The 461655-nt window shown below is 41.7% G+C and overlaps 13 protein-coding genes and 1 non-coding gene across 30 annotated transcripts; 8 read left to right on the top strand and 6 right to left on the bottom strand.

Moving 5' to 3' along the window:
- The first annotated feature begins 20668 nt into the window (after positions 1-20668).
- cica (capicua transcriptional repressor a) lies at positions 20669-72338 on the top strand. Of its 5 annotated transcripts, XM_084918649.1 has the most exons (22): positions 20671-20876; positions 25228-28793; positions 30604-30880; positions 41952-42083; positions 44462-44615; positions 53554-53653; positions 53782-53964; positions 54274-54400; positions 55298-55470; positions 57925-58057; positions 59823-59905; positions 60208-61039; positions 61446-61588; positions 62644-62804; positions 64033-64276; positions 65466-65754; positions 65917-66083; positions 66948-67093; positions 67835-67986; positions 68136-68270; positions 68355-68480; positions 69161-72338. In XM_084918649.1, exons 2-22 carry the CDS (start codon positions 25434-25436, stop codon positions 69421-69423), a joined length of 7380 nt encoding a protein of 2459 aa, XP_084774775.1. In that variant the 5' UTR covers positions 20671-20876; positions 25228-25433; the 3' UTR covers positions 69424-72338. The 5 variants fall into 5 exon arrangements, with proteins under 5 accessions (XP_084774774.1, XP_084774772.1, XP_084774775.1 ...); XM_084918648.1 differs by having other exon boundaries at positions 20669-20876; positions 59826-59905; positions 68136-68480; XM_084918646.1 differs by having other exon boundaries at positions 20669-20876; positions 68136-68480.
- An 838-nt stretch (positions 72339-73176) lies between these two features.
- On the top strand, positions 73177-95518 carry LOC146363386 (glycogen synthase kinase-3 beta-like). The gene is made up of 11 exons (XM_084919296.1): positions 73177-73540; positions 82452-82537; positions 84789-84890; positions 85018-85101; positions 85536-85646; positions 85886-86016; positions 87234-87438; positions 87570-87665; positions 89216-89402; positions 89638-89715; positions 90618-95518. The coding sequence occupies exons 1-11, from the start codon at positions 73366-73368 to the stop codon at positions 90677-90679; spliced, it is 1317 nt and encodes a 438-aa protein (XP_084775422.1). The 5' UTR covers positions 73177-73365; the 3' UTR covers positions 90680-95518.
- A 91-nt stretch (positions 95519-95609) lies between these two features.
- On the top strand, positions 95610-99607 carry LOC146363385 (ladderlectin-like). Its single transcript, XM_084919297.1, has 7 exons — positions 95610-97054; positions 97186-97212; positions 97492-97536; positions 98767-98861; positions 99022-99153; positions 99319-99418; positions 99508-99607. The coding sequence occupies exons 1-7, from the start codon at positions 97003-97005 to the stop codon at positions 99582-99584; spliced, it is 528 nt and encodes a 175-aa protein (XP_084775423.1). The 5' UTR covers positions 95610-97002; the 3' UTR covers positions 99585-99607.
- A 1532-nt stretch (positions 99608-101139) lies between these two features.
- On the top strand, positions 101140-105634 carry LOC146363384 (zinc finger protein 706). Its single transcript, XM_084919253.1, has 4 exons — positions 101140-101239; positions 102774-102924; positions 104184-104312; positions 104638-105634. Exons 2-3 carry the CDS (start codon positions 102790-102792, stop codon positions 104277-104279), a joined length of 231 nt encoding a protein of 76 aa, XP_084775379.1. The 5' UTR covers positions 101140-101239; positions 102774-102789; the 3' UTR covers positions 104280-104312; positions 104638-105634.
- bmp8a (bone morphogenetic protein 8a) lies at positions 104828-124122 on the bottom strand. Of its 3 annotated transcripts, XM_084919252.1 has the most exons (9): positions 123282-124122; positions 121128-121130; positions 120355-120779; positions 111808-112000; positions 110632-110780; positions 109979-110158; positions 109782-109858; positions 109493-109603; positions 104828-107665 (listed from the first exon to the last, which is right to left on the bottom strand). In XM_084919252.1, exons 1-9 carry the CDS (start codon positions 123338-123340, stop codon positions 107516-107518), a joined length of 1347 nt encoding a protein of 448 aa, XP_084775378.1. In that variant the 5' UTR covers positions 123341-124122; the 3' UTR covers positions 104828-107515. The 3 variants fall into 3 exon arrangements, with proteins under 3 accessions (XP_084775378.1, XP_084775376.1, XP_084775377.1); XM_084919250.1 differs by having other exon boundaries at positions 120355-122528; positions 123923-124120; XM_084919251.1 differs by lacking the exon at positions 123282-124122 and having other exon boundaries at positions 120355-122539.
- Positions 124123-125779: 1657 nt separating this feature from the next.
- LOC146363381 (microtubule-actin cross-linking factor 1-like) lies at positions 125780-242983 on the bottom strand. 9 transcript variants are annotated; one of them, XM_084919772.1, is made up of 103 exons: positions 239266-242982; positions 231780-231946; positions 231319-231431; positions 230128-230234; positions 229602-229721; positions 228472-228567; positions 227699-227826; positions 227505-227598; positions 226859-227013; positions 225766-226060; positions 225317-225445; positions 225154-225231; positions 224203-224364; positions 223898-224002; positions 223330-223425; positions 223085-223210; positions 218437-218589; positions 217486-217497; positions 215772-215926; positions 215265-215391; positions 214945-215128; positions 214615-214781; positions 213624-213802; positions 213392-213530; positions 213120-213313; positions 212804-212963; positions 212623-212706; positions 212438-212545; positions 212197-212295; positions 211372-211494; positions 211164-211255; positions 210756-210891; positions 202225-208389; positions 201961-202116; positions 201573-201788; positions 201343-201486; positions 200863-201150; positions 199839-199988; positions 199466-199699; positions 199089-199268; positions 198828-199001; positions 198487-198654; positions 197152-197343; positions 196873-197046; positions 196506-196629; positions 196200-196399; positions 195743-196060; positions 195484-195650; positions 193904-194060; positions 193690-193801; positions 192761-192823; positions 192010-192248; positions 191739-191868; positions 190456-190655; positions 189795-190022; positions 189431-189707; positions 188621-189213; positions 188316-188504; positions 188030-188236; positions 186442-186759; positions 186159-186341; positions 157916-158077; positions 156718-156888; positions 155435-155601; positions 154063-154222; positions 153282-153608; positions 152292-152376; positions 151489-151715; positions 150372-150578; positions 150055-150282; positions 149718-149936; positions 149425-149628; positions 147514-147739; positions 146133-146359; positions 145877-145999; positions 145640-145741; positions 145402-145503; positions 145085-145258; positions 144782-144937; positions 144454-144651; positions 144053-144181; positions 143117-143299; positions 142875-143030; positions 142544-142750; positions 142251-142370; positions 141981-142150; positions 141706-141865; positions 141424-141618; positions 141045-141317; positions 140769-140957; positions 140509-140620; positions 140222-140379; positions 139837-139999; positions 139592-139746; positions 139428-139502; positions 137078-137095; positions 136217-136334; positions 134464-134526; positions 133904-133936; positions 131719-131936; positions 129838-129960; positions 129076-129184; positions 125780-128012 (listed from the first exon to the last, which is right to left on the bottom strand). In XM_084919772.1, the coding sequence occupies exons 1-103, from the start codon at positions 240463-240465 to the stop codon at positions 127765-127767; spliced, it is 24069 nt and encodes an 8022-aa protein (XP_084775898.1). In that variant the 5' UTR covers positions 240466-242982; the 3' UTR covers positions 125780-127764. The 9 variants fall into 9 exon arrangements, with proteins under 9 accessions (XP_084775898.1, XP_084775902.1, XP_084775904.1 ...); XM_084919776.1 differs by lacking the exon at positions 134464-134526 and having other exon boundaries at positions 239266-242983; XM_084919778.1 differs by lacking the exon at positions 129838-129960.
- On the top strand, positions 220677-220748 carry trnah-gug (transfer RNA histidin (anticodon GUG)). Its single transcript has one exon. It is a non-coding gene; the product is annotated as a tRNA-His (tRNA).
- Positions 242984-249694: 6711 nt separating the features above from the next.
- Positions 249695-358769, bottom strand: LOC146363380 (microtubule-actin cross-linking factor 1-like). The gene is made up of 5 exons (XM_084919782.1): positions 358118-358769; positions 348168-348402; positions 259064-259125; positions 252993-253082; positions 249695-251491 (listed from the first exon to the last, which is right to left on the bottom strand). Exons 2-5 carry the CDS (start codon positions 348388-348390, stop codon positions 251321-251323), a joined length of 546 nt encoding a protein of 181 aa, XP_084775908.1. The 5' UTR covers positions 348391-348402; positions 358118-358769; the 3' UTR covers positions 249695-251320.
- Positions 358770-361825: 3056 nt separating this feature from the next.
- On the bottom strand, positions 361826-365718 carry ndufs5 (NADH:ubiquinone oxidoreductase subunit S5). Its single transcript, XM_084919783.1, has 3 exons — positions 365608-365718; positions 363784-364003; positions 361826-362034 (listed from the first exon to the last, which is right to left on the bottom strand). The coding sequence occupies exons 2-3, from the start codon at positions 363997-363999 to the stop codon at positions 361930-361932; spliced, it is 321 nt and encodes a 106-aa protein (XP_084775909.1). The 5' UTR covers positions 364000-364003; positions 365608-365718; the 3' UTR covers positions 361826-361929.
- A 1513-nt stretch (positions 365719-367231) lies between these two features.
- On the bottom strand, positions 367232-409823 carry rnf19b (ring finger protein 19B). The gene is made up of 10 exons (XM_084918704.1): positions 409551-409823; positions 388411-389689; positions 378008-378207; positions 374927-375071; positions 374666-374828; positions 372162-372276; positions 371538-371678; positions 371255-371444; positions 370973-371107; positions 367232-370114 (listed from the first exon to the last, which is right to left on the bottom strand). Exons 2-10 carry the CDS (start codon positions 389082-389084, stop codon positions 369667-369669), a joined length of 2211 nt encoding a protein of 736 aa, XP_084774830.1. The 5' UTR covers positions 389085-389689; positions 409551-409823; the 3' UTR covers positions 367232-369666.
- Positions 409824-416351: 6528 nt separating this feature from the next.
- ak2 (adenylate kinase 2) lies at positions 416352-433947 on the bottom strand. Of its 2 annotated transcripts, XM_084919394.1 has the most exons (7): positions 433747-433946; positions 431442-431567; positions 429570-429680; positions 428551-428645; positions 425530-425602; positions 421115-421334; positions 416352-416613 (listed from the first exon to the last, which is right to left on the bottom strand). In XM_084919394.1, the coding sequence occupies exons 1-7, from the start codon at positions 433843-433845 to the stop codon at positions 416606-416608; spliced, it is 732 nt and encodes a 243-aa protein (XP_084775520.1). In that variant the 5' UTR covers positions 433846-433946; the 3' UTR covers positions 416352-416605. The 2 variants fall into 2 exon arrangements, with proteins under 2 accessions (XP_084775520.1, XP_084775519.1); XM_084919393.1 differs by having other exon boundaries at positions 416352-421334; positions 433747-433947.
- A 1944-nt stretch (positions 433948-435891) lies between these two features.
- LOC146363376 (C-type lectin domain family 4 member E-like) lies at positions 435892-439994 on the top strand. Its single transcript, XM_084920273.1, has 8 exons — positions 435892-435975; positions 436163-436243; positions 438378-438491; positions 438693-438770; positions 438856-438921; positions 439031-439182; positions 439298-439422; positions 439516-439994. Exons 1-8 carry the CDS (start codon positions 435912-435914, stop codon positions 439718-439720), a joined length of 885 nt encoding a protein of 294 aa, XP_084776399.1. The 5' UTR covers positions 435892-435911; the 3' UTR covers positions 439721-439994.
- A 6109-nt stretch (positions 439995-446103) lies between these two features.
- LOC146363375 (uncharacterized) lies at positions 446104-446997 on the top strand. Its single transcript, XM_084919707.1, has 3 exons — positions 446104-446481; positions 446568-446685; positions 446817-446997. The coding sequence occupies exons 1-3, from the start codon at positions 446380-446382 to the stop codon at positions 446972-446974; spliced, it is 378 nt and encodes a 125-aa protein (XP_084775833.1). The 5' UTR covers positions 446104-446379; the 3' UTR covers positions 446975-446997.
- Positions 446998-447352: 355 nt separating this feature from the next.
- LOC146363374 (perforin-1-like) lies at positions 447353-453867 on the top strand. Of its 2 annotated transcripts, XM_084919705.1 has the most exons (3): positions 447353-447901; positions 448957-449047; positions 453146-453867. In XM_084919705.1, the coding sequence occupies exon 3, from the start codon at positions 453160-453162 to the stop codon at positions 453547-453549; it is 390 nt and encodes a 129-aa protein (XP_084775831.1). In that variant the 5' UTR covers positions 447353-447901; positions 448957-449047; positions 453146-453159; the 3' UTR covers positions 453550-453867. The 2 variants fall into 2 exon arrangements, with proteins under 2 accessions (XP_084775831.1, XP_084775832.1); XM_084919706.1 differs by lacking the exons at positions 447353-447901; positions 448957-449047 and adding an exon at positions 449135-451775.
- Positions 453868-461655: the final 7788 nt, after the last annotated feature.

Genomic DNA, 461655 nt, shown 5'->3' with positions numbered 1-461655 from the left:
TGTGATCAGTAAGGTCTCTGAAGCACTAGGATTCAGCATAAGAAATCACTGTGCTTATCATCTATGGAGTGCAGGGTTAGTAGAGAGAACTAACGGCACCATAAAACAGAGACTCAGAAAATGTCTGAAATAGATAAAAATGCAAAGAGTTTAGTTTATTTAAAAGGCAGTGTGTGTGAGAGGATTATGAAATTATTGTGTGAATGACGTTACATTTTAGATTAGAAGTTAGTAGAATTACAGAGGGTTTGTAGACTGTAAATACAAAATGAGTTTGATTAGCCTGTAGAAACACAAAAGAGAGTAACAGGAAGTGTGTGTGTGACAGGAACTTTGCATGCCCATATAAGGAGTGAGCACCCAGAGAGAAAAACAGAAGAGACAGACTCTAGCCAGATGAAGCAAATGGAGGCTTTAAGAAAAGAAATGAAAATGATATTAATGGTATGGTTTAGTGTGTGAATATAGGTCACAAATAAATAAAGGTGGACTTTTCTCAACCTAGAATTTTGAGCATAGCAGCAAAACCATAGATTAACATAATTGGGAGAAAACAAGCCAAAGTTTGGCTTAAAATTTTATAGCTTGACCTCCCACTTGTCCCGATCCTGAAAAGAAGCTCAAAGGACAGTCAATCTCCTGATGAAGACCAACAGAATATCGTGGAATTGAAGAATTAACAGCAGGCTGGTAAGAACAGTGTGACATGACTGTTTAAAGGCACTGAATGTGATATTTTGCCTGGCTGGGACTTAATCTAAAAGGAAGAAACAGAGAAGAAACAGATTGTGTTTGCTGGAGATTTAAGACAACAAAGGACACTTTGAGAAGGGTACAGGGGCCAGTGGGAAGGTGAAGCCCAGAGGAGTATAATTGGGTTGAAATTGAAGCCTGAACTTATGATGGTGTTTAGAGATGTCCACCAGATCACAATAAAGAGGTAAACAAAAATAGAAAACACACATATATAAATTGTTACATGTGAAATTATTTTTGGAAAGAATTAGAAGTAAGATAGTTTGAATCAGACCTCAGTGAAAAGATGCATGAATTGATGAAAGTGAACCAATAGATAAATATGTTAGAAAGACAACTTTAGTAGAAAGAATGGCAAAACTAGTAGAAAATAGGGATATTGTTTTGAACTGCCGTGCGACGCTTCTCAAGTCTCTTGCAGATTAAAACCAGGCGATTGGGTCCTTATACGAGTACTCCAGAGAAAGAATTGGAACCCATCCCGGTGGGAAGGTCCATACCAAGTACTCCTAACGACGCCAACAGCTTGCAAAAACGCTGAGAGGCCCTCTTGGACCCACCAGAGCCATTGCAAAAATGGAAGTGAGTGACAGCACAACCTAAAGACACCACCATCCCGACTCTTTGGTGATCTACAAGTGAAGGGAGGGCTGATTGGGTATATCCCGCCTTCTACTTCTTGCCTGTAGTCTACTCACCAGAGTAAATCGGTGTGTCTGGTCATCATGAAGATTATTCTGCTTACCACCTTGGCCCTGCTGCTTACAGCATGGACCCTGATGCACTTAAAGGATCAAGAAGCCAACATGCATAGAAGAGCATGGACATATGACAACTCACACCTGGCTGAAGTGACACAGGACCACATCCATCCCTGGATGAACAACGCCTGGTATAGATACATATATAATCGCAAAGAAGACAAAGATTGTTATATATGCTCACACATGCCTGCTACAACACAGCATGCTACATTATATGGCAGACTTATGAACATGATTCAAGTGACATGCGCAGCAAGCTTTGCCAGTCTAGGTTATCAATATTTAGGAATTGTCCTAAACCACAGCGACTTCCTGACTATTGGACTATAGTTTTGAACTGTTTTTAAATGCATCAACAAAGAACAAAATCAGGAAATTGATGCCATAAGAATAACTGTTATGCAACACAGAGTTGCCCTGGATATGATCTTGGCAGAAAAGCGCGGACTGTGTGTTTTGTTTAATATAACTTGTTGTACATATATTCCAGACAATGTGCATTCTGATAATATGACAAATGCTCTACAATTACTTAGAAACGTTAAACAGGCACAGGTAACCGATTGGGCAAATTCACAAAGTAATTGGTGGAATTGGTTTATGAGCGGCTCATGGAGAACACTGATGTTTAAGGTTTTAATGTTTATTGGCCTAATACTTATTATGTTTTGTATCTTTACTACATGCATTATCCCCTGTGTAAGAGGAATGGTATCAAGAATGATATCTCAATCTCTTGTTGCATATGTCACTATGCCAGACGAGGAAGAAGGAGAAGACGATGAGTATGAAACTAATGTGATGAATGATTATGTTTGAATGATACACATTTTATGACGACCAGACCGAAAGCACTCACAATGTAGGGTCTGTGTCTGAAACAAATTGATGTATTTGCTTAAAATCGCTACAAACAGGAGGGAATGATAAGAGATTTTTTAGTTTTGTGATTATTGTTTAGTTGTAGCTTCATTTAAGATAGGAGAGCTCGTGAGTTGGAACCAGATGTGTAGAGGAATGCGGTGACATACATACTACATCCTGAGTTAACGGTCACCCCCCTCTCTCACTCTCCTTTTAAGGAAATGTTTAAGTTTCTATACATACCAAGCTATCTCCTATTTCAACAGACAAGCTAAAGGTTTCTCCTATTATGGAAACGTTTTTGTATACTGAACATACCACTCCTACTTCCTTTAAAGCTCACTTGGAGTATAAATAAAGAATGCGCTGAGAGCCCTGCGCGGTTTTTCTGTCACATCTGTTGTGCGCACTTTGACAGCAGAGCAGATCGGACTGACCGCCCATGCGCATGTAAAAATTAGATATCTGAGTGTGACTTCATTTGCCTTTCTAATAACTTTTCTCTTCACAATAGTGTTTTCCAAAGCAATTACAGTAAAATAAACATACACGTGTCGATTGATTCGAAATGGTTCTCATGTTTCCTCATTTTTCCGAACAAGTAACATAGGGACATGTTGGGTGGCCAAAAGCGTAACATACTGACGATTTGTCACCTAGTGTAACATTTTACACTTTGAGAGTGAGAACGTGTTGATGTGGATTCTTAATATGAAATTATAGTTTACATACAAATATCCTTATAGTCTGAAAATTACAGTACAAATATCCTGTCACATTTGATCTCTGTGAGGTCAGAGGTCAAATTTACAAATTAATACCTCTTATCTGTGACCTACTCCTACATAAGGTTTGTGTAATCAGAGTAAAACGTCTGTGCAATGTTTTAATACAATAGTTGCTACTAAAATCTTTGATTTGAAAAGAATGACAAACAAACATGTTCAGTCTAAGCTGAAAATGTATACATTTGTGTGACAATGAAAACACGCAGAATTCACAATATAATCTTTTTTGGATCTTTTTATTGATTAAAAATAAATTTAGAGTGCCCAATACGATAAGTTGTGTATTAGATGGCACAAAACAAAACCCCAATAATTTGACAATTCCCTCTGAGCAAGCACTAGGCGACGGTGGGGAGTAAAAACTTCCTTTTAACAGGGAGAAAACTCCGGCAGAACCAGGCTCAGTGAGGAACGGCCATCTGCCTCGACCGGTCAAGGGTTTTTAAAATGACTCGATTAGATGTTAAATAAATTGAAACTGAAAATGTTACGTCCAGATGAACAAAATCTACTTTTAGGGACTTACACAACAGTAACCAAGTATTTTCTGCCTGCGATCCATACAGCATGACCCGCAGAGAGAAAGAAGCTTGTCATGAAATGTTCACTTTCCAATACAGTGATGGCATGCTCCTTGAAAACCTTTACAATGATATCATCTGCATATTCATGGTCTAATTCCATGAATGTCAGTATGACATCTGGCTCTTTCCATTTCTGTATTAAAGAGCTGTAAACCATATCACTGATGAACATCACATTATCAACTTTGATTTTTTTAAGTCTAGGCCAGATTTTTATGAACAGCCGTTGGGTGATGGCATCAACTTTTTCAGTAGAGGAAGGTGAACTGGCATTTTTAATGACACGTGTCACCACCTTCTTGATACAGGTTTCCACAGATAACCTGTAATTTTCAGCCTCTTCAGCATCACACAGGGCTGGATTCTGCATAGTGTCGATCAGGTGATTTTTAATGATATCGACCGTCAGTTTTCTCAACACTGGGTCCTCGTCGTTCAGTAACATCAGTAAATGTTTTTCTTTACAGAATGTTTTCTGACGTAGCTCTTTGTAAATGGCCCGGTCGAGATCTTTCAGTTTTTTTTCATGTATATGCAGATCTTTGATCCTGCTGTCAGACAACACGTGTTTTAACAGATACCTGTGGAGTTTTTTAGAAGGTTTGTAGTGCGAATTCTTTGCAGCCTGTGTGAGCACAGCATCAATGAGTGCGCTCACACGTTCTTCTTCATCATCATCATAATCGCTGACACTAATGCCAGATGATGATTTTTTCTCCAGTATCCGAAATATATTCGTTTTAAATTCTTCTAAACGTGTTTCAGACATGGCTTTAGTTTGTTCGTCCTCGTCATCCTCGGCTCTAACGCACCACGAGAAGAACCTTGCCAGTAGGCTTTTTTTACGGAAGAGGTGATCTTCAAATATGGAAATGATCACCTCTAGGTACGGCTGACCTACGCCTAGTGCAATGATCACGAGATCAGGGTTAATGTCCAGCCGCTTTGTGATGTCTTTAAAAATCACCTTTTCAAGTTTTTTAATCCCCCTGTGTGTGATTTTGAGAGGTTTTTGCTCAACTTGTGCCCACAGAGCTGTGAAGAGGCGCTGCTGAATCATTTCCGATGGCGACACCTTTGCCTCTTTGGAGGCACGTGTAATAACAGCATTTATTAGCTCTTTAACGAGCAGCTGTTCTTTTGACACCGGAGGTTCCTGGAGATCAACTGACTCTGGATCCCCCGGATTCTGTTGCTGGTTGCATGACGGAGGGCAGCACACACAGTGCTTCGATTTCCCCTCGTCGCTCTGTAAAATGTTTACGCCAGGGACGACACTACATTCAGAGTCGTCTTCAGTGGCGCAGCTTTGAATCGCATCGGTTGTTTCAATGGCAGAATTCATATTTTCAAATGATATAATTTTTTTACAATCTGGACTTGATTCTGTATTTTGTGTAAATTGCTGAGTTTGTGTCTTAGACATTAACGCCTCTTACTAAACTTACCTTGTAACTAACCCTGTGTAAATGATTCTATTTATAGGCTTTTACCAAGGTGATGTCACGCAAGACATGAAAGGATCAAAGGGATTCTAGCGCTAAGCCCCGCCCACATTCGATATAACGGCGACGTGACGTTACCCTAGCGACCGTTATACAATGACGATCCTCAGTTGTTGGGATTGAGTGAAACTTCTTTGGATTCAATCATGTAGCCTGCTGGTCCACTGCTTTAACCCACAGCAAATACTGTTAAAATCCTTCCTTTAAAGTTAGAATGTCAAGCGACCCCCCCTCCGACCCTCACCCACTGTGTTGTTGTTGGGTTTACCGTGACGGCTGGTAAGCTATGCTAATTTAACTGTTTATGTAGCTTCACTCATTCACCTGCAGACACAGACGGCTATCAGAATGGTCACACGTCTTCTTAGAGGACGTTACAGGTGAACACGCGCGGTGAGTTACAGCCAGCGAGGAGTCACGCAGTTTTTGCGTGCATGTCTGTGCTCGTGGACATTTGTGAGCAGAAACACTTATTATTAAATTATGCACTTACTCTCAGAGTTAGAAATGAAATATTTCTATTAGAGGGAAGGAGTATAACAAACTATAAATTAAGCTAATTTGCACATTTTATTCTGCTTTTCTAATCAAAAAATTGTTAATGCAAGAAAAATATCCAAATATTAACAGGAAAATCTCAAACCAAACTCTTACCACCCCTCTGTAAAATCAATATTTAATATCAGTGACTTACATGAAATACAGTTAAGTAATAAAATGAAAGAACACAAGTGAGCACTACTGCATATAAATCCGACTAGATACATACACATATACACTTGTGCTAACAATTCAAGAAACATTTGGTATATTTTATATCCCCCCTCTGTCCTTTTTTCCGGATCCTTGTAGTACTTTGGTAGTAGTATTGTGGTCTTAGGAGCTGATGTGTCAGTGGAAATGAAAACAGCTAAACTGTGACAGCAAAATGTTAAGAATACATATTCTTACCCAAGGTGGCATGCTGTGGCTTTTACAGAAATGCAAGCGGAGATGACCACCTCAATTTTTAGAAGCACTCCTTTAATAAAAGTAGCAATGAAACCACCTTACTACACATGAATCTGTATTATTGGCAAATTGCTCTTAAAGTATCAAGAGTATTCTGCAGAACACATTGTTCCCCATCGGTGTTATACAGTTATAAGGTTGGTCTGAATTTAAATGCTTCATATGCTGTTTGAGCTACAGCAGGGGTCCCCAATCCCAGTCCAAGAGGGATGGTTTCCTGCAGGTTTTAGATGTGTCCTTGATCCACCACAGCTGATTTAAATGGATAAATTACCTTCTCAACACGTCTTGAAGTTCTCCAGAGGCCTGGTAACGAACTAATCATGTGATTCAGGTGTGTTGACCCAGGGTGAGATCTAAAACCTGCAGGGACACCGGCCCTCGCGGACTGGGATTGGGGACCCCTGATCTACAGTAATGTATTATATTCTAAAATGATGATAAATGATAAAAAATGAAGGTGTTGGCAAAACAGCTGGTTAAACTATCTTCAGCTAAAAAACTTCTGCTAAAGTAGACAGTGAATAATTTTTTTTTTGTAAATGTGTTTTTATATTTATATATATTAATTATTATATTGATGAATTAATTCATTACTGCCATTGTTTGTATTGGCAAAATTTAGTAGATTACATACCAATATATGTGGACAGCCCGTTCTCATTCCCGACGTGTAACGTACCGACGATTAGTCGCGCTCCAAGGTGTCCCATAGACACGTGAAAGGTAACCTTCCGCATCCATTTGATACGCGCCGGATTGTGGATGATATCCAATAGAATGACGCTCCCGGTGTAATACACGTTCCAGCTGTGTATTCCAGCCATAACCCTAACCTTAATCCTAACCCGCATCATAACCTAATCGTGTTAGATAGTGTTTTCCAAAGCAATTACAGTAAAATAAACATACACGTGTCGATTGATTCGAAATGGTTCTCATGTTTCCTCATTTTTCCGAACAAGTAACATAGGGACATGTTGGGTGGCCAAAAGCGTAACATACTGACGATTTGTCACCTAGTGTAACATTTTACACTTTGAGAGTGAGAACGTGTTGATGTGGATTCTTAATATGAAATTATAGTTTACATACAAATATCCTTATAGTCTGAAAATTACAGTACAAATATCCTGTCACATTTGATCTCTGTGAGGTCAGAGGTCAAATTTACAAATTAATACCTCTTATCTGTGACCTACTCCTACATAAGGTTTGTGTAATCAGAGTAAAACGTCTGTGCAATGTTTTAATACAATAGTTGCTACTAAAATCTTTGATTTGAAAAGAATGACAAACAAACATGTTCAGTCTAAGCTGAAAATGTATACATTTGTGTGACAATGAAAACACGCAGAATTCACAATATAATCTTTTTTGGATCTTTTTATTGATTAAAAATAAATTTAGAGTGCCCAATACGATAAGTTGTGTATTAGATGGCACAAAACAAAACCCCAATAATTTGACAATTCCCTCTGAGCAAGCACTAGGCGACGGTGGGGAGTAAAAACTTCCTTTTAACAGGGAGAAAACTCCGGCAGAACCAGGCTCAGTGAGGAACGGCCATCTGCCTCGACCGGTCAAGGGTTTTTAAAATGACTCGATTAGATGTTAAATAAATTGAAACTGAAAATGTTACGTCCAGATGAACAAAATCTACTTTTAGGGACTTACACAACAGTAACCAAGTATTTTCTGCCTGCGATCCATACAGCATGACCCGCAGAGAGAAAGAAGCTTGTCATGAAATGTTCACTTTCCAATACAGTGATGGCATGCTCCTTGAAAACCTTTACAATGATATCATCTGCATATTCATGGTCTAATTCCATGAATGTCAGTATGACATCTGGCTCTTTCCATTTCTGTATTAAAGAGCTGTAAACCATATCACTGATGAACATCACATTATCAACTTTGATTTTTTTAAGTCTAGGCCAGATTTTTATGAACAGCCGTTGGGTGATGGCATCAACTTTTTCAGTAGAGGAAGGTGAACTGGCATTTTTAATGACACGTGTCACCACCTTCTTGATACAGGTTTCCACAGATAACCTGTAATTTTCAGCCTCTTCAGCATCACACAGGGCTGGATTCTGCATAGTGTCGATCAGGTGATTTTTAATGATATCGACCGTCAGTTTTCTCAACACTGGGTCCTCGTCGTTCAGTAACATCAGTAAATGTTTTTCTTTACAGAATGTTTTCTGACGTAGCTCTTTGTAAATGGCCCGGTCGAGATCTTTCAGTTTTTTTTCATGTATATGCAGATCTTTGATCCTGCTGTCAGACAACACGTGTTTTAACAGATACCTGTGGAGTTTTTTAGAAGGTTTGTAGTGCGAATTCTTTGCAGCCTGTGTGAGCACAGCATCAATGAGTGCGCTCACACGTTCTTCTTCATCATCATCATAATCGCTGACACTAATGCCAGATGATGATTTTTTCTCCAGTATCCGAAATATATTCGTTTTAAATTCTTCTAAACGTGTTTCAGACATGGCTTTAGTTTGTTCGTCCTCGTCATCCTCGGCTCTAACGCACCACGAGAAGAACCTTGCCAGTAGGCTTTTTTTACGGAAGAGGTGATCTTCAAATATGGAAATGATCACCTCTAGGTACGGCTGACCTACGCCTAGCGCAATGATCACGAGATCAGGGTTAATGTCCAGCCGCTTTGTGATGTCTTTAAAAATCACCTTTTCAAGTTTTTTAATCCCCCTGTGTGTGATTTTGAGAGGTTTTTGCTCAACTTGTGCCCACAGAGCTGTGAAGAGGCGCTGCTGAATCATTTCCGATGGCGACACCTTTGCCTCTTTGGAGGCACGTGTAATAACAGCATTTATTAGCTCTTTAACGAGCAGCTGTTCTTTTGACACCGGAGGTTCCTGGAGATCAACTGACTCTGGATCCCCCGGATTCTGTTGCTGGTTGCATGACGGAGGGCAGCACACACAGTGCTTCGATTTCCCCTCGTCGCTCTGTAAAATGTTTACGCCAGGGACGACACTACATCCAGAGTCGTCTTCAGTGGCGCAGCTTTGAATCGCATCGGTTGTTTCAATGGCAGAATTCATATTTTCAAATGATATAATTTTTTTACAATCTGGACTTGATTCTGTATTTTGTGTAAATTGCTGAGTTTGTGTCTTAGACATTAACGCCTCTTACTAAACTTACCTTGTAACTAACCCTGTGTAAATGATTCTATTTATAGGCTTTTACCAAGGTGATGTCACGCAAGACATGAAAGGATCAAAGGGATTCTAGCGCTAAGCCCCGCCCACATTCGATATAACGGCGACGTGACGTTACCCTAGCGACCGTTATACAATGACGATCCTCAGTTGTTGGGATTGAGTGAAACTTCTTTGGATTCAATCATGTAGCCTGCTGGTCCACTGCTTTAACCCACAGCAAATACTGTTAAAATCCTTCCTTTAAAGTTAGAATGTCAAGCGACCCCCCCTCCGACCCTCACCCACTGTGTTGTTGTTGGGTTTACCGTGACGGCTGGTAAGCTATGCTAATTTAACTGTTTATGTAGCTTCACTCATTCACCTGCAGACACAGACGGCTATCAGAATGGTCGCACGTCTTCTTAGAGGACGTTACAGGTGAACACGCGCGGTGAGTTACAGCCAGCGAGGAGTCACGCAGTTTTTGCGTGCATGTCTGTGCTCGTGGACATTTGTGAGCAGAAACACTTATTATTAAATTATGCACTTACTCTCAGAGTTAGAAATGAAATATTTCTATTAGAGGGAATGAGTATAACAAACTATAAATTAAGCTAATTTGCACATTTTATTCTGCTTTTCTCATCAAAAAATGATAATGCAAGAAAAATATCCAAATATTAACAGAAAAAAGTGAAACTAAACTGTCTCACCACCCCTCTCTAAAATCAATATTTAATGTCATACATACACACATACACTTGTGCTAACAATTCAAGAAACATTTGGAATATTTTATATCCCTCCCCTCTTTTTCCTTTTAACCAGATCCTACACATGTGACACACGGGCAGCATGGTGGCACGGTTAGCACTGTTGCCTCACAGTAAGAAGGTCCTGAGTTCTATTCAAACCATCAGGCCAGGGTCTTTCTATGTGGAGTTTGCATGTTCTGCCTGGTTTCCTCCCACGGGCCAAAAGACATGCAGTTAGTGGGGACAGGTTAATTGAAAATTCCGAATTGAATATTTTATATCCCTCCCCTCTTTTTCATTTTTTCCAGGTCCTTGTAGTACTTCGTGGTCTTAGGAGCTTGAAAGAGGATGACTGGACTTCTTTAAGTTGTTTGAATACACAGGAAACAGACATTAGCAATAGAAAAACAGGATGACAAACATAACAGCCTTTACTTATGTAGCAGGTTTGTCAGAGAAACCCGAGAGAATTTTCTCCAAGAACAACATCCCAGTGCACTTCAGACTCAGCCACACCCTCAGACAACAACTGGTTCATCCCAAGGACAAAACTCCCAAACACGAGCTAAACGACACGGGGTATGCCGTGCAGTGAGGAATGCTTGGACTTCTACATTGAGTGTAGAAACCAGAGAGCCACTCCCTATAAACGCGTGGCACAACATAGAAGAGCCTCCTCGACAGGGCAAGACTCAGACTTGCATCTGCATCTACAGGACAAAAGTCAGACCTTCAGATGGTTTGAAAATCAGCCCAAATAATCACCCCTCCACCCCTGTGCTTTATGGTTAGCATGACGTGTTTGGTCTCGCCTGTGCAAAGGACATTTTACCAGAAGTCTTGTGGTTTGCTCAGATGTGGCTTTGCATACATACGATGTGCTGCTGTATTCTTTATAGACAGAAGAGGCTTTTAACATGCTGACTGAGGCCTGTAGAGTCTGAGATGTGGCTCCTGGGGTGAATTTTGTTTCAGGAAGATTATGGCTTTGTGTTAACACACCTGAATGCTCCCCTTCAGAGGTGACAGTCTGCTTTAAAGTAGATGCTCACACTTACTAACGCTCAACTAACCAAATGCATTTGATTAGCAGCACCTGGAAGCAACTGACCAGGGGAGCCACCATAGGGGTGGGGAGGCACTGGCCTCCTCTGACAAGACTGCCTTATGTTGGTAATAACTTTAATAAATGTAAGCACATGAGAGAGGAAGACACCCTACAATGAACTTGTCATAGGGTTAGTGTTTCACAGGACTGCAGAGAGCCCTGTGAAAACGTTCTCTTTGCTGTTCATCATCTGCTTTTTAAATGAATAGTTTATTTAATGTGAATGTTCACTTGTTCTCTTTTAAATTTAAAGACAGGTGGGTTAGGAAGCAATTGTTTTGGGCTGTAATTTGTGACCCACCAACAGAAATGAGTTTAACAGCCCTGCCTTAATCCAGAGTGAAATGCAAAATGAGCTATTAGTATGTATCTAGGGGTGATTTAAAGAGCGTTGCCCTCTCAGAATCAATCCAGACTGATTTAAACAGATGTCAGTGAAGTTGGCTTAGTGCAGGTCAGCGTGTGTAGAAGATCACATGCTGCCTGATGCGTACCTGAACCGCAGAACGTATTTGAGTGTATTACTGGTGACAAATTGTCCTCATGGTTCATGTGAGTAATGAGGACTCATTATTTGCGAGAGTCACAAGATGAGAGCGTCCACTACCGGCTGCTCGGGTCTGCTGCTGGATCAACATGTTCCCATCCAACAGTTCAGCTCGACAGATTAGCCAGAGAGGGGTTGCTGTCGAGTTACTACCCTGGACCTAAATGAGAAGAAGATACTCAAGTATTACAGTGTTTTTGTGAACTGCAAAAGCCCCAAATCACTTTGTGTGAACCAAAATCTCGGTGATTTAAGCTAATGTAGTGAATCAACCCCTCTTCTGACAAGACTTTAAATGGTTTTCAGCTCATTAGACACAAATTGCAGACCCCCTTTAATCTTTTGTTGAATGCATACACCTTTGATTTTCATGCATTTCCTCTGAATTATTGCTTCATGGTTATGAGGGCAAAGGAGCTTTTATTTTGAGTGTGTGTTTGAAACACTGAGAGATGTTAGTGTTTTTGAGATTCTTAGTTTGTCAACTTTGTGTAGACACCTCAGGACTTTGTAGGTGTTTGGATATAAAGCTCACTCTGATCTGCTGATGTCTCTGTGTCTCTCCAGCAAAAGGTGATCTGATAGGGCTTCAGGATGTAAAACAATGCATCTCAAAGGTCGTGGCTCGAGAAGCAAAGAGAGCAGTATTTCCCAATGTTTCCAACATAAATAGGTCCTCATCTGAGTGGACAGAGGCTCTTCTTGGATTTTAATTATCTCTTTAATTCTGAAAAGCTGAGCAGATTTTAGTAAACTTCTGTATGTGTAACTCAACACTTGAAACCTCATGTGTGTCACAGTCCTCTTGTCCTCCTGTGGCAATCTGCATCTCATTCCTCTCTCTGTGTGAGTGTGAGTGTGGGTTTGTCCCTTAACCTGCTTGTGTGTTTCAGAGATGGTGTTTGTTCCCATGGTTACTCTGGCTACACACCTAGAAGCTGTTTACGTATCATCCACAATCATCCAACTGTCTGCAATCCAGTGATTACCCGCCTGCTCTTTAAGGCTGAAGAGTCCCCTCGGTTGATGCCAGGTCGATGTGTAGTTCGGCTCTGCTGTGGACGTTTCCTCATCTCTGCCAGCCCGTGTGGTGAAACGAGAAAAGAAAAGCTGCGGAGGAAATACCTCTCAAGATGACTCTATCTTCAATAAGCCTGTTAAACCTTTATTCTGGTGTCCTGCATTTGAGTCCAGAGCCTTCAAAAAGTGATTGTCTTGCAATTCTACAAAAAATGCAAACTAGAAATGGGAATGGACCCAACACTTGTACTTTCAAAGAAAATAATACACCATCAGACTTCTTTGTCTTAAACTGTGGTTTACCGGCTCCACATTTCCTTCATTCAACCTTGTGTGCACTTGATTCATACTTGTATAACATATAGTTATGTTGGATGACCCATCTGCTTTCATACGTAAATTACAGCGTGACACATAAAAGAATTTAAAATAAGCCACCATGATCTTGAACTTCTGTTGTACTGTGATGTTACATGATACTGGAGGAGGAGGGGAAAAAAAGGGAAACAGGGAGGTGGCAGTGGAGGACTGCCACCTCCCTGTTTCTGGATTTCTGTTTTTATTTCATACTTTATCATTTTTGTAGAATTATAAAACAACCACGAGTCTGGAAAGACCAGAGTTACGTGTCAAGAACACTGTTTTTAATTTTTTTTTATGCAGCGTGTCATGAATGCTGAATGGTGTTTATATTTTTATGGTCGTGCATGTGATCTGATGTGTAGTTCTGAACTGTGAGGATTTGCCTCACAGGAGGTTAAAGTATTTTGAAAACAAGGTTTTGTGTTTAAAGCTTTGAGAAGACTGAGAAAAGTTCTAAGAAATGTTTCATAGCAACTGAGAAAAACTGTAAGAAAATACAAATCTCAAATGATGAAACGGAGTAAGCGGTGAAATTAAATCTTCTCTCTGCTGCTCCCTTTAGGGCTTGCCACAGCAGGTCGTCTGTCTCCATCCCACTCCGTCCTCAGTATCCTGTCACGCCAACCCTCTGCATGTCCTTCACTACATCCATGAATCTTCTCTTTGGTCTTCCTTTCTTCCTCCTGCCTGGCAGCTCCATCTCCATCCCATTATCCCTCCCTGTGCTAAATTAAATAGTAAAATATCACCATGTGGGGTAAGTGGCTGGTCAAAACAAGTTATATCACACAAAAGGTCTCAGCTTTACCAACATTTTGATCCAACGCTCATCTTCTAGCTATGAGCCAAAGAATCGGGAGCATCAAAGATGACTTGCACCGAAGCCTCCGGGTTTATTCACAGGAGAGATGGCACCATCTACTGAGCAGAGACGGCTGCTGCAGATGCTGTGTACGTCCACCAGCTTTATCACTCTGTCAGATTTCCATTCATTGTTTTATGTCCAATCACACCCAACTAATCTGTCAGCGTAGATGTGTGTGGGCAACACTGATTCACAGCCTTTACAGTTAAAAATAGTTTTCTTTTGCTTCATTTCTGATGATTATTGCAACATCGAGAGTAAGAGACTGTGGTCATTGTGTGGTCACTGTGGTGGGTTCGTGTTATTTAAATATGCAAACCAATACTTGTAATGCACTTACATAAGAGAAATATGCGAAATGAAGTGAAGTGGGAGTCGTTGTATTATACAAGCCAAGTCGCAGTGATGTTTAATGTTTCAGCTGCTGGCACAAAAAGCGTGTGGTATCAATTGTATGACAGAAGTGAGGCAAGCATACAACATGTGAGGCCTTTTAAATGAAGTTTTACATTTTTTGTAAATAGCAGGCCTGGAGTCATCCGGCGTCTCTGCCTGTTAGAGAGTATGAGTCAAGCCCTGAAGCAACATTAACAGACAGGGAGGAACAAAACCCTCATATTCATGATGTGTCAGTGGAAATGAAAACAGCTAAACTGTGACAGCAAATTCAGAAACAAACTAAGCCTGCTCAGTAAAAACATTTATCACACAGGGTGTGCACGAGAGTTAAACTTAGTACCTGAACTCAGAAACAGCAGATTAGAAAACAGCTTTTCACGATTTTCCTTATGGAAGTAATGAACACGATGTATTGAGATAAACAATTTGACTATTATTATGCTGTTTGATGATTAAACTCAGTTGACCCATCATAGCAGGCTGGAGCCCAACAATGATAGGAATTAGGAACCCCAGAGTCTAGATGGTGGTAATGAAGATGAAGGGGGGATGATAGAAAAGCAGTGAGATTTACAGTAGACAGAATAGCGGCTGATTGGCTCACAGACGGTGGGCAAGAAAAAGACTGGAGTAGAGTAATGATTGAGTTTGCAAGCGTGGGAAAGTGGAAGTGATGAAGAGAACAGACTAGCAGCTCGAAAACCCAGGAAAGCAGGCGGATGACTGATTACAGCTCTTCCTTATTGAACTTACGCATAAGCTTCATTTAGATTCATGCTTGTATATGTTTATGTTAAGAATACATATTCTTACCCAAGGTGGCATGCTGTGACTTTTACAGAAACGCAAACAGAGACGACTTCAACCCCCTCCAAAAAGAGAACATCTTATAGAGTTGAGAAATACTATTACTTATATAGATGTCATCTAAATATTTGTTATTAGGTGACAATGAAGAATGATGGAGGAATTTTTAGAAGCACTCCTTTAATAAAAGTAGCAATGAAACCACCTTACTACACATAAATCTGCATTATGTGCATATTGCACTTAAAGTATCAAGAGTATTCTGCAGAACATTGTTCCCCATCAGTGTTATATGGATTACTGCTGTAGGTGTTGAAGGTTGAGCTGAATTTAAATGCTTCATATGCTGTTTAATAATGCATTATATTCTATAAAATCATACGTTTGCCCGGGCTGCTTTGTGAAGACCACTTATCTTTAAAAACAGGTTTTAATGAGCTCAGAAAAATAGACCTACACCTTGTTTAATGACAAAAGAATTACTGATGAATTAAAAAGTTTGTCCACTATCTAACACTGACTGTCAATACGTACAGGAGGATTAAAATCTTAATTAAAAATGAAGGTGCTGTGTTGGCAAAACAGCTGGTTAAACTGTCTGTCAATCAAATGATTTCTCATAAATACTAACCTGAAAGTGCGGAGCCTACATCTCTGACTTTTCTAAATCACACGTTGGTCAAGGTGGTTCATATGAGGAAACTTATCTGTGAAGTTGATAAGTCACAGTCATTTACTTCTGTTCCCACACGGCCACTGATGGAAACTGATCTCAGAGCAGTGAAACCAGAGCAGTAGTTTGTCTAGCACATTGGTCCCCCATCGGTTTCACATCAAACCTGCTGGGTTCTTAGCTTGACAGGGTCCAGCTGTTGTTTACAGGACACACACATGTCCATGAAATCAAAGGAAGCTAAAGATTCCAGTGGCACCATAAAGCAGAGTTAAGCCTGCTTCCAGAAACAATAGCCAACTGCTGCCACAAGATTCAGTAATTTTAAGGATGGATGCAAAATGACAGAATGTTTTATAACAACACAGTTTGAAATGAAAGCAGAAAGACTGATTTGACCTTGGAAAACTTTCTTTAATATCTATTTTTAGATTTCACCAGACAGGCAGTGCTTATTTTGAAAAAATGTCAATAGTTCTAGTTTATCTGTTATATTTAGCCAGCAGTTTACTTTCTTTATCCATACTAAGAACTGTAAGTGTTAGCTTCAACATTAGTTAATGATTTTGGATTTTTCAGCCAGCTATGTAGCTACTTTTCTGCAAGCTGTCAGGTCTGTTTAGCTAACAGTATTATCTGTTAGCTAAACAGGTTATCTGTTTAACCTGATTTTAGCTAATGATTACAGCAAAGGTTTAATCTATAATTGTATCCAATTGTTACAACTGCTCACCCCAATAACTGTATAGCATAATATTTTAGCTATTAACATCTATCCTTTTGTTAGATATTGTAACTGCAAACTATTCAGCTAATGCTGCACTAATTTATGACTTTTTTCTTGTTTGGCTAACTGTTTTGCCTATTTGATGTCAACTGCTAACCATAGTTTTACTTAAAAATGATCAACTTTCTTTGTTCAGTTCAATCAGTATGTTTAACTAACAATTTATTGTGTATACATACTGTAGGCTAACACCGTCAGCGGTCAGCTATACTCGAGGTATAACTTCAGTTGTTTTTTGTTAATTTTATCAAGCTATTTTACTTTTTTATCCATACTGTAAGCTAACAGTTTCAGCTGTTTATGCATACTACAGAGACTTTCTGACTTTCTGTAATCATTAGTATTAGCTATTGATTTCAGTTGTTGGTCATCATTTTAATGATTTATTTCAACTTTTTATTTATTTATTTTTTATTTTTGGTCAATTAATCACATTTAAGTCATTTATGTATTTGCTTTAAACTGTTCTAAAAAAGACAAACAAAAAACATCAAAGGTGACGGTACAGTCAGCTTATTTTAGCTTGTGTGCAGGCAAGAAAAAATGGTGTTGTAGTCCACACCTGTTGTGGAGTGAAAATGTGGTCATTAAATTTATTTTTATTACAAAAACAAACCAAAAAAGGCACAAGGAGGCTGAATTGAGGACAAAAATATCTTCATTATACTGCTAATACAGCTGTTTGCAAACATCTGCACATGAAGCGTGATCATGCAGAGCTAGCAGAGAACCAGGAGCGAGTGTATGCTGACCCTAGGCCTGCAGCCAGATCCTGATCTTCAGCAGATAACAAAGACAGGTTTACAGCACTGTAACCTCCATTTCTACCTGTGCATGTTTCTACTCAAGAAACACATTGCATGAACACTTTGAAGTCTCTTTGAGCTGGTTTGCAACATTACTTTGTGTTGTCAGCTCTAAGTTCAAACGCTAAAAGAAAGGTCAGAGGTGTGTCATCAGCATATTCATTTGCGTCAGTGTGTGGGACGCTAGTCTGAGGTTTATACTGGCAACTGTTAAATATGTGACAATAAATTTTAGGACATGTCACAATGTACCAGAAAATAATGCAGTGAGCTGTGTAACAAATTACTTTCTTCAGGGAGTAATTAAGTAATGTGTGATACATTGCTTTTTTTTTTTAAATAATAGCCCCAACACTGCTTTTAATTCAATGATAACTTTTCTGCTGAAAGACATTAATCTCCTTTTAAGTCTGCCTGAGATGATTATCCTGCAGTGCAATGAGTATTGCAGTACTCGGTATACAGAAGTAATACATCATTAACTACTATGATATTTTCTACTTATGTTCAACCAAGCCTTAAAGTCGGGTTTAGGGTTATCCAGGTTAGGCAGTTTACAAAAAGGAGGGTTAGCGTCATGTTAACCCATGAAATTCAAATGAAATGGTAGTTGATAAGCTGCAGGCTGAGGTAATATCACTCGGCGCATAGCTGAAATGTCTTTTTGTTTATTTAAAAGGTTATTGTACTGTGTGATGTGGAGTATTTCCACATATTTGGGGACAACCTTATTCATCTTAGACTGGAGAGTTATTTCAAGTTTTGCAGGCTTTTGTAGATAATTATACATGCATTATCTATGAGTGACTCCACACTCGTGTCAGATTGTATTACTCACACCCCAAGTGCAGGCTGTTAAATCTACTGTACACCTATTCAACTTCAAAATGCTGGGCAGGGTTGGAGAAGAGAAGTGCTGGACTCATCTCACTGGCGAATTGTTTCTTTTTTTAAAACACACACACACTTGAATTAGAGCATGTTAGAGTGTTGGGTCAGGCACAGTGCAGGGTCCCTGGAGCTGTTTAGCAGCTAAGTGGCCATAATGCATTTAGTGTAAAGTGACTGGGATTGGGGGGGCTTAGCCACAGCTCTCCGTCTCATTCTTAGAAAGTGCTCAGAGGTGCTAATACCGTCCGGATTTATGCCGCTCATTCACAAGCAGCTCGACTTCTGCGGCAAACAGCCACTCTCAGTCTGAGAAGCTGTCCAACAATTTCTTTTTTTTTCTTACATGATTTATACCTGTCTCTTTGTCTCCCTTCCCCCCTCTCTTTGCAGTCTCCCGTCCTTCTTTATTCACTCCACCTGTCTCACTTCCACCTTTCCTTCACATTTTGATTTCCAGCCTCACTCTAAGCATTGCAGAGACTTAAATCTCGGGTTTCCGTCTCACTCTAATGTCTCTCGACGGCGCCTTACGAAACCAGCCACCCCTCAAAGTTGCTACTCGCCCTACATTTCTTGAATACACACTTGTCTACAGTGAATGAGCAGAGGAAGAGACTGCAGTGCTTCACTATACAGGGTGTGGATGTCTGGAGATCCCACTCACTCTTAAGTGTGTGTGTGTGTATCTGATTTGCGAGTCACAGGTTCTTCATATGTGTACAGTTAATACATGAAAGCTAAGCCCGAGGATGCGTGTGCAACCTAACACTTAGAATAAACCTGTGTTCTGTTTGTTGTATGTGCAACAGTGCCTGTTTGCATGCTCGAAGAGGCTGTACACACACAAAAGTCGGTGCGTATATATGTGTGTGTGCTACAATCACGCACAGCTTATGTAACGCCCAGGCATGTTATAACTTCACTGCGCCTGCTGTGTGTGTGTAGGTGCCTGTGTTTATGTGTGTGCCCAGTTGTGTGTAGCTATGGAAGCGTGCCCGCTCGCCTGTGTGTACATGTGCGTGTGAGTGCGCCAGACAGACTGCAATGCCGCAACCAGCCAGCCAGCCAGCTCTGTATCATCACTGACCATGCTCGCCATCTGTGCTTGTAAGCTATAGAAACGGCGTGCCGCACTGCTACACAGCAACGCCATTAGTGTCTTAGGAAACTATGCCTCTGTGCTTCCATCACGTTCCGTGTTGTGCTGTATTCCTCAGGGTATATGCTCCTGCAAACATCTCCCACAGTGTATGTGTGTGTTTGTGCAGGGAGGCCCACAGTGTATATGGGTCACTCTCTCAGGAGCCATAATCCCATGTTTGGACCAACTTACTCACTGGGGTTTCACTCCTTCTGTTTGGCCAAGCTGATGGCAACAAGCATAATGACCTCACCACACCACTCGGTCATTGGCCTGCAGACCTCGGGCCTCTCAGCCAATAACAGATGGCTCTGGTGACGTATAGCCTCCAGTGGCTGCCCTGATTGGCTGGGGAGGCGGGACAAAGGGGCACTGTGCTTTTTAGAGCGCTTCTGATTTGCTTAGAGGGTGAAAGAAGAATGGAAGAAGGGAAGGGAGAGAAAGCATGAGAATTTGGGAGTTGGTGTTTTTTTCTGTGTGGCTCCTGTTGAAACTACACTCAACCTGTGGCTTACATGGATCACAGTGCAGCTGTGCAACACATGGGAACACATGCATATACATAAATAGCACACATGCAGCTAACGAAGCATACTAAATCTGCTTTAGAAACTGTGAGCTGAAGCTGGTGACCTAACATTTTGATCTTTATTAAATCTGATAATGTCATGGCAGTGATTTTTTTTCTTCTCTGTCCACTAAAAGGAAGTCTAACCTTTAGTTTGACAAGCCACAGCCCATTTTTCTGCATTAATGTTTATAGCCAAATCTAAACGATAATAAAATCAATAAATAAATAAAGGCAGGAGGAGAGAAAGGTTTCAGTCCCGTCCTGCGTGCCTGTATAGAGTCGCAGACGTACCCACATAGCAGCTCTATTGGACGCAGCAGCCTTGCTCTCCGAACAGCTGTTCTGTGTTTTCCCACACTGTGATTGGCCACGACGCGCCGTCAATCAAATTTACTTTGACGTGCGGCCTCGCCCCTACTCGCCTTACGCGGCATCCTATTGGCTACTGTACGCGTTCGTGTTCCGCGATTGGTCGGACGGGCTGGTTGTCAAGGCTTTGGGGCTTCATTCACCATTTTGCGACTGTAGTGTAGAATGTACAGGGCAGTAGTTTTTCCTCCTTTTAAGTTGCTTTGCCGGAGAAACATGAACGGCTGCTAACTGGCAGCTGCGGACGACTGGACACCCTGCCCCATTTTACCCAGCAAACTCATCAGAGAAACACACCGGGGTACTATACATGAGCTCTGGTGAGTACAGGCTGCCTACAAATCTTCTCCTGCAGCACTGCAGTGGGGCTTGTTGTGCGTTTGCTAACGTTGTTCATGTTTACCACAAACAGTATTAGCAGAGGAGCTGATCAGCACAGTTTGCGATATCTGGGTGGCCTGCGAACAGACCGGAATGGGTGTCTTCTGCGAGAAAAAAAAACAGGGAGCGGTGCGGCTTAGGCATAGTGAGCCTGAAACTTTTCCACGAGAAAATAGAACGCCATAACAGCCGTTGGACTTTCCAGAAACAGCGCCTATTTACGAAAAACCTCGAAAACTCCTCGCTTGTCATCCTTTCTTCCTGTTTTTTATTAGATCAGCGTGGCCATTTAGATTGATATGTGGTTTTAAAGCGCTTGTAGAGGCCTTTTTTTCTCCCCTTGGACTAGTTTGTGGCAACACACTGACACTAACCCCCCTCAAACCACCCCATGTAACAAGGCTGCAATTATGCTAATAACGACGAGGGTGAATACTAAATTATCCTGGCAGCTTTAGCTATATTTTCACACGGTTGTCACTTTCGGATGGGCCAAACAAGCGACTTTGTGTAGCTGTTTGTCGCTTTAAGGTCGTGTAAGCTGGCAGATATGGGCCATATATGGTGGCATTAAGGGTCAGTATGCCCGTTAAACCGGTTATTTCCCGGTTACGGTGAGTAGAGGATTTCCAAGAGGCCTTGTGTGTTTAGTTGAGGCCTGGTCGGTGCACGCCACGGCCTGCAGTGTTTGGAGTAAAACTGGTAGTAATCGCGGTACTACGAGGGCTTGACACGGCACTATCCAGCTAAAGCAGAGGTGACATCACCGCTTGTTGTTTGCATTTTGTGCTCTGGGGCCTTGTCTTGGTAAAGTTAACAGCTGTTATCTGCTCGGGTTTATGATTATGCATATATTGACCTGCCCTATCGTCATTACAGCTCTGTAGTAAGCCTGTTATGAACTTGAAAAAAACTTTTAGATATCTGTCCACTAAATGTGGATTAGAAACGCACTTAGAAGGGACTGAAAGTTCACTCTGTCTATATTGTCATAGATATTACAGTTTTGTATGCACACTTACTAGGAGTGTACTTGAGGTGTCACAATAACCTCACTATTTAAGAAAATGAACATGTCAGTAATGCATGCATTGTAATATGGTAAATAATAGGTGAATTATTCTATTTTATATTATTTTTAGTATTACAGACTCTCATGCCCATCTCCATTCATAGGTATTTTGGTTTTCATTAATTTGCGAGAAAAGTCAATGTATAGTAAACAAAATTATAGATGCATTTGTCTGATAGCATTGCTTCTTATTTTAGTATTGGCCTACTCTGCCCAAATAACTTTGTAGACGTGCTGTGCAATGTAAGAACACTTTCGGATATCATTTATTACAATGCGGGTTAATTAAATCTGGTTACGAGAGCCAAAATATCTGTAAGAGTTCACCTCTTGACACTATAATCTCTCACAGCTTCTAATAGTAAACAATAAGTGTGACCATAAACATCCTGTAGGGCATACAGTTTTGTATGTATGGGGAATATATGTCCTAGAAGGGTCACAAAAACCATGATTTTGAAAATTAAATATCAATAATGTGTAGTTCTTTTTTAACCAGTATAATCCAAAGCTGCAGGTGTCTTCTATCATATTATGCTTATACATATGACTTGCCCTGTTGTTATTGTAGTTTTGTAGTGATCCTAATATGAACTTTAATCATAGCCTCTGCATATAAGAAAACTAAAAGATATTACACATTGAAGACATCATAAGGGACTGGTGTCTCTAAAAGGTCACAGCTTGACATTAGAGATCCTTGCCACATATTGTAGCGAGGTTTATGGCAGTGTTGGCATAAATGTTATTGAGGACATAACGTTTTGTGTGCGCAAGGAATATATGTACTAGACAAGTCATGATAACCATGATTGTATTGTAAACACCTGCATTTTCAAACTCTCTCATAACCTCCATGCACTTCTAGTTTCATTACAATATATTTTAACTACTTTACTTGCAGGATATCTATTTCAGTGTATAAAATGCCTAGAAAAAAATGAAAAATGGTTCAGTGTGTGTCAAATAAGGTAACACAGACTAATTTCCTTTCCTATACTTGGACCCATGGTGCTTTTACATGCACTGGCATGCATACACCCCTCCTCAAGACTCTTTCCAAGCTAGGAAAACCTTGTTCGAGTTAATTTCTGATAAGACTGGGAATGTTTTATATCGATTAAAGTAAAGTAAAAATCACCCTATGATTCAGTTCATGCGTGATTTCATGATGATTTTGGCACAGTTATGGTAGAAAAGTGGCTTACACTTGAACAGACGCCTATTCAGACTAAATGATCCGTCAGTCATGTTTTTCTCTTTCTCTCATATGACTTATATCAGCTCCATGGGGCCTACAGTCGGTATTCACAACAGCTCAAATGCTATTCTGCAAGTAAATTACGACTGAACTTGTTACCCCGCTCTTTATGTGCGCCTGATGATTACATGAATGTGAAACATTAAAGCCACAGACCTACTTTACCTCCCATATGGACTCCCTTGCACCATATTTCACTGAGGTTACTGTGTGTTGTGTCAGTTTGCCTTTAAGCTCTTATCGTACGGCCCATGACTCTGACACCAGCTGTTGTACACAGTGCACTACTGAGTAAACACATGTAGCATACCTCTATCGTGACCAAGTAAGGCCAGCTGCCAAATTATTTTATGGTGTCTGCTCTACAGTTGTCTGTCCTAAATAGGGATTTACATAGAGGCCAGTGATGGCTATGAGCTCCCAACCTCTCCGTGTGCACTATCAGCTATCAGCACATAGATGTTTGCTTTGTGTGATGTGTGTGTATGTGCGTGTGGCCTTGAGACAGGCGGCACTCATCTCTGAAAATGGATTTCTCTCCAGCCGATATGATGTGTCAGATATTAAAAGGACCTGAATGAATGCAAGCCTTCACAGACAAACAGGAAGGCAGCAAAAGGGAACAGAGACGAGCAGACAGAGAGACCGAGACTAGTGGGAGGACGAATGTAGAAACAGGGACAGGCAGGCAGACATGTAAGTTAACAGCCAAACTGTCACTGACAAGTAGACATGCCTAGTGGTTGGTTGATAGACATCATAACAGAACATTTTGACAGTGACCATCACAGCTGGAGTGAGGAATTACATGACAGAGTATATAAGGGCTGTGATGACACTCCCTCTTATATACATGTTTCTGTATCTATGGAGACTTCACTTCCCAAAGAGATAAGCTAGAGACCACAGCAGCTACAGCCTGAGGCTAGTCCAGTGCTCACCAGCCACACAGCAAACAAACCAGCTAAGTGATCACAGCTAAATCAATCTGTTTTACTTTCTAAACGTGAGTCTGAGCTGTGAATGAGGCTGGTGCAGAATAAGAGATAATCTGAATGACTCTGGCACGGCTAAGAGCGCTGCTGAATGACTCTGGTGTGGAATAGCAATTATTGTGAACAACTCTGTGTTTCTGGATGACTGCGGCACAAAAACGAGTATAGAGACTAAGTGGAAGGAGAGGAAGGAAAACGGGGGAGATGAGAGGTAAAAAAAAACCAAACAAACAAAAATCGATATTGTGGAAAGAGCGAATGCAGGCAAGGAGGATAAGAAAGAAAGCATAGCAAAGAAAGAGGGAGGAATAAAGTAACGGGAAGTTAGGTAATGGTCTTCCACAGGAAATGGAGTTAGTTGTAGGGGCGGATTGCTCTGCTTTGAAATACATAGATAAAGGTCGCCACTGAGAAAGAGAGAGAGAGAGAGAGAGAAAGGGAGGGTTTCAGTATGTGAGCAAAGAAGGAATTCCCCCGCCTCTACTGCCCGGGCCAAGAAGTAGTGTGTGCGTGAGTGTGTGAGAGAGGATTGCATGCAGAAAGGCTTGTCTGGGCAAATTGCAGAGTGCTCCTCACTATTTCCATGCTGCGCTGTAAGCCTACATTGTGTTTATCCTACAATATGGCCTCCTGTTTTCAGTATGTACCTGGTATGGCTGTAGGTCTTGTGTAATGTGAGTAGAAACTGTTATGTAATGAATTAATGTGTAATGAATTTGTAGATGAGTCATGTTCATTACTACTCTAATACGATGGTGCATCATTTAGCAGGGAATACATTTCTTTGAATTATAATTTAACTGTTTGTTACAATTATTTTTTTTAATATCGTTGCTGTGTTTTTGTTTTTGACTACTTGCCGTTTTTAGAATGTTTTCAGAAATTACTTTGAGTTGTGTTTCTGTCTGAGTGTCTTTGCTGCACACGAAACCCACACTCACCTGTTCTTCTCCTCTTTTCAGAGTCTCTGGAATAAGGTGGGCAAGTGCCGAAGTCGCGCAACGAACACGAGACAGGATGAGAGTGAGAGGGCCTGGCAGAGAAAGAAAATAGAGTGAAAGGAAAGGAGGAGGAAATAACGCAGCAGCGCAAGAGAGGAACGTCAAGGAGAATCTCTGGGATAAATAAATAAAAGAGTTGTTTTGAGAAAAAGGAACTAGATGAAAAGATGAAGCCAATAAAAAAGCGCTCCCCTCCCTCCACTCGGGCTAAAGGAGGAAAGCGGCGAGGAGCGGGGGATACCTTGGAAGGAGGAGAGAAGAGAGACTCAGATGAGAACAGAGACAGAAGCAGATCTCCGCAAAACCGAACTCCCTCCTCCTCGTTATCTTCTAACTCACATTCAGAGTCTCCACAGGCGGACGCATCCAGAGCGCGGGACTCTTCAGATGGGGAGGGGAGGTCTGCTGCCAGCAGCGGTGGTGGCAGCAGCCACTGTGACAGCAGCGGCAGCAGTTGTAGTAACAGTAGTACACCAAGCGCCAACAACAGTCCAAACCCCGCCTCCAGCCGGAAAACAGCCACCTTCAAGGCCCGCGTCCCCAAAAAGAAGTACACCTCCGAACACTGCTCATCTAATACTGCTGGTAACCATAGCAACCCTGCATCCAGCACGCCCCCTCCTTTTTCTCTGAGCCAAGAGTCAGCGGGTCCAGGAATCGACATCAGCGTCTCGCATTCGGACGGAAACGGTCAGAGTAGGAGCTTGATGGATGACTTCCACAGTCGTACCACCAGCAGGGAGGGGTCTCAGGACTCCCCGGGACCGCCAACCCTGTCGCTTGGAGGGGAAAAACCCAGAGGAGGTGAAGGAGTGACAGATGCAGAGCAGGTGTCCCCAAGCCCGCTGCCCCGCTGCTCCTCAACAGACACAGCCAGCGAGCACTCGGCTGACCTGGAGGTAGTTGGTGACACACCCCCTCAGATGTCGACACACAGAACGTCTAGTCTCCCTGACGCACTGTCCGATGCTCTGGCCAAAGGCCTGAAGAATCAGCGGATCCTCGCCCGCCAGCTCAGGAGAAGAAGTGATGAGGAGGGAGGAAGTGACAGGAGGCACGACTTGGTATTCCGGGCTGGCGTGGTCCGTAACGTCAGTGGTGAATATGGAAGCCTGGAGGTTCAGCTGAACGGGGAGAAGACGTTATGCCGCTATCCATACCGACATGAGAGCCCCCCAGGGGTGGTGGACATTATCCTAGATGCCCCACCTCCTGGTGTGCATCCAGTACCTATAGGCACCCGTGTCTGTGTACCATTTGGGAACGAGGAGGGCAGCGAGATCCAATGGCAATGGTACAGAGAAGGTGTGGTGACACAGGTAGACCCACACCCTGCGGTGGCTAACCGCTACCGTGTCCTGCTGTCTGAAGAAAGGCCTCACTCTCTAGATGATGAAGAAAACGACAGGGGTGCTACCCAGGCAGTATGGGTCTCCAGACAAACACTCCGGCTTCTGGTGCCACCCTGGGACTTGGATTTGCCTTCTGCTGGTGGACATGAAGTAGAAGAGGGGGTAAGAGACAAGGAGAGAGATCGGGAGGAAAGGGAAGAGATGGATGTGGAGGTGAGCCGTTTGAGTCGAGGAATGGCCCCGAGCATGGGATCAATGTTAGGGAGAGGAATGCCCTACCCAGGAATGGTTCCCGTTTCCTCCACATCGGGCCACAGCATCACCTCGCCCGTTACTCCGACTTCAGTCCTCAGCCTGGCTCCTGGGCGAGAGAGGGAAATCGAGAAGGACTTGGAGTGGGAGTCACAGAGAAACCATGGAAGAGAGAGGGAAAGAGAGCGAGAAAGGGAAAACAGTGTAAAGCAGCAGCAACAGCAGCAGCATCACCCATATATGCCCCTCACCCCTGAAGAAGACATGGAAGTGTCCGGCTTCAACATGGTCCAAGTGGGGCAGATTATATCTGGGGGCAAGCCTATGGCAGTTCCCCAACATCGTCACATTGTTTCTAAGACCCCGTCTGGCTACCTCAACCCCCATCCCCACTTGTCTGTGGTGCGAGGCATCGGGATTCCCCCTGCTCACATGACCTTGAATCCCCACCCCTCTCCTTCACCTGTCCTGTTAGGCCTTGACCCAGCAGCTGCAGCAGCCGCAGCAGCTGGAGCTGTCATTACCACCCCTCAGCTCCATCCTCTCCCTCCCATCACCTCTTCCACTACATCCTCCTCCAGAGTGGATAAGACATCAGGGGGAGGTTCTGCCAGCAGTGGAGCAGGTGGTGGATCCGGATCAGGTTCGACATCCTCCTCCTCGTCACGTTCCCGGACTCCGCTGACAGCTGCCCAGCAAAAATACAAGAAGGGAGACGTGGTGTGCACGCCGACAGGTATCCGAAAGAAGTTCAACGGGAAGCAGTGGAGGAGACTGTGCTCTCGGGAGGGCTGCTCCAAAGAGTCCCAGCGGCGAGGGTACTGCTCCAGACACCTCTCCATGAGGACCAAGGAGATGGAAGCCAGTGGAGGGGGCCGGGATCGGGGCGGCGCCAGCAGCACAGGGACCCTAACACCATCTGACCTCCGACTCAGCGGTGGGAGAGCCAGTTCAGAGTTTGACTGGGATGAGACATCACGGGAGAGCAGTGAGGCCAGCAGCCGTGGAGGAGACTCTCGCCCCCGCCTCGTCCTTCCCTCGCTGCTCCCCCAGGACCTTTCTCGCTTCGACTTCGATGAATGTGAGGCGGCAACTATGCTCGTCTCTCTCGGGGGCTCTCGTTCTGGCACGCCTTCATTCTCCCCCATCTCCAACCAGTCACCCTTCTCACCCACGCCATCCCCATCACCCTCTCCGCTCTTCGGTTTCCGCCCTGCCAATTTCAGCCCCATCAATGCTACTGCCTCACTTACCCCACGCCGCCCCCGACAGCTAAGCGGCACTAAGATGGGTACGCCAGGCGCAGAGAGAGAGCGCCATCTGTCAGGGATTGTGCCCACTTTTCAGACCAACCTGACTTTTACAGTCCCGATGAGCCCCAGCAAGAGGAAGTTCGACTCCCACCCGCCCCCACCGCTACCTGCTGTCCAGGACTACCAGACCAAACCTGAACAACAGCAGCTGGTGGGTGTTGGGGGTGGGGTGGTGGGAGACCCACCCATGGGCCATAGCCCTGCTGCCTTCAGAGTGCTCTCCCCCCAGAGTCAGCCCACAACACCTTCCTCACTTTCCTTCTCTCGTCCTCGTAGCGCCACCAGCAGGCCACCATCCTCTGCCGCCTCCACGCCTCCACCCATGTTAGTCTCTCCAACTCCTCCTTCACCACTTCCCCAGGAGCCGTCCCCACGCCGCATCGTGCCCCTCCGGGACTCCCCAGTCATTGTACGCAACCCAGATGTCCCCTTGGCCAAATTCTCCGATGGCCCGTCGGGAAAGAGAGAGAGAAGCAGGTCGAGGGAGCACAGCCAGCACACAGCTCCCCCAGGCCTGCAGGCCCCCGTCCCCATCAACGGGGCAGCCACCAACGGGGCAGTTCTCCTCCGCAATCCCACATCCACGCTCGTCCTGGTCACATCCAGCTCGGTAAGGACGTCATTCTTTTTTTTGTAATATATGACTATGTACTGCATAGGGTCATCGGTTTGTATTTTATATCTCTAATATTTTAATTATGTCTTTATTAGCTCATATTATAGAGCATTTATAGGTGTTAGGGCAACAGAAATAAAGTGAGAAAGCTTTCTTAAATAACATACAACTGGTGTGACCACCATTTTCCTTCCAAAGAGTGATTGTCAAGCTAAAAAGAGCTCACATCCCCAAACCCCACAGTTTTTATCAGTTTACAATGAAAAGGATCCCAGCTGTATTTTAGTAAAATAAATATAAGAAACCTTTGTTTGAGTGTTTTACTTATAATGATTCATTCAGCCTCTTCTTATACCAGTTTGGCCCCAGTGGGGGTTAGTCTAGTCCTTCCTTCTCTTGAATTAATAAAATGTTACTTGCCTTGTGGTTTTCAAATTGCTGAAAACAAAAGATCAAACAAAACACATTTAAAAGTGAGCAACAATACCTCTTTCCATGACAGTGACTCAAGAAAATCCTGAAACCTTGAACACTTTAATGTAGTGACTTGTCATTTACTTTCTGCCAAATTTTGAACCACATCACTGTGTAGAAGGAAGGAAACATCCAACCACAAGCATTAATGGTGACCACTCTGCTAAGCTGCCATGTTTGCCATCTGAGCACTTCTTCTGACTGGCCGGTGTGCTTCAGTTGGAAGAAAACATCAATGTTTGTGATTTTTTTTGAGTAACTGCGTCACAGGGCTGTAGACTTAATTGAATTTTAATTTAGAGTAAAATTTTGGTTTCTCGAAGTAATAAAAACAAGACAATCGCGACAAAACACTTATTGTCCCACAATCTATTTTGCTGCAATGTTCTCCAGCCCATTGTTTTCCTTTACTTTTTCCTCTCCGTGACAGTCCAGAGTCACTCTCCATTAGACTGCAGGAGGTTTAGTTCATATGTATTTATTATTTAGTTAGTTTTTAGTTAGTTTTTTGGTAAGTGAGGATCCCTAATGGCTTATGATTTCCAGAAAGAGATTTTCTCATGTATTTGTGCCATTTTGCCTCTGTCAGTGCGCCCCAGGGTGGCTGTGGCTACAATGTAGCTTGCCATCACCAGTGTGTGAATGTGTGTGTGAATGGGTGGATGACTGGTTGTGTAAAGCGCTTTGGGGTCCTTAGGGACTAGTAAAAAGCGCTATACAAATACAGGCCATTTACCATTTACTTTGTTACCACAAACGTTTAATGTCATTATATTGAATAAAAGGCGTGTGACTTCTTGACAACTCATACCAAAGCAATCTAGATGGACAAGTGAAACTATAGGCCAAAGACAAAATAAGTAATTTCGAGGTGAACTGTCTCTTTAAAACAGCAACAATTTATGCAGGTCGATGTTTTTTTTTTAAAGATATGACTGGTAGACTGGTTTGCGTGCATTCCCAGACTGACTTCATGACGTTGACGTCAAGTCTCTGTTGGGGCGTGCTTGTTCCAAAGGTTGTTCTAACTAAAGAATAAATTTGGGACCAATCAGGTGCCTCTGATGATATTCGTGATGAATAAGAATCTCACCCTCTAAAATAGCCCACAATTGTGCATGGGACTGCACATCATTATCACCTAAACCTTGTACATTTTGTATTTTGAGCTGTGACACCCAGAGTTGGGGTAAGGAATCCATTAAAATGAGATTAAACAGTTTTGAAACCATTTCACACCTGGAAATGGCGTTACCAGCTGCAGGATGTTTTGAATAATCCGAGTTTCCTTAAAATACTATAAATATTTTTTTTGATGTCTCTTCCCCAGTCCTTGACTCCAGCCACAGGGGGCCACGCTTCCCTCTCCAGCCCCTCCACTCCTGGGTCCATGTCTTCTTCATCAAGCTCTGTGTTCTCCTCGTCTGGTTCCGGAGGCAGGGAGAGGGAGAGGAAACCCGAAGGGCATCAGGACGCCAGTGGAGGGGCGCTGCCACAGCCGGTAGCCTGTCATCCCACACCAACAGCCCTGCTGCCCCTCATACTACCAGCAGAGTCGCCTCACCCTGCTCCACGCAAGCAAATCATCATGGGACGCCCAGGGACCGGTAAGAAACGAGGGGGAGGGGAAATGGGAGATCATTTCTTTGTGGTCTGAACCTCTGTTCTGTCAGATTTAGAGTCAGCTGAGCTACACAGCCTAAAGTGTGAAGAGATGTGCAGCTTGTATCTTATGCACTCTGGCCCAGTACCTCTCACTTTCAGTATCTCTCTAGGGTTACAGCTGTGTCATCAATGCTTTGCCTATGACTCACGTACACTTTACTATTGTTCCCTTGCTTTCAGATGGCTTTTTGTTTGTTTGTTTTTTTCTCTTTGTTTCTGTTTTCAGAAAGTTTATAAGAATTTTTCCACTGCTTTGGGCTTCGCAGAGGACTGGTATTTTCTTAGAAATGCTAGAATTTCACTTTTAAAATATTACACAGGCTACAACACGGAAAAGCTATTCCATTAATGTGAAATTTACTCTTAGCAAAGAAGTAGAAGAGTCACAGATGAATAAAATACAGATGAAGTGGTTGTTTGTGTTTATTCAGAGGCATTTTCGACCCAAACTTTAGTTCATTTTAGGTCACACATGCAGTTTTTGTTGTAGACTAAGAATACCGTACAGTACAGGGCTTGAAATTTGAATTTTAAAAAAGAATGCCTCCTTTAATTACTTCCCACAGGGGGAATTTATACATTTGGGGACAGGATACTACATTGTTCTGTTCTTACCTCAGTCTGTGCCATTCATCATTTCTGCTGTCCGTGTGTTTTATGGCTTTCTTTTCTCTTGCCTCCATGGCTACGCTGGTAGTTTTCTTACTTAGCTCGCTCTTAATGGCCATGCATTCATTACTGGTTCTGCTCAACATTATTATATCTCTGCAACTATGTGTTAGAATGTCCCACTTTATATGTGCAGGAATTGATTAAGTCATATGCAACACCCACAATCCCACCCTGACATTCCAGCAGTGATATATTTATTTTCCTTTTGGTTATCAATGTTGTCTTAAATTGTACCATCAGGAGAGCCTTTAAAATACCAGCTGTGCTGTAGTTGTGTGAAGATGCCGTTTTGCATGAGGGAGAAAGGAAAGAGAGATTGAGTGCTTGTCCATAATTGGTAAACATAATGAGGTCTGTAAGCTGATACTTATAAGAAAGAAGAATAGCTTAGAAAACTGCTTTCTAATGAGGCTTCTATATCAAGCAGGGTTCAGAAGTAGTGAACTCCATGGTTCTCTAAAGGTTGTAGGCCTGTTATAAATCACTCTTACTAAAGTCTAATAAGACGTGGATAACTCCGGTTCTCAATTGAGACAGATTGTGCCACTAATTATATTCCATTTAAGAGTGTTTGCAGTCAACAGTACCTCACAGATTATCCATTATAGGGCAGATTTACTAATGACAGAGAAAGTGCAAAACCCCCAATGACTGTTGGGATTTACAAAAGAGGTGCAGTGAAAAGTTAGCAATATTTGGAGGGGTAATTTTATACTCAATGAGGTGTTCACTGCTCGAAATGGTTGCAGTAGTTGCCACTATGAGTGTTTTTGCAATTTCAGGAGAATCAGGGATATTTTCCATCCTTGTCCTTCCTCACATGGAGTGAATAGTCTGTTTCAAACACATTTGCATTACTGGAACTACGCCTTGTGGTTTAGGTGAAGGAGCTGCCTGCAGAGAGCACGCAGGAGGGAGTGCACATGACACCCACTCTTTAGTAATGAATGCGCTGGACAATTATCTGCTCTATTCTCACATCAGCACAATCTGACATCGCACAGATGTTGTATTGGGGAGCTGGCAGGTTGAAGACTGGCAAATGCCTGATCTGCATGTGTCAGACTTTTGCATTCTCACGTGGATTTCTGTTGGGTGATGTGAAGAATTCAGGGCTGCACTGCATGTGTGAAAACAGCTAATTTATTTGGAATAAATGCGTAATCGCTGATCAAGTCTGAGTGTGTGCCTTGGCTATCCACTGGCAGTAAATTTAGTCTTTAAAGTAAGGGCGCAGTTGAAAGTACCAAGTAGAAAGCTTCACTTGAGTTGTTAGCAGATTACTCGAACCTTCATCAAGCGTGCTCTTGGTGGATTATGCTGGTGATTACTGAAATGAATCAGCTCTTCCTGTGTTCATAAATCGCCCGCCTCAACTTTCCCCTTCCTCTGGACCTTATTTGTGATTTTAGCTGCACACTAATGTGCACTCTGTAAGCTGGATTTATAGTACTATGTTAAATCTGTGGTTTAAAATCTATGCTACAGCCTACAGTGTAGCTTGATCTCCACAGAAATGTAACTACAGGTTACAGCGACATGGATCTCACAAACTGTAACAGGTCTGTTCAGTAATAATTTGCAGCGCAAATGCATTTTATTTTCTTAGGGTTTTAGTTTTAGCTATCTTGCTCAGTAGGCTGTAGATGTTAGTTTTTTGCCAGTGTAGACATATACACAGAATATGTGTAGACTCCGTTTGTTCTGAATCCTTTTCTCCTTCCTGTGATTCAGTAATAGTAACTGTTGTTAAAGATTTATTAGCTCCAAGCCCATCATGAACGGCTCGGTTTCACTCCTGATGGCAGAGCAATGCAGACACACCAGGGTGCACCAACTATAAATGCAAACAGTACTGCACTACTACTACAAATTAGTATTGCAATATTCTAACTGTTGTTATCCATGTGCACTAAAGATGAGGACGTAACAATTCTGAAGCTAAGACCAAAACCTCAGTAAAATATTTTGCACTATCCATTGTTCCCTGACCCAAAGCAGAGCTGCTCGCCTGACGAAAGCTGTAATGTTCATGCAGTGAGGGAAATATAAACACATCAGAATGACTGAGTTTATTCTTTGTTTAAGAGCTAATTATGATCAAGTGATGTGGACTGTGGTAAAAAATGATTCTCTGTTTTTTGTTGTTGCTTGTGTAATAACCAGAGTTGCTTACAGTTTTGTATATTTTTATTAGTTACATTGTTTAAAAATGTTTTGTTTCAATTTAGTTTTATTTCGTTTTTGCTAGTTTCAGTTTTGGTGATTATTATAATTAGGGGCAGATTTAAAGAGTCCAGAATAGCTGGGTGATAGGTTACAGTCATGCAGTGATCCCGGTCTGAGATGACTCTAGTTGTGTTGGCAAATGTAACCGTGCTGACAAAGACTAAAACTGGGGAAAATTTGAGAATTTTATTTTATTTTCAGTAGTTTTGTTTTCTTTCTTTTCTTTCTTTCTTTTTCAAAATCTAATTCTTATCTTTATTTCAGTTAAGTAAAAGGGTTTTTTTCACAGCAACTTTTAGATTACTGTGTTTAGTTCACTATTACAACCTTGGTTTGAACTAAGTTGTAGTTTTTGCAACACAACTACTAGGCAGCTAGGAAGAAACCAGAGCACCAGCACTGATCCAACAGAAATTGTTTATAACACATGAGACAGAAAGTAAAATTAATATTATTTTCTGCTTTAATTTCACTCGACTGTGACTCTTCTACCAGAAGCTGAGACCAGTTTAAATGAATCTTCTCACCCAGTCAGGTGGTGGGATGTAAGAAAATTGGCTAGCGAGAAATGTAGGTGCTTGGGTTCATCATCTACTTTGTGCTTGTTTCCATGCCAACTTTGTGATATTACAGCCTGGGCAAGCTCAGAAATGTTACTTTGAATATATGAATGACGAAGATTGTTTCCATTTAAAATGCCTGATTTCTCATTTTGTGTCATTTTGATGCAGCACTTTGTAAATCTGAAAACTGAAAGTGGAGGATATTGGCAATTTATAGGTTGGTTGGTTTCATGGTTGATAGTGAGATGATGTAGAAGCAGAATATTTTGCACAGGCAGTCACGTAGACGAGGATAAACATAGACATAGCTGCAGATTAGTTTAAGACAGGGGTTCTTTAAGTTTTAACAACTGAATGAAGGGAGCCATGATACGAATGAAGGCTACAGAGGATAAATGCACACATCAGACAAAATAACGCTAAAAGCTGACATTTATTTATTAAACATGAAGATAACAGAAAGCTTCATGAGAACCTGCTGACAGAGAGAGTAAGAGATTGCCTGTATACCACATGAACACGTTATTTTTATCATTAGTTTTACTGGGATTAGTATTAGTATGCTTAAATGATTGGAGAAGTTCAGCACATCAACATAGCGTCTCTTACCTGTGGCCATTTCCTCCTGGCCAGAGTTTTCTTGATGCCCGTCTCCATCTCCGTCTCTGACATGTCAAGGGTGGATTGCATGCGATCTTAGCTTGGACTTGTTGATGGTGGAGAAGGTTTTGTTTTATTTATATGACAAACAGAGAGGCCACTCTCTTTGTATGCTAGTTTAAGTGCAGAGTGTCGACACTCGGAGTCCGTCTGTGCTACGTAGAGCTTTGTTCAAGGGGCAGTGTCAAAAATATGTGCATTAGCTGGTAATGTTGGGTGCTTTTATTCATGTCTTTGTTCCTAAGTAAACAGCAGTTCTGATATATGTATAAAGAACATCTTTGTCGTAAAGTAAAAGTGTATTAACAGCAAAAATTGTGCAGTAGAGCCACTGTCTGTGGTTCTTTCTCTTCATCGTGAACTTTGCTTACATTTCCTTTCCTCTTTAAACAATTAATTAGCATTTGATCCACGTGTGATGTCATCCCCATCAGGCTATGTGTTTTTGGCTTTTTGGTATCTGTAGCCTTTGCATTAATTGTACTGGTTGTATCGTGTGTGCAAACAAAATGAAACCTTGAATCCTGCACAAGCCTGAAGGAGTCATTGAAACTCACTGAGGTCGATGAGTAATGGCCTTTACGGCCTATCATGACTTCACTTCTTGGTCAGTCGCTCTAGGGTTAAGGTTGCTGGTTTATGTTTCAAAATGCATTTGTTGCTTTTAGATTGTTTGTAATGCAGTACAGATCTTGGTTTTTGTTAGTATTTGTATTTTTCGGTGCTGTTTTTCAAAGGGGAGATAAAATCGCTTTCAATATTTGGTGCACCCACAGGTCAGTAAAATGTTACTGAGGGCCACCAAAAAAAATTTGTTCTTCTAGTGGGCACTTGAAAGTGGCTACAGAAGCAAGTTAGTCCCCACAGATAAAATGTTAAAATGTTGAACTCTACATCAGAAATAAACATGTTTACACCCTGGCACTGCAAACTATTTTGGTCTTTATTGATAGTTACCACATATATATAAACTGTATGGGGGTGATTGTTTTTTAACTCATTCTCTTGGATGCTGGTGAGGCTGAAAGTTAGGTTCAATTTCAATTCAGTTCAATTTTATTTAGACAGCGCCAAATCACAACAACAGTCAAGATGCTTAGTATTATAAGGTAGACCCTACAATAATATATGCCGAGAAAAACCCAGCAATCATATGATCCCCTATGAGCAAGCACTTTGGCAACAGTGGGAAGGAAAAACTCCCTTTTAACAGGAAGAAACCTCCAGCTGACCCAGGCTCGGGGAGGGGTGGGGCCATCTGCTATGACAGGACAAAAGAAATGCTGTGGAAGAGAGCCAGATATTAATAACAAGTGATTCAGTGCAGAGAGGTCTGTTAACAAATCGTGAGTAAGAACGGTGACTGAAGAAGAAATACTCAATGCATCATGGGAATCCCCCAGCAGCCTACATCTAATGCAGCATAACTAAGGGAGGATTCAGGGTCACCTGATCCAATCCTAACTACGTGTATGCTTAGAGGCTTGGCTGCTTACATTGACAGCTCTCCTCATTAACTGGATGCACTGAAAACTGGTCCGATCCGCTGTGATTGGGGCATTGGTGCCTTTATAGCATTTTTAATCCAGTTGTCTGACAAATAATATGGTTTTGCTGTGTAGTTATTTGTCTAGTTTGTGCTCCAGTCTGGATGAGTGAAATTGTGCAGCTTAATTAGTATATTACTATTACCAGGTAACAGTTTATGAATGCAGCTCAACAGAGTTTCCCCTCATCCAAATATGGTAACTTCCCGAACCAAGATGCCATTTTCCCAGATGCAAAAATGCAGGATTCAAAAGGTGGAGTCAAGAAAATGATGGATGGATACAACTGTGTCTTTGTCCATGTTTTATGTTTAGTCTACACTTTAAAGCCATGAACACAAGTGGCAAAACTATCAGCTTTGCTTCTCGAGGATCTTTGAGTTCCTTAAGTTAGGATTTCATATCCTCCTTTGTGATTAAATGATAATATCTTGTCTTGAGTCAAATGTTAAAAATGACTTTAAAGTGAAACAGTTTCTTCTGAGGTATGAATATTGAAAGCTTTGATACATCAGTCGCTCTGGCAACCACTCAGACCCGCTGCTCGCTGTGTGTAATCTGTGACTCAGTGTGTGTAGTGTCACAGTTATCGAGTGTGCAGCGGGTGTCACCCTTTTTATATGTGTACGCATGTGTGTGACCACGCATGTGTGTAAGGGAGTGATAAGGGGTGTTTCACTTTAAACTTAAAAAGGGCGAGAATATCGACATGTCTAGACATGCAAGACTGAGAGCGGGAGTGCAGAGAGCAACAAGGACATTCACACCTCCTACACACAACACACACACAGACACACACACACAAACAAACATGTAAGCACGGACACTCGTTCCAGACAATCAACAACCTCAGACAGGGCATTAAGGGCAGGTCCAGCGTGATATGAATGTGTTTCATTGCTCTCAGCAGAAAAAGGAGCAATCGTATTGCTGGCGTGTTGTCATGGATACACTGTTTCCACTGGTAGAATTAGTGCAGTAAAGCGTTCAGGCCTGAGCTGATTACTGGTGTGCACTTTTCTCTCCCCCCTCTCTCCTTCTCTCTCCCTCTCTCTCCCTATCACATCCCTCGCACTGCTGCTAACAGCCACCTGCCTCTGCAGCGTAACGTTTCCTCCGCCATACATTTTTTAAAACACCTAGAGCCATCGCGGGCCCAGAAACAAACACAGAAGAAGGCAGAGCAGGCCCCACGGCTGAGATCTCTCCTAAATATAGCCCAGCTCAAGTGCAGCTGCATTAGCATCACAAGTTTCATTACTGCTCTCTTTGAGTGCATCTGCAGTCTTCAGTGACGGAGAAGAAGGAGGAATAAGAGCTCAGAAGTAGCTCGGGAGCTGTTTTATTGCTATACTTTCCACCCACGGGAGTGATTATTAGGAAAGGTCTAGTGGTAGTAACGTGCAGTCATGGGTCAGATGCATAGTTTTCCCCACTTTAAATCGTGTGCAAGTCTTTATCAGTTCAGCCTTTTGCTTGTCACTAAACCAATAAAAACATCTGATGTAGATATCCGAGCAGTGCTTCTCTGTGATAGTTTCACAACTCACTACTGTCATTAGTTGATCAGTGCACTTCACCTCTTCCGGGTGTTAGCATTTCCCTAAAATGTTCAAAGTATCTCTAGCCAGGTTTTTCATAGCTAAAATAACCTAAACCGAAAAATAAAACTACCCACCGTTGCATTTGGCCATATTCTGGTATGTCACAACTACAGAGAGTATAAAACGTGGACATAATCACCATGACATCACCCACTGGTTTGTGAAGGCAGTTATGAAGCCTTGCGCCGAGCATTTTCACTGTCGCCATCTTAGTGTTTTGAAACTGGATGTGATGAGTGAGGGTTAGATCTCGCTAATGGCTTGTAATTCACAAGAGACAAGAAACCCCCTCCCTGCTCTCACCAATGAGCTTCAGACTTTGCTTTTTTGACAAAGCTAATGGTTAAGACCTCCAAGTATGCCTTCGCCTTAGTTATCCCGCTATAGGCTCATGCTGCTGGGGACTTCCCCTCTTTTTACTAACCATGTTTTATATACCACAGCTGCATGTCTGTCTTTGTGTCTCTCTTTTTTCTCTCCCTTCAACCCCAAACTGGTCACAGCAGGTTACTGCCACTCCCTGAGCATGGTTGTGTTGGAGGTCTCTTCCTGTTAAAACAATGTCCTTCTCCCCGCTCTTGCCAAATAGTTGCTTATGTGTCTGTTACAATACCATGTTTGCAGTGTAAAGTGCCTTGTGTGTACGATATGTTTAAATTTAGAGATTTTAGCCTTTACACACATGTACTACACAGATGAGCAGGTCGTAGTAGTAATTATTTTAATTGACCACATCTGTGGTTGGAAACAGCAAAATGTGTTGCATGTCGACAGTTTGAAATTCACCCTTCTTTCTATTGTTACAATAATTCGTGACATTATAACTGTATCCTATTGAGCTGCTCATTTAAACTAGCAGACTGTCATTAGTTACACTTTATTTGAAAGGGTCTTAATTCTCTTAATTTGGTCTTATAGCCAATTCAAGAAATGTCTTCACTGAATATTCTACAGTAACAAATGTCTGCATCAGGACTTATTTGATTATTAGGATCCCCATTAGCTGTAACACAAAGCACAGCTATTCCTTCTGGGGTGGGCGTGTATATTAACACATTTTAAAACAGTGATGTAAAACAGTGTGACTTCTTTTAACTTGTGGATGAGGTGTAACCAGTTGCCCAGAAATCATGTGACGTGTCATATAGCTGTGACAGAAGTCTGTATGAATCGGTTTATCACAAATGAAGTGTGTCATGTGTTTCAGTCAAGCAGTATACATAAATAGCCATAGACCTGCCTGTAATTTGCCACACACAGAAATCAAGTGTAATTTTGTTTGGGATTGTTTGTTTATGTCTCGTGTTTATGTAATGAACGGTTGCTATGGTTGCTATCAAATGTTGTCTCTGCTCTTCCTTAAAATGTCTGTATCAGCTGATTTGTCCTTGATTGAGACCTTCAACCTTGCGGGTTTAAGAGCAGTGCAGCTGGATTTTACCTTCAACCGACTAATGAGGAAAACAACAATAACGTGTGTGAATTGTTTTGCATTTAAGGACTTTCCTGGGCATCTTAGCAAAGCGTCTTGTGGTGTGTAAAGAATTTGAATAAGCCTCACTTCCTCAACTCAAGTTCCCTTTACAAACAGTAGTATAAACTTGGAGAAAGAAGTACGGAGTCCAGAAGTCTCAGTGTTGTGATCCTAGTCATGTGATCTGAGAATCTGCATCTAAAGGATTTCTTAAACACAGTGAAACTAACAGCAGCTACAGTACATCCAAGATGCACTTCTTTTTCTTACTTGTCTAGCTCAGCAGTATCTAGATCTTCATTTAGAAGAGCAATAGCTGGCAAATGGTTAGCTATATTTAGACCATTTTAATACTTAATTATATAATTATATAATTATAAATGGAAATGGAAACTGGACATGTCAGTGCTGCAGCGAAGAGTTCACCACCAGTTCGTTTCCACCAGGCTGGACTTGAATCTGGACTAATGGAGGCAGGGGAGGAACAGGGAGCTGGGAGGAACTGAAGCTGAAAGCTTTATCAAATAAACTCAGTAAAGATGTCTAAAATACCATGCCTCTGTAATTAATATAACTAGAAAGGTTAGTGGTGTATAATTCAACAGTTTAACAAGTTTATGTAGCTTAGTTTCCATTAACCTTGTGAGTCTCTTCTTTTACATGCTAACATGCTGGTGTTTAGCAGGTTTCGTTTCTGCTGAGTTTACCACCTTGGTTAAGGATATCAGCATGTTCACGTTCACTAAGTAGCCTGAAACACAAAAAAACAGCTGTGGTGAATGGGAATGTTTTTGGTTTTACAGGGTCAGTCATTAACAGACAACTGTGCAGGGTTTTTCTCCATGCAGGAATCTTTTGTGCACCCCAAAAATGCTTTAACCCAGAAGGATATTGTAATAAATATATTGAAATCAAATTATGCTTGAGCTTTTCATTCGCTCAGCAGTAAAACACTGTAGAATTTGGTCTATAAAATGTTCAGAAGGAGCATAAGAAAGCATTAATTTATGTCATGTAAGGCCAAAGAATCACTTACTTTATGTGAATTAAACGTGCCTACTGGGATCCCCATAGACCCATTTCAGCCAGCTCAGAATGAGCGGTGGCAAACCAGTGTTTACCAGCATCCAGACTCATCCTCTGTGAACTATGAACATTGAGTAAAAAATTAATGTTAGTCCAATGTTGTTGAGATGTTTTAGTCTTTAACAATATCCTGGTTCAACACAGTCGTTGCCATTCCAGGGAAATATTGGAAATACATAATTATTAGGGCAATTCATTGGACTAGGGCAGTTCTTTAAATTATTTTATTTGTATGTTCAAACATATTGTGAAATATTTGTATTAGGGAAAAAAATCTCTAGTAAACGAAACTACTCCAGGAAAAAATATGTACCCAGTGAAGGCTTGACTATAAAATTTACAGTAAATGTATGTACGTATGAACATTATGGCATTCTGTTTCTTTTTTAAAATATTAATTGTAACTTCTTTTCAACATCTCCTTTTATTTTACTTAATACTGAAGCAACCTTGCAAACAGGTGTTGTAAAATTACTGTTAAAAGAAAGACTGAGGAACGAGTTTTAGTTTTGAAATGTCATCAAACTGCCTCTCGTGCCAAGCTCCTCTTTCAACCTGATATCAGCAGTATTTACCTGGAATATATATCACGTATGGTCAAACAACAACTTCTCTGTGATTTTACAGTATGATTTAGGGGAAAAATACTGTTGGGTCCTTATTTTGGACCCATGATGCATTGTGACTCTGTAAGATGGCAGCAGGAGAAGTTGCTCTAAACTCTTTGAATTTATTGCATTTTGTTTTACGGTGTCGTTTGTGTCAGCTTGAAATAGATCCCACTACAGAGAGAGTTCAGCTGAGAGTCTGAAGTTCAGCAGGGGTCTAGACAGCGAGTAGACTGGAGTCTGGAATCTGTGTGGATAAAATAACAGGTTCCCTCATCACATCGCACACCACATGACCCCTCAACTCTCATTATCCTGAGGGCTCATCTGCATGTGTGTGTGCTGGAGACAGGTGCTGACTAGGTGACTGAGTACACAACTCCATTCATGGTCTCCAGACACATTTTGTCAAAGTGTGTATCGCTTTAACAGCAGTGATGGTCACACAAGACTTCACATGCTGCCAGCGGGCAGAGTGATACTTTCTGTTTACAGGCAGTGATACTGAGGCAGATAAACATGATGACATTTCACTTTTTCTCTCTCCCTCTTTCCCTTCTCTTCCCACAGTTTGGACCAACGTGGAGCCTCGGTCGGTGCCAGTGTTCCCTTGGCATTCGCTGGTCCCTTTCCTGGAGCCCAGCCAATCGGGAGCAGCTGCCCAGCCCGTTGATGGCCAACAGCTTGTCAATCAGAGCAAAGGTACCAAATGACCATATTCCTTTTCTGTACACACGACCTCGTAAGGTTTTACCCAGGAGAGGTGTGTCGAAGATGGATTCGTGCCCTAAAAACAGTTTTATAAACAGTTTTCCCACAATAAAATATTCATAACAGGAAACGGCATGCAGGGATATGTTCTCAAATAACGCCTGCCAAAACAATCAAGTACAAATCAACAGCCAAGTCAGTGTTTCCCAAAACAGTTGCGACAGGATTGCAAATCACCACAGTTGGTGTTCACACCATTATTATTCTCGTAACATTGTTGATAACACTATTTATTGAGTCAAGTACTGAAATCTATTCAAAGACTGATTTGAGCAGGTGGGGATTGTCAGTAAGCTACAAGCTAATTTGGAAACAGAAATCTCTTTTGTACACATCTTAATGGGATTTTATTTTAGGCCCTTTAAGTCATATTTTTAAGAGCTGTAGGCTGTTTAAAGAGGTTCTGCTTACCACCTCTCTATTTATATCTGCTACTGGAGTAGCTTTGCATGATTCACAGTTCAAAATAAACAAGTAGCTTTAGCTCCTCCCTCTTTAAGCCAGCTTTCATCTGATTGGCTGCTCCTTACAAATAGAGGTTTGAACAGCAGGCGGAAACCAAAAGTACTAAAAACTGTCTCACACCCAGCATTTTGAGCTGTCTGAAGCCTGAGCCTTTCAGCCACAGGGATTTTACATGTTAACCTCATTATTTGAGACTTCATCCATGTTTAATATGATCTCTACCACTTTAACAGTGCATACCACATATGAGAGAAAATAAGGAAAACTAGAGTGGGTCCACTTTAAGACCTGCTTAGAAGGTCACAACTTAAAATGTCTTGTTTTATCTGCTCAGAAAATCAGAGTAGCTGGTGATAATTTCCCAATGAGCTGACCTGCTCATGAGTATTTAGCAGCATTTGCTGCACACACCAGCATTTTCAGCCAAAGTTAGTGTTTTTATAAATACTTAGCCACCTAGACATCACTCATTAGTTTTTGGATTACCAGTTTGAAGGTTAGAGTTTGGCGTTTGGCCCAGTGCCATCTCGGCTCTGTGAAACCGAATATGACTATATTTAGATGAGAGAATAGAGCTGATCAGCTAATGCCTAGCTAATTTGGTTAGCAAAGTGTATCTGTTATATACACAGACTGTATAAGTGAAGACAGTGCAGTTTTGGTCACTAGTTTCTACTTCTACTGAAATGCAGCACAACGTTTATTGTGCAAATTAGAGTTTGAAAGCAGTATGAAGCATGGCGTGCTTTAGGGTGGGCCTACTAAGAGTTGCTGTGTAAGCTGTGTAGTTTCTCTGTGAAATCCACCACTCACTTATCATGTGTGGTTTCAAAACATCAAGATGACAATGCAGAAATACTGAGCTTGAGGCTTCACAGTGGCACTGAACTGCCCATTTGGTGACAGTCGGTGGTTATTTACAGTAAGTGGCTTTATTATCTTAGAAGTCAGCAGGGTTAAAAACAAAATTTTCCTTACTGGAGAAAGTGAACAGCCAACTCTTTCAAGCGTGTTGATGAGACTGAGAAATACTTTTGATAGAAAATTAGAGAAATAACATCGAGAAAACAAAAGTAATATTAAGAGAGTGAGCAGAGAAAGAAAACCCCACTCTGTTTCGCATCTGTGAAAGTGGAATAGATAACTTCGTTGGACCCAGATCACCATGATCAGACTGCACCAAGTTACAAAATCAACATCATGCTGTATTAAATAAAAAATAAAATTAGCTTCGGAGACTATAAACTCATGAGGACATTATTTGCTGAGGCCTTAAATCATGTCATTTTCTCATAAACTTCTGCATCATAAGACTTCTGTTTTTGCCACTACTGGATCCACTTTTTAGACCCAAAAGCTATGTCTTACCTTAAGACCCATTTTATTTTGTTAGATTTGTTCACCGCACAGCCTGACTGACTAAATGCTGCAGAGAGTGTTAGCTAAATAAGTAATGGTGAATTCAGAAGTTCAAGCCAGTCTCTGTAAACCCGTCAAACCTTGAAAACAGAATAAATACAAGGAATACTCGGCTAAATCTTTCAGTCTGTGGATTTAATGGCCACATACTTATTTGATGTACAGATTTAGATTTTAACTTTTCAGTGAACAGTTTCTTTATGTTTGCCTCCATCTTACACAAGTATTTTTGTTACTACAGCAATAGATTATAACATAGATTGAGTCAGAGCTTGTCACACCTCCCACAGACAGTTGGCCAGAATACCTGCCATCAGCAAGCTGCATGCAGAGTAGCCCCGTGTTTACACATACGCCACTGTTACTTTCATAAAGCTTCTCCACTAACTGGCACATAAATCGCTTTTTTTGGGTAATATTTTCAGAGCCTCGCTGTGCTGTAGCTCTGGTGAGTGACGGGCGGTCAGGTCCTCCAGACCTGGAGAGAGGATCGCCATCATGTCCACCCCCAACGAATGACAATCCTCCTACAGACAGGGGTGGGGTGGACAGCGAGATGGAGAGTGACACAGATGACCCGTAAGTACAAAATGTTTGTTTGTTTGTTTTTCCATTTTATGCAGAGTTTCTTTCTGGCGCATGATGTTTCGACGTGCACAGGGTCTTTTTATATGTTTTATTTGCTTGGATATTGAGGATTAAAGCCATAAAACGCACTACAGTCAGCTGACTTCAGTTCCTGTGGGCATCAAAGTACAAGCGCATGATTTGAAAGTGCATTAAGAGCAGGAAGTACCCACTGCTGTTAAAATGACCTGGAATTTCTTAATTGTTTTTTCTTTCTTATTGTTTTAAAGAGTTTTTATTCCTGTGAAGCACTTTGAACCTTTATATATGATTCAAGACTATAGAAGTGGTTGTGCGTGTACATGAGTCCAGGAGTGCCATGGGATTTTAAGTCAACCAAGCTTTATTATTTTAACTGCACAAATGGAATTTACATACATTCAGTGCCCTGAATGACACATCAAAGGTCCTGATTGACAGAGAGGAGGACAACATTTGTGAGGGGGAAGATTTCTTGTGTGGAGAAAACAAATAAAACCCCCTAAAGATGAAACAAAAGCTATCAGGAGAAATTACTCCAAAAGTTTCCTGTTTATGACTTCAGCTGGACTGGGGGTGTCAACGGCTTTCAGCATGAGCGTGTCATTTGTTTTTGAGGAGGTAACGACTAATGCCATTGTGCCAAATGAGTTAGAAAGGCACTTGAAGACCAAGGGTCCCCTTTCAGAGAAAGTTTGGCTACTGTAAAAGAGCACAGGATGTTAACTAGAGACGGCAAGAATGTGTGCTGGATTGTGTGGAACTGTCAGATGATGAGGAGTGGGGTTTTAGTTTTAGTGGGGCTTATTGCAAAAGCGTCTTCATCTGACAATAAAATCAAAATTGTCATTCATGTCATTCTGGATAGCATAAAGGGCTTTTTCTCTGCAGATGAATGCTTGATTTCTCTTTGAAGAAAAGCTAGAAAACCACTGAGCTATACAAATAAAAATGGCCTGACTCTTTGCAAACAACTGCAAAGAAGGCATGCGAACAAAACACTAATAATGATGTGCCTGCTGACCTCAAACAAGCAGCCAAAGCCTGATTTTTAACATGTAACAAAAGTAGAGCTGAGGCTTGTAGCCTCCATTACAGCACAATCTGCATGGCCTCAACATTTTCCTGTGAAGTGCACTTTGTTCTGTTTGCCCTGTGTTGATACTTAAACACTAAAAAAAGCTCTTGTGTGTAACCTCATTAGGATAGAGACTTGAGCCTGTGTGTGGGACTGTAGCCTAGGGTTCATGTGGTTCACTGGTAATGATGGGATAAGTCGTCTCAGGCCGTGCACACAAAATAAGGAACCAAAAGGATAACGTTGTGTCTTTAAAGTCTAAGCTCTTATCGATGATGACCCCAGCCCATATTCTGTGCTATCAGAGTGTGTAAATATTGCTTTTGTTAAGCCGTTCTTCCAAGTGTTGGCAATGAGGAGGGGGAAAAAAGTCATTCTAACTGATACGCTTAAAAAACAAGTTGTTTTTTGCTTTTCTCCAAAATATAGAGTTAGAGTTTAAAAAAAATAGCAGGTTATATGTAAGATATTGCTTTTTTGAGTACCGAGGCCAACATTTATGAGTGCTGTTGGAGAAGAAGTGGAATAATCACAAAAAACAATAGATTGAATTTAAATTCAAGTGTAGAGGGTAGCGTGGTCCCCTGACCAATCAGAAGCCAGTCGACTGCCGAAGCGGTTTAGGTCTTATTTACATGCAAGTGCAGTCTTTATATCTGTCTGCTACTCACATATGAACTCAGTCACTTCTTAGAGCGAGATAGCAAACAGTCTGGAAATCTGTTTATCAGTAGCTGCTTGCTGGTCCCCTCACTTGCTGCTGAGGATATTTTATTTTAAAGTTTTTGTGTGTTTTTTTCAGAGTCTCGCTGAAACAACAGAGTGTTGTTAACCAGGGACCTTCTGTCCCTTCGTGCTCCATTTAAATGGTGTCAACTCATTTTGAGCAAACACTTCATACATAGTGTTTGTTTCCTTTCTGCGACTCTCGGTATGACTCATGAAAGCGGGTAGTAACTGTGGATTATATTAGATGCAGTTTGTCGGTATAGTTTGAATCTCCAGCTTTAAAACTCTCAAGGACTCTACACTTGGAACAGGTGTATTGAAATCCACCTTTGCCAGCAGAATTCAAAAGAAACAAACAACTTTTCTATCAGCTGCATCGGTGTGTGTGTGTGTTTAAGTGTGTGTGTGTGTGTGTGTGTGTGTGTGTGTGTGTCTGGCAGGAGTTGTATAGTCTGTGCTTGTTCATTCCTCTCAGTCTCAGGCTGTGTCTTTGCATCTGGCGGGGTTATTGCTCTTTCAGAGTGACTCAGACGAGCTGCGCGGCTGTCTGGCTGGTAGTGTGGTTATGAATGTTTCAGGGTCACTAGGCTCACAAAGGCTGCTGTCGCCAAAAGAAATAGATCAGCAATATCTTAACGTTACACTGCTTACACCTGTTATCTGCCTACATCTCAATGGAGAGGACAGCGGCATTAATAAAAACAAAAAGTCTGCACATTTAAAAAGAGCCGGTATATTAGCTACCCTGTTTTTATGTTATTCGTTATCAGCCTCTTGTTATCGGTCCATTCCCAGTCTCTTGCTTTCTTTTTCTGCTTTTGTTCACTGCCACACAAAAGTGAAACATCCCCCTACACAAGCACATTCACACATACGCCTATAAACAGTACTGACTTTACCCAAAGTCCTTCTAGAAGAGAGTGTCTCCACTTGGCAGTTGTTCCTGTTAGCAAACACTAAGGCCCTGTCTGAGCGAGTGGGGAGAGGACCATAACTTTTGCTGCATGTAAAGAAGCACTAATTAAATGATTAAAAACTGGCTTAAAAGTCAAAAAACTCCAGACGTTGTTTCCATGAAATCTGCCAAACTCCCCAACGGAAGCTTGTGTGCCATGTTAAACGTGTGGTTTAAACATGACCATGCCATAAGAAAAACACTATTTAAATTATTTAACCCTCAAGTCGCCGAGCTATTTTAGTTTTAGTAACTGTGACCTCCTTACCTTACCGTTAGTTGCAGGCTTATATTTAAGATTTTTGTTTGTACGTGTGCAGAAACATCTTCTGCAACAGCAAATGTTGCTACGCTAAATCTGTTAGCGTAGGTTTGCTTGAACACACAGACGTGGGAAATTCCAATCAAATCAGTAGCTGTGATGTCAAAAAGCACATATATATTACCGTTGTCCTTCCCACACCAATGGACCAATTCTCATTAAAAACGATGAACAGTTGGAGTAGAGGTGAAAATATTTCCTCACATAAATTTATGTCGGGAAACTTTTTTACAGTCAAAACTACCACATCAGCATATTTACATATGTGTCTGGGGCAGTGTTGTAGTACATGTACCGCCGTTACGTATTTAAAATAAAAAATATGAGTAACTGTATTCCGTTACAGTTACTGTTAAAAAGGTGGTATTCAGAATACAGTTACTTTGCTGAAATAAAGGGATTACACGGCGGTCTTTTCCTGTTTCATATGTTATGCTATGCCCTCTCTATCTTTGGTAATTCCACGCCGGTGGAAACCCCAAACAAGACACGCATTAAGAGGCTCTAATGCCTGTCTCAATCTCGCGGCCTATGTCACCTCTACTTGCGGCCCGCATAATGACGTGACGAAATATTTTTAAAAGTTATTGTTCAAAAAATTATTTAATATGAAGGCAATAGGCAGAGTGTTACAGGCATAGCCTCATGGGCTACATTTAGTGTAGTCCAGTTTCAAGTAAGCTATTAAGACTCGACTGTACACTGTGTTCGTGTTTTCCCCGAAACAATAAGTTCCGTTGGAGCAGCCTTTCAACGCCTCTCTCTGTCTCTCACTAGCAAAGTTGACCCAGACAACAAAGTAAAGCCAGCCCGACACAGAACCCGGCGTATTAGCCAGAGGTCCCTTTACTACGGTTCGGAGCCGCGGACTTGTTTTATATACGCGCGGAATAGTTTTCTATATGAGATCGCTGCAAAAAGTGCAGCCTTACATAATGTCCACCCTACTGTTACTCATGTATATTAAGATTTAAAAATCTAGTTGGTACATTTTAAAAGTAACCTTCCCAACACTGGTCTGGGGTCATGAATTGTATATTTGGCTACTTGAGGGTTAAGAGCGAGTATCTAATTTTGAAGACTTTGTACACTGTATGGACAAAAGTACCGGGACACTTATACATTTCACCTGTAGGAGCTGCTCAGCCTTCACAACATGGGTTCCATGCTGTGTAGCTCCCAGTGCACAGTTTTCATGCTGATGTTAATACCAGAGGAGTTTTGAAACTCTGCAGACTGTTGAGTCAGCAGAACGGCGGTGATTTTAACACCCTTTGCGCCTCAACACTCGGCGCTCTGTAGCTCTGCGTGGTTTGTCACTTTGTGGCTCAGTTGCTGTGGTTCCTGCAGTAATACTACCTTCATTTGAGAGTGGAGAGAGGAAATCTCACAACGCATCTTATTACAGCACCACGCTCAAACTCTGCAGTGTGACCCATACTTTCACAGATGTTCGTAAAGGCAGACCTCATGGCTCTGTGTTTGTGATTTTATACACCAGCGGCAATGAAAACACCTGAATTCAAACATTAAGAGATGTTTTACATTACTTGTTGTCCATATAGTTACTCCTTCATTAGCAGCTTAGTCCAAGTCTCAGCAGAAAACCTGAATAATTCCACACTAATCCACGTTATGGGCCACAAACACTGAAGATACAGCGAAGATACCTACACCTGCACTATAATATCAAGTTACTGTCATGAATATGAGTAGCCCACGTGTTTCCTGAATCAGCCATCGATCGGCTCTATGAGGACAACCACTGTTCCAAACTGCGTGATTGAGAGTCTCAGAGTACCATGTCTCTGAGTCAAAACTAACTTTATGTTCTTCAGCATCAGAAACAGAGACAGTACTAAACCAAATAAGTTACATTTAGATTTCATAATGCCGTGGTGTCAGTTATATATAACATTCCTGTTTTGGGGGGCTTTGGCATTTAATATAATTCAGCAACACCATCAAAGAGGTTTTTAACCTTTCACAAAATGACTGTGTTATCGGAGCTTAAAATGTGTTTTTCTTCATCAGATCTTCAAAAGTAACAGGAACACAAGTCTCTTTGTTTGGATCAATCATGCTTATGTATGTAACCTTCCCCAAAGGCTCAACCCTGATATTCTAATCAGTTAATAAAGTAAAAGTCTTAATTATTATTTTCCATACGATGGTGCTGTGTTGTTTAAAATGTGCTATAAACTTGGCTTTGTTAATGGCTGTTTTGGGGGGTTTTCTGTGTAATATCTTGGCAGACATTTCTTAAGCTTGTTATTCCGATAATATCTTTTTACCCCATCCTAACTCTCTGACTCATTATTGTGTTGTGTTTTTTTAAATTCCTTGTTTCCCATAGCTTAATCATTATCTCCATGGACACTGTAAATATTACTCTTGTGCCTTCATCTGCTTTTGTTTATTTATTCTTTCTTTTTCTTGTGTTTGCCATATTTGCCAAAAATGTTGAGTAGAAAAGAAAAGGAGAAGAAAAGAACCCACCATATTCATGTAGTCACAGCTTGACACCGAGTTCACTGTCTAACAGACTTTCTGTCTGCCTGCTCACAAAAGCTTTTCTTCTAAACAGATTTTTTTATTATTATTTCCTTTTATCTGACACCAAGTGTAGCAACAAGATTTCCTGTGTTTCCTGTCGCTCTCAGGAAAAAGTCTGAGAGTCAACACTAAACTATTATCCTTCTGCAGACGCCCTCAGATAATCTTTTCTAATACTGATAACTGGTATGTTCACATTTTAATTCTTAGTATTTCTACATTCCTGTAAGTTTCATTACTTTTCCCCCTACGTCAAGTTTAATATCATAATTAAAGGTTTAATTTTCCAATTAATCGACACTAAATCCGTCTTTTGTTTTTTCTCATAAAATGACCAGTCATGTCTTTTGAGGATAAGGTTAGCGTTTCGTTTACTTGTCATTATGAAACTGCTCATTCATACATAACAAAAAACTGTCATCAGCTGCAGCAACAGCTGTAAAATCATGTTTTTCTATGGTTGTGTTGATAAAAATAATCTAATATTGTACAGTTTTGTACAAAATTGTATTTTTAATACTAAAATGTACATTTTCAAATGTACTGCTTGACGAAAAACTCAAAATATAGTAATGTCCATGATTATTTTTTGATTCACATGCCGAATTACAGTTATTTACACGCATTTATGAGCAGAAAAATTTGTTTTAGAAGTTAAATGTCACACTTGATTAATGTCTGACTTTTTTCTGAAACTCAGTTAGTTTTTTCTGGGGTTTTTTTCCTAATCAATACCGATATAATTTTTAGTTTTACACAAAGCTTTGACAGATTTTTAAAAATATTTCTGTTTTCTTGGTGGTCTATAAAAAATCGTGTCAAGCAATGAATGCATATGGCTTATTAACACTTTCTCATCCCTGTACCGATACCCATGCAGTTTCTGCTGATCCAATACAGTCTTTTTCACTTTCGTGAGCAACTAAAATACTAATACAAAGAAACAAAAACTAGATAGAATCAACACTCAGTCTAACAACTATCTAAATTCACAGATTAGTTAAGCATTTGTGCATGCTATCAGATTTCTTTTTTCTTTTTATTATCTGATGCTTGTTTTCCTCTGACATCACTGCTCAAAACAGCAAGCAAACAGTTTGATTCAGCAATACTTGGAATTAAAAAAAATGCATTCAAACCATTTTTTTAACTTGTGAAAGAGTTTATTTTTGGATGTTTCTTCCTTTGGTGATGGTTAATACTTCCAGTATTGTATTCACAACAACAATCTCTGTTTTCTGCAATCACGATCACCTTATACTCATGGATGATTATTCCATGTAAGGTTAAACAAACCTGATCCCACCTGATCCCCTCATAATCAGCTAATTTATTTATAATTTTAGTTAATTTGAGTTATATAATAATTACAAAATTTGAACTTCATATTATGACAATGTTCTGAGTTTCAGGCCCTCAGAGTACATAGAGGTGGGTAGTGATTTGGTCCCATATCTGCCATGTGTAACTGAAAAACACATTTAAGCTCTGTTAAAAACTGTAACCAAATCTAAAGCCAAAATCATGTTTTAGCCAAGCACGATTTTTCTGCTAGAGACTCAAAGCAGCCTAATATAAACAAGAGTAATGTTGAAATAATATTAAAAAAATAAAGCACATCACTGCATTTACCATTTATTTTAACTGCTGTTTACAGCAGCAGGTCAAACTAATTCCAGGTTTATGTATGTTTGGTTGCCTTTTCCCAGAACCAGTTCAGTGTCTCGGGGGGAAAATGCAGTTTCGTAGCAGAAAAAGCCGTTTCAGTGGAATTCACTGAATACATTCTCAGTAGTTAGCAGGCTTAATGATAGCGACGGTCGCTTTGAGGTGGCTGCACAGAGCTGAAACGCTACTAAAAGACAATATCAGCCACAGTCTGATCACCCTGCTGCCCTGTGGCAAGGGATACAAAAGTGTTTGCTGCTGAACCACAAGACTTTGAAGCCGTTTGTTTCATCAGTCTGAGACGACTCATCCACCACATTCCACCACAAACCTTTATTTCTATGACTTAATTATTTATTCATTAATTTATATCTTTTGTTTGGTTTTTTTGTGAGTAGCAAAGGGGATTTTTTAAAAAACCCAGCCTTGTTTTGATAATTAGAAATTACCACCGAGTCTCGAAGAGGTGAGAAACGTCGTGCCAACTAAATTTACAGCAGATGAAAGATACACGAAGTGGAAAAAGCAACACAAATGGAAAGAACTGCTCCATTATTTCATGATTGCATAAAAAACTGCAGGTAACCACTAAAAAGGAAACATTTTTTGTGGTTTCTGCAGCACGACATTTCATACTGGTTAAGTGGTTACTTCATATGAAACGCCACAGTGAGCTGAACCTTCCCTTCCTGCAGCAAATTTGTGAAACAAATTTAAAACATATGAGGTGGAGGAGTGAGATATCTGAATAAGCAGGCACTACTGCATCAGAGACCCTTCTGCTGCATTGCTTTCCTGAGAGTCACTTGGAGTATGTAACCACACTAGTATGCTTTTATATTTAAAAGGTGTAAATGTTACTCCAGAAAACCCTAAAACACAGACACAGTGATATCAGTGCTGACCTAGTTTTAGTTTCCATACTCTGGGATTGTGTTATAGTTAGACTGGAGACAGATTCGCTCCCTGACTGGGGCTTATCGCTCTCAGAAAATAAACATTAAAGCCAGGCTCACATATGCCTGGCGATGTAAGTCTTCTCACGTCTGTATTCATTTTACATTTTTGTGTCATCGCTTGATGATGGATACTCATCCCAGTAGGACTCTAATGTGTTGCTATATTCGCTTTGTAATGACGAATGTATTTCAAGTGTCACAATTTATAGCCAAAATCACATTTTGTTAGAATGACTTTTGCCAACTTTGAGGATCAGTATCATAAGCTATGTTGAAATTTAAATAGCAAAACTGAACTGCATTTTAAATGTTCCTGTGGGGTAGGGGGCTGTTCATGAAAGGTCTCCCTTTACATTTATGATACCAGGATCATCTTCTATCTAAAGTTATTGTAGGGAAAAATGGGAATGTCAAGGGTGGTCCTCACAAAGGAATCTCTGGTCTTTCTTTTGAGTTCTTCTCCTGTAATATTTTCTGTGTCACTCTGCTTCCTGTCAATGCAATCATTCGTGGATGGATATTATTTTTTGGGAAACTGTGGTAAAACGTCTGGACAGAGGATAGAGCCTCAGACTGAGGAATCTCCCTTGAATTCCCGTCTCAGTCAGAGTCTCAGTTTCACTTTTCTTTTTGTGTGGATGCAGGTTTTCCCCGGGTTTGGCCAACGATCCATCGCCTTCCACTGGAACCATTAAGAGACGCACACAGTCCCTCAGTGCACTGCCTAAGGACGGAGACAGAAAGGTCAGTCCGGAGTGCACCCAGTCAACCAGCAGACAAGATGTAAAAAATAAAAGTAGAACACCAGATGGTGATTGCTTGTTAAATGTCACTACAAAAAACACTCGTGTCCTCTGCCAAACTTTAATCAGAGGGAAAAGGACCACATCCGCCGTCCCATGAATGCCTTCATGATCTTCAGTAAACGCCACCGGGCCCTGGTGCACCAGCGACATCCCAACCAGGACAACCGCACAGTCAGCAAGATCCTGGGCGAGTGGTGGTACGCTTTAGGGCCCAATGAAAAGCAGCAGTACCATGATCTGGCCTTTCAGGTAAACAAACACCCTTAAATTCTTCTTCTTTCCTCCTATTTTATTACTTCTGTGCTTTTTCTTGTAATGAATTGGTTAGATGTTTTGAATTGAGTTTACTGCTAACAAGTCTAACACATTAGCCGCTGTAAACATCCAGTTTCAAGTGGCTTCTCTGTAATTATCAGATAAAAAAAAAACTGGGGGAAATTTCATGAGCTGTGAAATCTGCACAGCTGGTATTCAGAAACTGAAACTGCATCAACAGAAAGTTGAAGACCTTTTCTCCTCCTCCTCATCCTCCTCCTCCTCATCTTTCTCCTCATCCAGGTGAAAGAGGCCCACTTCAGAGCCCACCCAGACTGGAAGTGGTGTAACAAGGACCGCAGAAAGTCTTTGTCAGAGGGCCGGGGTACCCCAAAGGAGCCACGGGAGAGGAGCATGTCAGAGAGCATAGGTGTGTGATGATCACCTCTAATCTGCATTTTTAAGCTAAAGGGAAAAAAAACATCTGTGAATCGCTTCAAACCTTCATAAGTTCTGCAGTGAATTTTAATACCAACTGTTGCTATGAAGCATTGTTTTTTTTAGATCTTCACATAATTTATATGTATAAAACGTATCAAGTTTGCTAGCTGTAATATAGTAATATTACGAAATTTAACAATTTTTCCAAGCAAGTTAAAAAAATACTGGTGAACTGTACAAATCCATTTCTTACTCAGGTGATTTTACATTTTCATACCCACAAAAAAAAATCACCACATCAAAACGCAAAGCAGCATGAACAGATTATAAAATGACCCCAGTCAGCTGGCAAGTTCAGATCAGGGACCATCAGCACTCTTACGCTCACCTTTTTTGTCTTGGTGTGACATAAACACACCACTTTAGGTTACACCTGTGCTCTTTTGCCCCTCCCTAAAAGCTCAAACTCACTCTGTTTTCAGGAAAGACGAGTCAAAGAGAGCTGTTGTTTAAAAAGCTCCATCTAGAGGAAATAAAACTCATAATGTTTCTCTAGATGAGCCAGGGGAAGGCTGAATATCAGTATTAAATTATCACAAAGTCATTGTGATTAGGATTATTTGCTATAATGGAGGAGCCTCGTCTTCAGTATTAAAGGGATTTGCTTGTATTTTATTATAAAATGCGCAAAGCGTTACACACATTTGTATCAAGTGTCAGGCTTTTGTTCAGTATGGACAACAATAACTAAACCCCTCGACTGTCAGAATATAAAGGAGCGTTTCTGAGTATAAACGTATTGATTTGAAGCTTTATTGATCCGCTCCTTGATGATTCAATGTGATATTTGATCTTTGTTCTGAGTCTGCTCTTCTCTCTTCCCCAGATGCCCACTCAGAGTCCCAGGTGCTGGAAGGGAAGGGGGGAGGCTCGGGATGGCCGGGGGCATCGGAGCGTCGAGGAGGGATGTTTGGGGGGCCGTCTCACCGTCCCCGAGCCTTTTCCCAGAGTGCAGTGCACACCCTGGAGCAGAGGGAGTGGGAGAGAGACCTGGAGAAGGTGCGAGGTTGTTAATCTGTAGCTGCCAGGCAGCAAACAGACTCAGGAGATTTAAGACTGTGAAGAAAGCTGTTTCAGATCACTGGATACCACCAACTGGTTACTTACCAAACAGTGTAATTTCTCAGAAAAACACCCACGTAAATCTATTTAATGTGTCAAGTTGAGTGTATTTAACAAGTTTCTTAGAGCAAAATGCATCCCAGAGTGAAATGAAGAAGCAACAGAGTGAAGTAACTTAAAAAACCCACATGAACTCAGCGGTTGCAGTGTTTGTGTGTGCCTCTGCACGCACACCGCAGACGTGTGTCCCTCAGACCGCAGAGCGTTTTGGCCGAATGCTGTTCAAAAGCAGTTCAAATGGACTCGCTCGGTGCTTTGTGTGAGGGCTCAGTTGTTGCTGCTGAAAACCCAGTGGAAGCTCTGGGGGAGAGCAGCCTCCAACTTCAAAGGTTTCACTTTCTACTTTTTTTGTGCCTTTGAAGGTATGAGACTGGTGTTTGCTGCTTCGCTCCTAATCACAGAGGAGTAGGCCTACATGCGAGCGCTTTTGTCTGAAGGCGTTCATCTGATGCCACGGGCATAAAGAATGTATGCATGCTTTAATAATAGCTGCATTACTTCTGTCTGATTTCTTTACAGTTTATAAACAGCACATCTTCCAACACTAACACTTTTTTCACGGGTTTCTCCCATATTTTAAGACAATCCTGTTTTCCTCCATCTCTCGGGGAAACTCCTGGGAATTTGTGTGAGTCTCAGACTTTATTGTAAATAATTGGAATACATGCATCTGTTACCAAGGTTACCTCGTCTGCCAGATTGTTTGTGAAATGCTGTCTACATACAGAATTCACATACCACATGTAATTTTAATGAGATTTTAATCCATCTGTAACCCACAACATGCATTAAGAGGTGTCTGTTTCACAGCAACATGCATCAGAAAGGTGACTTTAAAACACAGCAAAATAAATAATAATGCCTCGAGCAATGTGTGCGAGTTGCTGACTTCAGTGAAGTTGGAAAGAGGAACCTAGACCAGGATATGTGCACACATTAAACTAATGTCTAGGTCTGCTTTCTTTCATCTGTGCCAAATCTCTAAAATTAGAAGCATCCTATCTCAGACGGATGTGAAAAATTAGCTCTTGCATTTGTTACTTCGAGGCTGGACTGTTGTAATTTCTTACTATCATTAGGTTGTTCTAAAAGCTCCTTGAAAAGCTTGAGCGAGGCTCAGTTGCCGCAGCGAGAGTACTGGAAAGAGAGATCATATTTCTCCCGTACTGACTTCTCTTCTTTACCTCCCTGTTGAATCCAGAACTGACTTAAAATCCCTTTTCTCACATACAAAGTCCTAAATGATCAGGTCTTGCTGTAGATTGAGAAGCCTCATAGTATGATATTATCCCAACCGAGCACTTTGTTCTCAGACTGCTGGCTTAATTGCGGTTCCTCGAGTTTCTAAAAGTAGAATGGGAGGCAGAGTCTTCAGCTATCAGGCCTCTCAGCTCGCAGTTTGGATTCAGGAGAGAGACATCGGCTCTACTTTTAAGATTCAGCTTCAAACTTTCCTTTTTGATAAAGCATATAGTTAGGGCTGGATCACATATTCCTGAACCATCCCTTAGGTATGCTGCTATAGCCTCAAGCTGCTGGGGGACTTCCCATGATGCACTGAGCATTTTGTTCCCCCCTGACCTTTTTACACACTTTTCACTGCATCTCAGTAATGTTTGTCTTCTCTCTCCCATAGTCTGTGGTATTTATTTGTCTTCTATGCTTTCCCTTTTTTACTTTTCTCTCCCCCGACCATCCCAGGAGATGGCTGCCCTTCCCTGACCCTGATTATGTTGCAGGTCTCTTCCTGTCAGAAGGGACTTCTTCCATCCTACTGTCATCAAGTGCCGCTTATTTGTCTGATTATCTGATATTGTCGGGTCTTTATCTTACAGTATAAAGCACCTTAAGGCAGCTGTTGTGAATTAATGCTAGAGAAATAAAACTTTCTAAAAAAATTGAACAGTCACAACTTGAGGTTCACAAATCAATTACTCATACATGAAATATTGTAAAACCACCAAAGATACCCCTCCCCACTCATATTAAATTACACAACTAGTTGCAACCAAATTAGGACAAATAGTGATATCTCTGTGCCGTGAGAAGAATGTGCAGGGACCAAAAACACAGAGTAGTTCCAGATCACTGGTTATACTGCAGGACATAACTTAAAAATGATTTATTTTACATTTTTCAGGGCAAACTTTATTTAAACATTCAGTAACTTTAGCGGCACTCTGTGTCATAATCACTATAAAATACTCTTGTCGTCCTAAAAAAAATAAATCTCCCATATTTTGGACATAAATGTTGGCTGGTGTCATTCAGTGTCGGTGATATATTTTAGAGAAATCACTTCATGTGCCGTCTTTCTTTCTCCACTTTCAGGAGGACGGCACAAGTTTGTTTCGCGGCCGTCCACCGCCTCAGTCGCTGTACCAGGGTGGGGCCAGCGAGGACGTGACTAGCGATGAGGAACGCATGGTCATCTGTGAGGAAGAGGGAGACGATGATGTCATGGGTGAGTGAGATTATCTGCAGAGTGATTTTAGCGAGGTTACAGTTTCATAACCAGAGAGTAATAGTTTCAGTTCCCATGATGGCCAGTAAACTTCTGTTTTCTTACTCAGTGTGACTCTGTCAGCAAATACCTAATGCTTGAAAAAAAAGTGTCTCTGTCATGCAGCCCTAACACTTCAGCTGCTAATTGCTAGTCTTAAAATATCACGACCACAACAGCACATAATTCCCAGTGTAGCTGTGAAAGTCTGCAGGCAGCCTTAACAACCTTTGTCTCATTTGCTCTACAGAAGAAATCAATTCATAGTCATAGGTGTAGATTTTCCAGTCAACCTACAGGATACTTCCTTTTCACTATTATAAACATGTGTGTTTCACTACACCCAGTAGGAAGCTGAAGACTCTTGTTGTTAAAAAAAATAATAATAATGACGTGACTCATAAGTATAACAATGTCTCTGACAGGGCAGGTCTCTTTCTTCGTCATTAATCTTCCTCTGTGAGCTCACGCAGCTACTAGATCTTTTGTGACACAAGTAAATATCCCTGTCACGCACACAAACACGTGGTATTAAGGATCTGCAGGAGAGAGCATGCAAATGCAGGAAACTGAGGCAAGATTAATAAACAAAAGGCAAGGTTTAAATGGCTGATAAATACTTAGAAGAGTCCAGTTAGGTCCAGTATTTCACAATAAAAGCAGAAATTTAAAGCAGACACATAGAAGGAAAAACCATAAATAGCATTAAAAAATGGATGTAGCCACCATGATGTCACCCACTGGTTGGTGAAATCCCACCGTTTTGGTGTGATGAGTGTGGGAACGAAAGTGTTTACAGCAAAGGCCGTTTTCACACGGACTTCTATATAACTGGAACCAGAGGCGTCACCCCCTGCTGGTCATTAGAAAGAATGCAGGGTTGAAGCTTCACTTCTGAAGTGACGTTAGCGCCATCTTTTTTACAGTGTATGGATAATACTGAGAAAAACTGAAAGCTGAGAGTGGAGAGACAAGAATACAGTGGGTATATACACAGGACTGAGTGGACACAACTGAATACAGATGAAACTAATGAGGGCGGGGCAGCAATCACAAAGGAACAATATGCAAAGAGAACGTCATCACCAAAATAAAACAGGAAATAAGAAGAAAGAAGGAGATTGACACATGGACAAAACAGGAGACAAAGACAAGGAAATATGACACACTTTGAAATAGAAGAAAGAGTATCAGTTAAATCGAAACAGGGAACATAAAGGAAAGGAAAAGGAAAAAAGACCTGACTTAGAATAGAAAGAATTCATTCATCACTGAGGTGAATACGTGACATAAGCACAATTAACAAAAGACCCAAAAGAAGGCAGAGTAGTGAATCGTGCCTGCGTGTGTGGATTCAGCAGGTGTATGTGAAATAAAACAGGAATAAAGAAATCAGAAATCCTCAGAGCCTCTGTTCTATTTTCAACTGTTATAAACTGTAATAAAGACATTTCAGCCAAAAATTCATGAAAAAGCCTTAAATCGCTGGATGCTCTAAATGTTCTGACACATGAGACTCAATGTGTCTACCACTCGCAAACATCCAAACAAAATCTAAACCCATGAAAGGTTTGAAGTATGCTGTGTGTGTTTTGTGCACTTGTGCCGATATTTTTTGAAGAGAGTAAATAAGAAAGAGATCAATGAAATTGATAAAATGTTTTGTAGGTGAATAAAGAATAATTATTCTAATAATAAAAGGGGTTGTGTGATATTTCACCCTCAGAAGATTCATGTCCTGAAGGCTCCATCGACCTCAAGTGTAAAGAGAGGGTGACAGACAGCGATGAGGATGAACCAGATGGACAGGTACGTGCAGGGTTTAAAGAGATGTTCATTCAACATGTGTTTGTCTTATTTGACTTGTTCTTGGAGTCTGTAAAGTTTGAAATTTAGCACAAAGCTCTTTCTGTTTGATCGAAAGTGATTCTGAGTCATCAGCGTTAAATTAGCATCATATTGTTGGTGCTTTATTTTAAGCCTTTTTCTGCATTTCTTTATTCCCATCGAGCATTAAAAACCCACAGACTTTTCAAAGTTACTGTAAGTTGAGAAGAACTTCACATATTAACTTTCCCCCTTTGATCTCTGTGCTTCTCTCTTCCCTCCAGCATGGCTTCCAGCCTGTGGCTCGCTCCTCTCTCCCCTCCTCCTCTCCCTCCATCATTCACTCCGACTCCTCCTCGGCTAAAGGGAACGGTGGCGGTAACGGAGGAGGTCCTGAAGACGGGTCAGAGAAGAAGAGAAAGAGAGGTGCAGATGGAGGAGAGGATGAGAGCGAGGGAGCCCTAAAGACAGAGCAAGCGGCAGCGGGTGGAGGAGAAGGAAATGGAGGAGGTGGGCAGGGTGTCTCCTCTCTCTCCATCGCCCAGCCTCCTCCACCGCTGGCCCAGCAGAGTTTGACCCCGGCCGGCGTCCGCATGGCCCCCACGGTGGTGACTAACGTTGTGCGCCCCATCGCCAGCACGCCCATCCCCATCGCCAGCAAGCCGGTGGAAGGAGCCATCACCCTCAGCACCCTGCCACAGGACAAGAAGGCCACTCTCCTGATTGGGGGTGGAGGTGCTCAGCAGCTGCCGATCACAGCAGGGGGTGGGTACCTGTCGTCCTCCTCCCCTGGTCCAGTCAGTGTAACCCCTGTAGGAGGCAGCAGCCTGCTCACTAGCCTAGGTCTGGGACCCGCTCAAGCAGTGGAGCTCCTCTCCCTACACATCCAAAGCCCCCTACCTGTCCTCCAGCTCCACCCCACTGCTGCCACCACCTCTTCTCTCACACCTCCCGCCTGCCCCACGACCCCGGGACAGGCGCAGTACATCCTGCCCACCGAGAGCCCCTCCTCCCCTCAACTCACTCACCAGCAAATCCTCTCCCTGCCCGCAAATGCCGCCCTGGCCAATGGCGTGCACTCGGGGGCGGGAATCAGAGTCAGCCCCGGGACTAGAGGTGAGACAGAGAGCAACGATTGGCTGAGAGAGAAAAAAAATGGCAAAAAAAAGTAAAAATGTCTTTCTTTGATTTTTCTTTCTGCTGCTCTTCCCTTCACTACAGTAGATTTGATTGGCTTACATAAACGGGAGATACATGATTGACATGAGTTATGAGTGCCCGCCGCCCGCCCACGTCCTAATCACTCTCTGTTCATAAGAAGCAACAGGACGTCATTCCACCTTGTTATCAGCAAGGAATTTCAGTAGCATCTGTAGCTGAAATGTTCCCTCCGTCTCAGCGTGTCTCCACCCACCGCCGCTCCTCTGATGTCTTCACCTCCCCTCTTTTGACTCGATTCATCTGTTCCTCACGCTGAGTGATTTAATTCTTTCTCTCTCTCTCCCTGCTTCTCACTAATCAGTCCAAACCCAGTCGCCAGTCTTGCAGAGCAAGATGTTGGTTCCCATGGCAACAGTGAGAACCGGGTCTACTCCTCCTCATCCTTCCATTTCCCTGGTGGCTCCGCCTCTTCCCGTGCAGAACGGCCCTGCGACAGGAAACAAGGTAAGAACACGGTGTCAGAGATAAATACCTGCCAGCCCGGTGGCTCAGAGCAGCAGCGACGTTAAAACCCGAGTGAGGCAACAACAAAGCAGATGACACGAGGACGTTCACACGTGTTTTACTCATCTGATTTGGAGCAAAATTTTCTTTCTAAGTAAGAAAATTAGATTCACACATTACAAGCAGCCTTTTACTCTTATTTGTGAAGTTGTGTTGAGCGTTATTTAAATTAAAAGATCAGAAAAACTCCACGTGTAGAATCATCAGTCATATCTGATGTCAGAGTGCTAAATTTGCTACAAAATGAGGTTTTAAAAAGCTTTCTTTCCTCTGAAAGTGAAACTTCTACCTCTTACTTCAGCCCTCTTTGTGTTGCAGACTTCTCACATAGGGTATTTTTCAAATCAGAATCATTTGAATGCCATGTCTCCTTTTTATAATATCTCTTTCGGTGCTCAAGGACACCCAATTTGTATCATTAATCAGGGGACCTATTATGCTGATTTCCATCTCCATGTTTCTTTCTTGGACTTTATTTACAAGACAACTTTTATCTTATACTGAGTCAGTTCATGCACCGTCTGAAAGAAGCTATTTTATCTCTATGATGAGCATATAAAGATATCGACTCTTTTGACAGATCTCTATAAGCTTTTTAATTAGATGATGGTCGTTAACATTAGTGAGGGGGCTGTCACATTTGTGGACTCCAGCTTTGTTTCTAATTCTTAGGAAGGAATTAAACTTTCTCACAAGAACAGAAAAGTTTAGTAATTGTGCTTTCACACCGTGACCCGAACTGAGGGCGAATTACATGTACGCCATTGCTTTCTTTGTTTTTCGAGCTCAAAGGTCTGCTTGAGATGTTATTATAGGCTGTAGGCTCAGAAACCCAGCTTTAATTCTTTTGATTTCTCACAACCATGAAAATAGATTGTATGTTTATAGCTTTTAAATACTGGATACATGACAGATGATAAAATATGAAACCTGTTCTCTAAAAAACTGAAACCTGGTGAGGAATTAGTGGTGTTTTTCTGATTCCCCCACTCCAGATCATCCAGATCGCTTCCATGCCTGTTGTGCAGACCAACGTCCACCCTAGCGGTGCAGCAACAGTACATCCTGGGAGCCCCTATCCTGTTTCCATGGCAACGGTGATGACTCCCGGTGCTGCGCCCCCACAGACCGTTCTCCTGACCTCTCCACCCACTAGGTCAGTAACACAGGCCTAACACCTGAAAGACAAGCAAAACGTGCCCTGACTAAACTTTACTGGACTAATGAGCGAGCTGGTCAGAAAGGACTCAGAGACACTGGAGTTCAACAACTTTAAAAGATGCTGTCAGATATTGATTTTAGCTGGGTCATGCCATCGCTTAATGTGCAGCAAATGCAGATAAAGAAAGTCAACACTTTGAGCACGATTTAATTCTCCATTATCCCTTGCAGCCATGTGAACTATGACACCAACTATAAAAAGCCTTACACTTTGCAAAAGACAACTGCTACATACGGAGAAGTTTCTGAAAGTTTCTTTAAAGCTGGAATCATGACTGAGTATTTTATAGACAGTAAACAAATTTACACCCAACATTTAAACCATATTTGCTAAAACAAACCCAATATTTATCTGATCCAGCTGCAAATAAATATTGTCTTCATACAGACTGTACAGGGGATGAATTTTGACATACGTTTTAAGTACTGTTAGTGTCTTAAGTTATGTAACTACACAACTAACGATACAACTAATGAGACAGCAAGCAGCTAACTGATCCAATTTTAGAGCCTTCTGGAGAATTTTAATGCATTTATGCAACACATCACATGGTTTGCTGTGCAATTAATTATACTAACAGACTGTGTGAGTTAGCTTTGGTGAGTTAAATTCTAGTATGCTGTTAGTCTGTTAGCAAATATGTGTCTGTGCATTGCAACCATACAGTTCATGGATGCAACTGTCTATTCAGGCTTGCTAGCGTTATCTAATTACTTAGCTCTCCACTCGCTTGTCTTGTAAAACAATAACAGGGCTAAAAAACAGCATGGGAGAGGCAGGATAAGAGGGCATGAACACAGTCTGACAAAAAACAGACACATTAAATATACACGGAGGGCTGACTGGGTAACAAAGCAAAGGTGAAAGCAGTTAAGAAAGGCAAGTCAGACAATCAGGAAAGGAGGGAAAAGTAACAAAGGCAGGAAGTTAGATTGCATTAAAACACATGACTAACCTAACTTTCAGAGTAAAATAGGCCGATTACTCACTGGCAAACATGAAGTCAAAGTCAGATAACGCAGAAGGAACTAGAAAACACAAAACCGACAAATTAGGACCATGATGCCGGTGGCTACGACCATCTTTTACGTACACTAATCATTTTATTATTATTTTATGTATTTTTTCTGGTCACTACTGATATGGCTTTTTTCTCGTCCAGGATCACGTATGTTCAGTCAGGTCCAGGTGTCACCACGGCAACGCACCAGCAGGGTCCACAACCCCCTGGTCCTGCATATCTCCAGTCTTCTCTGGCAACCCTGGGCTTCACTGCCATCGCCCCAGCTCCACAAACCCTGGTTCAGCCAGTCGTTGGTCAGCCTCCGCTACTCGCCCCAGCTCAGCCTCTAAGCTGTCAATCACAGAGCTCTCCGGGACAGACAGCGGGCACCACCGGTCGTCAGGTAAAAAGAGATTTGCACAGTATCAAATATCACTGCAGTGTAGAGGTGTGTGAGAGAAAGTAATAATAAAGATGTGAAAACAATTACAAAAGCAGTCTTCATGTACATGTTTAAGTACCAGACTTCTAAAACAGACCCCAGACAGTTCAAAGTGACTGTCTCGCCTGCTGAAGGAGTTCAGGGTGGTAACGCCCTCCTGTTTGTACTCTATATCCATGACTGCATTCTCAGACATGTCGTCATCATTGAATGCAATAATTAGAATTCATATTAGAGAGGAAAATCAATAATTACTCAGTGTGGTGCATAGAGAACAAGATGCACACTGTAGGCTTTGTAGCCCCTGTTTTGGATGAATTGCCACCATCTCTCTCGGCAAAGTCTAAGTTACCACAATCATTAATCCCACATTTGGACGTGGCTGTTGATTTTAGAGAAAGAGAGGCCTTATTCTAACTGGAAACATCACGAACCAGTATGAGATGTGGATTTCCAAAGACCAAAAGGCTCAGCGGGTGAATAAACCCACCCAAAACATCACAACATCACTGGGATCAGTGAACCAAAAAAAGAAACTGTCCAACCTGCTGCCATCTGGCAAGCAACACAGAAATAAAGTAAAAATAACTATATTAACCCAACTTAAGTAATTACTAATTTATTTTATTAAAATGCTAATAAAAAAAAGTACTTCTGTAACTCGAGGCTGTAGCTTACTTATACCACTTTGTGTTGCAGTCGAAGTCACTGCTATGTTTTGGTTTTCCTTTTTAAAGCACACACTACAGACTAGTTTTCCTCACTCGCCAGTGGAATATGAAATAGTTAAATGTCATCCGAGCACAAAACAAAACAAACACACAGGAATCAGCCTCAACACTAAGCCCACTGACAAGTGAAGTGAATTAGATCATCTGGTTACAATGTGATGGTCTGCTGGGAAATCTCGTGTTCTGGCACAGTCCACAAAATCTTCCCGATCAAGCATCAAAACAAGCTGGACATACAGATCCCAAAAGTATCGTTGCCAATGTCCAGGAGTTCACGGGACTCCAGCAAAGACCCGGTGCAGGGAGGGGTCAGACCTGTTTTTGGAAGTATCGGGTGGAGTGTCTTTTCAAACACTGTTGTTGTTCACTTCAGTCTATTTCACCCGCTGACATGCCTGGTTTCCTGTTTCCTTCTTCAGGTACTAACTGCCATCTACCCTGCACCACCCGTTGCTCTGCCCACTGGTGTGGTCTCAGTGACGCCTGTGCCGCCTGCAGGGGCGGCTCCAGCTCTGGATGTGGCGAACCCTCCCTCTCCGCTCGCTGTAGGGCTGCAGGGTTCAGCGGTGGCGACCCCTCACCCTGGCATGGGAACAGAGGTGGAGGTGAAGCACGAGAGCCAGCTGGATGCTCAGAGTGACGCTCAGGGGTTGTCGAGCTGTGTCACCAGCTCCTCGATGGGCACCTGTACAAGCAGCATCATCGCAGGTAACGGTCCACTGATTTAGAACACTGGTGGATTTATTTGTACTTATCTTATAGTGTAGTGTGGGCTTCATCAGACGTCCACTTCTAAAGGAAAATTACAGCAATGTGCAACTTTTTTTTTGGATAAGTAATTTGGTAAAAATGATCTATTTTGTGTTTTAGTGAAAAAAGAGGAGGACACCACTTTGTGCATCAAAGAAGAAAATTTGAGGGATGGATATGAGAGAGAGAGACAAAGTGAGATGGACGATGAGCGAGAGAGCTGTGAAAAGAAGCGAGGCAGAGAGACGGAGAGAGAGGAGCTCAGCGCGGGCAACAGCAGCAAAGAGGTGAACAAAGCCGCATGGGGCCTTCACTCATACTATAATAATACTTTTTATATCTGAAGTTTTTATCTGTTTACCATATGTTTCTCCGAGTGAATCAGAATCAAATCAAAAAATATCTGTGAACGATATTTTTTCACAGAACTTGTGTGAAGTGATTTTGGAGGTTTTCACAACAAATCACAATTTTGAAATACAATTAAGAGATTTTTGAACAACCACAGATCAAATCATGGTAGTCGAGATAAAGTGATCATTTTTTACATTTCACTTTTCTCCCATGAACCGAGTTCCCCGTCCTAAAAGGTAATGCCAGCTCCAGATGTTGCCTTCATCTACCACTATAAAATTAAAAGGAGGACTGGTGATATTTCAAACAACATATAGACAGATGCGCCTTGAGATTTTGGCTCACCCTTCAGTGTGCATTGGGAGTGTCTGTAAGCCATTCACTTAGAGGAAGTAAAATGTTTCGACATTTGAGCCTGAGAGAGAATCAAAACTGTTGCAGCTGCTTTTGTCTCTGAATTGCATCAAGTGTCCGTCATGCAGTCTAATTCCAGCAGCTCTCCTCTGTCATCCTGCCCCCCGTCCTCCACCACAGACATCCTGCAGTGGAGGTGTGAGCCAACAGAGACCTCTGCTTGCCCACACAAGGCATCCACACATCAAACCTTTTTATTTTTTTATTCGAGTTACGTTTAAAGTTCCTTGAACTTTAAACCTTAAGTTATTCCAATTATTACAATTATTGGCCAAAATAATTCTGCGTTCACAGGAGAGTTTAAAAAGCTCCTCATGTCCTCAGAAACAACCACACAAACAGTGCAACCTTTAACAGATGAAAACCTCGCACTCTGTTCCCAGGCTGGACCTCGTTCCCCACCTCCACCACTACCCTCAGGTTTGGACCCCCCTCCTCCTCCACCTGCAGAAAGAGATCCTCCCTCTTCCTCAAAGAAGACCAAGTTTCGGCCCCCGCCACTCAAAAAGACGCCTGACTCTCATGACAAGTAAGTGGGCTGATAAACCTTTATGTCAGAGGACTCCTGAGATTCTAACGTTACTTCTTATATTTTCTACAACTGTGTGGGTTTGTTGGTTTAAGCAACCTCAGATTCGGACTGTATAAACTGATGTGAAACAGGTAAGTATGCATTATAATGAAGCCAGATTCCATCTTTGGCTGCAAGAAAAGCTTTTATTAAAGTCCAGATCTGCTCTCGCCGTGGTCAGACTGAAGTTTCATAGAATCGTTGCCAAATCAGAGAAAAATAAGCCAAGTCTGCCAGCTCTTTCTGGCTTTCTGGTCTTGGTAAAAATAAAAAAATAAAAAGACTTCCTTTCATTTTAACAGTTTACATATTTTCAAGCTGAGAGAGCGCATACAACAGGAATGAATCTTATGTAATTTTGGCAGCTTGAAGGGAAAATAGCAGCACCCTGGACAGGACTCCATTTGTTGACTTTATTAATGAGCACTCGTTTTAAAGCGTAGTGGCATCCAGGTCTGTTTTTAGTGCACGGCCAAACCTCCAACTTTCTAAGATTATGGTGGAAACTCTGTTTACTGAATGTGAGTGGGCAGAGTGCTTACTCTTGATGTTCTTTATTTAGATGGTAGGAAAGTAGCATGGAAGCCGCAGAGGCGAGAAAGTCACGGCAGAACTCGGCCTTAAGGAATGCGAATACATTCAGAAGTCGTCCCTTGATACTTGAACCACCGCACAACTGGACTGTGTTTGTGTGTGCAGGCTCCTCTCAGAGATGTACTTTGAGGAACGCTTTGCTGAGCTGCCAGAGTTTAACCCAGAGGAGGTCCTTCCCTCGCCCACTCTGCAGAGTCTGGCCACCTCACCGAGAGCAATCCTGACCAGCTACCGCAAGAAGAGACGCAACTCCACGGGTACGAGTCAGAAATTCAGAGATGACTCCAAACTTTAGATCTGAACAACTGATATCCTGTGGAACAAAATCTCCACATTCAAAGTCTCTGTTCTTCCTCTTTTCCTTTGCTTGCCTTTCATTATTCCTCACACGTCCGTCTCCCTCCAGACCTTGAGCTGACTGGGGAAGACCCGAGCTCCCCGAGGAGAAAGACTCGTCGCCTGTCCAGCTGCAGCTCAGAGCCCAACACCCCCAAGAGCGCCGCCAAGTGTGAGGGAGACATCTTTACCTTTGACAGAGCAGGTATGACGTGTACGGCACCTACACCCTATCGAGAGATGCCGAGATGGCCTGACGCTGGTCTGATGGACCTTTCTGTGAAACCAGGTCCAGAAGGCGAGGTTCCCCCAGGAGAATTGGACAGGGTTTCGTACTCGTCTCTGCGCAGAACACTGGATCAGCGTCGGGCCCTCGTCATGCAGCTGTTTCATGACCATGGCTTCTTCCCCTCAGGTAAGCTGACAGTAGATAACACATGACGTCACAGGAGAAGCAACAAACTAAAGCTAGAATCATTATGTAGTGCAAACCTGTTAATAACAAAAGCAGTAATGATGAAAATATGTCACAGCTGTGTGCTTCCACCAACAACTTAAAAAGAAAAATCACTGTCAGACTGAGGCAAGGAAAGAAGAATTTGCATTTTTCAAATTATTATTTAATTATTTATTTAAGTGGGAGTTTCCATTGCTATTTTTTCAAGAAAGATGTTTACAAAAACACAGACAACACAGTACAGACACTTAATACAAAGAAATACACCGAATACACCAGACTTCAGAATAATCAGATAAATTACAGTCCAAATAAATATAATCCTTTAAAACGCTGTAATGAAATAAGAAAATGTAGCTTCATACATTTTCTTATTTCTTAGCTCGTCCCATTCGCAGGCAGCAGAGCATTTTAATGTGTGTATCAGAGGTCTAGCTAATGTTAAAATGTCCTGTGAATGGACTTTGGTATAGTATTTAAATGTCACAACAAGGTTGTGGAGGTAGACCTTCCCACTTTTTTATAAAAGATACAATGATGAGTGAGAAAAGCAGCAGTCTGTGACGAAGAGAATTGAGGGGCTTTCAAAGTGCAAAAATGACATAAACATAATTTCCTTCTCACTCTCCTCTCTCCAGCTCAGGCCACAGCTGCCTTCCAGGCACGCTACTCAGACACGTTTCCCAACAAGGTGTGCCTGCAGCTGAAAATCCGTGAAGTCCGTCAAAAGATCATGCAGACGGCCACGCCAGGAGCCCTCGAGCCCGGAGCGTTGGCCGAAGCCAGCCCCGCCTCTTCCCACAGCTCCTCTTTTACTCAATCAACCCGGGAGGATGCAGGGTTGGAGCAGCAGGGAGACAAAGGGCGGAGCCCCGAGGAGCCGAAAAGCGAGGGATCGTAAGCTAGAGAGGGCGACGGAGCAGAAGAATGGAGGAAAGACAAAGAGGGAGAGAGAGGAGTGCGTTAACCAGTGAGGTCCTATCTACTGGCGCTAATCTCCATCAGACCTGGGCAGAAATGTGGAATGTGGTCACAAATAATTCAAACTACTCAAGGCGCGCTTGGATCATCTAATCAGACCTTTAAAAAAAAAAATCAAAAAGCCTCAAATATGGTCAAATCACATGCAAGTCACGATGAGTCAAGTGCTTCTTGTATTGTTTTCGCTGTTTATTTTCCAAGTATCCAGAATGTCTTTAGTTAACCCTTTTGCCCGGGTCTGCTCTCAGCACATTTGTACAGTAGTTTGTAGTTTGACACACAAACTCTATCTCTCTGGCAAACACACACATGCATACAGACACACACACCAGCCCTGGTGCATATGTAATCTCCAGCATGCACATGATCCCACAGAAACACACATACACGCTTAACAATCAGACTGTTACTCTTGGTTGGCAGCCCCCAGGAGTTGCTACCAAGGACCACGACACACAAAGGCACTTTGTCACTTATTGTGCAGATGCAGTTTGCTGTTGCCAGCCAGCCAGCCCTCAGATGCCATTGACTTGACCTCTTTCTCGTCCTCCCACTCCTCAGCACAGTGGTCAGGACATAAAAACACAACCCCAACGACCTCCACTGATATTCCACAGCCCCTCGATGCTGCAAGACAGACAGCACACACACATACACAGTACACACACACACACGAACACGCGTCCGTACAGCGTGAGTACACAAACACAGTCAAACACCACCACCCCCGCCCCTTGGTCTGACCAAGCCATCGGCCTGCACAGTTTTTACTGATTGTAGTGAGAAGAGAAACTGAAAGCATGAAATTTTATTCGCTCCTGAAAAGAAAAACAAAACAAACAAATAAAAACAAGAAGGCAGGAGTCGTGATGTAGTGTGACCAATCTTTGCACCTTCAGTTTATTGCCATTATGAAAGACTTGAGTCCTTACTGGCGGGAGCTGATGATCTATATGTCTGTATGTCTGCCGGGGGTCATGACCCCCAAAACCTGTGCGAACAGGCACCATAAAGAGATTATGTAAAGAGACTTTTAGGTTGTGAGGCTTTGAAGAATCAACGTTAAACTCGACACCGACCAGCTCCCAACAGAGCACGGAGAAAAAGGGCAGAAGAAGGAGAAACTGGATGCAAGATTCATATTCCAACGATGGGAAGACGTGATAGCGGTGAATACGGACAACATGACGAGAACCAAACTTCTCTGAATCCCCCCCCCCCCCCCCCCCCCCATGGATATGATGTTGCTTTCTCTCATTATCGTGGAAATAACCAGTTTTACCGTGGCCTGTTTTTCTCTCTCGTGGCTCTATTGTGTTTCTTCTCCAGCATAAAAAAATAATAACAACAACAACAACAAAACTCTGGACAAATAAGGGGACAAAAATCAGCGTGTGCCCCGTCTCTCCCCTCCCTCCCCTTCCTCTACGATTTCTCACCAGACACAGAAGCGGGGGAGCAGGGGCGTTTGTCGTTTTGTAAAACGTTGAAATCAGGTGTTTGCACAATTTGTGCGGCCCTCTCCGTCTGGGGGCCGCCACAAGTTAAATCAGGAAAGTATTGTTTTTAGAGATTGTTTTAGTAGTTAAAAAATAATAACTTGTTCCTTATGTTATCAATCACCCTTTTCCTCCTTCCCTGCTTTCCTCCTCAGCCCTCTCTCTCTCCTTCTCCCCCCTTTACTGCTCTCCTCCCTCCGACCCTCAAGTGTTGTCTGAAAGTGCCCTTAAGCACTGGTCCCGGGTCAAGCGCTATGTAGCTCAGGATGGTTCTGGTTAGGGTTAGTTCAGGGAAAGCGGATCCTAGACCAGCACTGGAGGGCAGTCTCCGGAGCCCTCCCCTTGTCCCTCTCTTCTCGACACTTTATCCTTTCCCATCAAATGGTGCAATAGGACTTTTTTTTTTAAATGGGTGGGTTATTTTTTTTTTTTCGGGGCAAGGCTCTGTGCCATAGATATTAAACCCAGTCAGACAGTGAGAGGGATGAGCTGTTGTCTATAAGTATGGTATAAAAGAAAACAAAAAAGAATCACGCAATTATTGTTCTTGTTGAAGCGATAGAAAGTATAACTTACTAAAAGTCAAAGACAATTTTTAAATAGCACTTTTTGGCTCTTTGCTTCTCGAGTGAAGAGTGGGGGTAGTTATTATTATTATGGGTATCTCTATAATTTCTCTGTATACAGTTGGATGTGTGAAAAACAAATATATATACCGGTATTTCCATATATGTGCATTTAGGTCTGTGTTTGGGTGTTGTGTGTATGTTTTCGCACATGCAGGTAGCGTGTTATCACGACCAACCTCTCGTTCTTTCACCACACAGCAACATTATCAATAGTATATTTTTCATTGTATCTACATTCTATATTCTACTCTAGAGACAGTATTTTTATAGTCACCATGACTATTTTGTCTGCCATCTTGACTGTTATCAAACCCAGTTGATTCAGGATATATGTGAAATATATATATATATATCTATATATATAGATATGTAGATATATATCTATATATATATATATAAATACATGCAGGTAAGAAGAAGACTATCAATTCACATTACTTTGGGGTTAGGGCTGTAAAGTGTCTGTCTGCATGCATGTGCAATCACATGCACGTGTGCACACACCCACACAGACATATGTGCATACACACACGTATGCGTGTACACTGTATGATTGTGCTTAAAAATAAACTGTCCTTACTTTGGAGAAGGAAATTTTAGGATGAGCGATGTGAGTGTTATCTCATAAGCAGGCATGTTGACCATGTGCAATATTTCTAAACAACAAAAAAAGACTAAATATTGAAAATATTAAAGTTCTAACACAACCTCTTATGTGCTTGCATTTATTTCATGTCCCTGCATTTCTTGAGTCTTTTATAATGTCGTGTGTCTTATTTGTGAATCTGTGTCGGTGGGAGATGAATCTCTGCAAAAATCATAATGGCAGCAAAATCCCAAAATCCCTGGAACATACAGTGTGTGCTTCTCCGGCTGGCCTTTATCGAGCATATCAGTGTTGAAAGTGCTTATTGGATTAGAGCAGCCTTTGAGATTCAGGTCATATTGGGCAAGAAGCTGGGTTAAATTAAGGAGACCTGGTCAAAGAGCTTTCAGTACAGTAAAACGGATGCTCTGTGGGAAGCTGGAGATAACACCTTGCTGCCCACTTCTGAACCCTAAATAAAACCATTGGCCTTCATGAATTGTTTTTTTTGTTTACCCAAGCAAGACATAACACCAAAGGCATGAAATAAAATGGAAAAAATACATTTAATTTAAAGGATATGCTGTTAAAGATTTAAACGGCACCGCAGTGTTGAACCTCACAGTGATCGGTCATTGAGTTTTATTTGTATTTCCAATATTTATGTTACTTTTATTACATTTTTACAAAGAGAAAAATTAAGAGTCCAGGCTGTAATATGAACTAAAGTAAAAGGGTGTGACTTATTTCCGAGAAAAAAGCTCAATTCTGTGATGTATCTTGAATTTTTTTTTTTTTGCTTTTCTACAAATGTTATAGTTTTAAATTTAAATTTAACTGTAGCTGCGGCTCTTTCTGGCCTACATCCCTCCTGTTAATTCAGCTGAAATTTGTAGTTGTTTTGATTTGTAAAATTCAGAGCGGCAAACCTAAGTAGCGGTTGGCTCTAACTCCATCTCCCAGGTGTCATTGCGTGCGGTCTGTTTCTAGGTGTCTAGCAACAGCTATAAGCCCAGACAGCCGGCGGCAACGGGAGCGGTGTTTCTTGGTGTGTCTTTGGTGTGATTGTTCGTTGCCGGTTGTTCATAAGTAATAGTGGTTTAACTGAAAAAACGGTGAAACAACAACCCTGACCCCTGCACAGAGATATGAGCGGCAGCGGGCGGCCCAGGACCAGCTCGTTTGCTGAGCCGCCAGGTGTTCCAGGAGCCGCTGCTGCGTCCGCCGGATCAGCCGCTGCCGTGGGGAGCAGCACAGGAAAGACCGGGGTCTCGCAGGCCTCCGGTAGCAGCTCGTCAGGATGCTCCAACCTTAAGCTTGCCAGTAAGTTGTAATTATCTACTAACTCCTTATCAGAATGTGCTGAATCAATATATCATATTACAAGTAGCAAACTAAAAACTACACACCGTCGTTATGTGTCACAGCGCAGAGGAAAGTCGTTATTTCTCCGCGAACTGGCTAGCAAGGTTACTAGCCTGCTAACGTTAGCCACTTGTTTTGTACATTACTAGTTCCCTGTCCGGCCGATGGCTCTTTTCACCCCGTCTGGTGTCAAGACTGTTTCACATGCCATCATTTTAACCGAGCAAAACTAAAGCACATTAAAGATTTGAAGTAACTAACTAATATGTGTTTAAAAGCTGCAAGTGGGTTGGATTTTTTATTGTGGTCATTGTGGCTGCTGAGCTGTTAAATCAGCTCCGTTGTTCTTTGTGACCAAGCTAGACTGTAATACCCCAAGTTGAGTGCTCCATTGAAGGGTCTTTTGTAGGTGTAGCTGAGAGTGCCATTAGCTAACAGTCTGAATCCACTGGTGGAGGGTCAGGGCGGAAAAGTTGCATATTCACCAAGGTCACCTGCGGGGTAGTGTTAAAAAAAAGAAGCTTAGCAGCAGGTGGCCGACGCCTGGAGGATGCAAGTGATCCATGTCCAACAGCAGAGCCCAAGGAGTGGGTTTCCTCTGTCTGAGGAGAAATAATAGTATGCCCTTTTATCACTGTAGTAGCGGGTGTAAGCAGAGATCTATGTGTGTGTGTTAATCCAAACCTTATCATCCATTTGCAGCCACTGCCGCGTCTCTTGATATTAGAGCCCAAAAGGGAGGTCATCTCCAGTTCAAAGCCGTGTGACCCCTAGTTTCTCTGCAGCAGAACAACACAGACTGATGTCCTACCAAATGTTGCCTTTGGCAGTTTAAAGATATTCTTTTGAATGGTTGATCAGGTGGTTTTTGTCATGTTTGAGCAACCTGCAAGCTATACCTGGAGGCAGAATTTATGTCAGTAGGATTTTCCTGAATATATCACCAGGACTGTGATTTTTTTTTTTTTTTTTTTTTTAACAAGTTCTTTTTGTAAGTTGGGTAAAAATACTCCAGCTTTCATTTTTGTTCATCAGAAATAATAATAATAATAAAAAAAACCACCTAAACCTCTGTTATGCTTAATTGTATAGTCAGCCTCACTCCCAGCAGACCACAGTGAACCAGGAGCAACGTTGACACGTGAGGGAATGAAGTGATTTGGGGGATTAAAATTAAACTTGGACATGGAGCTTAGTCAATGCAAAGTTGAATTGTAGTGCTTCACAGATGACTGACAAGCCTATAAAAAAATAAAACAAATGAAATAAAAAGTAGAGAGTAAATTATAAAACCAAACAGAATAAAATACAATAACTTATTTTATTTATTTTAAACCATGCATGCCTTTTCAAAAGGAGAAGGGAACACAGGAAGGTAACGCCGGATAAATATTTGAAAGGGATTTAACATTAATTACATTTTGAAAACTAGATACAGCAAAGCCAATTTAAAAAGTGGTAAGCTATGTCTATAAATCATACTTAATCACAAGCCAGGCTGAAGAGGACGGTTTTAGATTTTCTATTTCAGTGATTGTTCCTGTGATTTGAAGCATAAAAAGTAAAAAGCTGCCCCACCTGGTATAATGGCGTATACTCTGAGCGCATATAAGACACATTAGGGCTTTTTCCTGGCTAAAAATGGACCTTTGGGGCAGTGATGACTGCAAATATAATCACAATTTCTTCCAGTATATGTAAGGCACAGAATCTGTGTTGCCTTACTAAAGTCTAAACATTTTCATCTCTTTTTGTGGATTTTAGGATTGGGTACATTAAACACCACTAACAAGAATTAAAAAAAAACCCAACAACTTTGAAATCATAATCCTGCTGATCTTTCTTTAGGTAGAAAGCCAACACTTTTTTTGTTTTTTGCTGGAAAACTCCTGGATTTGTGCAGCAAAGGACCGTGTAGGGCCTTAATGCGTACCATCCATCTTGTCCAGATAAGCACTCAGGCTGCTGTTTTTTCAAAGACTAGATAGCTGAGCATTTTTCAAGCCTGCTTTAAAAGCTTGGTCACTCGGAGAGATAAAGAAATGGTTTCACTTTTGTGGCATTTTTAAGGAGATAAATGGCAGATCTGGAGATAAATCTCACATGAGAAAAGTTCAGATCTGAGGCTACGTCCACACTAATGCGTTTTGAAAACACATCGTTTTCTCTTTGTTTTGGCCTCCCATCCACACCGGGATGGCGCTTTCCCCAAGGAAAAACACAGCGTTTTGAAAACGCTGTCGAAAACGAATACATTTGAAGACGGTGCGTTTGTGCCGCAGTGTGGACAGTGAAAACGCAGACTTTCGAAAACAATGACGCATTTTAGTTATGTGATGCACTCATGTGACTAATTAAACAAAGATAGCGGAGGGTATTATACAGCAGTTGTTTTATTTGCTCTCAATTTTGACAGCCCTATTAAACATTAATATTAGTTTGTACATGCTCCAGATAGCTATTCAAATTCTTTAATTATCACTCGCTTTTGCAACTTTGTACTTTTGTGTTACTTGCAGCAACATCTCCACCTCATTGTTAGTCCATTTGAAAAACTCTGCTTTTCCTCGACATTTTGCCGTGACGTTTCAACGAGCCGGAAAGTAAATAAACGGCTGACAGAAATGAGGCAGGCCGAATCTTCTTGCGCTTCACGCATGCGCAGTACTGGAACGTAGGCGTTTTCTGCCGTTTCAATGTGGACGCACAACTCTGAAAACGACTGAAAACGCTAGTGTGGACTCGGAGCGTTTTTCAGATGAAAACGCTGTTTTCAAATCTATCCGGGCTAGTGTGAACGTAGCCTGAGTCAAAGTCCACACCTAAATCTCTAACGCGTTGGCTTGTTTTTCAATGGATCTGTCTGTATAAAGACTGGAAGACATGTAATGTTGAGGCATTTCCTTGATCTTATAAAATACCGGTAATGGTCTAATTTCAGTCCTTTGCTCTGAATATGGTACTTGTTGTTGGTAACTCTTAAAGATTACATTTTTACTTCACTGTGTATTAAACAATGAAGAAAAATGCACCTCCTTATAGCTTACATAGATTAAATAACAGGTTGCTTACCCACCTGGTTACCTGCCAAAATAGTTTTAATTGGTGTGGAGATGCCCTGAAAACCTTAGTTTTCTGCATTAAGGCCCTGTGTGAATGTACCTCCTGAGCTGACAAGCCCTGACATGTCTTTGAAGTGAAGGAGGAGGACTAAAGACGTGCTGTGTACAGTAATCCTCTATGATTACATTTTTGCTGAAATACGCTGTTATTAATACTTATATAATCACTAAAATATTTCTCTCTTGGAAATTAGAGTACCAGCATCAGAATTGATGCTAATATTATGGGATGCTTGACAGTGAATTGAATTTTTTTGTGTGTGTATGTGTATTGTAGAGTTTTTCTATTCAAAAGAGGAAACAGGTCCTGCTTCCATGAAGCAGAACATTTCTTCATATCGTTGTATAATTACCTTGTTGGCTGCTGCCACCGCTGCATCCACGAAGATGTTCTTTTTTTTTTTTTGTATGGTCTGTGTGCAGCACCAGGATTTATCTCATGTCTGCTTCATGCATAAAGTGTAATTCCTTTGCAGTGTTTGACGTTTTATAATGCAAAATACAGTTGAGGATCTAACTTCTAGTTTCGTGCTCATGAAAATCCGATGTCAATGCTGGATGAATGATATGAGGACTTGACCTGTCACTTTTGCAATGCAATATATAAAATTCAGAGCATCATACCTGTACAGTGGAGGTTGAACATGTAGGACACAAGTCAGGGGCAAGAAGAGACTGTTCGCCTTCCAAGTAAAAGTTGTGATGTTTGAAATGTGTTTATTCATCGGTAAAACTGAGAAAGAGTTATCTATTTTCATTTATGCTTACTGCTTATTCTTAGCAAGCAAGTTGGGGGAAAAATGCAATTAAATTAAATCCCGGATGTTTGTCCTTCACACGAATGATGCCACACCTGTAACTGTGAAGCTTTTGTGTAGGTTAACAATATCAGTATTTCAGGCTGTCTTTTAACAGTAGCAGGTTTTTCCTGGCTTAGAATAGGCCTTGCTGTTGAATAAGTCTGTTAACTTATTCAACAGCATTCATGCGTGTTCCTACCCTTTGAAACATTGTTAAATACTAATGTTTTTAATAAACGAGTGCATAATTCCCAGTAACACAAATTTAAAACATTTTTTTTAATCTGCTCCACACAAATATTTATTTTGTTAGGATTAGGTCACTCTACCTGTGACCTGGACAAGCTTTAGAAAACGGACAGCTCAGTGTCAGACTGTCAGTTTGATAAAGTAGGAAATGTGTGTTGAGTCACTATCTCTTCTGTGAAACACTGCAGAGGTGTTTCTGATACAATCATGTGATCACCTCAGGCTTGAGGGTATCACAAGGTTGGTAACAGCTATATTGATTTTATGTAAAGTTGATGTAAATCATCTTACAGTTTACTCACAGATGTAACCTCAGTGTACCGGGAAGTGGACATGTTTGTTTTTTGGTTTTTTTTTTTTTTTAATGTACATGTTAAACATAACATGAGTGCTATACTCTAAAACAATAGAAGCCTCTTTCTTCCACCAGCAGTTCTCCCCATAGAGCAGATGCCCTGGTTAGATTTTTTGGAAGATGCTGCTGCATTAAACTGCATATTAATAAGGTAAACTTAATTCTCTTGAACTACTTTGCTTTAAAGTGTGGAGTTCATCTAAGTGCAGTTTGTTTCTTGTGTGTAAAGATATTAACACAGAAACCTGCTGCTTAAGTGTGGCAATTCAGACTTTTTCTTGCATAGTGTAACCCTCAGCTGACTAAATTATTTGGCTTATAAATTACCATGTACGCTTATTTATGCTGCCCATTTTACTCTGTATGGGACTTCAATGTATTTACATTTTGTTTTCAAAGTTTAAAAGGTGTGAAATTATCTTCCATTCAATTAAACTGTGTCCACACCAGAAGTGATTTGCTGCACTGTAGTGACCAGAGATCACAGAATGTACATATTTGGCAACGCAAAAGTGGGCGGGACCTGAGATAAACTTTTCTCAACTTACAGCAAATGACTGAAGGGGCTACCAGTGAAAGTGTCAAATGTCATATTTGTCATAAGACCTAGTGGTAAATAAGGTAGAGGCTTACTAGACAAGATGGACCTCGTGATTTCCACAAGTGATCATCACCAGTTTCAAAGCGATGCACAGTGAGTGAATGGTTTTCTGTGTGCATATGAATCCTTGTTTACTCAAGTTCTGTTTCAACTGTGGTGTAAAATTTTCAAAAAGGAACGAGGGGCAAGCTTATTGATGGCATTTAAAAGCAGCTGGAGATGAATGGTTCACGTTGGGTTTTCAGACAGACAGGAAAAAAAAGGAGAGAACTGAATAGAAGCTTAACACTCGGTGGTTAATGCTGACAATATGTTTTGATTCCAGCTTACTTTTCCACTGGCTGCAAATATTTGTAGGTTTCTAGCACAACTCTATTTCCGCAAGTAACATGAGGGGAAACTTGTTGTGATGCACCATTACCAACTACATTACTAAATCTATTTGCGTCAGTAATACTAGAAAAGGAACACTTAAGGTGGCTACAGTGTGCCCTTATTATTTTAACACCAGCCTTTTATCCTCTGTTGTGCTTCTGTTTCAGAGCAAGTCTAAACAAACACATGGTTTTTAGATGTGTCGTATTTAAAATATTTGCAGAGAAACATTCAAAATCAAGAGTTCTGCAGCAGTAAATCTTGTTCTAGGTCTGTTCTAGGTCTATTATCATATATAACGATTATGGGTGGGAAATTACAATAAAATCAGAGTGTTTATTGTCGGGACTTGCATACAAGTGTTCATTTTCCTTGCCACAACAATGAGCCACTTGCAGTAAAATACAACGTATAAATATACAACCAAATTCCTGTTAAGAAACATTTTTTGATTAGAAATATCCCAGTGGGAGATAAATGTTCAGCTGAGGTCATTATTAATTTGACTTGGAGGTTAGGAGGAGTAGATGCAACACGCATTTTTTGATCTGGCTACAATGTATCAGCCTTTTAAAAAAACTGGAGCTGAATTGGTGTTGGTGTGACAGAGTTTGAATAATGGCATGCATGCAGGGATTATTTCCTCCTGGAGACGCGTGTTTCCCGTCTGTGAATGTCAGGTGAAAGACAGGAAGCCAAGCGGTGACACACAATGCAGCGCTGGTATGAATACACTGAACCGTGAAGCGGTGATAAATCAGGAACTCTGACGAAGACGGAGAAAAGGCTTCATCTTTATCGTGATAGATTATCAGCTTCAAGCAAGTTACAAGCCCGTGGAAATAATTTTTCATGCTATAAAAAATAAACAGCAGCAAAAGGGGAAAAAAAGCATCTAAGACAGTTGCCCTACTTTTAACCTGGACAAGTGAGTGTGTTCATCAGGGTTCAGAGCTTGAACCCAGTCAATGAGGTAGAGAACCCACTGACACGGTCACGCTGCAGGCCTCACGGTTTCAGCTGTAACAAATACCGCCATCGTGTCGTTTGGATAACCAGGACAGTTTGCTGTGTGGACACAGACATGCAGGAACACTAGGGTATGCAGTTCTGTGTGAACGAGAACAATATCAATAAGTGCATTGTCTTGTTTGGTAAACAGAGCATTAAGTGTGTGGACATAGAGTGGTAGTGACACAGAACCATCATAGCTACATGACAGTGTTGCCCCATTATTTAGACTGCACAAATAACACAGGAAAATTAAAGTTAAAGCAGGGTTGTCATATTAAGTTTAACCAATGGCCACACAGAGAAATGGGAATCGGATCAAGGTTCAGACATAGATTAAGCCTAATCGCAGACCATCAACACAGGTTTTCATTGAGTTTTTCGTTTAGACTGGGCCTAGGCCTAATCCATGTCTGGGAAACCTGCTGATGCAGTTTATTCGAGGTTTTTCCAGGCTCAAATGAGTCTTTAAGGGTATTGCATAAAGGCATGATTGATCCACATATACTCAAAACTAAGACCCGTCAATTTGCCAAACAAAAATGACATTTTTAATCTTGAGTTTAGTAAACCCCACTGAAAACACAGTAATAGTGATTTTCATTTGGTGGAAACCCAAAACTACTTTGGTCTATGCTGGAAATTTCAGAACTAGTTGACAGGAACAACGGATGATGCCCAAATTTTCATATACAGGACAGAGTGACTTTTCTGCACGAGGCATATCTTCCTATGAGAATTAGTACTTCTAAACTATGATTCTACTTGGACTGTTGAGGAAATGTTTTGTGTGTGTATCCCGCCCCACTTTTTTTTTTTTTTAATACTTTTATCTGTTTGTTTGTTTGTTTGTTTGTTTGTTTGTTTGTTGTTGATTGAAGTGTACATACTAATTTATCAGGGCAAACATTTTGACACTTAGAAACCTTGTTGGTGAAAAATAGATGTGAAAGGAAATTGGGCCGATGTTGGAGATGCTTTACACTTTTTTTCAACTCCAAGGCATGCCTTATCTGATAGAGAACAACCCATGCATTTAATTTCTTTTTTGCAGTATTCTGATTGATATTTCTTTCTTTGTAAGAGACTGGGGCTCATCGGAAGAATATCACCGTCCTTCGGTCTGTGATTCAGTTTTTGCTTTCACACCTCAACCAGCTTTGACCTGAGAGAGAGTCACTGTTTCAGCCACGTATGCAGGATTTCTGTTCTCAGGATCATTTTTACATGCAAAAAATAGCCTCTTTTCCACCAGCACCTACTCAACGTGACTCGACTGAGTTTCGATTGTTTTCCATTATAATTAATTACTACCTCAATGTGGGTGGTGGTATTATAGCAAGGTCCTGTGACATTTTTATGCAAAACAAACAGAAAAATGGAGGGCACTTGTGTGTAGCCATTTTCATCATTTCCAGGTTTCCACAAATGACTGGTTTTATTCCTGAAAGTTGCCCTCATGACTCAATGACTGACGTCACTCCCTGGCCAATCAGTGGCGTGCAGTCTGTTGATGGCACATTTTCGGCTCGACTCAGCTCACTTGGAAATCCGTTTGAGTAGGTACTAAAAAAGTACCTGGTACCAGGTTGTACTACCACCTAATGGAAAAACCTAAAAACAGTCGAGTGAAGTAGGTGATAGTGAAAAAAACGGGCTTTAGTGAGCGAACAGCTAGCTGACAGGAAACGAGGTGATGGGAAAAACATGAAATCATGTGTGCAAACCAAAGTCACCACCTTAATGATTGAACCATTCGGGTAGGTTAGATGTCTGGGTAATTGAACCTCAATCTGAGGCTCACATGTGAAAATGTTAATGGCAGAAAAGTATATTTCCTCCATTTCAGTTAAACAATAATTGAGTGAAATGCTACAGTCTTCCCATTATACTGGAGGCTAATATATGGCTGATGATGCTACAAAAATAATCCTTTTATGTTAGGCTGTTATGACTTAATTTTTTTATGAAGACAAAGAAAGTGGCTGGCCTATTTTTGGGTCCATTCCCACTTTAATTAGTCACAGCGTCTTGAATATGAACTCCGTCTTTCGCTCCTTCTTCCTTGGAGGGTTTTGTAAAGTTGACAATCATTCACAGGCTGTCATTAACCTAAATAATCACCGGGCCAGTGGAGAGACAGCCCAGATGTAAAGGCTGTTGGCAATCAGTTGAATGTCAGGAGTGCTGTTTAGTTTGTATCCTAAAACTCTTTCATGTCTTTAAGTCTCATAGAAACGAGCCAGAGGGACGACAGGACATTTAAAACCTCCTTATAACTGTTCTGTGGTCTGCAGCACAGTTAACCGCACTATAGCTACAATTTTTAACATGCCTCTTCCTGCTTGTTTCCTAGGAGACAGCGGGAAGGTGACAACGGTCGTGGCCACACCGGGTCAGGGACCGGACCGCCCGCAGGAAGTCTCCTACACTGACATCAAGGTGAGAAAGAAAGCAAAACTGAAGCTCTATGAAATTACAACTTTCTTTTTCCAAGTCTTCTCCTCATTTTTGTTTTGTCTGTTGAGGATGGTTTTACTTAGTTGCTGCATATTACACACACAGTTGTGAACAGCACATGTAAAGCCCCCAGTCTATGTAGCAAGTAGAGACCAAACACACTTGTGCAGAACCAAATGCTTATACGTCTTCTTTGGTTTCTTTTTGATTTTTAAAAAATCAGAACAACACAATTTCAGTTTTCTTCAAACTAAAAGAAAATGTATCAAAATCAAACCACTTTTAAGGACTTCTGACTGCTTCTTAGTAGCATCCAGGCTTTTTCCCCCCTTTTCTCCAAGAGCAAAATGAATTTATAGTTTATGTAGTTTGTAACAATGAGAAACTGAAGTTGAATCAAACAGTTGGCGAGTACAGTGCGCTTGTCCTCCATTTGTCATTGTTGGTGACGCCACCAAAACATCCAGTCTGTGGGAGAGTTTCAGCTGATGGGTCATCATGATACAGCATCAAGCAGATTTTTCCACTGAAGCTGAAATATTTTCAACCCACACAGACGCATTATTGCCACTTTTCTTATTGTCTAACAGAAATTTTTGGCAAACCAAATCGTGCATAAACTTTGTATGTAATCTCAGCAAAAACTGCCCTCGTTTGGTATGACAAGGGCGTTAAAGACGTTAAATGGGATCTGTCATTCTTATTTCCAACTTTATGTTTTTATTGGATTCTCGTGATTAGTTTTTGATGAGTTAGTTTTCATGAGTTTTTAAACATCACAGTTTTTAGTCCTTGAGAGCCAGTGTCCTGAAACTTTTAAACGTGTCCCTGCTGCAACACAACGGAATAAAATAAGTAGGTCATTAGCAAGACTATAGAACTTGACTGCATGCTGAGGTGGCAACCCCTAACCTAACTCAAGTAAATTAAAATACATGTGTTTGGAAAAATGTACTCCTAAAAGTACTTTAATTGCACCATGTTCATTCACTCATGAGCTACTGTAACATCACCACCTCAGCATGAAGTTTCAGAACACCGGCCCTCAAGGACTGGAGTTTGACACCCATCCTATAGAGCTACCAGTGGAATAATCTGAATCCTGAGCTTTTGGCTCACAGGGATAACTCAAACGTTATTTGAAACTTTAATCACTGCATGTGGAATTAATAAGGGTATTGATCAATGCTGATATTTCCATAATTATTCTGCCAAGCCATAAAAATGCATGATTTTAAAGGCGCACATTCTTTTGCTTGTGTCTTTGGAAAAAATGACATAACTGTGTCAACTGTAGCCTGAAACTACATAAAGAAGAGTGTTGCACTGAGCCAGGCTGTTATCACTTTTAAGATTACTTAATGGCTCTGTAGGTGTGTGTAAATTCAGATTTATCACACTTTTATCACAAAGCCAATAAAATTGTCGTTTAGGCTTATCAGAAATACTTAACTTGTCTGATGCCTGCAGCAGTGGAACGTTATTATATTTGTATAATTTGGCAAGAGTCTTAAGCAGAAACAAAATCTGACTACAAACATCTCACTGTGCTTAATCGCCATTTTTAATACCTGTAATTTTAATACCAAAGGATTTAAATGGAAAATTGCCAAAGAATTTTGATTTATTCATGAACTGTTTCTATGCTCATGTCTGACTATCCATCTATCTTTTGTGAAACAGTCACAAGATTTAATCTATTAATACATTTTCTTGATCATTAATTTCCCCTCTTATTTATTTTTATAAACAAATTTTCTACATATGTCCACATAGTTATCATTTCACAGAAGTCCCGCATGAGACCCTTAACACTTCACATGGGTAACTTCTGTTAGATTACTAATGGAATTTGGTTGGACACCATAAATCGCTAGGTTTAGGCATGAGAAACTACTTCATTAGTTTTATAAGAATAGGCTGAGTTAGGATTAACAAAAAAAGGAAGATTGTTTGGATTTAAATACATAAGTTGCCATTTTATAATTTAAATTTCGTGGTTGTTAGAGTGACAGAACTCCACTGAAGAGTCATCATATGCGCTGTAGGCTTGAAAAACACTTTCAGAAAAAATCAGACTATCAGTCAAAGATGGATAGAGACAATTTATTACTATTAAAAGAATGGAAACACCAGCAACTGCAGCTTTCAGGAAATTAAATAAACGTTTGTGGTTGATCACCTGATGGGCTGTCCTTCAGTCTGACTCTCCTGTTCTGTTAAAACCTTGCAGGTCATTGGCAATGGGTCGTTTGGCGTGGTGTACCAAGCTCGCCTCATCGACACACAGGAGATGGTGGCCATCAAAAAGGTTCTGCAGGATAAGAGGTTCAAGGTAGGCGTGTAATTTAGTTTCTGTAATAATCTTATCAATGGCACCCCCCTCACCCTCCTTGTTAATAGTTTTGTGATCACTTTGTTTACTTGGTTTCCCTCATTGACTCATGTGTCTGTTTGTACAGAATCGGGAACTACAGATCATGAGGAAGTTGGACCACTGCAACATTGTCCGATTACGTTATTTCTTCTACTCTAGTGGCGAGAAGGTAAAGAAAACAAAAGGGTCATTGTACAGACTACTCTAAAGAGAGCTGAAAGAAGAGATGGTAAAACAAAACTAACATAAGTTAAGCTATGGTTTATAAAAAAAAAGACATAAAATAATTAAACCTCTCTAAACTCCCAGTAGTTTCAGTATGTCGAAACTATAAATAAAAGGAAATGGTACATGTCCATAATACATATACAGATGCTCAGATATAGCATTAAAAAATAACCCAACCCTAAAATGGGGAAGCAATTAGTTTCTTTTACTGATAAATATAGAATCTGATTTAATGTTGCAGAAGTAACTTACTGGAAATGTTTTGTATCAGCGTGCGAGGTTATGCCAGGCTTGTCTGTCTGTTTGCTTAGCTGTCTTAAACCATAAATGCTTTAACTACAGTTACCTTTGTGTCAATCCCTCCATCCTTTGCAGAAGGATGAAGTGTACCTCAACCTCGTGCTGGACTTTGTCCCTGAGACGGTCTACAGGGTTGCCAGGCATTTTAACAAGGCCAAGAGCATTATTCCTATCATATATGTGAAGGTAATTCTGCCCCTAATTTCCTTCCAAAACATTTCCATGTTGTCCAAGTCACAGTATTTTTCTGTTGAAGTTTTTATTCTCCAAAAACTTCAAACATTGTAAAGTTCAGAATTTCCTTCGTTTTCAAGAATTTCCTCAGAAGGTCTCCAGTACAAATACCAAGCTTTATGCTATTTATGCCTCTTAATAAATTATTTATATGTTGTCTGATTTTTGTATTTTGTGTTGACCTCCAACAGGTGTACATGTACCAGTTGTTTCGCAGTCTGGCTTATATCCATTCCCAAGGTGTGTGTCACAGAGACATCAAGCCCCAAAACCTGCTCGTCGACCCAGAAACTGCCGTCCTAAAGCTGTGTGACTTTGGCAGGTGAGCTAAACCCAAAAAATTTCCACACAAATCAGAACTTAATTTAGCAGTAGTAGCAGGATTACGTTTATCTGCCTTTTAAGTATATATATTTTTTCTGAAATCTAATATGGGAAGAATAACAGCATTTCTAATGCTTAACACTTAGATTCTGTTCTATGAATGAAGTTCAACATGCATAGCACTGCAAACAGTCTGAACAGGGTAATGAAGGTGGTTGTCACCTCAATTCAACTCATCTAATCTAGCTATGAGCGCATTCATGTGAAAGACTTGGAGTTTGCTGCATGTGATTAATTGGAAACGAGGACACGTCAAGGGCTATTAGAGCATTATACTTCACAAAGGAAAAGCAAAGAGTAATGTTGTAAAAATACAAAGAAGTTAACCATAAAACAAGCAGAAAGTAACACAGCTGCTGTAAACGTGTGCTGAGAAAAGCCCTGTACAGAGTGTGAAGTATTAAACAGTGATGTATGATTGCATGCGTCTTATATTAGATCCAGAAATGACAGCTGGCAAAAACTCAAGTTTAGCGTCAGGAACACGGCTCTGTTTTTATTTTTGGTAGTATTTTATTTTTTTATTCAAATGCTTATTTTTCTGTTTCACAAGCACAACTGTCTCTCCCAATAGCCTTTCTCCTGCACTCAAGCTGCATTACTGATCTCTTCTTCAGTATCTGCAGATGATGATCAGGCATTTGATTGAAGATCAGACTTTAATTACAATGTTTAATTAGTTAAATTAAGACGTTGTCAAATGAAAGGACTCATATGGTGTGCAATAAAGTGTTAATCTTGCTCTGCCCAGTTGTGTTAATCTGTCTGATAGAAATAAAAACTATAATTCAAAACGGCAAATGGCCTGATTGCAAATTTTATAAAAGTCATCAAATACTCTTTTAAGATTATATTGCTTTATGAATGTTTGTATATCATAAAAATTGTTTTCAAATTTTGCTTGCTGACAGAAGGGGAAGGTAAAGGAAAGAAGTTAGTCCTCAGAGTCTATATTTCTCTTTGATGCCCAGGGAAATATAAAAACTTCCGAACCTCTTACTATCTGCACACAGAGGCATCTTCCAGGAATAGTGTCGCTATTTTCCAGACAACTGAGTGCTCAGTAGGGAGTCGTTTGGTATATATTGATCTCCTATCTTTTTTTTTTTCTGCCGTCTTTGTTACCATTTAACGTGATTCTTGTGCTTCCTTCAGCGCAAAGCAGCTTGTCCGGGGTGAACCAAATGTGTCGTATATCTGCTCACGGTACTACCGCGCCCCGGAGCTGATTTTTGGCGCCACAGACTACACAGCAAACATCGACATCTGGTCAGCTGGCTGCGTACTGGCAGAGCTGCTGCTCGGACAGCCCATATTCCCCGGTGACAGTGGAGTGGATCAGCTAGTGGAGATTATCAAAGTGAGTTGTTTGTTTGTTTGTTTTTGTTTTTTCATTTAAGTCTTTCTGCACCATTCATTTATACTATTAAAAGGTAGTCTTGCAAACACTCTGTTTGAAGTAAATGTCTTATCCTCCTCTTCTGTTCTCAGGTGTTAGGAACACCAACAAGGGAACAAATTCGAGAGATGAATCCAAACTACACAGAATTCAAGTTCCCTCAGATCAAAGCGCATCCTTGGACCAAGGTAAATGACACCTGAGGACAAATAACAGCAGCACAGTCAGTTTTCTCCAGGTCTATGCTCTCTGGAAGCAGGTGCACTGTGAATAAGACCGATCTTTTGTCTGAAGTGAGAAATGAAAGTTACCATTTTTCATTTACTTGATGAAACTGTGATATGTTGGTAGTTTCTTGTTAATTATATTGATGGCACTGACTTAGACATCAAGTAACAGTCCCAAAAAATGAAATATTGTTTTTCATAATGTTAAAAAGAAAATGGCAAAACCAGCAGCTTTTATACTTTTTCAGACAAAATGAATCATTTCTGCAAAAGTAAGTTTTAGGAAATTATTTAAAAGTAGATGCAGAATTTGCTAACCTCGGTTCTTTTGCAAAACAGTTCCTCAACTGCAGGGTGTCTAAATTTCCTTTAGTCTGACCTGAGGAACCTGGGCAATGACTCAGTTTTTGAAGGGGAGTTGATGTGTAATATAGTCGGCGAGCCCATGAAAGGCTTTACATTTAAAAGTTTAAAGTCAGTTCTGTATCTTAACTGGTAGCTACTGTAGTGTAGCAGGGATAGGAGTCATTTGGTCTTTGGTGTCATTAAGTGTATTTTTCAATTGAAGTCTCGTTCAGTTTGGGTGCCCAACGTCCTCTGTAAGCCTCGTTTATGGTTACTGCAATGGTATGCATGACATCATCGCAGCCCTGTGAATATTTACATTGGTGTTTGTGGCACTCTGGACTTGCTACAGTTTTCTCCAAAACAGTAGGTGTTGCAACCTTTTCACCAGCGCTGGTGCAGAAGAAGTCAAAACAGGAAATGAAGCAGTCACAGAGGTTTTCTCCAGCATGTCTCATATTTTCCAGCTGTTGCAGCTTCTCTCTGTGTGCATTGCTATATATTGCTGTCGAGCTGTAACACACTCGTAGACATGGCACCAGGTTAGAAAAACTGAGATACCAAAGCACGGGGCACCTACAGCTAGGACATCATTTTTGTTGATGTACCGACTGCTGCTTCCAGTGCAACCATAAAGTGCTGCCACTCAGAAGCAATCATTAGGCTCATCTTTATTGGTAGGTTTATTGAATTTTAAAGCCCTATAATTTATCTTTTCCCTTAAAAAAGGACCTGAGGAGGAGGAGAGTGGAAAACCTCTGTTAGGTGCACAAGTTTATTAGAGTAAAAAAGAGAAATCCTGTGGTTGTGAGGATGAGGCCACATGGACTTGAGGTGTTTTTAATGTTTGATTAACTGAGATATACAAAAAGTATATACTCAGCATGCAGTCAAGAGAAGAATCCCTTGTAAATTTACTACAAAGCAGCTGGCTCTACTTCAAAAGCTGCCTGCTGTTGCCTTTGTAGATGCAGAACTCCTGCATAGAAATGACTGTCTGTCATTTTGGGTTAACTTCCAGAATGGAAGAAACCCTGCATTGCATGACACTGGTTAAACATACTGGCATATGGAGCTTGCCAGTATGTTTAACCAATGTCTTGCCAGTATCAAAACATGTTGCTTGATGTCGGAACTTTTGAAGAAAAGCTCTCGTATTTCCTCAGGTGTTTAAACCTCGCACCCCTCCAGAGGCCATTGCGCTTTGCTCTCGGCTGCTGGAGTACACGCCAGCCTCACGCCTCTCCCCGCTAGAGGCCTGTGCACATGCCTTCTTCGACGAACTGCGCCAGCCAAACACGAGGCTGCCCAGTGGACGAGAACTGCCGATGCTCTTCAACTTTAGCACCACAGGTAGCAGAGTTAAAGTCTCGTTTCCTTCCCTTTTTTCTTTGCTAATTGTTCAGCTAAGTTGTAGCTGCTCTGCATGATGATTCTATGTCTGTAACACGACTTTAAAGTCAGTTTGTTCTGCGACTGCTGAGGTGTTCCGGTTAATTCAGTATACCTCTCTTTTGTTCTGTTGAATGACACTGCGCTCTCCTTATGACTCAGCGCTAAATAAAAACTCTCCTTTTATTCTCTGCAGAGCTGTCGATCCAGCCTCAGCTGAACTCAATCCTCATTCCTCCTCACGCTCGCTCTCACACAGCTGCTTCTGCACACGGTGGGAAACTCTTATTGTAATTTTACTGACACTGTCAATAGCAGGCTTTTCTGCCAGTTGAGAGGGAAAAAAATGAAATATATTTTTATATTTTACCTTTTTGATTTTATTTTTTTAAATCCAGACACTGAAGAACTAAAACTCTTAAAATTGTCTTTATATTTTTGAAAACCATCTTTATATTTCATGGAAACATTTTAATAAGCACACCTTATTTAAGTCCCATTCTTGATGTCCCCATCAACATCGTATATTTGTATAAATTTGAAAACCTCTGTTATTTTTAGTTCATACAAATCCTTAAAATGCCTTGTAGGGAGTTAAACTCATTCACCTGAAAAGTTTATGATGGCCATTTGGTAAAATTGAGACAGGCTGCACAAAATTCTCTAAGTTTAAATGCCTTAAATTAGTTCTTCAAAAGTCTTTCAAAAAATATTATGTTGTTTGTACCTCTCAGCAGTAAAAATCTTATGGTTTTGTTGTCACCCTGCCGGGTGGGAGGGCGGTCAGCATGGACACCAAAGTTTGTAAATCCGATTACTCGAGAAGGAAGTCGCCTAGGACTCTCAAATTGAAACTTGAAACTGTTTTGTGCAGATTTAAAAGTTGATTTTAAGGCCTTAAGAAGTTTCTGAAGATCTTAAGAGTTACCTTGTGTATTTAAAAAAAACAAACATAAATCTGACATAAATAGTTTGAAATAGAAAGTTTGGGGGAGCGGGTGTTTTTGTTTTGTTTTTTCTCTCCTGACACAAGATGGCAGCACTACGCATAAAAGATGGCAAATTTCAGACTGATTATTTTCTATTACTCTGTCTGACGTTTACTGCTCTGTAAAGCTGTAAAGCTTCAATTTAAAGCTCACTGTACCTTTTGTCTCTTCTTCCTCTCCCCTTCAGATGGTACCGGTTCAGATTCATCTCAACACAGTTCAGTACCAGGATCTCTCAACAGCATCTGAAGCAGCTTCTCACCCATCTGCCTGCAAAGCATCACCCCGTTTTCTCAGACACACACACACTCTGTGTCCACAGCTGTCCACCATGCTGCTTTGCTATCTTCTTCCATGGTCTGTTTCTGTACAGTAAATCCACTGAGCAAACCCTTCGTTGTTTAGCTGTCAGGGTCGAAACTACGGCAGGAGATTGTTACACACACACACCGAATCGTCCCTCTGCTGCTCGGGTGGTTTTAGAAGGTTCAATAGTCGGGGCTGGTCCTCTGTATTATAAGCTTTTGTTAACCATTTTTTTTATTTATTTGGCTAGGTAAAATCATTATATACTTGTTTTTCCCCCTCACTTTTAAGATTATTTTTTTATTCAGTGTTTTTAAATGAGTGCACGCTGCCTGAACAAGACTAGAACTGGGCCCCTCATCACATACAGGTCATCACAGTAGGACTTTAATTTAACTCAGGATGGGAGAACAGTTGCAGGGACATTGACATTATTTTAGTCCAATCCTCTACCTAAGTTACAAATCAAACCTTCAGCTGTTGTTGTTTTAGCTGCAGATGGAAGAAAAAAACAGGCCAGTGCCAGATAAACGTCAGAGTTTGCCTCGTGTTGGAAACGAGCGTCCTTACAGGTGTGTCTGGTAAAGGAACTAAACGCTTCTCTGACTAAACTATATATACCCAACAAGGAAGGAGTCTTAATTTTTTTGTGGCTCGAGACCCTTTCTCAGTTTTTAACCATGTTTTTACTTTTAAAATTAGGTCCCACATTGTCGGCCACAGAGGCATATTTGTAGGAAAGAGCACTTAAGTGCAACTCGAAAAGAAGGCATCACTTTGCAGGAAATTGTTTTAGACCTATTAGGGTTGGGAAAAAGAAATGGCGTCCTCAGAAATGTTTCTAGATGGCTGGACAGAAGCGTGGCTGCTCGTTCTCCTTCTTCACAGGTAATTTGGCTGCGTTCGCCTGATCATGAAATATCAGAAAAGGTTCAGACAGTACTTTTAGTCTTAGATCAGTGTTGTGAAAGAAGATTGCAAAGGTTCCCGATAATGTGCAAGTGGAGTTGGAGACTTTATATTGAAAAAAATGTCTTTTCTTTAAGCAAGCAGAAAAGGAAAACTTTCAACCTTCCCCCAAAGACATGTTTGAATTTCAGCCTTCTCTGGAAACGGCTCTGTGTTCTGCTGTTTTAACTAAACCAAAAACGTAGTTATTTCTTTACTATATTTCCATATTTGCTTCCTTTTTAAGATTAAATTCTGTGATATGAAGTCAGTGATATGAACATATAAATTGGTGTTACAGCCTGAAATTATTCAGACTTTTAATGGCTTAAAAACAAGAAGCAGAGAATTATCTGATTGGTCCCTCATCCAGTTTTTGTAGTTGTGTGGATATGAAAGCCTCGAAACTTCAGTTAAAACTTAGCAGAAAAATTGATTTAGATGCAAATCATGTCCAGATATCAGAAAGCTGTGTTTTGTTTTTTGTTTTGTTTTTAAATCCTCCTTGGTTTGGAAATGTGGCGCTTGAGTATTTGTCTCACTGTTGATTAAAGGCAGCAGAGAAACAAATGAGAGCTCCGGCGAGTTCGTGTTTATTTATTAGGTTGTCTTTGGATGAGAGTTGGAGTTACTCTAAAGTCGTGGTGATGGTGCGAGGATAAATGGAGCTGGGCTATCAGCTCATCAGTGCTGACGTAAGAGGAAGCATATCTGTAGGCAAGCAGGGAAATCCCTTTAAGCTGAGTGTGTGCGTGTGTTGTACTCCTGTGTTCTTGAGGACCAACTCTGATTTAACCCCCGTGATGGTGAGGATGTTCTTCCTGTCCTCACTGTATTGTTTTGGGTTTTTTTCTTTAAATGGTTGGAGCCCAGAGAGAGAGAGTGTGTGTGTGTGTGTGTGTGTGTGTGTGTGTGTGTGTGTGTGTGTGTGTGTGTGTGTGTGTGTGTGTGTGTGTCTGAGAATACTCCCACCTACAGTCTGAACAGCCAGTGTTTTAGGAATAGAGCAGCCAACAATACTGATTTTTAGTACGCAGTACAGACCACTTGAAAGTTTGTAGTATAGTATATTTGATACTATTGTACCATTGCCTCCACCTGCTCTTTTCCTCCACCCCACTTTTTTTTTTTTTTTTTTAATTGCTCCACACGTTCACATTAATTTTACACGAGGAGAATCACTCTCCCCCACCAGCCGCTTCATTTGTTTGTGGCGCGTTAAAGCCGGCTGCATCCCCCTTTCTCTGCTGTAAGAGTCCAACCAGCACGTTTGATCGACTCTGCGGGTCGACGGCGTTCACACGCAGAGCTGTCAGTCTTTTCTGAGGCAATGAAAAGCTGTGACCAAGCCCGAGGAGAGGACTCAAATGTGGCTGGTTTCAGAAGCCATTTTACTTCCTAACTCTCCACCTCCTCTTATCGCACGTGTAAATATCACTGATTTTTATTTGTTCCTCTTTTTACTTTTATTACAGAGTTGTTTATATCTTATTCCCCCTCATTAAGCTGTCTTAGTTCCTGCATTTTTGTAAATAATTTTTTTCACTATCCAAAATGTAAATACTGCAAAAGTGAAAAGGAAAAAAAAAAAACAGCCACTCCTCATGTTTGTTGACGATCTTTCTCTCTCCTTCTCTTTCTTGTGTACCAGTGAAACTGTTTAGTAGCTCGTCCTGTCTCTCCTTTAGTCCTCTGTGGACTGACTGCTGAATGAGCTTCTTATAAGGGTTCTGTTCCATAATGCTCTCTCTCAGCTCACCGAGTGTGAATATAATCAGCTAATCTGACGCCTGTAAAGGACTGAGCCATTTAAAAGCAGCATCCTGGGTTTGAGTCTATCCCGAGAAGCCAGCCAGTGACGTCAATAAATGTGAAATGTCCAGAACATTAAACCATTAAAGTGAGACTTAAGGGGTTTATTTTTGATTTAAGTGTGATTATATCTAAAAGAGCTGTTTATGTACAGGATGTTCCACTTACTCCCACCTGCACTAATTCAATCCTCCAACAGGTCCTTTTCCTGCAGCTTGTCCCAGAAAGAGGAAAAACATGGACTGTAAATTTAATTGGAAAAACATAAAAAAGCAAAAGAAAATCTCTTTGCAGGTTGTGCAGGTCATATTTACAGTAGTCATTACCTTTTGACTGTAGATGGCGAACACCAGCAAGCCTAATCCTTATAGCACAGATAAAGTAATGCACTCATTTTCATTATTAAGATAAGTAATTGCTCCTGTTACTGCTTTACAGGGGGTAGAGTACAAAGTACAAGGAGCCCATAACAATACAGTGAAGGTCAGTGCACAGTGTAGTTATTCTATTCCTCACACTCAAACGCACCACTCCCACTCATTTCAGTCATAGAGTTTGGTTTGTTAAGCACAGACTGTATATAAAAGATGGACGTAGCCCCTGATTCTGAAAAGCAAAGCCAAGGTTCTGGTTGCTTAGATGACCCATCAGTGTATTTATCACCTCTTCATACGTCAGTCATTGGTATCCTTCGTTTCAGTCGCTTCAATCACTCGTCTTGAAGTGTAGTTTGTTTTTGGGCACGTCCACTTGTCTGTTGTTACTGCAAGTCTCTGAACATGGATGGAGAATAAATCAGGGCGTGCTTATTGGTTAACAAGTTGCGATCTTGCTTTTCTTTCATTTCACAGTCGGGTCTACTCCCTCACTATGATGTCTCGTTACAGAAAGCTAAGATGGCGACAGTGAAAATATCTGCTCAGGGGCTTTATAACATGACCTCACTAACCAATGGGTGACCTGACAGGAGTTATGTCCATCATTTATTTACAGTCTGTGGCATAAAGTTGAAAGTTAACTCTTAGCTTCTCCAGCTCCAGTTAAGAACTTTTATCAGAGTTCATAAAGCTCTTTAGTGTTTTTTGTTTATTTTTATGTGTGGTTGTACTTCCTGTATTTCTTGCCTTGTAAGTGGAGCAGGTTTAAAAAGCACCTGAGATTTACATGTCCTACTGAGTTATATGATGGTGCTTTATTAGGTGCCTCTGTGTCTCCCCCATTATACGAAATGTGTCCTTCAGTGTTCGCACTCTGAGGCTTAACCACAGCTCCAGTTGTCATCGTCATAAGGAGCTTGGAGGAGTGTTGGTGACTTTCCAGGATTAACAGCTTTTCACTTTTGACTTCCACTTGCCTCAATCTATGCGTTTATATTATAAACTGCTTGGTTATGGTTTCGGAAAATTTTCGTGCTTTTTACCCAGAGCATCACAACACAGATGCCATCAGGTTTGACAATGCAGTCTTAACTGACGCCTCGGGATCAGAGCGAGCTTCTCATTAATTCTCATTTTGGAACAGAACTCTTTTTGCTTGTGACAGTTTGCAAAATATGATTACTGTGCAGTATCGAGAGGAAAAGTGTCGAGCGATCTCACAGGTGTTTAGTTGGGTTAGAGTCCAGCTAGTACTCAACATGTGGGCATTTTTGTGTTTATGCGCTGTGTGGCATTCAGAATCGCTGCTAATGATCACAACAGGGTGGACATGGGGCGCCTGTGTTACGACAGACCTATCAGGTGTGTGTGGATGTACATTACTGACAGTTTCATGAAGTCTGAATCTCAGAAATTGTTCTTAAATTCTCTGAAAACTCAGATGTTAATATTACCTCCTTAAAAAAAAAAAACAAATCACATCTGTTAATTTTTTATTTAATCTGTTTACTTTAGTGTCACTCTGGCCCGTACACCACTGAGCCTGAGTGCTGGAGGGAGAGGGAGAGAGAAACAAACAGGTCTGTCTCTGTTCTGTGTGCGTACGATATGGACTCATTTACTGTAATAAAGTGATGAAACTGTGTCACAGCGTGGGTTGTCTTGTTTGTGACTTGGATTAAAAGTTTAAAAAAATTTTATCCACAGCTCGAGCTCTTTGTGGGCCAAACCTGCAGAAACAAGATTGTCCTCAGACTGAGATGTCTCACTTCTGCTTACTTTGGCAGACCGTCACCTAATTTTAAATCTTTAAATCACATCCCTGATTAAAGGGTGAACAATTATATTGGACTCTGTCTGCGAGTAAATTTCAGGGTTTTTTTTTTTTTTTTTTTTAGTTTCTTGCTTAAAGACCTACTGTGGCCTGTAGGGCCACAAACACACAGTTGGGGGGCCCCACCCAAGAGGGAAAATGAAAAGGACACTTTCTAGTCACAGTTCAGCATCAAGTCTGTTAAGCTTCACGAATATTGATCTTGTCAGTTAAGTAGCAGAGAGGGTTTTAATCACTTTAAGCTTCTTTGCTGTTAATTAAATTAACTGGTCCACTAGAGGTTCAACAATCGGACAACCCCCAAAATGAATGGTTTTACAGGTGGAATCCACTGACATTTTTTTTCCCTCCTCATCTTCTCTGGGGGGTTCTTTTCACCAGTTTTGCATGGTCTACTTTCACTACTGGTATCTGTACCCTACAGAGGTTGCGCAAGTAGTCCAATTTCTGGATTCACAGAAGTACGTCCCATTGCTAGGTTTGCTATGTCACCCAGCACAGCACATGGAGGAGAGTCCAGGAGACGGACAGTTACTCGACAGCGTGTTAGGTCCTTATCAGTGTGACCAGTATCTGGTTTTACAAGTAGAGACAGAATGAACACAAAACCCCTTTTTCCCTTTGATAATTTTCATTTGTATCACATGATGTTGCATCCTTTTGTTCCTAACACATCTATCTAGAAGTATAGATATCCAGGATCCTGCATTTGGTGATGTCCCTGAGTTCTAGACTTCAGGCAGTCATTGACTGCAAACTTTAATCCAAGTATTAAAAACAATCATTATAAAAATACTGAATTATGCCGGTTTGTTCAATCAAATCTGCATTGTTGGGTTTAAAATCCCCTGTAGTGATGTACGCAGGCGAAACTACAAGACTTCTGTGTTTAGGGCCATAATTTGTTGGACAGTGGCGTACCTATTGAAGTGGTCAAGAAGTGAAGACTTTGCAGACGCTACAGAATTTTCATGAATTTGCTTGGTCATCGGTGCAGGTGTGCACTTTTTGGAACACAACACCTGTTTTGGAGTCTTCAGAATAGTTATTGATTTATTTTTTATGAAGTCATTTTTTAACCGTGCATAATTCAATCAGTAACCATAAGTAAAAAATTGTTTCCTTGTTTCTTCTTGTATATAAGAGTTTGTTATTTCACAGGACTCCAGAATTCAGCCGAGAGGTTAAACTTCACTGAAGCAGGTGCCTGAACTTTCTGTTGTTCTTTCCTTTGGGTTTGTTTGAATTTGTATTTATTACTTTTCTTTGCAGCAGTCCATCACCCAAAACAAGCTATGAGGGTATTTTTCCTTCTTTGTGCCGGCGTTGCTTTGTGCATCACAACAGGTGAGACTCATCACAACAAAGAAAACCAATGAACAGAAAAAAAATCATAGCGACATATATGATGCACGTCTTTGTCAACAACAAAGTAGTTTCTGAAAATGCTTAACTTCAGTCTAAATACTCTTTCACAGCAAATCCAGCGCCTGACATGAAGCAAGGTAAAAGTCCTTGTGATGCATCTTTAACATTAAGTAGGTCAAAGTTAGTTACTGCCAGCACAGAGGCTACATAGAGGTGACTTTTTCTCCAGATAAGTATTTTCTATGTTTTGTGGCTTTGTTCGTGCAATAACAATTAACTGGAAGAAAATGGTACAAATGTGTAAGTAACTGTGTTCCCTGAGGTCAGTGCCACTTCTACTGTCCTGCTGCACATGCAAAGCTGACAATGTACATTAAAACCTACATTTGATCCATTCTTGTTATGTTCTGTACTAGAGTCACCACAGGAGCTGATTCCTGCTCAGCAAAACAGGACTGATGGTAAGGGAGAATATTTCTTTACTTGTCTGTCCTTCAATCACGGGTCCTCTACCGGAGGCCTGGGAACTTCAGGGTACTGTACAGTATCCATGCTGCTCCTAAGACTTTCCTCTTCTAGACAGAAATCTCAGATATCATTCTGAGTTTGGGGGTCACTGCACCAAATGCTCTGATTACTACGAGGAGCAGATCATCTGCACCAGCTCTCTCAGGTATTTCTCAAGCTTCTCATGTTCCTTCTTCCTAATGTTGCTATCACATCTATCACTATGGCCTTCTTGCTCTGCTTGTCCACCACTACAATGTCCATTTAATTAGCCATAACCAGTTTGTCCCACAGGATCATTCTCAACCACCTTAGGGGGTGTATCTCTTTGGGACATTTAGGCCATACTCAGCACAGATGTTCCTGTATATTGTTATGTAGTAGGATTCCAACTTTTCCCTATTCTCATCCCCTGTGCACTTATGCCATAGCCTTGTACCAGTAGCCTCAACACCTGACGTGAGTCTTGCTAGTCCAGGCAACTTCAGTTATATATTTCCCACTCATGTACCGAGGTAGGCTTTGGGGGGCCTAACCTACAGCAAGCTGGACTGAAAGGTTTGGTAGCACAGGAACAAGCTCTGAGCACAAGCTCCAGCTGTGTAAAGAAGCCCCTGAGCAACCCAGCACATAATAGCAGGGTGCAAGAAGCTAGCAAGATTACATGGGTCTTCCAGATACAGGCGGACAAACTCTGATGATGGCTAACCAACTGGGCTTAGTAGTGGTGAACAACCAGAGGAAGATGGCTGTGGTAGATGTAGATGTAGCTATACAAAGTGCTAGCAATATCAAGAGGAAGGAGCACGAGAACCTTGAGAAATACCAAGAGCTGAGAAAGTAGCTGGAGAAGATGTGAAGGCAACAGTGGTCACCGTGGTAATCCAAGCCCTCGGTCAGTGACCCCCAAACTGAGCGAGCGACTCCAGCAGATCACAGGAATGTCATCCAAGATCTCTAACAGGAACAGCAAACAGTGCGACACTAGGAACAGCAAAAATACTGCGCAGGACCCTCAAGCTCCTAGGCCTCTGGTAGAGGACGTGAGCGTGGAGGATAAAGACTCGCCTCCATGGCAATTGTGTAATTTTTTTCATTATATATAAAAAAGAAATTATAACTTATATAAATTATAAAATGTAGAGAAACTCTCTGAATTAAGTCTATTGTCTATGGAATACCAGCACTTTTCCCAGGGAACTGTCCCCCTGAGTTTCATGAGCACTGGGAGCGATGCTTCGGCTTCTTTAGTATCCCCCGGGCTTGGATAGATGCTGAGGTAACCATGTTACATCATAATTCTACTGAAGACCTTTAGAAATTACTCAGAAATCCATTATATTTTTCATATTTTTCATAGTTAAAAAAGTAATTTAAGCGTGCAGTTACCATTGAAGTCTGAGGCACTGTGTTTGCCTGTGATGTGTCTGCTTTTACAGGAATATTGTCGGTCGTTTGGTGCCAACCTCGCCTCCATCCATGAATGGGATGAGTATTATTTCGTAATAAATCTCATGAATGAAATGGAATACGATGGTCCGGCCTGGATTGGCGCCTTTGATGCTGTCAGGGTAATGTAAAATGCAATTAATTGTTATTATAGCAGAACATTTATGCTAAAGAATGAATGTCTCCCTGCTTGTTGTAAATACGTGCCTTGACTGTTGTTATTTTATTTTTACAGCTGAATTCTTCTTACATTGCTTGACGCTGCTTGTCTCATTTGTTTTTTACAGTTTGGAGATTGGCTATGGAGTGATGGTTCAGTAACTGATTTACTCATGGCCCCTGACTTGCTAAAGGGCTGGAATAAATGGGGACGTTGCCTTGCAATAGGTATATTGTAACGTGACTAAATCAAGTGACTGCAGAAATGCATTTTGAAATATAAAGCAGAATGGTCACTCCTCTTGTTTTCTTATCAGATTACGCCACACCGAAACGTCATCCTTGTGGAGAGAGTCTTCCTTTCATTTGTGCATTTAGACCAGGGCTGTGTTAAGCACTTACCTGCAATCAATCACATGAAACCAAAATCTAAAATTCCTTTCCTTTTTTGCAAAATAAAAGTGGTTTCTCTTAAATCATAGCTGAGTTCTGTTTTATTTATTTATTTATTTATTTCTCTTCGTGCATTGGGGTACATCAGCATAATATGTATATGAATGTCATGGTACAAAGGAGGGTTGATACAGTCTCATATATGAATCGGGTCTGCTTTTTATTTTCATAAAATGTCGACTGTTTGATGAGGTCTTCTCTCATGGTACCCCCGGTATAGATCAGTGTCATCAGCATACAGCAGGGTCTTTACATCAGGATAAACAGAAGGGCATGATATGATCTAAACAACACACCCAATAACACTTTGCCTTGTGGCTTCCCTCATGGTTAATGTACTCCTAGACCCAGTGCCAAGCCTGGTTAAATGGTGAAGGCTGCATCAGGAAGGGCATCCAGTATACAATCTTTCCCAAATCAAACATCCAAAATCACAGTATTTCTCTACCAGACCAGATGGAGCCCTGATTAACAACAACTGCCTCCTGTGCTATTGGCTAATAGTGTGCCAATGGAAACGGTGATATTGTTGACACTTAAATGTAGAGACTTTGACTGGTTAAGAGAGAGAGCAGGATGATATGACATGGAGAAGGAAGGTAGATGTGTGAAAAAAGACCAAGTGGAAGGGAAACAAGGCTGGGAGCGTTAGAAGTAGATTTAAGGTGTGTCATGCTGTAGAGAGGAAGCAAAATGGGGTAGAGTTAATCTTGAAGGAAGAGCATGTTAGTAATGTTCTGGAGGTACAGAGAGAGTCAGACAGGAGTTTGAAACTAAAAATTGAAGGGCTGATGTTGAATCACGTCAGTGTATATGCCCCACAGATTGGATATCAATTAAGAGAAAGAAAAATTCTGGAGTAAGTTGGATAAAGTGATAGAGATTGTAAAATGTAGCTAGGCAGCATCAGATGATAGTCTGTCGGACAACTTTAGAAATCCAAAAGAAGAAGTGTCTGAAGACAGAGTCAAGGATTAAATGGTGGAAGTACAAGAAGGAAGAATGTTGAGAACTCTTTTAAACCACTCTCTGAGGTGTTTGAAACATCCTCTGGACAGAGGAAAGAAAATAAGGAGACTTGGTGATGTAATGAGGAAGTGCAGGAAAGTTTTCAAAGGAAAACAGCAAAGAAAAAGTAGGATAGTCAGGAAGATGAATAAAGTTGACAGGAGTACTGAGAGGCGCCATGTACAACAAAGAGAGAGGAGGAAAAACAAAGGCTTATAAATTAGAATTCCTTTATAATCCCTAAGGAAATTATGTGAAAATTAGAGTAAGTTGTATCGGAGGCAGGACATTAAGGAAAGAGAAAAGGACTTCCATTAATTAGGTGGGCTTTTGTTTTACAGATTGAAACCAAGCATAAAATGAAATAAAAAATCACAACTATAATAACTCAGGTGTATCACAACGTCACTCGTTCGGGGCTAGATAGTTATCTCTGGATGAACGTGAAGCTCCGCCCCGGTCCTGCAGGGGGCGCTGCTGGTCTCGTTGTCGCATTTCAAAGCTTAGATAAAAGCCTCTGCAGCTTCCTTTAGCACATTAAAAAAAGAGATAACGACAAAGGAGCGAAGGCAGAGCCGCATCTCGAAGGTAAAACCGCAGAAAAATCTCCCTGTTAGGGACCTGTTATTTATTCTGGCGTTTTTTAATCCGGATTTGTACTCAACACTGCTTCGTCTTTAGTATAAAAACACCGCACAGCTCTGTAACTCGCGATCACGTGTAATATCAGCTTCCCTAGCTAGCTCAGCTAACAGGGTTAGCAAGGCGGCCCCGGCTGAGGAGAGGCCCGCTGGCGGTGATGACGGTTTTCAGCTGTTTATTTAACATTTTGGCAGGAAAACAATACAAAGTCAGTGGCATCGGTTAGTTATTAGTAACCTGTTAGAGGCTTTCTCCTCGGTCGTCGAGGGTAGCTGCTGTTAACGATCTTTAAAGGACTGAAAGTTGTGATGATTTTGACCCCTTTACTTTTTTTATGAGAATATACACAGGGTCATAAGTGGTGCTTGATTAATGTGTGTTGTTCCCCTTAAGATCATTTATTGGTCGGCGCCGTCCGGATTTCCAATTGTATTGATATCAAAGTCCTTCTAGAAGCTAAACTCGCCACTCGGCAGCCATCTTAGTAACGCCCCCCAGGCAGTTATATTTGAAGTGTTAAGTAAATCAAGTTTGGTTGTTGGTCCCCGGGACCATAAAATCTGTGTTGATGCGTTTGGAATCACTGTATAATCCAAATCGTTTAAAATGCGTGAAACGTTGTATCTGTAGTCGCATCCAGACACTGCTACAACAAGTCACTTTAGAGATTATTTTTAGTAGATATATAATGTATTTATAAATATGTTAAAACGACTAACCTGCCTACATTTTCGATGATTATATCAGTAACTCTTCTTACTACTGACCCCGTAGTACTGCAGTCACATCATCTAGTTGATCTTCTGAGGGTACGTGAGGTCACATAGTCCGGTTTCAAGCTTCGGTCAGTTCCACTCGCATTCAGTGATCCTTCTTCTATCGCACTTGGGGTGATGATATCTCTCCCTTGCCGTAGCACGTGTGTTGTACCTTGTCAATCTCTAGCTGTGAGAGCATAGGGGGGGGGGGGGGGGGGGGGTCTAGCCTTAGGACTGGATACAGACGCCCTAGGTGGGAATCAAACGTGCAACTCCCGCTCCAAAGGCGTGAAGACCATCCGACTCTGCTAGATCAAACACACCGTGGTGACCCCACAATAATAAAGGTCCGCTCAAGAAGAGATTGTGGCTGCTGGATCACTTTGACAAAGAAGTCCGTAATCATATAATACAAATGTTTAATACTGAAAGGTAAAATCTGGCACTTATACAGAACTTTATGAAAAAGTTGACAAAGTAAATTTTTACAAATGTATTACAGCTATGCCACAAACATTTCAGTCAAGCTCCCTTCACCAGAGAGTAATTCAGTGTGCCAATAATCCAAATCAGTTTGATTTTAAGCCTTTATTGTCTGAAGAAAAAAACTCTTAACATGTGGTTATCAGATCCCTGAAGATACTTAGTTTAATGCAAAAGAAATGCACGACTATAAGGTAGGTTCTTGTGCTGTTATAACTTGTTGCCTGTTGTTCCTGCAGGTTGAAGCTGAGGGCCATGGCTCGTGGGCAGCAGAAGATTCAGTCCCAGCAGAAGAACGCCAAGAAGGCAGCAGAGAAGAAGAAATCTCAGGGCGCTGACCAGAAGACTGCAGCCAAGGCCGCTCTGGTCCACACCTGCCCTGTCTGCCGGGTAAGAAACAGCCACAGCTTCTGCTGAAACTTGCAGAAGCCTTTCACCTTTGTTTTTAAAATGTTGATGCTTCATATTTTAAGATGTTAAAACAACCAGTCAGCAGCTGCATACGTCATGTGGCTGGGTTTGTGCATGTGAGAGACGAGGGAAACTCTTTAGAGCAGTGATTCTCACCAGCACTGTAGAGATGTAAGACAGGTTTGTCTGTATGCACTAATTTCAGTAATTGTCATAGGTTCAAGTTAATTGCAGGGAGTTTATCGTAATGGTCACATAAATATCTCGGTTAAGTGCAACCAGGGCCAGAGATGGAAAAGGTCAGAGGTCATTTAGCTGGGTTTTTAAAATGTAGCCGTTCTGCTTACGGAGTCTGAAGTGATTGAAAGTGGAAAGTAGTTTGCATCCACTTTGGTAATTATTCAGCTGATGGCCACAGATTAGGTACGTTTGAACTTTCTTACCTCTTCAGGTTCATGTGCACATGTGGATTATTAAAGAGCAGGTGGATCAGTCCAGATGTTACACCGTTTGTTTAAAGGATGTCATTTGACATCTTCCACTGTTAGGCTCACGTTCAGGTTGTAGCTACAAGCTGCGACAGTCTCAGACGTTAATGTGGAATAACCTGTTAGCAGGATTGATTTTACATGAATTTTAGACAAGATTTTTTTTGTACTGGAAGCTTTTTGGTTTCTGTTTGTTGTCTAATGTTAACCAATCATGGGAAGGCTTTACCTGCAGGTAAATGGTCTATGTTGGAAAGCAAGAGAAACACAGTGGCTGAAATTAACTGTAGAAATTTGTCAGCTTAGCTTTTTAAAATCTGCATCCTAGTTTGAACTGTAAACACTGAAACACAAGACAGGAAACCAGGCTTGAATATCTTTCTGCCATCAGCACCGGAAACCCCAAAACTTTGAATTTCCCCAGAGGCTCAGTCAGATGATAGCTGATAGTTTCAAACATTGTTAAACTCACAGTGCTAGTTGGTGCATTTTCGGTTAAGTATTCTTTAAGGGCTTTGCCCCCAGTCAGCAAACACAAAGTGGTCTGAAACATGTAAGAAAATAGTTTATCTGATAAAGATTTTCCTGGATCAGAATCCAAGTACAGTAAGCTAACATACTTAGGTTAAGTAAGGCTGCTGTTGCCTTACTTAACCTGCTGTGCCAGGGGAAGTGAAGCCCTGTTAATGGTTGTAATGAGACCTTTTTGGTGTTTTGTTTCTCATGCTTTTACTGTCCTCCTCCTTTCAGACACAGATGCCCGACCCCAAAACCTTCAAGCAGCACTTTGAGAGCAAACATCCCAAGTCCCCCATGCCTCCCGAGCTTGCGGATGTTCAGGCATAAAGGACTGCTGACAGGACCTGAACCTGAATCTGGGTGAGTAGTACCTGTGGTGTTTAAAAAACAGTGTTTCCACTCTCCAGGTTTCAAATTTAGACCAGAATTTGCTCTGCCAGGTTGCTTACTGGTCAGATTTGTGTTGTATGATGTTGGATGCACTACAAGTCCTCCTCGGATTGCAGCTGGCATCGGTAGTCCTCATTTCTGCTTTGGAGACCGGCTGTGAGTTCCAGTCGGAACCGAAAGCAGATTGAGAACTTTCTTGATTCTGTTTAAATTAATATTGGAGTGAAACTACACAGCAAACATGAGGAAACTGTGTTTAAACTGTAAACATGACCCCACAAACTGTTGCTTACAGATACACAATGACTACGGATTAAACATCGACTCGCGGCACCTGAAGGACGTTGGCGACGAACGCTGGGACCTCTCAGAATTCACGGACATCGGGTTGGGAAGGCGGGACGGGGCGGATGTGTGTATGTGCTGTGTACGTACATGTTTGTGTAAGAGAAAACAGTAATGATGGGGCAGGCGTACACCAGCAGCCCAATTTTATATTTATTGTGTACAACTACCTTGTTATTCCAGGTTGGGGAGGGGGGGAAGCAGAACCAGCAAGATTATCTGTCTGCTTACACTGAATCAAAATTGTGACTAATGACGGGGATCTGGAAAAGCTTCAATAGGATGTAAAATAAAATTTCTGAATGTGTGTCTACCTGACAGCCGGTTCTATTGAAACAGTGTCGTCCAATGAGGCGACGGCACATTCACTTCACTCCCACATGGACGTGGCTCTGCTGTCGGGTCAACTCTTCAGCTCTGATTTTTCTTTCTCTCCCCAAAAAATCCCAAAATTGGCTCCTTAAGGCAACTAAACGTTTCCTTTAACTTCCTGTCTGTATGGTCGGACTCCACAGCTTTGCCTCCTCTATGCTGCTGCTGCTCCACAGGTGTCCACACTCGGTAACACCTTACAACAGTACCTCACGTTAACCACACAGCAAGTCTATAACGCACTCTTTTTCAAATCTCTTCCACTTGGACTTCTCAGTGTCATCCTTCTTGGCAATAACACCCCCCATCTTTGTCCCGCCTCAGTTAAAGCAGGAGTTGTTCTGTAAGCCAAACACGCAGCTCTGTGCTCAGTGATGCTTTCAGCTGTAGTTTGAAGAAGCTGTACGTAGCCCCAAAGGACAGAGAGAAATCATTTAGTTCTGCAAAAGATAAGAGTTAAGGATTTTCGTTTTGGGTCTTCTTTAAATCACTAGCAAGCAAAAAAATTTGTTTTCACTGTAACTTTTTTTTTTTTTTTACCCTTTTCAATAAATTGAAAAATGTATTTAATGTGATCAGTCTGCTCAGATGCCTTTTATTCTGCATTAGAATCGTTTTTGTTTTTAAATCAATACAGTTAGTTTTTGTGTGTATGAGCTGGCCTGACTTGAACGTTACTCAGACTGACTATTAACGGTCTTTAACTCAGACTTACTACTTCAGGCTAACATATAAAGAGGTTAAGTTAAAAGTTTGGGATGGATTTGCATGAAATTTTGTTTTAGAGGTGATGATTTCAAGACAATTTAGAAAATATCAACTAATCTGGATCCACGGACTCAATGCAAGGTGTGGAGCAGTCTTGGTCTGCTCCTGCTGAAATAAATGCAATTCTATTTAATTCTTAATATTAGCACATGAGTATGCAGATATTTATAGACAATAGAAGAGTTCTGGTAATAGACATGTTCTGGTTTGAATTATTAGTCTGAATAATGTTAATTGGACAGTCATGTGATCGGAGAGACACTGGTGACAATAACAGGTGTGACTCTTTTTTTTTTTTTAAGTTGAACTATTATCTGTAATTCTAGCAAGACTTAACAGCTTTTTAAGCTTAATATATTTAAGCATTTGCATTAACTAAATACAGGTAAATTCTCATGGTTGTTGGTGAGATACAGCTCAACAGTTTACTTATATAAAACATGCCTTCAGCATAAAATCTGTGTTATTCTTAAAGAATTGGAGAAACCGCAGAGCTCCAATTTGATTTTAGAGCAAACATAACGTGCTCCAGACCAGCTACATGTTCACGTAAGTCACTGTTGTGATTTAGCTTCACTAAAAGCAGCACTCACTGTTCCTCCACAGAGTTACCAGGGTTCAGTCTAGAACCCGGTCCTCACATTTTCACCATAAAATAATTTATGATCCCAAAGTTTGGAGCACTGGTGTTCTCGGCTTTGGGAGTGGCTACTGCAAATACTCCAGTACACCCTACTGTTTCCACACTGGGTGGAATAATGCAGCTGTGTGCAGGACTGCTTATACATAAATGTGAAGGCACTTCCTCCGTGGAAAGCTCGTCTCTTCTGTCCTCCAGATGCATTTAGGGACTTGAGACATCCTTCAGCATCAGGCGTCAGGCTGATTTCCAGGTTTTAGGCAGGACGATAGAGACACTGGTAAAAAGCCCATCATCACGTTTACTTTCACACCTGTTGAGACTCTGGTTTCACAGCAGCTGGCTTCAGATTGGACTCAGGTTACATGTTTGCATTTCACTTTAGTGGAATAACTAAGATTTGCTTAAAACTTGCAAAAATAAAATTAGATTATTTACATTCCTCAATCTCAAACTGATATTAAATGTACTGTTTATTTTATATTAACTGAATACAGTTTAATAATCTCTTCATATAGATTTTTCTTATAACAACAGTAGTGCTGTCAGTTAACAACAAAAAAATAATAATAATCAGGCATCACTGATGGATTTCCTACCATCTAAAATCATCTGCCTTCATGAGAATTTAAACCTTTCTGTAGTAAACTAAAGTCTGTGGTTTGATGCTGATAGATTAGCTTTTTTCAATTTGAAAATGTATCAAAATAAGAGAAATGCCCAAACATTTGCTCGTAACTCTTCCCTGAAGAAGCTAAACGATGTTCAATGTGAGCGTACATTTATGCCATTTCTGCAATGTAATCGTGCGCCGTGAATCGATTGTTTTCAGCACGTTTAGAACGTTTTTGTGAAGCCAAAGAGTCTCGGAAAATGCTGAAACACTGACAAAGGAGAAATCTGCGAACTTTAACTGAAAAACGGGACCATTCAGACCTGCTGGATGAGATTTGTTGGTCCTTCATCATCCAAACTGTTCATGTTTCTGCAGCGTCTGGAAAAATAAATCACCCTTTATACATTTTCTTCTAAGCGGAGCCTCGGCCACTCATAGACAGCCGCAGGTCTTGACCACCATGTTGCGATGCTTTTTGAGGATGACGTTGTTGTTGTCGTCGTAGAACAGGACGGAGATGGGGCTGAGCTTCGTGGGGGCGCAGCACGCTTTGGGGACCTCGTCAGGCTTCAGGATGTGAACCTGCCAGAGCAGAGTGAAATACAGTTAATGCTGTTATACTAAAGTATATTTTAGATATGTAACAGAGAAGGGACAAAAATAAAGTCTATTACAATATTTAGGTATGTTGTAATCAGGTGTTTACAGGAGTTCGAGTCTGTTGGCATGTTTTAAGGACTTATTTTACCACGATGTCCAACTGAGACCCAGATCTGTTCTGCAAGAGAAGCTGGTCAGTGTGGCAGCGATACAGACTCAATATTAAAACAGAACATGAAGTATAGCATGTAACACATGATACATGAACACTGAGGGCTGTGCAGTTAACAGATTCATGAGTTTATCCATGATATGAAAACAAAATCATGATAAAATGATTGATGTGCTGCTGTTTCTTTGTTGTTAAAGCACGTCTATTTGCTTTGGCACCACAGACGTCCAAATTCTTTTTTACTTCAAAATAAATTGTAGAAAACTAAACAGAAGAAAGTAGAAGAGAAACAACAATTTAACATAAACCAGTGACACTCTGGAGCCTGATCAACCCTGACAGTCTTCCTTGGATGAGGATGTGTAGTGATAATGGCCAAAACGCCCAACGAATCCAAGGTCCACTACTGACGATGTGTCTTAAAAATCTTAATACTTTAAATATTATACTCTAGATCAGATTTCTAATCCCTAAAGCTAACCAAGGAAGTAAAAAGAAATAAATGGTAGAATAATTTGTGATAAAAGGCCGAAAGACCGCGTGAAGTTGACACAACTGATGAGGTGTCCCGCTGGCAAAGCTTCCGAGCTGCCTTTCTTCAGGGTAGCCATCCCTCAAGACTTTCTCCATTTGAAGCAATGAATTATCAGAGATTGTAACATCTGGTCCTCTTACTGAATCAGTTCCTGTTTCTTTTGTTATTTCAGTTAAATTAATAAAATAAAAGGAAATGCTCCTAACTGAAAAGATCCATTTAATACACTCCAAATTTGTCCAAACACTGAGTGATCGTATAAAAAACAATTTGGATGTAATTAATGACCAGAACATTTGTGATTAGGATTTTCTTTCCTGCAGCGCAACAATTACCCACAACTAAAGAAAAACAGCCACATGCCTCCTTCACCACATTTATTACAGTGTGTAAATTCACAAACCATCGGCTACAAGTGCAGATGTTTCTGTAAAGTTTCTGCAATGTTTATTAAAATAAAAACACTTCAGATCCGTGAAATCCCACATAAAAAAGAATGACTTGAAAAAGTAGTTCAGCTCTGAAAGAATGCAGTGAATGCAGTAAGAGACTGCAGAGGCTGTTTGCGGAGAGATGATGCGCAATGATAATATATCATAGGCACAAAAGTAGAGGCCACAAGTTCACAAATCCACACCTGTGCAAACCCAGATGGATGCATCAGCGGTACTCAGTAGTGTTCAGGAGTTTACCCAGTGGCACATTCGGATGCAGGAGCTGGGACTGAACCATCGATCGCCTCAGTGGGGTTAAGATCTGGCTCTGTGATGGCCAGTATGTGTTTGAAATGTTCCTCAATGAGTCCGTCAGGGAAGCAAAAATCCACTGATGGAATAAACATGGTTGCTCATTATACTCAGGTGGTCAGCTGACCTCATTTTTTGGAAACGTGTTAAAAATGCACAATGTTGTTTTTGTTGGTCGAGTAGTGCGTACACACATCACCATGACACACATCAAGCCAACAGGAGCAACAAATTGACTGAAATTACTACACGAGGGGCCCACAGGGAAAGGTAACAACCTTCATGGTGTTTATTTTATCTGTATCTTTATTCTGACATGACTGAGGTCAGGATGTGATTGACTCGTGTGTACTGACCACTTGCTGGATGAGGGCGTGGTTGGTGGCGTTCATGCAGGCGCCCAGAGGATAAAAGCACTCTCCATCACAGTAGTACGCCGAGTATCCAGTAGGAGCCAAAACCCAGTCCTGAGCACAAAGACACAATTATAGTTCATGATACAGGAGCCAGAAGCTACAAGTTTTATCTAATCTATAAAGAAATGTCACGTATGAGAGCGACACATAAGACGTTATATCAAAGATGATTTAACTGTTATAGGTCACTAGTAAAAAGATGATTAACATAACGAGTAACAGGACTGACCTTCCAGCCCAGATCGCTGAAGCTGACGTAGAGTTCGTGCTTTTTACAGGGCTGACCTCTGTTTTCAGAATTGCGTTCTGAAGGAACAACAGAAAAAAAGGTGAAAATTATTTGCATGATAAAACAACGAGTTAAAGGTTTTAACACGGTCATCAGTAAGGCCTGTAATCCCAGAGTGTGAGTGGCTGGAGCCTGACCTTTGAAGTTGGGGACTGGGAGGTCGTATTTGGGTTTCTTTCTGCGGGGATGAGGTTTAACGGCTCGCGGCGGCCGACACGGGACCTGGTTCTCCCTGAAGAAGGTGACCATGAAAGGCTGCTTGGAGCGAGGGCCCCTCCGACCCACCAACCCAATCCACCCTCCAGCCAAGGAGCGGTCTGAAAGAAAAGTGTCACGTTATATAAAATATATAAAGGTAAAGAAGCTGGCTAATAATTATGGAGACCTTGATACAGGGTGTTGACCTCCTGAGGCCACACCCTCCCTCATTACATAAATACACATCACCTGATCTGCTTAAGTCCAATAAGCGTTTAGGTTTTTACAGCTTGGAGTTGGAAAATATACATAAAAATTCTGATATGGTCAAAATACTCCCTACTCACCAAGCCCAGTATAATATAAATAAGGATTATTTTGAACTGACTCATGCAAAGCTACACTCGATGAGTCCAAGGGTGAAGATATAGAGCTGGAAATGAAAATAACATGACCTGTTTAAGTATTTTCCACTGATTAAAACCACAGGGCAGGAAAGCAGGAGATAGTTGGAGGTTACAACCGGCGATATAATGGATCTAATGGCACTGATAGAAATGAGCATCGGTGTTGGGCCCAGAGGCGCACCCACCTTCTTCTGTCTCTACGTAGAGACGTATGCCCATGTTGCTGCGGGGGTGGACAAGCCAGTGGTTGGAGGCTGAGGTGACGTCAAAAGCCAGCCAGCCCTCCTGTCCTGCAGGTACCGACTGCATGTCCAGCAGCACCAGCTCTGGCTCTCTGCAGGAAGAGGACGTATAGAAATTTAGAATTTAGAAGAACAGCTTGGTGGTTTCACTTATTTCGATTGAGCATTTGATGAAATTCTCACAATGAAGTCAGCATTTTTATAAAGTTTATACACCAAAATTAACTATATGGTCAAAGGTCTTTTAGTTGTTTTACACTTTATGTAAACATCTACATCTCACATGCAGAGCAGGTCGTTTACTTATTGGAAGGTTGGTGGTTCAATCCCTGGCTGCCCCCTAGTAGCTCTGTGCTTTGGATACAAAGCACTTAGGCATAGAAAAAAGTGCTTGTATGTGTTTGTGTGATCGGGTGACTGAGGCTCCTTCTTTCTCTCCTCTTTGGCCTCGCCCTCCAGCTTGTCGCAGCAGATGCTCCACCCTGAGCCTGGTTCTTCCAGAGGTTTCTTCCAGCTAGTTTATCTTCCACTATAAAGCACCTCAAGGCCACTGTCGTTGTGACATAGTGCTATAGAAATAAAATCAAACTGAACTGAATGGGCAGCTGTGAGGTTAGGATCTGAATGCTTCTTCCAGCTCTGGTGTTTTTCTCCAGCACACGCAAGTAAACTTTATCAGTCTAGACAATCGTAAACACTCGAGTCAGGCTGTATTTATCAGTTTGACAGATGACGTCCTTTACGGCTGTTATAAACAAGACTTCAGATGGTCTTATTTTCACAGACTGCAGCCAGGCTCGCGATCTTTGAATCTGTATTTTCAGTGTTGCTTTGATCTGATTTGACCTGCTGATTTCATTTAAGGTATATCAGTTCATGTTTATCGGTCTAGCTTTGTGTTTGAACCAGTTAGTGTTAAAACAAAGTAGGGCTGAGGCAGAGGGGGATGTGTTTATAGGCTTATACCCATAAATTTAAAACAACATAAAGACGCTAAAGACAGGCTAAAGCGTCAGAAGGCCTAAAGCTGGCCGTGTGGGACTAAAATCAAGTAACTGAGACCAAGACTGAGAAGGAGAACTACCGTAAAGGAAGAAAGACATAAAAGTGAGAGGAAACCTCTGTCTATTCTCTCGTTTGATCTCGTAGACGGAGATGTGCAGCGTTCGGTTTGCCCTCTGACCCACCGTCAGCGTCTTATAGATACGAAACTCTGCCGCAGTCACCGTCTCACCCTTGGGGAGAGGGGTGAGGTCAAAACGAAACTCCTTCCAGTAGGGACGAGGCTGCAGGAGGTCACGCTCCTGCTCCACTGCACACGGAAAGAAAGAATAGGGGAGATTCATCAGCATGGCTTTTCAGAAGGAACAGATTTGATCAAGAACTTTAAATAGAGTTAGATTGTAAACATTTAGATGATTTGACAGTAATGCTGAAGTATTTCAAGCATACATTCTGGAAGATGGTAGCACAGATGCTCAAGCATCATTCCTGGTCAGTGCATGCTGGTCCTGCACATTCATACAAGTCTGTAAATGAGGGCAGTTTCTTGCAGAACACCAGAATAAAGCAAACAATCAAAGAAAAAAAGAATAAACTAAATAATGTGATAAACAAAAAAAAAAAAACCACCCTAAAAAACATTAATCAAGCCTTAAACGTATGTTTATCGTTGCATGATAAACTAAGAAGTAAATCAACTTTCCATGATGCATAAAGTAGAAGGAACTGAAACAAGGGCAAAAAAAGCTACTAGGTGAAGGTTTGTTGACCAACACCACTCGCTGGTGCCAACATCTGGTACCAGCATCAGATTACAAACTGTTCCTGTTGTGCAAAGAACTGGGGAAAAACGGTTTCATCCAACCAGATCTGAACGGTTTGTCTGAGGAGTTTTAGTTAACAGCAGATGAAAGAGGAGAAAATGTGTGTAACTGTGGAGAATAAAGGAGCAACAAAAGTGAAGAAGAGGAGCAGCAGTGAGCTCATCAGGAAATGAGTCAGAGAAAAGGACAGAGGGAAACAGTGATGAAAGAACTATTCACATCTTTGTAACACAAGTAAAAGATCAGACAGAAAGGTGATCATTACAATTTATTCCTCATTATTTTTATTAATGATAATTTACTGCTGTAGCTGCTCAATATAAAAGACAATTTAAACTACTGTAAAGTGCAAAAAAAAATAAAACAAATAACTATTATATCCTTCACAGAAAAAAATCATACCAACTAACTGCACCCAAGAAGCAGAACTCAAGCAAACATTTCGCCCAAATGTATAAAAGACCGACGTGTTTTTGTTCTGAAGAAGTGAAGCAAAGGTCGCAGTTTTAAAATTGCATTCTTTTATTGCCCACCAGGGGGCGACAGCGCTGCCTGCAGCTCCGTCTCGCTGTGACCCGATGACTCATCCTTTATCACGGAATCACCATTGGCAACTGAGCCGATGACCCGATGACTCATCGGCTCAGTTGCCAATGGTGATTCCGTGATAAAGGAGGGTCATCCAGGGACAATTACAAATCAGGTGACTGCTCCCACGTTTTGTGGCCTGCACTACAGGCTGCACGTCGTAAACAAATTCTTCTTAAAGGTTTCAACTATTTTTTCCTGTTAAAGCTTCATAGTATTAAATAAATAAGCTGTTCGGTTCTGTCATTTATTCTTCTAGCGAAGAACAAACGCTTCAAAATCATATAAATACTGGAAAATACAGAAAAAAGACAAATAATTACAAGAAAATGTTGTTTACTGTAGTTTGAATACAGTAAACACCGGTCAGCCTCAACATTAATCTGAGGTCATATCTTTTGAGCACTTTCGTTTGTGAGCTAGGACAGTAATTAAAACTCGGTCTGGTGTATGTTAGATACTCGATCAAAAACTAAGTTAAAGGCCTTTGTTGAGTTCTTTAATTGGACAAAGTCTTTCTAGAAACAGGCCCCGAGAATCTGCAGCCATCCTGAGAGTGATCTGAGTTAACTGGATGTCTAGAACCAGTCAGGTCGAATAAATACTTGTTAAAACTTTGCTCGGAAACACACCCTTTAAGAGCTTTTCCTCCCCCTGAAAGTTAAACTTCTCCCTCCATCTTCCCTGACATGACTTTTATTTACTTTATTTTTTGTTTTATTTTGTTTGTATTGTTTTGGCTTTTTAATATTCATTCGATCTGCAACAGTGATTGTGCCATGATCCTGGGCTTTCCAGCACAGCGTTGCTCTGAAATTAGATTATTTATGTTATTGTTATTTATGTTATTTATGCAGCTGACGGCGATCAACGAGTTTAACAGCTACAAACCAGGAATATCTGAACTTACAGTTTTTATCTGGTTGCTTTGGTTCGCTTGATACGATGCCGTGTGAAGTCCTTTAAATCCCGGTAGCACTGCAACCACATAAGCTAGCGCAATAATTTTTTTTGCATATAAAACCCAAGGAGTTGTACTTACATCTTATGCCATCAGCTTGTCCTAGGTCAGTTTCCTTCCACATATAGCTTTGCAAAAACTGCATAAAAAGCACTTGCAGCAACAAAAACACAATATTCCAGAAACACGCTTTGCCGATCCGATCAGCTGTTTGTAACACTTCCTAGTCCATCAGCACGAACTATCGCATGTCCGCCATGACCTGCCCGAAACAGGAAGTGACATAATTTTTCGGAAATGTAGTTTTTTACCATCAGGTCCTTATGAGTCTATACTGGTGTTTTTAAAAGTTATGTTTGACTTTATGACTTTCTGTGTCGTTTCTGGGATGCTTAGGACTCATATTGCACTGCTGGAAATAGTTTATTTTGATGCATATGCTGTTTTTTTTTGCAAATTTGCATCATAATATTTATTTTCATTTTTCCTGCAGTATATAAAAATTGGTGTATTTCAAAACTAAAACTATGAAGACACTCAAAATAAATTTCCTGTGGTGGGAAACTATTTTGTGCAACTTTTTTGTATTTACAGTTTTGAGGGATAAGCCTCTTAAATTTCTCTAACTAGAAATATATGTTAAAAAAACAAAAACGATTTTCAGTTTTTTTGGTAGTTTAGTGCACTTTTTTGCAATTTATGTAATTACTATGCACTTAATGCATACATATTATTAAAATTTGGGCTATAATGGTTGTATTGATGTATATCAACTTGAAATGCTCCCAAAAATGGCACTACAGCATGTAAAAATATAATATAAGCTCTGGTGGACTTGGTTCTATGGTAGGTCTTAAAGGGTTAAAGCATAGCAGTTTTTCTCTATGAAATGCATTAGCTTTATTTCTTTATGCAAGTCCTCACATGCACACCTGTTCTGCACTTTCTCAGCACAAAATCAAAGTATTTATTCAAGTACATGTTCCCGGGATTCATGCTCAATTCGCCTAGTGCCAACATTTATGACTGTTGTTATGATTTTTGTGATATTTTTTAATCATAAAAATGTCTCTTACCATGAATTTATCAGTTTACTTCACTCATAAAATGATCAATAATCACAAAGCAATGACTGAGTAAAATGCAACTGATATATAAAATGAAAGGTTTATTTCTTCAAACTTGTATAAACTGAAAATTTACCAATCAAGTACAATTCATTTGATCAGATTCCAATAAATTACATTTTTACATATATTGGGGGAAAATGCCAGTTTAAAAAGCTTTAAGCTGTTTTTAAAACTCACAGATTAAATTGCAAGGACTCACTTTTAGTTTAGATTTGGGGATGGACAGTAAACCCTGATCAGAAGACCTACTGGTAACATTTGACTGTTTGGCTTTACAAACACAAACGGAGCCATTACGAGATTTACTGTATAAACTATAATGGTAGCTATAAATGACCACACTTGGTGACTTGAGGGTTCAGCTGAGGTGCTTTGCTGAAGGGCACATCAGGAGCTGCTGAGAACATGCGAGCATGAAAAGTCCTTCAGGGTTTGATCGTGACTCACAGGAGGAAACCCGAAACATGACACGAGGTGGAAAATGCAACTGAGGCCTGAATCTGCAAACGCAGAGGTGAGCAAGTGAACACACGCCCTCATACATCAGCACAGCGAGTGTGTGTGCGTGTCCGTCCTTGTAGAACCCTTCATGGACATAAAAGTCCTCGTCACTGGGGTTTGGTCTACACACACACACACACACACACACACACACACACACACAGAGCATGTTAAATAGAGATACTCAGCAGAGGACACCCCTCATGGGTTGGGTGTGCGCATATCAGCACACACACACACACACACACACACTGCAGCAGTAATTAGAGACACTTAGTGCTCTGAACCGCAGCAGCTGCTCCGCACACACACCACTAATTGCAGCCCTGCCTGGTATTTTTAGTGTCGCTCCCTCCACAGCAGTATTTTCATCTCAATTCAGACCGTTGGCTTTTTTTGTGTGTCAGTGGGCCTTTAATTCTAACCAGCTGTGTCTTCCTATTACATATGCACAGACACACACACGCTTGCCTGTTTCATTCAGCTTACACGAACCACACGCACTGATTCGATTAGTTATTCGAGGAGCTGCTAAATATATTTGGTGTGTGGTTGGATGCTTCGTCTTTTTGTTGTGTGAAAGTTCACACACTCAGCCTGAGGTCTTTATTTCCTGCACGATATCTCAAATGTTCTCTGTTCGCCTGATGTGTTTTAGCCGCCCTTTTAAGTAAGTTCAGTGAAGTTTTAAAGGTTTTCTCCAAAGGAAACTCTGTCCTGAGCTGTAGGTGATTATTAAAGATATGAGTCACCTCTGTTTACGAAATCGTGCCGCTTTGGGAGATGACACGCTATGCTTCTGCAGCGCCGACTGATAAATTTCAGGGTGCTTTTTCTTTTCCGTAGCAGAGCAGATTTATGTTTTGTTTCTGAAAAAGCAAACCTCTCATTTGAAGCAGTTCATTAGAGACCCCGAGCAGAGAGGGGGTGACGTTTCCCACGGTGAACTGGGTGCAGATCACCATCGAGCAGGAGGAAGGAAACCATCGGGAAGAGGATGTTTAATGTTCAGGCTCGGACAGATAGGCATCGGCAGGGCTGCACTGTCGTGTTGGTGGACGCATAAACATCCACACAGAGGCCAAGAGGCAACTTTCAGCAGTATATTTTTTTCGGTATTAAATGTTATGAATTTTCTTAATGGATTAGTTTTTTGTTTGGGCTGCAAAATGTTAGAAAACACTGAAAATTCCAAATCAGTTTTTCATTTCTGTTCAGCTTCACTTTCCTTTCTCTGAACTGTTTAAACATGTTTAGGGTCAGTTTAGTGTGTACATGCTGGGTGGTCACTGTCAGGGCCATGTCAGTTAACATATAGTACAATATAAACAGTCTTCACAATCTTCCTCATGCTGGTAGTGTTGGAACATTTAACCAAACTGTATTAGTATTTTTTTAACCACATAGTATCATTTATTCCTCATAAAATCTATAAAAATGTTTTTGTTTGCTTGCTTCTTAAATAATATAGTTGCTTAGAACCTTTGTTGGTGATGGTAAACTACATGAACTACATGAACTCATGTAGTTTACATGAACACTTTCTTGGTGATGCTCTGTTTTTGTCCCCTATTAATTGACCTCCATCGAGTTCATGCTAACCAACATTTCTCACCATAATTAAAAGATGGGCATAATCAGTGTGAGCATCTCTGTTTTTAAAAACGACATCATGAGAGAGAGGTACATCTGAGTGCAGTGACTTTTCAATCACACTGTAAACAGCTGCGAGACAAACCTGCTTTATTGACCTTTTTTATTGTAACGGGGACATAATTTACCAAATTGACATCATGTAATATTAGATGAGACTTTAATTTAATGATCTTGACTATAAACGTATCAGGAAAGTGTTTACTGGGGTCATAAATAAAGCCAGAAGCACGGTTGTTTTACAACCCAGTCTTCAGCAACAAGGGGAGTCGCCCCCTGCTGTCCATTAGGAAAAAAAATGCAGGTTTAAGACATGCTCTCTTCCACAGCATGTCTTTTATCCTGTCTTCCTTCTGTCACCCCAAGTTTCTTCCTGTTAAAAAGGAGTTTTTTCTTCCTACTGTCGCCAAAGTGCTGCTCATAGGGGCTCATATGATTGTTGGGTTTCTCTCTGTATGTATTATTGTAGGGTCTACCTTACAATATACAGCGCCTTGAGGTGACTGTTGTTGTGATTTGGTGCTGTATAAATAAAACTGAATTGAACTGAATTAAGGCTCAACCCAGAAAAATGTCTGAACTAAACTAAAAATAACTACTAAACTTAATTTCATATGCAACTACAGTTAACACTATATTTTTAATGATAATTACTAACTTCCTGTTTGAATGTATTGAAGATTATGTCCAGTTAATCCATTATTAATGAAAGCTGAGTAAAATGATCTAAACAAAGGACGTTAAATACGTGGATCTGCTGCAGAGTGTGGATAAGAAGCAGTCAATAAAGGGTTTAATTCAGCCCACTGGGTGGTTGAAAAGTTTTATATGAAGAGAGGTTTACTTAAAATATACTTCTTAGTGGCTCATAGTCCGTTTCTGTCATGTCACAGCCGTCTTACAGATAAATACTCAAAGTATGGCAGGCCTTTATAGGTGACAGATCTGCAAAGGAACTGTGGTGAGGTGTTTGACTTCGATAATAATGTTTCTGTGTGATTTCGACTGACTGTGGAGAAACAGACATTTCAGGCTGTTTCATTCTGAACAGATGGTTCAGGATGTATTTCTTTACACCAAAAGAAAGGGAAACAGGGATGTTTTAGGTTATTACGGTGTTTCGGTGGTCTGGACCACATGTTGAGACAATCCCTAAATTTTGATTGTCTGCAGTTTACAAAAGTCCACACAAATCTGCTAAGACACGAGCTGAAACAGAGATGTGAGGATCTATGAATGAGTTCCTGCTGAAGCCCAAAGATGATCAGCAGACAGAAGAGCAGCTGAAGTTTGTGACCATTCCTTCACATCATCAATGCCAAACGTTTCACCTGCATAGTTTGTGTGTGTTTAAATTACCAAACACATTGCATGCACCAGGTTTAGTTTTTTCACCCTACTTAATGTTAAATTGGGCTATTTGTGCCCTGGGAGGTAAAATTAGTTTGATGCCCCTGATTTGGACAGATTTTCACCTCTTACTTTAAACATCAAAGTCCTTCATCTAATATCACAGGAGCAGCAGTGGACTGAGGCTGGTGGATTTTAGGAACCATGAACTGAAATGTAAACCTACCAATAAAAATCTGTTGTACTGACAGCAGGTTTAATCCGCTCTGCCGGGGGGAGAGTTAGAGGAAACTACATGAGACTAAAAATTATGGCACTGTCAGTGTCATCAAGCTCACACACTGTGTAATTTCATTCCTCTGAGTTTGTGTTTTGTAGCCAAACCACAAAAAGGCAAAAACTGTCCTGTCATTCAAACCTGATGATAAACAGCGTTCCTCTCTTTAAGCTATAAGGAGCAGTCCAAAGCTTTAGGGAATGCTTATACCGTTTAGTGATGCCAGATGAGAAGACCGATGCCACAGCTTTACCTACAGATGTTAGAGAATGAAAACTGGAGGGGAAAACATCTGGGCTGGTTCAATTTCAAGGTAATAAAATCTACTTGACACCAACTGTGACCCTAATTATTACCAATTAACACTTTAGATCTTGTTTGTTTAATGGCTATAATAAAACGAAACTAAAACCTAGAGATGCACCTACATATCAGCAAAACACTGCCATTGGTTTTGTTGGCAATTCGATCACAGTTACTGCGATGAAGACTTTAAAATGATTCAGTTATTTTTCTTGAAATTTCTTTGTTTCTTTGACATGGGAGAAATATGAAGACAAACAAAACAGAAAGACAACTTCAGAAAACTCTGGCACATCTATCAGATAAATTTTTCCTGTAAATATCTAAAGAGGCTGAAGCTCCAGAAACACTCGTGGCTTTCACCGGGGTCAAGAAACATCAGTACCTGCTGAGAATGACATTTCCTGGTTTTAAATGTCTCGGAAGTCTTGCTTTCACAAACATTTACCTGACCATTTCATAAAGCCAGTTCTACTGGCCTTTTTGATTCTAATGAGGACCATAATTTACAAAGTGAACATCGCGTTGTATTAAGTAGGACTTCAAATTAGAAACTGAGAACATTAAATCATCAGGAAAATGTTTCTTGAAGTCAGAAATCAGGTGAAAAGTAGGGCTGTTTATCTATAGACTTCTACAGTAAGCAGAGGAGTCGCCCCCTGCTGGGCGTATGAAAGAATGCCAGTCAAAGACACTTCCAGACCTGGACGTTAGGTGCATATTTTATATATCAGCTACGGTCCTATATTCCAACGATTAAAGGTACATTTTGTAAGTACTCGCTGCAGAATTTAACTAAAATTTTTACCACCAGGGGGCAGCATTTTACACAATTTTTCCTCAGGTTTTACATCACACCAGGCCGCCATTGTGCATCTTCTCATTGACTTACAGGTGACTCTGATTCACTGCACCATCTTGTGGTACAAATTGGTATTACACAAAAGAAAAGCATGGCTCTAGTTTAGCTACACCTGGTAACTCTTCACCCAGTCGCTGATGTTTTGGACATAAAGTCATTGTGTTGATTGCCTTAGTTTTAGGAAAACAAGTACCTTTAACAGTTTTATGACTCACCCAGGTTGACGAAGCTCATCACCGTGTCAGCCTCACTGACTACCGTCCCCAGCGGCGGTGTGTGCGTGCTGAGGGTCGGCAGGGCCCCGCGGTTGACCTGAGGTGCCCCTTTAGATGACCCCTTGAAAGGTGTACTTGCAATAATCTCATTGCCTTCATCCTCATCAACCGACATGGCGTGGTACAGGTCCAGCATGAAGAGCGGCGCAGAGGACGGGGGTCGCAGCGGAGGGTGGGGTCTGGGTCTCCCCGGGAGACCCAGGATGGTCAGGATCTCCTTCTGCATCTCCTTCTTCTCTCGTCCACTAAGCTTCCGGAAGCTGGAGGGGACCACGGCCTCGGCCTGCTGGCTCCACAGCGAGAGGGAGAGCAGGAGCAGCAGGGAAAGGAGGAGCAGGGTCCAGGGGTGGATGGCGGACGTGGATCTGGCGCTCCCCGTGTGCGTCCGTGTCATCTTGGCGAAAAGGCAGGAGAGGCTGTAAGTGACGGCCGAGGCCATGACTGTAATCTGCCCCCGATTCTTCTCAAAGTTTCCCCGCACAAATAATCCACTTCCCTCCTCGCGTCCTCTCTCACCTCCACCAGTGTGACCAGCCTGACCACCACAGAGTGTCTTCTGCTCGCTCCTGTTTGTGCCCCGACTGCTTCAGAGTCACCACAGACAAATACAACCTTGATTTATGCCCGATGTGTTTAGAAAACAGCTGCCTCTGGACAGGATGTGTTTACAGCCTTAAACTGCCTGTTTATCTCTCCCTGCCTCCCTCTTCTACCTTCTCTAATCTCCTCTCATCCACTTCTCCCTCACCTCTCAGCCGTGGAGCAGGAGAAGCAGAGATAATGAGAGTGAGAGCATAATTACAAGCTTTTCAGATGTGTTTTGGATATAGACAAACAATGCCCCTATGGAAGATTGCTCGAGGCTTTGAAGTTGTAAACTTGCAGGATGGAAAGCAATTTCAGTGATGAGCAGGTGCTGCAGAAATTGGAGTGAAACCGGAGAGCCGTATCATCAGGTTAGCTCCGACTTTTTCTCCACCGCACAAGGAAATGAAGCTCGCACCTGCAGTGAGCCAAAGATTAACCCGGGATACCTCACGAGGACCATCTGCTGACGAAAAATAACTTCTGGAAACTTTTATCCAGTCTTCCGTGAGCACTTATTCATTCATTCAAGGCCGCTCGCCTCCCACACGTCTCTGGGGTGCCAGATGTCTCTCCTAATCCACTTTATAAAAATTGTTTCCTGACTGTAAATCCTTGAGAGGGGTGAGAGGTTTCTCCTGCAGTCCTTCGCTCAGCGTGAGTTGTGCAGCGCTCTGAGTGTTTGAAGCCTGAACAGTTGTTCAAGACCAGAAGGGAGTTTCCCACCCAGCCTCTGCCTCTCCTCCTCTTTCAAGTCCTAAAACTTCTCTCTTGTCCTGCTTACATCTCATCAACCTCCCCTCCCAGTGGTCTCTTTGGGAGACCTCATCTCTCTCCTCCTTACCACCACCCATCTATCTTTTCATCCTCTTATGACTGCTTCCTTTCATTGCTACTCCGCTTTAAGTGTCTGGCTGCCAGCTGCCTTGTTTAATGCTAAAACATCTCTGTTCGCTCGGTGAGTCAGAAGTCAGCAAGTCAGGGAGAAGCATTTCTTTACACGTGTAACCCTGCACAGAGACGCCAAACTGATGGAAAGGTCGTAAAATAATAATATCAAGACAAAAAGGCAACATTTAAAAAATAAACCTTTTTAGAAGTTAGCAACAAGTTAACTTTAAATACACCTGCGAATAAAATGATACCCTATTTTAGTTTTCGTTGATGGATTCTGTTTTTTTTTTTTTGGCTCTTTTTCAACAAAAACAACGGACGAATAATGACTGTAAATGAAAGTGCCAAAAACCGCATTTCCTCTCATGGCCAGGTGAGGCTGGCTCTACAAACTCAAACTAAAAACTGTATAAAATCAAAGCTTCTCAGTCATCCAGGCCATGGTTGTCTTAAATGGTTAAAATGACGGCAGCTGGACAACTTTGTGGTTCATGAAGACGTCTCACCTCTAGTCCAAGAGATTTACAACCTGATGGAGAATCATAAGGGCGTGGGAGGTGGTCCTGAGAGTTGTTGGCCCACCCTGTAATCTTGTGAGTCATTAAGGATCACATGACCCAAGGCCAACCTAGCACCTAAAGGAGAAAGGACACTCGTTAGAGGATGCTAATCTTCACAGTTTGGACCAAGAAGGCAGATAGTTTGACAGAGTGAGCGACGGGAGGTGGTGGTTGACAACACCAACTATCAGACACCCGCCATACTGTCTTGAGATCATTTTCTGGACGATTCAGCCGCCACTCACATCTAGACCCACCTGATCTTAGCAAGTCTCATGATGGCGGGTGGGCAGTGTCTCACAAAGGCTTCAAGTTGAGACATCGTCACAAATTAAAAAGATTAAGCCTCTGAAAGGTTTACTTGGTTTATCTGGAAAGCATGAAGGGTGAACTCTAAAAAGATCTCAGCAAATATAGATGTATGAACCTATAATCCACGTTTACAGGCAAACCTTGCTGTTATACCCTCCGTTTCCACTGCATTTTATTTAAACTTGAATCCGTTCAGTTCACTTCTGTGAGTTGGATGAATGTTTCTTTTCCTCTGTTGCCAGTTTCAAAGCTCTAAAATCTCCACAACATCGCTGTGTTATCTTGGCTCAGAATTAACGTCTAACATAAGTCTGCTTTTTTCTGAAGCTGCAGGTTTCCCGTTAAGCTATTCATTAGTTCACAGAGCCTGCAGGCCTAATGCAAACACACTGTGTGCATGTGTGCGACTCTAAACCAAAAAGACTTGGAGGGAAGAAGTGACTCAAATATAGTAGTGAGGCTCAGGCCTGTGCCAGCTCGTGTTTGTGTACTCTTTGCTTCAAAGCGGCCTGGTACTTGCGGTCACTTTGAAAGGCATGAATAACACTGACCAAACCAAAGTGACCACGGTTCATTCTGTCCTGGCCGAAAGGGCGAGTCCCAAATGCCAGGAATTAACGCTCTGCCCCATTTTGTTTTCTTTTGCTCTTCACATCTGCAACTTTATGGAAGCCTCGTCTGGAGAGATAAAGGGGAGGGGGAGAGGAGTGAGAGGAGATGAAGAGGCGGAGGTGAAAGAACAAACAGGGAGTTAAAGAGGAGAGAGAGGAAAAAAAATAAGTGCCAGAGTGCCCTCAAAACCATACAAACCCAGCATAAATGAAAAATGACATTCCTGCGAGACAGAAGTGGTGGAACAGAGCGAGGACTGTCATCAGAGGGAGCAGTCTGGGATGACAGATGGACTGCAGGCAGGACGGGTGTAGATGGATTGAGAGTGGACAGAAAATGAGAGGAGTGCGAGTGTGAGTGTACACACAGCTGCAGAGGGTGGACTCAGACCTCATCATCTCCGGTGGAACCACCAAATAAACAGGACGGAGTTATTTTCAAATCCTCCATCGCCGTCTCACACCGACACAAACTGGAGAGCTCGAACACGACAAGAAACACATCAGGACCGAGAGGAGGGAGCTCAGATTATTGAGATTACTTACTCCACCACCTCCTCCCCTGGGGTTAGCGACTCATCGTGTACAGAAGAGACGATCCAGTCGGGCGTGCCCTTATCTGTAACAGCGTAATTACCTAAAAATGTCCGGTGTCTGTGGGCCGCTGTCTGCATGAGTGAGTGAGTGAGTGTGGGCACGCACATGCAAACCAGAGAAAGGGGAGACATAAAGGCATTTTCCATTAATTAGACTAGAAATCCTTAAATAAAAACTAATGATAACAAAAAACAAGGAAAACAAGCTGGAAACATCACTTTAAGACCTGAAAAAAGTCAATGTACTCACAAAAATACCCCTAACTGACCAAGTGATGCTACCCATCTCACAAAATCAGCAGACTTTCATTTTTAATATCATGTAAATGAAGAAATATTATCCATTTATCAAGTGCATTTAGTTTTTTGTTTTTTTTAAATGTTCAATCATTCAGTGCAGGAGTATCTGACTCTCTGGTCTTTGTGAGTTTGAATTTAGGTGGGCAGGGCTAGTTAAAGCCATGCATAAAAGCCACACGGCTTCCATTCTTGCAGTGCAGGGGTCTCGAACTTCAATGAGCTGTGAGCCACTGCTGGCACGGTCACCTCATTGTTCATGCAGTACAAAAAGACCGCAAACAAACAAGAAAACTCCCACAAATATTTCCAAAAATCTAGTGTTTTGTTTTGTTAATTTTTAAAATATTGTGTAACAAGACAAAACTGCAAACGTGAACACATTTTTTCCCTCTCACTCTTAACTGAAGCTTTTCATTGAACTACTAAATAAACCAATGGCTACTCTTTGTGGCCAGACACGTGGCAGCACTTCTGCTATAAATTTGTTTGTATTTAACAAAATAAAAATGCAGACATAAGTGTACACGTTAGTTTTGGACTCTCTCACTGAACTAACAATCCCTCAACATGTTTGTGCTCTCTGCTCATGTTGCCTTCATATTAAATCATTTTTTACTTTTAAAGACTTTATTTTAACATTGCACTCAACAACACACAAATCCTCCCTGACAAAAAAAAGTTACTTCTGGGGCCAAATTGCATTACATTTCTTCAGGTCAATATAAGGGCCGCAAGTAGGGGTGACGTGGGCCGCAAGTGGCCCCTGGGCCACAAGTTTAAGACCCCTGTTGTAGTGTAAAGAGGTATTTTGAGACCAGATTTAATAAACTGCCTGTTTACAGATCAAATGATCAGAGTACTCTTGCCCTTAACAACAGCATGGCTCTTATTTCTTTATGACCAGAGCTGTGAGAGAGTCCTGGCACTCAAACATCCCAGTCTGAAATCTATGGGAGAATTGTGCAGTGGGGCAGATTTGGTGCTAGCAGAATAACCTCCAACTAAAACCTTATTTCGGGGCAGTTTTTAAATCAGGTTTGTCCAGTGATCATAAACGTGAAACCTTTATGTACGGATGATCATTAAAATTAAAGTTACTTTAGATGTTTAATGCTTTAAATAAGTGAACACACACATATTAGTGTTGCTTCTAGGACTTTGGATCAGATTTAAATACCTCGTAGAGATCAGGAAACCCCTTTAAAGGGGTTTTGTGTAGTTCATGCATTAGAACACACAGAACAGAAGAGCACTGAGAATTTTCTATGATTTATGATTGCAAAGTCTGAAATTTACAGCAAAGTCATCTGCTGATGCACATGAGCCACATGTTTGATGCCCCTGACCTGGTGCATAAAATAATCAGGGCTTCAGTTCCGGTTGGAGTTGTTGGGACCGGTGAACTCTTGCTTATATTAATAATAACTAATAAGTTGTGGGTGCTTCGGCTCACATTCACACATCAAACTCGGCTGCTCTTACATACACAGACGCAAAAGACAAGAGGTTTTACTGCAAGCATAATTTTAATACAAAAACAGAACAAAATTGTTTATAATTTTAGTTTTTTTTTGTTGTTTTAATTTTACACAAGTGACTCGTAGTAACACCCCTCCCCTCCCTCCATGTTCTTATCACACAGAGTAGCACAGCATCAAAAGGTGGTGGACTCGTCTCCCGATCCCTCCCCCCTCAGAGAGACAATAAATAAATAAAAATCACCTTAGGATGTCTTCTTCTTCCTTATTGTAAATTCATTAGTTTTCATAAACTTCATCTCTTACACCGAGATAACACAGAGACAAACTTGAGCCCCGCCAAAGACGGAGCATTTGGAAAGAAAAAAAAAAAGCCTAGAAGAAGAGACGCTGGGGAGGGACACGAGGGAGGACGCCCGCTCTCATTGGTCCGCTCAGCCCAGGTCCCCTGTCATTCATATTTGTAGTTCTCTCTACACATGAAGGGCAACCCCCTTTGGTCGTGGTCAGGAAAACTGTAGTCATTAGCTTTAAAGAAAATGTAACAAAAAGGCTGCCACTAGAATCAGCGACCTAGTGAATGATGTCATGTTACAACAGAGTAGAAACACACGTTACACACAGATCACGTCGAAACAGCGGAGTGGGCATCTTCTCGGTACAAAAAAAGAAAAGAGAAAAAAAAACTTTCACCATAATACTAAATCACTCTCTGCCAACGGTGATATGACGTGAAAAATAAATAGATCTTTCTCTCAAGCTAGAAAACAAAACTGGATTATAAATTAACCAGAAAACAACGAGAAGAAAAAAAACAAAAAGACATTCGCAAATTAAACGTTTGCATACAGTGACTCAAGTCATTGACCTTTATTCTTTCCTATAAGAAAGACACACGCGACACACACACATGCGCACACACACCTTTTGAGTTTGAGAGTGCGCGTATGTGCTGCTGGGTTGCAGAGGAAGAGACAATTAGTGCATGCTGGTTGTCGGACTCTGCGAACGCGCTCGTTTACGTCAGGTTACGCATGTCGTGTATTGTCAGTAATGTGCTGTTAGTTGAGTGTGTCGCCATAAAAATAGTCCTCTCTATTGCCAGTTTGTGATTTCTTATTTCTGTGTGTGTCGGATTGTAACGCAGACATGTGACAAAACCGCCGAGACGCACACCCGCGAGGCCCGTCTTAACGTTCCAGCGGTCGGGAGGAGTCGGCTCTGCGGCGTTTGAGTGTGTGAGAGTTTGCCCTCAGCTGCAGCAGCGCCACCGCCGATCCTCCGAGTCTGAGGTTGGCCGCTGTGGGAGCCAGACAGCGTTTCCCGCCTCCGTAGATCTGCTGAGGTGACTCTTTTTCTCGCCAACCAACGCAGGGGAAGCGACATGGCAGTCGTTGCATATTTTCTTTTTTAACTCATCGCTGAGGCATCTGGCCCACAAGCCAAAATAATAACCCACAAATTCCTTCTTTTTTTTTTTTTTTTTTTCCTGAATGCCACTTGAGCTTTTTTTGTTTTTGTAGCTGTGGCGGCGGCGGTGGCGGCGTGTCCCACTCCCTGCACCGGCTCTGTGTTAAAATGTGTGTTTGTGTGTCTGATCGGGACAGGAGTTTGTAACACAAAGTAAGGCAGCATCACATCGGGTCGGTCTGTGTTTGGTTCCTCGCTGGTGGGGAACTTCTGAAAGACGAAGCAGGAGACTGGAAGGCAAACTGGGGTCGCTTCTTAAAGGGGAACAGTCTTTTTTTTTCACCCCACAGACTCTGGCCTGAGACCGCCAGACCAGAATCTTCTCCTCTTGTGCAGGTTTTCAGTCGGCTGGGGAAAGAACGAGTCGGAGATTCACTCAGCTCATCCACCTCCTTCTTTCTCCTGGAAAGTATCAGTCATAGTGCACACATTCTAGACAAGCCCTATGGATGGATGCTCAGAGTGACGCTGGTACACCCAAAATGGCAGATAATAGTGGCCCACCCACTGCGAGTTCCTCCAGTTTCTCTGTGGGTGGGTGGGTTTATTTCTTCGCAGATCCCGGGGTTTTTGGGCTGGGGGTCTTCTTGGAGATGGTGGGGATCTTGGAGGGTTTGGCCCCACCGCCTGGTCGTCGCGGGGTATCTGAAGTGTCGGAGCAGACGGACCGAGCATCCTGGAGCTCTGATGCGTCTGAGGCGTCGCTGCCACGGCGACTGCTGGCCCTGCTGCCGGCTCGGCTGCCAGCTCGGCTGGTGGGGCCGCTGGCTGTGGACCCCCCTCGCTTGGGATCTAACAGGAGAAAAGAGGGAAGCAAGAGAAAAAAAAAGACAGTAAAAATGTGCTGACAAAAGCAGAGCATGCATTTGTGCAGATTCACATTTAGTTTGCAGCACTGTGCCATGTCTGTGGGTTGGCCGAGACCACAGACTGCATATACAAGATAGACGCAGCCTCTTTGATGTCACCCAGTGGTTTGTGAATCTTCTTTGAGCTTCAACCTCAGCTGTCATCATCTTGGCTTTTTGTGGGGTCAGAGTACCCATATTTGTACGAAAGGGCAGACTGCTGCAGACTGTTGGCTAACAGTAGCTAGCCTGGTTTGTAAGCTTAATTTATGGACTAGACACAGACACCCAATAATGAATCTTAACAAGCAAATAAAATACTAGTATTTCACTCTCAGTAACAACCTGTGCACAAACCTTTTGGACATGGCCTATTAGTGCAATTAAGCTATTATTATTTGACATATAACCGCGTTAAAATGCTGCAGAAGTTACCGAAATAATTAGTCTACTACAACATCAACAGGTGACTTCACAACATAAATCACTCAGTGAACAGCTGCCATGAAGGGGAAAACTATGACTCATGTTTCTTTCTGCTGTAACGCTGGACATTTTAACCCTGGAGTGTATGGAGGCTAACTCACTTCAGGGGACGGCCTCCAAGTGGCCGTTAGAGGAACTGCAGTTTTTGGCACTTTTACGTTTTAGTCTCAGATGTTGACACAAATTTATGAGTAGAACTGAATTCAGTTATACGAGAGTAAATATCTCAGCAGCAACAATGCTGTGAATTGGCTGTGAATTTACACATTCGCTGACGTCTGTTGGTCACAGGAATTTTAAAACCTGCCCTGCATGCAAGGAGAGAAGCCCCACCCACTTTACAATCAAACCTCCTTCTGGTAAGTCTTAGCAGGGACAGGGGCTTACTTTGAACTGTGAGTCCTGCAAAGCTAATCTAGTAGAGTTAATGAATAAAAATATAGAGGTTGGAATCAGCAGGTCTTCCTTAATGAAGTAGATAACGTGTCTACAGTAGCCAGGACACATGGCTGGTGTCTCACCCGTCCGCGATGGTTTGCTGGTGTGTGTCGTTCCACCGTTCTCCCCGGTTAGCGAGCCTCGGCTCGAGTGGAAGGTCGGTCTCTTTAACTTGGACCCAGATGGCGCCCCCTGCAGGAGCACATGGCAGACATCAGCTGAGGATAATTTCATTGTTATCACTTTAGACACACACACAGACACACACACAGGGGATTTAACACAACATATCACATCCACATGGACATGAACAAAAACAGATCTACAAATAAATAATAAACAACACAAAGAAACGTGTTAAACACAAAAACACCAACAACATATGAACACTATATTAAACACTACTATTAATTGTGAAGGTATGTGTTTATAAAACTATGTGACCACATGAAACTATATGGAATAAATCTGCTGATTACTCCTTTAATTTTTTTCTTTATTATTTGCTCTTTTTTTAATACCAAGGATATCTCATCAACTTGCTTTTATCTAATCAAGAGTTAAAAGCCACAAAATAATAATTTTACTGTCATTTCAGTTAAAGAAATGAAGCGACTCAGCTGAGAAATGATAAATAAATGCACTAAACTGCAGGTTTTATCCTTATTCACCTTTGATTTTGATACAAAAAAACCAAAACAATTCAAGCAAAGCTCAAAATCACCCCAGCCAAAGTAAAGCTTCCCATGTGAGAGCACCTGCAAGTGTGCATTAGTGCATTAGCGCGTTCAGTGGAGTAGGGTTGGGTGGGGCAGGGGAGTTGGTTGGGTGGGTGGGTGTGTTACCTCGTGCCCAGGAGTGGTGTGGCTGTGACCGAGATCTGGGCAGCAGTGGCACTTGGTTGGCGTTGGAGTTTTACTGTGTGCCAGCCAGGGCTTGGCATAGTCACGCGAGTGAGTATGGGACGACTGAAGGGAGGAAGGGAAGCAAGGAAGGAAGGAAGGGTGGAGGAGAGCAAAGCAGCATAGGGAAGAAGCAAATGAAGGAGGGGGTGTGGGGAGGAGGTGTGGGGGCATTGGATGGACAGTTCAGCGCAGCAGATTAATGTGTAAGAGTGGATCATTCATTTTTTTTTTCCCATAAAGAGAGACCCCATCAATGCAGGAAGGACACGTTTGCAGCGAGGTTAGCAGGGTTGAATAAGAGGAACGTGGGGAAAAGGCAAAAAGATGAAAGAAAAAAGAACAAAACATAAAATTTCACAGTTAGGGATGCGGTGATTTCTGACAAACAACAACAGGAGGATGACAACAAATCAACTATGTTACAAAGCATAAAAACACACAGTTACAAATGTGCACCACTTCACACACACACACACAGCGTTCACATGACAAACAGGAACATCACTGACATCAGATGACGACACTAAGAAATAACAATGGTCTGTTTGTCCTGACAATGACGATGTTTCTATTTAACAAACACTCCAACACACAACAGAAGATGAGCATGAAAGACTGTGTGTGTGTGTGTGTGTGTGTGTGTGTGTGTGTGTGTGTGTGTGTGTGTGTGTGTGTGTGTGTGAGAGAGAGAGAGAGCTACAAAAATCAACTTTCATCTAGAATACGTGTTTTCCATCTTCCAGTAAAGGAATATTACACCAGTTTAAGATTTTTGCAAAAGCCAAAAAACATCCTTTTTTACAAGTCGTTGCATTTTTCCCCCTTTTTCAAATCCTGGTACCTGAGCATTTCTAATTTTTTCCAGATATAAACTGTAAGAGGCTGAGGTGGTCTGGCGGTGTAAAAACATGGAACCATGTCTCTAGGGAAGGGGTCGGGGAACTCCAGGGCTCAAGGGCCAGTGTCCTGCAGGTTTTAGATGCATCCTTGATCACAGCTTGAACACAGCTGATTTAAAATACCCCCTCAACATGTCTTGAAGTTCTCCAGAGCCGATAATAAACTAATCATTTGATTCAGATGAGTTGAAACAGGTGGATATTTAAAACCTGGAGGACACAGCCCTTGAGGCCTGGAGTTCCCCACCCCTGCTCTAGGGAGAGACTACTTGGAAAGGCCGACCAGCCAGCTCTGAAAAATTTGAAAGCATAAATTTTGGACTTTCCTACTGACAAAGAGCTCCCCCTTTTCATATTACACCAAAGTTATTAAGTAATATATAGCAAAAAAAAAAAAGGGGAAAAAAAAGCTCCTGATTTTTCACTTTATTACTTTTGTTTTTCTTGACATTCCCTAACCAGAATAAAACAGGTGGTTAAAGTAGGGCATGCTTTAAGGCGTGTCTGACAGTGTTCCTTGATTTCTCAGTAAGATCAACGCTACGTTTATTACGTCTGAAAACTGACTTCATACTGCCAAGGCCATCTTTTATATCTTTAGGTCGAGGGCACTTCTACACTTCATGCAGAATGTTCGCTTTTAAGTAACAAGCACATTTCAGCATGTGCAGTGGGAGGATTCAAGGCTTTTAATGTTTTGGGTAGATAACTTGATCAAGTAATAATAAGTTTCATTTCCTATGATAGTATCAGATGTGTGTTTAACCGTATTTTCTAGTATTTTGAATATTACTTAAAAGTGTTACAAAACCAACTTTTAAACCACTATTAGTTCTAAATTTACTGTAAATGTTTATTACTCAGTGCTTATATCCCTGCTCTGTCATTAATGCTGTGTAATGACTCGAGGGAAAAACCTTACCCTGGATGATGCAGAGGCCGTCGGGGTGGCCGGGGCAGAGGGAGCAGAGGGGAGGGAAGCTCCGCTGTGGGAGGCCGAGGAAGAGGAGCGGGTGGGCGAGGCGTTCCGCGAGCCCGGCTTGGAGCGACGGCCCCGGGACCGGAAGGCGGCCAGACCCTGAGACGCTCCTTCAGGAAGGATGAACTTCTCCCTTAGCTCCAGGTTGGTGCGACCTCGAGCTGGACATAAAGAGACGGACAGGGAAGGGAACAATGAGTCTGAGTTCGAGTCGGCTCTGAGGTTTCCTCCAGCAGGGGGTGGCAGAGGGAGCGAGCAGAGTGAGGGAGAAAGTCAGTGCTTCCTTGGCTGCAGACGTCAGAGTCGGTGCATGTTTCTTTGAGAGTGCGCGTGAGCAGAGCAGGTGTTTGGTCGGGTGGGGTTTCGGGGACTGAGGGACTGTTAAGTGCACTTCGGTTGAGTCATTTTTAAGGTGGGAGGCGAGCGAGGGGCGTGTTTTGTTTGAGTGCAAAGGTGGGAGCAAATTAATTACTGCGATACGCAACAAAAGTCAGCTAGTCATCGACACTGGTGGACACGAGTTCGGAGACACAATGCCATTGCTTCAGAGAAAGGCTATAGAACTTGGTGGTTATTTCAAACTTATTTTCCTTTATTGTAAATAACTTCTTGAGGCCCACCTGCAGTACTGTTCTCACCCAGCAGGGGGCCACATTGCAAATCAGTTTGATACATCATTTATGAAATAAAGGGAAACTATCAATATTGTTGGAAATGTAATGTTTATGCCAAAAAATTAAAACTGAATAAACAGGTAGTTTAATTGTGTGGCCACCATGCATGCTTCATAACACGTGTATGAGCAAACTTTACAGGTAGTGACAGCAGCCCACTCGCTGCTTCCTGATGCTGTAAACAGAGAAATAAGACTGATAGACTATTCTATAGATCACATATAAAAGTGAAAGACTCCTCCTTAAATAACTCCTTAAGCAACAGCACGTGTCTCTGCTCTCATAATCTGCAAACTGTGACTGAGTGCCACACTTTCGTTGCGTATCTGCTTAAAATCGTCTGAGCGCGCTGGAAGCAAAGTGCAGCTGCTCTTATGCTGTTTGTCAACAAGATCTCAAGTAGTTTTTCACTTCTTGCTGCAAAGGAGCATCTCAGCTCTGCTGTATACACACAGATTGTGTATAAATACATGTGGGGGTCATGCCTGGTTTATGCTTAGCAGGAGAGAACCCAGAGATTCAGGGTTTCTCCCGTCTTCAAAAAACACTCAGCGGCATTCTTGGACAAAAAGTGGTGCAGCAGCCCCAGCAGACAACAGCAAGCCTGGAGAAGCCAGCCACAAAAAGAGAGAGTGGAGAGACCGAGGACAACGGGAGGGTTCAAGAGAGAACAAATAAATACAGAAAGAAAGAGAAAGGGAGAGAAGACACAGATTCAGAGTGGAGGAGAAATGGAATGAAAGAAAAGAGTGGAAAAAAGTCTTTAAAAGAAGGAGGAGGAGAGGAGGGCTGCAGCTAGCTCGTCCCAAGCAACTGAATAGCAAGGCCAGTCAATTAAACGGGTGCACCCTGTAATTATGTCCCCCCTCAAAGCCAGCCAGCCAGGTGCACCCTGTAATTGTGTCTCCCACCAACCAGCCATCACATTTAAAGGAGCCGCGTTGGAAAGCCAGCGTTATTAGAAACCCAGGCTGGCCACGCCCAGGTCTAAGACACCAATATTTTTCTCCTACAAATCAAGAGTTTTTACGTTCTTCTCTACGAAGCAGACAAAAGAGCAGCTCTGTCTTTACTTACTACTCATAGTGACCGCTGTATTTTTTTCTGTGTTTATTCATTTAGTTTTACACACGCTCTCTTCTTGTCTCAATAATGTCTTATTTACGGATTTACTTTGTAAAAATCACCAAACCTCGAGTTACATCTAAAGACCAGGGGGTTGGCCAAATCCTGCTTTTTACTGTGAGTGAGGAAAGCATGACGCAAACATGTGCCACACAGACGGGACTGACATGAATGCCTTTAACGCACAAACCTGACCACGGTTATAAAGAGTACACACACACGCGTACACACACACATATATAGACACACACAGAGGACAGCTGTGGTTAAAGATGGAGACGAATGGATGGATGGATGGTGAGTGAGAGACAGAGAGGAAGTGTAGATACCTCGGCAGCAGAAATAGCCAGGAGTGACTGTCACTAAGAGACACAAGAGACAACGTGAAATAACTGCATGCTGGAAGTGGAATGAAGAAAGTCTCTCACACACACACACAATCCTAAGACTGTTAAACCAATCTGTTAAAAAACAGCTTTAGATACACACGAGCCCTAAACACACACAAACACACACACAGCTGAACTCTTGGGGTCCGGACGAGTGTCGGAGACCCCTGAAAGGTGTTGGGAAAAGGGAACAGATCAGGATTTCAGGGCTGGAGCCAGCAGCAACAGTAGGGGAGGAACAGTGGGGAGACATAATGTTAGTCAGGTGATCACAGTCAGCAAGGCACAGCAACAAGGCCAAACCACCAAACCAAGGAAGAAGAAGAGAAAGGGGAGGTGGTAGAACAATAAAGATAAGAGCAACAAAAAAAGAATGAAGAAGAAGAGAAAAAAGAAAGGTGGAAGCCCAGGGGAACACAAAAAAACCAATCAAAACCAAACCAGACGGAGGAAATACAGGCAGCTAAGAGAAAGCGTGAGAGATAGAGGAGAAATCCAACCTATACGAGATGAGATGGAGCTACTCGAATCGGAGCGGAGAATCTTTATTCCTGGATGTTGCACTGAGAAAAGAGAAAAAAGGGAGAGAAGGAAAAAAAGAAAGGGAGGGAATAAAGAGAAACTGAGGATCATGCACCATGCAATACTACGTTTTTTATTTAAGAAAGAATGAACAGAGAGAGGCCGAGGAGAGGACGTGTGTGTATACAGAAATAAAACATGTGACGAGATAAGATGATGATTAAGATGGAGTCCTTTGGGATCGACAGAGGATGGGCTCGGAGGGAAATGACAGATTGGGGAAGAGAGATGGAGACAGAGAGAGAGAGAGAAACACCACTCCGAGGAGCACAACAATTACACCGACGTCACTGGAAGAAAACACTGGATAGAAAAATGAGACGGTGCAGCGCTTCACTGCATCACCTGCTGACAGAACAACGAAAGAAACTTGAGTCGGTTTGTGTGTTTTGTCCTTTATTTCATGTTTTGTCTCCGTTTGCGTTCAGCCACTTGTGTTCGCCGTTGTAAACATGTTGAGAAACATCTTTGAGGGTTTGTTTGCTTTGGTGTGATGGTGTCTAAGTGCTTGTGCCTGACCGATATATACCACTGGATATTTTTTCTCAAGATGGTGCCCCATTCATTTAAAAAAGCATCTTAGTCCCCATAAATGGCTTCAAGTTTTAATGATGAGGCTTTTTTTAAAGATCCTTTTCAGACCTAAAGCCTACAACTAAAGCTAAACTAAAAAGAACTGATACTTAGTAATAATAAAACTGCATAAATGATCTAATCAGATTTTAAAAAGTTTTTAAAAAATGAAAAAAATATATGTAAAAGCAGTTAGAATCATGAGATAAAATAAATTGTCAACTAAACCTGACAAACAAATGACTAAAAGAGATAAAAGTATGAATATAAAGTTGGAAAATGTTAGCTAATCATAATGGAAGTTTAAACTGTTGCTTAAACATAACAGATAAACATTTGAAAAAGAATTAAATTAAAAAACTAATTAACACATGTGGTTAGGAGCTAACTGTTAAGAGATAAACAGTTACAAAAAGATTTAAGTAGGAATGAGAAGCTGGAAAATATCAGCTTAACGTACGAGCTAACAGTTTACTAATGCTAATGCTAGCTAAAGCTAAGAGTAAAAAGTTCATAATTACTAACTTGAAAGTTATAGTTAATGGTTTGAGTTAGCTTAAAATATATAAGAATCAAAAATTGTATTAATCATAACTGACACGTTTCTAAATAAAATCAGGAATAAAAAATTATTAGCTAAAAGCACGATTTGCAGTTAAAATTCTTAGCCACAAAGCTAAAGTATAAATAGTGTATTAAAAGTTTTAGCTAAAAATAAAATGTTGAAAATCGTCACTACACATAATGAAAAGTTGTTTAGTAGAGTGCTAACTGAAAGTTAATCATATAAATTTAAGAGTTTGCCAAAACAAATTCTGATTATAAAAGCTAAGAATAAGATATATGCTGAAAACAAAGCAGATCTAATTTAAGTTTAAATGAGGTGAAAATGTATTGTCAGAATTATTTCCAGTGATTTGTAGTTTGTTGTATACACTAATCAATATAATTATTTTTCACTGCCAATTGAAATTGTGCTGATATGCCTAAAAAAAAGCCCCAACATAATCTAGTATCGGTCAGGCTTGTGTGTGTGTGTGTGTGTGTGTGTATATAAATGAGAGGAGGCTGATCTGTTTGTCTGTCCACTTTGCTCACCTCTGCATGGATCGTTCTTGACCAGAAACTCGTCTAGAGCCATCCAACCTCCTCCGACTCTCACCATCACCGTGCTGCGCAAAATCCTCACCAAACGCAGCTGCTGAGAGTCTCCAAACTGGGGCAGGTGAAAAAAAAAACAGAGGGAAGAAGGGCCAAAAAGAGTGGAAACAGAAGAGGAAATCAGGAAAAAAAAAATTAATGAGTAAAAACAACCATTTGGTTTCTAAAGATTTACAACCATCACACCAAGAAGCCCAAGTACCAAATCTGAGCATCGTTTCTACTCCATGCACTGACAGAAAAACCATGCACTGACAGAAGTTACAGATCTCAGCCCAGTTCACCCAGCCACTCATATCCACGCATCGTCACACACAATATAAATCAGTCATGTATTTATATTCAGTCTTTGAAGTTTTCTAACATGTTATTGTTTTTCAAACCGCCCAGCGAAGCAGACCTCCAAGCGATACCAGCACAGAAGGAATTTTCTGGATCTCTCTCCAAGCAGCTTGATTTGTTTCCCAGCTTCAGTCCCAAGCACACTATATATCACCGAACCACTAATTACCCCTTCAGCCATGTCACTGTCGCCAGCTTCGCATTGTGCAATTTGTCACTCTCAACACCAAACAAATCACAGCAGAAACACGAGCGGACGGCGAAACCCGCTTACACGTTGCAAAGCCACAAAGGAGTGCTTCTTCCTTGAAAACGTAAAATTAAATAAATACAGATTTACTGTATCATAACGGTATTTTCTTCAAGTATACGGAAACAGGAAGCGGTGCACTCCTTCAGTGGAGAACGGGGAAGCAGCTTTCACACGTCCACTCGCAGCAGCGGACGTCACTTTACCTGGTTTCCGAGGAAGAACTACAATAAATCCAGAAGACACGGAGCAGAGGAAGACAAAGGGAAGAGAAAGAGAGAATGAAACAACAAATACCGACAACTTGAATCTGTGATGTATGAAAGGACACCATTTATCTGTGTACAGTGTTTTCAGAAAACTCAAACTTGGGCTCACAATTAGTGGTGAAAGCAAAAAGAAGCCGTGTGTGGCAGTTACGTCAGCGATGTGAAAATGGGTGACGATGAAGTCGAGACAGGAGATGAAGTCAAAGACAGAGAAGAAAAGAGAAGCCAGACACACACAGAGGAGCAGAGAGACAAACACTGTGACGATTAGTATCCCCAGCGTCCTGCAGTCTGACGCTGGATGTCATTACCCACTGGGTAATGATGGAGTGGACACAAACTGTAGCAGTGGCAGTGATGGCCGATCCAGGAAATGCTGCTGAAAACGGTCAGAGCTGAGGTCTGCTGTATAATGCTGCACAGACACACACAGACTGCTGCTGTCTGCCACGTTGTGTGAAGTTCAGTCTACAGATAATGCAAGTGCACTCACATTTATATGACTTTCTAGTCTTACTGACCAAGCAGCTTATATTGCAAGCCACATTTAACCATAGAGCGCCTCATCTACCTCATAACTACAGCCAATTTAAATTCATCAATAACCAGTGCTAACCCCTACACCAACGTCCGGAGAATTTTCCTAAAAGGTGCAGTAACAAGGCACCTCCTCTGTAGTTAGATTTTGGATTAAAATTAAATATATTCAGTCATTTTTCACTTAATCTGTTCATCTTGGTCCAGTTTTTGGTGACCCGTACAGTTAGGTTCACATCTACTCCTCTATTTTGAGCTTTTACCTGTGTGGCATAACCAAAAGCAGTGGTCCCCAACCCCCGGACCGGTACCGCTCCATGAGTCGTTTGGTACCGGGCCGCAAGAGTTGAGGCTCGGGTGTGAAATTTATAGTTTTCAGGGTTTTTATCATTATTTTTTTATCGTCTTTATCGTTAACTCTGTTTCCCTGGGTCTTTTCCCGAGTGTTATGAATAAATGTTCGTTTTTTGGGTACCGGTACTGGTTTTATTTTGTTGTATTTATCTGCGACACCGCTGCCCAAAAGGAAACTACGAGGCCAAAAAGCTTGTAGGAGACTTTATTTGGGTTAGGATTTTATTTTAGTTACAAGCCAAGCAAGCATAGTTTCTGAAACTAGAAGAAATTACTGTTTAAACTGAGTTCTTACAGGTATTTTTGCTTTTTGGTTCAATAAGGTTTTACTGTGTTTATGCCAAGAAAACACATCTTCCACATAAGAAGGCAGATTTTAACCAGGTTACTGGTGATATATGAATGTAAAGGTTTATAAAAAAAGATTCATGCATGCTTGGGTGTACCAAAATACTGGCTGTTACCTCCAAAAGGGTAAGTGATTACAATACAGCCAATGATCTCCCACAGGACAGTCTTTAAAGTCTTTCATCTTTATGGCGTTCATAAAAACAAATACAGGAGAACACTTTGGCTCCGGGTCCATATCAGCGGTTCTCAGACACTGAATAAACTTTACTCCTCACAACCCATAATTTAAATATCCCCAACAATTAAACAAAAATGTATTTCAGTGACATAAAATTTAGAACGACATCATCAAAAACTCTGTTAACTAGTTTTAGATTCACTCCACATTTTTCCTGCAGAGAACCAGGTTTTACAGTCCAACAGTAATTCAGTTACAGCTCCTAATTCCCACCCTGCTGTGTGTATCTGTGCTGTCGCATTTACAGGATTATTAATGCTTTGTGATGAAAAAGACAGCCATCCCGCAGTTGTTATAAACATGTTCTATCAATGTTATGACATATTATGACAGCAACAGCGTAAACACTTAAATACACCATGATTATCATGATGTGAGATGGACACACGTGCGTGAAATGCTGTGAAGTTAAGTTGAGAAGTTAATGAAGTGCAGTCACAGTCAGTAATGAATAATGAACCAATCAGAACCGGGTCAAATGGGATTCACGGGTAAATCTTAGCAGTCATGCTTAGATTTCTACTTCCTTCTCGTTCGTTTCACATTACTTAAAATAATAAACATTGATTTTGGGTGCTGTCACACCCACTCTTGTGTTAGGTGTAAATTTGAACCTGAGTGTTTGTTTATACTACTTTGACCTCATATGCACCTTAAAAGGTCGCATACTGCTGCACAATCAAAGTAAATCCCCTTTGACCCAGTTTTTTAAAACAATTCCTATTAAAAATATCTTTTTTCCAAAAGTAATTTTTTGAATCTTTATTTTATCTCTAACAGTAGATCGATAAATAGAGCTGAACTTACCCGGTATTTGTTCTCGCCTATCTGCTCCACCTGGAACCTCTTGGCACATTTACACTGGGCTACCTGCCGCGTCACCTGCACAACCACAGACCAGACAAGCCGTCAATAACTGACATGTTTTGAGGTAAATTTATAGCGAGACATTTTTCTAAGCTTCCTCTTACCTCATCCTCGATCTTATCAGCGTCAGTGGTCGGCCTGTAGGCATCCTTGTTGGGGTGCAGAGCAGCAACAAACTCGTAGTAGTCTATGTAACCGTCTCCATCCCTGTCAAAGATGTCTGCCACGGCTGTCATCTCCAGCTTACTGGTTGGAAATTCTGAGGATATTAGATATGATATTTACCATCTTTGAAATATAAAACAAAACAACAATATAAACACAAAACAAAACCACTGCAGCTTCGTACTCGAGGCCAAGATGCCGTCGATGAACTCCTGCCGTGTGATCTTTCCATCCTGGTCTTTGTCGATGCGTCTGAAGAAATCCATGACGCGGGACTTCTTGTGGTTCATCCAGCGCATATACTTCTTCCTCCACACGTCAAAGTCAAAGTTGGCAAACTCCTTGAGCTGAAAATGGACAACAATGGCATTAATTAGGATTCAAAGTACACAACAGATGCAAATTAGCTTAAGCTAACTCTGCTACAAAGCATTGAATGGCCATATTTATGTTAATGCTCTGCACGGTCCCTTTTCAAATAAAATTAATTAACAACAATAATAAAAAAAATACATAAAGTTTAATGTTTAGTGAGTGTGGGTAGCTTTGCTTGACCAAATTTAATGTACCTCCTCCAGCCTGTCCAGAGCATCGTTGAGTTTGCGCTGCCGGTCGAGAGCTAGCAACCACACCTGCTGCCACCTGGCACACAGCTGGTTGAGTCGTGGGTTTCCCCCAGAAACCTGCATGGCCGCCTGCTGTTGTTGCTGCTGCTGCTGGTGTTTTCCTGCAGAGAACAGGTAAAGCTAAACGAAACAGCACCTGCACCTTTCGACCACATTCACTAGCGTCAGTGTGAAACAGACGTGGGAGATGATAATATTTGTTCGCTGAGAGGTAAACACAGGAGACTTACGAGCGCCTCTCCTCTCCGCCAGGCTGCTGGGAGGCTCGGCTGGCTTTCTTTTGTAGGTTTTTGTCACTTTGTCGACATCCGGCTGCTTCCTCGTCATCTCCTCCATAAACATCTGAGTACAGCAAACAGCAACAGACAGTAACTCAAATGTGCGTCCAAACATAGTCAGTCTTAGAGTGTAATACATTAAAATACTGCGTCTGCAAGTTTAGTAAAAAGACAAACAACTGATGAGTCACTGAGGCCACTGAAGGACCCACCTGATGCTCTGTGATGAGGTTTTTGAGTTGTGGGATGTCCTGAGGCAGTGGCTCTGTGTCTCTTTGGACCAGTGTGGTCTCAGCCCACTGTAGCCATGACAGGAGCTCCTCCAGCAGGTTGGCATTGTTGAGCACTTCGGTCAGAGCCGTTTCCAGCCGCTGCTCGTGCTGTTTAGCCCAAGTCAGCACCTGCAGATTGAAAACGGTTATTAATTAGTCAGAAATCTCAACAACAAAGCAATACTTGTGACAAATATTGATTTATTTCTTCGTCACCTCCTCGAAGCGTGCCCTGATGATAGTGATCCAGTGTTTGATGGTGGTGATGGAGTCGGGGTGACACACGGTCAGGATGCCCTCTCCCATGCCAGCAGCCTTGTTCACGTCAGTCCTCTTCTCCTCCACTGTGCCCATGAAGTCCCGGTGTGTGTGGAGCAGCGCCTGCAGAGTCTCCGCCTCTTCGGGGAGGACGCCGCGGAAACGAAGCGTCTGCTCCGCCTCTGAGAGCCACTCCAGGAGCAGCTGCACCGCTGTGCGAAAGTCCTCCGCCTGACAGGCACACAGAGCTTTTTTTATGGATCTGCGATTGTCTAATTACGGAAAAATGTGGAGAAAAGTTTGACAGTGAAAGCAGCTGTGCAGCCGCCTTTCTGACCTGTTTGAGCGCCTGCTGCAGGCGCGTCTGCTTGGTGACTGATAGGGCACAGACTGTGTCCCAGCGGTTGCTGAGCTCCTGAAGCTGAACTTTGACCCACGCTGTGTCATCGCGGCCGGTCTCCATCAGGTCACGGGCCGAACGCTTCAGAGCCTGAACGCTGCTGGTTCTCTTCCCCAGTTCTTTTTGGAAAGCCTGTAAGTGGGAAAGTTACCAGTCATGAGTGAACATAGCACACATGTTCACATAGCAGTATAGTTCTGTTTGTTCTAATATACACACCTTATGCGAGTCCATGAGGTTGGACACCAAATCCAGGTCCCCGTGGACGGGCTGGTCTTCTGCTAGCTGAGGCTCCACTCGGTACAGCCAGTCCACCAAAGCCTGAAGAGCTTCAGCAAACTGACCAGAGAACAGCAGAGCCTCCTCCAGCTTGTGTTGTCTTGATGGAGAAAAGAAGATGACGGCTATTACTCAACAGATTTTATTTTTCACAGTAATGAAAACCTGTCTGGTGAAGCCCAGCACACCAGTTTCAGTGTTCATCTTCTCGTTACCTCTCCACGCTCTTGCCGCAGACGGTGTCCCATTTGTCACGGACTTCTCCCAAAAGGTTATCCAGTTTCTGCGTGTCTGCAGGCAGCTGAGCTTTGTCCCTCATGGCCTTCCCCGACCTCACTGTGGTGTCGTAGACGGGCTGTTTCGATCCCAGTGCTTTCTGAAACTCCTGGAGAGGCGGAAAAATGATGGGAGAGAAAAGAGATTGTAGCAGGAAATGGAGCAGTATAGAAAACTGAATATTTGATGATGCATTTCTCTTCTTGTACCTTGTGCTTTGTCAGCTGTACTTTGATCTTATCCGGCTCATTGGAGATCTCCAGCTCTGAGTCCAGCCTTTTCTCGGCTTCTTCTAACCAGTCTGTCAGCTTCCTCCAGGCCTCGTGGAACTAAAGAAAACAATTTGATGAAACTTGTTTTAATGCCCTTTTTTCTGAAGTTTTAGTCAAAGTCAATATAAGAGAGAAAACCACAGCGCTGAAACAATCCTCAGACTGACACAAAAGTTTAAATAGTCTTCATGTAGTCACAACAAAACCATCTTTAAAGAGCTTGTTTCTACCTGTTTGGCTCTTTTGCGGGCCTCATCCAGGTGTCGGCCTCGGTCCAGTGACCTCTGGACCAGCTTGTCCCAGCGGGCCTGGACGCTGAGCAGCAGGTTCTTGATCAGAACCACGTCCTGCTTCAGGCTGGCAAAGCGAAGCTGAGAGCCGGCCTTCTCCAGAGCCAGGACCTGCTCTCTGTGGGTGTTCACCTCATTGACAAAGACCTGGACAGACACAAAGGGTGGAAAGAGTTACACGCAACGCAAACAGCATGTTTATGACAATATCGAGAAACAAACAGGATCTGAAAAGTAAGCGATCTAAGATAAGTGTTTTTAATGTTGCTACCTTGTGCTCATCAATCTGGAAGAGGACGGTGTCCAGTATGAGGCTGGGGGGCTGGGCCATGTTCAGGGTCTGCTCAGCCTGGGTCAGCCAGTTGATGGTGTCCTGCAGAGAAGTCTGAAAACCCGTGGCCAAAGAAACGGCCTCGTCCAGTTTTGCCTGGAAAGTTTCAAGAGTTCAGAGTTAACGAAAGAGCTGCAGAACACATGAGCAAAACAAAGAGAAGTTTATTCGTAAAGATTTACCCTGCGGTCGTCCATCTTGGTGTTGAGGCTGCCCCACTTGTTCTGCAGCATGGCCAGGTTCTGCTGGGTCTGGGTGGTACCAGGTCCTGCTTCTTCTCCTCCACGAGCCAGCAGCATGGACTCTCCCTGATCCAGCAGGCGATTGTACTGCTCTGCACGTTGAGTCACCTGGGCTTGGAGCTCCTGCAGACAGCGAGAGCACAAACAGAAGATGATGAAAAGGTGAGCTTCATCGTGTCTAACAGGCCGTTGTAGAACAATACAAGCTATTAAACTTTTATAGCCTCCATATGCCAAGTGTCTCTCTGTGTGAAATGAAGAGTGCGTTTGTAAGTCGATACTCTGCAGCTGCACAAATTTTGGAGTCAAAGCACTCCGGCACTGTTACAGAATCCTGTCCTAACACTGAATTAGATATGTGCAGAAGACTTTTTTGCAACATTCGTTTGTGACCTGCGATAGGAAAGCATTCCTCAGCTGCAGTAACAACAACTAATCCACACGTGCATAATGTCACACAAACCCTAAACTGCTTCCTCTACACATGAATGTTTTTAGCAGTTAATTATTTTGTTCACAGAGGCACCAAAAATACTCCAACATGTGGGACGTAAAACACTTCAGAAACATGCAAGAGAGACTTAAATGGTGTAAATTGGCAACGTTGATAAATTCTAACAATTCAGTCACGCGGCAGATTAAATTCAGCTAGTTTCACTTTGGTTTTTATTACAGTGACGTGGATGTTATGGTCCAATCTCAATATCTGATAGCATGATATACACGTCACATACTTCAATGTTTATTTATTTTTTATTCTATAAAGTATTTTTTATTTTCCGTTTTTCAGAGTTCAGAATGTGTCTAACCACTGTGGGCTGTGACGTGTGCCTGTGTATTGTCCCTGATGATGTGAGTATGAAGGTGTAACGTTACCATGTGTTGCTGTAACTGCTCCCTGGCGGTTTCAGGGAGACCGCCTGTTGGCTTGGCGGCAGACAGCTGGCTCTCGGTCCTCCTCAGCCACTGGAGGAACTCCTCCAACTCCCCATGGAAACCTTCAGCCTACAAAGACACCAGTGAGACACCAACAAGCATGAACAAGTTGAACCTAAACTGAAAATCATGTCATGAAACAATCATATAGACCTATTATGATGAAATTAATGACAGAGCATCACAATCAACACTTCACCACCATTCAGAAGATATAAGATCTACATCTAGCTCAAAAACAATCTAAGCAATCACTATGAAATATATATTTTGTTAATTACCAGTCAAGTTAAATCTAACTAGACCAAGCACAGATCTAATTTTCTGCTTCTTTGCAGTACCTGCTGCAGGGCGGCCTCCAGCAGTTTTTGTCGCTCCTGGGTTTTGAGCAGTAGACTCCCCCAGCTCTGGTTGAGCTGATCGAGCTGATCCCTCAGGTTGCCCGCCTCATCGCCAGGAGAGGACTCCAGCAGCTCAGCGGCAGCGTTGTTCACAGTGTCCACTGTGGCATGATGGGACAGCACATCATTACGTAAAACCTGGAAAGGAAAGAGGAAGAAAGATTTGAATGCTGGGATGGAAAAATATACGTGCTCTTCAGAAAGGTTAATTCACAGAGTTAAAACTGATTACAGAGATACACTTCCTGCAGGTAATAATAAGACATACATGGTGTTTCGCCAGCTCAATTTCGATGGCCTTGGGGTCAGAGCTGACGGGTCGCTGTGTGTCCAGAGTGGTGTGTGTGTGGGTCAGCCAGGCCTGCAGCTCAGACAAGGCATGCTGGAACTGACCCAGAGCCAGCAGGGCAGCCTCCAGTTTGTGCTGTGGTAGAAGAAAGACAGTCAAATACACGCAATTCTACAGGATACCAACAAAAAGAACAATATCACCGGTTTCCTCGGGAGAAACAGAAGAGCTGAGACGAAGAACAAATTTCAGATTTTAAATGTTAAGATGTGCTTTCATCACCTGTCGTTGGGTGATTTTATCCCCCAGGTTTTCCCACAGGTGTCGTAGTTCGGTCAGCGGCTCCTGGATCATGTCTCTGTCGGTCTGGTCTGACACTTTCTTTAACAGCAGCTCCCCCTGGTGGCTCAGCTTCTCCATGTCAATCTGCTGCTGGTAAACCTCCACCTTGTACTGCTGCTCAGGTCAGTGGAGGCGCAAGTAGAAGAGCGAGGTGCGAAATAAGACAGAGAACAGCTTGTTGTTAGGCACTGATATACATCTGAGTTTAAAAAGTGTTTGTAAGATATCTAGATTTTATACACAACTATCATTCCAACCTTAAGCTCCTCAATCTGTTGTTTGACAGTTCCCAGGTCAGTTCCCACAGTTGACATTTCACACAGCTTGATCACTGCGTTGTCCAGATAGTCAAACATGGACTGGAAAAATTACACAGAAATTATTCCAACAATAATCCACGGGAACGTCCTGATCGCCACAGTTAAACTGGTACAAAAACAACTGAACTTTATATGGTAGCACTGCTATACAGCTGTATCAAGAAAGGGCACAAACCTGCAGTGCATCCTGATACTGAACTGAGGCAGTCATGGCTTCCTCCAGTCTCTCCATCCTCTCTCTCCATGTTCGGTTCAGTCCCTCCCAAGCAGCATTCATCTGAGAGAGGGATAAAAAGAGTCAGCATTTAGTAAAACGTTTCAGAAGGAAATGGTCACTTTTTCACAACAACGTGATCCTGGTTTAAGAATCAGATATACTTTATTAATCTCAGAGGAAATTGTGATTTCTAACCTCATCTATGGTCTTCTTGACTTCAGGCTTCTCAGTTTCTCCACAAGCGAAGATGAGGTCAGCTCCGAGGGTCCTGACAAACTCCAGCTCTTCCCTCAGGCCATCCGTCTCTGCCTTGATGGCCTAGCACATGCACAGAGGGACATCATAATGACTCATTTAGCATAAAAATGTGGAGGACAAAGACAAAAACAAACATTTCAGCTGTTGATGAACTCTTTCGTCTTCACGAAGCATGTTTCTGCCTCCTCCACACCTCAGCAGCCTCAATCTGTTGTTTGATGAGCGATGGGTCCACTCCGGGATCCTCCAGGTCTTTCACGATATCTTGAGAGTCTCGGAGCGTGCTCAGTAGCGCCGCCACGTCGGCCCAGAATTTCCCAGCCAGGTCCAAGACATCATTGAGTTTCCCCTCTCTCTCTTCAGCACGCTGCCGGATCTCATCCCATAGAGAGCGCAGGCGGAGGAGGCGGGAACGGACAGCTGCATGAAAAGAGGGGAGTGACATTTTAAAGAGGTTCATACAGAAACGCTGCTGGTCAGACTGGGAAACACTTCTTAGGTCACACAATGCAGTCTGGTATCAGTTTCATATGTCATATTAGTTTGGATTCTGACATCTCATGTACTGCACTGGTATGTTTGGTCTATTCACTCCCACTACCAGTGCACAGTGAGGCCTTTCATGTTGAGGAGGGCTGCAGGGCATCAAAGCAGAAAGGCCAACACAACAAAGATGTGTGTGTTCTGTCTCACAATGTGCTGAGCAGAACTTCCCTGCTGGTTCTCCTCTTTTCCTTTTCTTTTTAAGATTTGATGAGGTTTGCGAACTGACCTGGTGACAATTAGAGACTCACTCTCTTCAGCTAGTGAACTTACTGGACTGGAGTCCACAATAAGATTGTAATGGTTTTTACAAAGATTACAGAAGCCTCTCTGTTCTGAACCACTCCGAATTTTGATGCCCTGTACTCTTAGACAGGGAAATGTTTTGTTCCAGTCAGAGCCTGAATTTTCCATTTCCAGTAAAAGGTTTCAGAGCTGCACTGTTCAGTTTGTAGCTTGTTTATAAGCCAGTTATACGGAGGACTGACACTGCCAAATTAAAACTAAATGACTAATTCAGTATAATCATTAATATGACATTAAATCCTTAATAATGCAATTATAATTGAATTAAAATATAGGCATTTGTTGATTTCTAAAATGTCAAACTGATTATTTTTCCTGAATTAATTAAATTACATTTCAGTCTTTTTATTTATTCAATTCAAATCATATACAGATCTCTCTCCCTCTGTCTATAGCACTCTCTCTCTCTCTCTCCTCTCTCTATAAAAAACTTTTTATTTATTCAATTCAATTCAATTCAAATCATATCATATATCTATATCTATCTATCTATCTATTAAAAAATTTTTTTTTTGTGTGTGTGTAAATTGATCGTTTATTTATGATTTTGGCAGTTTTAGTCCTCCATAAACAAGATGTCATGAAATCAGTTAATCCAGCCCCTCATCGCTGGATGCAGAATATGCGACAAATAACAAATACAACTTTGTGACCTGCCTGCTTCTTTTATGTCTGCACATTGTGAAGCTGTCACTGACAGACAGCTTCATCCTCGAGTCACTCACCCTGAGCAGCAGGGTCGTCATGAGCCGCTCGGCCGATGAGCTCCTCGCCGCGGGCGCAGAGGGCGGAGAAGCTTGGCAGCAGTTTGTCCAGCTCCAGTCCCTGGGCTCGGTGCTCTGCCAGCTGCTCCCTGATCTTCTCCACCTCTGCAGCCACGGGGGGAGGCTGCCGAAGCCGCTGCACCGCCCCCTCCAGAGTCTCCAACAGTGGGTCCATCTTGTCGTGAAACTGAGGGCAGAAGGAGACGTGTAAGAGGACGTTTTGACGGAGGAGAGAATTTGAGTTTGATAGCTGGGCGACATGTTGAAAGTGGGAAAATACTGAGATATCACGTAGGTGGGCAGCCATCTGTGGCAGACCGCACAAACTTTTTTTTAATTATAATTTTTATTATAACTTCATTTCAGATTTCAAGAGAAAATTGAATAAAATATCGCTTCTTCACTTTCAACAAGCCAGCCAGGTTATGTAACTATGACAACGCGGGACTCAAACGTACCACACAAAAGGGAACTATAAATGTAGCAGACGTGTTACAGAAGAAAGAACTCGTGGTTCAGTTCCTAAGAGGATAATCTTTCTAGAGGGAAATCAAACTGCTTGATTATGACAAAACAAATCTCATCTAACCACGAGGAGAGCGCTACGTGATACAGAAGGACCTCTAGGACTTGAATCAAGCCTGGTGTAGACGCGGCTTTATTCAAGCTTGCAATCATAAACCAAAGGGACCGATCTGATTCAATGTTTTGGTCACTCAGGGTGAGAAACAACATGATTCTTATGAATGTTTCAATCAATAAAACTGTAGCTGACACAAATCAATTCAAGTTAATTTTCCAGTGAATAAACGATTACTTTCAATACTGAACTTTAATCATTTATTTTAAAAAAATCGATAACAGCTTTCATCCTGCAAATGTGAAATAAAAAGAAAGCCCAATGATTAGCACTTGATTTGTGAAAGTTTTATTGCTTTAGTATTGATTAATTTTTTTGTTATTTGATCCAATCATGTGGCCCAAACACACCCTGAGTGTCGGTTTCATGTCAGTCAGGGGTCTTACCTCTACCAGCTGGGTGATTGCAGTGAGCGTGGAGAAAATGGTGGTGAGGGGCAACACACACAGCACATCCACAATGAACAAGGGATGGGATGGAGGAAGGGATGGGGGTTGCAAGGATGAGAGGTGAACATAAGGTTAAGGATTAAAGAGGGAGAGACAAGGAGGTGTAGTTTGGAGTGAGGGATGAGAAGAAAGTGGTGGACAGTGCGGGTGGAGGGAGAGAGGGGAGCCACATGTGGATTGGTTTGAAGAGGGTGGAGAAACAATGCAATGAGTTAAATCAGAGTCATGCAAACGGTACAAACTGATACATCGAGGGCAGCAACACCCGTGATTCAGTGATGTCTCGTGAAATGAAATGCAAAGAAAAAGTTAAACGTCTGTAAAGAAGATCTACTTGATAAGAAGATGAAATATGGCACAAAAAATTATGTTTTGCTATGAACGTATGATGAAACACAGTTACATGAGGCCACTTTGGCTAAACAACAAAAAAAAATTCAAAGAAACCTGAAAACGACTAAAATAAAATGTAGCTTTAACTGCACGTGTAAGTAAATGTATCTCCATCAAATCGTGTATCATCTAGTGTAGAGCAGGCATTAGACACAAAAACACACTTGCATACATCTCATGCTGTTATCATGTCAGACGTACTCATTTAGTTGTGGGCTGCAGACACTGCATTAAAGCTCTAAACAGACCTGGGCTCAAAAGCACTTCTTTTATCTGTGCTGAAGGCCACACTGGTGTAGCTACACAAATTTGGCACAGTTTACTAAAATTATTAGACCCAGGTCTGCAGCTGAAGCAAAAATGTCCAAACATTTAGTTTATCCTCCATACCTGTGCAGACTGGGACACCGCCTCATCTAGTGCTGTAGCACGACCTTTGACCTCCTCTTTGATGGCCTGGTACCGTTTCTCGGCATCTGCGTAGCGCTGCGTCACACTCGCACCCTCCTGCAGGCTGAGCTCGGCCAGCTGAGGTCCGATTTTCAGCAGCTTGTCGATGTGTGGCTTGTGTTCTGCTATGGACTCCCTGAGCAGCTGGAGAGGAAATTAAAAACACGGATAGTGAGCATTTATTTTAATCAGAAAAGCACAACCAGGTTATGATATTCAAGGTCTTCGCTTACTCTCATCTGGTCCTGCTGCAGGCGGAGAGCATCTGTGTCAATAGCTGGTGGTGGAAGCTGGGCGATGAGGGTCTCAGTTTCACCCAGCCACGGCTCCAGTTCCTCGTAGGTTTCCCAGAACCGAGCCACAAGAACCTGGGCCTGCTCCAGAGCTGAGAACCGCTCGCTGTGGCTCTGACTCACTGCATCATAACGAGCGCTCAAAGAGCCCGTCTTGAGCTGAGGAAGAGGATGATGATTCAGATATAAGAGATTATTTCTGTTGCACTTCTTGAAGCTTCTCACTTTCCTTCCTGTTCACTCAATACGCCCAGAACTGTGTCTGTGAGCATCTTACCATGAGTGCATCCTTCTGAGCATCACTGCATGCTTCTAAGATGTCGTCTCTGGTGATGAGGAGCTGATCTACTGTGTCTTTGTGTCGGATGATGTCAATGTTGAACGCCCTCTGCACTTGCAGTTGGGCCACGGTCACGTCAGGCTCCAGACTCAGCGGTCCCAGAGATGCCAGTTTGCGCTCCGTCTCCCCAACCCAGGCCAGCTCTGCATCCACGGCCTCTTCATACTGAAGGGAGGAGTTAGCGTTCAGCCATTTTAACCAATCAAAGTAAAAAATAGAATGAAAATTTAGACTTATTAAACTACTTGCAGTACCTGCTGCGACCTCTGGATGGCAGCTTGTACCAGTTGAACCCGCTGAGTGATGGTTTCATCAGACTGTCGGTAGCGCTGGTTGGCGTCTGCGACGAGGCGGTCCAGGCCTTCCCGGGCTCGCCAAGGCACTAAATCCAGCAGAGCGCTGCCCACCTCGTTCACTGTATCCAACACCAGACGCTTCTCTGCTGACACTTTCTTCAACTCCTGCAACAGTGAAACTTTTAGTTTTATAGAGCACAATCTGCCAAAAAACAGAAATATTTCCTATATCAATTCTTTAATATGACCACATGCATCAACGTAAAGCTGAAATAAACTTGTCTAAATGGCATCGAGTGTATCATCTGTTTTTTTGCTTGAGTCAAAATGAGAACACCGAAAATGTCACTGGAGAGTGAAAAAACTGGAACAAATTAAATGGCAATAATCCTTTCAATAGCTTTTACAAACTGTTATGGAGCGCCCAGAAATCAATGTTTCTATGGTAACTCAGCTGTGGGTAGGTTGAGATTGGAAAGGCTGAAAATGTCATTATAGACAGGAGTTAAATGAGCTTTTCAGACATTTTGTACAATTTCTTTATTATGAAAATGTTAAAAAATGATCTTTAAAAGCTGTAAAATGTGGTTGACTCAGCAGCGCACTGGTTACTAAAAAGCACAAAAGCTGATCATATAGTAAAAAAAGATGACGATGCTTCATCGTAGCCTGTTTTAAAGCAGATTCTGGAGAAACTGAAAATCAGTGTGCACATAAGAATGCCTGCAACTGATGCATGCAGTGTTACGGCGATACTCCAAACACAAATTTTTGACCCACTCGCTTATTGGCAGAGGAACAAATACACGAGGAACCTGTGATTCTCGTGTGAAAAACTGGAGCACAAACATTAGATCATCATGTCTAAATATTTAACTTAAGAAATCCAGTTAAGCTGCCTTTAATCCCTTCTGCAGTCTTCATGTTTGCACACGATTATTTTTATGTTATTTTGGCTAAACGGAAACAGTTTACAACATCCATAAAACCACAATTAACAAAAAGAAGAATGCTGCCGTTTAAATCTGAAAGTCTGTTTTTAAAAGAATAAGAACTACACCCCGACTCCTCCCACCTTTTGTCTCTCCTGGTAGGCGGGTGAGGCGTCGGGCTCGGCAGTGTTAAGCTCCGTCTCCACACCGTCCAGCCACTGGTTGAGGTCGTCGTGGGCGCTGGCGAATCGCGTGGACAGCTGCAGGGCCTGCTCCAGGGTCCGGAGGGCTTTACTGCTGCCGGCCGTCATCTCGGCGTAGCGAGACTTGATGCCGTCGAGCTTCTCCTGGATCAGGAGGACCTCCTCACCTGCAGGACGACGCAGAGGTCAGGTAACTGGGTTCAACCAGGATACGTCAACAAACCATGTGCAGAGTGTATAAAAATATGAACTCCTTCATTCCAGCCGAGCATATTATCTCTGTAGAATCTTTAGTGAGACACACAAACTTGTTCAATCTGAAAAAATATATCGATATATTCTGTAAAATCTCACAGGATCCTCAGTTTGACAGCTTGGCGCTCCTTTTATGGCCACAACATTTGTCTAACGGCCAAAATATGACAATAAAAACACAAAATGCAGTCAGACCAACAATCAACTCACTAAAGGGGAAGCAGTCAGCATGGCTAATATCAAGATATACCAAGATAAACAAAAAACAGATGTTACAGTTTGGTTCACTGCTGATCAAAAAATATGTGGTTTGGATGAGAGTCTCTCCCCAAGCCTGGACTTTCTGTATCTGTAAAAAACACCGATTTAAGAGTTTCTTTATCCTTTGGCAGATTTAATGCACAACCCGACACCAGACCAACACTTTTAAGTACAAGCCGAAAAAGGAAGAAACTCCTGAGAAGATTCACAAAGACGTGAGCGATCACCTGTGGTCTGTTTGAGTAGAGCTTGTCCATTCTTGATGGCCTGGTCCACGGTTTTCTTCCTGCTCAAGATCTCTTCATTCAGAGCCTGAGGGAATAAAAGGAGTGAAAATGAACACTAACTGTTTTACTTTTGCAGCCAAAGACTTACTGGAAAAATGTAAGAAATAAAACAGCATCCAAGTTTTATTATATTCACTGAAACTCTGTTTATAATGTTTATTACACTTGATTTAAATGGGTTTAGCTCTGGTTCAGGCTTCTCGGTCCTTAAAGGAGACCTATTATGGTTAGGATCTGTCATATATGTACTGTTACAGTGATGGACGCTCATATTATAAATGACCAAAGAGGTCAATGTAGTCCTTCAAACTCTAAACCAGGGGTGTCAAACATAAGGCCCAGGGGCCAGAATCAGCTCAAAAACTGGAAAACATGAAGTAGTTAATAAATTTTAAACTTAACTTTATTGTCATAGGTTTTGCAGCTTTTCCTCATTGACACTACACCAAAGTAGGTAAATAATGGATAAACATGAAATGAAATTAAAATAATTAAATGTTTAATTAAATGTTTTGACACTGATAGAATGGCAGCTTCACTGGTCTGCTCTAAACGCTCCATTTCAGACAGTCACAGAGAGAGACTGTCCTTAACATCGTCACATGTGAACACTACTATTCACCCGACCCGCCTGCTTGAAACCTTTTGTTTGTGAGGGGCAGCGAGTAAGATGAAACGTGGCTTAAAGGGAGAGGAGTGGATATGAAGTCTTTTATAGCGGATGAACTGAGGGGCTACACCAGGGCTTAGTACGGGATAAATAAAGATTATTTTAAACTGTCAATTACACAAAGCTACTCTGGCAGAGTCCAATAATAAACATGTGGAGCTGGAAGCAGAAACATAATAGAGACAGAGTTACTAAGTTCTTGAGTTTTAAGGAGATGAAGCGCTTCTAGTGACACTCAGCGTGTGTTCATCAAGTCGTACCAGAGTGTGTTTGTGCTGCTCGGCCAGCACCTGGGGCTGATAGCTCTGTACAGAGACCTGAGCCAGTCTCTGAGCCACCTCCGCCAGCCAGTTCAGCACCTCTACCTCGTCCTCCCCAAACAGCTGAGCGTTGGCCAGTGCCTGCTCCAGCAGGCCCGCCCGCCTGGAGCACCAATCAGCAAGCTCTGAGTGACCAGACCTCACCGATCCCACACGTTCGCTTAACCAATCGCGATCAGCCGCGCAGCTGAGCGGGCTCAGCGATTGGCTCAGCGACTCGAGGTGGTCAACCTCGGCTTCCCGGGAAGACACGTCATCTTGGAGCGCCTGGGAAGTGAAGGTGTGCGTGTGTGTGTGTGTGTGTGTGTGTGTGTGTGAGTGTGTGTGCGAGAGAGAGTGTTTTTGAAGTGAAGGGAAGTGAACAAAGAAAAGAAAAACACAAAGAACATGGATAAAAACTTAAAATATGAGCATGCAGATGATAAAATCATAACTGACAAACATCAATGGATGACTGAATGACTTAAAGAGAAAAAAACTTGACACCACTGAAATAAAAACCAAAAAAAGGAAACTCGTAGGAGGTCATGTTTTGATTGTAAATTAGTGCTTTGTGGTTCTAGGATGTATTTTTCACGATTTTCATCAATGAAGATCGCCGACTCTGCTCGTCCGCATGGATGCGTCGTCTTTTCCCTCGACACACGGGGAATGAAAATCTATAAAATCTAAATGCAAGTCAGCGTCTTACCCTAATCGGGTCTCTGGGGGTAAACGGTACCTTGTGTTTGACGATCTGCTGGGTGATCTTTGCCGTCTGGGTTCCCATAGGCTCAGCAGAGCTTAGGCGTCTCTCCGTGGTGCTCAGCCATTCCCCGAGTGGCTCGAGGGCTTCGTGGAACTGAAGAGCCAAAACCTGCAGCTCCTCCAACTGCCTTTGTCTGAGAGACAAGAGGGGAGGAGGTGAGAAAAATCCATGATGAAGAGGAGGAGGAGCGGCAGGAGGAGAGGGGTCTCTTTATTGCTTTCACAGTTTGTTTTTTGTGTCACTGACAGATTGGGACTTGGATGTTCATCATAAAGTGGTTATATCTTTGTTTATTAAATGTTTCTCATAAATAATTCAGCTTAAAAGTATTTCATGAAAAGATAAAACAGATTACTGTAGCTTGACTGAGGCAGAGGGAGGATTTGCAAAGTGGTAAGAAAACACGACTTTTGTGCGCAGATAAGTGAGAGTCATTGCCAAGAAAAGCTTATCGCGTGTTTGTACAGAAAGCAACACTGTGTGTGTGTGTGTGTGTGTGTGTGTGTGTGTGTGTGTGTGTGTGTGAGTGTGAGTGTGTGTGTCTATACGTGTGTTCAAGAAAGACGCTGTAATAAACTCCAGAGACATGTCAGAGTTTCTTCTATCATCTGCTACAGCTTGCAGCCGGGCATGAATGTGTAGTAACATTATACATTATGACTCCTCTACTTTTCACGAGCAGACACATCAGCGGTATCAAACCTCTTAGCTGTGCTTTGTGTGTTGTGTATGTATGTGTATCATTTCCCTGGTGAACAAAAGAACCTCTAAAATTACACCACAGAAACCAAAAGTAATGATTCCAACATTTCTTCAGGGACAGAGAGCCGTTCGATGGAGCCACACAGAGATAACATGATGTTGAGGTAGACTTAAGTCACAACGTTACACGCAGCAAGGAACATCTTAACTCATGGCTTTTGATAAATCATCTCTGCGTTTTTTTTCTTTTAAAAGGATAAAGATTTAGACTTTAGCATTGACGACGCTGAAGGGGACTAAAAACAGAAAACACAGCTTGGACCTGGGTTCTTCTCACAGAACCTGGTACAGTAGCTCTCAGGTATTTTGTAGGTGCAAAGCAAAGCAGACCCACATCTGCATGTGGGTTGAAGATATGTGGACAACTCGAAAACAAGTATTAAAACTAATGAAAACTGCTGCCAGTGTTTGTGCTTCTTGCATACTTTTCTGTTCAGCAAATCAGCGCTGGATTTAAGCGTACCGTCACCCAAATCAGGATACGCAGATCTGGCTTTTCAGAAGACCGCATGAGAGCGTCTTTCTGTCACCAGCAAAGACTGTAAATCCCACTTTGGGCCACCTTAGCTGTGAGGGGCTTTACCTGCCGCTGGCCTTGTCCAGCAGGCCAGACCATCTCTCTGCTAGACTCTGCAGCTGGGTCTGGATCTTCTCTCGGTCCTGAGAGTCTGCTGTGGCTGCAATCCTCTCTCCTTCAGCCTGGATCATTTCCACTGTCGGTCTGCGGTCATCTAACAATCTCTGGAGGAGCTGAAGGACAGGAACACACACTTAGCGAAGCTTGGAGTATGAACGAAATAATAGACCGCATTTCAACAGCAGTGGAGTCTGGAAATGGATCATAAAGTTAAGTAACACCTGATTAAAACAAAAACTGAACACAATAATGAAGTTGGCTTTTGAGCTTACGCATTAGAAGTCATCTGTTTATCTGCTCAATAACACTACCTAATTAAATTTGATAGTAATTACATTTCTGTCAACACGCTCTCATTTTCAAATCAGAACTTGAAAGCTAATCCGTCCATGTTTGTCAAAGGGCGGCGTGACTAAAATCAGAAAATATGCCTCAACAAAGCATGTAAGTCTGTGCTAATGTGTCTGAGGCGTGAAAGGAGTGAAGGGAATCAGAGAAAGTCTCCTTTTTTAATAAAATTAATTTGTCAGATGATGCAGGTTGGCCGATATCTTTTCTATCTAAACTGTTAAACATTAACAAAGGCTGTTGTCACCTTTGATCAGACTGTTTTCACATTAAGAAACGACGTCTCTCATTGTTACTTCCTTCCTGCTTAGATATCAGCCCCACTCTCCCTGCTTTGAACCTCTGCTGACAGCTCGGCTTCAGAACGCACCCCCCTGCAGGTGACGTGACTCTCCGTCACGGAGGTAAACACATGTGATTGATCGCTGGCTGAGACTACGGCCCCATATGTGCACAAACACAGGAAATGTATGTAGGATAAACAAGGGAAGTCTCTGAAAACAATACAACTCCACCATGTGTGCACATATGTGTGTGTGTGTGTGTGTGTTTTTATGCCAGTCTCGCTGGCAGACGGTCAGCTGGGGCCGTTTGGATGCCAGTCAGACGGACCATTGACCGAGTGTACATGTGTTTGTGTGCATGCGCTTGTCATTCAAATAACTTTTTGAGGTTGTTTGAGGATGAAGGACACTGAGGACATCTGAATATAAATAAATAATGCTGCTTTAAATCTGTGAAATTTAAAATCAGAGCAGACGCGGAATGAAAGCCTCACTTATGACCTAAAGCAACTCACTGATGCTGCTGCGTGTTGTGCTGCTTTACTTTACACTGAAACTGTTCTTCATGTTTTCCCTCCTCTCTCATCCCTCTCGTACCTTTTGCTCTTGGATCTGGGCCTTGACCACGCGATACTCGGCCGATGGAGGCTTCTGATTCGCTACCAGCTCCTCTGTGTCGCTCAGCCAGCTGAGCAACGGCTCCAGAGCATCCTGGAATTTCCCACAATGCAGCAGGGCCTCCTGCAGCTGGGCGATCCGCTCTGCCACCTGAGGACAGCAGAGATGATTGTGAATAGGGAAACAAAAGTGATTCGTAGGTTTCATAGAGTCAAGAGGTTATATCTTGGGATAAAGAAAGAGCCAATAAGGTCCAAAGGAAGTCAATCCCTAAAGACTTTCATGTAAAAATGCAGAATTAAAAAGATGAAATAGTCATGTTAACAGCTTGGGCACTTTTTAAAAAAAAAAAAAAAACTTTTTGGGAACTTTTTAAAAAAAATAACTAACAGATTTAAAGAATAGTGAGGCTTATGACGAGTTTTCTTAATACAGACTCATCCACTTGTCAGGTGGATTCTGAGTAAACTGCTAGCTGGTACCCTTCAACTCAGATATCTGGAGCCATGAACTGGACTGCACGTTTGTTTCTTGGTGCCTTTTGGAGCATTTTGAATCAAATTCACTCTAAAAACAGTTTTCACTGCTGTGTGGTTATTTATAGAAACACACAGTGCATGAAGTGAGAAATTCTTTTAACATCTTTGTCACCAGTTTGCACAGAATATGGAGGCAGCTTTCTAACAAAGCTTCATTCATTTCACCCTCTCGGCAAACTATGATAACACCTGGCTCCAAAAACCCCAAACAGCGCTGATGAAAATGCTAAACTTAAGAAATCAAAAGAAAACCTGTGACTGTCTACATCCATCTTTTACATATACGGGTAAATATATATAGAGAAGTATAAGAACAAGCTGCCACTGCAGCTACAGTACAAGGCTGAACTCAAAACGTGATTTAAAAAAGGACAACGTTATAACTCTTAATTTTCTTAGTCTTTGATGTGATGCAGGAGACAGTGAAAATTAAAATCTTTGCTGAGATAATGAAAAACACACAGGAGTCGAGACCAGTACAGATGCACCAGTGAGCTTTAAGTATTTGGTTTTACCTTTAAACCATCTCCAAGGCTGAGTGGTTACAGTGATTACGCTGCTGATTTTGGCTTATTATCTGTTTTCCCTGCCTGATCCTGATGGTTTTGACCATCACTGGATCTTTTCTAGAGCCGTACCCGCTTGTTGAGTGAGTTCCATTGGAGGTTGGTGGTCTCCAGGTCGTGCTCCAGCGCCTGGGTGTCGGTGTGTTTGGCGGCGCTCTGGATGAGACCCTGACCCACTGCGTTGACGTGCTGCAGCTTTGGCTGAATGCTGTCTACCTGCTCTCTCTCCACAGCCTGAGAGGAGAAGGAAGAGAAAGAAAGGGGTTTGTCACTGACTGTTTGACTGACTTACTCCATCCATGAATTATTAAAAAAGAAAAGAAAAAATGCAGAAGGAAGGAAAGAGTTTCAACTGTTTATTTAAACACACAGTTCAGCAGCAGTCTGCAGCCAAAAATACACCACATACTCAATCTGCACGACAACAATTGGAAGTGAACCGTCCCACTTTATGTGCCTACATATAGAAGTGGATATACTGGATAGAGAGGAGTGGGAGACAGGAAGGGAACTGGAAAAACGAGGGTGGAGGGAGGAGGAGAAAAAAAGGAGGGGTGAGGGGGGGATTACGAGGATTAGAGGTTTAGACGAGTAACAGGATGGCTGGAAAAGGCTGAGTTGACAACACACACACAAACTGTACCGTATGGGTGCACACAGCCCTCACTCGCTCACACCCCCAAATCCACACACAAACAGGCAGGCAGACCTACACCAACACACGTTTATAAAACATACACACACAACTTTGCCTGTCTGGCCACATTAATCACGCATGCACGTCACAGTGGAGGGCTGGAGCCATCTTGTGATGACAATAGAAGCAGCCATCCGACACTAAAGACAACCAGACTTGACTTCCCAGGCCGAAAAAGACTGAGCGATAGCCAATAAGTCAGTCTCCCTCTCTCAGAGTAAAACTGTGTCACGGCTGTAAGCAAACACATTCTGCAGTGGTGACGGGTCCCGTTTGGCTCACCGATGGAAAACTGCAAAGCTCTCCAGCAGCTAAGGTGTCAGTAGTAAACTGAGCGGTATTAATCTGCAAGTTATTTATCTCGAACTTGGGAAAAATAAAATATATTAGATTTTTGAAACCGTATATTGACAATCTAATATTATTACTCGTCCCGTGGTAACTGTGATGGGCGTTTTTCATATCCTACATTTCTTTCAAAGGCCCCACAAAAACATCACATGACAAACCTGTGTGACTTCTTGACTATAATTTCCGCATTTCAGAATCTGGAGTTCTTCCCAGACCTATAAATTCTTGTTCCTGTTTGGTTTATTAATGCTGCTTTTCTAGAGGGGTAAACAGTTTTCGCTGCAGACTTACTGTGAAGAAAAATAGCCCCAAACCACGACCTAATGCAATAAAATGTCAGGACAAAAAGAATGACATTCTGCTAAATTCCAGTAAACCATCCTGTTATATCCAACAATTTGCCAAATCCGCAAGACAAGGTCGAAAATTTCACAGTATTCCACCAACTTTCTGACCAGTGGGAACGCTGCAAACCACCACAAAGGAAATCTTCTTGGCTGCCTCTGGGATGAAATCCCATCAAATGGGAATCAATGACAGTAATGCCGGGCCGAGGGGCGGGGAGGAGGGGGCTGTCGTGAAAACATTTGAGAAGTCCTGACATTTAGAATCGGTCCAAAAAGGGAGAATTAGGTCTGGTGGTGGTGGTTTGTGATGCTACTGCAGCCAAACCCCAATGGCCACACAAAGAGACACACACACACAATAACCAGATGTGCACATCCAGGCCACACATACACAAGACTGTGGTAAATCCAATGCCTGAGGGAAAATAGCTGGTGGTAAACACTGAGGAGGGGGGGCTCACTTAAAGTGAGTGAGAGGAGAAAATGGGAAAATAAAGGTTTGGGTTTCAGGGAAATGCCACCACAGATTGGGAGCATTCACAGCTGAAAGTGTTAGATACCAAAGTAATAATGTAATACTGTGTTAGAGAAATGGGTCATTATTTTCACTATGAAATGTTAGATATGTTGTGTTTTTGTAAAATTGTAAGATGGAAAACAATCCTGCATTCATCGATTTAAAGTCAGGTGACAGTGAACAGGTGAAAGGTCAGAAAACTGAACTTTCCACAGATTTCTATTCAAAGTTTTTCTATTAGATTCACTAAGAATAATCAAAGGTTATCTTCACATATCCGCATTCTGCTAAGTAATGTTTTTTTTTAATGTGATAAAATGTGGAACTAAAGAGTGAATTTTCTTCAGGCTTTTAAATTTATGATGAAAAATAAATATCGAGAAGAAGAATTACCATTCAGGACATGATTTGTTGAAGTCTAAAGCTTTGAAATCCTTACACCCGGATTTATGATGTGCTGGAGACGTTTACAGACTCGCTGTTATAGCTGGACTGGAAGTTGTTGAGCTGCAGTTGGTCATAATCAAAGGCTTTACAGGTTTCTGCTCATCTGGTTTAAATATGGCATCAAACTACAAGTCGTCCATGCCAGCACGCACGTGTGCGTTTGTGCGTGTACTTCCATATCTGTGTGTTTATAGGATTCTTTTTTTGTGCAGAAGTGCTAATCAGTGTGTGTAATTATGTGTGTGTGTACACAAAATGACTAAGTGTTCTACAGGTATTAGTCGCTGTGCATGATTAAATATGAATGAGCCGTTTTTGTGTGTGTGTGTATCCCCGTCCAGTTTGGACACAGCTGTGTTGTGGTGATGGGCGTCATAGCTGCTTGGAACAGGAAATCTGTCGGCCAGAACAACAATGACTTTAACCATGACCCGCTCCACCCTTCGCCTTATCCTGACGTGTGTGTGTTTGAGATAGAGGAGAGCAGAAAAGGAAAAAACAGGGAAAGTCCGCCCATTCATCACCTACACACACGCACGCATGCACAGAGATGTATATAAAAACGTTATAGGTTGTGTGCGCTTGCATTTCTGTCTGCTCTCCCTCCTTTTTCTTTCTTTTCTTTCTGCTTCTATTTCAGCCGCCCTGCTCGCTCTCTTTCTCGCCAGCTCTGAGTAGCTGAATCTACTAAACCAGAGCTCTGGAAAATGTCCCACATACTTGTCATTCTTCTCTACCTCAGCCAGCAATGCAGTAAAAAATAAGAATTAAAAATGCACCCAAACTCTCCGACTGATCTTACTTAGCTTTACTGCCATACTCAACCTTTCTCCTCACGTCATGTCATCATTCATCTTTCTACCTCCTCTCATCTTCCTCTCGTTCTCCCCGCCATAGCCGCCTCCTCCTCCTCCCGTCTCCCATACTTCCCCTTCTTCCTACTCAAACTCTCCATCTGGACCGCAAACCCACACTGGCTTTCTCACTTCAGCCGCAGTTCAGTGTGGACAGGCGATATAAAACACTGGGATGAAGGCGGATCTGAGTAAAGCTGGAGAAGGTTGTGAGGTGTTGATACAGGAGGCTAAATAAAGCTCCGTTTGCAGTATCTCAACAGTTTAAAGAGCTGGTGAAATGCTTAGAAATTTAGCAGCCAATTCCCAGATTTAAGTATTTGGCCTGTGCCTCAAAGGTTAACAGTTTGATAAGCGCATCTTTCAAAGAGGATAAATAAATAAAAGAAACTTGCTAAACATTAAATATTCACAAGTAAATAAGCAACAGAATCAAAGCTAAAAATACAAGATTTATAATTTATATATTAGAAATGTGACACCCAAAGACTCGCATCTGCTTCAACACAACCGAGTGGGAGCGGTGTGGTCACGTTCTGATTCAAACGAAAGCAGCTGACATCACTTTTTTCCTCCAAGGGAGCCACACCCAGTTAAAGAAAGCTCTCATGTAAAACAACTGTTCAAATTATTTGTCTGTATGTGCACCCCCACTGCTCGCAGCTGGAGTCTGATTGAAAAAACATGCTTTCAGGCCCTCAAGGAAACATCCATCATGAGATCACAGGCAGATACTGTCACTTAGTGATTAGTAGATTAATGAAATCATGATTTTAATGACTCCCAATGACTATGAAAATGAGAAAATAGAAAAAATGCTTATGTGCTCAATCTGTCTTGTGTCATTAATCCCTTTCCCCCCTAAAAGCCCAAACTCACTCACCGTGGAGATGATGAGGGAAAGAGAGCCTTTGTTCAACAATAGTCACCTAGAGGTTAGCAAAAGCTTTAACATGGTTTCCAAAGGAGAATCCATGTTGGAAAAGGATTATTAATGATCGCCTGCTTGCCAGCACCTGTTGATTTTTCTGCACAAAAACATTCCCTACTCTGGGCATGCCTCCTGACCAAAACACCACAAAACAAAAACCCACAACTTTAACACATCCACTGGTTTAACTGGGCTGAAATTTATGTTGTTGCTGAAGTGAGCAGTCAAGTTAAACGACTATGATCTCAGTTCTGACCAAGAATAATGGCGAGCACAGTGAACATGTGACTGTGGCGCTGATGTTTAACAACACGGATGCAGAAAGAACTCGCGATCCCAGCAGGAATATTCTCACTGGATCTCGAACTGGAATTTCGCATCACGGTAGCTGCACGGCGCATCAATTGCACACACGGCTCAGATTTGGAGCTGTGCGATGGCATATGTCCAGAACATCAATTTCAGATCGCGGACATGCTGGCTGTTAACACACAGAGACGCAGCAGCTTTCCTTTAACTGTTACCATTACGGTTACAAACATGCACGAAAGAAAAAAAAAAAATAAGAAAAAGGAAATTAAGAACACACAGCACTTGTATCTAAAAAGATCTGGGCTCTGCAGGATGTTGCTCAGCTTTTCCGACTTGTTATCGAGGCTTTAAAGTTGCTCCCTGAACTGCGTCCTCTCCTTTCATCTGCCTTTCCCTTCATAACTGATTTCTGTCACTATGAAACTTTGTGAGTGCTGGTGGTCAAATCACAAACATCTTCTTTAAGAGTGTCTGTGAAGCTAAAACTACTTGAAACTTGAAAGAAGGTGAGATGAACCTGCTGTGCGATGAAGAAGCGTACACGAGCAATAAAGAGAAAACCAACAGGAGAAAATGAGCACACTGAACTGGTCCTGACAGCACTGCCCAGACTTGCTTTTCTTTCACCCCCATCCTTCCTCCTCCTCCTCCTCCTCCTCCTCCTCTCGCCCTTTCCCCTTCTCTTCCTGCCTCAGCTCTCGTCTCTCCTTCTCTTCCTGTCTTCCAGCCCTTATCCTTCCTCACTTGCTCCTTTCTCTCCTTTCTAATGGAACAAGAAAAGAGGAGAAAGGAGGAAGGGGAAGAAATCTGTTTCCCCACTAAACCGCAAAGTGAAAATGGTATTGTCGGTGAGGTTTTCTTTAATCCACGGTCTAAGCAAATCTATGACACAGGGATGAAGGGAGCTAATAGGTTCATAAATCCCATTTGAAACCAGCCAACCTGTATTTGAACACCAACAAACGGATACAAATCTCATGTAAATGTGGACTGCATTCAAAACACACTGTCCCGAAACCTCGCCCCACTCCTTTTCTTCCCCTGTACTGTCCAACCAGCAGTTTTTTTCAGGGAGGAGGGGATTTTTAAACATTTACTTCATTCACAGGATTAATCATCTTCTGCATATTTGTGGGATTTTTTGTGCTAAATCACTCCCTGAGAGACAAAGAAATGGAGGAATTCTGAATTATTTCCATCTTTTTTCCCCCTCTCTGGTGTTTCTCTTGAAAAATCTCCCTGTATTTTAGTGCTCTGTGTTTTTAAGAGTTTATCTTCTCGTTGATATCACAGAAAGAAAGAGAGAGAGGTGGGAGTGACACAGCATGAGGCAAAAGGGGAGGAAAAATATGTAAAAATCACTAAAAACACTGCAAACATTTGATGTACTATTGATGTATTTTAAACACAACTACCTTCAGTTCTAGTGGGAGATCAATGTCTCCCTGCTTTTGCTTTAATGCTCCACATCCCCCCTCCCTCTCTTCTCCGTCTTTTGCAGGTTTATCCCAGAGGCGGATGTTCACAACTGGAATTATCACATCAATTGAAACACAAATGTAGGAGCTGCAGACCTTAAGCCACCTGGCTCGATCTACCCCTGCTCGTCTGTCTCTCTGCTTTTACATCTGCCTCTTCAGCCCGTTTGTTTCCACCGTTTCATCTTGTACTTGTTCTGATTTCAGCAACAGCTGAAAGCTACAGCAAATCTTTTTAAGACCCATTTATTAATGCCACACCGAACCTTTCAGAAGTCATTTCAAAAGAAATATTAAGGCATTAAGCTGACAAAAGATGTCTTTCCTTCTAGCGGGACATAATTTATATGCAATGTGTAAAAATGTGCAGGATATAAAAAATAATAATAATTCTAAAATGTTACAAATGTTTCAGATTGTGTTTTGACTGATCTGTACGGACTGAGAGAAGTTAGTCACAGCAAAGGGAAAAACCTCTTATGACTACAAACCAGCAAACTTTAGAACTGAAGAACGAAACCCAGCAAGTGCTAAAAACTGCAGTTCCTCCAATGGCCACTGGAGGCCGACTCAAAAGCGGAGTTAACGCTTATGGTTATGCACTGGTTAAAGACTTCATTTTTGGCCTCTAAAGCCAGTTTCCATTTCACAGCAACTATATGGTGGATGTCTGGATTTTTATTTTATTTTATGTTTTTAAAAGCTTTCTAGTCTAAATTTTATTAAGGCTTGAATTTAGGGCTGCACTGTATTTGTAATATTTGTGTTTTTTGGAGCATTTTTAATGCATTTACCTCCCAAATAATGTGTCCTGTTGTGTGTTTACTAGTGCTAACAAAAAACTCAAGCACAGACACGTAGCTGTGTCTGTGCAAAACGAGTTATAGTTTATGGGTGCAGCTTGCTCATAAAGCTTGGTCATAAACAAGTTGCTGTTAGCCTGGGTCAACACATTCTTACCACGTCTAAATACATTTTTATCCCAGGCCAGAATAAATATTTAGGCCCTCCTCAGATTTTTGCACTACATCTTGAAACAGTCTTCAGCGTGCAACAACAACAAGCAATGGCACTGTTGGGAGGGATGATCTGGATCTTGTTCCGTTTCAACATCAAAAGCACCACAACTAAATAAAATGAAAACGATTCAGAGCATCAGATTTTATAGGAGCCAACGGAGACGAGTAGCTACACTCCTGAGGGAAGAGATCAACCCTAATCTCAGTGTTATTCACAGCATTATACAAGGTTGGATGCGGTCATCCGTGACGCTGTAAAACATCACAGAGCTGAGTCATTTTCACATATTTATTGACTCTTAAAAGTCTCCTGTTGTTCTCAGTAATCACCACCACCCCCCCCCCCCCCAACCTTTTTGTTCACAAATTCCATTCTGCTCATGAAGCTTAACTTGAGGCTTCAACATGAGAGTCTATCAACCAATGAGCGATGTCATTCATCCATCTTTTACATCCACTCCGTAGCGACTACCTCTGATGTGAGCCTTTAATCATTTAAGACCCTTTTAAGAACTTCAAACCTGTGTCTGCAGAGAGCACCCAAAGACAACAAAATGTTAACCATGAAACAAACTCTTTCAGAACTGTCACTCAGTGCATAAGCTGCCATCGTTCAGCCTGTCTGTACTGTATGTTCCCTCGCTCCAGTTCATCAAACAGCATGCAAAGCTTGTCCATCTGTCTGTCTGTCTGTTTGCGGACACGCATACACACACTGTGCTTTAAAATGAGCTCCATGCTAATCCAAAGACCTTCTGCTTGTGTCTGCCTGCCAGCATGGCTCTCTTATCTTTGTACTAAGGCCTCGTGTACCACTAAAAGGTGCTTCCCTGTGAAAACAAAAGCTTCCTCCACCCTACCTCCCCTGTCGCCTGTGTTTTTGTGCCTGCTCCTTTGTCTTGATAAACTCTTTCAGTGCATCTGATGGTATCTGTCCTCCCCATGGTTGTCACATCATCCCTTTTCAATTAATTTCTATCAGCAACTTAACATGAAAATTGCCTGGTGTTTGTTTAAGTGTACGCACTGGTTTTAAACGAGAGCAGAATATTGAAGTGGGAGGGAAGAAATAAATAAAGAAGAACAAAGAGCACGAAAAAAAAAAAGACGTGAAAAAGACGAGTTTAACGAAGAGGAAAAAAGTAAAAAGCAGAAGCAGAGGTCGACGCACCGAGAGGAGAGGCAAACAAGACTAAGACTTTAGAGGTCAAAAACAAGCAACAAAGTCCAGCCCACAGTTTGAGTGTTAGTCCCGACACATCCTTATCTGATATCTAAGTTTATACTCCCCAGACAACTTCACACACTGTTTGTGCAACCATGCTGGCAGAGGCAGGTCCACTCACAGAAAGCCACAATATTTACCTCTCACCTCTTTATCTCAGCGACAAAAGCATCCAAGCATGCATCCAAGCATGCAACAGTCAGTTGAGAAGAGGAAGTGTGAGTCTGAATACAAAACACACAAGCATGCATTGAAAAGAACCTCTTTGGTCACCTTTCAGGAACGTGAACAGAACCCTAGAGTCAAATTTCCCGATTGCTGTCCATTAGTCATTACTATGAAACAATAAACAGCACAGTGTTTCCGTGGCAGCGGGGTGTTACTAATGTGCATACTGAGGTTCAGGATCAGTGCAGTGATCTTTAAATTATTTTCTCAGAAAAAAAACCCTGCTAAAGTAAATTCTAGTCATCTCCTTCATGAATGAAAGTTTTAATTGGAGCTCTTTGTATATCTAAGTTGTAAAAATAATTATTGCAGACCTGCAAAAGGTCTCATACAGATTTAACAGCCTTCAAATTCTACACTACATAAATATTTAAAAGGTAAGTATAGTCAGGATGTTGGCTTGACGAGTGGCAATCCTAGTTTTGCCATTTTTTGTCTTAAAAACATCATCCAGAGCCTTTTCTTTCCTCCTCTGCAACAGGCCTGGTGTCATTTCAGGTCACCTGGAGCTCAGCGCTCTGTCCTGCTGTAATTCTCCTGTTTTACATCTGAGGGGGGAGCGAACATGACATCTGATTGCATTAAACTGAGGCCAGAGCAGCTGTAACTGCAGGGAGAACAAACAGACGAGGACTGATAACACAGAAATCAGTTACACACCCAACCACACACTCACCAATACACGGCGTAATGTACTCTTAAACCCACACAGGGTACAATAATTCGGCCGTTACCCAAGAGCAGCCAACGTTTACCTGGATAAAAAATATAATGTAATAAAACACAACCAGGAGCCTGCGTCGTCAGCGTGGCAGCAGGTGCATCAGCGACCACTCAAACCGCACATTGCTCATAGATAATGTACGCGATGAGAAGTAATTATCTTTTTTGCCTTACGTTAAACCGCTAGGGTCATCGTGTTAGAAAAATTTCCCAAAACAAGACAAAATTTTTGTTTTATAAGCAATACACTCACACACAGACAGTACAAACGGCTCGCCTCTCTTCATGTGTGCAAACATCTCAAAGGAGATATGATAGATTCGCTAATATCTTTAATCTCTGAAACCAGCTTTACCCTGTTCAAGCAGCTACAGTTCATTATCAGAACTGCAGCACATTTTAAAAACACGTGAGGAGCAAAAATAAATAAATAAATTCTGAGTCAAGAAGCAAATCTAAGCCAGACGCTGACACCTAGAAAGCAGGACAAGCTGTCAAACGTGCCATCACGATGACATAAACCCATATAAATACACACCTCCGAGATGGAAGACCCGACACAGACAAAACAAGTCGAATACTGAATGCAGATAAAGATGAGCACGCTACAGTCACCGACAGGCCTCTGCTGTGAGTTTCAAGTCAGGCTAATTTTGCTGCATTTATAAAAAATTCATATCGGTAACTTGCCTGTGCTCCAACTCTGATCACAAACTCAGAAATCAAATCAATCCAAACAGAAAAGTCACCCAAAGGTCTCACTTGGTATACAAACACAGCCTCATAAAACACCTCAAGCACCTTTCTCACAAATAATTCAAACAACGGGGAAAACTTTGGCCTGTGTTACTCAGGAACACACACATACACAGACACACACAGCTGGGATACGAGCAGCTGCCCTGACTCTGTATGGAAAACAGGCGTTCGGTACTCTATATACAGACAGCATAAACACAACAGCAGCACGGCCTCGGGGGAAGATGTTTTCAACTCTGCATTTGCGACCAGCTCTGCAAGTAACCTGCAGGCCTTGACCATCTCGCAAATAAAAAGGTGATCAATCAAATGCATGCGAGTGCGGATCCCCACCCAAACACACACATATTATAAGTATAAACAGAGTAGCCCTGAGGCTAGTTTCCCATGAGCAGCACAACCCCCGCCCCCTTAGCATCATATTGCAATAATTTAAAGCCCTACTACTGAAACACAACTAGCTAATTATGGCGTCTACATAACTTCTCCACCACTCCCTCCCTCCACATACATTTTCCATGCCATGTCTACATCAGTTATTCTCAACACTCGGCTACCTGACCCAATTCTTTTTCCACGCTGTGCCTCTGTGTGCTCACATGTCCACATCTAATGGATCATTGCTAAAAACACATTTTCGATCATCTGCTGGCAAACTTTTTATTAGGGTAAATTTTGATAGGAGTTTAATTTAATGCTTTCTCTTTGTCGGCATGGCATTTATAGACACTGGTCTGTTCCAAATCAATCGGTTTTAGTGCATTTACGAAATCCCAGATCTCTAAATGCCACAATTAAACGACAAAGCAGCACAATGTGTTATTGTAAATGGATCATCTCCGAGCACAATACGAGTTTATGTACTCTATATTTACCCTGGGTCAACTCAGAGTATGAGTCCAAAACACTCAAAAAAAATAAATAAATAAATCAAACACCTTGATGGTCAAACTTTCAAAATAAAAGCATACCTCTGACTGTGTATCAGGGTTGAAACACGGTAATGCAGTTGAGTCATTCTCTGATTCAGAACCACGTTCTATTTCTACACGGGGGTCTGCGGGTGAAGCTGTGGGGCGCTCGTCTTCCTGGGGCGCACAGACTTGAGCTCGGTTCGTCTCTGTCTGTGCAAATAGACTCTGTAGCAGACCTGGCTCAAGTTGGTCCCAGGCCTGGTCTCTGCTCGTGAGGGGAGGAACGTCAAGAGCGGAGCCATCTGACTCCCAGTCACTGTCACCTGTCATAGAGCCCAGGACAAACTCCACCCCGTCCATCCCGGACTGGGTACCCTCAGAGTACGAGTCCAAGTCTTGCTCCTGAGTATCCTCACAGGCTGAGCCAACATCTGAAGGGCCGGGCTGGGGGCGTTCAGGTGCTGCCATGTAAACAAAGCTGTCAGGCGAAAGAAAGGATCCCTCTTCCTCCTCGGGGTCTTGGCAGCAGGGTGGTTTGGGGATAGGACTGGGAGGAATTGAGTCTTCAATTGGAGAAGGGGGATAGTCACTGGGGTACTGGGAAGGCGCAGACACAGCCAGGTAAACAAAACTATCTGATATTACAAAAGCTTCAGAGTCTTTAGAATCCAAACATGCGCCACAAAAGTCTGTGTTAGAAGGTGATTGAGGTGAAGAGGCAGGTGGTGCTGAGTGTGTATGCTCAGAGTCTGATCTGGGGGTGCTAGCAGTCATTTTGGGTGTGGCTTCTGGATCTGGGGCTAGTTCAGATGTGTCCAGTACTGAAGCTACATCTGTGGGGACATTTAAGTTTTCAGTGTCTGATCCAAAAGATGTCCCCTCTGGGTCAAATATTATTGCCACAGAAGGCTTAAAGTCTGAGGGGACAGGAGCTTCATGACAGGAAGTTTGAACGTCAACATCCTGTATACATTCATCGTCGATTTCTTTTTCAGCCATGTGCGGAGGCTCAAGGGAGTGATCCATGAGAACTCCCTCGCTACTGTCCAAACTCGGCTCAGATTGGTCATACACATCCCACTCTGTTTCTAACTCCTCTTCGTCTTTCAATTTCCCTTCATCGTGCTCAATCTCTTCCTCCACATGTTCCACCTCCTCAACATAAGGGTTGAGAGGGCTTTGAGATGGAGAGGAGGCTCTCTCTTTGTAATCCTCTCCGTCATGCTCTGATGACGCCCCGCTGTCCAGGTCTGTCTCAGTCTGTGCAGCTTTGTCTTGTTCACAGTCTGTCTGAGTGAGGTTACTGGTACCAGTTCTGTCTGGCTGGGATAAACGGCCCCCGCTGGAGTCTGTATCCAGCTGCTGACCAAGTGCAGAGTCTGTTGGGTAACTCATCTCCTCTTCCTCTACCTTACTCTCCTCATTATAGTCAATGTCACAATCTTCATCTATGAAACCATGTTCTTTTTTGTGGTCTTGTGCTTTAATCAAGTCAAAGTTTATAATTTCTTCATTGTGCTCAGAGTGAATTATGTTCGAGTCTCGTGTGGTTTTATCTAAACCAGGATCAAGACCATCAGGCTCTGTAAAATTAAATGCATCTATAGGAAGAGTTCCTTCAAAATCTACACAGCCAGTCTTTGCTTCCACCTCTCTATCCTCTTCCTCCGAATAAGGAAGCGTGTATGGGTCAAGCGGCTCAGGGTCCACACTCATCTCCACTCCCTCCTCTCCTTCATCCTCTTGACATTGCCTCTCCAGCTCTAAAAAGAGGTCATCTGACTCTGCTCCCGAGCTGGGACAAGGTGAAGCACTGGGGACCCCAGGACCCCCAAATCCAGTAGGGGGAGTCAGCACAGGCCAATGTCCAGAAGAGCCCGTTAAATCCCATCCCTCTGATTCCAGTGTTTCCCTGTGCCATGCCTGTTCAATGATCTCCCTATTCTCTAATTTAAGAACTGCCTCCCACTCCCTTTCCTCTCGCTCAGCTCTCTCCTCCTCTGCTTTATCCCTTTCTTTTTTCCAGGCCTCCTCCTCCTCCTCAAGTATTCTTCTAACATTTCTCCGCTCCTCTTCTTCGAGCTCCTGAAGAATCCTGTGCTCATCCTCCTCAAATTTGAGTTCAGATGCTGTGCGTTCTCTGAGATCGCCACCCTGAGTACCCCATCCAAGCAGTCCCTCATCACATCCCTCCTGACTGATACAGGGAGAGAGAGGCAGACCTCCATATATTAGCCCCTCTTCTTCCTTCAGGAAGGGAGATGGGGGGTCTAGAAGATAAAGTGACTCTTCATCTGTGTTATTATCCTCCCCAAGCAAGGGGGGTAAAGGAGGGAGTACAGGGAAGTTGTGTCTCAGGCCAACTTGAGTCCTTTTCCCTGTTGTTATGCTGCGGGGCCAGGTGCGGGCCTTGGTAGGGGGGCAGAAGACTGGTTTTGGTGGGATGAGAGGGGCATTGTCTCCCTGGTCCTGGTCCAAAAGAGGAGAATCCCTCTCTGAATCTGAAGTCTTGACCAACTCAAAATGCTCCTCTGGGATCTGTCTAACTCCAGCTTTAGAAGAGCTAGCAGTCCGTCTGTGCTCCTCTCGTTTTCGGTCTACCTGTCGAGACACACTGGGGCTGTGCTGTGGTGTATTTCCAGAAACCTGCAGTGCTTGAGTCTGACTAAGAGCAGGTAGCTGTTCTTTTGATGGAGATGGCATTGCGTGGGCCTCCCTCTGTTGCTTCTGAAAAGCAGGATGAACCTGCTTTTGCCTGCTGAGAGGATGTTGAAGAGGAGGCAAAGGGCTGAGTGTGGGTGTCAGCGACGGTGAGGTGGGGACAGGAGGAGTGTGGGGCGCAGACGATAATGGAGAGGGTGTGTAAGGTGGCAAGGAAGGCATGGAGGACGTAGGGGTAGATGGAGGGAGGTGAGAAGGAACAGGTTGTAGAGGAGAGATGGGAATCCCTGCCCCAGACAAACGTTTCTCTGCCCCCTCAGCAGATGACATCTCAAGTCTTTCTGCAAACTCAGGATAACTCGGGGGCATAAAGGCTTTCCAAGATCGCCGGTTTGGATTGTCTTTCTTATCGCTTCCCTGATGACGTCTCTTAGCCACTGCAGCCACCCCACCAACTGCTGCTGATGATGGAGCAATAGGCAAGCCTGAACCTACGATACTAACAGGAGGTGACATAATCTGAGCATCACCAGTTAGCTTTAAGGCATCAAAGATCACCCTCTCATCCAGTTTCCTCACGCCTCCGGCATAGTCTGCACTCCTGGAGACGAAAACACTACCTAAATCAGCTGCAATAGTGCCATTGCTGGATAGCGTGCTTCCCTCTCCTCTCACCTCCCCACCTGAACCCAACGTACTCCTGGAAGGTTGACACAGTTTGGTCCCTTGGTCAATCTGCTCATTGATGCGCATGGTATCATAAATTGATCGCTGGGGGACGTAACAGTCCTCTATGTACGCCTCGTCCTCATCACCTTTTCCAAGGCAGCGAGGGTTCTGCCTCAGACAGTCTGGACGGCTCAGGGGCTTCCCCATTGTGCTGAGAGTTAAGATGCAGGTATGGCACAACACTTAAAGAAATTAACCGAGAAAAAAGGTAAATTAAAAAAGAATCTTTGTGGGAAAAGATGTCCTGTTCCTTTAATTGTCCCTGGTGTAATTATCCACAGAAATAGACAGTCCATGTGGCTGCAATCCTTCACGTTTCACATTTGGAAAAACAAAAAGAAAATTAAATTTTCCATCCACAGCGTCATGTCGACTGTGCAGTCTTATGTTCTTTCTATGTCACTTCAACAGCTGAGCACTTCCTGTGTCTTTCTGAGATGCTGTGTGGCATCAGCGGGGGAGTGAGAGAGACAGCCCGCCCCCTCGGCACCATATTAATCACCAGCTCTGTTTATTTCAAAGACTGTTAGGAATGAAAAAACGGTAGAGGGATGAGCACGGGGAGGAAGGGAAAGAAACGGTCGTCATTTCCCCCTCTGAGTAGTCCAAGGTGAGGCAAGCACCATGCAGATAACATCCCTTTGTTTTGCTGTCTGAAAGGCAAAGCAATCCCCTATCCTTCATATTCAAGTGTAGGCACAACAACTCATTCCTCGACGCCGGTTCGACTCCCCTGCAAGCTTCTAGCCTCCTTCCTTCCTTTCTGGCCTCCTCTTTTCTCTGCGGCACAACAGGAAAGGGCTGAGAGCTTGGACAACTTCAGCAGCCTCTGAGAGGCAGGCATGGAAGTGTAAAAGTCTCCTTTTAAGGTGAGAAAACCCACTCTCAGTTATATAAAAGAAAGGCTGCGTGGGGTGCAAGGAACAGCAAAGTACCAACTCCAAGAACACGTTTCACTATTATCTTCTTATTTTCAAAAATATTTCTTGCAGGGAAAATACAGATAAAATCCAGGAAAGAAGAGAAAAAGTTTGTATCTTTTAAAGGATTTTTAAGGCAAAAAAAATGGTGCAGAAGAAAATGCATGAAAATAGAAATTCCTTTACCAAGTCAATACCACTTTGTGGTCCAGTCACTGTTCAGGCAGTCTTTTTCTGTCCTCCACTTTCATCACAAAGAGTCAGTGTTTATGCCTGCAGGAAAAACCCTGAATTTTTTCCAAAACGTCTCATCAGTATGATTATCAGTCATTCAGTCTTTAGTGAAAGAAAATCCACTCCGTAATCCATACAACTATCCCGTATTTAATGAAAATGTATCCCAAACAAAGAGAAATCAGAAGAAATCCTCATCCATGCTTCAACTCCTTTCTTTTATCCTGCTGTCTTTCTCTCTTATCCTCGGATCATCTGCAGCTCCAGGGGAGAGCTGGTACCGTGGATCAAAAGCAGGCATGCTCCTGGAGGGGTGAGGCTGGAGTGAAAGAGGGCATCTGGGGGTAGAGAGGAGAAAGGAGGGGGGCTGGGGGTTGGATCCTGGACCAGCCAGGCAAGCAGGAAGGCAGGCGAGAAGGGCAGAGCGGTGAGTCGTGGGACTGTATCCAGAGGGCAAAGTCCCAGACAGCCCTCCCAGCTCCAGTCCGAGCTCTGCTTTGCAGGCAGGGTCTTCCCCCTCTCCAACAGCAGACAATCCCAGGATACGCTCCCTTCCCTTTCGCTCTCTCTCCGCAGCCTTCTTTCTCCTGTCTCGACTCCGTGGTGAGAATGAAACAAAGTGCCACGCAGTTCCTCCTCTCTGCCTTTGAAACGTGTGGGCTCCACAAGCTTTCCTCTCCCTTTCCTTTCTCTCACAGCCTCTGTTCTCAGGCCACTACACAGCTGAAATGGTTTGCAGCTGCTAAAAAAATCTCCCTCTTTTCCTCTCACTCTCGCTCTCTTGCTGCTCCCCCGCCTCACCTCACCCTCGCTCTCTCTCTCGCTGGCTGCCTCCCTCTTTACTCTCGCTGTTTGTGTTTGAATTCAGCTCCGTTTGTTCTGTTTCCTGCACTGGTTTTAAAACACAGGAAGTGCTCCAATCATGCTGGTTTCCTCTCCCTCAAAGAAAAAAAACCACACATGCGACAGAGGCAGAGAGAGAGGGAGAGAAAGAGAGAGAGAGAGAGGTGTTAGGGAGTTAAGTAGCAAGAGAAAAGGAGGCAGTGTGCTAAGAGGGAGCGTGGAGCCAGAGAGGGCTGTGCAGAAGAGGATTACCAAATAAAATTAGCAGATTAGATAAAGGGATGCTATTAAAACCGTTTTAAAATAAATAAAGGGGGGAAAAAAGTATGAATTAAAAAAAACGACTATATGATAACCCAGCTGAGAGTTTGCTTCACGCAGGCACTATAATACACTATCTCACTAACACTGTCTGGCTGCCACTGTAGCCAGATTTGGTACTGTGGGAGAGAAAAAAAAAAGAGAGAGAAGGGGGCTAGCGATGTGAGCAGGCTACATTCACGGCTGCATTCATCACAGCTTTGTAATCCACTCTTAATTCTCCGAAGGGTAAACCGCCTCCCTCCTCCTATGAGGACAAAAACACTGTCCACACAGAGGGAAATGATACAGAGTCAAAGAAAAAGAAAGAGAGGAGGGAGGAATGGAGGTAGGGAGAGGAGGGGGTGGGACTGTTAGCCGACGGCAGAGAATGAGGCTTATCAGCAATGAGCCGTCGCTCTCTTTTTTCTCTAAAGCAATAGTCCAGGCTGAAGGCAGACGAGGAAGTCTAGCCTGTTTTTATTCACTCCATTACTGCCCCTGTTGTCAAAGAGTTTTCCCACGTTTCAGTTGAGTCACAAGTTCTCTTGGTGTCCAGTCCAAGTGATGGTAGCAAGAAAAAAAAGAGAGAAAAGAGCTGCTCGTGTAAAAAATAAATATGGAGAAGACACAGACACACAAAAGTCTGTGATATTCACAGGCTCCACTTGTGCATTCCCTGTCTGCGCCTTCACTGAAACCCAACACGGCAGAGGAGTGTGTGTGTGAGTGTGTCAGAGGGAGACACCAAGGGGCCAAGAGGAAAAGGGGCTGTGCACAAAAAAAAACAGGGGAGGAGGAGGGAGCTTCTTCAGGTGGCCGCAATAAACCACCGAGCAGCAACCCACTCAGTCAGTCAGAAGGGGGATACCAGCTAACATGGCAACATGCCAAAGGTAGAGAACTTTAAGCCACTTTGTTTTTCTTCTCCTCATCCAAAGTTACAGGCTGCTCAGTGCCAGTTGTGGTGGTTCTCGTCCTCCTCATTCTCTGGTTCGTCTTCCTTTTTCAACACAACTGTTTGTTTAAAGCAGCCTGGCAGCTGATCTGAATTGAGGAAAGCCTACTTTCTTTCTCTCTAGTTTACTCCACTGCCTTGCAACGCCTCACAGCTCCCTCATTCTCAACTGTTGCACAGATCAACCCGTGGCTTGCATGTCAAATATGCTAAATACTCCACTCTTTCTTTTTAACTGCCCTCCCTCCAAATACCCACCCCCTCTCTGTCAGTTGCCCTGCAGCTGTCATTGCCGCGTCCAAGGCAAACGTCTTTATAGAAACAAAAGGGGTTTGTCACAGAGTTCGCTACACACACCCACACGCGCGCGCATGCATGCAGAGCTCGCAAAATCTCGCGTGACCCACGGCTAACTGACAATCCCCTCTACACAGACCACAACAAGGTTTAAAGCCAAGCATTCGCAGATGTGGGCCAGCTACCAGGAGAGGAGGAAGGACAGGCACTGAGGGGAAAAATAAAAACAAAAAATGAAGAGTGGAGGAGCCAAAAAGGACGATGATAAGTAGATTAGGCTAGTTTAATTTATTCATTTAAATTAACCCTACCCCCTCTTTACCTCATTGACTACTGACAGGCCGCATTGTCTGTGCCTCCACCCGTGCCCCCCTGGATTGGCTAAAGATTAAATTGATTAGTCAAGTCCTCTGCGGATCCACTTGCGCTGCCCTGCTTTACTATGATTTCCACTCATTCCTCAGTCATCTCAGCTAGTTTAACAGTCACACAGTTGATGGGACGAGCAGAAGCGAGGCTGTTTAGAGGCGGAGAGGAGTAAAAGAGCGTAAGGATTAGGGCTTTAATTTTCCCCGGGGCCGATCCTGTGGTGCAAACTTTACCGAGGTGCAGTGTGCACTAAATGGCCTGCTTTCCGAGTTAAAGGCTCACACTGCCTTTGTCTGCACCTAGAGGCTTGAAACCACTTAGTGTGGCTAAGTGACATTAACACAAACACAGGTGGCGGGCATAAAGTATGTATTATTGACTTTTCTGGGTCGTTTATTTGCTCTTGGGGGAACACCTGTCGACAGGAAAATATACTTTTCCCCCTCTCCCTCCTCCTTCACGAGCCAAAGTAAATCTATAATCCGTCTCTTCAAACCGCTGCCATTTAATGTCATTTTCCTCGTCAACATCTTGCTTTTCAATCTCCCTCCCCCTCTGTAGTAACCTGGTAGCAGGAAAAAAAAGTAACTGCCATCTCCATCACCCTCCCTTTTTCCAACTCTCAGGGGTAGTTTTATATTAACTAGCAGAGCGTTTCACCTGCCTGTGTGCATGTGAAAGCATTTATTGTTCTCAAGCTTCCTCAGTCTGAGAGAGAGAGACACAAAGAGGACCCGGACCCACATACAAGAACACCACGCACACCTCTGAGGTAAACAGGCACGCACATCCACCATCGCGCACAACATCTTCAATAAACGCACCTGCCAATCACATAAACACGCCAATGATTGTCATAATGGTAGTTTGAAACTTTGCAGATTTTCGGGGCCGATTTGCTTTGTGTGTGTTGCAGGTAGGCAGCTGCTTGTGTGCATTTCAATTTAACGGTAAATTAGCCTGCATGTGAACACACATACATGCATAAACACAAACACACACACACACTCTTTTAGGAAAACAAGAACTTCACACTCTCCCCAGCCAAACCCTGCAGTGTGTTTTCATTCAGCTGGCAGCCAGCAGTCTATGTTACAGATGGAGTTTAACGTCCATGTGCGATTAATGCAGGAAGGACTTTCCACATTATAAACACTTTGGAGGTCGGCTCTCTGAGGTGGATTACACCATTTGATCAGTTTTAGTGTGTAAAAATAGGCTGATCCTCCGTTTTCAGTGACCTCATGTTTCTCTCTCTCACCCACACACAGCACCTGTGAGGAAGCCTGCCGAGGAGTCAAATCCAGAGGTCATCCCCCTTTTTCTTTCTGGCATGCCTCCTCTGCTGTTTTTATTTGAGCCTCTTCCTCCTCCCACACATCCACGTTCACACACCTGACTCGCACTCACTGGGATCTTACACCACCCTCGAGGCCCAAACATCTCTCATTCAGTGTGTTTGCTCTCAGCCATGGCATTTATTTATTGTTTATTATATGCCATCATAAGGCGGATGACAGTCGCAATAAGCACAAGGTAAACAACCACCATTACAAGCTTTACGGTTGACTACATCACGAAACAGCAAGAATTATACTTGATACTTGTTAGGGTTCACTGTGCTAATGTTATGCTAACATAGCTGTTTTGCTAGCGATCATGTAGCGCATCATTATATACCAGCTAGCCCAACTTCAGTAACCCCACAAACGTCACTGCTGTTTACTTTTCTGTCTTCATTTATGTTGGAAGTGATAGCAGAGCTGTACGTTTGAATTTTTCAGAAATCTCAGTCAGAACATGCTATACCATGTTTAGGTGGAAACTAGCGAGCTAACTTCCTGCTAACTTTTAACTCCTCTGAATTTAATAAATTCTGTTTTCATGGATGCCTGGATGTTAAACTTAATTGTTACACCTGGTAAAGCAGCAATGCTGATCATTTTATTAAAGATGAAAGAATTTAGACAGTTTTTAACTCTCAGTCATGCCGCAGTGTTCGTTTGACTTTGGGACCTGAAGAAGACGGAGTTTTGGACCCAGATTACTCCACGAGGCTCCTGACTACGGTAGCCGTAATGCTCCGACAATCCATCAAGCAGTGCAGCTTCATAGCTTACCAAAGTTGTGCTATGGATATGACGCCGTGTACCACATAAAATTGGTTCGAGGTCAGTAAACACAATCAGAATTCATACATACACAGGGTAGATTTTTGAGAAAATTAAAGGATTTTAAGTGCGCCTTATAGTGCAGAAAATACGGAACAGTTAACCCAAGGTTCAGAAATGATACAGCTTTTATTCTTTTTATTCAGCATAAAACAGTGAAAGGTAACAAAGAAAGCAAATGCTTAACTTGTGAATTTAGAAGCTTTTCTGTGTCCCTGAGAATGTCTTTGTTGTACTAGTCGCTAAATGAGACCATAGAGTTTGTGCGTTTTGCTTTTGCTCCACTTCAAAAATCATCAAAGCTGCATCAGTTTGTAAAGATTGCGTTGTTGGAAAAAGCCAGTAAGCACCAATAACTTTTTCCACGCCACACACAGATCTTATTTACTGTGATAACACAAAAATGAAAGCTTTTTGTCTAGGAAGCCAGCATGGCACCAACTTCTGGGTTTGCCTAGAAAAACAAGTAAAAGCTGCACAGATCTGCTGTGTTTCACATCAAAACTCACAATCTGACTCAAAACGACAGTTTGTTTCTTTTATTTTTGGCATCGCTGCTGTAACGCATGAAGAAAATGGTTTGCTGGCATGAGCAAGACCTTTTGTAAAAAAACAAAAAAAACAAAAGACAAGTTGTTTGAAAGGCTGTATACATTGGTCTGAAACGTGTCTATAAAGTTTAGCAAATATTATATTACACTGTTAGCTTTAATGCCTCGATATTTGGTGCAGAGGTCATAAGAATAAATGTTACACTAATTCTTTTCTAAACATTTTCAAGTGTCAAGGAAGTCTATCTTGGCTTGACCTACAGCATTATTCAGTTTTATTATGTTTATTTTATTATGCCCAGTATTTGGAGAGAGAAGAATGATATCGAGTTCCATCTTATCGGGTCCTGTTGGACAAGTTTTGTGAAAATATTTATGTCAGTATTGTCGAATTTCTCTGAACTGAGAGAAAGAGCGAGGAAAAAAGCGAGAGCAAGAAGACCGGGCTGAGCTGTGGCATACCTTTCTAATTCACAACAGCTGAAACAATATAGGACCTGAGAGGAGGGAGGCCAAGACACACACACGTATATATGCGTTAACTCACACCATCCCAGACATATTTTGATCATAGACAAAACAGTTGCTCACTTCTCAGTCGTTTTCAGATGTATACTGAAGTGAAACATCTGTGTAAATGTGTGTGTTATAAAAAGGTCCACCCGAAAGACTCAGGTTTTAGGATAAGATAAATTATATTACTTTGATCCAATCGGCCTCTCAGAGGGACAAAAAGAAAATGCAGCAGTAAAAATAAGAGTCATGACCTCAGACACACACTGAATCTGTCTTTGGCTTACACACAGACTCACACACTCGCATTAGACACGAATATGCAGACAGAAAGAGATCAGAGAGACAGAAAGTAGTCCAGGAAAATTCAGAGAGCCAGTAAACAGAGTTGCCGTCCAGATGATGTATGACTTGGATTAGGTGGGGAGTCATGGGAGGGTTACTGGGTTCTGACACACTGAACTCTTCTGACAGCACACAAACTTTTCAGTTCCATTAGACAAGCCGAGCTTCAAAAATAAAAGGCTGGGAGCATCGGCTGGATTCACTCTTTCAGTATCATATGTTTTCTATTTGTCAGATTAAGTGCAATTAATCACCTAAACGGTTTTTACTGAATCCACTGAAGGTGACTTCACTGCTCCTGCTTTTGATCAAGACTTGTTTTAATGTTTCAGGGTTTTTTTTTAGCTTTAACATTAATACGTTTTTATATTACACCTTTACATTTGTACGCTGACTCTGTGTATTTGTGAGTGTATTAGTAATGTTACCACTGTTCTTGTAGTGCAAAAGAATTTTGCTTTTCTCTCAAGAGTCATGGTTAGCTGGTTAAATTACAAAGAAATTACACAATCATAAATATGTGAAAGTCAAAAAAATCTTCCCAAGAAGTTTTATCTTGGCATGTATGACTAACTGGAAAACAGCACAGCATTTGGGGCACTGAAAGGTTCAATATCTGCATCCACCTTACTGCTGCTTACCGAAGGATAAAGGACTAAATGCGCAAACAACCTTATAGGTGAAAATAGGCCATGTTCCAGCTTCACAGCGGGCCAAATGACGACCAGTGAGCTACTGGCCCAGTTTGGCTTGACTTCTACACCCATCATTAAATAGCTGCTGACACAGTCGGTGCGGGGAAGGACAGTGAGTCACGGGCTTGCAGATTCTTGGAGGACTGAAAACTAGCGCATGGCGAGGTGGAGAGGAGAGACGAATGAGGCTGACACAGCGGAGAGGAGGAAAAAGGTGCGAGGGAGGAGGATATGGAAGGGGTGAAGACAGAGGAGGTGCGCAGGCATGATTTAGAACTGGGATTTTCACAAAAACGTGTGCACACAAGGAGACACAGATGCCTGCTGTGCCGATGTCACCCAGACTAACCAGCCCTTCCCAGGAATGTCCATCTGCAGTTATGGGTTTAGAGCCTCCTAACGCCCCTCTGCTAAATCACCAGTGTGAATATGTGTGCGCGCCTTCTCATCACACCCAGAGACTATGTCAGCTGCTTAGGGACGAGGGGAGCCAGGGGCATGCAGAGAGATGTTGAAGCCACACCCTGATGTGCGTGTGTGCGTACTTATGTGTGAGGGTGGGGTGAGCAGACAGCTGAGATTCCGGTTGCAACCCGAAAAAGACTGGAATTAGAAGCATCCTCTGATGCGCAGTGCATACACACCTCTCATCAGGCCACAGAGCAACCCTAAATACAAACACAGATTCCACGGTAGCGCATATGTGAAAACAGGATGGCCAAGTATAAACATGTACATGATAAATGGCAAAACTCTTGCTGGGAAACAGAGAGCCAGGCAGCCAGCAGCACTGCCGGCTCATTACATCGTACATGTTCTCCTAAAGGCATATTATTAAATCAGTACCTATGCAACAAGGGTTTGAGAACGAACACATAGACCAGACTGAAACGTTTTATGATTTACTGGAACCTTTTGAATAGACTTGGACAAAGGGCAAACATTTATGCACCCACTGATAAATGAACTGCATTAACTTTTGTTAGCCTCCCGTTTTTCATCTGGCACGATAATCAGATCAAAGTCCAATAACGTGTTTCATGAGAAAACTAATGTCTCGTTCTGATTAGCTATTTTAAGAATACTGAGACAGTAAAAATGGTAAACATCAGTATGTTATTACACTGATGTTACTTTTTAGGTCTGCTTACCCGAACAAAGCTGCTACTGGCTTCTTGATTTGAGAGATATAAACAAGCTTTCGGGGTGAAAAATGAGCAAAACAAAGTAGTAAAGCTGCAGTTCTTCTAGTGGCCACTTGAGGCCGACTCGTATTAAAATGCACAGTCTCATGTATTAAAAAAGATTTGGTCTTTAAAGCTACTTTTTTCTATCGTGACAACTCTGCATGGGATTTCTTAACACTCACCTGCCTAAATATTATTAAGACTTCCTCATTAGGGGCGTGCTCATGCTTTCTCTGTTAACTCCGTTACTAAACTTGACCTCTCAGCCCAATTTATGGTTTTAATGAACCGAACAGTCTGTTCAAGAAGTTTGTGCCCTGGTTATAGTTAAATACTAGTATTTAATTTAGATGTTACTTAGCACTAACTAACAGGTATATGTGCATGTGTACCCATACAGTCTAGTGATGGAGCTTGATAACCTAGCTCATGAGCATTAGCACTTCTTGGTTTGAAATAACAACACAGTGAAGGTCAAAATGCTAAAATCGAGATTCAAAATGAGGCTTCACAAACCCGTGGGTGACATCGAGGTGGCGGTTTCTTGGATTTTTAACCCCTGCCAAAAAACTTTTACATTAAACATCACATTTTTCAGTCAGTGACATCTGCTCACTTTCAGTTTCTCACAGCCAAACTTTTAGATGTTTATCTAAGAACAAAATGATGTTTCTGAGGCTCGGAGTGTCTTGAATAAATCGCAGTGTAACAGGAATGCTAATAAAGAGACAAAGAGCAGAAGGAGACTGCTCTCTCGCACCCTCATTGACTCAGTAAGTCTCTGTGAGATCACCATTGGGAACTTTAAACAATAATCTGACAACATCACCACCCACTCCCATGACCCCATCATCCCATGGCTAGCCTCCACCCAGACACACACACACACACACACACACACACACACACACACACACACACACACACACACACACACACACACACACACACACACACACACACACACACACACACACACACACACACACACACACACACACACACACCTCATCTTGAGCCCACTGGTCTTTTTAAGCATTGGCATGACATCATCTCTCTGGATTGGAAAAGGGGTCTGTTGGGGGAGGGGAAGGGGGCTGAAGAGAGGGGTGGCCCGGTCTGTTTTAGAGCCAGACAGACATGTTTAGGTTTGAAATGAGCCGGGCTGGATCGGTTACAGAGAGAGTGAAACAGAGAGAGAGGTGGAGGGGGAAAAAAACAAAACCAGGAGGGCTGGTTCACGACAGTGGACGAAAGACATTTTCTCATCTCAAGACTATTAGAGGACACAGGACAAGAAATACTTCAGCTACCGAGAAAAAAAATGAAAAAAGTCAAAACGGGGTCAGACAGAAGACCAGAGCAACGTAAACCGTCTATCACATAATTCCTCATCTTTCCCTGTGTATCTGTAATCCTGCCCGGTAGTTTGTCTTTTTCTCGATTCTTCACAATATCCCTCCTGCTATCCTCTCTTCGGTGCCCTCCTATAAATACCCCCCTGCCCCCAGATAGAGTGACAGACCATTTCTCCATGCTCTACATACCCTGCAGACAGTAGCTATTATACATTCTGCCCGTGATATTTTTGCAGTCTGTCTGCACCTCGGCTCACAGTTCACAGCTTTAATAGAGGAAAGGTCTTCATCACTGAAAAACAACACAAACTATTTACCTCTTAAATAACACATACAGACACGCGATGGAATATTTGACTTATATTTTGATTGCGTCTGTTTCACTACAGCTGAAATGCTGCAATTTCACACTGTAGCAAAAAGAGTAGACCATTTATCAGGTCTACAGCCATGCTCGTGGCTTTTTAAGGCGGTATGGGCATTTTATTGTCGTGTGTCAAGTTATGTAGCTGTAGGTATGTTTCTTTATTTGATCGCAGATTGAGCTTGACCGATGCTGCAGCTTTGCTTCATCATCTGAGAACAATGAAATCTGTATAGACATTATAAGGAAGATACTGAGGGCCAGATTTACTAAACAGGGAAAAATAGCGTGTGAGCGTAATCCACAAATAAATTGAACATTAAATAATACCTTCACTGTATTTAATTAAAAAACATTTTTTCTTGTCACCATGCGTATGATGCGTGCTTGTGTAAACTCATTTAAGGGCTAAAATCTTATTAAGAGATTTCTTTTCTGCATCAAAATGAAAATATGCTGGAAAAGCTGCTTATTATTAATATAAAACATGCTTTATTTGATAAAAAAATAATATCAGTTGCCTCTTTAAACCTTGTAAACACTGAAATATTGCTTTGACCTAATTACTCCCAGTCATGTGGCGCATTAGTACACCTGCAGATCTGCTCGCTAACATGATTAATTCAAGTGCAAAATATTTAACGGAGCTTCAGACTCTTTGATGTGGCTCCGTTTTTCAAGTGTAGCCTATTTATCTGGATCTCTCCTCTCATCCTTCCCTTCTTCTTTCAGCAGCTCTTTATCTCCTCTATTTGTTTGTTCTCTGCTACACATTCCCTCGGGTCGCTCTCATTAAGAGCCCGGTGAGGGGGAAGAAGAGAGAAAAACCCAGAAACGCACACAAAGAAAGGTTAGTAGGCCAAGAATGAGGCGGACCGGAAATTAAGATGTTTGAATATATCCGAATAATCAAATTAGGATGGAAGAAAACAAGAAAGGTGCAGAGGTTTAAAAAGTTGAAGTGAGGATGAAGAGAAACAGGAACAAAGAGTCATGAGTAAAAACTCTTCTTTGATCCACCCACGCATCTCGACAACAGCGGAGATGATCGCTCTCAAGGGGACGAGGACGACCCAGACAAAATTTTTCATGTGCAAAAAAATGATTAGCGTTCATATTACGCAAGTCATCGATCATCCTGAAAAAGCAGGGCCTTCCTGGAGCGCCACAAGCTGCAGATGGCAGAAAATGCACTGACTGTGTGTGGGACTCGTTGCATACTACTCCTGAGCTCTCACATAGTTGTCTAAAGTGGACAGGATATTACATCATGTCAAGAAAATGTACTCGTTAACGAGAGAAGTCAGACTGAAAGACTAGCCTAGGCCTGTGAACAGAACACTGGAGGTTCCAGGAGTTTCTCCCAGCGGGATTTTTTTCTTTAAATGCAGAACGAGCTGTAAACAGTTATGTCTTAGTGACAACTTACAGTATTACAGTACATACAGTGTTAAGGATTTCATTATTTAGGTTAATACCTCACTGTAAACATGCGGCGTGTAAACAGTCAGATCCTAAATTTGGATCCACTGGCTCAGAATTATCACATTTCTTACTCCAGTATTTATTTTCCTTCAGTTCAGTCTTCTGCCACAATAAGTCAGCTGGCGATTGAAGTTGTGAAGCAACTTGAAAAGAATTTGCTGTGTTTGTGTCGTTGTAAATCCAGAAACTTAACAGGACAAAATAAACTTCTTACAGAGGTCACGTCTTCAGGACTCCTTCCAGTAATTTTACAAGCAGTTTAATTTCTACTCAGCAAATGTGTCATTTGCTTTATTTTTCTTTTCTAATCTTTCAGCTCCAGCCTCTTAGTAATTGTTAAACCCGTAAACTGTAAATTTGCAACACAGGATTCAAAATATTTGATCAAATCTTGGTTTGATTGAAGTCTGAAGCTGGGTGGTTCTGTGGTGGCTAGCAGTCTCTCAGTATCTAATGTTGTATGTTATAAACTTAAAACCGCACTCTCTGTGTAGTGCAAGCTGTATTTATATGGTTTAGAAAGTTTATGTAAAGCCCAGACTACCACCGAAGACTCACGCTGGGAAATGTGTCCTCAAACGCCTCAAATCCTTGAGGTAAAAAGGAGCAGCACAAACAAAGACAGTACAGCCATTTCTTGTGTTTACAGAATACGAGCTCGTCTCAACCACAAGAAAAGGAAAAAATAGACTCGTTTTGCCTCGGCATCAAATTTAGATCATTTTCCATCACCACTGTGACGAGGCTAACGAGGTCAAAACGCTAGCTGGGCGGGGCTTGAACATCACGAGGAGGGAGGGGCGTCATAAGTATTTGAGAGAGGGTGAGTGCGTTCACATATTGGCTGGAAATGTTGACAGAACCACAACTATCCTTAAAAGAACAGGAGCTGCGTGATTCAGCAGCGTGTCAGGCGTTTCAAAGAGACATGTGACTCAGCTAATCACCGTGTCCGAGTCCTGATGCACAACAGGAGTCCCCCATACACACACACACACTCATTCACCCCCACACATGTACCTCATGGTCTCTAGAGAGATGAGCAAGAGGAAGAGCACAGATACAGACCCCCTCAGAGACACATATTGAATGTCACTATTCATAACTCACTCACACACACGCAGCTGTAAATCAAAGCTCATGTTACGCTGAAGAGTCGCTGTGTATCTGTGCAAATTCATTTCAATGGCATCATGAGAAGGGAGACACACAAACACGAACAACCCGTTCACCCGGAGCTATTTTAGATTCTTGCATGTCGTCGACGAGCAGACACAATACCCGCCTGAGCCGAACTCTTGTCTTCTCAGAATCATACATATACTGTAGTCATAACAACGAACAGTGGAAATCAGACAATCGAGCTGAACAAGGAAAAAAGACGATTTGGTACAAACTACTGCAAATCTGATTCCTTGTTGAAAAACCTCAAAACATTCAGTGACAACAAATTCAGTGGCTGCAAACTCGCTGCTTTCACAGTCACACACACACAGACTGCACACATCCACGTTAATAACCAGTGAGTCCTACCTTGAACTCCTGCAGCTGCTGCTTAATCATCTCCACCTCTGTGCCAACCAGGCCCTGCGCATTCAGATTCTCTTCTGCTCTTCCCAGCAGGCCTTGCAGCTCAGCCACCAGCCTGTAGAAATCACGAACACGGTCCGCAGCATCCTCGATTTGGTCCAACCTGGCCTGGCCGCGTTCACTCAGCTAGAGAGCAGAAAACACAAATCAAGGATGTTACTAACATTTACCAAAGCCGCAACCGAGTCAGGATAACCTCCATCAGATCAGCTTCCTCTTCACTCACCTTGCCGGCCTGGCGGCTCAAAGCCTCCGTCTCCCTCCTGAGTGCGAGGAGGTCGGGAGAGGAGCCTTCGCGCCGCAGCATGGTGGTACACTCTGACGCGTGGCCCTCCAGTTCAGTCCTGAGGTTGGCCAGACGGGAGAGGAAGCCCTTCAGGGCCTCGGCCTGAGAGGCCAAGGAGTCCGCGTCGCGTCCAACGGGACTGAGGGAGTCCAGTTCATCATCAAGGTCGGCGAGACGTGAGAAGACGTCCCGCACGTGAGCCTGGACCTCGCCGACGCCCTGCAGCCGTGACTCCAGGGAGGAACAGCACTGCTCGATCTGATGGAGGAGGATAACAAGTATTTAACTATGATTGTACTTGACCTTAAATTGTATTAATTTAACAACACACATTAAAGAGATTTAAAAATACAGCAGCATCTGCCTTACAACTGAAAGACCATCTCCCCACGTGCTGTTTTACTCTGACATGAAATCTCTTTTCTCTGAAGCGTCAAACCAGAAAACATCACAAATGAAAGGGCAGAAAGAGCATGACGACTTTTTCAGTGCAGTGACTACTCTTTTGGAAATACTTTCTTTTTTAAAAAAAGCAACAAAAGCAACCAACAAGAACCAGAAATTTAATAAGAATAGAGACCCAGTAATGATATCATCTTAGAACAGAAGACTGCTTGTTCAAACCACAAATTAATCAGACAGAGAGGAGCCTGTGTGGTAATATTTTCTGTCCAAAGCAACAGCTCAAGGCTAGAGAACAACGTGTAACCAAACCAGAAAATGATGCAACACAGCAGCGAGTATAAATAGATTTCGTCTGTGTAGGTGCAAGGAAGGGACAGTAGAAGCATCTTTGCCCAAAGCACCGCAGAACTGTTTCCTCGGCAGCAATGTCATCAGATCGATAGTTTGTTTTGTTTTGTTTTAAAAAAGGTAAATAAAACATCTTAGAGGATCCCAGCGTAGCCTGATGGCTTCGATACTGTATACAGTGAGAAGTTGTGTGGTAGTTGTGACCTTAAATGGAATATATGGAAGCTGGATTGCAGAAATAAGATGAAACGTTATGGGCGCTGAATTCTGAACGCTCTGGTTTACATTTCAAACTGTGACAAAGTGCTGAATGTCCACACCGACCATACACAGCATCACTACTATAACATTAACAGCCAAACTCCTCTGACAGCTTTAGCTGTTCTGCTCTCCCTCAGTTCACTGACACACTCACTAGATCAGACACCCTCTCACACAATGACCCTTGGAATAAATCGTTCGTCCGGTGGTAAAACATGTCTTCAGTCCAGATTGCAAAAATTGCTGGTTGGGTTTCATCAACTTTTATGGCTCCTTTCATCACTGCCCCTTTGTCACATCCTGCTGTTTTACCAAAGCATGTTCCCGGGTGGCAGATTTGGCACTTTAATATGTGCATCAAGTATATTTTAGACAATTACAGGCCACGTACAGGTAATCAGCGAGGAGGAAGTTCACCCTTTTTGATAAACACAGATGTATCTGATGCCCGAGTACATTAAAGAAACTTTAACAAACCCCCTCCCTTTTTAATTACAATGACCCTGCTCCCCACCTTGTCAGTAACATCTTCATACTCTTTCTCTGCATCTTTGGCCTGCTCCTGGAGTCTCTGTGTTCCCTCTGTGCTGCCTCCTGGTGTCTGGGGTGCATCCTGCACCAGCCCCTGAGCCAGGTCTCTCAGGTAGACCACCTGAGGCTGCAAGGATCTCAGACTCTCCTGCTGACTTCTCAACCTCTCCAGGCTTTTGGCACTGCATGCCTGAATGTGAAAGAAGGCGATGTGGTCACTGCTGGCAATAACGTAAGTGTGAAGGTTAATGATCAATGCTTTTCAGTACCTGAGGTCCTAGAGCCTCCTGCACTTCGATTTGGTGCTTGGCAGCCTCCAGTCTCCTCTCCACTGCCTGTCTACCTTCTTCAAACTCCTTCAGGCGGCTGGCCAGCTCCTCCAGCTGGGCGGTGCGATTATGGAGGCTTTCGCCCAGTCCATCTACCCTCCGGTTCAGCTGAGCCTTCTCATCACGTACCTACAAAAAAACAAGTGTGTTTATCATTTACTGAACTTTAGATTTTTTCATACACTTTAATCTTGCATCGCTAATCAGATGAATGGATTTATCAGTCTCCATATTTCAGTCCATACCTCTTCCTCCCCGATGCAGCACTGCTCCAGCAGCTGATCAGATGCAGCATTAAAGGCTTCAAGTAGAGGTTGTCGTCTCTCGATGTCCAGGGACAGATTTCGTGCTTTCTGCGAGGCTTCATCCAGGGCAGATGAGTCAAGTGATGGTTGTAGCTCTTTTTCTTTCCCTTCGCAGTCTGCTAACCACGGTACCAGCTCAGCCTTGTGCTGCTGGTAAGTTTCTGCTTTGTTCAGAGTGTTTTTCAGTCTTGCCTCCCTGTCTGAGATCCTGTGGTTCAGGCCCTCCCAGTCCTGTCTCAAGGAGGTCAGACGGGCCTGCAGGGCTGAGCGCTCGTCTGCTGGTAGAGTGGCAAGGAGCGACGCTCCCTCAGCCTGGATCAGCTCGTAGGAGCCTCGCTGACTGGCAATCCCACGCTGGAGCTCATCTGTCTCTGCCAGCAGGGAGCGAATGGCCTCCGGCTGACAGGGCAGGGCGACGGTTGATGATTCTCTAGGATCTGTCTGCTTGTCAAGCCAGGAGCGCAACTCCTCAAACATCTGCTGGAACTGCTGGGTGGACGACAGGGCAGCCTGGAGCTGAGACAGACCGTCAGCTAAAGGAAAGAAAAGCAGAGCATGAGGAATTAGAAACAAACACCAAACAAGAACATAAAATAAAAATGACAAAAAGGACTTCAGAAGGTTCTGATGTATTTATCAGTGAGTTAGTTAGTAGCAGTTTTTTGCATCAACAATTATGAATCATAATAATAATAAAAATTGTAAAATAGTAATGATAATCAGTCAATGTGCCACATAAACTCCACATACCTGCACGCTCCTCCAAACTCTTGAGCGGCCCGCTGACACTCTCCAGTCGTTTGCTCAGCTCTTCTTTCAGGTAGGGTTCAGCCACGATGGCGCTCAGCTCCTGACAGAGCTTCTCCGCCTCGGCAAGCTCGGTCCGCCTTCTCTCCAGCACAGATCGGATCTCTCCGGTTTCCTGCAGGCGGCGTTTCAGTGCCTCGGGTTGAGCGCTCAGTGAGGCCTGAGCATCTAACCTCTCACTCAGAGCAGACAGACTGGAGGAAAGATCTCGGAGCAAGGCCTGAATGGGAGATTAGAAATGTTTACCACCACATGAGGAATGTGACTCAAGATTCTGCTGAAACCTCTCGACTTGTCTCAGTCTTACCTGGTACCGTTCGCTGGTTCCTTGGGCCTGATCGATGTGGTTCGACCTCTGTGTCAATTTGCTCGTTAGGTCCTCCCACTGCTGGGAAATGGAGCCCAGTTCAGAACGCACCTCTGCCAGGTCCTTGGGGTCCTGAGCAGAGTCACCGGTCTGGGAGAGGATGCCCTCAGCTGACTGAGTCAGCTGGTCAAACTGTGGCCGCCGGGTCTCAAACTCCCGCAGCATGAACTGAAGGAAAGAGGAAAGATCAAAGGCATCATTACAAATTCAATGAAGTAACCTGTCGATATCAAAAACATACAATCTGTCTTTAAAAGAAATGAAAGCTTGCAGAAAACCCCCCACTTTTTCTTGTGCTGGATTTTTATTGAATATCACTGTTTCACCTACTCAGAGCTTTAATTCTTTTTACATTTTCTGCCACGTACTTGTAACCTGACACAGCAGATGGTTTGTTAGACAGAACCATCTGGGAACTTGTCCGTGTAAACTGTTGTGAAAAGAGCTGGCACTTTCAAAAATACTTGGCAGGTGATCTGTCTATCACCGTTTACCACGGGCAAACTTCAACCTATTAAATCAGCGAACCAGAAGATGAAGAGAAATTTGCACATAGGACCACATGGCCAACAGCACTTCCGGCTTTATAAGGTAAGCATACCTGTACTTGCTGTTTCTGTGTGTTGAGCATGTTGGGGTCGATGCTCAGGGGTCCCAGAACGCTCATCATCAGCTCCTTCTCCCTCAGCCAAGGACCCAACTGATTGGCCGCTGAGGCAAAGCTGCCCAGCCTATCAGCGCACGTCTCGAGCTCAGTCTGCCTCTGAGCCGCGGTCTGATTAGCAGTTTGCCAGCGGGAGTCTGAGGAAGTAATCAAAGCAGACGTGAGAAAACTTCAGTCAAACTGTTGATAAACGTGTTTGTATATTCCTCATCTAAAAACTAACCAAAGGGAACAGATTGTTTAGGGAATATTTTTTCATTTAGCTGTGCAACATTACAGCTCAGTCATATTAGATTTTTCTTCCCCTGCCCCTCCTACCTCTTCTGTCTCCTTCACTGACTCATGTTCTGGGCATCCTGCAGTGCGTGTGTGTGTACTCGGTCCACATGGCTTTGAAAAGACTTTATGAAATATGAAATATAAAGGCCTCCTTCTTGGATTTCACCTTACATATTTCTGTCTCTGTTCGCTCATAGGAGGCCCTGGTAAAAATATCAAGTATTCGAGTGAACAAACAGCTCCGACAGGAGCGCTTCCCACTCTCTCCCTGGACAGTATTGATTTCACCTTCTCGTCATCTCATATAAAAGTTATTACAAATTCTAAAGTAACGTGCAAGTTTCCTTCAGAGCCATTTTCAACTAAGCAAAAAAAAAAAAACTTCATCTTTTAAGGCCGTTTAAAGAAGTCTGGAAAGATTACGTTTCCAGCACAGTCTACATCTACAGTCCTCTGCATTTTTATCTGTTTCTTATTGTCCTCTCATATTTATCAAACTTGACATGAGGGAACATGAACTCCTGACTGCTACAGGTATCACAAGTCATATTTCTCTAAATCAGCGTTTCTTTGTGTCAAGCCCCTCAGGCAGTGTTTGTTCTCTACATCACTGACTTGCATCTCCTCTGCGTGAATCGCTCATGCTTTGACACAGTGCATCGTCTTCATAATGGATCTCTCCAAAAGTACTGCGCAGTGCAGTGCTCATTCCCGTTTCCCACACACAGGATTTACTTGGGGTGTACTGCACAGGTAAGTGCATACTTGGCAACTCATTGAGCATCCTTCATACATTTTTTTTTTTTTTTTCATCCAACGGAAACACTCCCATCACACTATTTTAAAACTAAGCTAAGCTCAGCCGTTCCTGTCTCTTGTCTCCATACTAGATAGTTGTCCAGTCCTACATCATCTTTTCCGCCGTCACCTACAGCACATACCTATCTCTTGCAGCTGTTGTCTCCAGGTGTCTGCTTCTGGTGAATCGGGATTTTCAGCAATCAGTTTCCTCAGCGTGCTCTTCAGCTCCTCCACCTTTCCTGAGTGCTCGGCCAATTCTGACAGCAGGGCCTGCAGAAGAAAAACAACGTCTGCATATCAAAGCTATTCAATAAAGCAAACAAAACTTGGTTATAACAGACAACAGATGACTTTGCTGCATCTTTACCAAAGAAAAAAAGGCACCACAAAGCATTAGAGTCTATCCTTTACCTTGTTCTCCTGGGCCTGAGCTCGTACCACCTCCGGTTTGGAGGGAGAGGCGGTCTGTGCCTGTCTCAGGCTTTGCTCTCTGTCTGTCAGCCAGCTCTTAAGCTCTTCTGTGCCCTGCCTGGCCTTCTGCCTCAGCTCTAGCGAGGCCTGCTGCTGACCAAGACGCTCCTTTAACTCCCCGCCCAAAGCGTCATATCGACTGTTCACATCAGACACTGCTACCTGGAGCTCTGTCAGATCTGAGGGCCAAAAAAGGCATAAACCCTGAACATATTAGAAAACCCCGTATACACCAGAACAGAGAAAACCAGCAAACAAGCAAAATGTCAGAGCAAAAGGATAGGAAGACCCACAACTGTACATAAAGAGAAACTTTGGAGTGAAGCAGTGGAGACACCAGTATTTTTTTTTAATGTAATAAATATACCTGCTGTGTTTTGGATGGACAGAAAGCCAGCAGTGACAGGACAGAGTGAGTGCACAGGAAAGGGTAAAACAGAGAACACTCTCTAAAAGCACCACTAATGTAGGTGGTGGTCAACTCTGAGGTTCATGTTAGACTCTCATTTTAACCATGTGGGGTCTGCTGCTTCTGACTACACAAAGGTTGTGCAGCGGTGTCGCGCTGGCTTTTGTGAATACGCGTGCTGCTGAGATGTTATATAATAAACAGCGAGTGAAAAGACACCACACGGTTAAGTCGGGCTTGATGGAGAAAAAGGACAGAGAGCGAGCTGGAGGGAGAGCTCACCTTTACAGGTGTGAATGCCATTGACACTGCTGGGACCTGCTGAGCCATTCATGTGAGGAGCACCTGGGAGAAAAACACACACAGCTGACTGAGTACAACATGCTCATGCAAACACCGTCGCACAAACATCAACGTGGCGAGCGATGAACCATGGGTTTGAAAAAAGGTTCAGACACAGGTGCTCAACAGTACCAAAAACATCTGCCAGCGTACAAACAATATCAGCACAGGATGCTCGGGAGGAAGTGAGGAATGCTGAGAGACAGACTTGGGAGAAAAAGACACGGCGGATACCCACAGTCTGAACATGGACACAGGAATCTAATATGTGTGTAACACACAGCAAGATAAATACTCACTGCATTCGCCTACTTCTGTTTTGGTTTTATTTGATTTAACTATTAAGATGTGTACACAAGAATATCCAACCATGTAACCAGAGGGCAGAACACCTAGAAGTGAGTGGATACAAATGTTTCTGATGTGGTCCAAAGCTGGAGAAAATAACTGGAAAAGTCTGGGATTTAGTTTGTGGTTTTGTTGGATTTCCCTGCAAAGTCTGCAGGTAACAAACTGTTTTAGAAGTTGGCAGCGCTCCCCGTTTCCTTCATTATTTAAACAAGCCGTCGTAGCTTAGCTGTATCACAGGAATGTACCGCGACAGGTCTGATTATTAATACAGATTCATTACACTTGTTGTTTTTGTCGTCGACTTCCTGCAGTTCTTAATTCATGATTTGTTTTTCATATCTGTTTACCTCAGGTCAAATTACTTTATAAATCCTCTGATGATTCCCCCCCCCGCCCCCCCGCCCACACCATCTGTAATTCTCACTTAAAAGCGCTCTCATGCGTAAACAAAGTCATTTAAACTGAAGCAGAGTGTGAGAGTGCTTATTGATTGGCAGCTTCTGCATCCTCGTTCTTACCCGTTTTGGTCTGAGGAGCGGTGATATCGATGATGAGCGATTCCAGCTCAGAGCCCGTCTTGTTTAGCTCTTGAACTCGGGATCCCTGCGACTCCCAGTCGTGCAACAAGTCCTGAAGTCATAAAGCATTTTAAGGAGTCATTTCAAGTAGCATGGATATATTTTTTTCCCATGATTCACATTGTATGAATCATTTACTACCAAATTAATTAACCTTAAGCTGCTGAACTCTCCTCTGCAGGCCCTCGGTGTTGAGGTTGGCCTCTTTGGAGGGCAGCTGGTCCTGTGCTGTCTGAAGCCACCTGACGAGGGAGCCGGAGAGGCCGCGGAACTGGAGCAGCTGTTGCTCGCAGGCCTGAATGGCAGCAAACCTGTGTGTGGAAAAACAGACGATGAGGAAGGAAGACGACAACGTGAAGACAACAAGTCGTAGACAGAGACCAGAGAACGTACGGAGAACCAGAGCAGGGAAAGTTCTGCTTAAAAAACACATTTTTTAATTTTCATTTTATTGTCAAGTAATCATGTGATCCATTACAGTATAAACAGTTACCCACTGTAATTTTTTAAAGACAGAAAAATGCCCAGACAAAACACTGCTGACATGAACCAGCCAAGGTCCACGCTGGCATGGAGGCAGCATTAACACAGCCTTGACCTCCCTCTCTGTGTATGTGATCTGTGTCGGGCTAAAGCTGGAAAAGTGCTGACTGCCTGCAGACAAAACAGCTCTGAGAAGACGTCTGGCATGGAGCGGTATCATTATCACGCTGCTATTTTCTCTCCCTCGGGATTCGAGGCTGGGAGTTATCTGAGCGGGCAGTTTATAGGACGGACAATGAGCCATGTGAACTCTGCTTATATTAGTACCCTGGTCAACACATCAGTTCACACTCATTTGAATACAGTAGGCTCACACAGACAGACACAGTACTGTACCCCAGTACTGAGAAACATCACGTAAGATTAAAACAAACCCACATCCTACAGTACGTCGTATGAGTGCCGTTTAGCCACTATAAAATTAGAAATAATATGTTGATTTTACAGAAGGCTGACTGCCCCACCAATCTGAACTATAATCCAATAAATCTGCACCAGACTGATGGTATTTATAAATTCCCAACCCCCTGCTGACAGGCTTTAAGTGTGGCTGCTCACTGATACAACGTCAGGCCTTGTAGGCATAGCAACCGGTGCCTCGTGAAGGTTACAGATTTAGAAAACAAAATTTGGAAACTGCTCCACTCACACAGTAAGTATTTTAAAAGTAGATAAAACTCAATCTTAGACGAATCAAACCACATCCTAGGTTTGCTCTGAATTCATCTCCAAGGTCGTCTCATTTGAGGTAAGTCTAGAACGGGCTGGCATTTTTATGATTCACACATCTGGGAGCAAATGGTAAATAAAGGAGCCATGGTACTGTTCAGAGATTTGTATCTGGTTCCCTCTTGTGTATTTTATAGTGAACCTGGCAACTGATGAGACAGGAGCTGCATCATCCTCTTTTAGGAAACTTGCACACTTGAATTTAAATTCTACATTATACTGTTATAAAAAAAAGTCTTAAATTACCAAGTTATCTAAATTTAAAGGGACATTAGCTGTAAAAGTTTCTGTTTTCTATGATTTTTATTACTCAAAAAACAAACAAACACCAAAAAACAAAAAACTTGTGAGCATGAACTCTTTCCTTACAACACAGTTTGGGTTCCTTTAAAAACACTTGTTCCTTATTCACATTTACAGCTGCACAACCTGAAAGTGCATTTTTCACATTGGTGTTTTTACCTTTCGTTTACATTTTCTTCCAGTTGGTTGAATTCATCAGTGACCTCTTTGACATTGTCCAATAAGCTTTGAGTATTACTGAAGGGTTTTGATTGGCTGAGCTCAGTGCCAAGGTTGCAGAAGGATTTCAGCTGCCCGGCTTCCTGTTCCAGCTCCGATCGGACCTCCTGAGAAAACACACACAGACAAAAATGTTGGACAGAGCCACCGTATGACCAATCCACTGACCTATTAATGAAAATCTGTCGACCCTGCTAACCTCAATGGTCTGCCTGTAGTCGTCCACGCTGCGGTCCGGTTGACCGACAGGACTCAGAGCCTTCACTCGGCTCTGGGTGAAGACCTGGAGGTCTGACCCCAGCCGCTCGTAGCTCTCCAGCTTGGGCAGCAGCCCTTTGAGCTCAGCTTCCCTCTCAGCCTGGCTGGCCTGTGCTGCAGTGAAGCGCTGAGTCAGATCTTCTAAACTCCCCTGAAGGCCTGAAGCCGTGGAGGCATCTGAGGTGTGAAGCAGTTTGGAAACAGAGTCTCGTGTTGCGTCCACACTGCCCTGCCGGGAGAGTAATTCCTGCCGAAGTTTCTGAACAAGAAAGACGAAAAAAAAAAGAGTAGGATGGAGATTTATTATAACTATAAACCTACAAAATTCAGGCAATTTTTTTCAGATGTTTTATACTTTGTGAAAAAATTCAGCATTTTTCTTTTGGTAATTATCCCACCTGGTTCTGAGTAAGGGCATCCTGTACAGCCTGTGCAGTGGGTTCAATTGGTCCAGGGCTCAGAGCCAGTTTGTCCAACCAGCTCAGCAGACCCTTGAGGCCCTCCTGGACGCTGACAGATTGGGCCACAGCTGTCTGCAGCTGCTCGGCCCGTTCTGAGACAGATGTGGAAAGGGAGTCGAATCTCTTCTCCAAGCCATCTAAAGAGAAAGGGTGCGAAACAAGTCAAGCTGTGAAAGAGGCCAAATAAAGGCTCTGTGGTCTGTGATTATAACTGAAGTCAACGTGTCTGGCAGATTAAATCACCTGCAGCACACAGGATGTCAACAGCTTTCAGGGAAGGAGATTCATCTGTGCTGACCAGATCTCTTCCTGCCCTCTTCACCTTCTCCAGCTGCACCGAGTGCTCTGCCAGCTCATCCTGAAGCAGCTGGAAATAGAGATACCCATAAAACCCATAAAAATTTCCTATAATCCTCATAAATATTACAGCCTTTTTTCGTTATCTGAAAAATTAAATGAATGTTTTTCATAATTTCTTTGCACGATATACAGCTATGGAATGAAGACTGCAAACTAGGCCATGTTATTGACCGTGTCTCAATTGCATCTTTTCTCTTTTCTCTGTCATTTTGTGCTCATTAATGCAGGTGTTGGTCATTGCATGCTTCACCTGTACTTGTCGTAGTGTGTTCTGTAGGTTCTGCGGGTCTGTCTCTCCGCTGGCCTTCGCTATGCTTTGGTTCTGTTCCTGAGTGCTGAGCCAGGAGTGGAGGGAGACGACCTCATCCTGGTACTGCTGGTATCTCTCCAACAGGCCGGACAAACGGCTGCCCAACTCTGTTGACTGCACATAGCACACAAAGGTTTTTAACCAAGCATTTTTAAGCATATAAATGAACCAAATGTTGCGTTTAGCACAGTTCCTAATGATTATCAGAACTTCCTTCACCTTGGTGTGTAGAGTGGTGTATCTGTGGTTGGCATCCTGTAGATTGTCAGTTACCAGCTGCTTGGTGCTCTCCAGAGATGCATCTGAACCACCACCTTGCTCCAGAGCTCCCTGAACAGAGTCCAGAACTTTCTGACCCGAGATGGAAACGAAGCGTAAGTCCGCCTTGTGGCAAATCACATCTTCGGCAAGCTGGAATTACACATGTATTTACAGGTCAATTGGGAATAAATTCACAGAGTTTAAGTGGAAAATATAATTTTAAGTTTTCATGGAAAGCACGATTATATCAGAAGGTCATCAGTTCAAATTTCAAGAATGGGTGGGAAAAACATGTAAGGAAAACACATAAAACACTGTAAATGTGGTACCAGGGGACTCTTCATGAGTAAATTATCCTAAACCGGTAAAGTGGAATTTCCCTCCCCCTCCCACATGTGAGACTATATAAAAACATATGGATAACTTGAACTGGAGCGTGGAAACTTAGTCACCCATGGATAACCAAAGAAAAAAAACAACAACAACAAAACATACATTAGCAACAGTGATTTCAATCTGGGCCCAGCCCATTTACTTCAGTTCAAAGCAGCAAAAACCACGTTCGGCTAATTCAATCAAACTGCAGAGCCACAATCCCACAAGAAAACTTGTCTGTCTGGAGAATTTCCTGCTCAGCAGTAGATGCAGTACAGAGTTCGAACTTCTAAAGGTTTGCTTTTTCCTTCTTTTTTGGGGGGGAAGAGGGAAAAAAAGGCTTTACAGATGTGCAGCTCACCCAGTGGCATCACCACTGTGTCTCTATCTGCAGGACTGAGGTCAGCATCATGTGAAAAATTAATTTGATACAACAGCTCCCTCTTGTGGAGAATTACTGGCATCCCATTTGGAAACAGTCCATATGTATATGTTTGTGAGTCAATGCCCAGCTTCATGAGAAACTTCATATTGAAATATAGAAAAGCGTTGAACATAACAGATGAAAACAGGCAAGGTTTTAATGCTGTAACATGTACTTTCTCAACCTAGTATCAACCTAGCAGCTAATATTACCTACATACATGCAAAAGGTTGGTTTTATTTTGAAAAGGCTTATTGTCTTAACTTTCACAGTGTAGATAATAACCCAACATGAAGACAAAGCTCAACTCTGCACCCCTGCCTGCTGAGCTCCGATGATTGTTCTCACAGTATTGTAAACGCTGGAGATGCTGTCGCTCTAGTGTAAAAACTATGTCACAACAGCATTTTCTTTCTGTAAAAAACAAAAAACCTTTCATAATGAAGGAAACCATCTGTGTTAGCAACAATTGGCTGGACTCTACTTCCATGTACCTTTCTGTGCTCGTCTAGCCTGCCCTTAAGTCCTTGTGCATCTGTTTCTCCTTCGCCAAGAGAACGAAGATCCTGTTCACTTTGTTCCAGCCAGGTACCCAAACTTCCATGTTCCTGGAGGAATTTTGTCAGCTCATCTTTCAGAGCCTCAGACTTTCTCAGACGGTCCTACAAGATAAACGATACAGGAGAGGCAGTCCGTTACCACAGGGGCTAAACACCACCGTCACTAACGCAGCCTCATTAAGTTGCAACTGAACAAAAAAGATATTCCTACACAGCGCACATATTATGTATGAAGAATAGCACACTTTTTATACACATATTTATACTTTTAGTACCTGGCAGCTCTTCAGTTTGTCCTGGTGCTGAGCCTGCAGCTGGTCCAGGGCAGCCCTGAGTCGCTGTTTCTCTTCAGGAGGAACTGTTGTGTCAGGCTGCTCCAAAAGGGACCGAGTCGACTGGGTGATCTGCAGCAGCTGTGCCTGCTGAGCCTGGAGCTGCTGAAGCTCCGCCTGGCAGAAAGATGATATCGGTCAGAACTCTGTAATATTGTAAGGCATTTAAATCAAAATGTGCCAAACATAGATCAGAGAGTTAACCTGTAGCATCTCAGTATGTGACATCACAGCGCCCTCTGGTGGTGAAAAAGGTGAATCAATAACATCCTGGGCTGCTGAAGATCCAGCTAGAGTCTTTCCAGGTTGGTTAAGGGTGGACAGTTCATTCAGGAGGGAGTCTATATGAGTTCGGGTCTCCTGTAGTTCCTCCACTGCTTTCGCCTGGAGAGGAGAAGACAGGAGCAGAGTGGAGGGTAGAAGACGTTAAATTAAAACCTAGTTGCTTTAAATGTTAGGTTTTAACTTTTAAAATGTCTTTAATGTATGAAAAAATATCTTCAGAAATGGGTAAAAATAGTTGTTTTAACAAGGGGATTTTTAAAATTCTGACAGATGTATGACCACATTGCTGCTCTTACCCTTTGTGTGTTCTGCTGCACAGTGTTATTAATGGCCGTGTCGAGCTCGGACAGCGTGGTGTTGGTTGAATCTGTCAGAGCACTGTACTGCTCCTTCATTCTTGTTAGCGCCGCCTGGAGGTTCTCCCTCTCCTCTGGGCTCAGGGTTTCTCCTTGCTCTGACAGGAGCTCCTCCACAGACCTGATGGCCTCAGCTATGCCCTCGCCTTTAGTGTGGAGGTCTTTCTGGACTTCCTGAAGACAGAAACATTCCCTTAAATATTAAGGATTAAATGACAAAAATTTTTAATGATATAAGTGCGATATCCAGAATTACTGAGCTGAATCTTATACACACAAACAAGAAAGATAGATTAATGTAGGACTTTCACACCTTTAGTTTCCTCTGCTTCTCCTGCAGGATGTCCACATCACCTGACTCTGCTCCCGGTCTCTGACTGGCCAGCAGGCTGGCAGCTCCAGCCAACCACATGCTGAGGCCTTCCAGTTTCTGAGAGCACTCTGCTTTCTGCTGCTGAACCACCTGAGAGAAATGGAAGAGAGAAGGAAAAGCAAAGATCCAGAAAGAAAGAAAATGTGAGGAAAACTGATCCTAACCAAACCTCGTACGGTCGAGCCCATCATAAACACTTCAGGAACAGCCCACTCATGATTTTGTTTTACCATTTTTATACCTCTTAACAGAAGCACAGACTAATAAGATGCTATACGTTTGTAGTGCACATTGCCAAGCTTTGAGCAGATTGTGTCCAGAGTTCACACTTAAAACACACACAGAGGCAGACACACATACACATTTACATCAACGTGTCTGACAAGCAACAAACGGACACTACAAAGAGAAATCAAACAAGTATCTGTTTTATTTTTGCTGTTTTTCCTCTTTCTCCCAGGTATTCAGATGAGACAAGAGGGAAAACAGTGACGCGCTGTAGCCAGCAAGGCTTTACTGAGATCAGATCTTTACCGCCGTGACACAAGCGATTTTCTTCAGTGGCAATCTGGAACAGCAAGGCAAACAGGTTAATAATACACATGTTATAGAGACATGCAGAGGAGCAAACACACTTGCATAAAAAGTTTCGGTAGTAGAAGTGAGGGTGGTGATACTGTCAAGTAGCAAAGCATTTGCAAAAACAGCAGCAGTGGTCCGAGTACAAAACCGAGACGAGGAGAACAGGTCTGAGTCGATGTGTAATGGCACTACAAGCTGAAACTATGGTGGAGGTTAGCGAGATTATGTTGGGCTTTTCTAATCCGACACATCAGATTTCATGAAACATGAGCTTTTTTAGCATGATGACAGTTAACAGCATGGCAACAAACGATGTTAAATATGAAAGCTAACCGAGTGTTTGCGCAGCGTTTAAAACCATCTCAATCATCGTTTTCCAAACCTCTCTCTCCCTCGCACTCTGCCTCTCTTTCTCCTTCTCTTCTTCTTTCTCCTTCTCTTTGCGCTGCCGCTCCCCTTCCCTGTCTCTCTGGGCTGAGAGGGCGTCGGCCCAGGCCTGGGCTTGACCAGAAGCTCTGTGGAAGGCCTTCTGCAGCTGCTGAAGCTGCCCCAGAAGATGCCTGCTTTGCTCAGGGGCCAGGTCCTGCGCCCGCTCTGAGATGAACACCTGAATGTCAAACACTACGTTGTTGACCTCGCTAGAGCGAGCCATCAGAGAGGACTGGAGCTCCTGAAGGAAAGTTTCACACAAACAAATGAATGCTCAGCAGAACAAATCAGTGAACCAGTGTCCCCACCCCTCCATATGATCCATGTTTACGACACAAAGCAATAATACTGCTAATTATTTAAATCTACAGGTTCAAAGCATGACAAATGTATATATGCTTATAATACAATTTCTTCTTTCTAGAAAACTTGCCTTGCAAAGAGTCAGCTGCTGCGTGAGCTGATCTGAACCGTCATTTTTCTTCTCTTTCTCCATCTGAGTCTCTGTCTCTGTCAGCCAAGACAGCAAGCTCTCCACATGTTGTCCCAGTGACTTCTGCTCAGCTGTGACTGCATCCTGAAGGAAAAGTCGGAGCACCGTCAGTGATGCCTTTGTCTATTATATATGCGTGCTACCCTCTGTTATTTATCTGTTTCTGCTACCTTATAAGAGTCTCTGTGGTCTCGTAGACTTTGCAGAATGCCCTCAGAAAGAGCCCTGGCAGCCTCGTATCCTCGAGCCAAGCTCCGCCCATCCTTTTCCAGGGCCAATAGGAGTTGAGGAGGAACATTTTTCGGTTGGGGCTTCAGCAGTCGCTCAGCCGCCTCCGCCTCTTTGTTGATCTCAGGCTCCATGTCGCACAGTTCGAGGTCCAGAGTCTGCGAGACAGATTAGGAAAAGAAAACAAAAGTTTTCTTGATTCTTGATTAAGACACTAATCCTTAAACCGGCTGACCGGTTTGTCTCGCACGGAAAACAAATGCCAATCTAAGCTGCAAAGCAAATTTAAGCATTAAAAGAAGTGTGCATGTTTGTGTGTGTGAATTTCACCTCAGTCTGTCTGATGATGTCCTCCAATGTGATGAGGCTGCGACCAACAGACTGCTGCTGCTGCTGCTTCAGTTGGACCTCGATGTGTCTAACCATGGAGAGCAGGGCTACCATTCGCTGGTCGTGCTCCAAGCATTCTTGACGCATCAATGATGACTGTGGGAACAAAACAAAACACACTTTAAAGATGCTTTGACCAACCCAAGGGCTTTAAAATAAATAAATAAATAAAAATATTTATAACTTCACAAGTTTTCCTCTTGCCTTGCCAGTCACAGATGATGCTTCCTCTTTCTTTGACACCTGTTGGGGACTCTCGCTGGCGTCATCCTCTACCCAGGTCTCAGTGGTGGTCTCAGACTGTGGGACTACAGGTGATCCAGACTCAGCTGCAGCATCTTCTGAGAGCAAAGCCGGCGTTTCTGAAGATTCAAGATGTTGCTGTTGGTTTTTTAAAGATTCTGATGCAGGAGTATCGGTGCCTTCTTCCTTGACTGGTTGGTGCTTTTTCTTCTTTCTGCCTTTGCCAGCTGTTTTATCAGGCTGTGGATCAGAAGCTGTGGGCTGAGCTGTGGACAGAGCAGCGGACAGAGCTGTGGACAGAGCAGCGGACAGAGCTGTGGACTGAGTCTCCACTTTGTGTTCATCGTGAGAAAGGTCAGCTTCGATCACACCTCCAGTGCCTGAATGGGATTTGTCTTTCCCGCCACTGATCTCCTCCGCTTGTACGATGTCCTGCACGTGATAACTGGGCCTCTGTGGTTGATACAAATGGGGTGAAGTTTGTTCAAGAGTCTCAACTGTTGGAATAATAATTGCAGGGGTCTCCACCTCAACTGTCTCTTCACCAGCCGAAGGTGAGAGGACATCCCCCGTTAGTGACCGACTCTCAGAATCTACCTTCTGCTCCTGAATCAAACCTGAGCTTTCCAAATCTGTTCTTTCCAGAGTGGATTTTGGGGTAATTTCTGTTGCAGTCACTTCCACTTTTTCCTTGCTCAGTGCCTTCTCAGTATCAGGCTCAGCTTTTTCAGCCACTTTCAGCCTCTTGGATCTTTTGCTCTTCTTACTTTGTTTACTAGGCCGAGCTTCTTTAGATTGGACCGATGCAGCTGTCTTAATATCTTTTTGTGTCTCTTCCATTCCAAAACTTGCATCCTTTTCTTTTTCATTTGAAGAAACTTCCAGCGGTTCAGCCTCCGTGGTCTCCTCGACCAACGGTTTCTCCACAGGCAGATTTTCTTTGACTTCTCTCAGTTTCATTTTGTCCACCTTGACACTCATCTCTTCTTCTTTACTTTCTTCAGATAAACCATCGGATGTCTTGACAGTGTCTTCTTTTACAGCTCGACTCTCCACTCCATCCTCCTTAGCGTGCAGAGTTTGTGCCTTTACATCACCAACAGTTATACCTTTACCCTCCTTCTTCCCCACCTCCTTGCGCAGCGCCTGCAGCTCCTCAGCAGCCTGTTTCTCACTCACACCTTTTTCAAACACCTTTTTAAGAATACTCTCTTTGGCCTTCAGGATCAAGGCCGCTTTCTCAGTGTCTGGCAGAGGGGATTTCTGAGGCAGCTCATGCTCTTTCCTTTCCTTCACCTCCTGAATGCTCTCTGGTTTTTCTGGTTGCTGAGCGACAGAATCCTTTTCTTCAGACTTCCCTTTCATCTCCTCTCTCTTATCAGCCTTTGCTGTAGCTGTTAATATTTTATTTGCCTCTTTCTCTGGTTCAGCGATTCGTTTTAAGGCTTCTTTCTGTCCCTGTCTCACCAAATTACTCTCAACCTCAAATTTCTCATCAGTCCTTATGCCTTCGACTAGCCCTTCAGAAGCTCCCTGCCCATGAATCTGTGATTTCATGTCTACGTCTTGTGACGCAAGCTCAACTGTAGTCGCATTAACAGCTCCAGACTTTCCTTCCATCTCCTCCTCAGTTTGATAAATTTGAGATGCATGCTTTATCTCTGAAGGGTGTGTTTTGCCCTCTGTCTCTTTACCTTTTCCCTTCTTTTTATTTTTCCTCTTCTTTTTGCTTTTGTTTTCTGACTCTTTGGAAGCAGATGTCAATGACTGTGCTGACTCTTCAGAACGAGTGCTGGTTTTGATCTCTAAAGCTTCAACCTTTAAGGGCTTCTCTTTCTCCACCACTTGGACCTTCTCTCTTATGCCATCATCTTTCTGCACTGCCAAATCATCCTTTTTAGATTCCTCTTCGCCCAAATTTGACACTTCATCACCCTCTTTGCGTTCCTTGTCATCTATAACCATTACTGCCACAGGACTGGTCGTCTTAGGCTTCAATCTTCCATCCTCGGGAACACGCTCTTTTTCCCGACCCTGCACAGGTTCCCCATTGACACCTGTTCTATCCTTTTCCTGTAAATCTTTGTCAGCATGATAGATTTGTGTCGGCTTGACTTCTACAGAATCTCTGATAATGCTTTTCCTTTGTTCATCATTTATTTGCAGTCTCTCATCTGCCTCCTGTTCAGGAAGACTCTGTGATTTAGTGGTGTCTTTCTGAGGTTCAATTTCTTTTATGGCTTGCTGGATTCTTTTCTCAACATTAGTTGCAAACTTAAATAAGACGTCCATGGACTCGTCCGGCTGCCTTGAAGTCTTTTCTTCCTCTGACTCAGGTTTGTCCACTTTGTCCTCATCTGCAATCGTGTCATATAACTTTAACTGATCTGAAAGTACAGATGTCAGTGTTTTCTCTTCATCTTGCACTGCTTCTCTCTTTGAAGTGTTTACATCAGACCAGTTTGATGGACTGTCTGGACTTGATGCTGAAAATTTGATAGCAGGGCTGTATGTACTATCTGATGAGGCAACGGGTGTAGAGCTTTCTTCACCACCCTCGGTCTCTACTGACATCACTTTCTCCTGACTCTCCAAAGCCACAGTGTTAGATATCAGTCCTAAAGCAGTTGCAACATTGAGACTGGAGACTCGTTGTCCAGTTGAAGGATCAACTAAGCCTCCTTTCAAAAACTGGTTTGCAGCTATTTCTGTGACCATATCATCTCCAACTAAACCTCTCTTAGAAGCTTCAGGCAGCGAGAGCCTTTCTCCAGTTCTGATATCAATGATCCCACCGCTGTCTGCCTGGCTTTGGAGAAGTCTAAGTGCTGGAGCTGGATCAACTTTCTTTAATGCAACTGCTTCGGGAAGGGTCAGTGTTTCCTTTGATTGTTTATCCTGAACACCACGGAATGGTTTCACCTCCAAGAAGCGTTTACCTGTTTCAATATCTATCTTACCCTGGTTTACAAGTTCTGAATAGGGCACAATCCGTGCTGTTTGGGGGTCAAGCACTCCTTGAGTTACTGTGGGAGAAGCCATGACTTCACTGGCTTTGTTCTCATCTAGAAGACCCTTAGTAACAGCCTCTGTCAAAGTAAGTTTGATTCCAGTGTCAGGGTCTGAAATAGCTCCGGTTGATGCTTGGAAAACAAAAGCTTCTGGGCGATGTGAAGGACTGACTTTTCCTTGGTAGACCCACTCAAGTTCCTCCAACCCAGGAGCAACGGACCGATCTACTAGTCCTCTATCAACAGCATCTGAAACTGGAAGCCTCATGCCTGAAGGATGGTGAATTATACCACCTTCAGCCACTTGCCTAACCAAGACCTGATAAGCCTCCTCTGGTCTAATTAAGCCTTTGTGAATAGCTTGTTCTATAGGAACTGGAGACTTGGACTCTGGGTCGAGAACACCTTCCATCTGAAGCTGCAAACTGGCTTTCTTGAGGAATGTTGAGGAATCTGCATCCTTTCCCTTGCATGCCTTTTCCAGTGCTAGAAGTTCTTCTCTATGATCGTCCTCAATCAGCCCCAGGTTTGCTGCTAGAGTCACAGAGACTTTCTTATCCCTACGCAGGTCAACAATCCCCCCAGATGCCACCTGGGCTTCCAGAAGTCGAGAGGCTGTGTTGGGATCAATCAACCCTGCCTGAGCTGCCTCCCTCACCCCACAGATCTGTCTTTTCTCCACATCAACAACCCCTGCAAGGGTTTTATCTGACTTTAGGACACCCCACATTAGATCTTCATCTAGTAAACCCTCCTGCATAACTTCCTCCATGGTAAGTGACTCCCCACTGATGGCATCTAGGAAGCCCCCAAACAAACCGGCTTGAGCCATTAATTTAACAGCTGTATGGCCAGGAAGGACACCCTGGGCTACCGCCTCATCTGGCAGCAGCTTTTCCCCTTCTTCTGTCATTAGACCTCCCTGTTTGAGCTGCATGACCATCCTCTCCAGTTCAGCATCCTCTTCTTGCTTTTCCACTACTGCTTCAGAGATATCAACTTGTGGTTTAGCTTGCTTTGAGTCGGTCTCTTTTACAGCCACATTTTGTTTTATAATTTCTGATTCAGCCTGGGAATCTTTTATATCTTTCCTTTCTTGGGATGCTGTTAATTTAACATCTTCATTTGGTTTTTCCCCTGGGATGAGCTCTTTGAATGTCTTCCTTTCAACATTATCCTCTGATTTGAGTGGTGCTGTGGCCATTTCAATAACTTCTGTTGCAGTTGTACTTCCACTGTCTCGCACAGGACTATCCATGGGTTGGTATTCAGTTTGTATTATTTCATTTGGGCTCTTTGTTATTTCATCGTTGAGGTATTTAGCTGAAGCTAAACTGTCCCAACTGGTCATTGCTTTCTTTTGTTCATCTACCTTTTCACTTTTATCACCAGCAATTTCATATTTAGCTGAAATGGCTAAATCTTCTTCTGTGGTTTCTGATGGTTGCTGCAGTGATTTGTTGTCTTCTTCCCCATCATGCATTTCTTCTAGGCCACTTCTATCGTTAATCTCAAAATCCTTACTTGGTGTGACTAAACTGGAACTGTCGTTGACACCTTCACTCACCCTATTACCTGCCAAACTAATCTTTTCCCCCATTTCCAGTTTATCTAGCTTATCTGTAGCCACACTGCTTAGCGGCTCAACCTGACGAGCAGATTCTCCAGCAACCATGTCAGCGTCCTTGATCATTATCATTAGCTCAGGGTCAAGCAGCACGAGCCGCTTTCCAGAACGAGCATCTACATAGCTGTGAGTCATGAGGTGAAACAGCAGCTTGTGTTTGGCTTGTTCTTCAGGATCCTTCCCATTAGTTGATGTAGTTTCCCACACAAGGCCTGTGGGAGATGATGGAGGCAGGGGAGAGGATGGAGGAGAGGAGGAGCTAGTGGAACCCCAGCTGTGGCGGTTTAGAGATGGGTTACCTGACTGGGTCATGTTGGAGAGAACATCTGGTATGTGGATTTCTTTGAGAAAACTGACCGCACTGGGATCTAATTCATTTTCAGCAGTCCTGTTCAGGGGCAGCACCTGAAGGGTTTCTGGGTTGTACAAAGCCCCAATGGCATGTCGTTGTCTCAGGGTGCTCCTTGCTAGATCCCCCGAGATCACACCTTGTTGAACAGCCTCAGCAATGGGTAAAACCTCTCCAGTTTCAGGCCAGAGCAAGCCCATAAAAGTCCAGAGAGACTCAAGGACCAACAGAGCCAAACGAGGGGAGAGAAGGTCCCTGCGAATACTCTCTTCTAAGTCCAGGCGCTCTCCACTGAAAGGGTCTAGAATGCCCCCATTTTGCAGTTGACGTGCTAACATGGCACAGGCTAGATCCTGGTCCATAAGCCCATGGCGAACTGCTTCATCAACTGTCAGTCGATGGCCAGATCGTGGGTCTGCAATACCGCCGGCAAAAAGCTGAGCTTCAAGAAGTCGTACAGTAACTTTCCGATCAATCAGTCCCTCCTGCACAGCACGGAAAATACCGACTTTTCTTCCAGAACGGAGGCAAACTGTTCCTCCAGGCTGCTGCTTGACAGGGAAGAGAAGAAGCCCTGAATCATCATCGAGAACACACTGGAGCTGCAGCTCACAGAGATTTACTTTTTCAGCTGTGTTTGGATCAATCAGCTCTCTGTGTTGTAGTCTCGACTGGAGCTTGGTAATAATTCTGGGAGACAAAAGTCTCTTGTCTTCTGCTTGCTCCAAACTCAACATTTTTCCAGTTGAATGTCTCAATCCTCCAGTGTTCATCTGGAGTTGGAGAATGCGAAGTCCCACTTCCTCTCTGATTAGCCCGGTCTCCATGGCTCTAACTACAGGCAAGGCATTTTCTTGTTGTTCATCACTCACAGTCTTGGTGTTTTCCACCAAATACAAGGCGCTCTCAAGCTCAGACAGGGACTGTCTGGTATGGCTGTCAATTAGGCCTCGAGTTAGAGCTTGCTCCAGTGAAAGTTTGACAGGAGAGTCAGGTTGAAGGAGCCCACCCATAATGAGCTGGGTCTCTAGCAGAACATGGCAGGTGTCCTGGTCAATAAGACCACGTTGAGCTGCTCGGAATACTGGGAATGTTTCCACTGTACTCAGGTCAATCACTCCAGCAATGGCAATCTCATTCTGCAAAAAGAAAGAAACCAAAATCCCAGTTGATATTCATTCTCTTTTCTTTATGACCTGGCAGTTTTAGCCAGCACGCATATTACGTAATGTTAATTTGTTATTATGTGACACTACACTATGACAGATCGTAGAATCAGGAAAAAAAAAAGAAGGAAACCCACAACCACTTGCCACAAAACAGCTTATCCATGTTTAAAAATGCCACTATATATATTTCTGTTAGCAATTTGATAATTTATATTTTTGATTTGTTTTAATTTCTATTAAATTAAAAGGCATTTTAATACTTACCATCACTATTCTAGGACAAGCAGTAAGCATGCAACAAAGCATATAGTAACAAAAATGCAGAAAGAAGCGCTAGATAAGGGGAAACAACAGCAGAAAAAGGAACACACAACTATTCAGAAGTTGAGGAGAATAAGAAAAACTACACGAGAAAAACTTAAAGGCAACGGTAAGAGAGAAAGCGAGCGCTACTTACCGCTTGGGCCCGTCCTGCTGTGCACACACTAATGGGCCAGTTTATGGCTCGGCAGAGCGAGGCGCGACAGGTGAGAAGCTGGTTGTTAGCGTTCTGCATGCCACTCTTCATTCAGACTCCTAACACTGCTTTGACGTCAAAACCTCAAACTGACCTAATGTTAAACTGACTAAGGTACAAACTGAAACTATACTAAACCATGACTGCTCAGTGAAAGCTGATCGGGGGTGGGGCAAATATGTGGCAAATAGTGATAAATAACATAAATATTTATCAGTATTTCCACATTTCTGATAGTAAGTTTACCTGCCGATTTGCACAGATTATGATTATTATTGCAGATTTGTATCTTTAACTGCATCACACATTACATAATACATTTCCATGAGACTGGACGGCACTAAAACTAACCATGCAGCTGCTCTAACCTGCAATCACAAAATAGACTAATGATGTTTATCAAAGTCCTGTTTTGCTTTGTTTTCTGATCCTTGGATGTCCACAACTCTCCGTTGGCAGCTGTTAGTGATTTTCAAGCAAAATGCTGGTTTAAAAGTTTCACACATTAATAGTATGCATTAAAACAAACACAAAAACGTCATTCTCTCTCACACACACTCTTGTGATCTGGACACAACATGCTCAAATGGTGACGTTGTTTTTTTTGTTTTTGCATAGCTGGCCTTTGGTGCACTTACACTCTAAAATACAAAAGTGACTTCTTAAAAAGTTCTACTTTACCTTTTAGTGTGCATTTTTAGTAAAACCATAAAACATTTACACAAAAATCAACTATGAGTGCAACTGTTAAAAACTAGGAAGTGTCATAAATGAGAGCTTCAAACCTGAAATTCTCTCACACATCCAGGGATGATGTATTGTATTTCAAATGAAAGGGAGGAACACTTGTATGAGAGTGCGAGGGCTGGGAATGTGTGATTCCCCTTGGATGACTGTACATCTACATGGGGTAAACGTATACAGAAAAATGCTAAAAAGCAATGCTGACTTTATGCAGTGGCATTTCACCACCGTATAAAGAAAAGTAACATTTTACTTTTTCGATGCTGGGATGACATAAAAATGTGGATGTACCTTTATTTTGACAGTTTCTAACAATGAAAAGCAAAGCTCTACAGCTTTCCCCTCACTCCTAGCGTCACCTGGGAAGCTCTGATCTAGTGCGGCACCACTAAGGCCGTGTATTAACCATGTTAGCAGCTCAGCAGATGTATTTTCTGATGATAATGATGATGACGGTGACAATGAGGGTGATATAAATCAGGGTTGGTGATAGTTAATGACATGAATGCAGGCTTTTATATGATAATGTGAGAGTGGATCACTCCATGCTGAGGCCCAGTTCAGACGGTGTATTCCTGTCCTTTTGACATTTCCCTTTAACACCCATATATTGATTAATGAGCTGCAGAGGTTTCTTATACCAAAAACAAAACACTGCAGTGTATTCTAGATGGATAAATTATTTCAGCAACCCTTATTTCTCCAGTGATGACCAAAAAGATGGTCATCCTGGTAGAAATGGTTATTACAGAGGATCTGAATACACATCTGAACAGGATCCGTTGGTGTTTGTTAAATCAAACCAAGTCAATGAGTGACATTCGTCAACACTGGTGATGTTTTTCAGAAATGCAAATTGGTGAACACACAACATGCTGAACAACATAGATGATAATTTGCTGGCCCACATATAAACTCACGCTTCGCTCGCAAAGATATTCAGACTCAAGGAACATTTTATAAAAGTACCTTTGTGGTTATTTTTGTTTAAGCTTGGATAAGCAGAATACATTTTTGCCATAAATATGCAGACACCCTTCTCCCCGCTCGGCCCATCCCAGCCAAACCGATCTACCTTTCTTTCCTCCTCTTTGGCCAGTTGCTGCTCCAGCTGCTGCAGCTGTTGGGTGGAGCTGTCGCACAGCTGGTTGTAGGTGGTCTTCAGCTCGTCCAGCTGAGCCTCCACGTGTGCCCGCTCCTCTGGGGACAACCTACAGAAGAAAAAAGGGACAAGGTTAACAGGTGTAGTTAGGTGTTTAACATTAGTCTGCATGTGTGTTGGAAAGATGCTTTACAGTGGCTTTGACATAAAATTTATAATGTGATTGTTTGAAGTTGGCAGTTATCATCATCTAATCCTAACTTCTATTTACCCGCTGGTTACTGCAGAAGTGGCCCCTGTGGTGCGTGCACTGCTGGCTGGGAGGACAGTTTAAAAATCATTGCTCTCTGTGAGGAGTCCATGCATGTCATGTTAACTTACTTGCTGGCCTGTTTCGACAGAAGGAAGACCTGTGTGCTCCTTATAGCTTCAGCCACCTGATCTTTCTTGGCTGCTAGCTGTTCATTGATGGCCTGCAGAAAAAACAGATGAAGAATCTATTTGACAGCACAAAAACCTTCATGTACCACTAAATGAGGTACCAACATAACTGTCTCCTTCGCATTTATTGCATATGTATAAACAGTACCTGTTGAGCAGCCAGAGAAGACTCGGCGTTGGGGCCACCAGCGCGTCCCTGGAGGCCTTTGACCCAGCCCAGAAGGTCTGAAACCTGCCCCACCCTGGCCTGTTTCTCCTCCTCCACCTCTTTCTGCACAGATAGAGGCAAGAAAGCAAAAATTAATGACACTAAACAGTAGATATCACATAAGATCCCTTTTTGTCAATTCACCTGTGCAGCACATACAGTATGAGATATCACACCTTTGTGTCTCCTGACCATCACAGGCACCACCTGCAGACATACACCCTTCTCATCACAAACATCCCTCAGTTCTTATACAGGTTTTGACACTGTACTCTCTGCCTGTGGTGTCGCGTCACCTCCTCCGGAGGCTTCTGATAACTGCACCTTGCATGTTAACTCTAGACACCCCAGTATGGGGATGCATTGCGAGCGGTTTGGACTGCAGTGCCAGCTGCACATCAATTATTTGGAGCTGCTAGCTGCTTTTCCAGCTTTCAAGCATTGCTGCCCAGTTCTGACAGACCAGAACAATTAACTCTACACTTCCCAGTTAAAGTTTTCTCACTTTCTGTTGTTATGTTGCAGTGTTGCTTCTCTGTGTTGCCTGCTGAAAGGTCAGATTTGATAGCCAGATCTCTGCTAGTCTGGTGGCAATGCTCAAAAGCACAGGAGCTTCATCCACTCAGGGAACAGAAGTTATAATAGCAACTCTTCGATTCAGTGAGCTACAGCAACCACAAGTAGTGTATAAGTAAATTAAACAGTTAATAATAGATGACCGCTGTGTAAAGCAAGAAAGTCACTGAAAGAGAATCAAAGTGTCACCTCCTCCTCCTCCAGTCTTCTCAGAGCATCGCTGATGTACTTCACATGCTGGGTTGTTAAGGTCACTAAGGCTGTGTAGCGTGTGCGCAAGTCCATGAACTGAAGAGATAATAAAAACCCCAAACAAACATCACTAACTGCGGGATATTAGATTCAGACAAATACAAAACACACAAACTGTATTTACTTAAAACAATAAAGCTCCTGCAATGATCACGATGGTAAACAGTTATCTCATTACCTCCTGAGTGATAGCGTCAGAGGAAGAGTGCATCCTTCTCCTCTTGACAGGTGATTTGTGCATCGACTCTACAAAGGCTCTGAATGTCATCAGCTGTAGTTCATAATCCTACAAGATAAAAGCACGAGAGGAATCAAGTTTCCTGCGTACCTTCACTCCGAGACACGTCTGTCACGGTTTCTCACCTTCACTGAGGCACAGTATTGTTTGGAATGAGTCTGGCACTCGTCTAGTTTGGTCTGATTCTGTTCGATCTCAGCTACCAAGGCCTGGAAAGAAAAACAATCAGAATTTATAAATGTTTAGGCTCAAGTCATTTTCTCATCTGTAATCATGTTTTAAGTCAGAGGATTCAGCGGCACTAACAGTCTGCTGGGCCAGTTGTTCCGACAGCGCTTTGCTGTCCATCTGTCCCGGCTGTGTGTTTTCTTGTCTCTCCGTTGTCTCTTCGATCCACTTGATCAAAGCGGAGTGGCCGTCTCTGTACTGCTGCAGGGAGGAGCCCAGAGCTTCAAGATCCGCTCGTCTGCAGAAAAAAAGAAAACTACCTTCAGATCCTTTTCCACACTAATGTCCTGATAAGTTCAGCATCCAGTTAGTTTTTCTAAGCAGATCGTTACATCGTTTGTCACAACACACATGAATCGTGCTCCTCCTTTTCTTTTTAGGCATCTTCACTCACCGTGTCTCCATCTGTCTTTTGATTCCACTCCATCTTTCTGTTATCTGATTGGCTTTGTCCTGGTAGCGCTCGAGCTCAGGGCTGCGGTCCGGGTGGAGCCTGTTGAGCTTAGACCCCACCTCTTTGGCCTGACGTACCTCCACCTGCAGAGACTGGAAGACGCCTTCCTGCTCACCAAGCTCAGCCTGCCACTTCTGAAAGTTAGAGGTTAGAGGGTCAGAGGTTCATCTTTATAGAGACATGAGAGGACTTTATGTGATGGTGAGGCTTACCCCCAGTTGATCTCTGAGGTTCTGAATGGCTGTTGTGTCAGCAGGAACAATGTCTTCCTCACTTAGTCTGTTCTCGTACTTCCTGACTTGGCTCTCTGCTTCATCCAGGCTACGGATCAGGACATCCACTGTTTTTAACCTAAAGATGTAAAAGGACAACAAATTGTATCATCTGGGGAAACAAAAAGAACAGAGAAGTTTCACATGACTGAAGGAGGAAAATCTAACTAACTTTTCAAGGTAGACAGCTGAGAGGTTGTGCAGTTTGTCTATCTTCTCCACAGCGTGATTGAGCTCCGACCGGAGGACAGGAACGCTGGACGAGGTCGGCTTCTCCTCGAAGAACTTAACGCAGCGATGAGACACGTCACCCAAACTGGAGCGCAGGCTGTCCAGCTCAGACTGCAGCTTCTGCATAAAAAGTATGTTTTTAATGGTTTTTTGGAACCATCTTTATTTTTAAAACTACATGGTGACAATCTTTAAAATTTTAATAAAAACTGCTTTGCTTCATCAAAATAGCTTCCTCTGTGGTAAATGTTTCGAAACTTCCACACTTCTTAAGCCATACTACTCAATACCAGTTGTAATCATCATCGCTTATTTGCTTATTTATAAGGAATCCCAATAGCTTCCACAACAGTGGTTGCTAAATGTTTGCTCAAATAAAATATTACTCAATAAAGTGGATGCAAAATAGCTACATAAATTGGCTCTTACATCCACAGTCAGGTTTTACTATTGTGAAAATATAAACATAAATATCAATAACATTGAGACAAAATACACAAATTTCCATTATTGCCCTCTTACAATATTTACAGTAATTAAAAGCTGCCTAAATAGACTTTTAAGTGTTTTTTGAAATTATGAATAGAAGCCAATTCTCTAAATGCATAAGGAAATTTATTCCACTTAAAAGATGCTTTAAATATATATATTATATATATTTCTTATAAATATATATATTTTTGGCCGCCTTATTCTGGACTAACTGAAGTCTGTTAAGATCTGTCTTGTTAGCTGCTCACCAAAAATGCTGACTTGTATGATCAGTATTTGCTGTGATATTTCTTGGTTAATCCAAAAACAAATCTATCAATGGATGAGCGATTCTTCCTCTGGCTTTATAGACGATGACAACAATATACTGCAAAAAACCCTCAGTTCTTTATAACATGGGTAATAACTGTGTGCAAGCAGCAGATGGAGCTCAAACTCACCTCCTGCTCTCTAATCTGGACCGTGTTGTCAACACCATCACCTGACAACAGGATGGGAGGCGGAGTCTCAATACTCCTCATCAGTCTCTGCTCAGCCTCGTTAATACAAAGGGTGATGTTCTGCAGCTCTGACAGGTACGACCGAGAGACTGACTCATCCTTCTCCACTGGAGAAAAATGAAAGATGAGGAACGAGGTGGATTATTTTCATTAACAGATTAAGACGGCGTGAGACACGCAGAGCTATTATTTGCATCAGTTTGACTGATCAGAGGTCAGCAAGACATTAACTAAATGTATCCGTGTGTGAGCCCGTCCATCTTCACTCACCGGTCTCCATGTTGAGCAGCAGGTCCTGGCAGTGTTGCTGGGCCTGCTGAACGTCCTTCTCGAGCTCTCGTCTTTCAGCCGGCGTGAACAGCGAGCTCTCTTTGCTGTCTGACAGAAAGTCGGCCAGCTGGGACTCCAGGTGATTGAGGACGTGCTCCCGCTCTGATGGAGACTGACTCTGAACCTGAAAGGTGAGACAAGGAGGGAGAAGATAAATACAACGGAAGAGAAGAAAAGAACCACAAATTGAAATCATCACGGCGAGAGAATAAAGTCCAAATTCATAGCCGTCACATTTAAACGCATGGAGAGGATCTCACCGTGTCCAAGTTCCACCCAGATACAGTCTTGATGTCTTTGAGCAGGTAGTGCCACGATACCACACTCTTCATGTTCACATGGAGCTGATGCCACAGGGACATGACCTTCTGGTACAGCTGCTCAGCTCTGTAGACAAAACACAAGGAACATGAACATTAGTCTCTAAAATACTAAACAAAATAGATTCAGGTTAAAAGGACGTCCAGTCTAAAGTTATTTCAGCATTGCTGCCCCATTTTATAAACCAAACTCAAGCTCAACAGTCAGATAATCTCTAGGAAACAGTTTCTTAGGATTTTGGACTGATGTGAAGGCCGAACTTTCCTACTCTCTAGTGCTTCCTGAAGTGTACGGCCTCGCTACGTATTGTGGAAAATTGTGGCTTTTGTGCATTAAAGACTTAAAGAAAATCAACTATAAAAAAGTAAATAATCAGGACAGTGCTATCCACAAGAAATGTTTAATACATTCACAACACCAATCCACGTTTCCAGTACGTGGCTCACCTGCTGGCTGTGTCGATGGCCTCCTGGTTTGGAGGCGGGACGGTGAAACACACCGAGGGGACCATGGCTTCGTTCCCCGTTGGACTGATCACTTTCCACTTGGTCCTCTGAGAGTTGTCCTGCAGCACACACTCCTCTCCTCGGCTTATCGTGATCTGAGAGTATGAGGCGAGGCGCAGGGAAGGACAGATGAGAGCGGAAATGGAGGTTATGAAAATGATGTAGAGAACAGGGTTGACAGCAAGAGAGAATATTAAGAGAAAGGTTCACAAAGCGAGGGAGTTGCAAAAGATGATGGAGAAAGAATGGAAGGAAAAATGCCCAGAAGAAAGCAAGGGAGGAGAAAAAAGGGGGAAAAACGCGTAAATCAAAAGCAAACAGCAAAAAAACTCATAATGCAACACAAAATGCAAAAATTCATGGACTTCATGAAATTAGCAGGAGCCCTAACATGACGTGATATTAGAGAAGCTGAGCGAGGACAATGCCATGTGGTGTGAAAGCTGCTTTGCACCAGTAAAGGCTTTTATTGTGAAAGCAGCAAATATACTCCAAACTCAAAGCGAAACTTCCTAAAACCTGAGCTGGGTTTGAATCATTTAACGAGGAAATAAACATTAGTGACACGTTATCTGCAGGAAACCCAGCAGAGGATATAAACAGAAGACAAACGAGTTTGGCTTTAAAATTCAGCGTTAGGGCTGCACAGCCATCCCCACCCGCCACCCTCTCTCACCCCTTCCCTGCACACACACACATACAACCATAATGCAAAGCTGTGCACAAACACTTAATACATGAAGATATATTGAAAGGGAAATGTTATTTTCTGACTGACTGAATGAGCCTGAGGGGCACAGACGGGTTAACTTCAGTTCAGTTCAGCGATTACCACCTGCTCTTATCAACTGATCTCAGTCTGACACAAATCTGTGACTAAACATACGAAACTAAACTGATTCTGCATAAATATATGAAATCTGCAGAAAAAAATTTTTTTTTTATTTCTGTTTGTATCAATCATATCTGAGCTGGATTTTACTGCATAAAGATAAACATCTATGCAAAAGAGTGACGCATTTTCCAAAAAACAATCTCCAAACCACTGGCTATTGTCTGACAACAATGCATTCAGCATTTTGTCAGCCTATTAAAAAGCATGTGCATTCAGACACAATAACCTGTACACAGAACAGGAAGTCTTGGCCCGGATAGCAGCTGGCTATACCGGAAACACCGAATCATTTGCAGTAATTCCCAGAGGCTAAGTTAGTACTTGGTTACTGATTAACAGATTGTTGCCATAATCAACTTTTGTGAGATTATCCTATCACCAGATTCTGGCTATGAGAACACCATAAACATATGCACATATAGAAAGAGTCACTTGGACATTATAATAAAACACTTAAATAAACATAATTGGCTGATTTGATTTGGAAAACACCACTAAATTATATTTTCCTGTAAAAACATAAAACACAATAAGCTTTCAGATTTTTGTTCCAGGGAGGAAATCCAGTAAAAGGTACTCTGAACCATTTCATACGCAATTTCATCTAATTTATTCCAAGAAGTCTGAGAGTGCAGGCACAAAGTTTATTACCAATTATACAACCTGAAATCAGCTGATAAGAAAGCGGCACCTGGGGGCAGTACAGTGTGTGCAGTGTTACAATCTGAGGTGAGAGAGGGAGAATATAGGCAGCTATACCTGAACGTTTGTCTTGCCAGCCCAGCCGACAGACGAGGGGGAAGGGAGGGAAGAGAATGAGGAGGAGGAAGAGGAGGGAGTGAGAGGGGAGAGGCCAAAAAAAGGTACATGAGGGTATGGAAAGAAAGGAGAAGACACAGGAAAGTGAAGGAGAGAAAGATTACTTTTGGTTCATGTGCACGTTTGTCCAGATGTTTTTTTATAACTGTCAGCTGTGTGCGAGGTTTCGTCACGTTGCTTTAGATCAGTGATGAGGTGGAGGACCAAACCACCTTCATCCTTTACCTGGAAACAAGACCTCACATCTGGTATGCTTCAGGGAGCAAACCACCCTGGGCAATCTAACACATAGTAGACTAAATATAGCAGCGCTGGGGGCAGCTGTACGTCCGTGCCAAGCTCTCAGGGTGCAAAGAGGATGGGACAGATGTATAATTGATTAGCTTTTAGATTCCCAGAGGTCATCACAGCTGAATCTGAGAGTGAATCTCATAATGCCTGAGTTATCTTTCTTAAAGACTGAGTCAGAGTGTTTTCTGAGGAGGACAAAGGCAAAGGTCTTAAGTTCTGGTTAATTATGTCCATTCAGTTTCCAAATTTCAACATGCTGGTTTTAAAAAAGAAAAGAAAAAAGAAGAAAACTGGAGCTGTGTGAAAAAAAGAAGAAAGCCACTGCTGTGCGATATTCATCGTTATGGAGGAAACTGTTCATGTAGATGTTTACATCAATCTAAAGTTCACGAGTAGAAAACAGTAGCTGAGTAAGGGCTTTGTGGGGAAGTGCAGGGCAGGGGGGGGGCTGGTTGGTGGTGAGGGGCGAAACAATCGAGAGGTGAGGTCAGAGGTGAGTCGGTGCTAAATATGCACACTTTTTTCTTAAACAAAGTCACAGATTTGAGGGACATGCCCACATGTTCATGGGGTGTAATGATACTGCTCTGGGTGCCGTACCTCGATCTGCTTGTAGTCACAGATGGCTTTGATGGGTGTTGTAGTTCCCAGAGTGCTCTCTGCACTGCGGGGGCGCAGCTGCACCACCGTCTTGGCCCGGCCCACCAGGCTAGCTACTGTACTCCGATACTCAATGAGCTGCTCTTTCTCCTCCTACAGGAAGGAAAACAACAACAACATTAAACATTGAAACTCTTTATGAAGACTGTACATGTGTGGATTTACAATAACATTCATCTAAAGGCATTTTTTCCATTGTAAGGTAAAGATCTATGTATCTGAGAACTTAAAGCAGGGATGTTAACAGCATGCTGACCTTTCCATTAGGTAATTATTTGATAATTACCCATGTCACACGCCATAAATAATAAACAATGTTAAAAAACTACAGCAGATCTATCAGGTTGCATTTTAGATACATTTTAACAGATAAATATGTAATTAAACACCAAATATATAAAAATTCTAAATATCTGTAGCAAAATGCAGTGTATGGAAGTCAATCCAGCAGCTACAGTGGCCCTGAGAGGCCAAACGGAGTGCAACTTAAGAAAACACCAGCAATAAGAAAAACGCTCCAAAAGCACACAAAACACAACGAAAATAGGGTAAAACGACAACGGAAATAGAAAAAAAAACACAAGGGAAGTGTTTCTGGGGAGACAATAACCCCACGGACCAGTTGCAGGAACCAAAAATATGCCTATAATTGCACTGGGAGACACTTAAAAGAAGTGGAGGATCTATCAGTTTTGTGAGGAAAGCAAAGATGAGAGGTAAGTGCGTCATCAGTATTATATGAATCACAATAAAACACGCCTACCATGTTTTGGGTTCCTGCAACTGGTCTGTTGGGTTATTGTCTCCCCAGAAACACTTCCCTTGTGTTTTTTCCCCATTTCTGTTTTTGTTTTTCCTATTTCCATTGTGTTTTGTGTGCTTTTGCAGCGTTTTTCTTATTGCAGTCCGTTTGGCCTCTCAGGGCCACCGTAAGCAGCAGACGTTTCAGTCTAAATCACAAATAACGCTGGAGAAATCCGTGAATGAGTTTACAAAATCTTCAGAAAATCCTTCCAGTAGACGTTCAGAACGTTCACCCTATATCATCTTTCCTCAAGTTTTTCATTTTCACACCACAAAATCCACCCAAATGATATTTAAGCAACATTTTCTGTCTGAAGTCCTTCAACACATAATCAGCTTAACGGCCTATTAGCCTGTAGCTGCTGAGATGAGTGGGCCTGCTGCTTCCTGACTCAGCTGCCCATGTTAGCCTGACCACTAAGCATTAAACATTTAACATGGGCTTTTCACCCTGACAGGTAGAATTACATTTCACTTCTCTCTCGCCCCTAAAGCAGAAGCAGAGAGAGTCATTAAGGATTCATTAGAGAGGGAGACAACAAGGAGACAGTTACAGGTACAGGAAAGAAAACATTGAATGGAGCCGAGAGTTAGACACAGTCTGAGGCAGAGAGCTAATAACTTCATACATCACACCCCAGGAATGAATTTCACAGTGAGATGGCATTCGCTGCAGTCAGCAGGACCAGTGACAAACATAATTTACACAGACATAAATTAAAATGTGGATGCATGAGGAATTCTAGTTAATTACAACCACAGGGTATTAAGGACTTCTGTAAAACTGTAAAACAAATTAGATCACCAGAGAAGCCTTGCACTAAAAGAAGACCGTGGATAACATGTATGACAGCATTATGATAGCAAGAAATTGTAGTAACACAGGCTGCAGGTTAGCTTGAATGATTACAGTCATGTTATTTCATTATTGGCACTGGATTGCCCAATCAAATTTCTTAACGTAACCAGCTTTTCCTTACCTTACCTGTGAACTCATCAACCAGTTTTTTTCATTTTTACAACAGAGTTTAAACTTCCATTGTTTTCATTCAAATTCTGTTCATTCTAATTCCGTTGTTTTCATTCAAATTCTATTCTTTTCATTCTAATTCCGTTGTTTTCATTCAAATGCTTTTGTTTTCATTCTAATTCTACTCTTTTTATTCAAATTCTATTGTTTGTTTTAGAATTCTGTTGCTTTCATTCAAATTCCGTCGTTTTCATGTTAATTCCATTGTTTTGATTCAAATTCTGTTCTGTTCATTCAAATTCCGTTGTTTTCATTCTAATTCTGTTGTTTGTATATTATAGTGTTATAGTGGAGTGAGACAACTGCAAGATACAGACTGCAACTGACAGCATAATCCAGCGCGCCAGCCGTGATCGTATAGTGGTTAGTACTCTGCGTTGTGGCCGCAGCAACCCCGGTTCGAATCCGGGTCACGGCAGCGTGGTCTGACGGTAAATAATGTCTGCTGTTCTTTTGCACATCGTACAGGTCACTGTTCAGGTATATCAATCAATCAGAACTTTATTTGTCACATGCAAGTTGCGCCCCCCCACCCCCCACCACACACACCTTACATACACAACACAGACATCACATGGGGAGACAGGTCGGGGATCGGTAGTATTACGGGAAAAACACTGAATTGCACAATACAATGGGGAAGTCCAAGAGTGAAAAAAGAGACCTCTACTCATGTTGGGCTCATATGGGAGGACAGCATGAGAACAGTAAACAAAAAAACTCCTCTGCACAGAAAGCACATAAATATCCACAGCACAACATTGTGGAGCACGTGACAAGCAACAGGGGTGGGTGGGGGGTGAGGAGTAATCCGAAACAAACACTGCAGCCATCCTGCCCTGCGCTATTATTCCAGTGCTGGGCCCAGACCCGCCGTGTTCTCCAGGAGGGAACAAGCATAGAAGAGGTTGGAAAGGGAGGGGGGGATCAGTGAGTGCGTATCAGTGTATGTGTGTGCGTGTCCAGAGTTCAGCTGAGACAGTGTCCTTCGCCCCGCCAGGCTAAGTAAACAGTCTTCCAGCCAACCCAGGTAGCCTTGCATACAATGGGAAGAACAGTCTAAACACAGTCGTTATCAGGGTGTTGTTGTTCAGCTCCAGCCTTGAGACCACAGCTGGCGCCGAAGGGATAGCTGCATGAAGTGATGGTGGTTTTTACTTTAGTGCGAACAACTCATGAGAATTTCAAAGCTGTTCTAACAGTCTGACACTGGTCTCTCAATCTCCCGTTGGAGGTCCGCCCTGTTCTGACGGTAAATAATGTCTGCTGTACTTTTGCACATAGTACAGGTCACTGTTCGGGTATATATAGTGGAGCATATTAGGGAGAGGTTCCTGAACAAGGAGATAATACGTATTTTATCTTACTTCAAAGGCAACAAATGCTTGTGGTATCTAACCACATATGAAGAAGTCATTCAGTGACAGTCCACAAAGGAAAGATTAGGCAGGAAACAAGTCAGAATGGAGGGAGAGGTCTGATCAAACGGACACTGCTAAACACCAATCTCCACCTTAAAGAAGCTGAATAGGATGATTCAATGTTCTTGTCTCAGTTATTATCTCTGTCAAACAAAAGTTCAGCTGCTTCTTTGTTATGTCATTTAAAGGTACCTGCAGGACCGGCCTAAGAAAAGCATCTGTTTGCGCTCTCTCGCACACCTCTTTAATAAGAGGACATGGATGCTGCTCTGGCCTGTGGAGCGATGCCCGCACTAACCCTGCCATCTGCTCGAAGTCAGAGGTGTGTGTGTGTGCGTGGGAGAAGTAGGTGCAAATATGGCAGGCTTGCAAATGTGCCACGGGGGGGAGATGATTCAGGACTCTGTAACAGATTACTTTGCCCTGTCACATGAGGTGCTGCAGCCGCCCGAGGCAGAGCAAAAACAATCAGGAGGACGCTGCAACACCAGCAGCTCAGCTACTGCAGGTCTCTGATGCTATAGTGGTTAGAAAAATGCTGTATCATTCCTGATAATATGTCAGTCTGGGAGTATACTGAATGTTCGCGTTTGCACTTTGTGCACACGGTGGAAGCAGGGATTGAGGACACTCAGTTATCTGGGATAGAAATGTGCTACTTAAAATGTTCATTGTACAATATTTTCTGGTTTGCACATGACTCTGCAGCTGTGACTCAGAGTGGTACATTTGATGGTTTGAAACCTGGTTCTTCTAGTACTTAGGTCAGAGTGGCTCCAGGTAAGACACCACCTTCATAATTTGCCCCTGGGGTGTGTTAAAGGTGTGTGAGTGAAACCAAAGCACTGTCTGTGTAGTAGTTAGGGGAAAGTGCTTTTTAAAAAAAATCCTAAATATCAAGTAAAGTTGAGATGTTGACACAGAGTTAGAGAAGGAAACAAAGACCCTTCTTAGATTAGAAGTGGCCACTCTCAACTAGTCTCTTACGCACAAGGGGTCGCCACAGCAGGTAGCTGTGCATGTTTGATTTGGTGTTACACCAGACGGCCTCTTCCTCCCAGGATCAAACTGGGGATGTTTGTTAAGCACTACACTATGGAGCCGCTTCTTGAAATTATCTCGCTAAATGGAGACATGGCGTCAAACAACCTCTGTTATTGTCTCTCTGTTATCGGTCACTGAGCTCCAGTAGAGGTTAACATGACACAATTCTTTGCAGTAAATCTAGTGAAAATAAAAAAACACAGTCGGTCTTTCCTGCAGCACCATAAATCTGTCTGGCATAGAAGAAACTGAATATTATTCGTAAGATAGAAAGCAAATGTGTAGATACCATTGAGTCCTGCAGCAGGTCTTCCAGTTTGCTGAGCCTGCTGTTCTTATCACAGGTATATTGTCTCTTGATGGTTTCCTGGAGCTGGCGGAGGTATGACTCACAGTCCCGGGCGTCACTCATGAACTGACAAAAGTAAAAATGGATTTGCATGTAATAACACAAAATCATTTTAATATAAGCCTAATTATATATGTGGATGAATTCTTTTACCAAACTCAGAAAAATAAGAATTTCAGCCTCACCTGGAAGTACGCCGTGTTGTCTTTGAGATGCTGCTCCACACACAAGCAGAGCTGGTCCACCCACTGCCACTGGGTCTGCAGGGCTGCACTGTAAGCCTGATAACAGGGAGATGGATGGATATTGAAAGTTGGTGCCATGCTAAACTTATGTAAGAGGTCCTTTAGGGGAAATAAGTGAGATTTTTACAGTCTCCGATCATATAAACTGCCTGTAATCTATCTGCAAGGCTCTAACTGGGATGTTAATCAGCACAGACAGAATCAGCGTTTCACCCAGCCACTGGGGTTTCTGGCTCTCAGCAGTGATAGGGCACAGGCAGCATTAGCATGAGACTGGTATGAAAACCATATCCCAAATAAGTGTAGCTACACCAGTATTTTAAAATGTACATAGTAATTCCTGCTCGTCGCCAAGGAAGGCTTAGAAAAAGTGAGTGCAAAGTGAATAAAAGAGCATTTTAACAAAAGCAACGTGGTTGATTTGTTCCAGACAAGCGAGCCACGGATACGGAAACCCAGCGTCTTTAAAGGTCATCCAGCCCGAATGAATAAAAATCATGAAATTCACCTCCACGGTCTGCTTGGCAGGATGGTTCTCCTGACACAGACGGCTGGCCGTTTCCTGGAGTGACCGCATCACATCTCGTTTTTCATCCAGCTCTAACCTCATTTCCTGCAGGCAGAACAGGAAGCGGGGAAGGTTAAAGGTGAAGACAAACAGTCTAATGCAAAGTTACTCTTTATATGTTGGGAGGTAAACGAGACTTTTATCTTGACTTTCAATACATGTGGAAACCAAGTGAGTTTAAAGGTTTGCAATTTGTGACGGAGGAAACCGTCCGCGTGTGCGTCTCTCCTCTTCCTCACACTCACACTGTATAATTCTTTCTTTGCGTTCGTGTTGGTGTTGTTGTCGCTCCAGTCGTAGGCGATCTCCTCCTCCTCCCTCTCGTTGAGCCAGATCAGCTCGTCAGTGCATTGCGACACAAACATGTGCAGGCTCTCCAAGCTCCGCAGGCGCCATGACGAATGTTCCTATGGCAACCACACAAACAAAGCCCCATGCTAATCAGCAGAGCAGAAGGAAATACTGCAAAAGCAGATGCATCTTCCCAGAAAACTAATGACAAACACTGTCCCATGTAAGAGCCCAATGTCCTGCATGTGACGGCAATTGTTTTAGTGCAAGTTGCCCATGTATGCAGGTGTAGAAATATTTGCCTTTTCTTCACTTGTGGTGGGCAAAAGTAATTTAGAAAGACTCTGAAATAATGTCTATTTACAGAAATCGTGACCTGTAAAGAGATGGAGTAAATTTTAAAAAGTAAATAAATCTGAAAACCTTTTCATGAGCAGAGAACTCTTTTCTTTCTAACAAACTACACTCACTGAGCGTCCATCTACACTTGACAGGATATAAACTCAACTGCGGCTCCCTCGGCTGAGCTGTAACGTTAGCCAGCCGCACATTTTATTTTGGTTGGTGACATAGACAGATGGATAAATGGCACTACATTTAAAATAGCTTTTTTAGAGGTAAATCTACAAGCACATACTTCTTAAAAAACCACAGAAGCCAGGAAGAAAATAAACAGATTGAGAGGAATAAGTATGGATATGATTAAAAATATATTATGGGATGAATAGAAAACAGAGGACACAGAGAAGAGACAGAAAGGGGGGACATTTAGGGGCAGCAGGAGCAGATGCAGATTTGTGCCATGCTGTAATGGGATTAACTGAGGATGCTGGGTGAGCTGGGGAAACAAAGAAGTGCAGAGGAACTCAAACACACACAAACAAAGCCACGAGACTGAGACTGACCAGTAGTTTGCAGTATTGGTTCTCCAGCTTGGCCAGCGTCTCAGAGTAACTGCTCTTGAAGTTGGGAGAGACTTTAGCCTGGAGGAGAGAAAGAGAAGCCTCGTTACAAAGACCATCACTGCACAGACGCCCGTGTTTGCAAAGGGAGGAGGGATGCGTGAACCTCGTAGCTGCGTGCCTCCTGCAGGCTGTTCATCAGCTCTTCAATCGCAGTGTGTATGTTGTTGTGCTCGTCGAGGTTCTTTTCTACAGAGGTGAGGTCTGCACCCCACTCGGCGCGCTCCAACAGCTCCTAAAACACAAACACAGAATGATTTACCCTTCCACTGAAAATTACAGATATCTTCTATTATATGTCTTTGAATGCTTTTAAGACCTCACTTCAGTTGAATGTGATGTTTTTAGGCTTGTGACGACTTCTGAATCCATATGTGACTTTTTTACAAATTCTGATTCATGTTTTATGATATTTAGGATGATTTAAATTCATATTTCACCAAATTAGTACATTTTATTTTCAGTATTTAAATAATTTAATAATAAAACAGCGTATAAAATAATCAGCAGTAAAAACAACAGCCCTAATTTTAAGAGAGGCTGACAGAGACTGACCTGCGTCTCCTCCACCCATCCGAGCAGCTCGTAGATGAACCTCAGGCTTCCTTCGTCCTCTGATGAAGACATGGCCACCAGCTGGGACCGAGCCATCGGTCGCCGCAGGAGTGCGGCTCCGACCGCTCCCACAGCTCCCAGCAGCGTCTGACCCAGAGACAGGCCCGTATCAGGGGGTCTCTGGTGGGTGTGCTCTGTCCCTGTGGTGCCCAGGGCCTGAGAGAAGTGGCCTTTCCTGTAGACGCTGGAGCACTGCAGTCTGAGGGAGACCAGCTCCTCTTGTAGGCGGGAAACTCTGATGACAGAAAAGAAAAAAAGCACATAACTGATCACGTTATTATAAACCTATGAAACATTTAATAATCTTTAACAGTATGATCCTGCTACAAAGCTGAGTTCTTTTTAAAGGTACTGCTGCTTTAAAGGGCAGCACACAGTGGCAGATTTACAAAATGGTTGTTTCACTAGCTTTCATAACAGCAGTGCAAATTAGACGGAGCAGCATGCTGATGAGACGCAAAATGGGGACACGCTTTCCATCATTTTTTGACACCACTGGTTTATATCAGTGAACACTAGATGCAGAGGAGGATACAATAGGTATTAATACAAAAACACAACAGGCAACTTGTTGACCTATAATGAGTAGCTTGTATTCCCAGCTATTAATCTAAATTGTCCAGATCATAACAATTAATTGAAGACTGCTCTGATAGAGCTGTACACAGGACTGAAACTGCCTAAATCATTTTAGGTCTATAAAATAATGCAGAAATCACAAAAACTATAATAAATTAAACCAATATTAAATTAAGGAATATAAAGAAATTAAAAGGTGTAATAAGAAAAGATTAAGGTTAAAAAAATGAAATAAGTAAATAAATAAAATTAAATGGATTTATAAAATAGCAATATTTTATAAAATCATTCCTACAATTATTTTTTATATATATTTTTGGGACATTTAATTACTTTAAAAATAAATAAAACAGAATCACTAAGAGGGTTTTTTTGTATTAATTTTTGAAATGCTGGCATGTTTGGTCCTTCAAAAAGACCAAGCCACTGACTCCATCCCACCACCATGACTCACCTGAACACCAGCTGCTCCACCTGGTAGTATTTCTCATCTCTCAGGATTTTGAGCTCCTGGTAGAGTTGTTGAATCAGAGACTCGCAGTCCTGCAGGTAACAGGCCAGCTCTCTCTCGCACTGCACGCCCTCGCCGCTCTCCGCTCGAGACATGTCCTGGAGACCAGAGGAGGGATCATTGATCAGTTTTGTTTGGCTTTTCTGTTATTATGAAGTATGAAGACCTGAGGATTCGTGTTTACACAGAGATAAACTCAGTAAACAGTAAAGTGGAATCAAAGTGGACAACAGCAAATACTAGCAGGAGCAATAAAGTGAAAATAAATATATAAAAATCAGGGTACAAAGAAACTCCAGACCCAGCACATCACTTATTCTGTCTAACATCCCTTCATTCAGGCAGGAAGTTGTGCTCAGGCCGAGGAACACAGTCAAAGGAAGGAGTGAGCATGTTTGCAGAGGGCAGGGGAAGTGGTGTGTAAATATTTACAGTTCCAAAAGAGCGCTCACGTTTACGGCTTGGTCACATTAACACCCTGTAAAATACTCGGCCAAATTATTAAACAGTTACCCAACATAAACCCAGGGACTCTGTGTGTGTGAGAGGAAATTAAATGGACGTGAAGTGAGAGAGGTTCAGCGCTCACAGCCTGGAGTGTGTTCTTAGCGAGGGTGAGTTTCTCCTCGCAGTCCAGAGACATGTTCTGGATCTTATTGGCTCTCTGGAGCAGCAGGTCTAGCCTGTAAATGCACACAGAAGATGATGAAAAAAAAAAAAATGGTATCAGCAGTTATGATTTAATTATATGCAACATGTGAATAGATTTGTGTGTGTGTGTACCTTTCCACAGCTGGCCGGAGAACCTTTTCTCTCTCCAGCATCTCCAGGATGAGTTTACCCCAATCCTCCTCCAGGTCATTGGGATGAAGGCCCTGAGGAAGCTTAATGCGACCAAACTCTATCCACACCTGGAATAAACAAACACACGCGCAGCGTAAATACATGCCACACATCCCAACATCTGTTAGTACAAGTCAGCTATGGTTTCCACATTTTTCATAATTGTTTGGAGGGTGATTCTTTTAAATAGCGCTCCCATTAAATTGCATTGCATTGGAGTACTTCTAAAAAACTAAAATAAAAGCTGCTACAGTCTGTGGAGGCAGCTTTTTAACAGAGCTCGCTAAGGTCAAAATATGGTCACCTCAACCTCCTAAAAATCCAAAGCCGTGAAGCTCAAGACGAGGCTTCAAAGTGGGACGCGCTACCAAAGCCATTACATCAGTGACCCCATTTATGAGCAATCATAAGTCACGCCGCAGAAAAACCCCGGTAACATCAGCTGAGTGAGAATAAAATGGGAACTATTATCGGCTATCATGTGTTTGTTTACAATCAAACAATCTGCTGCTTTGATAACAGCTCGACGAAAGAAACGACTTCGCTTCGGGAGGCGAACGTGTGACTCAGCGCACACAAACACGCTGCCAACAATGTTCTCTAACTTCCTCTCATTGACACAATCCCCCTGAGCTCAACCTCATGATGCACGGAAAGGTGCCAAGTGCTGGTCGCCTTTTCCTTCCTTGTCTCCACTCTTCATTTGTTCTTACCTCCAGCAGTTTGTAGAGGTGTTCGATGTGACCTTTCTCGATCTCCTTCGCGGGGATCTCCGTCTCTTTGAAATGGACGTACTCATTGTAAAGTGCCTGAAGAAGGAGAGAAACAGGTGCTGATGAGCGTTATGGAGTCGGTGTTAACGGAGGCTTTGTTTGAAGCCAGCACCTGTTTTCAAAGGTTACAGCTTCCTAATTACCGCCTGCCTGAGGGGTCATTCGTGACGTGAATCGGCTCTTTTTCTCCACATCTCGAGACACTTCGTCAACCATTATTCTTTCTACTTCAATCTAACACCTTCTTCTGCAAACTAACTCACTGACTCTTCCTTTATTTCGCCTTTAATCTGAATACACTGCTGTGTGAAGTTTCCCACATTATTAAACCCTTCTACTCTCCCTCCTTGTGTCCTCCCTTTATTTGCTCTCTCAAGGTTTCACTGAAATTGTTTGTCAGCTTCCTTATTCAAGGCTACACGTCTGTGGGATTGCAGATACAAAGCTGGGAAGACATACAGGGATTCGATTACCACCACAGTCAAATGCATTCATGTTGCTGTCAAGCAAATTTGCATAAAAAACACCAGCTAGAATGAAGGTAAATCTGTATGTCACCAATTTTCCCAATGCTGGGTGAAACATTACACATTTTAAGTGCCGTTTGTCGGTTTATCAGCAACATTATGGAAAAACCACCAAACTGAATCTCATGAAACTTGGAGAAGTGCAGCGTGAGCAAAGTAGAGACTCGCAAAATATGGTGTGGGTGCAGATCAAAGAGCGGGTCTAGGAATTATCATAATTTCTATTTAATATTACAAGATTGAGCTTCTTTTTTTCATAGACTTACAAACCATCAGACAAATTTAATGAAACTTGGAGAGCAAGGCCAAAGAACGAGCTCGTTAAATTCTGGCTTGTGTCCAGATCACATTATTAGGAATAATAAAGTTCGGGGGATGGGTACTGACCTTACGGAGGGACGCCCTGAGTGCTCTTCTAATATATAATTTAGAATAATGATCACTTCAACTTACTCGAGTCTCCTTTATTTGGCTTATTAGATGGTTTTCTTAAACATGGACTCTCGCACATCTAAATATTTAAAAGAAAACTGTCGTGTTCACCTTGAGTTCTACGGGGTTTTGTGGGAAGCTCTTGTTGGCCATGAGGGCCGTATGCTGGCGGCTCCACTGGAGCAGAGACGAGAACCTGGACTGGTACTCCGACCAGCGCTGATCCACCTCCTGAGGATGGGGGAGAGAAAGAAAATGTTGCAGATGTGACAGAAGCTGTTCATTAGTGGGAAATCATGCATCACACATTCACACACTGCCTGGCAACAGGTAGGCTGGCTCATAATGAATGGCTGGAACAGTTTTAAATTAACTGCATGATTATTTAAAGGTTTTGGCTCATTACTCAAAAAGGTCCACAGTGAACTAATAATAACCTGCCTAAATGTATTCATGTTTTAATGTTAACAGGATATGGAGGAACAGTACTGCAGGAATGTGCTACGAACTGCACTGCATGCATGCTAACAAATCACATGGAGTCCTGGGAAGTGTAGTGCATGCTTTAAACTGAACAAATTATAAATAAATAAATAAATAAATAATGGCATGAATGGTAAACAAGACCGTGACGTACGTGTGCGCCGATGCCCTCTCCACCCTCGGGGATTTTAGGGAAGGCATCGTAGATTGAGGAGACGTAAGTGATGACTGACTTCTCGTCTGGAGAGGGAACATCAACGTCTGGGGAGAAAATGAGAGGGGATGAAATGAAAAGCTGCGGGAATTATGCAGATAGTTTGGTGCTTGTTACATTATCAGTTAGAGAGAGAGAGGAAAAAAAACAGCCTCTGAGGTTTTCAGATATTTGGCTCAGTGTTAAACCCAAACCCACACGTGAATCAATTAATGAACTGTAACCATAAATCAAGCAGCCAGTAAGATTTAGGAAGGCTCAGTGTTTATATCAACATTTTCACAGCTGTGTCCGTCTGTAACAAGATAAAAGGAACAATTAAGTTGCATCTGAAGTACCGACTTTCAGTCTTGAACTGTTTGAGAGACTGACGAAAAGCATTACTTAGTCTATTTTCTGAGGCTCAAATGTAGCCGTTTCTTGGACAGGCATGTAGCATTTTTCATGATTTTATTGATAAATTAAGCAGATCAAAGGTTTGGGAATAAGTCCAAGTCCTGCAGTTGTATCTGGAAACTTGATGTGAAATCAAAACACGGGGTCAAAAGAGCCCTTCCAAGTGAAACAGGCCGTCTATTCAGATCTGTTGTGGTGGTGTTAAAAAAAATATGTGAAAAAAAAAACAAAAACTAAACCAAACTGTCAATTAAAGCAAAAATAATCACTTAATATAAGCTTTATAAATACAACAGAGGGGAAAATACAGGCTGCAGAAACATCTCAACATGTTTCTTTGTGCCAACAAACACTTCTCTAAGGTCTCTGGAGGTCCTCAGCAGCTTTTCCTGGAATGACTGCTCTATGATGAGTCTCTGAGGCGTTTTGCTTCAGGGGAAACAGATCAAAATATAAAAAAGAGTTTTCCACACAGAGCCAGGGTCTGGAGCTAGAGCCATTAAAGGTACAGTTGTAAATATGAAAGTGTATGCTTGTGGGTCATTACTGGTTGCCTGGGAGGTTGGCAAGCTTTCAAAATAAAAGCTGGAAGACAAAAGGACAGCCTAATTTGAATTTCAAGTTTACACCTTTCGTTAAATATAAGAAGCTCAGTTAGTAAAACACTGAAGACCTGTCTGTGCTCGGCCATGAACAAGCTGGCCAGATTACTCAACAGTGGATCAACAGTCTCACCCTCAGCATCCAGCAGTCTGGTCACACCTAACGACTCAGCGATCTCGAAGGCCTGCTCCAGGTTCTCACGGTTACTCTGCCGTGACACCACCTCCATGTCGATCAGGTCGGGTCTGAAAAAGGAGTTGGAACAAAAAAAAGCTTTGTTTTGCTTTTTTCCCTGTTTGTTTGTGGTCGTCAGACTCTGATCTGTAAAATCTGATAAACATAAACGTTTCTGCTGCGTCTGCTGTGAAAATATCACCAAACATTAGCATGAGATCATGAATTACTGAGCTTGTCTGATGATTTCAGATCAGATTAAGATCAAACCACTTCAATCACACCACCGGATACATTGTTACAAGTATTTGTTCAAACTATATTAACCATTTTGACATCACCAATTAATATTTTGTGTGTTGAAGTCAGTCTGTGTGTCTCTCAGAAGGACATTTTAATCACGCCCTTCATCGTCTAACCTGTATCTGTGCAGCAGAGCGTTGAACATGCGTCCGTCGCTCCACGATGAGGTGAAGTTGACACAGCGGAGGCCGGGGTAGCCTTCTATCGCCTGCTGGCTCCATAACAGCAGCTTCTCTTTGGCTGTGAGGTCAGCTGACTCGCCGCACACGTAGATTTCTGAAATCTGAGGGAGAGAGAGAGAGAGAGAGACGGGGTTACGACTGGGATTCGCCATCCCCCCCTTGCCTCTGCAGAGCTGTGATCTGAGAGTCAAAACGTTTCGGGCTTCGTTGCCAAATGTACTGAAACACATTAAAACAATATTCAGACTCACGAAAACAAATCTAATCAGGATCCAGCATGTGGGGATTTTTCTCATTATTTTCTGTGCACTGATGCATTCAGCCTCTCTCCATCAGCTTCATTACAGACACACAGACGCAGCTACAGTGAGTTGGCAGAAACGTCCGTGCGCGCTCTCTCCCTCTCTGTATGAAACTAACTCACTGCAGAGATTTTATTTCCTTTTATTCAACCCGCTCGCTCTTTTCAGACCATCGCTTTCCTGACACTTAATGACTGAGTGCATGTGTGATATCTGGATGTGTTCGTTTCAGAGGCGTTTTTATTAATGTTTATTAATGCCTTCTCCCATTTCCCGTCTGCAGCGTCTACAGTCTATCCTGCTCATTAGCTCACGTACCCCCCCCGTTCATCTGTCTCATGCCCCCCCGCCCAACCTCGATCTGTCTCTTCAGTTTTTCATGTCCTTTCATCTGTTCTGCTTCATATTCTGATCAATCTGCTCTTCCTTCTCATCCTCTTCCTCCTCTACATAAACTCGTATCGTCTCCCCTGCTGTTTGTTTCACAGAGTTCAGAGACTACGTCAAATGCACACGATCTGACGGTTAAATACGTCAAACAAAATGCACTTGGCCACAAATAGGTTTGATTTTTGCATCGTCAGTGGGCCTTTACCAGTAATTGTTTAGATTAAGCTTGTTTCTTTTTAAAACATTGGGGATCCTTAAATTGCGCTTGTAGTAACTAACTGAAAAACACATTAAGAAAAAAAATTAATTATTTTTTAATAATTTGGGGGCAAAAAACAACTAAGAAGCCTAAACACTATTAATTTTCACAAACAAAAGAAGACATTTAACAGCCTTTAACCAGCCAGCTCCGGAGCACAAAACCCATAAGAGTTTTCAGTCTCGTGTATTCACAGCGAGCCAGAGGTTGTCGTCTTCCACTAAGGAGCTCCCTGAATTACATTAGCAAGAATTTTCAAATGGGAGAGCACGACTCATGCCAACTACCTTCTGTAATGACAGCTTCAGATAAACTCCTGCCTATAAACTGTATATAAACTATGAACACAGCTTCCAGTTCTGAAAGGTGACACCAGTATAAAAGTGTTTAAAACCACATAAGTACTGTACAGACATTCACAGGTGTCAACTCTCTTTAAACACTGTTCTGATGGGTTCATAATCTCAGTTTCTGGTTTCAAGTCTTACTGAATAGAACAAGAAGGTAATTTTCTACATTACAGTTCAATTTATTGTCTGAATGGATGATAAAGCAGAGTGAGTGTGCTCTACTGCGTGTGTGAGCATGCATTTTCCCCTCACTTGTCATCTGGTTTCAAAAAGCTAAAACTGCAATGCCAATCACCAGTGTGGATGTCATGGTGGTTATACCCATCTTTAATATACAGTCTATAGTCGTGATCTGATTCTACTAACATTTCAGGAGTCTGTGTGTGCAAATGCCTCTAAACACAACAGATGCAGCAGCACACAGCTCCTGAAAGCTCTTCTAATGACGTGCATGCTTATTAGGGGTGAGTCTAAAAGAAAGTCTTCCACAAAGACGGACGGCTTCCTAATGCTTGGTTCGGTTCACTTAGCTACACGACCACTCAGCCATTTACCCCCTGCGTTCTTCTTCCTCTCAGTTGGAGCTCTTTGGATCCATCTGCCCAGAGCAACAAAGGCAGAGTGACGTATAGGCGGTTACTGTCAGTGCTAGGCTGCCGCTACTGTCTGTATTCTTCTGTCATCCCTCTTTCCCTAACTCAGCTACAGTCCAACACTCCACCCTCTCTCAGTCTTTCAGTTTCTCTCTCACTGCTGCTAATACAGAGCAGTATGAAAGTCCAGCGCGTGCCAGGAGACTGCAGCAACAGCCAAAAAGACGAGGAACGGGAGGGAGAGGAGAGAGAAGGAAACGTGATGAAGATGAGCAAGGTCGGCAACAGCACTGTGCATGTATAGCTTCCAGCTTCTCGTAAAGTAATATCTATTGAGTCCTCATTCACTCAGTGAAAATGACAGATGACAAAGATTCTGCATCACTAAAGGAGCCTCTCAACCACAATGTGAACACAAAACTGAGACGAACAAACGCTTCTGCTACATGACAACTCGTCATTATTCACACCACACATGCCTTCACTGAGACGTGGGGGCTACAGCGAGCAGGTTAGCATTTCTTACAGTTACTCCATGACTACACTGTCACTCAAACAGCAATCAACAAATATGTACTCGGCTTCGTGTTTTGTGCACATGCAGCCTCCTTTGCAGGGAAATGCAGAGCATCGACTCCTCCATCTTAATATTGACACTGCACTCTGTGTGAGGTCTGCATCTGTGCACAGAGCCTGCACTCCCACTGCTACAGCACTTCATCCTCTTTTCCCCATTGTGCACGTCTGCCGTTCCCTCATGCATCAGGTGAATTAGTAAGTTTCAGAAGCTTTCAAACACAGCTCGTTATTTTGTGAGCTGCAGTACAATTTCTGTCAGGCCATTTGCTGCAGAGATACGGGCGACAGCGCCTGATAAAGCAGGTGAACCTTGAGTTTACAATATGAATGAGGCTGCGTGAAGCATGAACAGGATGCCAGGTCTCTCTTGGAAATGAGATTTTTAATCTCAATGAGATTTTTTACCTGGATAAATAAAGGATTAATAAACAGCAGAACAAGAGTGTCCTTCAAGTCGGCCCACACTTCATAAATGCGTTTGCTTTAACCTACGGAGGATCAGAGGTACCAAAAATCACAAAATCATTTTATAAAAATGATTCACTAAATCATTAAATCTCTCTTGCTTTTCTGCCCATTTATTTCCCTAACCTCTTACTTCTGCATCTCTTTATGCTCTCCTTCTTTAGTGTGCAGAGGAAAAGGTTGTCATTTAAAGCATGTCATATTGTCAGCTTTGAACCTATTGGCTCAAAATGCCAGCTCACAGCAGAAATGGCTGAGACACCTACAGTAATGCGACTTTTAAAAAAAAGAGAGACACATTTTATAAAATTAATGCTTATTCTGAAAATTTGATTTTCAAAGTTTTGCTCCTCAATGATCAAAAAAACAAAACTATAAGTTTATTACTGCTATCTTGCTGTAAACAAGTCTGCTTAGCCCAGTAGTTTATGCCTTTTGCGAACAGTCTCCGCAGTTATTAAACCATGTCGGCTTAACATTTAGCTTTCCTAAATTAGTCTGTTGGGTATTCGGCTAACGAACGAAGACAAAACTGTTCAACTTTACAACTGTTTAATTAACTCGACCGAGTCTCCTGAAGCTCACAGAATCTATGTCCCCTGTCAACGCAACTTCAATGTAATCATTTAATACGGTTTTCTTCTTTTCCAATCATAAGTAAACTAACTCAAACTAAAAACTCAAACTTTCTGCCTCCATAATAACCGTGAAAGCACGAATGACTGAATGAATGCGTGACATGGTGACATCAGCGTGGACCTTAACAGAGATTAAACTAAATAAAGGGATTTGAAACAACAAATTTGAACGTGTGAACAAGATACTCGCTAATTTCCACGCACAGTGAGTAAAGTTAAGATAAAGTACAGGTTAGTGTCAGGTCACATGACATGCATGGCTTTTAATCTTCTCCAGTTGAACTAAAGGCCTGATTATATGTTCACTAAACACAGTTTATCTTCACGGTATGTGCAGGTGTGAAGTGCGGGTATGAACATGTGAAGATGTGACGCTCATGCGTGACCCAGCCGTGTGAATGTTACTCCAGCTAAAGTATAAACAGACGCACACAGATTAGAGATTAGATCAGGTGGTAGCAGCAGTGCTCAGTGCAGCTATGATCCAGTCACAAGCATCCATGATCCACTAGCAGCCCCCTGGGGCTCTGGACCAGCCCTCTTTTAGAAACATGGCCTCTTTGAAGTTTGCAGGGAGAGGAGGGAGGAGAGGGAGGGGTGAGTGCTGGATAGGAAAAATAAAAAAAGATGGATTCATTGATTTATTTGACTTAAACATGAAGCACCTCTGCAAAATCATGTTTAAAGGTTGAAAAGATGGATGGGTGCATGAAGATAAATGTTGGATGGTGTTCAAATTTTCAGACACAGTAGGATGGGGGTAAACGGGTAAATTTGGGTGGTGTTTTCAGTGTGCATTAGGAATCCCCTCTGGGCTCAATGAAGCAGCCGTCTCACTGATGAATGCACATTTCAAATCCCTTTTTTATGCAGACAAGGGCAACACACACCCACACACAAAGGACAGCTGCACTTTAAACTGAACACAGACACATCCTGACACTCACCCACCGTGACATGACGCAGGAGCACGCTAGACACACGAGTATTGATTAGCGCTGCCCAGTAAAGCAGCATTTTTAACCGGGGAACTCTGCAGAGCCACGATCTATAGCAAACGCGTGTTTGTCATGACTCAGCAGCAGCTGTGCACCAAATGAGATCACATTACATCACTAACACAACCCGACAGCATCCCCTTACTTTACCGCCTTCAGCATGTGAAGGAGAAGTGAACAAACCACAGCAGCCGTGGTAAAAAGTGCCCATCATCTTTAAGCTGTATTACTGCAGTGGCTGCAGCAGGCTCTCTTATTTTCAAGGTTAAGGAGAGCTGAGCAGCTGTAAGCTAGCAGAAGAAGCCTCCCTCTTTCTGTTTTGGATCACTCCTGCAAGTGTGTGCTGTAATAAGCCGAGGCCTGAGCAACAACCTGCATGTTTGCTTTTCAACACATTAAGTCGCTATTGCATCATCGACTTTTGGAGACTAATGTTTTATAGATTGATTCTCCTCTAGAAGCTCTTGTTATTTCTCAGTTATATCTGATCACATGTTAATGGGATTGCTGGTCTGCTATCAGAAAACAACACACTTAGCACTCAGATCTCAGCATCTGCACTATGGCTGGATTATGCAAAAGATTTAGAGCAGAACCGGCCCACCGGATGGTCTAAGAAATTGCAGAGAATTCATTAAAATTTCACATATTTCGATAAAATGCACGGCTATTCCTGGTGTGGTGACGCAAGCATTTTCACACAGAAGTGGAAAGTTAAAGGAAAATTAGAGTTATTTCTAGATCTTAACTTCAAACTTGTTTGAATCACATTTAATACCATGTTGTTAAATTCCCAAATACTTTATATATTAAAAGTGTTGTACTCTGATCTGTAAATGGAACTGGACATACTATGATTAAATATTATCCAGTAGCTTTACTGGTCCATCACACTTGAGACCAACATGGCCTGTATGTGGTCCATGACCTAAAAAGAGTATGACACTCTGGTTTAGAGGCAGATTTATTTTTGAGATATGATATTGTGGCAGTAAAAGTAAATAACCTTCATGCTTCTGAACTTTTAGGACCTACTATGTGTTTGCAGTAGTAAACAATCCTGGCTCAGAATGGGTTTTTGGGTTGTGGCATTAAGAGTAATCCCTGAGCACAGAAAAGTTTGTCTGTTGCTGTATAATAAAGAAATCTGTGCATTTTCCTGTTACTTCTGGCTACTTTATAGCTAATTTAGCAAGATTAAAGGAATACCAAATTAACAAAACTGGGTAAAAAATACAATTTATTTCACTGCTTTGGATTTTTCTCTGGCTCTGGTTAAAACTTTAATGAGGTGCCAAAACTTCCTGTAGGCAGGAAAAAGCCTGCCTTAGTGCCAAAGTCTCTTACCCAGCCAATACTGAGTAAGATGCATATTAGGAACTGACTGAAATTAAAGTTCCAGCCACACATTTTCTACTGCTTATCTGGGTGGAGTCAGCAGACAAAGCAGAGGTGCCCAGACCTTCCTCTCCCCAGCCACCTCCTTCAGCTATTCTGGGGGAACGCCAAGGAGTTCCCAAACCAGCTAAGAGACTTAATCTCATCAGAGTGCCTTGGGTCTACCCTGGAGCTTCCGCTCAGTTGGACAAAATGAAACACCTCCTCTTAGAGACATCATAGTCAGATCTCCGAACCCCTCCAGGGTGATTCACTGGTCCCACTATGGTCCTGCTCTGTGCTCCAGCCACAAGCTGTGGGCAGTAATCAAACAACTGAGGATATGAATGGGCAAAATTTTAGACCAGTGCATTCAAAGTTTAACTGACTGAGGAATACAACTTGCATTTTATTAACCGCTGCATTTAAACCTCATAAACAATAGTGAGACATGCTGGTAGGAAAGGGCGAGTCTAGAAATTACAAAATGATATGATAAAAGCGTGGACATCTAATATATAACTGAAGCTGATGTTAACTGATCTCACTTTTCTGATTAACCCTGAATAACCGTTTCCAGCTAAAATCATTGGAGCTAGACCCAAACACAGATGTGCTGTGTGCTATTTAAAATGACAAGTTTCAGTTTACATTAAGAGGAAACCCTGTCATTTGAAGCAATGACCCTCCTTCTCTGTCTCACGCACACACAGCTTGTGTGCCTCTCACACTCTGACAGACGTCAGCAATGAGCGAGCATGTGTGCTGTGGGAAAAATAAGAAAGGGAGGGCGCAGAGACGGATCCTGAGACTGAGGGGCACAGTCTGTGCTGCGCTGATTAGGCTGCAGGAACAAAGGCGGAAAGAACGGAGAGACTTATAATGCTTTTCTAGAGCCGATAACGGCGCGCACACATAAACCTTCACGGCTGCAAACATGGTGCACACATGACAACAAAAGCACCCTTAAAAAAAGGAAAGTGCTGTAAATGGCTCTCTTAGCGCTACAGAACACCAGTTTGAAAAATGCTGTTCAACTCAAAAACACTGCTCAGTCCTGGAAGCAAACATCCGTGGTCAGTGACTAGAGTCCAAAAGTAAAACCATTCCCTTTTCCTTAGGAGCGGTGGGAAGTTCGGACACAGTAGATGTCACAATTAGGGCTAAAACTAACAGTGTTTACATAAATTACTGTTAGTCTGTGAAACATCTGACAAATTCTGATACTTTAAAACCAATATAATAGTTATGGTCTAATTAGTGAGCATGTTTCCATAATCTGCTAACTTATTAATGTAGGGGCTCTGTACTTTTTGCACCTTTGGATCAATCATCCTGCCTTCCTGAAACCCTGCACTACCTGATCCGAGGATGGTATTTGCACATGTATGAAACTCTTGTTCACACTAGCTGTCTCGGATCTTTGTTTTTCTTGGCTTGAGGATTTGGATTGTGGTCAGGACACAAACCTGTGGCAGGAATTTCCTAGTTGCCTGATGCTGTAGGGACAGCGGGCTCTCAATCATGGAGTCCAGCCTCTCGGACGAGCTGCTGGTCAGCCCTCCCCAGTCTGTCTGACTGGGAGTGGTGCCCGTTGTTTCCGGAGAGGTCAGCGGCAGGTCGCTGGCATAGCCCGACTCCAAAAGAGACGCCCTCTCTTGTGCCCACGCTGGAGAGTCCAACCGAAATCCTTTGACAGCCGACGTCTCCTGAATCTGCAAGTAGCTTGAGGATGTGGGGAAATCCCCTGCAGATATTTTGGTTCTGCTTTTGTCCTGCTCAGACAGTTGGACTTTGAGAATATTCTCTGTAACTGGAGATGGTGTTGGAGGCTCTTTGTGGACCTCCACCTCTCCATCACTTTCACCCCTCCACACTGGAGAGCCATAGTCACTGGGGTACACCGTCCTCACCACACAGAGTTTACCGTCCACCTCCTTGATGTGGACCACACCTTTTCTGTCCCTGTCTGAAGGAGTCTTCACCACCTGTACAGCCCCTTCTCCTCCATGCTCCCTTTCATTTTTATCCTCTCTCCTGCCCTTGTCTTTTTTCTCCTTCTTCTGCCGGAGTATCCAAGGCTTCTCCAGGACCCCTTGGACTTTCTCCCTAACACGATAGACCCTCCCTCCGCCCGGAGTGGTGCTCCCCAGAGCTGGGGCTGTGTTGACTGGGGTGGTAGTGGTGGTTTGGCTCGGGATACTGGAGACATCTATGATTGCACTGACGGTGTCTTCCTCCCCTGGAAAGCAGAAGACCCCTTTCCAGGCTGGGCTGGGTTTGGGGGTCCCTTCAAGTAATATGTTGCCCAAAAGCCCCCCAGCACTGGTGCTCACAGAGCCGGGGGAAAGAGTATTGCTGTGGGGATTCGTTTTGGAATAATGTGTATCAGGCACTGTTATTTGAGTCCTAGCTCTGCTGTTAAAATCTGAACCAAATGTTTCTCTGACAGCAGCTTTTTCCTCCTCGTCTTCATCCTCCTCCTCCTCTTTTTCATCAGGCTCGAGGCTTCTCTGCCGCTCACTGTCCTCTAGCTCTGCCTCGCCTTTCCTGCTCTTCTTGCCCTTGTGCTTACGTCTGAAACGCAGACGCTTCTTTGGTGAAAGTGGGGGGGCTCCACCAAGCTCTCCCTCCCGAGGAGGCCGAACACAGCCCATGGAGTTCCCCATGACTTCAATGTCGATGAAGAAGAGCGTAGAAAAAAAAGAAAGGCAGTTATTTTAGAAGAGAACCTAAAGTGATGCTCATTTAGGTTTATTCCACTTGTTTACAAAAAGAGGAACTGTAAGGCTCCCTCGTTAATCTGACCTATGAGGGTAGTTTCAAGTTAAGACAAGGAGGCTTTGCTCCATTTTCTGTGGCACTGTCTTAAATTTAACCCGTTGAAAATAAAGGTGGAAGAAGAGAAAAAGTCAGTCTTTTCCTCAGGCAGTTATTGGTCCAATCACGTGGCAGGCCGTTGTGTCAAAGGACCTCCGCGTCCTTTATCTTTCCTCTGCCTGTCCTGACTCAGACTCGGGTAGTGTAGTCGCCAGACACTCACTCTCTAAGGACACAGTTTTACTCTTCCTGTTTTCTCAATCTGAAAAGACTTGTGGTCGGAGTCAAGGACATGAGGACACAGTTGTGTCAGCAGAGCCACACAAGGGAGGAAAATAAATTCAGTTTGGGTCAGATGTCTGATTTATCACGGGTCCTCTGGCAGGTGAGCTGTAACCTGGTGTAAGGGAAGCTGTCAGGCAGGATGATGAGTTGCTGGAGAGAGAAAAATATAGTACAGTCCAGTGCTGCTCAGCCCATTAGTGATAATCCAGAGGTCTCACACACACTGTATGCACCTGCAGGTGACAAGCAAAAGAATGGCAGAATTTCTGGGTCTCATCTCACTTCTCAGTTCAGTGTTATGATTCTGAATATAAGAGATGATGTGAGGAAAAACACTTTCGTCAGCTTCAGTTTCACCGCGATACTTCCATCATCAACAACCAAAAACAGATTTAATGTCAGGTACAGGTGCTGGTGTTATCCAGGAGCTCTAGTATCTATCTGAGCTCATGAATTAATGATGCCCTCTCCTTCCCTGGTAATGTTGATACAGTGCAAGATAAGAGAAGTAAGATCAGTGGGAATCCCGTCCATCAATTTGCTCCTAGCGGAAGCAGTATTAATGGTGATACTGTCGATATCCCTCGTAGTAATGGCACGCTCAGAGTCTCATTCTGTCGAGGCAGCGCACTGTCCAGACTGGTTGTGGCGGACAGAGTGTGCAGTCAGCCAATGCCACTGCAGATTGCAGGAAGACTCAGCCAATACACTGACAGCTTCCTAAATACTCAAATCAGAGCTTCAGCTTCCGCCTCGATGCTTCTCGTCATCCTCCCATGACTTACGCTGTTCAATGAGCTTGTTTCTCACATGATGTGTCAATCCTTCTGCCATGTGTCTGTTCAGCATCCACACCTCGAGCTGCTGCTGTCAATATGTCAGGATTCAAAACTGCTGGCATTAATTTCTCCTACTGACAGGATTGGCAGGAAAGTTGACAGTTTTTCTAGTGATTATCTGGGGTGACCAATGTAAATGCAGCTGTTAGCCTCAGCAGAGCATCTGTCTAAATCTGGAAGCAGATAAATACAGGCAGACTCCACCTTGAGCTCCCCAGACAGCTCAGCATCGTGTCTATCTCTGCTTTGAATACCTGGGCACAGACTGTCCCCAATTGATGTTAGATTCCCCGAGGATCAAAGTTGACTTGTGCTTCAGTACTATCCAATCATGCTGCTGTGTCCTGCTGTCAGTCTGCCAAGCGTCCCCTTCATCAGGTGGTGCAGTGCGACGATGCAACAGCCTGATACCATCCACAGTTTGCAGGAGTAATGGTTGGGGGTATTTAGATCAGGTCTTACCCTAAAAAACTAAAAAGCCTCTCACTGTTTCTCCTCTCGGGTGCCTTTTTCTCCTTTTAATAGCTTCTCACATCCACCAGGTCTAATTAGAATTTAGGCATGTGGTGTGGGAAGTGGAGCTTGCACTCTGAGGCTGTAGAAGACGTGGGTCCTCTGTCGGCTTAGGTGAGGTCTTGCAAAGATCAAGATCTAGTAGCGGACCTAGTTCATGTGCAGATGTGTACTGCACCTGGAAGAGAGCCAGAGGGATATAGCATCCAGTAAAGGGCAGTCCCAAACATCACACAGCACAGCGCCAGAGGTTAGGACAAAAGAGTACGCAGCCCATGTCCCCTTAAAAGACCGACAAGAGGGGAGAGGAAAAAAAAAAGAAACACAGGGCGTCTCCAGTTAAAATGAAACTGTGGCTCCCTCAGACAAGCATGGCTGGACTGATCCGATTGATACCGTGGAGCAACTGTCCAAAAGGGAGTACGAATGTATGTTTAGTGCCCGCCAGGTTGGGCGGTCCCCCCGGTCAGCTGTGTGAGCTCTTTCTGCATACGTGTCCACGAGTGTGTCTTGTCCTGCTGTGTATTTGTGGTCTGAGGCCTGCTGATCAGGGGAAGCCGGGAGCTCCAGTGACAGCAGGCAGCCTGGATCGGTCTCTCCCTCGACTGCCTCTGCTCCTCCGCTTTATCCTTCGCTGGCAGACACCGACAGAGGGAGAGAAAAGCTTTTATCTCCCGGCTGCTGCAGCTTCACACTCTCTTCTGCGCGATCTCTCACTCTCACAGTCCACCCCTCCCTCCTTGGCTCTCCTCCTCCTCCTATCCGCTTCCTCGTTACTCCCGTCACTCTCTCTCTCTCTCTCTCTCTAGCTCTCTCTCTTGGCTGTTAGTGAGCAGCTTTCCATGCTACAAACACACACACACACACACACACTTGACCCAAAAGCTTTCCTGAATGACAGGCTGCAACAGGGACAGAGACAAAAAACAGCCATCCAGGCAGACAGGAGAGAAATCAAATCGGAATCAGACCGTCACGTCTGTGATAATAAATGAGGAGCTGGTAAGCATTTCAATTTCTCTCTCTCCATCTATTCCCTTCAATCTCCACCTGCCTGTGAAGCTACAGGTTATGAATGGTGTGGGAAAAATGTCATAGAAGGGGAAGAGGGAAGGAGTGAGGAGAGAAATTTAAAGGAATCACGGGAGAGCTAAAAAAGAGAGAACGATAAGGATGCAGGGAGGAAGCAAAATCCAAGAGAGGAGTGAAATGGAGGCACAGACTCATCAAAACAGAGATACTTCTGCACAATTCAGACTGAGCAAAGCCTTCAATATCAATAGCTGTATCAGGTCAGTCTGTGCACAATTACAGCCATATGGAAGCTGCAGCATTTTTGCATTAAAGTGATGAAGTACCTGGATTTAAAGGGCAGTTAATCCAGTGGATTTGCTGGAAAATCCTCCTTTTCAATCTGGCTGTTAAAACCCATAAACAGTTAACGCTTTGACACAAATGATTGCTTCAGCAATGAAAAATGTGCACACACAGACTGCAACAGCTTTAATCTCTTTGAGTATCAGATGTATTTTTGGAGTTTTGGGAAATTTCGATAAGCATCCCATTTTCTAACTGACAGAAAATACTCAGCGTTAGCCCTCAATATAAAATTCCACTGAAATCGGATCCATATTTCCAACCCAAAGCAGTCATCAATCGCTCTAATTCGAACGCACACATTTATCCCCCCCTCCTCCCCACCTACAGTTTTTAAGCCTCTATAGGCCACTTCCACCCACCATCTCTCCACATAAGTTGAATAAAACCGCTTATGCACGTGATTCTGTACAGTACAGCATGGCAATAACTCTGCAGGAGAAAGATTCATCAGTCACTGGCACCAACACTGCAGACGTCTGAACACACAACATTCGTCTGATCTATGGTGAATGCTTTCACAGAGACACATATGGATGGAGACCTCCAAAAATGCAATACTCCCGAGTGGCGGTGAGGCCAGCGGTAATCCATCTTCACTCATTAACCACAAGCATAAGCGAACACACAAACGCACATGGAAAATTCATGAACCAATAGGAGGAAAGCACTAATCAAGTCCCAGAGGCTTTCATCCCTTCGTGGTGGCGACATGCCATGGTGAGCCCTGGAAATCTCAGGCTGCAAGCGTTGCCTGCTGAACCCAGCTTTACGTACAAATCTCAGAAGCTCTTCTAATAATATATTTAGCAGCTCTTTAGACGATGACGCCCTCTTAAACAGAGATTTGAAGATGTTTTAAGATGTTGACCCTTAATGATAAATGTTTTTAAAATACTGGAAGACTCGTGACCAGCTGTTGCCACATTATGCTGCAAAGCACAGCTAAAGAGACAAAGAGATTTTTGTGTTGACGATTTTGCCCAAATCCCTTTCTTTGGCATTCTGAAACTCTAAATGTCAGCTTGTGTATTATTATTATGATTGCACAGAACAATCAGAATAATAATCAGAATAATGTAAATAGATGGGTGAAGCCAGGAGCTATGCAAGCCCTTATAAACCAACAGATGATCATTTTTTACTTTAGAGAATTAAACTGCAGCTCACACGGCCGTCAGATTTATCCGACACAAATTGTGATCAACCTGTTCAATAAAACCATAATGACTACCTCTGAAGACACAACAAACTGAGCCCGCCTGCTCACCTGTCTTGCAGCAGGGCAATGAAACTAAAAATTTCTTCTCCAGCTTGAAAATGAACTCACTGGCAGTCACACAAAGCTAGTTTGGCCAATCACAGCCAGACACAGTGCAGCTGGAGGAGGATCCATAACAAACACAACCATCTGCGATACGGAGCTTAACTGTGACATCTAGTGGTCTGGCAGGGTAACTACAACCACGACTCACTAGTGCAAATCAGAAATTCTAATAATTAGTTTTAGGATCATTTTCTGTTGATAATTGTTTAAGAGGTGTTTTTGGATGTTTCTACAATCCCAGTACAACAGATATGAGAAAACAAGTTAAAAAAAAAACAACCTTTTATTCCCATCTCAGAGAAGAAGGACTGACAAAGTGCTCATCTGGACATTCAAGAGAGCAAAAAGGAAGCCACACATTAGCGTATAAACACTGAGAAGATGTGACTAAAGCTGGACAGTTGAGGTTGTCTGAGATAAAACAGACTGAGGCTCATTTGTATCTTCATGTGCTAGTAAAGTAACTTAAATTGCTAAAATGATAGCCCGGTGAGAGTTCCTATAATTAGCCGATGTGCTGAGTCACTCATTTGCACACGTCCTGGTCTCAAAGACCTGCAGGGCTTCTTTCCAAAAACGACTTCTTCATCTTCATTATAATCATCATCAGTCCAAAACGACCAGTGGAAATAATGTAAACGTTACACATTTCCCTTCTGTGGACCACACTTCTTTCATTTTCTGTTTTCATGTTGTTATGATGAGTGGCTCATTAAAAAACCATCTCAATCATTGCATGAAGATATTTTTTGTAACTGTTCTACATTATGATCTGATTTCTTGGCTTTAATTGAGCCTAAGGACTGAGCAACATTAGGCTAAACTCCCTACCTACTCTGTCACTGTTTAACAGCTGCCATGATTAACACTCCTCTACAGTAAATGCTGTTTCGTGGGATATGCTCCTGATTGTGCACTCTGGCCACGCAAGAAGTTTCAGGACAGAGTTGAGCTTATTTTTCCCCCCTCCAAAATTCTGATATTCACAAGCAGAATTAATATCAGCTCTTTGTTTTCTGTCTTAAGCTCATTTAAGTTGCTTTGCATGGCTCACAGGTTTCATTTCTCATATTGGGTTTTGATGCAAGCACTCAGTTCATCCTGCATCAAGCACTAGCCCCTCCCCCTTTAAGGCTACTTCCAAGCACTCAGTTCATCCTGAATCTGAAACAAAGAGCATTAGCCCCTTCCCCTTTAAGGCTACTTCTTCCGATTGGCTGCTCCTCACAAACAGAAGGTTTGAGCAGCAAATGGGTGGGGCTTCTATGCTTACATCTAGAACTGCATGCCTAAAATGACCGTGTTATACCTGCTCTCAGTGACATCACATAGAGCCAACAGTAGGAAAAGAAACTGTCTAAAATCTAAAAAAAAAAAAAAAAAAAAATCCCCCCCAAAACAGCTCTATGAAGACAAAAAATAACGCAAAGCAAAACATTTTAATGTGCATTCATTTCGTCCCATGTCTCCTTTTGTTAGGATAGTTTTTATAATATTGGTAACCTTGAAATTTCTAGGGCCTTGTGGTGACACTTTCTGTTTATTTGACAAGCACTAAATCAAGTCCAGCTAGTCCGAGTCCAGCAGCAGATCCATGTGACTGGAGTTTCCCACTCCAGCTCTAAAAACTGTCCTCATCTAGTGAACTCGCTGAACTCCTGAAACTCAAACTATCTGCTGCTGTGAGCCAATTCCCTCCTTCCCACTGATTCATTTTTAGCACTCGTTCATTTCTTCCGTCCGGAGCTCCTGCAGTCCGCTTCACATCCCCGTCCCGTCCTCCAGCACTCTTTCACCCTTCATCTCTTTACCAAACTCATTGATGTCTTGCTGAGTCATGCAGGGGTGTCGTGCATTGCTGTTTCTATGGCAACCAGCTGGCAATGTCACCCTGCTGAGGGTCATATTACAACACAACCTAGTGGCCGACTGAGACAACTGCAGCTTCTCCTTTCTGTCCAGTACTGAATAGGACAAAAGCAAAGAGTTGAGTCCACGCCATGAAAATAAGAAACAGGGACACGGAAAAAGTTTTGATCGATTTCAAAAGTCTTGCTTTGGTTTCTAGCTTTGTTGTCACGCATGACTCGGGCCCAGCGGTAAAAGGCAACCCACAGTAATGATTTAATAGAGAACAACGCTGTCTGCAGGCAAAACTGGTGCAGAAACATTTGGTGGACATGATTCTACGTCAGGATCCCAAGAGCCGGCTGTCTAGACTAAACAAGCTGTCCTTGAGACAACATTCAGTCCCGAGTTGCACACTGTTGAGCTCTGCGGTCCAAACTTTAGACATTTATATTCACTTTGAATGTTTTTGATAGCAATGCAAAGAATGTCTAGCAATCTTAGCCAAAACTGCTTCAGTGTAAAACATCTGTGATTTGAACTAACCCCTAAAACTAAATATATCATTAGCTAATAACATCAACTCCTGATCCAACACCAGAGAAAAGGGCACACACTGCAATTTATTTATTGCTTCTTCTCACACAGTAACTCGTGGTCTAACTTTGAAGCTGCCTTTGACATAATATTACAGATAGCAAAGGATAAGGGCCCTGATGGAACCTTAACATGTTGCTATGTGTGCTCCAAAGTAAATCCTTATGTTGGGTTTAAGATGAAGTACTCCGGCAAGGCCCGGCTCAGAGCTTACATATACTTAGGGCAATAACATCAGTTATATAAGTCACACATAAGCCTGGGTGCCTTAGTGCACCTGGTCTTGTTCAGATTGGGGCAAAACAATATAATGTATATGAATCTGCTCGATGATTACCGAGGCACTAAAGAAAACTAGAATGCAGTTAATACCCAGAATGCATCTTGATCAGATTCCACAGCAGACCATGAATACACACACGAACACACTTTGTTTTAACCACTCAAACAATTCTTCAGTTTCATAACTACAAACCAGTTTGCCAGGATGCAAATGTCCAGCCAAGCTCGACATGGCAGCAATAAAACTCTAATCCTGACTCAGAGTAATGCTGATATTTGGACCAATTTGTTTTCCTTTAAATCCATTTAAACCCCAGTTAGCAGTAATGATGCAAACCATAACTTGGTTATTATGTAATTAATTAGTGGTATTACATCATTCTAAAGCCTTCCTGCCCATTACGTCCCTCTAATGCTGAATTTAAGGACTTTGCAGATGCTGGTTTGACCACATCGGCTACAAATCAGAGGAGAACACAGAGCGCCAGAAACCAAGATGCCAAGTGAAGGACACAGACCTGGAAGTGAAGAATGATGGTCCAGATGAGTCCTAATGTCAGTTTGGGGTTCCCATCGGTGATGTCATCGTTCCTGATATTCACAAGTTTGACCTAAAAAACAGACCAGAGTATTTGTTTCTGACACAAAGGCACCTGACTGGATTCAAGACGAGCAAAAACATAACTTATTCTTTTTTCCTTGCAAGTATTAAGAACAGTCTCCACTTCACCTATCATGCTCATTAGTTGTACAAAGCTCTCTGAGACCTTATTAAATCATGTAGCTCCACCTAAGTTCAGCTATCCGGGCTGTATAATTAGACCTGCAATGAAACTAAGAAGAAAAGGTCAGTCCTCCTCTCTCTGGGGAATGAGATGGAGACAAGGGAGGCGGTTTAAGAAAGATGGGGACTGTTCAGATAAGGAGGAGGAAGAGCTGCAGTTTGGCAGCAAAACAGTGAGAGATTAATTTGAGGCAGCAAGAGAGGGAGGAAGGAAACAATGGAAGAGATGAGAGCAGAGAGGAGCAGATAAAAAATATGATGCTGTGTGATAAAAGACAGCACGAGGAGGAGATATGGCACTGCAGGTTAACCATTTTTACTTCAAGCCTGCGCTGCCACATACATTAAAACACCTTTGAACTTCACTGTTAATGATACTTTACATACCGAGCCAGTAAACCACTTCCTTTGATTTTGAAATATTTTACCTTGGTATACATTATTATTGAAATATATGGCATTAAAAGTGACATTAAAACCAGCAGCTATCTCACTTGTGTCCCCAGAGAGCTTAATGTGTAACACATTAGCTAACCATGTTACTGCGTAGACACATGAGCACAGTGGAGATTCATGATCGTGTCAGCTGTGGGGTGGGGAAATGATCTTTTGAATCATTATCTCAGTGAAAGCAAAGATAATTGCATGTTTTTCATGTACTGAGAGTTAGCATAGCATTTGCTCAGTACTCTCGTGGGATGAGACGGTCACTGTGCAGTTTCTCTGAGCTGCTAATGAAGATGCAACGTGACGAAATTTGTGCATAAATAGCGGAAGAAAAACTTGTGAGGGAAAAACAATTATTCAAAATTCAAAATAACCTTCCAGTGGTTTCTTAAGATAGCTGTCGTGCTGCGAGAATATACTAGTATGTAGAATGTACTGATGCAAAAAAGAGACAATATGAAGCATATCTGAAGCTACTTTCAGTCGCTAACCCTAAAAGAAGACTTGTGTCTCTTCCTGGAATTGAACACTACTTTTTTCCCCTGATCAGCTGTTATATAGAAATGAATTAATTCATGTGCTCAAATTAAGGACAGTACTGTTTTATAAAAGGGTTATCAAGCCAATAATAAAAATATTTATCATTCAGAAGGGTGATAAAGACAAATGCTGTGTGTGTCCACATGTGAGCTTACCTGTCTCTGTTTGAGGAAGTCCAGCGCTATTTGGACATTCTGTAGTCGATGAAATCTCATTCGGCCCTTTTCTCTGGGCTGCAACAAGAGAGCAGAGATAAGAATCGTAAAGATGGTGAAACAGGAAATTAAATTCAGTGTTTTTCAAGACAGAGAAAACACAAAGGAGGCAGCAGTGAGTGCAAATAAAGCCGATCTCAATCAACAGTGCAGTGAGGTCAAAACACAGCAGTTTTATTGACGTGAAATGATCCTCTGGAGGGCGCTGTCTTCAACAGGAGCCGTTAAAGACATGCCAACGTTGTGGAGGCTCAAACCATGCTGGTTTAGCATGAAAAATGCAGACTTCACATCAGACCGTCTTTTCTTTAATCGTAAACAGATTTTCACAAACAAACATCCAAGTTGAAGTTCAGATGGAGAAAAGGCGGAGTTTAAGAGAAAGAAAGACAGAAAATCACACACACAATCACACACACACACTTTGGCTGTAAGGAGTAGACGAGTAAAGTGCGGGATGCAGATATGGGTTCACACCGTGCTGGTAAAGAGAAGGTACACTCAAGATTAATCATTACAGACTGAGGAGAGGAGAGTTTTTTCTACTTTATTCATTACTGTGTTTGTATTATTTAACTGACATATAATAAATCTTACATTTTACCTTTTTTCCACCTGTACAAAGCTACATTTCTAATGCATGTAAAATTCAATCAGGATTAAACAGGGATGCACTTATTTACTGGCCAGTACAAAGACATCATGAGGAAAACTGGAATTAAAATAAATCAACTGCTAATGGAAAATTTATAATGCGCCCTGAATTTAACACCATTTGGCCAATGAGAAAGAAATACTTTTAATTAGTTTTATAATTATTCACAATTTGTGTGACATTTGAGTTCCTGGACTCAGTTTTGATCATTTTCATTTTTACTCTTCAAAGGAAACAGATTTGCTTTATAAATTAAATAGAAGTAAGAAATATTTGTGTCATATCACAGACTATACATAAAAGATGGATGCAGTTTTTTTAAAAACTAGGTATCATATGCAGTGTGGATCTCACAGAGAAACTGCTTACAAAAATGAGTTCTTAACCATGAGGCAACCACGCGCTGCACCATACTCCTTTTTAATCTTCTATTTTACTCTCAGTCAGACCATAATTTAGAAAATGATCATCATCTTGTCTTCACTAAGATTTAAAACAATCGACTGACATCATAAACTAACCAGGAAATTGTTTACAGTGCCCATAAATCCAATGAGAAGTAGGCTAACCTTCCCATAGACTTCAACACAATCTGACTTCTTTTTGCTATCACAGTCGCCGCCACCTGCTGGCCATTAGAAACAATGCAGGTACAGGCACTTCTGCATACGCTACATTTTGCTGTGACATGCAAAATAGCAGCTATCTGTTGAGTGAAAACACACTTTAATAACGCTGTTTTTGAAAGTTTATGATATTTTGTTTTATATTTATTCATATATTTATCAATCTAACAGTCAAAGAGAAGAAAGTGGAAAATTTAACTAGGAGTATCGATGCTATCACCCAACAGAAATGGCGACGCCCTGTAGTGACACAGTAATGCAGCACTGACTCGTGCCATGTACAGTTTTGTAGGTCAAAAGTCAGTGGCACAGCACTCTCATGCAGCCTCACAGCTCTGCCTATGGGGGCAGAGGGTGAAGCTGAAGGGGTCAAAGGTCAGGAGTGAGAGTGTGAGCGGTGGCGGGTGGAGGGGCAGAGGGCTTCAAGTTCGAACATACTCCCTGAGCTCCTTCCTCCTCCTCATCCTCCCCTCCGAGCGAGATGAGAGGGGGGGCCCGCGAGGCGTATGCCCTTTTCAATGGAGGGCCGCTCTTCTGTTGCTATGGTAACAGAAGGGTGGAAATGCACAAGAAGAGGAAAAGGGGAAAAAAACAGAGAGGAAGAAGAGATGCAGGATGAGAACGGCTGAATAACAGAACAGAATGAGGATGAAACATAAAAGCTCAGTAACTGTAAATTAAGGAAAGAATATAAATGGCTCAAAAGGATCACTCAGGATAAACAGACAATTCAAATCAGCTGGGCACATCCGTCTGCTGACAGGCCCACGTCCATCTACTGAAGCCTACAAAACAAACTCTGTGGTACGACTGTTTAGTCAATGACTCTTTACACATTCATGCATGAACCTCAAATAGTTGCAGCACACCACGTGAAACCCTCGTGTTAACCTCTGGTGGTTTGACACGGACGCCAGGACACAGTGACAGCTGTGGTTTGGTGTGATGCAACAACTAAGCTCTCTCTAAACCAAAGGTTAAGAGATGAAACAAGGAAAAAAGCAGTGCACTTCATCCTGGAAAGTTCACCTCTAAATGCACACGGGCAGAAATTTCTGGATATGGGAAAACAGGAATTTTAATATCTAATTCCATCACAGCTAGGCCTGCATACAAATAGTCTAGTATTGAATATTTGTTTCATATGTAGTTGATTTGGAGAGCCTACTTGTTGAACATCCCCCTCTATCACAGAAGTGATTATTATGCTTCAGTTCACCTCATCGCTGCTAACTTTAGCCTCTTTTTACACCTCTAACAGATTTTTATTATTAAATTAGGGCTAGCAAAGAAGCTATGGACAGTATCCTCCTTCTGTGTTACATCTTGCTCTACAGGCACAGGAACAGCTCTCTCTTGCTGTTGTGTTTATTGGGCGAGGCCTTGGAAAGTGTGAGGGGGAAAAAGTAAGACCTGCGTCTGCTTCCAACTTTCTCTATAAGAAATAATTTTACAGGTAAATGCCAAAGTTATGCTGAAGCTAATTTTGTTGCAGTTAGGAAATTATACAACTTAATGCCCCCACAGCAGCTCTGAGGCTCAGAAAAAGGGGCAGTGGGTAAAGCCCTAATCAGTGAGACTCTACAACAGTGAGGAAATGGTGATGGCCTCATCACAGTTTGTCCTCTTCTCTATGAAACACTTATTATGTCTGACTGTTGCGCTGTCAGTCTCCCTCAATCCGATCTGATGTCCTGAAGGTGACATTGTCAGGTGACACTGTCCCCTGTGTGCGTGTGCTCCTGCAGACCTGAGTCAGCAGTCCCTTTACATTAATCTGCCTGTCTGCAACTAGACCATTCAGAGACTGACTCGTAAATTCTTACATCATCATCAAAAACACATCCGAAAAGGAGGGAAACTGAGGACAATGTCCCGACATCATTGTCCCAAAATTGCCCAAGAAGTCATGTGTGAAACCGGCTTACATAACAGTCCCTGGATTTGTATGCTTGGAATTGGAACAACAGCGTGTGCGTGATGGAAAATATCGCAGTGAGATACGAGATGAATGTGTGTGTCAGAGATAAAAATCCCTTACCAGGGTGACTCCAGAGAGGACTTCCAGCAAGGAAATCAGGTTGTGTCCATCTCTCAGGTCCTCATACAGGTCTGTGATGTGCTTCCTCACCTAAGAGAGAGGCAGGGATGTAAAGGAAGGCGAGAGGGAGCAGGGACAGACAGGAAATGAACAGGGAGGAGGAAGTAAAGGGAGAAAGGAAAAAAAAAAGTTAATTTTACACTGCAGTCATCCCTCTGTTGACTCAACACTGTTGACATCTGTCAGTCCGATTGCCCCACAGCTGACAGGCCTGGTGACAGCGGTTGCCTGGCCAACAGAGATGAAGCACCAGCTGTGCCCTCTTGTCTCCGTTGCCATGATGTTGCCTTGAAATAAAACAGGGTGGCAGCGGGTCGTCACTGCTGGCGGTCACTGACACAGTGACTCAGCGAGCTGGCCGAGCAGAGCGATCAGCATCAGTGGCGGTTTTGTGTGAAAGTGGGACACTCAGTGGGACGGATGGACGGAAAGACAAACGGAGACTGTTTGAGGCTCAGCAGAGAGGGAAAACTGGATCAAGCAGCGAAGAGTGAGCAAAGCTTTACGGGAAAGAGGAAAAAAGAGACTAATACGACAGCTGCACCATGCTGAAACCTCCGAGGCAGAAAAAAAATTCAATGCAGGAGTTTTACAAAAGCAGGTGTCCAGTTCCTCTAGAGCCTCAAATCCCCACAGATACCCACGTTAAAGTGCCCAGCTGAACGGCATTAAAAAGCAGCATTAAAAAACATTGTGATTGCTAATATGCTAATGCTGAAGCTTTAAATGCGGATCCCATCAACTAACAGGTGATGTCATAAGGCATCCATCTTTCATATACAGTTTATTAGCTCTTAAATTGGTTAAAAGTGTTTTACTTACAGTCCCATCTGCCACTGATAAACTTTGTAATGATGTAACAATTTACAGTGTAATTACTGTCAACATGGAATGAAATCTACATATTTTTGCTTTGATGCTTCTGTTTCTAAAAGACAGACAAGTGGAAACTTTGTCTCTCACCTGTGAAATATTAATTACGGCATCCTGCCCTGCACATTAGAATTTAGCGAGCAGACCTGAACCTGACATGAACTAACCATGTCTAAAACTAGGTTGTTTCCCCAGCATAGACCTCCTTTCTAAATCTCCAGTTTGAAATAAAGGCACTAGACAGACTCTTAAAAGGCACAGCCAAACAAGAAAAAAAGCTTTTCTTTTGTAAATAAAACATTTCAGTGCGAGCGTTCTTCATCAGAAAGTAGAGTGAGGAAAGTGAGAAAAACTAGCAGGCGGCAAAGGTCGACCAAAGTGCTTCAAAAATGCAGACCCACTTATGTAAGCAAGGACAAACGTCCACCTGCATTAGAGGGATTTTTACTGCTTCGCGCAGCACCAGCAGGAACTTGGGTTTGCTGCATTCCTGGAAAATGCACTGCCATGTTTTTCCAGAAGAGGGCAAGACAGGCACAAGAGTAGGCTGCCGGAACATGACTGCAGACTCACCGAATCAGGTACAAATAATAAAGATATAATCTAAAATAAATAATATCACCTTTAAGTTAAGTTATGTAATGATACTCTGCATTATCACCCATTCTTGTTAAAGATAAGATACCCCGAGGGCTTCAGTTTTAATCAGCAGTCACAGAAGTAGCAGCACTCCACCCTTTGTCCTCAATAACCTCTTCTCCTAAACCTCATTTCACTGTCTATTTTTCTCTTCCTCGCTCATCTGTGTCACTTCCTCACCCTCCTCTCGCTGCCTCCGCGTCTCTGTGGAAGGGTGACACGAACTGCTTCGGAGGCACGCTGATGTAACGAGTGTTAATTAGATGACAGGAAGACATGGTGTATCCACCAGTGCCTGGAAATGAGGTGCAGTTTATTGTCTAATAGTGCCCGAGTGTGTCATAGGCTCAACATGGCACACAGTTCATAGCCCCCATCCTCAGTTTACTGTAAGCTCTGCATGTCACTGCCAATAAACCATCATCCTAATACCTTCAGTCACTTTCAGTAATTCAGATGGACATGCTAGCTGCTGCAGCAACACTGCATTTTCTGCAGCAACTTCACCTTCTTCAGCAGCTTTTTAGACTATAAATAACTAAAACAAATCTGTATCTGAAATTAACTTCTGCTCAGAAAGGACTGTTATTTTGAGCTTAACACTGAGTTTAACCGCCTTTTGTATATTATAATACAGTAGTGCATGAACCAAATCTTGGCTAACAAAGTTTAAATTCGGTTCCTTGTTCTTCTGTTTGTCAGGGCAAACAAAGACATTATTTGAGCTCCACAGAGTCATTGAAGGAGCTGTTAACCCTATGAGCTCAGAAAATATTTTAAAACAAAGTCTCAGCAATTAGTGGACAAAAAAAATGAACATTCAGCCTGACATTTTGGGCTAAAATGTAAAACTATTCACATTGTTGGAATTACTTCTCATTGAAAATGAAATTAGCTGCTATAAGATGCAACAAAGCTCAGCGCTGTGCCACTGTCACTGAATTTAAAACTGCAATTTAAACCCAAATTGATCTTTTGATGAGCTGTTTTAAGGGACGCCGCTCCCTCAGCCAGCTGTGCCAGATGTGCAGTGACAGCAGATGCTTCTGGCACTAAAGCATACTGTCATACAGAGCCAATGTTAAAATACCCCAGGATGCCTGACAGCACCTGGAGCTTCTGGCACAGTGAACACAAATGTAGGTCACGCTGATTTTGGACAAAAATACAACACCTATCAGTTCAAACAACATTTTGTCACATTTGGATACATTTGGATTGAAAGCTATAGTAAGACGACAGAATGGATGATGGAAATTATTTGATGCCTGTTATAAACGTGTTTCGTGGACTGACATGTCGTTTAATGTGATAGGACTTGCATGATCAGCCAAAACAAACAAAATCTATGTGTTGCCACACAAGGATCACAGAAATGGATAAGCTGTGCTATAAGGTAGCAGTTCAGTCTTTGCCTTGGGCGCAGTCAGTGATCATTTCAGTGTTTTCTTCAAGCTCAGAAGGAGATTTGAGTGGGTGACGACACACTGCACTAATCGATGAGTGATGAGCCCAAATTTTTTTGAGAGAAGCATAAACATTTTTCTTTTACCATTCTTAAACAAAAAAGCTTGCTGCTATGTTTGAGTCCATGAAACACAACATCTGTCGCCTCAGGACCTCATATTTCACTTTTTAAGTAAACTACACATTTTTAAGTCCTCTTCTCAACCTTTCAACCCTAGTAACAGATAAACAGTTTTTTTTATCCGTTCTTCTAAAACTTGTACTCTAGCTCAGGAGTTGGAGGGTTGGTAGTTTGACCCCTGCTCCTCCAATCAGCATGCTTAAGTGTTTTTTCTGCAAGAAACTAAACACACGTGTATGATTGGTAAATTAAAAGTTGTAAAATAAAGCTCTTTTTTCACTCTGAGTGCACATTAAGAATAGAAAAGCACCAAGTGCCAGTCAATTACCAGTTTCAGCCAACCTCTTTATATATTTGGAAGTATGAAATGCGACTTCCTCCGACAGCAGCTTCTTGGGTAGTTTTTTCTGATGTTAAAACTTAAGTTTCCCTTAACATGGACAGGAGACAGACTGCATGACTTCGTAATCCACAGTTGCCGTATTTGTCTTCACTGTGTCAACAAACTGCTGGGTCAAAGTGTGTCACTCCATGCCAGCAGGTAGCCTGGAGGACAGTGTTTACCATTGGCCCCTGTGTGCACTGTATACACCAGAATACCTGAGCACACCTGAGCAGCCAGAAATAAACCAGACTTGGCACATACACAGACATCAACAACAAACAGGAAGCGAAGAGCCATTATGCTACCTAACGTCCCTTTATCTTTTCTTTAACAGGCTCTCTGTTTTTATCTCCAGAGTTTAGTTTTGATTCTGCCTTCTGTTCTTCAGCTTTTGTCTCGCTCAGCCTTGTTTTCTCTGCATTTATCCCAGCTGACAGGGCGGAGGTTTGTAGGTTTAACAGTGCTGGCTGAGAGTCGATATATGACGCAAAGCACACAGCTATTTCACACTTCTGTCTATTCAAGCGCACAGTATTGTTTCCAATACATTTTCTTAGGTCTTACGTCCTCATGGGTAAGTTTTGATTGAACAAAATTCACCAAAACAATAAGTCAGAACTCACTTTACTAATACAACTCAAAATAAACTGTCCAATGTAATGGCTCGCACTGTGCAAACACCTATGTTTTCAAGCTTCAGTTTTTCCCCTGTCACATTTTATTTGCAGCATACAAAAATACACATTTCAACTGATTAATCAGTCATTATGTGTTTTGATCAATTAGAAAACAGATAACAAAACCAAATAATGTCACTGACAAATTGCAAACAGCCTAAATAAATTAAATTTTTACTGTCACAGAGAACAGAGATGCTGCAACTCATTATCAATTCTGCCTAAAGGCCCGAATTTCAGCTTATTTTGAAACCAAAACTGTTGTGCAAACACCATCACTGATTGAAATGAACCGATAAGATTCAAGAAAATGTGACAGACCGGATCATCGCTCAACTAAAACCGGCTCATTCACATTGGCAGTTTAATACTCTGTGACGTTAGTAACTGATTAATTCAACATTCAAATAACACTTTAAACTTGTATGACTGCACAGATGACGTGACCTCCCATTAGAAAATATAAGCTCAATTCCCAGCTCTTAAAAAGAAAAGAAAAAAAATCATTAACATCTCTCGCGGCCGCTCTGTCTCTTCATCTCTGACCTACATTCACAGTCGGCGTTGGCCTGGCAGCGCCAGCTGATACAGAGTTACATTTTCAGGCTGGGCAGCTCTGACGACAGTTGCTCCAGAGTTATGGGGTCAGACAGACGTTTCCCTGCCCGGATCATGTGACAGAAATGCTCTGCATTCTCCTTACGGCCTGTGTGACACATGGCGTACACACTGTACTTTATGGATGTGACAGAAACCGTGTGAATGAACGCTGATGTGACGCTATGCAGACAGAACGGGCAGCTGTTTGTGGCCTATAGAAAGAGATATATATACTAAATATATATATATTTAAGCGACAAATGTTTTACGTTCAGCTTAATTTCATATTTGAGCATGACTGAAAGTCTCCAGGCATCCAGTCATGGAGGATTTAGTCTCCAGGGTGTTATGGCACCTTGGTGCATTGTGAAAGAAGAACAGTGAATATCATTTACATGAATGTTGGCTCTCACAGCTGCTCATTCAGATTTATTAAAATGGGATGTTTCTTTTCTAATGCCCTAAAAATCAACAAACATATTCAAAAACTTAGCCATAAATAATTAAATATCTGCCTTCCTCTAAGCATTTGTAAATACACAACCGCATTCAAATATTCATTTAGGACTCTTGTTCAGTTCATTCTCAACTGTGTTTTCTCTGTTAAACATTAGGGAGGGAAGGCATTTAACAAGCTGTAGTTTCAGAGCCGCTAACGGTGATAAAACACAGGCTAAATGATGCAGACAGATGCTCATCCATCGATGGAGCAGTGCCGCTCGTACACAGTCACATTAACGCTGATCATTACACACCAGCCTGATGCAACAGCACTGACAGCTCAGATAAAAGGATGAAGAAGAATGGGACCAGCAGGAAGTCTTAGTGGAAAAATATATATTGTTAGTTTTATGCCAGAAGACAGGAAACGTGAGAACAAGATGAAGAGCTGCAGGACAATTTCAGAAGGAGTAAATCAGGCGGAACATCTAGAGGAGCTTTTTCTGAAGCTATTACTCTGCTCCCGCTCGACTGAAGATGTACAGTCCAGCTGCTTTATGACCCGAGACTGCTCACTTCATTGATTATCAAATAAATGTTGTCTGAGATGGTACACGAGGTCAGAGTGTGGAGCACTAATTTCATACACAGTACACAAACAAGCATTGAAACGTGACTGATGTAAGTTGTTACAATTTATAGCGTGATTTCTATTGAAGATCTTTTCTCAGAACTATTATCATTCATTCAAAAATAACCTGGAAATCCCAGATGAGCAATCCCAGCAGTAAAAGTTAGTGATACATACCTTGATGAGATGTTTGTTGACCCATTTTGTGAAGGTTTTCTTCTGCACCCTGTCCCGCTCATCTGCACAAAGAGAAATAAAAGGAGAGAAAGAGAGAGAGGTAAATTACATAATCCAAATCCTGCAAAGATGCTGCAGCCACTGCGATTACTTAGTGCATTACGTAGATGAAGAGGTCACACTGAGGCACAGTGTTTGTGTCTGCAATGATTATGATGTGTTTTATACAAAAAACGAAAATCTTCTGTTAAATGACTGAATACTTTAATTTCAATCTGAATTTTGTCAATGGGATGACAAGAAGGTGCTGCTCAAACCTCCCACAGTCAAACTGGTAGTGGCTTTTGGTTACACACACTCATTTTATAAAGCTGCACATGGAACCGAACAAAAGGACTCAGTCTTCAAGTTCATGGAGAACAGCTGGAGGTCCTGTTGATAAGAGCCTCGTTAAACGTCCACAAACATGATTGCAACATCTTTACTGCATATTTTATCTGGGTGACATCACCCTTAATAAAATAAGATGTTTTCCTGATGCTCAAAAAGCATTTCACTTTTCTGCCCCACTTGTTATTTTTGAGTGCAAACTTTACTCTTTATGCTTCCTTCTCTCTTCGTTACATTTCTGCAGAGGTTTTTCCGCCTCTCTGATTGAGTCTCTTTCTGTGTGACCTGCAGCCAGGCACAGCTCCAGGCCTCCCCAGGCCAGAGGAGTGAGGCAGCCAGACCAGGAATAGAGCCTGATGCTGACCCACAACTCATTATCTCCTCACCGCAACCACAGCCTCCTGGTTTTTATACAGACTCGCGGAGCCTCTTCAGCTTTCCTCTGTTCATATCAGCCTGTCTGGGAGGAAACACAGACCCTTCCCGCCTTTCAGTTAAATATCTGACTTCCTGATGGAAAAACAGCACCACATCCTTTCAGTTCACATGGATTTGGATACATGTGAATGTAGAATTTAAAAATCCATTATAATTCTGGTCAAAGTTAAAAGTAGAAAGTAGTTTCAAGTTTTAAAATATTAAAAATGGGAATCACTGACGACCTGATATTTCTGTGTTAATCATCTTTTTCTTTCTTTCCTTTTTATTTATTAATACATTTTAGCATCTTTCTTGCATCCCACTCTTCTCATTTTAAAAAAAACAAACAAAACATTTCATAAGTTTCTGCTCGGTAACTACTGGTTGATTACATCGCGCCTTATTCCGAAAACCACAACGAGACCAGATGGATGAGGCTAATCTACCAAGAAATTAGGGAATGAAATAAAGTAAATAAGTAGAAACAATTCCCATATAAAGAGATAAAAATACGCTTACATTAATTTTATATATTATACTTTATCATATGAGAACAAATTAGAGCTGAAGAGTTTTTTTCCCTCTATTATATCGAATGAATTTGCATCAGCCAATCGGAAAAAAGGTTGCTCCAGGAACCTCACTTCTTCATCTGCTGTTTACGTGCTGCCACCATGCCAGAGCGCGACCATGGGGAAAGAGTATCACTTCCTTCTTAAGCATCTTGTTATCTCTCTGTCTGACACCCACACCTATGCAAACACACACTCAGTGACACACCCACCCTCTCAGACCTCCACAATGCTGTCGAACAGCTCCGACACCTCCAGCTGTCGAGATTTCAAAAAGAGAAAGTCTGATTTAGGCTTTAGGTTCAAACATCTCAACTGGATAAAAGTCAAAGATACCCTAAACCCTGAAAAACACACCCAGACTCACACAGAGTGACCCCTCTAAGGAGTTTACATAGACGGAAGAGCCTCTCAGCAAAGAGCGCAAATTTCAACATCTCTTGCAAAATAGTTTCACCACCGCCACACGCCTTGATTCCCAAACCTGCCCGGGTAGTCCGGCTTGTTAACCCAGAGGAAAAACTTAGGTTACAAACCTAAAGTCCTTAATGATCGTGTAATGATTCATCAGGTTCACCCAGGTGTGGCAGCTGGGGTTAGTAATCCCAGAAATGCGGGTTATAAGATTTAAAAACCAGAGACATGTGGAGATGTGTGAGTGGCAGCCACAGAAAGGCAAACACACATGCACAGCAGAGTGCATTGTTAAGCCGTACACACCCCCTTCCAGGCTCTCTAAACACAGGACGTGCACACACTTCACCCTTTGCGTTCAGACAAACAATGATTAATAGAGACAAGCTTTAGCATAACTGCTGTCACCGGCATGTGCACAAATGGGAACCGTTCAAACACACACATAAACACGTGCTCACAGGAGACTCTCTGCAACATGTAAACATGCACTGCACACACTCTACAGCTTCCCTGTTGACATGAACTGTACACACACACAAACACACACAGGTAGGGGCTCACACTGACCTGCACAGCACATGAGCGAGTACAGGTGAGCGTTGAGATGACACTCATTCCTGTAGTCGGGCCACATGTTCTACTGTTTCACTCCTCCACCTCTACTCAGACCTTGAAATGATGTCAGTGACGCATAATCCGAGACAGAAGTCAGATAATGATAGCAGTAAGACGTCTTTTTGGTAACAAGCTGTCCCCATGTATCCGAAACTGAAAGCCGTGGCCGACAGGAGCGCACCGGCCGGTACCACCAGTTTCAGTCTCAGCTCCGCTCTCTCCCCCTCTCTGTGGTTCACCCGTTCCCTCTTCCCTTGATCCCTGCCGTCGCTGCCATGTCTCCGGCCTACAGTCACTCTTTCCCAAGCGCAGTTGCTCTCACACACGTGTGTGTCAAAGTCAGCTGGCAGCTCCTCCCCTGAGTATGAAAAGGACAGCCTCCTTGTTCACTCCCTAATCTCACTTCCTCACTAAGCTACGACTCTCTCTCTCTGTGTCACTTATTCTGTAGCTCGCTCGCCCTCTGTTTGCAGGCCACAACAGACAGTGTGTTCTCTGACTGCAGCTGACGGTGGCTCTGCAGAGCTGCAGGGGTGCTGTCGTGTTCATCTCCTCTGTTTTCTCTCTTTTATTTCTGCCTTTCCTCTTCAATGCGTACGCAGGAACCTCTCAAGGAAAATCCTGGAGGGTTTCAGCTACACAAGAAATTGTGTTTCTTGTATAGCTGACTCCTTTAAAGGAAATTTTCAGAAGGGAAGTATATGCACGTGTCCCACAGTGATGTTGTTTCTTAGAATAAAAATGTCTGTTTTCATTCCAGCCACGTCCATTTAGGATGATGTAATCCACTCCCTGAATGTTTCAAAAACAAAAGCACTCATACAATCAAGGCTTGTTCTGCCACGCTTTGCAAACACCCATGCATTCTTTTGCTTTCCAGCCAAAAAAAGCCAGATGTAGAAGCAACAACAGTGCCACCAGCTTACTGATATCACAGGTTTCCTTCCCCAAAGATGCACACACAAACTTCACAGCTGGCTTTTGTAAAAACAATCCTGCTAGCTAGAAGAAAACTGAGGAAAAGGCCAGGACTTGAGCTGAGGCGGACTTTAATTAAATACTGACAGGAAAACCAGCTTGAGTGGAATCAGTCATCTCATTAGTGCACGAGTCTGTTCATGTAACAGCCATGAGATGACGAGCCCAACTGAGCCAGGCCTGGATCACAGCTGAAGCTCAGATCCAGGTGAGTGCTTAATAAGTGGCTGGTATTCGACATGTGACATAAGATTACACATCCCGGCAATAAAAAACCAACAAATACAAAAAAATAAAAGAGTGTCCTGCTTGCGTCCTCACAGCTGACAGACTAAACGCACATTTTTATGAAGCCTCTTCACTTGTTCTTTGCTGTCTCTTAAAATAGCTCAGCTGTGCCAGACAGCGCCAACGCAGGTTTGAATAATCTCAGCTGTGTGGAAGCAATGAGTCTGCACAGCTCTGGCTAAAAGCTCTGAGTCAAACAATATCCACCGACAGGTCATGTGACCCGGACCCAGGCGGTGAGGAAGGGCGGACATTAAAGCGAGCTCCTGATGCTTGCAGGATGTGTACTGTGGACAGTGTTGTACAGTACAGGTGCACACACTTATCCAGGCGAGACAGTGACTCACAAACACTCTTACAGTCACAACAAGCTCAGACAGAGCCACACAAGCTCCTCCCCTTTTTTCCCCTTTCCCTCCAACAGCAGCCTTATTCCTTCAGCTCCATCCCTCCTCATGTCGTGTCCTCTTCCTCTCTGGTATTCTTCTCCTCCTCAGTCTTCACAGTGGTTCTCTCTTTCTGTCACTAAGGGACCATCCACACTAAAAATACCAGACGGAGCTTACGCCTCTAATACCACGCAGCATGCTTATCCCTCGCTCCCTCCTTCTCTGCCGTTATCGCCACTAATCTCTAACACACTCTCTCTTCTGCCCGGTCTTCCGGTGGTCTGGCGTTCTCCTCCTCCGATTCAATTTAAATTAAATGTGGAAGTGAAGGATGCTTCCAAGTGTCCTGCTTTTCCTCTTCTAGCCTGCCTGGTTGTCTGTCACTTCTTTCACTTTCTCTTTCATTTTCCATTTTTCTTGCAGCCGGCCTGTTTCCCAGGGCTCATTTAGCCCCTTTCTGGTGACACTTGAAGCCTGGCACCACTCTGTCCCTTCTCTTTCATTTTATTCTTTCTTCTCTTCCGCTTCTCATCCCATTTCTGTCTCTTTCATTGGCAGCTACAAACACTGCATGTTAAATATTTGGCAGTTAGTCATTTTCTTCAATTTTCAAATCTAAACTTTCCCTGCTGGGTGGCTAAGATGTCCCAATTGCACACTAACAAGCTGTCCAGTTAGCCCCTTCAGCAGATTAAGATCACATTCAATTTGTCCTCCTGTGGCCACAGACGACAGACACCTGAGGGCTTAAATGCAGACTCCTGGACTCCTACTGTGCATTAAATACTACACAGATGCGTGTTAGATCAGCACCTTCAACGTTTCTACACGTGACTTTAATGAATTCAAATTAGTTTTACAAACTGTATCTGCTCGGGTCAGAGTGAATCTAAAAACCCTGTTAGGAAGTAAAGCTGATTCAGGGTCACTGTGGCTTTGTTATCGACCCACATCTAAATAAAGACTTCATCATCCTGTTCAGTGGTCATGACATTAAAGCAGACATTGCTTTAACTTGTTTTCAATTTAGTACGTTTGCTTTTTACAGTGAGACGATTGAATTTTCATTTTTTCTGACAACTGGAAATCACTCCAGCAGGCTTCAGCATTTACAAGCAAAGCAGAGCTGATTCAGACCAGTCAGCTAACTATGAAGAACTACAGTCCAATATGGCTGCAGCCATGGGAGGTTTTAGATATTTAGTTATTTTTACGGTGGCAGTTTTAAGGTGACTTATGCACACATTTTCACTTTTATCTAGACACATTGTTTGTGTGCTTACAGAACTTGTAGATCCAGATCCAACTGGTTAAAATTTGCCTCTGGTAGATGGTAACAGACAGATTGGTCATATAATTACAAGCCAAGCAGTTTTGTGAAAGTTCAAACTTTTTGGAAGATTTTCCACAAAAGACTTGACTCCTCATCTCACAGAAAATTCCCTCCAAATCATAAATGCATTGAGTCCCTTTGTCATTTTGTCCTGAGAACAACAACAGTTTGCCCCATTCTCACAAAGAATCCTTCTAAAAGCTTCTAAATCCTGATAACTTTAAAATAATTAAATTGAATATAAGTTAAGCTAAACTATTACTAGTAAAATACTACTACTAAACAACTTTGGTAACACTTTAATTCTTTTTCATTCAACCCAGAGTAATCCTAACAAACAGACAGATTATTAACTTCACCTCCTTGGTGCAGGTTTTTAAATCTACTGAAGCCTTATTTATTATTTACTGATGTGGACAGGCTGTACGCCGTAAACAACAAACGCTGCGCTCAATAAAAAGCGTAGTAATTTCAAAGAAAGCATAAACCACTGACATTTAAGTAGTATGTCAACTTTTACCACATCATGTACTTTCTATATAAAAACCCATGCATCCACACACCCTGGCATGCTTGGCCTATCACTGTGAAACACTGAGTTTCCTGTGTGGGAGAAAACAAAAGTCACACAACATCACCACACACACACACACACACACACACACACACACACACACACACACACACACACACACACACACACACACACACACACGTACAATGCAGCTGTGTTACACAGTAGCAGCTCCTCTATAAACTGGAAACAACAAGCAAATCAACATGAAAGTCAACCACACCCAACATCTCCAAATGACTAAAGTAGTTGCATTCCTAAAAGTGCACAATCATTGTGAGACCCACATGTAACTGAATAACTGCACACACCCAAACGCAGACAGCCAAGTGTTCACACTCCTTTTATGTATTATGAGACGTATTATCTGCTAGTGACACTTACACCTAATTCCGCTCACATCCATCTTTGAATGAGCTTCAAAAAGATCAAAACACGGTGAGAAAGTCACACTTTCACCGCCTTGCAGCCATATAGAGGGTGAGTGCACTCAAAGGAAATATTACATATGTGTAAGGAAACATATCTTGTATCTTGTTTATTTAGCAGCATCAATTATCTAATCACACCTCATATTTTTGTGTCCATCAATAACCATCCAGGGTTTTTTTCAGTAAAAACTTTGCTTATTTCAGCAGGTAAATGCTAGACCACATATGCTAAACCAGGGATAAGCAACTCCAGGCCTGGAGTGCACACCTGAATCAAATGATTAGTTCATTATGAGGCCTCTGGAGAACTTCAAGACATGTTGGGGAGGTAATTTAGCCATTTGAATCAACTGTGTTGGACACATCTAAAACCTGCAGGACACCGGCACTCGATGCCTGGAGTCGCCGACCCATGTGCTAAACCAAAGTGAAATCCTACATTAAGCAAACGAGTTCAACCATATTCTGGCCACCTTCCATCACTAATTATCTTCATAGCGGCCATGTTTCCCGTAGGCCTTTTCACTGCCCACTTTTCTCTCTTACCACAACTCAATCGGTGATCAGAGATGATCTGGCCTCACCCCCCTCAGTACCGATCGACCTCATTGATTCACACTGTGACATCATGGCAGATACTGCTCTGCTTGTGAATCCCAGTCAGTCACCGCAGTCAGATAAAATTAGCCACAGTCCCAAAACCCAACATAGAAATTGGTTCAGTTTTTCCGCTCATGAGACACAAGCTTTGACAGAACAGCAGCTACTGAGCGTGAGTGTAAAGGTTACCATCAATATGTCAAAACGATGTAGTTATCCCAGACTTTAGACAGGTACAGTATTAATTATGCAACTCGAGCAGGCTTTAAAGGAGCGTTAGCACTAAGGCTACATTACAAAACCCAAAAGGAATTTCCCTAATGCAAGACAAAGGTATGAATAATTGGACACATGACCAAACTTAGCAGCTTACTGGCAGCACAGCATTTCATTGTTTACTGTAGAGTATGAAGATTTAAACACAGAGCATAGCTCATGCAAGCAGCTGAAGATGCACATAAATGTGACGATATAACATCTTTTTCATGGATTCTCCTCCACTGACTCATGTAGATACAACAATAAAGTCCCTGCAGCACAAAAGCATGAAGTGTCTCAGTGTAACAGGAGATGAAGCAGGAGGAACCTTCATGCTCTTACAGCACAAGCTGCTTTACATTCCAGTAAAGCTAAAATAGAAAAACTGCACGGTTAATACAAACACCCATTACAAGCCAAGAAAACACTAAAGGTACTAATATAAAGGGGAAAAAAGACACTGACATGCTAACAAAGAATCAGAAGAGGCGGAGCCTAAACAGGAAGCACATGGATCTTGACATATAAGTCATAACTGAAGCAGTGAGGAGGAGGAAAACTGTAGTCGACAGTGACCATTTACCTGTGTCAGTGATGGGCATCTGACGACAGCGGCGGCGGTAGTACCAAAACCCAGCTGCAGTCAGAAAGTGAAAAGCCACCACCAGGATTGGCGTTATGACATCAGGGTCTGACAGAAAATCCATCTTGTCGCACCGAGCGATGACAAAGTGCTCCTAGTCTGTCTGAACTTCCACAAAATACCACTTAAATAACAACCAAGTGAAGTTCCTGAAAGTCCAACAATTGAATCCCTCCAGGTTACGTCCCAACGCTAACAGCATCCACGCAGCTTTCACAGAAGCCTTCTAAGGTCCGCACACAGAATCATGACGATCCTTTGCCTGCTTTCACTTCTTCCCTTCCTTCCTCCAGCAGCATCTCTCAACTTCCTACACAAACTCCTGCAGCTACAAACTTCTGAGTCCCTCTCTCCATTCAGATGCCCTCCCTCTCCCCCCATGCCTCTCTCTCTCTCGCTCCGTTTTAACCTCGCTCGCTCTCTGACACTCTAACAGTGAATTCCATTCCCCTGAAACAAGCGACCAGACTGTAGCCGTTGCTCAGTGCGCCGTTAGAAAAGCAGTAAATAAAAGAAATGGGACTAAAAGGACGGAAATGTGTGTATGCCACGTGTGTATGTGTGTGTGGTTGCCTCACACTCAGAAGGAAACCACATGGGAGATACCAAACCATCTTCCTGTGTGCATTCTCTACATTACCATTTTAGCATGTTAAAATAGATTTTTGTATGTATATATATTAGTATGCACACATGCATATAACTTTTCTTTCTAAGTGGGTGCACACGTTGGCAGAATTTGTTGATGATGATGATGATGATGTGTGTGTGTGTGTCTGTGAGTGAGAGTGTACACCCGTGTTGAGAAGGTGAGTGTGTATGTGTGTTTACCTCTGTTGCCATGAGTGAGCAATGCATCCTGTCTGTGATATTTATTAACGGCTATCTTTGAGTGATGTCTGCTGACTGTGACGGTGTGTTCAAAAGCTTTGGACACAAGGGGAGATATTGTGTGTGTGTGTGTGTGTGTGTGTGTGTGTGTGTGTGTGTGTGTGTGTGTGTGTGTGTGTGTGTGTGTGTGTGAGAGACATTACAGAGTGATTCAGCATGATTCAGGCTGCACACTAAAAGGCAGGGGGTCCCACAGCTGCTCTCACCTCGCAGAGAATTGTGTGTCTGTGCCTGAGTGTCTGTGCGTCTGACTGTGGTCAAGTTATCATGTCACCTCTGAAAAAGCTGCTGAGGTTTTTGGTCCTAGCAACCTCGAGACAAAACAACACACAACCACAACAAATCTGATGCTCTATTTGTGGGGTGAAAAACTTCACCGCCTCAAACTGTTCTGACTGTCGTGTTGATTTGAGTTCATGTGATTTAACACACTGATTTAAAGACGAGGAGTGAGTCTTTCTTTGTTTGTCATTTCCTGAACATCACAATTACCAGATAACATGAGGTAATGGACATGTGTTCAAGATCCCGACTAACTGTCCGGTACTTTCCACTGTAGTTTAGTTAGTGCTATGCACTGACTACGTTACCCAGAGTCCTTTTTGTCCCAAGATTATGGCCTGCACTCAGATGAGAGTCAGACTCTGACAGTTTCAACACTGAACAAGAAAATTCACTGAAAATTTAAGGTTTGTACATTTTCCAAGTTAATTAAAGCTACTACACACGTACAGACATGGGAGTTGTGATGTTCTGTGCTACAAATTCAGCAAAAAGATGCTAATATTGCCAAGAGTTTGACAAAGTGATTCAACAAACAATAATTATGAACAACTTTTATCATCACGATGACTTGTCCACAGAACAACTTCACAAACTTTACAGACACTGATGAAATGCAAAATATGTTCCTTTACTTGAATTATCATCAAGATTTTCTGTGCAGTTATATAATAACATGATTATATAAAAGCCAGGTTTTATTTTGTCAGTGCCGTGCTCTTTGAGATGCTGCTGATAGTTTCTGACAACGTTAAACACGAAACACCAAAGTACCACAAAAGGAAAGTAACGGACAGTTTAACACGATTGTTTTCACAGGGAGGAAATTAAGTGACCTATTATTTCAAAGTATTGAGAGGATGAGCATATGTAAATGGTACCCTTAAAACTTGACAAAGCTGAGATAAAACCTGAATTAAAAGCCTGCAGGTGTTTCCAGCTTCCCACTTTAATTGGAATGGAGCGCTTTAGTTTGCAGAAAAGCAGAAACTGGATGTTGCGTTTACTTATTTATAGTTTCTCACAGTTGCGAAAAGGAAATTACAATATTAGATTAACTAAAACAGAAAAAAAGTGAGAAAAGAAACTGTGTGAAGCAGACATGTCTCGTGTGGGAAAGTTTGTTGCTACCACTGTGGGGCAGAAGAGACCAACGTGTGTGTTAGGCTGGATGACATAACACTCACACCACTGAGAACACACAAGTCGGGTGTTACACTCAGCAGCCTGAAACCAACCATCTCTGAAAGAATCTATTTATGTTGTTGTTTACACACTTAAACCATCTTTAAGAATCCTTCACTGCTTAATATCAGGTCTTTACGGAGGAAAATTACAGTCACATCTGCTTTTATATCGCCCCTCTGCACACAAAACGCCTCCTCTAAGCTAATTTTCACATCATCTTCACGCACACTTAATTCACACCTGCAAAAACATCAATAATTCACATGCAAAAATGCACTTCATCAGTATAATACCACTTACACTCACAGGACCTTCAATGAATTAAAGGCTGCTGTTTTTGCTTGTGTGTGCATGCTGTCAGGGTCAAGAGGTCAGGGATCTGCGTCATGCAAAAAGTTTTACAAATGGAAGATTTACAACAAAACCCGGGGATGATGTGAGACTACAGTATAAGCAGGAAACAAGAGAAGAAGAAAGATGGAGGGATAAAGATGGAAGAGTGCAGGAAGCATTGAGAGGAGAGATGGAGGAAAGCTACAGTGTTATTGCAAGGCTCTGTGCCGGAGAGTGAAAGACTCTTTTCTTTCTGATATCAGAGGGAGAAATCTCACAGTCACTGACACACACACACACACACAGAAAGCCTTTTGTGACTGTCAGTTTCACTGCTGCCTCTGCTTTCACTATATTAGCATAATTAAATCCCTCCAGAAACTCAGAAAACCCTCAAATGACAAACAATTAAATAATGCAAATATCTCCCTTTGCGTGACAGGTCTATACAATGCTCGCAGCAGCCTGTCACGTCTTCCCGTCTCTCCCTCCCCCAGTAAAACTCAATCCTTGCAGTCAGCATCCTTTATGTACCAAGGTCACCCTGACACACTGAAGTACGCAGGCACACACGCTCCACATCTCCCAGAGATATGCCGTACCTTTGTGCGCACCTATTATTGCCTTGGACCAGCACATGATAATACTCCACAAACAAATTTCTCTCCTCACTCCCACAAAGAGACACACACACACAGAGGCCGAGCCATAAACTGCATCTGCATATGCAAATACCCTGCAGGCCGAGCACACATAAGAGCATGTGCATTCGCAGGTGCTGCACAAGTGGCTGCAGTAAATGACCATAAGCCATAACCATAATTTGTTCCTGCGGTATATTTCACCATCAAAGTGGATCTATTATGCACATTTATAGTAGACTCCATTAAAGCCTCTTTGCAATATAAGCCTTATTTATTTTGTGCAGGACCTCAGTGAAGTGAAACAGACACTCCCAGGCCTTAAACTAGAAATATTTGTAATGGCCAGCAGAGGGCGATTAAAAAAAAATCTACATATATCAAAGCCTATGGGAAGACTTGCACTGTAAACACTGTCCTGATGGATTTATGAGCTCAACTGCTGGTTTCAGGTCATAGTGAATAAACTATGAAGTTATTTTGTCATGTCATTGGCTAAATTTGTCTTTTGTAGTGTTTTATGCTCTGATTGGCTGCCCCTCACAAACAGAGGGGTTGAACAGCAGAGCGTCTGTGTTAACAAACAGAGCCGAGTGCCTCAGCTGACCAGATAAAGATATCTGCATGCCATGAGATCATACAGCGCCTAAAGTGGCAAAACATCTCAGAAACGGGGCATTAAGGGCAGTTTAAACTTTTGCTTACACATATAGAGGTATACTTACACATATATTTAATAATAAACGAAAAATAATAATAGACTCCCTTTAAAAGCAGAACTTACCCTAAAAAAACAAAAGGACATTTCTATCACATATGGCCACTGTAAAAACCTTCATTTTATGATAGCTGGTTTATGGTAGCAATAGCAGGGATGAATTACTAAAATAGTGTTTTGGCAATATTTAACACAACGATGTGCAGCATCCCAGCTGTTTGAGAGCCAATGCCAACTGCAGGAGGAAACACAGAGGGCAGAGGGGAGGATGAGCAGCAGGGAGCAGGATGAGGAAAATGACGATCACGTCACAGTGATGAATCCTCTAGCCTTGGACTTTCATGTCCAGATTTCATGGTGACAAAAACTTCCCATCTCCCCCTTCCTCCTCCTCCTCCTCCTCTCTGGCTCCTTTTAGTCCTTCTGAATCCAAATCCCATGTGCCAGAATGAACTCAATTACCTCTGCATCTAAACCAGCTTCTACTTGTGCAAGCATCCCCTATCAAACAGTGCTAAACATTTTTCTGCTTTGTTTGTAACAGAGTAACCAAAATGTGATAGTTTTGTGTTGAGAATTAGCTATATAAAAGATGAAAAATGGAAACTGTCCTACCTTATGAGCCCAATCCTTCTGTTATCTTTATAAAAAGATAACAGTGAAGAGAAACTGTTCTGAAAGAGCTGCTGTAAACCATTTCTTTTATATGTGAATAAAGCAGCTATTTTCAGAGTCCAGTCATTGCACAGCTGCATGTTGTGTGACCATGAAAACATCACAACTGACTGTCAGCCTCCCACACTGTTCCTCGGCAGCTGCGTGACCTCTGACATCTCTACTGGCAACATGCCGCAGAAACTCTTCCCGTCTGGAAACTGAGCCGGCAGACCTGCCAGTCTGAGGCTGACGATTCAGACAAAAATACCACGAGGATTCAGACTCAGGAGGTGGATACTGACGAGAGGAAGAAAACACTTGTACATGTTTTGGTGAAATATATTTCCACCAGCAGCGTGCTCTGCAGAGGCACCTGACTTTCTCGTGGCACTAAACTACGCAGTAAAATTGTCCCTGTGATCCTGAAGAGTGATTAAGCTGTAATTCTGTTTGCACTGCAATGACAAACAGATGATGTATGGTCTGCAGGCAAAGTTGGAGCTATGTTGACATAGAGCCAAACTTCGAGATGACCTCAGAGGGACGCTGCTTCCCTCTGCAGCACTGAACCCTGCAGTTAGGGGGCAGACTGGGTCCAGTTACAGAGCAACACAGCTCCACTCGTTCCCAGTGTTTCAGCATTTATTCTCAAACATCTTATTCAGCTGAAAACAAAGTTTTGCCACATACGTAAAACAGTGAATTTCAGTTCTTCCTGAAGACTTACACTTAGAGAAGTGAACATGAAGTTCACTAGAGTTGATTGAGACTTCATAGACAGACCAGTTACCTGATGCTCATGCTGTGACTCTTCAGTTCATCTGCTGTCTGAAATGAGCTGTTTTAACTCCGCTACCTTTAAGCCAGCTTTCTTCTGATTGGCTGCCCCTCACAGTCGGAGTGTTTAAACAGCAGAGCCGTGTGCTGTCTGTGCTCACAATCACGGATTTATTCATGAGATTAATGATATCACCTCTCTATGAAATCATAAGAAGCGAAGAGTGTTCAGAGCCGCCTGAAATCTGAGCTTTTGACTGCTGGGAATTTACTGACCTAAATATTTGAAACTTTAACTGTGCTTAACATGAGCATCACCCACTGTAACCGTACATTTATGACAGAAAATAAAGAAAACCTCAATAGGTCCCCTTTAACTACAGTACTATTTTCATCAGGTTAGAAACACTGGTAAGTTTCTTTGCGGTCCTCTTTATAAACTAGAGAACTTTGTTTCACTTCCACCTTCATCTCTATGTAAAAAACAAAACAAAAAACCTTTTTATTCAGGTATGCATTTCTATGTTGCACATACGTTGTTAGTGTTACGTCAAAGTAGGAGTGCCCTGGGTTCAAACCCATCTGAACCTTTTGTTCCGCACAAAAGCTTCAGAAGCATTCATTTAGCATTAATGCTAGATTAAGGTTATTTAAAGAGGCATTAAAGAAAAATCATGTGCGACATTTACAGGAAGTACACGCTTCTTTGTCGGTATTCAACCTTGAGCTACTAAAGCTTTTATCTAACATCATTCTTTCCAGGTTGGAAGAGTTACAGGAATCTTGACTGACTGTTTTATTTATTTACACATCAGACAACATGTAAAACTGCATTTTTAATTTGTTTTAGTTAGTTCATCTCACAATCTACAAATCACATACTGGTGAAGTAATATACTGGTATTTATTTCACAAGCATGGAGGTAATGCATTTTTAATGATTAGTAATTTACTCTTACATCCAGCTTGACAGGGAGCACTGTGTCTACTGTGCTGGCTATACAAACGTCTCTTAGTGCGAGATGAACACATCAAACTCTCCGGGTGCTTGGAAAGTAAGTTTCGTTTTGACATGAGAACTAAGCGGATCGCTGCACCCATTCCAAAGATGACGGGAACAGAGCCAGGAGTCATCAGACAGAGAGAGACGCAGACAGCGATACCTCGAGATGCCATTACGAGATTAAAGAGAGGTAAAGGATAACACAGGAGGGGGGAGAGGACGAGGGTGGCCCCCCAGATGAACCAACAAGGATGGATTAACAGGAGGACGCACCCAAAACACAGGGTTGGAGGAGAAAAACGAGTGATGACAGATGGGAAGCTGACCCACTTGGAGACCAGCAAGAGGTGAAAAACTAAAGTTTCCCAGCTAAAAGCTCAGCCGGTGGAATCACGCGGAAGCTCCCTTCCTCTGATAAAGGCTTTTATCTGTGTTGGTTAAACACAGGTTGTTATTAGAACATTTCCCAAAAAGCTTACTGTGTTTCAGGAAGTGACCTGGGGTTTTCTAAGATATGAGGCCATCTAATGATATGAGAAAAATGAGGAAAAACTCTTCAGGCGACCGTGCTTAAACACTAAAGGAGTCAAACTGGGTCATTAGCCCTGCAGCCTTGCTGCTGAGTCTGAATAAATGTCAGGAGAGCATACACTCTTTTTCTGGAATTCCTGCATAGCAAAATTAAATTATATGGCTGAGAAAACAGGAAACGTTTCTGGGCCTGCACACGCAGAAATACAGACACATACACACGTGTGAAAGTTTTTGTTTTCAGCAAACAAAGCCCAATTACCCCTGTCCTCTCTTTCACCCTGCATATAAAAGAACAAGGATGTGAACATTAACATCTCTGCTCTACTCCCTTTGGGCCACGCCGACACACACAGCAGATCATTTTTAGCATATAACTAATATCAATAGGATGCAAAGCTTATAACAAGAAGCTACATCAACACAACATACAGATGCAACTATTAACAAGCAGTTAGCTGAGCTATGAGTGGCACAAAGAACGAGATAAGATCAACATGAACTGAGTTTTCCTGCCAGTAAGACATTCAATGAGCCTGATGAAAGCACCTCCGGCTATCAGAAGCACATCCAGGTTTAAATATGAAATCTAAAGGTCCTCGGGCCACAGTGATAACTACTACTGATGAATATGACTTTCCCCTTCCTGCTGTCACAATGGCTAACCTATGCATCTACAGTAGCTTTAGGCAACATGAAGCACATGTGAGAGGAAAAGGAAAACATGCTAATCTTCTTTCTTGGTAGTAGCAGATGATACAGTCAACACTGCTCTTACATCAAAAAGGAAGCTTCAGCCAGGAAACAGCTGGCTCAGTTTAACATAAAAATCATGTTGTCGGAGTCTAAAATAAACTTCAATATGTCTACTTGCTATTTTAAAAGCATTTACACAGACATTTAAAACCCAGATCTTTGACTTGTAACTTTGTTGCTTCATTGACACGACTTCATTTCATTTACCTACATTCAACAACTGGAAAAACTGACCTCTTTTAAAAGAGATCTCCTATTCTATTGTATCTATCATAGTAAAAATAAAAATCAGAATTGAAATCAGACAAAATTATTTTTTAAACACTGGTATCAATCCAAGATTAGCAGTTATTCTCACACTGCCACACACACTTTACAAATCAGACCTTTGGCACAGAAAGGCGTCCACTGAATGTAGCTACAGTAACTACTCAAATATTCAAAAATCATGACAAGCTAACCATCTCCTGACTGTAGTACAAAATGTTACACAGACAGTACTGATCATCTCCCCAAAAAACTGATTCTGTTCATCTGGACGTAGCATTTTCAGAGCATGCACCAAGACATGCTGTTCATGTTATCTTCACTTTGGCAAAATCCTCAGAATAGAATACACATGTTCAGCAATACACATTTCAATTTGTTACATGATCGATGGATTGCAATGAAGCTTGACTGAGCCCGGGTGGAAGCAGGAAGCCTGCGTGACCTATGTGACCCGACTCTGACGCAGCCTCATTCTCACCCTTCAGGCTCAGGAGGTCCATGAAAACAGTGATGTTGACCTCTGGATCATTAAATGCTGGGTCAAAGCCCTCCTCAGATTATAGGCCAGGGATCATGGGGTGTGCATGTGCTGACATGAGTGCAAGCAAATCACCCAGCTAATCTTATCACACAGTTTGTAGGTAAACATTTCAAACCATCGCTCTGACATGGCTGCTTAAATATGGTTCTTCACAGCTACAGCAGAGAAACAGAGCTGTCAGCCCTGCATGGATAGATGGTGGGAAAGGAGGGAGGGGGGCATATAGAGCAGTAGATTTATGACCTTGTAAGAAAAGAGAAGCTTCATTTATCATTTGGTTTTAGGGTCTTGGTTAATCACAGGTTAATGAGCAGAGGAGGGAAGGGCAGAAGAAAACAGAGAAACACAAAGAATAAGAGTTGAACGAGGAAGAGGAATAAAAACTATTTAAATGGAGACAGATGGAGTAAGCAGCATTCACTAAAGGAATAGGGTGGGAAGATTATGCAGAAGAGCATGGGATGACGAGGACAAGATAAGGAAAGATAAAAGATCAAAGTCCAGGAGGAACAAACATGAGATAAATGGGAAAGTGAAGACAGGTGAAAGTGAAATCAAAGGGGGGAAAACAGCAACAACAGCAGATGACTCAAAGCGGAATCATTTCCAGAAGCTGAAACATGTTTCCTTACTGTTATGTTATTAGATTTTAATTTGTAACTGGACATAAAAGTATATAGTGTGCTAGCAGCCCAGTGAGGCACTATTAATGCAAAAGAGCTATAAGCCAAAAGCACATAACATTAAAGCTATTGATTTTTATTATGTACTCTGTTTATCATTTACTGTGCTGTGGAGCTGAGGCTGATGGGAAAGTCAATGTCAAGCTGTCCACTTATTCACATCCACATCACTCACCTTTCACTATGCAGTCAGTTTTTCCATTTTGCACTGCTGCACGACGAAAAAGTGCAAAAACTTTAATAGAACAACTTTGTACCAGTAATCTATTAATTAAAAAAGCTTGGTATGAAACGCAGTTATTATTAAATGCATGTTCAGAAAATCAGGAACAGTGCAGGGAAACAGACCTGTGTCTGAAAACTGTCTAAATAGGGACTGAAAAGATGACCTGATGGCGCTACGTGAAAAGTTAGTTGATCACCAAAGTCCTTACAATACACGCTCTTGGATACCCCTTTCATACTAGGACAATACCCATGCACAATCAATAATTTCTGATCCATGAAGACCGACTTTCATGGCTATGGGAGGGGCTAAGCAATATTTGGGAGCCCACAGGATCCGTCTGCCCCTGTTTTCTTCCCATGGACGTTACCTCAACTTCTCATAACAGCATTATGTAATAATTGGTTCTGAAACATGAAAAATATGTGGGCTGTTTCTCCGAAGGCACTGGCATATAACTGGTTCTGTACCAGTACCAGCATTGCTTTGGTCTAATGAAAACATTTTGGGTCAAGTGGACCGAATGCCAAAGCCATAGACTACTAACAACAGTTAGCAACAAGCACCAGACCGGTGCTACGTTAGCTCCTCCTTTCTCCAAACAGGTTCAGAGCTGAGAAACAACGACAGACTAAAGCAGGAGCAGGGGCAGGTGTGTTTGTGAGAGCCGAGGGGAAAGAGCGAGACATCTATGGAGGAACCGTGAGAGAGATGAAGCTGAAGAAGAAAAACACTTTGATGATGAGGTCAGCTGATGGGAAAAGACGGGGCAGAGCGAGAAAGACAAAAGGTGAGGCGATGACAGGGCCAGGGGCAAAGAATGTGAAGAGTGTACACAAATACAGGGGACCCTACCACATAACCACGGTAACCGGGCCTTTAACCCCAGCTGTTCCCGTCGCCATGGACACCTCTCAATTAGGACCCTTCCTCCACCCTATCCCATCCTCTGGCCTTTCATTCAGGCACTTGACCTGACCTCCTGAAATAGCTGTAATTATCAGACTGTCAAAGGCATCTGCGGCGTCCACGCCACCAGGACGTCAACGTTTACGCCCAGTCACTCTTTAAAAATTTTCTTTTCTTCCCCAATTAGTTATTTAATCCAATATGTTAGGATGAAACATTAACACAGCACAGACTCAGGAGTCACCTTCAATTTCTAATATACTTTCTATTTGACATAAAGCAGGATAAAATATTTCTGTGAGCAAAAATTAGACATATAAAAAAGATGACCATGGCCTCCTTATTGTTCAAAACATAATAAATAAGAAGAGACTCACTAACTGTACGGCCTTCCACTAAAAGCTGCATTTTTATCAGCTGGTGCTTGTTTGGTTCAGTTTAACTTCCTAATGGTTTCGGTAGTAAAACTGTCTTGAATGCAGCTTGTTAAATGAATCAAGTAGCCTGGAAAGCTAAACACAAATCCCTCTCACTCACGGAAGACTTTCACTTCTGTTTTATGGCTCTGATTTCACGTGTGTGTTGCACACAGGCAGGTGTGTGTGCACGCCGAATTCTTCAGGCTGTGTCACTGTAGCATTCGGCAAGATAGGCTTACGAGTGTGAGAGAGAACGCAATCGAGAGACAGTGGATTATTGTGTTTGTGTGCGTGAGTGTTAATCTCACTGACGTAAAGCCAAAGACCACCTAGGCTGACCATCGAACACGAGGGGAGGGGAGGAGTGCTCGCACATCAGAGACAAACAGAAGCTCCTTTCTGCAAAGATCATCACACACACTCACCTACACCAAACGGACACCATTAAAACCAACAACAGCCAACACGGAGTAATTCCGTCACCACTGATCTTCCAAGTACAATACAACCTTCCACACGGAAACGTGTCAGTTTGACACGAAGCAGCTACCCAAACCAGTAGCACCAAGCACAACCACTGTGGCAACAGTTTATCCTCCAATGATAATTAGTCAACCCATTACATGAAAACTGCTCACGAATACCTTAGTGTTTTTCTTTAAGTTTCTGATATTACCTTGAAATACATCAATGCTGAAGACACTTTGGAGCATGACGGCTACACGTTTTTAATTTGCAAAAAGCTCCACAACCATATCTTGCCCCCATCCAATTATTCGACACACAACCCAATAAATGTTCTTACTCCCTCTGGTTCAGATCCAGTGCTTGCCAGTACACAGTGTTTCTCTCAGAAGGGATGCTTAAAGTTTTTAAGTGCCTCTTTAGCTTTCTTGGCATGATGTTCACTTCAGTTAAATCCCCTCCAACAAATGATGCACACAGGCTGAAGGCCGTTAACATCCCCATTTCAGCTGAAGAATCAAAGCAGTGGCTCTCACAGTAATGTCTCAATTTTTTCCCATCTGTGTTTGATTTTATCTGCAAAAAAGTGATCGGTTTTATGTTCTCACAAATGTTACCCTACTCAAAATCAGTAACTTTGATGTGTACAAATATTCCTCTTTTTCTTGAGGCTTCAAATTAAACAAATTACTTTTGAGCAATTAAAACAATATTCTTTGATTGACACAAAACCTCAGCCCACTCTGACTTGTCTTAAAGCACACTGGGTTAAGGTATCCAAAGAAAGAGTAAGTTAGCCCAGCCTCCAACCTCAGAATCCAGTCGATCATTAATAATATGTGGTGTCAAAAAACCTGATCTACACAGGATCCAAACTGCACGACCCAATGGACCCGCTTATAAAATCCTGGTCCAAGACACCACATGACATCATGTGTGTTGTGGTTACACAAGCTATTATAGAGGTGGTTTTAATGTGGTGGCAGATCAGGAAATGAATGGTCCTGAGTGGGAATCTTGGAGACAGCAGGAATGTGAATTGTGCCCGACAAGCACAAAAACATAGAAAGTGATCAATGGCAGCCTTAATTGCTTTGCATTGCACAGGTTCATTAAGGAGTCAGGTATGTTAATGCTCAGTCTTTTTACAAGGACAGACAGTAATCCTCTTTTAATGAGCTCCCACAGAGAGGAGACAAAAGACAGTATTTGAACAATTTTAAGAAAACTGGCATTTTGTTTTAAAGCACAGAGTCCAGCGATGAGGGGGTTGAATGTGACTTTAGGTCAACACTACGCTAAAAACTAAACAAATGAAGTCGATGTGAACTTCCTATTTTAAGGGAAGCTGTAGCCGATTCAAATTTGAGTTCTAGTATCACGGTTTTGTGTAACACTCTCTCATATTTGCTTAGAACAGCTGTGTACTCTCAATTTTTGAATGAATTTGCATGAAAGTTGGTCAGTCACAGGTTCTAATAAGACCATGAGTTATTCCTCCATAGTACAATATTTGAAGCAATGTTCAGCTATTTCAGTTTATGAGGTGTCTAATCTGTAATCTGTTAGATTAACAAAACGTGACAAACAAATAATCGATCATTAAAATGGATGGATTGACGCCAAAAAGCTATTTTATTGGAACATCGAGGGGAGATGAATCAGATAATCCAAAACTGTCTGTTCTTATTGCCTGTGGAAAAACGTGGACTGAAGGCTTTCATTAAAACACAAACAACACTTTATAAAAGAGATCGAAGCATGATGAGACTGTGTGAAGAAAAAGTGGGCTGAGGTCAGGAACCTGCCAAAAATGCTAAACTTAAAGACTGAAATGAGTGAAGAACACACAGGACGGAAAGAGGAATTAATGAGATCATATGCATAATCGAGAGCACAATAAAAAGCAATTATATTTTACTTCCATCCGCAGAAATGCAACCACAAGCGCTCTGCACACAGTAAACTCTGCTGAGATTACCCGCTTTTCTCTGTGACCAAACACAAACAGGAAACAAATCCCTGTGTCCCATTTCAAGTGTTGACGCAGCCCTTGAAGCGCCACAGCATGTTTCTCCAACTTCAAAAGCTCTGAAAATAATTCTAAATAGAACCATTTCTATCTCGGAAATGAACCAGAGGGCAAAGCAAAGCAGGTCGAAATGCATCCTCACAACCTTCCCGAGCTTCGCTCAAACTTGTGTAAATCACAGAGCGCAGAGCAGCCGGCTCACTATCACACAGAGATAACACCAGGTTTCCCACGCTGTCTGTTGTCTCCAGGAAGTGGATCCAGCTGAGCTCTTTGAGGTAGCGCTTGTAGCCCCTGATGGAGTCTGGGGGCAACAGGAAGCAAACAGGAAGCAGAAGCAAGGAACAGACAGCGATCTGCCCCTCTAAGACAGCCGAGACAAAAACACAGCTCAGGGAAAAAGTTTGCCATTTTGTCTGGGAAATCATCTACATCCAATGGGAACAGAACATGCTAATGGATCTATAAATAAGATACTCGGCTAGAATTAGACTATTTGAAGTATTAAACTGCATTTAATGTTTTCAAAACATTTTCGTATTCTGACAGTTTAAGAGAATTTGCATTAAACTGACGGCTGAGATGGCAAATGAGCCAAGTAAGACTTCCTCAGGGCACTCGATATAACTTGAGACACTGAATATATTCAAATATCATCGTTCTGTAAGTATTTCTGAGCCATAAATAAGCTGCAGTGCAATTTAGCGCCCTAGAGTCAAAAATTATGCTTTTAAAAAAAAACAAAGAAAATGCACGACTGTGACGCTGATGGAGCAGAGTGTTGAATGATTTAAAAAGAGACTCCAACTCTGTCTAGTTCTTACTGAAACGCCCATTTAAAACAGTGGAAACATTTTGGACCCTTAGACGTTCATCGAGTTTTTGGAGACAGGAACCAAACGTAAAAATAAAAACTGCGCTTACCCACCTCTCATTTCCTATTCCTCAGATCATAAATCATTAACACTAATTAGTGTCTAGAAAGTTGAGGGACTTTATCTTTTCTTTATTGAAAACTTTAAACTTTGTTTGCAAAGTGTCACATCTGCTGATGAGATTCAAGCATACGTAACAGACACACCTCCAAGTGCTGGTGCGCAGGTCGAAGCATGTGAACGCCGGATTAACATTGAGCCATAACTGCACTTCAACATTCATGTGGGAGCCTGGATCACAGAATACAATACAGCTGTGGTTAAGGCTGATAAATCATTAGCATTCAGGGCCTGCTGATGGTGAAAGTCCTGCGGTGAACGCACACGGCCGAGCCAGATTGAATTAGACCAAACTCCAGACGTTCAGGTAAACAAAATAACGAATTCAATGAATCTAAACAAATTAACTGCCCACAAGCAAACCGAGGAACATTTGCTGAGCCAAGGAAGAGGAATTAATGACCAGAAGACAATTGGTGGCTTAAAAACCTGATTAACTTCAGGTCAGCGAGCTAATAAAACTACCATCCATTCTGGTGCCGAGATCATCTCATTCCTTCCGCCCGATTCGGCAAAAGTGATTTAAAACCCGAGACCGGGCCCAAAATGCAAAATGCAGGGCCAGCAAACAGCACCAGTGGAAAACAAGCTGAAACTTGACAGAGCCACAGTGAAGCTCTGTGACATTTCCAGCCATTCTCCGTGGTGCCTTGACATTTCGGGGCTCGACTGAGGAGCATTTCAAGTCTTGAATGAGAAGTAGGGAGTGTTGATGGGGGCTTGATGAACCAAACATTGTTCTCTCACATTAATCAAGCTTTTATAGTCATTATTTAGGTGAAAATGAATTGAGAAGAGACTGCTTTTATCTTTGTGTTACTGACTTACTCAAAAGCCTTTAACACACAACCAGCATGCATCTTTCTCCTGTATATGAAGCCAAGACCTGCAGCCAGTCTTATACAGTACAAAAGACAGACATAGCCTCCAATCGTGAAAGGTGAATGTTAATAAAAGATCTACTAGCATCCCTGCAGTGCTGGGAAAACAAGTAGTGCTTCTTTGGCATTTCACCTTTCACTTCTCTTCCAAAAACACACTTCTCTCCCTCAATATTCTCTTTATCTCCCTCCATCCATCTCCACCCACTGCTCCTCCTCTCCCTTTTTACCGCCTTGTTCCCTCGCCCACACAGACAGTGTCAGCCAGCACACATCACCTCTCACACACACAGTAATTACATGAACTAACTGTGTGTTATCCTATGTGATTACAGCCCTGTCAGAGCAGGCAGAGGGCTGCGGTTAGAAAGTCGAGGCTGCAAAAGGACGGCGCAGAGAGAGGTGGTGATAAAGTTAACAAAATGGTCAACGGCCACGTGTGGATGCATTAAAACGATTCCAACATCTCTCAAAGCAAATTTTAAAGAAGCTAATTGTTTGATTAACAAGTGACTGGAGGTTTAGTTTCCTCTGACCCCAAAAAACTCGACAACTGGTCAAAAAATCCATCCAATGGAGGGCGCTACAGTCTCACCGGCCACAGTCAGGGGCTTGGAAGGCTGGTTAGGAGCTGGTGTCACACTAACAGACCAGTTCACATGCCTGGAAGCAAACACTGAAGCTCTGAGAGGCAACAGTGGAGCCGCACCCATCTCGGTTGATGCTGATAAATGCCAAGAGCGCTTATCACACTGAGTACATCTGGGTGGCTGCTACTGGAGACATGTATGCGTGTCAATGTGACACCGGGCAGCAGGGTGACCCAGGGTGATGATCAAACACTAAAGAAAAAAATAAATGAATAAAAATAGGAGACGCAGATAAGGATTCACCCTGCTGAAGCCTCTGCACCAGCTCCTGGGATGATTCTGGGAGTTGTCACTATCCACCCAAAAACTACAGTACATTCATGCTCTCTGCCATACGCCAGCAGAGACACGTCAGCTGACTGTGACATTTTAAAGACGTCTCATGGACTGCAAAAAGTGCTGTTATTTATAACAAACATTTAAAAAAAAAAAAAAAAAAAGGAACTGATCGAGCACATTTAGGTGAACAAGAGTTTTTAGCAGCTTTCTGTTTCTGTTACATCTTTGCTTTCATAGTGTCCATTTCATTGTGCTTTAACTCAAAGCGCCTTCACATATAGCACTCTGAAATTGTGTTGTACAGACAACAAAGTTTTATTTTCAATTTAACCTTGATTTTTGGCACAAAACTACATAATCAGGATCTGAAAGCATCCAGAGTCGTGATGACTGGGGTCAAAAACCTTTTATTAGGGTCCAATTTAAAAAAATTTGGCTGGAGCTGAGAGGATTTGAGTAATCTCATCTCTTTGGCATATCCGTCTCTGCTTCACACACAGGCAGAAAAACCCACACATCATGGTTTCTGTCTTTCCTCATTCTGCCGCCATAAAAAAAGGAAAAGGAAAAACTCAATAAAAAGCTATTATTAGCACCAGTGTCTACAGGCAGACTCATTTAGATATTTTATGGTCCGGTCTTCATTTGTAAAAGGACAACACATCAAGGACACAATATGCTGCTGTTAAATGGATATTCCTGGATGATTAAATACATATTTATACATCAACTGCTTCTTGTACAACACTGATTTTTAATTCTCCTCATGTGATCGTTCGATCTGTCACATTCTTTAATGCCAAAATAAAATCCTAAATAACTATCAGGTAAGTCCGACACCACTTTAATGGCAGCTCTGGCCATTTTTACTGAAATCTGCTTAATATGACTCCATCATGCAAGTTTTTTCTAACAATTCCACCTTTATTTATCTGGGTTGATCCCACTGACATCAGCGCCATGCTGAAAGTGTAGTAATACGCCTGCTACCTGCAAAAATGCTTTACTGACATGTCTTGAAATGACTTTACCGCGTTCTGTGTTTAAAGCCCGGCTGCTACAGTAAGTCTTCCCGTGCTAATTCTGGCAGTCTAGCCGGTCTCATATTAACATGGAAACAGCCCCCAGACGTTTATGTAACCCGATCAACAGGCTTTTAAGTTCAGTCGGGCGACTGCTTGTGACACAAAACAATGCTAAGCTATTGACTCGCTCAGTAACAGTTTGTTCTTTCAACGCTGATCTGAAGCATTTGCTCAAAACAGGTATAAATTAATCATTAATTGTCGTATGATTTGATTTCTTTAGCTTCCATATGTCAGCACTGTGACATTTGAATTCAGGGAAAAAACAAAAACAGCTTCAGGCAACAATGTTTTCAGCTTTTCTTCACTGTAATAAAATCTGTGGTTTTGTGGTTGAGATCTCTTAAAGAGAAGGTCAGTGAATTCAATTATCTTTTAGACTGAGCTGAGCATGTGCCAAATGTGGGACCTAATTATTTATCTACTAAATTATATAAATGGCAAGATTAAAGACACTTAGTCTTGGCAAGGGCTCCACTAATTATAACCAAACACTTCCCAGAAAGACAGTCGTTTCTCACAGAATGATTTTAGCGTTGACTCACTGATATTTTTATCATTTTAGTTATATTAGGGTATTTTTGAAGCTTTACTCGCACAGCAATTTCCTTCACAGACTTGGGTAAAAACAATAAACAATAATATTAAGTTCAGCATTAAAGTCAACCTCATGTTTTTCCTGCATAAATTCCTCCAGATGAAAGACAGGCCACGCAGCCAGCTGAATAGCCACACAGACCACAGAGCTGCTGGAGCAGAGTGTGTTTTGTCTGTCTTTATTTGGGGCGTTTGGGACTTTACAAATACAAATGCTGTAATGGAGATGGAACTTGAAAAATCCAAGCCAAACTAACCAGCGGTTTGGAGGAGGATGCTGAAACGGGCCTGTTCCCGTCTCCATTCAAACATCCAGCTGATCTGAGATCGACAGCAGCGGCCTTGCACACACACGTACACACAGGCGAGGTGGAGAGGGAGGTGTGTCCATGTGTGTGTAGGAGCGCATCCAACTAGAGCTCACAAAGCTGATTAAAGGCCTGACAGTAAATTGTGTAACTTATTTACTAAGCAAAAACATTTCTTTGGTTCAGTTTCTCGCATTGTAAGATTTGTGTGATTGTACAGTTTTTTGTGAGGATTAATAATAATCAACAGGCAGGTTTGGGCTACTTTTATGGATTGGAAAAAAATTTGTTGTGAACAAGAGATTTAAGCTAAATGGGCTGTTCAGACACACAAACATTTGAGAGGATCATACTTTAGCTTCATCTACTCCCTGCACTTTTCTTGAGGCCACCAAACACAGATCCAAACACCCAACACTTTACACTCTTCAACCTCATGTCTGAACAGTCCTGACCTTTGTCTCCACCTTTGAAAAACACACATGCCCCAGCATCTCCCTCCCATTAAGGTAATTTTCACAGCATGGCACCGCTCCACTGGCATCTGATGTCATTCACGTAATCACATCAGACGATTCCCTTTGGAAAAAAAACATGTTTTCAAACCTCAACTTGTCTTTTCATCAAGTCAAAGAAAAAAACAAATAAGGTATTTATAATCCACAAATGTATTCCTTTAATCCAAATTAATCTACTTTGGAGGGGGGGGAAATTAAGTTTCCACACATGACTGAGGGCGAAAGATAAAAACTCATGACAGCAGAGACAACAATGGAGCTAATGTTGGGTTTAAAACAGAGTTAAAAACCACTCATATGACTGGATTATTAAAAACTGAGCCACACAGGCCAGCATGCTGCTTTTAACAGGGTGTGAGCTGCTGAAACAAAGACAACCTGTATGTGAATGTGATGTTGGCTGAGGGTTTGGTCCACTGTAATCTCGATAAACACGTATCTGCATATAGATATGTGCACAAGCAGCAAAACTGTTGGTGTTGTTTCACTAATCACATCTGATTGTTACTGACCAGTTACAATAGTAAACACTTTGAGACATGCTTTGCTGTAGTTACATTCCCCCAGTGACTTTCCAAAGTCCAGGCTTCCCGTCCATCGCTCCGCATCTCTGATGGTGATTCAGAATGATGATGATGATGATGATGCACAGAAAGATAAATCATCTGATGCCCAGTTCTGCAATCTGAGATTCGGTAAGGTTACCTCATTTCTCTTAAAACTGTCAGCCTTTAGCATCAAATTTACCCGTGTCTGTTCGTTGGCGTGTTAGCTTAAAGGTGGCATAGAGGTGTCGTCTAATACAGCGGTCCCCAACCTTTTTTGCACTAGGGACCGGTTTAATGTCAGATAATATTTTCATGGACCGGCCTTTTAGGTGTCGTGGATACGTACATGAAATACATGTAGTACATGAAATATATAGAAAATTTATTCATAACACACGGGAAAAGACCCAGGGAAACCGAGTTAACGATTAAAACTCTCGTGGCTGAGTACCAAACAACTCACGCACTGGTACCGGTCTGTGGCCCAGGGATTGGGGACCTCTGGTCTAATATACAATGCATTGACCGTCATGCAAACTGTAGCTACAACTAAGCAGGTTAAAACCTATTGAGATATCTAAGTGATATGGAGGACATTTGACCTCTGACCCTGGAACATGGACTGGCAGGGCTTTTAAGTCTTACTGATCACTTAAAGAGTGCATGTACCTACTATATAGTTACTTTATTCGACACACTTTAAGCATTTAGAAATTCAAAACAGAACCTTGTGAGGCAAAAGTGTTAACAAGTGCATTACTGCGCTACCCCTCCTGTGGTTAAACCACCCTCTAACCTTCTCAGCAGCACTTCAGCCACGTGAACCACATGCCTGAACAAAATTATCTGACTAACAGGAAACACTGCATAAGCATTTCTATTTATCTCAAATCAGATCATGTTTTTGTTTCCAAATAGCAACAAAGGGGAAGGGTGAGGAATACAGAAAAGGGGAAGGGTGAAACGGTTTATTGTTTTTTCTTTGATAAGACACAATTAAACTAAAGTGTATTTCACATTTTTCAAAAATTACATAATAGCTGAAAGAGTTTGTGTTTTAACGGATGAATGAAGAGGAACAGTGACTCAGATATAGCAGCTAAAAGCAGTAAGGGGGGAACAAGAGTTGCATAGGAAACACAGATAATGGGTAAATATGCACTAAAATAATGGGTGACTCAGTGTCACACACACACACACACACACACACACACACACACACACACACACACACACACGTTACTTTTCCATTCATAAAGTCAAAGAATCAATAAAGAAGTTACACAATGACAAGGAAGCCTGAAATTATTAAACTTAATTATTTAAGTGACTTCTAAGTTAACTTGATGTACTGTATAGTAAATGTAATATCCTCTTTCTACCATTTCCTTAGGAGTAGCTTGGACTATAAAACATAAGTTTAAATGATGCAGAAAAAAATAGACTTTCTGGTGATTTAGCAACAAATTTACAAAATAATTATAAAATCAACAGATTTGCGAATGTGAGGAGCTTCAGTCTGGCATTGGTCAAAAAGCTTTTTGACAATTTGATCAAATGTTGCAGGCTGCAAATGTTCCAAAGTAACTGATTTTTATTAGCGTTTTAAAAGCTAAAAGACAATCAGGAATATCGGAGACCTTTGGACCTTTGTGCATAAACTTGAAAACATAACCTTGCTGTTAGCACTGGGGACATTGACACAAATTTGGTCTGACACAGAAAGTGAAGCTCATGCAGATAAACATGGCCAACATGAGGCTGGAGCACATGTCACATAACCTCAGTGAGCAGACAGAAGGAGCGAGAGCAGAAAGTGACAGCTACTCCTTCCTAAACAAATGGTGAGCAGACTCTCAGACAGCTCAAACGTCCCTGCCACAGAGATATTTGTACCAGCGCTCTCCTGTGACAGGTGACGGGCAGATAATCATGGTCTGAAACAAAGAACTACTACTAGAGAAAACACTGTCCCGGGCCCCGTCACTGAGGTTAAAGGGGAAAAGAAAGGGGCTGCAGCTCCACGATGAGTGGTCACACAAAGAAAAGTCTAAAAAAAAACCTTTATTCTCGAGAGTAACACCAACTTTCAGACAGATTTATGTTTATCCTTGTGACAACTATGAGTCACTAAAATCTCAAATATCTTGGTATTCATTCAAAATTTAGTGGCGAGATAGATTAGTTTAACTTGGTTTTTGGCTTCCACGACATCCTTGTGACATAATGTGTTTGCACATGATTATGTGTTTGTTCTCATGCCTGTCAGTGTTTGATGCATTAATTACATTCCTGATGGTTACATTTCCCCACTGGCTTTAAAAGTGGTTAAGGAGTTTAACCTCAACTATAATTTAGGGGGTTAAAGGAGATTGTAAGTGATTGTAAGCCAGTCTGACATGCAGCGCTGTAAGACCTCAGACGGAGCAGCTGTTTTCATTGGGGAGGGGCTGCCTACTGTGCCGCCTAATATCACCGAACCACAAGGAGCAGCAGGTGTGGCCATGGCTGCCGTAACGCTATCGGAGAAAAGACAAAAAGACCAAGCTGTGGGGTCAGACTTATGTACGCAAAAGAAAAGGTTTCAGTCGAGGAGGTGAGCAGTCCATTGTTCTCACTACAGGATTGGTTTAATTAGTTCTGCAAAAACTGCACCACAATTCACCGCAGACCAACGAGCGAGTGCCCGCTTTCCTCTTTAAACAAAGCACATTTGCGTGCCAAAAGAAGGTGGGCAAAGAGCAGATAGGGATGACGAGGTTGTTGGAAAACAGGTGTTGTGAAACTATTCAGACATTGTTTGGATTTGAAAAGCTGACGTCTGTATTTGGTCGAGTGGAGACAAAGTCTGAAAAGGTTTAAGCTCCAGAGTCTCTGACACGAGTATCTCCACCAGTGTAGTAAAAGAAAATCCAACTATGATGAAAAAGCCAAATGCAAAGTATAAAGAAAATAAATATTTCAAGAGGAACTTGACTCAGGTCAGAAACTCGAGGCTTGCTTTGTGCTATGTGTGATAACAGCTGCTGGAGCGAAGCATCCCTGCCTGCTCCCACACGTCACCTGACACTTCCAACCATCCCACGGCCGGCTTTTCCGTTCGGCGTCTGACTTTTGTGGCAGCTCCCACCGAGCTCGAGTGTCAGCGAAAGACAAAAAGCAGAGACGTCCTGACGCAACAACGAAACAATAACAAACAATTAGCAACAACAGAAAATTAGCCACAGAAGCTAATTAAGAGCTTAGAGACCCCCAGGGTGCTGTTAATGCATTCAGGGTGATAGCAGACACCTGCGCTGTTAGCCAATATGAAAGCAAGCAGCCATTTGTCCTTCACTGACCCACGGCTTATCTGGACACCACGCAGTAACTAAACACGCACAGATAAATGCATGAAGTTGAAGCAAAAAGACCCAAGAAAATAAACCAGCAGATGGTTGTGCTGCATGGTTTAAATGAATGTAAATAAAGACCAGTGGCTTATTTTTCCCCAATCTCTGCTCCTCTGAAGCAAACTGAAGGAGTTAAACCCAGCACGATCTGGGCGACCACTGATTGTTTTTCCCCCTGTAATACCTTAAAGCAAATGGGTGTTCAATCAGCATGAAGTCTCCGAACAAAAGTAAAATCTCAACATTACTGTGAGGCCGAAGGTTGAAAAAAAAACACAGTGCAGTTTCTGATTGCACAAGGATCCCTGAGGAGCAGGTATTACACCTGCAGCCCAACCCACAGTTTTGGTTTATGCTGATTCAAAGCCCTGTTGAGCGACCCACACGTGCAACATGTCACTCTGTTGATATGTGCCAATCCCACAAAAAGATAAGAGATAAGAAACTGCTCTCATTAAAACATTATAACACTAAGACAATCCCCGTAAAGTCTAATCATTCTCTTTTTTTAATCATTATCACATGCTTTAAAAGGACAGGTGACAAGGAAGAAGGTGAGGGTGGGGTGGGGGTACCAACCTCTTTTCTCCTCTAAATCCTGGAGGAACTGCCTGTAAGCAGCCGTGGCGCTCATCCCTCCCTCCCAGAAAAGCGATGAAAAGAGAGGGAGGTAAAGAAGAGATAAAAGCGAGAAATGATTAGAAGAAGTGAAAAGGAAGTGAAGGAAACTGGTGACAAGCAGCAAAAAGGGAGGGAAAGGGTTCGAGAAACCTCAAGGAAATTAACAGAAGTCAGTTTGTGAGAAAAGGTGAATGACAAGGCGACAGTAAATGAGTAAAAGAGGAGGAGGAGGAGGAAGGGGGAGAGTTTAGCTGAGCTGTTCGCCACGCAGGATCCAGTTTGTCAAAGGAGAGGCATCCTTAATCACGTAGATAATCCCTCATCTCCCACTCGCTTCTTTTCTTCTTCTTCTACACGTCTTCTGTCTGGCGTGTGTGCGTCCGTGGTTAGGGTAGCTGCGAGTGTGGCTGTGTGTTAACAGCTCTAAGCCGGATAGAGGAACTGGACTTTGACCACAAGGCGGGTGATGTCACTGCCAGCGCTAGAGACATGTGCGTCTGTAGTGAGTGCATATGAGTGTGTCACAGAAGGAAATAAAAAAAAGAAAAAAAAAAGGGAGGCGTGGTTTTATTAGTCACTGCTCAGCTGTGCTCTTTTTTTCTACTCAGCAGTATGGTATGTTGGCCGTGAGGTTTATTCAAGAAATACCACATGTGTCATTCATTCTGCTTCACAATGTGTGTGTACAGTAACTGCCGTGCCGGGTGAACCAACTGGAGCCGATAACAGAGCAGCAGACATGAAAAAGCCTCTCACATGCCCACTTTTCACCCTATGTCTAATTTCACCGCTCAGTCACTTTCTCTGTTCTCAGGCGTGTGTTCCTGCGCTGATATTTTAGCTGACATTTAGCCTCTCATATTATCTGTCACAAAGCCAAACTGTCACTGTTCACTGATGCAAGTCTGGAGAATGAAGTCATCGCAAGTCTAAAGCAGTTTCAGGTGAAAACTTATTAGTATATTGGATGTAGTAGATACACTACTATAGTATAGTAATAACCTCTGTCTCTCTTCCACAGCATGTCTTTTATCCCGTCTTCCTTCTCTCCCCCCAACCGATGGTGGCAGATGGTCCCGCCCCTCCCTGAGCCTGGTTCTGCTGGATGTTTCTTCCTGTTAAAAGGGAGTTTTTCCTTCCCACTGTTGCCAAAGTGCTTGCTCATAGGGGGTCATATGATTGTTGGGTTTTTCTCTGTATGTATTATTGTAGGGTTTACCTTGAAATACAAAGCAACTTAAGGTGACTGTTGTTGTGATTTGGCGCTGTATAAATAAAATTGAATTGAACTGAATTGAATAGTACACAAAAAAAATAAAGCTTAAAGACCATGACTTCCTCCACCCAGCACCCAATGACAGCTGTGAGATGTCTAGCTCAACTGCGACCCTAAACTGGATAAGTAGAAGAAAATGACTGGATAGATGGATGGATGCTGTGGTTGACAAAGTTCCTTCCACCTGAAAAATCACTTCCTGTGTGTCAAAGTCAGACCACCTCTGTGGCGTAGGCCCAGGTGCAGTTCTTACCCTCGGTTTATGCTCACAGTTGTTGATCGTGTGGACTGTTTTTTAACCTCTTTAACCTTTTAAACCCACTCGACTGGAGGCACGAGTGTACGAGCGGAGATCAGAGGGTTCAGACAGACATGGGGCAAACATTGTGTAGAAAACTGAAAAACCCACAATCACTTTGTTCCTATCTCACATTTTGCTGTGTGACCATATACATATCTTTCTCCTGACTTCAGACACACCTCTGTTGGTGCAAGTGAGAGTTAGAGGTAAATGATTTAGCCTGATGTCATTTTTTCTAACTTGAGTGGATGGATAACAGCCAAACAAATGAAGGTAAATATTTTCTGGTCCTTTTTTCCCCCTACTTCTTTTAGTTTAGTTGTACCAAGTCTTTGAGGCTTTGTGTAAGACATAATAAAACACCTCAAAAAACACCCTAAAACTGTCAGTTTAGCTCCAACAGGAGGGAGCTGCAGTCCATTAAGTATAATCAAAGCACACAATTCTGTTTTCAATTAATATTTTGGTCTATTCTCACAGTCTGATGAGATACAACTAGTCTTCTAAGTCTTTGGAGAAACTAACTAACAACTAACTAATGAGTAATGGTAATGAACAACGAAAATCAGGCCAAAGCTGAAGCCACAAATAAGTGGGATTAAGTAGGAATGATTGTCTGTAACTTTCATGATAATCAAAAGCTCCATTAATCCTTTCAGCACCAGTTTGAGAAGCCAAAGGACGGCCCATTAAAAACAATTATCATAAGCCCCAAAAAGCCCGTCGCATGTGATTAATTGAACTTTGTTTACAACTATATTTTAATGGCCCAGGACTGACTGATCAAATATTATATTTCTATGTGAATAATCTTTATCCCTCAGTGCTCCCCCATTGTTTTTATCCCACCTCATGAAATGCTAAACACCACATGGTAAATACTTACCTGGTTTATAACATGTACACGCACTAAAAATCAGGCAGGACGGAGTGGGCACGATGAGGTCTACTGTCATGACAACTAGCAGCCTGCCTTCAAACACCTCTCAATGGTTTCCTTCACGTCAGAACTTATAAACACCAGAAGTGCAAACAGAGCAACAAAGGTAGTGCCATTAAACACCTCGCTTCACATTAGTGTATTTAAACAAGCAGTCTAATAACCGCAGGAAGCCCTGGATAAGGAAATCGACAACTGCTCAAATTCACAAGCTCAAAGCTGCAGAGGCCTTAACATTCAATATCTAATCCATGATGTTCAACCAGTAGGAACTGTTGAACCACAAAATCCACTAACGCTACACAGAAACAGTCTGCCATGAAAAAATGACTCAATGAACCATACTGACTAACATAATGTCATTTTACTATGATGTAACACAAGCTACTTATAACATCAGAAATGCTACTGGTGGACATATCTACATGTCAAAAAGAAGTAAATGTGCTTAGTGTTTCTCTTGGCTTACCATCTTTAGTGAATTAAAGGTGGGAGAAGCCAGAAATGCAGATTATGTCTGTCTGAGCTGGAAGTGTACGTGTAACTCTATAAAAAGTCTGCTGTGCATCCATGAAGTCGCCAAACTTTTCAGCACTTTTACAGATCTGACTAGTGATTCCTTACACTTTATGTCCTGGTAGGCATGAATAAAGACAGGGATCTTGTTGATCAACTGTTAACCAGTTCTCAATTTTTTACGCACATCCCACTTCTAAAAGGACGGTATGGATGACGTGTCTCTCTAAAGTTTAGCTAAAAATTGATTAAACTATTTATATTTAGTGTTTACTTCCTCTTTTTTACGTTTTCTAGAGCATAAACAAAGTGAAGTTTGCATTGGGTGAGGCTGTTAAGTTGTTTAGTCTTACCTTACATCAGCAGTGGAAGCAGGTTTCATGTTTTCTATTGTCTATAAATTCTATTGTTGTTACATCGAAGTGTGAGCTCACTGCTTTGGGGTCATGTAGAAAATAAAGACATTAGAATAGATCTGAAATGCTCTATAAAAGTCAAGCCTGACAGGAATCTGAGCGTTCTTTCTCATAAGTCAGATTACTAGAAATGATCTCGTCACGTTTTAAATTCACCTTCCTCCTTCTTTCTCCAGCTCCGTTAGAGTCACAACAAACACTGTACCATCAAACATAACCTTTCACACACTAAGAAGTTCAAGTAAACACACAAACGTACACACACAAAGAAAAAGAGCTCACTGGCTTCTAATAGCTGAGGTCAGGACGGCCAATAGCATTTCTGTTTTGCAATTACAGATCAATATTAGAACAGATAAATGGAGGGTGTGTTTCAGCGGGATTTGAGATGGCCTCAGATACAAAGCAGCAAGAAGCACAGAGGTGACGGCTGAAGATTTCTCTCCATGAATGAATTTCTCCACGCATTAGTGAAACTAGAGGGCATACGCATTTCTGGATGTATTTAAACTCACATGGTATTGTTTGTTTTCCCAGTGCTGCTCTTTCTTGAACAGATATGAAAACTATTTCTATAAACACTTCATGTATGCAAAAGCTGGAGGCCATATGAAAACATCATCCACAACACACACGCACATGCAGCTCAAAACCACGCATGGACCACGAGGCGGTGCGGTTCAAAGCCAACACGCTCTATTCAACAACTCTTAAGTTTAGAAATCCTGACACAGAAATGCTGAAAACTGCTCAGCGATCCTGAACGCTCGCCTGGGAGTCTCCTCTTTCACATGACCGCGTCAACAGCAGCCAGCATCATCAAAGGCCGGCCTGGACACGCACACAAACACCGACTCACACACACTCCTCCTTAGACCGTCACACACCGGGACAGGCGAGGAGGTGGTGTGACTGGGAACCATGGCAACAGGACAGGGGCTAGCTGCTGGTGTCTTTTTTTCACCTTCTCCATCAGTTCCTTTGGATTAAAGGGCCCGGGGCTGTATAGCACACTACAACCCTGTTGAGAGGTGTTAACAACTAACAACAAGTATACTGGGAAACATCTGACTGAATCAAGTGCACACAAACAGCACACGTTAAATCATCAAATTCAGCCCATCAAATGTGTCCTCTCCAAGACTCAAGAGGACAGAAATGTACTTAAAACCTCAAGCCAGCACATAAACAGATGAACCTCTGGGAAGAGAACAAAAGCAGCTGAGGAGCTTTTGTTCCAAAAGAAAAAAAAAGAAACAGGTTTTATCACCATTTGGCCACACAGCCAGTGGTCTCAGCCAAAAAACAAAACAAAAAATTAAAAACAAGAATCTGATGCATTTACCTTTGTTGGAGAAAGTCAGCAGGAAGAACAGCAGCGACATGGAAGAGAAAACAGGACAAGAACAGATTGGTTAGTCTCGAGATACAATATATAAAACACGAGTCAGGATCAAAACGAATGCAGAGCAAGTATAAAGTTACCGTCAACACCTCAGTGAATTAGGACTCGGCTGCTATTACGAGTTCAAATTCAGGTCTGCTTAACCAATTTTCTGGAGCTCTCAACATCATCGCAGAAACTTCAATTTCATCATGTGAGCAGAAACTCAAATCTTTGGCCATGTGATGACATGTTAAGCTAATTCCACACATTGTGAGATCAGATGTGGTCGACAGCTCTAGAAAAGAGCAACACTTGAGTATTCTGTGACAGTTACAGCAGTAACGTTTACATAAATTTCAATACAGGCGAAGTGAAGGACTAATATCCAGATTAGTGGGAAAACTTAGTGATTAATATCCTGCTTGAGTTCATATTTATATTATATATAAATATGAACTCAAGCATCTTCATATTACTTGTTGCTCCATCTAAACCACTCCATGCATGAGTGAAGTGGGTTCAGAGTTAAAATGTTTTTATTTACCACTGCATTGCTTGCAGCAACACTGAGGAAGAAATAAACATTTTAGTTGTACTCTAAACACAAAATGGGTCCATGCTGTTTAGTATTTACCCTCTTTGTGCTTTAGACTTCCACTCTAAGGCCGCCTAAGAGACACACAAAAAAAAAAAAAAAAATCACGGCATCTAAACACAAATTGATTGTTTTTTTGCGAGTTTGTGTTATCTTGTATCGCTTTCTTCGATATTGAGCGCGTGTGCGTGTGATACAGATTCTCTAAAATGCCAAGCGCTTTCTGTTTGAGCAGCTAAAGTGAAACCACGCGCAGCACTAATCAGAGATGGTGTTCAGCCTCCTCTGTCAGCTGGCTGATGGGGCAGCATCAGCACGCGCAATCTAAATGCTAATACAGCAGAAATAAATATGCCACAGCCAGCACGGAGACAGCGGTGCAGGAGGTAAAAGAGCACCACAACAATGTAACAATATTAACGGTGCTAGCTGATTCTGTGGTAGAATCGCTGGCACTGTGGTAGTTTGTAGACTAAAATTCAGGAAAAATCCTGAACATCTTTCAGAATTCTGCTAATATTATTAATAAATACTGCTTCTCAAACCGTTTTCATGCAAGACAAATGTAATTCAAATTCATAACAAGACCACAGTCTTCTTGCTTCTGTACTTCAGCACACTGAAGAAAAGCCTAAACCCCTTGAAGTCAGGTTATTAGTTTAATCGTGCTGACATTGCTGGATTCCATCAGATCCTCTGGCTCTTTCCTTTTCTGTCATATTTCTACACTCTCTCCACATTTCTGCACTCTCTTTTTGTCCAAAACAGGACAAAATGCAGGAGGAAGACAGACATCAGTATTTCACATCTTTTGATGTGCCTCACATCAACACAAATTGCCTCTCCGGGGGAAGTGGAGTCTAAATCCAAGCACGGCCTCATTAAACACAAAGGACCACAAGTCATTAAGCAGAAGGAAAGGCGAAAATAAGAGAAGGTGGCACGTTGAGTGGATGGATGTGGACAGAGTGATGTGTCAGAGGGTGAGGAGGTGAAACAACTGCAGCCTCTGATAGCTGAGAGTGTACAGAGATGCAGTTATGAAACAAAGAGGCATTCATTGGAAGCAGAGCAGAGAGAACTGGTTAGCTCTGTCACCAGAGAGAAAAGGACAAACTCAACTTCACTGAGGGAGAAATGCGAGAGTGAGTAAGCGAATAGACTAGGCAGAAGCTAAGGATGTATAATTTTCTATAGAGTTGGCCAAGCTTTTAGTTTCTACATATCTCATCTTCTCAACCAAATGGGGGAAGATGAGATATGAGATTAGGCGGCCTTAGAGTGGAAGTCTGTATCTGCAGATACATGTAGGTCAGCTCGAGCGGAGACAGTCCAGTGAACTGCAGGAAGAACAATAATGAGCACTGACAGGAAACAGAAAACAGCTACAAAACAACAAGTATCTGCTGTACGTCTACACAGGCAAAAATAGCCCAGACCATATATTTCATGTATAATCTCATAAATTAATGAATGACTGCAGGATTAATCAAAGTAAGGTTCAAAGTAAAGTTAAAGGTTACAGGAAACAATAACACGGTGTTCAGTGAGGCAGAACTCCTCTGCTGGGCTACTTGAGCATGTAGGTGGGTACTGAGACCAAGATTATTTAAGACAGTCACACAAGCCTAGAGACCAGTTGGCAACCACCAGTTTCTGTGAATAAAAAAAAAAGTTCATCAGAAATCTCCTTGCAATTGCTTTGGTTGCTACAGCTGCACATATTTTGTGTGAAAGGCACCAACTTGTCTGGAAACACTCGCAAACTACTCGCTAAGCAGCTGTGAAACTATGCAAAGTGTGACAAATTGGAAGCGCAGGCCAGTTAACCTCTGGAAAAAGTAAAAGATCCCGGCAACCTACCACTGACTAAAAAAAATAAATTATAAGACCTGCTGTGGAATACACATTTTCCCCTAGCAACCAGAAGCTGCCAGTGGATTGGCTACCGGTATCCACCGGTACCTGAACTTGAAAATCATTAAGTTGTTGAACCTTTAAGTAAAATATTCATCAAATTATAGCCAGTGTTTCCAAATGGCTGAATCGGTTTTGGGTAATAAGCGTCACTGATCCTGTCATCGTGGCTTGAGTTGACGTAAAGTTACCACAGCCCACACAGGAGTGCGACTGGGGTTTTAGAGAAGGGTGAAAATACATAGTTGTAAAGGACAGGCAAAGGGAGCTCCTTTGCAAAAAAGACTGCAGAAAGACTCATGAGAAGACGGTTATTCAATGTCGAAATATTTGCTGGTTAAGTACTCTTTTCATGTCGTATTAAATAAACATCATTACACACAGCGCGGTTCCCATGCTACTCTCTTAATCTCCTCTAATCATTTGGGGGCAATTTAGAAAGCAACCTTTTGTCCATTCATGTCTAAACCGACTCTCTCACTGACACTGAGTGTGTGTGTCTGTGTTGTTCATTTGATCCACTTCCAAGTCATATCACCCGATTTGTCATCTCACGCCAGATGAAAGTGATTCCCAGCCTTCGTTTTACCATGTGTAACCTCTCTGTCCAAAGAAAAGCACATTCACCTGTGATTAAGTCACCTTTTCTTTTCACTTTCATGACAGACACTTCATCTAATAATTCAGGATTATTATGTGCCTGTAGCTGGAAATCCTGCCTGTGTTAATGTGCTCCGAGTCCTGTTAGAAAGCTGTTACGAAACTCTTCTAAAAGAGGAGCTGGGATGTCATCAATATTCATGATCTCATGGTTCGCTACACAAAAATCACCACTATTCCATTGCAGTGCAACACATGTTATGTCAGACTTGTGCTCCCTATTTGGTGGTCTGAGAGAGAAAGAAAGGGCAAAAAATTAAGAGAAACAGATGACAAACAAAGGAATAAAAGGCTTGGAGGCAGAAATGAAAAACAATGCAGAAAAAAGAAAAAATATATATAAAAAAATAAAGTGGACGACGTCCCAAACAGAGTGCAGACACACATACAGTCACGAGGGAGGTAAACACAGATAAGCTGACACAATACAAAGGAGAGGTCACACAGGAAGAAAGCAGGGCTGTGATTATGGCTCCAACATAAAATCCCCTTACGTCTCTGTGAATGTCCATAAAAAGCTCAGAGTCTTTGTTTCTATAAGTAGGTAAAACACTCTGGCCTCCACAGGCGTAACAAACCTTCTTACTCTCACTGAAAACTGATGTTTTCTAAATTTTTAAGCAGGAATCAACACTCAAAATCTCAAATGTATCCAAGTAGAGCCTGTGAAGTAGATATGTGCATTTTGCATATATGCATATAAACAAATGAACATCCACAGTTCACTTCTTGTTGTACATGTTACCTATGAAACTACACAAAACGCTGCATGTAATTCCTGAGTCACACAAACGCATTTCACTGTTTGCACATCTACAAATAATTAAGTGTGCATATGTTGACGTGCACACAATGACTGTCAGGGAGGGGCTGGCACTAAAACACATGAGAACCCAAACACACAGGCCTCAACAAGCCCACCGACAAAACATTACATTACAAGTACAGCATGACAGGGGCTGCAGGCTACAGACAGTGTATGTTCAAGCATGCAGCTGATTTTCCATCTACTGCTTGTCATTGTCATTTCTCTTTAACGTGGTCTTCAGAGATGAAAATTCAAAGAAAGCATGATACGCTAGATGTCTCGTTAAAAGCTACGTCTGTTCAGCTTCCTGCAAAATCATTTAGTGGTTGTTTTTTTAAGCAGACCACGTAGTGTATGGGGCAAGCTACAACGGCTGAACAGATAAAGTAGAGAGCAGCACACTGACTCAAACAGGCAGGAACAATCAGTTACACCAAGGTAATCAAGCCGCTGCTGAGCTTTACTTCACAAACTGACAGCTTACTTTAGAATTCTTGTAAATGCAAATAATAATAGTGCATTGTTGCAATGAAAGCTCTGAGTGATGCAGCTGTGCAGACAAGCAGACCAGAGGTGGGAATGAAAGAAGAGGTGGTTCTAAAATAAAACCACAGGTCTGAATATCAATGGAGGGCTGGAGAGAGAAGAGAAAGGGGGCGAAAAGTTGAAATGGAGTTAATAATGTGCATGAGAGACTGAGAATGAGTGGGTAGATTGAGTGGCTGGGAAAAGGAATAGCAGAGAGAAAGTAATGCTGTTAGAGAAATGAGAGAAAGCAAAACATACTGCTCTGTGACAGAAAGAGACAAATGAGACCAAGGCTCCAGAGGAAACAAAGAAACAGACTTTTACTTTGGAGGGAGACAAATCAGAGCCCCACAATAACATTAAACACACACACACACACACACACACACACACACACACACACACACACAAAGCCACCGTGACAAATGTCATGTAGTTTTCTGATCATTTTCTTCAGTGTTGGTATCATTATTTAGCTGTGACCGCCTTAAAGACTGAAGAAAGAAAATCTCCCACATGTGTCAATAATAATAAATTATATTCACACTGATGTTCAATAGTTCGTATTGTCTTGCACGGGTAACTGATACTTGGACATATTAACAGCAGAAAAACTCAATGACTATATGAGGAAAACATGCAGACGCACAAAGAATCAGAGCTGGAAAACGAACCTGGTGTCAAAATTTAGATAAAAAGGACACAATTTAGATGCTGTCATTTGTTTTTAACCAGCCACCCATACCATGTGGAGCTATGACTTTTAAAGGTTTATGCAAAATGCACGCAGGTCTGTAGTGTTATCAAAATATTATCAAACATCCAGGGTATTCTTAACATCACAGGTATTTTATTACTACTGAAGCTACAATGTAATCCATGACACTGATGCTCAAAGTCGGCCACAGTTAAAAAAAGATTTTATCTTTAGATTATGACATATGGAAATTTTCAGCTCTGATAAATAGTCAAACAAATATCTGAGATCCACAGTTTGTCTCCAACTTCACATTAAATTACACGGTTGTTTAAAAGACTCAGAGATGAAGTTGTACCTCATGCACACTCAGGGGCGTAATTTCCAGGGGGGTTAGGGGGGGGTTGTGGCTGCATGGGTTGCATGATTAACCATGCAAATAGTTGCATGGTTAATCATCTGGGAATTTACCCAGATTTATTTATTCAGACAGAGATCTTGGACCCCCCCCCCAAATGTTCAGCACAAAGTTACGTCGATGTGCACACTGGATCACATCTCTATACCGTAGGTCTGTGTGTGTCACATGACTGCAATACACGATAACCCAACAGTCTCACATTCTCTCACTTATTGACTGGCAGTTAATTTAAAACGCTGAGAAATTAGTTTGGTTCATTTCTTGCTCTGTGCATTCACCTCTATCATATATCAGCTTTTGGCCACACCACAATGAGCAGAGGCTGTAGTTTACAGCCGACTGTGCGTTTGTGTGTGTTTAACAGAGTGATAACAGAAGGCCAGTGTGCGGTGGGTGAGTGGATGACTGTGAGAGTCAGAGAGAGACAGATGCGATTTTAATGGAGTCCACGAGTCCAATAAGCTGAAAGATTAAACTTCAGTGACGCTGCCTCTGTAGACTCCCCTGTCAGCAGGAGTTCCCACACAGAGAGCACATTTTATTAAATATTCATACATTCATATTTTTAAGTCTTCAAAGAAACATAGTCAGCAAAAAATGAGCATCAGGGGGAATCACTCTGCACTTTTATGTTGTGTTATGAGAGGCCATGCTTTGGGGGGAAAACACATTTCAGGCTTTTTTTAGTGGAAGCTTCATTAGGAGAAAAAGAAGTCTCCTTAAGAAATGCTGTGTTTCAAAGGCTTCTTTCCTTCTAATGAGGGAATCCCCATCTTAAGTGCTTCATAGTGGGAATCTATACACTTTGGCAATTTCTTCAGGTCTCAGGTCATCTTTTTCCTACTTCACATCGTGTTTTGTAATTCTCATCGTCTGCTCTGTCTTCAGTTTGGTGGCTCTGATTCCTCTTGTCCCCGTGACTCCTCTGTGATATCAGCACCTCAACACCAGTGTTTACAAGTCAAGATCAAGCCACACATACACTCTGACCTGAAACTCCCGATAATTTACATTTTTAATCATTTAAATTCACAGTGTTCATTGAGCCATGCTTTATCCGACAAAACCAGGACGTCCCGTTATCTTGAGGAGGATATCAAGGCTTTAAAATGATTAATGGTGTTTGATTGGCAGGTGTGTCCAGCCTCTGGGGTAGTGACTCACCCGTGTCCATCCAACACCGGATTATTTTTCTATCACACCTACAGCTCATGCAAACGTCAAACATAATGGATGTCCTTAGGGTGTACACAGTGTTATTATTAACCATCTTGCTGCTTAGGAGGATCAAAGAAATGGACCAAAAGGATTTTTGCAGATAGGGTTTCCTACAGTGTTCCTCTCGTTAAGGAACAAAGTGACACATTTTAGCAACAGACTTATAAAAATGCCAAAAAATTAAAAATTAACAAAAGGGTCAGTGTGAGTCCATCTGGCAAGAAAAACTGTTTCACATCAAAGAACTAAAAGAGACGAGAGAGGAGGAGGAGGAGGAGGGTGACACAGTCGCTTTTTCCTAAAAATGACTTTGTAAAAAGCGTAAATCCGTGCCCAGAGAAACCATTAACTCTGGTCATGCTTAAAGAGGATTTCTGCAACATGAATACTCAGAGACTGCAGAGTGCCAGCTAGTAGCCAGCTGAAAGCCTCTCATTTCATTACAGTGCAATTAATAACCAGTAACTAAAAAGCCAAGATGAACAGCTGGAGAGAAAGAAGAGAAGAGAAGCAAAAGGACGCAGAGATCAGATTTAGAAGAGAGGAAAACAAACACGCATCAAGGAGGAGGAGATGACAGCTGACTCACAGTCATCTATTAAGTCATCCACTTGTTGCTTTAACGTTATTCATAGTAAAGAAATGTTGCAACTTCACGACAGTCTGAGTTATTTACTCATTAACAGCAGTTTTCTTTTTGAGCATCTCCATCTGCCTCATTCATTACACCTTCATCTTTGATTCAGATGGAAACTGGATCTGAGAGCTAATATTAGCCTTCATCTGGTCAACATTAACACCGCTAAAGCATAAACGGTTCTCTAAAGATCGCAGCTGCAGGTCAAGTTGATGAAATTACCAACACTTTAAAAGTATTTTTTCGCGGTAATCTCCTGATCTGACTGAGATAAATCAGTAAAGTACACATTAGGTGAGAGAAGCTGGGATCTCATCACTGCCAACTGCAAGAAAAATAACCTCAAAGTTGCCCTCTCTGCTTTATTAGTCACCTCTGTCTAAACTGACACCCTAAGAGGCAGCTATTTCCAGGCTGTGTGAAAGAGCAAGCACTCTGTCAACTACACAGGCTGAAATCACAAATGCAACTTTTGCCTTTGACATCACGCTCGTCTCAGACCTTCACTTCAGCTACATTTTAAAGATCAGTGCCTGAGATATTTAAATACTTTATAAAATAATCTACTCCCGTGATTACTTTGAACTCCTTGAATATTCTCTTCCAATCTATTCTAGCTACACTGAACTTAAACATACTCCTTTAATCTTACTGTATTATTTAGTTATTAAAGTTATTCTAATTCAGTCTCATATAACCACCTCAAATTGAATTACACATATTTCTATTTAATCTCTAAACCAAAGCTGCATGTAGAAGATAATGAAAATATTTTAACTGTAAAAACATTCGACTGGGCTGATACACAAATCTGATAACATCCTGTAATAACTTCATGATTTTATGCTTTACAAGACAAACAAAAGCAGATAGAGAAAACCAATCTAACAGCACGGTTTCTTCTGTGCTGTCCCTTATGTTATTATCAGTATCAGTGTCAGTAAGCATCCACGCCCTGTAATGTTACAGCAGTCAGTCATAACGCACAACATGCAAATACTGATCTGAATGCACCCGGCGGACCCCTGACACACCCTGTAACCACAAACAGCTGTGGCGTGAGGGGGTCTGTGGCTGAGGCCATGTCAGCATAGCACAGGAGGAGTCTGACAGCATCAGAATGTGGGCTAGTAAAAAAAGGAAGAGCTCAGTATGTAAAAAGCCATCTTTGGCTTGGCATCCCTGAGCTATGTGCATTTGGATGAGTTCAACAGCCAGAAAGGGGTGTGTCTCAAACCCTCACCAGCTTTATGTGATAGGAGGCATTTGCAGATGATTGGGGAACAGTTACGAGGAACATTTCTGAATCATCACTTCCTGTGATAGTGACAGCTTTAGTGGATTTAAAAGGAATCATCACAGCTAAAACTGGGCTTAAATTCTCAGTTTCATATTTATATCTATATACAAGTAGCTATGAGTGACTTATGTAAAATGTAATTTATTATTCATTCATCTTTATTTATACTGAAGCTTGGTGTTTCAGCTCCTCTCCCTTTAGGACAGGGTGGGGAACTCCAGGCCTCGAGGGCCAGTGTCCTGCAGGTTTTAGATCTCACCCTGGGTCAACACACCTGAATCAAATGATTAGTTCATTACCAGGCCTCCGGAGAACTTCAAGACATGTTGAGGAGGCAATTTAGCCATGTAAATCAGCTGTGTTGGATCAAGGACACATCTAAAACCTGCAGGACACCGGCCCTTGAGGCCTGGAGTTCCCCCACTCCTGCTTTAGGGCAAAAGTGATTGGCTTCCCCTCGCAAAGAAATGTTTTGACACCAGTTGGGTTGGACTGCAGTGTTCACAGCTCAAGCTGTGTGCCTGAGATGATCTATTTATTTTAAACTCAGTGAATCACAGTCAGATGAGAGAGTTGGTGTTGTTGGTTGAGAGCAGATCATTATTAGGGGGTATATGCAGGTTTCTTAGATTTATGGGACTCTGGGGAGTGAAACTGTATATAAACGGATGCATTTAACTTCAGATCCAGTTTCTGTGTTTGTGAACCAGCCTCAGTTTTCTGCATTATGTTAAATTTAGAGTAAATCTAAGAACTGCCCCTGACTCATACTGACTGTTGTGCTTTATGCCACTCCAGTATTTTCTTTAAAAAAATATTTACCCATGTTTAATCTGAAAAAAAAATATCTGAACCTGGGTGATAAGAGCAGTCTCAGAGGTTTAATATGAGCATCTATCACTTTAACAATCTATCTGACAAAAAAGGACAAGGGTAAGAGGTCTCCATGAAGTACAAGCTGTTATTTCTCATCAGTGGAAAGATGGTGAAAGACGTGTTTGAGGGGCTCTGACAGTGAGCAGTAGTATATGTTTCATACAGCAGGAGCAGGGAAACTCCCAGCAGCCCGAGGGTGCCAAGAGAGACAGGTGGGCTTCAAGAGACTGCAACAACTGGGAAAAACATATGACACACATATATCACATTCACCCCACACCCTCTTCATCAATCACTCACATCACATCAATCATCGTGCCTTTCGCTCTCTATCGGTTTCTACTCGATGCATCGAAGGACGTTTTGGGGAAGGGCTGGGCATTTGTCAGTTGTTGCCGTGGTTTGTTTCCAGGCGTGAGGAAGAATTTAGGCTGGACACACCTGTTAAGACCTCTCTCTCACTTAAGCTCCTCTGCTTTCTGTCAGAATACAGAAGTGGACTTCTGCTCATCACTCATTTAAGCACAGGGAAGCGTCTCATTCACACATCAGCTGTTTTTAAAGAAATCCAGTGCAGGGCATTGAATTTGGAAGAGTACTGAACAGGCAGAATGGAAGAAAACTGAATTGCATTAAGTGAGTAAGCACTGTGTGCCAAAGGACGCCAAATATGTCCAGCTGAAAGACCTGTGGCTTAAAATGTGTGGCTCTGTCCACAGCAGTGTGTAACTGCACACCTAACTTAATCTTTAATGAGTGGTTATGTCTGTTGAAACTATAATGAACCTCTGCTGTTCACATGCAGCAATGAAACAACCACGATTGGCTCACAGGTTTCCTGGTTCAGCTATTGATTGGCTCTTTGGTGACACGAGCAGGAATACTGCCATCTTTACCTTTACAGAACTATCCTGTACATTTCCCTGCCATGTCACCTCCTTGTATACAGTCTCTCATACTGCTACCAACCATTAAATAGGAAAGCACCAGCACTTGTGAAAACCAGACAGAAAAGCAAACCTAAACTTATTAGAGATAAGCAAAACCTATAAATTAAATGTCTGGGATTCCAACCAAGAAGCTGGGCTATGGCAGCAGAAGATTGTCTGAATGAAGTGTCATGTGGTCATGCAAAAAGCCGATACGTAAACCCCAGTACAACATCACTTCGCACTGACTTGCAAGACCTTTTAAGATTGTGCGTCTGTAAAAGCCTTTAAGGAAAGTCTAGCATCCAGCTTGACTCCTGACAGACAATAAAAATCAGCATTTTTCCTTCTCTTCTACTGACATTAAACTTTTTTTGGAAACCTAATTTTAAGAAAGTGCATGTCTACATCATTAGAGAGCACCTATAAATGATAAATTAATATACTGTATGTGACATCCAGGAAACTCTGCTCATACAGAAAGGGAGCCATGAGAGCAATTCAGTAGCTTTGAGTGCAAACAGGAATTTGAAAGCTGCATGAAAATGAGAAGAAGTCTCCTCTGGAGCCACACCACTACATTCCACCATGTGACTTAACCTCAAACAGTGAATCGACCTCTTATGCAGAGGACAAAGAGCAGCTGAAACATGCGACTGTGAAAACTGCCGTGTTAAAGTAATAATGCAGAACCATTGCATCAGCGTGGCTGCGAGGCAGCAGAGTCATGGGCGACGCTTTTCAGTCTCAGACAAAAACAAAGACGGCTGCTAGAGCGGAGAGCTACATATGGCTGCAAAACGGATGGTGCAAAAATAGGCCTTTGTTCAACTTCCAGCTCGCTACCTCCCTCTTCTGATCCGTTCAGCCCACAGAGCCACCTCCCTCTCTGTCCTTATCCTCATTTCTCTTCAACCACCACTCCATCCTGCCTTCTTATATCACCTCTCATATCTATCAAACTCTCTTTAAATTTCCTCTGTGCTATCCTTCAAAACCCTGGGTTTATATACATTACAGGTTAAAAACGATTAGACTGCATTCCTCCACACGTCTTTTCTCCTTCTATCAGCAGCTCTCATTACACAAACGTTTTTGCTCACAACACCTCTCTGCATTCCTGCAGTAATGCCAACACACAGCCTTCTCGCCCGGCTCATTAAATCTCTTTGGAGGCGCAGCATGTAGTTTTGTATTACAGGCGTGCAAATACACAACACAAGGGGAGAAAAACGTTACAGCAGGTGAAAAGCGAGTGCTAGTGTGAGAATTTCAACATGCTAGTGCTCCTTTATTTTGAGAACATTACACACAAGTGGTTTTATCTGGAATGCCTGAAATAACTGCTGCCGTTTCCAATGCAGTCCTGCTGACACGTTCTCCTCAGAAATCACCAGCAAGTTGCTTAGCCATGACACCATTTGGCCATGATCATTAACTACTAGCAGGATGTGGATCAACATAATGCATCCTCGTGTAAAATTATTGAATTTAATAATGTTTAAATGGGTTTTTCACGCATTTCTTGAAGACCTGAACACTGAAACTTAATGACTGGTGAAAAATGTCAATAAGTTTCCATGCACCATTCTGCTTAGCTGACTCCTGCAGAAATAAAAGCAAATATAATTAACAAGCGTGAAACTAAAACACATTTTTTCACAGCCCGATTTGAAAGATGGGCCTTTAGTCTTCCCACCCACTATGCAGCCAAGATGGCAACCTTTGAGCGTGAGACGTGTTCATACTCAGCTTTTAGACTCAAATACGTGTAGTTACAGCATGTGAGAGCATCTCTGCACTCAAAATAGTGACTTAAGTACAGGAACAAGTGATCTGAGAACAGAAGCCTGATGAAGGCCACAAGTCCAACAATAAAACTGGTTTGTAAACTGGGAGTTTTGCTCAAGCTCTTCTCCATGCATCTGGGAAGCACGCGTTTCTAATCCAAATTTCCACCTGCACCTAATCCTATAAAACTGCACATTTTTCCATTTCAAAGCTAACTGTTGTGTTTATGGATACTTTGTGTCGGCAATAAAAGCAAACACGATGCTCATCTGCAGCAATGCTCTTTTCCCATGCAGGTTCAGACACTGTTAAGTGTGCATTATGTAACACTAATGAACAAGTTCTTACTTTACAGCAAGCCCTCAATGCCAAGAGTCATTCAGGCGTCAGTTCAAGTGGGACTCTGAGGTTTCCCACAGGGTGAGAATTTATTTAAGGGTCGAACCCGAGTGCAGCAAAATGCATTCAGCATTGAGAGCTGGACGGAAAACAAGTGTGAATTGAAGTTCATGCGGGATTGCACAAAAATGCACAATTAAGCAAGACCTTTCAATTGCTCACTTTGAGTTACTATTTAAAGCAGGTTTCTTTAACGAGGGAAGTTACACAAAACAACACTTGATGGTGTTTCAGACTTGCGTAAGTCCCGTCCTATCAAAATCATCTACTTTTTTATAAAAAAACAACTTAATTACAGGATTGATTAGGTGATAAGCGGTTTCTTTTCCCCCCCCATCTTAACAGAACAGCGCTAAGGAATAAATAACAGGCTTGAGTTTGTGCATTTTTCTCCAACAATAGTCGTTTTCTTAATGGGTTAATGGTGTCAGTCTTGTTAAATTAGCTGAAACACAAACAGAGAGTTTCTATTTGACATTCTGCTACACAAATAGTTGGAAGTTGTGGGCGTATTGAAAAAAAAAAAAGTTATTGGTTTGTAATTTCCTGTTTTCTCCGGGGGCAAAAAGGCAGGAAAGGAAAAGCCAGGGAGATCAAAAGAAAGCGCTGTCCGACCTCCACCAGGGGGCTGAGTTCAGAAAGGATGGAGAAGGGAGGGACAGGGAAGGGGCGAGGAGAGAGATACAGGAAGAGATAAGGAGCAGGGAGTTACAGTAAATGTCAGAGAGAAAGAGAAAGAACGAGGAGGACAGCGTGAATAGAAGCAAAAGTGCAGGAGAAAGACAAATACGTGAGGAAATGTGTGAGGAGATGAAATGTGAGAGCAACCGTGCCTCCTTTGCATCAGAGATAAAGATTTCATTCATTGGCCTCGGACAAACACCAACACTCTGTGTCCTCCTCTCCCCACCTCCTCTTTGTTCCTTTCTCTTGGCCTTTGTTGCGCTTCTCTCTCTCCCTCTCTCTCTTTTGCCCTGCTTCTCCATCCTATTGATGTGAACAAAGTGAAAGGGAAATCGCCTGGTGCAGGGCTGTGATCTCGTTCTGCTCACACCCACCCACTCTACAGTTCTCAGAGGGAGCCAGCAGAGCGAGAAGCACGCCGGAGCCTTGATGCAGACAAGTCACACCCCTTCCCAGTACTGACGGGAGGGGAAACAAACCACTGCGGCACTGCTGAGGGCCAGAACCGTGAACCTCCTGAGACCAACAGAGGCTCTGACGGGCAGATCTGAGTCTCTGGAGGAGCCACAGGGTGAAGTTAACTTCACACTGAACAGTATCTTATTAGAATAAATGAATGATGCAAGTGTAGAAGCCAGAGCTGATATGTTCACTCATCCCTGAGACCCGAAGGAGCCCAGTAAGGCGACCAAACATCACTGTCAGCAGAAAAACACACACACACACACACACACACACACACACACACACACACACACACACACACACACACACACACACGCACACGCACACGCACACACACAGCAAATGCAAGAAAACACTGACTACAGCTACTGACCCCTGAAGCCGTGGAAAAAGAAAGAAACTGAGTGTCCGATGCTGATGATTTATCCATGATCATAAGCATGCATCTAGGAGCTGGGAAAACATCCTTTAACTGGACAATTGGAGGAACTTCATGCATCTGAATCATAAGCTACTGCTGAAAAGTCCTAAAGCATGACTCTGCAGCATAGTCTGACCTCTGTTCTCCTTATAGGGAGCAGATGAAAAGACAAATCCGTAAAGTGGAACACATTCCAGCAATCTGCTGATGAGCAAAGCTTCATATTCCTATTCTTGGACTTTACCAGAGTAGTTTTACATGACTTGCAGAACTGGTGTAACAGTTCACCTACTGTCTGAGGAGTTGTAGCTCCTCCCCCATTAATTCAGCTTTGTTCTGACTGGTTTCCCCTCAAAAACAGAAAGTCTGACCAGCAGCTGTATGCTTCAGATAACAGTATCAAGGATAAAGGCTCTCTCTGACATCATAAAGTTTCTAGCGTAGAAAAACAAAATAACTTTCTTATCATACACTTTCACCATGTTTAATGTCAAGATGCAAACTGTCTGGTTACAAAGGGGGTGAATATTGATAAAAACTGTATTAATATTTGTTCCATTACTGAATCTTTTAGTGTTGATTCTTTACCGATTCCTTTATAGACTCATCCGTGTATGAACAGTCCTAAAGAAGTTTTAGGTTTAGATCTGATTCTGAGCCTGAGTGCATAAAGTGAGTAAACAGACTGAACTGCCTGGATTTTTGACAGAAGTAGTAGAAAACTCTTTATTTGAGGTACATGTTTCCAATGAATTGACTGATATAGAACCAGTTTTCTACTTGTTAGTTGCATCAGTTGTAAGTTAACATGAGAAATATCTTATATTCAGTTAACTACCAATAAGGCTGTTGTCATTATGAGCACTTAAATTGACCAAACAGAGTGTTCAATAACTTGCTTCATGTTTTATCAGTTAATAGTTAAAAAAAACAAAAGACATTCATATTAACACAGAAATCATATCAGTGTCACCACAGTTTGACTTGGCTGAGCAGCTCAGGTCTTTGGTATCTCCTTGTTAGCAAGCACGAGAGAAGGGAAAGTCAGGCCTTAATTAGGAAACTTTACAATAACAGAACATGTAAACTGGCATTTAATCTGAAGACAGTTTTATTTAGACGTAGTTCAAGAGCAGAGGATATACTGGGGATATTTACGTCACCAATTTCCTCTGTTGTTGCAGAGGTGGTCAGTAACTATAAGTGGTTAGCTTTGTGTACAACCCTAAAAAAAAAAAAAAAACCCCAAAGAACCCCACACACATGTAAACAGTCGGTGCAACAGCAGCAGCAATTCTTTACTGCATTAAAATCATCATTGGTTTACACGGGGCTGTAAATGCTCTCATTTAATCATAAACGTACAGTTGTCGTCTATTTACAGCTCCAGTCAAATGAAATATTTTAAATGAACTGACGCTTCCCAGAATCATTGTGCAATTAGACAAAACCAAACAATATTTATGGTCTCCAAACGGGAAGCTTTAAAAAGTCAACAGCCAAACAGACTGAAAGATGGGACATGCAAAAGTGGACGACTCCGGAGGGCTGAGAAACAGAAAGATGATTGTGCAGGGAAATACCATGAAGGAAGCGGTGAGTGATGACTGGGAGAAAAGAGAGGGGGAGAGAGAGCTTTGTTACGTTTTCAAGGAAAGAGAAAGCAGTCAGAAGAGGAAATGTAAGTGAAAGAGAGCTCAAAGAATCAGACGCATGTGAAAATACAAACACTAAACTGTGAAGGGAGAGTGAGGAGAGCATGTGTGACAGCTCAGAGGACCGTCAGCCTGAAACCTCCCTGTAGATCAGATAGCTAGCTGGGACTTCCCGAGGTCACATAAACCAAAAAATACCAGAAACTTTCACATAACAAAAAATACAAGGACACCCCGGCTTACTTGGTTACACACACACACACACACACACACACACACCTCAAGAGTCAAGTGTTGTCTATGACGCAAGTTATTGGATACCTGAAGAGACATTTCCGTAAATGATTGTCCAGCATCTCCCCAGGAACGGCTCTTCAAAGGAGATTATTGCCACACATCAATATTCTGACTGAGCCCGAGGCTACGGAGCACAACGTCTTCACTTCTAATGAAATCCATTAAAAAAAATAAAATAAAATAAAAAGGACATTACCCCAGAGATCTCTGCAGCAGCAGGATCAGGATTTGTTTGCTATTAAATTTTTTATTTTTTATTCTATTTTATTTTTTAAAATTCCTTAAGTCACTATATCCCCTCTCATTCCAAACGCTGTCAAGTACGGCCCAGTCAGCATTTTAGTCCTAATGTGGGAATAAAATAATATTTTGTCGTGTTTTGTTTCTGTTACAAATTCAGTTGAGTTGCATTTGAAATATTTTAGAACAGTTTCAATCACATCAATGTCACCGACTCATTTTAAGAATTTTTGATGAGGAAGCTCAAATAAAAGCCATTTTCGGTACATTTTAAAATGTTATGTTTCGTATCCACAATCAGGCTTCTGTAACTCTTGTGTTGTCCTCGGGTCAAAAATGGTCCCTAGGTGAATGGCAAACAAGTATATGGGAATCCCGAGGACAATACAAAGTGATCCAATCTATTGTATTACCTTTAAAGAAACCTGTTCATGTTAATATCACCTCTATACATTTAATAAATAAAAATATGTTTTAAGCTCCAAAAAATTGAAGGATAAAATATGGCTTTGGGCAGTTACTCATAGAAAGCAATGCATATTTATGAGTATTTTTAAAGGTTTACTCTTGTTTTCTAATGTTGTTCCAATCAGCCATAGCAAACACAAGCACACCACAAAGTCTAAATGCCTTCTTGAAAGCAAGGTGAGCCTTGCAGGTCAGATTTTGGCACACTTAAAGGCACATACACGTGTTATAAAGCTACATAAGACCCTACAGACTGCACTTTCAAGGGCTAAGAGACGCCATGTCTGTGTCCTTAGTAAAAACGGTGAGGCAGGTCACGAGTATCTCGAGCAAACAGTAAGTTTAAATACTCGAAAGGTAAACGTAGGAGTGTACGTTTAAATTTACTGGTCATGTTATCAGATCATCGGGCTGCAAAACAAGCAGGAAGGCGAGTATCCGACTGAGAACGAGTGGACGTCTTCATCAGAGGCAGACAGATTAGTAAACAGACACGGCTGTGGACAGACAGGGGGGGCCAGCGCGCTCACACACAAATGTTTGTGTGTCTGCGTCTGGGTGTGTGTGTGTTCCCTCCATACAGGATGATGGTATTTGCTCTACAAAGTCAGGCATGTCTAATCTTTTAAACACAGAAAACCCTGCAAGGGGACATGCCGCAACTGGACCTGTGTAACTACTCCGGCAGGTAGAGCCAGATGGCGCCAAGTTTACAGATAAACACTGATAAATATAAGTGTAATGGTACATAATACATCCCCCAGCTTCTGGACCATGACCTCCAGCAACTCGTTCTGAACCCACACCAACCATTTCTGCTTGCACAAATGACCAAATCTGACTAATAGTGTAAACGCTGCTGTTGTTTTCACATCTTATCTTTAACATCCAAGGCGGCAATAAATTCATTTTGTTTCTTTGTGGCAGCTGTTAGACGGTTTTTGGTATTAGTAACAGTCTGCCAACTAGCACGCTACTCAAGGGAGAAACCCGCCGTGACAAATGACAAATCAAAACCACAAACTATTTGACTTTCTTGCTGAAATAAAAATCACGGCCACTAAAAATGTCATGCAAACAGCCCACTGATGCCAGTTTAACACATGAACAGCATCAATGGCTGAGTAAACCCTACAGGCTCTGACACGCATGCACCCATTCACCCACAGAGTGACCTGATTTCAGAGAACCACAAGATGTGCATACACCCACAAAAAACAGGAGAAAAAAAAAAGACAGTCTGTGCTTTATTGCTGTGCTAATTCAATATTCATAACTTTATTTAAAAAAATACCAAACATTTTCAGGAAACAGAGGGCAGAGGCTGTTTGCAATTAGCTTCTAACAAGCAGATGAAACATCCTGTTGTTCACGTTAAAAGAAACCGGCAGAGAAAAGAGAAAAAAAATATATATCAAAATCACATTTCGGGACAAATTCAGTTCTGAAAATGCACGATAGATGAGCATACGGTGAAGGGTCTGTAACAAATTAGTTTAACAGTATTAAACGGACAACTAAGGAAATTCTGTATTTGAGAGATGCTGCAACAAATTTTCTAAAACTAATCAACTATAATGTGGACAGGACACGTTTAAATCATCTTTTCCAGCCTCTGATCCTGTTCTGTCCTGTAAGACTAGACCTTCCTCTGTCTCTTGTGAACATCATGCAAAATTAATCACTGAAGTACAATAGCAAGGCCAACCGCAGGAACACCACGAGGACCTCTTCCGTACGAGCGCATCCTAAGCTCCATTCATGTTATTTTAAGTTTCCTATGCAGCATGTTATAATCATACACAAATCTGGTGATATTACAGAAGATCAAAGACTTGGTTTGGCCAACTGTCATTATTTGAAATTTAGTGATCCAATGATGTGGTGTTTGTATTCGATATAGGTCCAATATTGACCCCACTGTGTGTTTGGAGATGCACAAGTTTAGCGCTCCACCCTCCAAACACTGAAGCCTCAAATGTGTAGCCCAGATGTTCCATCTTTTATATACAGTCTTTTATATGAGAGAAACCAGTGAGACCATAACTGGCAGCAGCTCACTCTCAAATTGGCCTGAAATTGAATGGGGTGCAAATAAATTAGTTGAATAAAACAATTTGATCATTTTCTATTGCTATGCATCATTTTTCTGATACATTTATTTCACTGTGTTTTGCAAAGTTTGGAGAGCCTGTTTAAAGTCAAGCCTGATGCTGCCTTACAGATGTTTCCAGCCTCTCACTGAGCAACACAGCTTATTAAATAACACTGATACTGAATGGCTACTCAGCATCAGCAGGCACATAAAAGCAAAGGTGGGAATTTAGAAAGTTGGAAGGGTGCGTTCCTGGCAAATACAGCTCTGTTTCATGCTTACAGCTATTAATCATGTGCATTAAATATTCAGAGAAATGAGAAACAGCAGAGTCAGCAGCAGAAACAAACGCCGATGACTGACAGACACTCCAGTGAGGGCCAGCTGCCATAAAACTGAGCCGCCACATCATTACGTATACATCAAAGGAAATGAAGCCTGCTTCTCAAGGGAAGATCAGGATGTGGGTCAAAGCAACAACAAGAAGAATAAAACAGATGTGCATATGAATACATACAGCATGATCGGGGATGCAGACAAGATGCCAGGACAGAAAATACAGGAAGAGGGGTCAATAAACAGCAAAGGGGCAGGAAATGGTGGAAACATGAACCACAAGAAAATATAATTAATGCAGACAAACTAAATTATGTCCAGATGTGAATGCTTTACCTTAGGCACATAGTTTAAATACGCAGGATGAACAGCAGTTTAGATTAAGTCGGACAGAAACTATCTGATTTATTTAGGGTATTGCCGGCACTTTGTGTTCATACATCGGGTCATCAGAAAAACTGGCACAGGTCTCAGATGGCTAACATGAGCTCGAGAAAGCAGACAAATGCTGAGCAGAGGATCATTTACCAACTGCTGGCATATATAAACATGAAACATAACCAGAGACCATCTGGGGATAAAATGTTTAGAAAGGATTGGAGCAGACTGCTGGCATCCATTCTTAAATTTCTGCTCTCATTAAGATGCACTTGCAAAGTTAAAGGATGGACATCTTTAAAAAGTAAATAGTGAATTATCTGTCATCTTTAATGCCCATCGCATCATCATAAAACTTTATATATCTGCGTGCGGATCTTTTCCCACCCTCGACTTCTGGCTGCCTCTTTAAGAACAGTAAAAGAAAACAGTCCCAACTTCCTCTCTCCTCCTTCCATCATGTTTGTTATTTCAGGAATGTTCTCCCCCTGTTCTGCTGTGTCACTGCTGTCTGGCACAGAAACGCAGAAAAACCTCACGCTAACCAGTTGCCCTCTCTCAGGTGTTTATATTAAATTAAATGCTTCCACCTGAGAGTGCACAGATGAGTGTTTGCACTCAAATAATGTGAAAATATTGTGCGCTTAAAGCAGAAAACGTGGCTCCTGCAGCTCTAAATCACACACACAGTTAAAGAGCAGCCTTGAAAAAGATTGTAAGGCAGGACTGTCATAACAGCCGTCCCCTCAGGGTGCCAATCAGCAAACAATGATACACGAGAGCGTCTTCGCTCCCTCGTCTCGTTTTACTCGTAGGACTTGAAAGTAACGTTTAAAGTTGTAATGAAACGTGCCTTCGGGATTTCTTGCGCAAACGTGCCGAGCAGACTGGACAATGTACTCATTGCGATGAAACCGTTGCGATTAATTGTAGTTGTATTAGCGCCGGTAAGTCTCATTTTCATCGAGCAAAGCATTTGTTTTTGTGCGGTCTGCAGCACAAATCACTCTGCTGCTAGTTGCGACTTGCAGTTTCTCATTAAATGTCTAACAAAGTCAATAACACCTTCAGCCAGCCATGTGACAGGTGTAACTGATAGTTTGGAGTGTTATCCTGAGCTGTGCGTCTGCCAAAACATAATGACGACAGAAAAACCTGACAATTTACGACCTGAAAGCACGGCTGCTGGATTAGAGCAAAAGCCACATTTGCAATTATTCCTTCCTCAATGACACAATTATTTAACATAAAAAAGGTTTATGTCCTTTTCATTTAAACAGATTTGTATTAATTATAATTTAACTGGATAATCAAAATAAATAACTGGAACAATCCGGTGAAAGTTTGGCTTTTAGTTTGTCATATTACTGAAAACTGTTGCCGATTATTGATTTTCCTGGCTCAAAATGGGCTTCGGTGGGGTGTTGGGCTCTGTGGGGAAAAAAGGAAAGGCACAAGAGAGATTTATTGCAAAACAGAATGCCGCATAATAACTGCTTTATCTCGATTTTCTCATTTTAATAACCGTTCGAGGCCAAATTTGTGACTGAAATTAAAATGTGATTCATAGCCGAGCCCTATTTGAATCTGTAATTGTGATACAATCCTAAGGGTCACATGTTTGATGGCTTCTCTGATATGAGCGCTGCTTTTTCTCAATAGCAGAAAAACACTTAATCGCGTTCATTTATTGCACAGAAGCTCTTTGTTAAACCTTCTCTCACATCAGTTATCAAATCATCAAAATTGTCAGATTGATATTATTAAAAAGACAGTTTCATTGTTTACCTTCATAAGCGACAACTGATCAATACAACCAAATGTATTTGACGCCTTTTAAGCATCGGTTTTGTTCACATTTGTGTCAAAACATTGCCGGCAGCCCTCTCATTGGAAACTGACACAGTGCACTCAGCTGACCTATTATATTCACATGTTCTCATTGTCCCCCACCCCCACCTCTGAACACCTTCACACCTCTAACAGCCAGCCGCCATCCCCCCTCCCTGCTTCTATCCGTGTATTCATCCATACATCCGTTCATCCATCCCCCTTCAGGAATGTCAGATTAAATTCTCAGATTAGAATCAAAGAGAGGAAGCAAAGTGAGGGAACGTCGAGGCTGGGATGGAGGAATGGGCAGAGGGAGGGGTGAGGATTAGCAAAAGAGGGGTGACAGATGGGAAATCCGGGAAGACCTGCTAACGTGGAAGAGAGCAGGAGAGATACCCTCCCCCTCTTAATATCCGTCAGTGTTTGGATGGTGGCATGCTCTAATGCCAAATGAGACCGCTCTGAATCTTAAAGGGGTTGTTTTGGTTCCAAAAACACGATATTTCTATTTATGTAGACTCTTTCCCCTTTCTCTGAAAACCTTTTTATCCTGAATCAACTTTCTGACATATTCCATGCAGATGTGGATTTGTGAGCCATCAGATGATGCAAATGAGTGTACCATAAGGCTGCTAAAATACACACAAAAAAGAAAAAGATATCAAACTCCACAAAGTCACGATGTGAACTGTGACTACAGAAGAAGAAAGATGTCCACACTGGCCGTCAAACAGAGCAGGGGTCTCCAGCCAGGCAGGTCTTAGGGCTCCATGGGTGACGTCTGGTGATTAAAGGATGCAAAGACCCTCTGACAGATGGAGCAGGTCACCGAGTGGGGGACGTTTCAGGTCGCACAGAGAGGCACACACAGCACAAATTCATGTGTGCATTTACATGCATAATCTCGCTCTTTCACATGCACCCACCCACACACACACACACACACACAAGCATCCATACTATATGTAAGTAAGTGGCTGTATGAAAAACAGACCTCCAAGGGCACAGCTGTTACTGAACAAGGGCAAGAATCAAAGTCCGAGCCCAAAAGCAGGTATAGGCAGGCAGGTAGTCAGAGTGCAGGTACAAAACACTCCCCACAAATGATCTGTCAGTCAGCATTTTTAAACCTTTCTCCTAAAATACGCAGACATAACAAAACTGTGTAGCCTTCATTAAATAAAGCAGCACAGGACCCCGCTGGCATTTAAACTAATGAAACGCCATTTAGAGAGCCTCAAGCCTCGTTATACATCAACAGGCTTCCTGTCGAAACACCAAACAATGCTCAGAGAACAGAGGGGGAATTACATGTTGGTTGGATTGGAAATATAGGAGGTAAAAAAAAAAAGTAAGGTGATGAATTAATCTAAAGCTATGAAGGCATTCAACTGACACACTTTCAGTCTTGAATTAAAATTACACAACACTGCGTGGTATATTTAAAAAGCAAATAATTATGTCAGCTGAAACACAGCAGCCGACACAATCCAAACTGTCCTTGCATCTCTAGTTCTATTCAGTTTCTACTCTTTTCTATGAGATAAAGCAGATTATTTAAGTTAAAATTAGTCAAGCTTCTCATATCTGCAATGGCTAATGATCTGACCCGTCAGGCCCCGGAGCAATCAGCTCTGACTTCAAACTATTCAGGATAAATCCTCCAACCAAAGGCACACACACTCAGCAGAATCAATACACTTGTGATCTGATCCTAGCTGGATATGAATAGCAAATGAGAGCATGTCCTTAATGAGGACAGCGCAACGATAATGTTCTTGTGGTCGATGCTGATAAAGTGAGCAAGCGTGCCATTAAAGAGGAAATTATTAATTGGAAACTGATGACACACAATAGTTGATCTATAATATATATTCTATATTGATCATCTGTTATCTGAACAGGGACGGTCCATGTGCTAAAAAGCACTCACTCTGGTGCTAAGAAAGTGAGGCAGTAAATGAAACACACACACCCTGAGTGACAGTCATGCTCATCCATGCCCGCAGGATGGTAATTTTAGAGATTCTCAATTAGGAGCAAAGCCTTTTAGGAGAAGTAGCTGGAGCTATACGAGATTAACAACAGCTCTGACTACTGACCTAGTAAAGACAGACAGTGGAGGAAATGAGAAAGGAAAAGACAGTAAGAAAAACAACATGGAGATAAGAAGAGAGAGCGATGGTGATCACTAAAATCTGTGATGAAAGTAAAACATGACAGTACAGAAACAGGATGAACATGAAAAACAAAAACATGATCTCTGGAAATGGTAAACTCATGAAAGTTCAGAGGGATGGGGGAAGTAAAAGAGAGAGGAGCGTCTCATGACGATGGTATGATGAGGGGTTTATCAAGGACAGATAAAAATGGGATGATGAATCAGAAGTCTTCACGCTCACAAGACCACAGACATGGAACACACACGAACACACACGAACACACACACACACACACACACACACAGTGTTTGGCACAGACACCGGCTGCTTTAACTCCGTGTCGCAAAACATTAGTGGTGCGCGTTACTGCAGTGAGAACCAGACAGTTTCACAACTGACCAATTCATTTGAACTGTCCAAAGCTGAACTTTTATAGATATAACTACATTTCTCACATTTTCCTTTTTACGTACAGTTTCATTAACCCTGAAGTGACCAGGAGATTTTAGCAAATAAAGTTATCATATTATGTAATTACCAGCCACTTAATTTGGCACACCTTTTCAAGCACTCAATGTTATCTAATCAGCTAATCACATAGCAGGGAATCAGTGCATTTAGGCATGTAGACATGGTCACGTTTAAACTGAGTTTCACAATGGGGAATAAAGGTGATTGATTTCAACATGATATGGTTGTTGGTGACAGACAGGTTTCTCTGAGTATTTTAGTACGAACTTGGATTTTCCCCACACAGGGAATAGTGAGAAAATAAGCGGCAGTCAGCTAGGAGAAAACACCCTGTTCAGACCAGAGGTCACAGGAGAATGTGTTCACTGCTTCAAACTGATAAGAAAGAAACAATAACTCCAGTAACCACTCGTTACCATCGAGGTATATAGGAGAGCATCTCTGAGCTGATGGGCCACAGCAGCAGAAGAGCACACTGGGAGCCATTCATGTCTAAGAACAGGAAACTGAGGGGTTCACCAAGTGTGGCAACAGATTGGAGAAATGTTGCCAGACCTGATGAGTCACAATTTCTGCTGTAATACTGGAAAGTAGGATCAGAATTTAGCGTAAACAACAAAAGCATGGATCCTTCCTTCCTTGTATCAACGATCCAGACTGCTGCTGGTGGTGTAATGGTGTGTGGAATATTTTCTTGGCAAACTCTGAGCCCTTTTTACCAACTGGGCATGAATTAATGTTACAGCCTAGTGAGCATTGTTGGTAAACATGACTATCCTTTTATGAGCACAATGTAAACATCTTTTGATGGCTGGTTCCAGCAGAATAATGTGCCATGTCCCAAAGCTAAAATTAGCTCAAACTGGTTTCTTCTTCATTCAATGACAACGAGCTGCTGTACCCAAATAGCCTCCACAGTCACCAGATCTCAATCTAACAGAGCACATTTGTGATCTGGTGCAATGGGAGATTTGCATCACTGATGTGCACCAATCTGCAGCCACCGTGAGACTCTATCACGTCAACATAGACCAAAGTCTTTGACGAATGTTTCCCACACCTTGTTGAACACCATGAAGACTTAAGGCAGTTCTGAAGGCAAAAGCGGGTCTAACCACCCAGCACTAGCAAGATAACCAATGACGTGACCAGTGAGTCAACCAGATCAAGTAACTAAAATTACTTTTAAACCCAAATTTGATTTGTGTTTAAAACAGAAAATAACTAAAGTTGAATGCATTAAAATAAACACAAATACTTCTTCAAATGTAAAAATCTGGGATAAACGTACTATAGCTTTCTCTTTGGAAGCCATGATTTAAGAGAGAATTTACAACCCATTATCCACACCACCTTAAAAAATGGTCTCTGTAGAGGTGGGAGGAGGGAAAGGACAATGCTGCTGACACATAAAAAGGCAGGAAGCTTACAGAGGGATTGCTGGGATTTTGAATAGCTCTGCACTAAAAAGAACAGCATTTAAAATAGTGCATCGTGATTGCAGCTCCTGCGGAGGAGTGCAGTGCTGCAGTTCAGTGTTTAATGTGAACGAATCGCAACTGCGGCCGCCATGCTGTCAGAGACATTACAGCAAAGAGGGAGAAGACTGTGGTAATACGACTCAACTCACTTTGATCCATCCCAACAGGATCTGTTAAATAGCCACATTATCTCTCTGAAAGACAATCAGTATTACATTCATCCAGGAATCCAATCAAAGGCCAGGCTACTCCATGATGTCAGTGCCACAATGAATTACATAAGAACCACAGTGAACCCCCTGTAGCAGAGCCCTCTTGGTACAGGCCTTACACTGAAGACATGTGAGAGAATGGACCAGTGCACAGTGACGGGGGTGTCCCGTTTCCTCGCCTCCGCGTTGGCATAGTAAAGTAGATGAATGGGATTAGGGCTCGGGCCCCTGCTGGGGGGCTGTCTGTGTGACATGCCGCCAGGACCAACCAGATTACCCTTACAGCCTCATTTGCATGGCAAATCCTCACACCACCTCGCATGCACGAGCACACACGCAAACACACACAGTAATGTATGAGGCTAATGGAGCGTGGACTGTAAGAAATACACTGCAACACCATCAACACAGGGCAGAGAAATAAATGGCCTTAATTCATGGAAATTAGCTCAAATTCATCAGACATTAAAAACAAAACAAATATATAAATATCTTTGAAAACTGAATGAAAATACTGTTTGAAACTGCTTGTCTTAGTCAACCAATAGTCCAAAGGTACTAAAATTAAAAGATAAGAGGGTGGAAGGATGGATGGATGAAATTATTGGGAATTAATTGCTATTCAATCAACTTACTGAGGTTTATCTAGGCTTAAAATCAATCACCCTGTGCACCAATCATGACTGACCCACATATTTAAAGGTCAAACTTTTTCCAATCTGTGGGTTATGATCAAGTCAGTCACAGAGCGAGAGAATTATCATTTCTCAAGGTAGGAAACGCAAGCATACGTGTGATGTGTGATGTACCTGCAGTGATTCATGTACGTCACACACTTCATTCTGACTCTGTCCACCTTCCTTTGTTGTGTTTACGGTGTGTGAACCTGTTCCAGTGTGTGTGCGTGTTGCGCAGTCAGCTGAGAGTCACAGGCTGAAGGAATTGGAGCAGATTAAAAGTCACCCTGCCTCTCTCGCGGTCACAAGCCGGGCTTGACACTCAGAGCCGCTCTGCGTGTCCTTTCATCTCACGGGATTTAAACAAAGCGCACACGTCCGACAGGATGGGACTGACAGTTCACACAGTTATTAAGAGTAATGTGTATAAAGTATAAGTTTCTCACCTCAGTTATTAAAATAAACTTCCTTCTCATCTTAGCAACAAGATACTGTTCTTAGACGAGCTACCGTAGATTACACGCGCACGCCAATCTGCAGATTTAAAACACTTTGCTTCCATTGTGCTACAACTGGATGTAAACAGGATTTTTAAAAAACCCACCAGCTACTTTGTTCCTCCGCAGCAGTCCCCATCTAATCTCCCTCTCTAAAAGAAACATTTGTTCAAACTTTTTCATGTTTCAACAACTCGGCATGACTTAAAAAGAAACACCTCTGCTCTAGCTTTTATTCCCCTCGGCGCTGACGTTTTTCAGACTCTCGCTGAACATATACACGTCAAATCATATCCAGATATCATACAGCGGTTCACTCTGCCGCACGTCAGTGTGGCTCTCATTTTTATTCACCTGCCTACAGCTGGATTTTTACTATGTTTATGCATAAGCCTGATTTTAAGTATCACGTCTCCAGAATCAGCCATGTGAAATCATTTCATACCTATATGAAATATAAGAATAGAGGCACCGCACCTCACATCCCTCTACACTCTCCTCTAGCATCTTATTACTCAGCCTCAAACTGACCAGCACGAAGATTTATTGAGAATCATTTATCTGTTACTGGAGCTACCAAGGCTTCCAGATTTGATTTTAAAATACTCTCTCGTATATGAAGCCTGATATGATCTTACATCTGATCCTTCACTGCCAAACTGTTAGACATCCAGTACTCCTCATGGAGAAAAATCCAGGATGAGCTTTTACCATCTATGACCCTAACCTTTGAATATTTCTACCTCAGAATTTGGCAAGAAAGGTACAATAATTTCAAGAAACTTCACTCTCACATTTAACTGGTGTTTTTACTTAACAACAAGCAGCTGAGTGTTTCATGCTTCCACTGTACAAATGTACTAAGTGGTATTTTCAGCCACTTTAAGTAATCAGATGGATCTAGAGAAAATTATTCCCTTATACCCAAGTTTGTTCTTCCAGCTTTCTTCTCTTTATTAAGTTTTATGGCTGTGAAGCCCTTTGAACCTCTACATGTGATAGCGGGCTCTACAACTAAAATCGATCTGACTGACAGGATGATGGAGAGACAAGAGGAGGTATAGATCTACCTTTCAGCTACCAGAAACTTCCTGCCCACTCTAGATAATTAACAAGGGGGGCGCAAAGGAGAAGATGATGAAGATTAAGAAGAAACTATAAGCCTTGTATATAAGATAATAGATATGAACAGACATCAAGAGGATGACACAGGAAGGAGAAAAAAAGAGCAGGAAAAGACATGAAGGAGAGAAGTGGCATCAACAGCTTAGCCCTGCCAACTGAATTAGCGCTAAAACTAAATGTCTGCATTCCCCAAAAGACAAATCAGATAGTGGGGGCGGAGAAATAAAGATACAAAGGTGACGGATTAAAGAGGAAAAACGAGAGGAAGGATTCAGTGTATGCTTCACAGAGATGATGCACTATAGGGGACAGAGCTGCAGGACCAGCTGTGTGTGCGTCTCAGCCCCAGTGCAGCATCGTGCAATCGATGCACGCTAACCGCTGTCCCCTATATTGCTTTTAGAGCAGCCACCATGATTTATTCATTAACCGCTTCTCTCCCATCTCACTTCATCTCGACATCTCTGCTGCATCTTACAGCCCTCGCGCTCTTCTAGCAGCAAAAAGAAGCATCCAGGAACAGAGAAGACACAAGGCTTCATTCACAAAAAGCTTGCTAAATTTGAAAAACAGCAGAATCTCCAAACAAACCAGCTTCAGAGGAAACACCTGGTGACAAGTGAGACAGCCACAGCCCTGCTGCAGTCTGCGCAGCGTAAATATCTCTTATGTCCCTTCTGCTCGTTATTTCCAGCCAAGCTGTGGGGGGTTAGAAAGGCTCTCCATCTTAAAATGGAAGGGTGAATGTATCCACTGCTGACAGCGTTTCTGAAAAATGCTTGCCAAGTGAGGACTGAAGGTCAACACAGAGAGAAAAGATGACTTTTTAAATTACACCAGCTGCGAGCAGACACAGTCTGAGCCGGGACGTGACCGTGTGTGTGAGATTGTGTCTCACCGAGGTCAAAGCAGCAGCAGCAGCACTGGTTTCCTCCGTCCGTTTCCTTTTGGGGGATCTTTTTCTAGATTATTTTGAGGATTTTTATGTCTTTGGCTGAAACACAGCATTTCTGTCCCTGGACAGGAAAGGTTGGAAAGCACGCTTTGCCAATCAGGGCATCTGCATCCATGTGCTTCCCTAACCTCTTGGTTGCTTTTTGGAGCCTTTTTACCAATTCAACCCACACACATGCCTTGATATCATGCAAGGCAACATCTACTGGTATTCCTGACCCATTTTTCCCCCCATCAAGTTAATGTGCATGCTGACACACAGCAGCCAGAGATTCCTCCCCCCACTTTTCTGTGATTACACCGAGCACCCAGGAAGCAGCCGATAGAGATGGGATGCACATCGCTCTACTATATCAGAGCAAAAACTACGAGAGCTTTGACAACCGCCACGCAACCCCGGAGAAAAGTTTTCAGAGATGTGCCACACAGCCTTCCCTGTCTGTCATGAATACAGGCCCTGTGTGCTGCTAAGAGAGACGGCCACTGTTACCACACAAATATGCACACATTTATGCATCAACGCAAATATTTCACACTCGCTAGCTGCTCCCCTCACGACTATTCAACTCGATTTCCTCTCCTAACGCACAATCACAATGAACCTCATTGATTATTTGACTAGAAATCAGCTGGGTGCTGGTTATGTAAGAACCCCGAGGGGAGAACTGCTGCAAACAGTAAGAAAAGAGGGGATTAAAAAAAAAAAAAAAAGGTGGAAAAACACGAAGAACGGGGAGGAGAGACGTCACCGTGGCAGATTTACTGCATGCGAATAGAAAATGTGGAGAATGCAGGAGAGACGGAGTGCCAGAGGGATCACATTTTGACACTGCAGTATTTTTCTTTCAGCAGCTTCACTAAAACGCCGTTATTATTCTGTTTATGTTATACACTGTCATTTTTTTTTTTGCATGCGCTTACTGTAAATATGATACTACTAAAGTTACAAAGAAAAATCTTTCCCTCCAACTTTGACTTTGCATGTTACTATAAAAGGGACTGAAAAACAGAAGAAGTGCATGGTTTTATCGCTTAATTACTTTTGCTGCCACTGATATGCCTGGAATTTATCTCCTCTGGTGCTGGATTTCATTTCCATTTTCCTTCATATTCTCTTCTTAATTTATGTGCTTTAATATTCTTCAAAGCATCCTAAATGTTCCCTCAGTTATGAGCATCCAAAAGATTGCCGAGTGTAAACAGTTTCCCACATTTCTGAGGTTCAACCTCACTGCATTAACAACAACAACACAGCGGGGCAGAAAGGCCCAGGAGATGTCCCCGAAGCCCCCCTGCGCCCGGCCTCCCTTCCCTCTCCATCTGCAGTTAGCAGTGCAGGCTTTCTAGCTCGGCCAGCGTTTGGTTCTGCCTGCCGCAGCTCTGGCAGCGCTTGGATTTCCTGCCGACACGATCAGGTGCTGCTGGAGAATGTGACTAAACAGGAAGTAATGTGGGAAAGGATTGGAGGGTGGAGCAGGGAGGGGAGGAGGCGGGGAAAGAGAAAGAACAGAAGGATAGAGAGCCAGAGCAGAATAATTAGGAGGTAATGAAATAAGCAAGTGAGAATGCGAGGAAAAGGCAGACAAGGAGGAGGGTGAATGCGAGACGGGAGAAGGAAAAAAAAAAAAAAAATCAATACCAAGAAGGGAGAGAAGAGAGACGGAGGCATGGCTGGAAAAAGAAACCGTTTTAGTAGCAGAACAGAGCAGCCACGAGATGCTTAATATTAAAATGTGAAGAAAAGCTGCTTTAGTGCAGCAGAGTAATTGATGATCTGGTTAGGGCACAGTAAGATCTGAAGGACGGAGACTGTGTTCAATGACTGAGAGAAACAAGAGAGAAGTGAAGGAGGACGAAGAGGAGGTTGTGTTCTTGGGGGCAGAGATCTACTGTGAGAGGAGACCAGGACTGAGGGAGCTGGAAAGCAAAAACTAGGCCACATGGAAAAATCCAGCTGCAATGATCCAACTCTGGGACCAGCGCATAGCTCCCATGTCTGCCTCTCCTCCTGTCTATCTGTCCATCATCTGTGGTCTTCTGTTAAACTGCTCTGTCCTTCTTCCTCTCCTGAGACTGCAGCTGTTTGTCTCCATCTCTATGTTTTTGACTGATTTTCCTCTCCTGCTTCTCTAATGGATCCTGTACTTCTTCCAGTGTCAGAAATCAATCGTCTAATTACCAGTCCGCGGAAGTGAAGAATCATTTTCCTCAGACTTTTTCCACCGTCTAATCTCGACATTTCAAGCTCTGATTTTACCTTAAATGGGATCACATTATTCCAGGAGCAGAACATTTCTCTGAGAGGCACAGAGAAAGCAAACAGACCGAGCTGATGGCATATTCAAAGCAGGAACAGATACAGTTTAATAGGATTCACAAGATGGCAAAGCACATGTGTGTGGAGGAGTAGAGAGGGCGGTACTAAGAGAGATCTGGAAAGAAGGGAAGAGCTGCCCCAACACTTCCTGAACTCAATGAAAATGTAGGACGTCAGCAAACACTCAACTCCAAACCCTTCCTGTTACTCTGTGCACTTCCTGTGTCTTTCTGTCTAAGCCCTTGACCTCTGTGTGTGTGTGTGTGTGTGTGTGTGTGTGTGTGTGTGTGTGTGTGTGAGAGAGAAAGAATGAAGCCAGAGTACATGACCAGGGATGGAAATACTGTAATTTTACAGGCTCCAGTGGGGCTGGGTAATAAGTCACTATTATTACATCCAATTTTGTTTTATAGTGTTTGAAAATTGTGTCGTCCAGACTAATCATTTCAAGCAAAAAGTGCTTTAAACTTTGGTGATTTTGGTGCTTTGTTTTATTTATTTATTTATTTTTCAATTAGAGGCACCGACTATAGCACCATAGCCAAATTTCATTGCCCCAACTACATACAGAGCAATCTTTCTATGCACAGTCACAGTCAAGAAGTCCATTTAGAAACAGGAAAATGATGAAAAATGCTTGTGAATTTGTATATTATCAACTTTCTTGTGCTTTATATGACTTAATATTGCAGTAATATTAGTATCATATTACTTGGTTTTTCAGTATTGATCAATGTTGCCACATTTAGCTCAGGAAAATGAGCACTTTTCACACACATATTGAGGTAGTAACATGTATCCTGAGGAGCAGGGAATGTGGTTTATATATGTAAATAGGTCAAATCTTGAGCTTTTTGGGAGTGAAAGGCTGCTACATTTGTTGACAAAATTCATCACCTTTGATTTCTCTTGTGTGAATGTGAATGTCAGCGCTGATGACATTTAGAAAAGAAAAAAGTATCAGTGAACTCGTGTGTGACCCTGCATGACTTACAAACAGTACAGTAAAACATTAATCCTGAGGGGTGGAAAAATGACACTGAATGTTTGCTTCTCTACCACACAAACACACACACACACACACAAACACACACACAAACAGAGGGCAGCAGGAGCACTGAGCTGCCAGAAGTTGGCACTGCCTGTAGGCGGATGAATTAGAGGTGGTAAGTATACAGTACAGAGCGGATATCGTGATAGACGCAGAGGACCACACACACAATCGACATATTACATAAAAGCCTTAATGTGGAAAAACATGGAGTTTATCTACACAAAAGCAGCATCTGAATTGAATTTTAAGTAGATTTTTAGGTCAGAAACACACATTTCCTACCATCTATATTTAAGTCGGCGGGTTTCCTGACAATCTTCTTCTTCTAAGCTCTGAGATTGTTCTGCTTCCTTCCAGGTTTCCCGGCTTATATTCGGCTCTGAAAGGATTTTCGTGACACTCTACCTGACCCGTCATGATTTAATGAACACTTTTTGCTTTTAAGCTGCTCTTAAGCTTACATAAGTGTTATTATACATGTCTAATTAGGATTATTAGAGTGAAAATAAAAGCAGAGAAGCAGAAATCCATAGAGTGCTGCTTCATATGTGGTAATTACAGAGCTACTTGAGTAAACATAATGCTCAAATGTTGGTGTCAATGTGCCTGAAGCCATCTGCTTTTCCACTGACTCACAGTACGTCTATGAGTGTTTCTGAGTGTTCCAGTATTTTTCCATATATGACCTTGTCAATCTGGCTTTAGATATCCTGTCATTGTTACACAGCAGTTACACTCATGGCTGCGAACACAAATGGCAAGAAAAATACAAACACACACAAACACCGCACCCACTGCCTGTGAATGATTTAAACCCTATCACATGTCGACCTCCAGTTTCAGTGACGTGATGCTACAGCGAGCAGGACGCCAAGTTCCCATTTCTCCCTATATATCTCTGAGTGACTCAGTCACAGGTGACAGAGTAACGAACACTTACATGCATACGGGAACGCTGTTTACAGGATCAGCAGACCATAGAAACCACTATAATCCCAGGTATCAGGGGACAGAGGGGAACAGGCATGACAACGTAAAAGGGTAAATGACAGGGGGAAACTTGATATCGCTCAAGACAGTAGACATGCTGACACCTCAAAGAGCAAAACGTGATTAGGCAGTGACACACAGCAGCAGGAGCAGCAGCACAGGTCCTATTGTGGTGGAGTGAGTGCAGAGGACACAGGGTTTAGCCTATAGGGTTACAGCCTCATTATAGCACTGATGAAGGAGGCGAGCTGGGACTGCGACGCTTGGCAGAGTTGAAAACCTGCAGCCTCACAGGGCCAGAAAACAGACCTCAGTCTAACAGGAGTGCTATAACCCAGAAACAGGTCGAAAACATCCACATTACTACAGTACCGCGATCCCCACGTGGAGCTGTTGTGTTTAGAGATTGTTTGTGGAGTGGAGTGAATATATATCAGAATAATAGAGTCTATATGGACTGTGATTAACTTTATCAACTTATCAAGTGTGTGGCAAAATGTTTTTGAACCTGATGCTCACATTCTCTGTCAGGACTGCACTCCCTGTTTATGTAGCGTTTGAAACCAACACTCAGGACAAGCACACTTGGTATCACTGGACTTTTTGTTATTAGGAGAAAAACGATTCTGAAACCAGGAGCAGTGCAGTAAAACCATGATAGCAATGCTGGCTAAGGGCAGCCCTGTAAGATAAGGCATCCAAGTGGAAACCGAGAGCGTAACAAACTGTATCAATACCAATTTCTGTTACTGTACCTGTGGGAAATTACAACACATCTACATGGAGACAACGTGTTAGGCACACCTCAGTGCACCTGCACATTTATCCTCTGGCTGTTCCGGTTTATCACTAGCGCTGATTGGCTGCAGAGGGTCACCTGCATGAATATAAAGTAAGTGTGTAAGTGTGTGTGTGGGGTGGGGTGTCTCTCTCCTCCATCAACACTAGCTGCACAGTTCTCCACACGTGCTTTTGCCTCTTTTTGCTTGGTTTGGTTTAATAACATTAATCGAGGGGATAGGCGTGAATGTGATGGCTAACTATTTTGCATTAATAAAATGTTTTGCAGCATTAAATGCATCAACTGATCATGGCTGCAGGAATAGCAGCCAAACAAAAAACAAAAAAAACCCCTCCAAATTATGCAAAGCTGCTTTGCTTGTATCAAAATAAGGGCATAAACAGTTTTTCAAGGAAATATTAAAATTCAGATGTTTTGCTTTGCAGCTTCTGGATTTCTACACACAGCATAGCTGGAGTGATCCTCTCACTGATGAAGGAGGTGAGCTGAGATCGTGCTTGTGCAGATACTAATTAAACATCCTGGACTTTACCTCTACATTTACCAAAACAGCTCCCAGGTCACTGCTTGCTCCTGTCAGATAAAGGGCTAACAGCAGGCATGTGGTTATATCAATACCACATTTGGAGGGGACTGACATAGGATGGAGCTGTTGGGCTATTATGCACTGACATTTCCAATGGGGGGGGGGGAAGAGCCCTCAGAGACCCACGTTCAGCTCCACTTTAATCAATGTGCTCACGTTCCCTTCCTTTTAATCTCACATGGGAAAAAAAAAAAAACACAGCTCTGATGCACCTTATTTGTTTATCAAAGTAAAGCCATCCTGCTCGCAGATAAAACTGGACGACGGCTGCGATCAACGTGAAGCACTTAAACGGAGAGCAATTGCTCTCTTCAGGATGAGAAATGGACTGTCGAATCCATCCCGAATGAGCTGTTCTCTGTGAGTGAGAGCGAGGCAGATTTAATAGAAGCCCCACTGCCTCCCGAGGAAGTCTAACACCTATAATATGTGGATTTATTTTAGCACTAAAGCAGCCATTAATGCCAGACAGAAAAACAGAAAACCCTGCGCATATATAAAATATAACACTAAGAAAGTTAAGCTGTTCTAAGCAGTTTGAGTTATAAGTGGGTTTTGTTGAACAATATAGTCAGAGTGCTAGAAAGGCTAAAAATAATAATAATATACATGTGCAAACTAAATGTAACTGAATTATCTGCTTTTTATTGCATGATATGAGCCCGAATGAGTGCATCTACAAGAAAGAAAGACCAATATTTGCAGCAAAACTTCACTGATGTGTCGTTTGCAAGAGGAGACGTTACATATTATGGCTCAAGTAGATAAAGTCAGCATATTTCCTTCTGTAGACAGGTTATTGCACGGAGTGAGAGATAAGTTAAGCAAAGTGTTGGCATAGAAAAGATATTGCAAACTGTTAGTGAAACCTCCCAAAGGGCTTCTTTCTTTGTGCTTAGACAGGTGTGTTGAACACATACTTTATGTTGGAGGATCGGATATGAAACTCCTCATCTCAACCTCCCTCCTCCTCTCACATATTTGACAGCAGCACATGGAGGCTATGTCCCAAACCCAGAGGAGTTTAGTTTCATTATAACAATCAATAATTCAAAACCGCCTCCTTTTCATCAGTGCCAGCATCACAGATGTGACCCAAGTCTATTGGCTGTCTGCACCCCCATTCTGTCCCTCTGTAACACACACACACACACACACACACACACACACACACACACACACAGTACACCTCCTCCCAACAGTCAAGTTCAGCAGAGGCATTCATTTTTAAAGCGCCCCTGTCACTGGTATTATAAAATAGCAAGTCTCAGCCCTGGTTGTAAGACCTCTGCTGCAGGGCAGACACACATACACACACAGAAAAATAAATATAATGATTGTTTTCTTCACCTTAAAGTGTTTTAAAGCCACATCACAGCAAACCCAAACCATTCCAGTGCCCTGCACAGCAAAGCTTTGATATTTACAGGCTAAACAGCAAACAAGGCGAAACCCGAGGCCATGTGGGGAAAACTCCTTACACTAGTGGGCTGGGAGAACTTCATAAAGCTGCTTCCTCTGGTGTCTCAAAAGCACACAAGTGATTAGGAGGGAGTCAGGGCATGCACTGTGGAGGCCAACAATGTGGCAAGGCTAGAAGTCCTGCTTTGCTTATCCAAAATACAAGGAAACAATCCAGATTATGAAACTGGCAGAGTGGTGCTGGCTGCGTGCCTAAAAACCCACTTACACTTTCAGACATAATCTCGGAGTTTCTTTCATCATTTTCCCTTTCATTCCCTGTCAATACAAACAAACGCCTTAACTATTCCCCGTGGGAGAGCTTTTTTTCATATTATCCTCTTGCATCCTGCTGAAGACCTCTGTACATTTACCTTTATATCTCTCCAGCACATCTTCATACGCCTGGGCGAACTCCTTCTCCTGTGAGTGGTTTGAGGGCAGCAGACCCGGTACGAAACCGGCCATGGTGGCTCACAAGCCGGCTTGTGAAGAAGAGAGGGGTCGGCCTGCGGACTACCGCAGTGACCCGTTCCGCTGGTGTTGCTGCTGCTTCTGCTGCCCGTCCGGACCCCAGCTCCGGCTCCCTGTGCTTCCTTCTCCCTCCTCCGGTTTCCAATACAAACACCACGGTGCGTGAAACTAGTGAATATGATGCATTGGCACACACCAAAAGCCCCGCAGCTCACTTCTGGAGCGCGGTTAGATAATCCTCAGGGACACTTGAGAGAATATAAAGGACAACAAAAAGCCTCAGTGAGCGTCTATCTGTGAAAATCTACTTAAATGAAGGTTACATAAACGCTATCTATCCATGACAGCCGTCAGTGTACGTGTGGGTGCGGGACCACACGGTCGCATCGCTCGGTGCGCTTCCTCCGACCAGTCCCTCCTTAAATATCGCCTTCCACCCGGTGACTGCTGCTTTTTGTGCCTCCTGTGCGTGTATGAGAGAGAGAGAGAGAGAGAGAGAGAGAGAGAGGGAGGGAGGGAGTATATCCTAGTGACGGGAGGGGGCCGTGTGTCTCTTTCCGTCCGGAGCTCCAAACCAAACCGTATCCGGGCTCGGGCTTTCTATCCGAGGCTGAGTCGGCGGCGTCCTGTGGATCCGAAAAGAGCCGGGCGAGCTCCCAGCATGCTTCCCAGTCGTAATGGCTGCTTCTGTCCGAGGCTTTGCGGCCCCTGGGTCCGTGTGAATGTGTGTGCGTGTGTCTCTCTCCCTCCTATGCTCAGGTTTCTCAGTCCTTCCTGCAGTGTCTGTCTTCCATCCCTCTCTACCGGCCGCGCCAGGAACCTCCGCCACAGGAATTTGTAGAGCCGGTGGGGAAGAGCTAGCTAGCCTAGCTGAACAGGTGGAAAATGGAGCTGGAGCGCCCTCAGACGGAGGTAGTGGCTCAGTGACAAATCTTGTTCAGGTGTTTTAAAATATTGTTGATCATTTCCCACTGTAACGGATATTAAACCAGTTTACTAAAGCAATAACCCCCTGATTGAAACCTACTTGTAGCATGCTAACACTTAACGTTATTTTCCGTTACACTGCTGAACTGAAAATCTATACCAGGGATGTCAAACTCATTTTGTATCGTGGGCCACATACAACCCCGTTTTTTCATACTAAATACATTTAACCCCATTTAATGTGATAAAAAAGAAGTGGAATTTCTTCTTTTTTCATTTTTACTCCAAGATGAAGAAATTCTGCTTCAGTAAATGAAAGAAATCTGTCGGCACAATTAACTAATGTGTAAAATAACAGAAAGTTCTGGTACCTCATTGCCCAGGAGAGTAATTCACATTTATTCACATAGCGGAAAAAACAGGACATTTTCTCCATTTTAATTTTTATTGTTTATCTATTTACTTTGGTGTGGTACGAAGAGCCATGGTGGCAGTCTTTATATGTAGGAAAAGCTGTAAAACCAATGCAAATACAGTCAAAAGTAAAAAAAATCTATGAGCTCACTCGCAATTTCCAAAATAGTTCAGCGGGCTCCATGGTCTTCGGTGGGCCGATTCTGGCCCCCGGGCCTTATGTTTGACACTTGTGATCTATAAGTTCTGTTCTAATTAAATTTGTCAGTTTTTAACATTTTTTTGTTTGTTTTGCAAAAGGCACATACATGTTAAAGTCCCCCACAACTCAAGAGAAGTCCTTTTGTAATTTTATGTCTCTCTCTGTTAATTTTTCAGCATAACTTTGAACTTTGTTTCAGTCATTTTGTATATTTTTCTGCTTGTTTTCAGTTTCTTTTTAGAAATCTTTTTTTCTTTTTGGTGGTTTAAATTTTTCCTTCAATAGTCATATTTTATTTCTGTTCCTTGTTTTGAACCATTTTTTGTTTCCTTTTGGCTGTAGTTTCCCCCCTTTGTGATTGCTTTGAGTTTATTTTCAGAAGTCATCCTTCTCTGTGTAATCATTTTAATTCTCTATAGGTGTTTTTTTTTTTTTTTCAGTTTTAACCTTTTTGAGATGCATCTCACAAGCATATAAATCGTTGTTTTCAGACTGTCATATTTGAATCACTTCACAGTCTGTTTGTCATTTGTGTCTTTTTGCAGTTCCCTGATTTCACCCCCATAAGCTAATATTAACAGAAGGTCTGTCTCAAAAGCTCCATGATCCCTTGTGGTCCCTGCAGGCTTGTTAAGTAATTTTTCTACAATTGTCAACCCCCAACTAATTGATCATGCATGAGGATTTGCAACCACAATGCATTTTTGCCATGGTAGGTAGTCACTGTAATAACAAGTAGATGCATTTTGATTTTTTATTTCTGAAAAATTCTGCAAACAACTTGTAAAACACACTAAATAAACTCAATAATATTTAAAGGAGTGGACTGAATGAATGGAGCACAGTGCCATCTAAAGGCTAAGTAAATATACATAACCAGGAGCTCTGGCGAAATAATTCAATTTTAAACAACACCTTGTTAACAAGCTTTTAAACCAAAACTTATAAGCTTCTCCAGACACAGGAAACAGTAAAACTAGGCGATTATATTTAATTGAAAAACAGGCACATCTTATTGTTCTGTATTTGACGCCATTAAATATGTATTTTATGTTAAGTAATCTGTGCATCTGCCCTGTCCTGCTGTGGATAATCTCTCAATGCCAGTGAGGTCACAGTCCATAAAGCAGCATCATTCAATGATGCAGAGATTATGTCATTTAATCCCACAAAGACACATAAAGATAACCTTTATGTAAATCACAATACCATCCCCATTCTGTCAGGAAAAAAAACATACATTTATGTGGTTGGAAACTAGAGTCCACAGAGTAAAAGAGGTGGAGATGTCAAGAGTGGAGGCAGGTGTAGATTGTAGATGTCTGTCTGAAGTCAATATTAGATCGAAACACAAATAAAGGATGCACGAATGGCCCCACAAGGCAGATGACCAGTGACTGGGAAATCAAGAGCCAGATACATAAAAGGGCAGGAATGCAGCATATTTCCACTCATGTCTGCAGTCATGAATGGAAAGTAAATCGCATAAAAAACTGTGTTTACACCACCAGGTTATTCAGCATGGCAATGAGAGGAACAGCAAAGAAGCTTACATTCACTGAATGTGAAATTCAGAGCTTTGCTGCTGGAGCTGTTGGTGGTCTCAGTTATTACTTAAGGGAATAAAGTCAACAGGAGAGTGGATAACACAGCAGCAGGGCAGCCATACTTATCCACAAATAAATAGAAATTAAAATATGAGCATTATTGTTGATAAGTTCAGTATGCACATCATTAATTTACGATGCAGCCTGTGAATATAAAGCATTTAAATATCTTCAATTTGCAAGATTTTTTTTGTTTTTGAGTGTGCACATGGAAAGTATCCTCCCTTCTTACCCTATAAATTCTAGATTACGTCCTTAGCTTAATACATGGATATCATTTGGAAATGTAATGGGGCCCTATAAGGGCTTAAGTTTGGCTATTGCTTCCAGCACTTTCATCTGTTTTATTTTTAAAACACAGGTCCTAATCCTGTATTATGAAATAATTACAATTTTAACAGCATAAGGACTTGAGGCTGCTAAGCTGTAAATGTTTTTGCTATTATTTGTTATTCAAATTCAGACTAAAAGGGAATTTTTCACTGTTCACAGGCATAAAAACGCTACATGTAGTTATGTCTTGATTTTACTTGTTCTATACCAAATGGAACATTTTTAAGATCCCTAACCTTTTCAAGCAAATTTAGAAATTCATCTCTCTCTAAATATATAAAGAGGATATTTCATGTATTTAAGCCTTTTCATTTTGCCCCTTTTCTAATCAAATGAATGCAAACAGGAAGAATATGTGTATGTACTGAATACTGAAGTGTGTTTGAACGGGTATTTTACTGTCCGTCTGTCATGTGTGGGTCACGGCTGCTGTAACAGGTCTGGAAGTAGCTGCATATCATCATTTACGTCATGCATGCACACACGTGTACTCAGATGAATTTAAACCATGTAACATGACAAAAGATAAAAGGAAAGAGTGAAAGTGGCAGTAAATAAACCAGCCTCACAAGCTCATACAACATTTATCATATCAGCGGTTCAATGACCCAGGAGTCATTCATACATCTTACTGTGACCCTCTTTTCCTTCCTTCCTTGAAGCCTTTAATCTCAACAGATCATCGGTGAGCAAGGCCAACACCAACAAGCTTGCAGTCTCTGCAGAAATATACTGCTTTGCTGCATTGCAAGAGCTCATTTCTGAAGGTAGCAGAATAAGTAGGAGGTCACAGATTCAATAAAAAAAAATCCTATTTGTGCAAAAAGGAAAACGTTCAGGAGCTTTCCCGCACCAAAGGAAATGTTGGTTAATTATAAAAGCATCACTAGTCTGGCTTAAAACACCTTAAGCGATTTAGAAAAGACTAATTTCTTTATAATAATTACACAAAGATATTATCAGTTTCAAAGTGAATGATTAGATTCGTCTCTCTGCAGAGATCTGACCCCATCTTTCATTATTCTAACATCCTGTTTGTGTCTCCTCACTCTGCCTCTCCCTCATTACAGGACCGACACACATCACATTAACATTACCCCAGTGATGTAAACACAAACAGACACTTTAGGGATACAGATCTGGCACCCTCTGTATCTACAGGAAGTCAAGGAAGATGAATCCAAAATGCGAGAACTGAAAGAAAAACATTCCAACAGATGTTTTTGTCTTAAAAAACAAATAAACTCGGGCTAATGTGACTCTGGTCTCATGGTCCAGTCGTTTCTATTGTACTTTACAGCATTGAACAGCCAGAGAAAAACATCTTTCACTCTCTATAAAGTACAGACAGAGTTTCACTGATAAAATGAGGAAAAGCAGGTGATTCCTCCTAAAAATGAACCTGTCAGTGTGTGAAACCCTTATATCTCCGTCTAGTGGTGGAGAACGGAAATTACAGATGAGTCAGAGTTGACCTGAATGACCTCTTGTTTATGTTTCTCCACTTGTATGTTTTCATCTTCACGTCATGATGTGTATTAATAGTAAATACATAAGCGTGAACATAAATAAAAGTAGTAAAATATGTGTTCAAGTGTATTTTTCACTGTTTTCTTCCCGCAGTGCAAGTCTTCTGCATGTGTGTTTGTTAGCATGTGTATTGTTGTGTGTCTGTGCTGCATGCAGAGTCCAGCTGCACTGTGAATGTGCCAAAAGTACACAAAGTCCTCGACACAACAGCACGACCAAACACTTCAGCTGCAGAGCTCCACCTTGGCTTCTAACTTTAACGTCAGCCACAAACATTTCACACAGAAACCTCTATGCTGCTTACGTGCCTTCTCATGAAACATCTAAAAAATGAAAGTTAACATCAAACAGTCTGATCTCATTATCCACGCCTGCATTTTTGTGTAAATTACTTCCTAATAATGCAGCTGAGCGCCCTTAATAACCAGCTGAGAGATTAAATCAAATCTATTGTGAGTGACTTGGATTTAAGTTAAGACTCTTTACAGGGTCTGACCTTTGCTCTACTGTTTTGACTTTCACAGATAAACAAATTCAATCATAGATAAAAATGCATTTAAAAAGATTATAACAACAAAGCATGAGTATAAACTCTTAACTGGTTCAAGGGTAATCGGTGATGTCTGCAATCAGATGTTTCCAATCATGCAAAGAGAAAATATGAATGGCATGAGAAGCAGTTTAATGCATCTAATTTGGGTAAGTGCTTTAGCTTTGACCCAAATACTTGTAGATTCTTGCAAGTAACCAGTTTAGCTTACCTCTTATTAATTTATAAAGACTGTTAGTCCAAAATGTGATTATTTAAAATTGTCCTGGTTTTCTTATGTTTCAGTTTCATTGTAACATAACATTTAAAAAAGAACAGATTTAAATGTGTCCATAATATTTTTCTGTAAATGAATAGATTTAGTGTCTTAATTGAAAACACATTTAACACTCTGCTGTAAAAATCTTTGTTGGTTCTGAACCTTTAGCCCCATAAGATGAGAAATTAATCCCAGGATATGACACTGCTAAAAACGTCTGTCAAGTTTATTTTTAGTTTTATATTCAGTTGATTTCCAGACCAGCAGGTATCTTACAGTACATGTCATCACAGATCTATCACAGTCACACTCTAAAACACATTTTGTCTTTAGAAACCATACATTACGAGCTCTTGGTGCATCTTAAAGTATACCCTGCTTCACTGCCCATTTTACTCTAAATTAACCCATCACTGACAAAATGAACATCATGTTGTAATAAATATGACTTTAAACTGGTGACTGAGACCATAAATTTAACAGAAAAATGTTTACTGTGGTCACAGAATAAGATAGAAATAGAACTAGTTTCCGCTATATTTCTGTACAGTTTGACCTCTCTTTGCAGCCAGGTGTCGCCCCCTGCTGGACACTGGAAGAAGTACAGGTTTAAGGCATTTGAGCATTGGCAGGTCATGAACAGTTTATACCAAAGACACTATTTACTTGCTTTCCTCCCAAAAAAGGAAAAAAGAACCTGTAAAACTTTATAGTGCTTAGAGCAGGGGTGTCAAACTCAAATACACATTGGGCCAAAATTCAAAACTGGAACAAAGTCGCGGGCTAACATTAATATTTATTGAAATATATTTATTCCTCCAGATATAAGAATGAATCTTTTCTTATGGACTCAAACACGTTTTGCTGAAAAACTGAATATGGAACAAGCAAAGCTTAATACTAAACAATATATATATTAGCTGTATAATACCAGTAGGCCAGCTCTAATAGTAATTTGGTATGGCTTCGCGGGCCAAATGTAATTAGGCTGTGGGCCAAATTTGGCCCGCGGGCCAGAGTTTGACACCTATGGCTTAGAGGATGTAGCCTACTGGCACATCACGGCCAATCGAAAAAAGTTTGTTGGGTGGTGCTTTTTTCTTTTTTTAAACTTTATGTTTCTCTTGCTTTCAAAGTTTCCTTTTCACCACACAATCACTTTTATTTCCCTTTAGTCTCCTTGCTTCATTCTCTTCCTTCTTTCTTTACAATCCTATCTTGTCCATCTCTTTCTGTTTTAAGCTCTTCTACTGTTTCCTCTCATCTTTACTTCTTTCTCATTCATAGCTGTCGTTCTCCTTTTGTTTTTCCGTCTTGTTCCTCGAGCTCATTTCTCTTTCCAAGTTCTTTTTTTTAAGTTGTCAGTGCTTGTCTTCATCCTCCTGTTAATCATTCTCTTCTCTGTGTTATGACCTCCTTCACCCTCACATCTATTCACAGAGTCACCCTTTCTTTTCCCTTCTTTAAATTCTCCCCCTCTCTCTCCTACTCCATTTCTCTCCTCTCTTCATTACTTTCTAAACTCACACGATCATTCACTCCTCGGTCTCTCTCTCCCTCTTTTCTCCACTCCAAATTAAAATTCGGACACTCTCTCACTCCTTCGCTATTTGTTTTGCGCCCCTTTTATATCCAGTGTCAGTCTCTCTCACCCCTGCCGCCATTGCTTCTCCTAGCCTTGCATAACCATGGAAACAGAGTAGACCACAATCACCATGGCAACAGGGTAATAGCCAGGGCCTTGAGCCGAGGCTTCCTTTCAGTTTGCCTGCAAAAATAAAAAATAAAAAAAAAAATGCAGCAGGCAGGATGGCGGACGCCTAAGTTACATGCAGGCAAAGACATCTGGGGTCCTGATGCTCATATGCATAAATTATCACTGCTGCTGCCTCACTCACACTGAGCAAATGTATCACACTGTGTCATTTCCTTTCTTATTTTGTTGTACAAATAATTTCCAAACCATCCTTTATTTGTTGTGTCTCTCCATTATTGCATCTCCATGTAAGTAAAACAAGAAAACCTAAATGTTCAGCATTCGTGAGGAATTTTGAAGTCAGAAAGCCTTTTTTTGTGATTTAATTGGATGTGATGTAATTACGTCACAACCAGAATCTGAAGAAGAGTAGCAACTCTTGTAAAAATATGCACAAAAACGTCCTTCTAGTTACAGAAATATATCAGAAAATTATCCCATTTCTAACCTAATTTGTGACCTCAGTAAAAAATTTCAGTTTATGGTTTTAAGTCTTACTTAATGCAACTTGACGTTTAGTTTTTTAATTTATGGTCCAATGAAGAGTAAAAGAGATGTTAAAGCCACCTTATGATTGAAAAGTCAGCACACTATGGGTATGCAGTGCCCTGAGGTTAATGCTCATAAAAAACAAAATTACAACACAAAGATGGGAGATATCGCATTAGCTATGACCATCTTTTATATACAGTCTAAGACTAACAAACTACTTTTAAAATATTTTTATTCTGGTCTGTGTTTACAGCCCCCAATTAGCTCAAAATGTAATTTGGTGGGAAAATACAGAATTTTCACTCACGTACACAGAAAAACTAGCAGCTGTTGGTCGGTTTCATTGACATTCAGATTCAGCAGACAGGCAGTGCAACCCAAAGTGTCTGAATAACAGAGTCCAGTCACTACAGCAGTGTCTCTCTTTATCCTCTCCAGTATTCACAAAGCTCCCAGTGTTTCCTCCCCTCGCCCTCCACTTCTTCTGCCTGCTCTTTCTTCAGATGTGTAGGGATGCAACTTCTCCAAAATAAAAATAGATATTTTCCGAGAGAAAAGAATACCTTCTTCCTAGCACTACATCTCTGTGCTGCGTGTCCTTATTCTGTATGAATATGTTGTCATGGGGCTAAACTGTGTGGCTTATAAGCAGGCTAATATATTCACATTCTGACCTCTGTTTGACTGGAAATTGAGGTCAGTGTAAACACGCCGTACAGATTATTTAAAATGTAAAATCATCACAATAGGCTGCACACGCCTGAGCGAGCACTGAACAAGCCTGGGAGATACAGGATGTTACCAGAAGCATGAGCTTTAAATGAAAGCCTCTGCAGAGTGAATTCGACAGCGTCAGTATTACAGAGACACTCGTGCTCTGCTTGTCACATCAAACCATTTAGCAGACAGGATATAAAAATGTACAGCATGCTTTACTCAGCAACAAGAACTTATCAAAGCTGACAAGGGGCAAGTGCAAGGTTGCACCTTATAGCGCAAACACAGACAGACAACCATTAACATTTAAACCTATAACTATGTTGGATGACCAGTTAATCTGACATTTACATCTCTGGATGGATGCCAGGTTTGAACCCAGAACCTCCTTTCTGAGACGAGCTAGCGCTTACCACCATGTATTTCCACTTTATCATTTGAATGGACTGAAGAAGCTACAGTTAGTCACATGATTTCTGATCTAAATAATTTCTCCTTTAAAATATTTTAATGCAGGACTCAACATAGGGTGCAAAAGGAAACAACTGTGGATCAAGACAGAGGAGAGAGTATTTTGCACAAGTAAAACCATATAAATTCACATAAACATGAATCAAAAACTAAAAACAATGTAAAACAGGAAAAAACTAAAAGTCACACTAATCAAGACCAGAAGAGATGCAGAAAGAACCACAATAAGAAGAACATACAGGGAAACTACCACTAATAATAATCTAAATATAGCAGGATAAGAGAGACACAAGAAGAATACTAAAATCTCCAAACTGATAGATAAAAATAAATAAATGATGAACTCAAGGGGTAAAAACAAAAACTGGACAAAATCTCAAATAACACAAAATCAGGACCATGTGCAGAAGCATAGCAGAAAACATAGACACAGCTTCAAACTGGGACTTCACTAACCTGTCAGTGAAATCTTGTTGGTTATATCTATTTTTAATTTACAGTCTTACATATTACTGAATCATCGGCCCATCTTATATCAGGACCCTGTAGTCCTGTGATTTTTTGTTCCACAGTAAAGCTCTTTATTGTCTGTACTTCTGGAACACAGTATAGGTACACACTTTACAGAGTGGTAACAGGCAGTTGTGAGGTAACTGTACTGCTCTGTACTGCATTAAAAGAGGCTTACAACTACTTTTTGTCCCCCACACCCACTCTATATGTTTTTATTTAGCTGTGGCAAAATGTCTTTGGATCTCTTTTAACCTTCTTGGGGTTTAAAACAAAAAGAAAAGAGTTGTGTTGAGTTAGATGTAATGGTTGAGTTTATAGGATCAGTTGCTATTTGTTGCATTGCTGTAAATTCACAGTGAGTCTGGACATAAAGTCAAATGTTTCGTTGGCAGGTGGAGAGAAAAATGCCACACAGCAGACTTTGGCAGTGTTAGTTAGGTGTTGCCTGTGTTTCAGCCCCAGGGTGGTTTGTGGCGACGCCAACATTTACTCGACCTCTACCTGCTGCCGCCAGAACTGAATGATCTCCACGCAATCGAGTCTGACTCGCTGACTCACCCGCAAGGCACTGCCAGGAAAGCTCCAGGTCTAAGTGTTTGGTTTAATAACTGGAGATAATAATCCTTAAATGTTTTTAACCTTTCCCAGCTCTTCTCTCTACACGCACACATGCATGCACTCTAAACAACCGTCTGCACAGCTGTGAATTTCAACTACATGATGCATGTTTATCCAAAAGGCATGAAAAAGTGGAAAAAGCCATCCTCGTCAAGTGTTCATTAAGAACATATGAGATCATTTGTATTTTCTTCCTCACACCTGAGAGCAGAAATAAATCTGACAGAAAAGTGGCCTCAAAATGTAAAAGATGCACAAAAAAAATTACCAAAAACTACATTTACAGTGTGAGCAAATCGGACTTACAAAGACATTTTTTCCTTCATTTTCTCTGCTTTAAAAGAAGAACTGTGATGATGATGATGGTGTAACTAACATTTAAACATTGTGTGACTTTATGTCTGTGAAGGTTCTCAGTCATCCAGGTCATCGTAGTCAAAGGAGCTTGCAAAGAAAAGCGTCTGGACTTCTTTAAGTTTACTTGAAGACGTTTCACCTCTCATCCGAGAAGCTTCTTCAGTTCTAAGGTCAAATGGTGGAGAGTCCCAGATATAAACCTAGTGGGAGTATCCCCCCACAGAGGGACAAAAGGACCCCCTGATGATCTTCTAATCGCCTGAGCCAAGGTGTGAAACTGGGTGTGGGTCCCAATCAGCCAGAGTTTCGGGTGTGTTCATTGTGAAACCTGGCCCCACCTTATCATGCGAATTCCTGAGGTCAGATGGCCCAGGATGTGAGTGGGCGTTAAGGCGTCTGGGAAGGGATCTCAAAACTGGATTATAGATGGCAGAGAGTTGGTGTCGTAAACCCCCGCCTCTGTTCAAAGATGGTCGCTCACAGTGGACATAGATGGCTTCTTTCACTCCTCTTTCAAACCATCTGTCCTCTCTGTCTGTCCTCTCTGTCTGGACAGAGAGGACAGACGCTTTTCTTTGCAAGCTCCTTTGACCATTGTGTGACTTTACTGCATGTAGTTTTGATCATCTGTAATAAAACGATGACCAGAGAACATAAAAGTGACGCCAGCTCTCTTAAACCAGACTCCAGCAATAATGAGGATTCCACATCTGTCCTCAGATCTGGTTGTAATTAGACTTGTAACAGTAACAAAAAGGAGAACGCTTATATCTGTTAAGTTATATTGTTATTAAGGCTCAATAAGTGATTCTTGAAGGTTTTAGTTCTGTATTTTTGGACTTTTTAATATCACAGTTTTGCAGTAAAGCTGAACACAGTGAATTTTACTTAAAGTGGACATGTGTTTTAGGAGCTGCTAATATTAGACATGTCTAATCCGCAAACAATGAGGTCAGTGTACGTCCAAGGAATATCTGTGTTTCACACTCGCACACAGATATTTTTTCTACTCTTGGCTCTGTATGATGTCAGAGATGGGATATCCCTTATATGGTCATCTCCGTCACACTGCTGTGGCTGTGAGCACAGATGCCACCTGTTATTCAAACCTTCTGTTTATGTAGGGCAGCCAATCAGAAGGACGTTGCCTTAAAAGGGGAGGAGCTAAAACAGTTTGAGACAGTGGATAAACTGCTCTCAGGCTCAGGGAAATCCGGATGATTTTGAGCTGTGACTCATACAAAGCTAGTCTAGTAAAGTCCGTAAATATCTATAAATGGATTTATTTATTTTCTTGTTTTACCTTTACTTATCAGTTGGTTCCAGCTGTTTTCATGATTGTGTCAAATTGTATTTCACATGACATTATTCACAGGTTTATCCTTTAACCACATGCTGCCTTCATTTCACCTCCTTTTGATCTATTATCCTTATTTCAAAAGCCATCCATGTGTAGATGTGTGAATGTGAGAGCCAGTCTTACACGCACTCTCACTTACCCAGTGTACAAATTGAATTCCCCTTTTGCTCTTTGTCATCTTCCTTTCCTCCACAAAGCTTGCACATCTAACTTTATTTTTACTTGGCAGGAAACACCGGGCTGGTTCAGATAAACTCATTATATACATACAGACACTCACTATCTTCACACTAACATAAAAACAAGTAAACACACACATGGTCCTCTGTTCTGTGAAACTAACATAAGTGAATTAAGTACATTAATAAAACATAAAAGGTCTTTAATGGGAGCTCTACTGCAGCGTCAGGCAACAGATTCCTTTCTCCAAACATTTGCTGACAGATTTAGGAAGGACAAGAAAGTGAAAGCTTCTCTAAAAACAGCCATAAAAGTATCTGACGGGCTTCTCCTGTGAATGGAAGAGACTCTAAAACATTAATGTGGGAGGCCTTGAAATGGTTCCAGGGCAGCAAATATCTCAAACTTTCTCCATGTCTATGTTGTAAGAGTATCAGCACTGAGATACAAATACAAGACACACACACACACACACACACACACACACACACACACACACACACACACACACACACACACACACACACACACACACACACACGCAGAGTGAGCCATCTCTCTTGACCTGATTGTGCTGATGATATGAACTCCTTCACCCGGCCCTGACCTACATGCTGTTTCCATGTCTGAAACGTAGACTTTCACTGCCACTTATCGCCTCCCTGCTTCAACATCCCAACCAACATATTTCCTCACAGAACAACACCAAACCTCACTGGAAGAATGTAAACAAATAGCACGGGTGTGCATGTAACATTTTTGGTTCTCTTAAAAAATTTAAGGTATTTATGAAAGAAGATGATTTGATGATGTCATTAAATTGAACATAAATGTAGAAATCACAATAAATGAATAACAGACTAATAATAATGATAAATCATTTAAATCCTCAGTGGAACAGAAGCACTGTGTGTTGCCTAATGCAAGTTAGCAATGCTGAAAGGGTTATTGATTATGTCAGACAGCTTAAAATTGGTGCGCTGATTATAGAAGCAATAAATCTGGCTCCTCGAGGTTTCTGGAGCGCCCGCCTTTTTGGGTTTCAATTATAGTCTCAAAAAAACAAGGAGAGTGCAAAGTGAAGGCATTAAGAAAGTATAATTCACTTTGAGAAGAAACCTCCTGAGTGGTAATCACTATTCTGTTGTCAAAATAAATATTGAAAAAAAATCAAATATACCTTCAATAGTGATTTGAACTAAAAGTAATTTAAGGAAAACAGATAAGATTAAGAAAAGTGTGATAAGAGAAAAAAATGCTGAACAAAGATGTAGGTTGCCAAATAATCTAAAAATTGCTTGTTATTGGCAGCCGTCCTGTTGTTGATAAGATGCTGTGATTGTTGCCTCATTGGAGAGCTGTTAAGCTGCTATATGATGTGCTATGATCAGAGTTTCCTCTACTGCTGGATCAGCTGTAGGCCAGCAGAGTTATAGAGCATGCTGACGAAGCTGGAGGCCTTACTGTCCATCCACTGAAGCGCATTTATATAAAAGCCTCAAACTGAAAAAATAAGCACAATTATTAGACGACATCAGAGGGGAAAGCCACAGATGAGCCTGCTTTTACTTCATTTCCCTCAATTATCAAACTCGAGGTCCCCTCTTCTCTGTATTTAAAAAAAGGCGTGCTGCCAGTGATCCATTACGTGAGCAGGGGAGCCCCGGCTTCTCTAGAGAACTGAGTAACCTACATTTCTCCTCCATCTTCTGTTACCACAAATACGAGAGGATGATACAGCCTCCTGACTTTGACATGTGATCCCTGCACGCAGGAATGTACACAATAAAAATGAGATAAAGCTCATCTCTGCTGCCTTCACAATGAAACTAAATGTTTTCTTATATTCAAGGTTCATGCTGCTTACAGCTCTTTATTGACATTTGCTAACCACCATTATTAAAACCGATAACTAAGAAAACAGTGATTATTACATCTGAGTGTTACACGATAACACTTTTAATAACAAGCCGCAGACGTCTTTATCCATCCCATAAATAAAAGACTAGAAATTTCTTCTCATTTCTTTGACATTTAAGGAGATGAGGCTTTTTTCAGAGGATGCTTAATGACAGCTCGAAAGAAGCCCTGTGATTAGTGAAAATGTCAGTGTGCATGTGAGAGTGGATGCATGAGGAATAATTCACGACAAGAAGAAAAAAACCTTTTTGCAGAGATATTTAGTGATAAAAAGACAAATAATATGAGAGCGACGTGTTTCCTTTTAGGAGTCTTTTCAGTAACAAAAGGTTGGTCCAATGTCAGCTTTTCTACATTAGAGCTGTAGATGCCCTGCCTACGCATTTCTTATTACTTATTGATTCAAGTCTGTTAATATAAGGGACTGTAAAGCCACGGGATGTTCTCAACAAAGATACAAACAGGAGGAGAAACTATACATGACTGAAAACCTAAAGTCAAGGAACTCATCACAAGGGCAGCTAGATGTAGGCACAGTGGGTAAACTAAACTACAGAACTGTGGAAACACTTGGTTTCTGGCAATAATTATGAACGGTGGGATGTCACACTGACAGGAAGTAAATATGCTGAGAACACTTAAGTTATGAAATATTTTCAAACTAAAATGGGGAACAAAAAGTAACCAAAAACTCTGGAACTCTTAACCGTTTTGGTTGTTTATTCATTTCATTTGATACATATATCCATCCATCCATTTGAGCCTGAGTCACTGGGCAGAAGACTTCCTTCACCCCAGCCAAATCTTCCACTGGGGGACGCTGAGTCGTTCCAAAGCCAGCTGAGAGATATAATCTCTTCAGCATCCAGGAGGCGTCCTGATCAGATACCTGAACAACCTCTATTACTTGTATATTTCTTTATTAATTGGTCCCTGACCTCCTGTTATTTTGCAAAAGCAATTCCTGAGCAAAGCAACCTGAATGTTCCCATGCTGCTGACGTTGCTTATATTTTATGTTTTGTATAAAGCTTCATTTTGATTGAAAATGACACACTACATCCATTTTCTAAACTTCTTATCCAACCATGACATCAGGGGGCTGCGCTGCACCCTAATCCCAGCTGACACAGGGAAAGAGGCAGCAAACACCTAATCCGTGACAATGGCAGGGCTAAATACAGACAATCATTCATGCTCACATCCACACACCTTGCAGTCAGCTTTGAAATGTCCAACCAATCTCACGTCAGGATCCAGCTGACCAGGAACGTTCAAACTAAGAACCTTTGATGTGCAACAACTGTGCTTTGCTCCTGTCAGTTTTAATGTTCCATCAGAGTGCATTTTACAGCAGTTTTCCCCTTGTAGCACTCAATCTTATGGAGCTAAAAGCTTCGGGGTTATCAACTAACGAACGCTACAAACCAGACACATATATTTAAAGAGGACTTAAAACTGTGGTTATCCAAACTCAGCCTTCATTGACTCACAAAAAAGGCAAAAGGAAGAACTCGGACAGAAGCAGGAAAAGGCAGAAGACAGACATAGTAACACTGTCGTCTCTTATGCAGCAGGTTTTTCATAGAAACTCAGAAGATTTTTCTCAGAGCATGACGTCCCAGAACATTTCAGACCCAGCAACACCCTCAGACAAAAATGAACAAAGCAGGTAGTGTATACTGTGCAATGCAGTGAGGAGTGCTGGGACCTTTACACAGGAAGAACCAAACAACCACTCCGCAGACACATGGCACAACACAGGAGAACAGGCTCACATCTTGACCCATGTAACCGTAATAGCTCACAGGATGTTGGGAGGCAATGCCTCACAAACGACCCTGTGATGGCAATGACCCATGAAGCTTCTGAAGACCTCTCTGTATAGTTTCAATCCTTCATGAAAGCAGGTAAAGTTGTGCCTGAAAGCCCCACTCTGCTTTTATAGCGGTCAATCAGCAAAATTCTGCCTCTTCACCATCTCCTGGAAGCTTCCCTTGAGTGTTGCTCAAAGGCAGAAAGATAAAGTATTACATTTATCAACTCACCTGCGACGCGAACCACCGCCCTCTCTGCTGGGTCCAACACTGAATCTTGGCTCTTCCTCTTCTTCCTCTCATGCTTGGACAGGTTCCATGGCAAAGTGTCTCCCGGTGGGCCCACAAGTCCTGATGTACACGGGGATAACGACCCCCCTGAACGCTCGCTACGGAATGACGGCTCGCTGACGCAGGAGCGCTCACTCAGAGTATCATCATCCGAAGACTCCATCTCTGCTTAGGGCTGCAAGGAGGAGAAGGAAGGAGAGGAAGGATGGTAGGAGGAAAAAGGGATGTGGGAAGAGAAAAGAGGTCAGAAAAGAAGGACAACGTGGAAACACTCGATAATTTATTGCTTGCTTAAAGTGTGATCACGCAGGGGTCATGAATGATGCAAAGTTGTAACATAACAACAGTAGTAATGTAGCAAGACGGATGAGAGAAATGAGGAAGGAGAATGAACTGGGTTAAACTAATCATTGTGTCCAGATGATCGCTTCAGTTTTCAGGAAGCTGCAGATGTGCAGCGACAGCTGGATGGAAGCGAAACAGCGGCTCAGAGAAGAAGACGACACACATCGCACTGGAAATGTCTGAGGCTTGTTCGAATAAACAAAACATGAAAGATGTAACTTTGAGACACAAATGAAATTTCATCCTTAGCTTCAGTTGATCAGAATGCATAAAGCGGACCGCTTGCTTTACCCTCTTAAATCGCTATTTATGTGCTTGGACCGACACATAAATAATGCACAGACTGCTTCTGCAACACGGAGGCGCGGTGGTTTGAACTGTGCCTCACAGCAAGAAGGCTCTGTGTTCAAACCTTGTGATTAGCTGATGCTTTTCTATGTGTTTACATGTTCTCCCTGTGCCTGCATGGGTTTCAGCACTCTGGCTTCCTCTCAGAGGCCAAAGATGGTATCATGTGACATTAACTGGTAAGTCTAAACTGGCCATAGATGTAGTTATCCAATCACAGTCCAAACACTGTTGATCTGTACATCACCTCTCGGATGGATGCTTCTAAAATAGATGTGGTCCATGTTCCTACATTACTGAAAAAGCTTCTTATTTTGTACATTTTGTGGATTTCTTTACCCCACATGGCATTTTTGCAACATCTATTATTTAAAAAAAAACATCTTTCAAGCTTTTTAAAAACACAATTTTCTTCAAAGTTGTGTGTGCACTGACAAATTGCTCAAATGGGAACTCATTCCAAACTGTTATTTATTTATATTTTTCCTCTATCTTAGTGTGCTCTTTAGACATCCAGATAGATGTCTGCGTTTTCCTGATTACAGTGGAACTCAATGACACTCGCTTCGTGGTGCTCAAACTTTTGATAAACTCCACAGTAATATTTCTTTCCAAAAATCACAACCAGATTGCACAAACAAGTCTGCAAGCTTGTCGTGAGCAGACTCACACTGTTTCCCTTTGGCTGAATTAGACTGCCAGCTACATCACAGCGCTGAAGCATCTATCCGTGATGAGGGGGGTCATGCTCCTGACAGCATAAACACTGACACTGTCCTCCCTCAGCTGAGCTGTAAGGTTACAGCTACATTTACAGCCCCTGGACAAACACAAAGATCATGCAAACTTTTAAGGCATAAAAAGAGATAGAAGCTGGTGTAACTGCTCCAGTTTGGACACAGACCAGTTTTTATAGATATATGGAAGATTCCAGGTGTGATGGAAGAAAGTAATCTCTGAGCTGAGGTGGGGGGATGGGAAACAGTTCAGCAGGCTGAGCAGAGGCAGTGATGAAAAAGGAGCAGCGAGATGAGATTTTAAAGTCTGAGTAGCGTTTCTATTTTTAAAGAAGAGTCAATATGCAGGAAGACAGAAGAGAGCTTTTTCCTTTGTCTTCGTCTCGCTTTCACTCCTTATACCTTCTCACGTTTCTACACTTCTATCTGTTGCTCATCTCCACTCTTTAACCTACCTCTCTAAAGCGAATTAGGGGCTGCAGGCGTCTCACACACACAAGAAGGAAGTGTGTGTGTGTGTGTGTGTTTGTAGGACTCTGGAGACCCGATGAACTGATCCGTCCATCTCAGGATCAATACATCAATAACTCTAAACTCAGCACACCTCTATTCTGAGAGAATGAATTGCCTTATATCAGCTCTTATATTTCAGCTCCACAGGGAGTCCCAGCAGTTCTGTGCTGAGGTTTAAAAATGGGGGACAATAATATCAAATGCAGCTGAATGCATGAGAGAGCAGCAGGATGCTAGCTTGTTATTGTGAAAAAGTACATAAAAGTACAGGTGTTACTAACAGCACTAACAGCAGCTTTGTTCTAATCAAATGAGTCTGTGGACTGTGCGTAAAAGCAGAACCCTGAAACTGAAAGCAGTTAAATGGAATTCAGCCTTGATTAACGTCATCATTTATGACATTTCCTCCCCATTTAAATCAGTGCAGTGGGTAAAATATGCAGACTTTGACCTCAGCAGTAACTATAAAGTGGACTCAGCACAAAGTATAAATTATGGCAGAGCTGTTGTATTTGAATGCACAAATAAATTATGTTTTTCTTGTTTATGTCAGTGTTTATCAGGGGATATTTGGATGATTTTAAACAAGAGTAGAATAAGTTATAATCTTTAAATAATTAGAGATGACATATTACTTTTATTTCCTTGTTTTCAAAAGCCCGCCAACTTCACTAGACGGGGATACTGTTTGTTTTACAGTTCATCCACCGACAGTTAGAGCTAAAAGCGAACACCGCAACCTCTGAGAAATGAGAAATTCTCCTCAGCAAACAATCGGCTTAACCCTCAAAGTGTTGCAGATTGTCGCTGAATAACTTCTGCTGGCTGCCAAAGACTTCGTCACAGTAGATCTGTGTTTACCCCCTCCATGCTGTAGCAGACTACACTGTGGAATGACCTGAGAGGTGGTCACAGAGTGGGAATGATTCACTGCACGACGTGTGAGTCCAACACAACGGCTGAGATTTCCATCTGCTCCGCTGCTGCCAAAAATCCTCCTCCTCCTCCACCTCTGCTGACTGGCCTCTGGCTAAACCGCTGGCAAAACCCCACTTCTTGAATCCCTCCGTCTCCCCAGCAACGCCGCGAGGAAGAGGTTAAATGCCTTCCCAGAATTCTCAGCGACCTCACTGGTGTATAGCTGTGTGTGTAAGTCTGGTTCCCTGCCGCTTTCTGACAGTGAGTCAGTGCCACTGCAACAAGCGGTTTTATAAATAGAGCCAGAACTGAGGCTTCAAAGCCGCACCGTGTCATTACAGCTCCGTGAAGACAGAATGAGAACTTTGAAGAAAACTACCAGGAGGAGAAACGCGAGCAAGAGCGAGCTCACTCCTTCTGTGATGAGACCCTCACCAAGGCGTTTTTACTCACAGACACAGCTTTCCTCAATAAGACCATTAAAGAAAAGCACACACACAGTTTGGTGAATTCCAGCCATTACACTTTAAAATATACACTGAAAAGGGGCCACCACAGGTTAATTTGAGCCCTAGTTTCTCAAAAGTGCTTAACTTAATCATTGCTTTCTGACACACCAACTGTTTAATCTTTTCTTCATGTCTACAGAAGAATTACCACCTTTCGGGTGTACACCTTAACCAACCAGTGAAGTTACAGGTTGCCTCTCTTCCTGTTCACACTCACATATCATACTTTTATATGGAAGATTTTGAAGGAATTTAATAGGTGGCCAGAAAAGATTTGAGTCACCAATTTAATATCTGACCAAACATGCTCACAATTGGCACTTCTTAATAAAAGTCAGAGTTTTATGTCGTATTATTTCGTCATGGTAAAGATAACTATTGAACTTTTAGAAATAAATATCACTTCAGATTTTTTCCAGTGAGAAATTTGTGTACAGTCTGTTAGAATTATTGGAGAAATGTGTGATTTATGGTTAAATATGGGTGGGTTTTTTTTGTAAAGTGACAGTGACCTTTAACCTCCGCTCACCAAATTCTAATCAGTACCTTCAGTCCAAGCTACTCAGGTGATGTGCTGCCATGATTGTTGCTGTCATTAATCACTGGTCTATGTTCTTCACTCCATGAGAAGCACAGGTCAGTGATGAGTCCCTGCCACTGCACTCAGCTCTGGGTAATCTGCTCCAAATCCCTGCAGGAACATCCATTCCTCTGCATTTCTGCCTCTGTGCCCTTGGGCCTTTCCTCCTTCTTATTAAACTTATTATATCCCATTAATTATGATTTAAAAAAAGCAAATGACCAGCAACATGCAATCCAAACACAGAGAGGCCAGCGGGTTCAAACCCAGAACCTTCTTGGTGTGAGGCACTAACCAACACATGACTGTGGTTCATAAAAACTAACCCTGTTCCTCTTGATTTGATTTTAGACTTTCAGTTAAACATTTTTAGACAATCAATATAAAAATGTGCCCCACATTGAAACTATTTGTTAGATGATTTTTGTTATTAATTTCACAAATCTACTAACTGATAGATCTAAGAGGTATCACGCGACTCTGAAATGACCCACAAATGTTCTTCGAGCCTGAATAAATGTCTTTAAATTATTTGCCTGGTTTAACAAAAGTCAAAAACATCCCATTTACAAAAGGGAGAAAAGCACTGAATGGTTAAACAACACTGCTGTTGCTTAGGTTTTCTATCAAACAATAATATTGTAATAAAGGCGTATTTGTATATATAGGACATATATACACGCAGAGCTTTTGGCCTCTTCCTGTGACAGACTGTAGCAGTTCAATGAAACCAAACAAAGGTACTGGATGGTTGACTGGCCTGATTTATAACTCGCAGCCAGGATTTACATGGACACGGTCTGTTCCCACAGCTTAGTCTCAGCAGCGTGTGTGTGTCTGAATGTGTGTGTGTGTGTGTGCTGCAGGAAACAAAAGTAACATAAAACAGAGAGAGACTGTGACAGAGATGTAGAGTGAGAACGAGCGACGAGGGAAGACAGGAAAAGAGATTTGAGGAGCGAGAGAAATCCAGACATTTGCAGACTAACGGTCGTAACTGCCGGTGAAACTCTCGTCTCTTCAGGGCGGCATTCCAGCATGGTAACAGCCACTGATGAGAGTTTCACTGACATTCATGCTCATTGGACAAAAACAATCCCTGACACACACCGTAACATAAAGCCACCAAACAAGAAAACACAACTGATTAACATGTGACTCATTGTGTACATCCTGCAAAATCTGGGAACCTGCATGCTCCCAACTAACCCAGTAAAACCTGAAACAACCCCCCAAAATAGACTGAGATATGAAGTCTGACAAAGAAACTACAAACTGTAGTTGATTGAAACTAAGTTATTACCTTAACCTGACCTTTTTTTTGTATTCTATATATTCTAAATATTATAATGACATCGAAATATACACAAACAAATTCAACAAATTCAAAAAAGAGCATTCAAACTGCTTTGATTGCACTTATGGAAAAGTACGAAAAACATTTATCGTTGTTTTCACTAGTAAATGTGTAAAACTTAGAGTCAAGTGCAAATGAAAACTTTCACAGACTACGCTGAGTATTGTGAAGATTAATGTACACTCTCTGGTGTGCTGCTAATCAAATGCACTTAAACAGCTGATTATCAGTAAGTATGGCCACCTCTGAAAGCAGATGTTTTGACAGTGTGCTGGTCTGGAGCACTTAGGTGATTCACAACGTCACAATCGTCCCAGGAGTGGATGTCCCACCAAATTCCCCCTCAGGTCAGACCGTGTAATGCTCAGAGAAACTGTAAAAATCTAAGAGCTACATCTCAGACTCTACAGGCTTCAGTTAGCATGTTAAAGTTAATGACAGTCCAATTAGTGAAAAAATTAACAAATAAAATATGTTAATTTTTTAGAATCAAGAATCAAAGTACAGCAATGAGCAGTGAAAGTACAGACCTTAGCCAGAAACACTGTGGTGTGACCTTATGAGAGCTATGCATAAAAGAGTGTGAAGAAAACGAACAAAGTTTAGCAAGTTTAGCTCAACAATATGAAATACTGACAGAGGCATACAGGATACTGCTACTAAAGCTGCTTCTACAAGCTGCTGAATTATGAGATAAGCTTAGTTTTTCCTGTAGCTGTACATGTCTTATACTGTGGTTTAATATAGTCACATTTATACAAACTACATTTTTCTATTTCCTTTTTATAAGGGTGCACTGATTAGCTTTATCCAGTAATGCAAGTAGCTTTAGCAAATGCTAGCGTACCCACTGTTTCTATTTCTGATGATTAAAATTAAATACATTGAATTTATTATTTGGTTGACTGACCTGATTTATGTGGTGCTGCTAAACCCAGTCAAAGGGGGGAAAAAATCAAAAACTCAACTTAAAAGCTAAAAGCTAACTAGTCTAGCTTATTGAAAAAGGACCTGCAATATTTTATGCTTTTAATTTTAAGGTTTTCCAGTTTAAGTTGGCTTAAATCCCTTTAGATCATACTTACATTTATTAGATTACAGATAAACAATATAAGTTTGGAAATATATGCTAAATAAAAAACAAGAGTCAGCAATCAGTGATTAGCTTAGCACAAGGAAAAAAGGCTAACATTACTAACTGTAAAACTTCAATTTAATTCATTTTTCTTTTGCTTTTAAAAAAAAATATTGCATAAAAAGATGATACTTGCTCCCATGTCTGTATTTAACATATAAAGGTTGACAAGATTATTGTTTGTTTTTGTTTCTTTGTGTATAAATTGGATAAATTACATATTGAGTAAGAAAGATCAGCATGTCACTGAGCTGAAGGGTACAACCCTGTGTCCAAAAAGCTGAGATTCTGTGTAAAATGCAAATAAAACCTGATGTAATGATCTAAAAATCAGTAAAGCTCCTGGAAACAAAACAAAGAGAATATATCATATGCTGGAAATAAGATTTATTGTTAAAAAAAAAAAACCTGCTTAAATTTTATGTTTGTTTAAAAAAAAGGTTAGCAAAGGGGCATGTTTACATCTGTGTTGCATCACCGTCTCACTGTGAGAATCTGGGAAATAAGGAGAGCCATATCTATAGAGGACATATTTCAATAAGATAAGTCAGAAAAAATGGAGAAAGGTAGGACAATGTAAGTGATGCAACTTCTTTCCCTCCCATTGCATACATGTAATAAGCATATCTAAAGCGTGTTCCTTACGTCAGTTATTAAAAGTGTAAATAGTCAGTGTAATATAAGAATGAATGAGAAATGCCTCCCTTTAAACTGCAGCTGCCAGCTATGATGAGTAACACACCAACGGCTGACTGACTGGATAAATGAATGGCTAGACTGAGCTCCCCCACGCGTGCACACACAGACATACATTAATACACATGCAGACACTCACACGAAAGTATGCATGCATAAATACACAAATGGGACTGGACTGCCAACAAAGCTGCTTGGCATGAGTGTACTGGAGTCCATCAACATGAGAGTGAAAAAAAAGGACAGCTAAACAAAAGAAAGAAAAGTATGTGCATAGATGAGCAAGGATGACACAAGAAACAGGATCTCTTATTTGAATGACCTGATCGTTTGTCATCGTATGCCTGTCTTGTATACGCTCGTCAATATTTACTGCTCCAGGATGTGGCGATAAGTAATGTTAGTGTTTCCGTATGTCTCTGGCTTTGTTCCACCTTTATTCACTCATGGTAAAAATGCTCTCTGCAGACCAGAAAGCTGCAGGGAGAAGAAAATCAACACAGAGAATCTTGGCCAGACAGACAGACAGACAGAAGAGGTGCCAGTCATGAATTTCACAAAGAGCAGAGGGACGATTTCAGCACCATGAAAACAACGCTGAATGACTAAATGGATAAGTCACTTTGTTCCCAAACAAGTCCCAGGATAAAAATATCACACTGGCAACAAGCTAGTGAACAGGATGGAAAATATAGTTGATAAAATGCTGGATGTTTACCCTCAGAAGCTGACGGAGACTAAAGTAAAGCTAAAATGTGAATGAAGTTCATTCATCAGGTGGACACCACACTCCAAATGAATGATAACATGCCCACTGGTTCTCGAATGGGGGTAATCCTAGCCTGATAACAGCCAGAACCACTTGAAGGGGAAGGATTTAAAGCTGTGAAATGAGGCAAGGATCATACTATATGCTTGGAAAGTCTTCATTTTCCCTCACCATCAGGCTTTTTAAAATAAAGAAGACAGGTTATAATCAGCCAAAAAGTGACTTGTGTCCACACCAAAGCCATAACCTGTAATGAAGCAAATGAGGCATGGTGGAAACGACATGTTTGGTATAAAAAAAAAAAGAAAAAAAAGGAGAGATGAGTAAAAATCCAAACATCCGCTGGCTCCCAGTGTCTCAGATGTTCAGATTTTGCTGCTTTTATTGTTTTCGTTTTTTAGTTGATCAAAACGAGCAGTTTAGATATATTTATATATTCCAGCATGGATTAATTAGTCTTTTGTTTTTATTTTATTTCATTATAAATTGAGCATCTCTTGGCTTTCAACTGCTGGACGTACAAAAACAGGAAATCTGGAGGTGTCACCTTGAGCTCTAGGCGCCTATAATGTCCACTTTTCACTTGTTTATGACACTAAGCAACAACAGCTTCCACTGCTGTTAGTCTAAATTGGATGATCTGATTGAAATAAACCAGACATTCCACAATTCATTGCAAATTAAATAACGACCACGTCTCGCACTATAACAGTCCTGTCTTCTATCCCCATCCTCACAGACATGTTGGTGCTTTCCTGCACTGTAACATGCAGTAGTAAGGAGGTGTGTCCATGGCAATGCAGAGGAAAAAATGGAAGAAACCAATTTAAAACGACCATTTAAATGGAAATGAAGGTTTGAGAGTGTTAGGAGTGTAGTAGTCTGAAAGCTGAATGTCCAGCATAAGGCTAGAGCGAGATGTATATTTGACCATCTGGTGCTGAACGGCAGGAGGGGACTCCTGCTTGAATCCTGTTTTTCCCTTCCTCTGGCTGCACCTTGCACATTATATCCAGTATTTTCCAGACAGATAGACAGCCTGCAGTTATGGAGCCCACTGGGATTCATGCAGCAGGTAGAGATGGAGGTGCTGCTGGTGATGATGGGGTGTCTCTGGATATAATTGGCTGCAGGGATTGCACGGATCAATAATGGCAGCCTCTCACGGGGCGTGTTGGTGCACATATAACAGAGATATAGCTGCAGCTGGTGTTTCGTGACACCAGCGTTGCACGCTTGCCTCGCTCCCTCTCTGTCTGTCTTTCCCTTTGATTGTGAGGAGGGAATGTGTTTGCATGAATGGACATCAGACATGGAGCCCAAACGCTGTGTGCGCGCACTGAAAGGCTGGAAAGCAGGGAGCTCTTTGTCCAACACACGGCCACTGCTTGGATGGATAACACCAACTGATTACATTTATCCATTTGTGGTTGGCACTGTTGACTAAATGCTGCTTCCATACTGCTGCTGCTGAGTGTCTCATTAGGAGAAACAGCCACGGCAGCCTTCTCACGACCCAGAAACCCCCTCTATATCTCTCTCAGTGTGAATGTCCGCTGGTTATTTCCAGCCCAGCCCTTCAGCACACAAATCATGAGCGGTGTGCTTAGAAACAGGGCGGATGTATGAGATTACTAAAACTTGCAGTGCATCTCTTGGAAATCACGCCAATAAACGCAGAGCTAATGAGCAACACGTTGAGTCTGGAAAAAAAAAAACAACTCCCTCCATATATTATAACCTGTGCACAAGTTATGATTGGTCTGCAGTTCTTATTGAACATGTCTGTAAATTGCTTTTAAAGTGAGTAACAGCGATCCGTTTTGAGCTGATAAGCATCAGTTTTGTCCCTGTAAACACTCCATAACAGCAGCGGGCCTGACAGCTCGTGAAAACACATGATCACGATGGTTTGAACGCGCACGAGAGAGTGTGAAGCACAGACACGAGCTGCCTGCCTGCACGAGCTCCGGAGCCGCTTACCTTCCCCGGGGCAGCAGCGGTCCTGGAATCCAAGCACAGCGCGAGGGAGGCCGGGGATGCTGCCGCCGCTGCTCCCTCTCCTCCTGGGGGTAGATGGGTGGATGGAAGCTTGGATGTTTTCCGGCTTTGTATTCAAGGTTTTTTGCTCCAAAACCGAACCGACACGCAGCCGGTGGGATGAGGCTGGAGAGAACAGCGGGCAACGTGATCCTGAATGGTAATGGCTGTCCTATTCCTCCTCCTTTCCCCCTCTCTCAGTCTCTGCTTCTCTCTCTCTCTCTCTGCTCCTCTCGCCTTCAGCAACCCCCCACCAGCCCTCCTCTCCCGGTCCGCTTTCACACACACACACACACAATCTCTCTTTTCTGTTAAATAGGCTGTTTTCACGGCTACGATACTTAACCCATGACTACTGAGTGTGTAAGTGTCGCGGAAATTGAGATTTCGGGTGTACTCCTGCGTCATCTGTGGCTCAGCAGCACCGCCAAACCCGGACCGAGACGCGCGCACACACATTCACTGACTGACTGACTGACACACACACACACACACACACACACACACACACACACGTACTTTCTCTTAAATCTCTTAGAGAATAGGGAAACCACAGGCGTTCACGGTGGTGCATTTGCTCCATTCACATATTTCGGGATTATGTAAAAGAAGCAGCGCTTGATCTGGTCCGCGCTTTTACGCCACATGCGATCGTATTAATCTGGGATTTTATAATCCCTCCATACTACCATCGCCACCCCTCCTCTCCCTTCTCCAAACAGCTGGAGGAAGGCAGGGAGTATCTTAAAAAGCAATTGATTACAGCTGGAGGAACGGGGCGCAGTGGAAAGCATTGAGAGAGTTTGGGGTGCCGCTCCCAGTCTTCTGGGAGGAGATCCTTCACAGTCTGAGCTGACGCTGGAGTCCCGCGTTACTCAGTTAGGAGAAAACTGGACTCCAGGAACAGACCGGACTTCACCGCTCTGTATCTAAACATATATAATTTAATTTAATTAAAAAAAAAAAGGACTATATGAAGGTATCTCTAATATGAAACCACAGAAGATCAACACAGATTCATGCAGTTATCACTTTGGCCCCATGTGGCATTTTCATGTCTTTTAGCTCACTGATTTGGGGTTGCCAATCACTATCATGCTCCAGTTTGCCTCCAGAAAAACACAAAAAGGCTCCAGGAAAAGGCCTCTAAAACAAATTAGTCTTCACCTGATTTAAATGTCACCATCCTCCCTTTCAAGATCATCTTCTCATGCAGCTCTCGATCATGTTAAACACTGCTTCTCTTTTTAAATTGCTCTGTGGAACTTTTTACCGCTCTGGTCTGGGATCTGTTTCAATCTTCTCTTTTCACTAAACTGACCGTCAGGTTGCATGTGATGATAAAAGCTAAAGTCTGAAGTGGGGTGATATATGCGGGTTTCATTAAGGAGCGTACTGAGCAAACTGTAGTGGTAATGTTCAGTGCAGTGAGTAAAAATGATGTTTTTTAAGGTATCAGTGTATTTGGCGCTCAGGCTGATAAGACATTGGTTTAAATCGGCACCACTGTAATACCTGGATGTATGGCAGGTTGGGTTGTCCAGCCACTGCTGCAGGATAATCCCAGTTTTCCCCCTCCCTCCGTCACAGCTGATCAGCCCGGTCACAGAAGGAGAAGCACAGCTGGATTATCTGCACTGCTGCCAGTTTCACCAAACAGCGCGGTTTAATGTTTTGTCTGGCCTCATGAACCACCAGTTACACAAAGTGTAAAGTTCACTGATCTCAAGATTTTTTCACTTTCAGTTAATTATTGACCAATGCTGAACTGATCATCGTTACATTGTGTAAAACTTTGTTCACAGCTGGAATGTTGTGATAATGGGAAGCATAAATCATTTCTGGAAATCTTTTGCAGCGCAGGCGGGATTATCTTTAATTTCCAGTTTAATAAGGCCAATCTGGATTTGAACTGGAAAACAGTGGGACCAGCTGCTTTCAGAGTGTGTGACTCAGTCCTCATGGAAAAACATTCACCCACACGTGAGGACAAACAGTCAAAACCTCAGAGGAGGTTGGTGAGACTTTAACACTCTGGGGACTTAGCTGAAACAAAAAGATAGAGGGATACAGAAGGTATCAAGCAATCATTGTGACGAGTCACATTTCTTTCTGTTGCAGAAAAAAATCTACCATGTTTGACCTTCAGATGACCTTGAAAACAAGACCTGATGTCAGGAATATAGGCAGATCACTGGTAAACTAAACTCACTCAGCTTTGGTATACAAATCTGAGAATCAGTGTGCGAAAAAACATACAAATATAGCATAAACTCATCTCTATGTCATGAACCATGAAACCCCCCCATTAATTTTGCAGAGGATCTGACCTCTGTGTCCTCACTGGTGGCTACAGGGATGCATATAATTAAATCTCATGGTGGACTCTGCATGTATAAAAGAACCAGAGGACGAATAAACAAAGAATTACCATAAATGCAGCCATGAAACTCGAGTGGGTTGAAGAAGAAGTGCCTGGGTGTAAAATCTGAGGAACCTGAGGGTTTTATCTGTGCTCTTGCTCCATCTTGTGGTGGCTCATGAAGCCTCCTAACCCCATCAGCCTGATTTAAAGGCTGCTTATTGACTCAAGGATGTCAGGGAGCATCCATTCAGATCTATCTCTCATCAGGGTGGTTGAGCTGTCCCTCGGGAGCACTCACTCACTGATCCACAGTACACTTTACTAAAATTAGGTCAGTGGGTTAAGAAAATAGACTTCATTTTAACTTGCACTTATATTAAGACACCGCAGAGCAGACTGCTGACTACAACAACTGGAAGGGCAGTAAATCATTTCATAGAAGTCAATAAAGCAGCTGTGGTGAGGATATTAAATTCAACAACTGTTGGTTTACTCACTGCATCACTCACAGGCCTGACTTTTAATGCAAACATTAAATTCTGATTTAACCAATATTCAGCTCAACATTAGGGTTTAAGGGCTAAACACACAGAGCACTTTGGAAAATTACAATAACAAAAGATGACGGGTAAACCAGCTGTTATACGTGCACATTTCAAACCATTAAGTCTGATAGCTTCCTGGAGGTTTTTGAGGAACGCTCAACTGGGAGCAGACCAGGAAGTCATTGAAGAGATCATATACCTCCTCTACGTAGCCAAACTGCAAACACAGAACTGCAAGTGCTATGTTTTATGTGGTATGTAATTTTTACAATAATAAAACTGTGCTGCATTCAAATGTTTTAGGAGCATTTAATGTTGTTTCATTCATCTTAACCAGCTCGCAATGCGTTTTTAAAAGTCACTTTGCTTGTGTGAGTTTTGCAAAGGAGCTATTCCATATAGTAATAATAGATGCTCTGTCTATTAGTGTAAAATAGAAATACTCAGTACCTCAAATTCTAGTCTTTTTTGTTTGCTGTTGTTTTGTTTGTATTTGAATATCTTGCTAAAATCAAGGGAATGCATAACAATGTCAGTTTACTGGACTGTTTTTTTTTTTCTTATTACAAAGTACTGAGTTTGTACATTTTTTGTGAGCCTGTAAATAGAGCCAATAAATTTAAAACTGCAAATGAATTAAGATGAAAAATAAGATGAATCCATCTCCTCAAACACCCTTATATATAGTGTAAATTTCAGAATACTATAAGGAAGATAACAGGAAATGAGAAGATGACGACAGTGGGTGATAGCATTTATTTGCAAACTTGTACAGGTGAACAGGAAATAAGAGATATCTGATTGGCTATACACAAGAACAGAACTGCGGACAGCTGGATGTTCCTTCATGGAGTCTGTTCAGCCTTGCCTGTGTGGTGGCTCGGCGGCGTGTATTTCCCCTCCTTAATCAGCTTGTCGCGCTGCTGACGGATGGCATGCAGCCTTTCGTGCTGCAGGGAAGATGGGGAGAAGAGAGAGAGAGAGAGGGAGAGATATAACAGGAATACAAAATAAAGGGTGTTCTGGATCACCTTTCAGTTCCAAGTAAAAAAAATATAGTTCTTCTGCCACCATCTTTTACTCCTTGCAACATGTGTCACTGTTAAACACCACAAGCTTTAGCTCCATTGGCTCTACAGTCCCTACCACGGTTCTGTAAAAGCAGCAGCTTCCTGTCCACATGCACTCAGCAGAGATGCAGGCATTCCTCTGAGTGATGTTCTAACATCTCAAACGGCCTGTTTTAATGAATGCTGATGTTAAAATTTGGCATAAAGATGCCGCACAGTTAATCTTTAAAACATGTCCTCAGTGGAAGCAAATCTGACGTGAAACCTTGAGGCCGAAGTGGACATGCATCTTGAATCAGCACTTCATCCCGCCCCATCGTGTTTTCAAATGATGACACACGGCTAACAAGCAAAGAGCGAGAGTCTGAACTTTGTGCTGCTGCTGCTGCACTTCCACCCAGAGCTGTCAGTCTGTCCTCTGCTGACTCCTCCACTCTGTCAGATAGGCTGACTTCAGTTTAACTACATTACTTTGCAGATTTGAAATGGACGCTAGTTTTTCTTTCACTTTTTAAATAGTTTTCTTATTATTCAAACTCTGCATGAGAATCAAGTCATTTAATGCCACAAAGGTTAACAGAGATGCCAACATGTCAAATACTCAGGCAAAATAGGCTGGTTTGTTGAATTAAGTAAGTAAGTAAAACTTTATTTATATAGCACCTTTCTAGATAAAAGATCACAAAGTGCTTCACACAAGGATAACAACAGACAGACAACAGTTAACAAAATGCAATTCTAAAAAAATGTGTTTTTAGTTGTTTTTTTGAAAGAAGCTACTGAGTCCACAGATCTTATGCTCAGTGGGAGAGAGCTCTACAGTCTGGGAGCCTCAGTGGCAAAAGCTCCGTCTCCCTTAGCTCTCCACTTTGTATGATGAATGATAAGTAGACCCTGGTCACATGACCTAAGAGACCTGCTAGGAACATAAGGCTGTAGAAGTTCAATGATGTAGGAAGGTGCTTGACCATGAAGAGCTCTATAAGTCAGTACCAGAATCTTGAAGTGGACCCTGAATTCGATGGGGAGCCAATGCAGCTGTATTAAAAACGGTGTCACATGTGAGTACTTCAATGTTTCGGTCAGAAGTCTTGCTGCAGCATTTTGAACAATCTGCAGACGCTGCAGGGAGTTTTTGTTTAAACATGTAAACAGTGAATTACAGCAGTCTAGTCTTGATGAAATGAAAGCATGAATGACAATCTCCTGTCTTTGCTCCTACGCCGAGGTTTATATTAATATTCCAAAAGGAGTCAAAATGAAGACAAATAATGAGAAAGCAGATGGCCACGTCACAGCAAGCATAATTGACTAACAGCACATTGATTTTTTTCCCCCCAATATAAAGATAAACTGTAGTGAAAGTGCTCTGTCCAACAACACATGGGCTGTCATGCCAAGTGTGGTGTGGAGGAGGTGAGATTCGGGTGATGTGTTAATTTTTAACAGTTTGAGAGAAAATTCATCCTCTTAATGGAACTAGATATAACTTATGGTTCTAGCATATTACAATTATCCTCTAAAATTAGATTACTTTAGCATCTAATCGTTATTTCTGATAATGCAGCAGCCGTTAATTAAACCAGTGCAATTTGCACAGAAGCAGTCGAGTATGAGGAGTCAGATTACCGTCTTCTGCCTGTGCATGCACTCATAGAAGTCCTCAAACTCCAGCTGGCACTCCTTCTTGGCACGGGTCTGCCCGATGCCATGAGAACATTCGATCCACTCCTTCTCGAAGGCGTGGCAGCGTGCCGCCCGCTTGTTGGGCTGCTCTCCGCTCTGCAGCAGCAGCCAGCGGTCCAAGTTGATACCGAGCCGCGACTGCAGATCCACGAACGGCATGATGCTGAACGAGGAGAGGCACAGGACCGAGAGAGATTAAAGTGAGGCAGGACAGGGCAAATTTTATGTTTTTAATTTAAAATGAACCTTAACAAATTAAAACTGGAATTTGTAAGCTGGTCTAACTGAACTCTAGACATATCAGTAACTGTAATCACTGAATAGCTTATATCAGTATAAGTATACAGGTATTTGGATCTACAGTATTCTATATTTATAAAGGCAGAAGTAAGGATTTTAATAAAAACTAAGCACTCATGAGTTTTTAAACATAGCAAGCAAAAAAAGCAAAAACTCAAAGTGATACAATAAAAAACGAGTTCAACTAAATCAACCTAAATTCTGCCTAAATCAGGGGGTTGTGATTTAGTGGTATTAGTGATGAAACTTACAATTACATATCAAATGTAAGAATAAACTATATTAAATAACAAGCTCCTGTAAAGTCCTTTTTATATACTTTTGGACATTATCCCCCTTCTCTTCAACTTCTCTCAGCCAAACTATTAAAAAAAAATACAGAAAAATGAATAAAAATAAGGACAAATTAAAAAAATTATTTTTTAAATCCCCAAATTTTTTATGTTACTATGACAGCACTACTCAGTTTAAAGGAGGACAGTAATTTAAGTATTTTATTTCTATATCAACAACAAAATAAAAAGCTGGCTATTTAACTTTTAGTGTTTCATCATCTTTCAGCTGTTGGATCATCTGTCTCTCTCTCATACATGTCCTCCTTTTACTACATTCGAGCTCCGTCTTCAGACAGCATATCCCCTCTCTCTTCTCTGCACATGCCCAAACCATCTCAGCCTGGCTTCTCTAACTTTGTCTCCAAACTGCTCAAACTGATCTGTCCCTCTGATATACTCATTTCTAATCTTCAACTCGACCACCTGTCTTTTTGATAAACCAACCATCGTCGAGTCATACACAACAGGTCTCACTACATCTTGCAAACTTTCCTCTTCACTCTTTCTATCACATATCAACCCCCGACACTCGTCTTCACCCACTCCACCCTGCCCACCTTAAAAATATAAATGCTCAGACTCACTGCCTACACTACAAGCAGACTAATCATCCTCACATCTCCAGAGCCATGGAAAAAATCTGGACTCTTAGTTAACGACAAACGATTTTTTTTTACTTCAGATTTTTAAAAAAATATGCATCCACAATAAGCAAAACTGACGTCAAAGCTGTTGGAAACATTGCTACCCGCTTATTGAAATTACTTAGACCCAGTTTGATTTGAATGTCTGGGAACTTTCTGCTAACAGCTAAGAGTAGACAGCCCCTCAGCCCGTCGTAAACATTACAGGAAAAACACATAAAGACGAAAATACTCGTATCTGTAATTAAAGTTAACAAATGTATGAAGTAGTTATGGCTGTTGAAATGAACCAGTTACATTACGATAATATAACCTGCTGCTGAAATCACCCTTCAATGACAGCCAGCCATGCTAATCACAGACCGCATTTATTTCACAGTATTTGCTCACTGACGCAATTTTCAAACTTCATTTAAAATCTGCGGTGTAGCAAACACGTCCACAGCCTGTTTACGTGTCGCTATTTCTCGTTAAATGTTTGTATTTACCGTGTTTTCTTCAAGGCGTTTTAACCTTCCTCCGATTCTGCACGCCCCGCTTTACGGCTGCTGAACAAAAACACTGCCGTAAAGTGATCGACTGGGGTGGAAGCACATCTGCCCTTCTTTTGCACCACCGCCATCTGCTGGTGTAGCCTCAAAAGTACAGTTACATTTTATTTAGCAATTTAACAAAGCTGTGTTGAAGCAGCACCAAAGTTTAGCGATTTTCAGAATAAATTCGATGAATTTGATAATGTATAATATTAGCACACGATAAAGTATAATAAGATATAATAATCCTAATGCAATGTTGCTTTTAAGAGAACTATAGAGAAGATTATGAGGAGTTGCACTGTTTTTCTGTGGCTCTAGATAAAGCATATGATAGGGTTACAAGAGAGAATGAAGCTGCATGAGGAAGTAAGAAGTGGCAGAGAAGCATGTGAGGCTGGTGCAGGATGTGAATGAGGACAGTGAGACAGTGGTCAGATAAGCGGTAAGAGTAACAGATGAGTTCAAGGTGGGGGTGAGATTTTGGTTTGCAGTGGTGAGGGACAGGCTGACAGATGAGATCAGGCAGGAGGCTCCGTGGACTGAGAGTAGGGAGCAGGTAGAAGAAAGCTTGGAGAGGTGGAGGCATGCTCTGGAGAGAAGAAGAAGAGTGAAAGCCATTAGAAGCAAGACAGCATACGTGTCTGTGAATAAGAGGAAGACAGATATAACAGGAGATGCAGGGAGAATGAGTAGATGCTGGATAACAGTATTTTTTAGTTTTTCTACATAATAAAGAAATGTGGTAAATGAAAGAAATGTGTCAGCATAGCTCTTAAGGCTTAAATTGTAAGAAATAAATGCATAAAATGACAGAAATAGTTATGGGGGCTCATTGCCCAGATTGCACTTTAATTATAATTATAGTTTCTGGTAATTCACAGAAGATTTCCTTGTTTTTGAAACTTTGGACTCATTGTGGAAAAACAGAACTTTTTATAGCCGATAATGATCTGTTACTTAATTACTTTAGTGTAGTAGGAATGGCCGTGGGTTACGTCTCCTTATAAACAGGAAAAGCTGTAAAACTTAAAATAAAGGCTGAAATCTATGCCCTCCTTTACATTTTTCAAAGCTGTCCAGTGGGTCAGATTGGAGTCTTTGCCGGGCCGAGTCTGGCCCCCGGGCCTTATATTTGACATCCTCGATGTACGATTTGGACAATATAAAGGCAAGATGGGGAGCTCGAGGTGCCAGAGCTGAAGATGGTGAAATTATAGTTGGCTTGATCAGAATGGACAGGATTAGATACAAGTATATCAGAGACAAAATTAGAGAGTCAAGTGCATTTGAATAGCAGCACCTGGGTGCTTATCTTAGTCCCATGGTAGTAGCAAACATGAGCGTATTAATGTATAAAATAAATAATGACAGGGTATATTATGTCATGTGGTGCTTGTTTGAAGTTGTATTTATTGATTTTAAGACCTGCTGAGGATCAGATTATATTTTATTATGTCTGATATGTAAATCTTGCCACAAAACGTCTTTAGCGATTTCACGTCTGACACATTTATAAAATAAGTTCAGTTGCTCTAATTGATTCTAATTCATAACAGATCAACAACAAGTCACTGCGTTGGTGCAACATCAGTTTGTGTTTATTTATTTTGTCCCCAAAGGTCCACAAGTTGTCTTTCACAGTCCTGCGTGTCGATCCCCACACAATTTCGGGGCTTTTAACAGTGACAGGAAATACACAAACAGTATAATAACACTTAAATATTGCTATCTATAAATGCTAACCTTTTCAAATAAGATCAGGACCACCTATATCCATCCTTTAACACTCATTCAGACTCTTTCAGGAAGTTGGGGTTTCCATCCGTGGTACATTCATGTGGTTTCTCACAGGCAGGCAGGCAGAAACTAGTGATAAGTGTAGACCAAACAAAGCACTGCCAAATCACATAAGCAGCTAAATCCATAAAGCTACTCTGAGATGAAAAGGCTCCCAGGTTGATTCCTCACAGGTTCAAGGAAAAACCTGGTGGGGAAACCTTTTTTTTTTCTTTTTTTTCTTTTTTAAGAAAACAGAAGCACAGAGGTGATACAAAGCTAAGAAACAAGTCAAGCTATGATTAAGAAAAGCTTATCGGCATCAGTATTTAAAGTGTTTGGCTCCAAAAGTCACAATGACTTGTATGAATGATTAGAACAACATAAATTACAGAATATTAAAAAAAAGAAACTAAAAAACGACAGTATTTTCATCACAAAATTGATTAAAAACACCTTAAATGTCATTGAAGTTAAAAATACTGAATGACAAATATGACAATGAATAGATTTTTTTATGTTTTGGAGCCAAACTCTTCTTTAGTTACATCCAACATAAAAGGCCCTCTGGTAGGTGATTTATTTTGGTTGTACCACAGACTGAAGTAAACTCACTTTATCGCAACAGATCATGAATAGCAAAAAATAAGATAAATACAATAATTCAGATAAAGTGCACAAGTGCTCATTCAAAAAAAATAAAATAAAATAAAAGTGGGACGCACATATACATTCATCGGGAGTTCATTCACACAGACGCACAACACACAACGTTCAAGTGGGCCAGACAGCCAGTTAACACGTCAGAAACCAAAACCTCCCAAACGGGTGTGTGCTGTTGTGTTGGTCAGCGAGTGTCGATAAGGCAGGCAGACAGCCAATTGTAAATCACTAACTTGGTCATGTGACATACCTCAGACCCGACAGAGTTCTGACAACGACAGGAGAACGCCTTTTCATGTCAAGTGTCTGAAGTGAAGGTGAAGTCTTACCGATTAATAAAGTTACTTAATCATTTTTAGGTAAAAAAAGAAGAAAAAAAGTTCATAATATTTTGTGCTAGCTTTAACACTGTAGCGTTCTGCTGTTAGCTAGCTGCTAGCAGACTGTTAGCTGGAATTGCATCGCTGCATTAGCATGTGTAACCTTAGAGACAACTTATCTTTGAATAGGCAGCCTGGAGGCAACTGTATCGCTTTCTGCATTAATGTAGTTTATAAATAAATGTAACTGAAAAAAAAAAGGAAACCAGCAGGACTTTTTGGTTTTTCCATTTTTCCCATACGTTCCTGCCTATAAAAAAAAGCTTCACAGAGCTTTATTCATGAAATGCTCAATGCTTGTTTAGTGCTGATGTGTGGAAAGCAGACAAACCTTCACTCTGGGCTGTCTTTTTTTCTCGCCGTGCTTTTCACAGTCCTTCCAGGATCTGTCATGTCATTGTCAGAACTCTGTCGTTTACTTCTGTAGCAGTGACCCTTTTTTAAAAATCTCTATGTCCATTCCCCTCCTCCTCCTCCCACTCCTCCTCTGTGCAGTGAAAGCGAGATTCAAGTGCAGCTTCATCCTCCAAAGTAAACTTTAACTTTCACAAGTGTTACAGAAACTTGCTGCCCTTTTACGACCGTCCACACAAGGAATGGCTCATGCAGACTCATGCACACTGCAAATAACACAATTTCAAGGTCGTCCGAATATAAATAGAGGAAAAATGTCAAAATAAAGCCACAATAACTGAGTACAAAGTCCACATTCATTCACACGTTTTTAAAAACACCCTCCTCATCCTCGGCAAGCATCCTCGGCAAGCATCCTCTGCTTTCCCAGCAATCACCATCTCTCTGCTGTGCTTGGTGACGTTTCACCGTATTTCATAATTTCAGTTCTCGTGGAAAATTTGTACCTCTTGTGTTTTTTTTTTTTCTTGCTCTCTCTCTCTTTTTTTTTTTCTTTTTTTTTGCTTAAGTAGCCAAGGCATTTTGCACCAAGGAGTAAACATAAATCATCATCTTATAAATCTCAGAGGTAGAACCCTGACAATTTGCTCAGAGAGTAGATTGGCAGGTAGAAAGAGAAGACAGACCAACGTAAACAGATGCTGTCTGTGTTTAAGACGGTGTCTGTGAGTCGCAAAAGCAGCAAACGAGAGATGACATGAGGGAAAAAAAAGCTGTGACAAGTTTAAATGTAAATGTTCGGGGTTGTTTCTGTGCAATCCTGAGAGCTGCTTTTCTCTCAGACGTAGAGGATGACGTTGCTGTCTGCAGGACAGTGAAGGCCTTCGGTGGAGGGGTTCACAGCTCGGCACGAGGGGGGCTGGGGCTGCTGGCCGGCCGCCGGGTGACAGCTTTTCGGGTGAGGAGAGTCGCAGTCGTCCGACGTCAGCTCTGCGATGTCGTCTGACTGAGTGTCTGACATCTCCAGGTCGCTGCGGATGCTCTCCGGCTGAGCCAGGGTGACGTCTCTGAGCCCCTCCCTGATTGACGTTCCCGGTGACAGCCCCAGTGCCGAGCCAGACAACGCCCCGCCCCTTCTGGAGCTGCAGTCCTGAGGCTCCTCCCCTCCTGAGGCGGTCGCCATGGCAGCACAGCCCGGATGTGGGGTTAAGTCCTCTTCGCTGGTCAGGCAGAGATGGCTGGGTTTGGTCTCAATGTCCACCTGGATCTCCAGGTTGGTGCACTCCCTGCAGAGTCACATGATTTAAAACACGTCAGTTGGTGTGAAAGAAGAAATATCAGATAAGACAACATCTACAGCACAGATTAAGCTCAAATAGCAAGCTAGTGGTAGGGTTCACCTGTAGATTGTAAATAAGATGGAAGTAGCCTCTGAAAAATGAAGCCCCTTTATGGATGTATGGTGAACCTGAAGTTTTTTAAACAGCCAGCAGGGGGCATCTAATCAGTTTCTTAAAAATGTGAGAAATTAGCTGCGCCTATCAGTTGATTTATGAGCTTGGTAAACATTTTTTTAATGAATACATCTCACCTGGTAAATTAAATCAAAATATGATTGAAACAGATGATAAAGTAGGGTATGCACTAGGAAAGAAAAGTGTTGCTCAATAACAATGAGGTTAAAAAAAGTTTTTATTCTTTTCTGCCTTAAGATGAAAGACAATTTTGCAAATGACTTGTTGTAATTTTCCATGTTTTAGAGGCAAAATCCGTCAGGTTACATCACCAGCTACACAAAAACGCCCGCACATAAATGCAAAGCTCAATTTCACAGAACCTGCATGCATGAGTTGTTAAAGAGAAAGATTAGAAACAAAAGGAACACCGATGACTTGCTTTAAGAGCAGCTGCAGACCTTTCTGAAGCGATAAGATGTCATGATTCATTTCATGTTAGTGCCTGTTAAAGTAAAGCTCTATATAATCTAGAGAAAGATCGACACAGCTTTAGAAGACGGCAGCATGAGATCATGGTGTAAAACTGCCAAGTCCACAGATTCGTTTTAATGCTGTTATCTCAACCACATCAAATCCCAAATCTGCTGGAGCAGCAGAAGGAGAGAGAAGAGAAGTTTCCACTCCTACCTGTCAGGTAGAGTGTAGGAGGAGATGATGGATCCGGCCATTCCTCGGGTGCTGGCACAGTCGCTCCCGGCTCCCAGGCTGCCCGTCTCTCTCTGGGCTGATTCTTTGGCAAGTTCCCCTGCTTGAACCTCCAGCCTGAAGCATCAAAATGCCCACATTAGCATTCAACATCAACCAGCATTTGCACAGCATAAATAAAAAAAAATTACATCTATCGGTACCCAAAACAAGCCTTGTACTCTTGAACTCTTGAGCTTTAGTTACTTCATCCCTTATCCTCACCTGCTGTACTTGCTTGTGCGAGTCCCCAGAGCGCCACTGGCCAGGGTGTTAAAGTGTGGAGTGTCGCCCAGAGTCCCTGGGGCTACGGAGAGCCCCTCGCTGGGAGAGGTGGTGCTAAGACCGCTGACCGCCCCTTCCAGACTGCTCTCACCGAGGCTCGGAGACTTGAGGGCTCGCCAGGCGTCCGCCACTGCGTAATTGTACAGGAAACATTAGCTTTAGTTTAAAGACGCCAGCAGCTACATCCACTTTGCTGAAAATGTTACCAGCTCAGCGTACCCACCTGTGATTGGCCCATCGTCCTCATCAAAGTCGATCCGCACACCACGCCCTTTTCCTCTGCTCACACCACAACCACCTCCTCTGCACAGAGAGATGGGCACGACACCGTACACGTAGGCCAACATGATGGGCACACCGATGCCTGTGAGAGGGGCAAAGCCAAGCAAACACACGTCTAACACCCATTTGTCTAATTTTAATATCACTCGATGTATAAAATTTCACAGAAATAAAAAACAAAAAAAAATGTGATTTATTGTGTCTTTTTCTTGGCTGTTATTTTGCTTTCACATATGATGAGGCACAAAGAATCAACTGTATAAACTGCAGCAATTTTAAAAGACAGATTACGCTGGTTTCTTCAAAACAGCTCTTGCTTGTTGTGGTTTTGTTGCTTGAATTATGACTTATGCAAGAATAAAGAAAGAAAAAGAGAAGGTGAAATAAAACCTTTCATTATCCAGAAACATGGAGTACTTTTCATTTCGCATCAAAGCTCTTTCCTTGTTTGAGGCTATCACCAGTGATGTGTCTAGACAAACTGTCCTCTTTCCTTTTTTTTCTTGGCCATCATCTTCAAACGATCGTGACACATAATATCTGACGGCCCCGTCGGGTTTCTTACCCACGCTGACGGCTGCGATGACAGGAGCGGTGATGATTGACAGGGCCACGCCCCCCGTGATGGCCAGATTCCTTCGGTGACGAGACGTCTTCTTCAGCTCGTAGTGGGCGTGGATCTGTGGGAGAGGAGAGGGACGCACGCTGTTTAACACAAACGCTTCATGACAAAGGAGGAGGTGGTGGTTAATGGATATCTGGCGTTTTGGTGAATCGAAATGACAAGAACGTAAACACAGAAATTATCCAATTCACTGTGATTATTTACAGGTTTTATGATCAACTATAATAACAGCGAATACGTTTTGGGATGTGTGCTGCTCATTTATCACTGTTTTCTTTTGTTTCCTACTTATTTTCTTTATGTTTCAATAGATTTGTAATTGATTTTTAGCTCATAAAAGAAAAACTACCAGAAATAAATGTTTATTGTCTATGTTGCCATTGCTTGACTGGGATACAAAACAAGGAGCTCTTATTTCAAAATGATGTTGAAATAAGCCGATCTTTGCCTTTCACTTGATATCTTCAGTTCCTCCTGACTCACACAGGAATTCGGCTACGAGTCAAATTTCCCGAGAATCCCCCAGATTTCTGTTTCTACATCTACGTGCTTTTTCAGTGTCGGTGGTGTAACCGAGGACATGGCTCTTTTGTATTTTAGGCAAATTCAAAGTATATGAAATATCAGATGTGTAGTTCTTGTGTTGCTGCCATGCTCTTCTTGTGGGACAAACACTTCAATCTGCAGCTGCTTGCTAACACAAACACAGAAAAACAACAATGAGCCCATTTCGCTAGGCCTCATTGAGTGACATTAAAGCAAGTTTTCCCTGCAGGGATTTGCCCCAAATTACCACAGAGGTAATATATTACTCTGAAACTTCAAAGTTTCCTTCTCAAGAACTGAATCTGTGTCATGACTTGTCGTAGAGGAACAAAGACTTCCTGGAAGGTTATTAACTGCCTGAGATGGCACGCCTGGAGAAATTTCAACACGAGGGAAAGAAACAGAGTGGGTGAGCCGCTGCGTAGCTCTCAAACAGGCTTTCATAAGTTTGCAGTTTCATTGTTATCCACAAGAGAGCGCTGTAGTATGTTAATGCACCACAAATCTCCTGACAAATGCCCACTGTCAGTTTACTTCACTCTAAATGAGGGGCTGTTGTCTCTTAGTAAATACAATTTTTTCCTCTGACAATAGAAAAGTATAGCCACCTGTGAAAAAACATGACACAGCTGTGATTTACAGGAACAAAAGGAGACTTTAGAGGCTTTAAAAATAGCTGTTTTTTTTTTAAATATAGAATGAATGAGGTTTTACTTAGAATAGAAAGAAAAAACAAAAGAAACAGAGTTTTTCTACATAAGAGGGAAAGCTTTGAACTAAATAGGAAGCAGAAGGAAATGAAATTCACAGTGTTTCTATTTTACATCGTATGACGCTTTCACACAGCAGCCTAAGTTTAACTACATCTATCAGACGGGGACAGGACCGAGGTCTGTGTGGAGGTCAGTGTGAATGGAAAGTATCTGGTGATTCTGACGGGATCTGAAAGTACTTTTCGTCATTTCTAGAAAACTTCTGATGCCGCGCTGAAACTTAGAAAAGATTTTGGTTCTGCAACGCTGTACATTCCAGATCGTCACTGAAGCAGGATTGTGAAAGAGTGACTGCAGAAGTGCTGCTAACTGTTTAAGTGTGTCGCCACATCTGTGTGGTTTGTGCTTCTGGTTTCTTTAGCTGTGCGGATGGTTGATAAACGTCAAGTGGCGAGACCTTACAGACAACAAAAAAAAAAAGAAAAGTGCCGCTCGGCGTGAAAGACGTTTCACTTAAAAATCCACTTTGTAGACAAAGTGCAGCTTTAGATTATAAACAGTTTCACAACATGTTCAAGTTTCCATTTAGAGAGCTTCTATTTCCTTTTATTGACTCGTCTATGAAGTACTTCAAAACTGAGTGAGACATAAACAGGAAATTAATTTTATTTTGTAACTTTTAAAAAAGTATCTAAAAATAGAATACACGTTAAATACTCTGTAATTATTTTCTCAGATAACTAATTAACCATGTGTCTGAACAGTGAAAAATGCCAGCCACACGTGCCTGAACCCTCCTGGGCTGTGTAAGGTTAGCACTTAGTCCTGGCTGATCCTAGCCTCTCCCTGTCTGAGGAGTTCAAGTTGCGTCTGTCTGGCTGCCAACGTGCAAAACAAACAGACTTAGAAACTCATCAGTCCCAGCTGTCATCAGCCCTTGAAATGACTCACTATGTTCTTCATGTTGCCTTTTTATTCTGGATTCTGGGACATTTATTGTTTATTTAATATCATTGATACTTGAAAATCAGGTTCTGTAAGACTGCCACTGCTGATATAAATATATATATTAATTCAGATTAAATGCACTGTGTAAAAACTTTCTTCATAGTGAAGCTGAACAAGCACAAAAAAGTAAAAATCTAAAGAAAAGTGACCTCATTCATATTTCTGCAGGTTTCTCACCTTGCGGCCGACGTAAACTGGGATGCCGATGACCATGGCGGGAACAGCGATGCCTGCGATGAGAGTGATGCCAACCGGAGCTCCGATCAGAGTTCCCAACTGCCACAAAATCTTCTTCTTCCTGCTCCACGGCTTCTTGCCCCAGAAGGTGCAGCCAGATGGACTGATGGAGGGAAAGAGGGAAGAGAATGCACAGAGTTAGGTATCTACATTTGAAGGATCGCACGCAGGTCTGTAAAGTTGAACAGGACGTGTGAGTACCTGAGGTAGTGCAGATCGGAGATCTCCTTCATGCAGAGCCAGCAGAACTCGCAGCCGCAGACGGCACAGGTCATGTGATTGCAGCTCCCGTCGTTCATCTTGATGATGTAGGCGCCACAGCGGGGGCATGGCTTGATGTCATCAGCTGGAGACAAAGAGATGAAATATGAGCTTAAGAGGTGCAGGGACGTTTTGTTTAGTGTGAGAATATGTTTTTATTCAGTCCATTACGAGAGGAAATATGTCATTTTTTTATTAGAAGATGAGCTTAAAGAGAACGACCACAGATAGCATTTCAGCCTTTTCTAGCGCTTCAACCGTCAGTTAACCTTTAAGGGAAGAAACTGTGGCACCACAGGTGTGGATGCAAGTGTTAGCGGTTCTCTGTCTCTCTGTGTAAGCCCCGTCCATATCCCACTAAACTGCTAAGAAATAAGTTGGATGGACACCCATCCTGTATATCAAAGCGTCCTCCAGTCGCCGGTCTTTTGCAGCTATTACAGGCATAGAAGGATTAAAACAATAAAACACAATATATGTTTATCCAATAATGATGTGAAACTCTTGATCTTTGTTTTTACTTATTATTGTCTCTGAAGGAAATGACACTACACCCACGGTGTGGGTAGTGTCTGTATTAAAACAAAAATTCCAGTAAATCGTTTTAACACAATGTCAGGTGCAGTTTTTAACAGGAAGTGGAGCTGGTGTGTTGTTATGGAAAACACCCTGGGAGGAAAACAGCAAACTGAACGTAACATGCAAATGTAAGGTGGAAAACACAGACCTGTGTCATCTCCAAGCAAATAAGTCTCACTGGGATTACTGACCATCATCAAAGAAAGCCAGAGCAGTAGGACAGAAGCACCCACACAATAGCAGGAAATCACAAACGGTACTCGAGCTTGGCTTTAATATTCTGGCTTCATTTCATCATAAGGCCAAACTAAGAAGCCCGTGTGGGTGTCTGCGTCATTTCTGCCTGTCCAAACTAATACACAACCCTGGAGTTTCCAAACCAGTCTAAACAAGTCTCACTTTTCCACATTAGTTTCTCACATCTTTCAACTTTCTTTTTCTTGATGAAAAAGAAAAATCGAATTAGAACTTAAATAACAGAAAAACTCCAAAAGTGCTCTCTTTGGGTCTTTTCCTGAGGGTAATAAGCTCAAACCTCATTAGAGTAATGGATCATTAGGCTCGCTGCGGCACTTTGTCCTCTAATGCATTTTGAGTCAATTCGCTGTGAGTTTGAATTCTGGTTGCAGGGAACGCTCTCTGCTCTTTAAAGGGCATTTTGGCATTTTAACTTGAAGTGACTCTGGCAGATGTGGTTGATGTGTGCGTGTAGGAGTAGTTGTTATTGTTGCTGCGCTCTGTATTCTGCTGACATCACTCTGCTGCTCACTCCCTCTGGTATCTCGCTTTCGTCCTCTCTTTCTTCCCCTCCTCTCTCTTCATCTTATCTCTATATATTTCCCTCCATATCATATCTTCTTTTTCTCCTCCTCTCTGTGTTTGTCTGAATCCTGTTGACTAAGCAGCAGGTATCAGCAGACAGACAGACAGGCTGACACAGAGGGAGAGGCCTGGAGTTTTTTTTTACGAGTCAGTTTCGGGTGCTTGGATTGCTGTCCGTCCTTCTGAAGCGTTGGCACAGAGAGGCGAAACTGGAAGTGGCGAATTAAAGAGAGAGAGATGAGGGCAGCTGGAGAGATTTCCCTAATAAATGTTTAATCAAAACAGGATTAAAGGCGCGCATGCAAGTAAGAATGTTTGCACACGAAGGCTGTTGTTTGTGTGTAGAGATTTTCATGATTGTATCTATTATCACTACAACAAGTATGTTAGGGGACAAAATATACAGTTTTCTTGCTAAGAGCTGGATGAGAGGAGGGAAAACCAGTTAAATATGAACCAGCAGCAGCAACGGGAGTTAGCTTAGCACCGAAACTTCAAATTGACCAATTAGCATGTTCGTTGGAATATTTCTTTATTCCATGTAAAACAGAACAGCAGAAGTGAGTCTAAAAATAGAAAATTGGGAAATGAGCTAGCATTCAGCATTTCTAGTTCCCTTTTAGGACCAAATACGCAAGTAATATCCATTCTTTCAATGCTTTAACAAGCTAAATGTGGCTGAAAAAGCTGCTCTGAACATTCGGTTCAGCAGAGGAGGTACGCTGCACCTGTGGCATAGGTACACATTTCAAACATACGGCCTAAGGGCCAGGAAAAGCTCGCCAAAGGCTACAGATCGTCCCACTGGACGGTTTTAGGAAATGTGACAACTGGAAAAGAAACGGAGAACACTATTGCTACAATATTTAGTTATTTAAATATAAAAAAGAGACATGTTCTGTTTTTATTCACAGTAATTATGAATTAAATGAACTGCCGGTATATTTTAACTTCTTGGGATTTCTTTGCTACAGCTATTTTGTTTTATAATGTAGAAAAATTGAGACTTTACTTTGAATTAATGAATAATTGAGTAGTTAAACCCCTAGGGAAACAGGTGTGTCTTTTTATATAATGTTAGTATTAGGAAACACTGTAGTTTCACTGGGCTACAATATAAAAAAACTAAAGATAAAAAAACTTACTTCAACTTACAGCTGAACTGTTTCTGAGTCTTAAAAGAGAAATTACTCCAAAACTTTGATCTAATAAAGTTTAGACTGAGAAATGTTTTGGTGTTGTTTCAAATGCAGGCTGACAGGATGCACAGCACCGCAGTCTTGAAACTATCAAGTGAAGAAACTGTGATATAAATAGTGCCTCATGCTTGATTGAACGCTGAACACTTCCTCCAGCGGTGGGAACACTGAGAGCCTGGTACGACTGACGCGAGACGAGTTTGACTCAGCGCTTTGACAGACTGAGAAGAGATGTGATAGAGACAGACAGAGACAGAAAGTTCTCAGAGGTGTGAAAGTATTTTCAGGATGGAAATGCTGGTGAAAAGATTTTATCTGCCTGCACAAAGCGCGCACACATCTGCACGGCGAGGGTTAGTCCCTCTTTGACTCTGTGTTGTGTCTGTGATTGACACTGGTTTGTGAGGCTTCAGGTACTCACCGGGTCCTTGCTCCTGCGTGTAGCTGGGCGAGTGGTTGCTGTGGGTGTGCAGAGATTGCGCCCTCTGCTGGCGGGCCGAGTCGCAGGTCTGGTTAGGGTGCCAGGCCTGTTTGCAGTGGTAGCAAAACTCCGCGCCGCAGCCTTCTCTGCGACAAACCAGCCGGGGACAGCTGGCACAGCCCGAGGCGATGACGGCGAACCTGAGAGGAACAGACGGAGGAAGGGACGTTCAAACAAATGAGTCAAATGACAAAGTCAGAAAAGTTTTGAGGCCCTAATTGGAAAATAATAACGCTCAAGGCGGTGTTAAGAAGCTCAAACTGATTAAATGGGTTGCTGGTGCTGTTGATCCCACTGAGAATTAATGTCCCAAAATGCTGGGCCATATGTTTGAGTCTGAGCAATTCCCCCACATACCATCCACACCTATAACTGAACAGCCATGCGCAACCTGCAGAGCACAAAATCTGCAAAAACACAACATTAATACTGCAAGCCACACTTATCCCTTCGCACACCCATCCACACTTTAAGCTCTTTATCTGTCGCTCACAACAAAACATTGAGGTTTATTTGGGGTACAGGATGTTACTCAATGACGCTTCAACTTTTGCAGACTGCTCACAACATCGCTTCGTGCTATCTGTGAAAATAGAGAACTTGGTGCTAAACTTTGCTAAAAAAGAATTACAGTGTGTTTTACAGTCAGCAGTAACAAGTGCTAAATGTGGCCATTGTAACACGTCACATGTGCTCTTTCTGTCTCGCTTTCTTGATGTGACGAACAAAAACGGGGACTCTGACCGAGAGACGCTGCACACATAAGAGTCTGTTTGACACTAAATTAAACCATTAGGCTTTAATAAAGAATACTCCTAATTAGCAACTGAGGTCATAAACGTGTAGAAAGGGGATAAAAAAAGGGAGTAGACGGATCACCTTCTTAAAGAATCACACTTTTTGCAACACAAGTAGTCGCCCCCTGCTGGCTATTGAAAGCAGTGCAGATTTAACTGTCACAGAATCGCCATCAGGCTTTTCAATACAGTCCGAGGTCTTGATACGCGAGTCATTGGTGCATTTTATTTTTGCAAAGATGATTTTATGTCTTATTGATCTAATTTAAATCTAATCTCTTAACAAAAATAGCTTAACTTTTGCCTTTATTCTGAAATATTCAAACTGAAGTTGGCAGAAAAATCAAGCTGCAATTTTGCAGCGGCGACTAATGGACACATTACGTAGCCTAAAAGCCCTCTGTAGACTGAGAGGAGAGAGAAGATTTGATCAATAGAGCAATCACTTACTAACATCACTGAGAGAGAAGGGAAAAAAGATGGGATGAGGTCAATCGATACGGATTTCACAAACTACGATAGTGAGAATAGAGACAGAGAGCAGCAGAGTGCTCACTGGGAATATACAGCTGTATTGGAGTAATGACACAAATGTGTTTCGCAGTAAGGCGGTCAGATTGGGAAACCAGCCGTTGCTTTGCGCTAATCAAGGTCGGAACTTGAGGTAGAAATAAACCTCCTAACTTCTACAGCACAGTGCAGAAAACTTAAACCACTCCTCATTTCTTTATATCTTGCTAAGAAAAATGGGAAAGATGGTACAGAGATGAATCAAAATGGGAATACATGAATGGAAATACAGTATATGAGGCAAATTTTTCAGCCCAGCTCTTGTGCAGTTTGGCACACCTCCGCCTTTTCTCTCTGTTCCTTCCCTTTCCTTAAGAATGGCTTCCTAACAGCTAACCTCCCCGAACATCATATTAACTGAATAGTGAGATATATCACTAAGATGCTGTGTCAGGTCTTTGCTGGATTTTTTCAGATACTGTTCATCAGCTGTAGATAGAGCGTTTTTTAGACCTGCTACTTCTTCTTTTTTACACCACTTGTCTAGTTTCCTCAAATTTTCTTAAGGACACACTGCACACCCTGCTGAGATATGCCTACTTTTCAGCCAACAGCACCTCATTGGTCCAAAAATACTATTTTATGCCTGTCAAACAGTTTTTTTTTGGCATTTTATATAGATTCAACTAAGGAAATTTGAATATATCTTTCTTTTTGTTGAGTTTTGGGCCTTTTGTGCTTGAATGATTCATAGATTAGTTTTAAGGAAACTTAAGAATCATAAAACATTCCTCTAAAAACAGTCAAGTACAAGGGTTGGACTGAAAATGAGTGAAAAAGTAGCCAATGTGCAAAGAAATACTGTGATAAACTTTCAGAAAACCTGGATAATTGTTATTCAAGACCACTTCAACACTTTATTCTAACTTAACCTTTCCCTTTTTATGTAATGACGGTTAAGCAGCACACGTTTAAGGAAATAATGTTAAATATAGCCAAAGCACGGCACGTTGGAGATGATGAGGACGGAAATGAAAGAAGAGTGAGATACTGAGATAGGAGCGAGCGTCAGTCACAGGAGAAATCACAAAGGATGGCTGTCATAAAAGACTGTCACACAGAGAAGAGAAACATGTTGGGGGAGTGCAAACAAAAGCAAGCAGGGATTTTAAAATAATTCCCTCCCTGAGAAAAACAAAGGTTCTGCCACTTTTCCGCATGGTAGCTGTGCTTTTACGTCCCTCTATCGAGAAGAGGAAGAGCGTGGAAGAAGCGATAATGCGACAAACTTGTAATTGTTTTGGCATGCCTCCAACACGCCAACTTCAGCGTGTCCCTCGTTACCACCTCTGCAAGCGGTGTGACAGGCCTGCTCTCAGGACTGAATAAATTAGCAGATATCTGAGCCGACAACAGCTCGCTCCCCCGGACAAGATCAGACAAGAAGTGGCATTTCTGCAGAACTGCAGAGACACTTCAGCCTGCATCTGTTGAGACGTCGGCAACGCTTCCAGCTCCAAAACATTTATCCACAAAGATTATTCAAAGTTCATCTATAATAATAGTGCAATATCTTAAAAACTACCCACATTGATTTCATGATGGTCCCTTAACTGGCTTAATGTTCAAACAAGTGCATACACTTTGGATCTAAATGATGCAAATAAAAACACAGACATGCTGATTTTGCATTTCTTTCAGTAGCATCAGGACTCTGGTTCGAGGTCTCCTAAACAGCAGCAGAACAGCAGAGAATCACATGAGTAATAAACAAGCTCTTCACAACAAAACCGATTTGTTTACATTTTTTATAACTCAGTCTAGTTGCTACATGAAAAACCCCATTTGTCCTCCACTGGGAACCTTCCTACCACTTCTACTATAATTTGCCTGTGTATTTTCAGTGGTCATACACAGAGACGTGTTTCCAGGAAGACAAACAGTCCAGAAACAAAGACCTGCTTTCACCTAAATGCTACTGCTAGCAAGTATTTACAAGGACAAAATATGCCAGTTTGAAAATATTTTTTTTTCCAGGCAATGTGATGAAACTGGGAAACGATTCCTGTAGAACCAACAGGTGGATGGTGGGGCGGTGGTGGAGTTTAAACAGCAGGCAGCAATGCAGGCAGGGGGAAAGATCGCCAAATTGGAGGGGTGTGATGTAATGTTATGTACTTGAATTGCATTGCAGCGCTTTTCTAGTCTCACTGGCCATTCAAAAGGCTTTAACCGTACACTCGCACAGCTCTTGAAATACGTCATCTAGCTCACACCCACAGCCTGTTTGAAATCAACATGCAAGTGTTCGGACTGTGGGAGGAAGTACCAGGAGGAAACCCACGTAGGCTCAGCAAGAATGTGCAAACTCCACAAGGAAAGGCCTGGGGGTTTGAGCTAGGAATTGTCTTCCTGTAATGCAATAGTGCTAACCGCTGTGCCGGCCCAGAGGTGTGTTTTGATATTTGATGTGAGGAGAGTGAGTGTGTTCAAAGCTATGCCGCTTGAGTTGACTGCTTGAACTAGCTTTAGACTTGCTCAAATTAGTGAAGGAAGTAAGTTTGCTCGCTTATTTGCAGGGGTGACCACAGCAGATGGACGCATGTTTAAATTTGGCACTTCCAGACAGCACGCTCCTATTTATTCAGGCTTGCGTCCGGCAATAAGTTAAGTTTTAATGATAATAATAATCTTGTCAAGTAAGAAGTTGCTGTAAAAGTAACAGGGTTTAGGTGGTATTTAAATTTGAATCGATGTCACACATGTCACATGGAGTGACATTTTGGCACTAGATTAAAAAAGAAAGGCGTTGTGCAGATTTTTTTAGTAGCTTGAGGCTTGTGATTTTTCCTAAAATGAGAAATATTAACCTTATGATGGCACCACAGTAGAAGGCAGAGCATCACCAAAGCTTTTGAACACAGTGAGCGTGTGTGCACAGCCTATAAAGCGTCTCTTTTTACAAGTAATTTGTCCTCGGGTAAACATCTGGCGCTTTAACTGCTAAATACAGCACAAGTCTAAACCTGTCCTTGACTCAAACAAGCCTACAAAACTGCTCTTTTTAACTCTGGACAGGCTGTGGCACAAAGTGCAATTTCATTTATGGGACAGATGCCACGCCAGCGCCGTCTCTTTATTGGTGTATTCTGATGCAGCGCAGTCAGCGAATCAGGACTCATGTTTCCAGGGTGGAAAATGGTTGGGTGGGGTTGGGGGGAAGCCACAGACAGAATGGGACAAAAATAAGTAAAACAAAAAGGAGATGTGAGATAGGTTAAAGGGGGCATGTAAGATCACGAGCTGAGATGTAAATCTGTAATAACACATGACGGAATCGGAGGAAGAGAGGGAGGAGAAGCGGTGGAGTCATAGGAGTGCTGACATGCTGAAAGGAAACGTGCTCAGACACTCCTGTCAGTGTTCGGCTTCAATGGGAACCACCTGGGAGTGAAACCCTTAACCACACACGCAGACACATGCACAGCAGGAACCGGGATAAACCGACACCAGCATGAAGTCATGGCTCATCAGTGTGACTCACACAGATACACGAAAAACACGAGTGTTCGTTACATCTCATTCCGAGGCAAAGGCACAAAAATTCAGTCCGGCGACTATGTATTGATCGGTTTAATTAAGTCCCAACTCCTGTTACCCTTGGCAACGCTCCTTTTATGCCGCATCGATAGTCACCATGGCAACTGACAGCCAGGGACAGTCTTTGTTCTCACTGGATGCTGAGGTCTGACAATCAGACGGGTCGGGACCTCATTGGCCAGATAAGAAGAGCGGGTCAGAGGTATCCCACTGTGATATGACGGTTATTTAAAAATAAAAAAGATTCACTCAAAACCACAGACTGTGTGTAACAGACGGGTGTAGCCACCATGACATCACCCACTGATTTTAAAGCTTCAACATCAGCATTATAGTCACCCCCATCTTGGAGTTTATTAACCGGACCTGACACTGGAGGATGGATCCGCCTAAGAAAGGAAAGCGTACCCGGCTTTGTAAATGGGACCATCATTTTTTAAATTAACATCGCACCATGCTTATAAGGGCTTCAGACCATAAACCTATCAGGAAAGTGTTTACACAGGTCACAGATCGAGTGAGAAGTAGGGTTATTTTTCAAGAGACTTCAGCACAGCATGATTTCTTGTTCTTATTGTGCAGGTTTAAGTCACTTCCTCGTTGCAACCACTTTTCACACGGTCTGTGGATGGCACCCACACAAAACTCCTACATTTCCCAAATAAGCCTTTAAGTCACTAATGATGACTAAAAGCACACCTAGAATTCAAGCTAAAATGTTAAAACTGTGACAAAACAATTTCCCTGCGAGGATTATTAAAGTTCCCCTGATACCTGATGCTTATCTGTGTTATGATATTTTGAGGTTTTTAGCTTTTCCATCACCTTAGGACAACAGCGTCTTTCAAGATTCGTATGAGATTGTGCGATACGCTTAAAAACACAGTAATCATCTGGTGTTTTTCTCTGTAACTCCCGGCTTCATCGCGAAGCTCATCACACAAACAGACTGAAAGCAGTAAAGACTGGTCTGCCCACATTAGGGCAGCAGAGCAAGCTGCACATGCGACACTCGCAGATTACCCTCTTATAAACAGTTGTCTATTTATATGCCATTCCTCCTGACGTAAACATCTGGCTCCTTAGCTGCTAAATATACCACTGTTTCCCCGCGCTAACGAGAAAAGTTTGTCTCAAACATCTGCCTCCCGCAGCCAAAAGCGTCACTGATGAGAGCTGCGAGACAGAAGATATTAAAAGACGTTAAATCAGTGCTCCATTAAAGCTGCCGAAACACTTCAGAGGAGAGGAGAAATTCAGGGTAGGCTTATAATTTGTCTACTGATACTCCTTCCTGTTACACGCTGTCATCTGATGCACTTTCATTTGCAAGTATTGATCAGTGCAGTTAGTTTTACTACCTTAATAGTTCAGAAAGACAAAACGGAAAAATCCCCTCTAGCTGAAGAGAAGAGCGAAAGTGAAAGCTAATTTTTTTTTTCCTTTGTTGGTCTTCTAACCACAATGGTGACATTTACCAGCATTTTACTCACCTGCTGGGGGTTGAGGAAGGTTGTGAAAGTGTTAGCTGCAAACAACTGTCCCTTTTGACGAGGGTAACGGTGCATAATTTACACAATCCACACTGATTATTTGTTCACTTGTCACTTAGACCGTTAACTCCGATCAAATGTCCAATAGAGAAAAAGATAAGATAGAAAAACCAGGTCACATTTACATAACTTTCCCTGAAGACATACACTCTCTCACACACACGGTGCCCATTCTCAGTTATAAACACTCGATTAACAGCTACGTTCAAGAACTTCACACTTTTTTTTTTTGACCGTTTTCGGTTGACGCCTCGTCTCCAGTGAGCAACAGTCTGAAACTGCCTTTATCTCTCAGGTGTGTGTTTGCATGTGTGTGTGTGTGTGTGGGTGTGCGCTGCTTTCTCCCCTCTCTCCAGCCCTGCTTGTTTGTGGTGAATAACAATTTGATCTCGTCTGATGTAAAGAAGAGGCTGAGTCACTGCTGCCGTCAGACAGCGGACTGTCCCTGTAAATATGTAGGTCAGCAGCAGTCGACCTCTCCTTTAGTGATACTGGTAATACACACACACACACACACACACACACACACACACACACACACACACACACACACACACACACACACACACACACACACACACACTTTGGTTTTGGTTTATTTTTACCAGAAAACTGGACTAAATTACGTCTGTCCCAACCTCCGTTAGCTCCTGCTGTTCTTTTTTTCCACCAGGGCAGGCCAAAGTGTTCTGTCACAGCTGTCTGCATCCAGAGATACTAACAGGTCTATGCAGGTCTTCTACAGGAGACATCAGCCTCTCCTTTAGTTTCAGAGACACAGTTTGAACAGGTTAAGCTAACAGGAGAGGCATGTTTCAAACAGACCCAGAGGGAGCCAGGAGACTCATTAAAGAGCTCTGCTTAAAAAGACATTTGCAATATCGATCAAAAAATGCCCGTTGAGGTTCATTTACATCCCCATAGAGAGTAAAACCATCCCACTCATGGATTCAGGCTCAGAGTTGAGCAAACAAGGTGCTTTGAAAACCTGAAGTGGTGAAGATGTGACAGCAGAGCTGTGACACAATATAATTATAAAGCAATTAATTCCCCACAAAGCAGCGGTGTTTCATTTGGCTGGTAAAACTTTCTTTGAATATTTATTATAACCAGAGGGTGATTCATACACGTTTTCTGCTTTCTTAGCTTTTATAAAGTTGCCCAAGTTTGAGTTAAAATGTGTTATTCTGCATTTATGGTCCTCACAGGTTTTATCTCATATTCTAATAACTTGTCTGGGCAAAAGTAAAATCATGCTGAGCTGAAAGGCACAATGTATGGCTGCCAGCAATCATGGATCTGCTTCCTGCACCAGCACAGACGAGCTATAGATTTACTAAAGTAAGTAACATCAGTGTGTAATGGTCATGAGGTCATTCCTGACTGTAAAAGTACAGCAAACAGAGTGTAATGAGAAGAGAAAGGGTGAAAATGAGTTAATCATCCTTTTAAAAGCCACAAAGATTGATTTTAAAGATAAATGTTATCCCAGCTTTGTAATACATACAAACAGCCAGTGAACTGACTGATTTCATGATGAACGCACAATATATATATATATTTATAATAGGTCTACAAGTGCTTGATAATATAATCCACCACATACTGCACGTAAACACAGAGATTATGTGCATTTGCAAACTAAAAAAGGACATTAAAAAAGTATTAATCGTAGCACGAGATGCCTCATCGGTACAAATGTAATATTTCTGCCTTCAAAAGAATAAACTCATTTTATATAAATGACTCATGACTCCCATGCACGGCTGTACTTTCACAGCCCACAGACTTTCTAAAGCTACTGAAATGAATACAAGAGTGAAAATACTGCATTTTGTTTTTAGATTGTGCCAAATCTTCATTTATTGGGACAAAAAACAGTAACTAATAAACAAAAACCAAAGAGAAACAAATGCACATGAAGGCCCATATAATCAGAGATTTATATAGCTTTGGCTTTCCTCTGTAACAATACCTGTGTTACTATACAAAACCAAAGCAGAAGAATATCACTGAAAATCTGCGTTCTGTCTTCCCACACGCACAGACACGCACTCATGCACACAAACACAAACACAATGAATCACTCCTGCTTTCTATGATGAAACAAACGCCTCTCATTTGTTCCAGAAACCTAACCAGAGCAGCGACGCTACCTCTAAACCCATCTGACGCTCCCCTCCTCTGACCACAGGGCCACCTCTCAGGCCTCTGACCCACTTACAGCTTCTCCTCTACTTTGAAATTTGAGCCCTAGCTCTGCGTCTTTCCTTCTCTCTCAAACTGGTCGGCTCAAAGCAGTTCCTGTTTAGTTTAACCCAGACAGAAAACTGACGTGAAATCTGAAGTAACACCCTTTATCTGAAATTGCAGAAGAAAGAGTGAGCAAATAACGTTTAACAGTAACCAACTGGGTAATCTCGCACGTCAGCTGTTGGCCCGGTAATTATAGCGGAATTCCTTTCATTGGAAATGCTAACATACTAATATTTATGTATGCTTATCTGATGACTTCTTCATTCAAAACCAGATGTTAACTTGAAACTCCCTAAGTTTCTTTATGCTTCCAGCTTTGGAGAAACTGATCTTCAATTTATTCTCTTTCAGATATAAAATGACTTCTGGCATTACTCAAGCACCTTCACCAGTAAACTGAAGTGCCTCTGGCTTCACTACATTTTCACTTTGAGTCTCACTCATAGCCTCGTAGTCTAGTTTCTCTTTCTCACTCTGACTTTGTTTGTTTTTTATAAATTACGCAATGTGAATTCCCCCAAAGGCCACACAGACCTTACCACAAACGGACCAGGGCTCTAAAGCTTGTTTTGTATAATCGCCTTAATCTCCAATCAGATAACTTGATAATATTACATAAACAGGAAGACGGAAACAAAGCTGAAACTGAAGCCGGAATTTCACCTTACTGTAACTGCTCAGTCTAACCATTAGAAGAGTCATTCATTCAGTGCTATAAATGTTGGTTTTCCAACCCATTTTTCTTTCCACTGGTATCAGAGATATACGCATGGTATCCTTTGCCATCTGTGCTGCCACACCCCGGGTTATCACAGTAGTGCTTTACATCTCATACTCCCATTTCCTAACATTAAAAACACTATTATGTCGTTAAGAAATCCATTTGAACGCAAAACTCAGTTTCTTCTCATCCTATCCACGTAGATTTTAGTGCCTAAACATAACAGTACAGCGAGTACAAACGATACTTGTGTGCAAAGTGGAAAAAAGTCCCAAACTAGATGCAAATTGTGGTCTCCGGGTTGATAAAGTTGGGTGTTATGTTATTGCCACTCCTCCGGTTTTACAATGTGGACATTATTCTGTCAAAAGGGACCATTATATGTGGGCTGCAGACAGTGACAGCAAAAAACAAGTCATGCATATCTGTAGGACAGTAGTATTTGACTGCCTGGCAGGAGAACGTGGTGCATTTTACTATAAAGGATGGCACAGTGACCCACAATGACATATAACTGAAAAAATACCATGACTGAGCGATTAGTTGAGGGACAGAGCATTAATGGTAACCACTTACTAATAAGTGAAAACTGTGGTTGTTAATTTGTTGGTTTTTGATTCCCAGTTTAAAGGTCCCTGCTTCTTTATGACTGTAAAAATATTTTGGGTTTTTGCTTATTCAAGAGAGAAAATAGGCCACTTAACTATGTCACCAATTATCTGATATTTTTTCCGTCTACTACAAGAACATAGAGCTCATGAAGTGAAAGAGGCAGGAAACTGGTGATAATATCACATGAACGGTCAAACAAAAGCACCCAGAAGTGGAACCAAGCAGCAGCATCAGAGCAAAAATGCAGATTTTATCAGTGAGACGGGGCTGAAAACATAATCTGCAGTCTCTTACCCGCAGTCAGGCGCCGGGCACCATCGACAATCCGGATCAGAAGCAAGGCACCTCCTCAGTAGGAATTCCTCATACTTCTCCATCAGGGCCGCATCATCCAAGATGTCGGCCACCTGCCGCGGGGCCAGCCTCTCGGCACACTCGGGGCAGCTGAGCTGGACTCGGCTCTCTGTGATTTCAATGCGGAGGTACTGGCGCAGGCAGCAGAGGCAGGATCGGTGGCTGCAGCCCAGCAGCTCGGGGAGCTGGTCAGCGGGCTGACGCACCAGGCACAGGGGACACTCCAGGAGATTGGTCTCCCCGGAGGAAGCGCCTCCACCCAGAGACGGCTGGCTGGAGGAGAGTGGCTTTGAAGGGGTGCCGGAGGCTGCATCCTGGGGGGTCGTGGCGGTTGTGGCCGTGGTGGTTGTGGTGGGGTTAGCAGCAGCTGCAGCAGCTGCAGAACTCAAGGCGGAAGGATGCAGCTGTTGTTGCGTGTGGTGATGTTGGTGATGATGAGATAAAGGGGTGGCCGCTCCTCCTTTGGGGGCCCTGGTTCCCCGAGAGCTCCGTTTACCGTGGAAGAGGCTGTGGAAGGAGATGCGGCCCTGGCGCTTGCCCGGCGCACGGCACTTAGGGTTGGGAACGCCACTCACCGAGGAGTGAGGCGACTCTGAGTCCTTTTCTGATCCCATTTTTCCCAGAAGAGACAGACAGGGTCGGTTATTGTCCCCTTGTACCGAGGGACTCTGAACTACTCAAACACACACTCTATCAGACACACAAGGGCGGATTTGTCCACTTGTGAAGCCAAACTGGAATGCAAATGCTACTCTGGTTTGAGGCTGAGAAACTTGAGAAACAGTCTCCCTCTTCTTTTTTGTTTGATTGGAAACAAAACCTTATCAGCAAAACAGAGACTGAGATAACAGATAACCACAACAGAATATGAAAAGTGAAAAAAAATCCACTTAGATTCCCACAGTACTTTTCAAACTTGGCAGTCAAAGCACTCGCGAAGAGAAAAAAGCCTCCAGCCTTTCATCTTTTAGGCAGATGTTAAGGTCCGACTTTAGTGTGACTCTCAAAAGATTAATGTCAGTTTCAATCAATCGCTCTCCAACAAAAACAGACAGGGCAAAAAAAAGATAAGAGAAGAATCCAGGGAGCCTGACTCAGTCCAAATGTTGAAATAATTCCTCCGTTTTCATCCGATTCTCTTGAGCTGTATTCAGAGCGTCTCCTCCGTTCACCCTCCTCTGCTTCTTGTTGAGCACCGGCTTCTCTGAACGCTCTTTTTCTGTCAGGAAGAAGAGAGCAGGAAGTTAGTACAAAGAGCATGCTCAGTATGACACACACCTCTCTTCCCCCCCCGTCTCTGTGACTCTGCTTTGCTCTTCCTGGGTTTCGATCTGATCATTAACTCCTTAGATAATCTGAACCGAGTATCTACCTGTGCTAATTGCATTTAAACCCACAAACACACACACACACGCACATTAATGAAATCAAATGTTTTTCTGTATGTGTTAAGTAACCATAATTGAGAGGTTAAACAGGACACATCTGGATGAGTTAAGCCACCAATTAAATCCATGACATCATCATCCAGCCCGGCCAATGGTGTGTCCTTGTGAAACCAGTCTCTCTATCGCTCTCCATCACGCTGAGCATCGCAAGCTCTTCCTCCACTTCACACTGCGCTGCTAGTGCCGTTGCCATGGCAATGCTCACTATGAGCGAGGCAAACAGCGACCCACTCTGTGACTCTGGCACTTATGTACGCACACACTGAAACACACACGCAGCTGAGCATGAACTGCTAAATGGATTCACATCGAGACACATGTGATTGCGCACGGGAACACACACGCACACACACTCAAAAGATGTTTTTTAGCTGTAATGCAGGTACAAATACATGTTGAAACACGTATGCATTCAGACTACACACAGGCACACATAAACAAGTAAATTTTTCCTATTGTCTAAAGACATATACAAACACACACACACTCATACTTAAACACCAGATATGAAAAAGCATGGACTCACATGTTCAGTCTTGTAAAACAACAACACACACACGCTATAAATGAAAAATGATAATAACGCATGCAGTAATGTAACTGCAGTATATACCAACACACAGGTAAACAGTTTTACACCCAATAAAATCCAACACAAAGATACTAAATGGCAAACTGGAGGGTTGAGAAATGAAACCAGAATGGAAGTGATTACACGTGAAGTTCCTCTAGTGGCCACTTGAGGCCTCTAAAAACGAGTTAATTCCCCGTGACTCCCGTGATCGATGCAGAAACAAACATGTTTAATTACAGCCTTTTTGGGCTCTAAGACTAGATTCTTCCTTCATAATAACGGTGAATTTCTTTTAAACACAGCCAATTAAAATGTGTTCAGGCTTAAAATTAGTGGCACGGCTGCCTTGACCGACAGACAGAGAATCCCTCCTCTTCTGGATTGATTTAAAACACAGATCTGAAACACTGTCAGATCGCAGGAGTTTTTTAATGGTAGCTAGACCTCTCGTTTACACTGAGCTTGGAAAAATTGGATTTAAATACTTTTCTGTCTATAAACAGAACGAGTGACAAAAACTCTCTGATTTCTCTGGAACTTTTTTAAAATAGATCTTTTTATTAGCATTTTGTTCATGTAGAAAAAAAGAACATATTGCAAGTAACAGGTCTAGTGTCCTTGGATCAACAGACAATACGTTTTTTTGCAATACTAAAGTCCGTTGACATCGATAACAATCTAGTAACTAGCAAAACAGCTTCTGACGATGTCTGCTGAGCCTGAATTATGCTATAGCCCCTCCCCCTCCATTCCCAACAGGAAAAAGAAAACCAGTACATTTTAAAGGGCTGTATTTATCTATCTGCAACGACCATCGCATTTCTCATCATGTATGATGTGCTGTTTTGTTATGTAGTTCTCTGACTTACTTTTTTTATTTCCTTTTTTGCACATAGGTGAAAAAAACCCTCTGATTTGCACTTGTATAGTTTATAAAATCAGCTTGCTAAACAACCTTGCTAGCATTAGGTGGTAACTTAGCACTTCACTGTCTTAAATATGATCACTTCCAGCTCTTCTGGCACTGAGCAAAATGTTAATACTGAGGTTTCCAAAAAAAAGTGTGAGCTGTCATGATGGGTATTTGCATCTTTTGCATACAGTCTATGGAAAACACAGATATGCAAACTCATAAAACTCCCCACAAGCCTATTAAAGAAACACAACATGTACACAATGTCACACTCAAACCCGTAAATGAACATACACTAGCTCACAATCTAATCACCTATATGTCTGAATAACTGCCGCAACCTTAAACGTGATAATTATATTCAAAGCGCACACACACACACAAGTGAGCATACACCACCATCTGAATACACCCATTGTAATTATGTTCTCACTACAATTGCAGGCTGTGTGAGCTTGGATGTGTTATCACATTGCCGATTTATTTGTGTGTTTCTACGCGTTTCTCTGTAACTACTAAAAGCTCCTGGAAGCTCTCCATGAGCTCCATGGAGCTGGGCATGGTTGGAAATGTCATGTGGCATTAGAGATAATGGAACAGACAATAAAGTGAATTAAAAAGACTCAGGAAGCACGGTCACACTTCCTCCTCAGCAGTGCAGACATTTATTGTTTTTTTCTCTGTTATCAGCAAATGGCTGACCGGCATCTCTGATTGCCTTAGCGTTAACAAATGTGATTATGAACACCAGTTTATAAGCTTTTAACACACACATAGACCCATGCACACACGCTTTCATGCACTATATGTTGACCCAGTAAACATCACACCGTTCAGGATATTGAAACCTGTGGTTCTCTGTGGGAAGAGTGTGACGCAGTAGTCACGTGAGCAGCAGATAAGCTGATCAATCACAGCTCAGCAGACTGGCTGAGAGACGTGTCTGTGGAGCTGCTCCTCCGGGCTAAGCTGAAAGGTCTGATCCCAGAGTTTCCAGGTCATAAGCAAAACACAACTGATTATACGGGCCTGTATTGTATCTGCATTTTAAATGCAAAAAGCTTTTTTAAAAAAAACAAAATCATTTAAATATGTTTTGTTAAAGATATAAACAATTCTGATGTTTAGTGGTTACATTTTATAGTCAAAACAGATCAAATGTTAATGATTATTATTAGACGTGGCATGGACTTTTGAGGTAAACAGATACTGACACGCATGGCCGACACAGACTGAAGGTGAACCTCAGCAGTTTTGCAAACCTCTTACATATTTTTTCTTGTAAAGAAACTTATATAACTTATAGTCTGACCAACAGCTCGGAGCATCAACCAGTCAGCTTCCTAGCTCTCTTATTCTGGCTCAGGACACTTTAGGAAAAGAGATCCTGAATCTCTGTTTCCAAGTTAAGTAAAGGTAAAAAAAATCTGACTCCAAGAGTAAACTGTTAACAGAGAGTTGGAGGTCACATGTATGCCAGGCTTTTACAAAAATGTCCACATACATGTAATAAAAGTGATGAAACAACTGATAATTATTGTATAAATGCTTAAGCGTTACAAGAGTTGAAAACCTTTTAAATATTCAATGTTTCTACAAATTTGTAGTGCACATTCATTCAGTCACAGAGTGGATACAGTGGTGCTAAAACACTGTTTTATTTATTTAGATGACTTCCTCATAACCTGTTACTGCAGCTGTTATACTGGTTTTATATTTAGGGAAATAAAACGGTACTATAAGATAGGTTAAGGTCGATGAGTGTCGGTATATCTGTGAAGGTTCTCAGTCATCCAGGTCATCGTAGTTAAAGGAGCTTGCAAAGAAAAGCGTCTGGACTTCTTTAAGTTACTTGAAGACGTTTCACCTCTCATCCGAGAAGCTTCTTCAGTTCTAAGGTCAAATGGTGGAGAGTCCCAGATATAAACCTAGTGGGAGTATCCCCCCACAGAGGGACAAAAGGACCCCCTGATGATCCTCTAATCGCCTGAGCCAAGGTGTGAAACTGGGTGTGGGTCCCAATCAGCCAGAGTTTCGGGTGTGTTCATTGTGAAACCTGGCCCCACCTTATCATGCGAATTCCTGAGGTCAGATGGCCCAGGATGTGAGTGGGCGTTAAGGCGTCTGGGAAGGGATCTCAAAACTGGATTATAGATGGCAGAGAGTTGGTGTCGTAAACCCCCGCCTCTGTTCAAAGATGGTCTCTCACAGTGGACATAGATGGCTTCTTTCACTCCTCTTTCAAACCATCTGTCCTCTCTGTCCAAAATGTGAACATTGGCATCCTCGAAAGAGTGTCCTTTATCCTTAAGATGCAGATGGACTGTTGAGTCTTGTCCTGTGGAGGTGTCCTTGTTCAAATCCAGTACTAAAATATGTAAAAAATACAGGTGTGCATTAACCAGTGGACTGTGGAGGCTTTAACGGTAAATAACTGAGAAAGTCAAATGTAAACTGTCATGGTGGGAGTTTTTTGAATAACAAACAAGGAATAAAACAATAAAATGAGAAACTAGCTATGAAGTTATCAAACCGGTAAATGTCTACAGAGCTTTATAGTTCAAAGCATGAACTATAAAGAAAAAAAAACTTACATGGTAATGGAAAAGGAAAGAAAAGGTCGGTTTCAAAGTGCATATGAGGGATTCATTTGATTTCCTTCAGTATGTTTGGACATTGGAGCTATTTTAAGCCTTCTATGCAGCAAATGCATTCATTATCAACGAAACCATAACCTTCACAGTAACTTTCAGTTCCACAGCCAATCTGATGATTCACTGTGATTCTCTCGAACACTGAAGAAAAACACTCCTCAGACATTTTTCCAAGAAATTAAAAATAAAGTCTGGTCAGCTTTATTGTAGACAAAGTAAACCTCCATGTCCAGATGACGAAACAGGTGAGGAAACCAATTTTTGGTTTAATCTGATATGATCTGAACTGGCCTCGCCTGTCAGCACCAATCACTCTGACAGCAATCACTATAAAAGCCTAAATGTCACGCACTGTTGTTTTATCAAAGGAAGAAACAATGCAACAAGAAGCACACACGTTCGGCCACAGTTTCCACTAAATAGGAAAATATCAGGCCAGAAGAATTACCTCAAAAACCAAATTCTAACAAACTGCAAGCTGCAGGAAGAGGAAGAAAATACTTCTGAGCTGTAGTCAGAAACCAAAACCAGAGGAGGATATCTAGTATCAAAGTACATCATTAAACTTTTATGTGCATTTTTAACACATACCTACACACAGTGTGCTAACAAAAATAAATATCTGCTGAAAGCGAGCACAGCAGTGTATCACTCGCCATCTTCTCTGGGTCAAACTGGGTCTTTGTGGAGATGTGTATAAAAAGCCAGCAGTTTCTAAATATACACCCCCAGCAGCTCTACGTGTAAGAGCCCTCTCCTCTGTGGCAGCCTGAGCTTCACACGCTGTTTTTTTTACTCTAAATGTGTGTTTTCATCCTCCAATGCAGGGTTCCCATTTGGCCCAGTGATCAGGGCTGCTGGAACTGGAATCAAACTGGTTAAAGTTTTATCATGTGCCTGCTCAGTGATGCTGTCATCATTATCAGATGTTTTTGATGAGAACGCACAGACACTCACTATCTGGTTTCTCTTTCTTTTCTTTTCTTTTTTTGGAGATTCTCCAGAACTGATAAAGACTGTTTCTCCTCTCAAAGGAGGAAACATCAAAGATTCCTTCATCTTGTGTCAAATCTCTTTATCTATTTGCTTCTTTGCGGAATTATCAATAACTGAAGACTGGTCTCCAAGATTTTTAAAATGGGCAATCAGAAAATTCCTTCCTAAACAAACCACTTCAAAATTTGCTTGTAAGTTATAAAGATTTCAAACACACCTCCTGCCTCTATGAACAGACATTAGGGGAGCGCGCTGCCTTCAAACAACACGATAACCGCAATAAAATGCAACATTCAAACAGCGAGAAAACGAAAACGATTCTGTTGAGAGGTACGAAGAAAGAACAATGTGTCACAAACTTGTTTGTTTGTAAAGTAACGCCTAGATTATCCTCTAATGCAGACGTGGACACGGATGGCTGGAGAAACCGCAACGCAGCGCTCGTTCCTGTTATACTCTTAAAGATTGCTGCCTGGGGTGCGTGTGCACTTGTTGCATTTTTTATGCAAAGTCTCTGCTTACGAGCCTGCATGGTTTTCGTGCCCTCCCCCCCAGCAGGCAGGCACAACTTATACTATCAAATCTATAATTATAACATTTTCTGTTTATAATATTCTATTAGGCGACACAGTTACATATTAGGGATTGAGGAATGTGCATTTATTCTCATTTAAATTTCACACAATTTTGGCTTCCACAGATTATTAAAACAGGATAATTGAGATAAAGTGATCACTTGTTGTTCTCCTAAATCACTTCCCACTAATGCGTTATTACTTCATTTTTTGGCACAGACGGTAGAGTCGGGTGTGTACCAGTCGGCAGGTTGGAGTTATGATCGGTCTTGTCGACAAGTCTTTGGGAAAGTTAGTAAACCCCAATCTGCCCCCAATGCATCCATCAGAGTGACTGAGTGTGTGTGAAAGTTAAATAGCGTTTAAAGGAACAGAAAGTGTATTTGTGTGTGTGTTTGCAGTGCTTTGAGGCACCATGTATTTGGTTATTTACAGTTACACTTAACAAAACAGTTCTCCTTTTCTTCTAATTCTGTAATTGTGTTAAACAATTACAGAATTAGAAAATAATGATTCTAATCGTGTCTGTTATTTTGCTATAATTGAGCAAAAAGACTACTTACTAACACACACTAATTTAACCATTAAATCAATACGCAGCTCCTTTGAATGACGACACAAACCGATGATGAGTCAGTGTGGAAAAAACATCTCCGCAAACAAAAAAATGAATGAGGAACTGATCTGAAAAACGGCCATGGCATTAACAGAAACGAGTCCACGCACAGAGTATCTGCAGCCTCACCCAGAGCTAACAGCGAACATCATTCCCAGCATTCCCCACCTGACCTCAGAGTCAGGCTGAAGCCAGGTGGTGCACTTCTTTCAATAGGTGGAGTCCTACTCAAAAAACAGCCAGTTTCTGTTTGAAATGTTGATTTTCTTTCTTTAAAGCACTCATTTTGTGTTCTTCATCATTGTCACTGGGTTAATTGGTTTGTTTTGCACTGCTACCATCCAATTTCGTTGACATTATGAGCCAATAAAGTTATAATTGGGGATGTTGTGAGAACGCACTGTTTTAATGGATGCACGCATTTCACTAATTATTTATCAAACTTGGTATCTGGAGTCACGACAACTCTGCATTTCTAATTTGTCATGTATTTTTTAACCTCTTTAGCAAATGAAGTATTTGAATAAAACAAAATAAAAACAATAAAATGCAGTTTTTATTAGTGGGAATTTTATCAGTGTTACGTTTTTAGATGATGTGAGCATCTACAGATCTGCTTGGTTTGGTCCTTGGAAGCTTTGTTAGAATGATGATGGGGTAAAGGTGACGTGCTGCGATGTTATGGTTAACTCAAAGGTAAGGGGTGTTGGAATAATTGAATGTCCTCACAGAGATAGCCAAGCAAACGTTTGTGTGTATGTGTGTGTGTGTGTGTGCAGCGTTCGTGTCGTGCTTTGGCAGATGGGCCTGAACAGCCTGAGAACTTCACAATCTGGACTTGATTTGTTATCAACAGGCTCACACGCACTTTGTTCTACACTTGTCCTCCTACTCCACTGCTGCTCAATTCAGCACACACACACACACACACACACACACACACTGCAGGCTGCTTTAACATGCAGCCTTCCAGGATCTACATGCCTGTAATAATATTTCTCTGCCCTGCTGTAATCATCAAAGCTTCAAAAACACAAGGTTAAGTAACTGTTTCATCTGAAAAAAAAAAGAACTAAACTTTTTCTTTTCACTTTGGACTTTTGTGGAAATTATTATTATAACTATCATGCATCCTAACTGCAGCCAAGCAACCTGACAGCGAGGGTCATTCCCACAGTGCACTCTTGTTTTATAGCACCAGTTCTAAAACTCGATTCTCATGACAAGCAGAGGTTGCTTTTCATCTTTGCCAGGACAGTCAGGTGAATGCAATTACCTGCCCGGTGGGCTGCATTTTTGCGGCTGCCAAAGCCCGCTGCTTTGTAGAATGATATTTATTTCTCCTGCTCGCCTGTTCGTCTCTCCATCTGTCCCACATTTTTGTCCAAATTAAGGTTTTGACAGCTACTGGCCAAATTCCCATGAAGCTGTTCGTGGTCCCTGGAGGACTTTTTCTGTACTGCAACAACTAGATTCAAATGTCCTTCTGCATGAACAATTCCAGAGAGTTTTCTATGTGCTCTGGCTCAGTTTTGAGTTTCAGAGTGCAAAAATCCCAATGCTGATAACAAAACTGGTATGCTGACATACTGCACATTAGATTTACTAACACAAAGATAGCTGAATCAATGCATCACATATGTGTTTGTGAGCCTTTATTCTTATTTTATTATCACGACCCAAACATTTGAACATACATCCTGATGATACACATACATGCAGATTATACTAAAGCAATTTGTTTGTGGAGGCAGACTCCAGGCTTCGATAACTACTGCACAGTTACAGCAGTGTAACATATATCTTTGTTTAATGTTGATTAACTTGCTGCTGCAGATATGATTTTGATGACAATCTGTGGTGACAACCGCGTTCATAAAGAGGACACATTATACTAATTTAGAACACCATATTTTGAATCTTGGCTTTCTCTGACTCACAAATTAAAATAACCTTTATTCATCTTATACTGGGCCTTTGGGCCCCTCAGTTCATCTTCCCAGTTGTAGTTTACTTTAATCTAATTGGCTGTCACAAGCTCAAGGTTGTAACAACAGGTGGGCGGGGCTTCTGTGCTCACAGCCAGGATGCCCATATTAGCGATATCCTTCACTCTATGACAACATACTGAGCCAAGGAACAAAATAACAATAATAATAATTATGATGATGGGGATTGTTTCTAACTTTGGATATGTTTTCTTCGAGTATTCAGCACTATGAAAGGTCTAAAGAAAAAACAGAGAGGTATACAGGAAAGTCTTAAAATGTAAGAAGGATTCAAATCCTTTGAATATTCTGATAAACTCACTTTAGTGCTTAATGTGACACAAATGTTTCATAATGTGAGATTTCAAAAATTCAGAGCATACTAATGATTCCTCTTGGTGTCAAACATATTAATGTGAATTTTTTCAAAATGTATCATTCCACATTTTTATTCCATCAGAACATCAACCCAGATGTTGTAGGCTTTGCAAAGTTAGCATGTGCAGAATAAAACACACCCATATATCGATAATTTAATGTGGACGTGTAAGCTATGCTCTTAATTTAGATCCAGCGTGTCCCTGCAGGCAGCATTAACCTCATTGACTCCACGGTGTCTCCTGTAGCTTCCAGATCTCGTGGATTAACTAAAAGGAAAAATCATCCACGTGTTCTTCATTTAATTCAACATGATGTAATAATAACTGCAGCCTGTAAAGGCCACTAGTGGAACTCTTAATCATGTAGTTTACAAGACAATAAAACTATAATAGTCCAAGTTCCTAAACCGCCACAATGAGTCCTCACAGCCTAATTCTGGACTCGGTTTCCTGAATCAGAGCGAGAGACAAACAGACAGACAGAGTGAGGCCGGTGCGATCTGCAGGTAATCCGTCCTCAGCAGCTCGCAGACACAATGTTCTGTCTTAGACGGTGAATCTACGCCTCAGCACTTTGGGATCCTCCAGTTTCTCCCTGCAGGGCATGAACTGCCTAAACTGCTGCAGCTCAGAGCACATACTCGCCACACCCATCCTGCAGGAACATATGTTCACACAAAAACACCTTTTTATCCAAGTTCAACTGGGTTTAAGTATAGTTAGAAGTAAAATCCAGTTTTGAGTTCTACTTGCGTATATAACAACGATTTGATGTTTAATATTCAGGTGTCCTTGTGATCTTCCTTATTTTTTATGACATCTAACTCAGTATACTTTGGCAATAATCCTAGGACAAATTTCCCCTAAGGTACAACAAAATTTATTTTACCTGCTCTGACTTGACTTGTTGCCTTTTACTGAATGTATTTCTATTCATCTTTATGACTCTTGATGAAACGGTGCAGAGGGAACTTTGGGATGGACATTTTCCAGCTAACTCACCATTAGTGCAAGCCCGGTATGCAACATGGTAAAAATGGTAAATGGCCTGTATTTATATAGCGCTTTACTAGTCCCTAAGGACCCCAAAGCGCTCTACACATCCAGTCATCCACTCATTCACGCACACATTCACACACTGGTGATGGCAGCTACATTGTAGCCACAGCCACCCTGGGGCGCACTGACAGAGGCTATTTCTTTCTCATGGAAAGAAATAGCAAAAAAGAAACAATTTTCTTGAAAAAATAAAATGAATCAAGCCACTTAAACATGTTAAATAAGACAAGCAGGACAAATAAATATCTAACAAGAGTTTGTAAGACTGAAATGATTCAGCTAGTGTGGGCCCTGCTAGCAGGTTACTCCACATTAGAGGCCATGATGAAGGATGATTGGACACACACACACACACACAATGACACGCACACGAACATTCACACCAACATGCAGTTCGAAGTAATCAGCTGTGCGCTACAGGTGTGCAGCTGTCAGAACTAATTGCTGTTATATAACACGACTTGCCGCCTGCCTCGTCATTGTCCGCACAGGGTTCACGCTACGACACACACATACACACACACACAAACGCACACGAAGGTGAGGTGAACATACATGAACAGCTCACAGATTCGCGTTTAATGAAGTCACTGTGGAAAAATCTGATACGATATGTGATAATAACACACCACTAGCTCTTTATCTATTATTACACATAATAGATGAAGCGGCTGAAACTGAAACTAATTATACTTTTTGTGGATTCGGTAGTTTAATCTACAACGAGGGGGCAAACACGGATACAATTAGGGAGCTTTGTACATAAAGGACATGATTGGGGAAGTGTTCCCATTTAGAACATGTTGTGCACACATTTTCAGACGATAATTTACTTTTTTTAAAAATCCAAATAAACTATTAGCCTGCTGTTGTATCACAAAAAAAACTTTAACTATAATAACTTTCAGCTGCTCTCTTAGCTCCCAAGGCTTCGCCACAGTGGATGGATCTGCTTGTTTGATTTGGCACAGATTTTATGCCGGATGCCCTCCCTGATGCAACTCTCCCATTTATCTGGGATTGGGTCCGGTGCTGGGAGAGCATTAGCTTGCAATCTCCTGAAGCTCATTATAATATCAAACACATGAGCTTTATCAACAATACAAAATTAGCTTAGAAAAAAACACTTAGTTTAAATGAGTCCTAGTGGTGTACCACCGCATGCATGCATGGGGAAAAAGCCGACTATTCAGCCCATGTTTATTTGTTAAGTGGGAACAAAATGAGTTTCTATACAGCCCTAAGGTAAGTAATGATCTGAGCATGGCCAGTAAATTAATATCTACACAAACAACAATGGTGATGAAGCAAAATATTAATTAGACTCTATGTAAAGTAGTATTAAAAAACCCTCCATTATTATATAAATTACCTTACTGCAAACCTAACCGCAGAGCTTTCTAAGTAATGGCGTGACAGGCTGCAGCCTTTTGTGTTTACAAGACACATCTCTCCTCCACTCTGGGTTTCAGCCAAAGTGCCTAAACCCTCCCATTCCTAAGAACTTGACTGAAGTTTATTGTCTTTGCTGATTCCAGAGAAAAATGTCAGGCTGCTTTGACTCTGATCTTTCTTTTTCTCATTGGCTCATTCCTCTTGTGCGGCTGCAGATCTGCCTGAGGAACAGAGTTTCATCCTCTATGGATTAAAAATTGTTATATAGGAGCGATCTTATGGCAGCCCCTCCTTTGACCTTTGATGGATGTTTTCCTCCTGCTCTCCCAGATTCTAAAATATATAAACGCACACATGCGGCAGATTCAATATGCCACCAAGCACAACCTCAATAAAGCAAACGCCACTTAACATTTCTTTCCAGTCTTTCATGAAACACATCAAATCAGCCTAAACTGATTATCCTGTTGTTGCGCTCAGCTCATTCGAAGGCATCTTATCAGTTCGGATAAAAGCGTCAGCTAAAAGGCTGCAGTCTAAACCGACTGATGACAACACGAGAAAGTCCACAGAGAGCAAATAGCTCGGCTCAGGCTGTTATCCTGTTTGTAGTGATACTGAGTAAAGCCCTGCTAATCTGAGAGCGGGGGCCAGGAGTGGAACAGGTGGTCCCCCTTTCAACCAGCAGCTAATAATGCACGATGTGTGTGTGCCTGTGTGTCTTCAGAGAAGACAGCTAATTAGAATCAATCAGCTAATAGGCTAGCTGGCCCTGTTGTAAAAATGCCTCTGTGTGTTTTTGCAGTGCAACTGCAGCACAACGCTGAATTTCTGTGAACTTGTGCCAGAACTTCTAGGAGGAACTTACGTCTTCATCAGTGTCTTCGAAGAATGCAGCTAATAAAAGCGTGTGACCCATTATTTATTGTTTCAGATGAACTTGGCAGTAAAGTGGTCATTGTTCTGTTGTTATGCACAGTTTGACCCTTATTGTTATTAATGGTTTGCACGGGCCATCTCGGGTCCCGCTTCACATGCCAAAATTTCCCAGGGTACTGGTAAGACAGCACTTTGCATGTCAGCTGCACAGCTGTATGGGCGAATGAGCGAGTGACAGATCAACTGTAAAGCCCTGATGTCGAAAAAATAAAACACTTTAAACGTTTAGACCTCCATAGTAGCAGCACATGCATACCACTGTGGAGGGCCATGAGTGCCAAAACAAATTAAAGAAATACATCATTAAAAAATTAATTCAATGTGTTATTAATTAATAAAACTGGTAAATAATGAATGTAATTTAAGACATTTTCTATTCAATATTAAATCATTAAAGATGTATTTATTTAATTCATTTTGGCGCTCGTGGCCCTCCATACATGACTAACGTCTAAATGTTCCTTCACAAGAAGAGGTCAAGCAAAAAACACCGTCACGGTCGATCAGCCAAGGCTGCTTCTTCGGAGCACGATTAGCACGATTAGATATCATGGCTGCTCATCAGGGTTATAATAATAACGACCTCATACTTTACTGCTGAATCACGGCCATCTGGTCATACTCAACTTCTTTCCGCTGTATTGCCTCATTGCACAAATCATTTCTTTATAGTTATTCACAACGGCCACTACCTGTTGTTCCCAATGAGCATCAAACATTCAAGTATTCACACCTGCAACCTGCAGGAGGACGGTCATGGGAAATACAAGAACTAGTTTTGGTAACGACTAAGTGATTCCTGGTTGATGTTTTAAATGCCAACCATTTCTCTTTCATTATGAGCTTCCTGTCATTCACAACTATAAAGGTGTCTCATAAAATTCCAGTTAAAACACCTGTAGAAGAAGAGAATGATGTCTTTATCAGCGAATAGAAGTTTGCCTCACTGAGGTGAAGATCTGGATGTATTAAGGAGATGGAAATTGTTGGGCACGTGAACAAAAATATCACGGGGCAGAGCAACCATGACCACAAGGTGGCCGAGATAAATCCGTAAAACCTTTTTGCACAAATCGATTAACTTAATTGTGATAGTTTAGAAATATAACTACATATAAAAGAGATAAAGGTTACGTAATATAAACTGACTTATATGGGTCATTACTGTTTTACTTCATGAAAGTCATGCCAGGAAATTTATCTTGTTCCACGTTTGGTATGTATATCAGGGCTGGCAGCCTCCAGGGCTAAAAAACGAAGCCAACACAGAAGTACCAAAAACTGTAGTCCCCCTGTGGGCCCTGGAGGCTGTCCCCAGAAGGAAGTCAATACCCAAGATTCCCATGCTAACATGGCCAACTTTACAGCATTAAAGCGTGTTTACACTCCGGTACATAAACTGGTTTCGGGCCGTATGGATGGTCTCTTTTTTGTCTTTAAGCAGTTCAAGCACTACAGTTTGGTTCAGGTTTTCCTGCGTGAAACTCTAGTACGTTGTTTGTGTGTTGAACAATAAGAGACTATAAATGTAGCTTGTTAACCAAGCATACCAGCAGTCACTTCTGACTGAAAAAGCCAACACAGCGGTGTTGAAGATGGAGACTATCCCAGCTGTCTTGGGGCAAGAGGGAGGGTGCACCCTGGACAGGTTGCTAGTCTGTCGCAGGGCTAACACACAGACACAGACAACCATTTGCACTCACATTCACACCTATGGGCAATTTCATGTTTCCAATTAACCTAACCCCACTACCTGCATGTCTTTGGACTGTGGGAGGAAGCTGGAGTACCCGGAGAGAACATTGCCACCACACAGAAAGACCCTGAATTTAAACTCAGGACCTTCTTGCTGTGAGGCAACAGTGCTAACCACCATCCTGCCCTCTTTAACTGTTAACAAGAAAATCATCCTTAAACCTAAAGGATCTGGAACTAGACAGTCTTGCTTTTAAAATCCTAGCATGTTTTGGCTTCATATATAGTACAAAAAACCCCTGAATATCATTTAAAAATGTACTAAAATGTCAACACCAATAAATTCACTACTGCCAAAACTCTAGTCTGTCACATTTAGTGATTATTTCACACTGTTAATTTTATTTACATCCAACTTTGTATCACTAATCATACTTTTATTTCACAATCAACCACGCCTCAGCAATTGGATACATCTGAAAGAGATTGAGCGCTGATAAGATTAGCTGGTGTGGGCTGAAAAAAAATGAAACTGTTTCGCTTTCATTTAAGTTGCGTTCAAAAGAAAATGAGCGCTTACTTTAAACACCTAGTTTTACTGTAAGGGTTTTAAGTGCAAAAAGGTCTGCAGAGAGATTAAGTCACATTTCTCTAAAAAGCATTTTCTGATGAAGATCACATGATCTTTATATCAGTTTTATTTTGTAAGCCAAACAGAATGAGCTGGGCGATGGTGCTGATAATGGATAATATTCTGTGGAAATGCTGCTCGTACAGCCTCTTCCTTGGAAACGAGCACACACACAAGACCTGCATACTATCAGAGTGTGCGTGTGTGCGTGTGTGTGTGTGTTTATATAAGCCTCTCCCCTGAGAACATTTACAAACAGCTTGTCAAATTTGGCTCACCCTAAGCTTGTTGCTTTCTTTTTTAATGACTGATATTTTTATTGAATTTTGGAACAACACAGAGAGTCAGAACTCTCAAAGACAAAGAAAGGAAACATCTTAAAACAGACGACAAACTCTGTATGCCGTGAATAACAGAAAGTCTGATTAATGGAGAGAGCTTCAGATAAATTTCAAAGGTCATCTACTCACATGGCACCACAACAAGAAGCAGATTAAAAACTTGAGCTTCCTTCCCTGTGAAATGAATTTGAATAGAATAAAATATTTGAATCACCCGCATGAAGCTGTGCCATCTATTTATTCTGTTCCCACTCCCTTTTTCTCTGGAACTGGACAACGCTGTTGGCCACTTTCCATATCAGCACTTTACTGCTGCTGCATTCACTCTGTGCCTCTAATCTTTCTATCCATCCGTCTCTAAGGCCTGTTACTGATTACTGAAGATGCAGAATAATTTGTTTCAGGAACTATTAGTGTCATACATTTGATAATTAACGTTAGGCATCAGTTTGGGACTTTGGTGCAGACATAACCTGATAATGAGAGCAACCAGGCATGAGATTCATTTTAATAGCTACTTGGTTTATTATTCTTTGTGGTTAAATGTTTAGATATGGTTTTAAGGTTAAGACTGTACAGTAAATCTGAATATTGAAAGCTGGCGTTTTAGCTTCTTTTTAGCTGCTGTTTTGGATCTGAAGCCTTCAGAGTCACTGTTTTGGTTTGACTTTAGTTGTAATTGGCTAGCAAACTAGCTAGCAGCCACACTGCTACCCATTCTCTCAGGAGGTGGTGGAGACCAAAACAGAGCCAGAAGGAGAAACGTTGCGAAATACGAACCAAGAGTGTTGGAAATCAGTTACTTAGTTTATCATTAGTTTTATGTCTTATATTTAGGTTTGAGTTACTTTCCAGTGTGGGTAGTTTCAGTTTAGTTTTGCTCAGTTTTTAGTCTTTGTTTTAGTTTTATTTGCAAAGTGGGTGGTAAGATTTCTGAAGCTCAGATTAGACAATACAATAGAAATAAAACACTTCATGTAGATATTCCTGCAACAAAAAGATTTGTGCTTGGAATGGTTGACTATTCACCCTATATGACAAAAAATAAAACTACATTTTATTTTTGTTAGTTTTGTGAGTACATAGTAGTGTTTTAGTTAGCTCTCACTATTTTTTTAAATTGTAGTTTGTGGTTTTATCTGTTTTGGATCTTTGCAACCAGACTAATGCCAAGGTGTGTGAGCACAGTCTCCCATTAGCACTCATAGGTGTGGCTAGTTTTACAGGTGAGTTTCAGAAGCTGCGCTGCTTTGTTGGCATTAAATATCGGCACAATTTGCAGTTGTAAATGTTAGTAAATCTTTTTGTGTGCTTGATTTAAATGTTCTCCTCTCCTTTCACACCTTCAGAAAGGAACGAAAACAAATCAGTGGCAAAAATCTCACAGTTTCCACCTCTTATACGCACTTTTTTTAAAACACCAAAACCCAGCTTGGGCTTCCACAACGTGTTAGAAAATGTGACCTATAGTGCTTTAAGGGCTATAGTAACAACGCTTTTCTCTTTATCTGCAGTATACTGTACAAATTAAGTGATTCATTGTTTGGCCTTTAAATTTTTGCATTTTGATTTGATCATTTTTAAAATATTTGCCACTTAGATTCTTTTCATGGACAAATTTACTAGCTAGCTGACTGACTTTGGCTCTACTTCACACTAACACCGGATATTTTCTATAAATCAGTCGACAGGCAAAGAACAGAAATCAGCTCTAGTGATGAGTAATAACTGCAATTTATAAGAAATGACTAACGAAGAATTTGCCCTGCTCGATAAAGTTACCACAAATACTGACTTAGTGACTAATATATATCTATCTATCTGGAAACACATAAAATGATATTCTTAAGGGATTCAAGCAGGGGAGGCAGATGGGTACACAAATGGAGAGTTTGAGTTTTCTCTCTCTCCCACTGACTCTCATTAACACCTCTCCCACACACACGCACACACATAAAGTACGCTGAGAGTCCAGAGCGATGCAGTGGAAGGTGGAGGTAGAGAGAATCAGGCTGGGAGCTTCTATAATTAGAGGAGCATTCAGGAGCCATACTGCTGAGTTGTTGAATGTTTAATGTGAGGCCGAGAGCCGCTGCAGTGACTGAGAGGAAACCTCTGAGCTCCTATACATCTCCTCATAACACACAAACTGAGGAACGCACAGCGAGGGACGGGGCGAGCGGCAGTAGTAGTAAACTGAATGAGTGGATTCAGGTTTCAGAGAGGAAACAACAGCACACACACACACACACACACACCCACAGTCCATCTGAGGGTGTAATTCCCGGCTATTGTCTGTAACCTGAAACTCGTAATGGCACAGAAACTTGAAACTCCTGTGGATGAGGTCATCCTCTACCACGTACTCCAAATATAGTCACTTGTAACACTTTTTAACCTCACTTCTTTTGTACAATATGCTGTGCTTAATGCAGTTTGGTTCAGATGACACCATATTCCTTACCTATTGCTTTGAAAAGCTTTTTCAGTGAAAATTTTAAGACTGTTAAATGTTTTAATAATGTTCTATAACTGATTTTTTTTTTCACAGCTGCACCTGTCCTGTAAATCGTCTCTGGAGATGCTTCCAGGCAGCTCAGTATGCAAATAGATTTGTTAAACAAAACATTTAAAGCTAACAAGCTGAAGACCGAGACATTAGAGATTAAAATTTAAACACAGTTCCTTAAACAGATGTGTTCAAAGTACTATTTTACATCTCTGTGTTTTTAGTGCTGCACTAATCAGGTGCTTTGGATTCGACTCCATTCTACTGATCCTATTAAACATAGATTACATTTGGCACATTGGTCCAGTCCATTAAATAAAATGATAACAGCCCAGTTCCACTTATCCACAACCACAGTTAAAAACAGCACTCGGCTACACTACCCATGTACTTTTTTTTCATGGACTCTACATGTGAGATCCTGGAGAAAGCCCACGCAAACACAGAGAGAACAGAGAGAGAATGTGCTTCTCGAGGTCAATACAGATCTTTGAAATTTGAAAAACAATTCGACTGACTTTAAAACATTTTACAGAAGTAAAAATACATTTGTCAGCGCACTCTAGTGGCCTCAAACTATGTCAAACATGCATTTTTTGGCATTTTCTCCAGCTATTAATTTTACAGGTTCACCGTAATAAACCTGTTATTAAATTATATTAACTGATATTTGGCCCTTTTTTTTGGTTAACTGAAAAAATTAATCTGATATAACATAAGGATTAAAAAAAATCCTGGCTATATTGCCTTTTTCTAGGATGGGGAAAGGTATTCAAAATGTGACCTTAAAACAAAACAGCACTGGCCATTCAAAGGTATCATCACGCTCTGGGAGAGGTAATAATTGATTATTAATTGACTTTACGCATCCTCTTTTTTTTTATGCTTTTCCTTATTGTGTGTTATAAATATTTCGTTGCATAACAGACATGAAAATAGTACAACTGATCCCTGTGAGCCAAAAGCTCAGGCTTCAAACTGCTCTAAATGCTCAGTTTATCATCCCAGCAGCTTCACCCACCTGCTGGTAAAACCTTCTGTTTACGAGGGCTAGCCAATCACAAGAAAGTTGTCTTAAAGGCAGATGATGGCTTGAGGTGAAGCACAAAGGCTGCGTATTATGTGAAAATCATTTTGACATGTGAATCATACACGCTGAGAATAAAAACAATGTGCTGATAATAGGTCCTGTTTAGTAAAAGGCCTGGTCAACACTGATAACAGGCCTACTTTACGAAAACCAGCCAGACAGATTTACTGACTGTGTCACGTCTATGCCACATTCAAAGAATCAAAACAAACTCATCATGCTGACTCACCTGTACTCCAGTCATAAAAAGATAAATATTAGTATTGGTTATTTAAGGGGTGGCTTGAAAAAAAAAGAAACACCATCACAATCTGTAAATCTAAGCAAATCTACTATTTGATGTGTCATTCACCAAGACCAGTACGGCAGTTAAAGAGGTTTTTCTTTAAGCCTTTAAACACTATTTACAAGGATGTCAAATAACTATATGGCAACGTGACACAAACGGGAAGGCCTCATTAAGCCTGAGCTCTCATCCCAACATCATAACTGAACCATGTCATTATTTACAACTCATTTCAACCCCTTATCTGATTCATAACATCTGCAAAGGCACCGGTTCGTGCTGGCTCGCTTGAATTTGGTTGTGCTGCTTTTAGTTTGAGCGTTTCAGAAAACCCTACACTGGGGTGCTGGTGATGGTCACCACACCCCGGCGGTTCAGAAAATCTGGCCTGAAACAGAAGTAAAAGCCCCCAAAACATAAATATTCATATTCCTGTGAGGAGTGTTTGAGGAGCTCTAAGCTTCTGTAACACCTCCTCTAACACTGCGTTTTATTATCATGTAAGGCTTCTGCTGCCAGCTTCCTTTTCACAGTCATGTTTAATGTATTTTTTCCCATCTTTTATGGAAAATACACAGTGTCCTTAGAGCAGAGTGACCGGGGAGTGGCAGAACAGACAGGAATGTGTTTTAAAGGCAAAGCCAGGGCAGCATTTTAACTCTCAGGATGACTTGGACATTCTGCTTCTATAGTTTAGGGTTACACTGCAGCAGCTGGGCTCGTCCTCGCTGTATTTAAACAGCCTACATGACTGAGATTTTTCCGCTCTCTAATAAAAACGTGGATGGTTTGCTTTGAGCTCACCTGTGACTATCAGGCTTTTTGAATGACCATTCAGAAAACAGTTATTTTAGTGGCAAACAGATCTACTCCTCAACGGCCAGTTTTGTTTTATTTATCTCATACATTCAAATATAAAGAGACACATTTAAATCCGTGACATGTCTGTTAAGCAGCTCATGCAGCAGAGGGTTCATCACCGGACACTCACCCTGCTCAGGACCGGATTTCTTCCACAGGAGAGGCTGGGGAGCGATGCGGCGGCCGCTTCGGTGTTCCTGTGCTTGGCTCGCTGATCTACAGTCTGGGTGTAAACCGTCCTCCGTTACCGTGCCAGCCTCTGTCTCTCTTCTCGGGCTCGGCGGGGGGTCTCCTGGCAGGTGACGGCGGACTCTGATTTTCCTGCGCTCCAGGAGCGCAGCGCAAAAACTCTAATCTCCGCAGCTCGCTCCGCGTCGCCTCGCGCTCTCTGGTTGCCGCCCCACCGCCCCCTGACGTCATGGAGGAAAGCCCTGGCCGGTGACGTCACGTCCCCGTCAATGTGGAAACCCCTCCCCGTGGCGCAAGGGCTAGTTTACTGTAAATGTGCAAAAATAAATAAATAAAAAGGGCAGATTTGCTTTAACTGCTTCTTAGATTACCACCTCTAACACAGCAGCACCATGTTTATCTATTAAGATATCTGTCGGTAATACATTGGGTCCTAATCCCAAACGATGGTGAACTCATTTCTATTAAACACATCAGTGAGCAGAAGCAGAAATCCCTCCGAGAACAAAAGTTTATTGTGCCAAAATGTTTCAGATAAGACATATTTACAGCACCTTTGAAGATAAATACCACAAAGTGCTTCACAACACAAAACAAAAATTTACCCAAAAATAAGTGTAAAAATAGGCGCTTTTTAAAAACAGATCATGGAGTCCACAGATTTCAGAGTTTCTGCTGCTATAAAAGCTCAGCCTCCTAGTTCTCAGTCCTGTGCTGTACAGCCAGCATGGTCACATGACCTCTGCTGGGGATGAAAATTTTAAGTGTTGTACGGTAGTGCTCTTTCATGTAGGGCTCTAAAAGCCAAATCCGAAATCTTAAAGTGGATTCTGTAGTTAATGTGGAGCGTCAGTGACCTTTAGGTGCTTAGAAGACTCAGTGAGAAGTCTCACAGAAAATATGTCTCAATGAAGCTTTGCTAAGACAAATGAAAAATGAATCAATAACCCAGATGTGATGAAATATAGGCGCGACACGATGATATCTCTATTAGTCATAAAAACAACACCAAGCCAGATATTTAACACAAGCATTCAAAGTGAAGACTACTCCAAGGTTCCCGATAGAAATTTTAGTAAAGTAATTTAGTGGTAAGGAGACCTGAAGTTTCCATGAGCTTCGCTAAGTTGGAGAAAAGTGGCAGCCAGCCAACCTTTAAGTCTAGGAACACATTGTGGCTTAAGGGAGATATATAACGTAGATTTCATCTGCATAGTAGTGATAAGAAAGGTCTTTATATGTTCTCAAATGTCTATGTTTCTTATCACTCAAAAGCCAGCAGATATAACAGAAACAGTACAATCAAGATGTTGCTGGAGACTCTAAGACAAAGTGATAAAGTGGAATGAGCGCTACAACGCCTGCCTGAAAAGGATCAATTATTAACGGTTTTTAGGAATACTTGTGAGATGGATCTATAACTGCCAAGAAGAGACGGGTCGAACTTGGAGTTTTTAAAAAGTGGCTGAATGACTGAATCCTTAAAATTACCAGGGACCTGATCAGAGACCAGGGAAGGATTCATTATAGTGAGCACATTTCATTCATTCATTCATTCATTTTTTATAGTGAGCTCCTATTCTTTTCACCTAAATGTGAAAAGAGGATGCTTTCATCGAGTCAGCTCAGATAAAGAAACACATTAGTCTTTCTAACATAACAGACGGAGCGAGAGGTAGAAAGAGACATGATGAAAGAAATGATGATGAAGGAAAATATTTCCCCAGACTTTGAAATGATTCCACTTTCATTTTAGAACAAAAATACTAATAGTGAGTAATCGTTTCACCTATTAATAAACACAGCCTTGAATTCCAGCCACACTTCTTCACGTAGGAAACATGACTGGAATGTCATGTCTTAAATAACATCTTATACAAACATATATCATCAACAAGCAGTCTGATAACAGGAGATAACCATGACATGCTTTGTTTGAAGGACACAATAGATATATATGCACAACTATTCAGAAATGTTGCAATCCCACATTACATACGTTACCTTACAAGAGAAACTACAGAGTAAACATAAATAATATAAACACACATGGATCTGTGAGGAAAAAATAATGTTACAAACAATCAATTTAAAGCTTACAGTTCAGAAGATTTAAATTCTTTTCGATCCAAAAATAATTTGACCTTTAAAATACAATTTAGACGTTACACCATACAAGTTAATAGTTTGTGTTTTATTAAAAAAATACTAGATCCAACAAAGAGCAACCAAAGCAATGCCAAGAACATATAATACCAGGATAAAAATGCAAGAAAGTGTATGTTGAGGGGTTAACCGTCACTGCTTTGAGACCACGTGCTGCTTTGCAATAATCCAGGGTGACTACTCTGTGCTCGGCTTTTCTAAAAGAACCTCTTTGTTCTTATTGGTTACACTCCTTTTCCTACAATTAAAGGAGGAAAGGTTTTCAGTATGAGTCATGCCAGATGCATGTCATCTTTTCCTGTTTCCAAAAAAAGTCTTTATTTGAGTAAAGACCAAAAAGAAAACCTTTTTCTTCTTTTTTTGTAATTCACAAGTTAAACATATTTGATGCTTAGTCTAAATGCGAAGGATCAGTAACTGAATATTTTCAGGTTACAACAATACAAAAGGAAAAAACGCACTTTCACATTTGAGTTACAAGCAAATCTCAGAAACAGTGACCTCTAGAGAGGGTTAGGTGACTTCTGCAGGATGAAGCTGCTGCTTCAGACTAAGCCACAGGTAAGCTGCAGGCATGACATTTGGGTTAAAGTGATCATGTGATTTTTATGCTCAGACAAGTTCACATGCCCTTATCTGCTGCTTATCACTGATAAAGCAGACTTCCAGGCTCTTTTTATTTTATCTGGCTGATAAAATAAAAGACAGCTTTGTGCTTCTTATCACTAGTTTTACTGAAAATCAGTAACATATACACAAAACCTCCAGGACACTGATACCATCATTGTGCTGTCTTTAAACCTCCAACTTGTCCAGACATGTTCACACTGCACCAGTGAAATAATCTCAGACAAAATAACAGGTTACATTAAATATTTAAGACTAGAATCAACAACTCACCTGACTTCATTTGCAGGAGAAAAAGGATAAAGTCAAAAAAGGCAGGTTTCATAAACTGTAACAGTCCTATTGGTTGATTTCCTTCATTGGATTAGTTGATAAAAATGAGAAACTGAGGTTGTCATTGTCTGATGATACTTTATATTCTTATTTAGTCTATTTTTTCCCAACAGGGATATTCATTACAGTTCACACACATTATTTTATAGTAGAAAGGAGAAAAACCAAGTGGCTTCCATTGATGATAAGGTTTGAAACTAAAATTAATCTAAATTTAAATGAATTTAGTGTATTGAGTCAATTTAAAGATTTAAAAACATAGAGACAACATGTACTCAGTTTAACACCTGGCTAAAACAGAAATTCTGGACAACGAGATCTTTGTCTGTTGGCTTGTTAGTTCTAACAGCTCCATTATCACCAAAGTCTTTTGCATTCAAATAAATGTCTCAGGTCACGTCACAGAACTCTATGCAGTCCTGTGATAAACTAATTACACCTCACCATTCAATAGCTTGTAAATGGCCTGCATTTGTATAGCGCTTTTCTAGTCCATAGGACCCCAAAGCGCTTTACACTACATTCAGTCATTCACCCATTCACACACTGGCGATAGCAAGCTACATTGTAGCCACAGCTGCCCTGGGCGCACTGACAGAGGCGAGGCTGCCGGACACAGGCGCCACCGGGCCCTCTGACCACCACCAGTAGGCAAACATGGGGTTAGTATCTTAGTACCCAAGGATATTTGGCATGCAGCCAGGAGGCAGCCTGGGATCGAACCACCGATCTTCTGATTAGTGGCTGACCTGCTCTGCCACCTGAGCTACAGACACCGCCAGGTGTAGAAGCACCTTTAGCAAATACAAGTGATTGTTTACTGTATGACTTTATCAGTCTCGGGTCACTGTGGATGAATTTTGGGCCACTCTTCTTCACAATAGTGCTTCAGTTCAATGAAGCTTGCGGATATTTTTTCATGTACAGTCAAATCACAGCATCTCAGTCAGTTTGAGGTCTGGACTATTTCCCTTTTGAGTCGTTCTTTTGTAGATTTGCCGCTGTGCTTGGGACCGTTGGGACAAGTCTGGTATGTTTTGGGTGTAAGACACAGTGCAGCTCAGTTAACATTTGCCTTAGAAAAAGGGCTGTGTCAACCATCTCTGGGAAAAGTTTCACTATGCTAGCTCAAAGCGGAAACAGTTTAGTGACAGCAGCTTCATTATATTTTACACGAAGACTCGGAAACCTGTCATTTCCATCCTGTGTTAGAAAAAACATATTTTATCACAACAAAGACAAATGGAAAACTTAACTTCAACAGTTTCCTGCTTAGATTGTGCAGCAGTGATAGGATCCAGGCATCAATCTCCATCTTAAGCAATCTTTTCCAGAATGAAAAAGCCCCCATCTACAGGGCACGAAAGGCCACTGAATGTTTTCATTCTTAAGAAAACCACAGTGAAATAATATGCAATGACCCAGAATGACTCAGCGGATCAACATGTTAAGGCAGTGCTCACTCAACACCTCGAGTAGAGTTCAGGTATTCAGACAAACCCTTCTGGCTGCAAGCCAACACCTTACAGTGATTACAATCCCTAAACAAATCTTTTAACCTGTTAAAGCCCCAGTGGTTTCCTGATCTCCTCCCTTTTGCACCCATCTTTGGGTGCATGGGTGCTTAAGAGGTTAATAATCATTATCTTTCCATTTTAGATAATGCAAGTCCTTTAAAACAAGACTAGTTCCTGTTTTATAATCTTTCTCTTGGATAATTGACAGTTTTATGATGAAAGCATTCTTGTCGTAGAGCTCTCGTGGAGATCGACTCGTTCACAAGTTCACTTCCTTGCTAACGTGTTGCTCTAAAAGATCTGTTAGTTTTTTTTAGTGAGAGATGTGAGGCCTATGTTTCAAACCAGATTTCAAAGGTAAGAGGCAAACCTGAAAGGTTATTCAACACGGTTAGTGATATTTTTATTACTGACCCGCATGCTGTCGCTTTTTTTTTTTTTTTTAAGATGTCGTGTACTTTTCAATAACAAACAGAAACAGTAATGTGAAAAATATAAATTCTCCTTCACCATCTTTGGTGTCTGTTTGCTTTGTCTGTTGTTTTAGAGAGTTGGTAAAAATCACTCATTCAATAAAAACATCCTTGTGCTCTCTTGACCTTGTACTTGCACCTTTGTCCAAAAATGTCTTTCAGTCTGTTGGCCTCTGTGCGCTCACTATAATCAATGCTTCATTGGTTTCCGATCCAAGTCCTTGCTTCTTTTCACATTTCTGTCACTCACGCTTAAAAATCATTCGTCTAATCAATTATAGATCAAATCAAAAAGTATTAATAAAAATTAGAAATGGTAAATGGCCTGCATTTGTATAGCGCTTCACACTACATTCAGTCATCCACCCATTCACACACTGGCAATGGCAAGCTACGTTGTAGCCACAGCTGCCCTGGGGCGCACTGACAGAGGCGAGGCTGCCGGACACTGGCGCCACCGGGCCCTCTGACCACCACCAGTAGGCAAACATGGGGTTAGTATCTTGCCCAAGGATATTTGGCATGCAGCCAGGAGGCAGCGTGGGATCGAACCACCGATCTTCTGATTAGTGGCTGACCTGCTCTGCCACCTGAGCTACAGCCACAGAAAACGATTGTTACCAAGTTCAGGTCCTCTTTCACATCTCGTCTATTGTGTGTGTCCTGTTTAGGGATCTTTATTGTTTCCTCTTCAGCACATTTTGAGCATTTATCAAAATTTCCAACACTGCTATGCAGATGACATTCAGATATATATCACTCTTAAGCTCCAAGATGTTTTCAAGCAGCAGATGTTGCACACGTACTTTAGCTCTATTAAAGGTTGGATGGTAAGTTTCATCCAACCTAATGAGGAGACGTCTTTGATGTGCCCCTGACAGATTTGCGCCTATGGTCATGGAAACTCTGGCTCCTCTCACCAAGCTGAGTTCCACTGTGCCGTGCTCTCAACTGAAAGTGATTATTTATGCCTTTATTTCATCATATTTGGATTACTATAAGTGTTTCTGTCAATCACTTTTATGCACAAACTCACCGATTCTTACCAGACTTGTATTTCTTTTAATAAAAATAAGCCATTTTGTCATTTTATGCAGTATTAAAATTTATTTTACTTTGACTTGTGGTCATTGAGCCGCTTTAAAAACAAATAAGCTTTTCCTTTGTTTAACCGAGGTCCTTTTACTGTATTAAGCAATTTCGTCATCCTGTATTTATTTTTCTGAAATACCTTTTTTAATATGTTGCTTCCAATTTCTGAACTTCTGAGATAAATTGAAAACATCTTATGAGCAAGTCCAATTTAGTGTATTTCTCATCATTCATATAGGTCCTCGATCCTTCAGACATCAGTGTGTGATATGTGGAACTGTTAAATATGAAGTCACTTCATTCCTCATTGCACACCATTACTGATACCCTGACTTTAACCCTAACCTTTTTATGTGTCACTTCAGGTTATGATATGTCAAACGACAAGCAACAAAGGTGCGGACACTCAATGGAAAATGTGCATGAAATGTCACGGTACTCCTTCACGATATTTTATGATTTTATTTCTCACATTAAAGGCCAAGTGAATTTCTCTCGAGTTAGAGACTTAAGTGAAAAACAAAATGCACAACATTTGATGATTGTAGAAAAGCAGGAAATTTATTAGAAGGGAAAACATGAGGATTGTGACAACAAGATGGCTTTGTTTATTCCTGTCATGATCTACTTGAAATAGAAATGTGCAACAAAAACCCCAAAACAACCTTAACTTATTCAGTCTAAGGAGTCCCCTCTTATTGCCTGCCCCTCCCCTCCGTTTTTCTGCCCACCTGAGCTGTTTGCCAGCTCCAGTCCTTCGCCTCGGTGGGCATGAAGCAGCTCTGAACTCAACCGGCTGGAAGACAAGGGGGAGAAGGAAAGAAAAGTTTTGAGTGAATTTCTAGAGAAAACGTAACCAGGCATGACTTCAAAAACAAAGCTTCCTCGGTCAAACAAAATGTACCTGCCTATCTCACAAGCCCATAAAAAAATGCATTTAAGGTGGACAAAAACATCCAGACTTCGAATCAGATTAAACTATAGCATATGTACATTTACAGCTTTCAAAGAGTGACAAAAGGCATTGGAGGCATCACAAAGCACGGCATGGAATATTAAGGTAAATTTAGCATGAAATCGTCTCATTGTGTTGAGCAACAGTCTGAAATCTGCCTCCCGGGAGCGCCGAACATCTGTTGTCGTTTTTCATCACAACAGCCGGGAGGAGACTAAAAATGCATCAGCATTCAAGGGAAAGAGGAAGGTAACACAGTCTGCATGCAAGAAGCTTCTACTGAACACCAGGTGACTACAGAGGAAGGAGGCGGCTCCAAAGGTCAAGGAGGAACAGAGGAGTGAAGGATGAACGCACAAAGAGGATACAACAGGAAAACCTAAAGGCTTTGTTGTTTGTAGAAGAACATTTTTAGAAAAAAAAAATGTTTTACAGCTAAAACTGCTTCAGCGAACATAAAAATAAGTGGAAACTACAGAAACAAGATGAGATGAAACGAGATTAAACAGTATTCTTTGGAAGTCTCTATTTAGTGTGAAGGCGTTCGTTTCTTTTACTGGTTTTGCTTTTAGATCACAACTGATAACATGTTTGATCTGAAACAGCCACCATCAAAACAAAACAACAACAAAAGGTTAAATATAAAATTCACCTTTGGGAGCTGCAGAAACAAAAAAGACTGAACTTAAAACATTTCCTTGTAGTATCTATTGTTAAGGTTTTTGCAATCGCCCTTCAGCTCATGTTTGATCCTTGTGACGTCACACAGTGATGTCAGTGCTGATGCTCAGAGAGCCTGAAGCACAGCAGAAACACAAGTTTAAAAAAAAAAAAAATAAAGTTCACAGTTAAAAATGTAACTTTTGATCTCCATTTTTCAGACCTCTGAAGTAAAAAAAATAAATAATAAACAGGCATCTTTAGAGGGGAAAAAAGGAGCTTGAGATGGCTTCATTGTAAAAAGCCATTTTCATACGAGTATGATTGATGTGCGTTTAGTTCACGAGTCTTTAATGTGGAACTGCATTGTATATCAACCCTGCAATAAGTGATTTTGTGCCACTTAGGGGCAGCAGACCCAAGCTGAATCACTATACACACTGACATACAGTAGTGTCTTTTCCTCATTTTCTGTCACATATATACAGCACACACTGTTGCAAATACACACAGCAAGCTCATTAAATATGGCCCGAATTTCAACTACTGCACGCATGTTTCTCCACATATAGCATATATTCATATCTTTAAAAGTCCCCAGACTTCACACAACTCCAAGTACTCCAATTCAGAGATGTTTCTTTGTACTCCTGGATCTGTTTGAAGCCATTGAGAGGAAATGTGTTTCATATAGTCTTCTCAGGCACGCAGAAGCCCCACAAAACTGATGCTCAAGCCTTGATTATGAGCTGATAAAAAGCAGGAGGAGATAAACTGGCTCAGTTCATACAGTGGATGAACTGAGCCCAGTTTAAGGTAAATATGAAACTGGAAATTAGCACAGCACGTCCCCTTTTAAGTCGATACAGTGACAGTAAGAAAATGCTTCTTTACACATCTTGCAGCCAAAGAACATTCAATCATTTTTTAAACTATATTTTGGTCTCGACCAACTCTAGAGGAAACCATCTTGCTCTTTATCTGCTAAACATTTCATTGCAAGTCTTAGTTATCTGTAGCTGTACAGGTAGTAGGTTTTGCATCAACAGATCCCTGCTTTGGCTGAAAAATTACACCTCAAGAGTGGCGAGGTGATTGTGTTTTATCATAAAACCTAATCATAGCCGCTAAAAGTCTTCATGTCTTCCCAGAACTCTTAAAGTTTGGTCATTGTTATTTTAAGAACTAACCACCAGAGAAAAACCCCAAGAGTGTTTTTTTTTCTAATTACCCATCGGCAGTAAACATGCTGACTAAACTCAAATGTCAGTTATCTGGTTGCGAATCAGTCATCACAGATTCAGATGTGAAATTATCTCACAGATTCTTGGAAGCGGTTCGAACTATTAAAATTCCAGGTAATTGAGGAGTCTTGTGGATCAGCGTCAAGGAAACAACATGTTGGAACCAAAACTTTGTAAATGCTGCAAAAATATTACTGGTATTAACAGGCTGAGCTGACATCATGCCAGAAAGTGAGCATCCTGTTTCACAGTTAAGTACATAGTGATTAAAAAATTAAAAGGTATTACGACATATTAAAGATGAAGTGTGTTCTGGGAAACAACTTGGGGGAAGGAAGTGTCCACTTTCCACTCCTGATTCATCACTTCTGTAGCAAACTATAATAGGAAACACAAATGAGGCTTGTTCTACACTTTCCCACATATCAATAGATCGGTATTTCTGGATCCACTGTCAAGCTGTTTCCCAGCTACTGCAACCAATTTCTCTAGACCCTGCCTGATAGTTGCATTCCTCCAGGCCTCTCCATCTTTAAGAGGGATGGGCATCACTACAAATCTTAGGAGTACTGCTCATCAATCCAGTATTTTTATCATTACTTCCAACCACCAAATGATCCAAAACCGATAATGGTAATTTCTGAGCAGCAGATCAGATGATGGTTTCAGCATCTCAAGAGTTTAAGAATGTACACACCTTTAAGACCTTTAAGGCTTTTAATCAGTAATCACATTTATATATTAGATAACTGATCATTTAGTTAGTGGTATGTGTGCCTCAGGCTGCTAGTATAACACACCTGGAGCAATTCCAAATGAAATACAAAACGAAAACTGTGCATTTCTCCGTGATTTCCGCATTTCTTTCGTGCCCTTTGATGGACTTCTGCTAAATGTTTTGATAGGCTGCTCATGTTTTTGCCTTTAAAGGTAAAAGACTTGTGGCGACAAGTACTTTCCAATATCACCTCTAGTGAAGTGCAATCATACTTTTGAGCTTTTCTCTCTGCCACCGTGCTGCACCACACCCAACGCGGGCAGCAATGTGTGGACGAGAGGCCAAAACTGAGAGAAAATGATGCGTTTTTAAATGAAAACTGATGAGCAAACTGATGTTCCAGTCTTGATCTGCTGACTCCGTTTAAAAACATTTTAAGTCCGTGTGTGTCAGACTGAGCAGATTTGTGACTGGTTCAGCTAACACGCTGGTGTTTTCACAGTTAGCGAGGGAAAAAGGCCCTCTGTGGAAAAATACGCTGACCTGACTGAAGTACACGAGGGAAAACAGCTTTAAACTCACACATAGGTGCATAAATTGTACTGCAAAACTCATTTTTGTATTTTTGGCAAATGTCGGCATTAAATTGATGCTAAACAATGACGCAACTTATGTCAGGTAAAACTCAACTTATAAGCAGCGTTTATTTTTTTGCCATTAGAGTTAAGTGGAAATCTGATTACCAGTGAGTCTCAGAGACACAGATGGCCTTGAGAAGTTCAAGCAATACTAAATATAAAAGTAGACTTTCAATCATACCTGTGTTTAGATCTGAGCGAGTTGTGAGTATCGCTGTTGATGCAAATTGCAGCAGTTGGGCACTACGGGGTTTTAAAGTACCTTAATTGTCTACTTGAGTGCGTCATTGGCCACGGGGCCAATCTGTGGCCAAGAACTCACCTCCTGTTTTCAGAACACACCTGAGGCTGTTGCCACAAACATTACTGTGCCTCAACTTTCACCCTGCTGCAGAGGTTCAGTCTGCAGACCTCTAAAATCAGAATATAATTCATACTATGACACACTCCACTTCCGGTTTTGCTTTTTCTTACACTTCAGATGCATTCAGGGACAAGAAGGAGCAGCAAGTACAGCTGGTTTGGAAAAACAGAAGATCTAATCTAACATTACGAGAAAAGGTGAAGGAAAAAAGGGCAAAGCCATTGATTAAACAAGAGCAAACCTGTCCAGCAAAGGCAAACAATATGCAACAAATGTCAATATTTTCGAAATGCGCTCTGGTGAGGAGCATCTATACAAACGTGCACGGCGTTCTGCACTGCTTAAATGTCAAAACCTTTTCACATCTCTACGGTGAAAGGTGTCAGCAGCAGCAGTGTGGTGCTAATCGATGAGCTCTATTTTGGCTTCTTCTGTGATGAAGAGTAACGAAAACGATTCTACATCCGCTCTGTTCCTGTAACATTGATGATGCATTGCTGCTGAATTTCTTGAGCCGTGACGGCACACCGAGTCTCCATCTTCCCCGTTTACACTTCACAAAGTTACATTTTGTTGCCACTCTGACACTCGATCCACTCTTGTATAATCTCCACCACGCGGGGGGAAAAAGAAAACAAAACAAAAACATGAAAACAGTCAGGTGAAGGGCAATGCGGCAAAGAAGGAAAACTTTAAATGAAGAACACTTGGTCTTTACAGGCTGTGGCACGAGCGGGCATTTCCGTGGCGGCGGAGAACGCGGCTACGATGGAGGCGAAGACGACGTTTGGGCTCTGGGCAGCGTCGACGGCCGTGTGCAGACCCCTGGCACTGTAGTACTGCACCAGAGGGGACGTCTGCCGGTGGTAGGCTTCCAGGCGCGAGCGCAGGGTGTTCTCGTTGTCATCGCTGCGGCGGATCAGTGGCTCACCCGTCACCTGAGTGCAGAGTAAAAAAAGAAAACACATAAGACGAATCAGAAACTCTGTGTTCTTCTGAGTTCGCGGATCTTTATCCCTTCTGCCTTCTTTCTTGCATACACAACGGCTTCTTCTTTGTTTCTACTCTGTAAGCGAGCAAAACAGGAGCTTTTGGAAATTTTTGCTTTATTTAAAAAAAAAAATAAAAATTGCATACAAAGTGTAAAGCACGTTAAAAGTAGAAATGCCCGACAATACGATCGGTTGTGCAAGAACTGATTAAAAAAATGTAAATATCACATGACTAATCCAAAATGCATACAATTTTACTTTACGAGATATATTATTGTTTCAGTCTATTTTATTGTACAGTCTTTACCTTACAACATAAAGTGAGTTGATGCAAATGTTGTTGTGATTTGGTGCTATACAAATAAAATATAATTGGACTGTAATTAAAAAAGTAATATCTGATTTAATATAAAGGCACAGCACCAATGAGTTCTCAATCCAAATTGGTTTTTTGTGTCAATATAGAGTTAAATGCAATGCATGCGCACGCATGCACGCACAAATAGTGCAGTAGGACTGGCATTAAGCCCCGGTCACTCATTGACCATTAAACATTGCTTTTGTGCACTGGGATGTCAACATAGCAACATGATCATTCACAGTCAGGTTTCTACCACATTGCCATAACTACAAAAGCTGTTGTTCCTCAAACTAATTTTTTTAAAAAGAAAAACAGCAGAAACAGGAATCAAAGCACCGACTTAGGATCTGATGTTTTTCTGCAGAATCTCTCCTTTAAGCTATCGCATTAATCTCCCCCTGTATTGGCTGTGAGTCCCTGTGCTCTGGCACTGATGTATGACAACAAACACTTGCAGAGACAGACCTGCTTGCAGACTCAGACTCGTGCCTGCTGTCAGCACCTGATTACAAAAGCTGGGAGGTGAACGACAAGCCGAAACAACTCCAAGGTGCAGCAGCAGTCATGTCCCACTTTTGAAACACTCGTGTTACACAGTACTTGTGGGTCCAGTCACACCTGACATTCATTACATGTAATGTTTCATGATTACCACATCACAACAGTGCAAGGTGCAAAATGTGTGCTCAAACGACACACACACATGAACCAGCTTGGTGCTAGTTTCTGCTACATTAGGTTCAACAGCACCTTAAACATCTGCACACACAGACTGAATTGTTGCAATTTTCACTAAAGCATAAAACTGTACAGTCGTTGGAATGTCAAGTATAAAACCCAAAGGAGAAACTGAATAATTAAAATTAAGTCTCTCTGCTGCACATTCCTTAATCCACAGAAATCTACTCATGGGAAAAACAGCAGACAAACTCAGGAAAATGTCAAAGCTCTCTACAGCTGTTTCTCCGTATCTTCAACAGCAGAAAGAAACATGAGATTATAACTTCCAGTCATATTGCTTCCCCTTTTCATGCATGTGTGCAGATGGAGCATGGTTAAGAAAAAACCCCAAAAAAAACCCCTTCAACTTGAGTTTATTTGAAGACCAGACACTCCTAATGCGACTCATGTCACTTTATTAGTAACAGGATGTGTAAAAATGAACATCGAATACTACATTTCAAAGAGGAAACATGCCTCATGTATACAAACACATTTTTCTACACATTAGTGGTTCTTATCTAACATTCACACACTTATACTCCAATGAATGCATTGGAGAACAACTTGCCCAAGGACACTTTTGGCATGCAGACTGAAGCAGCCAGGTATCGAACCACAAACCTTAAACCCTCCATGCACATAAACAGAGGTAGTGTTTGTAATTTGGTAGTCCTTGTTCTGCCCTACAGCCACCTGAACTTGTTTTCCACCTGCAGCACATTCTGATTAAAGAAGCCCTCCAGTCTGCTGAAGAGCAGACAAACAATTACAGTCACAGCTAAAGTGCAGGTGGAATCTGAGTACGGTGGACTGTTGAATCAGAAACTCTTTGTAAAGCAGCCAACTGATATCATGGACTACCACAATGGAGACGTAAAGAGTGGAAAAGTGTTTAAGGAAAACATGAGAAAAGACACACTGGCTGGCAGGCAGCGACTCAGCTTTTGGGTATCGGTGAAGACCTGCTAACTGTTCATCATCTCTAAAGTTTGATTAAATTCTGACAAACACTGTCGGAGTACTGGTTCTTGTGACGCGTGGGTGGATGACAGATAGCTCATTTTATAAGCTCATCAGTCCTTAACATAGATGAGCTAAATATAAGTCAGCAAAGAGACTTGGGGAGGTGTTAAGCTACCCAAGCGGTCTCTGTATGATAAACCCAGACATGGTCAACGCCCAACTTGTTCTACTCACACACTGGTTGAACTCTACTTTGAAGCACACCACCATCTCACACTATTAATATAATTAAAGAAATGAAACTCTTTGTTTAAACCATTATTATTAGTTATAATCACAATTTCTACCGTCATGTTTCTAGAAAGCTTCACACTGACCTTTTTCCAAACAGCAAATGAACTTCAGGTCTTTTTTGGTAGGCGCATTTGTGCGTGAAATGTGTTTTTTAACCATCATAAAATTAAATTTTGCCATCTGCCAGGCTGAAACAACTTGTTAGCACTTCATTATTTTAAAAACATTTTTAAAAATCAAGTTAGTAGATGGCTGTTTAAACAAAGGAGGCCTAATACATGACCTTTGGTCTTTTATTTAGTAAATGTGTCATAATCTCCTGTTGCAATAGCGCAGACAAGAAACTCGCCGTCGTCACACAAATTTTATTCAGTTGCAAGTTCCCACATGCAGTAAATAAAATAAAGGAGTCAAGTATTCAACCCAATACTGAGTAACAGCCAGTGAAAAGTATTTGCCCCCTAAACCTAATGACTGGTTGTGCCATCATCAGCAGCAAGAACTGGATTTAAGTGTTTGTGATAACTCGCAATGAGTCTTTCACATCGCTGTGGAGGATATTGGCGCACTCTTATTGTTGCCACATTGGAGAGTACAAGAATGAACGTCCTGTTTATGGTCCTGCCAAAACATCTCAATCAGGTTTATGTCCGGACTTTGACCAGGCCACTGCAAAACATTTTTTTAATTTTTGAGCCAATAAGAGGAGGACTTGTTGGTGTGTTTCAGATCATAGTCCTCCTGCTTAACCCAAGTAACCCAGGGCACAAAATGATGGCTTGACATTCCAGGATTTTCTGGTCAGGAGCAGAATTCATGTTTCTATCAGTTACGACAAGTCATCCAGGGCCTGAAGCATCAAAGCAGACCATCACACTACATCATGTTTGTCTGCTGGAATGGTTAAAAAAAATAAAAAATAAAATGCCATGTTCATTTTACTTCACATGTAACAGAATTCAAACCTTTACAAAATTTGACTTTTGTCTCATCAGGCCACAGGATATTTTCTCTAAAGTCTTGGGGATCATCAAGATATATTTGCTAAATATCAGACGAGCCTTTTTTGTTCATCTCCCGCGGATGCCACTTTTTCCCAGTCTCTTTCTTATTGTTAAATCGCTATGTTGGTGCACCACTGTTCCAAATTGACTCCACTTTCGGATAATGGCTCTCACCGTGGTTTGCTGGATTCCCAAAGCCTTAGAAATAGTTTTGTAACACTTTCCAGACACAGACTTTGTTTCTCGGTTGTTTCTTTAGACACATCTTTAGGCAAGACGTGTTGCTTGTGATCATGATGCAATCTTTTAGCCTACTTTGCTTTATCAGAGAGGTTGAAGTGATTTTTTGATTCAGTAAGTGTGGCAATAATGAGGTCCGGGTGACGAAGCTGAATCTGAACTCCGCTTTCCACAGAAAAATCTGGTTTATCACAGTTAATTCATGATTTTGGGGGGCGTCGTTTACTTTTCCACACAGGGTCAGGTAGGTTTGGATAGGTTTTTTCAGGTAATAAATGAAATCATCATTTAAAAACAGCATTTTGTGTTTATTCTTGCCATCCTTGCATAACATCAACATTTGTTCCAGTTGATTTGTTTGCTCCACTCGTTTGTGATACATTTTGTTCTTTAAGAGCAGATTAGTGGCTCTATTTAACTGAGAAAATGTACTGATTAATCTAAAATGCATGGAAACACTGATCTAAATCTTTCTGCTGGATTCTAGGCTGGCAGTCATTTTCGGGGGGTGGCAGTTTAGCCAGAAATGGTTTCTAAGTGGGTGGAAAGTACTTACGTCATCCTTCATGGGTTCTTTGGGGGGGTTGAACTCCTCGTGGTAGGAGCGGCCGCTCGGCTGATGAATTAGTCTGGGGAAACAGAGGGAAGATGGTAAGCGGAAACAGAGCACAGGACAAGGACGTTAAAGAAATCAGAGCAAGAGCGAAGGAGGTTTGACAACCACGGTGACTCATTAACTACTTAACTGTCCTTTTTTCCATCCCGCATGATGCCCTTGTCCTACTTGGGCTCGAAAAGGCAGCAGCCTCTTCAAAAAGGACCCCCACAGAGAGAAAGATGACTCTCTGTAAACTAGATATGCTTTCTACTCAGCGTGACGTGTGAATAATGTGGAGTGGGTATAGTGAAGAAAGGGGACACCAATGAATAATTCCACACAGAGACTTTCGAAAATTTTGACAAATGTTCAGATGAATGTCTGAAGAGACGTCTGCGTGTGGGTCAGCTTCAATTCAGGGCTCAGAGTCTCATACTGAGTGTTCTGAGACTTGTTTTGTAGATCATTAGACGTATTAATGTACTGCATAAGAACAAAAGTAAAAGGAGAGAAACACACCAAAGAAAACAAGAAGTAACAATTGTAACTTTTTGTCCAGTTCTCTCTCATTTCAACATGTACAGTTTATGCAAACATTAGGTGAGACCAGAAATGCAAATCTTGTAACAGTATGTATAGCAATGTAATAGGGATAGAACGAGGAATGAATAATGATGAATCAGAATTCAGAATAACTGATGCATTGTTTTGAAATGTACCAGAATAAACTCCATTACTCGCATGCATTTCCAGTTTACTTTGAACCTCAGTGACCTTCACATCTAAGTTATACAGCAACACCACAGGAGTTACATGTAACCGCAAACCCCTGTGGTGTTGGCGACATACATAGGTGACACGCGACCAAAGTTCACTGCAGATGTCTCAATCAGACATTGCAGCTTTCAGCAGACTAGCATTCTGGATATAGCTAACTGACAAACCCATGAGTACATGGCTGATTACCAAATTACTACATAATCCACATTAAAGATACTTTAGTAAACTTTCATTTATAGTTACAGAAATACAAAAGGTAAAATTAACAGCACATTAATATGAACATCACAAAGTGCTTCACAAAAAAATGATAAAACTTTAAAATAAAATGTTACCACTATGAATATAATTTGTTCTACTGATATTCAGTTCCTAAACCATGTGCGGACACTTATTGGAGCTGGTATACTGAATATGGATGCCCTATTACACATTCAGCAGATGCAGACTGACATTTTGAATGACATGGCCACTCGGTGGATGCAAGCATTAAAATCCATTCTTTTGTTAGCTTCTTCCTATGATTACAATATCTGCCTCTTCAGCTGCAAAATGCTGTGTGTTCATCACCTAGTTGCCAACTAGGGCTGTGCGATATGACCAAAATCTCATATCCCAATATAAGACATTTATCGTCCGATAACGATATAAATCACAAAAATGTAACATTTTCTGTAAATTCTGTGAATCTTGGGCAGCTCGACTTGCGGGAAGTGTTTCCAGCTGGGCGTCGTGTACCTGCAGTCGAGTGTTTTAACTGATGCATGAAACTTTTTAGACATAAGTAGTAACGGCCGCCGTTTTCTTTGTGAGTATTTATTACACGGCGTGCTGCGGGGAAAAGCCTGTTCTAACGTTTGAGTCTAAGGTTTATTTTTTAGCACCTGGCGGCTCTTTTTTGCTTCGTAAATACTCTGCATCTTTCACGTGATTCTGTTTATTTTGAAAAGTCTCAACAGGATCTTGAGCTTTATTGTGAAAGGTTTATGTGGAAAATAAACAAGCGGACACGCGGTGGTTTTACCGTTGTTGTTGCTAACGACAAGGCATAAAAACAAGCGCTTGTCTGTCTGATGAAAAAATATTGCCGTAAACAGTTTATTTTGCGACACCACGAAACAAACGATAGCGTAAAATGAAACGATAGACGTTTTTATATCGTCATCCGATATATATCGTTATATCAAACAGCCATATTGCCAACCTTATTTTCTGTTTAGACACAGGCTTATTAGTGGTTAGGGGATCAACAAAATCAAGAGACTACTCTGTGGGCTCATCACCTGGTAAATAGTAGCTGTGTTTACATTGAAAATCTTAATTGTGGCTGCTTGAGAGCCATGAATTAGATCAAAGTTATTCAGATATTAGAGTATCATGTTTTTTTTTCTCTGCGCACGTGTCTCTTTAGAGTTAAAATCTGGAACCAGATCATAGAACCTAAAGAAGGAAAGAAGGTGACTGGACTTCTTGGACGTTTTACGTCTCATTCGAGAACGTTCTTCAGTTCTAAAACCAAATGGTGGAGAGTACAAAGCATTTAAAATCTAGTTGTTGACCCACTATTGATCATGTGGCTCATCACATGGGTCAAAGTGTAAAAAAAAAAAAAAGGCATAAGTCATTATCAGCAGCTGATACGGACACAGGCTTTCTTTCTAAGCTCTTTAGAGTATCAGCCAGGCACTGAGCAGCTTTGGTATTCAGCATGTCCCATCAGGGACGGACACGTCGACTTCTCCAAGAATTGAATCTGCAAACCTTCTTGCTGCAGATGCTCAATCACCTACAGGCTACTTTTTGCTAATCATGTGCGTTCATGCTCCATTTCTCCTTAACATTATCTCACTGTCCCAGAACCTCCCGTCCACATAAATCAATCTACTCTACCTGAGTGGGTTTAACACGCTGACAGAATGAGGAGCTGCTCACTCGAAGGAAAATCACCAACTTGCCCTTATTGTCCACTTGCTACCCGCCTGAGAAATAAACCACACTCTTTCTCTGGTCTTGAATAAATCATTTTCTGTCATACCTCTGTCAGTGCGCCCCAGGGTGGCTGTGGCTACAATGTAGCTTGCCATCACCAGCGTGTGAATGGGTGGATGACTGGATGTGTAAAGCACTTTGGGGTCCTTAGGGACTAGTAAAGCGCTATACAAATACAGGCCATTTACCATTTACCATACTGACTCCCACCTGCCACAGATCCTGCGAACCAGCAGAGAATCATCGACGGAGAACTCGATCACTGAGTCCAGCTTCTCGTCTCTCTTGTCCAACAAGTCGTCCAGCTTGAAGAGACAAACACAGGAAGTCAAACATAACTAAAATCTGCTGTAAAGTACAAACTGACTTTTTTGACAACCGACTGTATAACACTAATGACATAAACCTGAAAACAGTAAACTTTAATAAAAGCTTTGTTTTTCTCTGTGAAGTTTGAAGAAACTTTAAAAAAAGTAGATGAGGACAATGTTCACAAAACCCTTTTAAACAGATTAATTATGCCACTTAAAACTATTTGCATCCATTAATTTTGGCCTGGTTATTCTGAGTTCTAGGTTTAATATATTTGAGAAAGTAATTTTAGAGTTTGTGTGTGTTATCAATTTGTTAGGAAAGTTGAAACTGAAAAAAGAAAATGAAATGTAGACACTAGAAAAAGTTGCATTTCCTGTGAAAATGCAGTGTGAATGCCGTGTAGTGGAATCTGCTGAAAACAGCAGAAGCAGAAGTGTCTGCTGAAAAGAGGCGAATAAGCTGAAGTTTGTGCTAAAAGAGGTGAAGAAGCTGAAATTTTTGCTGAAAAGAGTTAAAGAAGTTGAACGGTCTACTGAAAATAAAATGTTGCCATGAGTAGGATTCGAACTAGGGCCTCCCGCTCTCGGAACGGCTGTTCATCTCACTGAGCTAAAACACAGCTCACCTCGGCGAGCTAAACTGGTGATCACACTTGTAATGTGGTCCATTCATTTTAATGGGGCAAAAATGGCATAAAAAGCTTAATATTTCAAAAAGTATAAAAGTTGTGAGCACCAAAAGCTGAAAAAGAAACCTACCAGCATGCTCAGTTCTCATGAATCAACATTAAAACTAGTTTGTTTAATCTCTTCATTAGCCAATCTGTATTTAAAGTAAAGCAAACTGCACGATGCTCAAGAATTATTAAATCAACATTAAAAACGCACCAAAACACTAATAAATTAAGTCCTCACCATCTCTGCTTGTTTGACCGTTCGGGGGAATCCATCCAACAGGAATCCGTTCCTGCAGGCCGGCGACTCAAGGTTCTTCTCTATGAGCTCCACGACCATCTCATCACTGACCTGCAGGGACACAAAAACTCCTCTATTTATCAAGCAACAATATTTTGGCCTCAGCTAACGATACTGATTTTATACATTTATTTCATGTCAATACAAAATCTTTTTATACAGCAACAGGAAATGGATATTAAAGTGCACAAATATGAGCAAACAGCACCAAACAGTGAGAGTCAAATACAGATGGCAGAAAATCACACCAGGAACCTCGGTTACATGCTGGGAGATGAAACGGAAACAAAGAGCTCTGCAGCAGCTGCACAAACATGTGTACAGCGCTGGACACAAATATAGAGGAAAACACACAGACGCCTAGAAATGTTACAGAAGTAAATTTTGACATAAAAGAGATTTATATGGCCACAGAATCACAAACAATTTATTATGATACAGAATAAAATGGCTTTAAAAATCAACAAGTTTCTCATCCCAACACCACTTCCCCATTCAAAACAAAAAAAATCTTGGGGTTCATTGTTCTGTATTAATTTGTGCCTCTCATATGTAAACAGTTATATACACAAGTCAGGTCAGCAGAGCATGTCCACCATAAAAGTATAACATGATTTTATAGGTGAATCTGATCCAGTCTCAAATTTTAAAATAGTCATTGTCAAGTTCATTGAACTTGATTTAATAAATCTCGATTTGAATGCTACATACAGATCATGGATTGGAGCGTAGTCTTGATAGTGAACATGCAATTGGTCGCATTGGTCCAAGCATCGCCCGCCTAGACACCAACTACAGGTGCTCAATCCCACATTCAGAGCGCCTGTCCATCTGCCTGCGGTTAGTAAAAGTGTTTTATACGGTAGTCCTTTATTGATACCTGCTACCTGATATATTCTCATTTGAAGTCCCAGCGACTTCCCCACAACGACTCTTTTAAGAGCCACCCATAAACCTCTAAAGAGCGTTCCTACCTTTTTAAAATGTTCTTAATAAATGGAGCTTGCCTCCAAAATAAACTAACCTCTCTTTATTCTTTTAAATAATTGGTCTTCACTATGTTCCTATATAGTAGTATATTTTTTCTTTAGTATAATATGAAATAAATTCCACATGTGTCAAGTTGTCTGTCAAGTTTGCTGTGTAGTAGAACCGAGACATTAGTCATTACAAAAATTTATTTGAAATAATATTACAATTCTCGGTAGAGAAAGCAGCTGGTGTCGTACAGCTCCGGGTGATTGGCTACAGCGTTGATGAGCCTTTCCTCCATATTGAATGAAGAATGAATGGCTTTGGCTGGACCTGCCCCTTTGAACTAGGTCAGAGAATCACGTCACCAGGTTCCTGATTGGTTGTCGCGGTGCGACTTGACACTGGAGTTCAGATCTTCCCAACTCGAGCGCGATACGCGCGAATGCACAAAATGCACCACACAAACTGCCGCGCATATTTTTTTCGCGACGCAAATCTGCTTCTGAATTTTCGCGGGACCTACAGTCGCGCTTCGTCACGCTCCTCCATTGACTTTACATGTATACCTGACGTTCTGGTCGTGTCTATTGCGTTAGGTGTGAACGCACCATTAGTTTTGTTTTAGCATTGTTGTTGATACAGTTATGTGGTTTTAATAAACTCTATTGGAACCATCACTGCAGAAAAGGAAGGAAGGAAGTAATTGTAATATAAGGAAAACATGAGATGTCATCAAAGACTCGGGATGACGAGCTGCAAAGTCAATAAAAACCTCAGAGGAGACAAATGGACAGGGAGAAAAGTATATAGAGAGATCATGAATAGAAGAGCAGTTACCAGTTTGCCAGAATCCATCGTCTCCTTAAGCCTCTTGCCGAGCTCGGAGCCTGAAGCCACCATGGCCCTCAGCATGTCTCCAGTAGCCAGGTGGCAAACACAGTATTTCTCTGCTAGCCGAGGGGCCTGCAGGGGAGAGAAAGTGTTTTTTAATATGGAACTATTATTCATCACTACCAAACACCAACTGAAGGAAATATTTGGCTGTTGACCTAAACACTGATGAACAAATACTTCCTGCACCACTGACAAATAAAACTATGATGTAGGTTTCTGAGCATAAGGCTCTGAAAAGATAGTTTTCAGCACCACAGACTGATCTGTGGAGCTCTCGACCTTCTAGACAGCGTAGCTTTCACTTTTTCAACTCATCTGAGGATTAAAGATTAGAAGACATTCTCTTTATATGTTGTAACTAATGAAGTCAAAGGTTATAATTTATATAAGCTCATTAAAATCATAACAGAGTGAAGATCCTTAACCAACAAAGGTGTGCTTAATTCATTTAGACAAGGCCTCAACTGCAGTAGAGCATATGCTGCATAGATGCCAGCAATGTCCAATACTTCAACATCTCCAGCTAACAATTATTTTCACCACTGACCGATTCATACTATTGATTATTCATTTAGTAAAATTGATAATTTAGGGAATCTTGACATATCCTGAAGAAAAGAAAAAAAATTACATTTTTAAATGAGCCAGAACCAACAACTATCATTCCTGCTTGTGCACAACATAATTAATCATTTTCCTTTTTATTTTCACACACCTACACATAACGCTGTTTTAACTCTGTGTTGTTGTTGTTTTTAATTGTCTTAATTAACCTTTAATCTCTTTTGGTAAGCACACTGAGTGTACATGTAACGAAACGTGTTATAGAAATAAAATTGACGCTGAAGCTTTATTTAAAACACTTGATCGCTCCAATATCGGTGATACTAAAACGGGGTTTGCAACAGAGTGCTTTTGGGTAAACAAAGCACTCAAAACAAATGACAACACTAAACAAATCAGAGCGCAAACACATGGATCTATTCTGACAGCACGTGTCTGTGCTATCAGACACGTCCATGTGCCTGATCAGAGACGACTGCACAGTGAACCGCAAGACACAATGACGAAGGTCACACTGAGACAGACATCTGCAACAGAAATTCTACCGAGTTACGTAACTGCGACACTGAAGCCTTACATGCCAATGAAATGCTGAAGAAATTCCAGTTTTGCACAATATAATTCTAAGAAAAACCCACTGATATGCAACTGGTCTTCTCAGACTTCCATCTGAGTTTTCTCCACACTAGTATTTCTGTATCACTGCTGCAGCTCTGGTTGCAGGCTCCTGGGAGGTTTCTCAAGTACTGAATGTTGGCTATTGTTTCTAATTTACAACTGATGTATTTATATGTGAAGATGACTTAGTAAAATCTGAAAAAATTAGAAATGGAGTACTATTCTGAACGATAAAGTTAAAAATAAAAAAAGCGACTGTCTTACCTGGTAAATGTTTTTATTGATCATTTAGTTAAGGAATATGAAACTAAATGATTTATTTTCACCACAATTTTACAACAATAAATACAGTCAAAAGAAAATATTCACATGTAAATATCAAGAACTGTTTTCAGCATTATTGAGAACAATTCACCTGTCAACAACAACAACAACACAACGTTATTTAAAAAACCCCCACAGATGCTCCAAGTTTTTAAGGAGAAACAATAGGAAAACTAATTTTAATAACAAGGTATTAAACTGAATCTGCAGGTTTTTATAAATATGGGTTTGTACTTTTCCTGCTGCTTCATATATCATATAAAAAGTTTTTGTTTCAGTTGTTCACTTAAAACAATTTTATGCTTCTGTAGCCTGTAAACAGCATAATATACTCAATATATAATAACAAATGTATAAACTGCTTTTGGAAGGAGTCCAGTATTAAACTTTTATTTCGAAATAGCACCAAAAGAAAAAAAAAAGACAAACACATTAAAATAGCTGTAACAAATTTGGCTGGTAGAGGTTTCGGCATGCACTTCACTGTGAAGCTAAAAGCAGATAATGCATTGAAATTTCTCAGAAACTCAGACATTAATGAGGTCGTTGTGAGAGTAAATTTTATTATTACATAGAGGATTAGAACATATACCTAGAGATAAAAAGACTGACAGCTGGCTCTAAAGCCTGGCAGGCTAGCATTAGCACCGACCATGCGCCTAGAGTGCACTACTTATATTTCAGGCTAGCTGCTAACAGCTAATGCTAGCTCATTAGCTCGTCTGGATATTTCTGCTCTCACCTGAGTCCCCTTCCCAGCTCCAGGAGGTCCAAGAAGGATGGCACGAATGCCGTCCTGCACATCGGCTATCGCCTCCTTCAGCTGCGTGCTGGGGGCCATGTCAGGACCTGGGGGGGCACCGCGGCAGAAACTTTAATAAAGTCCGTCGGTGTAGTCCTGGGTAGACTTCAGCCAAGTTGGCTAGAAAAGGAAGGACCGCCGCATTCTCTTCCGCTACAATGCATAAACCCCGCCCCTTAGACTAGTGCGCTTGATTGGCTGTCAGACTGCTCTATCACCAGAACAGCTGAATGACTTGCTCAGGGCTCTGTCTATCACTACCTGTGCCAGCTGATTGGATAGAATTCGTAAAACACCTTGTGTAACTTACGAACAGGGCTTCAATAGAAAATGCCAATTGTAAAACAAATAAACAAAGCAGAAAAAACAACAACAGAAAAGTATGATAGTTACTTGAAACTGACGTTGAATTAAAAAAAAAAAAAACTTACCAGAATGAACACTAAACTAGAGTGCCACATAAAATAAAGGTTACACATTTATTTGTTTTATCCTTCATAATTAAACATTTCCTTTTGTTTTGCGGATTGTTTTTTTTAAATATATAATTAGTATAGTATTGTTTAATGGTATTTTAAAATTGAATGACTGATTTTTGTGACTAAATTGACATAAAGTTTACACAAATGTTCACTGTTAAAACTTTTAACAACAATAATTAATATATCAATATATTGTTCCATAATTTATCCGACCATCCTCTTCTTAACAATCCAGTGTTGCTGGGGCATATCCCAGTTGCCACATAGTGTGAAGCAGGGTACACCCTGGAAAGGTTGCAATCTGTCAAAGGGCTAACACATAGAGATGAGGAGTGTCTCTGATCACCCCAATCAGCCGTGGCAGATGGCAGCCCCTTCATGGGCTTGGTTCTGCTAAAGGATTCTTCCTGTTAAGAGGGAGTTTTTCCTTCCCACTGACACCAAGTGCTTGCTCATATAGGGTCATCTGATTGTTGGGATTTTCTTTGTGTTTCTGCAGGGTCTTTACCTCACAGTGTAAAGTGTATTTAGGCAACAGTTTTTGTGGTTTGGTGCTGTATAAATAAAACTGCCAAAAAAACGTTCAACACGTGAATTATACTTCTGCATCTGATCTAGGCTGTAACTTAAAATGCTTAAAATTCTTGAAAAAAAAAAGTTAAAAATAAAAAACAAAACATTTTTATAAGTGTTCTCAGCCTTTGTTCAATAATTTGTTAAAGCATCTTTGGAAGCAATTACAGCCTCAGTTCTTTTTGAAAATTATTTCACAATCTTGGCACAACTATTTTTGGGCGATTTCGGCACATGATAGACAGGCTGTCATGTGCCTTTTAATGAAAACTGTCTTTCTTCTACCACACAGGCCTGAATGGTGAAGTTTAGAAATGGTTGTCCTTCTGGACGTTTCTCCTCTATCCACAGATTAATGCTGGAGCTCTGTCAGAGCGACCACGGTAACATCTGACAGAAGATCAGTGGAAAGAGGATGCACCTGAGCTCAAGTTTGTTATATATATATATATATATATATATATATATATATATATATATATATATATTTTATATTTGATTAATTTGCAAGAATTTCAAGCAAAAAAATGTTTACTTTATCATTACAGGCGTATTGTGTAGAATTTTAGGGTGAAAATGAATTTAATGCATTTTGGAAAAAGGCTGTAACACAAAATGTGTATTTAAGACACGAGCATTGGAAACAAAACATGCGACTGAATCAGTAAAAAGAAAACAAAATGTAGAACAAATAATTTTATATGTTCCAAAACTATTTCTGTCTGTAATAAAATTTAAAAAAGAAGGACAAAATGTGTGCAACAAATAGCCACTCTAGCTTCACAGGTCACACACACACACCCACACACACACACACACACACATATATGTGTGTGACCTTCCTGTGAAACTGGATATGGCACATTCATTACTGAGCTGAAATGGAAGATGACTTTATTTTATCCCCCCAAAACAGGAAGTAAATTACCACAAGTTAAAAAAAACAAGAGATTTGGGTGGGTTCTTGTGAGGAAGTTTTTTTTTGTCTGTATGTTGTGAAACTTCTCTTTTAGAACTGCTAATACACAGCAGCCACACACACACAGCAAAATGCCTGAAGCTGAGGTAGTATACTCCGATGTGAAGTTTGCAAGAGGAAAAAAGGGAGCCAATGGTGAGACTTATCTAGTCATCTTACTACATGTGAAAAGATTCCTAAAAAATCTCTGAAAAGCTGTTTATATTACATCTTAGGTGTGAGTGTAATGTGAATACAGTGATTTATTTTACAGCCGCTCATTTTATTGGCAGCCGTTTTAAGTGGTAGCTGTGCAACAATCCGGTTTCATCTTTCATTACAGAGGCCGTTACCACATCGACTGACTCAACTTACTCTGAAATCAAGATCTCAAAGACTCAGCCATCCACAGCAGAGCTGTCTGGTAGGAAAACAGCAGTAATTAATAAACAGGAGGATTAACTGTGAGCTCCAGTTAGTGTCTGTTATTAAGTAAACAGACAACAGAGGAAGCACTTTTTCCTAAAATAAAGCAGAAATGTGTTTTTTTGGTCAAACAGAGCTCTGTCGTTGAAAACAAAACATCCATCTGAATCAGTAAAAAGAAAAAAAGCAGAACATTTCTTCCAAAATTGTAGCTGTATGTAAATTTTAAAAAGAAGGTCAAAATGTGTGCAACAAATAAACACGCTCAACTTTTACTGTAGTACTGGCACACAATTTGTATTTTTTACACCTTAATTTAAGACAAAAAGATGACAATGATGAATATGAGATATAAATTACAGACATTACAGCAGCATCAGAGGCTGTCAGTATAAAAAGTAGCTAAAATAAAATTATTAATGAACAAAAACAAAATTGTAGTTGATTTGTCACCACACTTCATTGTAAAAATAATGTAAATTTAATTTGAGAACATCAGACCCACTCGTTTTTTAAGTGTGTCATTTACAAGTTTCCCCAAAGAAAAGTAAATGAGACACGTTTCTTTCTTTTTTTTGTTTTTACTGGTAAAATTATAAAGAGAAGTAAAGGTTAATGAAAACATGAGGAAGTGGTTCTGAAGGAGTGGTTCCTTTAAATAAACGAGTTTCTCTGTGTGTGCATGTGTGTTAATGTCGATGCAATTTCTTTACATTTCTCTGAAACCACTGGTCTGTCTTCTTGCAGAAGAGGAACTACGGTGCTGAGTTTGATGTTGTCTCGAGGAGCAGTTCTCTGCTAAAAGATCATTTGCATAAAATTGTCAATTTTAGTCCCCAAAAGACCGACTCTGAGCAGACACTCTGCTCATTTATCTAAACGAAACTTGTAGCTCCATGCTACCTGTTTTTCTTTGTCCCTCAGTTCCTCTTCACTACTTCATTTTTTAAAAAATTTAAATTGTTAAACATTGTTAACATTGTTTTTTATTTTTCCTTATTTGTAGTCCACATAAGACAGTTAGTGGATGCACAGTTTCATCCAGGAGATTAGTTTTCATATCATTTTTGTTTTAATTAGTTTACCAGTATATTTTTGACTTGTAACTGTTGTCCTCATCCACTGTTTGGTTAGATGTATATTGACAATAAAACTTTACGGGGTTAGTTGAGTAAAAGGACATACTCTGGGTTAAAATGCACCCTCTTACACCTTTAACCATGTAAGAAGCATCTCCTTCATTTTTCAGGCTTGTTACAAACATGTTTGTGAAGTTTACAAGTATGAGAATACAGTTGCCTGGGAAATAGCTCATCAGGCATCTGCAGTACAAAAGATCTTCTTTACTAAAAATCCTACTTCCTCTTACTGACATGTTATTTATTATACACTAAATTTCACAAGGTTAAATAATTTCCTTCAAAATTATTTCATGCAAACTGCCAATATGTGTTTATTCCCAGCTAAAGATTTTGTCCTAATTCTCTCCACATAAGCACTCAGGATAACAAATATATATTTCTTTGATGCTGTAATTAATGCAAAGCCAGCATTCTCCTTAATCTTCATCTTTTTTCGACTGCTTCCTTTAGGAGGTGATGACAGGGGCCGTATTGCTAGCATCCTCCTTTTACAACATCCATGTATCTTCTCTGTGGTCATTCTTATTGGCAGCTCCATCTTCAACATCCTTAACCACTGTTGCTTCTCTGCACATGTCCAAACCATCTCAGCCTCACCTCTCTAACTTTGTCTCTAAACCACTCGACCTGAGTTGTCATACTCATCTGCCTGCACTCTTTTCTTCATCTCTCTTATGCGCTGTCTTTGGAAGGTTGACCTGCACTTTAAAACGTCATCCTGTCCAGTATTTTTAAAGACAGGATTGTGCAATGAATATACGGTTCAGTCAAATATGTTATTGTTTGCCTTGCTTATAAGTCATATGTTTACCTTTGAGGTTGGTGTGTTTTAAATCTGTGATTCTGTGCTCAAAGAATGAGCCAGTGAATCGTGTTCTTTGTACAAATACAGTGAGAACATTAACATCCAAAATCTAGCTCAATAAAATTCTCAACCACATTTACACCACATCTCACATCTCTAACGTGTTTCCTTTTCTCACTATTCAGAGGATCCTCAACAAGCTGTGGTGAGGAAAGGGTCAAAGGTCACCTCAGAGAGAGTGGTCCTGGTGGTTCTCAGTGTTCTCCTGTCAGCTGCTCTCATTGCTCTGTGTTTTACCAGTGAGTTAACATTAGAATTTAATAAGACTTAAAGTAAAATCAATTATTTTCAGTAATGTTAAGAAGAATAAGGCTGGTTAATGTTTCCCCAAAATACTGTCTTTTACATTTTCAGAGCTATAAGAATGTTTTCAGTGTAAAGAAAAATGTTTACTGACTGATTTATTTGTTTGTGTATTTCTTTGATCTTTGTTAAATCAGCATTTGAAATAATTAAAACTAACAAGAAGGTCAAATATCTGGAAGATGACAAAATGAAGTGTGATAATAATCTCACAGGTAAGAATATTTAAGATACACTTTGATATTTGGTCAGACATTCCTGATGAATGACTGATGACTGTTTTATTCTTTATTCTAACAGAGACTCTCTCTAAGATAAAATCATGCAGCACGGTGCAGCCGACCTGTCCAGGACCTATAGTAATAGGTAAGTTATGGATTTTGTCTCTGAGACACAAACTTCAAGCTAAGTTCACACAAACATGAACAGTGATTTCTTCCACCTGACTGAAGTCGTTGCTGTAATCTCTTCAAAGATGATCCTTGTTATAAATGTGAAGAAGGCTGGGAGCAACATGGAGGAAAGTGCTATTACTTCTCAATCAGTAAATCATCCTGGGAACAGAGCAGAGATGAGTGTAAAGCTAAAGGAGGAGACCTGGTTAAGATAGACAGCAGGGAGGAGCAGGTATGAAACACTGCTGCAGGTTCATGTTCTTACATGTTATATCACATCTTTATGTTTCACCTTCTCAGCACAGAAAAGTCTAACAAAGTCATTTTCATCTTCTTTTCGTGATCAGAGGTTCCTGGAGAGAAGACTGAGCGATGTAATGACTGAGGCTGAGGACAAGTTCTGGATTGGACTGACAGACTCAGCAGTAGAGGGCAAATGGTTGTGGGTGGATAGATCACCACTGGATCAAAGGTTTGATTGTTGTGAAAATATATATTTTTTCATTTCCAGAATTAAAGTTATCAGTTTTTACTAAACCAATTATTTTTGTTCTTCAACTCTTAGTTTGACGTTTTGGAACAGCAGAGAGCCAGACAATTGGAACGGGACACGTGGAGAACATCCTGATGGAGAGGACTGTGCGAGGATGGGAGAACAAGGCAGAGCTGATAATCTGAAGTGTTGGTTTGATGCATTTTGCTCAAATCCTCACAGAAGTATTTGTGAGAAAGCAGGAGTAAGAGGAAAGTTTAAAAAAGTATGTGACTGAAATTCATTAAAGTCTATTAAACACCAGAGTGGAGTGATGCATTCTTTGAAAGTAATGTCACAAACAGAAAAATTGATCATAATAAAAATTTTGCGAGTAATATTAAAAGGAGACAGAGATTAGAAAAGTGCAGAAGTTGAAGACAATAACAACTGGTTCAAATAAAGCAGACAAAGACATTTCACCTTTTCTGACATCATCTCAGCAACATGAAACAAACACACTGAACAGTTTCTTTTCATTCAGTCACAATGTCATGATTCTGGATCATTAACCAAGACTGTTTTGGGACTGAATTCTTGTTTAATATCTGATGATCCATTCAGCTCCTAATCTATTTATTTACCCTACCCTGACACACACACAGTGTGTTAAATTGATTTTTAGAAGTGTCTCTTCTGTTGGTTAAAAAGTTTTCTAGTTTCTTTAATTTTATTTTTAACTAAACTTTTTGTTATAAATAATATTTGAGTGTTTAAACAGCACAGGTACAACTGAAACTTAAAAAAAAAAAAATCAATAATATTTTATCAAATTAAATATAATTATGTTGTCGTTGTTTTCTTTTAAGTAAAACTCTTCACAGTTGTTTTAAATATTTTACTTTTGTTACCAGAGAAACAGAAATAGCAGATGAGGATTATTCACATCATACTTTCAGATGTTGCAGAATGTCGGAACTAAAAAACTACGGGTGTTAAAAAAAGACTCCACAACAAAAAGTTTTTTTAAACACAAACACAAAATTCAGACAGTTACAGTTTGACCACAGGGGGGCAGTATTTCCATGCCTGTATTCCTTTTTAACTCAGTAAACAAGTTTGAAATCAAGCCTCAAATAAATGAAATAAAAATAGACAAAACGTCACATGTGACCCAAATTTTAATCAATTATTCTTACACAACCTGACTGTGGATGAAGCCTCCTCCAATTCTTTTAAAATTCTAAAAAAAACAAAAACCCACCACTTTGTTCTTCGGAGTTCTTCAGAGTCTGAAGTCAACATCTTTAATACCCCCACAAAGCAACACAGACTACAACTTGAAAATAGAAAGATGAAGAAGGAGCTTCAGTCAGATAAAAGGAATCATAATGAGATGTGCAAAGTGTAAATTGGAATAAAACATCATCTGTGTATTAATAAGAACACCTTGGAGTCAGGGTTTTATTTAGTCAATACATGATGCTCTTTGCCCCTCTCTTAATTAACCAAGTAACAGAACTTTTACAATAAAGCTGTAAAATGTTGGTGTGCTGACAACTTTTGACGTCTGAAGTGAAAATGAAACAAATCAAAGACCTTTTTTAGAAAATGATCACACACTCTCTCTCTCTCACACACACACACACACACACACACACACACACACACACACGTGTTTCTAAGAAAAATAAAAAACTATTATTAGTGTGTCTACAAGAAGAGGAAACAAAAAAACTGAATAAACCTCTTCCCCATTCTTTAAATTGAGCCTTGAATACAGCTGCTCTTTCTGAAAGCCTGAACAAAGGAGTGAGGAAACATTTACAGTGAGTCTTCATGCTTCCAGTCTTTTTAAAAGACGTAGTAAAATATGAAGTGCTAGACTGCCAGTTGGACTAACTTACTGAAGGCTTATCACAATGAGCTGACCACAGAGCTAAATGGAAGGTAAGAATATTAATGGACATTAAATCAACAGGAATGTGAATGTTACGTCCCCAGGCTAGTCTAGGGGTTAGGAGGGACTAACATAAAGGTAAATAGTGAAGGAGGAGCCAAGATGACAGTTTAAAAGGTTTATTTCTTGCTAGAAATTCTAGTTCAGTTCTAGTTCAGACTGAAGATTAACTTCAGGGAGAGCCAAGGCCAACATAACAAACAAAACATCCCTGATATGAAAAGTTAGGAACTTACCTAACTCCAAAGAAAACAAAATATACAACCTATAACCATAACCTACCTAACAACACATAAACAGGAGAAAATAGGGAATCACAACAAAAGGCAACTCTCCCCTACAGGCAGTCTGAACATGGAAACACAAAAAAAGCACATACAAGTCAAAAAGGCACGCATGCCTGCACAAGTATGGCAATCAAAATGGCCAAAGGGCCCAGAAACACAGCTCCACAAGCATTATATAGTACTCTGCTGATTGGCAATTAGGCGGATTCTGTGAGCAGCAACGAATCAGGACAGAGGAGGTGGAGCCTAGACAGAGCATACGGCATTAGTTCAGAGAAGAAAACCAACATCCTCATGGGGGATGTCACAGTGAAGAAAGCTTCACAGAGCTTCAGTGAGATCTGAGTGGTCATCAGAAAGAAAGAAAGAAAAACCTACTATAAGAACTCCATAAGAAATGAGTTGTTGTTATGGCAGAAAATGTCAGTTGTGTTTTGTCAATACATAATGATACGTAATTCTAGATACCTGGTAAAATAACAAAACTAAAATAACAGTAAACTTTTCAGTTTACGTTTTGAGTTCTTAAGTTATTCCTTTATCATGTTGAGTAATTGGATTATCTTTTGGTTGCCTTTAGTTTAGTTTATTTATGTCTCACTTAGGTCTTCTGTGTTAGTCTGTCATGTTTCTTGTCTTCTTGTCTATGTTGTGAAGTTGTATTGTCATGACTGCTTTCCATTCTGTTTCCTGTTTTATTTTGAAGGTCTGTGTCCCATGTCAGTGTAGTCAGCTTTGCTTCCTTTGTCTCGTTATGTCAGATTAGTGTCAGCTGTTTCCCCATGTGTTTCCACTTCCCCCTAATCACCCTTGTGTGTATTTGGTCTGTGTGTTTCTGTTCATTCTTTGTCAGGTCGTCTGTTGTTCACATCATGTTCTCTACGCCATGTTTCTGAGGTTCATGTCCAGGTTTTCATGTTGTTTTTTTTAGTTCACCCAGTTTAGGTTAATGTTAGTTTTTTTTCAATTTGCCTTGCCCTTTCTTTATACCTTTTTTTTTTTTTTTTTACCAGCCTCATTAAAACTGCTCGCTTTTTGTTAATACCCACATTTTGGTTCCATGTTTCTTTTGTGTCTGCATTTTGGGTCCTCTTTCCAAATTCCTACAGTCTGCTTCTGCATACTATGACAGCAGTTTTCCTCAAGCATCGACACCCTTGCTGTGAATATTATCATTACCACTATAGACCTTGTTGATGCTACAGGATCTGCATGCGCAGAAAAACTAATACATAATTACATAAACAAATAACGTGACATTTCTTCTCATTGTGTTTATTTTTTCATGTTCCAATGTAGGGTTTAAGTGTTTCAGAGTGATCACAAGAAAGGAAGTGAAAACCTTGACAATAAATAAATGTTTCTACTATGTAGAAAGTAGTAAAAATAATATAAAAACATTAAATGAGAAGTTGAGTTCAAACTTTTGACCGTTAGTGTATATCTATGTGGTGACTTGTTGATTTTAAATCATTTAACATGCATCTGTTAATCCTACAAGTTCAGCTGCTTGAGTTGAATAGTAAGTAAGTAAAATTTATTTATATAGCACTTTTTAAGACAAGAAACTATAACAAAGTGCTTCACATGAAAATGTAAAAGCATATCAAACACAAACAATACAACAATATAAAAGGTACAAAAGCAGATCAAATAAAACAACATATTAAGTAAGTAAGTAAGTAAGTAAAATTTATTTATATAGCACATTTCACAGATAAAAATCACAAAGTGCTTTACAATAAGATCAGACATACAAGTTAAAATTAATTAAAAGCCCGTTTGTATAAAAATGTCTTCAGCTGCTTTTTAAAGGAGTCAGTAGAGTCTCGACAGCGTAAAGACAACGGCAGAGAGTTCCACAGCCTAGGTGCCAGTGCCTGAAAAGCCCGATCCCCACGTGTTTTAAACCTAGTACGTGGGACCACCAGTAGCCTCTGACTTGAAGACCTAAGTGCTCGGGATGAAGCATGAGGTTTCAGCAGGTCAGAGATATACTGGGGAGCTTCACCGTGCAGAGCTCTAAAAGTTACAACTAAAATTTTAAAATGAACCCTAAAATTTACAGGCAACCAATGAAGAGAAGCCAAAACTGGAGTAATGTGTGACCTCTTGTTTGTACCAGTTAAAAGTCTTGCCGCTGCATTCTGTACAGACTGAAGGCGATCCAGAGCTGATTTGTTGAGACACGTAAAAAGACCGTTACAATAATCCAAACGAGAAGAGATAAAAGCATGAATAATCATCTCAAGTTCTGCCTTTGACACCAGTAGTCTGAGTTTTGAAATGTTTCTTCGATGATAAAAACAGTTCCGGACAAGTTGTTTAGAGTGTTTCTCAAGAGACATTGAACTGTCAAATATAACACCTAAGTTTCTGAGACTTGACTGAAATGAAGGGTCTAAAAAACTGATATGCTGCCTAATTTCTGAGAGCATGTGATCAGGTGCAATAATCAAAGTTTCTGTTTTATCTGCATTTAACTGAAGGAAATTGTCATTTAACCATTGTTTGATTTCTGACAGACAATTATTTAAACAAGACAATTTATACAACTCAGAAGCTTTGAAAGAACAGTACAACTGAATGTCATCAGCATAGAGATGATAAGAAATATTATTGTAACGTCTGATAATGTGGCCTAGAGGGAGTATATACAGCAAAAAGAGAATAGGACCTAAAACAGATCCTTGAGGTACCCCAGAAGGCAGAACTGATGTTTCCGACAGCACATGATTTATACAGACAGTAAAGGATCTCTCAGATAGATACGACATAAACCATTTTAAAACAACACCAGTAATCCCAAACAAGTCTTTCAGCCTATTTATCATGATGCTGTGATCAACAGTATCAAAAGCAGAGCTGAGATCCAACATAACCAGAACAGTGTACTCTCCAGAGTCTGCTGCCATCAGAATGTCACTAGACACTTTAAGCAAAGCGGTTTCAGTGGAGTGCAATTTGCGGAAACCAGACTGGAAAATGTCCAGAACATTGTTCTTTTCCAAAAAGTTGTTAAGTTGTTCTGCAACTGTTTTTTCCAAGATCTTTGACACCAATGGTAATTTTGATATTGGCCTGTAACTGCTTGGAAGAGATGGGTCCAAATGTGGTTTCTTTAATATTGGTTCAACAATAGCTTGTTTAAAATAGCTGGGAACTGAGCCAGTATAAAGAGAAGTATTAATTATTTCCAGAATACAGGGGCCAATAGAATCAAACACACTAATGAAAAATGATGGAGGAAGTACATCAAGGTGGCTTGAAGTCAGTTTCATTCGACCAAGCAGAGCACTGATGTCCTGTAAGGTAGCAGGAGTAAAAGAGGACCAGGTATCAGAGGTAAGCAATGTGTCAGTGTGATACTGAGAGGATGATGGAGAAATATTAGACCTGACAGCAGCGACCTTATTAACAAAATAGTTTAAAAAGTCATTACAATCAGATTTAGTATAGACTGGTACATGAGGAATATCAGGAGAGACAATGTTTTTAATTGTATCAAACAATACTCTGGGATTTTTCTTTTTTGAAGCTATTAGATTAGCAAAATATTCCGTTCTGGCATTTTTTATCATGTCGTTAAGTGAGAAAATTGATTCCTTGAGATGTACCCTATGGACCTCAAGCTTGGAAGCCTTCCATAAACGTTCTAATTTGCGACAATATCTCCTAAAATTTCGAATACTTTCATTTATCCAAGGACAGAAATTTGAAGAATGGACAACATTTAGTTTCAGAGGTGCCACCGTATCTAAAATAGAGTTACATTGATTGTTAAAAGACAAAATAAGTGAATCCATATCATTTTGAGCCATGCGAGGGACAAACATGGCAGAAAACCTTCTAGCAGCATCCTGGTTTATAATCCGCCTTTGGATCATCAATTTAGGAGGTGAAGGATCCACGTAAAATGACAAATTAAAGAATATACAACTATGGTCACTCACATGGACATCTTCCACACATACATCATGTATATTTAAACCCAGGGAGAAAACAAGATCAAGAGTGTGGCCCTTTGTATGTGTGGGGCCAGAAACATGCTGCTTAAAGTTAAAAGACTCAGTGATAGTGATGAGCTCAGCAGCAGTGTTACAGGAAGCGTCATCAATATGAAGGTTTAAGTCTCCCAATATTACAACCTTCTCCAGTTTAATGATCGATGTCAGAAGGTCGTTAAATTCAGTTAGAAAGACCCCAGCAGGTCCAGGAGGTCGATAGATTAAAATACAGTAAAAGGTTTTCAGAGAACCGACCTTCATCATCTGTGACTCAAATGAAGAAAAGAAGTCCGAGGTCACCAGTTTGCATAGGAGTCTGTCCTGGTAAACAGCAGGAAGTCCTCCACCACGTCCTAAAAGACGCGGAGTTCCAATGACAGAACAGCCAGACGGGCAGATTTCATTCAAGTGGACATAATTAGTGATGTGACGTTCTGTATCGAGGCTTCGAAGCTTGTGTCGAGTAATTGAGGGGGCGTTTCCGCGATGCGCGTATCGAGGCTTGCTTCATTTATGGGAGGAGCTGAAAATGATGACGTCCGAAGCCTCGCTGCCCGGCTGTACCACGTGACTGGTTCATGAAGTGGTTCGAACTTTGCCGCGAGATATGACAGCGATATAAACCCCTCAGACTTCATTCAAAAATGTGGGTGTTTGATGGAGAGTTGCGGTTAGTGAGAGTTTGGAGACAGTTTGGAGGTTTATGAGAGTGAGGAGAGAAAGTCAGGAGAGAATGGAGCTGGCTAAGAAGAGGAGGATGTCCTCCCCTGTGTGGGAACATTTTGATCTTATTCCTCCCAACAAGGTATGTAAATCTCTACAGAAGATGTATTTTCATAATACTGATGGTGCAATACAATTTATGTTAAGCTTTCTTTACTTTTGTACAAGGTGAAGTGTTTGCTATGTGCCAGGGAGCTGGGATATAACAACAACACCTCATCCATGCTTAGGCACTACAGAGCTTTGCATGAGAATAAGGGGAACACCGATTGTGGAGCAAGACCAGGTGAGCCATCAAATGCAATGATAATATAGCAAGAAGTAATGTTACTAAATGATATAACAATATTATACAACTGTTATAAGTTACGTGTGTGATATTTATATTTGTGCTTTGTCTTTATTGTCTTTCCTCAGAACAATCTCAAATAGATGAAGACCTGGTTAGTATGGTGATTGAGGACTCCCAGCCATTTAGCATTGTGGAGGATAAAGGATTTAAAAGATTTGTTAAATCATTAAATCCTAGCTATGTTCTCCCCACTAAAAAGGTCATAAAAGCAGTGAAAATTTAGTTTTTACAGAATAAAATGTGAACAGGCAGTGTGTAGCTGTCCATACCTCAACGTTACAAAAGCACAACTACTGTCCACACCCCAACCACACCTCACCTCACAGTAAATGATCATTTCCATTTTAAGCATTTCCAAATAATCATTTTCCATACTGCCAGTATAAATATACACAGTATACTGCATCACTACAATATAGATGTTTTACACACTCCTTTTGTTGTTGACATTTACAGGCTGTGTGCAAAAGGCCACACTCTTCAAATTCATGCCAACTAATATTTTTACATCCAGTAGGTGTCCTACTAGAGCAAATGAAGCTTCAAGAAGCTTTGTGCTGGGGTGAACCAATTGGATGAAAAGCTTCAGTGCTTCATGAAGCTTCATCTGCCCATCACTAGACATAATCCTTATTTTGCTGCCACGTCTCAGTCAGACACATAAAATCTAGAGACTCTTTAATAAAAAGATCATTTAGAATAAATGATTTGTTCGTTATAGAGCGAACGTTAAGCAGGGCGAACCGAATTGATGACGGTTTATCTGCGGAAACCACAGCTGACTGCAGCGGTACTTGAATTAAACACCTGTGCAAACCCGTGGACCTGCCGGGGAGGGCGGCGACTCCAGAGTTGGGAAAAACCTTGATCGATGAGCAGACGTAGCTGTCACCAGCAAAACGGAAAATGGATGACGGACACAGAGTGAGCAAACTGCTTTCGAGCCATGGGGCTCGGGTCCCAGGCGGCGGCGTAACATCCCCAGCAAACGACAGGAGAGGAACTGGTCGCAGGCACCGAGAGTCACCCCACAGCCAAGCAGCTAGCCTCCGGTACCTTCTCCGTTTCACCTGGACGCCGGCCCTCGTTCCCCTTTTTCGTCTCTTGAGGGTGGAAATGCCGCGGGTTGTGCACAGTAGCACGCAGTCAGGTGCGGAACACTCCAGAGGAGGAGGAAAAGTTTTTCTGTAGCTGTCACAGTAGATCTCCATTGAGTCTTTGATGTTTAACAGTGTATCCCGATCATAAATTAAAGCAGCAGAAGAAACGTCAGAATACAAAAGAGCAAAAAGTATATTGCAAACGACAAGTGACGACAGTGAAAAACTACACTGTCTCCTCCAACGAGCTGTAGCAGCAGCGGCAAAGCCAAACACAGGCGCCATTGCTGCCAAGGCATTACCCTATTACCCCAATGCCTGTGTTTTAAGCTGTTTTTTAAAAGAAGCCACAGAGCGGGGGAGGTAAATTGTTCCACAGCATTGGAGCTAGGGTTTGAAAAGCGCAATCCCCTTTCCTTTTTTAAACAGGTCCATGGAATAGATAGAAGACCACTATCAGTGGATCTAAGAATCCACTTTGTAGAGTAGGGTTGAAGAAGCTCATTGATATAGGTGGGGGCCTCACCTTACATAAATGTAAAAGTGAGGATTTTAAACTTATATCTGTACCAAACTGGAAGCCAGTGCAAGGATTTTAACATGGGAGTGATATGGGAGAAGTTATTACTGTATTAAATCTTGCTGCAGCTTTTTGACTGCTTGGAGGGGATTTAAGGAAGCCTTAGACAGACAGGAAAAGAGTGCGTTACAATAGTCTAACCAGGAGGTGATGAAGGCGTGGACAAGCATCTCCAGTTCAGCTTTGGAGACAATAGACCTACGTTTGGCAATATTTCTTAAATGAAAGAAGCAGGAGCGGGTCACAGATTTAATATGAGCGTCAAAAGACAGATTGATAAAAGATTCAGTAAAAGGACTAGATGTTACAGTCCCTGATAATGCATTGCGCTCCACTCTTGAACTCAGAACCACCACAGGAAAAATTAAAAAAAAAAAAAAAAGGCATAAAATAACCCAGTCTGCCCCAGCCATGAAAATAAGCAGTATTTTTGTATTTGTATTTTTTATTTTTTTTTTTACAAAGATTAAGTGAAACCTTAACTGTTACTGGCATGTATGTGTTTCTTATTTTAAATTTTCCTAGAATTTGCACTCATAAGAACCATGGGAACCCTCAGAAACCTTGAACTGAAGCTGGAAACTGTAAAAAAACAAAAAAAACAACTCTCCTATAGGTAAGAATATGGAGCTCCTACACTGCAGCATTATATTAACCTTGAACTGTGTGACCATCAGTGTTGGGTAAGTTACTTTAAATTAGTAGCTTAGTTACTTCTATCAAAAGTAACTCAGTTACTTCAAGTTACTCGTTACTTTCAAAGTAACTAGTTACTAGGGAAAGTAACTTTGATTTTACTCAGAATTCTCTTGTTAATGTGTTTCTTCCATAACTTTGCCAGTCTTCTAGCTTGCTTACTTGCCACAAGTGCACTGTGCCACCTACCAATACAAAGGAAAAGATAATGTGCATATTTCCACAAGAGAAATCCCACGCCTGGACCGTCATTGACTGCTGCCATGATTCTAGCCTACGTCACAGCGTCATGTGCGCCTTTTACATCCAACACAAAAACTGCAGTCGTGGTGCTTTCGATTGTACTCAGAACTCTGAAATTCTGCCTTCTGAATAGGAAGATGTAGGCAACACCAGACTGCAGATGAACTGCATACAGAGCTGGACTGGGACAAAAAAATTGGCCCGGGGATTTTGACTAGAGACCGGCCCGCCATTATAGGAAAACTCATAAAGCATCAATCGTTTGTTGTAAGACTCAGACAATTATTTTTTAAAAGCGAGACATTTTAAATGAGAATAAGAAAGAAAAGTATTTCCTTGTGCCCACCTCTCCCTGTTAATGCCCTACCTGCCCCCCTGGCAAAACTTTGCTAGATCCGCCCCTGCACAGTTACCAGCTGTCAGCTACTTAGAAAAGGATCCTGGTGTTATTTGTCTCTCAGAAACAGTTCATAACTTCCCTTCAACTCATTCATGTCACCTAAAAGGTAAACCTGTTTCTCCATCACCTGTTCAGCTCTGATGATTCAGTAAGGACATCACCTGGTTTCATCTTCATGTTTCCCTCTCACCAGATAACCAAACCGATATCATGACCAGCAGCTTTTACAGCTGTGGCTCCAGCAAACATCAGCTGATACTAGAAATTAATATTAAATAAATTCTAACAACAGCTGATCAAGCTTAAACATGCTGCTGTTGTTTAACGCGACATCGGCTAGTTTCCTCTTTATGGCACAAAGTGGGCGATAAACAAACAAGAGAGAAAAGCCAATCAGCTGATCATTGATCAGTTTTCATGATTGAAGTAGAAACAGGAGAGGGAGGGGGGAGAATGAAAGAAGAAGAGGCAGCTGTGCAGCAAAGACACAGAATAACTCCAGCTTTGTGCCTTTTTCATTGTAGCTGAATTACGGGACAAACTGTTCCTTTTCACCTCAATACGAAACGCGTAATATTTTCTCTGAATACCAGACTGGACGGTTGTTAACTCTAATAACTTATGAACAAAATAAAGTTTAACATCATTAACTTCATAGCACCCACCCAGCTGTATAGAAACTCCGTCATGCTAGCTAGTACGCAGTACGGAAGAAGTCAGAATAACGAAAATAAACTCCACCTAAACTTGGTTTATATCTGACCCAGATAGACTGCAGGTCATAACTTCTTACCTGAAGTTCAGTTCACACTTGGACCGGCGGCTGCCTCGGGTCTCTTTTCCTTCTGCGTCCACTTTCCCTCATCCACCTGCTGGCCTCCACCACTTGCTAATGTTACTGAATCTGTGGAAGCTCCGCGATAGCCACCACACGAAGTAACAAGTAACGAGCCTATCTAATTCCCAGTAACGACTAACGCGTTCCTGATTTTGGCATAATAACTCGTTAGTCCCAACACTGGTGACCATCAGTGAAATTTAACCTTCTGAGACACAGCTATCATTATTATTGTTATTATTATTATTAAATGCACATTTTCACTCCTGTCTCCAACTCCTACAAATATGAACAGTAAATTCTTCTTTGCTGCATTCCCTCAAAGATGAGTCCTTTCTAAGATGTGAAGAAGGCTGGGAGCAACATAGGGAAACCTGCTATTATTTATCCACCAGGAAGTTGTCCTGGAGCAAGAGTAGAGACGATTGCAGAGCTGAAAGGGGGGACCTGGTTAAGATAGACAGCACGGAGGAGCAGGTATAAAACGTTGCTGTAATTTTAATCAAAATTTCCCTTTAGGAATTCCTGGTTGAAAAAATAAGATACAAAATGCTGGATTTGGAGGACAAGTTCTGGATCGGACTAACAGACTCAGCATCTTAGGGCACATGGTTGTGGACGGATGGCTCACTATGAATTCTGGGATAGGTTGGACCATGAAGGATATTTACCTCGCCTTGTTTCTTGTGTTTTGGTATCAGCCACAATAAAGGCTTGTTTTTGGTTTATTCAAGTTACTTTCCACGTTCCATTTTGTCAGCATTTAAATCCACTATTCACTCTTCACAAAATCAGCTTCAGCCTGGCTGTTAAAATATTTTGTCTTTTTTACTTCCTCACATGCATACCTAGACTGTAAAAACAAACAAACTGTACTGCCCTGCACACTGAAAACTAACAGCTAAGGAGGATCAAGTGACAGCAAGTGATCCTTACAGTGGCCTATGCAACAAGTTGTATGTGACACGGTTTTACAGCACTCTGAGAGTTTGGAGAAGGTGGCCAAACAAGACACCATAAGCAGATGTTCCAATTGGGACATATTATATAATCATGGGAGTTGAGCAGGTTGTGTGGCCAGTGTATTGTTGACATAAAGCTGATAAGTCAGCCTCTAAAACATCCTGAACAGCAGGTAACGTGGCGAGAGACAAGACCAAGCTACAGGTAAGAGTTTAGAACTGCTTCTTGCTTTCTGCTCAAATTAAAAGTCTACAGTGTAACGTTTTCCTTCTTCTAATCCAATCAGAATAACATGTGCTCTAAAATCCATTTGTGACCCTCTGATTTACTAAGATGGATCCAAACTCATAATTCCCAGATGAGTTAGATCATGCCGTAACTGTTTTATAATGTGAAAACAACATAAAACATTTTGCTTTGAAAAATTGTAATGATGGTCAGTGTAATCAGGTAAAGACCCAAAAACTGGATAAAAAATGAATTCATGAAGAATATTTTCAATTGTCTTCAATTTATCATTTAGATCTATTTAAACAGTTAAATTGTTTCCCATATTTTTTGCTCCCACTGTATGTTTTAATAATAATCTGATCACATTGTGTGGTGAATTAAGCCTTTTCATTTGTAGTATTTCACATGACTGAGTTCATTTTATTACCACATTGTGTTAAACATTTTCCTTAAATTAATCTGCTGCCTTTTTATTTTCCTACATAAAATATTCATTACAAATACTATATTAGACCCTGAACTGGTTAACGTTTTTTGTTGTTGTTGTTGTTGTATTTTTACATAGAGATTCTTGAGCTTTTCATCCTTTCATCAGTGTCGGTCACATTTATGGAAAAGACCCCATTCATAAAGTATGCAATAACACCAAAGTGAACAGAAACACAGTCCAAACAACACCAGCTGTTAGCACACTAATCTTTTTGCACACATTACCTTGAAACCTGAGGGCTCAGTCAGTGAATGATACTGTGAGCTTTTTGGCACCGACAGTGACGACATGTATGTGCACAAAGTATTGCAGCTTTTGTCCTCCAATACCAATCTGATGTTAGGTATTTGTGATTTTATATACTTTTTTGTTATGTTGACTGTAAAGGTTGTAAAGGTTGTAATGGTGGCTTACTTTGCTGTTTCCAAACTACTGGCTAGTGGAAGTGGATCACTCAGTTTTACTGTTACCAATAGATGCATTTAATTTTAAGAGTGGAGTCTACTGTGAAGTAGTTATGAGAGAAGTAAAGGAGAAGAGAGTTGACATGGTTATAAAATCTGTGCAGGGAGGCGGGTTTGAGTAAACAGGTGGGATAACAATACAATGTGCTTGATAAACCACTCAATGACCCTGGAGCACTGCATTAAAAACATACACAGTTGTTTAGTGAAAATGTCTGTACAGACTCAGGAACACCGTTCACTGCAATAGCCACAGAGAATATATATGTAGACAATGCTGAGGATTGCATAAATGTGTTCCATCTAATATAAAATAGACCCTCACAAGGCTGACTGTGTCGATCCAGGTATCCTGGTTAAAATGTAAATCTACTTTTCCTTCTCCACAGCCTCCAGCAAAGCCATGGACTCTAGTGTGCCCCTCGTCCTTTTGCTGCTCATGTGCAGTTCAATCATGGTCGAAGCCCAACTCAAGGTGTATAATCTGCGAGCGACTGATCTTCCCACCGTTGTCCTGTTAACCACAGATGCCTATGTCAAGTTGTCCTCTGGTTTTACTTCTCTGGGTAAAACATCTGTTCGCTACAATGACGCAAACCCCTGGTGGGAAGAGGAATTCTCCTATTTCAAAGCTAAGGAAAATGACACGCTGACCCTCAAGGTTTATGACTTGGACTTGGTCTTTGATGATTTGCTGGGAGTCTGCAAAAGGAAGCTCAAGGTGGGAACCTATCAGCATGACTGCTTCCTGACCAAAGGCGGGACTCTCCATTACACTTATACTCTTGGTTGAAACAATCAGTAGGCATGCAGAGATTTGTATGACATCTGATGTCCATAGGCAGCCTTCATTTACCACAGCTTAACAATGTAGACTGTTATAGTAGATCTGAAATCCATTTTCAGGGTTTTGATCACGCTCACATTAACCAAAAATATTAAACCTCTTAAAACCTGTAAAGTTTTTCTACTACACTTCAGTCCTTGTTGCCTTGTTTCACCAATTGAAATAAAGTTTCTTGCAATGAAAACATGAAAAAAATAAAAGAATGACTAAGCAAATATTCAGAGAATGTCTGACATGTATGATTTAATAAAAGACACATATTGAGAATATTGTGACTGACAAATAGATTTTTAAAGAGAAAAAATATTTATATCCATTTGAATTAAAAAGAAGTTATGTTGAAATTAATGTTTATATGAGAATAAGCCTATGGTTACTAGGATAAATTGAATGAAACATGAAGTGACTGTATGTTCGTATACATACATGGAATTAATAATAAGTCACTTTAAGAATGCCTGACCATCGGTTTGTGCCTTGAAGCTTAAGCAAACTTGTGCAACAGGGCAATGATCAAAAACACACCAACAAATCCACCTCTGAATGGTTAAAAAAACCTAATTCTGGAGTGAAACATCAAAGCCCCCAGTCCCCTCCTGGTTCACATTCCCCCTCTGAGGTTCCAGAAACTGGGACAATTCTTTTTGTCCTTTTTATGGCTTTATAAAAAGGGACAGTGAAGACTGACAGGAAAGTGGACATGCGGCAAAGGGCCACAGGTCAAGCTCAAACCCGGGCTGACTGCACTCAATCATGCACCTGGGGCTTAGCCCTAAAGGATAGTATGCATGTGGGATGGGGGCTCGGGGGTGGGTAGAAACGACTGAAAGATTTATTAGGCTGTGTTTTCAGTTTTGTTCAAAACAGAATAACTTCATATAGGAAAAATATATATCGCATATGCAGGACATCTTAAACTTTTTTTTTTAAATTAAGCAGCAAGGCAGAACAAAATCAGGGCTGTATCAAGACACAGGGACTAAACCCCAATTCAACCAGACCAAGAACTGATCGGGAATTAAAACAGGACTACAACAGTTCAAAATCAGGACTACTTTAGGACTTAACCAAGTCAGAACCAGAATCAAAACACTAAAAATCATCATAGACCTGCACTACACTTATTTTTTAATTCTACCAAAGTCCACTATTTAGATTTAGAAAAGTGTATATAATTATTTAGCCTTGTTGTGCAAACAAGCCTGCATAACTTAATAAATATTTAATTTGAAAAATAACAAACCTAAAAAGAAACACTAGGTGCTAGATACATGTTCTGATGAGTTTTGGCAAACAACCATTTGACTAACATGTCTGTCTTACCTGGCTCCTGTTCCCTCTCTCTCCCTCTCTCTCCCTCTTTGTGCTGACAATCAAGCCAAACACCAACATCATCAAATATACAGTTGAAACCAGATATTTACATACTCTTCAGATAAAAACACAAACACTTTTTTAATTGTAACATCAAATCAGACTGTTACATTACATTAATAAATATTTTAAGAAATTGTTAAAATTAAGAGTAAAGAGAGAAATTGTCTGTATTACTCAAATTGTATTCACAATTGAGCCACACTTATGGAGGTCCACAATTCTTTTCCTGGTGTTTTGATTGATATCGCTTGATTTTCCCATTTCAAAGAAACAGGCTCTGTGTTTTGCCTTATATGCATCCACAGGTGTGCCACCAATTTACTCACATGGACTCTACTAACCTATCAGAAGCTTCTTAAGCTCGGAATGGAATCGTCTGGAGTTTTCTTATTAATTAACAATAAACTTCATGTATATGTACTCCTTAATTTGATGAAAGTGATTAAAATAGACAGCTCTTTCTCTCGTTATTCTGACATTTAACTAATTCAAATGATATTTCAATATTTATTTATCTAAAACAAAACAAGTTTACTCTAAATTGATGTTTAACAGTAACAGTAAAAAAAAAGTGTATGTAAATATCTGGTTTCAACTGTGAATATACTGCTGTGTGCTGAAAATTCTCTTGTTTTGCATAGAAATATACTAAACAACATACAAAGCATAATATATAAAATAACATCTACCTGAGTTTTTCTTTGAAAGAAGCCCCTTATGTCCATTGTTGTGTTCATCAGTACATAACTGAAACCGATTTAGAGTGCTTTGTTTAGCCGTGGAGGGTAACAACTGAAAATATGAAATAAACACACATGTAAGCTAAGACTCTGTAAAGAAACAGCATTGTTGTTATTCGGCTTTTCATTTCGCCATTTGTTGATTCACTCGAAGAGCAAGTAACGTAATATGGGTCAAGTGATCAGTTTGATATCAATCTTTTGTGATACACCGTCATATTTACATTATTTGTACAGTACCAATGATTTGCTTTGGTACCTGGTCAAACTTAAGCTCTCCTCTGTCTCCCTGGCTGCACTTCTCCAACAGCAAACTCGCAGGCAGCAGCTTCTCTCCCCTCGCTCACTCGCTTAAGTGCGGTGCTCAGTCGCCTAGTGCCTGAGCTCGGATCATACCAAAATTAGCGGGAATTTACGCACAGTCGTGAATTCCCACAGTGTGCGCAATGTAAAATAAAATAAGAATTTATTCTTCTTCCTGCTCCTTTTCATGCATGGAAACAGTGTTACTGTAATTGAAAGGAAGGTTGTGTATGGGAATGCATTACTGCTGTACCATGTGTGAAACAAAAAAAATAAAATAAAAAAATAAAAATAAAATGTGCTTCGAATATTGTGTGTAGTTTTCGTTTTATACAGTTATCAGTCAGGCATCTAACTATGAAACAAATTACACTCCAAAAGACCCCGGGCTTCTGAAAAAACAACCTGGGCTTAAGCCCACTAAACCCAATTCAATTCAATTCAATTCAATTCAATTCAATTCAATTCAATTCAATTTTATTTATATAGCGCCAAATCACAACAAAAGTCACCTTAAGGCGCTTCATAGGTACAGAGAAAAACCCAACAATCACAAATGAGCAAGCACTTTGGCGACAGTGGGAAGGAAAAACTCCCTTTTGACAGGAAGAAACCTCCGGCAGAACCAGGCTCAGGGAGGGGCGGGGCCATCTGCTGCGACCGGTTGGGGTGAGAGAAGGAAGACAGGATAAAGACATGCTGTGGAAGAGAGACAGAGATTAAGAACAGATATGATTCGATGCAGAGAGGTCTATTAACACATAGTGAGTGAGAAAGGTGATTGGAAAGGAAAAACTCAGTGCATCATGGGAATCCCCAGCAGCCTACGTCTATTGCAGCATAACTAAGGGAGAATTCAGGGTCCAGCCCTAACTATATGCTTTAGCAAAAAGGAAAGTTTTAAGCCTAATCTTGAAAGTAGAGATAGTGTCTGTCTCCCGAATCCAAACTGGAAGCTGGTTCCACAGAAGAGCCAATCAAATCAAATCCCAATCCCAATAAAAAAAAACAAAAAAACACAAATAAGCCACAGTTGTTTGGTTTTTCATTCACTGGCTATTAAAAAAAAAAAAAGAACTTTAATACGTTAACAGAGTGACATTTACAATCTAAACAAAGCAAAACAAAACAATAACTCATGCCCCCAAAACAACAGATATTGGGTCGATTTTATTATGTTTGTGCCAAATGCGACATAATAAAATTCAATATTAAGAAAGTGTAATTAGTGATCACACAATAACTTGATTGATTTTATCTATACCTGTGATCAGAAACTATAGCAAAAATATGCTTTAATGCCATTTTTATTTTTAATCAACCTTTACCTGTCTTTGCAGAAAATTCTCTGCTTTCAACGCCTGATACAAGTTATGTTTTGGTGGAATTTTGTAATCTAATTTAGATTCTGTTCTTTGTATATTTAAGAGACAGATTAGCAAAAATGACTCCCCGTAAACGTTTCCTTGTTCCTTGACTTAACCTTTAAGCATAAACCTTTAAAAATAACTTATTTTTTTCAAAAATAGAAAAACAAAACAGCTTCCTGCAAATTACAGATAAGGGGGAGGGAGGCAGGAGGCTTCAACTACAGCCTTCTTCCTCCTGTCAGAATAACGGTTTTCATTCTGAGGCAAACGTTTTCTTTTATGTAGAAATGCTGCACCCATGTGGGCCATCACTGAATATTTTAGTCATGTGGATTTGTTTTTGATTAAATAACACATTTTATTTATAATGTTGTGGGCTTTTATCCTTTTGTCACACGTTATTACCTTTAACTGTAACACAGACAGCAGAAGGATTGAGGGGGAGGCTTTATTTACAATTCAGAGCATTCATTTTCATATTCATTTCCCTTTAATTTAGATGAGCAAATAAATTATTTTCTGTAACTGTTTTAACCTTTTTTGCTAGTAATTTTGCCCTTTATCTTGTTTGGACTTGAACTAGTAGTGTACATCCTCATGAGGTCAGGGACTGTATCCTGTAAACTATATAAGAGAAATACACTTTTTCTTGTGTTTTTATTAGAGTGAAGATTTAAGCTTGAGTGGGCCCTGTGAGGTTTTTTTTGTTTTGAAGTGGACCACAGCCCTCTTAACTTTGAGAATGATTATCAAGTCGTAATGAGTATTGTAAAAAATTACTTTATCAAGGAAATTAATTAAGCAACTTGTTGCTTAACTTTTAGTGAACGTAACAAGCAACATGTCATTTGTTAACTTCTTTGAATAACAATCTCAGAACTGTTGCTAGTGAGTGTGTGCAGGTATGTTGTTCTTTTATGTGGGTGATGTTAGCCTGATGGGTTTTTTTGTGGGGCTGAATTTATTTTAATCAGAAATGACAAAGAAAGTATATTTGAAGTTTATCTAAAAGCCAATATTTTTATATTCCAAAATATTTATTTATTTTTATTAAGAATAAGTGTGATCAAAACATGACAGACTCAACAGTAGGGGACAGAGGGTTGTGAGTTGACGGGTGACCACTGACTTTAAAAATAAGTGAGTCTAAAATTGGCTGATGAAACTCCAGAATGAATTTTTACAACTAAGGTCACAAACAGAGCAAAAAATGAATATGGTAAAATAGATGTGAATTATATTTTGTATCTCAGGACTCTGTGAGAAAATGGTGAAGCTAAAGATCTGAATTGTTGGTTTGATGCATTTTGCTCAAAGCCTCAGTGTTCGTGAGTAAGTAACTCAAAAGCTTAAATATATATTTACTTTAAATTCAGTTACACTATAGTGATGGTAACGTCACAGAAAGAAAAAAACATCAGGATAACAAGTACATGTGAATATTTTATATGCATTATTTTTAGCTCATTAATGTGATTATTGAGGTTGTTGTTGCCATTGTCAGCTCATTAAAATTTTTTTATAATTAAATCAATTAGTATTAATCAACTGAACCAATCATTTTTTTCTGACACCCCTTCCTTTAAAAAACAACAAAAATACAAAACTTTGTTTTTCAGAGCCTGAACTCAGGATCTTTAATGTGCACAGTGCAACACACATAAATATCACATCAACCTGGACATCTGACCTCTTCTTCAAGGCAAAATAAGGTCAACATTTCAATAATGTCTTTTATCTTTAAGCTTCTTATGGTAATAGTATATGGTGATTCTAAATCTGATCTCAATTCTAAATTTATTATCTGCCTTTCTCACAGATTGAGCCCAAAACATATTAAAATCTTTGAGAACATTTTTTAGGAGGAAAACCGATCTCCTCAGTAAGTAACTGAAAGGGCTGGCAATACGTTTCTGCTGCTTTGGTGTTACTGAAAAGGTGCACTAGAGAGGCAACAATGAGATCTCCCCAAACAGGAATAGTTCTACAAGCCACTGACATTTGGACCCTACAGATGCAGCATAGGTAGTTACCCCTCCAGGATGCAGTGTCTCCCAGCACAGTCTCAATAGCATGGAGGAGATTGCAGCATCTCCTACTACATATTCTATGAGAGCTAAACAGGGCTGTAGAAGGTCCTTCAAAGGTCCATCAATAGGACTGACATCTGCTCCTTTATGTAAGAACAAATAGGAAGAGCATGACAAAAGCCCTAAAAATGGACAGACAATCAGAAGCAGACTTCATGAGGGTGGCCTGTCAGGGGCAGGGCCTGACATCCACAAGAGGGCCCTGTGTTCACTCCCCAGCACTGTGGAACCTGGTTGGCATTTGCCGTAGAATACCATAATTAGCAGGTGCCCTGTGCTTTTCACAGATGTGAGTGTGTTCACCCTGAGAAAATGTAATGGAAAGGGCCTGATGAAGCCGTGAAGAATCTGCCTGTGACATCGTTCAGCATGACCGGTTTGGTGGCCAGTGATGGTCTGGGGAGGCTTTTCCATGGAAGGACGCGCAGACCACTACAGGCTTGCCACCCTGACTGGCATTAGGTATCAGGATGTAATCCTTGGATCCATTATCAGAACTGATGCTGGTGCAGTGGGTCTTTGGTTCCTCCTGGTGCACTGCAATGATCGGCCTAATATGGTGAGAGAATGCAGGATGTTCCTGGAGGATTAAGAAATTGACTGTAACCCATGCTCGCCTGGCCTAAATTGAATCCAACACTTTTGTGACATTACGTTTAGTCCATCTGATGTCGTACGTTTGCACCTCAGATTGTCCTGGTCACCTTGGTTCAAATCTGGCAAGAGATCCACCAGGACAACATCCATCAGCTCATTAGGAGAATGCTGCAATGTTGTCAGGTCAGGAAGGCACCCAAGTTCAATTCAATTCAATTCAGTTTTATTTATATAGCGCCAAATCACAACAAAAGTCACCTCAAGGCGCTTCATAGATACAGAGAAAAACCCAACAATCACATGACCCCCTATGAGCAAGCACTTTGGCGACAGTGGGAAGGAAAAACTCCCTTTTAACAGGAAGAAACCTCCGGCAGAACCAGGCTCAGGGAGGGGCGGGGCCATCTGCTGCGACCGGTTGGGGTGACAGAAGGAAAACAGGATGAAAGACATGCTGTGGAAGAGAGACAGAGGTTAAGAACAGATATGATTCAATGCAGAGAGGTCTATTAACACATACTGAGTGAGAAAGGTGACTGGAAAGGAAAAACTCAATGCATCATGGGAATCCCCGGCAGCCTACGTCTATTGCAGCATAACTAAGGGAGAATTCAGGGTCACCTGGTCCAGCCCTAACTATATGCTTTAGCAAAAAGGAAAGTTTTAAGCCTAATCTCCCGAATCCAAACTGGAAGCTGGTTCCACAGAAGAGGGGCCTGAAAACTGAAGGCTCTCTCTCCCATTCTACTTTTAAATACTCTAGGAACAACAAGTATTGAATTGATATACCTTTATTAGTCCCACAAGGGGAAATTTCATAAGGCTGCCAACCTATTGCACGCAATGGTGGCGCCATCTTACCCTCCGATCATACATACATTACACAAAACATCACATGGGGAAGACAGGTCAGAGAGGTATAACCAGAGATGGGCAGTAACGCGTTACTTGTAACCGATTACTTTTTTCAAGTAACGAGTAAAGTAAGGGATTACTATTGCAAAAACGGTAATTAGATTACCGTTACTTTCCCGTAGGAACGCTGCGTTACTGCGTTACTAAAACCGTGATTTTTTTTGCGAGAATGTCTCATGACAGTGACGTAAGCGAGTGTGACGTTCGTGACAACAGCTGTGTGCAGATCAACAATGGATCATATATCGAGTGCGGGAGAGAGTATGAGCATGCAGCGTTTAAAGCGTGGAAGTACTGACCTTACTTTGAGTTTGATTCCATAAAAAGTGACAAAAACATTAGCGTCCGTTGTGCGTGGGAAGAAAACTTACAACAAAAAACCCCTAAACTTCCAAGCAAGCACCGAGTGCGCAACGACGTAATGGGAAATTCACAGAGAAACTCGCGGATTCTTCCACTGACCGCCGCGGCACACCTGCACCAGGGTAAACCTCCGCCTACCTAACTCCTGCTTTACAGGTGAAAATAGAGCAAAAGGACCGCTAGTCTTTGATTTTATTTATTTTCTGCTGTGTTTTACTTGCATCTATTTGAAAGAGTGAGTGTAAACACACACACACACACACAAAAAAATTATGTGCTGGAATGTGCAAAAAATAG

Source organism: Perissodus microlepis, chromosome 22, assembly GCF_051167445.1.
Source record: "Perissodus microlepis isolate ML-2025 ecotype Zambia chromosome 22, ASM5116744v1, whole genome shotgun sequence".
Classification (NCBI taxonomy): domain Eukaryota; kingdom Metazoa; phylum Chordata; class Actinopteri; order Cichliformes; family Cichlidae; genus Perissodus; species Perissodus microlepis.
The sequence above is the reverse complement of the archived record's forward strand: the minus strand, read 5'-3'. Positions and strand labels throughout refer to the sequence as shown.

Bases quoted from the DNA above. Each gene is read 5' to 3' on its own strand.
- cica (XM_084918646.1), top strand. From the start codon at position 25,434: ATGAAGCCAATAAAAAAGCGCTCCCCTCCCTCCACTCGGGCTAAAGGA. The intron at 54,401-55,297 runs GTGTGTGATGAT...TCTCTTCCCCAG, and splicing joins GAGCATGTCAGAGAGCATAG to ATGCCCACTCAGAGTCCCAG. The intron at 58,058-59,822 runs GTGAGTGAGATT...TTTCACCCTCAG, and splicing joins GGGAGACGATGATGTCATGG to AAGATTCATGTCCTGAAGGC.
- LOC146363386 (XM_084919296.1), top strand. From the start codon at position 73,366: ATGAGCGGCAGCGGGCGGCCCAGGACCAGCTCGTTTGCTGAGCCGCCA. The intron at 73,541-82,451 runs GTAAGTTGTAAT...CTTGTTTCCTAG, and splicing joins CTCCAACCTTAAGCTTGCCA to GAGACAGCGGGAAGGTGACA. The intron at 82,538-84,788 runs GTGAGAAAGAAA...AAAACCTTGCAG, and splicing joins TCTCCTACACTGACATCAAG to GTCATTGGCAATGGGTCGTT.
- LOC146363385 (XM_084919297.1), top strand. From the start codon at position 97,003: ATGAGGGTATTTTTCCTTCTTTGTGCCGGCGTTGCTTTGTGCATCACA. The intron at 97,055-97,185 runs GTGAGACTCATC...ACTCTTTCACAG, and splicing joins TGCTTTGTGCATCACAACAG to CAAATCCAGCGCCTGACATG. The intron at 99,419-99,507 runs GTATATTGTAAC...TTTTCTTATCAG, and splicing joins GGGACGTTGCCTTGCAATAG to ATTACGCCACACCGAAACGT.
- LOC146363384 (XM_084919253.1), top strand. From the start codon at position 102,790: ATGGCTCGTGGGCAGCAGAAGATTCAGTCCCAGCAGAAGAACGCCAAG. The intron at 102,925-104,183 runs GTAAGAAACAGC...TCCTCCTTTCAG, and splicing joins ACACCTGCCCTGTCTGCCGG to ACACAGATGCCCGACCCCAA.
- bmp8a (XM_084919250.1), bottom strand. From the start codon at position 120,853: ATGGCCTCGGCCGTCACTTACAGCCTCTCCTGCCTTTTCGCCAAGATG. The intron at 110,781-111,807 runs GTTTCCTCTCAC...CTCTTCCTGCAG, and splicing joins AAACGAGAGAATAGACAGAG to AGAGCCAGAGCTGGTGCTGC. The intron at 109,604-109,781 runs GTCAGTCCTGTT...CTTTGTGCTCAG, and splicing joins TCAGCGATCTGGGCTGGAAG to GACTGGGTTTTGGCTCCTAC.
- LOC146363381 (XM_084919772.1), bottom strand. From the start codon at position 240,465: ATGGGGAACTCCATGGGCTGTGTTCGGCCTCCTCGGGAGGGAGAGCTT. The intron at 199,269-199,465 runs GTAAGAGCAGCA...TCTCCTCTCCAG, and splicing joins TGCAGCAGAACACACAAAGG to GCGAAAGCAGTGGAGGAACT. The intron at 139,503-139,591 runs GTAAGAGGAAGC...GTGGTTGTGCAG, and splicing joins CTGATAAGATCGAGGATGAG to GTGACGCGGCAGGTAGCCCA.
- LOC146363380 (XM_084919782.1), bottom strand. From the start codon at position 348,390: ATGGAGTCTTCGGATGATGATACTCTGAGTGAGCGCTCCTGCGTCAGC. The intron at 259,126-348,167 runs GTGAGTTGATAA...CTCTTTGTGCAG, and splicing joins GGCGGTGGTTCGCGTCGCAG to ATGAGCGGGACAGGGTGCAG. The intron at 253,083-259,063 runs GTATGTATCACT...CCTCTCTCTTAG, and splicing joins TCAACAAACATCTCATCAAG to GTGAGGAAGCACATCACAGA.
- ndufs5 (XM_084919783.1), bottom strand. From the start codon at position 363,999: ATGCCGTTCGTGGATCTGCAGTCGCGGCTCGGTATCAACTTGGACCGC. The intron at 362,035-363,783 runs GTAATCTGACTC...TCTTCCCTGCAG, and splicing joins GCATGCACAGGCAGAAGACG to CACGAAAGGCTGCATGCCAT.
- rnf19b (XM_084918704.1), bottom strand. From the start codon at position 389,084: ATGGGATCAGAAAAGGACTCAGAGTCGCCTCACTCCTCGGTGAGTGGC. The intron at 374,829-374,926 runs GTACTCACACGT...TCCCTCCATCAG, and splicing joins TCCGATCTGCACTACCTCAG to TCCATCTGGCTGCACCTTCT. The intron at 371,679-372,161 runs GTAAGAAACCCG...CCCCTCTCACAG, and splicing joins CATCGCAGCCGTCAGCGTGG to GCATCGGTGTGCCCATCATG.
- ak2 (XM_084919393.1), bottom strand. From the start codon at position 433,845: ATGGCCCCCAGCACGCAGCTGAAGGAGGCGATAGCCGATGTGCAGGAC. The intron at 431,568-433,746 runs GTGAGAGCAGAA...TCTCCCCTGCAG, and splicing joins GAGCTGGGAAGGGGACTCAG to GCCCCTCGGCTAGCAGAGAA. The intron at 421,335-425,529 runs GTAAGTACTTTC...CTCTGCACTCAG, and splicing joins AAGAACCCATGAAGGATGAC to GTGACGGGTGAGCCACTGAT.
- LOC146363376 (XM_084920273.1), top strand. From the start codon at position 435,912: ATGCCTGAAGCTGAGGTAGTATACTCCGATGTGAAGTTTGCAAGAGGA. The intron at 438,771-438,855 runs GTAAGAATATTT...TTATTCTAACAG, and splicing joins GTGTGATAATAATCTCACAG to AGACTCTCTCTAAGATAAAA. The intron at 439,183-439,297 runs GTATGAAACACT...TTTCGTGATCAG, and splicing joins TAGACAGCAGGGAGGAGCAG to AGGTTCCTGGAGAGAAGACT.
- LOC146363375 (XM_084919707.1), top strand. From the start codon at position 446,380: ATGAGAGTGAGGAGAGAAAGTCAGGAGAGAATGGAGCTGGCTAAGAAG. The intron at 446,482-446,567 runs GTATGTAAATCT...CTTTTGTACAAG, and splicing joins ATCTTATTCCTCCCAACAAG to GTGAAGTGTTTGCTATGTGC. The intron at 446,686-446,816 runs GTGAGCCATCAA...GTCTTTCCTCAG, and splicing joins CGATTGTGGAGCAAGACCAG to AACAATCTCAAATAGATGAA.
- LOC146363374 (XM_084919705.1), top strand. From the start codon at position 453,160: ATGGACTCTAGTGTGCCCCTCGTCCTTTTGCTGCTCATGTGCAGTTCA.